General features: G+C 39.5%; 2 protein-coding genes across 9 annotated transcripts; both read left to right on the top strand.

Moving 5' to 3' along the window:
- The first annotated feature begins 12,384 nt into the window (after positions 1-12,384).
- On the top strand, positions 12,385-315,004 carry TACC2 (transforming acidic coiled-coil containing protein 2). 5 transcript variants are annotated; one of them, XM_078151015.1, is made up of 26 exons: positions 12,385-12,585; positions 37,729-37,766; positions 40,929-41,018; positions 43,669-43,728; positions 70,939-71,120; positions 95,179-100,593; positions 101,221-101,328; positions 158,823-158,948; positions 174,635-174,769; positions 238,269-238,405; positions 261,436-262,753; positions 265,436-265,471; positions 268,018-268,078; positions 270,609-270,912; positions 279,635-279,696; positions 281,957-282,072; positions 283,299-283,464; positions 285,125-285,265; positions 286,201-286,291; positions 293,833-293,975; positions 294,598-294,674; positions 297,326-297,369; positions 305,284-305,444; positions 306,227-306,333; positions 309,108-309,228; positions 314,650-315,004. In XM_078151015.1, exons 3-26 carry the CDS (start codon positions 40,986-40,988, stop codon positions 314,713-314,715), a joined length of 9,210 nt encoding a protein of 3,069 aa, XP_078007141.1. In that variant the 5' UTR covers positions 12,385-12,585; positions 37,729-37,766; positions 40,929-40,985; the 3' UTR covers positions 314,716-315,004. The 5 variants fall into 5 exon arrangements, with proteins under 5 accessions (XP_078007141.1, XP_020834879.1, XP_020834877.1 ...); XM_020979218.2 differs by lacking the exon at positions 286,201-286,291 and having other exon boundaries at positions 12,460-12,585; positions 270,609-270,810; positions 293,832-293,975; XM_020979220.2 differs by lacking the exons at positions 285,125-285,265; positions 286,201-286,291 and having other exon boundaries at positions 12,388-12,585; positions 270,609-270,810; positions 293,832-293,975.
- Positions 315,005-327,999: 12,995 nt separating this feature from the next.
- Positions 328,000-426,154, top strand: BTBD16 (BTB domain containing 16). Of its 4 annotated transcripts, XM_020979223.2 has the most exons (16): positions 328,000-328,262; positions 328,856-328,921; positions 330,277-330,425; positions 339,360-339,433; positions 343,953-344,096; positions 347,154-347,243; positions 348,411-348,525; positions 358,532-358,601; positions 361,248-361,378; positions 369,813-369,932; positions 404,644-404,735; positions 408,520-408,602; positions 410,415-410,492; positions 416,412-416,510; positions 418,847-419,035; positions 423,860-426,146. In XM_020979223.2, the coding sequence occupies exons 2-16, from the start codon at positions 328,910-328,912 to the stop codon at positions 423,926-423,928; spliced, it is 1,515 nt and encodes a 504-aa protein (XP_020834882.1). In that variant the 5' UTR covers positions 328,000-328,262; positions 328,856-328,909; the 3' UTR covers positions 423,929-426,146. The 4 variants fall into 4 exon arrangements, with proteins under 4 accessions (XP_020834882.1, XP_020834884.1, XP_020834883.1 ...); XM_020979225.2 differs by lacking the exon at positions 418,847-419,035 and having other exon boundaries at positions 423,860-426,154; XM_020979224.2 differs by lacking the exon at positions 416,412-416,510 and having other exon boundaries at positions 423,860-426,150.
- The last annotated feature ends 44,637 nt before the right edge of the window (positions 426,155-470,791 follow it).

The raw sequence follows: 470,791 nt of genomic DNA, 5'->3' as shown, positions 1-470,791 counted from the left end.
AGCTTGTTTTGACAGTAAGTATATCTTGTCCAGCTATATAACTAAATTATAGAATAACACAATATTTGAAGAATCAAAATTGTGAGTGATTGAAAGGGCTAAGGAGAGACATGTGGTGGGCATAAATAGGCAGCAGCATATTACCAATGAGAATTTGGGCTCAAGAAGTGGCAAAAAAAAAAGGAATCAACCAAGAGATGCACAATTGGAAAAGTAGGGAGGATAATTGTGTAACACGAGCGAGAGATGAGTTGATGTCAACAGGATGAGTACAACACTGTTACCTACTTAATGTTAAAAGATAAAGATAAAGACCCTGTTTCTGGGTGTGTACTTTAAAAAAAAAAGCAATTTCTAGAAAGAATAAGAATTGTGTGGGATGAGAAAGTAATGTATGAATTACAGTTTGGAGTATGGTAAAAAGAAAAACTACCTTTGTTGGAATATAAATCATCATCATATAAAATTAGGATAAATTATTTTAGCTGATGATCAATATATTCCTTTATTACATAGAATACAGAGAATAATACATAGAACATAGAATAAAGGAATATATTGATCATCAGCTAAAATAATTTATCCTAATCTTATATGCAAATTGGAATCCACTCTACAATAATCCTGATAGATGATCATCCAGTTTCTGCTTGAACAATTCCAATGACTCACTATTTTACTGGACAGCCCATTTCACTATTCAATAGCTCTCTTGGAAAATTCTTCTTTATGATGACCTTCCAAAATAATTATAGTTCAGTTTTGTATAACACTTTAAAGTTTATAAAATACTTTCTTCATACAAACCATATGAGGTTTATGGTGCAAAGATTATTATCTGTGTCTTATAGGCACTACATAGAACTCTCAAATCATGCCACAGGAAATTCCAGGTCCTATTCAATAAAATAGATCATCATTTTAAAGAGAGGAGTATAATCATTCATAGTGAAAAAACCAAGGGGATGAAAAGTTCTTATTTATAACATGTAGCCCATTAAATTTGTGTATTTGTATATCACATACGTGTGTATGTATACATATGCACACAAATATATGTACATATGTGTGCAAATACATACAAATATTTTCATATAAATGCAAATATATTTGCATATATGTATATATACATATTCATACATACACATATACTATGTACACACACACAAAATTTGTGTGTGTATATGTGTATGTTTTAGATAGCTGCTGCAAATGAATAAATTAAGCCTACAAGTGAATAAAATGAGGTCATTTGTGTTGGATTGTATTTAAGAAATTGCAAAGTGTTTTTAAAGATCTTGAGCTACTCAATGTGGTAGCACCATGATCTCAAAAGAATCAAAATGGTAATTGATCCAAAGGGCAATGGAAAGATACATGATCACTATAAATAGACTGTATTGTCAATGATGATTTGTATTAAGAAGTGGTACAAAGACATAATCAAATGTTTATATGTCCAAAAAAGGATTTATAAAGGATATATTACAATGAGACATAAATGGAAGATTCATCTTCCTAAGTTAAAATTCAGCCTCAGACTCTTACTAGTTGTGTGACTCTGGGCAAGTCACTTAACCCCATTTGCCTCAGTTTCCTCTTCTGTAAAATGAGCTGGAGAAGGAACTGGCAAACCACTCCAGTATCTTTGCCAAGAAAATCCCAAATGGGCTCATGAAGAGTCAGACACAAGTGAACAACAACAATAACAAAAAAATTGCAGACCCTGGAGACTGGGAGATTCATGGGGCCAGCTTCCTTACATGTCCATTATTCAGGGATCTCCAGTCTATCATCCAAGTCTTTTACTCTCTACAACCTCACAGGCTGTCCTTTCTTTATGTGTCTTTTCCAAGAGCATCTGGAATCAATTCAATAAACCCCTTATATAGGTGTGCAGCATTTTGGCCAATCAGGACTCAGGTCTTCTTCCTGCTACAAAACCTGATGCTCATAGTTGTCCTTCAGGTAACTGCCACAAGCCTACCCAGGCAGGGGTGGGGCTTTACAACCATAAGTATAATTTGGGGGAGAGGGAAGGGAAGGCACTCACATCTAGGGGTTCAAGAAAGGTTTCAAGTTCATGTATATTTGAACTAAACTTTGAAGGAAACCGAGTACTCTAAGAGGTAAAGGGGAGGTGTGTATTCCACGTGCAGGCCATTCTATGCAAATGCACATAGCTAGAGCTGGATTGTTGTAGGTAAGGATCAGCCAAAATAGGCACTGTGGCTGTAAGGATAGTGTGAGAAGGGGAATATTTTGTGATAAAACAAGAAAGGTAGGTTGGAGTCAAGTTGTGAAGAGCTTTAAATGTTTTTTTAAGTGTTTTTATTTGATACTACAGATAACTGGAAGCCCCTGGAGTTTATAGAGTAGTGGAAAGACATCGGTCAGGCCTGTGCTTTATGAAGATCACTTCTGTAGCTATATAAAGAGTGAATTGGAGAAGGGAGATACTTGAGGTACAGATACTAGCAGGGAAATTATTGCAATGGTCTGGGGAAGAAGTAATGAAGACCTGAAAAAGAGTGGTGAATATATAATGTAGAAAAAAATGGAGATGAGAAATGTAAATGCAGAATCAACAAGATTTGGCAATTGATTTTATGTAGAGGTCAAGAGTAGATGAGGAATTAAGGAGGACTATGAGTTTGCCTAATTCTCATTCAAGAAAAATAAGAAAAATCAGGATTAGTCATTAGTGTAGTAGCAACTTTAAAAGAAATATTATGTCCAAAGTTTCAGATGACTCCCAATGATTTCTAAGTGCTTGGAGGGCTAAGAACAAAAAAATTATTCTTAAGATTCTATGTGAGAGAAAGATTGAATATTGAGTTCAACCCATTGGAATCCATATCCATGATACTCACCACAATGTACAATATATACAGGCTAGGTCTCATTAGTACAAATATCTTTTAAATGAAAATCTTTGTGTGAAAAGAAACCCCATTCAGTGGACTTTTTATTTCTGCCAACTTGATTCAATGAAATTCCATTAAACCAGAGATTTTTGGATAGTCCTTTGAAGTTGGTAAAAATGGTGATTCTCCTTCAAAGAAAAAGTAAAAAAAGAACTATACATGGAGTACTAATTTTCAGTGTTTCCTGCTCCAGGTTAAAAAAACAATTATGCAAGAATTACTCATCTTTACAAAATGGTTTCATTATATGCTAAGCTGATGACAATGATAATGTAAATGAATGACATTAAGCCAGTTCTACAGGTTAGAGTAGGACTCAAGATACACTTGAACTGATAAAATCTTTTCTTTGTATACTAGGAAAACTATGATTGTTATTTGGTTCCATTTAAGAAGCTTCATCTTCATTCATGTGTGTCTGAAGAAAGAGAGTTGGGAAAGCAGATGACAAACTGTCTACCTAAACATTCCCATTTGCTTAAGTTATAACCCAGGAGATCATGGCAGAATAAATATTTCACAGCCTAAAAACTCCCATACTTCACTATGTCAATGTAATCTAGTCAATGTGACTATTTCCTTTAACAATAAAGATTATAACTTAGGCTCATCCTGTAAGACTCTTATTCGTGCTCTCTCATGAGTTCACACAATATGCTTGAGATCATCTTCATATTTTCCCTTATTTTATTTTTTAAGACAAATTTATATAGATAACTTGTGTTTTTATATCACCTACATTTGCCATTGTAGTCCTCCCCTTCGTCCCCAGAGAGCCATCCCTACTACTTAAGTCTGAAGGTGAAAAAATACTTCTGCAAAACTAAACAATATAACCAAAAAAGCCTGTTATATTCAGTATCTCATGTTCATGGTCCACTACTTCTACAAACGAGGGGAGGGCATTATCTTGTCTCTCTTCTTTGATGACAAACTTGGTCATTCTAATTTCATAGCATTCTATTTTGATTGTGTTGTCATCATTTCTTCCACTTAACATTGTTGTAGTCATTGTGTATACTGTTTTCCTGGTTCTACTTACTTCAATTTGCCTCAGTTCGTATGACTTTTCATGCTTTTCTGTATTTGTCATGTTTGTTATTTCTTACACATAGTAATCTTCCACTATATTCATGTAACATAATTTGTTTAGCCATTCCCCAATTGATGGCTATCTTTGTTTCTAGTTCTTTACTAACATAAAAAAAGTGTTCCATAAATACTTTGGTGTGTATGGGGCCTTTCTTTTTGTCACTGACCTTTTTGCCTAGCATATAGCTAGCATCGGAATCTTTGGGTCAAAGAATAGGGATGTTTTAGTTACTTTCTTAGCATGGCTCCAAATTGCTTTCCAGAATGATTCTACTAATTTACAGAGCCACCAAAATGCATCAGTGTACCTGTCTCTCCATCATCTTTCCAACATTGATTATTCCCATCTTTTGTCATTGTTGACAATTTTCTGGGTGTGAGGTGCAAACTCAGAGTTGTTTTGGTTTGTACTTATAATTAGTATTTTGGAGGCATTCTTTCATCTGGTTATAAATTGTTTACAATTCCCTTGAGAATTATTTGTTCATATTCATCAACCACTTATCTATTGGGGAATGGCTTGTGGTCTTACATATTCTGTTAGTTGTCTATATATCCTGTCTCTTAGACCCTTATCAGAGACATTTGATTCTATATGATTTCTTGAAATCAGAAGAATACTAGAGGAGTATATAGCTAGTCCTCACTCTCTCCACATGACCAGATGATCTTTTCAGTTATTAGTTTCTTTGATAATATAATTTACCTTTTTTTAAAACAACATCACAACTTCTTCTGGACAACACCCTATTCATAATGTTACAACCTGCTGTGGATTATTGCCCTTTGAATGATCCACAATTTCACTTCTTCAGAGACTGTAGTATTCCATACCTCACTAACCTATAACACCAGGAGAATAATGTTATTTTTTTAAAATGGGCTTTTGTTTCAGTGAGAAGCTTGGAGTCATTAAAAAGAATTTTGCAATTTTTTTTGCATATTTTATTAATTTATTTTGATGTATCAACAATCACTTCCACATGCTTTTGAGTTTAAAATTTTTCTCCCCCTTCCCCCCCACCACTTTGCCCAAAATGGTGCACAATCTGATATAGGCTATACATTTACATTCCTATTAAACATATTTTCACATTAGTGAAGTTGTAAGTAAAAATTAAAATCAATAGGAGGAAACATCATAAAGAAGAAATAAAACTCAACAGAAGAGAAAAAAAAAGATTGCAATTCAACTTTCACAGTTATGATTACTATCTGTGTCTTTTTCTCCATCCTTTTTCCCTCCTGTTTAGGCTTTTCTTTCTCCTTTCTCCCTTCCCCCCCTCACCAGTACTTTGCTTATGACCACCACCTCCTTCAGTCTCTCCTCCCTTCTATTATCCCCCCCTTCTCCTTCGCCCCCACCCCTTCTTCCCTCCCTTCCATCCCCCCTCCCTTTTCTTTCCTCTTTTCCCTCCTACTGCCCATAGGGCAAGTTAGATTTCCATACCCAACTGATTATGTTATTCCCTTCTTGAGCCAAATCTGATGAGAGCAAAGTTCAAACAATGCTCACCGCCCCCTTTCTTTCCCTCTGCTGTAATAGGATTTTGTGTCTTTTCCTGTAAGGTGATTTACCCTTGCCTGCCTCCTCCTTTCTCTGTACATTTTCTAAGATCAGACTAATCCACTTACTTGGATCCATTTAACCCACTTGATTAGATTTTTTTTATCATTACATCAGTCACCTAATATCCACCCATGTTATGTATACTCCTTTAACATGGTTAACAATACAGTTCTCAAGAGTTGCAAGTGTCATCTTCCCTTGTAGGGATGTAAACAGTCTGCCCTTATTAACAGCATTTTGTATCTTTCTGTCCCATTTACCTTTTTACGTCTTTCTTAAATCTTGGACTTGAAGATCAAATTTTTTGTTGAGCTCTGGTCTTTTTATGAGGAAGGTTTGGAAGTCTCCTATTTAGTTGAATATCCATCTTCTCCCTTGAAAAATCATGCTCATTTTTGCAGGGTAGTTGATACTTGGCTGCAATCCAAGCTCCTTTGCCTTACGGAGTATCTTTTAATGTAGAAGCTGCAAGGTCCTGTGTAATCCTGACTGTGGTTCCATGATATTTAAATTGTTTCTTTCTGGCTGCTTGCAGCACTTTCTCTTTCATCTGGTAATTTTGGAATTTTGCTATTATATTCCTTGGTGTTGTCAATTTGGGATCTCTTTCAGGTGGTGAGTGGTATATTCTTTCTATGGTTATTTTACCTTCTGGTTCTAGGACTTCAGGGCAGTTTTCCTTTATGATTTCCTGAAAGATACTGTCCAGACTCTTTTTTTCATCATGATTTTCAGGTAGTCCAGTGACTTTTAAATTGTCTCTCCTGGATTGATTTTCCAGATTGGTTGTTTTACCAATGAGATATTTTCAGTTTTCATCCATTTTTTCATTTTTTTATTTCTGTTTGACTGATTCTTGCTCTCTCATAGAATCATTAGTTTCCATTTTTTCAATTCTAGTTTTTAATAGATTGTTTTCTTGTGTTAGTTTTTGTACTTCCTTCTTCAATTGGCCAATTGTATTTTTAAGGGATTTGTTTTCTTCAGTGTACTTTTTTCCAGTTTGCCAATTGTGTTTTTTAGGGACTTGTTTTCTTCAGTGTACTTTTTTTCCAATGGCCAATTGTATTTTTTAAGTACTCTTCTACCTCTCTCATTAGACTTTTAAAATCCTTCTTAAGCTCTTCTAAGAAGGCTTTTTAGGCTTCAGACCAGTTCATATGCCCTTTTGACGTTGCAGATGTGGGTTTGTTGACAATGTTGTCCTCTTCAGAATTTCTGTCTTGATCTCCACTCTTCTCATATTATGAATCTGTGGTACGTTTCTTTTTACTCATGGTTTCTTTATTCCCTGGCCTTTAAAGAGATTGAGCTCTCCTGCTGGGGAACAGAGGGCACTGACCCAAGCTTCTTGTGTTGGGAGCCTAGGTCTTGATCACTGGCTTTGTGTGCTTGGCCCTCTTATGTTGGCAATTGGAGGCTGCAGGGTTTTGGCAGCTTACCTCATGTTGGGCTGGAATCAGCAAGACTGGAACTTTCAGGCAGTTCTAGGTTGCCTGCTTTTCTTTTCCTTTAGCTTTCTTCAGCTCCTTTTAGATGGGTGCTGGAGGGTGTTTATCTGCCTGGCGCCCCTTGCAATGCTGCCTCCCACTTTTCTGCTAATGCACTGGGAGATTCCTTTGTGGTACAGTGCCGAGGCACCTGGTGGTTTTCTGAGCTGTTTTCCACCGGTTCACCCGCCTTCACTGAGGCACTCAGAGGTCCAGGGGTTGGTGTTTGCCTGCTCTGCCACCTGGGCTTCAGGATCTCTTCCTGGTGTTCCAACAGCTTACCTGGTGTTGGGTTGGAATCAACAAGGCTGGGGCTTCATGAAGACTTTAGGTTGCTTTCTTTAGCTCCTTTCAGATGAATACTGCAGGATGCTTATCCGCCTGGGGCCCTTTGTAGTGCTGCTTTTGCTGAGGCACTGGGAGACCCGTTTGCTGGGTTGCTGCACTGCTGTTCCCCATCTTTCTTCTAGCTCAGCTGTTCCAGAGTTTTGTTTTTTTTTTCTAGGGTGATATTTTCTGGGTTTTCAGAGGTTGATAGGGGAGGGTGGGAGTGACTACCTTTTCATTCCGCCATCTTCAATTTTGCAATTTCTCAAAGACATTCCAGGCTGCTCTTCTTGTGTTCAGTTCTGAGCCCAGACATTATTTTTCAAGCCTAAAGGGCTGGCATGTTTTGATGGGAAAGGCAGTGACTGTTGTCTGCTCCTACTATGTACCTGTTAGCTCCTTTAGCACTACAGCAGTATATTACAATAGCTACCAAAGCTATGGATCAGAGAAGCATATGGACTCTCCTTCTTGCCCTGATCCATGTTCACTGTGCTGTGAAACAGAGCTCTACACTCTATTCCTTATCCTTTCCACCCTTCAGTGTCCTCCCTTGCTACCTCCACTTTCCAATTATCTCCTAAATTGCTCTTCCTGTTCAGAAGAACAACTTTGAGTTGAATCAAAATTATTTTGACTATTATGAATACCCAAAATGACTACAAAGGACATATGAAGAAAGACTATCTGCATCCAGAAAAAGAATTGATAAATAGAAGTTATGTCTAGAATGATTTTACATATGTATGTGTGTATATATATATATATATATACATATATACATATATATATACATATATATATATATACATATATACACACACATATTTATGTTTAATGGTAGCCCTCCCTAGGGTAGGGGGGAAAGAAGAAAAAAATACATTTTCTTGATAACTTTATTATATATTTAAAAGGAATAGCAAGTTGTACATAGTAGATGTGCAGTTTCATTTGTGATCATCTTTCTTTTATTATACTATGTTATGGAAATGCTTATTTTTATTCCATAAATAAAAAATTAAATAAAGAAAAATTTAAAAGAAGAAAAGGATCTCGTGTATTGCTCCCTATTATGTTAGAGACGGTGCATTTTCACTGTCTGCCTGGATAGCCATTTGGTCTGGTATGTTGTCAAAGGGATGCTCTTTCAGGTATAGGTTGGATTAAAAGGCTGTTAAGCTCAGAAGATTCTGTGATAGACAAATTCTATAGATTGTCAATTTAACTGCATATCTTGTAGTCGGGATAAGAGACCTAAAAACATTACTAATAAATCAGTCCTTCAAAGTACTTCCAAGTGGCACCTGGAATTTCATTTTTCCTCCCTGAAAAAAAATATTTTTTAAAATCATCTTAACCAAAGGAAAGAAAAACCCAGACTTTAAAATGGTCATGTTTATTGTTTAGTATATGATCACTGTTACACTTGCTCTATTATTTATGTTATAGTCTATACATTCAAATAATAGTACTTCACATTTGCTTCACTAGACTAAAAGAATTTACCAAATATAATTGAATGTGAGCCTTTTAACAACCCTGTGAGGTAAACTGGTCAAGCATTAGTGTTTCCATTTAACGGATGAGAAAAACAGACTCAGCAAAGTTAGTGCTTACCCAAGATTACAGAGCAAATGAATGGCAGACGCATTACTGACATGTGGTCAAATGCTCTAATTATTAGACATTTTAGAACCTCACAGTCTTAAATGGTTATAATCTTAAAGCTTATCTTCTTAAGGATCATGGCCTCTTTAATATCCCAACCAAATCCTTTAAACTTCCAATCATTTAAAGTACTTAATATACCAGGAGGCAGCATGGCACAGTTGATAGATTGCTAAGTCAGGGTCAGGAAAACCTGGATTCAAGTTTTACCTATAGTATATGCTGGTTGTGTGTTCCTGGGAAGTCACTTAACCTCTCAGTATCCTAGTCCCCAACTCTATCAGTAGAGAAAATTTCCTTACCAGGAGTTTACTATATCAATGAAAGTGTTGTTGTTGTTGTTGAGTTGTTTTCAGTCACATCCAACTCTTCATGACCCCAATTTGGGGTTTTCTTGGCAGAGATATTGTTCCTTCTTCAGCTCATTTTACAGATGGGGAAACTGAGGCAAACAGGGTGAAGGGACTTGCCCAGAGTCACACAGCTAATAAGTATCTAAAGCCAAATTTGAATTCAGGTCTTCTTGACTTTAGTGCTCTATCCACTGTGCCACCTAGCTGAAATTACAAGTCCAAAAAGATGGGAATTTGATGTTGGAGTGTTTGTAGAAAGAAAGGCACAGTAATTCGCAGTTGCTGGGTATGTAAATTAGTCCAACCACTCTGGAAAGCAATTTGAAAACATGCTAAGAAAGTGACTAAAGTGTGAACACTCCAGGATGACCCAGAGATTCCATCCCTAGGCATATAGCCCAAGGAACTCAATGGCAGAAAGAAAGACCCTGTGTACCACAAAATATTTTTAGCAGTACTTTTTGTAGTAGTTAAAAAAAGAAGAAGAAATGTAGGTGCCTATTGATTGATGCCTATTACATGAATGTAATAGATTATTACTCTGCACTAAGAATCACTGAATATGACAAATATTGAGAAATACAGGAAGACATATGAACTGATGCTAAGCGAAGTAGGCAGAACTATGAAAACAATATACATGATTATAATAGTGTAAATGAAAATTACAACAGCAACAAAATAATTCAAGCTGAATGCAGTGAAATGATAAAGGACTAAGCCTGACCATGGATACTTACTAGTGAAAAAGTCACTTAACCCTGTTTGCCTCAGTCTCCTCATCTGTAAAATGAGCTGGAGAAGGAAATGGCAAACCATTGCAATGTCTTTGCCAAGGAAACCCCAAATAAGGTCACTAAGAGTCAGACATGACTGAACAACTGAACAATAAGAAGCCTGACCCTGAAGAAGAAATATGAGAAGGCTCCTCTCCTAGGTCTACAACCTTGTATGTAATATTAGACTTTTTTGATGTGTAAACTTTGCTGAAATTTTTTTTCTTTTTTCTTCTTTGTTATAAGGGGTAGTTCTCTGGGAGGAGATATTCCCTCTAGCATAGTTTTTAACCCTAAACCAACCCACATTTATAGAATGCTTTCATGTGATCCTAGGGTGAATAAGGAATCATGAGTAGGGAAAAAGAAAAAATTTTTAAAAGTTACAAAATCAGAAAGAGTGGTCTTTTTTCTGTGTTTATTTGAGCTTGAGGAACACTGAGTGATTAAGTCACAAGAACAGATTGGGAATGTAAATCGTATGAAAGCATAAGATACCATTTTACACTGATTGGCTAAAATGATAGAAGGGGGAAGTGACAAGTATTGGAAGGGATACGGAAAAATTGGGACCTTAATTCATTGTTGGTGGATCTGTGAGCTGATCCAACCATTTTGGACAGAGATTTGGAATTATACCCAAAGAGTTATAAAACTGCCTATACTCTTTGAGCCAGCAATACCACTATTAGGTCTGTTTCCCAAGGTGATTAGGGAAAAAGGAAAAGAACCTATATGTTCTAAAATGTTTATAGCAGCTCTTTTTGTGGAAGCAAAGAACAGGAAATTGGGGAAATGCCCATCAATTAGGGAATAGCTAAACAAATTGTGGTATATGTTCTTGACAGAATATTACTCTGCTCTAAGAAAAGATGAGCTTGATGATTTTAGAAAAGCATGGAGAGACCTCCACGAAATAATGAGGAGCAAAATGAGCAGAACTAAGAGAACACTATATATAGTAATGGCAATTTTTGTTTTAAGAACAGCTTTGAGCAGCCAGGCCATTCAATTACAAATGTGTGTGTGTGTGTATACACACACATACACATACATATATATGTGTGTATATGTGAATGTATATATGTGTGTGTATATGTGTGTGTATAGATAGATATATTTTGTGTAATGGTAGCTATCTCTAGGATGGGATTTGGGGGATGGAGGGGGAGAAAAAAGAAAGTTACATGATAACTTTGTTGTATATTTGAAAGGAAGAGCAATTATACATAATATATCTGCAATTTTGGGTGCAATCTTCTGTTTTTCTATTCTACTTTGTTATGGAAATGGCTGTTTTATTTCTTAAGTTCAGAATAAAAAATGGTAACCTCCTCCCCCCTCAAAAAAAATAGAATATAAATTTCTTGAAGGCTAGACTATTTTTGCCTTTCTTTGTACACTTAGCACATAGTAAGTACTTAAATACTTATTGATTTGAAAAGATATCAATAAAATGTTTTAAAACAAAAAAGAAATTATGAGGCCAGTAAAAAAAATCATGTTATAACACAGTATGGAAATTCTTTTCAATTGTCCAGAAATAAAATCTATTTATAGTCTTAGAAGGTTACCTAAAGATCAGACAGGCTGAATGCCTTGTGTATAGTCACATAGCTAGCAAGTGTCAGAGGCAATATTCGAACTCAGATCAATGCTACCTCCTAGGCTGGGGCCAAAAAAATATGGCACTAGAAGTTTTAAAAGCCTAAACATTTTCAGTAAGATAGGTTGACTTTTTAGAGTTCATTGAAGAGGGATTTATTTAACGTATTCCAAGAAAAAGACAACTGCCCTGTTTTATGAAACTTACAGGCGCCTGCAGGGCCAGCCTGACCTGCCACTGCATATCAGGAGATCTATTAACTTTCCAGGTTGGTTGTTTCTTCCCCAGCCCTCCTGCACTCCCACCCCCACCCCTCCAGTCTTCGTTTAATGCACAATTTGGCCAAGTCAAAGAACAGGGCAGTTTCAGTGAATCTTCCCGCAGAAGGTTGTCCAGGATACCTTCGTTCTCCAAAGGGGCGGCACAATTTTCCTAAATATACAGTCCGAGAAAAGGAATAGTCCCCCCTCAGCTGTACCTGAGAGCTTGCTGCCTCTGGTGTTATTCTCATCTTGCGACTGAAAATTCCTTTTGAGAACTGACGTGTCACAGCAGTAAAGCTCCCAGGGTCAGATTCCTTACACCTCGCCGCCATCCAGCATAGTGTTCTCAACCTTAAGCCAACTCACATTTATAGAACGCTCGCTTTCATGTGATCCTGGGGGTGAAAAGAGGGACCATAAGTCGGGAGAGAGAAAAATAGTGGTGAAAAGTCATAAAATCAGGAAGAGAGTGGCCTTTTTCCCTTATTCTTATTCATGCTAGACGAACACTGGGTAAGTAAGCCACAGATCCTATTTTCTTTACTCCTTTAAGGAACATGAACTTTGAAAAAAAAAAGATGAACATGTACTTTGAACTAGTTTGGCAACTGAGATTAGAGGGATAAATGTTGAAAAGTCTTTTTTTTTTCTTACAGAGTAAAATTTAAAGCTTATTTGTGTTTCTATTTTTGGCTTGTTTTTAAAAATTAGGTGATTTTTATTTCTTTCTCCAAAATAGCCAATAGTTTTTAAAGCAAAATAGTGGCAACAAGTATCCCAGTTTTTCTGGGCCTCAGTTTCTTCATTTGTTAAATGAAAGGGTTGGGTTAAATGACCAAGGGTCACTCCCTTCCAGCCTTAAAATCCTACAATTTAATGATTCTGCCAGCAAGAGGTCTTAATATCACACATTTGTAATTAAGCAGTAATGTAATTTAAGAATGTACTTGAACTTAAGACTTTATGGAAAATAAGTTATTTATAAGCTCTTAATCATGTTGGCTTATAATTGCATTTGCACTCATTCTTCTTTGGATTTTCACAAAACAAAGTAACTTTCCAGACAGATTTCCTCTTTTGTGAAGTGAAAGATTTGGATAAGATAATTTCTAATAGCCATACTCCTATAGGGCTATTTTAGAAGTTGTAATTATTCATTTAAACTGCCATGATGTTCATAGAAAATGTGTGTTTCTTAGAATGATTCTCAATGATAGTTATTAAGAGTACTGACAGGTCAAAACTGACTCAAGCCTGAACCTAAGGTTTGGGACAATCTATATATTATTTCACTAGAGCATTTAATTTTAAGGACTAATTACCATCTTGTTACAATTTGGTGTTTGGGTTTGGAGGTATTAGGTAAGTTCTTGGGGCTTTTAACACCTCTATGGTTCTATATCTGTAAATGAATAATTTCAGATATTTTCCTAAGTGATGGTGAAAAAACCCACTATATAACTTTTGAAAGGTTTTTTGGGAAAGTGCTTTATTTCATGTTAAACCAAACTCATACTTTAGGAGACAGCTGCATTAAAATGGAAAGAGTGCTAGACTTTCGAGTTGGAGGATCTTGAACTTAATGCTGGCTTGCTGCTTAACTGCCTGTGTGATCTGGGACAGTTTCCTTAGCCTTTCTGGGTTTCAGTGTTCTTATCTGTAAAATGAGGTGGTTGGACAATATGATTCCTAAGGTGCCTTACAACTGTAAATCTTACCATCTTCTGGTCTTCCTGTATCTTTAGACTATTACAAGATAGCAGTGAAAAGTTAAATTTGGTTATTTTTCTTTACAGGAAAAGGAAAGGAATATCTCTCAAAGTTTTGCATGTATGCATCTCAAACTCATTATGTCCAAAATAGAACTCATTTTATTTCTCCCTAAACTTGCCCCTCTTCCTAGCTTTCTTATTTGGGTTGAGGACACCATCATCCTTCCAGTCACCTGGGTTAGAAACCTTTGAGTTATCTTTCACTCCTCTCTCTTTCTCATCCCCAGTTCCCCATCTAATCAATTGCCAAGTTTTGTCTAGCCCACTTCTGCAACACCTCATGTACATCCCCTCCTCTCAGGTCACGCAACTGGACACTCCAGTCCAGCCTCTCCTTACCTCTCATCACCTCTCCCTTTAGTCGGTCTCACCCCTCTCCAATCAACTTGCATTCAGTTGCCAAATTAATATTCCTAAAGCACAGGTCTGACCTGGTTAAGAAACTTCAGAGCTCCCCAGTGCCTCTAGGATAAAGTACAAATTCCTCTGTTTAGCCTTTAAAGTCCTTTGTAATTTGAATGCTTTCTAGAATGATTTCACATTCCTTGTACTTTTTGGCCACTAAAATTTAGCTCAAATGGCCTAGTTGTTGTTCCTTTCACATCATGGTCCATCTCCCAGTTCAGTGGCTTTGCACTGGCTGTCCACCCTGTGCAGAATACTTTCCTTTCAAATCTGCACTCAGATGCCACCTCCTACTCTATATGAGGCCTTTTCTGATCCCCCGGGTCATTCTACTCTCCTCTCCAAAAGTTGCTTTGCATTGGCTTTGACTATATTTTGTACTAATTTATCTATGTATCTGTTGTATCCTCCCAAAAGAACTTAAGTTCCTTGAAGTCAGGGACTTTCTTTTTGTCTTTGTATCCCCAACACCTGGTAGGGTGCCTTGCACAGAGTAGTCGCTTGGTAAGCTTGCTGAATTGAATTGAGTATATTCTGAAGTTAACAAAAATTGTTCAATCATAGTCTTAGAAGAAAACCTTGAAAGGCCTCTTAGTCTAACCCATTGACTCCATGTAGTGCTGATTCAAACAGTTCCTTAAAATTCACACCCTTCCCAAAAATCCTTTTCCTTTTCTTTCCTTTTTCCTTAAAAGTCTATGAACAAAAATCCATGATACCTTCCCATTTCAAATCTTGTCTTATACTCCCACATAAATATGTTCATCTATTTCTATAAACCTATGCTTCTTATCCTGCCTTCAGGGGAAACATTCATATGATGATCTTTAGAAGGGCTAGAATTTAAGGATACAAAGGATCAAGCTGGGTCAATTGATAGTGCATTTTTTAAAAATCCATAAGGCAAATAGAGATAGGATAAAAATTTTTATTTCAGAGTAAAATTATAATAAAATCTTGGTGTCAACCAGTATACCTGGTTGTCAATCAACATCCCCTCTCCATCTACTCTTTGCTGGGCCAGAAAAACCCATTTCTTTTAGGCATCTCTCCATATTATTCAGACACAAATTTATTGAGCACTTATATGTAAGTCATTGCATCATTTGCTGTGGAGGATTCAAAGAGCAGAGGCCTTAGTGCCTGTCTCTGAAGAGTTTATAGACTAGTAGGGGAGGAGATAAGCTCAGGGAAAAGACTGTTTAGGGTGCTAGACTGAAAATGAGAAGAGCCACAAGAGTGGGAGAGGTGTAAAGTGCTATAGGAGTTCAAAGAAGGGAAGAAATTATGACTAAAAACAAAAAAGAAAAGAAAAAGCGTTTTGAGAAAGGTTATGAGTTGAACTAGGACTTAAAGAAAGTTCTAGATTTTGATACTGGGAGAAAAGAAAGGAGGTATTCCAGACAGAGATAATGTACAAAAAGCATCCAAGAAAGAAAAAAAGCAATGGGGAAAATTGTATTTAGTGAGAGTAGGGCATTTGTGGCAGGAAGCTCCTGGCAAGATGGACATGAAGAGCATTTAGATTGTATCCTAGATAGTGAGAAGCAATAGGAAGAGTTCTGGGAAGGGAAATTACATGAGAAAATGATATTTAGGAAGGCTAATCTGGCATCAGGTTGGAAAATAGTTGAGAGGAAGGAAAGAATGGTAGCAGCTGAAACCATTTAGAAAGCTATTCCAGTAGTTCAGGTGGGCAATGACGAAGACATCAAAGTAGAGTGATAGCCATAGGAATAGAAAAGAAGGGATGGATTCAAAGACATCTGAAAAATCAGCAGGACCTGGCCAATGTCTCATTGGGGAGGGAGGTGGGAAGCCAGGATGACTTACTGTAAATAAATATAAATACATTTTAAAAATCATAATTTGTAAGGATAAATTTATGTCTAGGTTTCTATACCTTGTGAAATATACATGTATAGCAAAAATAAGAGAAGTATTTTTGCAAGATGAATTCCTGAGGTTTCCTAAATATTATTAAAAATGGTGTTTAAGATTGACACAGTGTGATTAGTGCCCTTAGTATATAACCAAAAAGGGGCAAATCTTATTGTGCCAGATTAAAGTCTGTGAGCAGCCCATGTGGACTGGGTCCAGGATTGGTTTCCATGAATTTTAACCCTAGAGTCATACACCAGTGTTGTAAATCAAATAGGACCAGGCAAATGGGATAGCTTTCTATGGTCAAACAGCTAGCATCTGTTTGCAATGGGTAGTGATTACAATGGATTGTGTCTCACTACTCTGTGGCATTGGAGGAATAGCTAGCACCCCCAAATCCACATACATAAAGAATTCTGAGGCACAAAGAGTATTTATGGATGTGTACATTTCTGGTTAGATTCACTATCTAATTCAACAAAATTTATTAAGCATCTCCTGTGTGTTGAATGAGCATTGATGGTAGGAGCTGGGGGAAATACAAAGTTTAGATAAGGCATGGTATAATCATGATGCTAGCAGGTACTTTGAAATAATAATAATAATAATAATAATAACAATAATAATGATAGACTCAAAAGGTCATAGCTTACTTATTTTAGTACTTTAAAGTCTGCAAAGCATTGTATATATATATATATATATATATATATATATGTATATATATATATATATATATATATATATATATATATATATATATATATATATATATATATATATAAAATTTCATCTGATCTTCACAACAACCCTGTAATGTAGGTTACCATTATTTATAACTCTTTTAGAGATGTGTCATCTGGGTCTCAGGTTAAATGATCTGGTTATCTGGCTATGGCTAGTACTTGTTGGAGATGAAAGTGAAACTCAGTCCCAAAGTGAAACTCCAAGTCCCAAAACTGATTTTTATATAGCATGCTATATACATAATCTCATTTGAATCTCACAACACTTTTTTTAAGTTTTGAATTTTTTTCCCCAGTTACATGCCAAGAAAATTTTTAGCACTCATTTTTATAAGATTTTGAGTTTCAAATTTTTCTCGCTCCCTCTTATCTCTCCCCTCTTCTGAAAATGTAGGCAGTTTGATATAGTTTATGCATCACAACACTCTTCTGGGATGGGTACTACAAGTAATACAACCATTTTACAGATGAGGAAACAAGCTCCAAGAAACTAAAGGAACTTGCCCATAGTTAAACAGCAAGTCAGAAATCAGGTCTTACTGATTCCAAATTCATCACTCTTTCAATATATCATGCAAAGTGTATGCAAAAACTTGAGGGATTTTTTCAAGGTAAGCATCAGAGTTATTACAGCTAAAAGAAGATATCAAAAAAAATGGTTGGCTGATAAAGCTGAGCCTCTGGGTCTGATCTTCAGTCCTCTAGGTTTAGAAGGAAACTCAATTTGATCAGTTCATTTAGAAGGAAACTTGATTTGATCGGTTCATTCAGGGGTACCGAACTCTGGGAAGCTGATTCACCCTGTTCAGACTTAGAAAATTAGGAGTCCAACTTAGAAACCAGAATGCCAGTTTGCCAATTTACAATGACAAGAGAACTGGTGTCAGTCGTTGATATAGAGTATTCCTGCCAAGTGATCCAATCAGGTGAACCCTTCCAGATGAATCCATTCAGGAGATCAATTAGCAAAGTCAGAAGATTTCGGGTAAGCATAGAATGGAAACCAAAGGAGTTGGATGTTAAGTACTATTTCCACCAAGTCTGGATAGCTTGACCAATGGTACTCTTCACTCTGCCTATATTTCTTTCCAAAGAACCAATAGAGACCATCTTTAATCCAAGCATCCTCCCCTCCTTTCCCCCCCACAGTGCTGAATAAACACTGACAAATTCTTAATCTTTGGCTTTCCTTTTTCTAGTCTCTAAGTAGACCAATCTGTTATGAAAACATTACCTTCACCATGACATAAGAGAGAGTTCCTTTGTAATCGCTCACACTTTAGTTGCTTTTTGGAGGAGATTCTGGTAGACCCCAAATTTATTTTTGGATACTATTCTTCAATGAGGTGATCACAATTTGTTAGTCACCCAAAAGCAACATTACCTCATGCTATAACACAGTGCCGAAGGGAAGGGTTTATTTACTTTAGCTGTTCTTTAGATTTGTGTTTCCCTGAGGGGGTTTCAGAAGACTATATTCTTATCAACAGCCTATTCACACGTCATCTCTTGGCCAACCTCATTTTATGCTGATGCTATTTCACAGAGACATTTTCCTGACTTTGTTTCCAAATTTTGGAGGGTACCCCCAGATTGAAGTTTATTAACTCCATGCATTTGGGGGGTAGATATTTCACTTTCAGATAGAAACCATAGAACCAGTCAACTAAATGGGCAATGACTAGATTTCATATAATGTGTAGCAATCTACTCACTTTCAGGACACTTGGTAAATAATGTCTGTGAACACACTTTTGCTAAAATTGATAATAAAGCTCAAGTTAGAACCTGACAAAGTTATTTCACGTCTCAAATTTCATACCAGCCAGATGAGGCAACTAACACTTGGACTGTAGGCCAGTCACAAGATCTGCTGCTCACATTTTCCAACTCTTTGAAGAGCATTTCATGATATTAGTGTTTGCATTGCCAAATGAGAAGTATACTCTTTGGCAGCTCTTTAATGCTCCCTCCTTGCCTCTAGGACTTCAATTTACTTTTGATGACATTTCTTCCTCAAAGTCTCAGGAACCTTTTTATTTAGTACACTTTGTAACACACCTTGGCCCATGTTGCACTCTATCTTATAGTATAGTTATCTGCACATAATTTAGTCTACAGACCTCCCCCTCACTCCAAACATAAACTCCTTACAGGCTATAACTATCATTAAAACAAAATCTTTGTATCTCTGATTCCTAGTACACACAGTAGGTACTCAATAAATGTTCAACAGAATCTTGGCTAGAGAGGAAATAAGCATTAATATAGCACCTACTATGTGCCAGACACTGTACTAAGTGATTTACAAATATTATCTGATTTGGTCCTCCAAATAACTCTGGAAGGTAGATGCTATTATCCTCTTCATTTTATAGTTGAGGAAACTGAGGCAAACAAAGCTTAAATGATTTGCTCAGGGTCATACAGGTAGTGAGTTGAATATCTGAGGTAGAATTTGAACTCAAGTCTTCTTGACTCCAGAACTAGCATTCAATCCACTGTGCCACCTAGCTGCCTCTGTCTGTGGCCAGAAAGCAAGCCAATGGTCTGCAAGAAAATGAGGATTTATAACCTTGTAGCTTATCTGTACGAGCAGTTAGGTTGTGCAGTGGAATAGATGTTGGGTCTGGAGTCAGGAAGACCCATCTTCCTGAGCTCAGCTCTGGCCTTAGACACATTTTAGTTGTGTGATCCTGGGCAAATACTTTCCTCATCTACAAAATGAGCTGGAGAAGGAAATGGCAAACCACTCTAGTACCTTTGCCAGGAAAACTCCAAATGGGGTCACAAAAAGTCAGACAAAACTGAATAACAACAAAAAACAACAAAATGTATCTGTATATAAGATATGAGGTATTGGTCTAAATCTAATTTATTAATATGATTGATTAAATTTATACTTTTCCTAATATTAAACCAACCCTGTATTCCTCATGTAAACCCAACCTGGTAATAGTGTATAATCTTTGTGATATTTTGTTTTAGTGTCTCAGTTGATGATTTATTTAAAATTTCATATTTATGTTTCTTAGGGATATTGATTGATCTATAACTTTCTTTTTCTGTTTTGATTCCCCTTGGGTTGTATCTCAAGAACAGATCTGTGTCATTAGAAGGAATTTGTGAATATACCTTTTTATATTTTTGCAGACAGTTTATATAATATTGGAGTTAATTGTTCCTTGAATATTTGATAGAATTCATTTGTGAATCCACCATAATTTTAAAGGATTGATGATGAAACATGCTATACATTACAGAGATGAAGGACTTAGGGTACAGAGTGAGGCACATGTATTTCTGTATGTGGTCAATAAGGGAATTTGTGTTTACTTGACTATGCATGTTTGTTTTCATATTTGTTTTGAGAATTTTATTCCAATGTAGTATGGAGAAGGAAAAAGAAAAAATAGATTTCTGTCAATTCTTTTTTTTTTTTAAAGAGAACTTGGGGAGTGCTTCAGATGTGGAACAATGAAGTCTTTCAAATGAAGTCACTGTACTTATTTTTGCTGAAGTGTTTTACTTTGTCACAAGAGACCTCTCACAAAGTGGGAATAATCTGTACATGTTTGTAATGTATAACAAAGTATAGCAATAAAACTTTTTTAAAATTTGGTGGTAGTGGTGGTAGAGGGGCAGAAATGGGGCTTCCAGGCTGTTCCTTGGGGAATATAGATGTGCTCTGAGGAATTGTTTCAAACACCGCTCCTGGAATCCTTCTAAAAAAGGATTAGTCTAAAGCAGGGGTGGGGAACCTGTGGCCTGGAGGCCACATGTAATGTATAGCATGTTTCATCATCAGTCCTTTAAAATTATGACAGATTCACAAATGACCTGCTTGACTGAATGTAGCAGTGGATTATCAGATGCTGGACGCTGCAGTAAGGAAGTGACTCACTCAGCAACTATACTATATTCAGCAGTTAACTTGGTGGGACAAATGCTTTGTAGCAACTACTTTAATTGTGAGCGCACTCTCTTCAGGAGCCAAGGTGGTCTAGGGGAAGGTGTGAGCCTAGGTATTAGGGGAGAAGAATGCTTTATAAGTTCTGTTCTTACTATATCTTCTCAGTAAACATCCCTTCATAAAAGCTAATTGCTATTAATGGATTAAATGATACTAGAATGCTAATTAACAGGGTTAATCAATGACGCCTGTAAGTGGTGATTGCTATTGGGAAGAACACACCAGAATGGGGGCTCAAGTTGATAACATTAGAAAGGGATCTCAGGCCTCTCAGAACTACTCCTAGAAAAGCCAGTCTTGCTCTAGAGAGACTGACACATCGATGTGAGTGGGAATAGGGATAAAGACTGTGTCTAATATAGATATACATATAACAAGAAGAAATTAGACTTGATCTTTAAGGTCCTTCCCAGCTCTAAACTTTTCATGATTCTATACAGTAGCAAACACTAAGAATATTTAGCAAGGCAGATTGTCCTCCACGTCTACTGGGCTGTTCTCTGGTACAACAAACCTATCCATGCCTAAGTAGAATGTCTTCTTTGAAGTATTGCTGACTTCCAGGAGCCAATATGAGGGAGTAAGATGTAAGGCGCTCTCACCCTCCCTTATTGATCTCTGAAAGCCCAGAAAATGTCACCCCAGGAAAAACTCTGAAACAGCTGAGTCAGCAGAAAGACAGGGCATTTCAGTCTTGTAGCCCAGGAAGCTTGGGGAATTAGTGGGAAAGGCCCTCTTGCTCTGGGGGAGAGGGAGCAGGACAGAATGGGAGGCATCCCAGCAAGCCCCACCTCAGCAAACCAGAGGGTGATCCTGAGCCCCAGGGTGGTGGAGCAGGCAAGTGCCAACACCAGGACTCCCTGAGTGCCTCAGCACAGGCAAGGGAACCAGTAAACACCAGCTGGGAAAATCACTGTGTGCGCTGGTGTTCTCCATCAGCCAAATCTCCCAGTGCTTCAACACAGTTCCAGGCTGGCAGACATCCTCCAGCAGCCAAACATTCGAGTGCTTTAAGGAACTCCAGGAGTGTAGGCATCCTCCGGGGGCCAGAGTCCCCACCTCCACCCCCAGAGCTCCAGTGCTGCTGACTCTAGCTCAGCACCAGGTAAGCTGCTGGACCCCTACAGCCAGCACCTGAGGACCCAGCACAAGAAGTTTGGAGAGCTCAACTTTAAAAGCCAGGAAATATGCAAACACCATGAGCAGAAAGCAAAAACAGACAATGACCATAGATTCTTATTATGGGGACAGGGAAGATTAAGGCACAAATCCAGAAGAGAACAACATTGTCAATATACTCACATCCAAAACCTCAAAGGGGAATATGAACTGGTCTCAAGCCCCAAAAGCCTTCTTGGAAGAGCTCAAGAAGGACTTGAAAGTCAAATAAGAGAGGTAGAAGAAAGATTGGGAAAGGCAATAAGAGGTATGCAAGATAGAGTCAAAAGCTTGGAAAAGGAAAGACAAAAATTGACTCTATGAGATATCAAGAATCAGTCAAACAGAGACAAAAGAATGAAAAAATAAAAGAAAACATAAAATACCTCATTGAGAAAACAACTGACCTGGAAGATCCAGAAGAGACAATTTAAAAATTATTGGTCTACCTAAAAACCATGATGAAAAAAGAGCCTGGATAGCATCTTTCAGGAAATCATCAAGGAAAAATGCCCAGAGGTCCTAGAACCAGAAGGCAAAATAGTCATTAAAAGAATCCACTGATCATCTCTTGAAAGAGATCCTAAATTAAAAACACCAAGGAGTATTATAGCCAAATTCCAAGATTACCAGGTCAAAGAGAAAATACTTCAGCCCAAGCTTCCTTACTCTTGGTCCAGGGTTCTTCCCCCTATACCATACTCTTCCTCCAGCTCCAGTATTCCTGAACTTGTTGTCTCCTCTGTTAGGATGTAAACCTCTTGAGGGCAGGAAATGAGTTTTTGCCTTTCTTGTCTCCCCAGCACTTAGTACAGGGCCTGGCACATAGTAAATACTTAATAAATGTTTGCTGACAGGCTGACCCAGCAGACCTCCTCCTGGTAGCTATTTGGTGCTCTGCTCTGCCTTGCCTCTCTTGACATAATGGAAAGAGCACTGAATGTAGAGTCAGAAAAACTGTGTTCAAATTCTGTGTCTGATACTTACTAGTTGTCTGACCTTGGGCAAGTCACTTCCCCTTGTAAGGCCTCAGTTTTCTCATCTATAAGTGAAATGAGGGGCACAAACTAATTAATCTCCAAGATCCTTTTCTGCTCTGAAACAGAAGATCCTATTATGTTTGCATGTTAGCTTAAAAGTGGGTAGCCTTGTAAATCAGACTAGATTTGGTGATAAAAGACCTTTCTTTGTTCAAGTCCTGATTCTGACACTTACTAACTTGGTTAAAAAAAACAAAACAAAAAAAAATACTTTACTTTTGCAAAATAATCATTACATTATTAAAATTATTTTTTAAAAGTTGGAGTGATGCTTTTAAAAAACATCCTTGCCATTTCCTAATATGATGTCAGTAGATTACTTTTGTAATAAAGCAGAATTAAGCAAAATAAACCATCACACTGATCATGTCTGATGTAATTTTTTTTATTTCTAAATGGAGAGAGAGGCATCTCCCACTAGCCCAGGATGGAGTCATCTTCATTCCTGATAAAATGGTGGTTTAGAGGCATAAGCTGCCATTTTAGAGGTGTCTGGAGCCCATAGTGTGGAAACTCCCTCTACCAATGCAGATCGTCAATTATTTTGCAATTTACACTCTAATAGAGTCGCTGTGTCTACTGAGCCAGTGCAAGATAAAATGACTTGTCTAGAGTGACACAGTCAGTATGTGTCTGTCATAAGAGAATTTTAGTATAGCTTCCATTTTACCGAAGACAGCAAGTCATATAATTAGCTGAAGGTTTTTGAATTTAGCTGAGACCCCAAAAGTTTAGCTATGGTTAATGGTAAAAAATTTCTGGCTCAGCTTTATTATTCCTATTTACTTTAGTTGAGAAATCTCCCTTTAGATCTGGTAATCTGTTTAGTTCCTGCTCTGTCTACAAATTCCAGTTAAAAATCCCCTAATACTTCCTGATCTGATCATTACTTTACCTCACATAGATATTCCTCTTCTGCTCCCAATTCTATGTAAATCTTAATGTTCCCCTTTGCCCTCTATGAAATTCCAATTATATCCATCCTGCCTTGTCCTACATAAGACTTTTGGAAATGCTACTCATGGCCTATTGGTTCTCATGTACCATGGAACTATGCTGAGCATATAAAAAATGGTTATTAAAATATCTTTGTGTGTTGATAAATGTAATTGGCAGCAGTACCTATCAATGTATCCCTGAATATTTTAAAAATCAAGCCAGGGCAGGATTTGAATCCAAGTCTTCCTGACTTCAGGGCTGGCTCTTGATTGGAGTGTCATTGTGAGATCCCCCTTTTCTCTTGATAGCAACTTGTTTTATATGCTGCTGAATATTTAGTCCCACATTAAACTAGGAAAGAATATTCTACTAAAGTTCCCAAAGTCAAAATCAGGAAGAACCAGTCAGGGTTAGAGTGTGAGTCAAAGTTTAAATTATGAAGCTTCATAGTCAAGTATTAGGGGTAGAGATGACAGGGTGGAGAACAAAATTGTTTCCAAAATGGTGGATCAGAAACTGCCTATGGCAGATAGCTATAGCCAGCCAGAATTTAAAGAGCTTGTTTAGAGAACTACGTGTGAAAGCATGAAGGCAGTGGAATTTAAGTATTCAACAATACAATTAGTATTTCACCAAGAATTAAATAAATAAAGCCAGAGCAACAAGAGAATGTGTAACTAGCAACAAAACTATGTTCAGGTTCGCTCTCATGGGTGAGCAATGCATAGTCCCACAGGTCAATGTGGTACTTCAGATCTTCAAGTACAAGACCTGGGTTCAAATCCTTCCTCTGATTCTCATTACTATCCTTATGTGATCTCAGGAAGGCCACTTTACCTTCTTGGGTCCCAGTTTCCTCATCTCTAAAAGAAGGTTGAACTAAATGTCCTGTATATAGATCTTCCCTTCTACCTCTTAAAATAGGATTCTATGAATCAATGCTGTGATTGAAAGTAATATTATAGCCTTTGAGTGACCAACTGCTATTAAAACAAGCAGTCTGTGTAGGGCACTCCAACTAGGCAATCATTAATCATCTATTGTGCATGATCCACATACCTTCCTCTGAGGGCCATCTTTTATCTCAATTCTTACCTAACCCTTAGGCTTTGAATGGGTATGGCCTCAGACAAACAGAGCTGGGAAAGACCTTAATTTAGAAAGGCCAAGGACACCCACTGCATCCTTGGCCAGTCATCTTGATCTTTGGCTTGCCACTGGACCCCAGTGACTTTGGAGGAGAAAGTGAGACAGATGACTTTGAGCATTCAAGTCATGAATTCAAATCCAATTCATATGCAGGTCAAGATATTACACTCATGATATCATTGGTCCTCTTCAAGAATGAAGGACAAACAACATTGTGTATGATATATGAATTAGGTAATGCAATAACATCAACAAAATATACTGTCGCTCATTAGTGCCAGTGAATTATGGTAGCCATCCGTGGTCAGACTGATCAGTCATGCTCTTTATAATAGAATTAAAACACTGTAAATCTTTAATAGGGGAAGCAGTGTGGAATAGTGAAAAGAACACTGTGCTAGGAAGCAGAAAACATGGGTTCAAGAACCAGCTCTTTCATTTCCTAGATTTCTAAACTCGATCAAATCCCTTAATAAACTGAGCCTCAGTTTTCTCACTTGTATTTTGGAGATAGTAATACCTGTGATATCTACCTCCCAGAGTTCTTGGGAAGCTCAAATAAGATCAAATATATAGAATGTTTTGCAAACCTTAATGTATTATATATCATATATAATTATATATTATATATCACATATAATTATATATTATATAATGGAAACTCTCACTGTGGTTATAGATGTCAACTTTGTCAACTGGAAATCCCCATAGTAATGTAAAGTGCCATTAAACAAATAAGGAAAAAGTATTCATGTTCTTGATGTGCCTCAGATACATTGAAAACCCAGCACCTTCTCCTGAAGGGCTCACTTAAGAAAGATAATCTTAAAAACTTAATAAATATGATTAAAATGTGATTCTTGCTCTCCAACAAGTGAATGATGAAGACAGGCATAGATTGGCTCAAAGGTTATCGAGCAAATTCTGAAGCATTTTTTAAAAGATAAGCGCCGAAGAAATATTTTACAAAGTCTGAAGAAGTGGCTTCCTAAGTCATTCACAGTTGTTTCCCTTAATAATATTGGTCTGAGTTCTTTCCAAAGCCACAGGCCCTCCCACTTGCCATGTGTTAAGGCCAAGGTGGACATTTTGGGGGTAAATTCACCTGTACCATGTCCATGCCTCTTACTTTGACTAAGTCTGTCACAGATATCTTCCCTCCTATACCTAAACATTCTGGTCAGGATGGATAAAGTGATAAAATCCCCTTCCCCTTCTCAACAATCTCCCCATTCCCCTACATTCTTTCCCTTCCTTCTTCATTCTCCGAAATCTCCTCATCTCCATCCCCATTATGTGTCTCTTGTCCTTGATTTTTCAAAATGACAGCATGGCTCAACTTTTGGGTTGAACACCAATGTCTGGAATTTTGTGGGTTACAACAGCTTGTTTTCATAAAGAGTTTGGTTCTTTCTAATTTCTAGCCTGCATGGAAATTGTGAGTAACATAAAGCTGAAGTTTGAAAATTTCATCAAGGATTTGTTCTTAAAAAAAAAAAAAAGGAAAAAGATCCTTTAGTTCACATCAATATATGGGCTTGGGTTTCCATGCTAGACTGAATGACTGTATGTACTTACTGCAGATATAGAGATATAGATATATACACATGTTTATATATAACATATTTGTGTATTTATGTGCATGCATGCACGTATGTATACACACACACATATATGTACCTACACATACATAGCTGTAATCCACAATATATAATATGCATCATATAGCCTCAATTTAACTTTTTTTAAAAGTACATGTATTAAGAATCTACTATGTACAAAGCATTGTAGTAGGTGCAGGGGATGCAAAAACAGAAATGAAACAGACTTTACCTTGAAGAAATTCACATCCTATTGGGAGACAATATCCAGATTCTGATAAACAAATGCAGAAATTTGTGAGTACTTAGGGAAGTGGCAATCACAAAAAGCTAGTATGGCTTCATCAAGAATGTTTTATTTCAGACTAACCTCATTTCCTCTTTTTTAGCAGAGTAACCAGATTGGTAGACCAGAGGAATGCTGTAGACACAGTATGCTTTGATTTCACTAAAACATTTCATAAAGTCTCTCATGATGTTTCTGGATAAGGAGAAATGTGGGCTAGATAAGTGATAAAAAACAAATGTATTTCCCTGGCAAGTCCCCTTCCTCTTCTCAACAGTCTCTCCACCCTACATTCCCTACATTCCCTCCCTTCCTCCTTCATTCCTCAAAATCTCCTCTCCATCTCCATGCCCATCATGTATAGTTAGTTGGATTTGTAACTGATTGAATGACTGGATTCAAAGAGTAGACATTAATGGGCCCATATCAGTTTAGAAGAGGGTCTTTTATAAAGTATCCTAAAGATATGTCCAAGTCTTGTGCTATTCATTCAGCATTTTAATGAGTCGCATGAATTAAGCCAATCAAGCTGTAGGTGACATGCTTGTAAATTTTCTGGGGATATGAAGTAAAAAATGAACTATTTCCTGCCCTTCTGGAACTTACGGTCTACAGGGAATGGACTACAACACACACACACACACACACACACATAAATACAAAATACCTGCCAAGTGAATACAAAGTAATTTAAGGTGGGGGGGGAGAAATAATAATGGGGATAACTTGCAGTAGATGGCACTTAAACTAAGCCTCGATAGGAATTAGGAGGTGTGGATGAAGAGGGAGAATATCCCAGCTATAGGGAATGACCTGTGAAAAGGCAGAGCTGTTGAGTCATTTCAGTCTTGTTTGACCTTTAAGGGGCCCCACGTGGGGTTTTCTTGGCAAAGATACTGAAGTGGTTTGCCATTTCCTTTTCCAGCTCATTTTACAGATGAGGAAACTGAGGCAAACAGGTAAGTGACATGTGCAGGATCATACAGCTATTAAGTGCCTAAGTTCAGATTTGAACTCAGGAAGATGAGTCTCCCAGATTCTAAGCCCAGTGCTTTATCCATTGTGCCACTTAACTGCTCCCCAAAAGCCAAGATCAGTACCCTAATCAGTGTAATTCAGGACCTGAGAATATCTCCTCACCTGAACTCATCTCCTTTCTCTGCCATTGTTAACTGTTAACAAAGTATAGAAAAGAACACTGCAAGTTTTATAGCAAACTTTCTATGCAAAGTCATAGCCTCAAAGCTCATAGGGTCATAGATTTAGAACCAAAAGGGACCTAGCCCTCATTTTTTACAGATACAGAAGAAGACTCTTTGAATGGTTGTACTTGGCATATATGTAGTAGGCATTCAAATATGACTTAGCACAGCCCTCCCTCACTTAAAGCATGGGAAAAACTACAAGGGTAAGAGTTAGATAAGAAAAAAACCTTTACAGAAACTTTCTCTCATAAAGTTTTCCTATCCAAGATAGACAGGAAACTGATTTAAGTCTTTAAGAACAAGACCCATTCCCCAATAAGTAAATGGGCCAAAGATATGAAGAGGCAAGTCTTAAAAGAAGAAAGCTATCAATAACCCTGGGGAATCCCTAACAGTAAGAGAAATGCACATTAATACAACTCAGAGGTTCCATATGAAACCTGTATAATTGGCAAAAAAAAAAAGAAAAGAAAAAAGAAAAACGATGAATGTTGGAGGGGCTTCAAGGAAACAGGCTCATAAATGAACTGTTGGTGGGTCTATGAATTATTCTAATCATCTAGAAAAAAATTGAGAACTATACCTAGAAAAATCACTAAACTTTGAGTTTAGTCATACTCTTTGACCAAGTGATATCATTACTTGGTTTAATCATCAAGTAAAGAAGGAAAGGACCGATAATGGCTCTTTTTGTTGTATCAAAGAACTGGAGACAAAGGGAGTACCCATCAATTGGGGAATGGTTAAGCAAATTGTGGTATATGAATGCAATACATATTATTGCATCATGAGAAACATGAAAGGGATGAATTCAAAGAACCTGGGAAAACTTGTATGAGCTAATTCAGAGTGAAGTAAGTAGAACTAGAAAGCACTTTATACAATGACTACAACATTGCAAAAGGAAATAATTTTGAAACACTTAAGAACGCTGATCATTGCAATGGATAACCATGACTCCAAAAGCCCAATGATGATGGCTGCATTCCTGAAAAAGAGATGATGGACTAGAGATTCATAATAAGATAGAACTTGACCAATGTGTATATTTATTTTGCATAACTATTTTTATTTGCATAAATGAGGTTTGATTTTTTTTTTAAACTTTGGGAGTCTTTTGAAGAAGAAAGGGATGAGTGGTAGTAATATAAAAATGAAAAAAGAGAAAAGTATTTTTTAAATGTACAGAAGAAAACAGAAGAAAATTCAGAAAGAGATAAATAAGGCAGCTCAAAAGTATTGAATGTATTATATTCTTTAGAAGAAAAGAGCAAGTAGTACATAACAGAAGACTCATGATATTGTATATAATCTTCTTTGTATATGTAAATTGTCATTTTTTTGTATTTGTCAAGTTGAGAATAGCAAAAAATAAAAAATATTTTAAAAAGCACATGTATAGCCATTGTCACATATTATTATTAGTAATTACTAGTACTTTAAGGTTTGCCAAGTGCTTTACAGAAATTTCATTTGAAACTATTGATATCAAAATTAAATAAAAAAACTATTGCTTCTTCAAGTAATTAATATATTATTGTAATATGGTCTCCTCCCTCAAATCTCTCCTCTCACTAATTCATTTGGCATACAACTACTGCCAAAGTGGTTTTTCTAATGGCATAGTTCTGACCAGATCATTCATCTACTCAATAAACTCCAAATGGCTCCCTATTATCTCTAGGATCAAATATGAAAATTCATCTTTTGGCACTTAAAGTTCTTCACAACCTGGCCTCTTCCTACTCTTTCTGTCTTCTTGAGCATTATTTTTCTTCATGCACTGCATGGTCTCACCATATTTTTGGCCTACTTACTCTTACACACATATACACTCATAAGATACTCCATATTCCATCTCCACACCTTTGCCCTGGCTATATCATGCCTGGAAGGCCCTTTCTCCTAACCTTTGTCATTTGCAGTCTCTATTTTCCTTCAGATTTTAGTTCAAGTGTTACCTTCTGCATGAAACCTTTCTTTATCTCCTGATGTTAGTGACTTCCCTCATCAAATAACTTCATATTCATTTTGTATATATTCTGTGTATGTATGTATCCCCTTCTCTGGACATACTCTTCCAACTTGCACTCTCATTAATGATTTGGGTCTCTGCATTGATAATTTGTGCAGAAAATTTTCCATGTTGTGTAATCAAAATTGTCCATTTTATCTCCTGTAATCCTCCCTTGTTTTGTAAACTCTTCCCCTACTCATAGCTGTGAAATGTATCTACTTCCATTCTCCTCTAATTTCTTTAGATATGACTTATTTTTTATATCTAAGTCCCATATCCACTGGGAGGTTATTTTGAAATATAGTGTGGGATGTTGACTTAAGCCTAATTTCTAACAGACTTATTTCTAGTTTTCCCAGCAGTTTTTCTTAAATAGTGAGTTGTTACTGAGCAGCTGAGTTCCTTGTGTTTATTGACCACTATCCTGTTGTGTTCAGTTGCATCTGGTTCTTATGTATCTAATCTGTCCCATTGATTAAATGTTCTATTTTTTAAACTGTACCAAATTGTTTTGGATGGGCAGCCAGGTGGCACAGTGGATAGAGTGCCCAGCCTGAAGTCAGGAAGACTCATATTCATGAGTTCAAATCTGGCCTGAGGCACTTACTAGCTGTATGATTCTGGGCAAGTTACTTTACCCTGTTTACCTCAGTTTTCTCATCTGTGAAATAACCTGGAGAAGGAAATGGCAAACCACTCCAGTATCTTTGCCAAGAAAACCCCAAAAGGGGACACAAAGAGTCATACATGACTGAAACAACTGAACAACAGCGATAAAAATTGTTTTCATGATTACTGTTTTATAGTACAGTTTGAAATCTGGGACTGCCAGGCCCCTTCCTTCCCAGCTCTTTTTTCGTTATTCCTTTTGAAAGTCTTGCACTTTTTTCCCCCTCCAGATAAATATTGCCATCTTTTTTCTCCTTTTATAAAATTATTCTTTGGCAGTTTGATTCATATGGCATTGATTCTGTATATTAATATAGATATAATTATCATTTTTATTACATTAGCATAGTCCAATCATGAGCATTTACTTCTTCTCCAGTTATTAAATTTTCCTTTATTTTTGTAAAGAATGTTTGTAGTTGCTTTCATATAGTTCCTGTGAGTGTCTTAGTAGATGAACTCCCAAATATTAATGATAATATTTTGAATGGAATTTTTTTCTCTTTCTGCTAATTTTATTGGTAATGTAATTCAGAAAGGTTGATGATATATATTATATATATATATATAATATATATATAGAGAGAGGTACATACATACATATATACATATACTTATTTTATGTCCTGCAATTTTATTGGTTATTGGCCATATTAATTTTTCAGTTGAATCTCTAGGACTAAGTAAATCATCATGTCATCTGTAAAAAAGTGACAATTTTGCTTATTTGTCTATGCTTATTTCTTCAATTTCTTTTTTCTTGACATTTCTATAGCTATTTCTATAATTATATCAAGTAATAGTGATGACAATGAATAGACTTACTTTATTCCTGATCTAATTATAAAGTCTTCTAGTATTTCTCCATTACAAATAATTTACCCTTAGACTTAGATAAATCCTGTTTACCATATTAAGGAAAAGACTTTTCATTCCTATTCCATTTACTTGTATATGCTTTCTAGTTTAAAAAAAGTAGATATTATATTTTTCAAAAGCCTTTTCCTAAGCCTTCATCTCTTCATATAATCAGTTGATTTTTAATTGTTTTAATTATTAATAGGTCATTATAGGTATGTTTTCCCCTAATATTGTACCAACTCTGGATTCCTGGTACAAATCTAACCTGGAGTTAGTGTTTAATCTTTTTAGTGTATTGATATTACCTTTTTTGCTAACATTTTATTTAATATTTTATTCCAACATTCATTAGGGATATTGGTTTATAATTTTTTCCTCTACTTCATTTCCTTCTGGTTTCAAACTCAAGACCATTTTTTAATAGAAATATTTTCAAAGAATATTTTTCCTATTTAAAAAAAACCCTTGTATAATATTGTTGTTAATTATTCTTTGAATGTTTGACAGACTTTGCTAGATGCTATTCATCTGATCCTAAGTTTCTAGCCCCACTGCCCCCCCCCCCACTTTGGGAGTTCCTTTATGGCTTGTTCAGTTTCTTTTCCTAAGATATTTATATTTTCTATTTCTTGTCCTGTTTTTCTGGGTATTTATATTGTTGTAAATATTTATCCATCTTATTTATCAGTTTTCTTGGTATATGATGGGTAAAATAGTTTCTAATAATCTCCATTATTTCCTCTTCATTTGGATTATTTTTCATTTTTATATTGACATTTTGGTTTTTCTTTTATTTGATTTGGTTAGAGAATGCTTTATCTATTTTATTAACTTTTTAAATGCTCCTAGTTTTATCAATTTGATTTTATTTTTGCTTTAAATTTTTTTCATGATCTTTTTTATTTTTAGAACTTCTATTACTTTGGGGTTTTTTGTTTGATACTTTTAAAAGTTTTTAGAAATTTATATGCTCAATTCATTGATCTATTCTTTTTGTTTTTTGTTAATGTGTTAGAAAACATATATTTTCCCTAAGGACTGCTTTAGCTTTATCCCAAAATATTTAGTATACTTTCTCATTGTTGCTATTTTTTGTCATTGATGAAATTGTTTCTAAGATTTCTTTTCTTTGACCCATTAATTCTTTAGAATTAAATAATTTTGTTGTTGTTGTTGTTCAGTCATGTTTAACTCTTTGTGACCCCATGGACCATACTTTCCAAGGAGTTTTCTTGGCAAAGATACTAGAAGGGTTTGCCATTTCCTTCTCCAGTGGATTAAGGCAAACAAAGGTTAAATGATTTGCCCAAGGTCACACAGCTATTAAATGTTTGAGGTCAGATTTGAACTCTGGGCTTTCTGACTCCAGGTCTAGTGTTTCATCCACTGAGACATCTAGCTTCACGCCCCACCCCCTTTAGTAAGAATTTATAGTACCTATTTAAATAAATAGTAATTTAATTTCCATTTAATTAATACATTTCTCAATTGCCCTTGATTAGCTATACTTTTTACTGCAATATAGTTATTATAATTATGTATCTAATTGTTCTGCTTTCCTGAATTTTTTATGACATTTTAATACCTTTGGCCTATGGACAATTTTTATAAAAATGCCATGTTCAGCTGAAAAGTATGAAAATTATTTTCTATTCCCATTAAGTAACTGCCAGAGAATCAGCACGTGTCGCTGTTCTAAAATACTGCTCAGGTCCTTAACTCCTTTCTTGTTTGTCTTTTTTGTTTGATTTATCTAAGTCTGAAATGGTATATTGAGGTTCCTAACCATTGTATTTTACCATCCATTCCTCCCTGTAATTTTATTAGCTTTTTATTTAAATACTTAGATTCTATTTTTATTCATTGGATTCATGTGCATTTCAGTGAATGTTGTATTAAAGGTGAGTAAGAGAGAGAAGGCCGGAAGATCAAAGGAGAAGGCCATTCCACCGTTGCCCATTTCTATTCACCATGTCCTTACCCTACCTCTATTCTCCCACTTAAACTTCCCTTTCCTCTATTTCCTGTCTATCTGTTTTCCAATTCTGTGTGTGTGTGTGTGTGTGTGTGTGTGTGTGTGTGTGTGTGCCTACACACATGGATGTGCATATGTTCAACCTTCCATTGGTTCAGATAAGAGTCAAAGTCATGAGATACCCATGCCCTCTAACACATCCTTCATGTTCATATGTTCTTCTTTTTAGCACCTCACTTATAAGAAATAGTAAGTTCCTACTACTTCTTCCTCATAACTCACCTAGGGTATTCCATTTTCCTTCCTTTTCTTTCTTCTCTAAACACCATTAAAACAAAACAAACTATCTTTAAGCCCTGAATTTATTTAGAGAACTCTCTTAACTCCCTCTGTGACCCTTATAATCAGTAGGGTTCTGAAAAGACATTTGTCTCTCTCTCCCCATTAGAATGCAAGTGGTTCATCAATATTTATTATATTCCAGTTGCTAAAATATATTTACCATTCCACATTTCTCTTTTCAGAACTTGTTTAGCTCTAGTCTTTTCATCAGGAATAATTGAAAGTCTTCTATTCTATTGGAGGTCCACTTTTTCCCTTGTAATATTATGCTCAGTCTTATAATTATTCTTGGTTATAAACTTTTTCTTTGCCTTTTAGAATAGTGTGTTCTAAGATTTGATTTGATTACTCTTCTCCAGAGTAGTAAAGTCAACAAACATTTATTAAGCACTTACTATGTGCCAGGCACTGTGCTAAGTATTGAGAATACAAATAGAAGCAGAAAGAAAGATGGCCCCTGCCCTCAAAGAACTTAAATTCTGATGGAGGAAGGCAACAAATAAAAGAAAGCTGAAAAGGGTAGGGGTGGGAGCAAAAGATATCATTAAGAGGACATGGTAGAAAAAGTCTGGATTTTCAGGACTGAAGCCCAGAGAGGAATAAAGACATAATAGACTTGGACATTTTCTTTAAAACGGAGGTTATGGGAAAAAATGACCAACTAGAAGAGGGGCCCACAAGGGCAGAATGAACATCCAGGACAAGAAATCTACTATAACATGGCAGCGAAAGTATAGAGAATCAGTTGGAGAGTCAGATGAGTAGTTACAGCATAGGCTTGGGCACTCTTGATGATAATTCTTTGGTACCTCAAACATTTTCTTCTATCTACTTATAAGATTTTTTTTTTGGATTTGGATTGCTTATGACGTTACTGAGTATTTTCAATTTGGGTTTTCTTTCATGAGGTGATTAGTGGATTCTTTCTATTTTTACTTGCCCTATTGTTCTGATAGATTTGAGCAGTATTTTTTTTTATCATTTCTTGAAATATGGAATCTAAGTTCTTTATTTGGTCATGACTTTCAAAGAGTTAATTGATTCTTAAATTATCTCTACTTGATCTTTTTCAAAGTCAGTTGTTTTTGAGAGTAGACAACTCAAGTATTCTGCTATTTTTCAGTATTTTGACTTTATTCTAATATTTGTTGTTGTCTCCCAGAATCATTGAGATACATTTATTTTATTCTGGTTTTTTTAGGAAGTCTACTACCTGTGTGAGACTTTCCATTTTCAGTTTTAAGCTATTTATTCTTCTGAATTTTTCTACATTGCTCTTCTTTAATTTTTTAAATCACTTTCTTCAGCTCTTCAAAGATACTCTTCGAGTCTTTGAGGCCAAGCCATTTTTCCCTCTGAGGCTGTGCTTGTAGTGTTGGTAAGGTACTTTCTTCTTATGGGTTTAACTCTTTGTTGTCTTTTAACATGTAGTATTTCTTCATTGTGTTGGGTATTTTCTTCCATTTACACATAACTCCAGCCTATTTCTGTTTTGGGACTTTATGCTCCCAAAGGGCCAGGCTCTGCTCTCTTGCACACTTTTGTAAGGAGTAAGCAAGCCATATTTGGTCACATCCCCAATTTCCCATGCCTCTGTGAAGGTTTCCACATCTTCTTGCATCTGAACGGCAGCCTTCAGGCCCCACTAAAAATCCTTGGTCAAAGTTAAAGGCTTGAGGCAACACTACCCACACCTTGGAACTTTACTGGTTAAAGTGCCGAAGGCCTTCAACCCACTTGAACATCCTAGGTTAGAGAACAGGCCAGTCCCATACTTGTTTACCTGAGTGTATCCTGGCTTCCTGTGTATAAGATATTACTAGAGACCTACCTAGAATTGGGATTATGTACAAATCTTTCAAAAGTACTCCAAAAATTCTCCTGACATGTATACTAAAGCACTATTGGTGGAATTGTGAACTGATCCAACCATTCTGGAGAGCAATTTGGAACTATGCCCAAAGGGCTATAAATCTGTACATACTCTTTGATCCAGCAATACCACTGCTAGATCTATAACCCAAAGACATCCCCCCAAAATGTAAAAGGACCTATTTGTACAAAAATATTTATAGCAGCTCTTTTTATGGTGGCTAAGAATTGGAAATCAAAGGGATTCCCATTGGTTGGGGAATGGCTAAACTAGATGTGGTATGTGATTGTAAGCAAATATTATTGTGCTATAAGAAATGACAAGCAAGATGATTTTAGAAAAACATGGAAAGACTTACATGAACTGATGCATAGCAAAGTAAACAAAACCATGAGAACATTGTATTCAGTAACAGCAATATTTTTCAATGAAGAATGTGAATGACTAAGCTATTCTGAGCAATACAATGATCCAAGACAATCCCAAAGGGTTAATGATGAAGCATACTATCCACTTCCAGAGAAAGAACTGATATGGATTGAATACAGACTGAAGTATGCTGTTTTCGCTTTTTCTTTCATTTTTTTTTCTTTTATTCAAGTCTTCTTGTACAAAATGACTAACATGGAAGTGGTTTACGTAATTGCACATATGTAACCTATACCTGATTGCTTACCATCTCAGAGAGGGAGGAAGAGATAGAATTTGGAACTCAAAACTTTAAATAACAATGTTTAAAATTTTTTTTTAAGTACTCCAGTTGATTTTGGGGAATAGCAGATATTTGATGGGTTAGAGGAAAATGGAGGAATTGACCAGGGACCCTTGATCCACTGAATGTCTCATTTAACAGAGATAATAAAATGTTAAGATTTGACCCCTTTCAGACTTTGAATTCAAGCGTTCACAATTTGTAAAATGTACGAAACTTTGCCTGAGTGAACTATTCTAAGATTGTACAGGGCACAAAACCAGGAATGGAGCATCCATAGCTTGTAAAGGAAGTACAAAGAAATGACCTTGTATTTATTTTATTTTGTAAATCCTTATATAAGGATATCTTCCCAGTAGAATGATAGAATATACGCTCTTTAAGAGTAGAACTGCTTTATTTTTGTCTTTGGTTCTTAAGTGCCAATGTGTCCCTTGACATGAATAGGTTCTTAATGAATGCTTGTTGATTGATTGGAAGGGATCTCAGAGATCATTTTGTCCAATTCCTTCACATAACAGATGAAGAAACTGAGGCTCAAAGCCAAGACATTATTTACCCAATTTCACAAAAGCTTTTAGTGGCAGACCCAGGACTTCAGCCCAAGCTTCCTTACCTTGGTCCAGGGTTCTTCCCCCTATACCATACTCTTCCTCCAGCTCCAACATACAACCCAAATTTGTATGTCAATGGTGTCCTCCTAGAGACATAAAACTCCTTAACGATAACGCAGTGGTGATTATTCCAGGTACCATGCCAGGCCTTGAGGGGAAAGAATGCTGGGTAGGTCATTCCCTTGGCAACTCTCCAAACTCACCTCATAATCTGCAATCTCTTCTCACATGTGGGTTGGTCCCAACTATCAAGGAGCTCTGTAAACACGGTGCATTTGTGCATATACTTGTCAAAACCAAAGTCATATATTAAGTATAAACAAGTACAAGACTGTTTGCATCACCATTTTTCAAAAAGTGTTTATTGCTTTTCAGCATTATTTACTGCAAAATAATGCCCATGTTTAAACAGTATATTTTATTCTTTTCCCCCAGACAGGAAAACTCCAGTTTCCTGCTTTAATGTGCTAAGGGTGAGTAAGCATATAGTTTTCCAGTGTTTCCACGCTCTCACATTCAACACTACTGTTGTAAATCACTGACATAGTTTTAATTTGGATAATCCCTTTCTAAAAGGAATTCTGCTGATGGAATAATTGGAAAAGGCCTCAGTGGTGAAGGTGATGGACTAGTTATTAGGGTTAATGTGTTTGGCTCTTAGTTTTCTAAAATATCAGCTCTATATTAGACAGAAACTCTCAGGAAGCCTCATTTAAGCCGTGCCCGGTCTAAGGAGGTATGAAGTAGAGCTGGTTTCCGTCATCCAGAGCTGGCTGAGGGTGGAGACAGCACTGTTTGTTAAACTGGTTAAGGTGGCTCAGTTTAAATTTCATGTGATTCTGAATGGAGGAGTAGAAAGTATGATGTGAAGTTACATCCAGCTGAAAGTAAAGTATTCCGGTTTGGTGGAGCTAGTGGTAGCCGAGCCCCCAGCTCGTTTTTTTTAATGTAAGTATCAAACAAAGTTATATTCTTTGACAAAAATTCTTACTGGAAAATAAAGGGGGGGGAGCTATAATTTCAAAATCTATTAGGAAAACATCTCAAGTCAGGCCTTTCATATATGTTTTTTTGAAATGCACATCCAATCAGAGGTGGGTTTTTTTCATATTCATCTAGTTAATTGCTTTGAAGTATTTTACATGTGTTGGTTTTTAACTCAAATGCTTAGTTTTATTTGGTTTAATACGCACCTTCATGGCAGGGACTGTTTCATTTTGTCTTTGTATCTACATGGTCGACATTTAATAAATGCTTATTAAATTAAATTTTAAATGTATAAGAAAATGACTCATTTAGAGAGGTATGATATTTGGTACACTGTCTTTTTTGCAACTAGGAAATACTTTCCAAATGGATATTTTATATTTGTGTAGCACTTTAAGATTTGCAATACATTTCTCCCAACTCCTGAGGTAGATAGTACAAGTATTATTATCTCCATTTTACAGATGAAGAAACTGAGGCTCTGAGAGGTAAGGGGCTTTTCTATGATCACACAACTAAGCAAATGTCTGAAGGAGGAGTTTAACTTAGGTTTCCTGACTCTAAGTGCCTATCCCATACTGCCAGGTTTTTGATGAAATTTTACTTACAGTAAATTCAAGTAATTATTCCTTATAAGTGATAAATTTCAAGGGAAGGGGAAATAAAAAGAAACAGATGATTATGTGATTAGAAGATTGTTTAAAAAAATCATGCTTACCATAAGAACTAGTTTTTCAAAATGAATCTTGAGGTCATCTTGTCCAAAATCCTCATTTTACAGGTGAGGAAACTGAAGTCCATGGAGGTGAAGAGAAATGCCCAGGGTGACACACCCAGCTAGTTACAGAACTAAGAATAGAACCTGTGTTTCCCGAGTTCAAATCTAGCGCTTTCCACTATTCCATAGTTATTCTTTGGTGTCAACTCCAGGCCATTTTGATTAAATATGTGACAGCCTATTATGATGAACTGAAATGACTTTCTAGTAAGTGGATATTTTTAAATGGCCAAAAATCAGTTGAATACTGTTGGGAGATAAATTTGATAAATTTAATATCTGAGAAAGAACAGGGGCCTGAGAGCCAGGAGAGTAGGAATCAAGTCTCAATCCTGCACCTGAGTAGCTGGGGAAAAGTGCCTTCATTTGTCTCATCAATATAGTAACTGAAAGGGTGGCACTAAATGATCTGGGTTTCCTTCCAGCACTAAAAGTCTGTCATTCTCTGAAGTATTCTATGGCTTAGCATTTCAATTTTTAAAATGAAAATAGTGTCACTCCTACACTATATAGTATGCTTACAAAGATAGAGGTAGTGTGATACTGGGGAAAGAGCAGTATCCTTTGGAAACGAATGAGGTGGATTAAAATCCTATTTCTAATGCTTATTGTGTGTGTGACTTTGAGAAGGGACTTAACCTCACCCGGACTCTGTTTGTTCATTTGTAAAATGAGGAAGTTGGACTACATGGTTCATTCCAGCTCTACCTCTGTGATGGCCTTTATATTCCTTATAATTGATATGTTCCTAGGGGGAGGAAAAATAAATGGATGTTTTTTACAATTAGAAGATTGTAAGACAATGTAAATACTGAAAAGGGAAGCTGGGTTTTGAGTCAATTTGCAATCCAGCTAAATTCATAACAGTCTTGCAAAAAAAAAAGTACTAAACATCTATGGTATCCTTTGTAACTACATAAGTGCAAAGTACCATCATTATTATGGTAATTAATAATAACACTATTCTATATATTTCCACACACACATTAATATGCATTTTTAGTTCAGTTGGCAGGAGAGCCCTGTACAAGGAGGTAGCCTAATTCAGGCTATGGAGTCAAAAAACTTTCGTTCAAATCCTTCTTCTGACACTTAGTACCTTTGTGAGCTCAGGCAGGCAGGGTCCCTTCACCTCCCTGAGTCATGATTTCCTCATTGGTAAAAGGAGGGGTGTGTGCTCTAATTGGGCTTTAATGCCACCCCATTTTCTTAAAACAGGAGAACTACACTGACTTCTTCAAAGCCTCGTGCCAGAGTAATACAGATAGATAGATATAGATATATATGTATACACACATATCCATCTATCATCTATTTATATATCTATATCTTTATATTGATTACTGATAAAACATTGTTTAAAGATTTTTATGTGCTATTGTTAACCCTTGCCCTTGAGTTATATTGTCACCAATTGTGGGAAGGCAGCTTTAGGCATCCCACTTCCAAAGTGAACAGTTATGGAGGAGCATGTAGCAGCAGGCTGGGCAGCGACAGGGGCCAGCAGTCTGGGCAGGGGCAGCAGCCTGGGTAACAGCGACAGCAGCCACCTCTGCTCTCTTGGGAGGACCATGTCTCCGTTTATGTAGTCACCTGTAGTTCGAGAACATGGTAACAAAACTGGCTTTTCGGCTGCATCCGCCAACTCTGGGGTGGTAAAAAAATAATAATAAAAAAATAAAACAAGCGACTGCCAACCCGTATTGGGAAAGAACTCTTGGGTGGCACTTCACTCTCAAGAGAAAGGTTTTCTGAAGCGATTTTCCATGATGAGTCTGTTGAGATACTAGAGCAGAGGAGCTTGCCCAAAGTAGGGGGTCCTATTTTCTTGGGTTTCACAAAGGTTTCTACTCTTTTTCATCTCTTCCAGATTGCTTGTCTTTTCCTAATTAAGGAGAGCCTGCTGAGAGAGTTTCCGACAATCACAATGGGGAACGAGAACAGCACCTCTGACAACCAGGTGGGTGTTAGGAAACTACCTCCCCCGCCCCTTCCACCCTCGTGCTTATCCTCTATTGAAGCTTACTTTTTTCTGCCTGGAAACATTGTTGTCAACATCATCATCATCATCATCATCATCATCATCATCATCATCATCATCATCATCATCATCATCATGCCAGCAGCTCATTAGCAGGGTTGAAGGAGCAAAAGGTGGCATGATCTTTATGTTTAAATTGGCACCTGCCACCACTTCTATCTTTTCCAAGATTCTATTTAATTAACTGTGTAGCCTCTTTTTATGGACAATGGGAGCGTTTTCATTCTCTTACATCTATGCCACCCTCTCCTTTGTGAAATAGATTTCATAAATTTCTTTCTGGATTCTTTAATTAATAGTCACATAGTTCTAGTAGTTAGGTGGTTAAAATAGAAGCTTCCCTCTCTGCCTCAGAAAAGTTTTGGCTGTTGGAAGGTTTAAAAAAAAAAGGAAACAAATCTATATTACTCAGAGCTGTTAAGGAATGTGAAACAGATTGTCTTCATGATGAAGTTTCAATAGCTTTTCTAAGCCAAAAATGTCCTAAAATTGAAGATTGGATTTCAGTTGCTTAATTGTGCACACACACATGTAGTATTTCCCATCCATTGTGGTTTCATAGTAGAAAAAAATTAAATTCTGGTAATCAAATGTCTTGGCACAATCTCATTTAGCTAATTAATACAGCAAAAGCATGATGCAGATTTAGAATGTAATGGTATTGAGTTCTTCAGATGAGAAAATTAGATCTAGGAAGCTGACATTCTCCATCTGGCTTTCTGCTGCGGTTGTCTCCTTCTGATGCAAGTTTTCTTAAGAGGAATCTTGCTCTGGTAACTTCAGTCCAGCCTTGGAGACATACATGCTTTGACTACTTGAGGCATAGTTTGGGAAACAGCGAGCTGCTGTGGAGTAAAGATCTCAAACACAAAAGGCAAAGTGTGCATGGGGGCTGGTCAGAGCTATGCAATCAGGCCCTTTGGACAGGTACTACAAGTATGTTGTACAGGCAGCTTAAAAGGTGCTCTCGAATAAACTTTTTAAAGGCAAATTCTTTTGATCAAGCTGGATTAAGGAGACATCTCAAGGAGAGATGCTGGACCTCAGCACACGAGACAGAGATCCTGAGGTAGCATAAGGATGAATGGGCGGGTCACAGGAAAGAAGTGTTCACTCGGGGTCCAAGCCCTTGGGGCATAGAGAAGGGGAGGAAGGAGCCCATCTGATAGCTTCCCATTTTAATTCAATTAAGTCCAACAGACATTTATTAAGTGCCTACTATGTACAAACACTCTAAAGCTACATAGACAGAAAATAACATTGTCCCTATCTTCAAGGAGTCAGTCGGTCAGTCAACAAATAAGCACCTAATATGTGCAAGCATTGAACTAAGCTGGGGATACAAAGAAAGGTAAAAGACAGTCCTGTCTCTCAAGGAGTTCACAGTCTGATGAGGAGAGAGACCGCAAATTGTTATTCAGGTTATATAAAGAAAATGAAAAGGGGAGAGAGCCCAAATAGCTATGGGGAGATCAGGGATGTTTTCATAGAGGAGTTAGCATCTGAGTTGGATTTTGAAGGAAGACCCATAGTAGGCACTTTGTAAATGTGGAATTGAATTAAATGACCGGAATAAATCACTTCCCTTGATACTAGGTGCTAAGCTTCATTATTTCTACCTGCTGAAGGAGCAAAACTGCTGGCAATACTCTGTAAATGTCAGCACCTAGTGACAAAACCCCAGTATACCACCCTAGTTATGGGGCTAGTATTTTATGCAGCTCTTTCTCCTTTCTTCAGATGGATTAAGGAGTCTTTGTGAAGAGACACAAAGATTTAGATAATAGTAGCACAAAGAGATGAGAACTATAAACTTTTTAAAAATGAAATTTGAGTTTTTGAGACTATTGACCTAAAAAACTTTCTCCGTCTCTCTGATTTTTGTTGAATTCTTACGCCTAAGGCAAATATTCTCCAATAGATCTACATTTTAAATGCATCTATTATTTTTCTCCTGTCACATTTGCCAGATGGCAGTTCCTTTTCTTCTCTGCCTCCTGGTTTCCTTCAAGTCTTTTCTCAAATTCCACTTTTTCAGACCTGTCTCTAGGATCTGATGAATCTAGTTCAGGGGTGGGGAATCTTCGATCTCTAGGCTGCATGTGGCCCTCTAGGACCTCAAGTGTGGCCCTTTGACTGAATCCAAGTTCACAGAACAAATCCCATTAATAAAAGTTTGGATTCAGTCAAAAGGCCCAATTTGAGGACCTAGAGGGCTGCCTGTGGCCTTGAGGCTGCAAGTTCCCCACCCCTGATCTAGGTGATTTCATGGGGCCTATAACATGGGGAAAGGAGGAAAGCAAGAGGATCCTGTGTGGTTTCAATAACTGCGGTGTTCAAAGAGGCATCATGGTATTTTCTTTCTCCTTTTAATACCATCTTGGCAATCATTTAAACTTAAATTTACCTGGATAAAACTTGGAGGGATGGCTCACAAGATACAATTTATTCTGGCTTCTGTAATCTATAAGGAATACTTTGAACCCCCTGTCTCTAGCATTGCTGCTGCCAACAGGTGACGTAGCTCATGTGCTACTTACTATAACCATTTCACTATATTTTCTTTCAGTCAGAGGATGCTGGCTCAAATAACATCATCCTGCTGCCACCAAACCCGGGTGTACCACAGGTACTGGAAAATACAATTGATATGCATGGCTTGCATTTCAACCATTTGAAAGCATCTGTGGACACTTTCCAATTTTGTATTTGGCGTATCTGCTTTGGAGCTTTTTTTTGTCTCCCCCCCTCCTCACCCCAGCAAGTTGTGAAACATTATCTAAATTTGCTTTTAAAAAAAAAATATGTAGTTAGGTTTTTTAATAGGATTTTTCTGTACATATTCAAGAGTGTACTGATTAATATGCTGTAGGGAGCTGGAGAAATTCTATATTCTCAATGATAAAAGAGATACTGGGTGTTACATCTCTTTTATCAAGTAGCTCTTTGCTAGATCTCCCGAGTTAAGTTTTGGGTCTTGGTTTGTGGCAACGCCATTACTCTCAGTAGGGCAAACTAAATTGATGTAAAAAGACTGGCATTTCAAATCAGTGGCAATATCCTTATGCAGTTATAAAGGACAGAAGTCATACTACTTTACTTTCATTTAGGGGACCTTGAGGATCAAAAATGATGAACCTTCCATCAATTTTATCATTTTTATGGATTGTTATTTTTGTGCACTGATTGTGGGTTACCGTGGTTGAATAAATTAATTACATGGTAAATTAGCCCTTCAATAACCTATGGAGTCTCTCATTGACCTTTCCACACTACCTTGATAAAGTGATCAAAATAGAAGTGACTCCATGATTTAAGAAATAAAAAGGAGCCACCCTAATTCAAACTTCAGGAAGCTCAGCCATTCTGCCTGATGCTGCTTTTTGTGCCCACCCCTGCCACCGTCATAAAGTAAGTAGTCTTTGATTTTGTCCCTTTTTAGGATGGTTTTAAAACATTTATAGCTTCAAAATAAACTGTAGTTTTTCTTTATTACCTCCAGGATCTAATATAAAATCTTCTCTCTAGCTTTTAAAGTCCTTTGCAGCCTGGCATCTTATTCCCTTTCCAGTCTTACACTTTACTCCCCTCAAAATGCTCCACGATCCAGCAACATTGGCACCTTTACTATTCTTTGCATGTGACACTTTCTCTCCTGACTTTGTGCCTTTTCATTGGTTGTCCTCCATGTACTGAATGCTCCCTCTCCTCCTATCTGCCTTTCCTTGGAATTTCCTGACAAGACCCCAACTTGGTGGGTATATATCTAGGGGCAGCAGGCAATTAGATTGGATATGTATTATAGGGCCAGCTTTCCTGGTTCCCTTAAGGTCTTTTCTCAAATTCCACTTTCTGCAAGAGGCCTTTGCCAGTCCCTCTCAATGCTAGTGCTTTCCCTCTGAGTTTACCTTGTATATACCTTGTACATATAAAGTTGTTTACATGTTGTCTTCCCCATTAGAATGTGATCTCCTTTAGAACAGTGCCTCTCTTTGTAACCCCAGTGCTTCTCTTTGTAACCCCAGTGCTTAGCACAGTGCCTAGCACATTTTAGGCACTTAATAAATGTATGTTGACTTGATCTGTTAAACAACTTATATATGAAAGGGATCCTACTCTCCTCAATTTCTATATGAAGAAAACGAGACCCTGGGAAGTTAAGTGACTTGTCCAAGGTTACTCGGTTTGCTGATGTTCAAGCTGCAACTAGAATGAAGGTATCCTGACATTTGATCTGTGTTCTTTCTGCTGTGCCAATTCTGCTTCCCCCACACTGCTCACCAAAAAACAGGTGGTTAAGTCACCTTTAGTCATCCATCATGCCTTGAGTTCAGCAGAGTTTTATTTCATAGCAAATATCACTTCTATGCTTCTGGTTCAGCATTTTCAGCCCTTCTTACTAGCCATTTAAGGTCAACAATGGTTCATTAATGACCCTGCTGAACCTGTTCAATAAACTTGGGATGCCCTCAAATGTGAGTTCTGGAAAGAAATACCTAAGTTCAAGGTCTCTTTTCAAAAATCATAGCTCATAAGATCCCATCAATGTTTCTCTTTTACCAGACCAATCCAGAGGACAGAATAATTCAAAGTAAAAGGTTTTTAAATACAACAGAATAGTAAACTAAATAGCAATTTGTCCCAGACAAATGAGGGCACATTGTACTACAGGTTCTCATGTCACTTGTAGGGGAAGGGAACATGTATAGCCTGGAAACTCATGTTACTAGGGCTTCATCCTAATTCCATCCCAGCTGGTGCTTTTTTTTTTTTTAACTACTTTCTGCTTCTCTGCAGAGCAACTGGTGTCATTTTCTAGCTTATTTTCTCAGCTGAAATGCAAACTACCGGTGTCATCTGCTATGCCGCCTTTTGGGCTGCTGCTATTATTTGCTCATTTTCCACTGAATTATGGCTGTTCTGTATTGTCTTTGAGATTCTGTGGTTCTTTGTAATGGAATATTGACAGCTCTTTTAGCTTTTAGCCACTTGGCTAGGTGTTTTTATAAATCAGACTCACAGATGGATCCAGTCAGCATAACAAAAGCACTTAGAACAAGGATATCTTTTTAAACTACTTTTATTCCCTCAGGCCTATCTACGATTTGGGATAAGGTGAGAAATTTCCTTTCAATTCTCTTCATGTTTCTGTTCGCTATCGATGGGCCAAGAAGATTATCCTGAAGCTTTACTCTAAAAATATTGTAGGAGTCGGGGGAATTGGGGACTTTTGATCTTCATGTCTATAGTTATATCCAAATGTCTTCTCTCCTGTTTCTTGGATGTGTTGTGCTTATGCCAAGACCAAATTTCACTGACTTATAAAAAAGAAGATTGAGCCATTACAGTATAATTTGTTTAAAACAGCGGTTCTTAATCACAGGTCTGTGGATTTATCTTTAAACATTTTTGATAACAATATTTCAATACAATTGGTTTCTTTTGTTATTTTGTGTATTTTATATTATGCATTTTAATACATTCTGAGAAAGGGCATATAGGCTTTACCAGATGCCTAAAAGTGTCCATCACACACACACACACACACACACACACACACACACACACACACACACAGGTTGTTTCCCTTGTTTTAGAGCTTAATGTAAGGTTGATGCTATCTTCCAGTTAATTCAATTAAATTTAACAGACCTTTATCAGATGTAACAACAATGTGCTAGGTATTTGGAAAGGAAATGAAATTTAAATAAGGCATGGTCTTTTTTTCATAGTAGAGTATGACGCATACACAGATAACAATAAGACAGAATAGCATGTTGTATTGCAAACCATGGGAGGATGCAAAGAACTGTAAGTCCTGCCCTCACCTTCCAAGCATTGTCCAGGTCTCATTTATTCAGGGCTTATTAAGTCATTTTTCAGTCATGTCTGACTCTTTGTGACTCCGTTTGGGATTTTCTTGGCAAAGATACTGGATTAGTTTACCATTTCCTTCTCTAGATCATTTTATAGATGAAGAAACTGAGGCAAACAGGGTTAAGTGACTTTCCCAGGGTCACACAGCCAGTAAGAGTCTGAGGCTGGATTTGAACTCAGGAATCCTGGCACTTTATCCACTGCCTATCTAGAACTTTGGGAGCTGAAAAATAGAAAAATAGAATTTAGGTTCAGTCCGGGGAATGAAGTCAGACTAGCAGGAAAGAACTGTGACTTCCCAAGGGAAAGATCTAGATGAAGGACCCATTGACTAGAAGGAAAAATTTTTTTTAAAATGTACCTGGAAGAGATAATTTGGTACTTTGAAGATGTGCCAGGCTAATTGAATCATATGAGACTATGCACTTAAAATTACCTTAACTCTGTGTAGTTTAGACACTGAGATATCCTTATATTGTAGTGAAGCTTAGTTACAAGCTTGGATTAGTTCTGGGTGTTTTTTGATGGAGAATAATTAGCAGAGGTGAGGTACCACCAAAGAAGAAAAAGTGAGAAAAAACCTGATTCTCTCTTTTTGAGTTCCCAAAGTGAAGATGTTCCCGATGACAGTGGTAGCAGGAAAGAAAGGGGCATAATGTCTGATTCTAAGGACTCCCCTTGGGATTGCCTGGAAGGAGTCTAACTCAGTGGGCATATATTTTGGGGCAGTATAGGGCCAACTTTCAGAAGGACTTGAAAGCCAGGCAATAAAAATTTGGACTTCATGTTAGAGGTAGTAAGTACCCATTGTGTTTTTGAGCAAGAGGTGATACAAGGGGGAAAAATATTTTAGGAAGTTTATTCTGACAATCCTGTCAAGGAATATTAGAGACCTAGTACCTAGGATTAGAGAGTCGATAGCCCCACTGTACTCTGCCCCGGTCAGACCACATCTATAATACTTCGTTCACTCGTATCCACCACAAATTCAGAAGATCACTGGTAAATTGGAGAGAGTCCAGAGGAGGGCATTAAGGATAATCAAGGGCCTTGGAGAGCATGCCAAATGAAGGTCAGAGGAGGGATGATTAACCTAGCAAGGAGAAGATTTAGAGGCAAGGCCTTGATAATTGTCTTCAAGCATTCGAAGAGCCATCAAATGGAAGAAGAATTAGGTTTGTTCTATTTGGTCTCAGAGAGAAGGATGGATAGAAGCTTTAAGAAGTAAGATTTAGAATTGAAGTAAGGAAAAACTCCCTAACAACATCCCAAAAGTAGAATGGGCCTCCTTGGTCATCTTTCTGACCAGAGGTTTTCAAGGGGTTGGATGACTGCTTGTTGGGGGTCATTGCAAAGGGGATTCTTGTTGAAGAATGAATCAGATTATATGAACTCTGACATCTCTTTCAAACTCAAAGATTTTTCGATCTTTTAATCTTCCCAAATTTCTTTGGGCAGCCATACTTTCTTACTAGTTGTCATTCCTATGACTGGTGTCAGATGCTTTAATAAAGGCTATTCAAGGCAGCAGAGAAAGTTTTCCTGAATATCTATATTTGCCAGGCTGTACAATAATCCCATTGCCTGTTGTTTTACATTGTGACTGAAATCCTCATGGCGGTTCAGATTCTTCCTGGTGGATGTGTGGCACAGCTTCTGCAGAAAGACCCCTTTCTCTTGCAGCACTAAGGGTGGTGAAAACACTAAAATGGGAAGATGCCTGTGCAGATATTTAACTAACCTCTTTTCCTATTTGAATGCTTTGTCAGTTCTTCACTCAGGGAGGCAGGCCATATTTCTGAGAAAGGCTTTGAAAGTCTGAGAACACAAATCACCTTATGGTTACTCACTTGTATACATGTTGCATCCCTCTGGTTAGTATAATGTAAGTTCCCAGAGGGCAGGGTATGTTTTGTTTCTACCTTTATATCCCTAGTGCCTACCCTAGTCCCTTGAACACACCCAAATCCTCAAATGGATCTGTGACCTCAATGATTTAGATATTTTCCCCCAACGATGCAGGTCTCAAACCATCCATGCCTCCCTTTCCTATACACCTCTTGTCCATGTCCTCCCATAAGTTTTCCACAGAGATATATCTAACTCATGAAACAACCCTTGCACCTAGTAGGTGCTTAGTAAATGTTTGTTGGAATGGGGGAAAAGTATGAGGGAGGAATACCTTTGAGTTTATGTTCATATCAATTTCTTGAATTGGTAGAAATTAGTGCTGATATCATCATTATAACTCAGCTTTGAAAAAATTAGGAAGTTAATGCATATACATAAAACCTAGGTACTCTCATCTCTTTGGTGGTCAGAGAAGCAAATTCCTCCTGTACATAAAGAGCTGGAAGGGACCTTAGAAATATAATAAATAAGTCCACTGTCCTCAGTTTTTACAAATGAATTCCTACCCCTCTTTTTCTAATTTCCCTATTTCTTTTATCATTCAGTCACCCAGGTGACAATGCAAGCTTGGAGTCATTCTTGACTCTTTGCTCTCACTCACATTGTATTATTCCATCAGTTGCCCAGTCTTGTGGACTGGACCTCCACAGTGTCTCCTCTCCACTCACATGGCCATCTTGCCACCTTTTTTCTGGACTATTAAAGTAGCCTCCTAATTGGTTTCCCTATCTCAACTCGAATCTCCTTTCTAATCCATCCTCCATATAGCTGCCAAAGTGATGTTCTGAAATCTTGGGTCCAGTCATGTCATTCCCTTGCTCAGGAGTAGCTAGTGGCTTCCTGTTGTCTCTAAGATAAAGCACAGACCTCCCCTCCCCGCCCCTTAGGCATTTATAATCCTTCCCAGGCTTTCAGGATTACCACACATTACTCTCTTTCATAGACTCTGTGTTCCAGCCAAACTGGCTTTCTTGCTGTCTCCTAGACAAGACATTACATCTCCTATTCCCGTGACTTAACACAGACTTGTCCTTCTAATAGGAACAATCTCCTTCCTCACTCCTGCCTCTTAGAATCCCTAACTCCCTTCAAGGTTCAACTCAGATAGTTCATCTCAAGTAACACCTGTGACCTTTCCTTATCTCTGCAGATGCTGTTGCTCTTCTTCCCTGGCAATGGGACTGACTCATTTTTGTATCCTCAGCTCGTAGCCCAGTACCTGGCACTCAGTAAGAGCTTAACAGATGCTTATTGAATACACGGATTGACTTGTCTGGGGTCATGCAGGTAGAGATCAGGATCAAACCCAGCTTTCTAAACCTCAGGAAATGTGGAAAAAACCTAGTGTGAACTTAAGAGGTCCAGATAACATGTTTCTCTACTACTGATGATAACACCTGGAAACAATTTGTCAAAGTCTCTCCCCATCTACCACTTCACAGCTTGTCTTTTAATGTAGCTCCCCATGTTCTGAATTGTCCTTTTCACATAAAGCTGACTTAGAGGAGGCAACTAACTACTTGTGATGCAATTTCATAGTCCATGCCAGGGCCTAAGAAAATCATCTCCCAACCGTTGATTCCCAATATGCCATCATTTGGGATTTAGCCCCTTAATGTTAATGTTTTATTCCCTTTAAAATGCAAACACCCCTGAAATGATTCAGCTTTTATTAGTCATAATGACACAGATTTAGAACAGGAAGGGACCTTGGGTAGCTAGTCCAGCCTTCTTATTTTACAGATGATAAATAGATAAAGTATTCATTAAGCTTTTACTGTGGGTCAGGTGCTGTGTTAAGTGCTATGAATACAAATACAAGAAAGCTAGGAGCTTACTTTCTCATGGGGAAGAAACACAGGAAGGGGAGCTGGGAAGGGGTAGGGGTTACCCATGGTGGCTTGGATTAGAAATGGGGCCAAGAAATGACTTGGAGGCCTGCTTCTGGGCAGGGTAGGATCTCACCTATCAGAATAGTGTATTTGTCCAGGAGCAGAGTCCATGGTGAGAAAACTGTTACCCAAAGAAGTTATTGTATATATATACCTTTGTGTAGATTTCAGCTCTAGCTTTGGTTCTCTGTCCCTCTGGATGGAGGAAAAGATTCAGAGGTTATTGGGTTCCTTGGGTGGGAAGAAAAAGAATTGAGTACCAAGGAGAGAAAAGGTAACAGAAAGGAATACTTGGAAGTCTAAACTGCAAACCACTTATTTCCTCAGTTCTTAAGTGGGCTAATATTAGTAGGTAATATTAATTCCGGAAAATTTAATTTCTGATGAGAGGTAGTAATTAGATCTAAATGACAAGACCCAGGTGACAACACTATTACAGATTATTATCTCCAGGTTTTTTAAAACATTTCTCTTTAATATCCTTTAAATTTCTAGCAGCAGATATCACATGTTGAAATTGTCACCTGACAAATTACAACCCATGATCCAATCTGACATTTGGGGTGCTTTAATGGTTGGAGGACTGGCTTTGGAGTTGGAAAGAGTTGGCTTCAACGCTGGCTTCTGACATACCTGTGTGACCATGTTAAGAGGTCACAACCTCCAGATGCCAAGGTAATTTCTTCTTGGGGAGTTTCCTGCCCTGGTCAATGTCCTAATTTATGAAACAAATAAAAGGAAATTTATAATAACTCAAGGATAATGAAGAAGTTTCCATGTATACAAACCTACCCTTAATTGATACACCTAAATCTAGTCTCCTCATTAACACTGATATATTTAGAGGGAATAGCAGGTTGTCCATAATGGATTTGCAGTTTCATGTGCAATTTTCTATTTTATTATACTATGTTATGGAAATACTTTTTTTATTCCATAAGTTAAAAAAAAAGGAAAATACTGGTGACTACATAATTCCCTTGGCTTAGCCCAGGGGTGGTGAACCCAAACCCTCGAGGCCACAGGCCTGAAGTACAGCCCTTTGACTGAACCCAAACTTCACCCCTAGCCTGTGTCTTTATCTTTGGTCCTGGCTTATAATTTCATTAACATATGGCTCTTGCTCCATTGACACAGCTTTGGACTGGCAAAATTTAGAAGGTATAGTGGTAGAGCATTGACTGGGGCGGTGAGAAGGAGGTGTCTTGTCCAACATCAATGCCAACACTACTATGTGTCAGGGACCGGAAGGGAACTTAGATTTTCCTCCCACTAAGACCAGCTCTCTACCTGCAACCCTGGGCTTAAGTTTAAGTTATATCTTAAATTTACTTATATCTGGCAGATAAGTTTACATGTTCTTTGAAAAAAAGCATGTTTTCATAGGTTAGTTTAGAAATGATCTCTGGCTTCCTGGATTGAAAGAGGCTGTGCCCCACCTTATTTCAAATGGCAGGGAACTTTCTGAATTTCAAAGCACTTAAAAACAAAATTTCCAGCATTGCTAATGCCTGGCTTTTGTTTGTGTTTCCATTTAGAATTGCTTTATTGATTTAAAGAGTTGCCAGCTGCCGCAGATTCTGCTTAATAAGATGAATCAACTATTCAGCTACAAACCCTGGCTGCCTTGTGAAAATTATTTGTTGCATGCTGGGACCTGATTGTTACCCCAGCTTCTCTGCAGGCAGCTAATCCAGGACTAAGAAGTGGGGCTGGCCCCAGCAAGCCAAGTCTGATTTAGGATATCAAAATGCTCAGCAAGGAAACCTAAGCTTGCTGTCATGATGCTCAGGTTATTTGTTTTCTCTGGGCTTTGGGACGGGGGAGGGGTTTGGACTAGATGACCTCTAAGGTCATCTAATCCAGTGCAATGGATGTAGGCGTATAGCCTCTGAGGTCCCTTCTGTCTCTAAATCTGTGATTTAGCAACCCCAACTGACCTGCCACTGCCTTTTTTTTTTTCCTCCAGAAAGTAAAGGCAAGGCAGAGAGACAACAGCAGTGGAGGGGGTCTCTCAAATTTATTCCATCTCTTTTGCAGAAAAGCATAATTTATTTGGAGTCAGGGATCCCCTGAGCAGGGAAAGGTAGTTTGTCAGAATGTCTTATATTTGAGATAAAGAGATGCTTTCAGGAAGTCTCAGAATACTGGCATGAATAGTGACCCTCCTGTACAAAGAGTGGAGGAGGTTAGCATGGAAAACGGAGGGCTGCTTCTAAAGTACCTTCCTCCCATTTTATTTGGTGGGGGGGATTGCAACATGACTTGAGCTTGTGATGAAATGTCAGTTTTAGTCCATACCTCATCAGCCTGAACCTGCAGACTAGGAGCCTGAAGAAATCAGGCTGGATATTCCTTCAATGACCATTTATAAAGGCTCCATTACATACGTAAGGCACAATTGGGGGGGAAAAAAGTGAGCGTTGTTGGATTGTAGCTAGACTACAGGCGAAATGAAAATAACCATTTGTAGTTAGAATGGCATAGAACTGCTTCAGGCCAACTTATCTATCCAAAACCACCTAACTGAACCAGAAGGTTCAATGGGGAAGTGCTGGATTTGAAGGCAACGGGCCTACACTCAAATTTCCCCTCTGTTACCACCACCTTGGGCAGATCTACTTACTACTCTAGTGACTTTGGGCAGATCACTTACCTTCTCTGGCCTCACTTTCTTTGTGCATAAAAGGAAAAGACTGGACAAGATGATTTCCAAGTCCTTCTAGCTCAAAATTTTTTATGATTTTTTTTTGCCTCCTTAGCACCTGGCATTTAGTAGGTGCTTAATAAATGCTTACTGATTAGTTGATCCTAGGATCCTTCAATGAGCCTCAGTTTCCAGACTAGATGACCTCTAAGGTTTCTTCCAACTCTAAATCTAAATTCTTACAATTTCCTGATGCTCTTTCTGTCACTGTGGCAAAGTTCAGGAGAATATGTTTAGAAACAGAAACAAACCTCTATAAGATTGAACAAAGCAAAAGTCTTAAAGTAGACTTATTTTCTTTTTAGCGAAGCAAATTAGTTAATGGAGAAAGATTCCACCTGGAAATAGAAGTCAGGAGGATTTTGTCAAGCCCAGGAGATATTTGGGTGACTTCCTTGCCCCATATGAGATGGTTGCTTTGTCTAGGAGTGTACCAGTGGATTTGCCTCCCAGCCATCACAATTCTGTCCCTGCCCCTTCAACTCAAACAAATTCAAAGAGCCTTCTGAGGCTCTGAGGGAGGAGATACAGTGGGTGAAACCAAGACCAGTTATGTCTGGGACTTAATTCTGAAGGGATCCTGAATATTGTGGATTGCAGAATCTGTTAACCTTCAAACAATAATGACTTTTGAGACTCTAGCTTTTAATTAAATGTATCCAAAGTTGGTCAAAGGCTAGACACAAAGAACAATTTATAGTCTAGGAAGGGACCTGTCATATGCAGGTGTTACAAGGGAATGATTATAATAATACTTGGCAGAGCACTTTCAAAGGCTAGTCTTTTTCATGACAACTCAGTGAGGTAGCTAGTGTACTGCCTGCCTCATTTTTTCCAGAAGAGGAAGGGAGGGCTCAGAATGAGTGTGACCTTGCTCAGCTTATAAATGTCCGGACTGCATTGGAACCCAGGACCCCAGCACTCCTGTTGCTACACTGTGTCTTTAATAATAAGGTGTGTGTAAGAGAGGAATAAAGTGCTAAGGCTATTCAGGGGAAGGACAGAGGAGAGAGCCCTTCTGTCTCTAAGAGGGGATGTCAGGAAAGACATGATTTTACAACCCCATTGGGAAAGGTTGATGAGGTTTGGTTTGTTTTTTGCTCCTTTGCCAAACATGTTTATTATTTGTGATGCTTTGACTGCATAAGAATATGAATTTATAGCTGAGACCTGTGTGTGCATGTCATGCAACAATACAAATAATTTCAAAATAAGCTTCCTTTGTTTGGATGCACTCTCTTGACTCTCAGAACGACCACAGGGAAAAAGAGTTACAACAGTAGTGAGGCAATTATTTGAATTAATAATATTTTTATTGAGGCAGATGACTTCTGGCAAGCAAGGCTGGTGTAGGGAATTATCATATAGGAATCACGTGGATAGAGCTCTGGACTTGGAGTCAGGAAGACCTGAGTTGGAATGTGGCCTCAGATACTAGTTGCGTGACTCTAGACAAGTCTGCCTTAGTTTTCTCATCTATAAAATGGGGATAATAATAGCTCCTGCCCTCCCAGGGTTCTTATGAGGATAATATGAGAAAGTATTTATGAAGTGCTTTGTCCTATATACATATTCGTTATTATTATTATTAATGAAAAGAGAAATAGAGGGAAGATAAAACCAGGCAGCATCAAGTCATATGGAAAATCAGTTTCACTGAGCTAACTCTCCTTGATTTTTTTTTTCTTTTTGGTGAGACAATTGAAGTCAAGTGACTTGCCCAGGGTCACACAGCTAGTAAGTGTCAAGTGTCTAAGGTCAGATTTGAACTCAGGTCCTCCTGACTCCAAGGCCGGAGCTCAATCCGCTGCACCACCCAGCTGCCTCACTCCTCTTGATTTCTGTGCCGATTACTGCCCCTCTTAGGACCAACCCCGTATTGCGTTGGCCTTCAGTAGCCTTAAGTGTGCAGCGAAGGAGGGCCAAATCAGCAAATAGAGTGTTCTGAGGTTAGGTGTGCTTGCTCCTAAAGAGTTAGGTAATTTAACTATAGAGGAACATGAGTAACTATCCTTAACAAATGAGTGCAAGACTTTTTCTCTTTTTAATAACACTGTTATAGGAGTGAGGAAGACCTCAGACCAAGTCTTGTTTTTGGCACATACTATATGTGTGACGCTGGGCAAATCCGTTATCCTCTCTGTGCTCAAGGTTACATAGGGCCAACATGCTGTCTAGACACTCTGGAGTTAGAGCCAGAGTAAAATGTTATTGGAAAATATTTAACAAAATAAATAAAAACACAAAAAGAACATAGATGATGGCAACATGTCTTTTTCTAAGTCGACATGCAACTGTCAAGGGTCTTTCTATACAGTTGAATTGCACTGTTTCTATTTGAGTTTGACATCCTTGCTCTAGATGACCTTCCTAAGGGGAAAGCTAGGTGGCTCTGTAGTGCATAGATTGCTAGAATGGTATCAAGAAGACTGATCTTCATGAGTTCAAATCTAACCTCAGACATTTATTAGCTATGTCACCCTGGGCAAGTCACTTCACCCTGTTTGTCTCGGTTTCCTCATCTGTAAAATGAGCTAGAGAAGGAAATGGCAAATCACTCCAGTATCTCTGCCAAGAAAACCCCAAATGGGGTCATAAAGAGTTGGATACAACTGAACAGCAACAAATATGCATACAGAGAAGTTCCATATTAGGCCATTATCAAGTTTTGTTACTTTGAGATGTAGATGTCCTCCCAAATTCCAGGCTTTGCCCTTTTTGAGATTTAGTTATGATAATCAGATCTGTAGGTAGGATAAGGAAGAAAGATGACCATCTGGGGATGTCTAATATTTCAATCTGATCGATGCTTTCAGTGCTTCCTTTCCCCTCCCCCACCCCCATCTCTGGTTCTAACCAGCTGCCCCAAGATTTACATCCTTACCAGTGCGTTGTCTGTTAAGCTGTTTTGCCCTCTCCTGTATGTTAGGCACCTATTCCCAATTGCTAGTTTTTCAGAAAAAAAGTTAGGAGTTTTCACAAAACCTTAGAATTGGCTTAGAAATTCTCTCTTTGATTTGACTCAAACACATGTCTATTGGGTACAGAGCGCATTGTCCTAGGTGATGGGGGATACGCAAAGGCTAAAATAAAGATATCATCCTTGTCCCCATGCAGCTCAGTCTAGTAACTGAGCATATATACAGAAAACAGTAACACACAGTACTGAATACAAGTAAACTGAGTCCTAGTGATGCCCACCGTTATACAGCAGTTGACTTAAGGCAGGGCCAGGACTAGGACCAAGTCCTAGTCCGGTGTTCTTTATTTTTGCAATACCGTCAAATCGGGCATTAAGCCCAGAGCTTGAAGCTGGAGGTTAGGCAGGGCTATTGTGTGAGAGACAGCACAGTAAGAAAGAACATTCCTTGGGTCATGCTACGAGAGCAGGGCGCTGTCTCTATGGATCATGAACGAGTAGCCTCCCCTGAGCTGCCTCTGAACTGTAATGTGTTTTTGTCCTGAACATACCCCATAGTTCCATCTGCTTGATCATCAGTTCATAAGTTCTACACACGTGGGACGTTCATCTCCCCTTGACGGGAATGATGGGTGGCCTGCTGCCTCTAACATTTAGCATGTGTTCACCCTCCGTATTTGGTCAGCTTGGCAGTTGTTTCTGAAATCTGATTCCTGAAGCCGTGGGGATGACCTTTGGTCTACTTCCCAGAATTCACCTGCAGCCACACTGTTCGCTATAGAAGATCCTTAAGGAAGCACTTGACTAAGAGTGAACGAATTGGTCATCTTAACGGATTTGAACATTCAAGTCGACATAACCAGTAAGCTGTGGTGTCTATGCAGAGAGCTACAGAGAGGGGAAAATTTAAGAGGTATTATCAGTGGGATCTGTGGGGAGTTGGGGTGAGGAGTGAGCTCTTTTTCTTTTTAAGTGCAGTCATTAGGCATGGAAAATTGGTGTAACTTTGAAAAATTGTTTTCAGCTTCAGTCAGGATCCTGGTATATTCTAAATAACTGCTCCCAAAAAGGCTGTGTGTTTTCATCGAACAAGACAGAGAAAGAAGAAAAAGATTTGCAGAAGCAACTTGAGAATAAGTTTGCCATTGGGATTTGATTTTTTTTTCCAGCTTCTCTCTTTATTTCAGTCCTCTGTTTTTAAGGGTAAATGATAACTCCATAAATTCCTGTTTTAAGTGATGCCCGGTTTGTATTGAAACATCAGACTTCTTGGAATCTTGTAACCTAATACAGCCACAGTGCTCGGTGCTGTTGCTAGGCTGTTAAACCAGGGATGGGAGATTCAATGGGAGCAGTACAAAATATGGCAGGAAAGAGCTCAGATATCCAAATATGTTTTCTTCTAGATTTGCAGAAGAGGCTACCACATGAAACCAAAACATTATAAGTTGTTCCTTTTAATTGCTTTGTACTTTAGTACAGAAACATAAACATGCTTTTAAAAAAATGACAACGTTCTTTCAGATCTGACTTTTATTGGGGTAGAGAGGAGAGGAATTGGAGGAGCAGAATGCCTGTCTTTTCATTGCCCAAATGCTAATTTGGGCCCTTCTTATATTTTCTTTGCCTGAGGAAATTTTGAATGTAGTACATTTATAAAGGTCTACTTACTTAATATAAATGTTACCTGTATCTGTTTTAGTTCTTGTGGTCATGTCAGAATCACTCCAGGATTGTTTTAAAGGAACTGAATTAGTTTTCAGAAAATCACGTTTTCTTTCTTGGTCATGTAAATGTTTTAAATAGCACCAAAACCTTTAAAAACTTTGCTGACAGTGGAATTCACATTTGCCAAAGCCCTGAAAGAGTAAATTATATATAGCCCAGAAATCTGGATCAAGCATTGATTTGAAATTCTAAAACCTCAGCAACTCTGCTTTATCAAAAATGTTTCATTGTGTTTCACTTATTGAATCACCACAACAAATTTTAAAGTCATGCCGCTCATTTTTTACCCTTCTCTAAGTTATCTGATGCTCTTTATAGTTTGAATTGAAGGCAATTTAAACTTTCTAGTATTCTGATTTGGGGAGCCAGCAGGGATTCTTGCCTTATTTTACAGATTGATGACCAAACAGGGAAATCTCTCCACCTGCCTCACACTAGATATCTTATTCTTCTCTTCCATGTAAAGGGATTAACCACTGGCCCAGATCGTTCAGGTAAGGGATTCACAGAAGAGGCTAGAGGAAGAGGTTTTCAGAGGGGTCAGAGAGAGGAGGAAACAACTGCACTGGGGAGAGCCCTGGGATATTTCGGTACAGTCCTGACTTTATCATGTCAGGAAGTTCCCTTGAGTTCCTCTGTAGCGACAGATATTTGACTTGGAGGACTCGGACAAGAATTGTATATGATGAGAAAGCTCAAGAAACTGAGGCTTAGCAAGGTTATAAAGGGACCTTCTATTCAGTATTATTCTGCTCACAGAGGGGCAGCTAGGTGGCGAAGTGGATAGAGCACAGGCCCTGAAGTCAGGAGGACCTGAGTTCAAATATGACCTCAGACCAAATACTTGACATGTACTGACTTTTACCCTGGGCAAGTCACTTAACCCCAATTGCCTTAAAAAAAAAAAAAGACATCTACTCACAGAGCAAACATGTCAGTGAGTCTACTGCAGCCAGTTCACCTCCTACCAGGTGAGGGTATCTGGTCGACATTTAAGATTTGAAACAGGGCCAAAGTTCTCCTTCCTATATCCCAGGCTAACTGAATTCTATTTCTCATCTTGAATTAATGGAGGTTCTTGAGGTGCAGCTAGGTAGAGCAATGGAGAGAGCATTGGGCTTGGAGTTGGGAAGACCCATTTTTCTCAGTTCATATCTGGTCTCAGATTCTTACTAACTGTGTGACCCTGGACAAGTCACTTAACTCTGTTTGCCTCAGTTTCCTCATCTGTAAAATACGCTGGAGAAGGAAATGGCAAACCACTCTAGTGTCTCTGCCAAGAAAACCCCAAATGGGGTTATGGAAGTCAGACATGACTGAACAAACCAAAAAAACTTGAGGTGCTATGCCCACTTGGAAATAAGGTATCTTGTGCAGAGGTTTGGAACAGATCTGGGTGAGTCAGTTACTCAGAGACCTAAAGATTTTATTCTAGAAGAGCCCCCAAAACTTTCTTTTAAGCCCATGTAGCAGAGGAGAAAAAGCACTGAACTTCTTGTCAGAGGACCCATGTTCAAGTCCTGGTTCTGCTTTCAACTAAGCTGGGGGGGGTCATTTCCTTCTCTTGGTTTCAGTTTCCTTATTTGTAAAATGACCACGTTGGACTGGCTATTCTCTGAGTTTCTTCCTAGCTCTAACAATCTAGGTACCATATGATTTGCACTTTTTAGACTAGAAGTATCCATAAAACATCAGTGGATCCCAGATCTCATCAATGTAGCCTTCATCATTATAGATTCCAGCCCTTCATCATTGTCACTAGTCAATAAACACTTATTAAGTGCCTACTATGTGCCAGGCACTGTGCTTAGCTCCGGGGATACAAGTATGAGACAAGAAAGATAGTCCCTGGCCTCAAGGATCTTATAAAACACAAATGGAAGCAGAAAGGGGTGTGGGGTGGGGAGGAGGAGGAGAAGGTATCCAACATGGCGGCTTGGTGGAGAAATCAGTCAGAGAAGTCCCAACATTGTGCAGTCAGGGGAGAAATGAGATGTCTTTGCTGAGCTCTCTCATCACATGTGATTCTTATCTGAATCTTCCAAGTCAAACATCTGTCTCTACAGAGGAACTCAAGGAAACTTCCTGACGTGATATAGTCAGGACTGTGCCAAAACATCCCAGGGCTCTCCCCAGTAGAGTTGTTTCCTCCTGTCTCTGAAAACCTCTTCCTCTAACTTGAACCTCCTTCTGTGAATCCCTTACCTAAAAGATCTGGGCCAGTGGTTAATCCCTTTACTGTGGCAGAGAAGAGTAAGATATCTAGTGTGAGGCAGGTGGAGAGATTCCCCTGTTTGATCATCAACCAATCAAATGTTTATTAATAGTTAGCGTTTATATAAGCCTTTTATTATATACTTTTACTATAAGCCTAACTTATTTGATTCAAACAATAACCCTAGAATGCATTAATATCCCCATAATACAGATCAGGAAGCTGAGGCTTTGTTGTTATTTAGTCATTTCACTCATGTTCAACTCTTGATGACTCTGGAAAGATAGGACAGGGCTGGGTTATGAAGGTCTTTAAAAGCCAAACAGATGAGCTTATATTTTATCCTGCAGAACCATTAGAGTTTATTATTGCTTTACCAAAGAAGACTGAACAAGCCAATGGATCACGTTCACGGAGATAGCTTTGAGAAAGGCCTCTCTGGTAGCCTGTTTCATAGTGTCCTTCCTATGTTTGAGGTGACCTTAGGATTATAGATCTAGGACAGGAAGGTGCCTTGGAGGCCATCTATGGCATCCTTCTCATTTTAGAAATGAGGAAACTGGGTCCTAGCAAGTTTCCCCAAAGTCACACAGGTAATAAGTATCAGAAGTAGGATCTGAACGCAAGTCCTCTGATTCCAAAGTCTCCTAGAGGGAATGTAAATGTACTTCTTTTCTTTACAATTAAACTAGTAATTTGCCTCATTTGGTTGGTCTTCATTAGCTTGACAAAGAGTATCAGCTAATTCCTGGATGATAGGGGGCCATCACTACCGGCTACGCTCGCACCACACATGAATGGGAGATAGCACGGTATAAATAGCACTGGATCTTGTGAGCCTCGTAGCTGGATTCAGGGATTTATAGCTAGAAGGGACCTATGCAGTCATCCAGTCTGACCCCTCTACTTTGCAGATGAGGAAACAGACCAGAGAAGTGTCATATGGTTAACTAGTGATAGAATGTGGACTAGAGCCAGATTTTCTGACATCCGGTCAAATGTCCTTTCAATTCAGCAAATATTTATTGAATACCTAATATGTGCAAGTCTCTTCAAAGGCACTGAAGGAAATAGAAAGAACAACGTATAATTTCTACCCTCCTAGAGTTTGAGTCTAGCAGGGCTGAGAGATGGAGCTTGAGACAGAGAGTGACAAATGCACTCTTGTCCTGTTTTGTATTAAGTTTATTTGCAAATTTAAGATATAAACAAAGTGCCATGGAGTGGTCACAGTAGTCAGGAGTCATTTCTAGTTGGAGAAATCAGGGAAAGCTTTGTATTAAACTGGGCTCTCTCCCTTTCTCTGCTTGTTTTCTTCCTTCTCCTCCTCCTCTTCCTCTTTCTCTTCCTTCTCCTGTTCCTCCCCCTCCTGTCCCTCCCCTCCTTCTCTTCCTTCTGCTCCTCCTTTTCTTTGTCCTCCTTCTCTTTCTTTTCCTCTTCCTCTTCCTCCTCTTCATTATCATTGTTTTATTTTCATTATTTTTTTATTATCATTATCATAATTTTTAGGATTGGATCTATGATTTCTTCAGTCTTTTTTTTTTTTGGTAAAATTGTAGCCAATGATATTTATCCCTTAGGGTGTTTCATCTTGCTTATATAAGGATCCTAGGGGTAAATTTTAGCTCAAGTGAAGTTCCAGGAGAAAATGCATGCTTTCTTTCATCAGAAAAAGAAAATTGTTTCCCATTGTATTTTCCTTTTTGTCTTAGCTGGAAGGAAAATTGATGTCCAAGTCAGTGCCAGACAGTAGTTCCAAGGTTCCTGGTAGTACCTGCTCCTGCTTCCTTAGATGAACTTTGTTTTGTATTTTTCCAAAATGTGTCTTGTCTGTATATAAACAAACCATTGTGTTTTAACCTATCAGCTTCCTGAAACCTTCTTGGAAGTAGATGAGGTTATAAGTGGTAAGTAAAATAATATATGGAGATTGAGAGAATGGGTGACTCTATGAGGTCATTTTCTTTTCTGTTGGCAAAGACAATAGCAACATGATCTGGTTAATATTGGCTTTCTCTCTCCCTCTGTGCTGTGCTGAATTATGTTCATTGTAAGTTGAAGGAATATGAGAATTGACTTTGTCCGTTTTCTTGAACTTTTGACATTCTGACTTCATTCATATTGGGGTTGGTTTTTTTTTTTTTGCCAACTAAAATATTTTTTGCCAGGAGGAGATTCCCAGGTTGGTCCAGTTTCTAGGAATGTAAACAAGTACCTGTGGCCTACCATATACCTGAATCTGTGAATATTCTTGTCATTTAGCATTTGCTGGGTGGAGAAAAGTCCCAGATGGTTTTTTTTTCTTTCTCTTTTGGGGAAGTTTTTGAATCATACTGCATTTCAAGTACCCTACACTTTCATACATTTCTGTGCTTTCAAATGTGTTATTATCTCTGCTTAAATGGCTTCTGAGTCTTTTAAGACCCAACTCAAATGTCACCTCTTCCATAAAATCTTTCCCAGTCTTTCTATAAAATGTCTGTACAGATTGGATTGGGATAGACCTCTCCTTCTTACAAATCCCTATAACACTTCAGTCCAGTGTTTCTTATGGCACTTACTATATCTTGCCATGAATTGTAGATATTTGTTTATATGTCTCATCCATCTACCAAACTGTAATCCCCTTGAGGACTGCAATCATATCTTATTCATCTTTATGTCCCCCATAATGCCTATGCAAGTACCTCGTATATAGCAGGACCTTAACAGAGATATGATTTTGAATGAATGGAAACTAGGAATGAATTTAGATCTGTAAATATTTCCATATGGCAGTATGGTAAAGACCAACTTCATAAATCAAGAATGAACAGTGCTGAGTTATTGACTTAGTTGTTATATGAAAGTATGTGTGAAAATAAAAACCAAGTGGGGGAAAAATCCATCTCACAGCATCTTCCTCAATGCTTATAAAAACTAAGTGGAAAATTATAATCATACTTCAACATATTCATCATCTTGTTGGCATGGGTACTCATCCCACCTTCCCTCCCTTCCCCTATTCAGAATTCTAGCCCTCTGTGATGTCTCGTTAGGTATAATTATGGTTCACATATTTACTTTCTGTTGTGTCCTCTGTGACCTCCATTTTATCTTCAAAAAACTTCACTTTAGAGCTATTCCTTTCATGTTTTCATCCTCTTGTCCTCCCTGAGACTTGGCTTTCCTCCAGAAGATGCTGTATGTCTGGCCATCCTTTCTTGTGATGGTTTCACCTTTTCTCATGTCCCTGACACACTGGTCCAAGGAAGAAGAGTAGACATACCTTTTGTTCACTGTTGCCACTTCCACACTTTCCCATCACTAAGCAATGTCATCTCCTTTTAGGCTCATTTCAATTTCTCAAGGCAGTTATCTATCAAGTTATCAGTGTATTAAAGGTCATTCTCCCTTCTTTCTTAAGGAATTTAGTCACTCTACCCGCTAGTGTACCTTAAACTACAAGCTGATTACTTCCTCAAATATCCAGTTCATCGATCTCTTCAACTCCTATGACCAACATCTTACTTCCCCTTCAGCCATATACAGGCATATTCTTGATCTCACCATCACCACAATTTCTGTAATCAAAACTTCTAAAATCCTATCACAAAATGCTAACTTTGTACCACTCTTCCTAAATCTAATCTTTTTTTAAGATTTAAATTTTCTTTTGTATTTTGAACTTCACAGACATAATATGAACATTTTCATATATAAAGAACAGGAGTATTATCTATTAAACTGAAAATAATGTATACAAGTGATCTAATCCAGTCTTCATATGCCTTTATCTCTCCCATGCTTAAAAAGCCCTTATTTGACTGACCATTCCCTCAAGCTATCACCTCCTCCCATTCATAGCCAAACTCCTGGAAAAAGCTGTCAATATTTATTGCCTCTATTTCCTCTCTTTTCATTCTTCAACCCCTTGCAATGTAGTTTCCAGACTCATCAGCTCACCTGAAATTGCTCTCTCCAAAGTTACCAGTGATTTCTAGATTGCCAAATTCAGTTGTCTTTTCTCAGCCCTCCTCCTTCATTGACCTCTCTGCAGTATTTGACACTTTTGATCACATTCTCTTAGGTACTTAGATACTCTTCTCTGGGTTTTCATGACTCTTCTCTCTTGGTTCTCCTCCTACCTGACCGGTTGTTCCTTCTCACTCATTTGTAAGCTCATCATTTATATCTTGCTCCTAGTTGTGGGTTTAACCCTCAACACTCTGACCTGAGCCCTCTCTTACACTCATTTTCTTGGTGATCTCATCAGCTCCCAATGGATTTGATTATTATCTCTATGTCAATCACTCACATCTATCTAGTCATAGTCTCTGTCTCTGAGGTCCAGTCTGGTAATACCAAATGCCTTTTGGAGATTTCCAGTTGGATTTCAAACTCATCCCTCTTCCTAATTTCCCAGCTGTCAAGAGCACCACCATCCTTCTAGTCACCCAGTTTCACAACCTTAAGTTGGAGTCACCCTTAACTTTTCACTGTCCATACTCTGTTCCTATCCAATCCGTCTTGTTGCTACTACCTCCACAACACTTCTCCCATCTCTCTCCTCTCCACCCACGTGGCTAGCATCCTAGCTTAGACCCTCATCACTTTTTTTTTTCAATACTCTTTTACAAATAAGTGTGTGTTTTAAATAGGTGTTGCTTTTGGCTACTGTGCCTTTGCATTTGGAAAGGTGATTGTGCTTGTTGGCTAAGGTAGTTTCTGGCAACATGATTTAATGGGAAAAGCAATGGATTTGGAGTCAGGAGAAACCTGGATTCAAGTATCACCACTGCCCATAGAGGGTTGTTGTAAGGATCAAAAGTTCTTTGCAAACCTTATAGCACTTTACAAATGTTAGCTAAATGTTAGCTTGGTATATCAATGTTGTTGTCTTTGGGGGTATCTCCTTCCCTAGTGTGGTCCTTTGCTCTATAGCAACAGGAAGCATCATGTGGTTGAACTGTGTAAATGATCCACTCAGTCTCTGGCTGGGGATCTTAGAGTGGAGAGTGAATCTACTGGGAAGTCAATCAACAAGTATTCCTTAGGTGCCCACTATGTGCCATGTGAATTCCTGAAGTTCAACCGATCAATCAGCAAGTCTTTATTAAGTGCCTATACACAAATACAAGGAATAGGACAATCCATGGCTGTAGATCATGAGAATTATTTGCTGAGGGAATTGTCTTCTCATTAATTGTTGTTCATTCGTTTCAGTCATGTCTGACTCTTCGTGACCCCACTTGGGATTTTCTTGACAAAGATACTGGAGTGGTTTGCCATTTCCTTCTCCAGCCCATTTTACAAATGAGGAAGCTGAGGCAAACAGGGTTAAGGGAATTGCTCAGGGTCACACAGCTAGTAAGTGTCTGAGGCTGGATTTGAACTAAAAAAGATGGGTCTTCCTAACTCCAGGACCAGTGCTCTGTGTACTGCTCCACCTAGTTATCCATCTCATCACCTAGCCTCTATTAATTCTGTGTATCTCCCCACATTTCTCCCTTCCTAGTCCTACACAAATGATGGCTTTTTTTGGTTTTTGTTTTTGGCCTGAGAAAGCATAAGACTCTATATCTGCAGTTGAGAGGCAATATGGTGTGATGGAAAAATGTTGAAGTTCTGGGACTGTGGTATTTGGACACTGGACCATTTAAGTCCTATTGTCTAAACCTATTATGTCTTAAGGCAGCCATTTCACTTCTAGAAAACTCTGATTGATGGGAAGTTTTTCCTTTCCAAGCGTACTGAAATTTTGTGATCTTTCATTTTCCATTTATTGATCCTGGTTCTGTTCTCTGGGTCCAAGAAAAATTGGATCTAATTCCTGAAACACATGCAGTCTCTTTATATATGTATATAATTATGACATTCTTCCAAGTCTTTTTCTCCAAGCTACACATTCCAATTCCTTCAACTGATCCTTATATATAGCATGGTTTCTAGTCCTCTCACCAACCTGGTCACCACTGGACATGCTCAGAATCATCACTGACCTTTAAAAAAGTATGGTGGCTAGAACTGAATACACTATTCCAGATGCAAGCTGGCTGAGGCAGAGTTCTGTGGGACTGTAACTTTCCTCGTTCTGGATACTTCCAACTTTACACAGACTTTAGCAGATCTGTGATTTCAGAGATCATAATATGGGAACTCCCTTCACTAATGCAGATTCCAGCCTCTCCATGCCTCAGCAAACATTTTCATGAGCGTTCGAGGACAAATAAATCCATTGTCTGACATCTGTCTTCTTAGCCCTTAGCTAACTGTGTCCTCGGATGTTGGACACATGGCCTGGCCAGTCCATACCCACAGCCTTTCTGCTTCTTGCCTGTGCTTCAACAGTGTGCCTTTTGAGACTCCAGCATCACCTTCATGCTATCATGAATAGGAGCCTAATTTCCTATTAAGTTTTGGGGCTGCGCTATCAGCCTATTAACTCAGGGTTGAACTTGTAACCCACTAACATCCTCCTGTTCTTTCCTCATGAACATTCATTCTCTGGTTCTGTCTCACATCTGGAAGATCATTAAGAGCTAAGGGAATTTTGTTCTCATCGCCTAGCTTCTATCAGTTCTATGTAACTTCCCACATTTTTCCCTTCCTGGTCCCATGCAAATGATCTTTTTAATCCAAGCAGTATAAGACTCTATATTTACAGTTGAGAGGCAATATAATGTGATGGAAGAAAGCTATCGACTGTGTGATTCAGGAGATCTTGGGTTTGACTGTGTGACCTTGGGAAGTCATTTCTCTTGATTCTATTTATTTGTAAAAATGTTGGGGGGGAGGCGCAGCTAAGGTGGCACAGTGCATAGAATGCTGGCCTTTGAGTCAGGAAGACTCATCTTCCCATGTTCAAATCTGGCCTCAGACATTTACTAGTTGTGTGACCTCGGGCAAATCACTTTACCCTGTTTGCCTTGGTTCCTTATCAGTAAAATGGGCTGGAGGAGGAAATGACAAACCATTCCCTTATCTCTGCCAAGGAAACCCCAAATGGGGTCACAAAAAAAGAGTCAGATATGACTGAAATGACTCAACTTCAATGAAAAATGAGAGGGAATGGACTAGATGATTTCCAAAGCCTATTCTTCTATATATAAAGTTCCAATTAGCTATTTACATGCCTATACAGCCAAGTTTTTTGTTTGTTTAGCTGGCTGTATTTGAAATGGGTGGTTCTCCTTACTTCTAATGTAGATAACTTTGTTGTTTGTTTTGTATTAGACTGTTAAATATGTTAAAAATTCTAAAATTGCTTTCCTCTTGCAGGCATTTTCAATCTGGTATCTATGACATTTAAAAAAATATTGATAACTATATTCAGATATAATTTGTCTCCTTGGTCATCCTAGCCTATGTATCTTGTTTTTATGAATTTGAAATCATTACTCTAAATAGACTTCACTAGATTTCCAAAGGGATTCATGACATAAAAGAGGTTAAGAATCCCTGATCTAAGGCTTGTATGGAGGGGACAACTGGTTCAGCACTGGGAAAAATGATTGGTTTTCATGTTTGGATTTTGCTGTGGATCCCCCAAATTGACTTAATAAATGAAAGTGTGAATATTTTTTATAGCTGAAGCACATTGATAAACTGGAGAGTACCTGGAAGATGACTATCATGATACCATTTGAAAGAACTCGGAATGTCCTGCTAGGAGAAGATTTAGGGCTTTAAGTAGAGGGCTATCCCCTGGAAGACAGATTAGACCTATTCTGTTTGTTCCCAGAGAGAAGAATTGGGAACAGTAGGTGTAAGTAGTGGAGGCAAATGTAGGGTGGAGACAAGGGGAAAATTCTGAACAAATTAGAGCTTTGCAAATGAGGAATGGGGAACCTTGGGAGGTAATTAATGGTCTTTCCCCTCATTGGAGGTCTTCAAGCAAAAGCTGGGTGACCACTTGTCAAGTATGTCTTTGAGAGTATTATTTTTCAGCTACGGGTTGGATTAGATGGCCTCCAAGGTCCTTTTCAATTCTGAGATTCTGTAATTATTCTATCAAATAAAGCTTTGATTTAAATTTCCAAAAGTTAAAAAAAGATCAGTTCTCTATCTACTTCATCCCACTTTCTCTCACTTCCATTACTGTTGTCTAAATGTTTTTTATGCTAATCTTCTGTCACAGACTTTTTTTCTTTACTCTCTCTCTCTCTGTGTCTGCTTTTATCTCTCCTGAGTTCAACTATCTTTATGCAAAGACTACAAGACATAGGTGTGTAGGTATAGGTCAAAATTCCCCATTGCCTGCAGAACATCTGACTGTCCTGTAGTTATCTCAAATTCAGCATGTCTTAAATGGACCTTTTTTTTGTTTCCTCCTAAATCCATTCATTCTCCAACTTTCCTTTCCTTTCCTTTCCTTTCCTTTCCTTTCCTTTCCTTTCCTTTCCTTTCCTTTCCTTTCCTTTCCTTTCCTTTCCTTTCCTTTCCTTTCCTTTCCTTTCCTTTCCTTTCCTTTCCTTTCCTTCCTTTCCTTTCCTTCCCTTTCCTTTTTTTTTTTGGCTAGGAAATGGAGTTAAGTGACTTGCCCAGGGTCACACAGCTAGTAAGTATCAAGCATCTGAGGCCACATTTGAACTCAGATCCCCCTGACCAAATTTCCCCATTTTTGTTGAGGACATTCCAGTCACTCAACTTTATAACCTCAGCCATCGTTGACTCTGTCCTACCTGCCTCAGACTACCTCTTACCTCATCAGCTGAAATACCTAGGAAGGTATGAGTTCCCCTTCTTTGGAGGTTGTCAAGCAGAGACTGGACAACTATTCACTGGGGAAATTGTAGTAGAAATTCCTTTAGGGCAGAAGTTCTTAACTGTGTGTGTGTGTGTGTGTGTGTGTGGTGTGTGTGTGTGTGTGTGTGTGTGTGATGGAACCCTCTGACAATTTAGTGAAGCCCATAGACCCCTCCTCCAAATAATGTTTTAAAATAATTGAAGGAAATGCTAAGTTTCTGTTAGAAATTAGTGACGATAAAGATGTATTTAAGACCTCTTGAAATCTGTCCAAGAATCCCTGCTTCAGGTTGTGGATTGGACTAGTTGAGTGCTTTGCTTCTAAATCTCAAATTCTTCGATTCTGTGAAGATGTTACTTGTCCTTTTTCAGGCTTTGCATGTGAAATCAGGGTTACTCAGGACAGTTTGGAAGAATGTTTAAACCGTCTCCAGAAAGAGTGAACTGTCTTATTGTTAGTGTTTGGATGGGCCAGATTGAGGGTGGCAAGGATGAAAGATTAGACAGATTTGCTTGGGGAAGGAACCCCTCCCCACCACAGACACACACTCTCTCTCTCTCTGTCTCTCTCTCTCTGTCTCTCTCTGTCTCTCTCTCTCTCTCTCTCTCTCTCTCTCTCTCTCTCTCTCTCTCTCTCTCTCTCTCTCGGTTTTCTAGAGTAGTAGTCAGACTGATCCCAGGACCTTGGGGTGAGGCTAAGCCTGCAGATGGAGTTAACTGGCTTTCCTGAAGGGACTGGGGCACCCACAGGGGTTGGGATCCAGATAAGTCATTATAAATGCTGATCTTTCACCATAAGCCAAGTTTTTAACCTTCCTTTGTGTCATGAACCCCTCTGGAAGATGGGTAAAACCTACGAACCCTTTCTCAGAATAATGTTTTTTAAATGCGTAATATAAAATGCATAGAATTACAAAAGAAGCCAATTATATTGAAGTAGAATAATAAAATATGTTTTAAAAAGTATGCCAGATTAAGGATATCTGAAGCTTGGGCAGCAATAGAAAAGTTTGGATAGAATCTAGACTCCAACTAATCAGGGAGAGACCCAGTAATTGGAAATAAGGTCCAGAGAGGGATCAAAACCAAAAGAATCATAAGGCATATGTCTCTTTGCCTACTGAAGCAGATTGGACAGATCTAGTTGGGCAACAGTTAACAAGATCTAGGAATGTCTGCTGTGATTGGGAGGAGTAGACAGGGAGCAGAGGTCTTGGTTTGCAGGGTCTAGAGCCTGGGAAGTCAGAGAGAGCACTGCTGAACAAAGTTGGAGAGCTCTCATCCTAGAAAATCAATCAATCAATCAGTCATCCAATCAATCAGTAAACATTTATTAAGCTCCTGCTATGTGCTAAACACTGTAGAAAGTAATTTAGTTTTGCCCTATTTTATACTCTCTTCTGTATATGAGGGCAGATAATTGGCACAGTGGATAAAGCTTGAGGCCTGGAGTCAAGATGATCTGAGTTCAAAACCACTTTCAAATACCCCCTGTGTGACCCTGGGCAAGTCACTTTACCCTGTTTGCCTCAGTTTCCTTATCTGTAAAATGAGCTGGAGAAGGAAGGGAAACCACTCCAGTGTCTTTGCCAAGAAAGAGCCAGACACAACTCAAGTGATTGAACAACAGCAGCACACATGGGGAGCCCTGAACCGATTGATCATAGGTAGGAGCTCAAAGACCTTTAAGTGACTCCTGGCTGCTACTGGGGGGTAAGAATAGAGAAAGCGGGATGACTTCCCATGTTGAAAGCTTTGTTCCATGCCAGCAGTGAGACCAGCGGTCTGCTGATGTCCTCTTCTCTCTTTATGCATTATTTAATTCCCTTTCATTGCTTTCCCCACCCTTCTTTCTGTTTCAGGGGGTGTCACCGATTCCTGCAGCAGAAGCAGCACAGTCTCCTGGAAATAATTATGATATAAAGCAGAAACAGGGGAAGACAACTGGAAACACTGGTAAAGGCAGTTACTCCCCTGGTGTCTGGCCAGCTACTGCTGTGCCCCATGCTGAAACTACACCGGCGTTACTGAGCAGTGACACCAGGTAGGAATACATTTTTAAGAAAGCCATAGTCATGGTGTGGTCTGGCATCTGACAGCCTGGATGCTTGCTGCTTAGATGAACCAAACCAACACCAGACAACCCATAGAAAAGAGATGAAAACCTCACTGCCCTTCACTTCTCTCTTTAGGATCAACTGGTGCCAGGGTATTAGAAAATGCAAGGCAAATAAGCACTTAATAAGTGCATACACTGTGCTGGGCCCTAGGGCTACAAAGATAAAAGGAAAAGCAGTCCAGAGAGGCAGCTAGGTGGCAACCTGAGTTCAAATCCAGCCTCAGACACTTGACACTAGCTGTGTGTGTGACCCTGGGCAAGTCACTACACCGATTGTCCCAGAAAGAAAGAAAGAAAGAAAGAAAGAAAGAAAGAAAGAAAGAAAGAAAGAAAGAAAGAAAGAAAGAAAGAAAGAAAGAAAAAGAGTTGAGGCCCTCAGGGAGAATATAGTCTGCTAGAAGGGAGTGTCTTCTTCTAGCCATCTAATAAATGTGCTAACTATAGGCTCTTATTCCCCGCAAGTCCACTTGCAGATAGACTCCTGAGTGCAGATCTTGAAATGTAAGATTGAGAAAATGAAAAGACCTTTCTAAAGTATCCACTTCCTGGCTTTCTTGCTGTCAGGGCTGTTTATTGCAGTAGACAGTTTATCATTTGGGTGGTAGACTCAGGCAAAGAATAAATGGCCAGGTGGGCTTGATAGGCATAGCCCAGAAATTGACTAAAATCCGGATTCTTTGATTTGTGCAGTCAGTTCTTGGCTAGGTTCAACACACCGAGACCATCCCTGATGACTCTTTTCCCAAGAGGCTGGCCACATGCGGATTTGCTCGACTCTGGGGCTTTGCTGTTTCCTTTGCTATGTGACACTATCGAAAACAGGAGATTTTTCGTCCTTAGGTCTAAAAGAACACTGTGCCATAGCCATTCCCAAAAGATGCTAGCCACAGCAGCTCTGCAAAGAGGTTCCAATTTGGGGTTTTGGCTGCTCAAAATAAATGCAATTGACTACAGGTGTTTGGAAATCGCAACCTCCCCCTTCCCTCCCCCTCATTTTCTGCAAGTGGCCAACATGACTCATTATGTGATTTAGCTGTGTGGTTTCAGGAGGAGGGACTGGCTACTCTCTTGGTATGAGTGGAAGATTTTTGCAGGGAAATGGAAGCAACTGAGATTCCGAGTGTTGTTGTCCCAGAGAGGAAACCAGCCTTCCCAGAATGGTGTCACTTTTCACCCTTCTCTTCTACTTGGGGTTTCCTTTCCCCCTTTTTCCTTTTTTTAGAGTGCTTTTTAGCACTAATAACTACATGGTGTTTTTAATTCCTGTTTTCAACCAGACAACTTAATTAGCTCAGTATGACCATGAAATTAATTAATGACTAATTTTTTTTGCTGAAATTTATGCATAACAGAAACCACCCTTGGCAGAGATCCAAGGTTTCATTCTTCTTTTCATGGTGGTTGAGAGAGTCCTTCAGCAGTTTATGGATCTGGGTTTTGGTTCTGCCTCACATCTGGAAGAGCGGTAGGAGCTAAGGTCCTTTACTTCTCATGACCCCAGACTCCATCACTTTTTTTTTCTCTGAAAGTTTTCCTCTTATTGAAATAGAAATGCAGTGGGAAGGAAGTCTCTTCCCATACTTGCCGAAAGAAGGAATTTCCTATTGCCAGATAGTAAATCCTTATCAACAAGAGATGCAAGCTATTGAATGCCTACTGTGTGCCGAGCACTGAGACTACGAGAACACAAGGGCAGACGCCTGATGTTAAACTCTTGAAAAACTAACAATCCGGTTGGGAAGATGTGGAAAAGGTGGCACAAGCTACCTTGTGTCATCAGACAATGACGTAGTGACCAGAACAGGCTTTTGAGCTTGTGTGCTGGTGTATGTGGCCGAATGAGCATAGACTGCAAATGGCTAATGAAGTGGACTCAGAATGATGCAGGAGGGCCAGAATGGGCTGAATTGCCTTGGGGGATCTGCAAAGTTCTCTTAGTGCCCCTCTCAAACTTCTCCCTGAAGTGAAGATTCCACTCTTAAATATTGATATTCTTCTAGTATTGTTGTTTGGCACTAAGTCATGGAATACTATCATCTCTGAAGAGCTGAAAATGAGAATCCTTCAAAGAACACGTCAGTCCTTACACATTGTTGAAGTGCTTCCTATGTGCCAGGTATTGAACTAAGTGTGTTACAGGCATTATTTCATTTGATCCTCACAACAACCCTTCCAGGTAGGTGCTATTATTATCCCCATTTTACAGATGAGGAAACTGAGGCAAATGGAGGTTAAGTGGCTTGCCCAGGGTCACCTAGATAGTAAATATCTGAGGTAGGATTTGAAACTCAGGTCTTTCTGACTTCAGGCTTGGGGCTCTATCTGCTGTACCACCTATCTACTTCCAAAGTGGAAGACAACGTATAAATAACTAGATTCATAGAAGACTCTCTCTGTCTCTCTGTCTCTGTGTCTCTCTATACAAACACAAATGTATGTATGTGTGTACATATATATACATATATATATATATATATATATATATATAGAGAGAGAGATATAGAGATAGATAGAGAGAAGAGAGAGGAGAGAGAGGGAGAGAGAGAGAGAGGGAGGGACAAAGACAAAGAGTGGGGATGGGGAGAAGCAAGAGAGGGAATGAGAGAGACAGAGAGAGAGAGACAAAGACAGAGTGAGAAGGAGAGGGGAGAAACAGGAAACAGAGACAGAAAGAGAGAAAATGGAAAGTAATCCTAGAGGGAAAGACACTAGAAACTGGAGGGACTAGGAAAGGCAAACTGTAGAAGGTGGGCTTTAAGTTGGGTTTTGAAGGATGCCAGGGAAGCTAAGAGGCAGAAGTGAGTAGTTAGAGCATTCCAGGAGTGGGGGGGACAGGCTGGTGCAAAGGGTGGGTGATGGGATGTCATGTGAGAGAAGGACAACTAGATGGGCCAGATAATAGAGTATGTAGAAGGAAGTAAAGTGTAAAAAGACTGGAAAGGGAGGGAGGGATCAGACTGTGGAGAACTTTAAGTGTCAGATAGAGGAGTTTATATTTCATTCAGCAGGTGATAAAGAGCCACTGGAGTTTTTTGGGGTTTGGAGTGACATGGTCAGACCAGCATCTTAGGAAAATCACTTTGGCAGCTGACAAGAGGATTGAGGAGAGACTTGAGGCAGGGAGACCAATTGGGAGGTGATTTCAATTTGTTGTTGTTGAGTAGGTTCACTTGTTTCAGAGATGTCTGACTCTTTGTGACTCTATTTGGGGTTTCCTTGGCAAAGATCCTGGAATGGTTTGCCAATTCCTTCTCCAGCTCATTTTACACATGAGGAAACTGAGGCAACAAGGTTAAGTGACTTGCCCAGGGTCATACAGTTAGTAAGTGTCTGAGGTCAGATTTGAACTCAGGTCTTCCTGACTTCAGGTCCTGCATTCTATCCACGGCACCACCTAGCTGCCCCTGGTGACATTCCACTAGTCCAGGTCAAAAGTGCTGAGGGCTTGAACTTGAGTAGTGGTTGTAGGAGTAGAGAGAAGGTGACATATACAAGAGATATTGTGATGATAAAGAGCTGTGGAGTGGGCATGATCAGGCTGCACTATGTTACAAATAAGGAATGACCAAAGAGAAGCCATGGAAAGGCTGTGATCATGGAAATATGTCATCAGGAAAGAAGAAAATAAATTCTTGTGCTTACGTAGTGAAGGAGAAGTGATGACTGATAAAGATGCCCCACATGCTTCATGCATATCCCACACAAGGAAGACCCAGCACCTTGGACCTCTATGATGAACTAGTCAGAAGACATGGACAGGGATCACAGAGGATGAGCAGACCTGAGGGGCTGCAATCTGCATCACTGGAGTGAACCAGTGATATTGCTGAACTGTTTGAGTGGTTTGGATGAGCAAAGGCAAAAAGGAGCCAACCTATTCAGGGAACAGTGGATAGACCAGTGTGGCTTGGATGGGGGAGTTAAGTAGGAGAATGCTTAGAGATGAGTCTGGATAGGTGGATGAGGACCAAAATGGAAGCAAGGTGGCCTAGTGGAGAGAATGCTAAACTTGGTGTCCTGAGACGTTCTAATGTCAGGAGTTCAAATCCTGCTTCAGACACAGATTAGTTGGGTCATTTAACTTCTTTCAGCTTCAGTTTCCCCATCTATGACATGGAGATAATAATAGCATCTACCTCACAAGAGTATTGTGAGGATCAAATGAGATAACATTTGTAAAGTGCTCTGCAAACCTTAAAATGCTATATAAATACCAATTACTACTATTATTATGGGTAATAAACTTTAGCAAGCTTTGAGTGCTAAGCTAAGATGTTTAGACTTTATTATCCTATATGCAACAGGGGAGGCAGAAATGCATGCTACACTTAAATACGTAATTAACTAATATTAAGTTCATTATCCACAGTGCATTGGACGTATTGATTGAGGTAGGAACCAGAGACAGGGAGACATAACTATGCAATTTGGACATAACTGTGATGTTGGCCTAGATGAGGTCAGGGGAATGTGATTCCTAAGCATAATACTAATAACTGATATTTATATGACATTTTGAGGTTTGCGAAGCACTTTACTTGGCAAAGTAAACAATCTTATTTGATCTTCACAATACCCCCTAAAGCTGGCTATTATCGCCATTTTACAGATGAGTTCGTATCTTGCCGTCGATGCCCACTGCCTGTGTGACCTTGGCATATCACTTAATCTCTCCAGGCTTCAGTCTATAGAGTGAGGGTGTTGGAGAAGATGGGCTCTTGGACCCCTCCCAGTTCTTTAGCTATGCTTCTACGATCTTGTTTATAGTAAGCCCTACTTTAGGTTCTTTGAAGTTTAATAGCAAAATTAAATTTTGGATCACTGTGCTATTAGCTTAGTGACCCTAAAAAAAAATTCAAGTTAGGGGATAGAGGAAATTAAATTAAAAGGATTGAGCTTAGATCCAGAATTATAGTTTTTGCAGGTCATTTTCATTAGCTTTTAAAATAAAATCTATAGGTCTTTGGCCTTTTCGATTAAAGGCAGCTGGCTAACACAGTAGATAGAGCTCTGGGTCTAGAGACAGAAAGACTTGAGTTCAAATCCACATGCTGACACTTATTAAGTATGTATCCTGGGCAAGTCATTTAACCTCTGTCTGCCTCAGTTTCCTTAACTGTAAAATGGAGATAATAATAGCACCTACCTTTCAGGGTTGTTGTGAGGACCAAATGAGGTAGTGATTACAAAGCACGGAGCACCATGCCTGGCACATAGTTATTGTTGTTATTGTTAGTTATTAGTCATTGTTATTATTGTTATTTCATGGTTTAAAGGTAGCCAGCTGATATATTGGATGAAGCACTGTTCTGGAGTGAGAACGACCTGAGTTCAAATCTAGCCTGTGACAATTATTAGCTGTGTGACTCTGGACAAGTCATTTGACCGCTATCTGCCTCAGTTTCCTCAACAGTAAGATGGGGATATGCTATTATGCATCTGCCTCTTGAGGTTGTTATGACAATCAGATGAGATGTTTGTAAAGCATTTAGCACGGTACTGGCACATAATAGGTGCTTAATAAATGTTTATCCTCTATTGCTTAATGGGCAATTAAACCAAACATTTCTGGTGGCCATGGTGTAGTGAGAAAAGCAATGGATTTACAGCCAGAAGACCTGGATTCAAAGTCATAGCTTTTCCACTTGCTAACTATTTAACCTTGGGCAAGTAATTTAACCTCTCTGGGCCTCAGTTTCCCTCTCTGTAAAACAGAAGTAAAAATGGTTGTGCTATACAGGGTGGTTGCAAAGAAAGCAATAACATTCTATATAGATGTCAGTTGCTGTGTTTGAACTTAGCATAGTTGGACTGCATGCCTAACCCCAGACAGCTGTCATGCAATTTGTCACAAGGTAGCATCGTGTGGGTAGATCAACTCCAACTCATTCTGACTCTTGTAAAACAGAATCAAAACCAATGGTAGGTCAGTCGTCTTTGCATATGAAAGATAACATTATTTATCATCAATCCTGAAGAGACAGATATGTTATTTCCTGCCTTAAAATGTCCTGAATACTAGGATATCAGCCATTCCTGTATTGGGTGGTTGTTTCTTTCTCTGTCCTGAAATAGAATCATAATGACTTTTCAGTATGCCAACATGTCGGTGTGTTGATAACTTTGTTTATCCACAGATGTTTCTATGTAGCAGAATCCAGAAAGAGAATCCGATCCGGTGCCAGGAAACTGGTCTTTGGTCACCAGCTAGTTGAGTGACCTTCAAGGGCAGCGGGGATTGGGGGGAGAGTGACTCAGCCTCTCTGATTCTTCATTTCATCATCTTTAAAGTGAACTTGCTAGAATCTCTCTCAGCTCTGACGTTCTAAAGGCTGTATGTCTCTGGTCTCAGGAGGCAGAGGCAGAGTGTGTTCCTTGTTAGCCCGGCTTCCAATCTGCTTATTTGTGGGGTGCTGTTATGATTACAACGGACTCCATCTACTTTTAATCGTAATTTCTAGATTCCACTTAGCTCCAGGAAAAAATGATGGCGTATGCTTATTAAAGTCATCACCATGACTTCTTATAGAAGAATTTTCTTTTATAACAAAAACGTTATGGTGTTTTGGAGTAGCCACATCTTAAGAGGGAAGAAAGGAAGGACACATGAAAAATGCAAAATGACTTGAGAACAAAATAGGGCTTCATATGAAAAGGAAGGATATTTCTCAAACCATTTGCAGGGTGATTGACATGTTTAGCCAGTGCCTGGCACATAGTAGGTGCTTAATAAATGTTAATTGAATTGAAAATGTGTAAATTCAGTCTATCATCAGAAGCCAGTCTATAAATGAAATTTCTCAGTCCTAGCAAAATCAAAACAAAACAAACAACCCCCTCCTCCTGCCAAAAAACAAAACCAAACACCTAAAATATGATCTGGGTTATGAAATAGCAAGTCTGGCCCAATGGACTAAGACAGGGCTCGAGGCCACATGTGGCCCTGTAGGTCCTCAAGTGCAGCCTTTTGACTGAATTCAAACTTCACAGAATACATTTGTGAAATTTGGATTCAGTCAGGGGTCCACATGTGGCCTTGAGGCTGCAGGTTCCCCACCCCTGGGTCACTAAAAGAAGCTTTTTATAAATGCCCAGCATTTTCTTAAGCTGCTCATTTCTACCCCTCCCTGACACTCTTCTAAAATCCCTGCTCCACGCCCATACTCCTGACATGCCAGGATGTGTCAGGATGGGATGGGGTGGGACTTGGCCTCCACCCCTCCCTGTCCTGCGGCTGACTCACTAACACCCCCAACAGGAAGTAAGCACTCCCAGAGACCAAGCTCTTTGGCGTGACTTTTATGAGTGAGAAGATGCTGTCCTTAAGAGGAAGGGCAGTTGGCTCTTGGTGCTGGTTGTAGAAAAATATATTGTATAACTCATACATCCATGCTGCTTCTGTGAGGGATCTGTATTTGAAAATATGAGAAACTTATATTGAGTAAAGCCTAGCAGGCCTGCCTAGCAAGTCTAGATAGCAGTGCAGTCTTCAAATCCAAAATCCTCCCATAATAGACCCTTAAGATGGGGCTATGATAAAAAATACTGCTTTGTCCCAGCCAATGAAATCCTTTTTTGGGTCCCAGTGTTGAGCAGATCCCCATTTCCCCCTGAGAAGAGCAATCCAGACCTTTTTTAGAACGCCAAGGATGGTCTTCTAAATAATCCTAATAATCTAATTAGCTTTTCACCAGTAACCAGTCTTTTGGATCTTTAGTTCCTAAGTAACACAAACAACAGCAGCAGCAACAGCTAGCATTTAGATAGCATTTTAAGGTTTACAAAGCACTTTCCAAGTTGGGCCTCACAACAACCCTGTGAAGTAGGTACCATTTGTTGTTGGGTTGTTTCAATTTTTTTCATGACCCCGCTTGGGGTTTTCTTGGCAGACGTATTGTAGTGGTTTGCCATTTCCTTTTCCAGCTCATTTTGCAGATGAGGAAACTGAGGCAAACAGGGTTAAGTGACTTGTCTAGGATCACACAGCTAGTAAGTGTCTGAGGCGGGATTTGAATTTGGGTCTTCCTGACTTTAGTCTCAGCACTTAATCTGCTGCACCACCTAGCTATCCAGGTACTATTGTTACCCCCATTTTACAGATGAGGAAACTGAGGCTGACAGCAATTAAGTCTAGCAAGTGAGTGTCTCAGGCTGGATTTAAACTCAGTTCATCCTGACCCTTTCTTTCACCTTATAGTATGGTAAGTTTTAAAAGACTATAGCTGTATAGAGTGAGGAGTCCTTCACTTTAGCATAGTATTTGAAAGACAACAGAGTGTGGGGGTCAAAGCACTGAGCCTCAAGTAAGCAAAGGTGTTTTTGAATCCTGATTCTCCTATTTGCTGTGTTACTTTGGGCAAGTCACTTAACCACTCTGAGGCTTTTTTTTTTGCTTTTTGGTGAGGTAATCAGGGGTAAGTGACCTACCCAGGGTCACACAGCTAGTCAGTGTCAAGTATCTGAGGCCACATTTGAACTCAGGTCCTCCTGACTCCAAGGCTAGAGCTCTATCCACTGCGCCACCTAGCTGCCCTTTTCTGAGGCTTTTTTTTAAAACTGAGAGAATAATATTCACATGTCATGAGAAAAGTCCATTCCACAAGCATTTATTGTGTCTATCATGTCTAGGCAAGCATTTTCTAAGCCTAAAAGTTTGATAGAAATGTGAGGTGCTATCTTTACTTAAAAGACAAAGTAGTTAATGTTGATTATATAATTTTTCCTATAGGAGAAATTCCAAATGGGTTTTAAAGGATTAAATTAAATGCCTGAAAAAGTTTTCTTATTATTATGCTAGAGGTCCAGTGAGAGGCTGGACAACACCTGATGTCCCGTAGACATCTTAAGTGCAACATGTCCAAAGGAGAAAGAATATTTCCCCCAAACTCACCCTTAGGTCCTACCTCAAAGAGTTGTTGTGAGGATCGAATTTGATGATATTTGTAAAGTGCTTAGCACGGTGCCTGGCTCATAGTGGGTGCTTATTAAGTCCTTATTTCCTTCCCTTCCCTGTTCCACGACACTTCCCCATTTCTGTTGATAGCTCCCAGGTGTAAAACCATGGCTTCTTCCTAGACTTTTCCTTCTCTTTTAGCTTCTGTACTAATTAGGTGTCAAGTCTTGTTGATTCCAACTCTGCAACTTCTTTGGAATCTGAGAAGTGATTATTAATAACCAATGATTTGGGGAGTTCCAGAGTTCCCCCTTTTTCTAAAGTCCTCAGCCTCTGAAGCACAGGATTGATGATATAGCAGATAGGATTAACCTTCTCCTCAATCTAGGTATTGCTACCCCACCCAACCTTATTAGGAATTTAATCTAAAGTGAAACTCCTGGCCCATTGTCTTCTGCTCTGGCTTGGGTAGGGGATATAGATTCTTTGTCTAGATTTCCCTGGGGGAAATTTGAAAGTGTCATAATCAAAGGAACATCCCCAAGCCCCTCATTAGAATAGGTCCACCTATCATTGTAATATTCATTCTCTCTCATTAATTGTTAACCAATCAGAGTTGATTGGTACCCTCAGGAATACCCACTCTTCCAAGGGCATATAAACTATGAGCCCCACCACTATGATTGGTCTATGGCATTCCAGAGTGTCACTGACCCTTTTATTAATAAAATGCTAGTATTATTAATAAAAGTATTAGGTACCCAGAAATTCTGTATCTCCAACTTTTTAAACATCTCACATCAGTCCCTTTGTTTTCACTCACAAAATCTCTTGTTCAGTTGTTTCAGTCATGTCTGACTCTTTGTGACCCCATCTGGGTTCTCTTGGCAGAGATAGTGGAGTGGTTTGCCATTTCCTTCTCCAGTTCATTTTACAGATGAGGAAACTGAGGCAAACAGGGTCAAGTGATTTGCCCAGAGTCACTTGGCTAGTATGTATCTGAGGCTGGATCTTCTTGACTCCAGGCCCTATGCTCTATTTACTGTGCCACTCAGCTGCCCCCTCTTCCCAATAGAGATAGGCAGTTCTAATTTTATTGTCACCCTCCTTCTATACATAAATTGAATAAAGTTTAGTGGGTTCATATGATTTGCCCACAGATTGCAACTGATAGAGAATGGACTTAAACCTAGGTTTTCTGACTTTTCTTTCCACTAAATCACTCGTTCTTTCTATCTAAATATGAATGAACTATGCAAAGAAGTCATGCTGGTCTTCAGAAAAAAATTTCAAAACAAATCAAATCTGGGTCACCTCTTCTTTCCATCTTCCCATTCTTACCACATACTCCAAACCTTTTCATTTCTCTTAATCATGAGAAAGAATTCAAAATATTCACAATAAAGTAGAAATGACTGATAACAGCTTAACTCTCCTGAGAATATGACTATATAACCAAGGTCAAAGCTTTAAGCCAAAGGAATGAGGCTGCCTTCTATTGGAATTTCAGGCATCAGCCAGCAGGTGGGGAAGGTATTTGGCAAGCCTCCAAACCTTCCTATGGTTTCTGAAAAGTCAGCCTTGTCCAGAGCAGCCAGAGACATTTGGCAATCTAACTTTCTAAAGCATTTTCCAGGATTAGGAATCAATATTTTATACTGTCTTATGCAGGTCATATTGTAAATATGATCTCAGAAGTTCCTTAAAGTCAGACATTTGGTTCCTGATTCATATATCCTTTTTAAAAAACATAGAAAAAATTGATGGAAACATGGAAGAGATCCCAGTGATAAAACACTCTCAGACTAACATGATAATCTCTCCAGTGCATGGCAGGAATGGCATGCCATTTTGATATATATTATTCTCAGAAAGTTCATGTATGGTGCCTTTAGGAGCCTATAATGGTAATCCTAAACCTTGGGTGAGATAAGTGTCTTTTTGTTGTGTGTGTTTTCTTTTCTTCTGGCCCTACCTAGGGTAGTGAGAGTGGTATATGAGTAGTTGACTTAAAAAGAGATCCCCACTCAGTAGCTGCATCTAAGTATCTTTTAGCCAATCTGGATGTTAGTGAACATGTAAGTTCACAGTTCTCTACTCTGGATAGGAATTGAGATGCCCAACCGGATGAAAAAATAACAGCCTTGGAATTATTAGATAAGGGTGCATGCAGCATATTCAACCTTCACAGTTTGCAAATTTCCTTATAGGTTCCCAATATAATTTAGAAACTGTACTTCTCCTGGATAGAGAGAGGCAGCAAGCTTAAGAATTCCCATCCCAAACGTATAACCAAGTTCTCAGCTCCACATAGCTAGTAGACATGGTTTTAAGTCTTATTTTTGCTTCTGATATGACTTGGGCAAGTAGTGTTGCCTCTCTGGGCCTCAATTTTCTCATTCGTAAAGGGAGAGGCTGTTGGAGGACTGGATAGCAGGCCAGTAGCTGTGCAACCACAAGCAACTCATTTAAATTTCTCGGTATGCCAGATTATAGTATAATATATACTATACCAAAGTATAGCATGTACTATAGTGTATAGTATATATTGTACTATACTACAGCATCTGTACATTATAGCATAGTATATACTACATATAGTATGTACTATACTATAATATAGTATAGTATATAATAATATATAGTATATAATATAATATAGTATAGTACAGATTCAGTATCCCTAAGACTATAAATTATAGAGGAATTCTTGATTTAAATGGTAGAGAGAGTTTCCATACCAGAAGTTTTTTATGTTGACCAAATCATATATTTGGACAAACAAAGCAAAACAAAAATAAGGGAATTAGACCAGCTGATTTCTAGTCTATGTTTTCAGCTGGTTTACTCAGTGACTTCACCTTAAAGAAATAAGCAAATTGTTGTAGAACCGGGCCTCTGAGCCTCAAAATTGGTGAAATTCTATTCGACTTCATGCTGGCACTGGATTGGATGCCAGGTTAGTCCCAAGCGGAGAAGGGAGGCCAAGTAGGGCTGCTCTCCTTCCCCGATTCTGCTGCGTGTCACGAGCACAGGTTACTTGAGAGCCCAGTTCCAGCCCCACTGGGCTGGAAGCACTGAGGATACAGCAGTGAAAAGAATGTTCCGAAAGCCTCAGTTGGTTTGGAGAGCCAGGAAGGGATGTTATCTCATTCAAACCGGCTGACAGTTTCAGCCTTGTCACTGAGTACAGCCCCAAATGAGGGCATTGGAAAGAGCTGCTTGGGAAATCCAGCTTGGAGCAAGGGAAACATTTGCCTGCTCCCCTCACTTCCTTTCAGAGGCTGCAGGCTGGCATGCAGCTGTTCCAAGCCCTTGAAACAGCTGAACTCTCCCACTGGCAGCAGGCTCATTCTTTACATAACTCCTCCTAACAATAGCGACTGGACAGGCCGAAGAAACATTCAGCTGACTGTTTAAATTCCCACTTGCCTGGTGTACGTCTCAATGTTTTGGTTTGGTTTGGTTTTTTTATACTAACTTGAAACAGAAATGTCCCTTTTTGCTAAGCCTCTTATTTAAAAAAACAAAACAAAACACAACAAAGCAGAAAATCCCCCTTTTAGGCTTTGCTGACCGTTCTTTTGGCCTCTTATGGGGAGGAAGTCTAAAGAGAACACAGGAAAGAAGTGATGTTTTTCACTGAAGAGCTTTTCAATGAAGCTGCCTCAAAAACATTTTGACTCTAGAGTCAGCGACCTTTTACGGTCTCAGAAGTCATCCTTGGTATCAGTTCATTTTCCCTGCACTGTTCTTATTTCACCCTCTGCAGTCTTGGAGAAAGGGGGTCAGGGAGCCCCAAAACCGGAGGAGAGTCAGGGCCTGGAAGAGTTGGAAGGGATTTTAGCAACCATTTAGTCCAAGATTTTTATAGATGAAGACACTAAGGCCCAGAGATAGGAAGTAACTTTCTCAAGACCACAGAGCTGCTAAGTGGTGTACTGGGGAGTCTCTGACCTTTAACTAAATTGCTCTGAACTAATCTATTTCCAGACACGTTCCCATTTAGATAGGCAAAAAATACCTCATTGAATATTATGGGAAGTGAAGAACTTGATTTTTGTCTTTATTCAGTTTATGAGAAAGAGGGAGGTGATGAGGATTTAGGTTTATATGATACTTTACAATTCTAAAGAAAGTGTGTTTCACGAAACATGATCTCATTTGTTCCCCAAACACTCCAGAGAGAATAGCAGTCCTGACCTTATCTCCATTTTAAGAATGCTAGCGCAGGCTTATCTAATGCCTCACAGCTGATGTAGCACCTTCCCCAGTATAATTCTGGGAGCTTGACCTGATGACTGTTATTATCCACTTTGGATAATTAAGGAAACTGAGGCTTTTAATGATTGAAGGAAAAGTTACTTGGGGGAGGGGAGTTGGAGCCAGAACTTGACCCTGGGGTCCTCTGTCTCAATATTCAGAGCTCTTTCCATTACCCCAAACTGCCTCTGTTTTTTACTGCATGATATGGTTTGTGCTCACATTACAGGTTGAGCTATGGTTTCTTTCATTTTTTTTTTGTTTTGTTGTTAACCTACAGGGGAAAACAAATTCATTGATTCTGGTTAACAAAAGACATTAACTTTTTTACAATTTCCTTAATAATTTCCTCCTTGGGGCGCACACAGAATGAATGGTGACCCCCATTCTCACAATGTCTGCTGTGTTGTGGAAGTAAGTTAGAAAACTTTGGGTCACAGGAACATGGCTGGTCATCAACTCTACTCTATCCCTTTTGTTTTATTGATAAAGAAATTGAAACCCAGAGAAATTATATGATTTGCCCAAGGTCACACAAGCAGTGGTAAGTGACAGAGCTGGAATTTGATTCCAAATCCCCTAAACTCCATTCCTTTCCCATTGTACTGCACTGTGGAGCTCTATGAGGAGAGGTAGTCAGCCGTATGCCTGACACTGGCCTGAAAGACTCCTTGTAATGTCCCCAAAGCCCCTAACTTACTTCCAGGGAGTAACTTGAGGAGGAAAGACTTAGCAACTATAGTATCCTTGGTAAAAACAAAACAAAAACAACCCAACAATGATGACCTTTATTTTGAGGAAGGAGAGCCAAAAAACCCTCGTTCCTGACGCTCTGAGTATAGGCTGGCTGTGCTGAGAACAGGTGTCAAACACTTCCTTATGTCAGGAGATTTCATCGTGCCCTTGGCCAGTAGAGAGCCTCACACACCTTAGTAGACAGCTTTTATGAGTTAGTGTGAGCAAAACAATTCATTACCTTTTTATTACTGCCTGTGTATAGGTCATTGTGAGTAATGGTCATCTCCCTGTGCCCAGTATGTGTTTTTCCATTGTCCTTTTGGTTCCCTGCAATTTTGATTATTCTTAGCTGCATCTGGGCCAGTAGAAGGCTGTGGGGTGTAGTGTCTTTGGAATCAAAGGGTCTGGGTTCAGATGTCACACCTGATGCTTATTACCTTTGTGACCCTGGACAAATCACTTAAACTCGAAAGAAGGAAGAAAGGAAGGAAGGAAGAAGGAGAGAAGGAAGGAGGAAAGAGGGAGGGAAGGAGGAAGGGAGGAAGGAAGGAAGGAAGGAAAAGAGCACTTATCAAGTACCTACTAATTGCCAGGTACTGTGCTAAGTGCTTTGTACAAATATTTTCTCATTTGACCCTCACAACAACCCTGGGAGGTAGGTGCTATTATGATCTCCATTTTATAGATGGGAAAACTGAGGCAAAGAGAGGTTACGTGACTTGCCCAGAATCACACAGCTAGTAAGTGTCTGAGGCCACGTTTGAACTTGGGTCCTTCCAACTCAAGGACCAGTACTTTATCCATTGTGCCACCTAGTTGCCCCATAAGATTTAATATTTACACCATGCAATCTGTGATACCATAATAATTTCATAGCTTACAAAATACTGACTGGTGTTTTCTGTGCTTTTAGTTTAGAAGAGACTGCATTGTTATGTCTTGGGGAAAAAAAATCCTTTAAAATTGAACCAAATGAACCACACGTTGGGAGAGACCACAAAGCGCAGTCTCTTTTTTTCTTTTTTTCTTCCTTCCTTCTCCTTCCTTCCTTCCTTCCTTCCTTCCTTCCTTCCTTCCTTCCTTCCTTCTTTTCTTCTTCTTCTTCCTCCTCTTCCTCTTCTTCTTCCTCTTCTTCTTCTTCCTCCTCTTCTTCTTCTTCTTCCTCTTCCTCCTCTTCCTCTTCCTCTTCCTCCTTTTCCTCTTCTTCCTCTTCCTCCTCTTCCTCTTCCTCTTCTTCTTCTTCTTCTTCTTCTCCTTCCTCTTCCTCTTCTTCTTCTTCTTCAGAAGTTTAGGAATAATATCACAGGAATCCTATAATATTAGAGCCAGAAGGGTCTTACAGGTCATCTAGTCCTATCCTATTGCTTTAGAGAGGAAGAAATTAAGACCCAGAGAAAAGCTACGAGTCTGAGGTCACCCTACTGGGTTAGGCTACCAACTCACTAACAGAAGGTCAATTAGCATGTTTGAGTTCATGGCCTTTTTATTTAGAGGACTTGCTACTCACACATTTAATGGGTAAGCTGAGTCACCCTGAGCCTTAACCCTTTGGTAGCTTCTCTGAAAATGTCATAAAAACTGAGCTTTCGTAGGGAAGAAGTACGTTTTTACTACAACCATGAGGCAGGAAGCAGAAAGGGCTATACCTCTGGACGTTTGTCAGACTCAGATAGAGATGAACTAGAAATCCAGTTGTGATCCTCCTACCTAGGATTTTATGAACCAACAGAAACACATGAAGTCCCTTCACCCCTGCCCTTCTTTCCTCTAAACAGTGCCTCTTCAGTGCTGGAGGGATTCAAATTTTTTTTTCAACCATTCAGAGACTTACTATTCAGCTTCTACCCTGCTATAGATTATCTAGGCCTTTTGCTTTTCTCTTGTTGATTTTTGATTTTCAGTCTTTAGTTAAACCACTGGGCTCCTTTATTTGTTCCTGGAAAAAGACACAGGAAGGAGGTAGTTCAGACCGTTGGCTAAAATAAAACTTTATTGTTTGGGGAAGCTAGGTGGTGCAGTGGTCTGGGAATCATGAAGATTCATCTTACTCAGTTCAAATTGGGCCTCAGACACTTACTAGCTATGTGATCATGGGCAAGTCACTTAACCCAGCTTGCCTCGGTTTCCTCATCTGTAAAATGAGCTGGAGAAGAAAATGGCAGACCACTCCAGTATCTTTGCCAAGAAAATCCCAAATGGGATTATGAAGAGTCAGAAATGACTGAAAATAAAAAGACAGTAGTCTGCATTTTTTCCTGCCTCCTTATCTTTGTTCAGTGGTTATATGTGCCTAGAATGTCTGTTTCCAATCCCACCTCCACTGTGTCTTTTAATATACCCAATTCAAATGCCACCTCCTCCATGAGGTCTTTTCTCTTCCAGCCCTCTGCCAAGTTGGTAATGATCTTCCTGCCCAGACTTTGCATCTGTCTTATGTATTTCTATGCGTTCAAGTTATTTGAATATGTGTGTGTGTGTGTGTGTGTGTGTATATATATATTTCCCTACTAGAATGTAAGTTGTATGATGACAGGAACCATATCTTACTTAAATTTGAATCTCCCTCAGCAACTTAGCACAATGCCCTATAGATTGAGTGCCTAATAAATAAAATTGGGTGCCTAAATAAATAAAAAGTAATATTGAATGCTTTGTTGGGAAGAGGAGGGATGGCAGTTCGTGGCTGTAGTATCTAGAAGGCTAGACAGAATCGTCAATACTTTCAGATTCTGGGGACAACTTCTCCCACTATCTAGTTGCTGAGTGTCAACAAGTACTTCCATTTTGACCTCTCAACTTTGTTGTAGTGATGCTGGGTGCTTTGTCTCTCCTGAGCGTCTGTGAGTTGAAACTGGATTTTAAAATCTGGCTGAGTCCTATAGCACTGCCAAGGTCAGCAGAGTCCCCAGGCGTCTTCTGACGGAGCACTGTTTGGACAAGTGAGAGCCTGTGGATTTTTAATTGAATCCAGTTTGTCAAGATTTTTGAAGACCTTTCCACAGAAGTTCCTCCCTCCATTAAATATTAAGTTTTAATAGCATACGGAAATTTTCTTGGCCCTATCAACAGGGCAAGATTCTTTTTCCCCCTTTGGCATTTATTTTAGGGGAGGTAGCTCATGTCCTGATGTATGTGTTAACTGAAGGCATATATTTGTCCTGTCAGTCAAAAACACACACTAAGTACCTCATTGTGAGCCAGGCTCTGAACTAGGTTCTTAGGAAAATAGCAGAGAAATAGCATATGAATGGGCAGCTAGGTGGCATGGTAGACAGAGTGCCAGGCCTGGGATCAGAAAGACCTGAGTTTAAATCTGGCCTCAGACGCTTACTAGCTGTGGGACTTAACCTTCTTTGCCTCAGTTTCCTCATCTACAAAATGAGCTGGAGAAGGAAATGGCAAACCACTGCAGTGTCTTTACCAAGAAAACCCCAAAGGGGGTCGTGAAAAGTTGGACACAATTGAAAGAATGAACAACAAAAACCTATGTATGTAGTCTTTTCAAGATTGTGAAGATCAAATATATGAAGGATATCAGAGTATCTCTGTGACAAGGCAGAATCAGTATTACAGCATATGGTTTAACTTTAAGGGGATTGAAATGACCTCCTATCCCAAAATATATCTGAAATGTTTATATCGATCCTTCCTTGATCTTAAAGAAAGGGGCCAAGGAATGTAATGGAGAGATTGAGAACCACAAAGATGGAGTGTGAGTCTCAAATCTCCCCTTGACTAACTGTGTGGCCTTGGACACGTCCTTTTACCTCTCTTGGTCTTACTCCCTCTGTTAAATGTGGGAGTTGAAATAAACTGAAGATTTTTAACCTCTTTTATGTCTCAGCCCCTTTGGTAGTCTGGTGACAGCTATGTACCCTTTCTCAGAATAATGTTTTTAAAAGCACAAAATTAACTACATGGGATTGCAAAGGAAACTGATTATATTGAAAAACAGTTATCAGAACATAAAAGAAAAACCCCACCAAGTTTATGGACCCCAGGTTAAGATCCCTGGAACACAGGATTTCTGAAGTTCCATTTCAGTTCTAATCTGATTAAAAACCCTTGTTGGATTTAGAAGTCACACATTAAGCCATTTATCAGCCATAAATATCCTAGCTCAAACTGGTTTTCATTGGGCTTGGTTCACTAATTTAGCAAACTTCTGAGATAAAGATACTTGATAGACAAGTTTTAATTTGGAGGGTGGGGAAACAGGGGGTGGGGTGGAGAAAGAAAGATCTAGAGCATGGAGTTCAATTAAATGCAACAAAGATTTATTAAAAACCTACTGTGTATAAGGTGAGAGGATTTGATGGAGTAGAAAGCTAGCCTCAAAGTCAAAAAGACTTGAATTCAAGTCTTTCCTGTGATGGATACTGGCTATATGACCCTAGGCAAGTCATTTCCTCACAGAGAGCACCCTATAGGGATAAAATAATTCTATTTCATATGAAAGGCACTGAGATTTACAATCAGGAAGGCTCATTGACCCTGCTATAGCCACAGAATAGATTGGAGAGAGAATTTACAAAAGATGAGTTCAAATTTATAAGAATTTATAAGATGAATTTCAGTTGATCAAGAGAAGGAATGAGAAATCTTCTCGTTTTGGGTAGCTGCTTCATTCAGTTTCTGGGCTCTACAGTCTCTAGATATCTGTACAGCAGATAAGTGACTTGCCCAGAGTCACACAGCTAGTAAGTATCTGAAGTGAGATTTGAACGCAGGAACATGAGTCTTCCTGACTTGAGGCCTGGTGCCCTATCCACTGTGTCACCTAGCTGCCCTGGCTCAAATGAGATAATGTATGCAAAATACCTTCTAAACCTTATAATGCAATATAGTTGTAAGCTGCTGTTACTATTATTACTACACACAAGTATGAAAGGCAACAGCACGAGGTGGTGGGTGCTGAGGTGGCCTAAAATCCAGGAAGACCTGGGTTTGAGTCCTGCCTTTGACACATATTGGCTGTGTCACCCTAAGCAAGTTGCTCACCTCTCACTGCTCTAGACAACTTTCTAAGACTATAAGCTATAGAGCAGGTGCCAATACACATTGGTAGGTGGAATTTCCCTAGCAAGGAATTCCTTATATCAATAAAAACAGAAGTCCAGCCCCTAACTCCATATACTCAAACATACAGACACACACACACACACACACACACACACACACACACACACACACACACACACATACATATACACACATACACATGTTATACAGCATCCTTAAAACTGACCAAAAACCTCATTCTAATTAATTTTTTTCCTCTAGAAAATGAGGGCTTTGGACTACATGTTCTTTAAGGTGCCTTCTAAAGCTATTTAAATGTGATGATGCTAATTATGTGTCTATATTACTCAATTGAATCAAAAAAACAATTTGTGGGATAATGTTACTACATCAAATGTGCTTATCATGACCTCATATGAGAGCTAATTCTAGGGATAACTTGTACTTATCTTATTCTAGCCTAGAAGACTTGTTGAGAATGTTCATGTTTGTTTACTGACTGGCACTTAAACATATGTTGAGAACTTATAGTGAGAAAACTTGGCGCATTCTGGGAAGATGGCGGAATAGGTCAGAAATTTCTGAGAAAACCCAGAGTTCTGGTCACCAGCCCTTTAGGAATGAATCTCCCTCATTGTTTCCAGTCAGGGTAGTTTTGAAGCTCTTTCTCTCACTTTTCACAGTCGAACTGAAAATTGGCTATGTTACCAGTAGTCTGTTTTTTGCTACTGGAAGTCCCTGGTTACTCCCAACTTATTTCCATTTATTATAGTGGTATTCTGATTTCATGGAAAAAGTTTGAAGGATGTGGTCCAGTCCTTGTATCGTCACAGACTTTATTCAAAAAGGGAATCCATTGTCAAGACTGAATGCCTTTCATTGTGATGTCTACCCGGCCCAGAAGAGTGCTCAGTTTTATTCTGTATAATGTCCTACCAACTTGAACACTGAGTTTAAATCACAGAAGCATAAAAGGACATTTTGTGGACTGTAATCAATGCACAGACCTAAACAGATTAGTTCTGAAAAAATTTTCCCCCTGGCAAATCTGGTCCTAGCTTTGACATAAATAGCTATTGAGACAAAACCAAGGAAATCACCAGCATCCAGCTCCCATGCAAGAAAATGTGGGCTCTTTTTCTTTCAAAGTTGCCCATTTATTGGCATGTTTGTGCCTAGATAATCTTTGATGATGTTGCATAACTTTTCAAGGTTCTAGAATGGAGTAAGTTTATAGCCTTGTTCCCTGAACAAGGCTATTTCAGCCAACCTTGACCATTTACCTACCTCAAGTGGATTTCTAGCAGAGAAATGGAAACGAATAGTGATTTGGCTTAGTTAATTGCCTGTACATCTCATGGGCTGGGTGATATTTGCATATTTATTGGTTGAAACTGACCTAAATGGGGATAGTCCATTTCTGAGTTACACATGGTACATCTCATAAACTACTTCAACTGTTCAATCATTAGTTTAATGAATAGGGTATAATTAAATTTATAGAGCTTTTTAAAATTGAAAATTCATGGGCTGAGATCAATGTGATTTAATCTGTAGAAAAATTCTTAGTAAATAGAGAGTGTCATAGAGAGGAAGGTTGCATTTCATGGAAACCTTGTTGATTGCTTGTAAGCCCCACTGGGACAGTCTGGTCCAGGATTCTTAACCTTTTTTTGTGTGCCTTGGTCCCCTTTGGCAATCTGGTGAAACTGATGGACCTCTTCTCAGAATACTGTTTTTAACTGCATAATTTTTTTAAAAATAGGATTACAAAAGAAATCAATACAAAATATTCTTTAAAAATTCATTGAATACTTAGAATCTATCCACAGAGCCCTTGAAGGTCTGTGGACCTCAGGTTAAGAACCTTTGGTCCAGTCAATAGCAAGTTCTCAAATGGCTTAGAGAGTATTTGCCCCACTTGAAGGTTAGTAGCTTCCCCTGGGTTCTTTTTTCATTGACAGTCATTTTGGAATATAAGGTATCAGACATAATTATCCCAATCTGATTCTTCCTCCCTTTCTCTTTCTGTAACTCTTTTTTATTTTTTTTTCAGTTTTGTTGATGCCTCAAAGAATGCCAAAATGGCAGATGAAGAAACGCTCTTCTCTTCCCTTGGCACTTTCCATCCTAAAAAGTAATGGGTAGCAGTGTTGTGACAAACTATGATAGTATTGTAGAATACTAGGAACTGAAAATTACTGATGACCAAGAAAGAAAATGACTTGTCCAAGATCATACAGGACAGGTATAGAGCCCAGGTCCCTTGATTCCCATTACAGGGCTCTTTCTTTTCTACTACCTATACTGTGATTGTGGAGCTGTGATACATAAAAAGAAACACCATTATTCTGATTTGAGCACACTTTACAGGTTAGCTTTTATATTTTGGATAGCACCATAGAAAAGTTTCATTTGTGTACAGATGCAAGTGCACAATTTGTGTTGCCCAGAATTCTTCCATTTTGGCAGTGACAGCGTCAAAGCAAAGTTTCACTCTGATAATATCTAAAAGAAGCCAGTTTCAGTATATGTACCTGGGTTGGTGTACAGGGGAGCTCATTAGCATAGACCATAGAGGCCTAGGTATAACTTGCTGGGACAGATTGGAGTTGTTTCATAGCTTTGAACTACTGTGTTTCTTACCCCACTGTCTGGGTCTGGAATTGTTTTCCCAGCTCAGGTGTAATACTACCCCACTGCCTTTTGTTAGACCTCAGTATTCACCTGCTGATGCAGGCTGGTTAGATGAACCCTATTGGGCTATCCTTCTCTTTCTTGAAACTGAGGGGTACCTCACTAATCTACCTACACTGGAAAGCTTGATCTCTACCAGGCAGTTATTCCTTGGTGCTGTGGCTAATCGTGCTTATTACATAAACGTCTTGCACCCATGACTGTACTTGGGGTTGCCACAGTCAAAAGGCCTGAGCAACTTTTAAATCTTTCCTGGTTGGTGGATACTCCAACACTCCTCTGTGTAGCAGGAATGGCCTGTTTTTCCTTGGTATGTATTTTGGCTAATAAAAAAGCCAATTTGAACCATTAGTCAGTGACTGATTGCTGCTGACATGTGCCTTAGTTCAGCTTCTAATACTTGGTAGCAAGATCCATAGCATGCAGCTAGCGTGGCCAGTTTATTCTGTGTGTATTTGAGCATGTTATAAAGAGCAGGTCACTTAAATTCTCGGTACCTGTTTCCTTAACTGTAGAAATGCAGGGGTTGGACTCAGTGACCTCTAAGTTCCTTTCCCATTCTGTGATCTGATGATTTAGAATGCATTTACTCAAATTTCCCTGTTGTTTTTCTCCTGGACGGCAACCCATAATGGTCTCAAGGAACCATATTCCTACTGAATCTAATGGACTTAACCAGAACATTTTGTCCTGATGGAAAAGTGCAGAAAAGTTACAAAAAGCTTAAAAAGATTGCCAAGGTATTGCATATGCTGAGCAACTTTTAAAATTACTATAAATCAGTGACTGATAATCTATGTATAGATCATCTCCAGCAAAATTTTTGAGTTCCAGCACAATCTCTCCCTGATTCCTAAGTGTCTTTGAGTCTTAGCTCTGCTACTTATTACTTTTATGACCTTGGTCATTATTTGTAATAATAATAATGATAACTTATATTTCAGAGTGATTTAAGATTTATAATGTACTTTTCCCACCATATTTTTGTTTGGTCATAATAATATTATTAGCTCCATTTTACAAATGAGGAAAGTGAGGTTCAGAGAGGAAGTGGTTTTTCTTTGGTCAGAGAACCAGTAAATATTAGCATCAAGTCTCCTGACTCCTCACTTAATGTTCTGCCTGCTGTCCTAGGCAGGACTTCAGGTCCTTCATCTATAAAAGGAGCATAATAATACCTTCCAAACTTATTCCACATGTAGATTTTGTTTTTGGTCTGTACCTATAGTTTTATTGATGTGGGGAATTCCTAGCACAGAGTCTACATTTCTCAATGAAGATTGGTGAATGTTTAGTCTTAAAGAGTTACCTGGTGTGGAAGAGGGTAAATGATTTGCCTAGGGACACACATCAGTATGTGTCAGAGAGTAGACTTGAACTCAAGTCATCCTGACTGCAAGGCTAGCACTCTATCCACAACAGCATGCTTCCCCTCACACAAGTGGATATTTGTTTTAAAGCATAATTTTGTGCGCATGGATTTTTATTCTAGTAGGAGAGTATGTTTGAGGATATCAGACTTGCACTTGTAGCTCAAATTATGCTTTCATAGTTAGCTTTTGGAAGTTTGAATCTGATTATCTTGTTTTGTTTTGTTTTTTGGTGGAGTGTGTGTGTGTGTGTGTGTGTGTGCGTGTGTGTGTGTGTATGTGTGTGTGTGATGTCTTGTCTTCTTTTTTTCCCAGCAAGGTAGCTGGTTGCACAGTGGATAGAGCTCTGGGACTGGAAGACCTGATTTTAAATCCGGTTTTGGATACTTACCAAATATATGTCTTAACCTCTGTTTGCCTCAGTTTCCTCAACTGTAAAATGGAGATAATAATAGCACCTACCTCCTAAGGTTGTAGTGAGGATCCAGTGAGATAGTATTTGTAAAAAGTGCTTAACACAAGGCCTGGCACATAGCAGCGGGCATTAGATAAATGCTTATTCTCTTCCCTTCCCCTTCTCCTACCAGCTGCTAACTAGCATAGGATAATGTCAGAACAACACAGTTGAGATTTCGTGTATTAGGTATTTCATAAAGGGGCATTTTTAATAGATAGAGGGAGTGTCACACAGTGGCAAAGTCAGATGATCTGGGTTCCTGTCCTGGATATGCCCAGTCCATCTCAGTGACCTTGAGCAGGTTCTCTGGTCCTCAGTTTCCTCATCTCTAAAATGTGCAGGGATTATACCATCTCACTAAGAACCCTTCCAGCACTAACATGCTGACCTCTAGTGTCTGCAATAAATCTGACTGCTTGGGAGAGGTGATCCCCAATACCTGGTACCTTAGTTGCTTTTTTTGGGTGGGGTGGAGAATTTTGTTTGCTGTGCTCTTCTGTCTTCAATGATAATGAACCAATGAAACATTTCCATTGTTGACAGCATCAATCATGGAGTCACCAGTGGCTACACAGTGGAGGGGGCAACCAACCTCAGGTCATGTGCTGTGTCTTTGGAGGTGATTGGACAGAGAAATCTCCCACAGGAAGCCCAGAAGACGGTAGCGTCTGACTCCTCATCCCACTTGGCTGAAGGAACACAAGAGAGCAGCATCTCTGTCACCATGCCTTTTGCAGAACATATCCAAGATGTTATCCAGACAAATCAGGCCTTGGCCAGTGAAGATGGACTCATCCTGCAGGGTAACCTAGGGGAGCCTGTGCCAGACAGTGCAGACGAAGACCAAGTGGCCCTTGCCCCCGAGGTAGAAGGCAGGGTGGAGACCAGCCTGGTCACTGCTATTGTTCCTGCCAATGATGGACAGAGTGCACCAAGGGAAGGGGACAGGGACTCTTCTTCTGATCACCTTACCATGTTACAAGGGGATTCAGGGACGCATTCAAGGATATTGGAGCCATTAAAACCGATGGTGCAGCTGTCTGGGAAGGGTGATCCACATGGCAGCTCCTCTCCCCCTGGGAAAGAAGCTGGAGATTATGTTACCCCTCAAGAGGCCCAGCAGACTCCAGAGCCCCTGCAAACAAATCACAAGGCCCCAGCTGGAGCCCAGAGAGGTGAAAAGAACGCAGATGGGGTAGCTGGTCTGCTGTTGAAACAGGAGACCCTGTTACTGAATGACACTGCCCCAAGCATGTCAGATGGAGAGGAAGACAAAGTGCTTGTGAAACCTCAGCATTTGGCTGGCGATTCCCAAGTCCTCAATGCCCACTGCCAAGATTTTAAGGATGTAGAAGCTGCCCAAGAAACTGAGGCAAACACCTCTCCTTTGGAATATAATCAGGAGACGATAGCAACTCATCTTCCCCTACCAAATTTACCCCAGAAGCCTGTCCCGGATCCAGAGGCCAAAGGTCCTTTAAGGGAATCTGTCACCATAACTGATGTTCAAAACCCCCTTCAGAGTGGGACACAAGAAACGTTATCTGATAAACTAGGCCCTGGTGCCGAAGGAGAGGGGCTTAAACCTGTGCTTTCCCAAAGAGAGGAAGTATCTATGATTTCCAGTATGGGTTCAGAGAATGCTCCAAATCCAGCTGCTACTGTTTCTGAAATGAGACCCAATTGTTTGGCCACAGAGACTCCCGTTGTAGTGGCTACTGAGACTCTTCCAGGCCCCACAAAAGGGTATCCCATGACAGATATAGGAATGGTATCAGGGAATGTAGATTTAAGTGGCGAGAGCAAATATCCTGAGATGAGCCCTAAGGAAGATTCTGTCCATTTATCTAAGGATGAAATGGAAGCTCCCATGGATGAAGGAAAAACAGAGAGAGTACAAGGAGCAGTCCCCATTATGCTTCCCAGTGGGTTGAATAAAAGCATGGGGGGAAAGCTGGAGTTGAATGATGAAGGCCAGAAACTTGTTGATGCTGCAAATCAAAATGGCACTAAAGAAGAAAATCAAAGCAATAACTCTCAAGAAAAGGAAGTTGCTGCACAGGATACCAAATCCACCAAACCTGTGCATTCAGAGGAGGAGACCTCACTTGATTCCAGTGGCAGATCCAGTCAGGGAGTGAGTAAAGCAAACCCCACAAATTTGGAGCCCACATTGCTTCACCATCCAGACTCAACACAGTTGCTCAAGGCCATAGGTCTCATGGAGCTGGAGCTGCCTGAGAGTCAGTCAGAAAACTCAGCCTTGTGCTCCTTGGCCTGTGAGATGACTGATGGAATCTGTGCTGTTGGTACAGGTGGTCTCTTGCCTGTGCACTGTGGGAGCAGTAATGTTCAACCTGTGGAGCAGGATGGAGATGATGGACAGGCCACTTCTAGAGAAACTATTCTAGAGGTTACAGGACTACAACCTGAGCTCCCAGAAACTCTTCAAAGTCCTGAAGGAGTGGAAAGAATGGAATCCGTTCCTGTTGGAGAGCCTGGGAAATCTGGTATGTGTGTCCCTCCAGGAGGTGATGCTAATCCTGAAATCCAGGAGGCTGAAAGTAAAGGACACAGTAACCAATCAAATAATATGTCTTGTAGCAAAGATGCTGAGGGCATGCTGGTATCTACGGTTGGACCTTTAAGTACTCCTGCAAATGAGGAAGTTGGACAAGAATTCAACCCAGATGTGAGAAACCATCCTGATAATGAGACCTTGACTGAAAAAAGCGAAGTGGAGGCGCAGGGGCCAGCGCAGAATCAGCAGGAAAATGCATCGTCTGCAGGTAACAGCAGGACAAGGATCACTCAGTTAGGAAATCCTGAACAATCAGCAGACATTTGTTCCCAACAATCTCACTTATGTTCAGAACTTTCTGTCTCAACAAACTTCAGTGATAACACCTCTCCCTTTGAAAACAGGAAAGAGATTCCTCCAGATGGTCTTGAAGGGATGAAGGCCAGGACTGAAGATATCTCAAAAACCTTACCGCCCCCAGAACTCGGGGAAAACTTGAACTATCCTCCTTCCTATAGTGGACAGGAACCAAGTCCAATATCAGAGTTCCAAAATATGCAGTATGAAGAAAGTCTGAATGGTATCCAAAGTTCAGGTACACATGATTCTAAGGAAAAAATTATGGGCAGTCCTTCAACAGAGGAGTTGGCCTCATCAACACTAACAAGAGAAAAGTTGCCTCTGGTGATGGACCAAGAGAAACAGTGTAGCACTGAACAGTCCTTCGGTATTTCTCCTCCTGTGGTGGTTGATTTAAGAGACTCTTCTCTTCAAGATAACTTAAATGTCAAAACAGAAGAAAGTTGCTGTACTAGGCAGATGCCTGACAAGCCCCAGCAGGAGAAGGAGGATGCTTTGATCTCAGATACTCAGCATGAAGAAACATGCCGAGATAATGAGTTTTCTAAGGCAGCTGACATGCATGCACAGCCCAGTAGCTTAGGTAATACGGAAAACGCAAGTGAAAATGAGGTAGGGGCTCCGCCTTGTCATCTGGGTACACAACCATCTATTAATGCTGCTACTAACATTCAGCCTGCTCCATCAATTTTCAGATTCCATAGTACACCTCCTGCTGCCCCAGAGAAGGTGCTTGGTGAAACTTCGAATAGCAGTCAGCTTCTGTTGGGCACGCAGGAGAAAACTGAACTTCCAGCTCCCTCAAACCAGGAGACTCTGTCACTCAGTAACAAAATCAGCACCCAAGAGGACCATGTCAAACAGAATTTTGAAAGTGTATCTGCTGAGAGAAGAAAAAATGTTGACCAAGGAATTCTGGCTACATGTCTGGCATCACACAAGCTCGGAGAAGCTGCTGCAAACAAGGACTTCCTTCAGACTGAATGCAGTCCTAAGGTGGATGCTGAGCCAGCTCCCAGTAGTGGTGAGAATGAAGCCACCTTTGTCTCAGGTAGTCCCTGCCAAACTGGGCAGAAGTCTGGCAGCTACAAGAATGACTCATCACTCAAAAGTGAAATGGGTGGAATTGTCAGTAATGTCTCGGGTGCTTTGGCATGTCAGACCGTCTCAGACAGGGAGCAGCCAGAGCTGCCGACTGCTGGGATATCCAGTCAGATATCAGAGGTGGCTCCTGAGAATCTTAACCTCAATATAAGCAACACTGTGGAAAGAAAATCAGAAGATAGCAAGACAAGGACTGATTCCACCAAAGAGCCAAGTGTTTCTGATGAAAGTTCCTGTATTGAAGGGAAGTCTGTGTTCACCTGCGGGGACTCTGCAAATTTGTTTACAGATTACCTCTCACCCATGTTGAAGCCTGCCCAGACAAGGGAGGAAATATCTGCAATTAAATCCAAAGAAATCCAAAACGGGAGAAACTTCAAGTCCCAGCCAGGGAGTTCTGGGGAATGTATTCAGAAAATGGCAGATGTCCCAAGAGAGGATGCAAAGAAAAGTAAGGAGAAGGCAGGAGATACCTCCAATGTGCACAGGGACACATCTGAGTGTGAGAACTCTGGTTTGGGACAACCTAGCATGATGGCTGGATTTCCTGATTTCAAGGCGCATATCAGCAAAATATTTGAGAAATCTGTCCTTGGTGCTTTGACCACTGATCGTCCACAGTTTACTCTGCAAAAAAATGATGGGTTTGCATGGAGCCCCATGGGAAAGGACTCTTTGGTGCAGCTAAGCACAGAGAAGCATTCACATCATGGTCAAGGAGGAGACTACATCATGATTTCCACTACTCACATGGGACAAGGAGTAGATGCTAAAGGTAAGGAGCAGAAATTGACTTTGGAGACTGTCTCCTGCCAAACAAACCCAGACAAGTTGACTTGTCAAGAAGGTATAGGCATAGAAAAGTCACCAGGCTTAACCGCTCCCACCATGAAACAGAACCTACTAGATACCAACTTGGAAAAGAATGGAATTGCATCTGGTGTCTCACAAGAAGAAAATAAAACAGAAAACTCTAAAACAGCTGGTGAGAAATATAAAGGGATTACATTTGAGGCTCAAAAGCTTCAGGGAGGAGGAAAGCAGGAATTAGTTTCAAGTCTTCCTTTAGACATTACTGTGCAGAAGACACCTTTGGAAAATGCCACCCTTTCTAAGGGTGAGGAGTATTATGTTATCTCCCAGGTCCATTTGGAGATGCCTTTATCTCAAGAGGGTCTGACTCCTCCAGGAAGCCAGCAGCAAGAAATACCCCCCAGCAAAAAGGTGCCCAAAGATGATGAGCTCTATGCTTCGATTGGCACCAAGGAACTGGACAACAGCCCAGGACTCGGGCATGTCAAGGAAATTTCCTCTCCACCTGGGGATATTCCAGTCTTTCCAGCTGTAAGCAATAAGCAGCTCAGTGCTAGCATGCCAAGGAATGAAAAGAGGCTCCAGGGTGGTGACAGTGCTCGTGACGACTCAAGAACTTCGGGGAGCCCAAGAGCAGAAAATGTTCTGGATTTACCAAACCCCAGTGGGCTATTGATGCGTTCCATGGTTGACTGCTTCAAACAGGAGTTAGGTTTGCAGGGCTTCCAGTTAGGTGTCTTACAAGAACCTGGCCTGGGGATAGAAAAAGCTCCAAAAGCAAAAAGTGAAGATTCTTTTACTAAAGTAGAGTCAGAAACTCAGACCTCTGAGGATCAGCCCTTAAAAGGCAGCCCTGAAACAGGTACTTCGAGAGTGTCATTTAGCCCAGATTGTGACTCAACTCTGCAAATGAAGCACCCCAGTCAAGGTCCAGAGGCTCAGTGTGGCCCCTTGAAGGCAGTTCTGGGGATGGAGGAGAAGGATGCTTCTCAGTGTTTAGAGAACCAGACTGGAAACCAACAGACTGACCAACATTCTGAGCATGAATTTGCACCACCTGACAATGATGACAAGTTACCCGTCTGCTCACCTCCTGAAGCAGATAAAGGAGAAGTCCAGAACCCCCAAGATGTTGTTTCAGAAGAGAAACTCACAGAAAGGTACTTAAGGCCAATTAATTCTTGTGGGGATCATCATACCCCTTACAAGATTCATTAGAAATTAACCTGACTAGAAAAATCAATAGAGCATATGGGTGGGCTTTCAGGGAATTCTATCCCCTTTATCCAGTTGCCCAAATTCTCATCTGCTAACCTCTCTGAATTGCAGCAGTTTCGACTTAGAGCCTAAACAACTGAGGAGGGAAATATTTGGAAAATCATGACAATTACTAATTTGTCATATGTTTTCTTCAGTTCTTTCAGTTTAATTTAAAACTGTTTTAAAATATGAACTGTTTACTTTATGCCCTGTGGACTGTAGGGTCATAGCTTAACAGTCATTCATAGAGTACAGTTTTGGTTCCAATGGGAGATCAGATACATCTGTTTTCTACTCTGGATTTGTTTAGGAGGAGTATATTTTGGGTGTTGGGGGTGGGAGTGGGGAGGCTGATGTGCTTCAAACATCCCTCAGAGCTGTTGAGTGAATTAATTTAATTTTTTCCTGTGCATTTTAGTTCAACTGTTGCACGAAGCTCTCTTTGGAAAACATGTGTTCATTCAAAGAAACATAGAGATGAAAACTGGCTAACAAATTGTACTTGTTGCTTTCTTCCATCATCTCAGAAAAAGCCCCAAGCCTGATCGTTCTCTTCTCCCTCTGGTACCTGAGAAGGATGCTCTAGATGTTACAGCTGGCTCAGCCAAGTCCAACAAGGATAATGGAGTAGAAAGGTACAGTGACAGATTTTAGTTATGTGGAGGATCATCGTGCTGGGTATGAATGTAAACATTCTAGATGTCCTAGAAAAAAAAATGTGGGTCTACTGACTTTGGCTTTTTTAAAAATGAAGAAAATAGCCACTCTGCATGCTTTAGTACTTAACGCTAGTAACACAGTAATAGGACCAAAAGAACCTCTTTTATTCATTTCCTAGGATTTTGAAAAGGGGGTTTCTTTCACCTTTAAGCCCATTTTAATTTTGAGGCAAATTTGCTGAACATTGGTCCAGCTTCTCATTCCACACCCGTAAGCCCACAAGCTCATACAACTCTTATCCTCCCAAGACCCTCTCTGGACCTCAGTTTTCTCATTCTTAAAATGAGGAGGTTGGTCTTGATAGAATAATTTGTAATCTTCCTTGCAAGTCTAAGTCATATGGATCTGTATAGACCTTGGAGCAAGAAAAAATAGTTTGACCTTGGATAAGTCAATTAATCTCTCTATGACTCAGTTTATTTTTAAAATTAAGGTCCCTTTCAGCTCCCAATCTTCCTTGGGAATCCCAGACTTTATCATCCTTCACCTCACCCCGCCCCTATTGTGTTTCTTTTGCCTGATGCATGAAGACTCCACCTCCCACCCCCCCCCCAGTAGACCTTTTCGAAGTAGACGTGTGAATGGTCACCTAGTATTGTTGAAAAGATGCTGCTTTAAAGTGGTTTCCTTTGGGATTCTCTGGGCTGGGAATAGAACAGTACAAAGTTAAGACACATTTGTGAATAGACTGTGAAATTCTTTTAAGGCTTTGACTCTTTTTGTGGTACTCTGCATGGATATATGTGTGGCAGATATCAGACTTTAAATTAGTACCTGTAGCCAATGAAATGCATTGTACCAAACAGCTGCTGGCATTTTTATAAACGATTTGATTAATATTTTGCACATGCTTTAAGAATGTACGATCACCTGTTTTTCAAGTCTGAACACTTCTGCCTTCAGAGCCAGCTGCCTTCAGTGGCCTACAATAGCAACTTTATTAACTTGGTGCCTGGGTGTGCAGGTGCCCAGTGAGATGTATGCATTTTCTCCATAAACATATGTAAAATTAATCTCCAATTGCACTTGTTTCTGCTACTGATTTGTCATACAATTCCCTGGGGCCTTTGCTGGTATGTATTTATCATATTCCCACATAGAGTGTAGGAAAGTATTTGCTCAGCAGGATAAGGATAGGGCTGTTGTTTTTCTTTTTCACATATAGATATGTATATAGAATAGATTATTATTATTATTATTATTATTATTATTATTACGCTCATCTTCCTCAGTTCAAATCTAGCCTCAGACACTTACTAGCTGTGTGACCCTGGGCAAGTCACTTAATCCCATTTTCCTCAGTTCCTCATGTGTAAAATGAGCTAGAGAAGGAAATGGCAAACCACTCCAGTATCTCTACCAAGAAAACCCTAGGGGCAGATAGGTGGCACAGTAGATAGAGCACCGGCCCTGAAGTCAGGAGGACCTGAGTTCAAATCCAGCCTCAGACCAAACATTTGACACTTGCTAGCTGTGTGACCCTGGGCAGGTCACTTAACCCCAATTGCCTAAAAAAAAAAAAACAAAAAAAACCCCCTAAATGGGATTACAACTGAAAATGACAACAACAAATTATATACATGCATATATATATGTATATGCACATATATAAATATTTCATATGCTTGGTTTTTCATTAGTCTGTGAATTTCACCATTCTTTAGGGAAGCATGGGATCCTGCAGTGCATACCTGCATGGGGTGGTAGATATTTAAATATGGGGAGGCATCAATCATGTTGTAATGGAAAGAGCTTAGGATATGGAATTAGAAGACTTGGATTCCAGTCTGGTTCCCTCACTGTCTGGCCATATGACAATGGGCAAATCATTTGGCCTCTCTAACCCAATCTTTATGATGAAGAGAATGGTACGTGTACTATATACCTTATCGGTTTTTTGTGAGGAAATAATTTTGTCTACTATAAAGTACCATTCAAATGTGAGATACTGTGCATGTACAAAAGATGCTGGGTGGGTCATGATAATGGACAACAGATGGACTGCCTGACTAACAGGTTGGGTCCCATGTGAATATAAATAGCTGAGAGCCTGAAAAATTGATGGGATGAGCTAATAATCTGTTCCTTTGCAACATGATGGAAACATGGATCTTTGGTTCTCATTTGCTGTGGAATTGGTTTAAATATAAAATTAGTATTGCAATTACTAATTTTTCAATTCATACTTAGGTTATTGGATAATTTGAGTCAAAGTTCTTCCGGTCTACAGATGGGAAAACTGAGGAAAGAATGAATGTAAGAAATCTTTTGAAAGAAGAATAGGCAAGATTTGGTGATTGATTGGATGTGAAGAGAGAGAGACAGAGACAGAGACAGAGAAAGGAGCCAAGGATAGCTCTGAGATTTAGAGGTGGGAGAATAATGGTGGTATTTACAAAAAAAAAAAAAAAAAAGGAAGACTTAGGTAGGGTAATAGGCTTTAAGAAAAGGTGGTGTTTGGGTTTAATTAAATGAAATACTATATACTGCTGTATATGGCTATTGATTTTATGAGCAAACTTTCCTGTAGTTGTTTAAAAATCCCTTATGATCTGAGGATAATGATTGTTTAATGAGGCAATGATGATAGCTGCTAGTCCCAAATAATATGGAATACTGTAGCCTAACTATGGGTTAAAATTTTGCCTCTGCTGCTTATTGTTTGTGTGACCACGGGCAAGTCTCTTAAGGAAAGGGAAGGGAGCAAGTATCTGTGTAGTGTCTTCTAGGTGCCAGTCCTCTGCTACGCACTTTTTACAAATATTATCTCATTTGATCCTCATAACAACTCTGGAAGGCAGGTGCTATTATTATCCTTATTTTACAGTTGAGGAAACTGAGGCAGACAGGCTAAGTGACTTGCTCAGGGTCACACAGCTATTAAGTGTCTGGGGCTGAATTTGAACTCAGGCCTTCCTGATCTGGGCACCCTACTAATCTACTTTGTACCTCAGTTTCCCCATCTCTAAAAAGAGCATGTTAGACCAATTGATCTATGGGTTACCTTCTAACCCTAGCTCTTTGATTCTATGATCCATGATTCTTGTGTATGTCCTGATAATTGAAGAAAAAGTGAGACTTATTTATGAATTATTCGGATGGATAACTGATAATTTATTCCTTGACAATGGACTGTGAATATTTGGCATGAAAGGAAATAGCCCATTAGGTTAGAGAATGAATGTTGACTTTTCTTTCTTGCCAGATGTGGTTAGCTGTGTCTTGGTTTTTCCAGGGGGAATTATTATAGAAAGTTCTTCAGAGGTTAGTGAAGGGATGTGATATTTATTCTGTACATGAAGGTAGGTGTTATAGAATTGGAGAAATTGGAGAAAGAAAAGATTGGTCTCCTGGCACTGTCCTTTCTGAGTACATGCAGTATTGTGTCCTTTGTTGTCACTGGGGCAGCTAGGTGGCACAGTGGATTGAGCACCAAGTCTGGAGTCAGGAAGACCTAGGCAAGTCACTTAACCTCTGTTTAACTCAGTTTCCTCATATGTAAAATGGGGATAATAATAGCACCTACCTCCCAGGCTTGTTGTGGATCAAATGAGATAATAATTATAAAGCAATTAGCAGAGTGCCTGGCACATAGTAAATGCTATATAAATATTATTTATGATTATTCTTCCTTAGTCTGATTCATGTGTCAGTGACCTGGCTATTGACATTGCCACAAGTTTTCCTGTATTCTTCTGAGCGTTATCAGATGTTTTCTTTTTCCTTATCTTCCCTTTTTCTCTTGAGATTGGCGCAAGTACAGCAGCTACTCAAGGGATGATTCCACTGCTCATCTACACAGAAGCTTTGACCTGCTCTGAGTCCAACCTGTCCCTTCCCCCACCCCCCTCCTTGGAGCTCACTGTACTGCTGCCAGATTTAATGTGGACACCCAATCAACTTTAGCCCTACTGAAGCTCAGAACTCCTAAACTCAAGCAATTCACCAGCATTATTCATCTAGTAGCAGGGATTATAAGGCATGCACCACCAAGTCTGGCTATCAGATCTTTTTTCAAAAGCATTTTATCTCCCTGACTTTCTTTCACTTAAATTTATCCTGGATAACGTTCAGTGTGGACCCAAGCTTATCTATCCCAATGTTTTGTATCTGTGTATTCTGTGAAATCTATATTTATACTTTTAGTTTAGAATCTTTGAGGCTCAGGATTTAACTAGTACCCCAAACAAAGTTTGGATTGTTGAGTTTAGATGCTAAGAGAGAGTCCATTTTATTCTCCAAGTCCTATAATAGGAGAATCAAAGCTCTCTAGAAAGATACAGAGAGAGATCTCTAATTCTCTTTACCCCAAACCCTCACAGAACCAAAGTGGGAAGTGATCAATAAAGATACTGAGCATATCTTTGAGAAGAAGTGGATAATATCACTTGGGGAAGGGACAGGACAGGAGGGATTGGGCAGAAGTTCTGTGTGACATAAGTTTCTATTGTGGTGGCAACGAGAGAGTATTTATCGAGAGCAGGAAATGTAAATGCCAAATCCAAGGGAGTTGTCAAGAGCAGAAACCAAACACCGTTTGCTAGACAAGGCAGGAGTTAAGAGAAGCCCAAACCGTATGGGGCATTGATAGGAACATCACCATAGAAAGGCCAGGATTCAGAAACTTAGGGAGAAGTCAGAAATACAGGGACCATGTTTGGGGTTATAGAAGAGATAATTGACTATGTGTCTGCCTGTCAAGAGGTGGAGAGGGCTGATTACAACAACCTTTGCATCTTAAAGAAAGTAGTATGTTGAAACCCAGCCACAAGACTCCATAGGCTTCCATTGTTTGTCAATCACCTTCTACTGCTGTATTAAAGAGGAGCTCAACTACATGCAGCAAATAAAATGACTCTGAGAGGTCACCATCAGGGCAATTTGGCCAGTGGAGTCTCTTACACAGAGAAATCATAGGCAAATGTCTCCTTGCTTGGTAATCTAGCTTGTAAGAATTGGTGCAATGATTTCTGGAACAATGTGATCCTGCCATAAGGAAGCTGACTCAGTGCCCTCGTGAGATTTTGTCTGCCATCTTGCTGAACAGTGTATTGAGCTCCTCTAGGCAGTGAGAGAGAGGCACCAGTGTTCCTGTGTTATTCAGGGCTGTGGTATTTGTACTAATGATGGTAGGTGGGGCACAATCAAGAGACAAACAAGATTCACACATTATTACTCAAATACTTCCATGGACCTATGATGTCATTGATCTGGGATTTCCCTCCAATGATGTTGATGGATTATAAACTCTCCCTCCCTTCCCATCCTGGGCAACTCCTCTTCATATTTTCCTAGAGCAACTCATTAGAGACACGATAATAAGCATTGTTGTTTAAAAAGTGCTTTAGTTCATTCTGTTAGTCCTCACAACAGCCTCCCGACATTGGTAGTGAAAGTAGCATCACTGTTTTAAAAATGAGGAAATCGAGACTCAGGTCATGTGCATGCCCATAGTCACCTAGCTATTAAGGGCAGAGCTGGGTCTGGTTTTAGTGCAACCCTCTCTTCACTTAATGCATTGCTGAAATTGAATGGCATAGTTATGGATACCAGGCAGAGAAGGTAGGAGTCTTTAGACTTAAACTGAATTCTGCCCATGGTTCTCTTTTCTTTATGTAGTGGTTGTTCTTTGTTCCCTTCCTCCTTCCCTCCCTTCTTCCCTCTCCTTTCCTGCTTTTCTCCTTCCTTCCTTCCTTCCTTCCTTCCTCTTCCTTCCTTCCTTCCTTCCTTCCTTCCTCCCTCCCTTACTGCTAACTTCCTTACTCCCTCCTCCTTCCCATCTTCCTTCTCCTTCCTCCCTTCCCTCCTTTCTTCTTCCTTCCCTTTTGTCATTTCCTCTTTTCTCCCTTCCCTTCTGCCTTCTCTTTCCTCTTTCCCTCCTCTGTCCCCTTCCCTTCTCCTTCCTTTTTTGGACAAGCTGATGGTTTGATCAACAATCCCTCATGGGTAGGATGTTTTTTTCCATGATCTCTATCTGTGTTCTTAAATGACCAAGCAAGCCCAGCTGAGACTAGAAGAGTTTGCAAGAGTGTGAGTGGGATAGGTATGCATAGAAGTTTTGTATTTGTACACCACCTGAGGTGGTAATATTCATGCATTATCTCTTGTATTATCATACCCCATTTCAAACTCATTTGGCATAATCCCAACTGGCCCTATGCTGTCACTCATCTCATTCCCTATAAAGACTATTCCAAACTTTTCCTTCTCTCCTACTGTCCTTAATTTCACTTTCACTGCTAACACTTTGCAGTGATTAGCCATGAATTCAGAGGGCCCCTGATGAAACCTGTTACCCAGCTCCTAATAGAAAGGTGATAGACTCAAGGTACGGAAAGAGATTACATTTTTGGATATATCTACCTGTGTGGATTTGTTTGATTTGATTATGTTTGTTATAAGGTGTTTTTCTTTTCTTTTTTTTTTGGCTAGGCAATGGCGTTAAGTGACTTGCCCAGGGTCACACCGCTAGTAAGTGTCAAGTGTTTGGTCTGAGGCCAGATTTGAACTCAGGTCCTGCTGACTCCGGGGCCAGTTCTCTATCCACTGCACCACCTAGCTGCCCCGTGTTTTTCTTTTTTCCAGTGAGGGGAAAGAAATCTAAGGAAGGAAGGGGAATGGCAATAGTGATGCAAAAACAAAGAAAAGAAAAAATAGAGCCATTAAAAATTTTTTATGTGTGCAGAAGAAAACAAGGAAGTTCTGAAGGAAGCGCAGATAAGAAGGACAGATTTGAAAGTAACAGGTTGAATTTACCATAGAATTTTTTAAAAACAAACTATATGAAATAAAGATTCACAGTTTCATTTCCAATCTTCTTTTTATGTTCTCCTTTGTAGATGGAAATGCTAATTTTTAGGCGTTAAGTTCAGAATAAAACAAAGAAGTTACTAAAAACAAAACCAAAACCAAGACAAAATGGGGAGCCTGTTTATAATCCCTTACAATTATGTATCTGTAATTTTGTGATCTTTCCTCTTAAATCTGTTCTTCCTCTTAACTTCATAATTTCTATCTGTGGTGCTGGTCAGCTTGTCATATTTAAAATATTGGAGGTGGTGTTAACTTTCTTCTTACTCTCTCATATTCATAATTTACCAGGTCCTGTTAATTGCATTTCTATAAGATCCTTAGTATTTACTCCCTTGTCTTCTATTCCCATTGCCTTAATCCTCATATAAGCACTCATCATCACCTGCCTAGACTATTACTATGGCCCTGTAATAGGTATTCTTGCCCCTATACATTGCCTCCTCTGATCCATCCTTGGGCAACTAGATAGTTCAGTGGATAGAGCACTGGGTTTGGAGTCAGGAGGACCTGAGTTCAAATCCAGCCTCAGACATTTACTAGCTGTGTGACCCTGGACAAGTCATTTAAACTGTTTATCTTAATACACTGGAGGAGAAAATAGAGCAAACCGCTCTAGTATTTTTTTTTTTTTGCCAAGAAAACCTCATGGACACTATGGTCACGGAGTCATGAAAAGCTGTGCTTCTGGTGATGCCTTTTATTGGTATATCACATTGATTTCTAAATGTATCCCTCCCCTGCCCTAACCCATGTAGCCATCACCTTTTTAAATATATATATTTTATTCCCTCATTATATGTTAAAACAATTTTTAGAATTTGTTTTTTTTTAAGTTTTGAGTTCCAAATTCTATCCTTCCCTCCTTTTCTCCCCTTCCCCCTTCCCCCTCCCTGAGATGGTAAGCAACCAGATTTGGTTATACATGTGCAATCATATAAAACATTTACATATCAATAATTTTGTAAAAGAAGACCCGAATGAAAGAAAAAGAGTGAAAGAAAGAAAGTGAAAAACAGCATACTTCAGTCTGGATTCAAACAATATCAGTTCTTTCTCTGGAGGCAAATAGAATGCTTCACCATTAGTCCTTTGGGAGTGTCTTGGGTCATTATACTGATGAGAATGGCTAAGTCATTCAGTTTTTCATTGCACAATATTGCTGTTACTGTGTACATTCTCCTGGTTCTGCTCACTTCACTTTACATCAGTTTATGTAAAGTCTTTACAGGTTTTCTGAAATCATCTTGGTTGTCATTTCTTACAGTACAACAATGTTCCATTGTGATCATATACCACAGCTTAGTTAGCCATTCTCCAATTGATACCCATCCCTTCAATTTCCAATCTTAACCACCACAAAAAAGAGCTGCTGTAAATATTTTTGTACAAATAGCTCTCTCGCTCTCTCTCTCTCTCTCTCTCTCTCTCTCTCTCTCTCTCTCTCTCTCTCTCTCTCTCTCTCTGTATCTCTCTCATGTCTTTGGGATGTAGATGCAGCAGTGGTGTTGCTGGATCAAAGGGTATGCACAGTTTTATAGCCCTTTGGACATAGTTCCAAATTGTTCTCCAGAATGTAGCCATTCCTTTTAACAAAGATTAAAGAAGAAAAAGAAAAAAAACAATTCAGCAAAACCAACTGACATTGTATGTGTTGACTCCAATATCTCATACCCATAGTATGTATTACCCTCTGTAATGAACCCTTTTAAAGTCCAACCCAGCTACATCCTCCATGTGGAGCTTCTTGGACACTTCCTCACCCTTAGTTAGTAATGACCTTCTGCTTTGAACTTCACTTTCTGAAATCTGCCTTTACACTTGTCTTATACTTCTCTAATGCACATATGAAATGTGATGTACTATGTTATCATTATTTCTCTTCTCTGCTTTTCCTCCTTCTACAGTGTGAGCTCCATGAGGATATGGATCACCTCTTTATCTAAAACTTTTATTGTCACCTAATATCCAGAATAACCTTTACATACAGCTTGTATTTACAACAGATAAATATTTCTGGTTGAGTAAATGAATGTATGTATATACCTTCATGTGAAATGGAGTTGAGCCACAGTTTCCCATGATTGTATATAAAACTCTAGGATTTTAGAGGAATGAGGGAGTTAGATTAGGTAATATAATCGTTCTTCCATCTCAGTTTTTCTCATTTGTTCTTAAAGAGGTCATTGAAACCCTCTCTTTACTCTTCTCCCATTCTTTTCTTCTACCCTCCCCTTCTTGTGTCTACTTCTCACTCTATTTTCAATGTCTTCTTTGGCTCATTGATTAACGCATAAGTTTAACTGATACCTTTCTCTTTTCTTTTCCTTTCCTTTTCTTTTTTACATCACAGTCATTTCTTTACCCCTCCAGGTTGAACACTCCCTTGTAACAAAGAAAAACAGTTAAGCAAAAACACCTGGCACAGAGATTGCTTCTGACAATGTATATATACAACAAGAGAACAGTAATTGTTTGGGGAGCCTAAAGTTGGAAATTTTGTTTATACTTCTGTGCCAGAAGAGGTGACCTTGCTAAACACAGTTCTAGAGTTTTTGTCTCACCAATTATGGCCATGCCGGATCTATCACCACAGGGAGTTTTCTCATTTGGGGAAAGTGGTGAAATTATGTCCCTGAATTTAGACAGAGCAGTTTGAACTGCTAGTGCTCTGTAAGTGCTCACTGATGCTCGCTTTCCTCCAGCATGGCCCCAGACTAAACCATCTAAGGAGAAAAAGCTGTGAGGGGAGGGGAAAGGGAAGACAGACAGATTGTAATTTGCTGAGAAAATACAGTGTTAGTTCCAAAATAGTTTTGAGACCTTGTTCTCTTGTCTTTTAGCTCTTTCTCTTTCCCATCTTTTTTTCCCTTTTTTCTCCTTTCCCTTACCCCTCCACTGCCAACTGCATTATTGAAAAGAACTAGCTATAACACTATGATTTACAGTTTGAGAATGAGTTTTTATATTAGATTATGGTCACCGCTATGTAAATTAAAGGAGCAAATACTAGCTTCATTCTCTTTGCAATTCTGCTGAGACCTTGAAGCCAGCTGATTTTCTCTGTTCCAGACATTGTCTTCCTTAGTTTTTTGTAGATTTCATGGCATATTCAAGAATGGGATGAATTTTAAATAATCTCTTTAATAGAATGGCAGGTATAGTGGAAAAGAAAGACATGGGTTCAAATTCTGACTCTGATGTTTATTACATGTGTGGCTACGGGCAAGTGGAGCCATATTTGGGAATTCTTGTGCTCAGGGCAAATTCAGGGAAGGAAAGGGGTTAGAGGAAGGATAGAGATTGGTGGGGGGATAATCTGTCTCCTAAGCCTGTAGCCCCACAGCCTGGCTGATGGTCCTTGATTACTCAGCTAGAGAAGGTAAAGAAATTGAAGAAGTGGCATTGGGGGAAAGGGTATGGGGTAGAGGAAAGCAGGCCTTAGGGGAGGTACGTCATGGTAATGATGTCTTGGGATGGCAGCCCTTGGTGTGATAAGGAAGTGTGATTGGCCATGCAATGTGGATCGGGCCAGTGGATCACCATGAGGCATGGAAAATTAAGTGTTGGATGTTCATGCCCTGGGATAAAGCTCTAGTTGTTCTGCCCTAATTATACTTCAGTGGTCAAGTAATTTAACTTCATTGACCTTTAGTCTCTTCACTATTTAAAGGGGGATAGTAATATTTGTACTACTTATATCAGAGAGCTATATCACAGCACATGCATGGCATCGAGTGTCAAGAAGATGACCAAGGTGAAATGTAAAGCATGGCTGGGGCTGTGTGACACACTCACCCATCAGGAAGGCCACTCACCTCGAGTTGGGAGATGCAGAGCTGAGAAGTTAAGTCATCCAGGACATTGCCCTGAGAAACACTGATTAATGTGCTATATAAATGTGAGCTATAATCTTAAGATATACTATGGTAGAAGTATAAGCCGATTCTTATCTTTAGCTGTTTCTTCACCAAATGCTTTGTTCACACATTTACTGAAAATTAAATAATAGGATTGGATAATTAAGTCTCAATTTAGACCCTGTCAGGACTCATAAACAAGAGTCCTATCCTCTAGTTCTGTTTCTTCTACTATCTAGTTATGTGGCCTGTGTGAAGCCTATTGACCTTTCTGTTCCTCAATTGTATTGTCTATAGCATGGAGATAATATCTCTTCTATCCCCCAGGATGGTTATGAGAACAAAATGAGATAATAGAGAACAGCACTTGGAAAAATAAAGCACTGTACAAATGGCATGCATCATAATAAAAGCCTTGCTTAGAAACAGATGTAACATTTTTGCAAAATTATCTCTAGGTCTCAGAGATCTTTTTGAAATGGAGCTATATTATAACTTTTATAATCTGTAATTGAGAGAATATTCATTTTAGAATATTCTCTGATAAATATATATAATGTATATATATATGTATATGTATATATATATATATATTTGTCTTTTGAAAGGATCAAAGGTCATAGAATCATAGATTCAGAACTGAAGAGGACCTCTGAGATCATCTAGTTCAAACCCCTTATTTTATAGATGCAGAAACTGAAGCCCAGAATGATTGAGTTGCCAAAGCCCCAAATCACTCAGAGACTCTAGATCATTTTTAATTAATGCTTGGTTTTTAAATATATTTTTGTTAGTATTTTTATATTGCCCAGATTTCTCTGAGTCCTTTCCTGTATGCTCCCCAGAAAGCAATCCCTCATAACAAAGAATTTTAAAAGGAAAGAAAAAAAGAAAAAATTAATGAAAACTGATCCACGTATTGAAAAACACCTGGATGCCATCTTTTTAAAAGAGCAGGGGAAGATATCTTCTCCTAGCTCTTCCTTGGAGCTAAGCTTGGTCTTTATAATTTTGCAGCATTCAGTTTCAATTTTTTTGTGGTTGTTGTTTGTTTACATTTTTGGAGTCATTGTTCTTGATTTTGGGTCAGTCTGCATCTTTCCATATTTCTTTGTATTCATCATATTCATCCTTTCTCACAGCACAATAATATCCAGTTACATTCATAGACATGTTTAGCCATTCTCCAACTGATGGGTGTGTGTTTTGTTTTTACTTCCTTGCTACCACAAAATATACTGCTTTAAAAATTTTGGAATTGTAGAGACCTTATTTTTGTCAGTGACCTCCTCGAGGTATAAACATAATGGTGGAATCTTAGGATCAAAGATTATAGACATTTTAGTCCCTTTATTTGAATAATTCCAAATTTTCCAGAAAGGTTGTGCCAATTCATAGCTCCACCAACAATGCATTGGTGTACCTGTCTCTCCCAAACTCCTCCAACATTGACTGTTTCCATCTTTTGCCATCCTTACTATTTTGTGGGATGTGGAGTGTTCGCTTTGATTTGTATTTTTTATAATTATGTGGATTACTCTTCTGTGTGATTTTTAATATTTTGCTGTTCTTTAAAGAATTATTCGTATTCATCTTTGGCTACTTTTCTGTTAGAGAATGACTTTTATCCTTACTATTTATTTAATACCTACTGGACATTTATAGAAGAGGTGATACTGCCTTCTAGGGGAAATGCCATGATAATCTGGGCCTTCAGGTTTGTGAGGGATCCGAAAGCAGCATCTTATACTACTCAGTCTTTTAGACTTAAAGGGACCCTGTCTAATTACACTGCTAACTAAATCTGGCAAGCCAGCATGGGAGGGGAAGAGTATCTAACAGCCATTTGAAAGTCTTGGAGGAATTTAGAATTGAAGGTGGTAATTATCCAAATTAAATGTGAACACATCACTCCCCCCTCTCTTCTGGAACCTTTAATTACTATAACCTGCTGGAAGCTCTGACATCAGGTTTGGATGCAGCCTTATTTTTAGTAACAATATTTTGGGATAGACTATTATTTAGGAGAGAAGTGGCCTCCACAGTGGACCGTGCAAGGTTGAACACTTTGGGCGCAGGTGCCCACTTTTTTTTTTCTATTTAAAGAGTGAATGGAATAAATATACAGGAGACTCACTCTAACGGCCTAGGCATTGGTGCTCCCTATCTGGTATAGATTCATAGAGATATAGAATGTTAGAGCCAGAGGGGACCTTGGAGGTCATGCAGTCCAACTGATTCATTTTGCAAATGAGGAAACTAAAATCTAGAGTGATGAAATAACTTGCCCAAGTATTCAGGGCCCAGGGAATATAATGATAATGATAATAATAATGATGATAATAATAATAACAACATTCATCTTAGGCTTTAAGATTTGCAAAGACTTTATGTAAGTTAACTCATTTGAGCCACACTACAACCCTACAAGGTAGGTACTATTATTATCACCATTTTACAGTTGAGGAAACTGAGGCACAGAGAGGTTTGCCCAAGGTCATTCAGCTGGTGTCTGAGATGCTCAAACTCAGACCTTCTTGACTCCAAGTCCTAGCTGCCCCAATTGGAGGGGAGTATTATTGTTGGAAGAACTGGCAGCTATCTTGCTTCCTGAAAGCACGACCTGTGTCTAATTTCATCTTTGTCTGTCTTCAGCATACAACACAGGATCACGCACATGGTAACTGGACTGTTAGTATCTGTTGGATTAACGTGGTTGTTGTATTGACTTGTATTGGCCATTAGTATCGAAGTATCAAGGCACAGAGGGCAATGGAATCCTTTTCATCGTTGCTGCTGTTGAGTTGTTTTTCAGTCATGTCTAAGTCTTCATGACCCCATTTGGGATTTTCTTGGCAAAGATACTAGAGTGGTTTGCCATTTCCTTCTCCAGCTCATTTTACAGTTGAGGAAACTGAGACAAACAGGGTGAAGTGACTTGCTCCGAGTCACACAGCTATATTGGAACTCAGGAAGATGAGTCTTTCTGACTCCAGGTCTAGCACTCTATCCACTATGCCACCTAGCTGCCCTTGAGGCTTGTAATGGAATCTTAGAGATCATCTCATCCAACCCTTTCCTCTTACAGATAAGGAAACTGAGGCCTCAGGATCAGGACTTGCCTCAGAATCACACAGGCTGTGTGTAGCAGAGCCAGGATTGGAACCCAGCCTCTCCAAATCCAAATGCAGGGCTCTTTCCATTATACTGTATTGCCTTAAATAGCCCGATGGGTTGGCACCAAGATTATTTATGAGAACTGGCTTCTGACAAATACAGTCCTCCAAATCACCTTTCTGATCAGAGTTATAAAGGATGTCCCTCATTTGCCTCTGCATTAAGTGGTTCACTAAACAAAAGCGAAGCTCAAAGATGTGATTTTAAAATTGATTTCATTGTGCTGTTAATGTAGTAAGACACTTACTGGTGAGAAAAGATAGAAAAGATTGAAAAGTAGCTCACTGTATAAACATGGCCTAACTTAGCAGGGAACTGGCTTGACCTTTTCTTCTGTAGGCATAGTAAATAATCCAGTATTAAATATTTTAACGGGTTTGGTGACTTGGGTATGGATTTCCTAACTCTTTCCCTTTTTCAGGTACACATTGGAGCAGGATCTGATTACTGATACTTTTAGGGCCCCTTAATCCTGTTTCCATTGGAAAGGTTGTTATTTGGGAAGAAAAATCTCAGGAGAATGGCCTCTCTCTGTTCCTTGGAGGGGTGTGTGTGTGTGTGTGTGTGTGTGTGTGTGTGTGTGTGTGTGTGTGTGTGTGTGTGTGTGTGTGTTGTCCTGAGTCAGCTGCTGCATAGATGCTGGGCTTCAGTATAAAGGATTCCTTGAGGTGTACCACTGTGGTTTAAGGGAAAGCCATAAGGGGAGGGTCAGAAGAATGTGTCCTTGACTCTGCTAGGAATTAGATGTATGATCTTAAGTAAGTCACCTTAGTTCTTTGGGTTTCAAATTTCTCTTCTGTAAAACAAAAGTGTTAGACTAGCTGATCTCTGACACATCAACTCTGAAAAAGCATGATGTTTGGAGGAGTCAGTATATTGGAAATGAAGTGGACTCCTGGCCTAGACTCTTGTTACAGTTTCCTAACTGGTATTTAACCTTCTTATAATCTCTCTCCTTTCACATCCATCCTCCCCACACCTGTCAAAGCAATCTTCCCAAGGCACAAGCCTGACCAAATCACTCTTCTGCTCAGAAACCTTCCATGGCTTCCTATTGCCTTTTGGATTAGAAGAGAAACTCCTTATTTAGTCTGGTATTTAATTAACCCAGAAGGGCCAAGAGCTTCAATTGACACAAAAATGTATTGGTCCTTTGAGGTATTCTTAAATTCTTGTCCTTCTTTAAGTCTTTCCACAACCTGGCTCCCACCTACCACTCTAGCTATATTTCAGATTACTCTACTTCATACACTTCTGAACAATTACCGTTGTTCCCTGATCTTGGTCTGCTGTCTTCCACCTCCATGCATTCGTACAGTTTGCCTCCTCATGCCTAGAATGTATTCCCTCCTCATCTCTGCCTGTTAAAAGTTTTTCTCTTTCTTAAAATGCCACCTTTTCCATAAAGCTTTCCCAGACCACTCTCTAGAGCTTCATTTACTTTCCAAGTTTTCCTGGAGCATTTTGTCTGGCTCTCTCCTTTTCCTCCATCACATAATACAAGGATTATACTTAATCTGTGTGTGCATAGAATCTCCTCCCACCTTCAATACCCATTACCCCCATAGTATGGGAGCTCTGTAGCACCTACCATGGTGTCTTGCCCATAATAGCTGCTAAATAAATGTTTGTTAAATTGAAATGAACCCTTACATAGGGCCCATTGATCATTCAACAGACATTTCTGGGATTCTACTCTGTGCTTAGGTGGAAGACACAAAGTAATTGAAGTCACTACCCTTACCATCAGGGACTTTAGATTCAGTTGAAATGAAAAGATTGACCCTCGGGAATAGACACTACAGATTATGGGGAACCAACTGTGTTGCCTAAAGTTTAGAAAAGTTTACTCTCTGAAGGCTGGGGTAATCAGGGAAGGCTTTCTTGAAGAGATTGGACTTAATCTTGGCTTTGAAAACTGGGCAGGCTTTTTGTAGGGAAGAGAGGCAGTAACTTCAGGTAAGGGGATCAGTTTGAATCAGTCATAAAGACAGGAATGAGAATGGCAGGGAAGAAGACAGCCCAAGTGGGAGCCTAAGACAGTGGGAGTATGTGCAGTTGTTGACTTTTACATAATCATACAGTCACTGGACCAAAAAAGTCTACCAGTTATACCCATTACCTATGCATTTAGCACAATGCCTGGAACATAATAGGCATTCAATAAATGTTCATTGATTGATTGAAGAATCCCCTGTCCTTTGACCTCTGAGACTTGGATGGCTTCCCTTCTACATAAAACCATGCTTTTCAGGGTTTCCTAGGTTCTTCCCTAGCTCATATCTGGAGGTCTGCTGGATGTTTCCTGGGGACCTCCCTTCCCCCTGCTTTGCACCACTTCTTCCCCAGAATCTTTAATCAAAATTAAATAAAACTTCTGTCATCCATTATTATTTTTCCTGTGTCTGATTTAAATAGGACAGACTCCATTCTACCTTTTCAGACACATTTCACTGTTATTCCCCTTCACATATTCTCCATTAAAACTCAACCAACCTTCTTGCTGCTCCTGGGACTCGGCATTCCATCTTCTACCCGTGTATCTTTGCAGACATTGTCCTGCAGATGTTGTCTGGAATGTATTCTTTCTTCTTTTGAATCCTCAGCTCATTTCAAGGCAGAATTTAGCCTACCCTTTTTATTTCAAGCTGGTACTACTCTTTCTCCTCAAATTATACTGTATTTATCTGAGAAAACATCATATATCAAGAGTTGGAAGAACATTAGCCCCTTGAGGGATTATTTTTTGTTTTATCTTTCTTTGCTTAGCACCTAGTACGGTACCTTGGACAAAGTTCATGCTAAATAAAATGTTTATTGTATTGAATTTTAAGCACTTCAGCAAATTTATTGTGTACAAGGTAAAGGTATATCATTTATAGTTGGTAAAATATGATGGTTATGGCCACATGGAATAAGAGACAATATGTCAATGAACGGTTTGGTATATTAGTACACACCCATCCCATTCCCTCCCTCCTGACTGCAAAATTAAAATATAATGCAGAAAAAAAAACCACTTCTGACACATTGAGAGGATCCTTTATGGAGAATTTCTGAAAAGACACATATAAATATTGTGCAAGATAAGAAGGTGTGAAAGGGTGTTCAATTTGCATTGGTAGAGGGAGTTTCCACACCGTGAAATTATGGATTTGCCAAAATATAGTCACTTCCATTAAAAAAAAAAGTAGGCACCAAAAATTTGGCTAGGAAATAGACCTCTTAGAAATGTTTCTATAATAAATTCAAATTTGACATGCATCATTTCAACTTGTACATTTTCTATGCTTTAAGTTTCTGAGATAGGAAACGTAAGGTTGACTAGGTAGAGTGGGTCTTACGAATCATTCCATTGTAATGGACTCTCCAATTTCAGGCATATATGAAACTAGAAGGGACTGGCCACAAATGGGAAAGTGCATGCATATGTATGCAGACCAAGCGCCACAAATGGCAACAATTTTATCCAACACTACTCTCTGTTACTCTCCTGGTATAGAACTAATGATACTTAAATCTTGGGATTCATATGTCATATGTTGCTTCTCACATCTTGGGATTTGTAGTTTTGACCCTGATTATGATTCTGGAGAAGGAAGTAGCAAGCCACTATAGTATCTTTGTCAAGACAACCCCGTGGACAGTATGGTCCATGGGGTCAGGTAGAGTCAGATGTGAGTGAACAATTGAACAATATTCTGGTTCAGGCAGTGTCTTCTTCCACTGATCCTCTTAGAGCTTTGACTCATCTGCCTGGTTGTTGTTTTTTTTAATCTTATCTTGTTGATATCATGATTTTAACACTTACCTACTTGGGAACTTCTCAGCAACAACCCCCTGCTCCCTAAACCTGAGAGGATTCATTCAGTGCCGTGTTTCTCCCATAAGTGAAGGAAGTGGATACATCTTGGCTATTTTGGTGTTTGGGTAGGGGTCTTTTGTATTTTCTGTTGGGCTAAACAAAACCTGTTCGATTTTTATGTCTTATTAGACTGAGTGCTTGCATAGGAATTCACTTCCTTTTTAGGGAAACCCATGAGCCATAGTGTAACATTCCCAGGGGAAACTCTAAGTTGGGACATGGCATGGGAAACTCAGATGTTATCTGGGGGAAAAGGGAAATATAATCCAAAGAGATTGTGTCCCGCAATCAACAAAAGTTGAATCTGGTTGATGTGAGTCCAGAGCTATCATTCTGTTTCATAAGTTACCACAAGGTTGACAGAACCCAATCTAAGTTCTTATCAAGAGTATACTCATGGGACAAATGTCATTCTTTTCTATGCAACAAATGGACCCCAAATAAGTGTCACTCATTTCCATTAAATATTACTGTCTTTGTTCTTTGCCTTAGATATTTCGAACTTGCAAGTGGTATCTTATGACTATATCAATCCCTAGAGGAATTGTCCTTCTGATAGGAAAGTCTGATAATAATGCAATATCATCACCTTAATAATTGCATTCAAAGTACACATTATATAATGTATCTAAAATGCTTTACATATATTATTTCATATAGTGTTCACTAAAATCCTGTAAGGTGAGTATTTTTATCCCATTTTATAGATGAGGAAACTGAGGAAAAGAAAAGGCTAAGTGACTTGTCCATGACCACATAGCTAATAACAGTCAAAAGCAGAATTCAAACCCAAGTCTTCCTGGAAACCAGTGCTTCAGCCACTCTATTCTACTCCTTCCGATCATTCTTATTGCATATTCAGACTATGGTGGAATTCTGTGAAGGATGATTGACTGCACAGTCTATACACAGAATACATTCTCTCCTCCTAGGAAAATCAGGGCTTCAGGGTTAATGTCCCAAAATAGATAACTGTAAAGATGCCCAAACTGAAATCTGTGGTGGGAGGATGCCAAGGGTTTGTTTAAAAACCAATAAATCTTACTGTTTGGTAACATGCTCTAACTGTATTTTATTGGACAAACTCTGCCTCCCACTACAGGAGTGGAAGTCCCTGAGCTACTGTCCTTTTTTTTCAAAGTACCCGAATGACAAGCAGGGAGATGGGGCTGGAAGCAGTAAGACCCTAACATAGAGGCATAGAAAATAAGACTCTTCAAAAATAATGAGCTGGAGGAGATTTGTCTGGGCAAATGACCAAGTGGCTGCTGCATAAACATGTGAGACCACAGTTGGCTGGAAAATGAGAATTCTGAAGGGGAGTGCCAAATGTGGGCTTATTTTATCAGCTATAGGGCTGCTTTTGTGTGTTATCACTCAAGGACTTTAGAGAGAGCCCCCACAAACTACTGCTAGCCTTGTAGAAGAAATGCCCCATCCTCTGAACCTGGCTTACCTGGATAATCATTCATGATGACAATCAAGATCTCAAGGAATGTGGGTATGATTGGTCAATGACTGGTGTCGTTGATAGAAATAGCTTTAACTATGATGGGTAGTGGATCCACTATGGTAGAATGGATTTCTATGCAAATTGAACTTAAGTTTAACTTTTTCTACTTTTCCTTTCCTTTTTCCTTTATTTTGTCATTGGATTATATCTGATGAGCAACACATGTGTGCAAGCTAGCTCCTGAGCCTTGTGGAAAATGAATTAAGCCTCTGCCTTTGTTCTGAGACAGCCCTGAGTTTCTTTTGCAGATCACCAGTTGCATTACCTAGAGACTGCCATCAATATCAGGCATACACTGCTCTTAGGTTCTCAGTTTTGCCACCTCTTTCTTTGAGGTAGGTAGACAAGTTGCTAAGAGGTATTGTCTGGGATGATAGAAAGAATCATAGATCCATAGAGATAGGCAGGGACCTTAGAGATCATCCAGAGAGGGGAGGTGACTGGCCCAAAGCCACAGGGGCAGTTCTTCTTCTTTGCACCAGACATTCCATCTCCCTGACTCTGAGGACACTGCCTGCCCAGCTAAAATACCACCTTCTACAAGGAGCCTTTCCTGATCTCTCTTAATGCTAGTGCCTTCTCTTTATTGAGTATCCCCAACATATCCTGTCTATATCTTTTTTGCTTGTATTTGGTTAGCATTTGTCTTCCCCATTAAACTGTGAGCTCCTTTTGAGCAAAGACTAGTTTTGGCTTTTTTTTGTATCTCTGATGCTTAGCACACTGCTTAGAACACAGTAGGTGCCTTAAAATTGTCTTTTTGCTGACTGATATAGCAGAATCTGGATTCAAACATAAACTCGCTGATTTCAAATCCCCCTCTTCCCACTGCATTATGTTTATGAGGAAGCCTTGACTCATAACCAATTCAAGTCTTCCTGTACTAGAGTCTTCGAACCCAAATGATTTATGAGAAGGCATCTTGATATAGTTAAAAGAGCCCTGGATTTGTCATCAGAGGACCTAGGCTGGATTCCAGGTTCAGTGTTACTTTGAGCAAATCAGCTGCTCAGAGCTTTTGCTTTGTATATCTGTAAAAGGAAGAGACTGGATGAGATGCCCTTAATGTCCCTTTAGGGCAGCGAGGTATAGCAGTAGATAGAGTCCCAGACCTGGAGTCAGGAGGACCTGAGTTCAAATTCAGCCTCAGACACTTACTACCTATGTGATTCTGGGCAAGTCACTTAACTCTGTTTGCCTCAGTTTCCTCATCTGTAAAATGAGCTGGAGAAGGAAATGGCAAACCACTCCAGTATCTTTGCCAAGAAAACCCCAAATGGGGTCATGAAGAGTCAGATGTGACTGATCAACAAGACAACAAAAACAACGACCCTTCTAGCTCAAAATCCTATTTGCATGCATTTGTATGGAAAGTTCAAGAAAGAGAAATTGTGACTATACAAGGCAGTCAGTTTCTAATATGTTTGGTTACTTTTGGTGGATGACAACAGGAAAAGAGAAATACACCCTCCAAGCTCTTGTGGTTTCCTTCTGAATGCAGATGGCTGGATGTATATGTGCTAGGCACCCACTTAGCATGAGGCAAACTTGCTAACTTTAAAATGGGCACTTCATACTTTGTAGGAGAAATGCTTTTACCCAACCTTGGTTTATCTTCTATTGAAATCTCAAAGCCCACATTTTTGAGATAATGTTTAAAATTCCATGCATCACTGCCACAGTGTTACTTGAAAAAAAGTACTGTTCCTCAGGTCTGCCAATGGGAACTTTAGATCCCTTAGCTCAAAACTTTACAAATGAATGAACTTTTAGCTCAAAAGAGTAAGACAAATGGGGAGAAAGTTGGGTTAATGTGGATATGAAATACAGAAGTGGGCAGATATTTAAGGCCAGAAACTGCAGAAGTAAGGTTCTAGTTGTTCTTTTCATGATAATGCTAGATGGCATAACAAACAGGGTCAGGAATACCGGAGTTCAAATATGACTTCAGAAACTAGTTGTGTGATCCTAGGTAGGTCCCTTAACTACTTCAGTTTCCTCAACTGTAAAATGGGGATAATTATAACACCTACCTCATAGGGTTGTTGTGAGAATCAAATGAGATAATATTTGTAAAGTGCTTTTCACAGTACCTGGCACACAAATAAATGCATAATAAATGCTTGTTTCCTTCCCCTTTATTTTCCCTTTCCTCCTGTTGATCATGCATTGGACCTCTTATACAGCCTTACATATAGTATACAAGCTTTGAGTGAAGAAGGATTTTTTTTTTAATCATCCTATTTATATAGTGCTTTAAGCCTGACTAAGCACTTTCCTCTCGGTAACACTGTAGGGGCAAGTGGTGTAGTAGCTCTATTTTATGGATGAAAAAAATCAAGGCTCAGAAAGGTTTGTTTGTCATCTAAGGTCACACAGATGTATGTGGTAGATCCAGGACCAGAACCCTTGTTTCCTCTCTTTAAGAACCTTACTCTTTCCACCACACTGGTGATTCTTCCTCTAAGAGTAACTTTGGAAACATCAGCCTTCCACATGAAATGTTGCCTGAACATTCTATCTCCTTATCCTATTTCACAGGACTCGATGAGCTCATTTCAGAAATGTCTCAGTTCATTGATTAGTGCAGGAACTGGGCCAGTACGGGCTCAGTCTTGTCAGACAGAGTAGGTTTTTCCTGACACAAAAATAATCAGATGATGGGTTCAATTAAGTGAAACAACTGGCCAAGTCTGTTGGAAAAAGGGTTATTCCAACTGATCATTTGGCATAATTGAAGACTAGAAAAAAAAATCCTACCACTTTAGTTCACTGAATTTCTGACTTTTAAACCAGTTGCTTTAGTGTCACATGGCTTGTCTGACCCTACGTCTTGGGAGAGATCTCTTTGCTTAAGGAAGCCAGGAGCAGCCACGGGGGTTTGCCACTGCAGGTTAATCTTGCTTCCTTTGTTTGAATGTTTAACATCAAGGCGAGGCCAGGTTCAAATGACTGGATATTCTCCACTCAAGTCTTTTTCTAGGCCTTCTGAATCTGGGTCTGTAGAAGGGCAATGTAAAGAATGGTCTCTTTTAACTTGTCAAAAAATAATATCAGTCTGGGAGGGGAAAACCCTCAGGGTTTCTGGCTGCAACAGAAACATTTGCTATTTACATTCATTCTGAGCAGTCAGGGCCCAAAGAATGACCCAGTGGCCTTGGGCTGGGACTTATTATTAGGCAGTCCCAAGATATCACACAAGGTTTCAGTGATCAAAATTTACATTCCTTTGGGCAGAGCACCCTCAGGTAAGGGTATGATACCCTAGGTGGATAGAGGGAGAGGAAGGAGGAGAGGAGAGGAAGAAGGAAAAAAAGAGCTGCATCGCCCAATTGGAACAGGCCAGTTGGGTCCAGTGGGGCAGCTCCTACTACTCAGAAGTTGTTGTTTGTCCTTCCTTCTCAAAGAGGACCATGAGGACAGAAAGGTGATGCCATGATTTGCAAGTGAATTGGATTTAAGTGAGGGAGGGCTATGCCTTAAATCCAGATCACTCTGGCCCTCCTTGACTGGCCCGACAATAGGTTCCACTTGGGCCTTGGTTGCTCAGAGCCGATGTAGATAGCAATTGTTTCTGTTTTAGCCAGAAACTCTGAGAGTTTTCCCCTCCCAGATTGATTTTTTTTTTTGTGACTAGGTAAAAGAGGCCATTCTTTGCCTCATTTCTTACCTAGCCTTAATCACTCAGTGGGTATTGCCTCAGTTAAACTGAGACCTGGGAAAGACCTTAGCTTAAAAAGGGCAAGGTCTCCCACTATATCAGCGGCCACCTCTAAGTTGTCTTGATCTATATCTTGCCATTGGACCCAGACAGCTCCAGAGGAGAAAGTAAGGCTGGTGACTTTGCACAGCCCTCCCTCACTTAAATCCAATTCACTCAAGTCATAGAATCACCTTCCTGATGTCACGGTTCTCTTTGAGAGTAAAGGACAAACCACAACAGGAGGGCAACGTATTTTGGAGTGTTGTTAGGTATACTTGGTTTTCTGAATAAGACACTTTGCTGATCAAATAAGATTCCAGCCTTCCCTGGTGAAGTGTTTTATTCATGGAGGCCTTGGCGTGCCAAGTTGACTTTGTCTTTGAGAACAGTACTCTCAAGGAAAATTCCAACACTGCGCCTGGAAAATCTGGGTGAGGCTAAGACACCACATGGAATACTGCCCACACATTTTTCTGTGTGTAAATTTGTGTCCAAGCTGACATTTAGTTTTAGCATGGGTGGAGATAATGGCTGAATTTTCTGAAGGCCTGAGTCTAGCCTATAAATATTTCTCTGTATTTCTCTGCCATCCTCCTCCTCTCCCTTCCCCCCTAGCACAATAGTATCTGTTTGTTAGCTGAGGTTTGCCATAAAACAACTCTGGACTTCACCTTGCTGTCCATGAAGGAAGAACTGGGTCATAGGTACACAGAAGAGCATACTTTTGGAAAATAGTTCCACTAAAAGTTTACTAAGAAAAGCATATGAGAGAGCTACAGGCTTTTATTAGCTGATACAAAGGTTGATCCAATGTGACAGAGCCAAAGTTAGCTGGACATTCCCTAAGCTTCTTAAGTAGTTTGCTTTTTATTGACATAATTTCAAATCATAGGTATTCTAAGCACACACACAAAAAAATCACAAGAAAATTAGACCTTAGTGAATTAATAAAAAAACCAAATAAATTATTTTCAAGCCTTAAAAACATGAATCATCTTGATTTACAGTAACAGTAGAGGGTAGATTGCTATGTGATAGTGTGATATAATTTTTCATGAAGTTCAGCTAACAGAAGTGTTTGATGACAACCTGAAGAAGCCAAGATGGCCATTTTTAATTTTTATGTTCCTGGCACTGTGCTAAGTGCTGGGGATACAAAGAAAGGCAACAACAAAATGAAACAAAACCTGAAAAAATGGTCACTGCCTTTAAAGCCCTCACATTCTAATGGGGAGGATATCATACTAGCCAGTATGCATATGCAAGATAGATAGATAAATAGATAGTAAATGAAGTTAGTCTCAAAGGGAAAACTCTAGCTATGGGGGAGGGTGGGGCAGGACAAGACTTCTACTGGCTGGATGAATATCTGATAGCTCATAAATGGAAGTAGAGAATATGTCATTCTAGTTAGACTTTGGGTAACATGGGCAGATAGGAAGACATATGCACTGGCTCATGGAAGCTTAGAGTTTGAAATAATTTAGATGCCATTTACAAAGGGGATCTTCTACAAAGCCTCAGCTTGCAACACATACAATGACAGGCAACTCACTGCCTCTGGTACTTACTAGCTGTGTAAACCCAGGTACATCACTTAACCTCTGCCCAGTGTCCTCATCTGTAGAATGTGCATAATAATAGCATCTACCTCACAGGGTTGCCTTGAGGGTCAAATGGAATAACGTGGAAAGTGCTTTGTGAACCTTAAAATGCTCTATAAATACTAACTAATGCTGTTGTTGTTATGAGCTACCCCATTCCATTTCTACATAGCTCTAATTCTTAGAAAATTCTTCCTTATTCTGAGTGGAAATTTGTCTGCCTCTAATTTCCACCCATGTAATAGAAGGAAAGGGAACTTGATATGGAGGCAAGGACATAGGATGGGGAGTTAGTAGGCCTACCTTTTGGTACCAGCTTTGCTGCTAATTGGTTGTGTAACCTTGGGTAAATCCTTTTGCTTCCCTAGGCTTCATTTTTCCCTGTCTACAGCATGAGAGAGTTGAACTAAATGATTTCTAGGGTCCTTTCTAGGTTTAAGATTATATGATTCTAAAATAGTATGAAATCCATAAAATCATGAGCAGCATGGATAAAATGAGTATGCTTTGTTCACCAGCTCAGAGAATATACTAAGACTGGAGTATATTTGTGTGTTGGATGCTAAGCACAAATAAGAGAACATTTATTATCTCAAGGACTGGGACTGGGACTGGCAGGAAATATAAATAGATTTTAAAAGGGTTTGGATAAGTTCCTAAGTGGCAGAGCCATACATAACTATTAAAAGTATCCAGAATTCAATTCAATTGACGTATATTGACCGAGTGCCACAATTTACAAGGAATTTTACCTGGAGACTCTGGGAGATCCAAAGATGAGGAAAATTCAGTCTATGCTTTCAAGGACTTTACAGATAAATAAGGTAGGAAGTCATACCACATAGTTCTATAGTCCTTTAGGTGTCCTTGCAACAGCCCTGTGAGGTATATTATATTCTAATCCCTGTTTTGCAAGTGATGGGAGGGAGGGAAGGAGGAAGGTGGGAATGGAGGGAAGGAAGGAAAGAAGGAGGGAAAGAAAGGAAGGAGGCAAGGGAAGAAGGAGGTAGGAATGGAGGGAATGAAGGAAGGAATGTGAGAGGGAGGGAGGAAGGTAGGAATGGAGAGAAAAAAGGAAGGAAGGGGGGAGCTCACAAATGCTATTATGAAGTGTAACAGAAGAATCTGCTTGTATACACATCACTGGACCCACTGGTGAGCATTCTTGAAATCCTTGAAAATAGCCATCTGTTGTTTTGGGAAAGAATAAGGCAAAAGGAAACATACACTGTAAATCCATCAATTGATAACTGTCTCTTCAACCTCTTTGATGTTGCCAGTGGTGCCCAGCCCAATGTCTGTACCAACAGATAAATACTAGAGGTAGCTGGGTGATACAGTTGGGTAGATCATTGACCCTGGTGTCGGGAAGATATGAATTCAAATCCAGTCTTAGAGACTTACTAGCTGTGTGACCCTGGGCAAATCACTTAACTTTGTTTGCCTTAGTTACCTCATATGTAAAAATGAGCTGGAAAAGGAAACGGTAATCCACTCCAGGATCTTTGCCAAGAAAACCTCAAATGGGATCGCAAAGAGTCAGACAGGGTTGAAACAACAACACAATGTCTCCTACAGATGAGTCCTTTCCTGGTCCCCCCAATTATCAGTGCTTCTCCATGAAATTATTTTGTAGTTGTCTGTTCTGTGTTTTGCATTTACTTATTTGTGTGTATATTACTTGCACCTAGAAGAGTATAAGCTCCTTGAGAGAAGGGGCTATTTTCCTTTTGTCTTTATATCATCAGCCCTTAGCATAATATCTGACACATAGGTGCTTAATATGTGCTAGCTGAATTGAAATGAATTGGAGGTATGAATGAATGGTAACCTATACCAATTGAAAGAATATTCACACTGATGAAAACATGATTTCATTGAAGTAGATCAAGATAGAATGCTGGGCCTGGAGTCAGAAAGAGCAGAGTTCAAATCCTATCTCAGATACTAGTTGTGTGACCCTAGGCAAGTCATTTAACCTCTCTCTATTTTAATTTATTCATTTGTAAAATGGGGAAAATAATAGCACCCACCTCATAGGGATATTGTTAGGATCAAAGAAGATCACATATATGTGAAGTCATTTGTTTAAACTATTTGCTACATCAGTTCTACCTATTATTTATCAAGTAATATCATTTGCTATCCTTGTGATCAAATGAGATAATAGTTTTCTATATAAATGTTTGTTATTATTAATGTAATGGTAGCATTTTGCATTAGGCTACAGAAGTATAAAAACATGTTCCTTGTCCTTGAGGGGCTTGCAGCCTTTTGGGGGAGATAGGATATATTCATAAGACAGTAAATCATAATAAAAAAACAACATATGACAAGTGCCAATTTCCTGTAGAGATCAAATACGTAAGGGTTGAAAGTTCAAAAGAGGCAGTGATCTCTGTGGAGTGGGGTGATCTCAGAGGATGTGGGGTTTAAACTGGACCTTAATGGATGAGAGCCAAGGCTATTCCAAGCAAGGTGGAGGGAATAGAGGAGGAAATTTATACCATGTATGGAGAATTTGGGAGGGAGCAGAAGTTTGTGATGGGGAACAGTCAGAAACGAAGTTGGTTAGGTTGACTGAGACTAAATTATGGAGGACCTTGAGTGCTAGACAATGGGACGCCATTGAAGGATTTAAATTTTTCTAGTCCCTGTCTCTCCAAAGGAAACTAAACCTAAGGGAAGGAAGTGTTCCTTATACTTGACATTTCCCAAGGTTACCAGTACATTCTGTGCAAAAGTAGGTGTTCAATAAGGATTTGTTCAATGTATGAACAAAGGCCTCAGTTCACCTCTAGGAATCTAATCTAATGCAATAAGCATTTACCAAGTGCTTACTGTGTGCCAGGCACTGTGCTAGGTGACCAGAAATTAAAACAACAACAACAAAGTTCTTGTTTCCAAAGAACTTTCATTCTGTTATTATTCCTGGTATGTAATAAACACTTCCTACATATTGATTGATTGACACTGGTTTACAACATGGAAATAGAGAAGTGTATATTTGCATGTTTGAAGATAAATTAAGGTGTTTAAGACACGTAAGAGGTGGCACATGAGAAGCTTTAATGAAAGTCAGGGAGTCTAAAATTGGGGAGGAGGAGGAAGGGCATTCCAGGCGTGGAAAGATAGCCTGTACAAAGGCATGGAAATGGGTGAACAGAACATTGAGTTAGACCAGTTTGGTAGGGTTGCATTGCTCTACCTGGGCATAGGAATATAGACTGGACAGACCTGCTCTGTGCCCAAGGTGTTCAGTGTTGAGAACCATGCTTGACATAGATTCCATTTGGGTATTTTTCAAGCTACTCCCCAAGACTACATTTAATGGAGTTGGCCTTATACCCATCAGCAACTCCTGGCAGGTTGCTAATGCATGATTTTTGGTTAGGGAGGTGCCATACCTCAATCCCCTGTGTAACTTGTTCTCTATCAGTTTATCAGTGAATTTATGTGCAAGTTTCAAACCTTAGTCTTTAATTTCAATATTTCTCCATTTGCAATAGAAAAACTTTTTTCCCCCTTTGGTAAGGTGGTCCAGTTCTGAGGTTAGGGATAAGAGAAAGTAGGGATTAATGGTAGCTAGCTGAAAAAACGTTTCTTGTGATTCTAGCCCATACTGGTTTCTTCCTTCTCTGGATTCCTAGTTCAGTTTTGACGGCTCAGTACCATAACTTAGCACATATTTATTTTCTAATTTTTTCACCTATGGTTGTCTTGTGCTGCTTTAATTAGATGTTAAATCCTTGAAGGCAGGGACTCTAAGACACCTTGTTCATTGTTAGCCAGAGACTTAGATGATTAATGAAACCATGTTGGTGATATGATTGATGATAATCACTTGGATACTAATATATCACAAAGTCTATTCATCAATTATTCTACTGTCTCACTATCTGATTGACTTACCACCTTTTTTCAGTCATATCTCATTCATGTATCATCTCAAAACTTCAGACTATTATCTTGATATTAGTAGTCAGTATTTCCTAGTCAATAATTTCTTGTTGCTGGGAAATTCCTCTTGCTTGTTAGCCCATCTGATATTTGACCACATGAGTTTTGAGACACATTTTCTACTCAAGACCCATTAATAGAATGGTCTTCCCCAAAAGGAGCAATCCAAGTCAGAATTGTCTTTAGAGTGGAATTGTTGGAAAGGGTGGCCAGAGAGACTATTTTACAGTGACTATAGCCCAGGAGACAGGCTCAGAAAATCATTAAGCCTGCAGTCACTCAACCAGTCTATCATTAATTACTAATGTGTGTCCTCTTACTCCCATTTATACTCACATTGTTGGGTTTTTTTAACTCATATTTCCAGTTGGAGAGTACATGCATGCATGTTCCAGTTAGAAGCAGGCACATGTTCTATAAAGTAATGAGTTTTCACATTAACTTGGAAATAAAATCCAAATTCCTCAGGCTGGCCACAATCTGCAATCACCCACTCTTTTCCTACTCTCTACATAGCAGCCAAACTGGACTTCTTGCCATCCTCCATACACATTCCAAGTTTTCTTGCCTTTGTGTCTTTGTTCTCTCCTCTTCCTATGCCTGAAATTCCCTTCCCCCATATCTACTTGTAGACATTTTACTAATGCTTCAAAATCTAGTTTATATACAATTCACCAAATAATCATTAAGCATCTATCATGTGCTAGGAACTTTACTAGATACTAAGTTATTGTGGACACAAAATCAAAAATGAAACAGTTTCTACCCTTAAGAAGCTTACATTCTACCTGGGTTGGGACAACATGAACATAAATAAGTTGATGTAAAATAAATATGAATTGATTTAAGGAGGATGAATAGAGCGCTAATAACCAGGGACATCAGGAAAAGGCCTCTTATACAATAGGAGGTAATACTTAAACATGAGCCTTGAAGGGAGTCAGGGGTTCTAAGGGGTATAGGAAGGAGGAATAGCATTTAAGGCATAGGAAACACAAAATGGAAGAGAAAGTGTCATGTATAAAGAATATCCCATAGGTTAGTTTGGCTGGAAAACACAAAATGTAGGATAAAGAGTAATTTAAAATTTTGCATGAAGTCTTTCCTGATTCTTTTTTAGTTAGAAATTATCTTTACCTCTAAGATTTTACATAGGATATTGTTTGAACTGATCTTATGCAATTATCTTATTTTGTTTTTCATTCTGTTTATCTGGGTACGTGTCTAAATACCCTGTCTAAACCAATCAATCTGCATTTCTTTTTTCACATTTTCTCTTTAATGAACTCGATAAAATCAACATACATAAACATTTCCACATACAAGAACAAGAAAATGTTGTATATTAAATCATTGATCTATTAAGAATAAAATTTTAAAACTATATATTAAATTTAACATGATAGTGCCAATATGCTCTGCTTCTCTGTCTCCTGAACCTTCTTCTTCTCTCAAGTATATTTTAAAAATATTTAATTGATACCCTTTCTTTTCTTTTCTTTTCTTTTCTTTTCTTTTCTTTTCTTTTCTTTTCTTTTCTTTTCTTTTCTTTTCTTTTCTCTCTATCACTTCCCAACAACTCTTCCCCCACCCTACAAAAATAATAAATAAACCCTCCCCTGTAATGAGTAAGTACACCTAATCAAAACAAATTTATCCATTGGCTGTGTCTGAAAATGTATGTCACATTCTGCATCATGTCTGCTAAGAGGTGTGAAGCATGCTGTCTCATCAGTTTTCCAGACTCATCATCGATTTTTGCATTAGTCAAAATTCTTAAGTCTTTCAGAATTGTTTCTTTTATAATATGTTGGTTAGCATACAAATTGTTCTTCTGATTTTTCTTACTTTAATCTATATCAGTTCAAACAAGCCTTCTCAAGTTTCTCAGAATACATCATCCCTATCCTCATTTCCTAAGGCACAATAATATTCTATCATATTTATATGCCATAATTTGTTAAGTCATTCTCCAACTGATGGGCACCCACTTTGTTTCCAGTTCTTTGATACAACAAGAAGTCTTGCTGGGGTGTGTGTGTATGTGTGTGTGTGTGTATGTGTGTGTGTGTGTGTGTGTGTGTGTGTGAGAAAGAGAGAGAGAGAGAGAGAGAGAGAGAGAGAGAGAGAATACAAACCCCTTACCTGTTCCTTTCATCTTTTTGATGGTGGGGTGGGGTGGGGAGGTGGTAGGGAGGAATGGGGAGGATAAATGCCTAATAGTAGTATGGTTGAATTGTGTATTGTACGGTTTAGTGATTTTTGGAATACTGTTCCAAATTGCTTTCTAGAATAGTTGGACCATTTCATAGCTTCACTGAAAGGGCATTAATTTGTCTTCTCTCCCATATCTCTTCCAACAATTGCCATTTTCCATTTTGGTCACCTTTGACAATAGGAAAGGTGTGAGGTAGAACCTCAGAGTCGTTTTCATTTGCATATCTTTTGTAAGTGATATCATTTTTTCCATATGGTTGTTGATGTTTTGTTTTTCTTCTTTTGGGAACTGCCTGTTTATAACCTTTGACTATGCTTGAGAGAATGGCATTTATTCTTATATATTTGTGTCAGTTTCCTATACATCTTGGATATCAAACATTTATCAAAGAAATTTGCTGCAAATATTTTCTCCTAGCTAATTGCTTATCTTGTAATTATAATTGCATTAATTTTGTTTGTGTCAGTCAATAAGTATTTATTAAGTGCTTACTACATGCCAAATACTTTGCTAAACATTGGGGATACAAAGAAAGGTCTGTTCTCAAGGAGCTCACATTCAAATAGGGGAGAGAACATGCCAAAAATTCTCATGTACAAGATATTTACAGTGAAAATGGAAGGTAATCTTGGAGGAAAGACTCTAGCAGAGGATGGGAAAGACCTTCCTAAGAAGGAGGAATTTGACTGTCTTGAAGGAAGCCAGGGGCAGAGGTGAGGAGGGAGAGAGAGCATTCCAGGCTTGAGGGATAAGCAGTAAAAAGACTATAAAAGGAAAGTAAAAAGAAGGGAATGTTATGTTCAAACAACACCAAGTAGTCCATTGTAGCTAGATTATAGAATTGTGTGGAGGGGAATAAAGTGTAAGGAGACTTGAAAAGTTGCAAAAGCTGTGAAGGGTTTTAAAGGCCAACAGAAGTTTATATTTGATCCTAGAGTTAGCAGGGTTAGGAGTTTATCGAGTTAGAGAAATGACAAGGTCAGACCTATGTTTTAGGAAAATTATTATGGCAACTAGGGAGAGAAACCAGAGGCAAGGACACAAATTTGTAGGATATTACAACAGTCCAGGAAAAAGATGATGAGTACCTGAACTAGGGTGGTGGCCATTCAAGTGGATAAAAGGAGAAGAATGAGAGATGTAGTGGAGGAAGTAAAGACAAGATCTGGTAACTGATCGAAGAATTTGAGAGTTAGAAGTGACCTCAGGGGTCATCTGGTCTAAGCCATACATGAATTCCCAATATAATTCTCTTTTTTTTCTCTTCTCTTGGAGTACAGAGTTACAGAGAACAACTCTATTGTTTACCTTATCTGTGAAGAGGCCTTTTCTAGAGCAGGAACTGTGGGTTGATAGCTGTTGAGGGCTCTGCCCTCTGGGCTCTTTTCTTCTCTATTTTCAGAATGTGGAGCAAGGGGGAGCAGATCTTTGGGGGTGTGGAACAGGGCCTCCTTGGCAGAAAAGCCTGGCATAAAATAGTTCTTGTGTTTGTAATCTGCCCAACCTTTCTATGTTGGTGGCTAAGGCTGGGGTAGGAGTGCCAGGCTGAGATTTTTGATTGTGACTATCTCCTATCATTTGTCAGGATTTTGTGTCTAATATTAGCTAGCATTTACAAAACACTTTAAGGTTGGCAAAGTGCTTCACAAATATTATCTTATTTTACCCTCTCAATAACCTTGAGAGGTAGGTACTACTATTGTTCTCATTTTACAGATGAGGAAACTGAGGAAGCCAGAGGTTAAGTGACTTGCCCTGCCCAGGTCACGGAGCTAATAAGTGTCTGAGGCTGGATTTGAACTTAGGTTTTCTTGACTCCAGCTCTAATTCTCTATCCACTATGCCAACTAGTGACTGCCTAACTTCATTTTGTATCTAATCTCGTGGTGGTGGAAGATGCTGTTGTAATAGGCTCTTGAGTTTACCTCCATGAAGATCTACTGTGTTCTGCTGAATTGTGGCCCCTGTACAGATTGAACATTGCCTTAAGGCTATGTTAGAACTGACCACTACCAGTCCCTCATCAGGCCTTAGCCTTGGGGTTGGTGATGCGGTCATTCCTTATATAGTGCAGATTTTTTTTATTAAAATGTCAGGCTTTGCCAAGCGGATGGTGGCATGTTCAGTATCAGTACATAAACAAATTCCCTTGAAAATGTTCAAAGAAAGAAACCAGTGGGACTATGAGGAATTAATATTTAAAAGACATGATAATAGGAAGGTGTCTGTGAGTGTTTTAAAGTTGTCTCCTTTCATCTGTGAGGATAAAGAAATAGGGAGGGGTTATCACTCAAATTTTTCTTAGCTCTTTACCTCTTTATCCTTGAATAAATAGATGGTGCGTGGTGTGTATACATCATCCACATATGATGCCTCCAAAGTACAACCTCCTAAGCTTCAGGATTCAGAGTTGGAAGTGATGTTATATGTCATCAAATCTAACACTCTAATTTTACAGATAAGAAGTCTGAGGCCCAGGGAGATGTTAAGTGACTTGTTCAAGGCAATTAGTGGCTGAACTGGGATTCAAACCTGATGTCAAGTCTCATGTCTTTTCCACTGTACCATGTTGCCTTCTCGACCTGAATGTATATAGTACGTGCCATGCCGCAGTAGGAATTAGAAGACCTAGGTTCTACCTCTACCATTAACTAGCTTGTGACCTTGGGCAAATTAACTTTTCTGCCTGTCAGTTTTCTCCTAAGTAAAATAATCTAATACTAGATGATCTTTAAACTTCCTTCCAAATCAGAGCATCTCTGATCTAGCCTACCAGGAGGTAGGGGCAATTATCTCATGAGGACTTCTTACTGCTGTAGGACCTATGATTGATTGATGAGCAAGAGACCTAACTTTCTCCTGAAAATATTTCATTGTTTTTAATATATTAATGGATCTGTGATCTCAGTGTGACCTTGGGCAAGTCACTCGGACCTCTTTGCACATCAGTTTCCTCATCTGTCAAATGATTGGGTTGGACTAGATGAAATCAAATGTCTATTCTAGCATCAAATCTATGATTCTTTAGATATCCCCCATCACCCAGTATCCATGATGAATACTGCAAATGATCTATGCCATGGATTCTCTATTAATTATTCCTCACTCTCATTGTGACTGACCCACTTCCTTTCCTGGTAATGTACCTCTTTGAGAACATCTTTCATGTTGCTTCTCCTGTTCAAGTCCTTGTGGCTGACATGCTATAGGCTACTCCCACTCATCATATATCTCTGCACTGCGTTTTGAGTAACCTACAACTTGAATTCTTTAGAGGCTATGTTGTTTCATAGTGGACAGCCATATAGTATCACTGAAAGAATATTGGCACTAAAAAAAGGTAGGTCTTTGTTTCAAGGATAAGCTTGAGGTTACTAAAAGTATTCCTTGAAATATTAAGATATTTCAATACTTTCTTCTCTTGGTGTCTGGACTTAAAGTCAGGGAAGACCTTGGTTTGAATTCTGCTGCTGGAGCTTATTAGGTACATAATCATAGGAAAGTTATTTCATCTTGTTGAAAGCCAGTCTATAAAATGAGGAATACCTGGAGTGGCTACTCCATAAAACTGATGTGAGGTTAAAATCAGATAATTTCTCTTAAGTACTTTGTAAATCCTACTAAAGTGCTATTTAAATGTCAGATTTTCCTCTTCTCTCTTTGATTGGCTGGTTTTTTTTTCCTTTGCCTTTTCTCCAGGTTTTCTCTCTTCTCACCACTTAAGTAAGCCTTTCCCAAGCCTATGGCCTCAGCCTTCTTTCTTCTCTCTCCACATTCTCTCCCTTGACTGTCTTTCACATTTAAGCATCATTTTCACTTCTATGCAAATGACTCTCAAGTCTACATCACCACTCCCAACATCTCACTTGAACTTCAGATCAATATTTTCAGCTGCTCATTAGAGATCTCCATGAGGATATTCTGTAAGCACCTCTGCTCATTCTATCCAAAATAGAATTCATTATCTTCCTCCAAAACCTGCTCCTCCTAACTCCCTTAATGGTACAACCATTCTCCCAGTCATCTTTGTCCTCTCTTCCTCATTCTCCATGTTTTATTAATTACAGAGGCCTATCAATTCTGTCCCCACAGTACTGCTAGCACCTGCTCCACTCTTCCATCCTTTGCTACCATCCTATATCAGGCCCTCCTGTATTTATCCAGACCACTACAGTAATCTCCTCTTACATCTCCTTGACTCCAGTCCCTTCCTCCATCTACTCCTTCCTGTATGCTGTTGTCAAGTAAATCTTCCTAAAATGGAGAGGTGAGCAGGTTGTTGTCTCGTTTAGAACCTTCAATAGCTCTTTATGGTCTAGTAGAGAAGATCACAAATCTAGCTTGGTATTCAAGGTCCTCCCCAGTCTGGCTCTAACCTGCCCAGTTTCAAATTACAACCCTTCACCTATTCTATACTCTAGAGCAGGGGTTCATAACCCTTTGGCAGTCTGGTGAAGCCTATGGACCCCTTCTCAGAATATTTTTAAGTAATTGAAGGAAATTCTAATTTTCAATTAGAGTTTAGTGAAAATAAAGATTATTTTTTTCATCCAATTTCACAGATCCTGTGAAATCTATTCACAGAACCCCTTGGGAGTCTATGGGGCCCAGGATAAGAACCCTTGCTCTAGACAAACCACATGCTTGCATGTGATCAGCCTGCTGAACATGATTATTTTCTTACCTCCGTACTTTTTCTCACATTAGTCATCATGCCAAGAATGCCCTTCTCAACATCTCCACTGGTTGAAATCACACCAGTCTTTCAAGACTCAGTTCAAATGCTTCTTCCATTAAACCTTCCTCAGTCACCCAAATGGAACTGATCTCTCCCTCCTCTGAAATTCGATAGCCTTTCTGAACTCTCACTCATATTACATTCTCCTTAGGGTTGAAGGTGTATATGTGTATATGTCTTATTTTCTTTGTTAGACTGTAACTTCTTTGAGAGCAGGGACTATTTTATTCATCTTCTACCTTTTTTTCCTCCTCCTTCCCCCCCACCCCAGTTGTTCACCTTAGAGCCTTGAATGTGATCGCCATGAACAAACCTCAGATTTAGGCTTACATAGGTGACTAACTTTTCGAGGCTGCTGCTTTAAGAGGAGGAAATAAAGTGTTGAATCATTTATTAGTCTTTCGCCCTTTGGTCTCTGAGTGTGCAAAATATACTGGGATTTTTTTTTAACTTAAATAGGCATGCCTAGTATGTCTATAGAACCTTGTGAGCACAGCCCTATGGCTTTACTTCCTCAAAGAACAATAATCACTAACAGTAGTTAAGTTCTAATTGGCAGGGGATGGGCATTAAAAGAGTTAATTTGGTCAGCGTGTTTAAAGAAAAAAAAAAGCTCAGAAGCCTTTGTTGATTGGGACCTTGTGCTCTGCTTATCTCACAGAGACTTGTAGTGGGAAAGAGGACAGGATTTGCAGTCAGGAGACCTGGCTTTGAATCCAAAATGTCCCCAGCCACTTACTAGTTAGGTGATTTGGAGCACCTTTTCATCAGTTTCCTCATCTGTACAATGGAAAGGATAATATTTGCATAGCCTACTTCATATGACTGTTGTAAAGCTGAACTTTGAAAACTTATTCAGTACTATGGAAGAGATGACTATCTCTTTGGTGAAGAAAGAACTGGATATAATTGGGCCAGAGTCAAACAAAGCTATTCCAACTGCCCCTTTGGGATCTTTTGTGCTTGACGTCTTCCAGGGTAGTTGCCTTAGCAGAGGCTCTCTAGTAAAATCATAACCAGCATACGTAGTCTGCAGAGTTTAGCCACCTGGTTTGTTCTTTGCTGTTTTAATCATTTAACATGTCAATGTCCTCATTGACTTGCCTTGCCATACCGAGTGGAAAGAGTTGTGGAAAGACCCAAACAGCTATCAACTTGTCATGACTCAAAAAGTCCTGGAAGAGCTGCCTGTAATGCACTCAAGGGGAAAAGAATGGAAACCACGTGTCTGTCCTCTCTCTCTCTCTCTCTCTCTCTCTCTCTCTCTCTCTCTCTCTCTCTCTCTCTCTCTGTCTCTCTCTCTCTCTGTCTCTCTCTCTCTCTCTCTCTCTCTCTCTCTCTCTCTCTCTCTCTCTCTCTCTCTCTCTCTCTCTCTCTCTCTCTCCCTCCCCCTCCCTCCCTTCCTCCCTCCCTCCCCCCCTCCCTCTCTCTCCCCCTCTCTCTCCTAACTTCTTGGCAGCCCTTCGTGGTAGGCAGGGAGTTTCATCATTGAGCAGACCCCTTCCTTTGGGCTTTTAAGGCAACTTGGAGTTTTTCAAGAGGAGGAGGAAGGGAAGGGATGGGGGGAGCAGCCGCAGCCAGCCATGCCGCCCCTAATTCCTCCCGCCAGGAGCCCGATCGGATGCCTCTGGAGCAATCTCCTGTTAGTTAGATACAGCCCTCTCCTCAGCTTGCCTCGGGGGAGGAGCCTTTGACCGACGGCTCATTGCCCTTTGTGCGTTTCTACTTCCAAGCCGCCCTTCTTCATTCAGAAGGAGAAGCGCTTGGGAGACATGCAGCCCCAAGCAGCGCGGAGCTGGGGGACGAGACCGGAGCTGGCTGGGGCTAGTTCGTCCTTGCCCGGGGCTTTGCCGTGAAGGCTGGCAGCCGGCAGCGTGGGAGCGCGCCCGGACTTCGGAAGTCTCCTTGCAGCAATGGTGGCTTTCTAGAAGTGACCTCCCCAAGAAAGGAAGGAATTGTATCCGTGTGGTTATTTTCCTCCCGTCTCGTCCTGTCCTCTCTCCTCCCCTGCCGGTCCCAGGGTGATGGTTCTCAGCTTCAGCCCTGAGCACTCTCCTACCTTGACATTGGTAAGTGCACTGTTTGCGAGGGTGGCAGGGGCAGCAGCGAACTTTTCATGCTGTATTCCAATGCAGGCAGATGGGCAGGCAGGCAAAGTAATCTCAGTTACCAAAGCGAACCAGATATTTATAAACGACATAATTTTTCTTGACAAAAGTATTTAATTTGTAAACGTGATATTAAACAACATCAACAGCGACAACCAGTAGGCTAATCCTCTAAGTCTAGTAAGTTGGGCATTCCTAGGTGGTCTGAAATAACTGGCCAGGACTTTTAACGAATCCTGTCGGCCCCAGATGTGGACTAATGTTTGTTGCCGGTAACTAGGAAGGGCTCGTTTTGGACAATGGCATAGACAGAAGCCTAGTTTTTGTTGTTGTTTTTCCTGAGTTCTGGCGTATGTCATCGCACCTCAAGCTGTTCCAGAGAACCCAGTGTCCTAGGTGAAGCCATAAAACTTTGGACTTCTCTTAGTTAGGGGACTTAAAAATTCCCTAATAATTAAGTCAGCAGGGCTAAGTGTAATTCAGGGCTTCTAGAGGAGCATGTGACCTTCAGTTATCTTCTCTTGGTTTGTTTGAATCTAGCAATGTCAACGGTAGGAGCATTTAATCAATTTAAAGAGCGTTTCATGTGGACTAAGGCATCAATGAAATCAGTTGGTATAAACTATTGTATTTTTGTTGCTAAGACCGAGGGCAGGGCTTGCAGGAAAGTTTCTAGCTATTAATATACAATTTATTTTATTAATATAATGCCCTTCAAATTTTTATTTTTTAAAAAATTAATATTCTTTTAGAATATTTTAAATATTTCAGATTTTGTCTATGCTTTAATGAGAAAGTTTTCCCTTTTTGTAGTATAATTTAGATGGACAAAATGAGGAAAATGTATATAAAAATAGAATAAAAGATGGGAGAGGCAAAATGAGGGGGAATATATAAGTGAAAAAAGGAGGTACATTTTGATGAGCTTAGAGGGTAAAAAAGAAGTTGAACTCTCTGAAAAACTGACTGAATATCTCTAGTAAACATATGTTTGTGGTATCTACATGTGGGAGTGTTTGTATACCTTGTTTCTGTGACAAGATTCAGAATTTTAGATAGAAAAGGCCTTAGAGTCAACTCTCTCAGGAAGATGAGGAAACTGAGGAACAGAGAGGAAGAGGCCCATAATATGCCAGTCCTATAGTAGAGAATGACAAATCAGAGTCTGGCTTTAAACTCTACTTAAGGAGTATGTCCAAGATAATTGCCTCAGAATCAAAGCTTCAGGTCTATTTAGTCAGCATGGGATATTCAGATTCTGGTTTCTCTGTGACTATAATAGGCAGTTTGAAGAAGGTGTTCATGTTTTATTTGGAAGCAACTTTGTTTTGAGCTTGATCTTTAAACATTCTGAAAGCCTCTTTTCATAGGGAGTTTCATTTACCTCGCTAAATTGTAATTGACCTTGTCTGGTAGTCAAGACACCCGGGATCATATTCTTGCTGTGCTGCTGTGACTTTTGTGTGAGTTTGAGAAAATCATTTCCCTTTTCTGTGCCTCAGTTTCTTCATTTGTAAAGTGAGGGGTTTGGGATCCATCCTCTCTGAAGTCCCCTCCCTTCCAGCAAAGTCTATGCTTGGTTTCTAAATCTGAATATTTACCATGGGACTGACTAGAGCTTTCAGGCAGTATCTTGTTTGACAACTGGAAAGTTTCTAAAGGAAGGGAACCTGTGGAAGGCTCCTCTGGGAGTCAGTAACCAAATTGGAGCTCAGAGCTCCCAGGTTTCCAGTTCTATCAGACACACTGCCTATTCTTTTTTTTTTCCAGTTAGGCAATGGGGTTAAATGACTTGCCCAGGGTCACACAGCTAGTAAGTGTTATGTGTCTGAGGTCACATTTGAACTCAGGTCCTCCTGACTCCAGGACCGGTGCTCTATCCACTACGCCATCTAGCTGCCCTACGCTGCCTTTACTTAATAAATGAGGCTAGTCTTGGCAGTGCCCTTTTAGAGGGATGGAATGGGCTGTCCCTTTGGGGCTCCTTCTTAAAGGAACTAAAGAAGGGTAGAATTTCCCCAGAGCATGTCTTCAGTGAAGAAAATATCTTCTAAGCCTGACTCTGTCAGACCATGCTGTATTCCGTTGTAGGGAATGTCTTAAAAAACTGTTGTGGGCTTCTTGTTGTCCATACTTTAGAGTCAACTCTCAATTATCCAAAGTGGTAGAGCAGTAGATATCATACTACAGTTGGAGTCAGGAAGACCTGAGTTCAAATCCTGCCTCAGATACTTACTAGCTGTGTGAGCCTAGGCAAATCACTTAACTGTTCCCAGTCTCAATTTCCTCATCTGTGAAATGGGAATAATAATAGCACCTATTTCATAGGGTTGTTGTGAGAATTAAATGAGATAATGTTTTTAAAGTGCTTTGCAAACCTTAAAGTACTGTATAAATGCTAGATATTATTATTAGATGTTATATTATTCTAGGTATTATATTATTATTGTTATTATTATTATTATGGCAAGCAGGTGTCGCAGGGGATAGAATGCTGAGCCTGGAGTCAGGAAGGTTCATCTTCCTGAGTTCAAATCTGGCTTTAGGCCCAAGGCGGGAGAATCTGTGGCCTCCGAGGCCACATGTGGCCCTCTAGGTCCTCAAGTGAAGTTCTTTGACTGAATCCAAACTTCACAGAACAAATCCCCGTAATGAAAGGATTTGTTCGGTAAAACTTGGACTCAGTCAAAAGGCTGCACCTGAGGACCTAGAAGGCCACGTGGCCTGGAGGCCACAGGTTCCCTACCACTGCGACACTTAATAGCTATGTGACCCTGGGCAAGTCACTTAACCCTGTTTGCCTCAGGTTTCTCATCTGTAAGATGAGCTGGAGAATGCTATGACCAACTACTCCAGTATCTTTGCTGAGAAAACCCCAAATGGGGTCACAGAGAGTCTGACACTACTCAAGTGACTGAACAACAAAATTATGATTACAGATTATGGCCCCTTGGCCAACAAATCATTTTTGATCACCTCTAATATGTCAGGCATTGTCTTAGGCATTGTAGGGAATATAAAAAAGTACAAGATACTGTGGCTGTCCTCCAAGAGTTTATAATCTAGTTGGGGGGACAACAACACATATGTGTGTGTGTGTGTGTATGTGTATGCAGAATCCTAACAATTGAAGATAATACAGAATTGGTGCTAAGTGAATAGTACAGGCTAGAACTGCCATAGGATTTAAGAGGCCAGAGAGAGAAGATTGCCGTAGGAGAGAAAAAGTCCCTACAGAGATGCTCTATCGGTTGATAAAATAATCTTTATTCTAGGCCTAATTAAAACCTTGGACCCTAAAAGAAGAGGGTCAAGTTTGGAGTGTACACTAGTGCCGTGTGCCAGTGAAGGTAGTTAGGAGCTGGTGGAAGTGGCACTGGATTTGAAGTGAGAAAAGACCTGGGTTTGAATTATTGCTCTGACAATGAATGAGCAAATCCTTCTCTGAAACTGTCTTATCTTTAAAATGGAGATTAATAATAATAACAATAATGATAATGATAGCATCTACATAGCTCTTTAAGGTTTGAAAAACACTTTCCATAAGTTATCTCATTTGATCCTTACAACTACCTTGTGAAGTAGGTGGTGTTATGATCCCCATTTTACAGATGAGGAGACTGAAGGTGAAAAAAGTTCAGTAACTTGCCCAGGGTCACCAAGCTAGTGCAGGTCTAAGGTAGGTTTTGAATGCAGGTCTTCTTGACTCCAAGTCCAACAGAATCCACTGGGCCTAGCTTGTACTATCTACTTCACATGGTTAAGAGGAAAGAGTTTTGGAAACTTTAATTTGCTATTGAAATAAGATTTCTTTTTATCTCTTGATTATACTCTTTAGCCAAATGGAAATGGTTTTTGGATTGTCTGGGCCATGGTTCCCTAAGCATAGAGTTCTATTTCATAGTTCAGGGAACTAGAACTCTGCTAGGCCAAGTGACCTGTGCAAGTGAATATGGCAGGTCAAAGAAAAGAAGTCTATAGAATTTAGAGTACCTCCTTCACAACTGGTGGATCAGTGGATTACATTCACTTAACCTTTCTCAGCTTTACTGAGCCTTGTGAAAACCTACTTCTCCCCTATTGAGGCCCTGATCCTTTGTTTACACCGTCAATAACTATTTCCACAGCAACTCATTGTAACAGCAAGACACATCTTTGGGATTATGAAATCTTATGGGAGACAGGAGAGTAAATAAAAAGAGGAACTACAAAGAAACAAAAGTCGACAAGAAAGAGGATTTCTGAATTGATTTGCTACTTGAGCAATTTATAAAAGGAAATTTTATGTCATTTATAGTTTACTTCCTTCCGCAAATGTATATGGACGCAAGTTTATCTGGTCTCTCATTTTTAGAAAATTATAGAAACCAAACATGTACACATTTCAAAGGCCTCATAGTAGTCTACCCTGCAGAATGGATACAGATTGATTCCATGGACAAAGAACTGATTTTGGAGCCAGCAGACAGCTGGGCTGTAGTTTCGGCTTGGTGACTTATTAGCTGGGTGTCCTTCAGCAAGTGGGCAGCTAGGTGGTGAAGTGGATAGAGTGCTGGGCCTGGAATCAGGAAAACTTTATCTTCATGAGTTCGAATCTGGCTTCAGATATTTCCTAACTCTGTGACCCTGGGCAAGTCACTTTGCCCTGTTTGCCTTAATTTCCTCATCTGTAAAATGAGCTGGAGAAGGAAATGGCAAACTACCCCAATATCTTTGCCAAGAAAATCCCAAATGGGGTCACGAAGAGTCAGGCATGACTGAAAAACAACAGAACAACAAACTTGGGCAAGTCTCCTAACGTCTCTGGGCTTTGTTTTCCCCCTCTGTAAAATGGGACAATGGTTCTTGCACTTCTTACATTATGAGGTTATTGTGAGGAAAGTACATTGTATTCTATATAACTGAGTTGTTATTTATTGATATTTTATTATTATTTCAGCATTTGGTTTATCAGTTGTATTAATATTGAAAAGAAAATAAGATCCACTAATAGCCTCTCATTCCAAATTCCACTTCTCTTATAATGGATTTCTCTCTTTTCCTGAAGGCCTTCCTTCCCAAGCCTGAAATGGATAGCTTTCCCCCTCTTTAATTCTCCTAAGCAAACATTTATAAGGATCACCTTTGTGCCAGGTGCTGGGAATATTTAAAGACAAAACAGTCTCTGTCCTCCTGAAGCTTGTATTCTCCTTGGGGCAATCACCATATACAAAAATAAGCCAAGATAAATTGTATTTGAAGTGAAAAAAAAGTGATGTTAGGAAGAGAAGAACCCACTAATAACAGGGGCACAGGAAGAGCTCCACCCTTGAGCTGAGCCTTGAAGGGAACTGGGGTTATAATATACCTGTGTCAGGTCCTGGGCTCTGGAAGGGAGGTCTTGAATACTGCTAGTCTCGAAATCTCCTGCCCCTACTCAGGGTCCCCTCAGGAACCTCGGAGTCTCACTTGTGTATTTAAATGAGCCTCAGTTCCTCAAGATAACAAATGTATTAAATATTATGATAGGGTTACTGGTTTGTATCTGGGTTTTGGCAATAGCAAGCCCATACCCACAAAGCCCATTTCCAATTGTGGGTCCTTTGGCTTGGGCAGCATCCTACACATCTTTCCTCTGCCTCTTATGGGTCTGTGTGACTGGGGCCAAAGGCAGTGGCTCCTTTGCTCTATTCTATGCACGGTCACACTCCAATGCTGTCTGTCCACTGTTAGGCCTCTGCCTCTTAGATAGCACAAGCAGTATGAACATGACATGACATCCATCCCCCAGCCACTTGGGTCCATGCTGGCTTTACTTCGACATGGTGGATAACCTGGCAGTTCTGGGTGGTGCATTCTACATATACCTTTGGACTTCCTAGCCATCTTATGGGGGAGGGTGGGTAAGGGAGAGGAGAGAGATTGCTTTAACTCCTATTGGCACATTCCCACTACATATAAGTGTATATTAAGTAGTAGTCTATTAGTATATACAATAAGCCCTTTTTAGAGTTTAAAACTGCCCTAAAACTTTTGAGACACCTTGTGTTTATATTCTGATCTGTTTTTTTATTATAAGACTAGGCACTTACATATTCAATTGTCAATTATTATAAAGTTGATTTTTCCATCCTATGTATGACTAAAGTTACCCAAAGAGTATTATTAAAATGTCCATTTTAGTAGTAAGCAATTCCAGCAAAAAAAAAAAAGTTTCTGGCCTATGAGTTAGAACTTAGAGGGATCTAGTTCTGCCAATGACTGGTTATCTGATTTTAGTTGCCACTTTCTTTTCTTAGGCCTCAGTTTCCTTATTTGTAAAATAGAGTTGGATTTATATAATGAAATTGGATGAGACAAATAACGCTTTTGCGTAGCACTCTATAAAGTTTACAAAGTGTTTTCCTTATAGCCACCCTGTGTGACTCATTTATAGGACAAATGTCACCATTTTACAGATGGGGAAAGAGGCTCATAAAGATGAAGGAATCTGTCCATAGTTTGTTGTTGTTGAGTTATTTCAGTTGTGTCCTACTCTTTGTGACCCCATCTGGGTTTTTCTTGGCAAAGATACTGGAGTGGTTTACCATTTCCACATGGCTAGTAAATATCATAGGTAGGATTTGAGGCCAAGTCTCTCCTGACTCTTTCCAACATCATGCTGTTGAGTTCTCCTCTGCAAAGTTATTTGCGAACTTTTATGATTCTATCATTGTATGCTTGTTGTCTAGAATGAGGTTCTTAGATACGTGAATTTCTGTCCCTCCATTTCAACATAACAGAGCATCATAAATTGGCTATAGAAACACAGTTTTCTTTAAGGTTAATAATACTAAAATTCTCATCTCAGCATCTTTTATTGATCTGGGCATAGCCTGCTGGTTCTATGATCATTAACATGTGTTCTTGTGTTTGACATAAATACAAGAGCTGGTTGAATGCCTGGTCCCAATGAATGGAGAGTAATAGATCAGTGTCCATCAAGGCCCAAGTTTCTCCATGCGGTTTTCTTTGACTCTTAGATGAAAGTGATTTTTCCCTTCTCAAATATCCCTTTACCTGACTCCATTTGCTCCTATCATATTCTCCTCTGTCTTATATTAATTAGTATAAATGCTGTAATGGCCCTTTCACCCTTACCCCTTTAGACAATAAGCTCCTTGAAGGCAGGAACTATGACCATGTCTTTTTTCCTCTTTGTGCCCCACAGTGTTTTCAGATATAGTTGCTTAATAAACACTCATTCTATTGAATGAGTAGTCTTTATTTTAGCATCTCTAATGGTGTGTTGCAGGGTCCCTGTTTCTAGACATTTTAATCAATTACTTGGATGAAGGCCTCGTTGGCATGCTTGTCAGATTTTTAGTTAACATTAAAGCTGGGAGGGATGTGGTAAATGATAGCCTCAGGATCCTTTCTGATAGGTCTATAACTTAAAATAATGGACCATCAGATCTAATAAGATGAAATTTAATGCAAATAAATGTGAAGTCCCACGTCAACTTTAGCAATAATACAAGATGGAGCTGAAGGGAGGCATATGAATAAAAAAACCTGAAGAGAATTGGTCCAACCATTACACAAAACAATTTGGAATTGTACAAAAATGACTAAACTAAACTATCCATATGCTTTGACCCATAGATCACGCTGCTAGGTATGTACTCCAAGAAGGTCCAAGGCAGAATGAAAGGTCTTCCATAAATATTAGTAGCACTATTCTTTTTTGTAACAGCAAAGATTTGGGAACAAAATAGATGATCAAAGATTTGAGAAACAGATAAGCCAAATATGGGTTATGTTAATGCACTGGAATATTACTGAACTGTGAGAAGTGATGAACAGGAAGAATTCAGAGAATCATAGGAAAGCTTATATAAATTGATGCAGAGTAAAGTAAGCAAAGTAAAGAAAATGACAATTACAATGATATGAATGGAAGGAATATGAACTAAAACTGAAAACCATATAATTATACTGACCAAGTATGTCCATGGAAAAGAACTGAGAAAATGTACATATGTCCTAGCCCTAGAGTCAGGAGGATCTGAATTCAAATCCTGCCTCAGACTCTTACTAGTTGTTTGCCTCAGTTTCTTCATCTTTAAAATGAGCTGGAGAAGGAAATGGCAAACCACTCCAGTATCTCTGCCCAAGAAAACCCCAAATGGTGCCATGGAAAGTCAGACACACTGAAATGGTACCATGACAACATGCCTCCTGCCCTTTTTTTGTAGAAGAAGGGGGTTATGGGTGTGAAATATTAAATATATTATCAAATATGATTGCTTTTTTTTATAATGGGCCTAAGACTGAACCTGAAGACAAACTTACTTTGATCATCATAGGATTTTTGATAAGATGGAATAACAGGGTGTCATAGTATCGCCTTCCTTGCTCTTTTCCATTAAAGACAATGTCTCTTACTCTTAGCACAGTGTCTGGCACCTACTAGGGGCTACATAAATGCTCATTTCTTTCCCTTCCCCTAATACACTTTCTCTGTCCTCAGGCTCCTAGATACTATAACTGTCATGCTTACTTTAAGTTTCCTCCCTTTTCTTGTGTTACCACTTAGGTCCATAACTAGTAATTTTTGCCCCTGAGGTGATCAGTAGGGCAGAGATGGATGTGGCCACTGGGAGAAGGAAGCATATCCTTGAATACTGGAAAGATTATATGCTGTTGAAGGGGAAATGACTGTCACTGCCGTCACTGGTGACACGGCACATTATAGAAGGAGGAGGTTGAAGTGGGGGCCAGGTAGTCAGAGGAAGAAGCTCATATCAAGATGGTGCCATTACCATCCTCTTCATTTCTTTTTCTGGGCAAAATGCTGATGGTTTTACCCCGAGTTTCAGCTCTACAGCTTTGCTACTACTTCTGGCCTGGTTCTCCCTATTGCCCTTTCCAACCCAGTGACCATGTTGTATATTTTTGTTTTATTTTTGTTTGTTGGGGTTTTTTTTTTTGTAATCTGACTTCAGCTGTCTGCAGCCTTCTGTCTGGCCCAGAGTTTCTGATGTCTCAAGCCCTCCAGAAATTAGCATAAGGGTTGAGAATTGTGAACAGAAAAAAATTGCTGAAGGTTCTCTTGGATGGGCTCAAGTGGAACACAAAAGGATTGTCAAGAGGGCAAGTATGAGCAATAGACCACTTTCTTCACCCTGGGAATAAGGGATTGGGAATGGAGGTGTTTGATGACATGAAATAGGCACTGGGGAAACCCCACTACTGGGGAATAAGACCTAGTACCATTGTTAACATGTTGAAGTGACTGGCTGGACATGATAGAGAGTAGTCAAAGGGATCAGGAAGAACTGTAGGCTGCTGAAGCTGTTTATAGATTTTCGGAGAGCTAACAAAGTGAGATAAGAAAAATAAATATTTGGTTTGGTAGCACTAAGGGGGGATTAATTATGTCTTTCTAGGCCTCAGTTGTCCCAAATATATAAAATGGAGGGTTGGTCATAGAATTTGGAAGGGAACTTAGACATTCAGTTTAACTCCTGTCATTTTACAGATGAGGAAACTGAGGCCAGAGAGGTTAAGAAATTTGCCCAAGATCACATAGGTAGTCTTGAGTAGAGTTTCAAAACCAGATCTGCAGATTTCAAATAAAACGTTCTTTCTGTTGTACCATGCTTCTTTGAAAGGGCTCTTCTAGCTCAGTTTATGGGTCTATGAGAATTTCTTGTCAGTCATATCTAATTACCTTTCTGCATAATTGCAATCAATAGATTCATAGAACCAAAATTGGTTTTAGCCTGAAGGGAGAAACTTATAGCGGGGAAGTAGCTTTCGATGAATCTGTCCTTGTTTCCTTTTATGGCTATAGGTTTAAAAAAAGTACTCATTCATACTTATTCACAAATTTAAAGGCAGTTAAGTAGTCCTGTAGACAAGAAACATTTTCTTTCATAATTTTTTGTTTGTTTTTTGTGAGACAGTCGGGGTGAAGTGACTTGCCCAGGGTCACATGGCTACTAAGTGTCAAGTGTCTGAGGTCTGATTTGAACTCAGGTCTTGCTGACTCCAGGGCCAGTGCTCTATCCACTGCACCATCTAGCTGCCCCTGGTTAATTGTTTTTAATAGAGGTATAAACCTTAGCATTAGGTTGAACAAACCTAATGGCGACATCCAAAGCATTTGATTTTGAAAATTCATTCATCCATTAAATATTTACTTTAATAGGTTAGAGGAGATACAATTTTTTGGTAAGACATTGTACCAGCCTTCAAGGGGTTTACAATCTAGTAACAGAGAGTAAGGCACAACCACCAGTAACTAATTGCTATATTGCATGATATATGACTGTAACAGTGAAATGTGAGATGTGACAGGAGCTGGGACTGGTTAGTTATTTCATTTACAGTATTCCACACTGTGTGGCTGTCAATAGTACTGTCTGTTGGGTTTATCCTTGGAAACTAATGAGATTTCTGCTGTTACAATATGTTTATTTGTCCTTTAAAAAGGAAAACAGTTGCTGTACTCATGAATTGTTTCTCTAAAGAAATAGGGCATCCCAAATATAGGATCCCTCCAAATATAGATTGTACACTTCACATGAAATCTTTTTTGAGCTAAACATGCAGCTATGAACTGATAAGCAATTACACGTTATTAATTCCTTTTTTATTTACTGCATAATTAAAATACCTTTTCTAGTTCCAATATTTGATTTCTTCATGTTTGTCTCTATCAATCGTCTTGCCTTTATTATTTGTGTTATTCTCTAAGAGGGTGGTCATTGGCTGTATTGTGTTTTGTTTGTCAGAATTTTTGGGGGGTGGTATAGCCTTGATTCAGACCAGCTCTGTCCTTTTCACTTCTGAAACATCTTCTCTTTCGACATGCCATAAAAAACTGAATAAACATTCATCCATGTGGCTCCTGTTAATCCTAAAAGCCTTGACAATAGTAGGATCTTTTTTTTTAAGGTATACTGAGAAATGAAGTGATTTTTCCTGAAGGGCACCGAATGATCCAGGATGCAGAAAAAGTCATGCAACCCTTAGGTTTTACCCCAAAGTTCTAACCATTAGCCTTTCATCTTTGCAGTGTGACCTTGGCTGAGTTAATTCAACCCTATGGGCCTTTGTTACTTCATATGTAAAATGTAGAGTGTGGATTGAGTGACCTCTGATGTCCTTTCCAGCTTCAACATTTTATAGTTTTGTGATTTTTCTGCCAAGAACTAAGGAATTTGCTTTTTGTTACCATGGGCAAGTCTCTGGGGCCTCAATTTTCTCCTTTGTAAAATGAGGAAGTTAGTTTATATGATCTCTAATTTGTAATATCTTAATAATCCATGACACACCTGTCTTACAATGGTTATAACCAAGCTAATAACATCTTTTTTTTTTTCTCAGCTTCTTGGAACAAGCCACATGCTGTATCTTTCTTGGTACTATACTAAAAAACCTTTAAATCACCACATCTCACAAACCACAGAAGTTTCAGATGAAAGAACTGAGCAATAAAGAGCTCTTAGTGAACATTCCCCCAAAAGGAGAAACTGAGGCCTAGGGAGACAAGGCAATTTGGTCAAGATTTCAGTCCATATTGCAGTCACTGCCAGTCTAGAACTAGGATCTCCGGTATTACTGGAGTCCAACAGTACTTCAATAGCAGTCTTCTCTTTCAACTTGTTTTCCTCTATAGGCAGTTTCCTGTTTTAACTGCTTTGGCTTTCTCTACTGTGTTCATTTGACTCCAACTTTACTTCATTATAGTGGAGTTTCTGCTGATGTTTGTCTTGAAGAGGGCAATTTTGTTGTTCTGTTGTTTCAGACTTGCCCATTTAGGGTTTTCTGGGCGAAGATACTACAGTGATTTGCCATTTGCCTGCTCCAGCTCATTTTACAGATGAGGAAACTGAGGCAAAGAGGGTTAAGTGACTTGTCCAGGGTCACACAGCTAGTAAGTGTCTGAGGCCAGAGTTGAACTCAAGAAGATGTGTCTTCCTGACTTTGGTCCTGGCAGTCTGTCCACTATGCCACTTAGTTGTCCAAACAGGGCAAGACCAGATACCCAAAGGAAATGTAGCTGAAGCAGAGTGGGTCATCTCCTTTAAGAAGCAGCCATCAGGAATATGTTCAGCTTGAAAATACAGGCTTCTCTGAGGTCCCACTTTCCTGAGCTCATTAGGGCGTAGAATGTGAGTTATATTCTGGCCCTTAGGAACATATAAGCTAATAGGCAAGAATGAGAAAGTTGTTGATTCCATGTTCCAACCTGAAAATTCTTCCTTTCAGTCATACCATACCTCCAGAATGTTTGGACGTTTTCCTGTGCCCTTAAGAGTACATTTAGCTGGGGTTTGAATTCCGCCTCCACTATTTGCTGACTGACTTTACATTGCTGAGTTCCTCATATAAAGTGAGGAAGTTACTTACTTTCCTCCTAGAAATGATGTGAAATCCTACGTATGATATGAAGCCAAAAGCTTCTTAAGAAAGTTCTTCTGAGATCTTTAGAGGGAAGACATAAGATAGAAACAATGTGGCATAGAGTCGGGAAGCCACGATTCTAGGCTCTTCTGGCCGCTGATTGACTGTGTGACCATGGTCCTCAGCTTCCTACTCTAGAAAAATCAAAGGATTAGAACGAGTAATAATAAGAGCGAACATTTATATGGCACTTACCACGTGCCAGGCACTGTGCTAAACATTTTACAAATATTATTTCATTTGGTCCTTATGACAACACTGAGAGGTAGGTGAGGAAACTGAGGCAAACTGAGGTTAAGTGACTTACTCAGGATTACATAGCTAGTAAGTATCTGAGGCTAGATTTGAACTCAGGTCTTTCTGACTCCAAACCCAGTACTTAATACACTGTGCCACCTAGCTGCCTAGATGATCTCTAAGGTCCCTGTCAGCTCCAATATTCTATGATTTTATTTTTTTAAAAAAAGGTTATTTTCCCTAGAAATCTGTGGGAGAATGTATCTTGTGTCCTAGGCAGAGCAAGGTCCATAGTTGGGCCTGAGCTAAACTACTTCACCTTTATAGGCCAAGCATATTGTTACTTACCTCTCCCGGTTGCCTTTGAACCCAGCTAGTGTCAGGAAGCCTGGGTATGAATCTTTGTTCTGCCACTGACTTCCTGTGGGATCTTGGGCAATTTTCTTTACATCTCTGGACTTTGGATTCCATATCTAAAAATGGGGGAAATAGGCAACTATTGCCTTGATTTTCAAAAAAGGGAAGAAAATAAAAATGGCAAACTAGAGGTCAATGAGTTTGACTTTGATTCCCTGGGGTTGGGGTGGGGGTGGGGTGAGGGTAAAGAAAGACTATTACGAATGGTTAGTGAATATCAGAAAAAAAGAAGCAATGCTTCATCAAGAAAAGGTTGTACCAGTCTAGCTTTCTTTTCTTTTCTTTCCTTTTTTTATTTTATATTTTATTTTATTTTTTTAGTAAGTTGGGGGAATGCAGTGGATAGATTTAACTCAGATTTTAGCAATATATTCACTAGTTCTTTGTGTTATTTTCATAGAAAAGATGGAGGCAAGGTAGTTAGGGCAAGGTAGATAGCACAATTAGTTGGATTTGGAGATGGTTCAATGTCTGGACTCAGAGAATAGTCATTAATGGTTAGTCAACTTAGTGGTGTAGTGGATTGAGTGTTCAGCCTTCAAGAATTTAGGTCTGGAAGGCTTAAGTTTAAATATGGCCCCAGGCACTTACTAGCCTTAAGATCCTGGGCAACATAAAGCTATAAATCTGTGTATATCCTTTGACCCAGTAATAGCACTACTAGGTCTGTATCCTAAAAAGATTTTTTAAAAAATGAGAAGGACCTATTTGTACAAAGATATTTATAACAGCTCTTTTTGTAGTGCAAAGAATTGTATATTGAGGAGATGCTCATCAATTGGGGAATGGCTGAACAAATTGTGGAATATGAATGTAATGGAATACTGTTGTGCTATAAGAAATGACAAGTAGGATGGTTTCAGAAAAACCTGGAAATTACATGAACTGAAGTTAACTGAAGTGAGCAGAACCAGGAGAACATTGTACATAGTAACAATAGTGTATGATGAAAAACTGTGAATGACTTAGCTCTTCTCGATTATATAGAGATCTAAGATAATTCTGAAAGACTCATGATGAAAAATCTATCTACCTCCAGAGGAGGAACTGAGGAAGTCTGGATGCAGATCAAAGCATACTATCTTTCACTTTATGTGTGTGTGTGTGTGTGTGTGTGTGTGTGTGTGTGTGTGTGTACATTTGTTCTGTATTTTTGTGCACAACGTGACAAATATGGAAATGTTTTGCATAATTGAACATGTATAACCTATGTAAAATTGCTTGCCTTCTCAATGAAGGGAGGAGGGGAATGAGGGAGGAAGAGGACTTGGAACATGAATGTTAAAAAATTGTTTTTACTTGTAATTGGAGAAGAAATAAAATATTATTCAAAGACAAAAAAAAAAGACCCTGGGCGAGTCCTCCACTGTAAAATGAAAATAAAAATAGCATCTACCTCACAGGGTTGTTGTAATGATTAAATGAGACAATATTTGTAAAGTACTTAGCACAACTACCTGGCACATTCTAGGTGCTTAATAAATGCGGTTCCCTTCCCCTTTGGCATCATCTTGGAAGGAGGTATCTGTGTTTGGCCCAGAGCTGTTGAACTTTTATCAGTGACTTGGACAAAGGTATAGATGGTATGCTTGTCACATCTGCAGATGACACAAAATTGAGAGAGATAGCCAGTACATTGGGTGACGGGATCCAAAATCTTGATAGGCGAGAAGATCGGGCTGAATTGAGGAAGATGGACTTTTCGTGGGGATAAATGAAAAGTATTACCCAGTTTACCTCAGTTTCCTCATCTATAAAAAAGTTGAAGAAGGGAATTGTAAGCCATTCCAGTATCTTTGCCAAGAAAACCCCAAATGGGGTCATGAAGAGTCAGACATAACTGAAAAATGACTCAACTATATGGAAGAAGGATTAAAATTGTTTCCTGTGACCCCAAAGAACAACACTTGGAACAGCAGTTGGAAATTAGAAAGAGATGAACTTAGTGGAAAGATGGGAAGAAAAACTTCCTAAGAATTAGAGCTCTCCACAAGTGGAATGGCTTGCCTTAAGTAAGGGAGAGAGATTCTCCTTGCTTGTGGTTTTTGGGCAAAGGCTGGATGACCGATTCTCAGGTATTCTGCAGAAGGTATTCTTTCGGGGAGTATGGATTGGACTGGGTGACCCCAGAGGTCTCTTCGAACTCTGAAATTCTGTGATTTCTAACATCAGTTTCACAGAACTATTGCTAACCTACATGAAACGCTACAAATGCAAGGGGCTACTGTTGGGATTTATTGAAGTCAATGATCTTGAGTGACATAGGAAGCCTAACAGGGGTCACAAGCTTTATGTGTCTCACCCTCACCACCAACCAGACTTGCCCTGTAGAGCTGCAAAACTGCGTGTCTGGGAAGCAACGTCTAAAACCAGAGCACAGGTGTCTGGTCTTCACGGACAAATGTGAACGCTGTCTGAATTCTTAGAGCAGAATCTTTAAAAGGATGCCTGGAAATGTTCTAGATGTTAGGAGGCTTTTGCTGTTGTTTCATACCATCACCAAATGTAGCCTGGATTCACAATAATCCAGGCAAAAAGAGGTCACATACCATTGAACAGATCAGGGTTCAAATGCCCAGCTCTCTGCCCCGTACTGGATATGGACCCTGGGCAAATTATTTAACTTCTCAGGGCCCCAGCCAGACCTCCAAGACTCTAAGTTGCAGTGAGGTGTTGGTGTGCATTGGCAAAGAGAATTTCCCCACAGGGAGTTCTCTATACCAGTGAAATCACAGTTTCAGCTCTGCTCTCTGCCAAGAAAATCATGATGGATTTTTTTCAAGTTAACACTTAACAGGCATGAACAGTGGGGCTGAATCTCACCCATTTTTGTAGATTAGTTTGTGACATTCCGGTCTTAATGGGGATTTGGAAAAAAATGTCATTTTATGCTCGACTATGAGGTTTAGAAACTCGCTTTCTGAGATCTTAGTGACTCCAGATTCTCTTTGGAAAAACCCTTGTCGATGAAAGCTTCATTTTGATAACATTCCACCAGCTAGCTGAACCCCTAGGCCGCCTGACTTAGCTTATAAGTGGGCTGCTTGCAGCTGTTTTCCAGCAGCTGATTGTGAAAGCAGGATGGATTTTTTTTGGGGGGTGGAGAAAAAAATACTTCAGTCACGTTAACCTGACAGCCGTCAGCAGAATTTAGCAGATATTTGTAGGAGTAGATTTACTATGGTTCCTTCCTGAATATATTTAGTCAGGTGAGAAATGTTATTATAGTAACACCTCACTTATATGGAGGCCTCAATTGTCTGAGGACCAACTTCAGTGACCATTGATTGAGAACCTACTATGTGCTGAGGGAAAAGCTCCAACTTTTATATAGAGCATTCCATGTCATTTCATTTGATACCAATAGTCCTGTAAGTTGGATTATATTATTTTCTCCATTTTACTGATGAGGAAAGTGAAGTTGACAGAGGTTAATAAGTTTCTTGCTGGTGGTCACACAGCTAATATCTGAGGGCCTGACCTCAGGTCTTCCAGCAGTTTATCCACTAAATCGTGTAGGTGCTACTATGAAATATGTGCTGGCAAAATATTAAACAACCAGATCTCCAAAAATGAGTGGCATGCTTTTAAGTTTAATTTGCATTATTAACATTTTTCTCCATTCCTTTCTTAAGTTTAAACAAGCAGCAAAATAGTAAATCACGCCCTAATTTCTAGTGTTTGCTGATTTCTAGGGTATAAATGCCAACACTGAAAATTTGACAGTTGGCTTTCCAGAGCCATTAGAGTAGGGTTCCAGGCAGTTCCAGTACATTCCTAGTTTGGTCCATGGAGCTTACAATCTAATGGGACACATGGGTGATGGCGGTAAAAACATTATACAAATAACAATTGCAAAAATATGAATGATAAATGCCTAGGAGATGAAAACCAAATGCTTGTTGAGGTACCCCGGGGCAAGAGTTATTACTGACTGGGGGCAAGATGCTGGCTTACCTCCGGAAATAGATGATATTTGTTTTGTGGTTGAATTGAATTAGGAAGCAACAAGCATTTATTCAGGAGTTTATTCTATATTATGTATGGGAGTCAAAGAACCAGCACCTAGTAGTGCTGTGCACTTAGTAGGTATGTAATAAATGGTTCAGTGAATGAGAAAAAAATAAAGCAATCGCTGCCCTCAAGAATGTTATTGTTTTTTGTTTGTTTGTTTTTGTAGGCAATGGGGTTAAGTGACTTGCCCAGGGTCACACAGTAAGTGTCAAGTGTCCGAGGTCAGATTTGAACTCAGGTCCTCCTGACTCTAGGGCCCATGTTCTAGCCACTGCACCACCTAGCTGCCCCTAAGAATGTTATTGTTTAATGTGAGGATAAGGCATATACATAAATAATGGTGTTCCAAGGAAGGAAGGTAGTAACCATGATTAGAGAGATTTACAAAGTGTGCTAACATTCAGAGGAGGGAGAGATCGCATCTGGGTAGGGTGAGAACTGTGCCGAGTTTCAAAATTTGAGCAATATTATTCTGAGTTGTGGCTACAATAATTGCAATATAATAATACCTTGTGTTTACATAATACTTTAAAGTTTGTAAAGGTCTTTACATGCGTTATCCTTTATGATCCTCACAGCCAAGTGAAGTAGGTAACACAATTATCCCCATTTTACAGGTGAAAAAATGGAGGATGAGGAAATTAAGTAACTTGTCCAGGGTCACACAGCAGCTAGTAAGTGTCTCAGGCAGAATTTGAACTCAGGTCTTCTTGAGTCTAAGTCCTGTGCTATGCCCACTACTCCATTTAGCTGCCCATAAAATAGATAGATCCTAAAACTTGTATACTTTATTCTTTTGGAAAGGTCCTTAATCCATCATTCAGAGCTTACTGACTATTAATTTATAAATAATTTTAATAATGGTGCTTAGATTTCTCAGCCCCTAGCAAATTAGAAGCTATAAATTATAAAAGGAAGGGCTGGATAGCAGCAGGAGAGAACAAATGACTTTGAGAGAAGACACAATCAGACAAATATTTTGTAGTCCAGGGCAGGAAGTAATGGTTGTAATGATGGCCGGAGTCACTTCATCTCTTGGCACCTCTGCTTCCCCATTTCCAAAATGAGGGCATTGGAGGAGATGACTTTTATCATCCCTGCCAGCTCAAAATCCATGATTCTGTAGTGAGAAAAGATTAACTCACATTCAGTGTGTGCATCGTTTTAGAAGACAGGGAAGTATGTATTCTTAGAGCAGAATCTTAAAAAAGGATGCCTGTAATGTAGATGTAAGGAGTGCTTTTGCTATTGTTTCATACTGTCACCAAATGTAAAAAAGATTGCCTTTCAAAACTGGATAAAAAATGTTTTAACATTTAACAACAGAATATTCTGTTTATGTGGAAAATTCATCTTAGGTAACCATTGTTCTCCATTGCTGCTGGCTAAAGACAGTGTCGCTAGATTCTCCTCTAGTTTAGAACAAGAAGCCCAAACCTGCTTAGTGTAAAAGTAATGATAATAATTATTATAATAATTATAATATAGAAAGTATGGTAGACTTTGTCCAGGACTTTTGTGGCTTCTATGTGTTTCAATGAACTGGGTACATTGGTTTTTGTTTTTAATTTAAATTTGAACTCAATTTCCATAGTTTTGATCATTCTGATTCAGTATTTCCCAAATTATGATCTAACAGGGAATTACTGGGGTCACTACCTAACTCTTGTTCTCTCCCTCTTATTTGTTCTTAATTTTCCTGAGTTTCTTTGTTTTCTTACAAACTATGGCATTAATGACAACAGCAACACTGTTAATGCTGCCTCAAATTGTAGTGCTTAAAAATAGTTTAGGGTAGCTTAGGTGGCCAATGGATAGAGCACCGGCCCTGAAGTCAGGAGAACTTGAGTTCAAATCTGGTCTCAGATCATACACTTGACACTATCTGTGTGACCCTGGGCAAGTCACTTAACCTCCAATTGCCTTGCCAAAAAAAAAAGAAAAAGAAAAAAGTTATTTAAAGAATTTTCACATTCATTCTCTCTGGGAAAAGATTTTTCATCAGAGGACCTACTTTTGAGTTTTGGCTCGGCTACTTTACACCCTATGTGATTTTAGTCAAGTCCCTTAACTTTTATGTGCTATAAAGTACAGACTTCTGCATTGATGTAAAGGCAAAAGATTCATCCTTTGTCCCAGATGTGGCCCTAGAAAAAAACAATCCCAAGTGGAGTCCAGTAAGCTCTAGTTGGTTATGGTTTGACTTGAGGTCTTTTTAAAAAGCAAGTCACACATACTGGAACTATATTATAGAACAAAATTCATTATGAGGCAAGAAAGTATCGGAATGAATCCAAAGGGACTTCATTACTAACACATTCAAAGAACTTTTGTATCTGTATGGGAGGTTGCTATGTAGACCTTGGAGGACAGGCTTATAACCAATGACCTTTCTTAAATTGGGATAAATAAATAAAAAGAGTATTACTTTTAATTAGTAACAAACATAGTTATCCATTCACAAAAAATAAAAACAAAAACCAAACAAAATCTGAGGGGCAGTTAGGTGGCACAGTGGATAGAGTGCCAGACCTGAAGTCAGGAAGACTCATCTTCTTGAGTTCAAATCCAGCCTCAGACACTTACTACAGTATTACCCTGGCAAGTCTCTTAACCCTATTTGCCTCAGTTTCCTCATCTGTAAAATGTGTTGGAGAAGAAAATGGCAAACTACTGCAGTATCTCTGCCAAGAACAAAATCTGAGTTTTGACTTCTGGTCTCTTCCCTTTTCTTCTCCCTATTTTTCCAGTTCTCCTGCATTAGGTGATGTTATCCATTCGACAACAGCTGTTGATCCGCTAGGGCAGCCTGTAGCTGTTTCTTCTCCCTGTCATGATGTCACAGTCCTGGATACTGCTGAGCTGACTGCATCCAGGTATGGTTAGAGTCCGATTACAAGATTTGAATGATATGTGACCACAGCCCCTTCCTTCTATTCTATCTATACTTTGGCTATGCTGGTTTAAAAGATTGTCATTATTATATATGTGTAGATAGCCTCCCATGTGGTCTGATGTGAGGGGTGCAGGGACAGTCTCCCCACCCAGAAACTTTTTTGACTAGTGCCCAAAACTCCATCATTAAAGATACATTCCATTGTGGTCTTCAGGCTTACATTTACATAATGCTTTATAATTTGACAAAGGGCTTTCCTCCAAACAACTTTGTGTAGGTAGTGTGTGTATTAATATTCTCATTATACAGAAAAAGACACTGAGTGCCTTTACATGACCTATTTAAAGAAGCTAATGACTTTGAAAACTGGGAAATGTGAATTTAACATCAATGACTCGGCTTATCACCATTTCTTAGAGAAGTTTAACTGTTATAAAACAAATCACCATAGTGAGGAAGCCAAAAGAACCCTGAAACTGCCTCAGCCAGCAACATTTGATGTCCTTGCCAAGGAGAGACGTGACAGCCAAAAACAACATCAGTTTGTAATAGAAGCTCATTTGTAGAACATTGTAGAGAATGATGATGGAAGAGGACAAGCAATCATCTCACAAACAGCAATAAGTAATTGAGAAAAAATTAACCTGTAGAAGCTTTGACATAAGACTTAACCAAGGCAGATCATCCTATCTGTTTATAGATAAAATTAGGAGGATAACGGATAGATGTGAAGTGGAACAGACCTTTTAGCATTTTATAGCAGTCTGATCTTATTATCAATAATGGAATAGCCCCCATTGGAATTATGATACCTCTGTACCTGAGGACCTAGATGAGGGAGTTGAAAAGATACGTGAGGAAATGAAGCTGAAAATTGACTGGAAGAGGCTCAAAATATGCAGAAGAAACCTATATTGGAAGCGGCATGATTTGAAAAGCATTCAGGGGCCATTTAAGATATTTCAAAGAAAGAAAGATTCCAAAAGAATAGAAAATGTTACATATGCATTGTGCTTGAAAAAAAAAGGGAGGTGATGGAGTTGAAATTGGAACCTCTGACCCACATGCCTACTTTGTTAATGCTGGAAATCTTTTTGAGAATAATTTATCAGAGTTATCCTCAACGGAAAGATTTTATTTAATTATTTATTTTTAAGCTTAGTCAATGTCAACAAGATAAGTAATCAATATATGAAAAAAGAGTAAAACCCTATCTTCAGAATTTGACAAAGCAGAACTTTTTTTATTTGGCTACCCTTCCTTGCTGGATTTTTAAAAAGGGTTTGGAGTAAACAGCTCTTTTAAGGCTATTTCCATGGTTTCTTTCATATCTCATAAATGCTGGGATACAAAGACAAAAACAAAAAAAAATTGGTCTGCCCTGAAGGAGCTTGCATTCATTTGGGGGATACAACATTTGAGTAGGTAAATAAAAATACAACTTGAAGAGGAAGAGCATAATAGAACAAAGGGAATCAGGAAGGATTTTGTGTAGGAGGTAGTACTTGAATTTCACATGGAAGGAGGTCAAGGGTTGTAAGAAGTAAAGGTGAAGAGAGAGTACATTCTGAGCATGGGAGACAGCCTATATAGAATTATGGAGAATGCTGATTTCTGTCAACAACAAGGAGGCCAGCTTGGCTCCATCATAGAATACATGAAGGGGGAGTAGTTTAGAGTAGTAAGGCTGGAATGGTAGACTGGAACCACATTGTAAAAGGCTTTCAGTGACTGTCTAGGGCAGATTGTATTTTATCTTTGAGACAGTAGGAAGATATTGAAACTATCAAGAGAATGGCATGGTCAGACCTATGCTTTTAGAAGATTATTTTGGCAGCTGTGTGGAAAATGGGCTGGAGAGGTGAGAGACTGTAATCTGGGCAACCAGTTGTGAGGTTGTTGCCATAGTCCAGGTAAGAAGTGATGTGGTCCTGAACTACAGTAATGACTCATGAGTGAAGAGAAGGGAACATATGTGAGAGATTTTATGGCTATAGAATCAATAGGCAACTGATTTCACTTGGTGGAGTGGGTGTGGGAGTTGGGAGTGAGGAAGAAGGAAGAGTTAAAATTACTCCAAAGACAAAAATCTATGTGACCAGGAGGCTGCTGATACTCCCAAGAGAAATAGGGAAACTTAAAGGAAATATTAGCTTATTTGGGGGGAAGATAATAAGTTCTGCTTTCAACATACTGAATTTGAGATGCCTACAGACTCTCTTAGGTTATCCAACAGACAGTTGGTGATGTGGGATTAGAGTGCAGAGGGAGATTAGGGCTGAGGACATAAATTTAGAAATCTTGCCAAAGAAATTTTCCAGTATCTTGGAGAATGTCATGTGCAGAGCAATAAATGAACATGTAGGGAACTCTCCATGTGGAAACTTCCTCCACTGATTGAGAATGGTAACCCCATTGTCACATAGCTTTAGAGAACTGTCCTCAACACGATGACTTGTCTGTGGTCACAGAATAAGTATAGGTCAATGTCAGGGCTTGAACTGACTCCCAGGCCAGGCTTCTATCTGTTTTGCCACACTGCCTCTTTAAAAGAAACACTAATTAAGAAATGAAATTTTCACCAAGTAAAGAACTAGGAATCCTTAGGTGGAAGGTGATCCCACCCCTGTAATTACTGAGGCCTCCATTTCTTTGTTCCAGTTGCCACGCCCCAGCATCTCAGGAATGCTGCCCACTGTTTGTCCTGCTGGTCAGACAGATGGCATGAACTCTCTTTTGATGAGGCGTGATTTCTGGAATGGGATTTCCTTATCATTAAAGTGGTCCAGCTCTCCTTTATTTGTCCACTGGCCAATCCTTAATAAAGCCTCAGACAAGGTTAGGTTGGTGAATGGCTTGTAAATAATTACTTAAGGAACATAGGCAGGGCCGTGCTGTTATGGCTTCTTAAGGTTTCTATAACTCAGCAAGTATAGGTCAGGAGGAACTTTTAAAAACTGGGCTCTTGTTGGGCTAGTGAGGACAGGAAGTTTCACACAGAGCTTATGAGTAGCTAGCAAGAATAGGGAGACACACACACACACACACACACACACACACACACACACACACAGATATAATGTTTGGGTTGGGATATAGTCCCCAGAGGATAGAGCTAAGGAACAGCAGGTACAACTTGCAAAGGGACAAATCTGAGCCTAAGGGGAAACTTACTTATTTTCAATTACATCAGCACTAAAATGGAACGGGCTGCCTCCGGACCCACTCTGGTGGGTGGGTGTTCAAGCTAAGTCTGGAAGACCTCTTGTTGGGCTGATAGTAGAAGAGATTCCTTTTCAGGTGGGTTTGACTGACTGCTGAGGTCCTTTCCAGCTCTGCCATTCTGTGATTAGAATGACGGAGCTAGGAGAGACTTCTGCAATCATCTCCCATTTTAGAGAGAGAAACTGGGGCTCAGAGAAAAGTGGGTTTTCTTGCCTCCTACAGTTATCTATTAATAAGCAAGTTTATTTCCTCATGTCATGCTGAATATAAAACATTCAAAGAAGAAAAGTTTTTAAGTGGGAAAGAAGTTGTTCAAAGAGTAAAACAATGACCAAAAATGACTAAAATTTGTTTAAGATGCAAATGACAAAGTATTGACTTGGTTTTAAGACTTATTTGTTTCATTTTCCAGTCAAAGAAATGGGAGTAATAAGATGATTTATTTTTAATAATAATAATATCTGTGGTGGCAAAGAATTGGAAATTGAAGGGATGCCTATCAATTGAGGAATGGCTGAACAAGTTATAGTATGTATTTGTGATAGAATTGTTATTGTTGAGTTGTGTTAGACTCTTCATGACCCCTTGAGCAAAGTCCATGGGGTTTTCTTTTCTTTCTTTTTTTTTTTAGTTAGGCAGTGGGGTTAAGTGACTTGCCCAGGGTCACACAGCTAGTAAGTGTTATGTGTCTGAGGCCAGATTTGAACTCAGGTCCTCCTGACTCCAGGGGCAGTGCTGTATCCACTGCGCCACCTAACTGCCCCCCTTTTTTTATGGGGTTTTCTTGGCAAAGATACTAGAGTAAGTCTGTCATTTCCTTCTCCATTGTGTCTCCATTTTACAGATGAGGAACTGAGGCAAATAGAGGTTAAGTGACTTGCCCAGGGTCATACAGCTGGGGAGTGTTTGAGGCTGCATTTGAACTCAGATCTTCCTGACTCTAGGCCCAGTTCCCTATCTACTACACCACCTAGCTGCCCCGAGGCCTTGTGATGGAATAATTATTGTGCTATAAGAAATAAGAAGCAGGAAGCTTTCAGAAAAAAACCTGGGAAGAATTATGATCCAATGTAGAGTGAAGTGAACAGAACCAGGAGAACATTCATTGTATACAGTAACAGCAATATTGTACAATGATTAACTGTGAATGACTTAACTATTCTCAGTAATGGAATGATCCAAGACAATTCTTAATAACTTATGAAAAATGCTGTCCACCTCCAGAGAAAGAACTGATGGCATCTGAAGGCAGATCGAAGCATACTGTTTTGCTTTCTTTGTTTGGCTAGCTTTTTTTGGTCTGTGTTTTCTTTTGCAACATGACTATGTTTTACATGACTACACATGTATAATCTATCTCAAATTTCTTACCTTCTTAAGGAACGGGGAGAGAAGGGAGGGAGAGAATTTGGGACTCAATTTGTTAAAAAAAATTTGAATTTTTTACATGTAATGAGAAAAAATAAAATAAGAAAATTTAATAATAATAACAATAATAATAATAATAGCTACCATTTATATAATATGAGGTTTATAAAGCACTTTACCGCTAGAAAGAATAGATTGTGTAATTGAGGTGGGAGGGAGAAGGGTAACTAATGGAGAGAAAGAAACTTGTTGGGGGGGAGTGTTTGAACAAAGTCTGAATGATTTATGTCTTCTAGCATCATTTAATATTTACTTCACTTTGTTGGAAACTTATGGAAAAGCAATTCTGATTAGAATTGTTTTGGGTTTAAAAATGATTAGATAGAGACCTATTTTAAAATTTTGGAACCACCCAAATGGCAGAGATTTTTTTTAAAAAAAATATGGAAGTTCTGTCTTGAAGGAACAAAAAAGCTACTATTGTTTCTTCTCTCAACACCCACCCCCTTCTCTCTGTCTCTCTCTGTGTCACTCATTTTTCCTTGTTGCAGAACGGGGAATGGGAGGGCTTTGTGCCCCCTTTTCTCCCTCCTCCCCTCAAGAATTGTTTTTACTGAATATGGAAGATAACTTTTGACTCTCCCATAAAAATCAGATCTCAAATAAGATCAAACAAGTTTTGATGAATTTCCTTCTTTGTTATTGAAGAGCTGATCAGAGTATCAAAGACAGTATTCCTTCACAGGGAAAATCAGACCATATCGCTTTAAGGTAGCTACACAGCTAACTTTACCTTTAGAATGTGGTATACCCCACCCGGCCTAGCTCTCAGTCTCGGGAGGATTCTGAGACTATCTTACTTCATGATCTTCTACATTAAATCCTTGGAACCCCAATTTACTTTTATCTCCTTCATTTCCATGCAGTTAAATGATCATTCCCTGTTTGCCATCCCACACCCTCCTCCAGTTCCCTTTAAAAGCTAACAAATTTTGGCAAATGTGACTATGTATACACACATGTACTCTCTCTTATCTATATGTGTGTGTGTTTATATGTATATTTTAATAAATGTTGTAGGCATGCACAGGATTATAAGCTCCTTGAGGGTAGGAACTGTCTTTTGCCTCTTTTTATATCCCCAGTGCTTAGCACGGTGCCTGCCACAGAGTAGACACTTCATGTTTATTGATTGATTGGTGTAAACATATATACATGGATATGTATATTCATGTCTATGTGTATATATATAAATATATGCATGTACATACATATAAATGAATAGAATAAATGTCTGTTGATTGATCTTCTGGTCTGAAGGTGGGATCTCTGGCTTACAACAAAGTAGCTGGGGCCAGCTGTTACACTGTCAAAGCTTTGCCAAAAAAGCACATATAAATTGAGCAGGTTGTGGGATTTAAATCAGTATTTAAACTCTGGGAAAGACATCAAAGCTTTCAGAAGTCATTGCTCTGAGAAGTGGGACTGCTTTCTGCCTTCTTCTTGGTTTACGCATCAGCACCAAGTCACTTTGATTACTCTGTTTTTCTGTGTCTTGATGTGGTTTTAGGCTCTGTTTGCCACACACATGAGATCACATACACATTGTAAGTTAACTTTGCCGTAAGAATTCTCCAAGAATCTGTTTGAGAAGTGCAAGGAATTCCTTGTGTGGAAACTCTCTCCCTTCCCCAACATAGATGTCAACAGATTTTTGAGTCAGTAGATAAACCCTAGGGAGTTGCTTAAGGTACTTGGAAGTCATAGGGGCAAAGATTTATAGCTCCATGGGAGCTTTGAGGTCACCAGCACCAACTTGTTTTACAGATGAGAAAACGAGTCCCAGGGAGGTTGTGACTTGACCATAGCCACATGGCTAGTTAGAGACAAGATTTGAAATCAGATCTTGATGTCAGCCCTGAGACTCTGTCCACCACTCTAGGGTGCCTGCTACTTTTAAGAAAATGGAATATTAGAATTAGACTTTACAAAACAGGTAAATTAGGTGATGATTTACTTTACAAAAGGAATCACCACAGGTTTTCTTTAGCTAGTTTGTTTGGTGTGGCACCTTTTAAAATTAATTTTGTTTGACCAAAAATAATTGATTTGTTGTTTCCCAGAATTTAGCATGGATAGATTGAGGTTCACTTGTATATTTGTGCAGAACACTAGAATCTTGATTATCCTGCCCACGCTTCATTGATTTATACTTAGATTCAGAGATTTTTAGAGCTAGAAAAATCCTTGGAGAGCATCTGTTTAACTGTTCATACTGGGCTTCATACTGTTTCTATTTTGCTCTGTAATTGTTCTTTCTGAATGCTCTTTGTATATTGATTTCCCCTCCCCAAATAGATGAGAAATTCCTGGATATCAAGGACTCTACACTTGATTTTTTGTTTCCCTGGATAGTCTTTAGTATAGGGCTTTGTGCTCAATAAGAGCACAGCAAATAAGTGACAGCATGTGTTTAGGAGGAGGTGAGGAGAGAAACAGTGGATGATCCCATAGTCATTTAGGTATTGGAATCTTCTGGGATTTTTTTTTTCATTCTTTTGGGAGTAGTGTTTTCCTTTCTCATTATATTTGAATGAAGCTACATTTAAAATTATTTTCCCTATTGGGGCGAGTGGGGAGGGGGGAGGGGATATAGCCCAGGAAGGTTCTGGATGGGAAGTAGGAATTAGGAAGCCAGCTTAGAATGAAAAATTATTGGGGATAACCCACCAGCAAATATTTGAGAGCGTTGACCACATATCATATGTAATTTACTCATGCATACACTAGCACTTGTATGTGTACAGCTGTGTGTTCTGCTAATGATGGGAGTTAGCTAGCTTTACTTTTAAAAAGTTTCATAGCACAGCATTTGGTCCAATTTATCACCATCTCAGCATACGTTCTAATTTCCAACTCAGAGCCTTTCAAAGGCAGCTTTTCTGAGTGCAGGCTGCTCTGAGATTGCAGATCTCTCTGGAGAGTTTAATTAAAGTCTAAATCCTCCTTGGACCACTTGCCCAGAGCTTGTCCTTGGTAGGCCTAAAGTTCCTCAAACCTTCAGTTTCAAAGCATTCTTTTTTTCTTGCAACATACATTCTCATACTCATTTGAGCTGAGTTTTGGCTCTAATGATTTTGTGATCAGGTATACTTGGAAAGAAAAAAAAAGGCATCGTCTGAGGAAAGCCCATTATGCTAAATATCTTCCAGATGGTGATGTGAAACAGGAGATAAGGCACTGTCACTCCAGCTGTCCCATAAAGGAATTATGTATTATTAGGTTTCCACCTCTGGGGCAGTTATCTCCCCCTGTGGTGATAGCCTAATACTCACCCCTTCGGTCAGTTTGGTGTTTGTCCTTGGAGAGAGGCTTGGTTTGGCAACTCTAGCCAATCTCTGAAATGAAATTAGCGAATCAGTTCACTGCCAAGAAATACTCAAAAGCCTTTGTACAGAGAACAAAAGAACCCCATTTGTTGACAGTATATCACTACAGTTGGACGTGTGTTGTTCTCAAACAGAACCCAAACAATTGCTAGGAAAACTTTCTTTTAAAATTTACTCACCTACTCCAGAGGTTACATGTGTAACTGGACTGTGGCTTAATGACTACCAACACTGCAAGAATTCTCTCTCTCTCTCTCTTTGTGTCTCTGTCTTTCTCTCTGTGTCTCTGTCTTTCTTTCTGTGTCTCTGTCTGTCTGTCTGTCTCTCTCTCTCTCTTTGTGTCTCTGTCTCTCTCTCTTTCTCCCCACTCTCTTTCTTTCCTTCTCTCTCCCTCTCTTTCCTCCCTCCTCTTCTCTCTTTCCATTTCCCTTCTCCTCTCTCTCTCATCTCTTTCTTCTCTTTCTTACCTTTTTTTCTTTGAGTTCTTTCCATAAGATTCTAAATGGGTTTTTTTAAAAGTTCAAATCCAAACATACAACCACCCACCTGAATGCAATTTCTTTGCCATTCCATATATGAAATAGGTTATATCAATAAAACTGGTAAACCTTTTTCTTCAATCAATTATTTAGAATCCTAGAATGTCAGAAATAAAAGGGACCTTAGATATCTCTTCTAACTCATTCATTTTACAGAGACAGAAACTGAGGCCCTGAGAAAGGAAGTGAGTTACCCAAAGATATACAACTATTTTGCAACTCTATTAAAATACTGGGATTTTCCGCTTTCATTCTTATTTTTTTTTTAGATTTTAGGAAGTAGCATAATCACTCCTGTGAATGAGTCAATCATCCCGAAGAGGTGATGCTGTCTCCTGAAAATTCCAATAGCCCTTCCTGCAACTGAGCTTTGCATGAGAGCCAATAGATCATTGTAAACTTCCTTAGCCTGGAGATGTTAAGACAATCAAAGAGTTGTACATTTTTTTGCTCCAAATTTTTTTATGTATAAGGATATGCACATGTCAATAGCTGTCTATCTTTCTATCTGTCTATCTCTGTCTGCATATATATACAAATATACATGTACTCCCATCACTGATACTTTAGTAAATCTAGATAGCTACACAGGGAAGAATGAACTGTACAGAAAAGGAAAAGGAAGCCTTACTCACAATCCTGAAGGCAAATGAGGCTGCAAGATAGGATCGCAAAGACACTATTCCCTTTTTAGGCTTATGAAATGGCACCAGCCTAAGGCAGAGTTAGGAAGTCAGCATATTTCTCTGATGTGCCTAAGCCTGGCTTTGCCTGGCTTCTTTCTTTCTTTTCTTTTACTTCTTCCTCTTTCTCTTCTCTAAACATTTATTGAGAGCCTCCCATGTGAAAGTTATTATGCGTTCTGCTGTGAGAGATAGGGAGATGGAAAAAATATATATGTAAGTATATGTGTGTATATATGCTTATATACACACATGTATACATATACACATATATATACATATAGATATATGTAGCTATACATATGCACATATATACATATAGATAGATACGTATTTGCATATGCTTTACCAGGTGAGACAAGACACACAAAGGTAATTAACAATAGAAGACAAATGTATAACTAACAAGTGAGAAGTACATGTAGTATGTCTCGACAGTGGTGCGGTGGTTAGAACATTGGATTTGGAGTTAGGGAGACCTAAGTTCAAATATAGCCTCAGGCACTTAATAGCTATATGACCCTGGACAATTCACTTAATATCTACATGTCTCTGTTTTATCATCTGTAAAATGGGACTAACACCTGCCTCCCAGGGTTTTTTGTAAGAGTAAAATGAGATGGTGTTTGTAAAGTGCTTTACAAACCTTAAAGTGCTATATAAATATTACCTGCTATTATTATTAGAATATTTCAGAGGACGCGAGATGGCTCACTCTAAACTAGGGCTGCTTGGGAAGGATTCACATAGCAGGTTGAGTTAATCTTTGAAAGGCCAGTAGGGTGATGTGGCTATGAAAAAATAGCTTCTCCTTGTCTATCTTGTGCTAGATACAATTCCTGAGCCTTTCCCTTCATATCCAAACTTCCCTTCAAAATCCAAAGTTGCTTTTCAGCAAGGATTCAATATTAGTCATTTGTATCTTAGGGATAATTTAAGCCAATGGTTGATTTTTTTGCAGAGTATAAACATTTACAATTCTTTCTCTCATTAGAGAATGAACCCTTTTCCCACTGTTGAAGAAATTTCAGAAATCAAACAAACTGGAGAGCTAGGTTTTGGGCAAAATGGTGCGGAGCTTTTCCCTGACCCTTTGAAACCATATCCAAGTACTTATATTTTCCTAGGGCCTGGCCTACTGAAATGTGCACATTTTAAAATGAATACACTGAACAGGGATAAGCATCACTAGTTTGTGGGTCCTAATTAGTTTTGCACAGCTTGGACATTTTAAATAATAGATTTCTGTGTTCTGGTTGTCCATGCTCATTCTTTCTTGATGACTCCAGTTCTAGAACTTTCTCCCAGGCTTCCTCTTAGGAGTTTCCATTAAGTATTCTTCAGCCTTAGAGATGGGGTAGGGTGGGGTAGAATCTATAGTAAACTCTAGCATTGGCCCCTGTGGCCCTTGGAGTCTCACTTTTAAAAGCCTGCATGTCTCTAGGGGAGAGGCCCTTTGTCTGATGACTAGAAGATCAATCCAGATAAGCCCTAGCTAATAGCTAATAGCTAGCATTTATATAGCACTTAATGGCAGCTAGGTGGCTCAGTGGATAGTAGCTAGAGGCACTTATTGTGTGCCAGGCACTATGCTAAACCGTTTTATAATTATCATCTCATTTGAGCTTCACAACAACCCTGGGAGGTAGGTGCTATTATTATCCCCATTTTACAAATAAAGAAACTGAGGCAAACAAGGGTTAAGTGACTTGCCTGGGGTCACATAGCTAGCAAATGTCTGAGGCACCAGCCATGTTGGAAGGGGACTTGACAAGATACCTTGGAACCATGGGTCACCTGGGGTTTATTTTATTTTATTTTTTGGTGAGGCAATTGGAGTTAAGTGACTTGCCCAGAGTCACACAGCTAGTTAAGTGTTATGTGTCTGAGGCCGGTTTTGAACTCAGGTCCTCCTGACTCCAGGGCCGGTGCCCTATCCACTATGCCACCTAGCTGCCTGGGTCACCTGGGGTTTAATCGATTCCTGCTAAGCATCTACAGTACCAGTTGACCAGGGTTGGTATATGAGTGACATAATCAGGTCACTGAAGACAAGTTGGACCACATTTAAGTCATTCTTATTTCCTCCTTACTGGTTAGAAGCTGCTGTGGTCAGGGGCATTTGCTGAGTCTATGGGTGTTTGAAACATCGGCTAAGAACACATGAAGATCACATTACCCTTACCTTGGAGGATCTAATAATATAGTGGGGGATAGAAGAGTTTCACATATTAAACACCTAGAAAACAATATCAGTCTGGGCTATTTTTCTCTTGGCAGGTATCTCCCTATTTTTGGGGGGTGTGTGTGTGGTTGTGTTTTGTTAAATTTACTTTTTTGAGGTTTGGTTATACCCTGGTGTGTTGAGTCACTTTGCTTTTCTATAGCTTATTGAACCTGACAATTAGACTGGGGGAAGAAGGAGATGGATGGGTGGGTGGTAGGGAGGAGAGAAGAAAGGGGATTTACTGTTCTTAATTGTTGAGAGATTCTAGGACTCGCTGAGTTAGTGCAATGTAGATCAGAGCTGGAAGGGTGTGGCTGTGAAGAATTCCATGGATAACAAGATGGCAGGATCCAGAGAGAGCAGTGAGGCCAGGATGCCCTTTGGGAGACTTCAGTGACTCATCCAGGACTCACAGCATCTCCTAGGGTAGAAAGCCTAGCAGAGGAGAGAACAAGAGTGAAGAATTCAAAGTAACGTGTTATAAACTCCACTTGGTGGAAGATTTTACGTTTGTTACTTGGTAGCCAGTGGATTTATATCCATTACTTGGCTGCTGTGGACTTCTTTCCCCCCCTTAACGTCTGAGCCTTCAGAGCCTTTACCACCACAGATACTTTGTCAGGTTGTCTTTAGTGGAGCTACCTATGGGTTAATCAGTATTTCCTTTGCCTCATGCATTTCCCCCTAGTGTTTACTTGTCTTTTTATCTTGATATTAATGTGGATTTTCTCTCTTGACCTGTCACTGCTTTCTAAGATGGAATCGGGTCTTTTACTTTGATGCAGTGCACCTTTAACTGAAGGAGGAAACACAGCAAAATTGGAATTCTTAAGAGCCTTAGCTAATGGAATCAGACCTTATTTATTCAGAAGGACAGTTGGGGCAAAGGGGGGCCAGGGAGATAAGTTCCATCTGAATCAGCAAGGCACTAGAATGATACATTGCTCTTAAAAGCATGGCATTTGTTACTTTTAAATGTGTGCAATGACAGAAACCAGGTTTCTAGCTTTAATCTCTAGAGGCCAACAATAAGGGGCCATCTCCAGTAGTCCTGATCTATATCTCACCACTGGTTGGGAGGAGAAAGTGAGGCTGATGACTTCGCTCATTTCTACCTCACTTAAATCCAATTCATATGCAAATCATGGCATCATCTTCCTGATGTCATTGGTCCTCTTCAAGAACTAAGGACAAAACAACACTTGTTGAAAAAATAAGTGAAAATAGCTTATAATTACTAAATTCATTAGATTAATATGCCAAAGGTTAGTGATTTTATCAGTTTGTGCTTAGGGACTTTAATATTGGAGGCAGATCACAACCTTTCTTTAACTTAGGAGATAAATCCTAGAGGTTGGCCTAAAGCACTAAAAGGTTAAGTGACAGTCCAGAGTCAAATAGTAGTGTCACAAGTGGGATTGGAACTTAAGTCTTTCTGATTCCAAGTTCAATATTCTATTTACTAATTCATCTTTTCTGCTCCCAGTTTATCTGTTATTTGTACGTACTTCTAAAGCAATTCTTCTAGTTTAACCCCTCCATTCCCATATTAGCTATTTTATTAACTTTTTACATAACTTTTCCACCCTCCAAGGTAGAGGCTAGCCTACCCAACTTCCAAATGTTTACAAAAGCCAAATATGTGAGGTTTGGTGGGTGTGGAGGTACCCCAGACCTGTGCTATCATTGGAAGTAGAGAGCTCTTGGTGAGTTTTCTCTGCCAACACAGAGTGTGGCACCTTCTCCATAAATTAAAGTTTTTGAAAGATGCCGGGGTTATGAGGTTCAGGGGATGAAAAATTAAGTGACTAACCCAGGGTAACAGAGCCAGCCTGCATTGGAGGTAGTAGTTGAACCAAGGACTTCCTGTTTCTAAGGCCAGCCCTCTGTGTATTGTAACAAACCCCCTCTGGGGTCTGATTTATTCATGCTTTATTTTATTCCAAACACACTTTATACAGTTTATCTTCATGAGTTTTCAAAAGTATTTTTGTTTAAGGAAATATCCCCATTCCCTCCAGCTGCCCTGTTTTCAGGGTGTAAACTATGGTCTCTAGCTCCTACTATGAATTTTTTTTTCTGGTGTTCTGCAAGTCAACAGACATTTATTAAGCACCTCCTATGTACTAAACCCTGTGCTAAGTGCTGTGCCATGTTGGAAAGAGCCTGGGACTGGGAACCAGGAAAGCTTGGATATAGATTTTTACCAACTAGCTCTGTGGCCTTAAGGAAAAACGTTTAATCTTAGCATCTTGTAGCAGCTGGGAGGGACCTTGAAGATTACATAGTTTCAACTTCATATTGCTGATAAGAAAATCCCTAAAGACTACATAATTGGTAAGTTTCTGGGCCTCAGTTTCTTATCTGTAAAATAACAAGGTTGTAATCAATTGAGCCCTGCAAAGTCGTGTGTGCTTCTTTGTTTATGTTGGTCCTTATAGACTAGTCTAACAGGGGGATCTTTAAATCCTAGAAAGTTAACACAGGCTAATTTTTGAAAGAATGTAAGTAAGCAAAATATTCTTTAAATATAAATGTTGCCACCTTCACTATTTTGCTGTTTGGAAACAACCAGCAGGTGTAGAAACTTAGGAAAAGGCAGAGGAATTCCTTTCAGAATGGCTGTGAAATCTTGATTGCTGGGGCTTTTTGGGTGGTGACCTAGGAGCTGGGCTGGCTTCAGAGACCTCAGCTGCTGAGTCATATCATTGTAGCCCCATGGCCCCACTGTACAGCCTGCAGCTTCTCCTGCTCCTTTTCCTCTCTCTCAGCTCGTTTGGACAGCTGGAGTGAGGTTCAGAAAGCAAATTCCTTCCTGGCCCACTCAGCTTCAAACTATTCATGGTTTTGTATCTACAGACATAGTATTCTTGTTTTTGCTGAATTGGGGAAATTAAAACTGATTTTGAGCTGCAAAACAGGGCTTTTGCTCTTCTGGCTTTTGAGGGCAGGTTTCCGTGTTGCTGCATCATATGTTATTCCTCACTCCTCCCCCCATCCAGCTAAACCAAAAGCCTTTCCAGAAAACTTCTCGTGGCTGAGAAGTCCTTTCTGATTGCTACCTGAACACTTAGCAGTTACCATGTCTTTCCAGTAGAGGGCACTCTTTCATTAAAACATTCTCTTACCATCACTACTAAGTATCCGCAAAGACATCATTTCCATTCTCTGTGCTTTGTAGTAATTCTTTCAGAGAAAGAGACAGCTGTCCTAGGAGTGTATCAGTGTACTTCATTTCCTGTCCCATGACCTAGCCTTTTCTAGGAGACGCCTTGAGGTATCATCTTCTTTCCAAATTTCCCATAGCTCCTTTTCCTGGACCTTTCCATGGTGCTCATGCATTGAATCTGAGAGTTGCAAGGGTTGGTAGAGTCCATCCAGTCTGGTTTCTACCTGTATTCAGAACTCGAATCCCCTTTATAGCATCCGAGATGAATGGTCATCTAGCCTTTGAATGAAAATCTTCAGTAAGAGGTATTCACAACCTCCTGGAGCCACTTTGGAAAGCTCTGATTTCTCTGTCTCTTGTATTGTGGTTGGCTTTTTTTTTTAATGTTTCTTCCCCTTCCCCTCCCTTAGACTGTAAGATCCTTGAGAATTAAATTGTATTTTATCCTCAGAAATGAGCATAGTGCCTCAGCTCTAATAGGAGCCTAATAAATGTTAAATTGAATTGAATTCATAGTTTGTATGGTTCTTATTTCACTACATAGACTATTGAATTGTACTTAAATAATACTAATAAATGAATTCTCTTGAATACCTGAAATGCTGAAGTGAAAAAAATGTCAAGTTAGGTTTTGGTTTATTATAACAAGAGAGAGAATTCACTGTAGTAGCAGCTTGACACTGGTTCATAGGATCATAGATTTATGTCTAGAAGGAATCTTAGAGGTCATCAATTTCATGTCCCCCATTTTAAAAATAAGAAAACTGAGGTACAGGAGAGTTAAGTGACTTGACCAGGTTTACACAGCTAGTGACTGAGGCAGAATTTAAACTCAGTTCTTTATGACTCCCAAGTCCAGTGCTTTATCTACCACACCATCTAGTTGTGTCTGAAGTTGAATTTTCTACTGCTCAAAAATAAGATTTCCAGGGAAAAGCATAGCAATACTGGTTCTTTAAATAGTCCTTCCTGGGGAGAGCAAGGGTATAGTTTGGTAAAGTTTTGTGAATATGGCCACTAGGGAACAAGGCTTCCATTCAAAATAATTCTTCTGTTGTTTATATAGGACCTCCAGGGCAAAAGCAACCTGTGAGAACATTGTTCCTGCATCCTCTGAGGACTTACATTTGGCTCCCACCCCAGCCAATGATGCAGAATTATCAGCTTCTCAAAGCCAACATCTGAAGAAGGATTTGAAAAGGTACTTTGCCAAGTGTGTCTTGGGAGTGGGCCTTTCAGCAGAACCTCACAGAACTGAGGATGAAAAGAGGCTAAAGCAGAAATTGTGTTTTCCTTTTTACCAAATCAAGGCACATCTCTGTGACCCTGGGCAGCAGGCACTAGGTTTTCTGGATGTGATGCTTATTGTGGTAAATACAGTCCCAGGCTTCATCTGTTTTGGCTCAGAATGTGTGATAATTGGGCTTTGCTCTGAGTCTCATTTTCATAAGAAGTACAAATGAGTAGTAGAAAGATGAATAAAACCCACTATTTACATGCAAATAATTGATCATTTATTCCATTTTAATCTTGGAGTCAGATTTCATCTTCCTATTACATCTCTCAGGATGCCTTGTATATATTTGACACTCAACAAAATATTTCTTGAAATGAATAGAATAAGATAATCATGAATCATTCTTTGTATGCTTCAAAGCAGGGTACCAAAAGGAGCTTTTCTGGGAAATTCTTTATTAGCCTAGTTTCAAGTTCAACTTTAAATGAATGTTTATTGAGTGCCCACTATGTAAATAACATCAAGCTAGGTGTGAGTGGTTGCAGAGAATTCCCAGTCCTTGTTCCTAAGGAGATTATAATCTAGCTGGGGATAGACACATGAAAGAGAAATTAACAGTACAGGTACAGAAATATGGGAGGTGTCACAAGGCAGCATTTGGTAAGTGTCCCATGAATGGTACAGAAAATGAATACTCTAGATAGTTAGAGGAGGTCATTGTGGGATGGCCTTTGTGGAGGCAATGGGACTTGAGTGAGGCCTTGAAGGATGATGAGTAAGGTTTACATGAGTGGAGGATGTTTCAGATGGGGAAAAGCAAGGTGAGCAAAGGTCCTGATGCAGGAATGTGGACAGAGTGTTGTAGAAAAATTAATAGCCTAGCTTACTTTGTGTATGATTCATCAGGATTATGTATTAATTGAACAGATATTGGCTACCTATAAGCTATAGTTGATATTATTCACCAATTCAGTTACCCTGACTTAATGAGCTTTCAGTACATAGCTCTCGGAATATAGTGATGCACCAGGAGAGGACGGTTTATCTCTTTGCTCAAGGATTAGACTTGTTTTTGTCTAATTTGAGAGGACAGGATGAGAAACCATGGGTTGAAATGGCAGAAGCAGAACTCAACTCCTAACAATTAGAGCTCTCCAAAAGTGGAATGGGACCTCTTAGAAGGCAGCAAGTTCCCTATCACTTGAACTCTTTGAGGGTAGCCTGGATGATCACTTGTTAGGCACTTCATAGAAGGGATTTCTGGTCAAGTATGGACTATAGCTGGGTGCCCCTCCAACTCTATTTTTGAGGCTCCTGGGCTGTGATCCCCCTTCTTTTTGTAGGTGGATTGGGTCCAAAATATATTTCTTATGCAAAGCTCAGCATTGAAGCTTGAGAATGCAGAAACCCCTTAAACGAGGTAATCTATGTAAAGTTCGTTGTAAATATAAAGTTGCATATCAGTGAAAGGTATTTTGGCAAAAATGTCAAAGAGGCAATCAAAGATAGGCCATGGGTTCCTCCCCGGGAAGGTCATGCCCTCCCTTCCCTCCCCCACCCGACCCCCCCAACTTGTGGGAAAAAAATAAAGACTGCAGTAGTAGCATCAGCATGCGGCTGCCAGTCCACCCGGGGTCTTAGTTGTTGCCTTCTCCACCATCGTCATCCTGCTGGTCACTGTTCCAGAGCATTAGGTTGTCCCGGAGGAGCTGCATGATGAGAGTCGAGTCCTTGTAGGAGTCCTCGTTGAGGGTGTCCAGCTCGGCGATGGCATCATCAAAGGTGGTCTTGGCCAGGTGGCAGGCCTGTTCTGGAGCATTCTGGATCTCGTAGTAGAAAACAGAGTAGTTGAGAGCCAGGCCCAGCCTGATGGGTTGAGTGGGCTGCATCTGCTCCTTGCTGATCTCGTGGGCTTCGCTGTAGGCCTTCTCTGAGGACAAAGCAAAAGCAGAGTGGGATGGCTGGGATAAAAATAGTCCTGGAAGAAATAATAATATTGGGGCAGCTAGGTGGCACAGTGGATAGAGCACTGGCCCTGAAGTCAGGAAGACCTGAGTCCAAATCTGGTCTTAGACCAAACATTTAACACTTACTACCTGTGTGACCCTGGGCAAGTCACTTAACCCCAGTTGTCTAAAAATTTTAAAAAATTTTAAAAAGAAATAATAATACCAATAATAATTAGAAATGTTGACAAATGGCTTAATCTTTCAAACATATTTATGGAAGCCAATGGGTTTATGCTAAACAACTCAAAAAACAGGTCATTTCTACAAGAAACTATAGAAGAAATTATCCTGAAGTAGCCTGGACTTACTGAATAATGTAAATTATGTGAGGAAATGGTAGAAACTTTGCAGAATATTGCTGTTGATTGCAAAAATTTCATAAGTGCAAAATATCTAGCAAGACACAATCTGGTGGCTAGAATTATGCATCGGAAGCATGTTGTTCTTGATAAACTAACAAACCACACATGTCCATACTATAGTCCAGTCCTCAAAATATCCTTGAGAATCAAACAAATAAACCAATGAACATCATCACAAAAGAAAGTGTTGTCCACAATCACTCAGACACAATATGGATCAATAACAATTTGAGAGCGATATGTTTCACAGATGTCATTATGCCAAATATCTATAATCTCCAAATGACACAGAATTAAAAGCTTTCAAAATGGAGAGATAATAGTGGAAGAAATCAAAACCACATGGGATCAGCATGAGGTACTTATCAACCCACCATTCTGCCTGTTGTAGAAGTCATCCTGAAGATGCTTTCAGAAAGCTTATGGATGAGCTTAGATCCCAATTCTTTAACTCAATTACAGAAAAAGTTATTTTATCTGCTAATTCACAAATTAAATATTGAAAAGGAACAGAGTAGCATCTGTCTCTGGACCATTTCTATCTGAACCCCATTGAGAAAGATAAGATGAACATGATAATAATATAATGAGATTCATGTTTCTGTAGCACTTTGCATGTTTACAAAGTATTTTCCTCAGAATAGTCCTGTGAGGTTAGGCAGGGCAAATATCATTCCTTATTTTACAGATAAAGAAAAGGTCTCAGGAAGATTTAGTGACTTGACATTGGTGGCAATGCTAGTTGATGCTGGAACTGGGATTCAAGACCAGGCTTTCTGTATATGACTAGCTTCTTGTGACCCCACTCTTAATGACCATATAAAATATCCTTATTAGGAAGGCTTGAAATATTTATTCACAGCTCATGGAATGGGGAACTAAAGGTTCTAATCCGTGTCAGAATGTAGTTACGTAAATAATGTTTTAGTCATTATCTTAGTCTTATTCCAGCTGTTGTATGGCAGACAACTAATTAATACATTGTACAGTATTACCATTTTCATGAGACAGAGAAAATGCTTTCCAAAGCCAGATTTCAGAGTTTTTTTGTTGACTTAGAGTATACTGATTTTCCTAAGGTTTTCCTAAGTAATGTCATCCAACTAAGTGCCCTGTATTTTGTGGGAATAAATAACTTGGAGAAGTTATTGGTGTCATAGGATGAAAGGATTTAGATAATCTGGTCTAACCCCTTTATTTTATAGATGAGGAAACTGAGGCCCAGAGATGGAAATGTTTACCCAGGTAAACAGCTAAATTGGGATTTGAAATCAGATCATCTAATGTTGGTCATTCATCATTAAAAGCTTATTATGGTTAGCTAGGTGAGAGTAGAAAGACCACTGGGCCTAGAGTCAAGAAAACCTGACTCTTACTAGCTAGCTGTGTGACCCTGGGCAAGTCACTTAACCCTGCTTGCCTTAATTTCCTCAGCTGTAAAATGAGCTAGAGAAGGAAATGACAGACCACTCCAGTATCTTTGCCAAGAAAACTCCAAATGGGGTCACGAAGTTTAGATGCGACTGAACAACAACAAAGAGCTTAATATGTACCAGGTGTTATACTAAGTCTTGAGGGTGAAAAGGAAGGAAAAATACTCTTCTTACCCATAAGAAGCCTATGTTGCCTTTATTTTCTAAGGGATTTGGAAATTTCACCTCTCTGGGACTTTTTTCCCCTTTAGTAAAATGGAAGGACTGGACTGGATTCACTTCAAATTCAACCAAAATTATTTAGTACATACAATGTACAAAGAACTGATGATACAAAGACAAATGAAGCAGTACTTGCCTTCAAGAAACTTCCATTCTGCTGGAGGAGGAGAGTACAATATGCATACATATGAGTAACACAGAGTATTATAAAATTATTTCAAGAGGACAGAGCATAGGAAATGTCTAATTAGGAAGACCTTGAGTGATGCTTAGGAGAAAGCTAGAGATTTTGGGGGGGCAGGGGTGAGAAGAAAGGGCATTGCAGGCATGGGAGGGCCACCTTTGCAAGATAGAGTCATCTCAGTGATGATCTCTGAGTGTTTTTTCCAAACCAAACGTTCTGCGATTCTTCTGGCCATGCAAATATTAATGAAACATGCGACCCGGGTGTTTGATGGTGATCCTATATGGATTGTTTTGTCCAGGGTGTATCACCATATTGGAAGGGAAAGATCAGAATAATTGAGAGGGAGTTAAAACCCCAAAAAGCAAGAAGATGGTGAGAGAGCACCTAGCTGCCCTCAGTCTCATCTGCCTTGGAGGCAAAGCATCCCAGGGAACTGAAAGGACGGGAGGATGTGATTGCTGAGTTCCACCCTTGGCAAAACCCAGCAAACCAAAAGGACCAAACCATGTGGACTAGGAGAAGTGCTGAAGGAGGAGTGGAGACAGGCAAAAATACCGTCCTCATTTTCTGAAAGAGTGAAGAGGTGGTGATTTTCCAGCTGCATTGGCAGTTGACCTTGACTTCTGTTCCTAGCAGAATGCTAGCATTTGTTAGTTAAAAAGTGGTTTGTGCACATTTAGAAAGGGAAGTGCTGATCCCTAAGAGCCACAGACCACCTGAGGCCAGGAGAACCTCATTTCCTTTTCTGATAGGGTGATTAGATGGGCAGACCATAAGAATGCCACAGACATGATATACCTGGATTTCAGCAAAATGGTACGCTTCTAAAAATGACAAACAGCACGAAGCTGAGAGAGACAGCTAACATATTAGATGACAGAGCAAGGGGCTGGAGTTCCTGATAGACTAGAATGGTGGGCCAAATTGAAAAAGCTGAAATCTGATAGGGATAAATACAATTGAATTTTAAAAAGCAACTGTATAAATGGCCAGGGTGGGGATGAGGGGAGCACTGTTAGACCACAATTTGTATGAAAAAGGTCTCCAAGTTAGTGGAATGAAGGTTCAATATGAAGCAGTCATTTAATATGGTAACCTAAACAGCTGATATGATTGTGGACTTCAATAGTTTTGGCAAAATGCCCATCCAAACTAAAACATGTGCAATCGCACACTGAACTCTGCTCTGGCCCTATGTCTGGAGTACTTTTGTCTGTTTCTGGGCATCCTATTTCATTAGTGTACTCACCATTTGATAAAGCTAGAGCATGCCCAGAGAAAAGCATTATGATTGTGAGCAGACTACAGGGCAGGCCATATAGTGGTTGAAGGACCTGGCCTGTTTAGCATGGAGAAGAGAAAGCTTGGTGGTGGGATCTGAGAGCCATGCTCAAGTATTTGAAGGGTGGTCATGAAGTTGAGGACTTGATTTGATTGGCTTATGTATCCCATGACAGAGGTTAGGACTAGAAGCACCGGATGGAAAGGTGCAAAGAGAGATTTGGGCGCAATAGAAAATTTCTCATACAGAGCTATCCGGGAGTTTAAGAGGCAGCCTCAGGGACAGCTTCTGCCTCACCAAGTGGTGGATGTTGTCTTTAATCAGAGGTTGGTTGACCACTTGTTATAAATGTTATAGAAAATGTTCTCAAGTGCTCTCTGAGGTCCCTTCCTCAGGTTCTGAGGTCCCTTCCACCTCTGAGATTCTGTGATTTTTTGGTGTCTATGGCAGGACTCTAATCGGCAATTAACACATTTATCTTTTCTGGGGTGTTACATTTCATTATGGATTTTTTTCACGGATGTCTTTCTTTCTTTCTTTCTTTTTTTAAGGTCCTCACAATTATCCTGTTGAGTATCTGTCTGTCACATCAGGAAATCGCTATAAACCTGTGGTTCAAATCTTATTTAAAACTTGTGTTTAAAAAGTTTTGTGGCAAGGAGAATGTAATCCTTGCCTGCTCATCCCCTTCAGACTCATTCTGTCCAACCCCAATGAGAAGGATGGGTACCCCATAGTGACTAAGTTATAGCTGCCCCTGAAACCAAGCCCAGAAGGAGGGGCTTGGGAAGCTTGCAGAGCAGGAGGGTTAAAGTGGGGGCAGTGTTCAGTGGTATGACTAGGGGTAGTTGTATTGGAAACGAGCCTTGTGTTTTACTTTTGGTACGATCCATAGTCTTACCTTCTTCTTGGTTGATCACGTACCCTTGTGTTAAGATACGGCTTGAGGATGCTGATTTAGACCAATAGGCCATATGAAACAAGGTGCCCGCCACCATGGAGGGGTGGCATACCTTAGTTAAAGGATCAGTACTCAAATGTGAAAGCAGCCATTTCAATTACAAAAATAAAGCTGTAAAGGGACGGCAAATATCTCAGAGTCCAATATAGTGTGGGTGCATAGGTGGGCAAGAGTACAGGAGATGGGAAGTATCCATTCCTCTCAATTTTTCCATATTCAGAAGAGAATAGAGGATGCTTATCCTGGATAGCTTCTGTTTTTCTTCTGAGACAGGTGAATGCCTTTGAATTCACAGGTTCAACTGAAGATATTGAAAAGGGAGGATGACTTTAGAGCAAATCATGTATAAAATGAGTCAGATCTAAAAGTGATAGGGAAAATGAATCCTCAAAGTAAGGAGGAAACAATACAAAGTAAATTTTAGCTGAGCCTTCTGTGTACTTGACTTTGCAGAGATGTCAAAGCAGACAAGAGTCTGTCACTGGAATATTCCCCTTATGGCGTTACTCACCATCAGTAACTGGTCAGAGGTATCTTTAGCAATCACATCAGTTTCCAGATGGGGGCAACTGATATCATTAAAGCACGACATGAGCTAGTGACTTGTGCTGTCAGGAGTGTGAAGTTATGAGTAATGTGAATATAAGTGGAAAGATTAGGACCTTCCCGTCTCTGTTGGAACATTTTTATTCTTTGGTGGCATATTAGTTTACTCTGTGATTTACCCTTTTTTTCTGAGTAACTCAGAATCATTGGATCATAGACCTAAGGTAGAAAAGGGACCTCAGAGGCGATCCTATCCAACCCTCTCATTTTACAGATGAGGAAACTGAGGCTCAGGGAGCTAAATGAGTTGCCTAAGGTCCTATAAGTAGTGTCAGAGGTGAGATTTGAACCTAGGTCTCTCCTCTATACCTCACTACCTCTAGTTTCTATATTCTGCCCTAAGTTATTAAGTAATTGATTATAATATATTAGAGAAAAGTAAAATTTTGCTCCTGCCTCCCAGAAGATAGCATTATCTCATTGGATCCTCACAACAGCCCTGGGAGGTAGGTGTTATTATTATCCCCATTTTACAGTGAAGAAATTGAGGCAGACAGAAGTTAAATTACTTGCCCACTGGGAGGTGGATACTATTATTATCCCCATTTTGCAGTTGAGGAAACTGAGGCAGACAGCAGTGACTGTACAGCTAGTAAGTGTTTGAAGGCCAGATTGGAACTCAGGTCTTCCTGACTTTAGCACCCGAGCTCTATCTACTGCACCATTTAACTGACTAGGCGGCTTCTGATTCCTTAGAGGCAGAAGATCTGGGTACCAGTTCTGGCTTCAGCACTCACCAGCTGTGTGACCCTGGGCAAGTCAATTCATATCTCTGAGGTCTAATGTCAATGTCTGGTACAGTAGAAAAGCTCACTGGCTGTGGAGCCAGAATCTGGGTTCAATTCCTACCTCTGACACTACCTATGGGACCTTTCCAGGGCTTCTGATTCCTCATCTCTAAAATAAGGGGGCGGGACAAGATAATCTCTAAGGTTCCTTGTACATTTAGCTCTCTAATACTAATATCTACCTGCAAATTGGGGGGGGGGAGGTGGTGTGCGTGTGTGTATGTGTGTGTGTATGTGTGCGCATGTGACTTACATTGCCATTCTCCCAGGATTGTTGAAAGGAAAGTACTTTGTACATCTAAAGTTGCCATTCAGACATAAGCTATTATTAGTAGTATGAGGACCCAGTAAGGACCTAGCACTCTCAGAAGCCAAGGGACCTATTTGAGATAACAATGTGCTTAGAAAAAAAAAATCTTTGCAAGATAGAAACTTGGGACCAAGCCACTATTCTTTGTAGTCAGGGCAGACATTCTTGTATCAGTGCTTGGAGGCAAGCCAAGATAGAGTCTCTAACACAAGTGAGAAAAGGGAGGAGGGTGGTGGGATTTTAAGGAAAGAAGAGAAGAGTTAGAAGTAAGTATGAGAGAAAAGGATTCTGTGTAGGCTATAGCTAGGATAGGGTTAAAGATTCTCTGTAGAGTCATGTAAAAGAGCCCCAAATTATCTAACAAGCATCTTTCTCCTGGTTGAATTAATTCGGGCACCTCTTGGGAATACTTAACAAAATCTCTTGGATCATTAGCAGCTGGGGGTGTGGCTACAGGCATTGGCGTGGAGACAACTCAGACTGTTGCACCCCACAGCTGAAACCGGGATGACAGCAGACTCGGGTCTAAAGGAGTTTTCCCACAAGAAGAAGCATCTTTGCAACAGCTGGAGGCAGACTTAGCTGAGGTCACTTTTTCCTTTGGACAGCTGCTCAGGGGTGGAAACTTCCTTCCTTGGTGGTATATATACGTAGGTAGGATGTTTTCTGGATATGGAGCAGGTTCCCACCCCGGGAGCATTTGAGCTGGTTCTGCTTGGGGGAAATCTGGGTGTCGTAGAAGCTGCTCGAAAGTTTTATAGGGAATCATGCACCGAATACATGATTTTAGCAATCTTCTCATCTAACCTCCTTCCCCTTTTACAGAGGACGACAGTGAAGATGAAAGGTGAAGTTCAGCACAGTATAGTCATGGAAAGGGCACTAAATGTGAAGTCACAGGACCCAGGTGCAAATCTCTCTGTTATTTGCAGCCTGGGTGATCTTGGGCAACTTTTTCAGCTTTGGGGACTTCAGCTTCCTCCTCTTCAAATGTTGAGGTGGGGGAGTGGGGAGGCAGTATGGTGCAATGGTTACAACATAGACTTTGGAGTTAGAGAACTTGGGTTAAATTCTTTTACTTTACTGCCCCTTTACTACCCATTTGACCTTGGACTTGGCTTCTCTGGGCCTCAGTTTCCTCATTTGTAAAAGGAGGGGATTGGATTTGATGGCCTATAAGGGCCCTTTCAGCTCTAAAGCTATGAATGATATCATAATTTGATGATTTATAAGGTTCTTTACTACTGCTTATTGCTAAAACCACGGCATCATGGTGCCGCCATAGAGATAATCCAATCTCATTTTACAGATAAGTAAACTGAGGCAAAGTGAATTTCTGGAATGTCTGAGGTCACACACCTGCAGTGAGTAAAGTCTGATAGGCCTTGAACCTAGATCTCTCAAGCTCTAGGTCAGCCTCACTTCCATTACACTGTCAGCTTTTAGTGATCTCAAATCTCAATTCTCTTTCTGGTATTGCAGACCTTACTATTACCCTTTCTCCTTCTTTTGTGCACAGTCAATCAGAAAATGAAGCAAATGGGCATCACTGCTTTAGATCCAAGTATTCGATATTCAGCTATTACTACAATCAGGGTACTCCTATCCTCAAGAATTTTCGGTAGCTCCCCATTGCTAAATAAAATATGAACTGTCACATTCAAGGCTCTTTATTGTCTGTCTCCAATCTGCCTATTCAACCACACTAAAAGTTTCTCTATGTTGCAGTCAAACCATCCTTTCTTCTTGGCCTATGGTGTTATTTATCTATGCCTTTGCTCAAATCTCCTCCCTGCCTAGATAGGATTCCTTTCTACCGTTTCCATCTATCCTTTTCTTCCTTCAAGGCCCAGCTTAGTGGCAACTTTCTTCTTAGCCCCTTTCTTGACCGCTCCTTCTCTCCAGAGGAAAAAAAATCCATCTCTCATCTTTCTCAGATCACTTTGCCAGGACTTCTCCTCCGTACTTACCTCAGTCCATCTCATATCTGTTATTTGAGTATTTCTCCTTCTCCACATCAGAATTGAGAGCAGGGCTTGTACTATACCTATTTTCCCAATGCCCAGCACAGTGCCTGGCACCTAGTAGGCAGTTTATAAATATGTGTGGAATTGAATTAATGCTGAACCCTAAGAGAAGTAGACCTGTTGGGACAGAAAACACTTTGTAAATCCGAAAGCCCTCAGGGTTGTTACTGTTCCTCCCCATTCCTGTGTTCTTGATCTTTGTACAGTCACTCCACCCATGCCTATTATTCCAGCTCTCCTGGGGTCATTTTAAATTGCTTTCAGCTGAGCATTTGAAAACAGAAAAAATCCTGAACTTTTTTTTTTAAAGTTTTAAGGACTCCCTCCATCCCATTTCCCCTCACCCCACCCTAGCTCACGGCTATGACCACACTGTAGATATACTCAACAGGAACTCAAATTTGTAAAGTTGATTTCTTTCTTTGGAAAACTGGTTCAGGGCTGGCATTGGTAGGGTGGAGACTACATCTTTGTCCAGAAGGAAGCAATAGCCTCTTAATATCTTGCTAGAGTTCATTGTCAACAAAATGATAATTGGCCCTTTGTTTCCTCTTATAACAATCAGTGAAAGGACTGTTGACCATCAGGTCAGATTTTATATAATATCTGTAGAGATTAGTTCATGGACTCGGGATAAGTGGACCAATACCAGTGAGAGATGAGACAGAGAGAATCGTAAAATACAAGGAGTTGATTTTAGCTTTTAAAAGGATCATTTAATGTTGTTTTGCTATTAAAAGAAATTACTTCACTGCAAATTCAAAGTTCTCCACTACAGAAACATTGGGAAGATTAGTGTCCAAATTCATTTGTACCTATAAATGTAATGTATGGCAACTTCTGTTACCATTTTTTAAAACATAAAACTATGGAAATTTTAGGACTTATTTGAAACTATTAGGAAAAATTTCTTTTTGGAAGTTGGTAGTAGATACTTTGAATTGATAAATATGTATGTGATAGAGATTTAACATGAAGGTAATACCTATATGTTTGCATTCTGCAGACATATACAGAATTATGAAGGGATTTTACATTTCCTAGACAAAGCTATGTATTTTGCTGAAACCCCATGGGTGGCAAATGCTAATTCTTGCCCCTCTTTTATTATTGTTACATTCATGCCCCAACATGTAAGAATGAATAGCATTTTAGCCCCAACTGTCTAAAGTTGAGGTATGTTAAATTTTACCCCTCCCCTAGAGGTCCCTGGTACCCTTATGGGGATTAGAGGTGTTAAATCTCTGCCATTGATTCAAGTCCCCACTGGTTTGGTTCCCTCAATATTAGGGATCCCCAGTTCAGTTTAACCACTGACCAGTAATATTAGAGTGGGAAACGTGGTTCAGTCACTCCTTGGTAGGGATAGGGGTTTAGCACAAGCATGCAGCTGCAACTCGCTGCTCCCCTAAAAACATGCCATGTGGAGTTCCATACTCCCTTAAGAAACAAAGTTTAAACTGAAGTGAGCAAAAGGCCGTTTATTTATTTACGGTTTTTGCAAAAATCAAGTGTGTGACACCCCACCAAAAAAGGAAAAGGGACACACACACTGACAGACGCCAGAACAAGCCTCTTGTCCCTCCCTTCAGAGCCGGGATTGGTCCCTGGTCTTCCAGGTTACAATCTTCCTGATACTCCCACTTCATAACATGTCCCTCCTCCTGCTAACATATGAAATGTGCCTAGTTCTGTGCTATTGCTCCCCTCTGGCGAAGTTAGTATTAATGAGCCCATTATGCATGTGCACTCTAAGTAAAGCTTAACCTTTGTCCTACTTCCAGCCTCTTTAACCAAACCACCAGTTTCGTCCATTTTCAACTAGTTCTAGAACCTCTAAGCTACTTTTTCTCTCAATTTCCTTATATGGAAACATAATCGTTTCTTACCTCTCATATTAGTTTTGCAAAGGATTACTTACTTAAAAGGGATTAGGAAGAAAAAACGTACAAATATTCCCCACACCCACTTAAAGAGGGAGAATGAATTGTTTCATTTCAAAAAGATATCCAACTGATATTTTCATCCAAACCATCTTAAAGGATCTTAAGACCAGGCTTTTGACTGTGTATCCTGTGCATGAGCTAAGAGACCTTGAATTGGAGAGCCCTGAAATGCCTAGATGCAGTGAGGAAATGGAGTAAAATACTCTTCCAAGAAGGTGCCCAAGGGGAGGGAAGACTCATCCAGATGTTCATCTTTTCAAGAGCCTTATGAATTATCAAAGAAGACAAAGGAAACCTGTTACAGCAAGTCGTCTTTTTTCCCCCTTAGAAATAGTAGTATTTTAATGAGGCTTAAGTTTGACGTGGACTTTATGCTGGAATCTCTCAAAAGAAAGACAAAGAAAGGAAGGAAGGAAGAGAGAGAGAAAGAGAAAGAAAGGAAGGAAGAAAGGAGGAAGGGAGGAAGAAAGAAGGAAAGAAAGAGAAAGAAAGGAAGAAAGACCTATCATGAGAGATGAAATTGAGAGCAGAGTGACTTAAGGTCCAATTTCTCCACTCTCCTAAGGTTGGGGTCTCATTACAACCAAGGTTCTAACATTACGGAGCTTGCTGGAAACAACATGAAAGTGATTCGTGCATCAGAGAGAAATCAGATAGTGGCCAAAGATCCTTTTTGTTTCTGTGATTTTCTATTTTTTCTTTCTTTTTGGTGAGGCTGTCATGGGTAAGTGACTTGCCCAGGGTCACTTGTAAGTATTAAGTGTCCATCTGGGTTTGTATTTGAACTCAGGTCCTCCTGACTCCAAGGCCAGAGCTCTATCTACTGCTACTTAGCTGCCCCTATCTTTGTGATTCTAATGGAGAGATAACTGAGTAGAGAGTAAGTGGGAAGAAGGGAATTCTGATCCCTTCTCTGCTGAGTGAGTGTGTTAAGTGCTCAGACAGTGAGGGATTTTTTTTCTTTCTTTGTATTTGTATTCTTCATGCCTAGCACAAAATAGCTGCTTAACAAATGCCTGTTGATTGATTGATTGAAGACATTTAGCCTCTCTGAGACTCAGTTTCCTTTTCTGTAAAATGAAGAGATGATCTCCAAGGTCTGTCCCAGCTTTAACATGTTGTGCTTTTGCTGATGCTTTTAGGTCACTTAAAGACCACATGAGGTATTGTCTTTTATCCACAAGCGGCAAACACAAAGAAAATCTCATTCCACCCCGGTAAAATAAAATTCTAAATTTCAGTGTGAGTCTATACTTTTTTCCCTTGGGCCTTTGATTCTGCAAGGCATGTAAGTTAAAAGGTGGGGTTTAGAATTGGAGGATTTAGGGCAGCTAGGTGGCACAGTGAATAGAGCAACCGCCCCTGGATTCGGGAGGACCTGAGTTTAAATTCAGTCTCAGACACATAACACTAGCTGTGTGACTCTGGGCAAGTCATTTAACCCCATTGCCTAACCAAAAAAAAAAAAGAATCATAGGATTTAATATTTTTTGTGTATGAGTTGAACTCAATGTCTGATAAGGTCCCTTCTTACTCTCAAAATTCCAGAAATCTATGAAATGTAGGGATTTTCTTCTTCCATATTCCATGTCTGATAGTTAAAGTCCTTTTTGCTTAAAGGCTTCCCCTTATTGATCAGCCTTTCCTTGCCTGGACCTCTTCTTTGCATTTCTTTCATTTTCTTTTGCATCTGAGTTCACCTGATTCAACCCCTTCCTTGTATGGATGAGAAGAGCAAGTCCAGAAAGGTTAAGAGGTTTGCCCAGAGTCATGCGAGTAGTAGATAGAAGAGCTGGGATTCAACTCCAGATCCTCTGATTTCAAATCTATGTCTTTTCCAACTATGCCACCCTGACTCCATCTCTTGTACATAGAATGTAGTAGACTGATAGAAAATGCAAGAGTAAGGTCATTATCAATCAATGTATTGCCCATTACTTTAATACCAAGGATTAGAATCATTTCCATGATATACTGTTCAAATGGTTGTGTAAGATTTTCAAGTCTCTTCATCTCTTTCTGGATTAGTAAGTTAGACAGAAAGGAGGGAACCACGTAAATAAACAGTTGCATTTGCTTAATACCAAATGCTCCATAATAAGTAGGGGAAAAAAACCTATCATAAACACTTGTTAATTTTTACAGTGAGCATATGTATAATACATTATTTTTCTATCAGCCATCCATTAGCAACTGGGAAAGCCTGTTGTCATGGATGGATCATTTCCACAAATCAGTTCTTCTGAATCTTAGTTTTTAAGGAAAAAAGTAATAACAACAATAGTAATAGCTAACATTTGTATAGGGTTTTAAGGTTAGCAAAGTATCTTATAGATATTATCTCATTTGAGCCGGAACGTCTTTTTAAAGTGTCATACTTCACTTAGTGCCATATTAGTGACTACAAAGAGACACAGTTACCTTTCCACATGTGTTATGGAATATGAAGATATTTTACCATTAACATTCAACCTACTCACTTAGATTAAGCTATAAATAGAGGCACTGATGCTATTTCAAACCCCAGGAATTCTGGGCCAGTCTGATCTGGAACCTGGGAGTTAGGATTTTTTAGAGGTCCAAGATGCTTGCATTCATTCCATGATTCAAAAATAGGGCAGCACAACTTTGGGTTTTGAATAGTTCATCCACAAGCATGTGGAAAGTCATTTGCAACCTGAACAACTGAAGACTCCCATGACCTAGACAGCCAGCCTCTCTGAAACCAGGTGGAAAGTATCCAGAAATGTGATGACAGCTTATTAAAAAAGAAGCAAGATTGAGAAGATGCCTAGTGGACAGTAAGGTTTATAATTCTTTTTAACCTTTTCTTCTTTGAAAGAGAATGGGTTCTAGAAAATTTTTCTGACCTACCAATATCATCAAATCAGACATATGTTACTTAATGAACAATTTCTCAGGTTTGATACTTGTTTCTCATCTATGTTGGCACTTAAAAAATTACATCTTCTTGGAGAGAGCTAGTTGCCTATTGAATAAAGTGCTGGACTTGGAATCAGGAAGACCTGAGTTCAAATCCTAGTTCAGACAATCACTATATGATGTATAACCCTGTCTACACTTAACTTTCCTCAGCCTTGGTTTTCCCATCTGTAAAATGAGGATATTAATAGCATTTTTTTTGTTGTAAGGCTCGAGTGAGATATGATATATATAGTGCTCTCCATGTATTTAAGTGTTATATAAATATTAGCTATTATTATTATTGCCAGTTACCAATGCCTTTCTTGAGAAGACCTTTCTCTCTGGCACAAATAGCTGTTTATACCAATAACTTTTCAATTGTGGATTTCCTCAGTGAACTTTCTAGCAGATTAGTTAAGTATCATATTAAAGCCTTGCAAATGATAGTTTCTGGTTTTTTGTTTTTGTTTTTTAAATAACCTCGAGACAATGGGGTAGAGTATAAAGAACATGGCTCTTGAAATGAGAAAGACCTGATCCTGAGTGTTGGCTGAGACATTACCCAGTTGTATGACAACCTTTAGGCAAGTCACTTGATCTACCACATAGCTATTGCCCAAGATTTCACTTAGCTGTTGGTGTTTTACAGGGGTGAACATTTTATCATAAATATCATAGCAGGGTCTTGAGTATTTCTAGTCTCAGTAGATGTGGTGTTTGGGTTCCTGAAAGTGTTTTTCTCTGCCTATTCCAATATAAGTATAGGCTTTACATTGCTTTGGTATTTCAGGGTCAGTTATAAAATGTCTGACTTCTTTTTTGATCTTTTAGATGTTAGAAGTCAAAATTCCTTTGTATTCTTTTTCTTGGTATGAAACAGAGCCTTATCACTTCACTGGCCTCCTTGGGGAATATTTCACAAGGTTGTTTATTTTTTGCCTTATTCTAGGGGCTAATAATAGCATTGTCAACATTCAATGTTTCATTAATCAAGGGAATGAGATTTGGTTTTGTTTTCCTTGAGAATGAAGACACTGAGAGTCATTCCTATTTGAAAGGTACCATGTTTGAATTTGGTGAAGGTTGGGACAAAAGTAGAGTCAGGAGAGCTTTCTGAAGTTGGGCAACAATTCAGTAAACATCTATTAAATGCCAGCTGTTTGCAGAGCACTTCAGAAACCAGTTCAAGGCCAAAAAAAAAGAAAGAAAGAAAGAAAAAGAAAAGAAAAGAAAAGAAAAAAGAGTTTACATAGGAAAAGGCAGGGCAAGAGAGGTTGAATTTTCCCTGGTGGCATCAAAAAAACACAACCACAGTTTTAAGGGCCTAGCACGTGAAATTTGGATAGGAATGTAGCTAAAAAAAACCAAAACCCACCAAAATATGGACCACCCAGAGCTTATGGAGTAAAGTAGGCAAAGGGATCAGGAGTATAGTGGACAAAGGACATCAATAGTACCTGTAATGAAAACAAAATAATTCTTTTGTTAATCCTTGAATTTTATTAAGATTGAGAGGTTCAGCTAGATATCCTTTCCCTGAGATTCTTTGGTGTTTCCCAAGAGACTGCATAAGGCAGCTAGGTGGCAAAGTAGATAGAGTGCTAGGCTTGAAGTCAGGAAGCCTCATCTTCCTGTGTTCAAATCTGGCCTCAGATACTTCCTAGATGTGTGATGCTGAGCAAGTCATTTAACCCTGTTTGCCTTGGTTTCCTCATCTGTAAAGTGAGCTGGAGAAGGAAATGGCAAACTAATATCTTTGCCAAGAAAACCCCAAATGGGATCACAAAGAGCCAGACATGATAAAAAACAACTGAATGACAACAGTATAGACACTGTGTCCACACCATTTTTACACAAATATGTATTGAACATCTACTTTCTACAAAGTCTTGTGTGGAAGTGATGGGAACAGAAGCATGATCCTTGACTTTATAGAACTTACAGATTAATAAGAAAGACAGGGCAAACTTATCTAAAAAAGGAAGCAGTGTGGTATAGTGGTATAGAAGGAACATTGAAATTGGAGTCAGAAGATCTGGGTTGGAAACCCAATTTTGCCACTTACTACCTGTATAACCTTGAGTAAATAACTTTTAACTTCTCTAGGCCTTAATTTATTCATCTGTTAAATGAGGAGTTTAACCCAGATGACCACTAAGGTCTCTAATAATTCTAAACTATGTTTCTAAACTAGTTCTATGATAAGTAACAACATGAGACACTTGAAGAAATCAGGGGCTGAAGAGCATCCCTGTGTTCTGGGGGCATCATGGAAGAGGCCAGGCTTGAGCCAGGCTTTCAAGAATGGGTTGGCAAAAAAGAGGTGGAAAAAGGTATTTTGTGTTAGATGTACACTTGGTGTAGAGGTGGTATGGAGAATAATGCTGCATTATATTTAGATACAACTTTATCACTTTCACGATTTCTGATTTTCCTCATTTAATTTTCATAACAAGCCAGTGTAGTGGATAGTGCAAGTATTATTGTCCTTGTTTTATTTTATTGTATTTTGAAGTTTGTGAATATTTAATAACAAGAAAGATTTGGAATCTCCAATTATAAGGTTGGAGAATGTATTGTCCTCATTTTAAAGATGAGCAATATAAAATGCAGAGTGGTCAAGCAGCTTGTCCAATTGCTCAATGGGAATTCCATAGGATTTATAGGCTGAATCATGCAGTTTATCGTCCATGCCCCTTCTTTGTTTCTGTTTTCTCATTGTCTCATATGGGTAACTCTTATAGCTAGGAAGAGTTAGAGCGTGGGTGTGACCCAAATCTTTGTACTCCAAGACCAGTACTTTGTCAATCATACCTCAGAATGTGCTAAGTACACAAAAGAGGAAAAATGCACTATGAAAATCCATAGGCAGGCAAGATCATTACCATTTGGAAGCATTGCAGGAGATTTTATGTGGGGGTATTTAAACTGGACTTTGAAGGACGGGTAAGATTTTTAATGGGAGAAGAGAGATGGAGTAGGAGACCCTTCCAGGCATAAGAGAAATGCTAGTTGTTTATAATAATAATAGTGGAAGTTATTATTATTATAGCATTTAGCACAGTATCTGGCCCATAGTAAGCATTTAATAACTGTTTGTCCCCCCCAAAAAAAACCCCTCCTTATATCCGTTTTGTATATATTGCTTTTATAGTTATATAGATTCATGTCATCTTTCCCCAATTGAATGTAAACTCCTTGAGAGCCGAGCTGGTTTGCTTTTTGCTATGAACATAAATTTATTATATATAAGAAAAGCAAACTTTATATAATAGTGATTCAGTTTTGTGTACAATTCCTTCTGCTCTGTAGTATAGATGGAAATGCTCATTTGGTGTTTGTTATTAAGTTAAATTAAAAACCTTAGAATAATAAACAAGAAAAAATAATGAATATAATAAAAACCTTGATTACCTGGTCTTGAAGAGTGGGAGGCAACCATCTTGTTTTTCCCACTCTTACACTGGCACTAGTTGTGATACATCAGTTGGCAGCAGTCAGTGGGCCAACAAAACATAATACTAACTCCATGGGTCACATTCTCTTTTTTTCATGTAACATTCTTACTAGTTTCCAAATGGATTTCTCTGTGGTGTGACCTACTTTCTTTGAGGCCTGTGGATCTGTGCTAATTAGCACTTAGGGGGTACTCCATAAGCAGTATTTGGATGCTTCTGCTGCTATGGCAACCGAGGAACTTCCTGAGACTCCAGTTTGTGATAGTAGAGCTTAACATGTGTTTTTATTGTTATGATAAAGATTATTTTCTACTGCCTTCCCTGACCATCTCAGTCCACTTGGGTCCTTTCCTTCACTGAACTCGATGGGATTTATAGTCTGAATCATGCAATTTATTACCTGTACCTTTTTTTTGTTTTCTCTTTCCTCCTTGTCTCATTAGTAAGCTTTGTTTACCCTCCCAAAAAAGAGTCAGCAACTTCAGAACAGAGATTGTTTTTTATACTGGTATTTTTGTTTTCTCTACTATGTCAAGCACATAGCAGACTCAGTGAATACTCTCAGGATTTGTAACTGGAAGAGACTTTAGAGGTCGGCTGGTATAACCCTCTCACATTTTTTTAAGTCTCCTTTACAATGTATTTGATCAGTGGTTACCCAGTTTTGGCTTAAAGACTCTATCACACTGATATAGTCTATGGAGACAGAAGTGAAATGGTTTGCCTGAGGAAGGTCCCAGAGGTAATACTTCATGGAATCATATGATGTAGCACTAGAGGAGAGCTTGGAGATCATCTGGCCTAACTCTCATTTTGCAGAAGAGGAAATTGAAGACCCTGTAGGTAGTTACATGTTGGGACCAGGATTTGAAGCTGGATTCCCTGATTCGCATCCAATGTTTTGAATGCATGGTCTGGAATAGAAAGAAAGGCTGTTTGATTTCTCAGGATTTTGTAATGTTGAAGATGTTAGCAGGCTATCCAGTTTGGCTGTTCAAAAACCTTTTTTTCTTGCTTTTGTGTTTTTGGATTTTTTTCTAATAGCTGAAATTGAAGGATTAATGAGATGCTACCATTATCTGGATTCTAGAGAAAAGGAGTATTTTATCGTGGTCCGTTTTTCCAGCTTACACTTAGAGGGAAAAAAGGAAACAGTTGCCTATATATATCCCTTTCCTTTTCAGCTTCCTTTTTGTATGTTGTCTTTCTCCATTAGATTGTAAACTCCTAGAGGGTAGGGACTGTCTTTGTTTTGTAACCCTAGTGCTTAGCACAAAACCTGAAACATTGTAGTTGCTTAATAGATGTTTACTAACACACATTATACACACATGCATACAGACATACATGTGTATACATCTATATAACTATGTATATGCACACAATGTTATATATGTGTGTTTTGTATTTATATGATATAAACATACATATAAACATATCTATATATATCTATCTAGCATGCATAGTAGATGCTTAATAAATGTTTATTGAATTCAATTATATATGTATATGCATACACCCCCCATAGACACACACATACCCCTTGTGTGTATATGTATGTGTGTGTATATACATACATATGTGTACACATATATTTTCATTTGCCTGTGAGGGAACAACATACTGAACATAAAAACCACATTGGACGCCCTGGTAAATTTGTAAATTGTGTAAAATGGTGTATTGTAGCTATCTATGTTTGTATCATATTGTTATGAGACTGTAAGCTATTTGAGGGCAGACATCATATCTTACGTAAACTTTGCATAGAACTCTAGTCCTTTTCATAGTGTTCTGCACAAATTGGTTGGATGAATAAATAACTCAGTGAATGAAATGTAGGTTTTATGGTTTAACTATTTTTCATGCATTTGGGATAGGTCAAATAAAAAGAAAATGTATCGGCCATTAGCTTGTGTTAAGGCACTGGGAAAGAGGTATTGGGAATTACAAGAACATGGCTGCTTTCCTCAAGGAATTTACAATCTTGAAAGGTCTTGACAATTTTTTTTCAGCTTGACATGGTAAAACTATTTAGCTTAGACCAAAGGCTAGCAGGACTGAAGAGACTTGGAAACCTCCTTGTAATATGAAAATGAACCCCTGGAGTACTCAGGATGCTAGTCATGTGAGTGCTGAGTGGGAGCTCTGTAGGATGGTGTACTGAGCTGGTGTTGAGTGACAGCTTCCTCTAGACTGGCTTCTCCATTGAGATCCCCATCATCCTAGCCCTCTGACAGTTACTGCTGGCTCCCTGGGAGACTGACATATTCATTAGCTATTATTTTAACATTAATGGGAAGTAAATCCTCTCAATGTTTCTTGGAAATTCCATGTTGTTCTCTCTCAGGAAATAATTTGGATTTGCTGCTTTTCTGTTTGACACTGCAGTTAAATATTAGCATACAAAAGTCAGCTTTTTATTTAAGCTTTAAAAACTATCATCCCAAGTGGTGCTTACCAAACGCTTTGATCCAGATTTCCATATCTGTACTATTAGTACCACCTTAAGGTGGTGGGGTGCGAATGGAGATGTGGAATGTGGAGTGTGGAACTTAAACATTTTGGAGAACACATTTTTGATAGTGGTCTGCTTTCATTCTTTTTTTTAGACTTCTCAATGACTTAAGAAATAAGGGAGCTAATAGTTATCTCGGGTTATAGTTATACAGGCTATAGGGGTAATCCCTGATTTCAAAAAAGGCTGTATCCTGAAACTTTGTTTAGAATGCATTTTTCCCATAAAAACCACAACTTCGATAATGATTAAGTGTCCAAGTTAGCTCATTGAACTCACTGTTTAACTGAGTTAATACTGGTCACGTTAGACTAAATCTCGAAGAGCCCAGAGAGCCTTAAGTCAGCTTGATCTTTGTGCCTGGATAATAGGACCATCAAATTTAGAGATTATCTAGTCCAACCTCCTCATTTTGCAAATGAGGAAATTGAGGCCACATGAAGCTAAATTATTCTCCTTTGGTTGTCTAGCTAGGAGTGAGTAGCAGATAAGGGACCAGAACTTAATCTTCCAGGTCTATGTTTGAAGCCAAGGCATTGTTATACTGTACAATGCCTCTCCAAATACTAAATCATGTATCCCTAGGACCAACATCCCCGTCAGTCAGAGGAAAGTAGAAAATGTGGTGGACTTGCAGTCAGATGACAGGGGTTTGAATCTTGGCTCTGGTCGTTACTACCCATGTGACCTCGGGTAAACCTCTTCACATCTCTCTGTTTCCCCATCTCAAAAATGAAAGGATTGGAAGGCCTTCAAGGTCCCACTGAGCTCTGTTTGTGATCCTATGATTCTGAGCATTTTCCAAGATGTATATATGAGTCTAGTGGTGGTTGGTAGGCAGAAGTTCACAGGCAGCTATGAAAGGTGATGAAACAGGTCATCTATAATCTATGTGAAAAGCAGGCTGAGGGCATAGGAGCCCCAGGGCCAAGAGATAGGGTTAGTAGTTGCTGTGCACACTGGGGTTGTTTTTAAGTTGAGTGGTCTTCCATTGTGAACTGCCTGTACTTAAAATCAGAGGCTAATGAGCTGTTTGGTTAAACAGGTTAAAGAGGAAATTTGATTAAACAGCTCATTTGTTTCTAAAGGTTCTTCTACAGCCCTCAATTTCTGTATCTTATCTCTGTACTTAGTGCACTTTAGGTTTTGAATGACTGTGTTGCTCTTTAGTTTGTGTGAGCACTAGGAATGTGTTTTTGCTTTGTAGAGAAATCAGGTTTTTGGCCAAATATGGTATGAGTAGCACATGGAGGAACAGTGCTTTCCCTTCTCCCTTGCTGGCCTGGTGAAAGCCCCTAAGACTGCCGTAAATGGGCACACTTCTGGGTTGGGGGTGAATTGCTGTTTATCTTCGGAGCCTGCAACCCGTCACAGGTTCAACCATTCTATATCTGGGAGTCAGAATCTTTCCTGAGTTCGTGTATAACCTGAAGGAGAAAAAAAAAGCAGGCTTCCTGATGAGAGAGAAAATGGTTAACTGAGATGTCAAGCATATGGCCCCAGGATGCTCACACACTGGCTTGTTTACCTTGGCTACCCCTGCCATTCTCTCTACTTTCCTTCATGGGAGAGTCCATTGCTTTTTTTCCAAGAGGGATGAGCTACACAATGGGCAGGGCTGGATCTCGTAAACCGTGCCGGAGACCTTCTCCATGTCAACATCGGAAGATGGTCATTGTGCTCCTCCAATAATAGGAACTGGGCACACAGGATCTATTACTCGAGTCATTTGCATTTCAAATGCCTAGAGCTAGCAACACAATGCAATGGTCCTGCCTGCGGGTCCCCCAGGGCGGCACAGCACAGTAGCTGACAATGTATGTAAAGGGAGGGTCTTCATTTCTCTCTCTCTCCTCTCTCCTCTCTTCCACTCCCGCTCTCTCTCATAGCCAGTAGCAGAGCCTTGCAAAGGTGCTGCTTGTTCAGCTGGCCTGAACGTGGCTGATTAGGGATTGATGACATCATCGATTCTTACACAGTAGCTGGGGATCATTCTCCCCGCTCCCGACCACCTCCCCCTCTTTTCAAATCAGAAGAAATCTTCGCTTGGACCACACGCAGACACACCATCCTGGCTCCAGTTCAGGGAAGGGAGGCTGCCGCTCAAGTGTCTCCGCTGCTGCTGCTGCCGCCGCCGCCGCTGCTGCTGCTGCTGCTGCCGATACTGATGCAAGCAGCTGTTTCCATCTGCAGTGCAGTATCCATCCCAGGCCAGGCCAGGCAGAGCTCTCGGGGCTCCTTGCTGGGGGAATTTAGCAAGGAAGCTGGCCCTGCTCCCCACAGCTAGCCTCGACTCCAGGGCAAGCCGAGGATGGGAGGGTCTCAGTCTCTCCAGCAGGCCCCAACGAGCAGCCTGAACCGGGAACCCTCAGAAGCAATGTGAGTGCTCTGTCTCCTGGCTCCATTTCCCCTCTCTGTCTTTCTCCAGCTACCGGTGCCTCTCTCTCTTTCTCTCTCGTCCTCTTTGTATACCTTCTTCTCTTCTCTTCTCTCTCTGTCTCTGTCTCTCTCTCTGTCTCTGTCTCTCTCTCTCTCTCTCTCTCTCTCTCTCTCTCTCTCTCTCTCTCTCTCTCTCTCTCTCTCATCCTGTCAGTTCCCTACCACGCTGCTTGCCTTCATGCTGGGTCTTTGTTAATGTTGCTTTAATTCCGGAGGTGCAGATACAGGCTTGCAGTGGGCAGTGGGGGAAGATTAGCAAGCCCCCCTTTTTTAACCCTTCTTGTCATACTAAAACTTGGATACCTCTTTATCCAAAGGCTCTTCTTCTTATGGTCTGTTTCATTCAGCTGCCTCAAGTATGTGGCCTAGGGAGAAGAAATCACTTGAGAGTTTCTATTTAGACTGCAGAGCATAAGGCATCATTTCTGCACTGTTTGGGCTTCTCATCAAACAGACATGTTTCAGCTCAGCTCATCAGGCTCAGTAGTTACATCTGGCTTGGGATTATTTCTTGCAAGGAAGCATCATAACTGGGCATCCCTAGCGATCTTTTCCCATAGAGGACAATTGTAAATGATAGATCCACTCAGAGAGAAATGACTTATTAATGGTCATCCATGTGACTTTGTCAACTGCATGAAAAGATCCACAGCAGGAACCCAGTTTGGGTTAGTTTAAACACCCCTTTACACCTATGCATAAAGGCAATCCTAAAAACATAGCCATTTGCTAAGTGTAAGCCAAATTGTATATAGCCTTTTCATTTATGGTATCGGGCCTTAGCTGTGCACTGAGCCAGGAATCTGATATTTTCCTCTAAACCACAGAGCAGAGTGGCCTTGATGCTCAATGGGTGTTTCTGAGAATTGCTGTTCCTATTATTGCCAAGCCCTTAATGTCTATGGGCATGTTTGGAAGATGGGAGTTATTAAATAGAGATGTCTGTGGAGCTCATGTTTCAGGCATCCACAGTGAGTCTCCATGTCCTAATCTTACCCGATTCCCCTTTCAGTGCAACCTAAGATAAATGTATTTCTGGGAAGTGTATTTTAAGGAATGAGGGGAAGTGATAGATTGGTGAAAGAGCTGTTTATTTGCAGGTTAAACATCTTAAAAAGACAAAAGCTGATGTATTGTAGCAGGGAAGGTTGTCTAAATATGTCTTTTCCAGTGGTTTCTGAGACCAAAGCCTCTCAAAAGAAACACTCAGTGAAATGATGCAATGCTCAGCTATGTCTATGGGTTGAAACCACATTATTTCCTAGGTTTGTGGCTTCATTTTCAGTAGTAATCAAAGCTTGGTGGTTGATTTGTATAGTACTATTTTTTTCTTCCTCTGTATGAATTCAGAATTCATCGTCTTAAAAAAAAAAGGAACAACACATTTTCTTGAAATGCCCTAGTCCATGAACTAATGCAATTTAATTTTTCTTTAGTATGCATATTTTTGCTCTCAGTACCATGGATTTGGGCTGTTGGGAAAATATCATTTCCTTTCATTCATCATTGTTTTCCATATTGAAATTAACAAAGAATTCATCAATAAATGATAAAAGACACCAGTGATAATATTATTCAGCACAGACCTTTTAAAGCACCTGAAGTTCAGTGAAGTGCCATTTGACTGTGTTTGGGAAATTATGCTATGAAATGATTAGAGTGTCAGCTGCTCAGTACCTGCCACCTGACTCTTTAGGCACTTGAGTGAAAGAAATAACTGATTTTTACCTCCATAACTGATCTTTTAGAATAACTCTCCCACCATTTTGGGATAATAGAGTTCAAAGCACTCAACATTTTAGGGATGGTGGTGTAAAATAGAATTAAACAGCCTCCACCTAAATGGGCATGCACATAAAATGTTTCTTGAATTGAGTAGCTCCATATGTTCTCTTCTTAGAATTCTCATCAGAGACTTCTTCCACCTAAGCAACACCAATATCTAAAACTTTCCTAAACATAAATCTTTACTATATACTGTGTGTTTTGCACACAGCTTTCTCTTCTCTCTACACCTTAACAGTTTCATTCTAAAAGGAGGAGGATTATGCAAACATCTGGATTTTTGTCCCGGCTATCCTTAGCAGCCTATCTTTGACATTATCAACCCATTACTAAATAACCTGGATTTATCGTTCCAGAGCACTCATGACTTAATTAAAATGAAATCTTCTGACACTTCTCCTCATCTTAGAAGAAATGGGTTTAAGTGAAGTTGTCTTTGTGGTTATGAGAAAAGGCTATGATGGAAGAGGCAGATGATTGTTAAGTAATTGAAACTTCCATCCACCCAGCTTATATTTCCTTTGTACCTGTTTTCTCCCCTATTATCATGCAAGCTTCTTGAGGGTCATTGTTGTTGTTGTTCAATTCTGTCTGACCCTTAGTAACCCCATTTGGGGTTTTCTTGGCGGAGATACTGGAGTGGTTTGCCACTTCCTATTCTAGCTCATTTTACAGATGAGGAAACTGAGGCAAATAGGGTTAAGTGACTTGCCTAGGATCACAAAGCTAGTGTCTGAGGTGGGATTTGAACTCATGAAGATGAATCTTCCTGACTCCAGGCCCTGAACTCTAAACACTGTACCATCTAGCAGCATCTAGGGATTGTTTTTTCCTTTTCTTTTTGTATGTCCGGTTCTTGGGATAATGCTTGGCATCTAGGAAAATCTTAATAAATGCTTGTTGATTGAATTTTTTTTTGAGATGGTAGGAGTATGACTTTATTTCAAGTTTCATAACTGAGGTTTAAGGAAGGACTTTAAAGTTTTTAAAGGATTAGGCTGCAAACCCAGGTAACTTCTCTTAACACAGGGATGGCTTATGGTCTCTAGTATTTAGTAAAAAGTACGATGGAAACACAAAGGAAGAAGTCAAGAGGCAAATGATTTGGGTCACTGGAGTGTGAGGAATTAGCCGATGCAAACAAATGGATATTCCTTTAATTTTTTATTTGCTTTTGCCAAGTCCAAGCAAATCCCACAGTCATGCTATCAGTTGCTGTGTCAAAACAACAAAAAGGTAGATGAATGAGAAAATAATAGAATCTACATTAGTAGTATTTCAGAGTTGGACTAGACCATGTTCTGGAGTCAGGGGTTCTAGCTTTAAGAATGATTTACACATCCTTGGCAAGCCAAGCTCTTTATATGCCTCAGTTTCCCCGTCTATAAAACAATGGCATTGAATTAGATGAGTTTGAAGGCACTTTGTGACTCTAGATTCTATTAGGGAGTGGACAAGTTTTGTTTTAATTAAACTTGTGATTTCATTGGTTTCCTTTACCAATCCCAATCTGCACCTGCTCTGTAACTTTTAGTTTTGGAGGTTTGACCAAGTTCAAATAGTCTGTATGTGTCAGAAAGCAGAACTTGAACCTAGGTCCTTCTGACTCTCAGGCTGGCTCCTTATACACTATGCCACACTGCCTTGATACTGCGCATGAATTTATCTTGGGATGTAATTTTTAGTGTACACAATTTACTACTATGCCACAAAGTATATTCAGGAAAAGTTAGCCTTCTATGGTATCGTTATCTCAATGAGAAATTTAGGAAATGTCTTCTAGAAGGCTTTTGCTTTGTATTATGTGGCCTAAGTAGCATTCAAATTCCTAATTATTATTATTCTAGAATATCTGTAAATCACAACCTATTGTGTGTAGTGTAGAGCTAAAAGAGATGCTTATCGCAAATGACTGGGGGGAAAAAAGCAAAATTAGACTGGAAATAGAGATGTGTCTAATTTTAAATTCATTTAGAAGATGCTTACTAAGCACCTTTCATAGACAGTGTGTGGTACCTGATCCAGCGAAGTGTAAGCCACTGTTGTTGACCTCAAGAAGCTTAGCTGTCTAGAAGGGGTGATAAGACATGTAGAGGGGAGTACTATGTCAGTAATTCAAACAAATAGTTAATGTGATCCCTTCTGGCTGGGGTGAGGAGGGAAGGTTTCATGAAGCAGGTGGCATTGAGGCTGGAACTTAAACATTAGGTAGGATTTTAATAAATAGAGATGGAGAATGGAGGGTAGAGAATACTAAGCTGAGAGAATGTCACAAAACCAAGTTATAGAGGTAGGAGTATGCAAGTTTGTTAAGTAATGGAGTCTAGAGTAGTTTGCATGACATATGTGCTTCTTGTAGTTATGGGAGACAGGACTTGAAATGTATGTTAAAACCATATTGGAGTTGAAGGATTTGAATATTGGGGTAAGGAGTTTGGATTTCATGTGGTAGGCAATAGGGAGCCTTCATAATGAGAGTGGGAGATTAGCCAATGTGGTCTGTGTGCTCCATTTGTATGCGTGAGCTACAAAGATTTCTAGAGGCAGGACAAAAGTATATTGGGTACCTACCTCTGTGGAGAATTTGAAAGGATACCAACAGGATTCACATGGGCTACACTGTATGATGCAAAGGGAATAACTGTATCAATGAGATCATAAATGTATCAAAGAAGAGAACCCTTCAAGTGATCTGATCAGAGCAGTGCTTTTAGGAAAATTAATTTGGCAGTGTGTGGTCACAGGTTATATTGAAATAGGAAAGAGAACCAGGACACAGGAAAACCAATAAGGAACATTTCAACAGTCCAGACAAGAGGCATGGAGGACCTGAACTGGAGTGGTGATTTAGAATTGAAAAGGAAGGGACAGATATTTGAAGGAGGATCGAGTCAGTGGAAGGGATGATGGAAAATCAAAGATGTGGTCGGATGCCTAAGAGAAGGAGAAATTGCTGAAATAGAGAAGTCAGAAGGAGTCACTGCTTGGGAAGGTCTGTGGTACAATTGAGAAGATGATGGATTTTGTTTTAGATGTACTAAGTTTAAATTGTGGTAGGACATCCAGGTAGGAAAGTCTAATAGATAATTCGACATGTAGGATTAGACCTTGGGAGAGAGTTGATGGATAATTTAACTTAACTGGAATTTTTCCTAATGTGGGTGAATGCGGATTTCTCTCTGGGCTTTATAGTTGGTTAGCCTAGTAGCCTAGTAGGATTCACCTTCTTCCAAGGTATATGGTTTGCCTAAGTTCCTCAGTTCTACTGATCTGCTGATTCCTTGCCCTACCTTTTGTCCTCTGCTTTCTCCATTATCGTCTCTAGTTATCCTCTTTCTTATTTTCTTTCTTTTTTTTTTTTGGTGAGGCAATCAGGGTTAAGTGCCTTGCCCAGGGTTACGCAGCTAGTAAGTATCAAGTGTCTGAGGACAGATTTGAACTCCTGTCCTCCTTATTCCAAGGCCAGAGCTCTAGCTACTGTGCGACCTAGCTGCCCCTCTTTCTTATTTTCTTATAGACAAATGCATGTAATTAATGAGATTGTGTTCTTCCTCTTTTCCTCCTGAAGACCAAGAGAGTGCTCGTATTTTTTTCCATTGCTCTTTTCCTCCTACAGCTATGCCCTCATCTTGAGACATAGTCTTTCTCATTATGAAAGGAACAGAATGAGAAGACAGTCAGAACTCATCAGTGTAACTGCCACATGTGGGCCGCCTGCCAGGGGTTAAATCTCCGAGATGATTTCAGGCTCCCCATGTTCCTCTTCTCTTGTTCAAGGGTCAGATCCTCTGGCTCTGTTGGTTCCTGGCCATCGCCTACTATCTTTCAGCTGGGTTCTTCCCTAGACATCCACAGCCCTTGCAGGAAAAGACAGGTTTACAGCTTTTCCCCTACCTTGCTATCTCTGAAATAAGCACACGACCCTTTTGATGTTCAAAGCCATCTTAATCTTAATCTTACTTTTTTCCCTTCCTTCCTTCCTTCCTTCCTTCCTTCCTTCCTTCCTTCCTTCCTTCCTTCCTTCCTTCCTTCCTTCCTTCCTTCTTTCCTTCCTTCCTTCCTTCCTTCCTTCCTTCCTTCCTTCCTTCCTTCCTTCCTTCCTTCCTTCCTTCCTTCCTTCCTTCCTTCCTTCCTTCCTTCCTTCCTTCCTTTCTTCCTTCCTTCCCCCCCCCTTTAACAATTTGTGGAAACCTTTGGATCCCTTTTCAGAACAATGTTTTTTAAATGCATAAAATACACAAGATTACAAAAGAAACCAATTCTACTGAAAAATTAAAAAAAAAAGTTGTTGAACCCCAGGCTAAGAACTTCTGTGAGGGTTTTTACTGCAGGTTATTATTGTTGTTCAGTTGTGTCTGACTAGTTGTGACCCCATTTGGGGTTTTCTTGGCAAAGATACTAGAGTGCTTTGCCATTTCCTTCTCCAGCTCATTTTAAAGATGAGGAAAGTGAGGCAAACAGGGTGAAGTGACTTGTTCAGGGTCACACAGCTAGTAAGTACCTGAGGCTGGATTTGAACGCAGGTCTTCCTGCCTCCAGGCCCAGCACTCTATCACCTAGCTGCCCCTTTAACTGCAGGTAACCATAGGGAAACAAAACGTGCAAGTTACAGAAGTCTTAAATGCCTCTAGTAGGAGACTCTAGTCTTCAGTGAAAGGTGCTTGGATCCAAGCTGGGTCTATCTAGGTTCTTCTCTGTTTCATTGAATCATCTTTATTTTGGTTCTTGTCTTTGGAGTTAGGCTTACCTCAGCTGGATTTGATCTTTATGCTAGCCAAGCCCTCAGGCTCCTACCCTGAAGATTGAGTTGGCATGGGCTCTAGGTCAGGTGGGATTTTGCCTTTACCCTGCACCTGAGCCTCAGAACCATCAGCCTAGTCTTATCTAGATTAATCCCTGGGTGTGGACTTTCAATTGGAGCCCCTAACTGGGCTCCCCATATTTCCCTAACCACTTGCAGGCTTCCTTGCACCAACATTGTATTCACTTCTTTCCTTCCTTAATCTTTCTATTTCTCAGAACTTTGAAAGCCCTAACCTTGTTCCTAATCCATTTTTCTCTCTTCTGTCTGTTTTGTCTGAGGTATAATCAGGAACTGATTGTTGAGGATAATTGTGTACTTTGGTCAAGGCCTGCTTCTGATTCTAGAATAGAATCTTGGCACCTGATCTCTAGTGATATATGGCCGTGATGATAGGTTCTGTTGTTCGCAGGATTTGAAAGTGGAAGAAGTGGTCTTAAGAGATGGCAACTCCACTCATTTTAGAGATGGGAAAAATTGAGGACCTCCAGAAAGAGGTCATGCATGAAGTGTAAAAAGTCACACAGGTGTATCTTGGCAAAACCAAGATTTGAACCTTGGTCTTCTGCATTTCCAAGTCTCTTTCTACTGCATCATGCTTCAGGAGCTGGACTGCATTACATCAGCTCCCTCCTAAAAGCATCAGACTTTTGTTTCTTGTTGTTTCAAAGCTTGTACCTTCTCACCACTCTCTCATTAAACTCCTGTTTAAAGTCTTAGGATTGTCTCTAGTTCAATTTTTAGCTCCTTCGTAGGGCTAAAGTGCCTGATACACTCTGAATCCAATGACTGATGAAGCTCAGATTACTAGATGCATATACATTTTTTTGATCATTCATTCTGGTGCTCTATATCCCCCTCTCCCTCCAACATACACACTGGTAAATGGCTTTTCTAGAATCTTGTCTCTTCTAGAATATTGCCTACAATAAAGAAATATATTCATCAATGAACCAAGGGGGTCACCTTGTTGTAACTTCTTGCTGAGCTATTGAGACTGGATAGCCAGCTTATACTGGGGTCAAACAGCCAGGAACTGGACATCAGTGAAGTATACTAGTATAAGACAGGCTTGAGAGCCCAGCCCCTCTGCTTTTTCTCCCCTCTCTCTCTCTTTCTCTCTCTCCACTCCACTGATCCCCCTCCCCCTCTCATTTATTTCTACCGTTGGCATCCTGTTTCTGTGGTTATATTATTCGTTGCCTAGGAACCCACTTTAGGGTGAAATATGATTGGCCGATCTTGTCAAATTGATTGCCAAAGCTGGGGCAGCATCTTGGGTGTGCAAAGGATTTTTGAACAATTCCGTTTTTATCCTTTAAGATTAACAGTGAGGAGTTAGTTACTCTAAATGATTGCTTTTAAGAAGTCGGCTGTGAAATTGATTGTTCATGGTATAATATTTTATTCTGGGTGAAATGAGTTTGGCCACAAGGAATATTTTTAAAAGACTGAGTCAGCCAGAAATGCTTATACACATCCATCCTGTGATGAAAGTTGGTGGCCTGGGCTGACGTTTGTTCCCATTTTTATTTATAAATTACTTTTAGCAGTTGTTTCATGGGTATGGATTGTGTGCTCTCTTCGCTGCCACCAGATAGAAGTAGTCAGATATCTAAGATGTTGAAGCCAAGACTGGAGGGAGTGGTTTTCTGCCTGTCTCTATTAACACAGAATGATCATCAGATCTGATTTTCTTAAAATCAACCCTAGGGTTGAAAGCTGGATGAGCACATAGAGATCATCTCCTCTAACCTCCTCATTCATAAATGATGTCAAGTGACTTGCTCAAGACCACACAGAGCCAAAATATGAACTGGGGTTCCCTGATTCCAAACGTAGCCCTCTTTTTGAAATGGATGTTCCATAGGTATCTCAAACTCAACATGCAGACATTGGAATCTTTTCCCACAAACTCACCCCTCTTCCAAAGTGCCCTATTTCTGTTGAATATAACATCATCCTTCCAGTCACCCGGGCTCACAATTTCAGTGTTATGCTTGATTCCTAACTCTTCCTCATCCCGTATACCTAGTCAATTGCCAGTTCTTTTTGTTTTGACATGTACAACATCTCTCTTCACTCTCACAAGAAGCACTCTAACACAGGCTTTCGTCATCCCTTGTGTGGATTATTCCATTAGCTTCCCAATTGGTCTCTATCAAGTTTCTCCTTCTACTCATCCATCTACTACATAGGTGTCTTACTGAGTTTTTGTAAAGTGTCCATCTCATCTTACCATTCAGTAAACTCTAGTGGAGTGGTGGAATCTTGGGACTTGAAGCTGCATGTGGCCAAGTCTGCAAATTGAGGACCTAGAGACTCACCTGTATGTAGCCTTGAGGCCCAAAGTTCCCCACCCCTGCTCTACTGGCTCCCACTACCTCTAGGATCAAATGCAAATTATTTTTTATTTTTAAAGCCCTTCACAACCCATCTCCATCCTATCCTTTCAGCCTTATTACACATTATTTTTCTTTCCACATACAGTGGTCCAGCCAAACTAGCCTCTTACTGGTTCTGATGCTTGACACTAGTCCCATTCTTGTGCCTTTGGGTCCCTGATGGCTGGAATTTACTCCCGAATCACTTTTGCCTCTTGGAATCCCCGGGTTCTTTCGAGGTTTGATGCAAACTGTAAGCGTCTTGATCTCCCAGTTCTAGTGCCTTTCCTTCCCCCGATATCTGGTATCTGCATGCTCTAATGGAGAGAAAGCCAGCTTCAAATCTAGGGATTTGGGTTCAAGTCCTGCCTTTGACATATGTTGACATTGTGACCTTGGGCAAGTCACTTAATGTCTTAGTGCTCTAGGCCAGTGGTGTCCATTCAAATAGTAACTGAGGCCACTAAACTGATCATAAAGATCCCTTTGGGCCTTATAATGACTTTGTTGTTGTTGTTCAGTTGTTTTTCAGTCATGTCTGACTGTCTGTGACCCCATTTGGGGTTTTCTTAGCAGATACTAGAGTAGTTTGTCATTTCCTTCTCTAGCTCATTTTACAGATGAGGAAACTGAGGCAAACAGGGTGAAGTGACTTGCTCAGGGTCACACAGCTGGTAAGTGTGTGAGGCAGTTTTGAACTCAGTAAGACGAGTCTTCTTGGCTCCAGGCCAAGTACTCTGTCCACCTCACCATTTAGCTGCCCAAGCTGGCACACAGTAGGTGCCTAATAAATGCTTCTTGATTAATTGATTGGCTGGTGGTTAAGCAGACAAAGGCCTCTATAGAAACACATATACAAAAACTTGTCAATAAAAAATTAAAATCAAGAGCATTGCTCATTTTCCGGGTGTAGATGTTGTTCCTCTAAAGCACCAGAAGTCTCAAATACTTTTTACTTTTTTTTCTCTTTCTTCTCTAGCATATTTTGCTCCTCCCATTCTCCTGGTTTTTTTCCTTTTGGAAGAATGTGCTCCATTACCTGGTGGTGTCTCTGTGCTGGCCAGCTCCCCTCCCTGGAAACCCTTTTGCTCATTCAATGGGTGCATGGTCTTCTGCAATCCTCCCCTGTCCTCTTTCTTATAGATGAGATTTGGAGAAAAGATGTCAGCTGAAAACTACTTCCCACCTTCCCCCCCTTATCCCAGTAAGCACTCCTTAAGAGCCTGGGAGAATATGGAACATAGAGACATGACACGCTGGATTTGGAGGCACAGGATTGGGGTTCAGATACTAAGATTTGTACCTTAGAAATCCTTGCACCTGAAGTTCCCTATGTATGCTGATTTATCTTGTAAATAAATCCAGTTGCAGTCTCACGGACTTGTGATTTTTTTTTTTTTTTGGTTAATACTACCTATAGGCAAGTCACTAATTCCAGGAATTTAGTTTCCTCATTTGTAAAATTAGAAGTCTGCTGAATGATCTCCACGACCCGGCTCTGAATTCTATGATTCTCCAAGAGTTATTATCAGTGGATTTTTCTCTGCCGCCTAAATTATGGTCTTGAAGAGAAAAAGAGATTTTGTGAAATTGATTGTGGGTTTTCTCTGACACAGTAGGTCCCCAATACTCCTCCAGGCTTTGGAAGTCTCTTAAGGTTACACAGCTGCCAATTCTTTTTATTTAGGAAGGCTAATGCCCTAGGGCTTTTCTTGATTAGCTGACTGCTCTCTCTTATCCTTAAATGGAGCGGCAGGGTCTCCTATCCTCTTAAGAAGCACCCTGCCAAGGCTGAGGTCTGAAAACAGACGGTGGAGTTGGGATTTGGGGCCCTGCATTCTGCTTGTGATTGCTAAAAGGCAAACTTCAACATCTCCTTGGTTTTTACACATTAAATGTTCTCCTCCTGAACCCTTAGAGACCTCTTGTTTTCTCCCTGTTAGCTCTACAGCCTCAGGTCTTCTCAGGACTAAATGATAATACTAAGTAGTATTTATATAGTGCTTTAAGGTTTGCAAAGTACTTTACAAAAATAAACTCAATTGATCCTCATAACAACCGGGGTGGGGGGGGGTTGGTGCTATTATTATCCCAATTTTACAGATTAGGAAACTGAGGCAAACAGGTGAAATTACTTAACCAGTGTCCCATAGCTAGTAAGTGACTTAGTCTGGATTTGAATTCATGTCTTCCTGATTCTATAATCAGGACTCTGAGTGGTAGTTCCAGTGGGATCATTCTTGGATGTTTCATTATTGTTGGTATAAAGCAAACTTGTGAAATTTCACAGAGGCTTTTCCTGATAGGCAATACTCAAAGTAAATTCAGTGACTTCAAATTTTCCTTTGTTCTCCGCCCCCACTTTTCAGTTTACCAAAGTAGTCTTTTAGAGGGAGGAAGTGGAGAGCAATGGAACCAATCACTTATAGGAGATTTGTAGGATTCAAAATTGGAAGAGACCTTAGAAAGTACTTGGCCCATCCAAGTCACTGAGGCCCAGAAGGATCCCATGTCTTGTTCAAGAGCATCTCCATTCATCCTGATCTATGCCTTACCACTGGACCCAGATTACTCCAGAGGAAAGAGTGAGGATGCGCAGCCCTGCCTCACTGAAATCGAGTTCACTTGCAAGTCAAGACATCACCTTCCTGGTGTCATTAGTCCTCTTGGAGAGTGAAGGACACACAGCCAGAACAAGATTCAAGATCACGCCTTTTAGGATTCAGACCTGTTATTTCTAGTTCCAAATCCACTGCTTTTTCTACTGCACCACGTTGCCTTATTAAGTTTAAGTAGAAGCCACCTGTTTTTTGTTAGTTTGTTTGCAAGGCAGTTGGGGCTAAGTGGCATGCCATCTGTTTAGGGTAAAAATACATATATTAAGTGAACTCTGAGGTTTCTTTCTTTGTTATTTATCAAGAGATATTTATATCAAATTAAAATCATTTAAAAGTCATTTAATTTTTTACACCCTCTAAATTCCAGCGTCTTTGAGCAGGGAACCCATTGCTCTGTCTTAGTCATAGGTATATGGAAATCAACTCATTCCTTCCAATGTGCAAATGTAGATAGATGGTAACTGTCTTTTTTTTTTTTTAAAAAAATTCCCAATTACATGTAAAAACAGTTTTTATATTTGTTTTTTAAAAATTTGAGTTATAAATTCTCTCCTTCCCCCCTCTCCTCATTGATAAGGCAAGTAATTTGATATAGTAATATAGGTTATTTAGATATAGTCATGTAAAACATATTTCCATATTAGTCATGTTGTGAAAGAAAAGCACAGACCAAAAAAAAAAACACTCAAAACCTAAGAAAAATAAAGAAAGTTTAAAAAAAAGTATGTTTTGATCTGTATTTAGATTCCATCAGTTCTTTCTCTGGAAGTCGATGGGCATCCCCTCAATTTCCAATTCATTGCCACCACAAAAAGAACAGCCTATAAATATTTTTTTTACGTGTAGGTCTTTGGGATACAAATCTAGAAGTGGTATTGCTGGGTCAAAGGGTATGCACAGTTTTATAGCCCATTGGGCATAGTTCCAAATTGTTCTCCAGAATGATTGGATCAGTTCCCCACCAACAGCACATTAGTGTCCCAATTTTCCTATATTCCCTCCAACATTTGTTATTTTCCTTTTCTGTCATATTAACTGATCAGATAATAATTTGCATTTCTCTGATCAATAGTGATTTAGAGAATTTTTCATATGACTATAGAGAGCTTTGATTTCTTCTGAAAACTGCCTGTTCATATCCTTTGACCATTTATTAATTGGGGAATGACCAAATTCTTATAGATTTGACTCAGTTCTCTGTACATGTGAGACACGAGGCCTTTATCAGAAACTTGCTGCAAATTTTTTCCTCCAGTTTTCTGCTTCCCATCTAATCTTGGCTGCATTGGTTTTGTTTGTGCAAAAAGTATTTAAATTATTATAATCAAACATCCATTTTACATTTCATAATCTTCTCTATCTCTTGTTTGGTCATAAATTCTTCCCTTATCCATAGATCTGATAGGTAAACTATTCCATGCTTCCCTAATTTGCTTATGGTATCACCCTCTGTCTAAATCATCTAATCTACTCTGCTATCTGCTTCTGTTTTATGGGTGAGTTCCTCCCATTCAGATATACAGTCACTATGATTACTAACTGTATATTTCCTCCCATTCTACATTTTTCCCTCTGTTTATCCTTTTCCCTCTCTCTCTCTTTTATACTCTCCCTCCTCAAAAATGTTTTGCTTCTGAGCACTGCCTGCTCCCATCTACCCACCCTTTTATCAGTACCCCCTCTTCTCTTTTACCCCTCCCCCTCCTGCTTCCCTGTAGGGTAAGTTAGATTTCTGTACCAACATAGTTTGTTTGTTATTCCCTCTTTGAGCAAATTCCAGTGAGAGTAAAGTTCAAGCATTGCCTGCCACCCTCCTTCCATCAGCCCTTTTACTGTAAGAGTTCTTTCACACCTCCTTATATGAGATAATTTACCCCATTCTACCTTTCCCCTCCTCCTAGTGTATCCCTCTTTATCACCCCTTTATTTTATTTTTGGGGGATATTACTCCATCATAGTTAACTTATACCTGTGCCCTCTGTCTATGTATACTCCTTCTAACTGCTTAATAATGATAAAATTCTTAGGAGTTACAAGTATCATCTTCCCATGTACAAATGTAAACAGTTTAACCTTATTGAATCCCTTATGATTTCTCTTTCCTGTTTACCTTTTTTTGCTTCTCTTGAGTCTTGTATTTGAAAATCAGATTTTGTATTCAGTTTGGGTCTTTTCATCAGAAATGCTTGAAAGTCCTTCATTTCATTAAACATCCATTTTTGCCCCTGAAGGCAGTTTTGCTGGGTAGGTGATTCTTCGTTATAATCCTAGATTCCTTGCCCTCAGAATATCATATTCCAGGCTCTCTAATCCTCTAATCCTAGAAGCAGCTAAATCTTGTGTAATCCTGACTGTGGCTATGTGCTGTTTGAATGGTTTCTTTCTGGCAGCTTGCAACATTTTTTCTTTGACCTGAGAGCTCTGGAATTTGACTATAATATTCTTGGGAGTTTTCATGTTGGGATTTCTTTCAGGAGGTGAGCAGTGGATCCTTTCAATTTCTAGTTTACTCGTTGGTTTGAGGAGATCAAGACAGTTTCCCTTGAAATTTTCTTGAAAGATGATGTCTAGGCTCTTTTTTTGATCATGGCTTTCAGGTAGTCCAGTAATTCCTAAATTATCTCTCCTGGATCTATTTTCTAGGTCAGTTGTTTTTCCAATGAGATACTTTACATTTCTTCCATTTTCATTCTTTTGATTTTGTTTTGTTGTTTCTTGGTGTCTCCTAGAGTCATTAGCTTCTACTTTCTCAATTCTGATTTCCAAGGAATTATTTTCTTCAGTGAGCTTTTGTACCTTCTTTTCTGCTTGGCCAGTTCTACTTTTTAAGGATTTCTTCTCTTCAGTAGACTTTTGTGGCTCTATTACCATTTGGCCTATTCTGTTTTTTAAAGTGTTATTTTGTTTTCCAAGTATTTTTTGGTGCCTCCTTTACCAAACTTTTGACTCTTTTTTTCTCAGGATTTTCTTGCATTACTGTCATTTCTTTTCTGTCTCTTATTTGAGTATTAAAATCCTTTTTGAGCTCTTTCAGGAATTCTTTTTGGGCCTGAGACCAGTTCACATTTTTCCTTTCAGGCTTTGCTTCTAACGGTATTGGCATTGTTCCCTATAACCATAGTAACTTTCTATGGTCAGGTTCTTTTTGTTGTTTTGTTTGTTCATATTTGTGGCCTATTTATTGATGTTTAACTTTAAGTTAAAGTTGAACTCTGTTCCTGGGTTGGAGGGGGCACTCTCTCAAGCGTCAGTTTTTCTTTTGTGTGTTGCTGTTTTCAGAGCTAGTTCTGGGGGTCTGCAAGTTTTTGCTTCTTTTAAGGTGGTATGATTTAAAGAAAGGTGTTTTCACTTGTCTGTAGGCCTGTGCTCTGGTCTATGAGTAACTACTCTTTTCTACCCTACAACTATGTCCATGGCCCCTCTCCTGCAAGTGCTCCTCCTCACCCTGGGACCGAAAGCCAGAACCACACGTGGGCAATGCAAGAGAGTCCTGTTACCAGTGTCAGCAGAGGGTCCCCTGTAATCTCCTTTTGACCAGTTGTCCAAATTCCTTGTCATCTGTGGGCTGAAGCCACCACTACGTATCCAGTCACTCCTAAGACCTGCTGCTATTGTTTCACCCCATCCTTTTGTTAGTTCTGCTACTTCAGAATTTGTTTTGAGGTGTTATTCTAACAGTGTTTGGAGGGGAATTTGGGAGAGCCCAGGCAGGTGCCTGCCTTTACTTCACTATCTTGGCTACACGCCAGGTATGGGTTTTACACATACAGTTAGCAGTGTTGAGGGGAAAAAAAAAGATTGTAACTTCCCTGGGCCTCAGTTTCCTCTTTTTTAAAATGAGGGTATTAGAGTAGATGGCTTCTGAGCCCTCTTTCAGCTGTGGGTCTCATCCTTTGACTCTGTGATCACTCTTAATTAGGCAGTGGTCACAGGATATGATGTAAAGCCAATTGAGATCTCCCCAAGCTTAGCCTGAGTTGTGCTACATCTTTATTCATTTAAGTGTCTCTCACATCTCAAGACCACCCAGTGCTTCCTCAAAGTGGAGGAATAAGACCCAGGAGAGTGGTTAATTGTTCCAGACTTCCCATCCCAATCTACCCATGATAGCCTGAGTAACCTTGGGTAGAAGCTTCTTCTCTGGCAGTCGGAAGCCCCCTGGGAAATCCAAGAATCACCACACTATCAACATCTAGCAGTTCATCTGCATGTGCTTTTGAGACCTGCCCACCCCTAAGGCAGAGATACCCTGGACAGAAATCAGCCCATCAAGGCGGAAGAATCCAAAGTGAGTTGGAGTCCACATTTAGTGTGTTGGTAAAGAACAAAGTGATGGAGACAAGTCAGTGACTCCTGGCATTTTCATCACATGTACAGGTCCTGTAGTTTAGCGTGCTGTTTGTTTCTAATAAAGTTTGTTGTCTGGAAAAACCCAGGCTGCCTCTTTTTAAATTGTTGTGATCCAGATGTGGGAAAAATACAACAATTAGAGCTACAGGCCTGCAAGGAAACTTCCACCCCTCAGAGAGGCTGTCTTTTCTGTAGGGCTCCCATGGTATTCCTGGTGTTCAATGAAGATCAGTTTTGTGCCTGTTTCTCCTGTTTTTATGTGAACTTCAAAAGTAGTTAGATCAAAGGAAGCTCCTGCCTCTGAGATTTCCTTTTCTCTGTCAGCCACCAGGCCTGCTGATTGAACTCACTAATTCTTCATTGTTATACATTAAAAGGGCATTAATATAGCTCTCTGATTTTTTTTTCTACTTCAGGAAAAGAAAGCTGGATAGGCTAGTTTTAATTTTTTTGGGGAAAAAAAGGCCTTTCATGCATTTATATGATATATGTGTAGAATTTCTAACCAGATCCTTGACATATATAACTTATGCTCATTTCCTTAAAATGGGGAGTTGGCCCCTAAAGCAGAGTGTGTGTCTGCTTCAGGAGCAAGTGATTGGATCCCCATAGTTGTAATAGTGATTCTTTATGGCATTTGTCTTCAAAGTGGTTAGGGCCAATGGTCCAAGGCACCTACTGTTGTTTAGAAGGGGCTTCGAGAATAGAAAAAGGGGAACAGGGAAGGAATAAATGATGATTAGCTTTTCCATCTCATTTTATTTTTAAATTTTATTTTAGTGTCTTTTGTCTTTTATCTCACAACCATTTCCTAGTATCTGACATCTTCCAGACACCTTCCTTTCCTGTAACAAAGAAAAAGTAAAGCAAAGCAAATAGTGACCTTTTCTTCTCCCCAGTCAATTCAATTCAATTCAACAATAATTTATTAACTGCCTACTATGTACCAGGTGCTAGGAATGTGAAGACAAAAATTAAAAACACTTTTTACTCAAGAAGTTTATGTTCTACTGGGGAAGGGAAGGTAGGAGGGGAACAGGTCATGTAGATAAATATGAATGGATGAATGAATGTGATTTAAAAAAACATTCATTAAGTGCTGTGTATCAAGCACTGTGTGCTAAGTGCTGGTGATGGGTTCATGGTGCACCCCAAGAATGTTGGGGTACCACCAGAAATGATGGAGTAAAGACATGTGGGTTCTAGTGTCCTGAAAGAAATTCCCTCAGACTGTTCTCCAAGTTAAAGAAAGGCATTTATTGGAGTGACACACCGAAGTGGGCCTTGCTTCCACGTGGGAGGGACCACTTCCAAGAGGCCGGTCCTGCCTCCCATAAGGGAGGCAGAGTCATTTGCCAGGTTAAAGGTCTGTCTTAAATACAATTTTATGGAATGGGGGAAGGGGAACAAGAGAATGGGAGGAGGGGCAAGCACAGCTCTGGAATGACTGGCATATCAGGTGGAGGTGCCTTTGTCATACATAAGCAAGGGGAACAGGAAAGGGGAGGAGAGAGTTGTTCTGGAATTGGGCATGCTTTGTGAAAGCACACAGTAAGTCCATGGTGGGAGGCTTCAATGCATAGTTCTCTTTGGTCACTCTTCTGGCTGGTCACATCCTGCGTCCTGCTTGATTTGTCTGCCTTGAGCACTCCTTTCTACCTCATCACAGGGGTGGGCAACACATCCTAAAAGAAGACAGACAGTTCCTGCTCTCAAAGAGCGTACATACTGATTCGAGGAGATAACACGTATAAGAGAATTCAGCTGCCGAGTGAATGGCAAGGTCCAGACGTGCTGACAGTACACCAGGGCGGCCGATGCAAGCCTCCGCATCTGAAGGGGCACCCTCGCTGCAGTCCTGCCCCCCACAGAGTCTGAGGGTTGGGGGAGAGGTGAAGAGAAGGCAGGGGGACCTCTGAGGGTTGTTTTTCCCACCTGGCCACACTATGGGTCAGGGAGGCCAAGGGCCAAGGGAAGAATATAGGGAGAGCAAAATAGATGCAAAGAAATTTGAGGAGGAAGTGCCAACGACCCGCAGAATCAGTAAAGACCTTCTGTAGGTGACAGCACTTTTGCCATTCACAGGCGTGGAAGCCAGAATTAGAGTGTTATGTGCAGGGAATATTTGCAGGTCAGCCAGTTTGTACGGAATGTAAAGTGTGAGTGAGAGTGAAAATAGGAATATATTGAGACTAATGGGTAATCATGGGAAACGAGAGGTGGGAAATGGCCAGAGCCAATTTGTGAAGGTCTTTACACGCCAAACAGAGGAGTTGGTGCATTTGTCAAAGGTGATAGGGAGCAACTGAACCTTTTTGAGCCAAGAGAGTGATTTTTTCAGATCTGGGCTTTATCGATATCTGTTTGACAGCTGTGTAGAAGATGAATTTGAGAGCAGAAAGACTGGGAGCGGGGGGCGTCAGCTGGGAGGCTGCAGGCCATGGAGAGGAGGTCTTGAGCTAGGTTTCCTATCCCAGAACTCTGTTCTACATTATAAGCAGTGACTGGTTTGCAAACCAGAACTCTAGCTCTCCTGGGATGGAAATGAGAAGCTCTAAAGAGCATCTGCGTGGGAGAAGCTGAGTTGGAGGGAAAGGAGAATTCCATTCAATTCAATAAACATGACTTAATCACCTGCCACGGGTCAGGCATTGTGCTAAGCCCTGGAGTAAAGACATGTAGGTGCTAGTGTCCTGAGACGCTCCCTGCCCTTGAGGAGTTTACAGTCTAATGGGATAGACAAACAAATATATATATAAAAAAGCGTGCTATATGCAGAATAAATAGGAGTTCATTAAAAGAGGGAAATCACTAGAATTAAGAGGAGGTTAGGGAGAGCTTCTGGTAGAAAGTGAAATTTTATTTGGAGTTTAAAGGAAGCTAGCCGGGTCAGTAGTCTAACCTTAAGCTGGGAGAGTGGTCCAGGCATGGAGGACAGCCAGAAAAAATGACTGAAGCTGAGAAATGGAGTGTCTTGTTTGGGGAACAGCCAGGAGGGCAGTGTGGCTGGATCAGAGTACGTTTCAGTGAATAAGGTGTAAGAAGACTGGAAAGGTAGGAGGGGTCTAGGTTATGAAACACTTTGAATGCTAGAGCATTCATTGTATATTTGTTCCTGGAGGCAATAGGAAGCCACTAGCGTTTATTGTATAGGGGAGTGACATGATCAGATCTGCATTTTAGGAAAATTACTTTAGTGGCTTGGAGAATGTATTGGAGTGGGGAGAGATTTGAGGCAGGCAGACCCACCATCAGTCTACAGCAGTAATCCAGGTGTGAGGTGATGAGGGCCGGTACTAGAATGGTGGTAATGTCCGAGAAGATCAAGAGAGCGTGTTTAAGAGATATTGCAAAGGGAAAATCGACAGGTCTTGGCAACAGCTTGGATATGGGGGTGAGAGACAGTGAGGAATCCAGGATGATGCCTGGGTTGTGAGCTAGAATTATGCTTCAGGTGCTCTTCTTTTCCCCTCATTTATCTTATTAGCTTGCTTCTAGCAAACTAGAACTCATATGCCCTGGAATTGGTGGACAAGTGGGGTTAGAATCCAGACTAGAAATCCACCATCCTGCGAGTTCGAGGTAAGTATTAGAAGACTTGGGTTCCACTTGCTGCTTGCAAAGTAGATTTAGGTACAGGACCAAGACTCAATTCATGGAATTGCAGGATTTCAGAACTAGAAGAGACCACAGAGCCCATTTAGTTTAAATCATCCTTGATAGAGAATCACTGTTATTACAGTATCCCAAACCAAGAGATCAGTCATCTGACCTTCGCCTGATGACCTTCTATGCATCTACCTATAGCGCCTTAGGAAGGTCTGTCTCTTGACCTAGTTTATTTTTTCCATCTTTAACCGAGAGTATTGGACTAGGTGATTGAGAAGCTCCTTTTCTATTAAAACTACATAGAATTTCTGAGTATTCATTCTGTGAATGTTTCTTCTGCACTCTTCTTCCGCAATCCTTTTCTCATGGGCTCAAGTGGAGAAATTGATTGGTTATTCCCGATTCCACTCTTGCCAGATTGTAGTGACTACCTCAAGCCCTTGAAACCACTCATTAGGTAGATCTCTTTCCCCTTCATCCCCTGAAGAGAAATGGTAGGATATTTGGTTTCAGGCCACCAAATGTGAATTACTTTGAAATACAAAGACAGCCATGAGAGAGTTCTGCCCTCCCCCATGATTAACAGTATTGGTCAGCAGGCAACTTCACTCTTTAGTCCTCCTAATTCCTTTGCTCTCCATTGCCTGCCTTTCTTCAAGGGAGGGTGTATATGTGTGTGTGTGTGTGTGTGTGTGTGTGTGTGTGTGTGTGTGTGTGTGTGTGTGTGTGTGTAGGAGCAAAGGTGTTAGAGAATCAGGGTTTATTTGGGGGGGTAGAGGGGATGGTGAAGGGTGTCCACTCTGCCATTTTGACAAGGGGCAATAACCAACCAAGCCAGCCTTTTCCCTCTGCAGAGATGAGTTGCTCTCTCATTTCTCTTAGGGGTGATTATCAGGATGTTAGGAAGCAACCTTTTCCCTCCTGTATCTGAAGCACATGCAATTTTTAGAATTTCCTTCCTTGACCTACACAACTGATTCCCCATGAGGCTACATGGGGTCATCCACTCATCACTGTAACCTGCTATAAACAGTAATAGGGTTTTAGCTGCCAGTGAAAATCTGTAGTCTAGGGCTCTGAAACCAGGTGAAAGTACAGAGGCAGAACAGAATGGAGTAGAATAAGAATGAGATTGGAATTGGAGACTTCATCTACTTGTCCAAAGCCCGGAGCAATGCTAGGCTAATAACTCTTCAGTATCCCTGAGTGTCCCTGTCTACTGGTTAATGATAGCAACAGTAATAATAATGACACATTTAAATAGTGCTTTAAGATTCACATACCTTTTCTTTTTTTAAATAAGCTTCAGTTGATATTTGTTTTCAAACTTGTATTTTCTCCAAGTTTCTTTCCGGCCCACTCTCCACATAGAGCCATCTTATATGACAAATAGCATTTGTTTAAAGACAAAGAAAAGAAAAGCAGGAAAAAGTCAGTTTAACTGATAATATACTGAAAAAGTCTGAAAATATGTGCAACACTTGTAGATTACCTCTGCAAGAGGGTGAGGAAGAAGGGTCTTCTCATACTTTGAATTTAGATCCAGATTTACAGGCATTTCCATTTGATCCCCACAAAGAGATTTAGAAAGGTTAGGTTACTTGCCCAGGGTCACATAACTGTGAGCTGTCTGAAGTGGGATTCAAACCCAGATATTTCTGACTCCCAAGTCTGATCCCCAGTCTGCTGCTCCACATATCCTCATATACTGGGATGATACTGCCAGGCTTAGATATTGCTATTTCTTCTTACTGTTCTTATTGGGTAGAGTAGAATCATAGACCTTTTGTGGTTTAGGGTGCTGGGAGTCCCAAAATGCAAGGGTACAGGGGGTCTGCCTCGAAAGAATTCGACCACTCAACCATCTTTCAGTCAAAGTATCGAGGTTTATTTGTACCTCCAATAGAAGGGGCTGGATTTTAAATGAATCTGAGCAATATAATGGAGGTAAGATTGGTACTTATATACAAGAAAAGACTGAAAAGATCTAGATGAGATAAGGGAGTAGTAAGTAGCCTGCGGAGTTCCAGGTGCCTTGAAAAGATCTAGATGGGATTAAGGAGTATCAAGTAAACTAATTAAGTAATCCAAGTGGGCTGGGGTGGGCCAGATGGCTTGGGTGGAGGCACCAGTGATCTGGGCTACTGAAATGTATGGGAAAATTCAGAGTCCAGGTCCCATCACCCCATCTGACCCAGAGAACAAAAGAGCTAGAAAAGAACCTTAAGATCATGGTGATGGGGCAATGGGACCTGGACCCCTAAAAGCCCCTGAACTTTCCCTCACTGGCATTTAGCCTGAGGCATCTGGCCCTTCTCAGTCTACCTAGATCCTCAATAAGCCCTTTAACTGCCCTTTCACTGTGGCTCTCCAACCACTTAGCTCCTTTCATTGTCTGCACCTGGACCACCCAAGGCTATTTACCACTACTTAATCCCATCCAGATCTTCTCACTGTCGTTTCTTGTATGTAAGTACCACTTTTACCCCATTAGATTGTGTAGATTCCCTAAGAATGCCCACTCGTGTTGGTGTTACAGTAGTACAGATTTACTAGGAATCTGCCCACCACGCTTGCTACTTTTACTGAAAGAAGGCTTGAGTGGTCAAATTCTTTCAAGGCAGACTTGCCCTGTACCCTTACATTTCAGAGTCCCCAGCACCTGAAACCAAAACAATAGGATTAGAGATTTAGAGCTGGAAAGTACTTTAGAGTCTAACTCAGAGATTTTATGGTGGGGTAGACTGAGGCCCATAGGAGTGAAATGCCTATATACATCTGAGGCGAGATATGAACCCATATCATCCTAATTCCACTTTCAGTGCTATATCTATTATACTATGTTGTGAATCATCTAATCAAATGTCCTTATCTTCCGGAGGAGGGAAGCCCAAAGTGGCAGTCACCTGTCTAAGGTCACAGAATAAATTAGTGACCAAGCCAGTGAATTGTCTGCTCCTTTGCTATTGTAACTATATTAAGTTTTAATCCATAGAGTATGACAGCTATAAGGGATTTGTTATGGCCCTCTTTGAAATCTATAGGTTTTTTTACAATTAAAAATTTAAAAGAAACTTTGTAATAGCTAAAGTGGCATGGGGGAGGGAAATAAAGGACCAAAAAAAAATTAGAGATGAGGCATCTCTGTTTAGGAGTGCGCTCATCAATGTTTAACAACCAGGTCTCTGAAAAGTAGGACACACTTTTAAGTTTAATCTGTATTATTGACATTTTCCCCCATCATTTTCTTAAGTCTAGACAATTGATAAAACAGTAAATCAAGCCCTGATTTGTAGTATTCAAGAGTAAGTACTCACACTGAAAATTTAACAATCAAGTTCTCTCAAGCTGATTAGAGTTGGCTCCAGCACAATCCTCTCTCCATTACTTCTTCTTCTTCTTCTTCTTCTTCTTTTTTTGCTTTTAGGCAATTGGGGTTAAGTGACTTGCCCAGGGTCACACAGCTAGTGCATGTCAAGTGTTTGGTCTGAGGTCGGATTTGAACTCAGGTCCTCCTGACTTCAGGGCCGGGTGCTCTATCCACTGCACCACCTAGCTGCCCCCTTCCATTACTTCTTTACAGCCTTAAAAGAAACTTCATAATAAACAATACTTTAGTGATATGGGTAAGTGTCATGAAGCAGAGAATAAAAGTGAACAGTCACCTACATCTTTTCCCAGAGGTGAGGGACTATGCATTTGGAATAGGGTATATACTGTTAGACTTAGTTATGATAGCTTTGCTGAACTGCTTCCTCCTCCCTCCCCTTATTTTGTGTTACAAGGTGAGAGGGGAGGGGTAGATCCATAAATGAAGGTGATGTGAAAAAAAATATCAACAAACATTTAAAAAATGCTGAATCACAAACTTTTATCCAGGGCACCCATTTGGCCAAATGGACGGAAATGGAGACGGTGGAGAGGAGAAATGGAAAAGGAAAGGATGAGATTGTCTTGATCTCCTACTACATCACATTGAGCCTTCTTTCTCTCACACCTGAGTTTTCAGATTTTTAATTTAATAGTCAGATTAGCCTTGGCTTTGTATTTTGTCAGTCCTTTTTCCTTGAGAAAAACAATTCACCTCTGTACTCAAGGATTAAGTTTTGAAATACAATATGGCCATCCTGGAACCTTAATCCAGGCCCAGCCCTGTTCTAACACCCAACATGAATTCCTAAACTCTTGCATGAATGATGGTGCTCTGCTACAACAGACTTGTGACAGTAAAAAATGGTTTGGGTTTTTAATTTTAAAGGAAAACTATGTAAAGATGAGGTTGGAATAACAATTCTTTATTGCTATGGTCCACAAAATAAATTACTCCATTCAATTTACTGCTTTTAAGTTAGGAGAAAATTTCAACGTTACTGTTCTAAATATTTGGTTATGTAGACAGTTTTTTCCCCTTAAAGGATATATTTTTGGTTGTATAGTTAGCAATGCAGAGAAACATTTTTTAAAAAGGCATTAGTTGGATTAGTAGGATGTCACTGTTCTCGTTTCTGCTTGCTTCACTTTGCATCAGTTCATAGAGGTCTTCTCAGTTTCCTTAAGAGCTTAGTAGATAAGAAAAAAAGTAGCTTATATTACTGCTGCTACTGGTTGTCCTTCATTCTCAAAGAGGACCATGACATCAGAAAGGTGATGCCTTGGCATGCAAGTGCATTGGATTTAAGTGAGGAAGCGTTGTGCAAAGTCACCAGCATCACTTTCTCCTCCAGAGCCACCTGGGTCCAGTGGCCAGATATGGATCAAGACAATTGGAGATGGCCCAGGATGTAGTGAGGGACTTAGCCTTTTCAAGCTGAGGTCTTTAACAGGTCTGTTTGACTGAGGCTGGGCCCATTCAGTGATTAAGGCTTAATAAAAATTGAGGCAAAGAATAGCCTCTTTAAAAAACAAAATAGATCTGGGAGGAGAAGGCCCTGAGGGTTTCTGGCCAAAACAGAAAACAATTGTTATTTACATTCATTTTGAGCCAATCAGAGCCCAAACCGTGACCAAGTAGGGCTTCTATTAATAGCAGCAAGGAAGGAAGCTTGGGAAGGAAAAAGAGAAAGGAGGTTGCTTTTGGGGGTTGGTTATGATTCAATGAACAAGGAAGTGGTTATGTATATGACCCTTTAAATACAAATACAATGGATGGTCCCATGATTGGGCTGTCTAAGCATATTTCTGGGACAATGAGAAAAACCACAGTGAAAGTAAAGAAATTGTGTAAAGAGAGAAAAGCCAGTGGCACATTTAAGTTACATAGGCAGTTGGACCCAATCTTTGCTACATGGATAGCTGCTTTTGAAGTATCCCTTTTCATTTACGCCTGTTTTTCACTAGGTGGACTACTTGTTCCCAGTACAGCAGCATTCTTTCTCCCTGGTGCTCCCTAGAGCCTTGCTAACGGACGACGCTTTAGGGCCCTCCATCTTCTCCCCATAAGAAATGAGCTATGGAGGGGGAAGTTCCCCTCTCCACAATCAGATTGTGTTCTGTTTTCGTTCTAGAGATTTTCACCATGCCAGAGAACAGATTTTGACATTGTAGTGAGCTGCATGTGCAGTCTGATTAGGAAATCCTTCTGTGGGTGGCTTCCAGCTGAGAAGTAGATGGAAGGTGGAGGCTATAGCTGACTTTCAAAACAATTCTTTTTACTAGGATCCCTAAAGAGAGCTGCCATTGCCTTGGAAGAATGAAGGGTCTTCAGATTCCTTTGAGAAAATGATTGGTCCTCTATGTAGCTATTTCTGGTCTTCCCTCTCTCCTCCCCACCGAATCCCACCCCAAAATGTTTACAGTATGTCCAAATGCCAGAAAACCAAGCATCATCCTCTCTGGTTCCCATTGTGGGTCACTCTGAGTTGTTGTTCATCCTTCATTCTTGAAGAGGACCAATGACATCATGAGGGTGATGTCTTGACTTGTGCATGAGTTGGCTATGAGTGGGGCAGAGTTGCACAAGGTTGTCAGGCTCACACTCTCCTCCAGTCACTGAAGTCTTGGCAAGACAAAGGTCAGGACAATTGGCAGTGGGGGCTCACCTCGGGGGATAGTAGGTGGATAGCATCTCTTTCTGGGAAGGAGATGTTAAATATACCCATTTATCTTAGGATAAAGTGAAATTGTCTTGGAAAATTCTCATGACATTGTGATCATTCATGAATAATCAAGAATTTGGGCACTGAAGGCCCAAATTATTCTAAGTGACATGTGTGAACCTCCTATTTCTCACTAAGAAATATCTTGTTAGGTCTTACAGTGAGAGTTAGAGATTCTCCAGGACAAATGTCTTACGATACCTAGTGAGCTTCTGATTTATCTCCTCCTTACACTGATCCTTTTGGGGGCAAGGGAATGAAGCTTACTCTGTGACTGATATTTATTATGAGATTTCTCAAGTTTTTATCTAAATCTGGAAGCTGTATAATTGTCAACATTGTTTTTAGACTCTTGTCAAAGCAGATTGGCTAATTCTATCACTAGCTCATAGACTCATTGATTCATAAAATGTTGATAATGAAAGAATCTGGGCTAGTGATGGACTAGTCATTGGGGTAACTGACTAATTTCTCATATCTGTCTGTTGTCATCTCACAGGATCTCTGAGTCCTAACTCAGTGGCTCATCAGCCCTTGCCTGGACCTCTTATATGTACTACTGCAGTAGTTTCCTAACTGGTCTCTCTTCTAATCTCTTTCCTCTTTAATCACTTTCCTCACAGATACTAAATCACCTTTCTCAGGCATCTCACCCCCTTACTCAAAAAATCTTCAATGGCCTGTAAGATAAAATGTTGTACAAACTGCCCAGCTTGAGATATAGAGTCCTCCAGAATATACCTGTAGTCTACCTTTCCAGCCTTATTTCCCAGTACTCTGCTTCACACACACACACACACACACACACACACACACACACACAATGCTTCAGCCAAACTGGTCTGATAATATGGCAATAGAGTATTACCATATCAACTGACTACTGATTGTTCTATCAGTTTCCATTTTTACCCTAAACAGTCCCCCATTCCCAGAATATACTTCCTCCCAGTTTCACTCCCGCATCCTTAACTTCCTTTAAAGATACTATCTCTCCAGTGCTCTGATACCACCTCTACAAAGCTTTATTGATTCTCCTACTTATCAATGTTTTTCCCTTCAGATAACCTCAAATTTACTCCCTGGTGTATATCTCCAGAAGAAACTTAGCTTCTAAAGGGCAACTATTATTTCCATTTTTGTCTTTATTTTCCCTGTGCCAAGCAGTGGCCAACCCCAAGTGGTCTTGCACTTAGTAGATGTTCACATATTCACTAAGCATTTAGAAAAGCAAGGTGACAATGAGAACTAGCCTTGAAATCAGGAAAAGCTAGATTCAAGTCCTGCTCAGACACACACTGACTGTGACTTTGGGCAAGTCCGCTAACTTCTTGGTACTTTGGGCCAGTCTTTAAGACTAGAAGCTGCAAAGCAGATATTTGTAGAGAAAATTCTTCTCTGGGCACTTTTTCCACTGATGAAGTTACAGGTCTGGTAAAAAAAAATCAACAGGTATTTATTAAATGCGTTTTACATACCAGGCACTGTAATCATCACTGAGGTTACAAATAAAAAAAATGAAAACAGACTTTGCCTTCAATGAGATTACATTGTGTTAGTAGGAAAGATAATGGACACAGAAGATTAAATATAAAATATATGCATATAGACATGTACATACACATATATATATATACATGTAAATCTGGGTGTATGTAGATAGATAGTAATTTCCTAGGGGAAGATACTGGCTGTGTGTGTGTGTGTGTGTGTGTGTGTGTGTGTGTGTGTGTGTGTATGTACAAGATATACTTTTAAATACATATTGGATTTAACTGAGATATAGCATGGGACAGAGATGGACACTAGGCCTGTGATTTTATTAATATAGCATATTCCTAGGTAGAGAAACTATCCCTACCAATGCAGGCTGGCTATTCATTGTAGCTGGGGACAATGAGTGACTAAGTGACTTATCCAGGATCACACAGCCACTATGATTCAGTGTCAGGACTTGGATCAAGATCTTCCTGGCTCCAATCTGGCCTTGGAGTACAAAGAGCATTCAACTTGGCTTCAGAAGACCTGGGGTGGAATTGTGACACTGACATTTACCAGTCATGTGACCATGGGCAAATTGTTAACATTTGAGAACCCCAGTTTTCTCTTTTGTAAAATGAAGCTATTCATTCTTAGCAATATTTCCAAAAGGGTTGTTGTGGGTAAATACTTTGTAAATCTGAATGCTTGTAAAGTGGGCAATGCAAGTATCTTCAAATGATGTCCACTGAGGGAGAACTCATCTAGGTTCATATTCCCTCCAGCAATGCAGATCTCAACCCAACCTTGTTACCCAGTTCTTATGCATATCCTTCCATTGATTCACCAAAGGTAGCCCACCTAATGGCCAGTGGGAGGGGAGGAGGCAGCTTCCTTCCATCCTCTTGATATTGTGAAGATAGCAACAGAGGATGTGTGTCATCCATCATTCATCCCTGGCTCTTACCATATGTCCAGCCATTCTTTTTTTGATCATCTGATTATATTAATGGCATACACAATTTTGCCTCATGCTCCCTTCAGACCAGGGAGTGTATTTTGAGTAATATTTTCCATATCATTTATCTGTTTCTGTGCTAAAGAGATACATAAATAACTAATCATCAAATAAATAAATTACTAAAAAAATAAAAAAATTTTAACTGACATGTAAAAAAGTAATAAAAAATAATAAGTAATCATCAAAGCAAGTGCATACAGTTCCTCATGCAGTCCATGGGATGCAGGAATGGAGCACTGGTTCTCCATTTCCTCAGATAAACCTAGGAAAGAATTTCTTGTTATGTTTATAACAGTCAGGTTTCTAAAGCATGAGCTGAGGGAACTGGATGGAATTCTTTGTGGTCCCAGAGTCTGATTCATCTTAGGAAGAAGGCCAAGCATCTTTATTTCATGAGGCACAAGTCAGAATCACAGAATGACCAGTCTGGAGTCAATGATGACCCCTAATTTGGATCTTTTCATTTTAAAACTTCAGGGAGGAGTAGTTGAAATAGGTCTCATTGAGATAGAGACACCATAGTGGGGAAAATCCAATCCATATAAGTAGATATCAAGAGAGGAATATTAATTCCTGAATTTGTCAGCTAGGGGACATAGAGGGCTGAACCAGGAGGCAGGAAGACCTGAGTTCAAATCCAGCCCCAGATATTTATCAGCTGTGTGGTCCTGGATAAGTCACTTAATTTCTCTCAGCCTCAAAACTGAGAGTTACATCTTATGTAAAATGGGGATGATGATAATAGCATGCCTCCTTGGCAAGTTGTGAGGATTACTTGAGATAATATTTGTGAAGTGTTACACGAAAGTTAGTTCCTATTAGCTAGCTATTACGAACACAGGCATGATTCTGGCTGTCTAAGCTGTTTCAGGAACTTAGTTCCAAAGCTGAAAGTTTACATTTTGCAGTAATGAAAAGTTTATGTTGGAAGTTAGAAGTACATCAAGCCCGGTGACAACTCAGGCCAGCTCTGACTCTGATGAAGTCTAAATTATATGCATGTTTGTGTTTTTAAAATAAATACTTTAAAATGATAGATGGATATAAGAAGACCATTCTACAAAGTTTCAGCCTTCTGGATGATTTTTTAGGGGCTGAGGAGAAGCAAGACCACTGCATCATAGAAACTCAGTCAGCATTTTTTTGGTTTTGCTGATTTCGATTCCTCTCAGAGTCACTGCTCTGTAATTCAATGAACGCGCTCAAGTGAAATTTATTACTTCATGTCATGATACCATATTCCACAGCAGGGAGGGCTCTGGAGGGCCACACATTTTATCTTCAGGGTCATACATTCTTAAACATCACTATTACCACAGGGCATGGAATATAATATTCTGAACTACTGGAAATTCCACGTTTAACAATTCCTTAGTTTTGCCCCACACTTATCCATTGTGGTCAGGGAATGGGCTGTTCTAGCTAATTAGTCTCATTAACTAAAGCCAACATCAGTTATAGGCATTTATTGAGCACCTGCTATATGCAGGGTGTGGTTAATGTTTTTCATTTATGCAACACTTTATCATCAGTCCGTAAGCATTTACTTTTGTTCAATTGTTTTTAGTCATGTCCAACTCTTTGTGACCCTATTTGGGGTTTTCTTGGCAAAGATACTGGAGCAGTTTGCCATTTCCTTCTCCAACTCATTTTACAGATGAGAAAACTGAGGTAAATGACTGGCACAGGGTCACACAGTTAGTAAGTGTCTGAGGCCAGATTTGAACTCCTGAAGATGAGTCTTCCTGATTTCAGACCCAGTGCTCTATCCATTGTACTGGCTACCTGCCCAAGTATTTACTATTCACTGGAGAAGGAAATGGTGAACCACTCTGGTATCTTTGCCAAGAAAACCCAATGGACAGACAATGTTAGAGTACTGTGGTCCACAGAGTCATGAAGACTCAGGCACGATTAAACAGCAACTACAACAACAATAAATGCTCCGTAGCTTTTAGACTGCCTTCTTGTTGACTATCTCATTTGAGCCTCGAAAAAGTCCTGAGAGGTGCTGGCTGCGCGTTATTATTCCTCATTAATGGACTGGGAAAGTGATACAGAGAAGTGGAGTAGCCCAGCTAATAACTGGCAGGTAGAGAGCTGAGACTCCTATGCAGGTCTTCCCTGCTGGGTTGCTTATTACTGCCACTTACCTTTGTGACCTTCACTTTTCTGGCCTCAGTTTTCCCATCTATAAAAGGAGGGGGTTGGATGAAATGACTTTGAGGCCTCCAGCTCTGAAAGTTGATCGGTTTTCTCACCCTGTCAGGGTTCTCTGTTCTCACTGTACCATACTCTTGCTACCAATTTTCCAAGAAATGTAGCGTTGGTAAATTGTATGGTAAGCACAAAATTACGACAGGCAAAATTTAATCTTTCTTCTGTGAATCAGAACCTTATGGTGCTGTAGGGTCATCATTATGAACATCAATGATCATTATATGATACTGTAGAAAAGAAAAACAAAAATTGCTTCTTTGAGCTTTCTGGCTTTTTGGGTTAGAGATGTTCCCATTTTTATGACTTTCCTCCAAGGGTCTTAATGCTTACTGAAATGCCAAGAAAACGACTCTGCCAAGGAGTGTGAGATATGAAGCCCCTGAGTGAATGTGATCACAAGCCGTTCTTGTTTCTTTGTCTTCTCTGCTTCCTTCGTTTTCACTTTCCCCTCTTGACCAAATACAAGGTGTTCTCAAAGTCTTAGTTTAAGCCTGAATAATTTAAAGCTGCATTGACTTTGTATAGGAGCAACCCTCTATTTATTGGCATACTTCTGCCCCAAAGGGGGATCCTCCTAAGGGAATTAGCTCTAGATCAGCCCATTTCCTTCCCAGATAGCTGTGACTCCCAGAGCTGGTAGAACCTGATATAGAGAGGATTTATTAAAGGCCTACTGTGTGCTAAGCTCTTTATAAATATTATGTCATTTGATTCTCACAACAACACTGGGAGGTAGGTTCGATTGTCATCCTCCTTTTTCAGTTGAGGAGGCTGAGGCAAATAGAAGTTAACTGACTTGCCCAGGGTCCCACAGCTAGTAAGTGTCTGAAGCTGAATTTGAACTCAGGTCTTCCTGACTCCAGGCCCAGCACTCTATCCACTGTGCAGCCTAGTTGCCTCAGAGATAAGGGTGGAAACCCAGATTCCTGGTGTCTCTGGCCGGCCCTTGTAGCTACCAGACCTAGTTAATAAAGGGCTGGCCACTTGTACTAAGCCCTAGGCATTATGGTCTACTGCTTGTGTCCAGTGAGAGAGGACAGGTACCCCAAAATTAGATCTCATAATCCAGTGAATTGGGCAAAGGGTGCCCTGTGAGGTCAAACTGAAAAGATGAGGTCTCTTCAGCCTGTGGTGGCAGAATCAGCATCTATAAAATCCTACGGGGAATGGAGAAAAGATAAAGAGGCCTTGACTACCCATCTCTAAAGACTGCTGTGAGAAAATGCTTTGTTAACTTTAAGACTCAATAGAAGGAGCAGTTATTTCCTCTTGAGGCTTGTGAACAAGCTAGGAGGCCTCAAAGCTTGTGGAAAAAAGGGGACTCACTGCAATTCAATTACAAATAGCTTAAATCATGAACCAGAAGGAGTTTAATTCAAAACTATTCCTGCATTTCCCGAAATTGTGCTAGAGGCATCAACGCCTTTATTTCTTTAAGCTTAGGGACTGGTGTCATTTTGTAAATAAGCTCTCTCTAACCATGTGTGTTTACGAGAGTGCCCAGGGACACATACTTACAGAAAAAGCTATCCCCAACTTCTGTTGTTGTGAAAATGTTCTATCTTGCAGATGTTTCTTGGCTATTGCTCCTCAAGGGCGATAAGGGCCTAATTTAATTTGTAAATGCTTTGGTAAATAACCAGTGTGTCTGTACAGTCCAAAGTTCTGCCCTTCTGAAAGGGGGGGATTTCCTCCTCCATGATCAAGGCTTGCATGGGGATTTTTTCAATTTACTGCTGTGTGAAAGTCAGCAGCTTTGGCCCAGTGGGGACAAATGCAAATCACTCTGAGCAGTGAATCTCCAAGCAAGATGTTAAGTTAACTAACAGCTTGGGAAAAGTAAGCCACAGATCACAGAATGGTTGACCTTAATGGAGGTCACTCACTTTTTACAGCCTGGTTGAAGTCAGATAAACTTTTTCAAAGTTTTTCTTTCCATTGTGAACATTTTTAGTTAATTCCCCTTGCTGTCTTCTCCTACAAAAGCACTTTATGTGACCCTGCTCTGTATAAGCTGAATTTATGCTCTGGTGCTGTCTACATCTTCTTACCTTTTGTGTATTTTTTTTTGAAGAAATACAGTCTGTCAATAAGTGGACCAAATCCCCCATCGTCAGCATTTCTACTCTTTTGTCCACTTCTTCAGATTCTCTACTCTCTCCTGTAACTCCTTGATGTAGCAACAATGTATGTGGCTTTATGATGCATACGTATTACCTTATTTCCTTAGCTTTTTTGCTTTTGAAAGTTAATACCATCTTTTCACCTGTATCACTCAATTCCATCAGTGAAAGAATGGAGCTGCAATTTGGAAGGAGCTTGGAGGATACTGACTTCAGCCTTGTACATTTTGGTCATGTCTCTTTAGCAACAGATTCCTGATATGTAGGAATGCGATAATAACTGGGAAGCAGTACGGGAGAAAGAGCCCAGGACTTTACATCCAGAAAGACCTGGGTTCAGGTCTTGAATTCAACACAAATTCGCGGGTCTCTCGGGTTAAATGCCCATGCTGTCATTAGTTTTGTGCCCACCCAGAAGATAACAGATCCTATGATTGCCACCGTACAAGTATGTGGTCAGTCTTCCAACTTTGTGAAGTATGCTTATGTTTCATTGTTCTCATTAGGGAAGGCACGTGCATTCACTTAGCCCAGATGTTGCCAGTCAGTCACACCTGACACTGCTTTAAGTACTGGGGCCACAAAGTGCTCTTGTCTCCCTGAAGTCAGCATCCGTGGGGAAGTGATGAAGGAATCCAGAGAAGTCATGAGAGGCTAGAAGTATCATGATCAGATACAGCTTATTTAATCATGTTTTTCTTCCCGTAAGGTACACAGGATGGAATTATTGGAAGTATAGAAAGGGGACCTTCCCTTCCCTCGCCTTTAACCCCATTCTGCCTATAGTCTCCAAATTCCCTTTCTAAAATGGTGACAACTAGAAGGGTACTGTGGTATTATCTAGTTCAGTGTCCTCATTTTAAGGAGAAAGAAATTGAGATCCAGAGAAATGCAGTGACTTACCCAAAGGCTCACAGCTAGTATGGAGCAGAACTGAGTTTTTAACCCAGGATTCTTGTGTTTTATCCATTCAACTAGAATGCTGAGCTAATGATTAGTATTTTGGTGGGTTTCACTAGAGAAATGTGTTTACTTGTGCTTCTCTTGGGAATTGGTTCACCCTAAAATAGCTTCATTACAATCAGTTGACATTTAAGAAATAGGTAATTGTTTCAATCACCGCTCTCTATACTTCCCCTTCATTAAGAATTGCCAATATGACAACATTTTCTAGTTCTAGTAGTCTATATATAGGACAAACTATATTATTATATAGGCAGTTCAGAATGAAGGGGCATTCAATTTTGTCAAACACCAGCCAGGGAGTCAGAGAACCACTAACTAGCTTACTTACCCTGGACAAGCTATTAACTTTGACCTTCATTTGTAGAACCAACAGGTTGGACTATATGACATCTAATGTCCCTCTAATGCTAAATTCAATTAATCTGTGATTTTAAGTTTAACTTGGAAATAAATTTTGACGTTGTTGAGTTGTTTCAGTCTTGTCTAATTCTTTGTGACCCTATTTGGGATTTTCTTGGCAGAGATACTGGAGTGGTTTGCTATTTCCTTATCTGGCTCATTTTACAGATAGGGAAACTGAAGCAAAGCACTTGACAGGGTTAAATGACTTGCCCGGGGCCCCCACCTAGTAAGTGTCTGAGATCAAATTTGAACTCGGTCTTCCTGACTACAGTCACAGAGCTCTACCTACTGCCCCACCTAGGGCAGCAAAATATAAGCTACTCTTAAGGATTTCAATATTATTATTATTTTGCATCAGAAATACCATATTTAACTAGACTGAGGAAGCTGAGTCTCAGAAGTGTTAAGTGATTTGCCCACAAACACACAGGTAATAAGTGTTAAAGTCAGGATTACAGCCTAGGTTGTCCTAACTCCAAGTCCAGGGCTGTATCAGTGAAATGAGAAGTATTTGTAAAGTGCTTAGTGTGGCACATTTTTGTTGTTATTTTAGTTGTTGCAGTCATGGCTGACTCTTTATGACCCAATTTGGAATTTTCTTGGCCAAGGTACTAGGGTGGTTTGCCATTTCCTTCTCCGGATCATTTTAGAGATGAGAAACTGAGGCAAATAGGGTTAAGTGACCTGCCCAAGGTCACACAGCTGGTATGTGTCTGAGGCAGGATATGAATTAATGAAGATGAGTCTTTCTGACTTCAGGCCTGGCACTCTGTCCACTGTACCACTGTACCACTGTGCTACTGTACGGTACCATATAATAAGTAAATATAATTATGCTATGTTATATATAATTATAATATATTAATTATAATTATATTAATTAATACATACATGTTTCCTTCCTCTTTTCTATATCTACTATGATTCACTATCCATACCTTCCATTATTTAATATGGATAGGCCACTATGTGTTTTGCCACTGATATTATTACTATTTCAGGGAAAGTTATTCTGTGTTGCATTTTGATTTGGCTAAAATCATATTCATGAATTAGCTAATATCTACATTTATGCTTTCTAGACTCTTTTTCTTGAATAAAGTTCTATTCTGATGCTCCATTAGTGGTGGTAATTCTTGCTTCTCAAAGTCAGTGCCAGAGAAAGCTCAGCTAGGAGATTGGTACAGCTTTGAATATAAGTGGGGGAATAGATTGTCATATGAAAACCGGCCTCTCTAAGTGTAGAGAGGCTCAGCACCAGAAGGCTGGTTGCCTGGTGGTGGTGTTTTTTCTCCCCTTGTTTTAGTAATAGCAGCTGCCTACTAAGGCATGGAAGGGTTACAGTCTTTCTCTGGAGGAAATCTTGAAACTAATGAAGTTGGATTTTTTTGCGGGGGGGGGGGAGTGTTGAAATATGCCACCTACATAGCAAATACTCTCTCCATACATTTGTAAACTGATGTCATTATAATCTGGAAAAGTTATGTGGTTGTATCGCTCTCTGATACATAAGCAGTTTCTCCAATTTCAATCTTGGCAAATGAAATCAACCTCATTTTGGAGTTACAAGAGAACACTGTTTTTCTAGTAGGGGAAATAAAAATTACTGTTTCTGTGCTGTTGGGACTCACAAATGCTGCTATATTTTTATGTGCAGACTCATTGTGGGTGGAACACAGAGATTCCAGGTCTTGCAATACTTTTTTGAGCACAAGGCCATTGAATACTGAAAAACAGCTCATTAAAAAAGCTGCCATCCGCTTCTTCTAATTAACTTGCTCTCTGCTACCCAGAGAGTTTGCTGAAATGTGCAGGAGTTTATGCTTGGAAACAAAGAGTGAACTGAAAGAAGTTGATGCAGTGCTAATTGTTGATAGTGGCAAAGTGTTTTTAACTGGCAAGTTGGAGTAAACAGGTAGCAGGAACGATAGCTTGTGTCCTTGTGGCCCCTGATGGGACTCTATGCAGGTATTGTGATGGATGGCCATCTTCAGGACATGGTCGAGGCAACTGCAGGAGCACAGATCTCATTGGAATTCAAAAGAGACAAGAAAGGGTAGCCGGTCCATCATGCCACTTGAGTTGTCAAGACAGAGCCAGGTCCTTTGTGCTCCAATAACCACATGCTGCTGAACCAGAGGGAGACAGAAGCAAATGCAGTAGGAAACACTTTCTTTGCTCACGCTTCTGCAGGTGCAGAATGGTATAAAGGCATCTAAGAACCTAGATAAGTCCAGGAAATTGGTAACTGGGGATAGTGGTTAAAATTGTAGAGGTCCCTTCCCAACATTGGGGAAATCTAAAGAGCTGTGGATTCTGTAGAAGGAAAACAGCAAAGGCATTAGTTGGTGGGGCATTTTCTTCAGGAGACGTGGCTTTTGCTTCCTGGCATGCCTGGTCTCACATCGAGTGGGCATGTTGGATGTGGACGGCTGTGAGAAGCAATGGAGATTACAGTTTCTTAGTCCTACAGGGAATCTCGGGAAGGAGGCAAGTTGGTTCTTCTATCAGGTCACTGTTCTAATCTTCGGTCACTGTGTGCCACAGATCTGTAAGAATGGGGTGTGACTTAGGGATGGAAATAAGAAGAACCTGGCAGCCCGGATATTGAGTCTAAGTGTGTAAAACCTGTTTTCTCTTTGGGTCCCAATGTTGTAACTACTGTAACTACCAAAGTCACTTGGGTAGTAGGTATGAGAGGTGGGATTTGAATTGAGTTTCTCTGACTCCAGAGTAGTCTTTTTTCCAAAGTACAACAAATAGAATGCCATAAATATTTATTAAGCATCTATTGCATGCACCCGTGCCAAGTGCTAGGCAAGAGCGAAGTTTAGGTAAAACTTTCCACTGGCACTTGGTCATGTGGATTCTGCCTTTAAAAAAATTTAAAACATCAATTTCTCTGTCTCAATCCTTCCTTTATTGCTGTGGCTGGATAATCATGGAAATTGTCAGGAGCAAGGAATTTTGACATCTGAAGAGCAGAAATCGGAAAAATCAAAACTGGTTCACTTCTGGCGTTAGAATCAGGTCAAATCATCCAAACAACAAAAATTGACTGAGTGCTACTTGTCGTGAAGATGGTCTAGGTGATATAAAGAAATGTAAGAGGCCATTCCTGTCTTCAGGAAGAATTACAGGGAGACAAGACTTAGAAAATAATGCTTCAATGACCTATGTCTTTGTTGAGTGTGGGTCAGAATGGATGACAACTTATCATCTTAAAGAGAGCCTGCCTAGGGCCCAGAGACCATTGTCCCAAAACTACTCAGTCCATCAGAAGTGAGGATTGAACCTAGTTCTAGATTCTAGATCATTATCCTGCCCATTATTCCATACTGTCTGTAGAAATATGTAACAAATGCCAAATGAATGATAACAGAAAAAAATGTTTTGGAGTTTATGAGAGAGTCAGATTACTGTGAGCTCGTCTGTTTGTGAAAGATTTGTTAACAGATATCAGAAGAACTGGAGTCAGTATCTACTCTGTTTCCTAGTGCTTGTGTGCCGTTGGTCACTTCACATCTGTGGGCCTTAGTTTCCTCAATCTGCGATGCGAGGGAATTGGACTTGGTGGCTTATATGATTACTTTTAACTTCAGCTTTGGCCTTCAGGGACAGACTAGCCTAACTAGGTTATTACTGTAGATTGGGCTTGGGCAACCTGGCTGAGTAGATAAGATAACGAAATGGGACACGTGAAAGCTGATGTTAGTACTTGACTCTCTTGGTGCCATTATGGTTGACTTGTGACTTGTCATTTAGCACAGAGCCAAGTACTATGAAGAACTTCATAAATGCTTTTTTGTTTATATATATGACTTGGGGGATTCATTCTCCTCTGTTAAGACAGGATATTCACAGTAGTATAGACAATGAACCAGAATGTTGGGGGGGAGGGAATGCTTTGTACAGCATTTGGAGTTCCACTAGGAAGGGATTGTGCATAAAGTACTTTTTGTACTTTACTCTCTTTTAACCAAGAACAGCACTCTTAATGCTCTTCAGTAAAATTGTCACTCTTCATTTCAAAGTGTAGCCACCTTGGACATGCACTTGTGATGGTTTTGTATTCGAGTGGAAACCTAATTTGACAGTGAAATTCCTTGCAGGCTTTTTGACCACACTTTTCTGCCTTATATTGTGGCAGGGTAAGCCCCTGTGCTTTGAATTTGCGATCATGTGGGTCTTCGTATAATACAGAAACCTCTTGGTCTTATATTATACTTAAACCCTAGAAGAAATACTCCTCAGAACACACACACAGACAAATCCTCTTACTCTTTCTTCATCTGTTTCCATTACTGTATTCCAAGAAATGTTCCTAAAGTTCACAAAAAGACCTCATTGTATTAGCTTTCCATGCAAAGCTGGGAAACACACATCTCAAATAGAATTGAGTTTAAAGTGGGTATTCGTTGAGGAACAGGGCTATGATATTCTCCCTTAAGAAGCATGCTGCTTCTTATTTTTATCAAATTATTTTGATAAAATTATAAAATTTTTACCCTATATCCAACCTGATTGGAAACTGAGAAACTTATCCAAAGGTTAATCACGCAAGCAACAAACATTAAGCTCCAGTTATTTATCAGATTCTGTCCTGGGGTATGAAGAAAAAAAAAAAAGAAACCATCCCTTTCCTTAAAGAGCTTACATTTTATTAGTCAGATCAACTCCTAATTGATCTCCCCTCCTCCCCTCAAGCCTTTCCACATTGCAATGTGTTCCCCACACAGCTGTCAACATGATTTTCTTAAACCACAGTTCTGACTATGACCCTGCCTCTGCCCCATGCCCATCTACCTCCCCACCCACTCAATAAATGCTAGTGACTGCTTTTCATCTCTAAGATGAAATATAAACTCCTTTGTTTGGCATTTAAAGCCCTTCACCACCTGACTCTAACTTGTCTTTTTGGTGTTTTTGCATTCACATTTCATATACATTATGATCTACCCACTTTCATACACATTATGACCCACCCAAAATGGCCTTCTTCCTGTTCCTCATATGTGGCCCTCCATGTTTCTTCTCTGTGCCGTTACGTTGGCTGTCCCACAGTGCCCCACATTCTCACCTCCTCCTCTTAGAATCATTCGTTTTCTTCAAGGCTCAGCTGAAATGCCACCTTTTTTTTTTTTTTTTGAGTTTTGAATTTTTCTCCCTCTCCTTCCCCACCTCCCTCCACAATCTGATATAGGCTATATATATACATGCCTATTAAATATATTTTCACATTAGTAATGTTATAAGTAAGAATTAGAACCAATAGGTGGAACCACCAGAAAGAGGAAACAAAACACAATGGAAGAAAAAAAATAGCAAATAGTATGCTTCAATCTGCATTTAAACTCCATAGTTCTTTCTTTGGATGTGGATAGCATTTTCCATCATGAGGCCTTTGGAGATGTCTTAGATCCTTGTATTGCTGAGAAGGGTCAAGTCTATCAATATTGGCCATCGTATACTGTGGCTGTTACCGTGTACAACGTTCTCCTGGTTCTGCTCGTGTAACGCTGCCTTTTACAAGAACCCTTTCCTGATTCCTCCCAACCTTCCCCTCCACACACCCTGTAATAGCAGCTGGTGCCTTCTCCCCAGATCATTTTGTATGTTTTTTAAACATACCTGTACGTGTTGTTACACACGTACACACACGTTTGTAAGCTGCTTGCTGTTTTACTTCTTTCTCTGTCTTCCCATCCCTCAGCACAGTGGCACATTTTGTTTGCTTAGTCATTTTTTCAGTCATGTCCAACTCTTCATAAGCCCATTTAGGGTTTTTCTAGCAAAGATATTGGAGTGGTTGCCATTTCCTTTTCTAACTCAATTCTACAGATAAGGAAACAGAGGCAAACAAAGTTAAGTCACTTGCCCACTATTCTCACAGGTCACACAGCTAGCAAGTGTCTGAGGCCAGATTTGAACTCAGGAAGATGAGCCTTCCTCACTCCAAGCCCAGCACTCTATACACTGCACCGTCTAGCTGCCCCAGTGGCATATAGTGGGTATTTAATAAATGCTTGTTAATTGATCAGTTTTGTTGGAAAGCTCCATTGTTTACTGTAGTTGCTGTGAAACTTTTCCATCTGAATAAGTTACGAAAATCAACTTATTTTCTCTGTTTTGGTCAGGAGTTCCGACTCTGAAGAAGCATTTGAGACTCCGGAATCAACAACTCCTGTCAAAGCTCCTCCAGCCCCACCACCTCCACCTCCAGAAATCATCACAGAGCAGGAAATCAGACCACAGCCACCTCCAGAAGACCCAGGTAATGAAAGTGATGGCTGGTTAGGATTGGCCCTCAGGAGGGAGGGCCTTTGGGGAATCAGCCATGTGATTGTTAATTCCAAAAAGAAAGGATTCCAATATTACACTTGCGAACTTGGCTAGCATTGAACAGAAAACCCCAGGAGTCCATTTATATCCTTAGATGGGAACCAAATGTAATCTGAGCTCATTTTGCAACCTGGACCATGAAATCAGCCTTTTTTGGTTTAGGGATGGATACATGTGAGGAGAGTTTGAGCTTCATGTATTTTTTAATACAATTAAGTGCACAGCAAGTTAAAACATCAAATTATTTGATTCAAAACATTGACTTTACCTATTTGTAGAAGCCTTAAAAAATTCTAGTGAAATCACCCATTGAAGTGAGGGTGTAGTCTGTGGGAGAGAAAGGGATTTGGAGATTAAAGATAAGAGCAAGTAACATAGGGTGGAAAAGGGCTCAGAAAGAATACATAGGAGAGTAATATCCCAGTGACTAACCCCCTATTTTCTGTTATGTTTCTGATATCCTCTCTCATTCTTTCTCATTCATTCTTTTCTAATGATGTGTTAAAATATGGCTGGAGATGTGTTAATTCCAAATGTTGATGTTGCTGACCCTGAATATCCATCCCAGGACCTACTGCTGGTCATCTGAAATCCATATCCTTGTATCTGAATTTCTCTTTGCAAGCAGGAATTTTGATGTATATCTGGCACACTCAGAAGACTGTTTATTTGGGGAAATTGAAGGAAATGCCCAAAGCGCGCACATCGTACTGATTTAGGAAAATGTTGAACCCCAGAATAAAATTGAATTTTCACCTAGGTGTTGGTTTTGCAAAAGGGATGTGGTGCCATTTTGGACCTGTAGGTCTGAGCAAGCTTATCTTTTAAAAGCAATCAATACCAAGCAGTGCTTTGTTCTTGAACAAATATACTTCCTGGGACTTATGGGTGAGGGGGGAAAATCAAGGAAAACCTACTGCCTTGTTGCTAGTGTCAAAAAAATGCCTCAAGGAGTGTTACAAGCTGACAAATGCAATTTTAATACTCTTGCCAGCAAGTTCTCTTCAATGGTATCAATCAACAGCAGTATCTAGACACGCTTAGCAAATCGGAGATCTTGTTCTCAAAAAGAGGGTAATTTCTTTTTATTTATTTGATTGTGAAGTGGGAAGGAAATCTATAGAGATTCTTCTATTTCCCTGAGTTGTTTTTTTTTTAACAGATCTACTTTTGTTATTTTCCATTAATAATAAGGCTCATGGGGGAAAAGCTGAATGGCATTTAATTAATACGAATTTTTAAAAAAGCATTCAACACTTACCTTTTCATGGAAAATTACTGTGTGCCGAGCATTTTGTAGTCTTTAGATCAAAGGTAGAACTCAAATGAAAGTATTATTCTTTGAGTTTATAAGTTTAGCTCATGAAAATGCATGGTATAATTCCAAAAAGGATTAGGAGGAAGGCTGTAGCATATCTAACAACTCATATATATTTCATGTCAACAGAAAAATCTGAATCCCACAGAGATATACACGTGTGTATGAATGTAACATTTTTAGTAAAATATCAAAGCCACATTTTGAAGAGGATTTGCAGAATTGCAGAGCTAGAGACTTAGTAGAATGTTACAGATCATTTGATACAGCCCCTTAACCTGCAGATGAGGAAACTGAGGCCCAGGGAAATGAAAGACCTTGGTCCAACATCACTTTAGATACTGGCAGAGTTGTGATCAAAACCCAGCTTGTCCAGCTCTCCGGTGCTCAGGGGTCTTTCCACTGCTCCAGTCTCACTATTTGTCTTTTTCTTTTTTCTTTCTTTAATAATTTTTAAAATTTTAAACTTAAATACAAAATAAGAAAAGAAAAAAAAACACTGTTATGTATACAGCAGAACATAAGAGGATGCAAAATATAAGGCAATAATTTTCCATTTTAAGAAACCCTATATAATAAATACTACACATTGTGTTCAGAGGTGTCCGCCTTTTCTTTGCTTCCTTGTAGGTTTTTCATTCTGCTCTCTGCTGTGCATTTTTTACTTTGTTCTTTTTTTCTCCCTTCCTCTTCCCTTCTCCCTCAAGAAGGCTACAATTAGGTGTGGAAATACACACACACACACATTCATATACATATACATGTACACATGCATACATATAGACATACATACATATACACTTACATACACATGCATAGATATCTATAATCATACACATATATACTCATGTACATTCATATGCATCTATATCAGACCATACTATAGTTGTTTATGTTCTGTTTCTCTGAAGGTGGATAACATCTTCCTTTATAAGTCCAAGTCTTTCCATATTTTTCTAAGTCCATCAACTCATCATTTCCTATACTACTACAATATTCCAACCTTATACTAACTGGTTTTTTTTTTAAAGTCTAAAGTATTTGTCTTTTTCTTGAGGCAGCTAGGTAGCACAGTCCATAGAGAGCTAGACCTGGAGTTAAAAAAGACCTGAGTTCAAATCCCACATGAGGATTGGATCAGATGTGGAAACTGAGGTCCAGGCAAGAGATGTGGTTTGATACAAGGAGTTAGTGACAGAGGAGGAGATAGAACCCAGATCTCTTGACTCACAGATTAGTTGCCTTTCCACTTCAAAGAACAAACATTTCTCTGAAAACATTTCTCAGAGAAATTGTCCTTTTGTGATATGGAATACTTGATGTAGAATGTGGAAGCCACCATGAGTTATTACAAAGCACAGCTCTCTATTTCACTGGTTGGCTAAAGAAAAGAAAGCACTTTTGATGAAGATCTATGTCAGTGGAGGGTCAGGAAAGGAAAATCTTATAATTTATTTTTTTAAACTATCAGAGTCACTGCTGAATTTTACTGAAAGAGCAGTTTTACACAAAGGCCACAGGTCTGTACCCAGAAGACTTACGTTTTCTGTCAATCAAACACTCAACATAAGTTGAGCCAACATGCTATACTTGCATTGGCTGAGACAGTTTCTATGATTCAGAAGATTCAGGGTCCATTCCTCATTAGTTGGTTGTCCTTGGACTAGTCATAGACTGTCTCAGAGCCTTGGCTTCTTCATCTGTAAAATGAGGGGATTGGATTAGATGAGCTGCATGGTTGGTTCTAGGTCCAAGAGCCTTTGAATCTCTACAATCAATTCTTTAATATGATTGCTCTAGAGCAGAGATTCTGAGCCATTTTGGGTATTCTGGCTGGTGAAGCCTATGTTTTCCTTCTCAGAAGACTGTTTGTTTCCTACATTCATAACTGAAATAAGTGATAAAAGTCAAGATGTAATTTTTTTCATATCCAGGTTTACAGACCCCCTGAATTCTTTCCATGTACTCCTTGGGGAATCCATATATACCAGGTTAAGAATCACTGCTATAGAGAAAGGACAAGGGCATGTGCCAAGCACAGTTAGGAGTTGACTAACTAAATTGGAATAATACGAATGCCGTACATCTGTATGATGCTGTATAGTTTTATAAGTGCTCTTGCAGACATTACTTCATTTTGAAATGATAATAGCCCAAGGCATTGGTATTATTATTGCTACTCCACAGATGAAGAAAACTTAATCTCCAAGAGATGAAGTGATTTGTCCAAGTACACACAATTATTAAATGGTAGACTAAAGTTTCCCATCTTGTAGTCCCTTGCTTTTCTCCTTATACCAGGCTTGTTGTATTAAACAATTTCAGTGCAGCCAAAGTGGAGGTCCAGGCATCCTGGAAGCCAGTGACCTTGACCTTGCCAATAGAAGAGTGGTTGGTGAAGCAGAAGAGTAGCAAGATGAGGGGCAAACATGTTGTCATAGGTGAAAAGATAACCAGGACTAAGGCAGAGAGGATGATTTATTCAGATGGTCTCATTCTGCCACATGATGTCATTCTTGGCACAGCAGACCCCAACTGTGAGCTAGCTGAGATAAGCCTTCTTAATCTTGTCACATTCAAATTATGTCTAGTAACTGTCAGGCTGTTAACCTCATTCATGCCAGGACCCTGCCAACCACAAATGCTCACTAAGCTTAAAATGTGAAGGAAGACAAAGCCTGTGACTAAGATTAGGGAATAAAGATAATAGAAAATTCCATTCCTAAACAGTCTTGACACTTATCAATAGATAACAAAAAAGAAACTTTTGTTTCTTCCTAGAATGAGTTAATATTCTTTTTGTAGTTAAGTTTGGGAGCCTTAGGGTTGATCAGATACTAGGAGTCCAGAATGAAAACTTTAGGAATGATATTGCAATCGCATCAAGTTCAATATTTTTTAATGAGAAACCTATTTGTTATTCTGGATTTAGAGTGCCCTGAGAAACATTTCTGCTCACCCTCAATCCCGGCAACTCTATCCAGAACCGTGATTAAAAAGGACATAACTCAGATCTCCAGCTTTCTCAGCTTTATATATAATTACATGACAAGATTTCAAGTGGTTAATATTTTAAAAATGCAAGATCCTGTCCACTTGGCCCCTTGGGTCATTGATGAAGCATCCTAAGACAAGGGAATGTCGTCTTAGGAGTGATACCTCGTGAAAGGGAGGAACACGGGGTGGAGGTGGTGTTGACTATTTTTTTAGGAAGATGTTTGGAATCTGATGCCTTGGGTTCAATCCTCGTCTTTTACTTAGTTCCTGTGGACCACCTGTAAAGTGAGAGGGACTAGGTGATCTTTCAGTGTCAATCCCATGATTCTGTGTTAACTTGCTGATTAAGTCATGGATTCAAATTACAATGTGCTGAAAGTGATTTAAGCAAGATACTGACAGGGCTAGAGAGCTTTATTGAATGAATGATAGATAAACAACATCCACTGGAAATCAGCAAACCCACACAGTCTATTTCTACTAGGCTGAAGGGTCATTCCCACCGAGCACGGATAGCCCAGAGCCTCGGCTCACTGCTTTCTGTGATCCATTGTAAACACCACCTAAAGCCAATGTGCCCAGAAGTGTGCAGGCCACTGCACTCTGAACTGGAACCTCATGACCTCTCCTGGGACACTCCTACATAATGCGCCTTAGTGGGGAGGCTGGAGATTTAGGAAAAAATGGCAATAAAAGCATCCTACCTCAAACCCCTTACTCACTGTGTGACCCTGAGCAAATAAATCCCTTTGCCTCTCTCAGCCTCAGTTGCCTTATCTGTAAAATGGGGATAATAATAGGTATTTCATAGAGTTGTACTGGAAATCAAATTAACACACACATACTTACATATCTATATATAATGTGAAAAATGATTTTTCTTAGTAATTATCTTGGAGACTTAGCGCTTCCCCCCCATCCCCCTTTCTTCGAAAGTTCTGTTTCCTGTTCATTGTGTTGCCCAGAAAGGTCTGGGAAAATGTTGATTCCTCCCTATTGTCAAGATAAGTGATATGGAAATTGATGTCTCTTTGGCTAAGATCAAGTGACCTAAGTCACTACCTCAAGCCCCTCATTTTAATGTAGCCCATCTCCTAGTGTGTTGATTGACACCCCTTGGGAACACCTATTCTTTGAAGGGCATATAACTGTGTACCCCCAACCCCCAAATCAAGCCAGTTCTGGACTGGCTACCTTACAGGAGCCCAGTTCTTGACTGCGACTCCCAAGCAATGCATGCTGCCTGCTTTGAGAGAAATTAAAAACATGGACACAACCTAATTTTGTTTGTCTTTCTTAGACCAAACTCTGTGAGGTTGACTATGTAGATATATATATATATGCACACACACACACACACACATACATATACATATTCCACTTTGCAAACTTTAAGCACTATATAGATATTAGCGATTGTTATTATCTTTAGGAAAGATCGAGGATCAGTAATAAATGGACTCTGAGCTTGTCCATGGGCTACTAATGTATTACTCCCCCACCCCCTTACAGGTACTATAGACATGGATCTTACAAGGATAGGAATTTGCCTGAGTTCTGAAAGATAGAGACAGATTTAGGGTAAGGTAAAGCCAAGTAGAATCACTTTATTAGCTTATGAGTCAGCATGCTGGTCAAAAACAAAGATGATGTCCATTTATATAACATGACTGTTCTCTACCCTTCCACCCATGCAATTGGGCCTGATGCCTTCAGTACTTCAGAAGATGCTTTCAACAACAAAGGGATGGCAGTTTCAGTGGACAGTCTTCATGAATTACTGTGGCCCAAAATTCATCCTGTGGTAGTTTAACCTTCCAATGATGAACCTCTTGGAACTGACTTCCTTATGACCCATAATAGATCTTCTGATTCTTGTGATCCCTAATAGTGGTGGTTTTTAACACTAAGTATTCTATTAGCTATCCTCATGTGCTACAGTGAAGCAGGCCTCCTTGAGTTCTTCAGGGAAGTGCTTGCTTTTAATCTTGCTCATCTTATTTAGATGATTAGCAGAGAGGGCAATAGGTCTCTGGTAGCAATGTCTGGCTGTGAGAATTGGACTCTAAGGAAAGCCAAGCACCACAGAATAGACACTTTTGAATTGTGGTGCTGGTGAAGACTTTCGAGAGTCTCTTGGACCAAATCAGTCAATAGTTAAAGAAATTAACTCAGCTCATTGGAAGGACAGATACCAAAGCTGAAGCTTAAATACTTTGGCCATATAACGCGAAGACAAGACTCATTGGAAAAGACCTTGATGTTGAGAAAGATTGAAGGCAAAAGGAGAAGGGGAGGGCAGATGATGAATGAAGAGGATAGAATGTCATGGAAACAATGAGCATGAACTTGGAGAGACTTGGAGAGACAGTGAAGGATGGAAGGGTCTGGCACACTGTGGTCCATGTGGTCATGAAGAATCATACATGACTTAATGACTGAAGCACAGCAACAGCACACCTATGGCCTTGCCCATCTTACAAATATTCCAGAGTCAGCATTTCAGTAGGAATGGGGAAAGGATAAGGGCAAAAGGCTGCAGATTAAAACCCCATATTTTAAAATGAAATTGCTGGAATAGGTGCTAAAGGGCTTAACTCCCTCCATCCAGAGGGAATGAGGTTTATTTCTTGACTTTATAAGCTTTGGTCATCTCCCACAAATCATAAAAACCTTCTAGACAGCGGTATGGCATGAATTAATCATTAAAAACATTGACTCCAAAGCCCATTTTACCATTGCCTTTTCTCTTTATCAGGTTTTTTGAGGTTTATATGTTGCTGAAGCCTTGTCCTCACCAGCCTATGAAAAAGGATGGTGCACCAGAGCATCAGCAATATTCCCAATGGCTTTCAGGTTTCTGTTAAATGCCTCTGTAATCTAATTGATTTATAAGAGTGTGACCACAAAGTACAAAGCCCCGGGTTCCTTTTCACAGATAGTACAGACAAGAGATCCCATTTCCATACACACTGCTATTGTCTGACATTTTCTCCCAAAGAACTGGGATGTTTAATGGGTTAGGAGGAGATGACAAGGCCCAGTACACAGTGTACCATCCGTTGGTGTCCCTGAAGGAGATGAAGGGAGGTTAGGTGCCAAAGGGGGCTCTTGCTGAAGTGGGAAGAGGGTTGGGCACTTTCTGTGCAGGTGGGAAAAATGGAGAGGGAGTCTAATTATTGGGAGTGAAGAATTCACATTTTATGACCTTGTTAATGTGTATGCATAGACCGTATGACATCCTTACACTGTTGTGATTTACTGTATCAAAACCAAACTCCAAATAACATCCACCATAAAGCACGGTGCTTTCTCCTTTATGGGCTGGCCTTTTGATCATCAGTGCTTTTTACCTACTACCGTTAAATCTGAGGCTACTTCGTTTCTGGAGTCAAGCCAGCACCAGACACAGTCATAACTATTCCAGTACTTTGTTCTTCACAAAGGTTATTCTGACCCCAGAGTGGGAGCAGTGGATGGAAGATGCAGAGAGGTAGATTTAAATTTGATACAGGAAAAGCAATTTCCCACTAACAAAACCAAAGTGGAAATCAGTTGCTTCAGGACAGAGTGGGTTCTCCTTGAAGCAGACAGCTTCTGAGGTCCCTTCCATCTCTGTAATTCTATTGAGACTGTGTTGCTAGTTGGGGGAGTAGATAGAGCTCTGGACTTGGAGTTGAGAAGACCTGAGTTCAAATTCTGCCACTGCCACTAATTAGTTGTGTGACCCTTGGCAAGTCAGTTAACTGCTATCTGACTCAATTTCTTCATCTGTAAAGTGGGGCTAATAATAATAATAATACCTACCTTCTAGCATTGTGAGGACTAAATTACAATTTACATATAAAGTGTTTTGCAAACCTTAAAGTGCCATATCTAAATGTCATTGTTGTTAAAATTATGATTATTTGCCATGGAGTTCCTCCTTTCTGTCTTATTATTTGATCCTTTGGTGAATGCATTATCTCATGCTCATAAGTACTCCCTTTATGCATGCTGATTGCAACCCATTCATGCCACATCTCCTGTTTCACGTGACCTCCCATAAATCCTCTCTAAAGAGCCTACCGATTCTGTTTGAAGCCTTCCTCCGAGCCTTTAACCATTTCATAGAAACCAGTGAAAAACTCTAGTCTTCCATCTATTATCTCTCCTTCTCTACGTGACCAGTCTACCTTTCTCCAAATGTTCATTTCCCTATCTCTAACTACCACTTCTAGATAAATAATTTTTGATCATGTGCTGGTGTTGAGTTGGTATGTAACCCATTAAACTCAGAAGTAACCCCCAAATTACCTATTGTGCTCTTGTCTTTACCCTATCAAAACCTGTTCTTAGAAATTATCTGAACCTTATTTCTTTAAGATGTAAATGATTGATGACAGCTCAAAATGTTATGGGTGGAGAGAAACTTGCATTTAACTAGAATCAAAACCCTGTGCTAAAGAGGGAGCTCTTTGGGTTGATTTTCAGGCATTCCCAAGTAGAGATGGAGGAATATTCTTTGTGGGCCATTACCTGCCCCCCATTGCTGTGGGTTCCCAAGTGTTCCCCTTTCCCCACCCCTACACACTCCCTCTGCCTTTCTGCTTCAGACTGGCCTTCTCGCTTCCACTACCTGGTGAGACCAGGTGCCTTTGGGGATGCATACACGCCTGTAAGATTTATGGCCCTATTCACCCCAGTCTGCTGTTAGTGAAGCCGTTGTTCCTTTCTTAGCTCTAACATTCTGTGGTCTTCCAGCCTAAGGAAGAACTTATTAGTCAGCAGACAGCCAGAGGGGAAATGGAGAGACAGCCGAGTAATACGAAGCTGTCTTTGCCCCAGCTGTCCTATGTGCCCAGGAGGCCAGATAACACACGGCACCTCTTACGGACACTCAGGGAATGCTAGCTGGCAATGTTCTTTCATTACCCCAGAGGCTAGAGTATAATTGTGATTGTCAATAATCCAAAACTGTGCAAATGGGATTTTTTTTGGGGGGGGTTTGTTTTATTGTTCTGTTTTGTTTTGCTTTGGCTAGGCAGTGGGGTTAAGTGACTTGCCCAGAGTCATACAGCTAGTAAGTGTTATGTGTCTGAGGCCGGATTTGAACTCAGGTCCTCCTGAATCCAGGGCCAGTGCTCTATCCACTGAGCCACCTAGCTGCCCCTCAAATGGAATTTTTGAGGGATGTTGGATAGGAATGCAAAACCAATACAAATATGGTGACCTCCATTTTGCCTCAGAAATAACTAGCATTTATAGAGAGCTTTAAGGTTTATAAAGCTTATTACATACTTTGTTTCATTTGCTCATTATGGCAGACTTGTGAGGATGGTGCTATTATCATTATGTCCATTTCACAGAAGAAGACACTGAGTGTCAGGGAGGTTAATCGACTTGCTTAGGATCACACCGCTAGTAGTTGTCTAAGTGTCCTGATTCTAAGCAGCGTTCTATCACATCATCTCGCTGTCCCAGTGATCCATGACCTCGGAGTATATAATGAGGATATTCTCTTTTCTGGCTTTCTCTGACAAGTTCTATATGTTTCTCTAGTTGTAGAAACCTCTCCCTTAGAACCATGAGTTTTCAAGTGTATCACCTGCCATTCCAGAAACCCTTAGATGAGGACCAGCCTTTACCGCCTGAGAAGCTTGTTGCCTATGGAAGGGTTCTTGACTCTCCTTGGCATATAATTTCTTCTCGTGATTCTATAAAGTGGTAAAACCAGACACAGGCTACCAGCCTCCCTCTCAACCCCACTTCTGGGATGCCATTTCTTAAATGTGTAAAAACTGAATAATTTATAGGAAGCAATAAAAATAATTACCATTGGCCTTTGTGTAGCACTTTAAAAGTTTATGGACCACTTTTCCTGTATCATTTTACGGGATCCTCACAACTACCCTGTCTGGTTCCTGTGTACCAGTGTACACGTTACACATAATTTCATTTTTTAAAAAATATTTAACAAAATATTTTTTCAGTTGTGTCCAACTCTTTGTGACCCCATTTAGGGTTTTATTGGCAAAGATACTAGAGTGGTTTGCCATTTCCTTCTCCAGCTCCTTTTACAGATGAGGAAACTGAGGCAAACAGGATTAAGTGACTTGCCCAGGGTCACACAGCTAGTAAATGTCTGAGGCCAGATTTGAATTCACAAAGATGAGTCTTCTTGACTACAGGCCCAGGACTCTGTGCACTATGGCACCACCTAATAGCCCTAGGTGTCCAGCTATTATCACCTAGAAATGGTGGAAAGAGTCTTGACCTGAATTTGAATCCCATCTCTACAGCTTACTACCAGGATAACATAGGCCAAGTCCAGTAAGTTTTCTGGGCTTCTCTTTCCTAATCTTTAAAATGAAGGCTTGAACTGGTTGTCCTTTAGCTTCCCTGCTAGCTCTAGATTCTATGATCCTAAAAACTGCATTATAACAATTTTTGAGGCAGCTAAGTGGCATAGTGGCTAGACTTCTAAACTTGGAGTCACAGAGACATGAGTTCAAATCTGGCCTCAGACTTGTACTAGTTCTGTGACTCTGGGCAAGTCACTTAACCCTGTTTGCAGTAATAGCACCTACCTCCCAAGGTTATTGTGAGGATAAATGAGATAATATTTGTAAAGACCCTTGAGAACCTTAAAGCATTATATAAATGCTATTATTATTATAATTGTCATAACTAATAATAGTAATAATGAGTCAAAATTCTAGAGTTAGGTTTTTTAATTCCAAAATGATGCTCAAGGATTTTCTTTGCCCTGTGATAAAAATATCAAAATTTTTAAAATCTTTCAAATGTCTTTTTATAAAATCTTTTAAAGATATTTTTAAGATGTTAAAACTCTCCTTGGCATCAGTATCAATGGTAAGAACATGACTGGGACTGAATAAGCTGGTGAGCCAAAGAATGACATGAGTAGGTTCTGGATCATTCAAACAGAAAGTAACACTGAATAATGTTTTATTTAGAGCTAATTGATCTAAATACTTTTGAGGCTTTTCTAGTATGTATTCACATTTAAATAATTGCAGTAGGAGATTATTCACACAGTTAGAAAATGGGACTTTCTTTTTTGAATATTAGATCATTCATTTTAGAAACAGAATATCGTTGAATAATTTCCTTATACAGCTTTAACTTATTCTGGGAGACATTCATTTTATTTATATATGAATTTTTTTTATCATAAGCTTTATTAAATATTAACTAGTTAACTTAGCAAATATTTACATTTCAATGAACTCATTTCAACCCATAATGTGTCATACCTTGAGTCATATTTTAATTTTCATCAGTATTTTTTCTCTGTTGTCCTTTACTTTTCCCCATATAGAGCCATCATTAAAGTGTTTCTTTCTTCTTCTGGTTCTGCTTTCTTCATTTTGCAAAAGGTCCTAAAAACATAAAGATCTTTTGAGATACCTTTGTATCTCTCATATTTGCCAGCCTTAGTTTTGTTATTGCCTGTATTCCATTCCATCAAGGTGCCACGACATATGCAGCCATTCTGCCATTGTTAAACATTAGGTCACTTCGAGTTTTATCTATCTATCTATCTGTCTATCTATTTATCTCTATCTATCTGTTGTTCAGTTGTTTCACTCATGTCTGACTTTGTGACCCCCATTTGAGGTTTTCTTGCCAGAGATATTGGAATAATTTGTCATTTCCTTTTCCAGCTCATTTTACAGATGAGGAAACTGAGGCAAACAAGGTGAAGTGACATGTCCAGAGTCACACAGCTAGTAAGTGTCTGAGACTAGATTTGAACTTGGGAAGATGAATCTCCCTGACTGCTGGCCTGGCGCTCTATCTACTATGCCACATAGTTGCCCATTTCTTTATTTAGCAATTGCAAATGGCTGCTATGAATATATTTGATCAGACAACCCTTTTTTTTCTTTTTACTAACATATTTAAGGTATGTTCCCAATAATAGTATTATTGGGGTGCCTATAAAATTTGAGAGCTAGAGAGAGAATTCAGGCCTCTCATTTTACAGATGGAGAAACTGGATTGCAGAGAAATTAAGTGGCTTGCTTAGGGTTACTGAACTGCTCAGCGGCAGACCCAGCACCAGAACCTTGAAGTCTCTTGACTTCGGGACTATTATTCTTTCAACCATACCATGCTCTGAGTAGAAGTGAGCACTAGATTTGGGGTGAATGAAATGTTGTGGCCAAGTAGAAATCAATTGTCAATTGAAGGGGATTTATGTGATATGTGCATAGATCCCTTCTAAGACTCATGACCAAATGCACAATCCCATTCCTGCAAATTGTCTGTTGAGGGAAAGGTGAGCAGCTCAGCTATCAAGATGAGCTCTAATTAACAACAGTCAAAGGAGGGTGATAGATGTTGCCTTTGGAGAAAAAAAAAATTCAATCAGATTAGATGAGTTACACCTTATTAGCATTGGATAGAGTAGAAATTTGGGCTTAACTTTCTTCCATATCCCAGGGTTCCTGCAAGTTTTTCTGCAAATGTTTGAAATTAACCACACACTTCCTTTTAAGTCGTATTTATTTCCACATGCTGTATACTTCCAAATACAGAAGTAATTGGAGTGCAAATTCAGGCATATTTCTTTTTTTTTTTTGACATGGCTAGCACAGGAATTTGTTGTACTTAACCATACATATTGTAACAGGTTTTGTTTTTCAATGCGAGGAGGGGAAGGTAGGAGGAAGAAAATTCAGGACTGAAAAAAATCAAATTAAAAACATTTTTTTTTCTGGTAGCAGAAAATCCCTAATTAATCTTTCAGAATGTGAGCTGCATAAGCTGACTCATTCATCAGCTTTAGATAGTAACCCATACCTAGAGCAGAAGGCACTTATGACAAAAGACATACCACAGCACATCAGCTCCTTGAAAGCAGGGATCAGTGCGCATGCGTGCGTGAGTGCGTGTGTGTGTGTGTGTGTGTGTGTGTGTGTGTGTGTGTGTGTGTGTGAGAGAGAGAGAGAGAGAGAGAGAGAGAGAGAGTGAGAGAGAGTGAACTCAGAATCTAGCATAGTACCTGGGACATAGTTGGTACTTTATTTTATACTATACCATTCATTAATTCAGTCATTCAACAAGTATTTGTTAAGCCTCTGCCAGGCACTGTGTTGATACAAAGAAATGAAATAAATATATGTGGATGTTTGTTGAGGGTATTAATGAGAAGTTTGGGATCAAACTCTGACATTCTTATTTAGAATTACACTTAGAACATCACAGTTTAAATTTCCAGTTCTATAAGGACATCTTCTTATAGGGGATATAAACTAGGTGGCATAGTGGATACAGTTTCTAGTTAGGAAGATCTGATTCCAATTCTGCCTCAGACACTTTCACTAGCTGTGTGACCCTGGGCAAGTCACTTAACTTTCTCAACCTCAATTTTCTCATCTGTAAAATGGGACTATTAGTAACACCTACATCCCTGGGTTCATTTGTCATGAAAATCAAATGGGTTAACGGTAGGTAAAGCACTTTGCAAACCTTAAAGTCCTATGTAAATTGCTAGTTATTCTTACATGTTTTACCTAAACAAAATATTAATAGGTCATTATCACACCAAAATGAAGCATTTAAAGTGACATCCTCCGAGCATTGCTAGTAACACATTTAAAATGTGTTTTGTAGTATATGATGATTTAATTAGTGGATGTCAGGTCCAGACAAGAAAATCATAGCAAGGCGCTGAGCAGCATTTTGTTCTTGGGGAAAAAAATGAACAGATGGCTAAGTGTAATGTCTGCTAAGCACTGTGGGATTCAGAAGTGTGCTGCTGCTTCACTTTCAGGGGACTCTACATGCTTCCTTCACCTCTCTTCACCTGTCTGGCTTAATGGAATAAATCTTCAGTCATATTTTATTTTCCTACCTTATTCAGTAAACATTTATTAAGCACCTTGCTAGACACTGGGAGAAAATTCAATCCAATAAATATTTATTGTGCCTACTATGTGCCAGGCACTGTGCTGGGAATACAAAGAAGAAAAGAAAGACATCCCTGCCCCCTGCCCTCAAGGAGCTTACAGTCTAATGGGGTAAGCCAACATACAAGACAAAGCTGGAAGGGGGGAGGGAACAGGCCACCAGGAAGTGTCTGGCTTGGGGCATCTTGTCTCTGGAGTTGAGAACCAGCCAAGCTGCAGAGGCAGAGTGGGTGATCTGTGAAGTCCAGGTTCTGCTCTGTCTAAAAGAAGGCTTTGGGTGGAGTTTTGTACTCTGCCTTCCAGCCCTCCAGTCAGAGAGGAAAGGAGACTCTGGAAGATGGGAAGGTATTGAGTGTAGCCAAGGCTGAGGAAAACAGCAGCAGGAGGAGATTTCTGGTGATCAGTTAATCCTGGGAAGGGCATCTTGTTCCTGAGACCAAGCCAAATTGTAGAGTTTACAGTCTTAGCACAGATGAGGTGCAAAATGAGATGCTACCCCCTGGATTTGGCCTTCAGAGACCACCCTTACCCATCTCCTTCCCCAAATTCGTTCAGATTTGGAACTCCCCCCTGGGGCTCAACTGTCTGATTGGTAAGTACAAACTCATATACCTAGTAAATCTAGCCATCCCCAGACTATGTTTCATATCCCATCCAATCACCTGCTATGGGAAATTTGTCCTGTCACTGTATGTGGTTTATTTTCCTTTCTTCCCATGCCCAAACTCCCATCTTTTCACCTCTTGCTATAAGGGAATATTAATAAAATCAGTATGACAGTGGTCTCTGGAAAGGGCATGACAGTCAACTGCCTTTCCTATGGTCCCAATCCCAGTCCCTCTGGCTCCCCAGACTAGAACTCCTTTCCCTGACCACCCCCCTCCATGAGTGTGGTCTCTGCCTATGACAGGGCAAGCTCCCTAGGGCAAAGGCTGTCTCCCTGTGTATTTATATCCCCAGTGCTTGGCACGTAATAGGCTCTTGATAAATGCTTATTCATTCATTCATTCATATGTGAGGTCTAGGCTTGAGGGAAAGCTTTGTCAGGAAATAGCAATCTGAATTGAATTAATACTTCAGTAGGCAAAAAAGGCCCTCCAGGTTTCTGAAGCAAGGTAAGCAAAGGAAAAGGTGTTTGAAAATGTGGTTCATCTTTGGGTTGCAGAGAGCAGTCCGTTCTGTCTGGAAAACAGTGTTCATATAGCTTCTTGGCTCGTCTGTTTCCTCTTTGTCTGATCACCATCTCATGACAGCTCATTTCTTCTTTCTTACCTTTGCTAATGTTCTTTTCACTAATATACTCTCCCTCCTGCTGCTTGCCTGTCTAGACAACAAATATTAGAGGCAGATGTCTTATGAAAGGAGAAGGAAGGAAGGAAGGTAAGGTGAAGAGAGAAAGGAAAGAAAAAGAGAGAACGAAGAAAGAGAGGAGAGGGGAAATAAAATGAGAAAGAACAGAGCTTGCAAATTGTAAGCCAGTGAGTTGACTCCAATTCCTGGCAAAACTATATAATATGTTATTAAAAAGCCAGTGAGTGAATATCTAGAAAAAAGAAGTCTTAATCAGAGAAAACCAGCATGGTTTCAACAAGAACAAACCTTACCAGCCTAACCTCCTTTCCTTTTTTGACAGGATTACTAAAGTGGCAGGTCAGGGAATGCTATCAATACAGTAGCAAAGCATTTGATGAAGCCTCTCATGCTGTTCTTGTAGAAAAGATGGAGAGATATGGACTAGATGTTGGTGCCTTGTGTGGACTCATAAACGCCTAAACCAGGGGTGGGGACCTTGCGGCCTTGAGGCTACTTGTGGCCCTCAAGGTCCTCAAGTGCATCCCTTTGACTGAATCCAAACTTCACACCCCTGGTCTAAACAGTCAGACTCAAAAAGTAGTGACTGGTGTGTGGTTCTGTATCGCTTAGAAGGGAGTTCCATAGCGGAGCGTCCCAGGGTTCTGAGCTTGGCCCTGAGATACTGATTGGTTTTTTCAATGATTTGATCAAGGCATGATGGCGCGTTTATCAGGTTTACTGATGAGGCACAGCTGGGAGAGATAACTAACAAGCTAGATGTCAGTGATGACCTCGACAAGTTGGAACATTGCGCTGAATAAAATAAGATGAAATTTAGTAACGATAAATGCAAAAGTCTTAGCTTAAGGTAAAAAAAAAAAGAAACATCTCAGCTTCACAAATAAAACATGGGAGGCATGCCTAGATAACAGTGTGTCTGAAGATGATCTGGGGAGTTAGAGTGGCTTGCAAGCTCAATATGAGTTTGCGAATGCTAATGCAATATGTGACTGCATTAAGGGAAGCCTAGCTACCAGTGTGGGGAAGGTGATTGTACTGCAGTGCTTTGCCTTGATCTGACCATCCCTGGAGTGCTACATCCATCCAGTTCAGGACACCACATTTTAGAGACGACGTTGCCAAAGGCAGGTAGATCACTCAATGGATAAAGTACTGGGCCTGGAGTCAGGAAGACCTGATTTCAAGTCCAGCCTCAGAAACTTGTTAGCTGTGTGTCCCTTGGCAAATCATTTACTCATCATCTGCCTCAGTTTCTTCAACTGTAAAATGGGGATGATAATAGCACCTCCCTCTCTGTTGAAGTCACTTAACCTGTTTGCCTCAGTTTCCCCAACTCTAAAGGGGCTAATGATAGTGCCTGCCTCACAGGGTTGTTATGAGAATCAAATGAGATAACATTTGCAAAGACCTAGCACAATGCCTGGCACATAGTAGGGGCTTAATAAATGCTTTCCCCCTTCCAACGAAATGGAGAACATCAATAAAAGGGCAGCCAGGATGGTAGAGAGCTGGGGTGGGGAGCCTGTGGCCTGGAGGCCCCACTTAGTCTCTAAGTCCTCAAGCACAGCCCTTTGACTGTATCCAAACTTCCCAGAACAAATCCCCTTCATAAAAGGATTTGTTCTGTAAAACTTGGACTTGGTCAAAAGACTGCACTCCAGGACCTAGAAGGACTCAATGCCATAGGTTCCCCACCTCTGGTAAAGAGCCTGGAGAATGTGCCACGTGAGCTGTTGACTCTGGACATTTAACCTGGAGTAGAGAAGATATAAGGGGTACAGTATAGCTATCCTCAAGAATTTGATAGGCTGTCTTGTGGAGAAGTGAATTTAAGCATATCTTCAAAACACTTCAATAAATATGAGCCAGATTTTTCCAGCTGCTTATTGTAGAAATGATAAATGCTCCACCTTGAGGCCTAGTAATGCCTCCTGTAGTAAATTGGCGTACCTCCATAGGGCAGAACTTGGAGCAATAGGTAAGACTTTAATTGAAACAAATTTTAACTTGATGTAAGGATCAGCTTAAAACAGAGATATTTAAGTGTGGAATGGGTCACCTCTGGAGGTAATGAGTTCTTCCACACTGTAGGTCTCAAAGCAAAGAGTGGGTGACTCTTTGTTGGGGATGTTGTTGAGGACTTTTTTTCAGGAATGGGTTGGACCAGATGACTTCTAAAGGTTGCTTTCAAATCCAAGATTCAGTTTTTCTGTGAAATGTTGTCTTAAAGGCCTTGTTCCACACCTGTGTCCTCCATTGTTCTCTTTTAATGCAGTTTTAATTTTTCTCATTAACTCAATTTTATTTCCTTCCACTTAAAATTTGATAATCTTTTGGATTTTTTTTTATCTTCACCCTTTTCTAATATATTCCCTTCACTGAATCCTCCTTTGTAGAGAAGGGAAAAGACAGTTAAACAGAACTAATGGAACCCCTAAAATGTGATAGCACATGCAACATTCTGTACTTGTGGTCGCCCACCTCTCTACTGAGAGGAGAGATAGGGTTTCATCCTTTGCCCTTTGGAACCCACAGAGTTCATTGCAATTAATTTGAGTCCTTTTGCTTTTTAGCGTTTCTTTTACATTATTGTAGTCGTATATTTTATCTTCTTGGTTCTGTTTTCTCTGAATCACTTAGGATCAATTTCCCCATATTTTTATGAATTCCTAACAGTCATCAGTTTTATGGCACAATAATATTCCATTACAGTCATATAGTACAACTTGTTTAGCTGTTCCTTGATTGATACACAGGCTCTGTGTTTCCAGGTGGGTTTTTTTTCCCATTATGTCAGAGCAAATGAGTATACATGGGGTCTTAGTTTCTTTCCATCGCTGACCTCATTGGGATATATTTCAAATAGTGGGATGTCTGGTTCAAAAAGCATGAAAAATGTAGTGAATTTTCTCACATAATTATTAATTGTTTTCCCAAGTGATTAGACTAATTCACATCTCCACCTCCACTCTGTTGGTTTGCCTGTCTTCTCACATCCCTTCTAAAATTGACTGATTCTTTTTAAGTCTCCCTTTTAAAAATCCCCAGTTCACTTTTAATTAGTAGCACACAGTTTAGTATTTAATATCTCTCTAATCCTTGCAAATGAATAATTTGTCCCTGCCCCTAATTAGATTATAAAGTCTAGGAAGGCAAGAAGTAGGTCATACTACTTCTTTTGTATTTCTCTGCAGGTACATCGTACAGTAGATGCTTAATATTTTGTTGCTGGTCAGCTAATTGATTCAGTGATTTAGGGTTGTATGTAGAATTGGCTGAGGGAGGAAGAAGACTCCAAAGTTTGAATTCATTGATGCTGCTCTCCCTATCACTGAAAAACAAAAGTTATAAGGGAAATCAGTAATTAAGGTGAATTTAAGCGTATCTTCAAAATACTGTAATAAACATAAACTAGACTTTTCTAGCTGTTTATTATAGAAATGGTAACTACTCCACCGTGAGGCATAGTAATGCCAGCTTGTAATAATGTAAATGAGAACTTATCTTGATTATTCAGAATCAGCTAGGGGCCCTCTAGGTGGTGCAGTGGATAGAGTTTTGGGCCCGGAGTCAGGAAGACTCATCTTTGCGAGTTCAGATCCAGCCTCAGACACTTAGTAGCTGTGTGACTCTGGGCAAGTCACTTAACCCTGTTTGCTTCAGTTCCTCATCTATAAAATGAGCTGGAGAAGGACATGGCACGCCAGTGTCTTTGAAAGGAAAACCTCAAATGGAGTCTCAGAGTCAGAAACAACTGAAATGACCGAACAACAACAAAATTCAAATTCGAAGACAAACATTTATTACATGCTTACTATTAATAGAAAGACACTGTCCTAGGCACTGGGAATACTGAAATAAAACATATCATAGTCCCTATCCTCAAGGAGCTTCCATTCTTTTGGAAGGAAGGGAGGGATGTGAGCTTCACAGAGATAAATATAGTATAAATTAGGATGTGATGGCATCAAAACAGAGTTCCTGATGAGATTCTCTAGTCACATTTGAAGAGGTGAGAAAACACTTTGAGCTGAGTCTGTTAGTCCATAAGCAATTATTAAGTGCTTACTGTGTGCCAGGCACTATCGTAAGGGCTAAGATACAATCAAAAGCAAAAAGCAAAACAAAACATGGAGCTCACATTCTAAGGATGGAGGAAGAGTCGGGATTAGTAAAGGTTTTGGGGAGGAAGTGATGCTTGAGCTGAGCCTTGAAAGAAGAGGAGGCATCAGAAAGCTAAGATGAAGTTAATGACTCTCCCTCTTCAAATTCCTATAATGTAGAACAAGTTATTTTTATACAACATAAGGCAAATATCTATATAATATTAAATAGATTCATAGCTCTCAAAGCTCTTCTCAACAAATCTAGGCATAATATGCCTCTTCTCAGAAGAGTAACATTGAATTAAAAATCGTTATCTGAAGATAAAAGTTTTCAGTGATTGGAATTTGTGCTTCTAAAGTAAAGGTGATACTTATACTGATCCGAACAAAACTGAATCATGGAATCAGAGATTTTCAGAACTTACCTGTCAACTGACCATGCTTATGTATTCAGTCAGCACCATGCTATGCAGGGCATTTAGTAACACTTCATTTACTTAGTGGCCATTTTTATTGCTGAACCCTTAGTGACCCAGAACAGCTATAGCAAACTCAGATGAATGGCTGTTCAAATCAGTGACAGAAATAGCTGAAATTAAGCCAAGATGTGAAGATGACTCGACGAGCGCTGGAATCACTCACCACGGGAAAGGACTTTCATTGGCCAGCTATGGCTGTAGGTGGTGAAAAGCTGGTACAAAAAGCAGGAAAAGAAGAAAATAGACAATAGTGAAAACAGCAGACAAGAGGGAAAAGTGTGACAGAGGGGAAGGCTGCTTACTCAATAGGCAGAAAAGATGAATCTCACCTGGGGGAGGAGATAAGGAAAAGAAAAGAGTCAGAGATAACTTCGAGCTTTCTGGATAATTGGACCGATGGTGGTAGCAGGTAGTGTGGAACAAGGAAGTGAGCAGCAGACCCACTGAGCAAAGTAAGAAATGACTGCTAAAAATGAGTAACTATGGTGATAGAGACAAAAGAAATATCCACTAGGCCAGCAGAGCGTTTCAGTATCAAGACAAATTGAGTCCTGTGCTTTTCAGTAGCCCCCGAGGGCATTGCTGTTACAGGCAAATACAAGTATCACTATTCATAATAATGATTGTGAGACATCTAGAAAAGGGTATATTATGTTCAGCATATTCTTTACTAAGACAAAGAAATGTATAATGGATTTTTAGAAAAAAATGGTATTTTATTTTTTAAAAGTGTTAGTGATTAACAGAAGGGAAAAATTATGTATCCAGAATCCACCATCCAACCAACAATTCTAGAAAACTGAGGCATCACTATGCATTTCTGTGGGCTTGTTCTCTAGTTGTTTCAGATATTCAGGTATAGGTTGGGTCCGTGTTATCTCCATGAACTAGGTTATATATTTCTTTTGGGTAGGAGTCATGTAAACAACCAGTAGATTGATATATGCAACGCTAAGCCACTAGCTTGATTTTGGGAGTCTGTTTTTTATTACTGAACTGTCTGAATTGACCGTTTTTTCTCATGTTGTGTTGATTCAGCCAAAGGTATACTCCACATTGGATTGTTGACTCTCCTGTGAGCATCTTCTCTTTTCTTCTGTTTTATCTTGTGACTATATGTCTGCATATTTACTTTTGGGAGGTGGTGTGGTATTTTTGACTAGCACCAATACTGAGAAATTTGTGAGGGGTTTAAAGAAGATCCACCTTTTCTCAGGTTGCATGGCCAAGAGCTGACAAAGTTTGTCACTTGCACCTGACGATGTAGGGTTGGATGCATCCAAGGACCATCCTAAGCCACTTTAAGCTAACCTTATCCAATTCAATTCAGCTGGACCCAAATGTGGAAGTCGGAATTGGCTACAAGGAGCATTTTATTTGGGTTTTCTGGGCTGGGGTCCTAATGGAATGATAATTATTTTTACTATTGCATAGCCATCATGTTACATTTAGAATCTGTTAAGCTTCACTGCTAACCTCCCACCCTGTCCTACTAGATATTGGATTAATAATTATTCTTCTGTGAGCTTTTCTATCTGCACAGAACAGATCTTTTTAATTGTGGGAGTTTTCACTGATAATAAGTGCAATTTGTGGTTATCTTCACTCCCAAGAGAAGTTAGGCCATATGGCGGAGGACCATTATAGCTTCAGGTTATCTTATGTATGTGTATAAAAGAATGCAGCTTTCATGATATTTCATGATTGAGCAAAAGCATATTAATTCATGGTCTGTTATTTCCATAGCCTGTTCCCTTGCTTTCCTTCTTTCCCACACTACCTTGTGGCCCTCTTAGTAAATCATTCTTTGAGAGGCCTAGACTAGGAGAATTTTCTGAGACTATATGGAAAAACATAGAGATATCCCCTTTTTAGTATATAATATCACTTTTACCCCAAATGGGTATGCATTGGCAAAGAACAGTGATTGTATAATTTTGTTGTTGTTGTTGATTTCAAACTTGTATTTTTTTTCTGAATGAGGAAAATTGGCAATTTCTCTAAGGTTAACACTTGTGTAAATTGGATTTTTAGTATGGGGAAAACACTTTAACATGGTAATATTGGAAGATAGAACCAATGTCTTTTTATAGAGAGGCTAGAGAAGGTCATTTTTACATAAAATTATATTTTAGAGGACAAGATTTTGTCTTTCAGTATCTTAAGCTATGTGATAGTGAACCAAATAATAAAATTCTCCCATTAAAAATTAAGGTCATTACAGTATTTCAGTAGTTTGGAGAAAACATTACTACAATGGAGGTCATCATGCCTCAATTTAAAAAAAAAATCCACATTATGTGCTACTGGGGCTAATTGCAGGTACATTGAGTGCTCCCAATTTCAAAGAGAGATCTACATGGCTACAGATAGAAAGACGCCTGTAAGGACTCTTTGGCCTCTAGGTTACTATTCAGAAGTTACTTGATCCAAGTTTTAATGTGGAAACCCCAAGCTTATAGTCTCTTCCCTCTTATGACTAGGTATTCAGCTATGGGATATCTGAGCTAAGAAATTATGCTCTTTCAGATTGCTGGATACATATTTTGTAGTTTCTTGTGGGCAATTCATTATTTCCTCTCTTTAGAACTTGCTTGAAATCGTTTATTTATTAACTTGGAAAAATGGAATCTCAAAATCTTGGAGCCCAACCTAGTAGGCATCCAGTGGGCCCATGAAAAAGAGCTGCATCCCCTTTTGAGCTGATGCTGTTGCTTTGAAATGTCCTTACTAGCTCGGAAGACTTAGAATTCTGGCTGAGGGAAAGAAAGGAGAAGTCAATGTTGAATATCTTCTTAAGTGTGACCTATTTGTCTCTGTTTCCACAGGGCTGTGTGCTGAGACCGTTTCCATCACAGATGTGCCACATAGTGAATCAGTGGAAGGAAGCCCTTTCCGTCCTCCATCTCATTCTTTCTCCACTGTCTTTGACGAGGACAAACCAATAGCCAGCAGCGGGACATATAACTTGGACTTCGATAACATCGAGGTGATAGATACTTTACAGACCTTGGAACCCAGCTCCTCAGATGCCAAGAATCGGGACTCCAAAGTGAATGTCCGGAGAAAATCGACAGACTCTGTCCCAGTCTCCAGATCTACCTTATCCCGATCTCTCAGTTTGCAAGCTAGTGACTTTGATGGTGCTGGTGGTGCCTCTCTGGAGAATAACGAGGCAGGGGCAGTAGCAGCTGATGCCTACAGCACGGGTACGACCAGCGCTTCCAGTACCCTTAAAAGAACTAAAAAACCCAGGCCCCCTTCCTTAAAAAAGAAACAGACCACCAAAAAACCCACAGAAACACCACTGGTAAAGGAAACACAACAAGACCCAGTGGAAGAGAGTCCTGTTATCAGTGAGGAAAACCCAGCATCTGAAACAAAAACGGAATTGGGTAAGATAAACGGTTCAGGACCAGAGTTGTCAGAGGAGAGCCCCCTGGAGACTACTGTTGGATCCAAAGCAGCCTATCCCCTGGACCCTGATAGTGCCGAAGGGGATATTCCACCTAAAACAGGCAACAGCAAAGTGCAGAACTCACCCCTGATTGGGAAAAAGACATTGCCTCTGACCACAGCCCCAGAGGCAGTAGAGGTGACACCATCTGACACTGGAGGTCAGGAGAACTCCCCAGCCAAAGGGCTCTCTGTAAGGCTGGAGTTTGACTATTCTGAAGATAAAGGAAGTTGGGACGACCAACTGGAAAACCCCCCTCCTCCCAAAAAGATAGGTAAAAAGCCAGTTGCCAAGATGCCACTTAGGAGGCCAAAGACTAAAAAGACGGTGGAAAAACTTGATAATGCTCCTGCCTCACCCACTAAGTCCCCTGTTGACCCTAATGAAATCCCTATCTCCAAAGGCTCCTATACCTTTGATATAGATAAATGGGATGATCCCAACTTTAACCCCTTTTCTTCCACTACGAAAATACAAGAGTCTCCCAAACTGCCCCAACAGACATACAACTTTGATGCTGACATCTGTGATGACTCCATTGACCCTTTTAAGACATCTTCTAAGATCCCTAGCTCACCTTCTAAGTCCTCAGCTTCTTTTGAGATCCCAGCCAATGCTGTTGAAACCAATGGAGTGGAAGGAGACAACCTAAACAAGCCTGCAAAGAAAAAGAAGACGCCTCTAAAGACGTAAGTTCAAGGGTAGAGTTGGATCAGGATTTTAGAGCGGGTAACAGATATTAGAGTGATTCACATCTTGGTGTCTGGCTACATTTATGAAGGCTTTTGGCCTGACCATCTATCCTTATAGAAATGGTATTGGACAAGTAGAATACCTTATCCTGTTCTTTGCAGCAATTGTCATGGCATTTTCCCAATAATGTAAAGGATGCACATCTAAGAAATACCGTCAAGAGATTCCTTAGAGGTTGGATCCCGGAGCTTTTGTCTTAATAAGTTAGCGTTTTTAAGATTTTATTTACTTTTGGCTGGGGTCCTAACTCTCATCTGTGTGATAGCTGATGTCTTTATAGAGGACAAACACTGGATCCTTTAGGAAAGAAACAGTTTCTCTGTGCAGTAGGTTCCAGAAGAAAAACTTTCTCACCTTCGCCTATGCCCCCTCTTGGCTATTCCATGTATAAATTTGTTTCCTGGAATGGCTTAGTGACTAGGATGCCTGGACATATTCATCACCTGTACAATGCTAGTAATGTTTTTTTTTTGCAGTGATTCTTCTCTGAGAAGGCAAGGAATTGTCTCTGTTATGGACCCAGCTGTTGAACTTTATTCACTCTCTTTGATCTGAGAAAAAAAAATTCACCATTTCCCCTTGGACTTCTAGGACCAGCAGCTTGGCACCTTCCCACCCTAAAGTCCCTCGAAATCAAAAGTTCAAAACCCTAGTTGTCCAAATGGCACAAATAAAACTTTGAAGGAAGGGACAGTCTTGGCCAAATTCTGTCAGACTATTAAAAATAACTACTAGAAGTTATGTACTTTTAAATTTAGATTTATATTAAATATGGTGAGCTCTCTAGTCAACTATATAAGACTACAAGTTGTAGAGAAGGGCCAGTCTTGCATTGGTAGAGACATTATTTATTGTGTAGTAAATAGTTTGGGAGTCAGGGAAACGTGGGTTCAGATCCTACCTCAGATTAGTAGTAGTAGTAGTAGTAGTAGTAGTAGTAGTAGTAGTAGTGGTAGTAGTAGTGGTAGTAGTGGTGGTAGTAGTAGTAGTGGTAGTCATGGTAGTCCTGGTGGTAGTAGTAGTAGTGGTGGTGGTGGTAATTCTGCCATCCCCACTACCACTTTGACTGCTGCTGCTGCTGCTGCTACTACTACTCTACTACTACTACTACTACTACTACTATAGCTACTTAGCTAGCTAGAATTTACATATAGTGCTTTAAGGTTTGCTAAGTGTTGTATAAATATTATCTAATTTTATCCTCACGACAATCCTTGGGAAGAGTAGATGTTATTATCCCCAGTATATAGATGAGGAAACTGAGACAGATACAGGTTAAGTGATATGCCCACTTACAGCTACTAAGTGACTTGAGTCCAGATTTGAGCTCAAGTCTTCCTGACTCCAAGTCAAGCACTTCATCTTCTGTGCCACCCAGCTGCCTAGCAGTATGACCTCAGGCAAGTCACATTTCTGTGTCTCAGTTTCTTCACCTGTAAAATAAGGGGGTTGTACTCAGTGGCCTCCAAGGTCCTTTCTATCACTCTATCTGTGATCTTTTGAGTTCCCTCTATCCTTGAAATCACAGGGTCAGTCCCAATCACTGCCCCTAAGAGGAATTCACACTGACATATATGCCAGATTCAGAGGCCAGCTGGCACCTTAGTAAATGTATTGGATGTACATCTAGCGCTGTTATCTGCTTAGGAGCCTTGACCTTTTCCTCCAGTGGGGTTCCATGCCTGGGATCTTTGAGGATTTCACAATTCCTTGGGGTCCAGTCATCACTCTGGGCGGCCACGAAACAAAGGACAGCCGCTGGCCTTGAATAGAGAACAGGTGTCCTACTCAGTCTGAGGTCTGAACCATGGCCAGGCACTCAGAACGTCTCAGGACTGTATTTAGATCTAAGAGGAGACAGCCTTGAGATCACCTTTAGCAGCAGAGCAGGATCAGACAAGTTGGGAAACAGATGATGATGTTTCCTATCTCTGTTTACCCAAACACAACTTTTTTTTTAGAGAATTAGAATCAGTGGCTAGGAGCAATTGTGCCCCAAGCTGCAAATGGAAGGAAGGCATGTTCTTGTCATCCGAAATGCCTGACACCAATTCTCTTCTTTTCTTTTTGGGGAAGGGAGTTTTTGGTGAGGAGAGGGAAGGACAAGGGATCAACGGAACTGACATAAGCTAAAAGAAAACGGATTCTTTGTGCATCATCTTATTATCCCTGGTCCCACTATTGATCTCCTTGGTAGCTTGTGAGCATGCGTCGCCAAGTCAACAAGTCAATCCAACATGCATTATTAAGCGTCTGCTATGTACCAGGCATTGGAGCTACCACAAAAGGCAGAAAAAAAGCAGGCCAAAACAAGATGGAGCTACTCTAAGCAGTCTCACACTCCTGCCTCCCGAGTGTCATTTCCTGTGCACACAAGGCACCCTATGGCTTGGGAAATGCCCTAAAGATCTGCCGAGAAACACCAGAAGGCTTAAATCAAGACCTTCCCAGAGGGCTCCCCTCCCCCCCACAATCTTAAATGTTTGTAGCTTTTCCGGCAGTCTTCACAGTGGATGGTGATTTTTTCCTAACACATTAATAACCAGTTGTCTGCAGATTTATCTTTTTTGTCAGTTCCTTCTGTCTGTCTCTCTTTTTCTTTGTCTTTTTTGTCTTAGGATGGTAGAAGATGTGATGTCTGTATGTTCTCTGTTGTAAGTAAACTTAATGGTATCAGATTCTTATGCTAAAAACGGCTTCCCCTCTTCACCCCCATCTCTCATACCCATTTATTTCTGGCTTCTATGCTCTCCTTGTTTATAGTTCACGGGTGTTCCATATATGTTTCTGTGGCATGATGGGGAATTATGGGGCATGGGGCTTCATATTAGTGGGAGTCATTTTTCTTATTTGTCATGATTAGCACAAGTGAAATTGCTTGCCTGCTTGCTGGGAGTGAAACTTTTTTCTCTCCTTATTTGATGTTATCATGCTCTCTTATTTTTTTTCTTTGCATTTTTTTCCTTTCATCATCAATTGGATGGGTGGAAGATTGCTTTGGATAACACCGTGGCTCAACTGACAACTGTCTACCAATATTTGAATCCGTAGTTTTGGGTTCATAGCCAGCCCTTGAGTAGGGTTTGTTCTTGTTAATGGGTAGAGTTGAAATGTTTTAGTAATTTCAAACTGATAAAAAAATTCACAGATCTGGAAGATGCTGAGCCCTTAAGCCAGAAATATTTTTTTTTCCTTTTTTAAATATGATGTGCACGGATGTTAGAGCAATCCACAGCCCTTCATACATTCCCCTCCTTGTCGTTGAAGACACTGACAGGCTGTTAGTTGGAATGCATCCTTGGCATCCATGTATGGTCATGCTAGGTTTTTATAAAAGCAGAGCTGACCAACTCTAAGCTGTTGCTGCTAAGCCCTGGCCCACAGAGCTCTATCAAACAGCTCAGCTGTGAATAAGAGGGAGGTAGCTTCTCTTTCTGCCCTTCCTTAATTATGAAAACCAGCACCATCTTAAGCAAGTACCTGGCAACCCCATGCAAAGCCCTGGGGGAGGATACTTTCTTTTATCTGGTTCTCTTCTGCTAAAGGGACTTCTGTTAATCCTTCAGAAACACTTTTAAGACATAAAGAATATGCATATATAATATGTATATTTTTATGCCTGAAAAAAATATATACAGACCTTTCTTTCGATTGCTCTCAGGGAAAGTGCTATTGCTGTAGTGTTTTATTTTTAATGTAACAATGCCATTGTTGGAATATTTTGGTTGAAAGAAAATGAAGAACCTGATTGCCAGAAGTCACACCTAAGAAAAGGGGGGAGAATTAAAAAGGGATTAGGATGAATATAGCTATTAGTTCCCTTGTGTAGTCACAGCCCAACTCTTAGGTGCATATATAATACTGTTTCTTAAGGCTGTGCCACAGAATGTGAAAATTGATTCTCTACTTGCTTAAAAATGACCTGATGTATTTAACCGAGCTATATGTATATACCCAAGTATATTAATAGATTATTGTCTACTTCCTGGACTCTTTCCTTTTCTGTATCTATCTCCCAGTATTCTGAGAGATGTAATTTTGGGCTCTACCTCCTCCTAAGCTTACATGGTACCTGTCTTATAGCAGGTGTTTGGTGAATGGGTGGCCTTGCACATGTCTAGGTTCTTGGTGAATTGAATTGCTAGGAAGTCCAGAATCTGAAACTACTCCAGTGTAATCAGTATATCTGTATGGGATCTTGAGAAGTCATCTAGTTGATCTTGCTACCTTTTGTCAAGGTCAGTGGTGTGCTGATGAGTGCTTAACTAGCTCTCCAAACGAATCAATCAATAAATGACACACTTTTAAGTCTTATCTACATCATTAACATTTTCTCTGTTACTTTATTAAGTCAAGACAATCAATAAAATAATAAATCAAACCCTGATTTGTAGTGTTTACCAGTTTCCAAGGTGTAAATGCTCACACTGAAAATTGCCTCTTGCAAGCTGATGTGAGCAGTCTCTAGCATCACACTTATTCCCTCTGAGAGAAATGAGATCACAAATATAAATATACATATAGATGTACATACATTTGTGCATACATATAGGTGTGTACATGTGGATAGAGTGAAATAGTTCTTCAGCTAAGGAGATCCTCTAAATATTCTTTGTAAGCGCTTGCTAGCCCTCACTTCCAGTTTTGTGACTGATTGCTGCTGCTCCCTGGCAGTCTGGGTGTGAGCTCTACCCTGGCCAGCCAACTATAAAAGGAGTACATAACACCTCCTTCATAAGTGCATTGTGAAGTCAAGCAAGGCAATATTCAGGAAATCCAAAATGACGCATCTACTAAAGAGAGAATGTTTTAAAAGTTAGGCAAGCCCATCAATCCTCCCTTCCCTCGGTTTGATGTTCTTTTATAAGACAACTATATTAATTGGCTAAAGCTTTTTGAAAGTATGGCTTAAGTCTAGCCTAAATCAGCTTCACTTTCTGGATCCCTTCTCCAAAATGGCATCCCTTTGTTATTGATGCAGCTTTATGTTACTTTTCCTTGGGGAACAAATTAGCAGTAGTTGCTAAAAACACAATTTATTTTCAGGAGAGTATATTTCTGTAAAGCTGGTGTGGTGCACATGGGAGTATGGAGCAGTATGGGCTAGCAGGAACAGTGGTTGTAGTCTGCTTTGTATCTCGATGTGACAGGTTCTCTGTGCCTCTGTTTGTTGTGTTTACATTTTAAATTTTGTTTCCAGTGATACATTTAGGGTGAAAAAGTCGCCAAAACGGTCTCCTCTGTCTGATCCACCTTCACAGGTATATATAATGTTTTTCTTATATTTATAATTTTATTACTCATATGGGGAAGAGCTGAAATGAGTATTTTTAACCCCTTACTGCCAGTCCTGTGTAAATTTTCCACTCGGTATGGATCAGTTTCAGGTGAGGGTGGGGGGTGGGACAGGAAGCAGCATGGAGGAATTACTGAAAAGACGGGTTTCTCTTCTAGCTCTGACACTGTGAAACTACCTCCTCGGCCTCAGTTTCCTCAACTGTAAAACTAAGGGGATAGTACCTTCTCTGTGTATTTCACAGTTGTTGTGAGGTTCAAATGAAATAATAGATGTGCAAGTGCTTTGTAAGAACTGTATAATGTGCAAGGCACATATAGGGTATCAGAACTGCTATCGTGAGGGACAGCATAGAGCAAGCTTCACTCTGCTTGCTCTGAGTCATTTCTCAGTGACAGACTCACAGAGTCTCAGTGATGGAGAGGCCATCTAGTCTAACCCATTCCTGCACATTTATACTTTCTGCCATAATCCTGATACATGGTCATCGAGCCTTTGCTTGTTACAGACTTCCAGTAATAGGGCCACCCACTCCTTGCCTCAAGGCCAGCCATTTTACTTCTGGATAATTTTCATTTTTAGGGAGGTTTTCTTTTTATTGAGCTGAAATTTGCTTCTTTGCCAGTTAGTTGACATGCCTTACGGATTCTACCTACACGATATCTTTCCTTTCCATTTCTTAACTGACAATTCTGCTACCTTCACTCTCATTTAAGTCCCAATTACCCACTTCTTTTCTGGACTATTTTACTACTCTCCTGCTTGCTCTCCCTACCTTCCATCTCCCCTTTCTCCAGTACATTCTTCATCACTGCCATTGTAATCTTCATAATCTGCAAGTCCACCACTCTCCTATTCAGAAACCTTCCCTGGCTACCTACTGCACACAGGAAATGATATAAACTCTGACTCTGACATTCAAGGCTTTCACTACTTCCCTCTATGGACTCCTAACCATTTTGTAATTTTGCCCTGCCTTCTCTGGCCTCTATGCATTTTTGTATTTTACCTGTTCTCTGGGCCTAGAACAGACTCCCCCCACGTTTCTGACTGTTGAAATCTTTCCCTTCTTTTATTGCCCAGGTCAGATGTATAGGCTATTAAGAATTAATCCCTGGGGATGCCTTCAAGATTTCCCAGCTAGAAGGGGTCCTTCTGTCCCTGTCTCTTTCTTGCCTCTTCCTCTTTGACCTGTCCCCTCGACTTACTTCATTCTAGCTCACACTACAATAATTTCTATTCATGTCTCATCCCTTTGCTTTGTTTAGGTCCGTTCTAATTATGGAAGATCAGTCTTTGGGGGAATAAGCAGATAGTTTCAGAAACCTTTACTTGGGCCTCTGGAGGAATAGGTGCAGTCTATTTTGTTGTATTCTGTTCTGCCCAGTTAGTCTTTGAAATACTTGAAAATCTCTCACTTGTGAAGGTCAGACTAGACAAGGGAATGTACAGTGAGTATCTGAATAATAACTATCTGTGGAAAGAGAAGGAAACTGTTAAGCCAGTGGTGTGAAACTTAAGTAGAAACAGATCCCTGCAGGCCCCTCATATTGACTTAGAAGACCACAGATTAACATTATCTGTATCATATAGCATTTTTATTTATTTTGTTAAACATTTCCCAGTTACATCTTAGTCTGGTTAGGAAAGTGCTGTGTATCTGACCCCTGCTTAGGGGATCTCTAGAAAGACTTTAGTTGTGCAGATAACCACATTTTCTTTTGCACTGAAACACATAACAGTGCTTTGATGGGAGGGCAAGGAAGCAATTCCTTAAAGAAATGTGGGGATGTAGCTCATTTTCTGACATTTTAGATACTCATTATTTGAGTTTCTGCCTCCTGACTATCACTCTCAAGAAACACAAATCCCTTTAGCTCTCTAAGGCATAATGGTGCAGAGGAAAGTGCCCTGGATTCAGAGTGGGAGGAGCTAAGTTTGAATCCTACTCATTCTGCTTGCTACTTATAGGACCCTGGGCAGATCATTTGGCCTTTCTCAGCCTCCATTTTCATATCTGTCAAATGAGGGAGCTAGATTAGAGGGTCCCTTCCAGCTCTAAAGCTATTATCCTCTGACTTACCGTTTTTGTGTTTGCTTTTAGCAATAACAGAGGAAGTTGATGTCTTACAAGTATATCATTTGTTAAAGCAATATTTGGGTTTTCCTGTGGGTAATGGAAACAGGCAAATTCCACCTCCACAAAGTTAAGAAAGCTACTTTTAAAGTTATATAATATCCTTAATAGCAATGAAGAACTTGGCTATTTCAACTTACAATGCCATGGGGTTTGTTTACTGTACTGAAATGGTGACCCTTAATCAGGATTTATATTCTGAAAAAAAGCAGTCAGAAAAATTGAGGAAGGAGAATTTAAGAATTTAAATGTGGCTAATATGTCATGGAAGGATTCAAACCCTAGCTCTGGGATGGAAAGGACATTTGTGACTGGCAAATAGAATGAATAAAAAATGGTGATTATTTGTACTTCACAGGATCCCACTCCACTGCCTACGCCAGAAACACCCCCAGTGATCTCTACTGTGGTTCATGCAACAGATGAAGAAAAACTAGCAGTGACCAATCAGAAATGGACTTGTATGACAGTGGAGCTAGATGCGGACAAGCAAGATTACCCTCAGCCCTCTGACCTGTCAACTTTTGTAAATGAGACCAAATTCAATTCTCCCACAGAGGGTAAGCAAATTAATGGCCATTCGGACCCCAACCCCAACCTGGAAAAACTTGCTCCAAAAGAGCAAGAGGCAATGAAGGACCATAAAGAAAATCAGAAGCCAGGTAATTTGGGCCGCCATTTTGCATGTTCTTTCTGAGCCCTGGAGACAAAAGCTGCACTTTGGTATAACGTGTGGCTTTTTTTAAAGCTGTTATCGCTACATTCCACTGTGGCTGGTGGAGCCCAGCAACTGTCAGGAGCCTTGCTTCTCTTTATATGCGTTGCTGGTGATTGTGAAGGGCTCAGCCTAAAAGAAGAGAATCATCTAGCACCAAGCTGGCAGTGTTGCTGAGCTTCCTGGCATTTCCTAATGACCCCTATGGCTGCTGAGGTGTGTGAGCTGAGAAGGCTGAAATTACCTGGTCAGACTTCACAATTGAAAACCCACACCAGGCATGAATCTAAACATACTTGATAACAACAGAGGAAATCCTTTGGAAAAGGAAGCCCTTTCCAACTTCCTCTTCAATTCCTAGATTTCAGGTCTCTTTCCTAATTCTGTGGATTATAAAGAAAATGAATTTCAAGTGAGCATAAAATGTGCCAAAGGGAATCAAAAAGTGTATCTACATATCCAGTTGGAGACACAGATTTTCAAAATTCAGGAGAGTTCCATACTGGGATACCTAACTGTATGTGATTGTGTGTGATTGTATCTTAATTAATTTCTCTGAGATTTAATTTCCTTATCTGTAAAACAGGAATAGTAATACCTATCTTGAGATGTGGCCTAGTGTGTAGAGGGCCAGCCAGGAAGACCTGGGTTTAAGTCTTATGTCTAACACCTACTGTCTATACGACTGTAGTCAAGCTACTTAAACTCAGTGGCCCAGAGAACTCTCTAAGACATAAATGAGTTGCTGATCTATATCAAGGAAGGGAGTTTCTACATGAAGAGTTCCCTATATTAATGAAATCACAGTTCTGGACCAAAAATATATATGCATGTATGTGTATATATGTGTGTGTGTGCACGTGCGCGTGCGTGTATATACACATGTATGTGTGTATACATACATACATACATACATACATACATGTCTTTTTTCTAGCACTTAGACTACCTGGCACATAGTAGGCACTTAATAAAGGCTTCTAGATATGTGTGTCTGGTTGGATGGGGTGGAAATCAAATGACATAAAATATGTGACAAGTGCTATACCAATAGAAGAATACTCTTTTTAAGAGTATTATTCCTACCCTAATGCCTCACGAAAGTATAAAGATGACCTTTGATTGGCCAAGGCTAGGTCATTTGAATGAAAGCTTTGCCAAGTCTGACCAAGATGGAGAGCATTTGAACATGGTCCTAGTAATACATAGATTGTGACTTCTGTTTGAAACCGAGCCCAGCTTAGGAGACTGTCTATGGAGTGGTGAAATCTTTGACCATAGTGATCCATTATTGAAAGCTAGACCTGCAGCTAACAGTTTTGATGCCCTGCACTGGTTGCATGAATCATATCCTAAAAAAAAATCAATTTTGTAATTCATGATGTAAAAATAATAAAAGAAATAGTAAGACAAATTCATTTGAGTGGGTGGGGGAATAAATTCTTATACTGACTTTTTAGGCTACTAAGGGAATGTTTGTATTAAATTTTTGTGCCCCCAGAATTCAGTTCCCTGAGACAAAGCCATGGTCATGCCAGTTTAAGAAAGACTGTCAGAAATCTGTTAAAATGTGAACTAATTACTCTTAAAGAAGCTTTACCTAAGTCCTTCTGGTGACTGCTTTCACCCCTGGATTTATTAAGGGAGAATAGACCAAGCATTTCATTAAGCACCTACTATGTGCCTGGCACTGTGGTAAGCCGTATACAAATGTATCATTTGATCACAACATTATTAAACATCTAACACAGTACAAGCCCGTTGAGTTCACATGGTAATCTACGCTTTCCATGGTGGTTTTAACTTCTCATTATTGTTTATAACACAAGAACTGCCCCAATGGTAACATTTGGTTTGAAAATGATTTCAAAATCCATCTTGGAATTAGTACCAGAAAGGAGAACATTATTGTTAGGAAGATATTGTTTAAACCTTACAGTGATATAGACACTTGAATTTTTATTCCATTTGAAGGCATTCCTTCCAACTTTTTTGCTAATAATAGAAAGAGTACCAAGATTCTAATTAAATGCTAATGACCATACCATGCTTATGTACTGAGTGGTGTGATGTTCCAGAAAATCCAGATAATAGTAATTATATCACACAATGCTTCCTCTTGAGATTACTTAAATAACTGGGCTTCCCCTTGGTAGTTTGGTTTTTACTGTGAGAAATCTCTGAATTATACAAAAGAATTTCCTCTGCGAGTCACTTAACACATTTCTCTATACTTGTGTGAATATCTCTGAAAGCTGTCTTTATGGAGCTTGACAAAGAGCAGACTCCACAGATTTTGCCACCTTGGGCTTTCATTTGGCCTGGTACTTCATATAAGGGCGTGGAATTTCTTTCCCTTCTGTATTTTGGTGATTGCTTAGAGGAAACTGACTTTCTCATACTTACTATATCCAGATTTGGAATATGTCATCAACAAAGCACCATCTTCCTCTACAGTTGAAGGAGAGAGCTTACTGTCATCTCCATAGATTAATTATCTTTAGCAGTTGGAGAGCGCTTGGCCACTTAGTGGAGTTAGATGTCAGGGCAGAGAAAAGGTTCATAATCTCAGGAACAAAGGACACTGTCATGTCAGCAGGTACACATGACCATTTTGATATTTTCAATGGCACTTGTTGTGTTAAGGGATTTTTCTGCTAGTTCATTATTCCCTAGGGTTTGCCATATGCTAAGCATTCTCATCCTTCAGATAACTTTAAACAAATATAGAAAAGCATTTCAATATCATTTTTATTCTTCTGCTGTTGCAACCAGGTTTTTAGCAGATCTGCAAGCTAATCCTGATATGTATGTTTTGTGTTTGAGTTTTATCAGCTGGAATCAAACACATGCACTTTTTTAAGAGGAGAAAAATCCTTTGAACAGAAGTTTATAGAATAGTAGATTTAAAGCTGAAGAGGTTGTTAAACTGTGGCTGCTGAAGCTCATCTTCACCTCCCGACATTTTAATAAATGCACTCCAACTGTGACTGATGTGACAACTGTTCATTTCTAGCAATAGCAGCAACAAAAACAAAATACTCCCAATATGTAAATGTTTGTGCTGGGCAAGGTAGTTGAAAGTTGCCCATTTATATGATTGTGAAGTGCTAATACATAGTGAATAAATTGGCAGTCTGTTGTAATTTGCTGCCTGATTGGATGAAAATAATTACAGCGTTAGGATATATCATAGGACAGGGAAAGGATGCTGGATTTACAATCTGAGGACCTTGCTTCATATCCGAGCCCTGCCATTTGCTAGACCAGGTCACTTTATCTCTATAGGCCTCACTCCTCATCTGGAAAATGAGGGAGCTGATGCCTTCTAATTTTAAATCCATGATCTGATGATGCCTTGACCATCGTAGGCTACTTTGGGGATGTTACATGTATTTTCACCAAAGTGATAAATAAAACTGGATCCAGAACTGTTTACTGGATCATCCTCCCTATTTACATCAATTTAATTCAACAGACATTCATTAAGTGCTTAGCATGTGCAAAGCCTCAAGCTAGTTGGTGGACACACAGAGACACAGATGGGAAGCCCCGATTTCCAGGGGGGAGAGGGAGAGAGAAAGAGAGAGAGGGAGAAAATGGTGAAAAAGAGATGGGGGGAGGTAGAGAGAGTAGGGGGGAAGAACAACAATAACTGTAAGAATTAGAAAAAGTGGGGCAGCTAGGGCACCAGCCATGGAGTCAGGAGGACCTGAGTTCAAATATGATCTCAGACACATAACACTCACTTAGCTGTATGACTCTGGGCAAGTCACTTAACCTCAATTGCCTCACAAAAAAAAAAATTAGGAAAAGCCTTGAATGGGAGGTGACACCTGAGATGAGCCTCAAAGCATACTAATGATTCTGAGAGGTAAAGGTGAATAGGAAATATGTCCCAGGAGTGAGGGATAGCTTGTATAAGTGTATAGAGGCAGAAGATGAAATGCTGAGTTCATGAAGCTTGAAGATAGAATCAGGTATACCCCAGAAACACCAGGTATATGACCATATACTGGTAATTTAATCATCAGTTTGTATCTGCTTGAAGATTGGTGCTATGATGAGTGATTTCTAGAGTGCATCAATCATTCTGTGTCGAAGTTACAAGTCACAGAAGCTAGTGAAATGAGGAAGGAAAATGGGAGAACTTCAGGGCCAAGCAAATAAATACTAATGATTTTTTGAGGGAGAAACTTATATGATCATGGGGTCTACCTCCATTTCAGTGAGACCCTGTAAATGTGTCTTTTGAATCTTTTTTTTTTAAACAAAGATCAGGAATACTTAGAATCCCAAACCTAGAAAGGACTTGGAGATTCCTCCATTTCAGTGTTTCCCAACCCCAACTACACTGTGGAGCATACCACTTTTGCCATATTAGCTCAGAGGGGAAGGACTGGGAACCAGGGGATAGAAGAAGATTTATTACAGTGGAAATAATACTGGTTTGGGAATCAGAAGACCTGGATTCAACTCTTGGCTCTGCTGCCTACCACCTATGTGACCTTGGTTCATCACTTAGTATCTTTAAGCTTCACCTCTCTCATCTATAAAATGAGGGGAATTGGACTAGCTATATGATGAGGTCTCCTCCAGCTCTCCCATGAAAAAAGAGTTGTTTTTTAAGTTCAGGAGAGTGTAGTACACTCTCTTGAGCTCTGAATTTGGAGTCTGAGGACTTGGTTTGAAGACTGGCTCTCCAACTTGCTATCTGTGTGACTTTGTACAAGTCACTTCAGCACTCTGGGCCTTAGTTTCTGCCTCTGTAAAATGAAGGGGTCCCCTCTAGTTCTAAACCCATAGTCTTCGAGTCCTAAAGTAGGGTTAACAAAAGTCTTCCAAAATGGTAAAAATTTGCTGTGCATTCTGTAGAACAGGAGTAAAGAAACACTTATCTAGTCTATCCCTCTTCCTTAATGTAAACCATCCAGAAATTAGAATTGATAATTTTTCACTAGCTCAAGCCTTTGTCTAAAAATCCTAAGAGTCCTTTGATAAAAGAAAGGTAAAGAATCATCATGGAGGCTTCTTCTAAAAGTCCTCTGCTGGGCTCTTTCTTCTCCCCTACTGTACTCTCCCCATGGTGCTAAAGGTTCCACCATGGCCCTGGAGTTGTTCTACAGAGGCGATTTAGTGATGCCCCCAAACTCTGTGGAGTCAGCATTTCACTAACCAAAAATCCCGTGATGAATTAACTGATAGGACTTGTTAGAAATGAATTCTCACCTCCTTTTCCTTTCCTCATCTTTAAGCATGCATAATTAATATTGAAACATCCATATTTAACAATAACAGGATTATTCCTTCAATGAGATAACAGTTTTTGGTGTTTGAAGGAAGTCAGGTTAAGGTTCCTCAGCACCCTGGAATTCATAGTGATTACTCAAATGTTATTTTGGGGTTGACCTGTGTATGGCATGGTTCCTCTTCTCTTTGATGATTATTGAGGTGCCACTAAGATGTAGACATCAAGTCAGTTGAGATATTTCCTCAAGGTCATGGAAAGAGCATTGCTAAATAGAAGAGCTGCCTCATCTTCCAGCTCATATTCTTTGAGTCTTAACTTGACTCATCAGTTCAACAAATATTTCCCTATTCAGACTACTGTGTACAAGGCACTTTGAAAGTGGATGTAATCACTATTCTGAAATTATAAATAGGAGACCTAAGATAGCTAGTTTTCTAAAATGAGTCATAGATACACAAATGCTCTAGATCCATGGGAAAGTCCAATCATAACTAGAATGGATGCTCATGTATAAAATTAGACTTTCTCTCAGCCAACAGCACATTATTATTAATCCAAATGCCCTATTTTTGAACTAACATCTCCCAGGGTGGGGAAGAAACTGATGAAATTGGGCAGTTGTACAGGAGAAATAAACCAGATGAGAGAGATCTGAAACTTGTCTAAGGTCCAGTGGCTAGGAATAAAATTTAGATGTTGGGTTGAAGAGTGGAACTGGAAGAGAAGTCTCTTGGAAAACACTTTTATTTCCTCTTTTTTGGTCACATTTAGTATGCATGCTCTCAGCTGTGGTGACAGGAGCCGGATTATTGCTTTTGAACAATTAAAGGGATTCATTTCCAGGGTCACACTAACAATACCATGGGGATGGGCACAGGCTGATTCATTTATTCTACCCACCACCTTAAAAGAAGTGATTGGACTGGAAGTGCTCATATAACATAGACTTCTGTACTTTATGCATTGGGTAAACCTTGGCATTGGATTATAATGTTCATAATCTTTTTCTTATTGACCAATACGAGATTATATGTGTGTTTATTATAGAATCGTAAAATAGTAGAGCTAGAAAGGAAGTTAGACACCAGCTAGTTTAATTCTCCATTACCTTTTTCTGTAAGTGACTCACCAAGAAGTACAAATCAATAATGATTAAGGCCTATAAGAAGAGGGAAGCTGTTTTTTGATTCCATTATTTCACAAAATCATCTTTATTCTCAGGAAGAATTGGTTCCTTAAAGCAAAAAGAATTTGACATAGATTCTGACAGCTGCAGACACTTTTTGGTATCCTAATTTATTGACTCTTTACAACAAACAAGAGAAAGTCTCACTTTAACAATCACATTAGGTAATATTTTATTTTAAAAATTATATTCCCAAGGACTAATAAATAGAAATTAAAGGACTTACTGAGGAATTACCCTGAAGTATTGATGCTGAGAATTTTAGACTGGTTCCATAAACAAAAATGATCCATTTATTAAGACCAAGAAGTTAACATAGGTTGTAATTGTACATCTCGGGTAAAAATGTTTGAGGATACTTCTTTAGTGTCTGGCTAATTCTATATTAAACATTATCTGGGGGGGAGGACAGCAAGGTGGCACAGTGGATAGAGCACCAGCCCTGGAGTCAGGACGACTTGAGTTCAAATTTGGCCTCAGACACGTAACACTTACTAGCTGTGTGACTCTGGGCAAGTCACTTAAACCCAATTGCCTCACACACACAAAAAAATAATATCTTGGAAGGGTTGGAAATTGAGTACACGTCCAAAAAAAAAAGATGAAAGGGACCAACTCTAAAACAATTTAATGAATTGTAGAAATGTTTCAACTGATACTTAAAGTCATAAAGCTATGGAGTATGGTAGAAAAATTGGCTCAGGAGACTTGAGTTCAGGTCCTGACCCCAGTGCTTACTATATGTATCACTTTTATGTATATATCACTTAACCTCTTTGATCTTTCATTCCTTACCTGTAAAGTGAATATCATAATATTTGTACCCCCATCCTATAAAAACTATTATGAAGAAATTATACTATAAATGTTAAAATGAAATATAAATGTGATGTTAGTAATATTATTGTAGTACCTGCAGTACCCATGTAGAGCATCCAGAATAACTATTCTGGTATCATTTAGTAGTTCTATATATACTCAAACTGATAACTTACAAGCTCCCACCAACATGTTTTACTTTTTTCTCATCTGCCAGAGGGCACAATTAGTTCAAAGCAAAAACACTTAATGAAGTTGGATAATAAAAAGATTTGTGATTGAACATTTCTCTGTTAGTATAGGGCACAGTCCTTCTAAATACATATACCATAAGTGAGGACAGTGATTATAAATAGAAATTACATATGAGAGGTCCATATAAAGAGGAATATATGTGGAGAAGAAATCCATGCCTCCTTCACTGAAGGAACTTTGATGTCTTCTGGTGATGTCATCACATTGTTCTTGCCAGCTCTGTGTTTTGCTACGTGTGGCATCTCTGCTGGGCGTATTCCTTCACTGGACTTTTTGGGTGTGCTCCTCACTTGGCTTACTGCTCTATTGAACTCACTGTGAGGGCTCTTGTTTGGGTGAATTGCTCTGCTGGGGTCTCTGGGGTGACTTGGGCATGGTATCTCTGCTGGGCCTGCTCCTCACTGGGCATGTTGCTGCACTGTACTATTTTTTTTTTATAATATCCAATGGTACATTCATTCCTTTAGGGCCAGGACAGCCATCTCAGCTAGGGTATAGTGGCTAAAACTTCTCCCTGATAAAGTCAAGCTGAAAACCTTTAGTCAAAGCCACCATACCTAACTAACGAAAGACAAGATTAGTGCCTCCAGCTAAGATTAGGATTTTTCTTACCAATCCTTATTTCTCTAAGGAAAATCAAAGCCTTCTATTATAGATAATTATCTGGTTTAGGACTTTGGCAATCTGGCATATTCCTAAAATCTCTTCGCTTAGCTTCATATAAATTTGAAATTGAGCAAAAGGTAAGTCTAGAGAGACAACATCAATGTTCTTCACCCAGCTAAGGAATTCCTGTCTTTTCTATTGACATGAATAACCATTTATCACTTGAGGGAGCCTTGAAGAAGTTGGAGAAATCTAGATCTTAAAGTTCCATGCCTACCCTTAAATAGGGGTGCATCAGAAAGCTCTGAGAAGGGTGAATTGTTCTATTTCTAAGCATATCAAGGAAAGGAAATTCCATAGTTTCAAAAAAGCTGGATTCGTATGTAAATCATAATTGTGTGCTTGCAGTTATTATAAAGGCTCCAGTGCTAAAACTGGGGGGCAAGTGGGACCCCTTGAAAAACAGACATGTCCCCACCATACAGGCCAGCTATGGTGCACACTGGTCTTTTTTTCAATGATCCTTGACATTGGTCTTTGTTATTCTTGCAGAGCTGGATTATAGAAACTCTTATGAAATAGAATATATGGAGAAAATCGGCTCCAACTTACCTGTAAGTTCTTTCACCTTCTAATCGTTACATCTGTTGTTATGCTTCTGTGTACTGTTCTGTATTGTAAAGGTTACGAGAACATGAGAATTGAGAGCAAATGGTAGGCTGAGTGTTTTTCACTTATTACAGCCAGAATAAAAGCATGCTAATGGAAAATTAAGGGTTTGTTGTCTGCATTAATAGCCAACATGAATAAAAGTAATCTAAGAAACAAACAGTGAACTATATAGCCAGTCTCTTCCACAGAACCACTTCACTTGATTCTGGAGTGATTGACTCTGTGAAATTAATTTTCTGAGAAGAGAATTGTTTTATTTAAAACAAACAGACAGAAAACCCCTCCAGTAGAATCCATTCTGCTGTCTCATCCTTGTTTGTAGGTGACTGTGGGTTCTTCAGGCTAGCTAGGTGGCACAGTAGGTAGGATACTGGGCCTGAAGTCAAGAAGACCTGAGTTCAAAACCAGCCTGGCACTTATCAGCTGTTTGACCCTAGCAAGTCAGTTAACCTCTGTCTGCCTCAGTTTCCTCATCTTTAAAATGGGGATAATAATAGTACCTACCTCCCTGAGTCACTGTGAGGGTCAAATGAAATAATATTTGTAAAGTGCTTTGCAAACCTTAAAGTGCTATAGAAATGTTGGCTATCATTATTATTGACATTAAATAAAAATCTACTGTGTGCAGATTACTGGTATAGGCACTGAAGAAAATACAGGGTTTAAAGAAGTGAGAATCTCTGTTGTTACAGAACTTTCAGTTTAACAGATATAAACAATTTAAAATATAAACGATTCTCAGGGATATGAGCCTTAAAAGGGCAGCTGGTGGCACAGTGCATGGAGCCTTGGGTTTGGAGTCAGGAGGACCTGAATTCAAATCCAGCCTGACACTTAATAGCTGTGTGACCCTGGGCAAGTCATTTAATCTCTATTTACCTCAGTTTCCTCATCTGCCAAATGGGGATAATAATAGCCCAGGGTTGTTGTGATGAGCAAATGATATAATAATTGTTAAGCATTTAGCACAGTGTTTGACACATAGTAAGTTCTACATAATTGTTTTGTTGTTATTGAGTCATATCAGTTGTACCTGACTCTCCATGACCCCATTTGGGGTTTTCTTGGTAAAGATACTGGAATGGTTTGCCATTTCTTTCTTTAGATCATTTTACAGAAGAGGAAACTGAGGAAAACAGGGTTAAGTGATTTGCCCAGGGTCACACAGCTACTAAGTGTCTGAGGCCAGCTGTCAACTCAGGAAGAGGGGTCTTTATGATTCCAAGCCCAGTGCTCTATGCACTGCACCACCTCGCTGCCCATGCCACCTAGCTAACAGCATAATTGTTAGCTGTTATTGTTGTTGTTGTTATTATTATTAAAGATGGTGGACTGAAAGCCCTTTCTCGCCTTCTGACCTTTCGTTAACTCCCTAGCTGCTCTGGCTTGCATTAAATTATAATTTCTAAAGGCCTTCGGGACTTTGTCTTCCATCTTACCATTACAAAAACGTGTTGTAGATGCAGTTGGCTGGCTCAAGTGCCAGACCACTTCACCCTACAAGTGGCTGTCTGAGCCCAGGGTGCCTGCTCTAGTAAAACTCTTGACCCATAGCTTTTGAACCCTGAGAGTACATTACAATAGATATAGTACTCCCCTGTGTTTGAACTTTATGACTTGGGATGCTGGGCCCAGCTTGTGGTTTTGTGTGAATTCCTTGGTTTGCTTTTGTTTGTGTATGGGCCTATACCCTGCTCTATCGTAGCTTGTTTACTTAATGAATCCGTGCCTCTTGGCCTACTGTTGTCCTACATACTCTACTCTTTTAGTGCTTTCCACAGGCCATGGTGTGTGTGTACATTTAGGGATAGAGAGACACGATCATATGTCTGTAAAATGGGAACCTGCAAGTACCTTTGCTTCCTCTGTTGCCTCTGAAGAGTTAGCCAGCCCTCAACTTGGCTGACCTATAGAGGAGTTGACTCTAAAAAGTCATACTGCAGTATACTGCATATCAGTTTTGCAGAGAAATTGACTAGAATCATATAGATATTGGCTGTATTAACCCATTGGCTTAAGATCCAATTATTGTTTGTTCATAATCATTTGGTTGCTTGCAAAGGAAGTAAAGACTTTATATTAAAAAGTGATTTGTCTTAGAGAATAATCTGCTCTTGTCTGTCACCAAGTTGCTTTGTCACATTGATTCTATCCAGATTGTACTCATTTAATAATTAGAATGAATTTCCTTTCTTTTCACAGCATGATGATGGCACCCCGAAGAAACAATCTCTGTATCTTATGTTTGATGCCCCTCAGGAGAGTCCAGTCAAATCTCCTCCAGTTCGGTTATCTGATTCCCCAACTCCATGTTCAGGGTATATTATTCCCATAAAGAGCCTATGATACTAAAATATTTTCTATTTTAATGAATGAATGAAAAATATTAAGTGCTTTCTATGTGCCTTGCCCTTTGATAAGCATACTAATAGAAAAGCAAGCCTGATCCTGTTCTCAGTAAGCTTACATTTTATTTGGGAAGAAACCATCTATGGGAGAGTTCAAATGCAAAGTAGATGTCAAGGTCCAAGTGATCTTTAAGAATTATAATGTAAAGCGTGCCAGAGATTCTAAAACCTGTTCTATTGTCTTTATATACTTCCTTCTATTTTACTGTTTCCTAATGAGGTAGTAGGGCAGCTAGCTGGCACAGTGAATAGAGTGCTGGGCCTGGAATCAGGAAGACTCATCTTCCCAAGTTGAATTCTGGCAACAGACACTTACTAGCTGTGTGATCCTATGCCTTAGTTTCCTCATCTACAAAATCAGCTAGATAAGGAAATAGCAAACCACTCCAGTATCTTTGCTAAGAAAACCCAAAATGATGTCACTAAGAGTCAGCTATAACTGAAAACTCGACAACAGCAAAATAAGGTAGTCCTGTATTGTTAACCTCTCAACCCCTATTCCAGCCTAACCTAGATCTGATAAGCAAATGCCAGCACTGAGAGTGAGCATCATTTGAACTAAGACTAAATCTCTTAAAAGAAACGTATGTGTGACTTTTTTCTCCCTTTTAATTTTGTTTTGGTTAAAAGGGCCCAAGTTCATGTTCTAATCTAAGTAATGTATGTTTCTGGTTAGACCTAGGGTCTCAGTTCCAAATTTGGACCTCTCCTGCTCTTCCTTTGTTCTCTCTGAAGGTAGAGATTGGACCCACCAGTGTCTCCCTGGTGCCACCCTCATGGTTTCTTGAACTCTCCTTACTCCTTTAAGTGTGAGCAATCTTAAGAAAAAGAGCTGGCCAGAATAGATATAGAAGCTGCCTGCTGTCTTCCATCTCCCTTGTTTGATGTTTTAAAAGCACCTTAGAGGTGTAAATAGATATTCCTCTCCCTTAGTCCTACCATATATAGATGCATGATGTATGGTGCAATTTGTACCAAACTGCAGGGACCACCAGTATCCTTCTACCATCTTATTCAAGGGAATACGCTTGGAACTTAAGTGTTCTTGGGGGAGGCCTAAGTGATAGATTATTGTCACTCTGATTTTGGAGGGATTTCTAAAGAAAAAGATGAGGGACATTTTTTTTTCTCCTCAGATCAAGTTTTGAAGAAACAGAAGCTCTGGTGAACGCTGGAATGAAAATCCAGCATCCAGTCTCACGAGTCCTGGCTCCGAACTCAGAGACACACTTGCAGGCTTCAGAAAAGTCAAACCAAAAAGAGTCTATGGGCTTAGGAACAACTTCAGATGCTCTCGAAAGAGTAAGTGGGGATGTAATAAGCCCAAAGAACAACTGAAGATTTAGGCTCAAGATAATCAGACCCCGTAAATGCATAGGTATCCGATGGACTAAAAATAACATCTCAAGCTACACCCCCAAAAAAGTAGTAGAGAGTGAGTTCCAAAGCCTCCAAACAACATGCTGTCATATCTCTCTAATACATTACTTCTGGAGAGAAGAATGTTCTAGAAGTAAATCTGTTTTGTTTTAAAATTTTCTTTGCATTATTTACCATGATGATGTTTTTGCTTTCTTTTCTGAGTCCTTATGGTGGGATTGTCACCTGGGCCATTCATCTCCTGATCTTTTGTTTTTCCTAGCATCCTTTATGGTGGTAGTTTAGCACATTAACAGGTGTGCTAGGGAAGAAAGACAGTTTTCTTTTGAGGTGAACAGTAGATTATACTGGGCCTGGGACCCCATTTGATTCATTTAGGAATTTCTTTAGGACCCACATAAAAAAGATTCCTTTCTCCTTTCACATACTGAGATCTTAGAGCTCAGATGTAACTGTGGTGGTAAAATACAGTTTGAAACTTGACACAGAAAAGTCTATTCTCTTCCGACTACCCATAGGCTTTCTTAAGTATCAGAAAAGTTTTTATCTATTGGTTCAAATCCCTGTGTAACACCCATTGTGTGTGTATGTATATAGATACATACACACATATACATATATATGCACATGTATAAGTATATGAAAGTAAAATATTAAATCTTGAAGGATACTGCTTCCAGTATGTGTGTGTACTTGTGTGTATATGTATACACACTGTTTCCTGTGTGTGAGTATATGTGTGTATTATGTATGTATGTATGTCTATACACACACATATACCCATACTGGAAAACAGAGTATCCTTCAAGATTTAATGTTTTACTTTTGTTGCACTGGATAGATTTGTTCATGAAAAGTTGACTTTCCTATTTAATGACCCTCTTGAATGAGGCATCTAGGTGGATACAGTGCTGGACTTTGACTCAGGAAGACCTGAAGTCAGAGTTCAAATGTGACTTCAGACACTTACTAGCTGTGTGACCATAGAAAAGTCACTTAATCTCTTCCTGCCTTAATTTCTTCATTGTCAAGTGGGGATAACAGTAGCACCCACCTCCTAGGATTGTTGTGAAGATAAAATGAGATACGATTTGTAAACCACTTTACAAACCTTGAAGCCCTATATAAATACCAGCTATTATTTTTATTATTATTTGAAAACATATTTTCTTAGCTTTAAACACATCTACCTTTCTAGCTAAATCTCACTTACTTTGGTGATAATGCTTATTTGTTTATTACTTGTGGTTTGAAATACCAACAAATGGATCACCTCCTTCCCTGTCTCCAGTCCTAAACTGCCTCCATCCAGTTTGTAGCCAGTAATCAAAGAGCATATTGGTTTTTGTTTTTATTTTACTAATGGGCTATTGGAGGGAGGGTGTTGGCTGTCAAAGCAGTTCAAATAGTAGCTATTTCTCCCCACTGTCAAACACCTATTGCTCTTAAAGAATTGGCATTAAATTTGGTAATTTCTTTAGCATGAAACCAAAAATATCAGGCCAGTAGATGATGCTTACCTAGACTTGCTGTTCCTCTTTCTCTCCTCTATTTTCTGTTCTATATCCTCCTTATCATGTAGAGAGCTCCTGAAGATTCCTATGTCTCTGCTGAAGCTCTTCTCAATAGGATATCTCATCAAACCTCAATATGTGATGCACTTGAATATCTAGAGCCTGATTTAGCAGAAAAGAACCCCCCAGTATTTGCTCAGAAACTTCAGGTTTGTAGTCCAAGTGTAACCTGTCAGTGTTCCTTTCTAAAGTTTATCACACCTCAGTAGAGAATGAAATCCCTTACATGTAAATCAAACCAAACTATGATTTAAATGGGAGTGAAAGAGGAGGTGGGGATGGCCAAAAGTCTTCCAAATAAAAGTCTTTTCTTCATAGCTAGATATGTAGTCTTTCCCCTAAAGATGTCAAAATGGTGTGAATGTTGTGATTATATTCTTAACAAGATGATTCCTTTAAAATCTGGAAATGGGGCTTGAGGCTTCATTTTTCAGAGGTCATTCAATATCCCTAGGCATTTCTAGTCATTTATTCACTGAACAGATTTGTATTAAATCACCTTTGAGTGAGCTATTTATATACATGAGAATTTCTCTGACTCCCATTGCGATAACATCTGGACATGGTGCAACATCTGGAACCAAAATAATTATCTAGCATCTAATTTGAAGTTAGCAATTTGAATTGCTCTCCTCTTTGTGAGAGGACTCTCTTAATGAGCAAATCTCAAGAGATTATGAGAGCAGTGTAAGAGATACGGCTTTAATTGAAATTATTACAAAACTTTATATCAAAAATGTACTTTATGGCATGTAGGAAAAGGAACAAAAACAACCTAAAACTTCACAAAAGTAGAAAGTTTGAAAAAAAGCATCTTATCTTCATCAATATAATGCTTATGTTTCTTGACGGTTATTTATTTGAAAGGCTTCTATGTTCTTAATTTTTAAAAATTCAGCCTTCTGCTGTCCTGGGCTGCTGAGGTGTTTCTCTTGAAAAGAACACTGACTCTGTGTGTTATATCTGAGTTGTCATCACAACGCGTTTAAGTGTGGCATCCGTTCTCTGGATGTGAACAATATTTACATCCTGTCTTAATGTATTTTTCTTCCCATGGTTTACTCATAACGCCACCATGTAACAGGAGGAGTTAGAGTTTGCGATCATGAGGATAGAAGCACTGAAGCTAGCCAGACAGATTGCCTTGGCTTCTTTCAGTTCCTTAGATACCAAGATACCTGCTGCCTGTCTGGAATGTGATGCTACCTGGGTGTGTCATGTGTGCCAGTAACGAAATGGAGGCTGCTTTCCTAACCATGACGCACAAATGTGGTGTTGGGAACCTGCAAAACAGCATGTCCATGCAAGAGGAGGGAGCTACTCCTCAAATATGACCATGAGAAATTGGTCCTAGGAAGTGGCCTAAAACCCACAGCCCCTGTAGATTAAGCTCAAGAGCTAAATTCCATTGCAGTTTGCATAGCTCTTTGGCATTAGCCAGACTCTTCTAATATGTTGTGAGAGTGCTGTTCAGCAGTTACATGCCAGCATTAATTTAGTGGTGATGAAAAGCCATTTTAAGTCGTGATGTTGTAGATTTTGCTTTTGACCAACTGTGTGTGTGTGCGTGTGTGCACTTGGTGCATAATAGATGCTTAATACATATTTATTGATCGATTGCATCGTAGTCATTGAGAAAGAAGGCTAATTATTTGGATTTTAAAGTTTTGAAGCTCAAAGTTTGGTTCTCTCGGGCCCCAGACAATTGAAATCTGAGATTAAAAAGACGGAATTTTCTAGTCTCAGCCCTTTGTGACCGTGGGCAAATCATATCACCTCTCTCGATTTCCTTATCTCTAAAAGGATGAAGTTGAATTTGGTGATCTCTGTTGTCCTCCTCAATTCTAAAATTCTGTGTGGTTTAGTGGTTGTAATAATGGAGATTTGATCACTAATAGAGACTCAGACAGTCTTTTGAGGGTAATAATCTTTGTTATTTTTGTCATTGACATTCATAATTATAATGATCACAATGATAATGATGATGACAAAAGTCATCAAAAATTATCTTAAATCTCTACTTCATTATTTTATTCCATCTTCACAGTAAATTAGAGTAGATATTATCACTACCATTTTACAGACAGGCAAACCAAGACATAGAAGTGTTTGGTGACTTGCCCAGGAATAAACAGTGGATCAATGGTATAGCCAAGACCAGACCCTAAATCTCCTGACTCCTAACAGTGCTCTTTCCATCCTCGTTCAAACCATTCTATTCCTGATGATGCAATTCTTAATTTTACCCACCTTTTTGTGACATGCCAGCAATAGGTTCCTATGTGTTACTTGATTATAATGTCAGTGTTCAAACATTGTCCATGAGCAAGTGGAATGTGTTGTCCTCGTGAAGAATCATTTTGGAGAACACTTGCAATTTAATGAGAATATTTATGGCTTCTAGTGTTCAGATTGGACAGAATCAGACCCGGGGAAAAAAATTAAAGTGATAATTACTGGCTATAGGTTTTCTTATTCCTTTTACCACCAAAACAAAAAAAATCATGGTTTGACCCTCAACTTCTTCTTTAATTTCTTTTGGAATAAGAGACTCTAAAATTGAAGAAAGCAGTGAGAAATTGCTTCAGACAGGTTTCTGTTTTTGCCATGATAGAATGAATTGCCTCTGAAAGGAGTTATTTCACCTAATTGGATTTATATGACTATTTCCCTGAATAGTGTTGATTCCCCATTGTAATCATATTGAAGGGGCTAGATATCTCTGACCTCTTTGGAACTATTGATCATGTTCAAGTCATGATTTGATCTTCTGTTGTTAGGTGGAAATTGCTGGGAATTTAAACTTCTTTTGAATTTATTTAAAAAAAATAAGGTTAAAGCATAAATTTAGAACCATAACACAGTGAGCTATTTTTCCAGTGCTACAAAGAAATAGGTCTTACGAAGTATCTTACAGACTCAAAAGAGAGTAGAAGTAGTATTATTCTGGGCCCTATTTCCAGCTTTAACTTTTTGTTTTGAAGACAAATCATCCTTTATTTCCTAAGCTGCAGTAGCCCAAGAATAACTCAATTTATATAAATTCAAGATTCCATTGAGTCTTTAGCTCATATGCAAGTAGATCTGTGATCTCCTCTATGTAGCATATGTGTACAGAATTCTTATTTATGTATTAGAAAGTGCTGATGCATCGAGAAAGAAAACAGCAGCTGCTTATACTATTTACTCTTTTTCTTACAAACATGTTTTAGCTGCAGGTTGATATAACATAGATTCTGCCAGTTCAGTCTTTAACACTCAAATGGGATCACTTGGAGCTAAAATGTCATGTATATGTGATTGTGAAATATGATTTGGTGTGAATTGCTCATGGTTTTATAGAGTAGACCCAATTTGTATTCCACATTAGACTACACAGATTAGGCTATAGGAGCATAGTTGGTCCTTCACAAAATGTCTTTCATTAAAGAGGAAGCATCCTATTAGGATGACATCGATAGGTTGGAATTTTATCCTTATCTCTATGAACATCTGCTTTGATTGAATTCAGTTTAAAAAAAGAAGCTAGACTTTATTAATTTACCCACTTGTGACCACATTTGACATTGAACTTTTCACTTTTCAGTGTGCTCTTTTGCTTCCTATACAGACAGAACCTTAATGTATTTTCTGCACAAGTTTGCATGAGATACTAGCAATGGGGGAGATAAATTTCAAATAAGCATTTAACTCATCCTGATTAAAAGCAACTGGCTTTTCTGGAACAGGACAGTTCAATTAAAAAGATCTAATTATGCATATCACCAGATAATTGTATGAATAGATTGTTTCTGGAATAGACAAGATAAAAAGCATATTATTAGGAGAAATATTTTGTTTTCCATGATGGTCGGTTATTCCTCTAAGATTCTTCTCTTGATGACAGAAATGTACACATTTCAAATTATGAAAAGGGTTAGATACCAGCCCTTAAATCAACACTTTGATATTCAAAAAGTGCCTCTAAAGTATAATTTTGCATCAAACCTAAAAACAATTTGGGTAGAATAACTACTTTTGGTCCTCTTATTGTTTGATATTAGAACAACTTAATGAAAAAGTAATCTATAGTATAAAATAGGTATTGTCAGACCTAGGACAAATAGACAAGGTAGGGATGATAAGCTAGGTTTGAGAGAGCCATCTGGAACCATGATGCCAGGTAGGCAGGCAGTCAAGTCCACAAGTATTTATTAAGCACCTATTGTATTAGGCACTGTGTTACACTGGTAAGGAGAAGTAGAGGGACAGTCATTAGAAACAATCGGCAGGAAGACCTTGACCTTGAGACAGGACTCCCACCATGGTGAATCATCAGGGACAGGAGAGTATCATTCATAGGAATCAGGATTCAGTGAAGACAGGCAAAAGACAAATAAGAGTCAAAAGAGCTAGCAACCATAAGAATGTGCAGCAGGTAGGAAGCCTTATATCACCTTTCTATTGGCATTGGAGCCAATGACTTTGCCTTCCAGGTCAGATACAATAGCAACTCCTTCATCTGGTCAATAGTAGTATAAGTATTGGTATAATGCAGTGATTTCCCACACCTGGCAGTTCCAGACAACTTTGATCAAACTCCATCATTTCTTCCCAGACCCACTGGGGTTTTCTAATCCCCACATATTGTGGATATTCCACTAAGTTGGGCAAGCACTTTACATTTTTAATTATTTGATGCTTGTACTGGAAAACCTCCCCACTAAAAACTGAAAATGTTGAAGATATTCCAAAGAAATATTACCTGGAAACTACATCTTCAAATCAACTAATGTTGTGTGGATGCTTCAGCAACTACTCATGATATATTTGTGTGAGAACGTGTTAAAAAATGAAGAAAATCAGTCTACTGTTTAAATTTATTATCTACATGTTACCAAAGAACATTACTGGATCTTTGGTCAAGTCCATGAAAATAATTTTATATATTTTTAATGTACATAAAACATTCCAATGAGAATCTACTACTCTGAGAATTTTTTTTTTTAATGAAGCAGAGAAAGAGAGGCAGCATGGCCTCGTGGCTAGAGGGCCAGTCCTGGTTTCAGGAGGACCTGGACTATGAAATAATGGGGTTTGACTGGATCACCTCTAAATCCCTTCCATCTCTAATTCTCTAATTCTGTGATTCTCTGGCACATGTGAGCTGTATGATCCTGGGCAAGTCACTAAATTTCTTGGTGTCAGGCAACTTTCTAGGATAGCTGAGTTGCCTGTTATGTGGATGGAGATAAGTTCCAGCCTAAGATTTCCATATACTGATGAAATCTCAGTTTCTGGACCCCCCCCCAAAAAAAAGAGCATGTCAAAGGAAATGAAGCTATTTGCTTTTAGTGAAAGGCCTTTTGAACATGTTGGATAAGCCTATGTAGAAAACCTCATCAGTCTGTCACAACCAGTAACAAACCTGTCAAATCTGTGCTTTATAATAATGAAGTTTCCATTTTTTTTAAATGAAAATAATTCAGCCAGTGCTAAGCCTCCCGGGTACAATTAGAAAACATTTATTTTGTCAAACAATAGGCCATCAGGAGATATGTTCATTCAGATAGTTGAGTAGGTGTGTAGACATTATCAGTGACAATTGATTGTGGCCAGGTTGGCAATCACAATGTATGTGATTCATAAACTGTTTGTTGTTTAAAGGCAGGCTTGTTCATCGAAATATCATGCTTCATTATCCTGATTTGTGGGCCTGTTGGCTTTTTTTTTTCTTTCTCTGAAAGGGCAATTTCAGGATTGTTCGAGTGAGCAAAAGCCTAATCTAAATCTGATCTTAAAACACTGTAAATGAGAGGCAAAGCTGTTAACTTCAGTGAAAGAGAATTCCTTGGGGTCAGGGAAACCCTGAGCGCACCAACTACATTTCATTAACAAACAGATGCACATTCACTCATTCAAATTGGTTGTGAGACCATTTCTCCTTTCACAGAAAACACCAGGTGGCTGCTGTGAAAGGTGATAGTGAATCACTGTATCTGGCAGGCTTAGTTTTCATTTGTTTAGAAAGTTCTTCAGTGTCTGACTGCCGTTGGGTTCAGACTAATACTAGAAAGATATCTTTAATTCAGTTATTTGAGATTATGCTTCAGGGACCTTGATTTATTTTCAGTCAAAATCAACTCATTTAATAATTGTAGTTGTATGATCATTGGCAGGTTTCTTTATTTCACTGGGTCTCAGTTTTCACATCCATAAAAGAAGGGGGTTGGACTAGGTGAGCTCTAAGATCCTTTCCAACTCAAGCATTTTAATATTCTGCCATTTTAATCTTTCTCTTGTTTAACATGATCATATGTGGACAAATAATTTTTTGTTAGTAAAAGTGGAAGTAGCATTATATAGTAGAAAGAGCACTGGCTTTGGAGTCAGAAGACCTGGGTCCAAATCCTACCACTGTTCTTTATTATTACCTGGTGTGACCTTGGGCAACTTGTTTTATCTCCCTGTGCCCCAGTTTCCTTATCTGTAAAATGAGAGATTGGACTAGGTGACCTCTGAGATTCCCACCAGCTCTAGATCTGTGAGCCTGATAAGTCTTATGCAGAGGGTTTTGTTTGTTTGTTTGTTTGTTTGGCTTAGGAACTTGTGCAATTCATTCACATATTTATCTTCAAGTCTGTGTCTTATTATCTTCTGTTTTCTGACAAATAAGTTCCTTTATACTCACTAAATTGAAAAACATTTTAAGGAATGTTACATGGATGATATTTGAGCACTTGTAATTTCCCCCGGCGGTTTAGTGATGCTCTCCTCAGTGAGACAGCAGTGAGTTCTTGGTATGCCTTAATATTTTGCAAACTAGCGCATCTTTTAGGGATTATATTTGTGTGCTGCTTAGAATGTCAAATTCATCTCTATAATCTCAAGGATTGAGGTCTAGGGATACCATCATCTAAATAAAGAAGCAGTTGTTTTAGGTCACATCTCCATGTTGAGTGGCAGTCTTTTCATAGCAGAGCATTCCTGGCCAAATCAAAAGAGTAAAACCAAACCAATAGAAGCCCATCTCTAACCCAAATTCAAGCACTTTACTTCCCTTGCATGAGTATTACTAACTAGCCATAACAAGTTGCTTTCATACCTCCAGTCCTATCCATTAAACTTTTGTTTCAGCTTTGTTATTCTTACTATATGAAGTAAAATTTTCCTCAGTGTAATGAGAATAAGGTTGGCAGTCTGTATCTGCATTGAAATCATTCAGCCAATACTAAGGTCTCTTGATGATTTTTTTTCAAAAGCCAAATTGAAAAGTTATCCTTTAGTGTCTCCTGATGCCACCTTCCTTATCTGCTCATAGAACTGTTTATCAGTGGTTCTCAAATTAGGACTGTTGCCCTATGATATATTTTTTCTTGATTTATCGATATTCTAATATAGTGTCATCACAGAGTAGGTTTTATTTTGAATTTGTGTATGACAGTCACTAAGGGGGTAGGGTGTGTATTTCTTTATTAAATGAGACCCATTGAACCTGTGAGACCACACCTCCTAATATTACTTGGAGTAGAATTGGGCTGGTTCTTTTTGTTTCCTCCAGTTCTGGCAGCCACAGTGGATGTTTTCTGCTTCAGAATGAACAACAGCACCTAAAAGTTAATGAATGGGACTGAGATATGGTTGGTTTATCCTTTTTTTTTTGCAGTGACATTCATATGCCTCTTTACTTCCATAATTTACTCTCCTAGTCTCTGGTACCAGTCATAACTCCACACAAAGCATCATGCTCTCACATGCTTTCACAGTGAACATTGTCATGGGAGTATGTAATAAAAGATTAGAGACTGGGAGAGGGCATTACAGGACAGAGTTGTCATTAATATTCTAAGATCACCATCTTGGTGCCATGAGGCCCTCATACTGAAAAGCTCCCCACTCAACTTGGTCCAACTTATCAGTTGGAAAAAAAAACCCAACAACCTGATTGTTTAGATACATTGAAAACATTTATTTACTGTAATCAACTGAGTCTTTCGCTTTCCAGTTCCTTGTCATGTAAACCCATCTATGATGAAAGCTTTGCCACAGCCAATCATAATCAGCCCACCTTTTAATGTACGGGGAAAATTAACCTTTTTAAGGTCAAACTGATTGACTATACATGTTTTAGGAACCTCATCTGATGGAAAGTTACTCCAGTGAGAACACTTCATTGATGCCACATGATCTAGAAGCTGAGCCTCACAGGGGCACGCATAGTACTGAAATGTAGGCAGTCTTACAAAAGTGATCAAATACACATCCATTATAAACTAGGAAAACATAGAATGAAATCCAACATCTGCTGCCCTTTCCTTTTTTCCATCCTATGTATGCTGAAGAAGCAGGATCCTGTTAGATAATGACTCTGTTCATACTTGCTCTGCTTAAATGTTTTTTGATTCCTGATAAATGGCTATGATAAACAGGCTTCTCATACAGTCTATTTAAAGGCAAACTGTACCCCATCTAACTTCATTGTTTCCTGCACAGGTGCACAATGATAGATTTTTCATGGATTGTGTCACACAGTTTTCTCATCCATTATCATGACTCTTCACATTTTCTCATAGTTTTTTGTGTTCATCATTTACCAACCCCCCCCCAAAAAAAAACCCACCGCTATCCTCCAGTACACACATACACAATTGACCCATTCATGAACCGGATTAATGTGATCTTCTTTGTCTTATGATTAATGTTTACTTTTTTTTTTAATCAACAACAATTCCGCAGAGAGAAGCTGCACTCCCAGCAGATGTTCCCATCTCTAAAACTGCCTTGTACTCTCGCCTTGGGACCTCTGAGTCAGAAAAACCTCCAGCCCTTCTTTATCAACAGTCGGATTTAGATGCTTCACTCCGAATCGCTAGAGAAGAGGTATTTCCAGTGTGGGTTTTGGAGAAGGGGCCCCTTTGATTGCCCTTCAGAAGCCTCATTAAAAATCTGGTTCCCACAACATATAAACAAAGAATCTCTATGCCAAGGTGACCTCTTCTCTGATAATTTAGTTCTTACTCTGAACACTATGGGCAAACAGAAGGATGATTGAGGAAGCTGGGTTTTGATGGGCTTAGATACCATCACTGTGAAATGTGTCTGTGGAATTTAATTGGATTTGTGACAAAAAATATTCTCAATCTCTCTTTTCTGTCATCAGGCATTGCCCAAAGATGTAAACTAGTTATTCTCTGTCTCACCAATCAGAAGTGCAGCTTGGGGGCAGCTAGGTGGCGCAGTGGATAGAGCACCGGCCCTGGATTCAGGAGGATCTGAGTTCAGATCCAGCCTCTGACATATAACACTTACTAGCTGTGTGACCCTGGGCAAGTCACTTAACCCCATTGCCTAGCCAAAACAAAAAAAGTGCAGCTTGGTTAGAATACACTATTTCTCTCAAGAGATGTTTAACTAGTTGCCTTTTTGTTTCCCCATGTATGTTGTTCTATGAAAATTTACTTGAGTCTAGACTGACATTTAATATTTCCTCCTTTAATACTAGATTATCACCAAGGAAAGAGAGGTCTCAGAATGGAAAGACAAGTATGAAGAAAGTAGACGGGAAGTGATGGAAATGAGGTCAGTGATTAAGTCCGAGAGCCAGAATTGAAAGATATATCTTCTTGTTGCCCTGAAAATTCTTGTGGTATGAGTAACCATGTGAGGCAGCTTGGAGTAGTGGATAGAAGGCTGGCCTTGGAATCAGGAAGGCCTGAATTCAAATCCTGCCTGTGACACATGCTAGCTGTGTAACAGTGGGCAAGCCCTCAACTTCTCAGTGTCCCAGACAACTCTCTTAAGACTGTAAGTTACAGACAGGCTGTTCATCTATGTTAGTGGAAGGCGTTTCCACACTGGAAGTTTTCCACACTGGTGAAATCACAAAGCTGGACCCTCTTCAAAAAAGTGAGTCATCATTATAGAGTATATGTGTTATGGCTGGTTTCTTTTCTTTTCTTTCATTTCTACCAAGAATATTACATAAAATATTTTTAGAAAGTCTTATGTGCAAAATTCATTCTCTTTTCCTTTGGAATTACAATTTGTATGTTTGTTTTGTCCAGAGCTGTGATTTATCAGTGTAGGGAGCTGCCAGTGAGAAAACTCCCTCTATCAATGCAGATCACAACTGTTGCGCAATGTATAGTCCTGAGGACTCACCAGAGGCAGTGAGAGGGTCTCACAGTCAGTATGTGTCTGAGATGGGACTTGAACCCAGATCTTCCTGATTCTTAGGCCCTTTTTCTATTCAGTGCGCTGTGTGGCCTCTGTTGGGAGTATATATGGAATCTGTCTACATGAAGGCTTTTCAGAGTAAAACTGTTCAATTACGTTCAGTTTAAATCTCAGCCTTAAATCAACACATTCTTTGTTAGCATTTTAATGAACAAACCAAATGGCTAGGCTGTGATGTGGACTGCGTTTTCTTTCCCTAAGATATGTGAGGTAGCAAAAGTATCTCTTTCTCTCTCCTACTGATGACTTCTGTCTTCTGATTATCTCCTGGCCACATCCGAAGCTATAGCTGCTATCTGTTTTTAAAACACAGCCTGACCTTTTGCAGTTTAACTGTGCCCCCTCCCTTGTGAATTTGGAGGGTGGTCACAGGAATTTGAAAAGGCAGCTATTGAAGGTGCTGTGAGAAGTCCCAATGGGATATTTTTGCCCCAGACCTGCATCAGAGGTATTTATTGGTGGTGAACAGGCTGATCACTCCTGGTCAAATCAAGGGAAGGCGACATCCTATTATATATGTTTGGGCACCGCCCCACCCCCACCCTCTCAACCCCCAAATGAAGAATATTTTGAAAACTCGAGATGCCTTTTGGACTTTCTTGGACTAGCCCTTGTCTCTGTCCCTTAGAAATATTGGTATTTGGTCTTTTCCTTTTTCTCCTTAATGTTTTGCCTACAATGCACTTTTTCCAAAAAGTGCTGATTTCTTTTAAAGAATTTTTGTGATGATTTTTTTTTAAAGAAAGCTTTATGATTCTGAAGAAGTCCAAGCCAAAGAAAACTGGGAAATCCCAAGAATGCCCAGGGATTATTTTGTAGCATGGACTGAGCCCAGTAAGTGGTTTATTCTTCAATAGCGTAGAAGAAGCTGGTTTCATCTCATTGATGTAGCAAAGCTTAGACCAGGAATGGATCAGCTGCCTGAGCTATATGTAATCAGTTTATATTAACCTGTTTTCAAGAAGAAAAACTCAAGGTATGTGGTCAGCAAAGACCTGAAGGACAACTGTTGCAGTGAATTCTAGGAGCAAAGGGATTAGCTAGAAAAATATGTCTTTTGCTCTTCTTAGATAACAGTGGGGTTTAAATTAGATTGGTAACCCAAAATATAATAATGGAACAATTTTCCTATGATGGGCATTGCATAAATAGGAAATCTGGCTATTAGAAAAGCAGTATGGTATAGAAGAAAGAAGATTGGTTTTGGAGTCAGAAGACCTGAGATGAATAGTGAGCTGTGTGAAGCAAATCACATTAACCGCTTTGAGCCTGAGTTTTTTGTTTGTTTGTTTATTGTTGTTGTTATTTTAGTGAAATGGAAATAATGCAATTTATACTATCTATTCTAGGATTGTAATGAGATTTGTATTAGAGAAATAAGTGAATGTGTATTGTAACCGTGATGCAAATAGTTATTGTGACTTATAATGATGATGATTCTCTTTCCTACAGGAATAAGAAAATTTAGTTTAACTCTTTTATTAGAAAGTAACCTAGCAATAATTGTGAAATTGTTACATGGACAACATCAGTCAAAGGGGGGGAATACACAGGAAGAAACTCAGGAAATGCAAGTAGTTTAACTTGCTTATGCTAGTTAGGCTGTCAGTGAACAGAGAAGTGGGAGATAAGTTTGAGGTGGTAGGAAGAGGCCAGATCATGGAAGAAGTTAAATGCCAAGCTAAGGAGTTTGAATTCCTTTGAAGGTAATATGGAAATTTGAAACTTCCTGGAATGAATGTTTAGAGTTGTGTTTTTATGAAGTGTTACACCTATTGTTAGTGTGTAAGAGGCAACCAGAGAAGTGTAAAACATCACTTTATTTAGTGAGATTTCTATAAGTTGCTTCCTATTTAGAGACATTAGCCCACATCTCAGCCACAAATATGCATTGTGTATGCTGTCATTGCCTAAAGCTTCTTGGCTTCAAGAGATAAAATCATTTGTCATGAAGGATCAGGCAAACATCTGTACTGATTTAATTTCTCTTACAGGAAAATAGTGGCAGAGTATGAAAAGACCATCGCTCAAATGATAGGTAGGTGCCAGCTTTCTGATGGGTATTGTCCTTACATCCTGATTTTATAAAGACTTTGTGGGGAAATATGTCTGAAGACTATGTCAATCACTGAGCTCCAAACTCTGCTAAAAGAACTAAGGATGTAATAAGGCATCATAAACTTCTTACATTCTGGTTTCTGTGCCATCAAATGGTCCCCTAAAGGAAATATTCCTAGGTCAAAGAAATAACTGATTTAGAAAATCTACTTGGATATGGAAGCATAATGGAAGTGCCCATTAACAGAAACCATTTTAATTGTTTTCCTGAAGTAATGAGATCCTCTTTATGATTGCTGTTTAACCCAGCTAAACTCCCTGGTCAGGAATAGATTTGGGCCAGTCAGTAGTCTGTGATCTATGTACTCTGTTCATAGGAAAGAGTAAATTCAGGTTACAGCAGATTACATTCATTACAGGCAACCCTTTAAAGGAAAATGAATCTTTGAGAGACATGCCGGCCAGATCCATTTTATTCTAGTTCTTTTGGACCAAGCAAAAAGATCCAATCACACCTTCAAAGTTTAGTCTTAATCCTTCAGCTTAGCTCCTATCAGGTGGTATTCTTAAGAAGCCTTGGCATCATTTCCTCACAAGTAGAAGCTTTGTGTGAATACAGTAATATCTAGGTAGACTGGAATGCAGGTTAACTGAAAACAAAGCAAGAAAGGTATTTTGTTTCATTTCCTCTTACTGAAAATCTTTGTGTTATGATTTATTTCCCCTTCCTTCTTTAGCAAATATAATATCATAAACATGGCATTTCTTTGGCGATTAAAGATTTTGCAGGGCATCTCATCACCATTTTTAATGTCAATGATTATTCTACAGTATTGTACATATTACAGATTAGGAAAATTCAGCATTAATCACAGAAGGATGCCATTTGGCCCAAATCAATGATATCAGGTATTTTCTTGTAATTGTTCTCTTCCTCCTAAGAGAGGTGAGTGTGAGGGGCCATGGAACTGGTCAATTGAAGGTTATGTTACTGCATTGCAGTTAATGGAGGTTTTACTGTGTTGTGACATGATAAAAAGTTGCCTTTGGTGGAGGATAGGAGAATTTTCTGAGTTATAATTGCAGAAATCTCACCTGACCCAAGATCAATATAATAATAGTTTTGGCATCTGAGAAGAAGGCATCAATTTCACCATTTTCCATTTTGATGAGATGAAGTGTTCTTAAAACAGAGGATCTATTCCCCTCAATAACTCGAAGAGGGAAAAATCGCCAAATGTGCCGTATTCAGCATTTGCTCTGTACATTAGCTAGCATTGTGTAATTGATTATATATTTGTTATCTTTTATTAATATAACAATTTAGGATGGTATATGTACACAGAGCTTCATCCTTTCTTGAGTTAAATGTCATTGAAAGTGATAGTGTTGAAAGTTCATGTCCTCTATTATCTAGTGTTTGGCAACTTACTAAGGCCCAAAGGTTTTTAATAATAATGAAAAAAAAAACCTTTTATTGTGAGAACATCAGTAAAACCCATTATCATTTGTCTCTTTTCACATCTGAGTAATAGCTTCTTAGTACTGTTCTTGGTGTGGATTTATAAGCAAATATTGAAATAAAGAAAGGGGGAATTTCTGCTTGTTAATGAAATTCTGCCCAAAGGCATCTTTTGTTTCTACAGCTTTTTTTTTAATAAGCTTCCTTGCTTGCTTTTTCAATCCTCCCCTACACACACCCACACCCACACACACCCACACCCACAGAGAGAGAGAGAGAGAGAGAGAGAGAGAGAGAGATAAAACAAACTAAAAAGAGAATGAGAGAAGCGTTCTGGTTTGTGGCCTGCCTGAGTTGACATAAAAGGTATTTCTCATTCTGCTGCCTTCTTTACAACATAATCCCCTGAGCTGGTTTATCCAGCCAATGAGTCGCTCTCTCTTTCCCTCTCCATTCAATCTCATGAAATATGGACAGGTTTGGGCAAAAAGGATGAATTATAATTAAGCTTCTCTGAGGAATCAGAATTCTTTCATAGTATTTTCAAGTGCCTGAACCTTTCATCCTACACTGAAGCCAGAGTTTGTAAATGTATCACCTGAAGATCTATTCTACAAAGCAACATGGTGACAACATCACTTAGATAAATCTATAATCATTTATAGACAATTTCATGTATTTCTCCCAGTGTCTGGTGCTCTGGTTTCTTTCCAGCACCCAGTCCAGTTTTCTTAAGATTCCTGCTTGCCTTTTGGAAGTATCACTGCCTTTGAAATGAAAATTTCATTGTGTGTCCCTCTGCCCTCTGTTCCTGAATTCATTCATGCACACTCATCTACTTTTTCACTTTTCATAGCTTTAAAAAAAAAATCAGAAACATGGCATGTTTGTTGATTCCATCAGGCTATCAATCATGCAGGTAATTGATTAAAGGCCGCCCTTGCATTTAAAAGTTCCTTTTGGAACAACAGTGTGCTAATATAACTGGAAATTGAAACAGACAGGACTTAGCCCTTAGATTTGATAACAAGGCTATTTTCTAGGGATTTCTCAGCATTGCATGAGGTTCTATATAGAAAAAAACCACTTCTCTTTATGTATATTTCATGCCTCTGTTTCTGTTTCCATCCATCTCTGCCACTTCTATCCTACAGGCATCTTGCATGACTAACAGATGATGCTGAAGGGAAGCTTGGAGCCAGAAAGTGCTTTATCCAGCCAGGGTTCAGGACTGTAGTAAATCTTGTTCAAAATAGAATCAGCTTCCTTAGGCCAAAGGAGCCCTTTGTGGCTATGACCAGTGCTTGTGTGTGTTCTTCCCAAATCCTTCATGTTCCCAAACAGTGCATGTGATGACAGTGTGCTTTTGCCTCTTCATTTCAGTTTGTGCCATTTTCGGTTTCCACCGGCATTATTTTTTTAAGTATTAACATTTCTTGAGCCTAAATATTAACAATTCGGGATTTAAAGAAATACTTCTGTGCTTTCTGCATTACAGGTTGTTTTGCTGTTTTTTTTCTGCTTTCCTAACAATTTCCCTGATTATCTGTTTTCCTTTCATTTTTGTTGCTTCTTGCTATTTGCTTGCAAAACAAAAAAGGCAAGCCTGGTAAGTAACGCTTCTTACCCACTTTTGACGCCTGCATTACGCATCTATTAATCTTGTCTGGCTGTCTTTGCTTTTATTTTGTGTACTTGCTGCATTCCCTGAAACTTTTTATAAGCATTTAACTCCATTACCGGAGCTAAAGTATACCTTTATATAATTTTTTATAAACATTTAACTCCATCACTGGGTCTCTAGTTTAGCTAAAGATACAACAAATGGGAAGCATATGTTTCTTCCTGTCTCTTCTAGAGCCTCTGTGACCCAAGGGCTAATTTCCCGAGTTAAAGACTGTAGTCACAAACACAGAGACACGTTGGTGAATAGTTACATCTTTAGCATCATGGGTACAGAAAATTCTCTTTCAGAATTGAGGATATTAGGAAGGATATTAGGCAAAGGTTATAAAATTATCTAAGTTCAGCAAGGAGTTAAAAAAATTTTTTTTGATAAATTTTAAAGCAGAATGAAATCTAAATAAAGCCAACATGGACTCACAAATGTATACGCTGTGTATGTTCTAAGATCTAGGGAAGAATAACATGAAGCTAACTTAGAGGAAAAAGCAATTTGACTTTTGCGGCAACTCCAAGTACCCTTTTATTTATTGTGCCTCTAGATGAAACTTTAAAAAGTTATGGGGGCGGATCTTAGATTTCTTCTTTTATTTTTGGCCTTATTAGATACTGATCTCTTTATTTCATAGCACTCTAGAACTTTACAATATGGAGCACGTGTGCTGTGAAATTATGGTTCAACAGTTGCAACAAGGTTCCTCTAGGATTTCTGGTAGTAAATTTTTCTCAAACTTATAACATTTAAGAATTGGAAGAAGCCTTAGAGATAATCTAGTTCAGCTCTCTCAAAGAGATGAGGAAATTGTGGTCCATTGTGATAACATGACAGCTTGGGGTCACACAGTTAGAGGGCAGCAGAGCTGGATGAAAACTCAGGTCTCCTGCCCCTCAGCCCACTCATCTTTCCACTACAAGACACTGTCTTCACTTCTTAAATAGAAGAAGATTGTGCTGAATTCCAAGATTCAACCAAGCTCTCCTGAATCAAGGAAAATGAACTCCACCAATTAGGGGAACTGGGTTTCTATAAATTTGGGAATTTAAGGCATCCCCAAATGTCTTTCTAATTCACAGGAAGAAAAAGAGACATCTTGGTATGAGTTATAGCCTTTGAGTCTACTTTAAAGTAGAACTAACTACCACCTCTGTAAAATGAGCCCTTTTAGGTCACAACTAGGGTTTGTATGTTCCCTTTCCACTGTGGCCCTCTAGCACAGTGCAAGGCAAGCTTTGACTTCATTCGGTGTACCTCAACACCTAGTTTGAGCTGAGACGTTGGGGATAATGTTTCCATTTTCACAATGGAGGTCCCAGTGGGTAATTCTATATATAGCTGCTTTCTCCTTTCTGTTGAGTCATCTTGTCAGAGTAAAAGCTAAAATCAAGAAGTAAAAATTCTGTGCAAAAAAAATAATAAACTTATTCCCAGTGGAAAGGTCACAGCCAAATTTCAATTTAACAGTTGTAAAGTGATATGAGCTTGAGGGGGGGTTAGTCCTGATGGAAAGACAAGTGTAATTTCCTGATCAGACTCTAGTCTAAAAATAATCCCAGGAAGAAATGGTGGAAAGGAACATTAAGTAGGGCAAAAGCTTGTTGGCATGGGAAGACCAGGGACAATTGAATTGCTTTACCTGAGGCAGTCTCTCACAGAGTTAGTCTCATTTTAGAGCCCTATACTATGAAAGTCATACCTTTGTTTAAAATAAATAGCCCAGTTAACACAGAAGTTAGCACTTCCACTGTCCCAAAGCAAGCTCCTGGGTTTCTTTAGGAGACATTGTTAACTAGATTCTAAGTGTAAGACAATTAAGCTGGCTTTATCTCTTACTCATACTGGAAGGAGCACACAATTTCTTTTTTTTTCACTTATTTCCTTTTCATTTAGATGGTGATAGAACTACCTACACACTATAGCCATATGAGACTTTGATCCAGGGATTGGGTTCTAGTACAAAATGTAATGTTTTTATGGAATCAAGCCTTCAGAGGTCATTTAGTTGAATTTTTCCTTGACCAAGAAGAATCTTCTTTGCAGTAACCTCAACAAATGGTTATCTCTAGACTATACTTGAAGATATCTAGTGAGGGTCAGGAGCCCCTCACCTCCTGAGAAAACCCATTCCAATTTTTTTTATAACTCTAGTGGTTAAGCTCAATGCTGCTTCTCTGTAGCTGGTTCTAGCCTCTGGGGCCAAGCAGAAAAAGTCTAATCCATCTTCTAATTGATAGCCTTTAAAAACTTGAAAACAGCTACCATGCTCTCCCTAAGTTATCTGTTCTTTAAACTAAATATTCCACTTCTTTCAGCTGATCTCATAAGTCATGGTCAGCATTTGACATCCCTGTTCTGGTGGCTCTCTTCCATGCCAGTATATTAGTGTCGTTGTTAAAATGTGGCACCAAGAACTGAACCCTACACTCTAGATGTGTTCTAACCAGGGCAGAGAACAGCAGGATCATCTCTTCTTACATGCTGGAGACTTTGTCTCTCTTAATGCAGCCTAAGATCACTCTAATATTTTGGCTGCCACAGCACATTATTGACCTTCGTTGAGTTTGTGGTCTGCTAAAGTCCCTAGATTTTTTTTCCAATGAGCTGCTATTTAGCCATACCTCCCCTATTTTCTATTTCCTCTCTTAAAAGATCAAGTGTCCTTGCTCTTTATCCAGACAAACCACTCTACCTGTACCTTCAATTCCATCTATTCCTTCTTCCTCCCTCCCTCCACTTCTTCTTTCTGTCGCTGCCCCTTCCTCCCTATTTTGCTTCCCACCCACTTTGTTGTTTCCACTCTTTCTTATCTTCAGGCTTTCCCTTTCCATTGGTTCTTTCCTATCTGCCTACAAATGTACTCATGTATCTTCAATCCTATAAAAACCTTCCCTCAACCATTCTACTTCCATGACACTACCAACCCATCTCTTTTTCCTTTTACCATCTAATTCCTTGAAAAAAGCAATCCTTACCCCAAAACTCAGCTTCTTTCTCTCCCCTTGTTCATTGGCTTCTGTCCACACTACTAATGATACTCCTAATGGTCAGCAGTCACTTCCTTGTTAAATCCAGAAGAATTATCTCAGTTCTCTTTTCCTTGAGCTCTCCCTATCTTTTGGGACCGTTGACAATTTCCTGTTTCTGAACACAATCTTTCACACTCAATCAGCTTCTGAGACACTTCTGTTTAACTCTCTAACCACTCCTTTTATCTCCCCTTTGCTTTCCTCTGAATTCTTTAGTCCTTACCCAGCTCCTCAATTCTGTCTGTTTTCAAGACTGTTCTCAGGTGTCTTTTCTTTTCCCTCTAAAACTCATTCATTCCAATGACTTCAACTATCATTTCTACCCAAATGACTTTTAAAACCATATTTCTAGTCCCAGCCTTTCTGCCAAATTCAGACAATCTAACCAAGACCATTTCACGTGGATGTTTCCCTAGCCCCTCAGATTTAACCTGTCGCAAATCAATCTTATTATCTTTTGCCTCCCCTTACCAACAACTGAGCCCTATATCAGTATCTCTGTTTTAGACAATGGTGATATCATTTATCTAGTCACTTGTCTTTGAAGCTTTGATATTAATTTTGGCTTTTCCTTCTCCGTATGTCCAATGAATTATCCGTTTTTGTCAGTTCTACATCTTGAGTTCCAAGAATAACAGATTTTGAGAATGGAAAGGGGTCTCATCAGCCATATAAGCCAACCCATACATAAAAGGACCCTGCCCTATAGTATAGCTATATATGGTGTATATCTGGCCTCTAAATAAAGGAAAACAAATCTAATCCTTCTTACATATGATAGCCCTTGACATCCCCACTCAGTCTTTTAGTCTTTCCAGACTGAATAACTTCAAACTTCAACCAGCTTTCATAACCAACCCTCATATCATCATCAACTCAAAGGCCTTCACTATCCTGGTGTCCCCCTCCTTTTTCCTCTTTAATCCATCCTCCATATTGTTGCCATATTGATCTGCCTTACACATGCTCTTCAATGACTCCTTGTCACCTTCCTTTTTCTTGATATTGGAGGCTTTCTACAAGCTGTTAAGACCATGTCTGACCAGACTTAACCTCCCACTATTCCCTGACTCATTCACCAAATCAGATATTTGCTGTCACCCAATGATGCCCTGTGTTGTATAACCCATGTGCCTTTGCTAGTGCTGTTCACTATGCCTGGAATATCCCTCACTGCACTCCTACATGCACCTATTTAAATCCTATTCATTCTTTAAAGCTACAATCCCAAATACCATCTCATCCATGAAGGCTTCCCTGATCCTCCCCAATCAGTAACTTCCTCTCCAGGAAGCATATGGTATACGACTCTTTATGTATGTGTCCTGTCTCATCTTAGTGACAATTCTTTGTGTATGTGTTGTACCTCTTTCCTTGTAGATTATCAGCTCTGTCACTGCGTGGACTGTCTTACTTAACTTTGGTATCTCCCATAGTTCTTTAGCCTTAGTGCTTACTAAATGTTTAAAGTTGATTAAAAAAAGATAGTTGTCAAGTTTCCCCTTCACCAATGATCTAAAGACTCAGGCCCAATATTCATTTGGCTGGCATTCCTTCATTTTTCTACTTGAAAGGGAGAGTAGCTTTTAGAAAGCCATTCTGTCTCAAAACATATAGTAACATAGAATATTGCTCATTAGGTTCAGTTACATGCAGCAAGACTGTGAGTGAAGCAGTGCATAAGCCACAGGCTCAATTGTTCGGCTATTTCTATTTTTGAACCAGAGGATGAACAGAGAGAAAAGTCGGTCTCCCACCATACTGTCCAGCAGCTGATTGTGGAGAAGGAGCAAGCCTTGGCTGACCTGAACTCAGTGGAAAAATCTTTAGCTGATCTTTTTAGGAGATATGAAAAAATGAAAGAGGTCCTGGAGGGTTTCCGCAAGGTATGTTTCAGGAATCGGCACGTGTGGCTCTTAGCATTATGTTTTGCTCAGAGGTATTAAGTAAATGTTGGATTGAGTTCTTCTTACCTCAGATTTATTTTCTAGTGGACATGGGGAGTTGCATAAGAACATACTCACAGATCATAATATCATAGATTTAGAGACCCAAAGTTCTAACCCTTTCATTTTACAGATGAGGGCACTGAGGCACAGAGGGGTTCAGTAAATTGCCTAAGGCCATGTAGCTATTATATGTCTGAGGTGAGACTTGAACCCAGGTCTTCCTGACTTTAAGTGCAATTCTCTATCCATTCTGCCACAATGCTTTTTGTTTCCTGAGCTGATGTACTGGTTTCAGAGTCAGGAGAAGCCTTGATCTGAATTCTGTCCTTGACACTTATTAGTTGTATGTGAGCCTCAGATAACATATTTAAAACATTTGCAAATCTTTAGGTGCTATGTAAATGTCAGGTTTTGTTTTTAATACATTTGGTTCAGAATTGGGTATTGGTGACTGTGTGCAGGGAGCACCAAAATGAGAAGGAACAAAGTGTTTTGAGTTAGGAAAAATGATTCCTGTGAGGAAAAGGAATGAGTTAACTAGATGCTCTTATGGAAAGATTTTTGAATAAACAGTCAAAGGTGGGTTAAAATTAGCTATAGAACTAGGGAGTCAAGCGGTTTTGCTTCTGCTGGGAGCAGTGAGGTCTCCAGTTTACTCTTCATGTTTATGGGTTTCTTTTTGCCCCTGGGATCTGACGTCATTTTCCTTCCTGTCTTAGAATGAAGAGGTGCTAAAAAAATGTGCTCAGGAGTATCTGTCCCGTGTGAAAAAAGAGGAGCAGAGGTACCAGGCACTCAAAGTACATGCAGAGGAAAAACTGGACAGGTAAATTCTTTTTCAATGTGTCACCCTTGCCTCTTCACTCTCTCTCACTTCCCTATGTCCAGTCAGTGATCAAGTCCTACGCTTTCTCCCTTTGAACCATCTCTCTTTTTTTAAAATTCATAGTTGCTTTACTTTTAATAATGAGAAACTGTAAACATACTATACCTCCAACCACTGGAAAATGGCTGGATAAATTGTGATATTGTTGCCATATTAAAAGATACAAACGTAATTTTTTTTTAAAAAGCACATACAAAGTAATGTAGAGCAAATTATGACTGGGGAAAAAGGGTTTTTAAGTCCTTATATGAGACAGTTAATCTGGATGGAACATGTCTGACCCCATATGGTGATTTTTATGTTGAGACCATAGGTATGATGTTTGTTAAACCTAGTGCAACTGTGGCTCTCACTGAAACCAATTTCAGTAAAGGGTAACTGAATCACAAATACAAGTGACTTTAAATGAACCATCTCTTGAAGATGCCTGTTTCTCTCCTCTGACACTATTACAACTCTGATGCAGGTCCTTGTCGCCTTACACCTGGACAAATGGGGTAGCCTGCTGGCGGGTCTCCCTGTTTCTATTTTTCCCACTCCAATCGCTTCCATTCAGCTGTCATACAAATCTTCCCAAAACCCAGCTCCGTCTTATTCTCCTGTTTAATCAGCTTCAGTGGCTCCCTATCACCTCCAGAATCAAATATAAAATACTGTGTTTGTCTTTGAGAGCCCTTCACAACCTTTCCATCGCTTCTTCCCTGTGACACTGGCTTCCTTGCTGTCTCTCCCACAAGAAGCTCCCGGTTCTGAATCTCAGTATTTTCACTGGCTGTCTCCCAGGCCTGGAACATTCTCCCTTTTCATCTCCACCTCCTAGCTCCCCTGGCTTCCTTCAAATCTCAGCTATAGTCCCACCTTCTGCCTTTCTTAATTTTAATCTCAGTACCTTTTTTTCTGAGACTACCCCCAGTTTATCCTGTATGTATGTTTGTATATCATTGTTTGCATGTTGTCTCCACCATTAGACTGTGATTGCCTCAAGAGGAAGAATGATTTTTTTTTGCCTTTCTTTGTATCCCTAGTACTTAATACCATGCCTGCCAAAAGTAAGAGTTAAGTAAATGATAATTGATTGACTGTTCTTACTGAGTACTTATAAAAAAAATCAAGAGAATCTGTATAGTATAGATTTACCAGTTTATCTATATAAATTTATTAAAACAAATTCATGCCATAGGAATTTATGCTCTTGCTTTTAAAGATAAATATTTGTTATTCACTTTTCTTGGGGAAATCCCTACAATAACAAATCAGCGTGACTGAGGAAGGCAGCAAGATAGCATTCAGATCCCTGGATTTGCAGAAATAAATTCTGCATACATATGCATAAATATGTGTAAACATAACTTCCTAGATTGAATAAATTATTGAATGCATGTATAAACACATTTTCCTAGGTGGAACAAATTATCAAAATATTTTCAAAGATAATCTATGGAAATATTTACCTTATTCTATGGAATTTAAACCTTTTACAGAAAATTTTCTTAGCTTGTAATATTAACCAGTCTAATTGGGCCACACACTTGATTTGGGAGGTGAGAAGGGAGAGGTGATTTCCCAAAAACCTACTAACATACACTTGATTCTGAGAGTGACACCATTTTCCTTTTGAATAGAATCCAAGTTTTCTTCCTAATCCAGGTTGTCTCTCAAATGTTTCTAGGATTTTTTGAAAGTCAAATGTTTTAAGAGCATTATTTGCTATGTTGATAATTGGCATTAAGAAAAGAAATGTGACTCTGGCCAGGCAGTAGTGAAGGCATATTATGAGGAACAAGCCAAGAAAATACCAGAGGTAGAATTGCAATCTTCCCACACTCCAGCTATACTTAAAACCACTCGAGAAATTATCTTACCCCTTGTTAAAGGCAAAATATCCAGAAAAAGTGGGCATTGCAGACTTCTAGAATGTGGAAATAGTCTTGATACCATTTTGCTCCTTGCTGTCTTGCTTTCAGTTATGGTGTCTTGGTTATCATGAGCAAGAGTCAGTTCAGGTCCAGGCAGCCCCCTCCATCTAAAGTCTCCTTGCTGGATGTGTTCAGAGGAGGCTTCTGTGAACTGATGCAGAGTGAAGTGAGCAAAAGCAAGAGAACAATTTATACAATAACAACAACATTGTAAAAATGAACAATTTGGAAAGAATTAAGAACTCTGATCAATTGTATATGTAATAATGAATATCGCACTTCTTCCCTTCTCGATGGGAGGGGATGAAGGTAGGGAGAGAATATGGAACTGAAAATAAAAATAAAATTTTAAATAAAGAAAAGAACTCTGCTCAGCATGGTGATCAATCACAATTCCAGAGAATTGCTAATGAAAGTGGGTAGAATTCTTCATTAGCAGTTCTATGTAATTTAGAGTAGTTAGAATGGAAGGTCCTTGTGAGTTTTGGTTGTTCGTGCATTTGATTTGTATCTCCAACACCTGGCATATAGCAGGCACTTAATAGAGATTTATTGATTGGTTGATTGATCTCAGAGTTGCCTGCAGTACTGACAGGTTTATTGGCTTGCCTACAATCATACAGCCATTACTTCCTGAATTTAAGCCCAGCTCTCAATTCACTATAATATGTAGCCTCTTGGTAACAATATAATAAACATAATATAATACAATATTGAATTGAATTATAGAAAGGCAAGTGGAAATATTAAAGTTTCCTTAATGGATAATATCCATCTGTGCATCATGTATTCCCACAGAGCCAACGCCGAGATTGCACAAGTCCGAGGAAAGGCTCAGCAGGAGCAAGCAGCCTACCAGGCCAGTCTCCGAAAGGAGCAGCTGAAGGTAGATGCTCTGGAAAGAACACTGGAACAAAAGGTAATTTATTAAGTGACTTCGTTGTGTTCCCAAAGTAAAGTCTCCTTGGAGATGTGGTGTTTGCCAGTGTGCCGATCCACCTGCGATACTGTGGCTGCCACCTTCTGACACTCTATCCATTGTGCCACCTAGCTGCCTGCTATGATGCAATAATCCTTTACAAATTATCATATCTAGGAGTTCTTAATCTGGGATCCATGGATAGATTTCAGGATGTCTCTGAGCATGGGTGAAAAAAAAAACTAACTCTAACTGAAGGTTATCATTTTCTTTAGTTATTTAAAAACAGTATTCCAGGGGTTCACAGGCTTCACCAGAAGGACAAAAGGGTTCATGGCACAAAAAGAGTTAAGACCTTTGGTCTAGTCTACCCTGTCATTTTACAGAAGAAGAAACAGGTCCAATTAAATTGAATGACTTTGCCAAGGCTACACAGATATTGAACCTAGCTCTTCAGACTCTCAGTCCAGAATTATATTATGATGCACTTTTCCAGTATGGAGACACCCCTAGAAATTTCCCAGAACCCTTCTACCTTGTGAAGATTTATCTAGTTATCCTTGGAGAGAATGTGCCTACTTGTTTATGTGCCCATTAATCTGAATTCTGTGCATGCAGACATCAGTATTCTAGCATCTCTTCCAAAGTTGCCTTGGAGAGACAGCTAGGAATTCTTCATTTTGAGAATCTCAATCCTTATTCTCTTCAGGGTTAAAGTTCTTAAACTGGGTGTGGTAAACTTGTTTTCTTTTGTTTAGTATTTTGATAACTACACTTCAGTGTAGTCAGCTTCCTTTTATAATCTTATGCATTTTATGTATTTAAAACCATTCTTCTGAGAAAAATCCATAGGTTTTACCAGATTGCCAAGGGGGTCCATGACATAAACAAAAGTTAAACTTCTTAAATGAAGTCGAGAGACCCCATTGAAATCAGTGAATAAATGCAGTTCCTCATTTACTTCGTGAAGGAATGAAGGTGAACTAAGACAGAGAACTGGGATCTCTTGACAGCTACCAACTATTACTTAACTTTAATGATATACGGGAAAAACGTTGGTCTGGGAGACAGCAGGTCTTTGTTCTAGTTTAAAATCCAATGCTAATCATCTCTAGGGCTTTAGGCAACTTGCTTCAACTCTCTGGGCCTCAAGCTTGCTCATTTGTAAAATGAGAAGTTGGACAATGGAATTTCTAATGCCCCTTTCAGCTGTGGAAAAACAATAATGTTTCATTCTCCTATGCTACTTAATTTCACTACATCATTTTAACCTACTGCCTTGTAGTAAGTTACTTCTTTTATACAGCATTAGAGCAACCAGAAAGCTTAGATAACTAGATTTTTTTCATATTTCACCAGTTATCAATTTTTTATAAAGAAAGAGATACATCAAACAAATAAACTGATAGGAGAGGTAGATTTAAAGTCAGTCTCCAGAGTATGCCACAGGGTCAGTACACATAGCTTTGTATAGTTTTCACATCTCTGTGATTTTGCAGTGATAACTGATGCTCACGGTGACAGCCCCGAGCCCTGCAAGATCCTAAAATCCTACATAGTCAGGAAAGAAAGATTCACTTATGTTACAGTTTTAGGGGCAAGGTTATTTTCATTGTATTCTAACTTTAAAAAAGAATGAATTCGTTTATGGTACCGATAGTGACTATCAGCTGATCAAAAAAGAAAAATCAAAGAATCACAAAATTTGAGTGTTAGAGGGGACCTCAGTGGGCATCTGATTTAACCCATGCACAAAGAGGATCTCCACTATAACATACTTTAAAAACAGTCATTGAGTCACTACTCAATGTCAAAGAAGTATTTCCTGACATTTAGACTACATCATCCTCTTTGTAACTTCCACCCATGGCTCCTGGTTCTGCCCTCTGGGGTCAAACAAAAGGAGTGTGATCCCTCCGGCACATGACAGCCCTTCAGATCCTTGGGAACAGCTGCCATGGCCCCTCTGAGTTTTCTTTTCTCTTCGGACTAAACCCACACAGTGCCTTTAACAAATCGTCATGTTACAAGGACTCAAGGTCCTTCGTCATCCTGGTTGTTTTTCTCTTAACACTTTCCTCTCTTAGCAGTGTCCTCCCTTAGGCTCACTCAGAATGGAACCCAGTACAGATGAGGTCTGGCAACGGCAGAGTATAGTGGGACAATTGCCTGCCCAGCTTAAGACAGTGCATGTGCCTACCTACTTTCAACAGGACTTGAGGCAGATGGTAAAACATACAAAAGAGTCGAAGGAGTAGATAATTTGAGAGGCCTTAATTGAGAATGAACATACTTGGGTATTAAATTTGGCTCTAGGTTTTTAGGCAGCTAAGGCAAAAAGAGAAGCAATGGAGCTTACATTGTTTTCATTTTCTGACATGTAAATTCAAATGTAGAGGAAGATAGATAGATAGATAGATAGATAGATAGATAGATAGATAGATAGATAGATAAATAGATATACACACATATACACATATATACATGTGTGTGTATATGTGTATATGTATATATATGTGTGTGGTGTGTGTACATATATATACATATACACACACACACACACACACACATATATATGTATATATGTATGTATGTATATTTCCTGGAACTAAATATAAGCAGAAACGTAAAATTATTTGAACAGGTTTGAGGCTACATTCAGTTCATGATCTAGTCCTCTAACAAAGATATGTATTACTGCCTTTCTTTTCTTTGGATTAAAATCAGAGTCCCAGCTTTAGAGATGAGATATGAGGGAGGCAATACAGCCTTTTTTTGTAGAAGCTTCAGACCTAGACATATATTCTTGCTCAGCAAGCAGGCCAACATATTTCAGCATTAGCATGAGCAGCCAGGGATTCCCACTACCCTGCTCCCTGCCTCTTCCTTCCCTCACCTCCAGAGAGTATTTTTTTTGTCTCAGAAAGGAATTTTAAATATTCTCAGTCTTTCCTACAAGTGATTGGTTGAGATCCCAAAGTTTCTGAAAGAGGTGGCGTTAAGTGGAAACATGCTTAGGAAAGATACTATCAGTTGTTTTCCGCTTCCATAAAGAATTTCAGTATGGTCCAATAGTGTGTCAGCAGTCACCATGTGTTGACATAGTAAGCATTTAATAAATGTTGTTGAATAAACCTTATTTTAAGAAGATTTATACTTTATTGGTCCCTCCAGGATCATGTGGTGGCAAAAATACACTCCTTAAGCACAAAAAGTTTAGCTGTCAAATAAGGTGGTCTAAGCTTGATTATTTAAATATTGGTGGACGTCTGTTGAAAGACGACTTAATGTTCATGTAACTGTTGCTAAAATGTTCTTTCTAATGATGTCTAATCAAAAAAATCCAGCTACAGGGCAGCTAGGTGGCACAGTGGATAGAGCTAAAGCCTTGAAGTCAGGAGGACCTGAGTTCAAATCCGGCCTCAGACACTTGACACTTAGTAGCTTTGTGACCCTGGGAAAGTCACTTAACCCCAATTGCCTCACCACAAAGCGCAAAAAAAAAAATCCAACTGCTTGTAAGGCCACTTCTAGACACAGATGATTTTTTTAAAAATGTCAGGTTAGAGCAGAAGCTTCTCTTCCAACTTGTAGAACCTTTGAATTTCCCACATTGATAACTTATTGAGAAGAGAGCTAGCAGAGAGTTTTATGAACATGACCAACAGATTTAATAGTCTGTAATTTTGAGGTCAAATGTGAGGTAAACCACACTTAGTGCCTGTCCTGGTGACCAGGACCAGGGATGCCATTCAGCTCAGATGCCAATGCGCACATGTGCTTTTTTCCTTAGACCTTGCATAGCCCTTCATACCTCTTATGTTTATGTCGTATTTTATTCTTCACTGTGGCTAACATGTAACTAGTGCACATTTGTTTTCCAGTTTTGCATACTTCCATATACTGTATCTTCCCTACTAATGATTTTTCCCTTCCCTAACTGGAATATGAGCTCCATGACACCAGGTGTCCCGTATCTTAGTTATCTTTCCATCTCCCCCATTGCTTACCACAGAGTCTATTCATAGGGCATCTTCGCTATTTCTGAGATTTGTGATATTGTTGGTGGGAAAAGGAAGAGAACAAGCATGTATAAAGTACCGACTATGTACCAGGCACTGTACTAAGTGCTTTACAAATATCCCATTTGATTCCTACAACAATCCTGTGAGGAAAAGGCTATTGTTATCTCAATTTTACAGTTGATGAGACTGAGGCAGACAGAGGTGAAGTGACTTGGCCAGGATCACACATCTAATGTCTGAGGCTGGACTTGAACTCAAGTCTTCCTGACTACAGGCCCAGTACTCCAGCCCTAGCTGTTGGTTATGGTACTCCCTCAGCCAATGTAGATCATAGCCCATCCATACATTAGTAATCAATCTTCCAGATAGAGAAGATGGAATTCCTATGAGAGAAAAAAACCATCACCTCTTGGGCAGCTTTCTCATTATGAGCCCTTCTGAACTTAAGCCCACAGTCAAGTTCACGCTAACACGAGGCATTAGAATATAAGAGGAGAGGCTGCACGTAGAAATGCTTAATAAATAGTTGTTGAATGAATGGGTGAGTTTTAACAGCAAGATGTCTACTGAGACCTAATTCAACTTTATCTGCTTAATCAAATACTTGGAAATATGTGGAGTGATTAGTTCCTACTTGGGGAGTAGAGGGAGAGTAAGAGGGAGGAGAGAATCCCTGATATTTTCTAAACATGTAGAGATAGGTGATGTATATAATTTAGCAAAGTGACATGCCAACTGTGGATGCAGATTAATGTACCAGTAATCCCTCTGGTAGAAGGCTCAGAAATGTTTCTAGATAATCAGAGTTGTCACTGATAGTTGAACCGGGTGCCTCCCACTGAGACCAATTATTTTCTAGTTACTTGGAGAAATTGTTTGTGGGAGGATTTGCATTTGATTGGCCTTTAGAAGACAACTGATCTTTCAGGGATAGGGAGAGGAGGAAATTTCTCATTTTTTTGTTCATGAAAATACAAGATTATTCTGACGGGAGGGGGGCTGTTGAAGCATCTATCAGTAATTTGTGCATACTTTTAGATGCTTAAAAAACAAGCTAACTAAGGAACTGGAAAGATCTGCATGCCATTTAGCCTCCTTCTACAGTCCAATGTACGTTAGAGTCTAGAATCTCAATTCAGCAATTTTGTTGCATTTTCTGGTGTAAGGATCCAGCAGAAGCAGTGCTAACACCAATCTACATAGAACTACTTAATTCTTTATTTTCTGATATTTCTCAGCAATGCTCACCAGTGTGAGTTAACTCCTCCCCTGGATTCCATATATATCAAACAAGTAATTCTAGGGAACAGGAGGGCATAGTGGATAAGAACCCCAAAAGGAGCCAAGATGAATATTTTATTCCAATTAATAGTCACTTTCTTTCCTTCACTTTCAGAATAAAGAAATAGAAGAACTTACCAAGATTTGTGATGAACTGATTGCCAAAATGGGGAAAAGCTAACTTTGAACCAAATTTTTGGACTACACTATTGAGTGCAATATGACCATTGGCACACTGATGTCCATACCTTTATGTGGACAGGTTATATTTTCACTTTTTCGTATGCACTACTGTATTTTCTTTCTAAATAAAGTTGATTTAATTGTATGCAGTTCTCAGAAGACTATCAGAATTTCTTGCTATTGTTTGCATTTTCATAGTATAATTCATAGCAAGTTGATCTCAGAGTTCCTGTATCAGGGAGATTGTCAAATTCTCTAATAAATGACAAATTGCTGATCCTAGCTTATCCCTTTGTACATGAGTTCCCATGTTGGGTGTCTTTTGGATTTAATATGAACATGTATAACTTTGCATGGGGACTCTTGCCTTAAGGAGTGTAAACTTGATCCGCATTTGCTGATTTGTTTTAAAAAAAACACACACACAAAAGAAAAAGAAAAATGCATGTTTCAAATAAAATTCTCTATTGTAAATAAATTTTTTTCTTTGAAACTTCGAAACAAGTGTGGCTATGTTTTATCTTCTATGAAGACATTTGTTCCCAAGCCCCCATTCCCTTTTGGTACCTTGAAAAAATGTAGTAGAAAAGAGATAGATCCCTCTTTTTTAAAAGAAGGAGGGTGGACTAGATTTCCAGAGTTCTTTCAGGCTTCTTTATTGGAAGATGTCAGCTTTAGGATGTGAGGATGAGAGTTCTTTTCCTTGACCTAGTATCCATTTCTCTGTCTATAGTTCAAGAGGCATCCCTTGGGAAATAGGGGAAGTGCTCATGTACCTTGTCTATTATACTGAAGCTACTGAGAATTGCTGAATTTCTTCAAGTGAATTGATCAAAATGGTTTAGATCTTGATGATAAGAAAAAAATTTTATTTGGTTTTTTAAATCTAATTTCTTTTTTGTTAATTGAAAAAAGAAAAAAGAGTCTGCCTTTCCTCTAAACAATTTTCTTAATAAACACTGTAATGTAATAATGATAACCAACATTTACATAGTGCCTACTATGTGCCAGGCATTGTGCTAAGTAAGCACTTTACAAATATTATCTCACTGGATCCTCGCACTAATCCTGGGGGTTAGGTGCTATTATTATCTCCTTTTTAAAGATGAGGAAACTGAGGCAAGCAGCAATTAAATGACTTGCCTAGTTGAATGCCAGTTAAATGACATGACTAGTAAGTGTCTGGGCTCAAATTTGAACTCAGATCTTCCTGACTCCAGCACTAGCACTCCATCTACTGTATCACCCCTACTGTAAAATACTGTAAAATGCTTTGCAAACTTTAAAGCAGTTAAATAAATGTTGGTTATTATTATTATTACTTAAACTCAAATTAATCTGTGATCTTAATAATGTGGGTAATCCCTCCAATAAAGTAGATCACAGCTCATCAGTGACTATTTATTATCATTAATAATCCTTAAGCATTTTCCGTTCATTGTAAAGTCGATTTTATTAACTTAGTGAATTTAATTTTAATACTGCTAAAACATTTTCTGTTCTTTTAATGTGGATTTTATTAATTTGAGCTAAATTAAGCAATACTAAAACATTTTCCGTACATTTAACACTGAAATATTAGAAAGGGCCACCACCTCTCCATGCAAAATAGGTAGTTCAACTGCCCTTGAGATTAAATTAACCATGTATTTGTCATTATACTCCTTTAATTGTTACTGGCTAGATATTATGAATCACCAAGTTAGAAGCTGTTGATTAAACTTTTACCTGTGTAGGGGCAGGAGTAATAGGAAGCAGGCTAGTTGGGGAAGGATGGAGTGTATCTACTTAGAAACCTTCTCTGACTCCCCCTCCCCCCTCCCATTGTCAGCATCCTCTCTCTTTGATTTACCTCGGTTTTTTTTTTACTCATCTGGGTAGATTGTAAGCTCCTCGTGGGCAGGAAATTTAATTTTTTTCTTTGTATCTCAGCACCCACCACAGTGCCTTGAATATATTGTAGGTGCTTTAACAAATGTTTGTTGGATTAGATTAAATTGGATTGGATTGAATTGAATTGAACTGGAATTGAATTGAATTGACTGGAAAGAAGTGAAAGATCAGAGGCACTAGGCCCCAGCTCAGCCCAGGGTTTTCAAGGTTGCCTTCTCTCACCAATGGAAGCAGCAGAGCGTTGCCAGTTGTTTTCCTGGTCGTCTTTATCTTCAAGCTGAAAGGTCAGTCGTATTGTTGATTTGGGTAGAAGAATTTGTTCCAATGATCCACGCAGTAGGAAATGTCAGTCACCCTGAATCTCTCTGCCTACTTTGGCAGAGTGAAGTAGAGACCTATTGAATTCATCGAGGTATACAGCCAGTTGGTACCACATAGGCGAAAAAGAAACATCTCTGGTGTTCCAAGGCAGTGTGGCACCCTCCGTGGGTGTTGGACTTGAGATCTGGAGACATCAGTTCAAATCCTGCATTCTGACGCCTCTCTCGGCTCTGGGCTGCCTTTAACACTTGCTCTGCCTACCTCACAGGGTTGTTGTGAGGAGAGTGTTTTGTAAACCTTAAAGGACTATAGAAAAGCCACTTGTCCAAGAAAGGTTGTGCTTTATTCTCTTTTGTCATTTTTTTCTTGAATAATTTTTGTTGACGCTGTATGGGGTTCCCAGAGGGCCTGACCCTCTGCTACCATTACCAGCTCCTGCAGGGTCCGGCCTCACTCGGGAGAGCCACATGCACCTGCCAGCCCTTAGCTTTCCCCCACAGCTGTGGGAGAACACAGACTGTCTCATCATAGGCAGTCCTACCCTACTTGTACCACATGCACCTTACCACTTATTCAGGCTCCTGAGATGCTCATCCCAGGCTTTACATGTCACCTTTGTTACATATGTACCTATAGTGGGTGCCTCTGGAGGCAGAGGCTCTTGGTTCGAATCCCACTTCTGAATCTGTGTGGTCTTGGACTAGTTTTTTAAAGAGGGGGCTGGACTAACTGGCCAGTGGGATCCCTTCCATCTCTAAAGCTGTGATTGTAGGCAGTTTCTGCACAGTGAGATCTGTATTCCAGTCCAATCTCTGACAAACACTGGCTGTGACCCTGCGCAAGTGTTCTCAATCAGTGGTGTCAAATTTGAATAGAAGTGGCGACCACTACTCTGTACATAAGGATCCCTGCAGGCCACCTATTGGCTTAATTTTTTAATGTAATGTTATCTATATTTTATTGTATTTTTATTTATTTCATTAAATATTTCCCAATGCCATTTTAATCTGGTTCAAGCCCACTCGGGAGAGGGCAGCGTATTTGACAAATCTGGTCTGAGCAGCATTCTAAGACTAAATTGCAAGAGGTGCTGAACTAAATTGGTAAAGGGCTTCTTCATCTGGGAGTTTCCTATACATGTGAAATCACAGGTCAGATCCCTGTCCTTGTCCCTATGATCCCTGTGACCAGCCTGAACCGTGAGCTCTAAGCCTTGTTTTCTGTCTTCATACCTGGACTTCATTCCTGACTGTGCCCTCCATCCTAGATCAAACCTGACACTAACCAAGCAGTCTTCATGCTCTGCCTGGCTTGGAGGTAGGTATCTGTCTGTCTGCTCAGATGCCCAGCTTTTCCCATGCCCCTGGTTCATCCTGACCCCTTTGATTTGGCCTCACCCCCAGGACTCACAGTAGCTAGGTACTCTTCTTTCTACACAAATGGACCCCTGCAAGAATCTTGCTGCTTACCTGTGGTCTTAGTCCTAAAGTCCTTGACATGGTGTCAAAAACTAGATAAACTGCCTCCCCTCCCTTTGTGATGTCTAGGTCTTAATGAGGTATGTTTTCATGAACATTTCAGTAGGAACTCTTTCTGCTCACGGTTTTCCTCCCTTTGTGGCCTTTCAGATATTTTCTCTCAAAACTAAGGGACAATGACTATAAAAAGTTGGGTAAGTACGGTTCTGCAGAGCCCACCATTAACATGTCCAAAACTACTTTCACTATCTCCCCTCCTCCAGCCCTGAAACCTGTATTCCCTTCTGATATCACTTTATGTTTAACAGTCTTACCCACATGTAACTTATTTTCTTTTTACAATTAAATTTTATTTTTTCAGTTATCAAGCATTTATTTTTTCTCCCTCCATTTCCCCCACCTAAAAATGAAAAAAAAAACCCTCATGTAACAAATCTGCATGGTCAATGAAAACAAATTTCCATATTAGCCATGTCCAAAAATGGGTAGGCTCATTCTTCATTTTTGGTCGATCACTTCTCTGTCAGGGGAGGGGTAAGTATACATTCTAATAGGGGAAGACAACACATATAGGGAAGGGGTGGAAAGGGAAGATAGTTTAGGTGTGGGAAGCCCCTGTGTAGAGCCATAGGGAAGTCAAGTGATAATCCCTTCCAAGAAGGAATGATACTATTGACTTGATCTCTTTGCCCAATGCAAGAAGTAGAAAGCTGGGGTGGGAGAATGATGTATGCTATGATGTCAGGGCAGGTGGCAAGATGGTCCAGGGAGCCAGCTGGATGGATTTGAGCCTGTTACATGTAGTGGGCTGCTGTAGGCTTACACTTAGTCAAAGCCCTCTCCTTCTTGTTTGCCTTACTGAATTCCCACCCGTCTTCTAAAAGCTCATCTTAAACACCATCTTTTTTTAACTCAATCTTTCCTAATTCCACTCCTTTGTACCCTTCTAATGCAGTTCTCAAGAATCGTTGACATTATCTGTGTTTGTATCTGGGTTCCCTGCTATTCTGTAAGTTCTGTGAAGACAGGGACCTTGTCTTATGTAACTTTGGTAACTTCCTCAGCACCTATCACAGTGTTATCTGCACACAGTAGATACAATCTGTGCTGATCTGAATTGAGTAGCTAGGATAAATAGCAAGATAATTAATAAAATCTTTGATTTCCCTACAGATCCTTCATTCAGAATGAGGGTCTTCCTAGCCAACCTCAGTTCACTTCATATAGGGTGTCCCAAATATCTTAGTGTAGTTTTAAGCTTTAATGGCTTAGACTTTTGGGACACCCTATATCACATTATGCTTATGTAAATATTTCCCACTTCCCTATACTTTTCTTCTAACTCTAACGAGAGAGATTGTAGAAGGACTTGGAAAAGGTTATTAGCAATGTTGAATAATAACTTCAAATTCTCAGCTCTCTTTAGTTGAAGGCAGTTGATGGAATGAGGAGAGCGCTGGATTTGGAAAGGACCAAGATTATTTGCTACTTCCTAGCAATGTGTTTTGGGCAAGTCACTCCTACTCTCCAAGCCTCATTTTGTTCATTTTACAGATGAACTCCTGGGACATGCCAGTGGGAGTGCAGTTTCTGATGAAGACTCCCAGAGACTATATGGGCTACACAAGGAAGTATACAAGGGTAATCCTTAGGTAAGAGGATCATCACCCAAAGGGTCCAGATGCACTTTAAGATGTTTTCTTACTCTTCCGGTCCACAGTTCCCCTCCCACTCCACAGAACCTGGAATAACATATGTATGTTGCTCTCTATTTTCCACCCAGTTTCCTGAAGCTGATTCTCTGCTTATAGCTAAGCAGTTCATTTGTTGTTCAGTCATTTTCTAGTTGTGTCCAATTCTTTGTGGCCCCATTTAGGTTTTCTTGGCAAAGATACTGAAGCAGTTGGCCACTTCCTTCTCTAGATCATTTTACAGTTAAAGAAACTGAGGCAAACAAGGTAAAGGGACTTGTCTAGGGTCACACAGCTAGTAAGCGTCTGAGGCCAGATTTGAACTCAGGAAGATGAGTCTTCCTGACTCCAGGCCTGGCGCTGTATCCATTGTGCCACCTAGCTGCCCTTGAACAGTGCAAGGTAACTAGTACACAAATAACTAATATTACGAGCAGTTCAGAGTAACTAGTAATAAAGCTTTATTGAAAGAGATGAAACACAGATAGTGTAATGGGAAACCATGGGGCTTCCCTAAGAAGATGCCCTCTTCCATAAAGTCTTATCCGTGCTTACCAGAAATGGAAGGGCAGGAATATGGCTACCATCTGTTTGTGTGACTTTCTCCATCTCCACTTGCTCAGGCCAGCATGGCCACTCTTCTAGAACCTGTCAGTCACTGACATTGCCCCAATCCTAGATGAGGACAAAGCATCTTATCACTTCTAAGCCTTTTCTCCCTCCTTGGTTGCCCACACTTTCTTACCACTTCCCTTCCTCTTCCTTTGCAGATCTCTTTCCTCCTTGCTACTCCCATGCATTACTCTGCATATCCCATGGGGAATGAATTTTATTCTTTCCAGTTACTCAGATGTGGAAAAGAAGGAACAAATAAGCCTGGACTTCAATACAGCAGGAAATAGAATTTTAAAAAAACAATTGTAATGTATTTGTATATCTATTCATTAATGAGCTAGATTAGCAAGTGACCTTGCCATTAACCTTTAGGCTCAAGTAAGTCCCTTACTGTCCTCACAGACTATAAAATACCTTGCTTTGCTTAACTTACCAACATACCAGCAGCGGGGCAAGACATGGAAATTAACTCTAAGCAGTGACACTGGTGGATTTTTCTGCCCAAGATATTATGTTCCCAAGGGCAGCCATTTGCACCAGTTGGCCTTTCCACATTTTTTACCATGATTTCCTAGGGCAGACATGTGGTTGAGTAGAGAGATTATATTTCAGGGCTATTTGGGCAATAAGGCAGCCCCAGCTTGGCCTGCTTGGTGGCATAATGGATAGGATGTTAGATATATGGAGTCAGGAAGACTCGAGTTCCCATCCTGTCTGAAATACCAGTTTTGTGACCCTAGGAAGGGAACTTAAATGTTCTGTGCCTCAATTTCCTCATCTGTAAAATGAGTTCATTGGACTCAATGGCCTCTAGGTTTCTTTCAGCTCTAAGTCTATAGTGTGGTAGAAAGAATTCTAGATGTGGAGTCAGAGGACCTGGATTCAGATTCCATCTTTAAAGACCTGAATTCAAATCCTGCCTCAGACACTTATTACCTTTCTGACTGTGGGCAAATCACTGAACTTTCTCTCACCTCAGTTTCCTCATCTGTAAAATGGAGATGATAAGAGTACCTTCCTCAGGGGGCTAATAATAACACCTACCTCACAGGGGTGTTGAGAGGAGCAAGTGAAATGATGCCTGTAAAGCATTTTGCAAACCTTAAAGAGCTATAAAAATGTTCCCTAGTATCACAATTGAAATTAAGGTAAACTGAGGCAACAAAGTTCCAAGCTCATTCAATTTATTGGTAAGGTCAGCAGTTACCAATAAAAGGGGTCCATAGCTCCTAAGCAAGCCAAAAGACTCTGAGGTGGGGTTTACAAGACTTCTTATAGTTTAAGGAAAGTGGATAAAAATTGAACAGCACATAGGCAGGACATAGGATTAAGTCATCTGCTTTTTATTGGTGAGAGGGATGAGATTTTCTTCCTCCTCGTTGCTAGGAAAAGCTGATTGATTGTGTCCACCTGTAGCCTCACAAAGACAGCTAGTGGTTCAGAGATAATAGGTCTCTTTGACATAAGTAAAGAACAGTGATCTATAGGGAGACTGAACTTATGGATTTCTAAACTTAACTCAGAGACAAAGATATGCGACTTAGCAATTATACCAAACGTTGGTGGTTGCTACAGAATAGAATCAATTACAAAATGAAATCAATTTGATTTTCTTACTAGTAGTAGTGGTGGTCATAATAGTAGTAGGTAATAGCAGCAGCTAATAGCTATGTGACCTAGGACAAGTCATTTAACCTCACAGGGCCTCAGTTTCCTCATCTGTAAAAATGAAAGTATTACACTAAATGGCCTCTAAGGCATCCCCCAACTCTAAATCTATGAGACCTTGAGCCTATGACTCTTGGCCTACTAGGTAGAATATCAATGAGTTTCCCAGGAAAGAGGGGATTCAGTGAGTGATGGGCCAGACTCATGCTGTACAGATAGAGGTTGAGATGGTTGAGATGAATGGTTGAAATACAGGAGAAAAGGTTGAGAAGTATGGAATGTAAGGATCGACGTTAAGAAATAATTAGGGCAAGAGTCACAGAATGTGAGATTTATGAGACCTCAGAGATCATCTTGTCCAATCCCCTTATTTTACATAGAAGGACATGAATCCCAGAGAAGAGAAGGACTTGCCCAAGGTCACACATTTCTTTTCATCATAAAGCAGTACTAAAAGCCAAGTCTTCTGATGCCCAGTTCAGTGTTCTTTCCATGCCGCCATAACATCAGTTCAGTGGACACACTTCCTTGTGCATGAATGCTGTGGAGGAAGGGGAATAGAGAGTTGGGAGGTGAGGCAGTACTAATGATCCTAAAAAAAGGAAGAAAAGAGGGAAAATGGTGTGATTGGCAGCAATGGCATTGTGAACGGCAGCTAGATGGTGCAGTGGATAGGCCTGGAGTCAGGAAGACCTATGTTCAAATCTAACCTTAGATATTTACTAGCAGTGTGACCCTGGGCAAGCCATTTAATCTCTATTTGACTCAGTTTCCTCGGCTGCAAAATGGGGATAATAATCCTCCCAGGGTAGCTGCTGTGAGTCTCAAATGAGGGAACATTTGTAAAGCACTCACACATAATAGGTGCTTAATAAATGCTTTTTCCCTTCTCTTCCTTCACCTCTGTTTATTTAAAAATCAACGGAAGAGACCAGCAGGCAGTGTTGGAAATACCATGTTATATTTGAATTTTAAAAAACTAAACATAGTAGAGAAAAACCAAACTATATATAACAGAAGTTCATAATTGCACATTCAATTCCTTTCCTTTTGTTTTTCTTTGTATACGAAGTGCTCATGTTTGTTGATGTTGATTAAGTTCATAATAGAAAATATTATTTTAAAATAAGAAAAGGCAACTCTCTTTCCGCTCTCTCCCAAAAAGGAAAAGATTGGGCACCCCTGACCTGACGTCTAGATTTGTATGGGGGTCCAGCCACAAGAGATGTGGGTCCTTCCAAGACTTGTAGGGGAGCTTAGGCAGAACCCATTCTTCAGAGTAGCTCTCATAATGGGCTCCCGTGGGCAAACAGGCCTAACCTGCCAGGGCTCCCTTATACCTGTAACCACATCTTGCTCATCCTTGCATGTCTGTGTTGTATTTATCTTGCCATGATTTCCTTCTCTCTTTTCACAGTCCCCCACCCTCAGTTGGCCTGCTGCTCATGGACAGATCTCCCCAACAATGGCCTGGTTTTGAGCTTGATATCCTGCAGTACAACTTAGGAACTCTACCAGACACCCCTGCAGCTGTGGAGATAAAGGGGCCTCATTCATTCAACAAACATTTTGTATTCGACGGATACTTATTGAGGGCCCGCTGCGCGCTGAACGCCATGTCAGGTGCTCGGAGAAATTCAGACTACTAATCCAAGGGTCAGGAGACCGTTTTGCCTCACAATTCTGGCCACTACCAGATCTCCAACTGTCGGCAAGTTCAATTATTAGAGGGTCCAGTCCTTACAGTGTAAAAGAATTGTAATTAGGGGCGCTGGGCCCCCATGGGCTTCTTTTGACTCTTCTATGAAACTGAGGGGGTTTTGCCTCATAACCTCTATGGTCCGTTTCATCTTTAAAACTCTACAGCCTTAGGAATAGTTTCTGTTCTCTCATCTCCTTGACTCACCGAGTAGCCAGCAGGGGGTGCTATTGTGTTCAATATGTATCAGGCCCTTGGGTTATGTTCTATGGTTCATTTGTATTCTGCAATACTTCTCTCTCTCATCACTGGCCTTTGGTTTCGCACTCCACGTGGTTGGAGAGGCTGAATTATACTGCAGCACTCTTCTGGCCCTGCTTTCAACCCAAGTTTCTGCCTCTAAGACCAGTTCTTCATCCCCAGGAGAGTGGATAAAAACCATTAATTATTATTATTATAATAATAACAGGAAAATGCACAAGATTTAAAATAAAAAAGAGGAAATATATAGGGCTAATTAGTTAATGTTGGTCTTATATACTAAAGTACTGGCAGGTAATCAAGTCAATCCCATGTATTAAGTGCCTACTAGGTGTCAAGTACCATACTAAATGCTGGAGACACAAAGGCAAAACCATTTCCTGCCCTCAGGGGGTTTGTAATCTAATGGGAGGAACCACATGTAAACAGATAGAATAAAGTGGAGATAATCAGAGAGGGCAGGCACTAGCATTAAAGGGGATCAAAAAAGACTTCTTACAGAAGATGAGGGTTTTTTTTTTCATTTTTAGGCAATTAGGGTTAACTGACTTGCCCAGGGTCACACAGATAATAAGTGTCAAGTGTTCAATCTGAGGTCATATCTGAACTCAGGACTGGTGCTGTATCCACTGTGCCACCTAGCTGCCTCAGAAGATGAGATTTTAACTGAGAACTGAAGGAAGCCAGAGACATCAGGAGGTAGAGTTAAGGAAGGAGAATATTCCAGGATTGGAGGAAAGGTAGTGAAAATTCAGAGTTATTTTGCGTGAAGAAGAGCAAGGAGGCCAGTGTCACTGGATCACAGAGTATGTGAAGGGGAATAAGGTGTAAGAAGACTGGTGGCCAAGAATTGGAAATGGAAGGGATGCCCATCAACTGGGGCATGGCTGAACAAGTTGTGGTATATGAATGTGATGGAATGCTATTGTGCTCTAAGAAATGATGAGCAGGCAGACTTCAGAAAAACCTGGAAGGACTTACATGAACTGATGCTGAGTGAAGTGAGCAGAACCAGGAGAACCTTGTACACAGTAACAGTCATGTTGTGTGATGACCGACTTTGATAGACTTCACTCTTCTCATCAATGCAAGGATCTAAGACACGCCCAAAAGACTCATGATAGAAAATGCTATCCACCTCCAGAGAAAGAACTTTGGAATCTGAATGCAGATCAAAACATACTATTTGATCTCTTTTTTTCTTTTGTTGTTTTTGTTGTTTGTTTCTTCTTTCTCATGGTTCCTCCCATTAGTTCTAATACTTCTTTACAACATGACTAATGTGAAAATATGTTTCATATGAATGTTTATATAAAGCCTATATCAGATTGCATGCCATCTTGGGAGAAAGGGGGAAAAAATAAAAACTGAGAAGCTTATGGAAGTGAATGTTGAAAACAAAAAATAAATTAAAATTTCAAAAAATTAATAAAATTTTAAATTAAATACAAACATTTATAAATTTAAATTTTAAAAACTTAAATTTAAAAATGTGAAATTATTTTAATTCTTAAATTTTGAATTAAAATTTTAATTTTTAAAAATTAATTTTAAAATTTATATTTAATTTAAAATTTTCAGGATTTAAATTGTAATTTAAAATTTTCAATTACATTTTCAATAGAATTTTTAAAAATTTTATTTAAAATTTTTAAATTAAGGAATGGACTGGGTAGCTAGGTGGTGTAAACTCATCTTCCCAAGTTCAAATCTGGCCTCAGGTATTTACTAGCTATGTGACCCTGGGTTAAGTCCCTTAACCCTGTTTGCCTCAGTTTCCTCATCTATTAAAATGAGCTGGAGAAGAAAATGGCAAACCACTCCAGTATCTTTGCTAAGAAAACCTGACTGGGGTCACGGAGAATCAGACGTGACTGAAATGATTGAAATGACTGAACAAAACTAAAAGGAATGGACTAGGAAGCACCCAGATTATGAAGGACCTTAGAAGCCAAACAAAGTACTTTATATCTGATTTTGGAGCTAACTGGGGAGCCGTTTGGAGTTTATTGAATAAGTGACTGACAGGATCAGACCTGCACTTCAGGAGGATCCTTTTGATAGCTGAGTAGAAGATGGGCTGGATCAGGGAGAGGCAAGACAAGAGGGAAAACCAAAGGCTATTGCAGCAGGACGGATTTCAGTGTCGGAGGAGAGAAGAGACTGTCTGGGAGATGTTGGGAAAGGAGAATGGACAGGATTGGGGCACATTGGATATGGGGAGTGAGAGATCTGAGGATGACCCCTAATTTGTAAGCCTGGGTGACTGGGAGCATGGCGGTCCCCTTGACAATGACAGAGAAGTCAAGAAGAAGGGAAGATTTGGGGGGAAACCAGTGAGTTCAGTTTGGGATGTGTTGAGTTTGAGATTTCTACAGGACATCCAGTTCAAGGTATCCAATAGGCCTCATTTTCTCATCTCTTATCTAAAACCCTTCCTTGATTTATCCTTATAGTGATATGAGATCAAGGCTTGCAGTCTTATTTGCTTTTTTCTTTCAATCTCCCACTCTTTCTTGAAGTCCCACTCTTTCTAGTGAAAAGCAGTTTGGTATCATGGAAAATATTGGTCTTGGAGTCAGAAAACTTGAGTCCTATGCCTGGTCCTACCTTTTAATACCTGTGAACTCTTACGTAAATCCCTCAACCTGCCATAAGGGATGTATGTGGGGAAGGAGAAAGATCGGTTAGACTAGATCCACTTTCAAGATCCAAATCTATGAAACTATGTATTTTATTATCTGTGTGACCCTAAACAAGTCACTTAAGGAAGAAAACAAGCATTTATTAAATGTTTACTATGTGTCAGTCACTGTGCTAAGTTGCCTTACAAATATTATCTCATCCTCACAACGACCCTGGGAGGTTGGTGCTATTATTATCTTCCTTTTACACTTGAGGAAACTGAGGTAGACAGAGGTTAAGTGACTTGCCCAGGGTCACATGGCTAGGAATCATCTGAAGCCGATTTGAACTCAGGTTTTCCTGATTCCAGGCCCAGCCTTCTATCCACTGCACCACCTACCTTAACTTCTCTAAACTTCAGTTACCTCCTTTGTAAAATGGAGGTAACAATAATACTTGAGCCACCAATCCCATGGGGTTGTTTGCATCCCCAGTGCTTTGCCACCAACCAATCAACGAGCATTTATTAAGTACTTACTATGTGCCAAACACTGTTGTGGGTGTTAGGTGTACAAAGACGACAATGAAATAACCCCTACCGTCAAGTAACATAGTAGGTGCTTTTTAGAAAAAAATGCTTCTTAGATTAGATTGCATTGGAAGGATCTTTGTAAGCTGGAAAATACCTTATATGAATGTTACTGTCAATGTGTTCTTTTTATGGCCAGAGACAGAGTTCAAATTCCTCAAACATTTAGTACTCTTTAGAGCTCCCCTCTGTATCACAGGTAGTATCCTAAGCTATCGATTGGGATAGGAGATGTCATTCAGCCTCAATCTGGAGGTTGTCAGAATGGATACCTGAGGGGAGAACTCCCACATTAGCAGTCTTTATAGGAAGCATCCACTTGTCTCAGGCCAAGATGTCATCTTAGGTCACTTCTCCCAAGAGTCCAGTGGGCTGCTGTGTTAGTGAGCATAGGAAGCCAGCTTCACCTGAACCCAGGACAGGAACTGCTTGGAACCTTCTCTGCTGTCTCCAGGGAGACCACAACTGCCTCCCAGGGAACCAGAGAGGCTAGCTCTCACCTCCAAGAAACTGAAGTGGGCAAACAACGAAAGGCCCTCCGGTTGTCATGAGCCTGCTGCAAAAAACAGACTCAGAAAGTGGACCATCCTTTGCCTAAGATCCAACATCTCTGAAAGCACATTCTTAAATACCAACACTATGCCAGCTTCCACTTTCACCCCAATTCACTGACTTCAGCCCCAAGGATTCTAGAGCTTGCCAGTGGTAAGTCTCACTTGGTGGTGTTATTCCGTTTCAGAGAAAATCAGAACAATCAGAATGTCAGAAAAATGCTCTGGATTTTTAAAACATTATTCTCCATCGCTGATTCTTGAGCCAGACATGGGCTGGCTTTTTGAAATTGTATTTTAAAGTGAAACCGGCATCTTTAGAAGATAAAGAAAAAGAAAAGAAGACAAAGTAGGAACAACGCATCATTGATCTTTTCTCATATGAGGAGGTAGTGTAACCCAGAAGAAAGGAAAGCATTCTGGTCTTATCATATGGAACTGGGCTTAAATGCTATCTGTGTGACTTGAGGCAAGTCACTTGACCCCTCTCGTCTGCTTACCCTTGCCCTATGTCCAGATTTCACTAAAGCTCTGACCATAGGCAAATTGCAATGCTTTAGCTTTCTCATCTGAAGAACGCATCTACTAGACACATGCACTTAATTTTAGTTATTCTCATTATTCCACTTGGAACAGTTCATGTAGATATCTCTAACTAGCTCTGGGAGAGAACTCATAGCAAACAGAATCCACGCAAAGAAAGCCTTGGGAATTTTGTTTCACCTTTGCCTCTCTTCCATCTTTCAGGTGCTTGTCCGGACTCTTTCATAACACTTTGAGAAAATCACATCAGTAGAGAAAATGTTGAGCCAGGTATGTAGACTGTTGATGTTGTCTGTCCTTTGTTCTCAAAGAGGACCATGACATCAGGGAGGTGATGCCATGACATGCAAGTGAATTGGATTTAAGTGAGGAAAGGCTGTGCAAAGTCACCAGCCTCATTTTCTCATCCAGAGCCTTCTGGGTCCAGGGGCAAGATATAGATCAGGATGACAGGAGATGGCCCCTGATGCAGTGGAAGACCTTGGGCTTTTTAAGCTAAGGTCTTTCCCAGGTCTCAGTCTGACTGAGGCAACACCCATTCAGTGATTAAGGATAGGTAAAGAATGAGGAAGAAAATGGCCTCTTTTACCTAGTCAAAATATATAAAAAGTATGTAGACTAGTGCCCCAGGAAATTGTGACCCAGAAAACGTGTGATTTGCAGAAGGAACATTTGGGTCCAAATCTCACCAGGATGTTGGCTTCAGGTCCTACTCAAAGTTAGTTACTTCCCACAATGTTTTCTAGACAGATAATCCTATCTTTAGAAAGCCAATTTTTATAAACTTCTACTAAAAATATATATCTTTTCTAGCTTATGTAGCTATCCTCTTTCTGACCTTTTACCTAAAGATGCTCTTAATCTAGATTATGGGATCCATGTTACTTTGGAGCTTAAATTAGGCATCTGTCCTCTGACTACAGAACCTTTACTTTTTTTTTAAAGGTAATTTACCATTTATTTTAAGGTAAAAATGCATGGTATTGTTTTCTTCCTTAAGAGTTAAAGGGGTTTTTTTAGATAGATCCTTTTTGTTTTTACATCACATTCTTTTCCAAATATATCCCTGCCACCTTTCCCTGCAAGCCTTCTCTTGTTAACAATGATTAAAAAAGAAATAAAAAGAAAAGAAAAAACAGTGCAGAAGAAAAAGAACAGCCAATGCATCAATCATGTTTGACAGTAGTCTTTCACCTCTGTAATGAAGTGAGGTAGATACATTTTCTTAACTCTCCTGTGGAACCAAATTTAGTTGTTGTACTATTATACACGATTACATTGTATTTTGTTGTCCTTTTGCATGATTTTAATCATTGCTTATATTATTCCATTGATTTTCCTTATTCCACTCTGTATAAGTTCATGTGTTTTCCCATGTTCTTCTAAATTTTCTGTAGCTGTCGTTTTTTAAGGTACAGTAGTATTTCATTACATCCATGTACCACAATTTGGGCAATTCATTGCCCCACTTGATGGGCACTTGTTTTTAAGGAAGCCTTAATTTTCAAGAGATAAATATTTGTAAGAATTAATATTTTAACAATGACAGAAACAAGTCAGAAACCCTAAACAATGAAAGAGAGCCAATAAGATTTTCTGTTTCTTTCTTTGGGTACTCAACTCAGCATCCACCAAGGTTGGACCGTAGAATCAGTGGCCTAAACGATCGTTGGCGCTTCCCAAGAGAGCCTTACCTAGGAGACCTGCTGGGGCTCTCCCAGTTGTCTAGAGCGACAGGAGTAGATATCGACAATGAGCTGAAGATAATGGACAGGTAGAGAGAACATAAAGATACATTTCCACAGGAAATCGAACGTCTACAAACCATATTGTTAGGTAGCTTGGTCTAATCATTAGACTTTTCAAATGGGGATGGAGAAGTTTTTTGTTGTTGTTACATTATGAAGGACTCAAGAACAGGGACATATATTTGAGAAGTGCTCTAGTCCTGCTTTGGCAAATTAAGATGTACCTACGGAAATCCTGATGTAGCTATTTCTTTTAGGTTTATTTGGGTGCAATGGTAAAGCCTCGGAGTAAAATAGTCTAGCTATGCCCTCAAAATAGGCTGTTAACATTTCTTTGACACATGGAACTTTGGATGCTATAGGGTTTTATAGCACAGCTGATGCTCAGTAATCACACAGAAGGGCTCTTCTCTTGTAAACATCTGCCTTGTTAGCCAATCAGAACTTAAATTTTGTTTTGTTCACACTGTGGAGGCCCATTTGGGAAACTGGAGCCACCCTTGTGTGAAGCTCCTGGTGGTAGAATGTTGAGCACTAACATCCCTAATCTCCCAGGTTCCCCTGCCTTTGTACACCATCCATGGGTACAGAGAACTATAGATATGATCTCTCATGTTAGGATATCTATTTCCTTTCTTTTCCTGGTAGCCAAATCAGGTAGATTTGGCTCTCTTTTCCCCCAGTAGGAAGGCAACAGCCAACCAGTTGCTGATGGATTCTTTAGCTATGGTAACCTAAAAAAAATACAAAATGGTCCTCAGTCTTCTGTAACTTTCCCCCAACTCTACGTGACAGTGTGGCAAACAGGGGCTAGGGATACTAAAATTCGCAGCAGTTTTAGACTTTCTAAAAACTTTAACTTAGCTGTTAGTACTCTAAATGAGAGCTCCTTGTTTAATCAGCAGTGAGTAGACACCCTACTGGAAGAATTGAATCATAGAAATCTTGGCATTCTCACTATAATTGAAACCAACAAGATAGCAACAGAAAGTTGCAGCAAAATGGAAAGTTGGTGCATAGGATCTTCTTGGAGAGGTAAATGAAGGGTTTGGTGGAGTTCATTGGTGGGGCACATCCAAAGGCACAAAGAAACATCATTTCATGGGGTCATCTTGCATTGAAGAATGGTTGCCAGAAGGCTACCATGAAAATAATTGAAGTCTGTTCACCTACACAAGCCACAGAGGATGTAGAGGCAGAGAAATCCTACAAAGAGCTCAGTTAGACCCTTCTAGTTAAATCAACAAATACTTCATGACTTCACTAAAAAGGTGAGAATAGGGGAGGGTGACTGAAATATGTTGGAAAATATGATTAGAGAATAAGGAATGAGAGAGATCAAAGACTTACAGACCATGAAAGCTTCATACCTCCATATCATAAAAACTTTCTTTGAGAAAAGAATCAGAAGGTGCTGAATATCATGGACACAAGTTTTATAATGGGATATACACTCGATTTGGAGTCAAATGACCTGATTTATAACCTTGACTGTTTTACTTAGCACCTATGTGACCTTGGGCTAGTTATTTAACCCCTTTGGGCCTCATTTTCCTCATTTTTTTTTTAAGTGAGGCAATTGGGGTTAAGTAACTTGCCCAGAGTCACACAGCTAGTGAGTGTTGTGTGTCTGAGGCCGGATTTGAACTCAGGTACTCCTGACTTCAGGGCCAGTGTTCTATCCACTGTACCACCTACCTGCCCCTCCTCATTTCTAAAATGAGCAAATTGGATTAGATAGCCTCTGAGACCGCTCCTAGTTCTGTCTGTCAGCCTGTCAAAATAACAAAAAGGGAAATTGATGGCATATTTGAAGATTAGAAATGACTTGTTACTGATGTGGGAGTCATTCCTAAATGTATCTTTAGACCACTGAGTTGTTAAGGCAAAGAGCAAAATTAGAACAACGCTAGAAGTATAAAAAATAGGAAAATATATTACATGTGATTAAAATCACCCCAACCCAACCTATGAAGTAAGTTGTTGATTAAAAAATGGGAAATGACAAAGGAAATAACCCAGTCACCAATGACAGTAATATCATACAAGTGATTAACCAATAGAAATCAATTGCCCTAGCTAGGGAGGCCAAAAGATCTCCCATATTACTTTAATCTTCAAACACTTGACTTCCTTAACACCCCGAGAGAAATGACAATGGAAGGCAACACTTTTAGATGATAAACTTGTTTATAAAATCTTAGGGAGGATCATGGAAGATTGTGGAATGTATCAACTCACAAAATTTAAAGAAATATAGGAGGGTGAAAACCAGTTTAAAGAAAGTATATCTAGAAACCCATCAAGGAATGTCATCCCCAAAGTAGTCAAGGATAAAACTAGGAGAATAAAAACAAAAGAAGGATGCTAAGAATATGCAAAGATTTATATAACATATTATTTTCACCATTTAGGAAAGTGAATCTACCATACAGAGACCGTAACAGCACAATCTTGAATTATTTTTGGAGGAGATAGAAATGTCACTAAAAATGAGAAAAGTGACTGAATTACATCAAGTGTAAACAGAGGAGATAGAGCCACTCCTGAGGTGACATGATTATAAAGGTGTTGAGGGACCTATTTAAAAGAAATCTGAAAATGGGGAAAATACTGAAGATGTGGAAAGTGGAAGATCTTATCATTATCCCCCCCCCAAAAAAAGGATATGCTTACTTTACCATCCATATAAACTTTTTATGAAAATGATATGCATACTTATAGAGCCTTGCACTTGGAGTCAAGAAGATCTGAATTCAAATCCTCTCAGACACTAGCTGTATGACTAGTCAAGTCCCTTAACCTCTGACTGCCTCAGTTCTTTATCTGTAAAATGGGAATAAGAGTGCCTTACTTGCCAGTGTTGTTTTAAGGATAATGTAAGATAAAATTTGTAAAGTGATTAGCAAACTTTAAAGCATTATCTATTATTGTTATTCTTGATGAGCATGTTAATAAAGAAACAGATTTTCCAAAGTCATATTCCATAGGCAAACACATCTTCACCATCACTCGACCAATTGAGAGATGTCTAGGATATGAAATCCTACTGTATTCACTGTTGATTCTAAAAAAGCTTTTATTTCAATAGAGAAAAGTACTACTTTAAAGGCTCTTTTCCAACAAGGTGTCCGCCATGCGAACTATTCCTCAGTACAGTTATGCAAAAATCTTAAAACAAAGGTAGCCTTGTTTGATGACTCTCTGATCATTAATATCAGGCAAGGCATAAAACCAAGAGACATCTGCTTGCCTTCATGGTCATGGAAGAGAGACAGCACTGTCTAGCTAGAACGAGAATTCTCATAGATAGTAAGGTCCTACAGATGCTCCTTGATGACGACGATGTTTTTCTGGTTGTATGAATCCCCAGAACATTGCAGAGCCTCCTGAAAGGGATCAGTAACCATTCTAAAAAGTGTGGTCTAACTATCCACATGGGAAACACCAAGTGTTTGAAGAATAGCTATCTCCCACATTCAGAGCTGCAGTTTGACAAGTGGCCTATAATGTACATCCAGTAGGCTGTATATCAGATGTTGCAAATGGACGATGAGTTGGAACCAAAATTAAACAGGGGAAGGACAGGTAGGATTTTCTTTGGGAAACTGAAAAACTCCTTTAATAACCCCCCGGTTCTCCTTTGACAAAGGCTTATATTTTAATACTAACATCCCATTGCTATTGTATGGCTGTGAGTCATGTCTATGGTCTTCAAGTGAATGAAAAATGAATATCCCTCAGAGAGAAATGGAGAGGTGCATGGTAGGTGGGCGCATCGTGCAACCCATAAGAAGGAATTATGAGGAAGAATTAAAATAAAAGAACTCATCAAATGACCAACAAAGAAGATTCTGAGTGCAAATGTGGGAAAACTTAATTGCATTGTTTGAAACTGGCCCCACGTGGCTGAGAAACCAGAACTGTTGCTTAGAGACAAGATTTACCTAGTGCTTAACCCAGGATCTAAGTTGTGCTGACCAGAAACCTCTCAGATCCAAAGATTAATGTAAGGAGTTTTCTCCTGCCATAAATCTCAGGCAACCTATGTATCTTATCTAGAAACTACCTCTGTGCTGGCCAATCAGCTACAATTTCCTTGCTCTTTTTTAAAATCCTATTTAATGTATAACTTACAGAAAATGTGGGGAGGCAGGGAGAGTCAGTGAGCCACCCCCTGTTCTGCTCTCCTTTCTGCCTGATGACTTAATAAACTATTTTTCTAAATTATTTCGGTTCTGGGTTTTGTTCTCTGCCACATCACAAGTGAGGGACTGTTACTGATCAGCCTGGGTATTTTGCTTTTATCCTCACAATATGAAGAGAGTGAGGAAGGCCCTCAGAATTTTGGATGAATTCCTTATGGACAACTTAGAAGACATGGACAAGGGCTTCATAGTGTAGTCAGGCATGAATGGATTGTTCCCTGCATTGAAAGGAATAATTAAGCCCACATCTCAGTAAGCTCATTAAATTCACATTAATGAGATCCCAGATCCATCTGAGTATGTTTACTATGTCAGGTGATGGGGGTACAAAGACCAAAAATGAACCATCTCTGTCCCCAAGCAGCTTATGCTGTACTAGAAAGATGCGCTACATATACAGATAATTGGAATGTGAGGTAGTATTAGAAGGGCAAAGAAGAAATCAGGCAAAGTGTTTTAGAAAAAGTTAAGGATGGAAAAAGCCTGATCAACTGAAAAGATTGAGGAATGCTAATCACAGAAAGTGAGGAGGTATTGAGCTTCAGAAGATAAAGAACTGAACATCAAAGATGAGGAAAGCTTTAATTCCAGCCTTGCCATGACCTGGTGATGGCATATCAAGGAGCCACTGGTAGTACTGTTTTCTTGCAATGGAGAGTATAGGGAAGACAATAACATGAAATAAAGCTGGAAAATTAGGTTGAAGTAAGATTTTGGTAGGTCTTTAAAAGCAAAGCTAAAAACCAGTTTTTCCTAAAAGTGGTAGGGAGCCATTGAAAATGTTTTGTGAGGTAGGGGAATGGGGCATAGTTAAGCCTATGCCTTGGGAAGATTTTAGGCAGTTGTGTGAAGGATGGATTGGCCAGAGTAGACTAAAGACTGAGAGCAATTATAATAGTCCAAGCAAAAGGTGATGAGGGCCTGGACTAGGGTGAAGTAAAGAGGAAGGGTCAGATGTGAAAGATATTGTGGCTGTAGAATTAAGAGGAATTGACAAATGATGGAAAACTGTAATTGGAAGAAAGAGAGGAATTTTTAACAGACTGAGGTTTTAAACCTGGATGACTGTAACGGAAAGGGAAATGTGCAGGAGGGAAAGGTTTAGGGGGAAAGTTATAATTTCCATTTTGGACATGTTGAGTCTAAGGTATTGGCAGAACAACCAGGTGGAGATGCAAGACCAAACTTAATGAACAAAGATCAGGACTGCCTACATATTTTTGGCTATGAGATTTAGGAGTCCTTCATTTCCCATTAGCTGGTCTGCTTGGTTTTGACTCCAGGAACACCATGCCCCCCCAGGATTGGCTCATCACCTGAAATCTCATCATCATGGGGACTGACTCAGTTTCAGTTCTCAACACCTCCTCAGCACCCTCAGAACTGCCTCTCCTCTCTGATTGGAGGGCTGGAGGGCAAGACAATAAACTCCCCTCAAAGTCTCCCTTTATGGAGGTCTCAGATTGTCCCAGCTAACTTTATTTCCCACCAGCTGCTCTGTTTGGTACTCTCTGGCATCCAGCCCACTATTGCCCCTTTTTCAACTTCCTTTTGTGTGTTGTCTTCCCCCATTATATTTTAAGTTCCTTGAGGGAAGGGACTGCCTTTCTTATTTGTATCCCCAAAGCCTGGCACATAGTAGGTGCTTAATAAGAGTTCACTGACTCTTGACTACTGTCAACAGATAATCAAAGCCACAGATGAGAACAACAAAAGAAAGAGTATATACTTTGTGTGTGTGTGTGTGTGTGTGTGTGTGTGTGTGTGTGTGGAGAGAGAGAGAGAGAGAGAGAGAGAGAGAGAGAGAGAGAGAGAGAGAGAGAGAGAGAGATGGCCCAGGACAGAAATTTAAGGGATACCCCATTTATGGAGGCAAACATGGATGGTAAACCAGCAAGAAAGACTGAATGAGCAGATAGGTAGTGTCAGTGGTTGCTCACACAGGTTTCATCTTCCAGGATGTCCTAGACCACTGATCTCACCCAAATAATACATTCTTCAGATTCTCTACTTCTTAATTCACTGGCCACATCAACGTATAATGGATGATAACATAGCCAACAGAGACAGACTTGCCTTTGGTAAGTCTAGGGATGTGTGAGACCAGTTGTTTATATGACTTTTTCTTCATCTTAGTCACTCACCTGTAAATCAGCTATCCCATGTTGGCTCTTAGCTTTTATTCACACATTTTAATATGTGGAGAGGAGCAAGGGAAGAAGTTGAGAAAACTCATTTCTTATCAGCTAACTATTGCATATCCTCAGAGATAAGGTGATTTTTATGTAAACAGATCCATGTTTTGCCACTAAATGTGAAAAACATGGGGAAGTCAGAGGGAGCTGGAGAACTGGGAGGTGGTGATTTTTATGTAAACAGATCCATGTTTTGCCACTAAATGTGAAAAACATGGGGAAGTCAGAGGGAGCTGGAGAACTGGGAGGTGACAGAAATTCAGAATTTGTCAGAGGGACTGAGGCACAGAAGGTGAAAAGCTTACAAATAGCTCGTCTTGCTCTTTGACTTTCAACCCTTCCTGACTTTTAAAAAAAATTGATTTTAATAATTGTCTCCTTCACCTACTTCCTAAAAAGACAAGGCACTAACAAATGGGGAAGTGAGGGCCTGTGAGCAGGGCATAAGGTAATGAACAGAACATCGAGTCTCTTAGTCGGTGCCTGTTGCAAACTGAGGTTTTAGAAGAAAAGATATGTATAGCCAGCACAATATTTAAGAATCAGGTCTCCTAGCAACTGTTTTCTGATATAAAATTCTTGACAGAATAAGAGACTTCCCATGACATTTCAGAACTCTATGAATTCCAAATGTTATAGGAAAAAAAAAAGATCTTCTAAATGGGCCGTCTAGTGGTATTCTATAAGGCCCATCACAACCTCATAGACCCTTTCTTTTTCCCATGGGTGAAGCTTTTATGGTTCAGAATGATGGCCAGCAAAATTAGGGTACAAATCAGGAACCACTATAAGATAGCTCATAGAATTAAGAGCCAGATGACCTTTAGGGACCACCTAACCAATTACATGTTGTTTTAGAAAAGACACTTATAAGATAAGTGAGTCCAGGCCTCTCACTTTATAGAGAGGAAAACTGAGGCATAGAAGTGAAGTCATTTGCCCAGGATCCCAGAGCTAGTAAATGGCAGGGTTGGGAATTTGAGGCCAGATCCTTTGGTTCCAAATTCATTACTCTGTCTATTCTCTCCCTTTGCTCCTGCAGGCTTTTACAAGCCTACATGCCTATCCACCATCTTAGCTATGATTAAATCCCACTTAGTACCTACCGATTGTTAAGGATAAGAAGCAAAGCCCATTTCTTTTTAATGGCACTGAAATGGTTCACCCTGAGAGTTTAGATTCTTCAAAAACCCTAACACAAGCAAGAAATCATGCCCCGGCTGCTTTTGTGATTGGGAGATAAGTCAATATGTGACAACTCATGTTATAACTGTGACCCTCTAGCTCAGTTAGATTATAGTACTAGTGGGGTCATGTGTTTAATCCTTGAATTCTCCAGAGAGCTCTGGTCTGTTTTGTAGTCACAGACTGCACTTTCAATCATTGCCAGCTACCTTGAAAATGTGTGACCTTAGCTCCAAGGTGAGCTGAATAAGAGTGCAGTTGGCCCTAGGTAAATCCATCTCCACTGGTAAGAAAATACCTCAAAGGCTAAAACCTGCAGATGATGAATCAGGAACGTCATCTTTGCTTAGAAAGGACAACATATCAATACCATTCCAGTTGGTCACTGGCTCTCATTATAATTTCCATCCATGAACTTCAGCGATGTGACATAGCCAGACTTAGTTAAGTAAATCTTCCGGGGTGTTCATTAATACTGGTTGTTTGGCTGTCTCTACTGGTTCTATTTTCCTAAGAGGTGTTGGGGGTGGGTAGATATGATTTGTGTATCATATTTTTCTCAACTACTAACTCATTCAGTATGATGATGATGGCAGGTGACCAACACACCACACAGTTCACCTTGGGTGGTACCACTTCATAGAATGCGGTACCATTAAGTAGAATGCTACTCTGGTGCCTGCAATGGCTGCCTGATGAGGTCCGATCATATCCTGAAGACCCAGATAAAGACATTGAGGTCTTTTCCATGTCAGCTTTCAAAAAGACAGAGGATACAGGGAAACTTGTGCCCTAATGATAGATGGCGGGGGGTGGGGGAACTTGTACCCAATATAGAGGCAGGCTCAAATCCTGCCTCTGACATTTACTAGCTAGATATCCTTGGGCAAGTCACTTAGCCCTCAGTTTACTTATCTATAAAGTGACAATAATATACTATCTACCTCAAAGAGTTAATGTGAAGCTCAGATGAGATGATGTCTATTAAGAGCTTTGTAAACCACAAATATTACCATTCTTCACAGACAAGAGACCTAAGGTCAAATGCCAGCTTTGGTACTTAGGAGCTATGTGACCACAGACAAGCCACTTAGCCTCCCTATCCTTGGTTTTCTCTGTAACATGGAAATAGTGGTTGGACAACCTATCTCACATCATTGTCATAAGGAAATCATTTTGCAAATAAGTCATATTAATGTAAGTCACTATTATTAACATTAAATGCCATCTATTATTATTATCATTATTATTATTATAGGATCATATTAGTTTTAGATGATGAAGATATGATAATGATTTATGATATAGATTGCCTTTACAAAGTAGATGTCAATATTAATTCCTGGGTTTTTCAAAAAATATTCTTCCTAAGGTTACATATTCCACAACTTCAGAAAATCTTAACTGGTGCAATCAAAACAAAACCCAAACACGGCACTGTGGCAGGTAAGTCCCTATCTCCAGTGACATGAATAATTTATATTACTACATACCTATATGTGTAGATGGGGTCCTGAGTTCATGAAAGTGAATCTATATTTCCTATTAGTAATCTGACAAATGTGTTTTCGTGTGCTTATAGACACAAGCAAGTTATCGATAATCCACAACCAGTGCTCCTTTGGAAGGGACAGCTTAATCAAAATACCATTTATAATATGCTAATTATCCTTTCCTCACTTTTGCTATTAGCAAGAGTTTAGTTTTGAGATATGAACTGTATGTCTGTGTTTTACTAAGGATTTTTTGCAAAGGAATCTGGAACTAGGTCATAACTAATAAGAATTCCTATCCAATAAGGAAAAGCAAGTTCGGCTTCAGAAAGACCTGTGAAGGATAGTTAATTCAGCTCCTGCCCATATAACAAAACTTAAGTGAATGCTCTATTCCTTTATCCATCACTATGATTATAGCCATCGCGTGACAGAAGATCTGAGCTAGACATTTCTTCCTAATATAAAATCTTCTTAGGCAGGGATTCCTAACCTGGGATCCATAAACTTTAAAAAAAAAAGCTTTGTGATAACTGTATTTCATTATAATTGGTTTCTTTTGTAATCTTACATATTTTATTTTCTGCATCTAAAAACATTATTCTAAGAAAGGGTTCTTGGGTTTCACCCGATTACCAAAGGTGTCCATGACATGCTCATGCACACGCGCGCACACACACACACACACACACACACACACACACACACACACAGAGGAGTTGAGAACACCTGTCTTTGAGTATCTGAGTATCTGCAGAGTTGTTCAAGTTTTCTCTGAGGTCTGAACCTATCTTGAGCATAATATAAAAACCTAGGTTTTTACCTCCATAATTTCTGCATTGTGGTAAATATCTATTTGGCAGCGGTTATCAACCACATGAACTCAGGGAGGAAATACTTCTCCCATAACACAGCTCCTAAGATTTTATGAAAATTTTATTTGTTTGGGATATTGACGCTGCCTAAATAAACCTGTACTTGGTCCACTCATTGATTATTGTACCCTGCCCTTTATTATCCTCATTTAAAATCCCTTACATCTATAGAGAGCTTTAGAGTTTATAAAGTGCTTTTGCAACTAGTATTTTATCTTCACAACAACCTCTTGAGATAGGGCAGAGATTGCTATTCTCATCTAACTGATGAGGGTACTGAAGCTTGGATGACTTAAGTTCATTGCTCAAGCTCATACGATTCTTGACTTCCACCCAGGACTCTTTCCATTAGGTTGTGATGGATCCGAGTCTTGTACTCAGCCAACACACCCTAGATTTCCCTCATCTTCTGTCTTCCTAAGTTTTTCCTCTCCATTTCCTCTCTTCACTCTCTCCTCCTACCTCCACAAAAAGTCCCACACATTTCTGGTGAATTACACTCACCAAACACTAAGTTCCTACTACGTGCTAGGAACCTGAAATACCATGACAGAAATGAAAATAGTTCTTGCCTTCAAGGAGTTTATTGGGAGAATACAACCAGTACAAAGATAAGTGAATATATAGATGAATCAGATAAGGCTGGTCTAAGAAGGTGGGGCCTGAGCTGAGCCTTGGAACAAGATGAGGATCCTAAGTATGGAAGGCTTCTTTCAGATGTGAGCTTATGCAAATGAACAGAGGAGGAAGGTAGAGACAGAAGAGAAATGGAAACCAAGCAATGAGGAATTGAAAGATGTGACACTATTCATATTGCCTCTTGACTTAGGTATTAGAAAGAGCATGAAACTCAGAATTTTCATAAAATCTCAGAGTTGGTAAGGACCTCAGCACTTAGAGCTGGCAGTGTGACCTTCAATGAATCAAAAGTCATTTAATATCATCAAACCTTAGTTTTCTCATCTACAAAATGGGGATAACAATTGCATTACCTACCTCAGAGGGCTGTTCTGAAGATCAAAAGAGACAAAATATGGAAAGCAATTTGGAAATTTTAAAGGGCTGTATGAATGTAAATGATTGTCATTCCACAACATACTACTTACTTTCACATGGCTAATGATGTGGACTCCATTCTTGTGTGTGATGTGGGTATTTGTTAGTTCACTCAATGTATATTTGTTGGGTACCAGCCATGTGTAAATCATTCTGGTCATTGTAGGGGATGCACAGATGAACTAGACAAGGTCCCAGCTCTGAAAGAACTTTCAGTCTTTTTGCATGACTTCATATTTGTAATGAGTTTTGTATTTCTTGCCTTCTCAACGACTGGGGGAGGGAGTGGGGAGAGAGAAAGAATCTGGAACTGAACATTTTTTAAAAGAATTAAAAAGAAAAAGCTTTCAGGCTAATAGAGCAATAGGAACAAAGCTTCTGCTGCCCTACCCTGGTAGGGACTGTGAAACAAGGCCAAATGTAAACGTGCAGTGAGATACTTAAAAAGGGCCAAGTCTGCTAAAAACAGAACCCGGTGAAAGCTGTTTGTTTGTTTTTTAATCAGTAAGTCTAGGAAAAGTTATTTTCTTTTTCATTCCCAGTTTCTTGGAAAAAGGAAAACGTAGAAGTGTCGGAAGGATGTTATTGCCAGGAGAATATAAACTTGAAAGTGGACAGTGTTTTCTTTTTTTTCTTTAGTGTTTTGAGCCTAGCATGTGCTTTAGACACTCTAGGCCTCAATGAATGGTGGTTGGACTGAAATGAATTGACTTGGCAGTAGATCTGAAAGCGCTCCCTAACAGACTCAGGAATTGTCCTGTGAGATATCACCTCTTCCTGGGGCTGATTGAGAATGTGACCTCTGGAATTCAGAGAGAGTTGTAGAAATTAGAATTAACAAGGGCTCTAGAGGCCTTCCATCCTAACACCATCATTTCATACATAAGGCAACTATTTTCTTGACACATGAAAACTTTTTACATTGATTTCAAATCTTTAATATTTATGATTTTAAAGCTTTGAATTTTAGTCCTATTTTTACCTAGAAAATTCCCAGTTGGTTTTAACATTGGAGCTAATACATTTTTGGCCTTTTCATGTCATCCTACCATTGTCCTTCCCTGACTTTGGGTTTTTCTCCTCTCCTCACTTTAGTTTCCTGTCCAGTTCTTACTTCTTCCTCCTCATTCATTCCCTAGCAAGTAAGAAGTTTTTGCTGAAAACTTTTGCTTACTGGCAGCTGTTGGAACAGACATTTAGGTATCTGTCCCACGAGTGGGGATAGCTAGGTGACACAGTGGATAGAGTGTAGGACCTGGAGTTGGGAAGACCTGAGTTCAAATCTGGCCTCAAACACTTACTAGCTTTGTGACCCTGGACAAGTTATTTCACCCTGTTTGCCTCAATTTCCTCATATGTAAAATAAGCTGGAGAAGAAAATGGCAAACCATTCCAATTTCTTTTCCAAGAAAACCCCAAATAGGGTCATGAATAGTCGGACACAAATAAAACAACTGAACAACAACCACCCATGAGCTGGGGGGCCACCCACACTTACTAAAAAAAACAACTTGCAAAGAGCAAGAGGATAGCAACAGCTATTAATTCCCATGAGTAGCCTGGGACCATGGATGTAGGGTGGGAAGGGACCTCAAAAGTCTTCTAGTCATAGTCATTGGCTTATATAGATGAAATCTCAGAGTTGGTAAGGATCATAAATAAGTCATAGGATTATAGATCTAGAGCTGGAAAGGACCTAGAGGGCATCGACTCTAAATCCCCCACTTTACAGAGGAGAAAACTGAGGCCCAGAGAAGTTAAGCAAATTGCCCAAAGTTGCAAAAATATTAAATGGCAGAGTTGGGATCTGAACCTAAATTCTCTGATGATAAACTTAGAACTCTATTCATTATACTATGATGCCTCTGATGGAAATTTTCCTGACTGCCTCAGGTTGGTTATCTGAGCCCTCTAGGGGAAAATCCACATGAGTAATGTTGTTGTCATTCATTTCACGTTTCAGTCATTTTTGATTCTTCATGATCCAATTTGGGGTTTTCTTGGCAAAGATACTGGAATGGTTTTCCATTTCCTTCACCAGCTCATTTTGCAGATGAGGAAACTGAGGCAAACAGGGTTTAAGTGACTTGCCCAGAGTCACACAGCTAATAAGTGTCTCAGGTCCTCCTGACTCCAGGCCCAGTGCTCTATCTGCTGCCACCACCTATCTGCCCTACATCAGTCCTAGGTTGAGACAGTTCAGGGAGACCAATTAGAAGAGAGATTTAAAGAGAAAATAGAGGAGGGTGATATCCGCAGTTACTGAGAATGACCTGGATAAAGATCCAGGAAAGGAAAGAAAGAGAGCAGGCGGCCAGACAGGGAGGAAGAGAATCAGGAGAAAGCAACACCATGAAAGTCTTCAAGGAGGCAGTACCCAGGAGAAAGAATCAACAGTGCCAAATACTGCAAAGAGGGCAAGAAGGATAAGGAATGAGAAAAGGTCCTCACGTTGGTTCTTTCCTTACGTGGCTGCTCCTTCGACCATTCTAGCCAGAAATGTTGTTGAATGCTTTGCTCAAAATGGTTTTCTTCCCTCAGATGTGACACTTGACTGCATGGGCTTCAAATGGGAACTCCATCAACCTCAGCTCTTCCATTCAGGGACCCTAACCAAGCTCTACATATTTGCCCTGTCCCAGAAGAACACAGACCCCCTGAAAGAACTGGAGAAACTTCTGAGAGGTATCTTAGCATCTGATCCAAGAGCCCACTATTGTACTGTTTTAGAGATGGTGGCATGTTCGTGTGTTGGGGGAAGTAGGGTGCGGTACTCAAAGTTTTATAGAAGCAGGAGGGCTCTAGGATAGACATTTCCCTTAGGCAGCTGAGAGACAAATTACCAATAATTTTTTGTTTGGACCTATAATTTCACCCATGTAAGGAGTTTCTGGGAAGGAAATTCTCTCTACTAATTCAGTTCGATAATTTCCCTTTAACTTATAGTCTTGGATAGTTCCTGAGGGCCCTGAGAGGTTAGATGAGACAGTCAGTCAGGGTCACTCAACCTGTTTGTGTCAGTCACTCACTCCGTCAATTAACAAGCATTTATTGAGCTCTTACCTTGTGTCAGGCATTGTGAGAGGAAGGATTTGAACTCAGGTCTTCCTGGCTCAGAATCCAGCTCTCGGTTCATTCCCAAACCACATTGTCCCTCCCTTCACCTTATATTTTGTACAGTATTTTACAGTTTGCAAAATGCTTTTCTTTTGTAATTTTTTTTGACTCTCACAAAAACCTTGGTAGGCAAGTGAAGTAACAAAGCTAACAAATGACAAAGATAAGGCTCAAACCTAAGTCTTTTGAAGCTCAAATTTGGGTCCTTTCCAGTGTACCATGTTTTATCTCAATGATTTATGTGTAGATCTATGAAACGCTGACTATAGAATTGCATTCTGCCTTTTGTGTCTGTGGGTCTGGAGGCCTAAATTGTGCTGATCAAATTTTCATCACTCAAAAAGTAGCAACCCCACTCCCTCCCCTTGTCTCCACAGTTAGCTGGATCCCCAGTTGGCCACATGTAGCCATGCACTGCCCTTTGACACTGTGCAGCACAGCCTCATGCCCAGCATGAGAGGCAGGTGTCCTGGAAAACCCACAGACGCTGAAGTCCACCAACGTGCTGTAGGACTCGAGTTGTATTTCAGGAAGGAGACAGCAAAGCTCTGGGATGATTGAGCCAGACAGGTCATTGGAGGTGCTTAGCCTACTGTTTCTACCTCATGTCCTCAGAGAATGAGTCCCCACATTACTCTGATGAAGAGTGGGAAAGAGAGCCATGGATTCCCACATCATGAGCTATTACTGCTCCTTTGGGGAGAAACAGGCTACTCCATCAGGAATACTATACTAGCATTAACAATTCCCTTGAGTTGTATAGATAAATAACTGTGGAATGATGGTTTGTTGAAGTCAATTAGCTTTTGGACCTGTTTCCACATCTGTAAAAATGAGGGAGTTGGACTCAATGGCTTCCGAGAGCCCTTCCAAAGTCTAGATCTTTAGTTCTATGATTCTCGCAGAGGTCCTAGAAACCCCCAATTTAACTGTTTCCCTTCCATTCTGCTTCCATAAGTCTCCATTGTCAGTCTAGTGAAACCTAAGGACCTCTTTGCAAAATAATTTAAAATGCATAAAATAAAATACTTAAGAAACCAATTATATTGAAATTAAATTATTGAAATTTTTTTTAGAATAAGTTCATGGACCCAGGTTAAGAATCCCTGCACTATGCCTCCCTCTCCCAAATAATTTGAAAGGAGGAAAAAAAAATAGAACAATAGTACTAATAAATTGGTAGCTTTTAAGGTGCCTTACAACTTTATTTTCAGTGTCGAATCTAAGTTCCTTAAAGACAGACTTTCTCGTTCATTTCCTATCCCTCAGGCCTTGCATATAGTGTCTGCCTAATAAGTGTTTATTGAATTGAATTGACTTTTTGCTGGATCTAACCTATTAAGTCATCCAGACTGATTTGACTGGCTTTTTTGCCTCTGACTTCTGCTTGCTGTCTAATCAGCTGGTGGTTGGAAGTTATTAGGAGATGGACACCTTTGGAGGTGCAAGTCTGTAAATTCGGTTGTTAAATGTTGGTGTTTTAAACACTGATTAACTTTGAGCACCTGCTCCATGCACAATACCTACATACATGCATACACATACACACACATACATATATATGTATCCTTAGTGTCTCTGCAGAGCTTGGAGCATCTCCAACTGCTTCTTGGCCATTTCAAACTAGAAAATCCTACAGACATCACAAACTCAATGCGTCCAAAAGAGAACATAATATCTTTCCCCCAAAACCCTCTTCCCTTCTGGACTTCCCTATTATTGTGGAGGGCACCACTATCTTCCCAGTTACCCAAGCCTTTGACATCAGTGTCATCCTCAACTCCTCATTCTTAATCTCCTCACAAATTTAATCCTACCTAGTCTTCTTACAACTTAATCTCCTCTATGTATTCTACAATCTAGCTGCATTGGCCCACTGACAGGACCTTGAACATATTCTATCTCCCATCTTCATGCCTTTGCACTATCTGCCCTCCATGGCCGAAATACTCTGCCCCAATACATCTATCTCTTTGCTCCCTTGGCTGCTTTCAAGACAGCTCAAATTTCATCTACTTCAAGAAAACTTTACCAGTCCCTCCCAGCTGCTCTTGCCATATTACCTTCATCTGCTTGGTATGTATCTTATTTGTACCCAGTTATTTACATGTAGTCTCTCCCACTAAAATGGGAGTTCCTTGAAAGCAAAGACTATTTTTTGCCTCTCTTTGTATCATCACCACTTAGGACCTTGCTTGTACATAGTAAGTATTTCATAAATGCCTGTTGATTGAAGGCCCAACTAACTGGATTGGTGACTTTCAGTTCCCCCATATATAAAAAAAGGAAAAGTGGGTGGTAAATTAGATGGCTTCTTACAAGTCCTCTCTAGATCAAAATCTATGATCCTGAGTCTCCAAACAGGTAGCAGGGCAGTTTGACAGCCAAGCTGGTTGCTACTCTTGGCTATATTCCTCCACTTTCTGCAATCTGCAGTGAAGGTCACATGACTATGACAGTCTGTTTAGAGAGTGGTAAGGCTTTGTGAGCTTCCATGGTTCCTTACCTGCTGCTTGGGGGATGGGGAGGGTGGGCTCTCATGAAAGTATCTTGGAACATTGACTGGGACTGAAATAGTATCATTTTGCACAGTTCTCACCTCATGTGTCCCACTTAATTTCTCAGCTGAATCACCCAAAGAACAACCAAAAATGTCTCCAGTAAAGAAGATAACCATTTCCTTGAAGATTAATGATCCTTTAGTCACTAAAACTGGTAATGTAAACTGCTTCTTTTGTTTTTTTGAGAATGCCATTGAGTCAGACTTCTGTATGTATGAAGAACCAATGTTAAATCCATTCATTCAAATGAACTGAATAGATGAAAAGGGGGGGGGAAGCCCACAAAATGAAAAAAAAATTTACTTTTAATCTGAAAAATAAAAATAAAAAATGAATAAGCGCATAAAGTTTACTAAAAATGGAAGTGACATCCTTGGCAAGGAAAAATCATGGGATTTAAAGTTGGAGGGTCAAAAAGGTATAATATCAGGCAGATGTCTCCAGAAAAACTTACTCCCCCCAGGGAACAAGCAAACATTTGACTTAGGAAATCCCTCTACTTGGACCTGCACCTTTATTCTTTAATATAACTTAACAACATGTCCATTGCCATTCAGTTTCCAGCCTTGCCTGAAGTGGGCCCACTCTGAGATTATTCTTTATTTTAACACTTCCATTATCAAAAGGAAATCCTTTTATTTTCATGTAATTTAATGTCTTTTTGGTGAAATGTCATCACTTATCTCAAGGCTGTACCCATAAACCCTCTTGACTTGACCATTTTGATAGTTGGCCAGCTGGGAAATCAGATTAGGACGGGAAACAATCGATGTGCTTGATGGTTGAACTACTTGGGTACATTTTCACATTCCCAAAGGAATATTAAATACACCAGAGCTTCACAATGATGCTGTTCACTAGGTTATTAAATTTGGGATGGGGGAAATACATTTTAAACTCCATCTAAGGAGAATTGATTATTTAAGTACCCCAAATACCTCATCAGTAAGTGACCTCACAGCATGGAATCTCAAATCAAGGTTAAGAGGAAATGTCAGGTATACATTTGAGTTACTCTCTTTTTGTACCATCTCTGCTTTCCAGCATTTATTCGATATAGAGAGAGCAATTCAAAGTCCCTCTCTTCCATCTGCCCTGGTTCTCCAAATAAGGGTCTGAATGATTTAAATTTATGATGAAAAGTTGCCTTCACTGAACTCTGCTCACTGACGTTCCAGTCATTCCTGTCCTCCTTGGAATGAAGAGGGCGGTGAAAGACAATCTGGGCCCATTTGCAGGCCTTTAGATGGTGGTGGTTGAGGGGTTTGTCCCCAGGGAACCTTGTACTGAAGCAGTTTTCTCTTTGACTTGCTTCCTACAGCCTTTGCCACGGCCCTGAAGAGTTTATACACCAATGAGACAGAAGTGCACATGGAGGATGTCCTGGGAGTTTTGGCATCTGCAAACATTCTTCAGTTCCCTACTCTGTTTAAAAAGTAAGGAAACATTGGTAGAAATGTGGCTAGGACTGGCCCTCAGCAAAAATTTAAGATAGGATCCTGATGCCTTCCTACTTCTCCCATGTTGTAACATCCTGGCAAAAGAGTCTTCTCATTTGCCTGTTAAATTATAGAGGTACACAATTCCTCCCGTTGCTCAGACTGAACCTGTTTGCCATGTTCTAGGCTAATAGTCTCCTCCTCATTAGGGGGAGAGAGAGAGGGACAGGACCTGTGACTTCACTGACATAGGGAACTCCCAGAAAAGGAATCTCCTTCTACCAAAACAGGCCAGCACCTTCTTTGCGACTGCAAGCCTTAGAAAGTTGGGGGGGGGCACTGAGAGCTTGAGTGGTTTGCCAACGATTACACAGCCAAGTATGTGTAAGGGGTGGGACTCAAACCCAGGTCTTTTTGGCTCTGGGGCCAGCTCTTTGCACAGGATGCCATGGCTTCCTCTCCCTTACTTACTAACCTTCCCTATTTAGGAATGCCAAATGGCAAGTATGATACTGTCACACTTCCAGCTGTTGGCAATGCAGATGGGATTGGACGGAGGTTGGAAAGGAAGAGGATATCTTCAAGAGAATTGACCAATGACCTGAATACTTGATCCTTTTAGACGCTACCTGGTGAATTCTGCTGCCAATTAATCTCTATCCAGAAAGAAGACAGAGATTTTTGAGATCTGAATTCCATTCATTATGCAGCTAGGTGGTGCAGTGATTAAGTGCTCTGGACATGGAATCAGAAAGACTTGAGTTCAAATACGGCCTGAGATACTTTGACTAGCTGTGCAACCCTGAGACTTGCAAACCTTAAAGGGCTATATAAATGCTAGCTATTACCATTAAACATTTATTTCAGAGGCCTGATCCATTTAAAGTGTGGTTGTAGGGAGGAGGCATTCAAGTCAGTTTGCATCTAAATGACCTTTGAAATGTGGCCAGAGTGTTTTCAGACAGGAAGGCAGAGATGTTATTTATAGTTTGTGTGTAAAGTCATTTAGTTGTAATGGAAAGAGCCTGCTGTGGGAGTCATGCAATCTGGGATCTGTGCTCAGTTCTGCTATTGACTGATTATGTGAATCTCATTTCTGTAGGCCATTTTGGGTTTTTTTCCCCCTATATATGGGGTTAATCATTTCTATCCAACCTGTTTCAAGGGCTTATTGAATATAAAAAGAGATGTGTATGAAAGCAATTAGAAAAGTTAGCTACAAAAATCTGGGATGTGAAGAATCTCTTGCATATCCACAATTCTAGCCCCCCCATCATTCATTCATTCATTGGCCTTAAAGTAGTTGGCGATTGCAGATAATTTGGCAAGTAGGTAATTCATAAGTATGTATACATATGCACAAGCGTATATGTGTGGTAGTATACATGCATGCACATATGCATGTGAACTGTGTATAATGTGTGCATATGCATACATATGAAAACCCAAAGTTGCTGTGATTGACATTTTCTTTCCTCCCAGTACTGCCTCTTTTCCTGTCCTATTCTGCCATTTTATCAGATTGTTGTTTGTCCTTCATTTTCGAAGAAGACCATGACATCAGGAAGGTGACGCCATGATTTACAAGTGAATTGGATGTAAGTGAGAGAGGGCTGTGCAAAGTCACTAGCCTCCCTTTCTCCTCTAGAGCCATCTGGGTCCAGTGGCCAGATATAGATCAGGATACTTAAATGGTGAATATCTTGATTTCATAGGAAATTGGTGGCTTTCCCATCTGTGATTGTCTGGTCTCTTCATCTAGACTCTAAAGTTCTCAAGGGTAAAGGGGCTTGCCTGCTTACTTCAGAACTCTGCACATTATGGGATTTAAGTGGCATTTTTTGTTTTGTTTTGTTTTAAATCACCACCACACTCAATAGAGGGACGGCTAAGTGGCACAATAGATAGAGTACTGGGCCTGGCATCAGGAAGACTGTCTGTTATCTTTTATTATAGGAACTGATCATTCCTAACCTGGAACTAAAATTTGAGAGTGTATCTTAATTTGGAGGTTTGTTTCCCTATACCTTTCATCATATGACCTTCATATGGGTTTCTCCCCTCCCCTCCACTTTTTTTTCCACACTTTTAAAATAGGAGGAAACCTTATAAATTATGTAGGCCAATTAAGGCCCGGGGAAGTGAAATTATTTGCCTAAGATCTAGGCAAATTTTCTACTAGCTAGGATTATGACAGTCACTTGATAGTAAAAGTAGTTCAAGGTCAGAGAGAAGGGGCAGACATGGGCCAAGAGGTGAGCTGTGTTTTACCTTTTCTGGGAAAGCTGATGAGGCAGGGAATTAGGTAGAAATCTGAGACAGCAAGCCCTAGAGGCCAAAAAGAGATGACACACACCCCCACCCCCGTCCTGCCTATATAATCTTAGAGTCACAGAATCTTCGAATTGAAAGGTACCTTAGAGGTCACTGGTTTAACCCTCCTGCTAAAGCAAGGATTTTTTCTGCATCCTCTTGGGTCTGGTTCCAGTGCGGCTTATGTACCCAATTAATGAAGCAGTTAGGATAGAGGTTACCAGGTGTCATGCCAGTGACTCATCCAGCAATGTGGGAATTGGCACCATGCTTTCTGGACTAGATAAATAGCTGGGTGACATTTAAACACACATGTCCCAGGGAGAATGTTTTTAAGGCTATTTAGGTTCCTTTATTCTGAGTCAGAATGTTAAGGCTAGAAAAACATTAGTGTCATCGTGGTAATCTTCCTGTCTCCATCCCCTGTGTCTGTCTCTTATCAATGGGAGCATATATGATTATGAAATATCCCAGGGGATGTAGAATTCACGCAACCCCCTTCTATGCCTATAGAAAGACACAGCCATTGCAGTCAAGAAAGTAACAATCTAGGTAGACCATTATGTGTAACAATAACAGTCTGTGTTTGTGTAGCATCTTACAACTATGAAGTACATTGTTTGTATTATTTAAATTGGCCCTCACAACAACCCTGTGAAATGCATGCTACAAATATTCTTATTCTCAAACCACATTTGAGGAAATTGAGCCCACAGTGGTTAAATGACTTGCTCAAGGTCGTGAAGTTAGTAATTAATAGCAGTGATACTCTAACCCAGATCTCCCGATAGTAAGGAGCTGTTTCTTTTGCTGTAAAGTAATGAAAATCTTGCTTCCTCTACTTTTGGCTGTTTGTAATGTTGAACAGAGAAATCAGCGAGTGAGACTCAGACATAATTTGAAATGTGGATTTATTAGCGCGCGGCTGCAAGGGGTATGCACACCCAAATCAAGCAGCCCCGATCAGGGCAGAGCTTGAGTTTATAAAGGCAGAGGCCACAGAGGAAATGGTCAGGGGTTCCATAAGCAGGAAGTTACAGAAGCCAAACAAGCGATTGGTTAATCCTGCCTTTGGGACCATACAAGGATCATGGAATGGATTGGAGTGGGTATCTTTCTTGGTGGGTTTTCTAAGGCGGGAACTCCTACTTCTGTGAAGAAGGGCATACAAGGCGAAGGTCAGAAAACAAAATGGAGTTCAGCACATGGAGTTCAGTACTTCAGTAAGAAACCTAAGAGAATCATGGCTGACCTCATAACAATGGAAAAGAAAATTTTTGGAGATGTCATGGGCTTCTGATATTTAAAGCTGGAAGGGACCTCAGAGATTATTGGGCCAAACATTTTACAGATGAGGAAACTGAGACCTGGAGAGATTAAACAATTTGACAGGATCCCATAGATTTAAGTGAGAGGCATGGCCAGGATTTGAACTTCGGCCATCAAATCATAGAGCAAGGGTGGGGAACCTGTGACCTCGAGGCCACATGTTCCCTTCTAGGTCCTCAAGTTTGATCTTCTGACTAAATTCCAACTTCCCAGAACAAACCCCTTCATAAAAGGATTTGTTCTGTAAGGCTTGGACTCAGTCAAAAGGCCTCACTGAAGGACCTAGAAGGCCACATGTGGCCTCAACGCCGCAGGTTTCCCACCCCTATCAAGACCCGGTTTTGGAAGGGACCTCAGAGGCCATCTGTTCCAAGCCATATCTGAAGAAGCATTCCCTCAAAATGGCCCTGACGAGAGCCTGACAGGCGAGGTGAATCCCCTCCCTACTCATGACATTCATTCTACTTTTTGATGGCTTTGATCATTAGTAACCTTTTCCTTCGGTCAAGCTGAAATTTGCCTTTTTGTAACATCCACCCATTATTCGTAGTTAGCTCTGGGGCCATGCCTAACACCTCTAATCCCTCTTGTACTGGACAGTCCTTTATCCCTGCCCCCTACCTCCTCCCACCCCTTCCCCACCCTCCTTAGCTAATCTTTTCTTGTCTTCACTAAATATCTTCAATTCCTTCCAGTAGCCCTCAAATAGCATGAATTCAAGGCCACTCACCATCTTGATTATTCATTTCTGGACACTCTCTGCCTTATCAATGTTCTCCCTAAATTATGGTGTCTAGACCTGCACATAATACTCCCAAATGTGATCTGACCAGGGTATAGCATCCAGCAGAGTCAAACTCATGGCCCCAAGGCTCACAAAACTCTCTAGTGTGACCCCACCTCATTAAAATGTAATTGGGAAATGTTTAACAAAATAAATAAAAAGATAATGCAACATAGATAATGTTAACTTGAGGTTTTCTAAGTCAACATGCTGAATTTGTCTCCACTGGTGTGTATAGGCTATGACCTTTTCCTCTTGTACATTGAACCTCTCTTAATGCAAACTAAGATAAGTGACTTGTCCAGAGTCACACAGCTAGTAAATGTGTGAGGCCAGATTCGAACTTAGGGAGACGAGTCTTCCTGACTTTCAGGCCCGCCGCTCTGTGCACTGTAGCGCCCCCTAGCTGCTCCTCATCTGGAGAAGGAAATGGCAAATCACTCTGGTATCTTTACCAAGAAAACCCCAGATAGGATCATGGAGAGTCAGACATGACTGAAATGACAATGAAACACTCAATTTGTTCATATTAAGATTAAAATCAGTGCCAAATTAGAACAATGGATAAAGATATGAAGGGGATGCGATGTATAATAGTGATAGCTCCAACCTAACCTGTTCAAATAAACCACTGAGGGGAAGAAATGTGAAATGGAATGAGGAAAATATGTTGATATGGAACATCACAATTGGTACCAGAGATATTTTATGGATATAGAACAACTCTTAGAAAAAGGCAAAAAAAGTCATGAAACCACCTTAACCAGCAAACATGTGATCTCCCACATCGGTGGAAAGCCAAGGGCAACACTGATTTAGAAAAATTAAATTTAGGGGAAAAACCCTCACTGGTTTGCAAATCTTTACAGAGGGGGATAATACAAGATTATGAGTAGTATTGTCCCACAAAACAATGAGATGCAGTAGAGGAAAAAACAGTTTTGCAGATAGCTTAGTATGAAATCCGCTTAAATCAGATTATCTGAAGAACATTTAAAGATGAAACTTGAATAAGATCAATAAATAGGTGAAAATTCAAGCAGATACTTCTGCATTTCTATACCAGACTATTTTTTTAAAACCAATGCCACCAACCACCATGTTTGGATTTCATGAAGAAGTGGAAATGGTGCTAAAGACAAAGGGAAGAGCAACCGGACGTAAACATGTATATAAAGAGAAAATTCACACCAGAGGCAACCCAGTTTGAAAACATTGAAGCATAGATTCTCAGGATATTCCAAAGAAAGGAAGTCACAAAATAATTTTGGGAAAAGTGATCAATTACTCATCTACATGTCTATTTTTATATGCATATGATTTATTTGAATGATATAAAAATTGAGGGTATCTTTAAAGAAAAAAGAAATAGGAAGACTTTCACAAATTATATTCTACAGCAGATCACATCTTTGCAAATCCTGCTGTTTATGGTTTGTTGATTACTTTTAAAGTATTTGATCAGTAGAATGAAAAGCATTCATATAGGCTGTCCTCCAAAAAGGTGTCTTACATGTTATTTGTTAAAATCATATAGGATTTCTTCAAAGACTTCTCAATAAGAAATCACTGCTCAACAATCCTCTATCAATAGTAAGTGAGTGATGTATAGCTTAGCTCAAGTGATTCCTCATACTCTAGGCCTTTCCAAATATTAGTTGCTAGTACCTCCCCCACCAAAATTATTATATAAATTTTGTATATATGACCATATACACATATAAATAAATGAATACATCCATATAGATAGCTATGCTTAGTTGTTTTCAATTGTATCTGACACTTCATGATGCCATTTGGGGTTTTCTTGTCAAAAACAGTGGAGTGGTTTGCTATTTCCTTCTCCAGCTCATTTTACAGATAAGCAAACTGAGGTGAATGGGGTTAAGTGCTTGCTAAGGGTCATACAGTTAATAAGTGTGTGAGGCCAGATTTGAACTCAGAAAGATGAGTCTTCCTGACTCCAGGCCTGGCATTCTATCCATTGCACTACCTAGATGTCCAATAGATATGTGTGTATGTATGTGTGTTTGTAGATATATGTATGTATATATTTATATTTATATGCACACACACACACACACACACACACACACATATATATATATATATATATATATATATATACACATTCCTCAAGGACAGAGACTGTTTCACTTTTTTCTGTATTCTCAGTGCCTGGAACATTATAGGTGCTTGATAAATGTTTATTGATTGATCTAACATTCTTCTGACAATATCAAATGATGCAGAAAACAGGATGATATATGCTCTTCTAAACTGTTCAGCTTTTCAAGAAGAATGTCTACTACAGAGTCCAAATAAAAAAAGGATTTCTAATAGGTGATGAAGTTCTCCTAATGCTCCTGTATATGGATAACACTGGGCTGGTAGCATCATATCCTGAAACATTACAGAACCTATTAAGTGAAATATGCAATCACTCAAAAGAGTTTTCTCCACAGAGAAAGAACAGTGTGTAATGTCAGTTTTCCAAACTGTATGATACGAAGCTGAGTGGACAGTGCAATGAGTTGGTGATCAGTACACATACCTTGAACACATACTGTTGATGAGCAATGTGCGGGACCTAGAACTGAGTAGAAGGAAGAGAGTAGACTGACTTGCATTTGGGAAATTGCACAGCACTGTCAATACTCCCAAACTGCCTCCTGAAACAAAAACCTAGCTTTTAACATCAAATTCTAATGGCAGTGCTAGATGGCTACGAATTGTCAAGTAACCTCTAAAGAATCAAAATTGTAGGTAACCTAAAAGGCAATGGAGAAGCTTAAGCTAGGTATAAGTAAGTTTTACCAGATTACCAGTGAAGACTTATATGTGCAAGAGGTGACAAAAAATATCATCAAAGTGGTATTTATTTGGTTTTCCAAACAAACTGATCCAGGTGAACCTTCCATGTATTGAATGTGAAGGTTAACTTATAGCCAGTCTAAGTCCTTCATTGGTACTCATGTAATGCTAAAAGACCCGAAGGAAAGTCTCTAGGCTATTGGCCAGACTCCCCATGGAGTATTTTTGGGAAGACACGGATAAAAGCTAAACAAAATGAGAAATTGTAAATGGGTTTCAAGCTTCACCAACTTCACCATTCACATGAGTACCCTCATTGATGTTAACAGATGTATACAAATATTGAAGATGTATAGTTTCAGGGTAATAAATTCTTTTATTGTACTCTTTTGTGTAAAGCATGAATTTATTATATGTCACAAATTGACTTCTTTTAATAATAAAATGACTTTTTTTTGCTATCTGGTTTCTTATAAGCTTAGAAAATTGGGATAGGCTGGGGAGAAGCCATGAGTCCATGAAAGCTGCTGTTACAAACAAGGCTGGTGACCTCATTCTGCTTTGTAGAAGGCTCCTAGAAACTACAATGCCACTGACAGTTTATTTTCTATTCTTTTGCTTGTATTTTGTTGTCTTTTGATGAAGTAGCAATGACGCTCAACCTAAGCATGGTTAAGATAAGAAAACTGCGTTAAGTGTGGTAATTCTATCTCTCTTATGCAGGACAACGTTTTTATCTGCCAGGGTACCTAGGATGGATTTCTTTTTTCTTTACTTAAAAATGTCATAAGAATCTAAAGCTCTCAACAGTTTTGTCCAATGTTTTCACTATGCGGATACCCTGTGATGTGGTGTCCAGAGTACTTAACGTCTTGAAGGCATATACTAGTCTTGCTACTTGCCATGTGAAGCTAGACAAGTCCCTTAACCTCCTAAATCCCGAGTTTCTCCAAATGTAAGACAGGTATACCATTGTTCAACTTGTTTATTTCATAAGGTCATCAGAAGAACAAATATAATATGTATAAAGGGATGTATATATTTAATCTCTATAAAGAGTTAAATCAACTTCTCCTGTGTAACTATTCCCATTTTGCCTTATGTTTTCTAGACTATACATGAGCAATTCATAATCATTCACCCATAACATAAAATGTTAGAATTTACAAATTTCTGTGAGAGTGGGCTGATATGGTGTAAGGAGCACTGGACTAGGAGCCAGAGAGTGTGGACTGGAACTCTGGCTGTATTTATTTGGGATCTTGAACAGTTTGCTTTACCTTTCTAAGACTCAGCTTCCCCTTCTGTAAAATGAGTGAACATATTATCAGAGGAACTGAATAAAATCAATCGATATTGTTGCTATAAATGAAGCCAGAGTACAAAAGGACATTGGGAATAAATGGAAGGATGACTCACTTGTACTCCTCAGAGACGCAAATCAAAGGGCTGGAAGAGTTGACTCGGTTGTCTAAAAGTAAGAAGATATTACATTAAAGTTATGGTTCACCAAAAGGGAAATATAAAGGTGTATGGTTGTCAGGAAGGTGCTGCACATATTAGTGATGAAGAATTACTCAGAAGAAGCGGAATAAAGGATGTCATCAATGAGATGTATGATGGGGAAAAGAAGTGGCATGGTCATATAGCAAGAACAAAGGATAATGAGCAGATAATGTGTTCTACTGGTTTCCACAAAATGCAAAGAGAGGCTGAGGAAGGTCCTTAGCATATCACATAGATGGCCTGGGGAAGATTTATGAGCAGACATGAACAAAACTGACATAGCATAAAAAGGTATGTTTGGATTGTGCACCATTGGAAGGAATATCTACACTGATGAGATCCCAGATTCTTTAGAGCATCAAAGAATGCTCTTTCTGTGAGGTAGGTAGTACAAGTATTATGCTCTCTGTTTCCCTGATGAAGAAACTGAGGCTCGAGTCAAGTGACTTGCTCTTGGTCACATGGCTTATAAATCTTGAGTTCAGGTCTTCTGACTCTAAGAAAAGTCTGTGCCCTTTGCAAAACAGAGTACGAACTCTCTAGCAAGACATACTGGACCATCAGGATTATAGCAATCACAAAGCTTGGCATTTCTCCAGCCAGAGTCCTCCAAAGAGCTCAGCATTTTCATGTCTTCCTTTGATGAAATTTGTCATGCCATTTCTAGAGATAGAAACAGAATTCGAGAAATGTGAGGTGACTTGCCCAGGATGTCATGGTAATCCCTCTTCTATATTTTTGAGGGGGTCCAGACCTATGATTTCATTGGTGTAGGGAATTTCCAGTGAGAAATATATAGCAGTTATATAATGCTTTAAAAAATCATCACAACAATGCTGGGAAGTAGAGTGGTATTATTATCCCTATTTTATAGATGAGGAAACTGAGGCAGATAGAGGTTAAGTGACTTGCCCAGAGTTATACAGCTAGTAAGTGTCTGAGGCCAGATTTGAACTTTGGCCTTCCTGTCCACAGGTCCAGCACTCTACCTTCTACACTACCAACCTGTTCAGAACGTTGATTCCATTTACCTATACATATCTGCAATCTAATTCCTTAGGAAGTTTCCAGGGACATTAAGAGGACAGTCAGTATGTTTCACAGGTAATATTTGAACCCAGGTCATCCTGACTCCAAGACTGCCTCTTTATCCACCACACCACACTATATCAACTTAAAAACATTTTAAATCATGATACTTGATTGTTATCCTAGGACTCTTTTATAATAAAAACACTCTTGATTCTCTATTTCTAGGTGTGTGTCCTTGATGAAGGATGGAATTTCTCCTTGTACCATTCAGACCTATTACTTGGCTGCCTGCAAGGTAACTCATTCTGGGGACCTACCACATAGGGGGCTTAGTTTTTATTACCTCTAGCATTAGCTCTCCTCTACTCAAATAGTCAATGTATGTGTTTCTATTTAGCATTTGATACATGCATAAATAAGAGGGCAGCTGTGTACCACAATTGATAGAGTGCTGAGCCTAGAGTCAGGAAGACTCACCTTCCTGAGTTCAAATTTGGCCTCGGATGCTTACTAACTGTCTGGGGCAAGTTACTTAACTCTGTTTGCCTCAGTTCCTCCTCATCTGTAAAATGAGCTGGAGAAGGGGAAGAATGAGTTGGCAAACCACTCTAGTAATTTTGCCAAGAAAAACCCAGATGGGGTCATGAAGAGTCAGACATGGTTGAAATTATTGAACAAGAACAACAACATAGTTTGAAAAGTTGGAAATGATCTCAGAGGTTGTCTAGTTCAACCCATTCTTGAACCAGAAGTCCCTCTACTATCCAGACAGGACAAATCACTCCAGACAGGGTCTGACTAAGACAGAGTACAACAGGATTCTTACTTTCCTCATTTTAAATATTCTGTCACCCTGTTGATCCATATCAGGATTTTCCCCCTCAAATCAACTTATCTAACTTCTCCTGATTTTGCAATTGATTTTTTGAACCAATTAGTAGAACTTTACATTTGTCGTTATTAATTTTCATCTTAGATTTACTCCATCATTCTAAGCTGTCAAGATCTTATTAGATCATTTTGGAAGTCAAAGAATGTTATGGTTGAAACAATATTAGAAAGATCCTCTACTTCAACCGCCTATTTTTACATTTGAGAAAATCGAAGCACAGAAGAAGCAGCAGCTTTTCCAAATTGTATCACTGGGGCTCAAACTCAGATCTTTAGATTCACAGAGTGCAAGATCATTTGCAAATAAGGAAAGTGAGTCTACAGAACCTCTCTCTCTTATGATATCGCCCCTTCCCTTTTAGAACACTTCTTCCTCCTAGGATTTTCAAGTTGTCCCAAGATAGACTCCCAAATCCTTCATTCTCTAAAAATTGCCAACCCTTTCTTCCTTTAAAAATGTATTTTTCCTCTGCCCCCACCCCCAGAGCCCTGTCCTCAGAGGCTGGTTAATCTGATAAACTAATATATTTAAGAGTATACTGGCCTGCTCATACATAACCAGCACGTGGGAGCTGATTGTAAAATTTTCACTGTATGGACATTTGTTTTTGGAGAGGCAATTGCTAAACATTTACCAGCACACCCCTGTTAAGATGCTAATAAAAAGATCACTAGACTTAAGTCCGCAGACCTGGGTTTGAATCCCAGCTCTGCCATTTATGAGCTCGTTAAGATATTTTACCTCCATGACCTTTAGCTTCCTCATCTATAAAACATGGGTAACAAGACTTGCAATGGTGGTTGGGAGGATCAAGTGAAATGATATTTGTAAAAGACTTTGAAACAAAAGATGCAACATAGATGTCAGCTGTTATTCCATTCCTACTGCAGTATACATGCTGCCTTAACCCAAATGGGAGCAATTCTGACTGGTGGGAATGTCAGATAGCCAATGAGGCTAATAGGGGAGATATTTTTGGTGCATCTTTCAAATCCCATACGTTCAGGGGTGTGCTGGAGCCAGCTCATACTGGCTCAGGAGAGCTGATTGTTAAATTTTTAGCATGAGCATTTATAGCTTTGAAATCAGTAAATGCTATAGATCGGGATTTGATGTATTGTTTTGCTGATTGTCTAGACTTTAAAAAGCAATGGAGAAAATGTAGGGGAAAATGCAGATTATATTTAAAAGTGTGTCATATGTACAGTTTTCAGAGAACTCGTTGTTAAACAATTACCAGCATATTCCTGCATGCGTGCCTTCTCAAAAGGACCAGCTTTTTTCCTAATTGTGAAAACTCTCAACATCTAGAACGGTGCTGGTTACCTCAGATCTCTCATCTAGAACCTTCCGGACCCCACCCCCAGCATTATGAAAGAAATAGGTGGCATGAATCACAGCTAATCCCAATTTGTAGATTAATACTGAAGCACAAAGTCATTTAAAGAACTTTCCTGAATGAGAGAATAAAGTATCGAAAACATGGGGCCTAATTTCCTTTGGGCACAGTGGAAATATTGCTGGAATTAAGGACCTGGATTTGAATTCAGATTTTGCTGCCTACTAGCTGTGTGATGTTCTTCTGGGTCTCAGTTTGCTTAACTGTAAAATGAGGGGTTTTGTCTAGATGATCTCTGAAATCCCATTGAAAATTTGCTGAAATAACAGCAGACCTTTCTATCTTTCTCCTATTCTTCCTATCATGCACAAAACTTAGAAAAGAACCACCTCAAATATTTAATTTCCTTTGTTATTCTAGCCTTTCAAGTCTTCTTTTGTAATGTCCTGATTTGCTTGACTCTGCAGATTTGTTATAAGAGCTTGGCTTTCTTTCTTTTCCTTGTGGGGGAGGTGAGAGGGAGAGAGAATAAAGTGCCTGTTAAGTGAAATAAAAACTGTCAGCTGTGTTGTTAGTGAGCTCCATATAGGTTACAGTTTTATAAAACACCTGTTTTTTAATGGCTTGGTAAATGCTAGGTCTCACCACAAGGTGGTGCCCAGAGCTCATAAATACGTGCCTTGGCAAATCCCTTTTTCCATCTCAATCAGTACAAGGAAGAGTTACTGATCACGGCCTGTGAGAAGTGGCTAGAAATGAACTTGGTTCCCCTGATCGGGAAGCAGATTTATCTCCGGACAGTACCACAAGAGCTTCTCCAGAAAGTGCTCAAGTCCCACAGGTCAGTGGGTGGCCCTCAGTGAGTCTCTCTTTGACTGAGTATTGAAGGCTTGGGAGGGGGACAGAAATACAGCAGAACTGGATAATGGATGGGGAAAGAAAGGGGAAAGAAAAGGTTTTTTTAGGAGTTGCTAGTATTAGCACCCTCGCTTTTACTCCCTGAAAGCTTTAGGATTACACAGGGCAGGAGATGAAGTAGGAGGGTATATGGGTATCTCTTACAGTCTTGATTCCAGTCTCATGAAGGGAAACACATGTTATTCTCCTTTTTAAGTCCCAGACCATATTTCCTCTCTATGTAGATGAGGGGAGAGGGAGAATGGAACAGATTACAGTCATGGCCATGACCACAGATCCCAAGCAGGAAGGAACTTCATAGATTATCTAGTCCAACACTTTCATTTTACAGATGAAGAAACTGAGGAACAGAGAGAGGTGAAGTGACTAGCCCAAAGTTATACAGATAGTAAGCAGATCTGGGAACCTTTGTGGAGTTCCTCTCAGGGGTGGACGTGGGAGGCATCTTTCTATGCTCCATCCCAGAGGCTCATCATTCTTTCCACTGTATCTTACTATAAATCTCCACCCTAATTCCCCATTAGATCATGTAGAGACATTTCTTCCCCCGCCTCCTCCTGGATCAAACACTCCAAATTCCAAAGAATACTATTTATGGGCAGGACAAATTTTGAAAGTGAGAATTGAATTCTATTAGGGATCCTACTAGAATTTTAGGTGTGAATTTTGAAATAAGTGTTTTCCTCACATCCCCTCGATGAAAAACATTCATTTTTTTTTTAACACTAGCAGAACAGCTCTAAAGAGTCATATCATTAGCCAATTCCAATTCCAGAATGGCATATTCCCAGGGACAAGGCACCCAGTTGTCGCTCTCATCTTTAACGGAGCATACTTCTTCCCCTCTCTGCTGTAGGATGCTTTCTTATCAAAAACGACCTCACTAACTCAGAATCCAAGACCTGATGCTAGCAGATGACTTTATTCAATACGTCATCCTCTCTCTGTCTGGGTGCAAAGAAGAAAATGTTTTGAAATGGTTGGATTAAAGATAAACATGTCTTTCCTTGCACTTTCAAAACATTCCCACTCCCTTGGAAAGAGTGTGTTGTCATACCCTGGTAGTATTTGACCAAGGGGGGAGGGAGGTGGGGGGGGAAGAGGAGAAGCATTTGACTATAACCCAGAAAACTGGAGGTGGAATGAGGAATTAATTTCAAAATTACAGCAGGGGTGGAAAAGAGGCCAAGAAACTGAAATGTCTAGCGTCTCGTCTCTAAAACTAGGGTAGATGTGACTGGCTTGTGTAAACTGGCTCTTTTCTCCTTTTGTCCGGTCCAAAGTTCTGTCTGCACAGTGAGTACCAAAATTACTACAAACTAACTTTAGTGTTCATGTAAATAGCACCTAGCCCTGGATGAGCTAGGGTTGGGCTGGCTATCCCCCTGTGGGACGATAAAACCAGATGACCAAAGCTTATAACCAACCAAAATCCTCGTGCCCTCATCCAAATGATCTCCAAAGACCTAGTTTATAAAATGCTGAAGTGTGAAGAGTCATAAGAAAGGGCAGGGGACGAAGGATCTTGGGCGGCTCTTGGAAGGATGTATGACTGGCTCACCTTGTTGAAAAATGTTGAGTTCCCTTAGTAAGGGCCCAGCTTTTAGTTTCCTTGGCTTCCTTCAGAGCTCAGCCTATCTTCCTGCTAGAGCCCTCCACTCTGAGGTTACTTTGCGTCTCCTGTGTGTACCAGTTTGTTGAAATGTTGCCTGCTCCCAGTAGAATGTAAGCTCTTTGAGGGCAGGGACCACATTTGCCTTTTCTTTGTATTCCCGGTGCTTAGCACAGTGCCTGACATGTAGTCAACCCTTAATAAATGCTTTGACTTGACTTGGCTGATTGGCACAGATGCAAAATTATGCCAAATGCTGATGAAACTTCACCTAACCAACGCTTCCAGTCAACCCCTGGAAGTTGCCAGGTGGAGTAATGGCCATGGAGCCTGAGTTAAAATCCTGCTTGAGACACTTACTAGCTGTGTGACCCTGGGCAAGTCACTTAACCTCTCTCTACTTCGGTTTCCTCATCTGTAAAATGAAACTAATAATAGCACCCTTCTCACAGGATCAAATGAGATAATAAATGTAAAGCACTTTGCAAACCTGAAAGCACCGTATGGATACTATCCTCCAACCCCAGGGCTCATCATTGTTTCCACTGTACCTTACTGGAAATCTCCACCCCTGATTCCACATTAGGTCATGTAGCAACAGTTGGACATGTGTGCTCCCCATGCTTGCTCCCTCTCCTCCTACTGGACCAAACGCTCCAAATTTCCATATATATTAATAGTATTCCATCTGAGGGCCAGGGTGCCCTACCCCATGAAATGCTCTCAAGATACTTGGGGGACTACTTGGGCCTTTGGTGACTAGTACTTGGTGTTGAGGGCTCATTGGGTTCTTAGGTTCTCCCTCTATTTTTCCATTAGATGCTAGTCTGGCCCTGTTCGGCTCATATAGGGGCCACTTGGCTTTCCTCTTCCCCCCTACTCCATGTTGCATGGGCTTCTGTTTCTTTAGGGGGATTTTGTTCTTCTTTCTATAAACAGCTTGAAGCAAAATATGTATCTTTTCCTGGAACTTCTTCTCCGTGGTTTTTCCCATGTTTACTTGGGCATTCAGTTCGAAATTAATTTTCTTCTGAGAGGTCACCTCTAGGTTATTCTGCTGTATAAACTCCCAAATCCTATGTAGCTGTCTTTCTTAGATGTCTTTCATTGGAACTCGTAGTTCTCATGGAATTACAAGACCAGAAAAAACCCCTCCATACGTTACTTAGCCCAATCCTCATTCTCCATGAAAGACTATTCACACCATCCCAGAATAATTCCACCCATTAAAAAAAATTCATGTCCTCCATGTTTCGATAAAGTAGTCTGTATACTAGGAGAAGTACTAATTGTGAAAACAAAGATCCTGCTTGATGGTGAAGACCTCCATGTATTCCATCACTTGACTCTTGATTTTCTAAGCACCTTTAAAGATACTGTTATTATCAGCATTGTTGTTATTATTTTAAAGATTGGGGGGCAGCTAGGTGGCACAGTGGATAAGCTCTGGCCGTGGAGTCAGGAGGTCCTGAGTTCAGTTCCAGCCTCCGACACGTAAGACTCACTACCTGTGTGACCTGGGCAAGTCACTTAACCCCACTTGGCCTAGCCAAAGAATAAATAAACAAATGGAAGAAAGCAAGAAAGATCAGGTTTTCCTATCTTGCCTAGGCTGCCAGAAGTACAGGGGACACTCATAGCCAGATCCCACTACTAATTGTTCAACTTTGACCTGCTCCTTTTCCAACCTGGGACAATTCATTCCTGGAGAGAAATTCTTATAAATCTAACTTTAAACATCAACAGTAAAATGTATTGTCTATCTACATTGGAAGACATGAATTTTAATATTTAAAATATCTATTTTAATGTAATTTATTAGTTACTTTTTATGTATATCTTCTCTTTACTCCATCCCCCTCCCCTGAAAAAAAGTTTGAATTTTATACATCTGGTTTTACACAGAAGAAACGCAAGAAAAGCTTTAATATCATAAAGTCACAGAATCTAAGAGTTGAAAAGGCTCTCTTGGTCAACTTGTAGCCAGACAAGAATCTATAAAACACCTGGTGAGAGGTCATCTGGCATTTTCCTGTAGGTCTCCAGTAAATGGGTGCCCACTACCTCTGGAAGCAGCCCAACTTGCTTCTCAAAAGCTCTCCTCAATAAGAATTTTTTACTTTATAGGGAGAGGTTTTTTTTTTTTTGCAAGTTCATTTCTCCAAATTCTGTCTCCGGGGGTCAAGCAAAACAAAACTGAAACCTGTTTACAAGAGACTTTAATGTAACTTTTAACCTTTATCCTTCATTTCCAGGCAATGAAGCCCCACTCCCCCCTTCACTGTCTTAGCTGACCTCATCTGGGTAGGTTCCAGTTTGGAAAATAGTCCTAGGGGTAGCTAGGGTGGGACAGTGGATAGAGTGCTGGAGAAAGACCTGAGTTCAAATCTTGCCTCAGACATTTACTAACTTTGTGATCCTGGGCAAGTCACTTTAACCACTGCCTCAGTTTCCTCATCTGTAAAATGGAGATAATAATTGCCCCTTCAGGATCAAATTTGTAAAGTGCTATAATAGGCACTTATGGAGCAGCTAGGTGGTAAAGTGGATGGAATGCTGGGGTTGGAATCAGGGAGATGAATCTCCCTGAGTTCAAATCTGGCCCCAGACATTTATTAGCAAATAACCCTGGGCAAGTCATTTAACTCCACTTGCCTGTTTCCTCATCTGTAAAATGAGCCTGCCAAGGAGATGGCAAACCTTTCCAGTATCTTTGCCAAGCAAACCCCAGATGGAGTCATGGAGAGTCAGAAATGACCAACAACAAAAACATAGTAAGCACTTAGTAAATGCTTATGATTTTGGGAATTTGATTCCATTCAATAAACATTTATTAAGTGTCTACTGTATACAAAAGTACTTTGGCAGTTGTTGGGCACACAGAGTCACAAACAAAGTAGCCCTCGACCTCAAGGAGCTTATATTCTGCTAGGTGGAATATAGCAGGTTTAGAAATACAAGGGAGAGGCAGCTAAGGGATGATGCGGATGGAGCACTAGCCCTGGAGTCAGGAGTAGCTGTGTTCAGGTCTGGCCTCAGACACTTGATGCTTACTAGCTATGTGACCTTGACCAAGTCACTTAATCCTTGATTGCCTCACAAAATATATACATACACACATACACACACACACACACACACACACACACACACACACATACACATATACATATATATACATATATATACACACATAGATATATATATACACACACATACACACACATATATATACATATATATACACACACACATATAGATATATACACACACATATACATATATATACACACATATATACATATATACACATATACATATACATACATATATATACACACATACATACACATAGATATATACATACACACATACACACATATATACATATATACATGCATATACGCACGTATACACATATATACATATATGTACATACACACATATACATATATACACATATACATGTATACATATATACACATATACATATATACACACACATATACACATATACACATATATACACATATACACGCACATGCATACATATATGTGTATGTGTATGTATATATGTATATATATACATATATATGTGTGTGTGTATACACATATACACACATATATACACATATACACGCACATGCATACATATATGTGTATATATATGTATATATGTATATATACATACATATATATGTGTGTGTGTGTGTGTGTGTGTGTGTGTATATATTCAAGGAAATTGAAGTGGCAAAAGTGCTAACAACTGAGGGAATCTAGGTGGTGTCTGAGCTGAGCTTTAGCCTAAACGTAAATGTACTCTGACAAGAGCAAAGTATTAAAAATAAATAATTTTTTGAAAAGAGCAGAACACAGCAACAAACTTATCCTTTCCCTCCTCTATGGCTCTAGGCTTCTCTCAATGGAGCCTTACAATCACATTAACTCTCTTGGTCACCATAGCCCCCTGTTGACTCATATTGACCTTGCAAGCTATTGATACCCAACCTAGATAATTCTTTTTTCAAATGAACTGTTACTTAGACACACTCTCATCCCATACTGAAGTTGATTTTCAAATTAAGTATAAGACTTTACATTTATTCTGGTAAATATTAATATTAATTATATTTAAAAGTAATTTTAAAATGAAATTAACTTCATCTTCTTAGATTCTTTTTGATCACTGCTTTCCTTTCTAAAGCTATCCCTTTAATAATACAGCTTGGAATTTTGCCAGGATTAACTGTCCTATAACATGCCTAAAATATGTTAATGTTATTGTTATGACCAGCACCTGTGGTTAGACCATTCCAAAGATGGTACATTTGTGGTAAAGAAACATATAGATATACATATATATACACCCACACATACATATGTACATATACATCAATGTGTATAGTGCATACATACATATACTGCCTGGCATATTACTTCCTAATTATGTAAGCAGGCCATTTTCCCAACTCACAATCTTAAACTACCAACCTTGACCTAGGGAGAGTGTCATTAAGATGTATTAAAACACCCCACATTGAACTCATATGTTGATTCGTTGGGGAAAGCTATCACCATTGGGTTGTATACAAAATGGGGATTGAGTAAAGATGGGGGAGAGCCTCCTAGAGATCTCACCTTTTATACAGAATGAATGCTGTATGGGTTAAATTTTTTCCCCTTAGAGGACAAAGGCCTGTGATACACTGGAAAGAGTCAGAGAGCTCGAGTTCAAATCCTACTTCTGACACTTACTACCTGTGTGACCTTGGGCAAGTCATTTAGCTTCCTTATCTATAAAATCAGGAATTTAGGTTATATGGTTTCTGAAGTTCCTTCCAGACCTTGGTTGGTGATCCTGTCATTCTATGATCCTCAACAAATCCTCTCTTAAAGAGCAATATTAGTGTTGTCTTGGTAGGCCATCATTTCTCCAAGGAGGCTATCCCAGATATGCACATAAACCCACTGGCTCCCAATACAGTAATCAAAACAGAAAGTCTTGCTTAACTAATTATCATCCACAATACAAATTGAAACAGGATCTTAATTTATGTGTTTGTTCAGTGAAAGACATGTCAAACCTTAACTTATAGACTTGTATAACAAACTTTGGCAACTTAATTTAGACCACAAAAGCGAACAGATCATTTGACAGCTTCTTGGTGCTTTAAATCTTAAAAATTCCTCTCCCATAGAACAGCACAGCACTGAGCTCTGCAGGAATTTTCCCCTTCCTGCCTTAACATTATTACATGGTTTTTTCTTACCAAGGTCAAATCCAGATGCACCAGCTGATGACATAAAAACCAGATACCCAGCAAAAGCCAGTTCTGCACTTGCCAAAAATAGCATAAAATGGTGGTAATATTTCCACTGTCCTTTCTGAAAACAGATTTATTTTTTCACAGGCTTTCCATCCACCATAGCCACCAAAAGTGGCAGATGAAAGAGGTATTAATAGAGCAGTGAATACATGGGCATATGTAGGACAAAACAGAAATAAAGAGGAGAACGTCAGCCACAGTTAGGAAATGGGAATTCAAGAACAATTAAATTAAATCCATGAATTAACTTAATTTTAATTTATAATAATTAGTTAATTAAAATTAATTATTAACTAATAGTCACAGTAGGTTAAGGAAGCTTGAGTTTGGGGAGGGTAAGGCGAGGCTTGTACACTCCTGGCCTTTTGAGCTTGTGGTCATGGAGTCCAACCACCTCCTCTCATATGTCATTATCCCATATAACATCCCAGTTACAGCAAACAATAGGCTAGCCCAGGGGAATTTTTGTAAAGTTTGGATTCAGTGAAAGGGCTGTGCTCGAGGGCCTAAAGGGCACATGTGGCCTCTAGACCACTGAGTCCCCACCCCTGGATGGATGACCCATATGTCTGACCAATGTTGCGATTCTGATGTTTTTTATTGAAACACCAAGACAAATTCCACATATTATTTTATTATAGTATTATTTTATATATTATAGTATAGCATTAATTTAATATATAATATATATTTATAGTATAGTATACCAACTATAATAATAAAATAATACCATAATATAATATAATTTCATAAAATAATATGTTAGGCTTTTAAATGATGATTTCTACATCATTAAGTTTTCTTCCCTATCCCTACCTGCCACTCGCTCTAGTTTTACTCTGTGTAGCCAGCATTTGCAGAAATGTGTAGGGATAGCTGTATGGTAAAGTAGAAAAAAAAATCCCCAGATCTCTTACTATTATCTGTATGACCTTGGGCAAATCACTCAATTCAATTTAATTCAACAAGAATTTATTATGTACCAGGTACTGAGTTAGGTAGTATGATCCAAAGACAAAAAAAAATAACCCAGACATTGTCTTCAAGGAACTTACATTCTACTGAATGGAAGCACTTGGGCCTCTCTTTCCTTATCTAAAAAATAGTGAGGGATGGTGAGGAGGAGGGTGGAGATGTACAAGGATTTCTAAGGTCTCTTCTAGTTTGAAATCCTATGAGTAAGTGATGCTGTCCCCTGGAATAGTTTTCAACATTCTGTTACAAGTATGGATATATTAATAAGGATCTGCTTTTCTAAATAATCTCTCTCTCTCTCTCTCTCTCTCTCTCTCTCTCTCTCTCTCTCTCTCTCTCTCTCTCTGTCTCCTCTCTCTCTCTCTCTCTCTGTCTCCTCTCTCTCTCTCTCTCTGTCTCCTCTCTCTCTCTCTCTCTGTCTCCTCTCTCTCTCTCTGTCTCAGACTGTTTACTTTCAGTGAGTTTGATCTTCTAAAAACAACACTATACTGGGTCTACCTCCAACTAAACCTCAGACTTCAGTCAATTCCAATCTATGAGGCTGTCCTGGCATTTTTTAACAGGTAATAAACTTCAAATGTTAATGTTATTATGGAAAACAATAGCAGTAACAACACCTTTCAACGGCATGACTTCCCTTGAGATGAAGGAACTATAACCTTCTGAAGTAAGAAGAGAATGCAATTTCATTATGGGACATAAGAGTGGGGGATGTATTTTAGCAAATAACTTACTTGGAAACATAAATATAGCTGTTATAAGAGGACCATATGTTCTACAAATTTGTTTTATGTTCAATAATAAACAGTATGTAGTAGGGATATATATCAGAAAAGAAATACTATACTGGTCTTAAAATATCTTATGTTTGAAATGTATTTTAATTAGGTTATCCTTATTCAAACTACACTAGCAGAACAGAATACTATGTGGTTACTGAGCAATTAAATATGAATGTTTAGAAAGGATGATGATTGTGAGGTCAGAAGATTGAGGTTGTGTCTCAGCTCTTGACAGCAATTAACTGTGTAACTTTGAATCAGTCACTTCAACACTTTTTCTCACTTATGCAAAATGTGGGACTTAGACTAGATAATCTCTAGGCTAGTGGTTCTCAGACATTTTGGCCTCAGGACCCTTTTATGCTCATAAAAATTATGGAGGATCCTAAGAACTTATGTTTATATGGGTTATAACTACTAATATTTATCATGTTAGAAATTAAAACTGATACATTTTTAAAATAATTGTTTATTAAACCAATGTCTATTACATGAATATAAATAACATATTTTAATGAAAAATATCTATATTTTCCAAAACAACAGATATTTAGCAAGAAGAGTAGCATTGTTTTACATATTTTTGCAAGTCTCTTTAATGCCAGGCTTAACAGAAGATAACTGGGTTCTCATATCTGCTTCTGCATTACTATATGTTGTTTTGGTAGAAGTACATGAAGAAAATCCAGTCTCATGCAGTTATGTCCCTGGAAAAGGGAAAGGAGTATTTCAACAGGCAAATAGTTTTACCTCTGACCCCCAGAAAGGATCTCAAGGACTCCCAACAGTCCGCAGACCACACTTTGAGAACTGCTGCTCTAGGATTTCTTTCAGACCAGGCATTCTATGAGTCTTTGGTTTTCCAAACCCATGTTTCATAATGATCATTTATCACTCACATTGAGAGGAATGAAAGAAAGTCTTTAAGTCAGAAACTAACCTGACCAATGAAAAGTACCTAGGGCATAACCATAGAACCTGGAGCACCGTGATGATAGATAGATAGATAGATGTCACAGGCACGTGTGGTGTTGGGAGCCTAGAGCAGTGCTGTGGGCTCTTAGGCAGGATTATGGGCAGGATAGCTTAGAATGGTACCTTAGGGGCATGTCAGTGTTCCCATGATCTTTTTAGCAGTCCTCTACCAGTGTCAATTGCAGTCTATCACACCCAGTCACTAGGGTGGGATTCACCCAATGTGATACCAGCCTTTCTCTGTTCTTTAAAAAATATTTTTAAAAAATTTTTTTTAGTATTTCAAGGGTACCATGTAAACATTTGGGCCATCTCTCTATTGTCTCTTGCTCTTGCCAAATGGCCCATCTCCTTTTCCATTCATTCCAGTGTTTGATGATGCCTTATTTCTAATTTCTTCATGCAAATAATTTTAAATAACATCTGCACCTGCTTATACCTTATCTAGTCTTTCTATTGCTCTTTGGGTCACCTGCAGTTATGGCTTTTCTAAGGTTGTGGTCTTCCGTTATCTTCAGTTATTAACTAACTTTTCAGAGGCTGCGGAAAAAAGAAGGAAATAAAATAACATTATTGTTGTTCTACATAGCAAGTCTGGAATCCTCAGTTTTTTCAGCTCCAATTACTCAGTCATTAAGTATTTATCGAGTAGCTACAGTATGCCAATTGTAGATCTGGTTGCTATGATATAAAGACAAAAATGATATGTACATATTCCAGTACATAAAAAATTAAATTTTTAATTAAGTTGATTTAGGGGGAGAGCACTAGCAGCTGGGGGTGGGGGTTGGGCATCAAGGAAGACCTGATAGGAAAATAGTGCTGAAGTTAAACTTTGAAGGAAACCAAATATCATAAGAGACAGTGGTAAGGAGGAAGTGCATACCAGGCCCAAGGGGGTCTGCCAGTACAAAGGTACAGAGATGGGAGAAGTAAGGCCATATATAGGGAATGCCAAGGAGTCTGGTTTGGCTGGACTGCAGCGTGCATGAAGGGAACTAATATGTATAAAGTAAGGCTCAAAAAGTAGTTTGGGGCCAGGTTGTGAAGGACTTTAAATCCTAAATAGAGGTGTTTATTTTTGGCCCTGCCAATGATAGGGAGACGATATAATTTAATGAGTAGGGAAGAGACATGAATAGATTTACACTTATGAAAAATCATTTTGGCCACTGTGTGAAGGATGGATGGAAGAAGGGGAGAGATGATATAAGAAGGTAAATTAGGAGGCGATTGCAATAGTCCAGGCAAAAGGTCACGAGGGCCTAAATCAAGACAGTGGTCATGGGACTGCTAAGAAGAAGATGCATGGGAGAGCTGTTTTGAGCTGTTTTGATGGGAAGAAATGACAAGATTTGGCAACTGAATGGAACTATGATGTGAGTGAGAGGAAGGAGCTGAGTCCTTAGTTTCAAACCTGGGTAACTGGAAGGATGATAGGATCCTTGACAGAAACAGGGAAGGTCAGAAGAGGAGAACGTTTGGAGGGAAGGAAAATGAATCCTTTTTTGGACAAGTTTAGCTGAAGATACTTGTGTGAGATCCAGTTTGAAATTCCCAGTGGGCAATCAATTATGTAGATCTGGAGCTCAGGAAAGAGATTAGGTCCCAGAAATTCAGATCTGGGAGTCATCAAATGATGACATAGAGATGGTAATTAAACTCATGTGAACTAATGAGGTCACTAAGAGGATTCTGGGAGAGAAGAGAAAAGAGCCCAGGACAGAGCCTCAGGGCACACTTACGGAGAGAGGATTCATGACGGATGATGATCCAGCAAAGGGACAGTTAGACAGACAGGTAAGAGGAGAACCAAGAGAGAGCCGCATCACCAAAACACAGGAAGAAGAGAGCCTTGCGGAGGGGAGGGGAGTGACCACTGTCTACCGGGCTGACGTTGGGAAATCTTGTTCTTGGTAGAAAGGGGCTCTGAATGCGTATGCCTTCTCAGGCTCCAAGGTCGTGGGGTCATGGAATAAGAAGCATCCCCAGCCAAAGGCAAAAGTGGTAGGTTCTTCAAAGCTGGTGACCTAATTGCAGCCCTCATGACGTCGCCTTGGACTAGGCGGAGCATCCCAATGCCATCTGAGAGGCCAGGTCAGTTGAGGCTCCCCACAGGTTGCTGGAAGTCTAGAATTAGGAAAGTTCCCAGTTTGGGGTTCCCCAGGATGAGTTGAGACCACTGCACACCAGACTCCCTAGATCTCGGCCACATCTCACTGTATAACAATCACTGTGCCTTGATTATTCACAAGTCTACTCTTATATCGAATATAAACTACTCTTCACTTTTTTGTCTTGACAGCCCTAACATCTAACACAGTGCCTTGAACATAACAGGTACATAATAGACATTTACTAAATTAAATTCAAGTAGTAGTGTGATGTAATAGCTAGAAGAAGACGTAGGTTCAGGTCCCACTTCTGACACGTAGTTGCTATGTGACCTTAAGCAAGTCACTTAACTTCAGGATACTCTACACAACTCTTTAAGATCATATGTTACAGAGAAAGTGTCAATCTGCATTAGTAGAGGGAATTTCCTTAGCTGGGAGTCCCCATACCAATGAATTCACATATCTATTCCCTATCTCTATCTCTGGCTTTGTGCATTTAATAAACATCCGTTCTAGACAGCCATTTTTAACCGAAGTTCTTCTAGGTTGGTGTATCATTTGAAAGCAATGAGTCAGATTTCTGGAACTGCTGTGTACCATGTTGACTAAAGCATCCATCTTTAATGCCTTCTTTTTGGGGCCAGCTGTCAGAATTACACACATTTTGCTCTATTTCTTTGTATGTTGCTTTGAACCCAAGTGTTTACACATTCTATTTTTTTTTTCTTCCTGATACCCCATGAGACATTCTTTCCTATGAGTTATATACACCATAAGAAATTTCTGTTTGGCTCAAAGTTAGGCTGTCATTTCGGAACAACATCTCCACACTAAGAGATAGGAAATGAGCTAAAATGTGAATGATTCATAGGGACTCTGGCTGTGTTTACTGTGGGAGAAACCAATGGGAAATAAGAAAATTATGGTGTGGGTCTCCCTCCATTTATTACATGACAGTGAGCATCATTTGGTGTGGCCTTATATGCCATTCCTGAGCACGTGTTCAAAGGCTATTCCTGAATTTTAGTACAATGTGCATGTATTTTTTCCTTTCAAGCACAGCTTTTTATTCTTCATGAAGATATCTTGATTGGATTCTTAAAACCACATTAAAAGCAGCATGTGGTACTATGCATTGATTTAAAGCCCTTTTGAGATACAGTCTCTTTAGATCATATAATCCTATTGTATTTTATCTTATTATACTGCATTTCATTTTTCCCTGAGGTTTCTAATGCCATAACTCAAAGAAAATCATGTCTCTTGAGGCAATGAAACTGTAGTTACTTGGATATTTGGTTCAGAAGCTTCTAATGCCATTTTCCTGGTGGCTTCTACCGCCATTACCCCCAGCTGGTCATTTTATGATGTCCTCTTCCCTTCAGCAGGAAGCACAGTGGGAAGAGAGAGGGTTAGGTTACTAATTAGGGGGTTTTAAACCCTTGGGCACTCTAAGCCTCCAATTCCCTTCTTGCTTCTTGTAAAATGGGAATAGTGGTACTACAGTACCTACTTCGCAAGGTGGTTGTGAGGATTAAATGAGATTACATATGTAAAGCACTTCAAAAAATTTAAAGCCCTCTATAATACTATTCTCAGCATAGAAAAATACATAGGATCATAAAGAAAACCAATTACATTAAAATGTGGTTATTAACCAAAATGTCAAGTTCACAGACCCCAGGTCAAGAACCCCTTACTTAAAGAGATGATTTCTAGTCTTCTTTGGAGGGGCTGACTCTCAGTGAGCTTTCAGCTAAATTGTAGCGGCTCTGCTTAATTTTCCCCATTATCTTACCCACTTTCAGAAAGACGTGGCCCATGTATAACATTTGCAATTCATCCCTCTTTCTTCTTTCCAAACATTGTTCAGTTGTTTCAGTCATATCCTATTCTGCATGACCCCATTTGGGGTTTTCTTGGCAAAGACTTGTTGTTGTTGTCAGTGTCGTTTTCTAGTTATTACTCCATTTGAGCTTTTCTTGACAGAGATACTGGAGTGGTATGCCATTTCCTTCTTGTTCATTTTACAGATGAGGAAACTGAGGCAAACAGGGTTAAGTGACTTGCCTGGGGTCATACAGCTAGTAAGTATCTGAGACCAGATCTGAACTCAGGAAGATGAATCTTCCTGATTCCCAGTCTAGTGCTCTATCCATTGTACCGGGGTTAAGTGACTTGCCCAGGATCACACAGCGAGGAAGTGTTTGAGCCAAATTTGAACTCAAGTCTTCCTGACTCCAGGTCCAGCACTCTATCTACTGGGCTACCTAGCTGCTCTTCGCAAACCTATCGACATAAATAAAGGTGGTTTTTAATACTTTCCTCCATCTATCCAAACTCACCTCTTATTATTAGCAAACATGTTTTCTCTCCTCTAGATGTGCTGGTCTGATAATTGTACTATATTCACAACTCATTGTTTCTACTCTGCAGCAATGCTATTCCTCTTCCTTGTTTCTCTTCCTCCTTCTGAAAGTCAATCCACATTTTTTGCTTTTTCCAAAACCCAGTGTAACAGCTAATAATAATAATAATAATAGTGATAATAATAATAATAACTAGCATTTATATGGAAATTTGGGTTTTACAAAACACTTTACAAAAATTATCTCATTTTATCCATACAATAACCTTGGGAGTAGGTGCTAATATTATCTCCATTTTTCAGATGGGGAAATTGAGGCAGGCAAAGGTTGAGTGACTTTGTCAGGAGTCACCTAGGTAGTAAGTGTCTGAGACTGGGTTTGAATTCAGTTCTTTCTGACTCTGTGCTTTGCAGTCTTTCCACTATGCTAGATGAATCTGCTGTTTTAGAGGTAGGTGTACCAACTAGAATTGGGCAGATGGGATTGATTTAGGAACATGTAAACTTATTTAAACACATTAGCTCTGACTCAAGCCTATCAAAATATTCCAGTAGCTCAGCGGCAACATGAGATCTCCTCAGTGTGGGCATTTCCTCCAGCGGTAAAGGTTGCAGCCCAGTCAGCTTTCCTCCTGTGAAAATCTTGTTGATATTGTTCTATCCTCATATGCTGAAGGATTTTTGCCAGGTCATTTACATTTTGTAAACACTTCTGTGATATTGCTTATCTGTTATCCTTTATTATTGCTGTTTTATGAAATTATTTATATTTTTTGGCTAAAGGAAGATATAATAGCTGTCTTTTTTTTTTTAAGTTTTAATACTGGTTTTGTTTTTACATTATAAACATTTCCAGGGGTAGCTAGGTGGTACAGTGGATAGAGTACCGGCCCTGGAGTCAGGAGGACCTGAGTTCAAATCCAGCCTCAGATACATAACACTCACTAGCTGTGTGACTCTGGGCAAATCATTTACCCCCAATTGCCTCACCAAAAAAAAAAAAGTATAAACATTTCCAGGTCACACCCACCCCATGAGAACTCTTTTATAACACAATAAACAGATAAGCAAAACAAACAATAATGACCTCATCTGAAAGTGTATGCAACATTCTATACCTGTAGCCCCCCATTTCAAAGTTTTTTTTAAATGAACAAAATCTATTTTCTCTTTCTCCCTCTTCTCATTTGATTGAAAAAAAAAGAAAAAGAAAACAAATTATTATTATTTTTAGTAAATACACATAATCTAGTGAAACCAATTTCTTCATTGGTTATGTTAAAAAAAAGTATGTGTCATTCTGCAGTTTAAACCTATTACCTATCATCATGAATTATACATCACAGATAGTCATTGCATTGATCATAGTTCTTATAGTTTTGAAAGCTGTTTACCTTTAGAGTGTTGGTACTGTATAAACTGTTCTCCTGTTGCAGTTCATTCCATCTTTCAGTTTCTCAAAGTTGCCAGAATTATTCATCTTTACAATATTAATGCTATTATGTAAATTGTCCTTCTGGTTCAGGTCCCTTCATTCTGCATCAGTTCGTATAAGTTCACATCTTTTTTAAGTCATCCATTTCCTTGTTTCTTATAGCACAATTGTATTCCATCCAATTTATATACTATAACTTATTCAGCTGTCCCCCAACGGATGGGCCTGCCTTTAATTTCCAGTTTTATTGCCACCAACAAAAATAATCTGCTGTAATATTTTTGTACAACTATTTTCGTATATTTCTTTGATCTCTTTTGGGTGTAGGTCTACCAGTGGCATCCCTAGGCTATCTAGGTGGCTCAGTGGATAAAACACCAGGCCTGGAATCAGAAGGACCTGAATTCAAATCCAGTCTCAGATACTTACTAGCTGTGTGACCCTGGGCAAATCAGCTAACCTCTGTTTGCCTCACTTTCCTCATCTATAAAATGGGGATAATGATAACACTCTCCTGGGGTTGAAATGAGGATGAAATGAGATAGTAATTGCAAGGCACTTAGTGAAGTGCTTGACACATAGCAAGAGCTTAGTAAAATGTTGTTGTTATTGTTATTATTATTACAGCTAAGTCAAAGAGCAGGTATTGTTTAGCAACTTTTGTGTATAATTCCAAATTGCCTTCCATAATGGCTGTACTCAATCACAGGTCCACAACTACCGACATGATTATTTTCCTACAGTCCCTCCAATGTTTAATCATTTTCCTTTTTTTGTTATTTTTGCCAGTCTGATGGGTTTGAGGTGGAATCTCAGAATTGCCTTTGATTTGTATTTCTCTAATTAGTGATTGGAAGAGTTTTTTCATATCGCTTGGATTTCTTCTCTTGAGAATTGCCCGTTCATATTCTTAGAGCGCTTATCAATTGGGGAATGGCTTTTACTCTTACAAATTTTAATTCATTCCTTATATATCTTGGAAATGAGGTCTTTATCAGAGAAACTACCCGCAAAGATGGCTTCCCCCCCCCGTTAATTATTTCCCTTTTCATTTTAGCTTTATTAGATTTGTGCAATAACTTTATTTTATGCAATCCAAATGTACTTGTGTCTTGTGTGATCTTCTTTGTCTATCATTTGGTCATGAACTTTCTTTACGTTCTATCCATAAAGCTGATAGTTTGCTTTTTCATGATTTTCTCATTTGTTGATAATGTAACCTTTTATACCTAGATCACATCTCCCTGTGGAACTTATCTTGGTGTGTTCAAGGTGTGAGGTGTCCTATTTTCCCTGAAGTTTTTGTCAAATACTGAATCTTTATTCCAGGAACTAGGATCTTTATTTTTCTCAAGTTCCAGGTTTCTGTATTCATTTGCTTCTCTACCTAATCTGTTTCACTGATAATCTATTTTTTTTTTAGGCAGTTGGGGTTAAGTGACTTGCCCAGGGTCTCACAGCTAGTAAGTGTCAATCAAGTGTTTAATCTGAGGTGGGATTTGAACTCAGGTCCTCCTGACTTCAGGGCCGGTGCTCTATCCACTGCGCCACCTAGCTGCCCCAATAATCTATTTTTGACCGGTACAAATTATTTTGAGAATTATCGATTTGTTGTACAGTTTGAGGCATCTTTGTTCCCTTTTCCCCCCATAATTTTCTTTGAGATTCTTGACATTTTTAGCTCCCATATGAATTTTGTTATTATTTTTCTAGTTCTAGAAAGTAATCCTTTGGTAGTTTATTTGGCATGACATTGGAAAAAATTAATTAATTTAGATAGCATTGTTGCTTCACTATATTGACTCAATCTCCCATCAGCAATTAATATTTTTTCCAATTATTTAAGTGTGTTTTTCTTTCTGTAAACAGTGGCTTGTAATTGTATTTTTATAGGTCTTGTGTGTATTGTGGTAACTAGACTCTCAAGTATTTTACATATTCTGTGATTGTTTTCAATAGAATGTCTATTTTTAGCTCTTTCTGCCAGGCTTTACTGGCATTATGTAAAACTTCCGATGATTTGTGCAGATTTATGTGATATACTGTCTGCCCACATTATTGTTTCAATTGCTTTTAGTTGACTCTTTAGAGTTTTTTCAATATACCATCATATCATCTGCAAAAAGGTGGTAATTGTGTTTCTTCTGTCCCTGTGCTTATTCCCTCGATTTCTTTTTGTCTTAGTGCTACAGCCAGCATTTCTAATACTATTTTAAATGAAAAGCTACAAGGAATATCTTTAATTTACCGCTAAATTTACTGAAAATGGTTCTAGTTTATTCCTATTGTATATAATAGTAGCTCTTGGTTTTTTATATATGCTATTTGTTATTTAAGGAAAGGTCCATTTATTCCTATACTTTTAATTGTAATAGAAACGCATATTATATTTTCTCAAAAGTGTTTTCTGCCTCTGTTCATATAATCATAAAATTTTTGTTGATTCTGTTATTAATGTGGTTAATTAAGTTTATGTGTTATTAAACCAACCCTATATTCTTGATATAAATCCAGCTTGGTCATAGTGTGTAATCTTTGTGATATGTTGTTTTAAATTCTTTGCTAATATTTTTTAAAAACCTTTTTGCATTGATATTTCTTAAGGATTATGGGTTATAGTTTTTTCTCTATTGACTTTCCTTGGTTTATATGTGAAGACCATATATGTGTCATAGAAGGGATTTGGTAGGATCTTTTCTTTTGCTATTTTTGCAAACAGTTTATCTAATAATTATGTAATTGTTCTTTAATGTTTGATAGAATTCACTAGTGAATCCATCTGATCCTGAGGTTTTGTTTTTTGTTTTTCTTTTGGAAGTTCATTTATAGCATATTCAGTTTCTTCCCCTGAAATGAGGTTATTTAAATTCTCTGTGTCTTATTTTGTTAATTGGGAATATTTCATATTTTTGTAAATATTCATTTAAAGACTCTGCTGAAATTCCAGCTTCAGCACAAGGCCTTTTCCAGCCCTTCCTTTTCCTCTCTCCCCTGCGTAACCTCTAGGCTCTTCCCCTCTCAGACTACCTTCCATCTACTCCATAGGTATCTGTGTGTGCCCTATTTCTTTACATTTTGTCTCTTTCATTAGAATGTAACCTCACTGAGGTCAGGAACTTTTTTCCCTCCTTTTTTTTGTATCTCTAGGTCTTAGCATAATGACTGGCGCATAATAACGCTTCATAAATGCTTACTGAGTGAGTGGCTGACAAACACTGTAGTGAACAGAGATCTGGTTTTGGAATAATGAAAAACCAGGTTCAAACTCTACCTCAAACACTGGGTGTATGACCCTAGGCAAGTTACTTAGCCTCTAAGTGCCCCTGGCAACTCTCCAGGATAATGAGTTTCAGAGAAAGTAGGCACCAATGAAGTTGTAATTCCAGTCAAAAATGAGAACAAATATAAAACCCCCAAAACATGAATAAATCAATTTCAAGTTCTTTACAACATTTTTCCTCTTAATCATCTGCAAGAGATATTGATACATAAGTCACAACTATCTCACATCGGTCTCATTTCCTACATTCATCTTGGGTAAATGTTGAAGGGTATGATGAACAATCTGTTCTCAAGTATTTGCCTTTCAAATTCATCACAATGAGTTTGAATGATAAGTAACTTTCCTCAATGTCTGTTAAGTATTTTCCACTGGGCTACTATTTAACTGTCAGAAGCAACTCAACATTGACATTCTTAGTCCTTTCCCAAGGCATGTTGACACTTCAGTTGATTTTAATGACTCTAGAGTGAGTTTTGTTGTTTTTTTTTTATCCTGGGATAAACAGGCTTTTACAGGAAAAGAACTATTATTTGTAGAGTTCTTGGAATATATAATCTTTGAAAATTTGCATTCTATTTTGTGATGGGTCTGGGATCAGTAACCAGTAAGGGCTGAGATCTGTTGATGGAACATGGCAGGCCAGGGCCAATCCTGAACATCCATCACACCTACGGGAATGATATGCTAGAACGGGGCTTTTGCTGGCGTACATGTGCTGCTGGGGTTCAAGAATCCTAGGATGGTCTCAGGAGAGCTGCTTTGAGATTTGTGATGAAGTTTCACTCATAGATACCTGAGATGGCAGAACGATCTGAGATACCTTTTTATTTGGGAATAAACCAAAGTACAATTAAATAACTAGCCCACCATAAGAGATAATAACACATTTTTTTCAGTTGGGAATAGAAGCAGAAGAGTGAATTCTAAGGTGATTATATTGTGGCTGTCTTTAAAATGTAAATTTGTTCCTATAGAACTATGGGGAGCAATTATGTTCCATAAAAATTTAACAGCAAGAAGAGTTACATTTAATTGGAATTAGGTTTAAACGGGATTATTGTTCCCTCTTATGTATATAGCCTGAGGAAAAGGCAGAGCTCCCACAGGGGAAATAATAGAATGAATTGAAGGAAATAAAAATGTGTCTTCAACTCTTCTCACACTAGAGTAATACTTATCTCCAGGAGGTCTTTGTGGAAGAGTGGACCTAGGTTGTGTTCCAGCTCCTAGGGAGTGAGCAAACAAAAATAAATAGTATGTTTTTTAGCTTTTCCAATATAATCATTCAAAAGCCAAATTGAGAGCAAAAAGTGCCCAAGCTATGCATTGTACTTCTCAACATGTTGCAAGTATGCTCCCAAAATGGTATTTCTTGCTCTAGAGGCATATCAGAAAAAGGAGACAAGACATAGGATGTATCAGTGTCTAATAGGTTTTTCTCTTGGCAGCTTCTATTTAGGAAAAACTCATGGGCTGCCCAGAATCAAATGTAATCTGGCCATGGAGGAAAAACTAAACAAGAGCAAAGACGCAACTATGGTCTTTTGTGGAAGGAGAATCTACTATTCCATCCTAGTCAGCAGACTCCAAGAATCAGGGATGGTTGTGAAGTTCTCCAACTGAGTGGGGTAATGGGTCTGAAAATGTGCCCTTCTCTAACCTGCCTAATCAGAAAAGAGATGACAACTCTCAAGTATTTAGAGCGATTTCCCTCTCAAATATCTCTTCTAAAAGACATTGGAATTGTCTCAGTGTAGAACACATCCTAATGGAAGAGAAGACAGTTTTTGAATCAGCTAATCCCTGTCTGGCCCTGAGCTCTTTTTTTGAACACTGTCCCACCTGTACTAACCACATGGCAACCTCACATTCTAAAGTTAGAACTGTCCTCAGCATTTCTGCATTTCCACTTGCCTATAACTGAAAAACCTGAAACTGAAACCTCAGCATGTTGTTTTCCTTTCTCCCGCCCCTCTATTCCCAGCTGAGACATCTGCTGGAATATAGAGAAAGGCCCAACCTTCTCACTCCAAGAGATTTTCCCTTTGGAAAACTTCAAAATTATTGGGAACTTCGGTTGCAAGGCCAGTGCTACAGGGAGGAGAAATTGAACCATCCTGTCCTGGCCTTGGAAATTGGGCTGGAATGATTTTTCAACAGAATTTCCTCAGCTCTCCTTAGTCAGTAACATAGGAAACGCATCATTTGGATTCAATGAATGACATTTTCATTTTGGGAAGGTTTCCTCCCCTTTAGCTATTCTCTCTCCTTCCCTTCCTCCCTTTTTTCTACTCAGGTTTAGTTTTCTCCATCCTTACTCCTAGGTCTCTTGTTTCCTCTCTATTTCAGTCTCAAAAAGTATACTTTTTTAATAGGCTGCTGATAACTAAAAGACTTTTTAACATGGAGACTCCTCTCCTCTCCTCTCCTCAGATAGAATGAGAAGTCAATAAATATTTCAGTGCCATACAGATTACTGCCCTGAACACTTCACAGTTTTCTTCTCCTTTCTGAGTCATTAGGTTGGAGCAAGGGTGGGGAACCTGCAGCCTCGAGGCCACACAAGGCCCTCTAGGTCCTCAAATGTGGCCCTTGAGGACCTAGAGGGCTGTGTGTGGCCTCGAGGCTGCAGATTCCCCACCGCTGGAATGGTTCCCTATCTCCTCTATCAGGCTTTCCACGTTCCTAACCCACAATTTTTTGGCAACCGTAATGTAATTTAAAAGTCATATTTTCAGATGAACTCCTTCATTCAGTTGGAGAGTGTCACAACTCTCCTTATTGTGGTTTATGGTGTTCTGGTGTAAGCCAAATGAGGAGTGAGTTGGTTCGTACTGGGACAAAGCCCTGGAAATCTTTCTTTTGCATGTATGAGAGGTTCAACTAAGGCATAAAATAGCGACTAAGGGCCTACTGCTAGTGATAATTTTAGACTTAAATTTTAGTTCAAGTTTGGTTATGATACAATTCCTAGTGTCAGAGTAAAGGGCTTATTTAAACATTTTTTCTTGGCTTTTGACTAACAAAGTGGTGACTTTTTTTAGCTGAAATTTTGTTACATATGCCTGGAAAATAGTTCATGATAGTGGTAGACATGGGCAAGGGGAGGGGGCAGGGGCAATGCCCAGGAACTCAGTTTTCAGACTTCTTGGTCCCACAACTCTGTAAACAAAATGATGCTCTGAGTCTCTTTTTCCGCCTTTAGCTACCCCAGTGCATGGACAGTGAGACATGGTGAAAAGAGGAGTTCAAGGACCTAAGGTGAAATTCCTGCTCTGCTATTACTGGCCTCAAGAGACTCATTTACCCTCTGTAAGCCTCAGTTTCCTCATCTGCCATATTATCACATGATCCCTGTGGTTTCTTTCAGCATGAAATCTATGATCCTAGGAACCTCTTCTGTCTCTTTGAGTTGTTCTTCCCACTTAGCTTTTACCTGTGGTTCAACAGGAGAATTCTTTCCCTGGAGCAAAGGAGCTTTCTTTTTACTCTCAGTAAAAGAATTCTTTGGCATGTTGCAGAATCTATTATTTCATCTGAGTTATGTACTCTTAGTGACTTTTTCATACCTTCTTTTCCTATAAGATTCTTACTCATGTTTACTCATAATCCTTCAGAGAGGACCCACCCAAGGCAGGGAATGAAGGACTTCTTGTGCCTTCAGTATCTTGAGGCTACTCATGAACCAGGGGGCCATCTCTCATTTCGATATTGATCAGCCCATCTCCTTTTCCAATCAACGTCTTTTACTTTGCAATTTGTGTGGAAGTCTTCATGGATAACATACTGTAGCCTGCTTCTGCCCTCCATGTGTCTTTCTATTGCCCTTGGGGTATTTGTAATTTTAATTCTGAGACCCTGATGTTCCATGATTTGCAGCGAGGAGAATGAAATCATCTCAGAATACTTTTAGTCTGCTTCCAGTCTTTATTTTCGTAATAATTAGCCCTGAACCATTAGTGGTGATTCTTTAAGAACATCTAACCAATGACGCCTTAGCAGTGGTCTTTCATAAGTCAACAAGCATTTATTAATAACCTCTATGTGTCAGGGATTCTGCTAAGCACTGGGGATACAAAGGCCAAATGGTAGTCTCTCATCAGGAACTAGCTGTGTGCCAAGTACTGCATTAAGCCCTAAGGATACAAATAAGAGAGTGAGGCAGTCTCTGCTGTCAAGCAACTCATATTCAATTAAGGGAGACAACACAATTAAGAGAGTTCAGCTGCCTGCTAATATGAAGGCCTGGAAGTCCTAAGAGTAGCCATAGGGCTGAGAACAAGGCCCAGAGGACCTTAGGGCTCATCAGCAGGACAGATGACAGTGCCTGGGGCTCTGAAGGGGCAAGTCCCCATACAATGCCAAATTTTAAATGGAATATAAAAGTCAATTTTGGGTACTGGAAGTGGAGATGTGCCGAGGACAAAGAAGGAATGTTTCTTAATGATATTTAGAATCATGTTTTATTTGTCTGGCATTGTAGGAGGATCAGGTGTTCTGTACTATATATATGTGTAATATATAAATTAAAGTTTCCCTTTAATTGGCAGATCTTTTTTATTCAATATTTTTTATTTTTTTCCAATTACCTATAAAAACAATTTTTGGGCTGGGGTTCTTATAATCTAGCCACTGCTTAGATTCTTAAAATCTAGCCATGGCTGGGATTCTTAAAATCTAGCCAATAACTTACTAATGTTCAGACTCCTTAAGAGTCTGCCCAATATGACAGATGTTCTAATAAACCTTGTCTTTGGCTGAAAACAAAACAAAACAATTTTTATCATTTGGTTTTTTTTTAAATTTTGAGTTCCAAATTCCTTCTCTTCCTTCCTTCCCCTTCCTTGAGATGGCAAACAATTTGACATAGGTTATACATGTGCAGCCATGCAAAACATATTTTCATATTAATCATATTATGAAAGAAAACATATATTAAAAAAAAACCCCAACCCAACAATCACAACACCAAAAACAAGAAGAAGAAGAAAATAAAGAAAGTTGGGGGTGGGGGTGGAGGGGAAGCATGCTTTGATCTGCATTCAGATGTCATCAGTTTTTTCTCTGCAGGTGAATAGCACTTTTTATCTTAAGGCCTTCAGAATTGTTTTGGATCTTTGTATTGTTGAGAATAGACAAGTCACTCACAGTCGACCATTGTACAGTACTGCTGTTACTGTGTACACTGTTCTGCTTCTGTCCCCTTCACTTTGCATCAGTTCATGTAAATCTTTGCAGGTTTTTCTGAGAACATCCTGCTTGTCATTTCTTATAGCACAATAGTGTTCCATCACAATCATATAGCACAACTTGTTCAGTCATTCCCATTTAAAAGATATCCCTTCAATTTTCAATTTTTTGCCACCACAAAAAGAACTGCTATAAATATTTATATATATATATATATATATATATATATATATATATATATATATATGTCATTATCCATTTTTAAAAATCTCTTTGGTTTTGCTGGATCAAAGAGTATGCGCTATTTTATAGCCCTTTGGGCATAGTTCCAAATTGGGAGGTGGGGAACCTGGCCCTCTAGGTCCTCAAGTGCAGCCCTTTGAATCCAAACTTCACAGAATGAATTCCTGTTTGGATTCAGTCAAAGGACTGCACTTGAGGACCAAGAAGGCCACGTGTGGCCTTGAGGCCATAGGTGTTCCACCCCCGTTCCAAATTGTTCTCCAGAATGGTTGAATCAGTTCAGAGCTCCACCAGCAGTGCTTTGGTGTCCAAATCTTTTTTTAATTAATCATTTTAATGGGCATCTTTCTAAAAGATATTAGGGTATGTTATTTAACCATTTTTGATGGACCAGGGTCATCATTATGAACATTATTGTATTATGTTAAAATATATTAATACCCTCATAGGCTATTTGTTCACACCCCCTCCCCCCACACAACATTTACATACATACATATACATACACATTACTGTGCTTTTCTAGTTCTGTTTGTATTTTAATTTTTCTTTTTCCTCCATGTCAACCCAGCAGTTATCAGTCTTACTGGTGTCAGAATGCCCACCTCTCCCCATATTCTTCTACCATTCTAATTTGTTGCTTCTACTCAACAGAGAGCTGGGAAAAGTATAATAAATAAAGTATTGGCTTCAGTCCTAGGTACCATACTTCAGGAGGGATATTTGGCAGGCAGGAAGATGTCTAAAAGAAGAATGACCAGAATGTTGAATAGACTTAAGCTGTGTCATATGATTTAGCCAAAGAAACTATATTATTAGAGAGATTTAGGGAGGACATGGTCACTATATTCAATATTCTTTATATGAAAGGGGATCAGACAACTCCAATATGCACAATAAGGACAAGTGGGTAGAAGTTATAAGTAAGCAAATTTTGGGTCAGATAAGGAGAAAGTGTCCAACCATTTAAACTGTCCAGTCTCATGAGGTAATGAGTTGCCTTTTACTGGAGGTCTTCAAAGGGAAGCTTGTAGCTGTTATACAAGGGATTTATGCTTTAGGTAGGGCTTGGGAAAATGTACTTTGAAGCCCTTCCAATTCTAGGATTTTATTCTATGTGATTCAAATCAGGACTGTTATTATTCTAAATCTAAGAGATTTTTTCCCCATATTTTGTAAAACAAGTACGTTTCGATATGCTGCCTTTGTGGCATAATTACTCAAATGCCTCTTTTCCATCTTGATGCCCTAGAGAGGGGAAGTTGCTAAACACTTGATCTCACTGTGTGCCAGTCACATAGTAGGCATTATACATATATATATATATATATATATATATATATATATATATATATATATATATATATTCATTGATTGAATGATTGAGTGATTGGTACTTTACTATAGAGGGTATCTAATAGTTAATAATATTACTGGTGCATAGTAGACACTTGATAAATGTTCATTGGTTGAATAATTGATACATTACTATATATCAATGGGGCAGCTAGGTGACACAGTAGATAGAGCACTGGGCTTGGAATAAAGAAGACTGATCTTCATGGGTTCAAAGCCAGCCCCAGACATTTACTAGCTGTGTGACCCTGAAAAAGTCACTTAACCCTGTTTGCCTCAGTTTCCTCATCTGTAAAATGAGCTGGAAAAGGAAATGAAAAATCACCCCAATATCTTTGCCAAGAAAACCCCGAAGGAGATCAGGGAGAGTCAGATATGACCGTAAAAAATGACTTAATAACAAAACATTACTACAGAGGAGTGCATTTCATAGGTAACAACAATATTAATAATGATACCTATCATTTATATGGTGCTATAAGGTTTGCAAAGTGTTTTATATGTTATTGATTTTGGTCCTCACAACAACCCCATGAAATAGGTGCTATTATTAGCCCCGTTTTTCAGATGAGGAAACCGAGGCTAAGAGAAGTTAAGTAACTTACCTGGGATCACACAGGTAATAACTGTCTGAGGCAGGATTTGAACTCTGTTCTTGCTGATTCCAAATCCAGTGCTCTACAAAGTGACCAAATGTTCTTCACCAAAAATAAGTAGAGGGTTTTTTTTTTAACGAGACAAAATGTGGCACAAAAATATTTTCTTCAACTCAAGGAGAAAGAACTGCCAGGGGTAGGGTTGCGTGGTGACTAAATAAACCCAGTTCGTGGTTTTCCTTTATTAAAACCAGAAGTGATGACTAGTTCCTCTTCCTGTAGAGGAAGCTGCTCTAGGTTTCTTTTGTCACTCTCTTGTTTGAGGTGCACTCATGAACAAGAGCCATTCAATAGTGATCATTCATAGTAAGGCTTCTCTCTGTTCCTGTTTACAGCTTGTCCCTACAAGCTGTAGCAATCCCAGCTCCTGTCCAGGTCTTGAGGCTCCATCCCAAAACAGCCCAAGCACTAAGCCCTCTGACACCTGTTCTTGATTATGATGGTCACGAGTGTTGTCCATGATGGTTCGTGCGTGGCAGCAGATGAGTCAGCTTTGCATGAGAGTAATGTGATGATAAGCGTTTTCAAACAGTATCAAATCATTTCCAGCCTATTTTTGTCCCTGCTTGCTTTTACTTTTTGAAACAACAAAATGTCAGTGGGTCCTAAGATAAAGAGCTGGGAGGGACTTTAGAGATTATCTAATCCAACCCCTTCGTTTTTACAGAAAGGGAAGCTGAGGCCCAGAGTGGGTAATTGATTTGTCCAAGAAAAAATAGAAGATCCAGGATCTGAACTAACTTTCCATATGATGTTAGATGAGACACAAACTACATTGGTCCACTTGTTAAGATCTTTCAATGATCAAGTACTGGAATTATTTTGAGGCATGTGGAGAAGGAGGAGACTGGTTCCAGAGTCAAAGGACCAGAGGTCAAATCCTGTTTCTGACGCTTATTACCTGGTGACTTTGGACAAGTCACCACCTCTCTGTGCTTCAGTCTCCTCATCTGTAAAAGGAAGAGGTTGGATTAGATGACTTCTGAGGTGCCTTCGAGCTCTAGATCAATGGTCCTCCCAGGTTTCGTTTAGTCCTGCACAACTGAAGCGAGATAGACAGCTCAGCACGCTGGACTCTTATTTAATCCTTATTGAAGTTATGACTTACCTTGGAGTCAGAAGACCTGAGTCTGAGTCCTGCCTCTGATAGATATTTGCAACAGTAACCATAGACAAACTTAACCTCTCAGGGCCCCAAGGCAACTCTCTGGGCTTATAACTGCAGAGCATGTACAAATCTGCATTGGTAGATGAGAGTTCCCTCATCGGGAGTTCCCATATGTAGAACCAGTTGAAAAGAAAGCAAACTGATGTTCACTGATCTGTAGCAAGAGCCTCACGGAGTGGCAAGAGCACCAGACAGAGAGCTGGAAGACAGGCATTCTGTTCCCAGCTCTGATGCTGGTTAACCTGGTGGTGGGGTTGAGTCATTTTTCAGTCATACTTGACTCCTTGTGACCCCATTTGGGATTTTCTTGGCAAAGATATTGGAGTAGTTTACTGTTTCCTTCTCCAGCTCATTTTACAGATGTAGAAACTGAGGGAAACAAGGTTAAGTGATTTGTCCAGGGTCACACAGCTAGTAAGTGTCTAGAGGCTGGATTTGAATTCATGAAGATGAGTCTTCTTGATTCGAAGCCCAGCGCTCTATCCACTAGGTCATCTAGCTGCCCTGTGCCCTTAAGCAAATCCCTTTTCCTCTTCTGGATCTCACTCTACTCTTCTGCAAAGTAAGGGGATCAAACACAAATTATCATTTAATGTACTTTTAACTCACAAGTCTGTGATTTGGTTATTCGGTTTGACAAGAAGAGTTCACCTGCCAGTTAATTCTCTATTAATCATTCATTATATAATGCAGTAGCTAGTTAGGCATTGTTTCTGTATCACTTGGTAACTTAGTAATTGAACAACCAAGTCCTGTGGGTATGCAGAATATGGCATTGAGAGAACCTCCTGAACCCCTTCCATTTCTTTTTTAGGTCTTAACTTTGGGATTATTTTATGATATCTCAGGCAGTGATGCTCTTCTAAGTAGATGTGTCCAACTGTTCCCTTTTATTTATAATGCAATTCAACTGAATGTGGGAGGTGGAGGGGTTAATCATTGATCAGACTGCTAGCCTTTAAACAGAAACATGCTCTTATTTAGCCTGGGAATGATTCCAATTAACATGCCCTGAAGTTGCAAGAATGGAAATAAGTGGCGAGTGCAAGTGGCATGCATTGTGTATGAAGTCAAGAAAAACACTCGTGACATTCTATAACAACTTGCTGACCAGTGAAGTCAAATGAAACATGACAAATTTGGTCCTGTGTGCATTTATTTTCAAAGAAAAACTTAGATTTTCAATTAAAAACTCCCAATAGCCTAATGATTGTTAACCCATCTCACAAAAATCTTGTATCCAAGTGAGGCATTTCTTACTTAAGATTCTAACACTTGGCCAAAACAGCAAACTTCTAAAATACAGAATGAAGAAAAAGCCATGCAGGTACATACTTAAATTAATATGGAGAACATGCTTCATAAAGTAGAGGCCCTACAGGGTGATGGAACACACAGTAAGAAATGGGCTTGATTCCCAGTTTATTCGCTAACTGTGTAATTTATCATTTGGGCAAGTTATTTCGACTTTCTTGTCTCAGTTTCCTCCTCTATGAAATGATTAGGTTAGGCTAAATGAGAGCTAAGGTTCCTTCCAGTTCTAACATTTTCTCCTTTTATAAAATAAGCCATAGATGGAATCCATCATGTTCTTTTTTTACTTCCTGTTGTCTCAACTTTGACATCAGAAGGAGGGATCAAGTTTCATACTGACTCTAGGAGAAGGGCTTTCCAAAGTCACGAAATCAAGAGAATCGGAGGGCTAGTCAGGGTCTTAGAGAGTTCATCAAGTCCGCTTCTCCCATTTTTCTGATAGAATGCAGGCTTCCTGAAGACAAGAAGAAATCCTCGTTTTCTCTTTGTATTCTCAGGGTCTATCTAGCACAGGGAGGGCTTAGCTTAAATGCCTTTTGGATTAAATTTTACAAATGAGGAAAATGAGGCCATCCAAGGTGAAATGCTTTGCATAAAGTCAAATGAGTCCACTGCAGCAGCAGAGCTCAATTTTAGCTTTCCAGTTCCTAACTCTTTCCCCCCTCCTCCATGTCTTCTCCGTTCATAACTTACATGAGCAAGGCAGCCAGATTGCTGATTCAAAGAGCATGGCCCAGGCACAGTAACTACAATGCTGTCTTCTACAATAACCTACAGGAAGACAGACAGAATGATTGGGTTTTATTTCTTTGGGATTCACTTGGGTAGCACTCAGAATAGTACCATCGTTTTTTCTGAAGCCTTTGTTATGTCTTATAACCGTGATGAATTTAATTAACATTGACTTTGGGGAGATGGATTCTTTCCTGAAATACTTTATTTCAAGAATGAAAGCCACTGAACACTTAATGCCAGGTGAGAAAAATGCTAATTTTTTAGTTGGCAACAGCTGCTCAGTTCTAATTTCAAAGCAAATACTGGGGTTTTTTTTTCCAAGGCCTTGTGTGAATGGACTTGGTTTGTTTAAATAATCATGACAGTCCTTTACATTTTTATAGCTATTTATTATCCAAAATTGCTTTAATACCTCTTATCTTATCTGATCCTCACAACAATCCTGTGAAGTAGGCATAGAAGATATTATTAGTATCCCCATTTTTGCAGATAAGGATCCTGAGAATTAGATAGCAGAAGTGAATTTCCTAAGGTTAATATTTACTTAGTGACAGGAGTCCAGACTTAAATCTAGAGCTTATCATTCACCCAGCTACCAAAATAATCTTCCTAATTTATACATGGGTCTGACAGTGTCATTCCCTTGTGAAAAAAACAAAACAAAGCTATTAAGTAGCTCCTTATTACCCAAAGGATGAACTACTTGGGATTTAAGGCCCTACGCAATTTAACCCCAACTTGTGTTTCCTGGTTTACTTCATATCATTGCCTTTCGAAAACAATATATTCCAATCAAACTGGATGGTTAACTATTCCCTGAACTCAACATGTCAACATCTGCTTACATGCATCTGGACAAGCTCTCCTCTAGGCTGGAATGTGCTCCCTTCTCTGAGGTACCACATCACACCTATCAGATTGGCCAACATGACAAAACAGGAAAATGATAAATGTTGGAGAAGATGTGGGAAAATTGGAACGCTAATACGTTGTTGGTGGAGTTGTGAAATGATCCAACCGTTTTGGAGAACAATTTGGAACTATGCCCAAAGGGCTATAAAAATGTGCATACCCTTTGATGTAGCAATAGCACTTCTAAGGCTATATCCCAAAGAGATCAAACAAATGGGAAAAGGACCCACATGTACAAAAATATTCGTAGCAGCTCTTTTTGTGGTGGCAAAGAATTGGAAATTGAGAGGATGCCCATCAATTGGGGAATGGCTGAGCAAGTTGTGGTATATGAATGTAATGGAATACTATTGTGCTATAAGAAATGACGAACAGGCTGACTTCAGAAAAACCTGGAAAGACTTATATGGTCTGATGCTGAGCGAAGTGAGCAGAACCAAGGGGACTTTGTACACAATAACAGCCATGTTATGCGATGACTGATATTGTTAAACTGAACCCTTTTCAGCATTACAAGGATCTAAGACATCTCCAGAGGCCCCGGGATGGAAAATGCTGTCCACATCCAAAGAAACAACTATGGAATTCGAATCGCTATCACTTATTTTTACCTTGTGTTGAGTTTTGTTTCATCTTTCTGATGATTCCTCCTATTGGTTTTTACTTTTACTTACAACTTCGCTAATGTGAAAATATGTTTAACAAGAATGTAAATGTAAAGCCTATATCAGATTGTGTGCCATCTTGGGGAGAGTGGGGAGGAAGGGGGAGAAAAATTTTCAACTCAAAAGCATATGGAAGTAATTGTTGATAAATCAAAATAAATTAATAAAAATTTTTTTAAAAAGAGATGAAAAAAAATTCCCTCCTTTCCTCAATTCCATACTTCTAATCATCTCGATATTATTCTCCATTCTCACATCCTTTGTCCCAATCTTGAAAGATAAGATGGACCTTTTGCTTGCCAATGCCAACCCCTCTCTTGGTGCCCTCAATTCATTCCTTTGTACTTTCTCCAGGAAAATTTCCTTCTTTTCCACCATCTTTTCTTTCCTTAATTTTCAACCTCTTCTTGTCCATTAGCATCTTCCCTCATTCCTACAAACATGCTCAAATCTCCCACATCCTTTTTAAAAAAACCCTTCATTCTATGCTAACATTCACTCAGCTTACCATCTTTTATCTCTCCTCCCTTTTGCAGCCAAGTTTTTCCAAAAAATCTGTCTATGCTCATTGCCTTCACTTTCTCATCTCCCACTCACTTCTTGAACCCCTAGGGATGGGTGAACTTCTGTACACACCACATACGTGATTGAAACTCCTCTCTCCAAGGGTCCTGGTGTTTGATCTTCTCAGTCCTAACTGACTGAAGACTGCACTGAAGTATTTGATGTTGTAGAACATTTCCTCCTTCTGAATACTTTCTCTTTTCTGAGGTTTTGTGGTACTATTCATTTGGGGTTGGCTTTCTATATGACTAACCACTCCTTTTTAGTCTTTTTGGACCATCGTCCAATTCCTCACCCTCTAAGCATGGTTATACCCTCTGCTATTCTTTTTCTATAGTAGATAGTGCTTATTAATTGACTAATTCATTCTTGCTACGTGATTGACCCATCTATCTACTTTTCCCATCGTATATATCTTTCAGATATGTACAATTTCACTTGAGATGATACTTACATTTATTATATACCTATTTTATCTAATAAAACTGTTTTATTCTGTATATAGGCTATATACAAAATGCTAAATAAATGCTTGGTTTATGAATGACTAAAATCAACTTTGGAAAGTCAGCAGTCTCAATTCCTCCTCTTCTTATTTGGTTTTGTGAGTTAATATGTTTCTTTTGGAACCTTCCCATTCAGATCTGCTTCAAGGACTTGGTCTTATTTGTAAGTTCTTAGGAGATCAAGGGTCCCTGGGAAAATCCATGTCTTTCTGTGGATAACAACAACAAAAAAAGGCAGCTGGTCTGGTTAATGGGGATAGCTACTACTGATGAGACCAGGCTGCAGGCTAGATTAAGTAGGGTCTTGTCGGAATGTAGAGTTCTCTGGTGTCTTTCTCCACATGCTAAATATGGTACCTGGGAAAGAAAATAAATTCATCACATGAGAAACCTATATTCTAGTATCCATTGTGTTGGGATATGGTTAATCTGATATGTGCTAGTCACAATGTTAAATGCCCCCAGAGCCCTATTGAGTGTGATACTTAAAAATACTGAGACCATGCCTCTCACATGGCCTATGCCCCTCTTGAATGTGATCTCCTCTTCACTGTTTCTATTTTACATATTATTATATATTATATCATATATATTATATCATACTAGACTCCCTAGGGCATACTCGAAAGGGTCATGTGGCTCTTTTGATTAATGGTGGTTGCCAACATGGGTCCGAAGTCCTACGTAACTGTGGTAACTTTAATGATCTCCTTACCAGAAATGCTGATGAATCATAGACATCGGACTATTAAGTCATCTCATTCAAAATTGCTCTAAGTCCTACGTGTGAATGGCTGGTACATTTTTGGATTACAAAGCCTCTCTTTATCTTCTTTCTTTTCCCTTTCTGCTTTCTTTCTTTTCCCTTCTGCTGTATACATCTTCACAACTACCCCACCTAGGATTCCCACCTTTCTACTCTTTACCTTTTCTGTTCTACCTAGCTCCCTTATCCCTTCATTTTCCAATTTCCTGAATATTTTAATGCTTCCAAGCATTTCTCAGTTGCCTTCTTCTTTACCTCTTCATTTTGCTTTATCAGAGAAAACTCAGGTATCTCAATTGAGTTAATCAATCAAAATTTAAATACAAGTAAATCCTTAATCAGTTTCAAAAAAGCATAGGGACTTTGGGTCATTGGATAAAGACATATGGCCCATGTAGGAAATATCTTTTGATTGGCTGGAGAAAACCAACTCATGACTCTTGGGCTACATATTGAAACTCTAACTTATTTCAGAGCCAGTCAGTTGAGCGGTAGAGGACTCCAAAGTTCATACCCAAGGATTCCAGGCTCCTGAAAGGAACTGAATTTGGGGAGAGAGAAGAGGGTGCTTCCCTTTCTTTGCTTTTCTCCTCCCCATTGACGCATATTAACCATGTTAGAAAAACTGGACTAGTAGAAACCAATACATCTAGCTGGGTATATAGAGAGGCATGCCAATGACAAACAGAAGTTCTCCTGAGAAGAGACAATTAAGTATCGAGAGATAGACTGGACCAAGTTATGACTCTGTGAATGTCAAAAAGTCAGAAGATCTTGGAGGTACATCAGTATCTACAAGGGTCAGTAGCTACATCTCTAGAGCATCAATAGCTGATGGCAGTACCTGCATCAGTAGCTACAAATAATACTACATATGTCAAGGAAAGACAGCTTCAGAACTCTATAAGGACATTGACCCTCAACACTCAGCAGAGAGCTATACCTAAGGAGAACTTCATGAAGATTCCAAGAAGGGTGAAAAGAATTTCTAGTAATCCAGAAATATGAGTTGCTCCTTTTCCTCATGGATGCCTTACACATATGCCTCACTACTGTTTTATTATAAATTTGAGCCTTCACTCTCCAAGGACCTCATGTTTACAGAAGAAGAATACACCTCCAATCAGTGGAGATTTGTTTCTGTAACAATTGTTCTTGGTATATCTGCATTAGTAAATACCTCTTCTGAAAGCTAATTAAGTCGAGCTTAATAATCAGTGAGAAGCAAGCATGTGAATGCTGGTGACCAATAGTATTAAATTCCATTTTCCTCAGGGTTATTCCTAGAACCCTAAAGAATAATATTCAGCATGGTATTTGGGAAAGTGGCCTCAAAGGGATTGCTACACTTTTTTCTTATACAACCTCCCAAACTGAAAAAAATCTCCATGTGCCTTTTAAACCATAGTCATCCCTGGAACACTTAAAAAGTGATCTGCACTTTTTTGGAACAGATTTGAGATTTCATTAGTGTCAAAAGAAGGAGAGGAGAATCTTTCTACTAATGCAGAGTAACAACTTCTTCACGTTTTAAATCTCTTCTTGGAACACTGAGATATTAAGTCATTTGCTCAAAGTCACCCAGCCAGCACATATCAAAAGCGAAACTTGTGGGGGCAGCTAAGTGATGCAGTGCATAGAGTACCGGCCCTGGATTCAGAAGGACCTGAGTTCAAATTCAGCCTCAGATACATAACACTTACTAGCTGTGTGACCCTGGTCAAGTCGCTTAACCCCATTGCCTAACCCAAAAAAAACTCCCAAACCAACAACAACAACAACAACACAACAAAGGTGAAACTTAAATGCAAGTCTTCCTAACTCAGGGGCTGACCTTCTCTATTGCTGTCAATGTCTACATAGTCAGAATTTAATACATGTTGGGTGCCTGGTATTCTAAAAAGGAGCACTGGAATAATCCTAAGACCTGAGTTTGTAGGTCTCTATCACTGTCTCTACCACTTATTAGCCATGTGACCCTAGGCAAGTCATTTTATATCTCTGTTTCCTCATTTAGGAAATGGGAATATTAATATTTGCAACCATCTTCCTTACAGGGCTGTTGTGAAAATCTTTGAAGGGTTGAACTGTCCCCGGTAAAAACAGCAAGCTCCCCTCTTCCATTGTGAGATGTTGCCAAAATGCATCCATTTCCAGAAATGCTTTAGGAGGCATTTAGTAAAAGCAGCCATTGACAAACTGAAGTCTTTGGTCAAGTGGCTTTGGGCCAGGATTTTAACAGAGATTACAAATGGCTCCAGGAGAAGATGGGACACAGGAAGCTATACTCCCAATACTGGGAGCAGCTCTAAACTTACAAAGCAGTCAGAATACCTGGTGAATGGGGACACACGGAGATACTATTTCTAGAGGGTGGGGTGGAGGGGAAAATCAATATTCAACTAGCATTTATTAAATGCCAAGCATTGTGCTAGGTGTAGCATATCACAGAAAGGAGCCTTTAGAGGTGGAATATATAAAATTCTTTTGAATAAGAAGGAACTGAAATCTGTTTGAGGGTCATGGCATTAAAGGAATTCCTAACCATTCTTCCTGGCATGAACCTCTTCCATTGTCAGTCTGGTGGATCCTATGGACTGCAATCATAGTGACTGAATATCTGCTAGAGAAATCACAAGGGCAGGCAACATCCTTCTGTTTCCTTATCTGTTAAATGAAAGTATTGGGCTAAATAATCTGTAGCATTTCTTTCAGTTCTAAAATATTCTATAAATCTTGTTTCCAGCTGCCTCAGTGGTAAAATGCCAACAGGAATGAAGACTCCAAAGCTGATGGTTGATTTACTAATGCCCAAGGCACCTTGGAGTCTCTTTCACCTTTCCCTTGGATGTAAGGCCTTTGTATTGAACAACTGTAATTAAATTACATTTTAGCATTTAAGTGTCCCTCTGTGATTACATTTATAAACCTTTGAAGGCAAGAATACACCAGTGTTTGGACACTTTTCTTCTAAATGGAATATAGGTACTATAGTATTGGTAGAGATAGTAGGAGGTCAATACATCTGCTCCCTAACCTATAGTCAAGGTTATAGTCAAAATATTTCAGATTTATGAGCATCTGTCTAGAGAAATACTAGAAAGGAAACCCTTCACTACTTTAAGTACAATCTCAAAGGAAACAGTTTGTCACTTCTATCATATATTTCTTCCTCAGATAGTCTAGCAGCTTTCCAATAAGCATCCATTTCTTCAAACCACTAAAAGAGGAGAGCTGGGGTCTGGATAATACCAGTCCAAATGAATTGTCTTACTTCTCACCTTTGTTCTCCCTGTGGCAGAATGTAACTCTGTTTAGCTTGAGTTATCCTTACCTCTGTATCATTCTTCCAAGCAAACTCTTTTATTCAGTCTTGAGCTCTTCCCACTCTAAAAAGAAGTAACTCTTGGCCTTTTAAGAGATGATCTCAAAGAGTATAGATGATCCATTTCTACCTTCTCTTTCATTTCCTGCCATATGGTGATTTCACTGATTATCCACACCTTACTTAAATGAAGGAGGAGGGAAAATGAAGGAGGTGAGGTTCAAATCAAGCAATTTATCTCTCCTTGTCAAAATTTTTAGGAAATCTAACTGGGGAAGGTGGAGGTGGGAGAAAGAAGACAATATTTACCAAATTGACATTTTTATACTTTTCAGTGACTTAGGGTTATCCTTGCTAAAGGGTTGATTATAGTACCAACTGCTCTGCCTCTCCAAACACGAGCATCACCAAATTTCTTTGCTGTCTTTTTTCCCTCCTCCGCACAGTGTACCTCAAGCCCTTTTGACCTAGGTAAAGAGGTCAACTCCTGATGTCTGGACAAGTTAACAAATTTCCCTTTGAGTCTCCGGGGATCATGGCAATAAACTGGTTACTAAAGAGTTTGATCAGAGTACCAGGCAAGGGTGGGACACAGAACCCCATGATGCCTTTGACTCAGCTGGGACATTTTGTGATTTGGGCACCACTCTTGATTCATGGAAAAACAATCTAAAAGTGTCCTTGGCCCGTCTTGTTTGGGATGTGCCCTCACTGAGTGACTTTGTGTTTCCAAAGGGACTTGGAAAATCTGGCACATTTCCGCCCCCCATTTTTTAGGAGGAATCATTTTAGAAATAACTTATTCCTGGGTATGTGTCTGTATGAACAGCCTCATGATTCAATCAGTCCTTTTCTGAAGACCATCCATGTGTGGATCAGATGGATTAGGATTTAACGTAATAGGCCTGTTCATTCAATTAACTTTTAAAGCAAATACCTTAATAAAGTAATAACTAATAATGCTTTGTATTTTTATCATCACAATTTTAAAAGTGTTTTAAAGGACCCATTTCATTCATCCAGAAAGTATTTATTCTGTGTGCTGTATGCACAGCATTGCTCTAGGCACTGCATGGAGAGATACAATGTAATGAACAGTCATTTGGTCTCTGCCCTCTAAGAACAGACCACCCAGTGGTGGAGCCCAGATGTACACAAGATGAAGTAGTTAAGTAACAATTCAAAGCAGTTTATGCCTTTCCTAGGCCTTCTTACTGGTAGAACTTCCCTGTCCTCCAAGTTACTTTGTATTTCGTTTGTATCAACTTGTCTGTCCCATCCAGTAGAATGTAAGCTCTTTGAGGGTAAGAGCTATTATTATTTTCATCTTAGTATCCTCAGTGCCTAACACAGTGCATAGAGCATAGTAAGTATTTTTAAAGTGCTTGTTAAGTTGAATTCTATATCAAATGTCAGAAGTAGCTATACAGGCTATAAAATACTATTAAGTTCAAAGAATGGATAAGATCAGCAGGTGTTTGAGGAGTAATAGAAGACTACAAAGGAGGTGGTGACCTTGACCATGAAGGAGTGGTAGGATTTAAAGAGTCAAGGGAAATATTATGAACAGAGGCTTACAGTAATGATGGCTTTTAATTTGCAGTTTGAAAAAATATTTTCCTTTGTAATACATTACCCTCAGAGAGAACTGAAATTTAAAGAAGTTAAGGGTTTTGCTCAAAATCATAGAAGTAATAGAGCAGAGACTCAAAGCCCAGTCACCTGCCTCAAAACATCAAATTTTTTCCATATCTCTGTGCTCCTGGAGGATGTGGAGTTTTTGTGTTTGGAAGGAGCACAAACTGAGATTGGATTGTATGTTGAGGCCAGATTATCAGAAGACTTGCTTGGGAGGCTGAGTAGTTTGACCTTAACCCTGGTAATGAGAAGCTATTGGGTTTTTCGGGATCATGTGGTGCTGGTTAAAGCTCTGTACAAAGAAATTTAGACATTGATGGATCATTGAAGGTGTAAAAGCTATAAGAGACTTCAGTGACCATCTACTCTAATTGTTCCATTTTATGCATGTGAAAATTGAGGCACAAGGAAGTTAAGTGATTCACCCAAGATCATCAAAGGTAGGACTTAAACTCAGGTCCAGGCCAGTGTTCTTTAAACTATGTGTGATGTGCTGTTGCAACAATTATTTCATTTCAAGCCTAGAGGCAATATAATACACATTAAAAGCCACATAATTTCCTCTTCTATAGTTTTAGGAAGTTTATTTTATTTTAACTAATATTTTATGTTTTCCAATCACATGTAAAGATAAATTTTAACTTTCTTTTTTTTTAATTTTGAGTTCCAAATTTTCTACCTTTTCCCCTTACTTCCCCCCTCCCTAAGATGGTAAGCAATTTGATATTGGTTCTATATATGCAATCATGTAAAACATTTCCATATTAGTCATGTTGTGAAAGAAGAAACAGAACAAAAGGGGGGAAAACACAAAAATAAGTGAAAATAGTATTCTTCAATTTGCATCCAGACTCTGTCAGTTCTCTCTCTATATCTATCTCTTTGTCTGGATATAAATAACATTTTTCATCATATGTCCTTTGGAGTTGTCTTCAATCATTGTATTGCTGAGAAGCGCTACGTCTATCATAGTTGATCATCAAATAATGTTGCCATTACTGTGTACAGTGTTCTCCTGATTCTGCTCACTTCACTTTGCATCAGTTTGTATAAATCTTTCCAGATTTTTCTGAAAACCATCTGCTTATCATTTGTTATAGCACAATAGTTTTCTGTTACATTTATATACCCCAACTTGTTCAGCCATTCCTCAACTGATGGGCATCTAGAGCGTTTATTTTAGACGAAAAGTTATGAATTCAATCATAGTTACTTTAAATTCCTAGACAGAAAAATTTAGGCAGAGATTTGGCTCTTTGCCTAAATTTACATCTATTTCTAGTTAATCTATGTTCTTAGTGACTGAGACAAAAATTCAGATTACTAGAAATGTTTGAGTAACAAAATAGCAGATTATATTATGGTGTCTACAGACAGACAGATACCAGGAGGGGAAATTGGTGAAGGAGTACATATTTACTCAGAACTTACCTCAATCTTTGAATAAGTGGGTTCACTAGTGGAAGCAATCTGAGTCTTTTGCTCCAAGATGTCTTTAATGCCAATAGCCTTCAATAGCTCTCTTATCTGCCAAAGCTCAATCCTGCCTTTCTCTTTCTCCCAGGGCTGCTGGTTCTTGGCTCAGCTTTTTATAAACCTCCCACCTCTCTGCTTCCAGATTTTTGACAGATGCCAAGAGATCTATATGGTTCTGAAATAGCTATTTCCTTTTATTCAAATTCCTTAAGATCTGACCAAATCTCTCACTTAGTGGCTTTGATTGATTCAAAGAAGTGTATGGGCCCTATTCCACAGAGTTCTGATCGATTTATCAAGCTGTTATTACCTAAGTGGAGTAGAGCAAAAAAAAAAAGTCATATACAATCAACAAATTGAAAATAATTTATTAAGAGCTTACTCTGTCAGGCACTGCACTAAGTTCTGAGGATGTAAATTTCCCAGAAACAACATGTAAATAACTAGGAACATGAAAGATATGTACAGAATGAATGGAAGGTAGTCTCAGAGGAGAAGGCATTAGCATCAAGAATATGGGAAAGGCTTCCTGCTAAAGGGGTGATTGGAGATGAATCTTGAAGGAAGCAATGGTCACCAAGAGGTAGAGTTGAAAAGGCAGACCATTCCATGTATGGAGGACAGCCAGCGTAAATGCATAGGGGATAGAGTGTCATGTTCAAGGAGTAGCAAGTGAGCTTGGGTAGCTAGAAAGCAGAGTCATGGAAGGGAATAAAGTACAAGCCAGAAAAGTACTAAAAGGTCAGGTTGTGAAGAGTTTTAAATGCAAAACAGAGGACTTCATATTTGATCCTGGAAATAATAGGTTATCACGTGAGAAGGCAGTGTCATCAATACCAAGGTTGAAACGATGATCAATAACGTGAAATGCTGCAAGAAGGATGAGGACTGAGTGATAGCATATTTAACAATCAGGAGATCATTGGCACACTGTGGTAGGGCTGTGGTTCAGCCATTCTAGAAGGCAATTTGGAATTATGACCCTCCTTCTGAAAAAATGAGTAAAATGTCCATGTTCTTTTACTTACAGATTCCACTGCTAGGCAGGTCAAAAATGGAAACGCAGTTCCAAAATGTACCAAAATATTCATAGCAGCACTTTTTGTGGTAAGAGAGAACTGGAAATAACATTCATGTCCATTTAGTGAGAAATGGCTAGATCGATTACAGTACTTAAATGTAATGTAATGTTACCTTCTGTAAAAAATGATGAGCTTGGAGAATTCAGAGAAGCATGGAAAGACTTATATAAACTTTAGAGTGAAGTAAGTAGAACCAGGAAAACAATATACACAGTGACTACAAAAACTGTAAATGGAAACAACAAAATGAAATCAAACACTGAGCAATGACCAAGAAACCTGACCTTGAATTAAGAGTTGAGAAAATTCACCTTCTTCTTCATAGGTGCAGTACTAAAGGTGTGGAATATTCCACATGCTGTCACTCTTGATTAACGTCTTGGTTGGTTTTGCTGAACTGATTTTGTTTTCTTTCTTTTTTATTTTTTGCTATAAGGGTAGGAAGGAAGAGTAGGATATATTCAGAAGTGAAATTAACAAAAACAAAATATGTGTCAATATCACCTTTAAACAAAGAGAGATCATTAACGACCTTTGAAAGAACAGCCCCGAAAGAGGAATTGGATTGGATGTCTGAATACAAGAAGCTTATTGAGGAACAAATGGGTGGTAAGAAAGTGGAGGGGGTGAATTTAGACTGTCTGAATGAAGCGGAGGCAGAGAGACCTGAGCATATTTGCTACCAGGGAGTGAGGAAAGAGTTTATGTGCAGAGTGACATTAAAAGCAAGCTCTTAAAATGGCAAGAGTTGATGCTATCAAAGGCATGAGCAAACACATTAGACTTGGAAAAGAAAGAAGAGTCATCTCATCCACTGACATTGAAAAGTAACATAAGAGGGGCAGCTAGGTGATACCATGGATAAAGCATCTGCTCTGAAATCAGGAAGACCTGGGTTCAAATCTGGCCTCAGACACTTACTAGCTGTGTTACCCTGCACAAGTCACTTAACCCCAATTGCCTCACCAAAAAGGAAAAAAAAAACATAGGAAAGGCTCAGGGAAGATGATAGAGTTTTAGAGATGAGATGAGGGGAGAAAAAGGAGCTCACATTAGATGAACTCAATCTCATTAAAGTGGGAAGTGAGTTAATCTATTAAAAGAGAGTAAATGGAAGTGTAGTTAGATGTGAAGTAGCCATTGTAGGGCCTTTGATAAAGAATCAATTAGAGAACAGTAAAGCCAGGAGGACCCACTTGATGTTAGATAACATGAATTTGTAGTGACCCCATTCTGTACAATTGTTTGCATTTTCTCCAGCAATATTCACTGACTCTAGATTAGGAGAGAAGGTAGACCATAGGAGCATCAATTTGGAATTAAAAGGGGCCTTACGGATCAGTTCAAATCCCTCATTGTTCAGGCGAGGAAACCAAGGCCAAGCGAGCAGCAACATTTGACAGTGGGAAGGACTATGAGGCGATCAAAGACAAAGGGACAAAAGACCTAAGTTCAAATCCCATCACTGATGCTTACTCCCTGTCTAACCTTGGGAGAGTCACTTAATATCTCCAGGACTCACTTTTTCTCTTCTATAAAATGAGGAGATTGGACTAGATGGCTGAAGCCCCTGGTAGCTCTGGTTCTATGATCCTGTAATGCCATAAAGTTCAATGACTTGTCTAAGATCACCCCTTCAGTAAATGGAAGAACCATGATTCATACACAGGTTCTGTGGCCCCAAACCCTGGGTTCTTTCCATTGTAGAATGCTGCTTGCCTGGCCTGCTGCTTCTGCTGTTTTCTCAAGTCTTGGGGAGGGATTTATTTAGACCAGCAGAATTGATGGTACAGAAGCTTCAGAGATTACCAGTAATAAGAAAGTTTTCCTTTTCATACTAACAATTTTTTCTGTCTTCTTTCTACTCCCCTTCTGAAAAGTCTGGCCTTAAAGGACTCAGGTGAAGATTGAAGTAGCTCTGGGTACTATTCTTATTTCAGGTGAATTTATTTTCTCATGGAACCTCAAATATTCTTTTATGACTCTAGTAGCCTGATCTGAAATGATGAAATGGAGATCCTAGCATTATTGGGGATTATTCAAGAGAGTTTGGATTAATAGAAGCAGAAATGGTGGAAGGACAAAGGGACTGGGGACTCAGGAGTGGACAATTGTATCTTGTGAAACTGTTTACCTCTGACTGTGATGACAGAAAAGTGAAACTAGGTTAAGGTGATAGATGGAGAAAACAGGGAGGGATTAAAAGTAGTTCTTAAGATTGCAATGAGAATGCAGAACAAGTTTGGGAGGAGTGAGGCAATAGGAAGGGTGGAAGGACAGAAGATTGTGATCAGAGAGAGCAATTGCAGAGCTCAGGATCTTCCCTCAATGGGTTCTGGTTTTAGGAGATTGTGGTCGGAAGTAGAATTGTCACTCCTGTGGAGGGCTGAGGTTGAGTAGAGACAAAAGTCATGGGAACTGAGGAGGTCCATGAAGAGACAGGACAAGGTGTTCAAAGGATCATTAGTGTGAAAATGGAAGTCGATCAGGATAGGGGTAGAGAGATTGACCTGAGATGGGGGATTGTGAGCTAGCTACTGAGTCCACTTGAGGAAGGGGGAGGATTGGCTGCATCTGTAGATTGAGAGGTGACAAGAAGAATCTGGACCCACGACGAGCCTTGCTGTTTCATTTGTATCGCTAACTAAACCTAAACCTGTCTAGTTCTGGAAAGGACATTTCTGAAGGCTTTTATCCTTTATTTGTGTTTCTGCTAAGCTTCCCCAAGAAATGTCCTTTTTTGGAACGGGAACTGGGACAGAAATTCCTGCCTGTATTTCATTGCTTACGTCTACATGGTATCACTAAAAGTAAGTTACAGTATGTGTGTGTGTGTGTGTGTGCGTGCGCACGAGCACACATGCGCGCGTGTGTACTCTGTAGAATGATTCCATTGTCCTGCATCCCTCTACCTCTTCAGCCATTCACTGGGAGGCTACCACCAGGTGTGTTAAAAATCTGAGCCATAGCCGCTGTGTCCTGAACTAACTGTGAAATAGCAAGTATGTGCCTGTAAGCTTTGGGCCTGAATGAAATTGAGTTTTGACCAAAGGAAATAAGCTAAAAAACAAAAATAAAAATCTAGAAGTTAAGTATGTGCTGTCTCTACTTTATACAGTATTCCCAGAATCCTACAATGCTGGGACTAGAAAAGCTCATAGGCACATTAGGATTTCAAACTGAAAGAGATATTAGACATCATTTAATTCAACCCAGCTAGGTAGTGCAGTGAATAGAGTGCTGGGCCTGGAGTCAGGAAGACTTATCTTCCTAGGTTCAAATCTGGCTTCAGACACTTGCTAGCTGAATGACCCTGGGCAAGTCACTCAGCCCTGTTTGCATCAGTTTCCTCATCTATAAAATGAGTTGGAGAAAGAAATGGCAAACCACTTCAGTATCTCTGCCAAGGAAACTCCGGATGGGGTCATGAAGAGTTGGACACAACTGAAAAATGACTGAACAACAATTCAACCCTTTCATTCCACAGATAGCCAAAGAATTGATTGGATTTATCCAAGGACACACTATCTAGTTATTAGCAAAATTGAGATTGCTTCATTCAGATCTCTTAATTCTCAATCCAATACTCTGTGCTCTATAAAACAAGATGATCTGATAGGTTCTTTTGGGGGAAAGCTGGGTGTATTAACTAAAGTCAAATACTGGTACTCCCATAATCTAGTGCTATGGAGAGTAGAAGAAGGCACCAATGGCCTGAGGGAGGAGGTGGACGGAGAAGGGACATGGGTCAACATGCATATGCAACTCTAAGAAGGGCATGTAACAAAATTTATGTAGACAGGCCTTACGAACTTTGAAAACTATTTTTAAAGCTCTTTTCCACTTTTAAAGTGTATAGAGAGAATCATAGCACTCAACAGCAGTAAATGGATCAGATTAACTTTGTCAGGGTTATTTTACAGATGCATATCAAAAACTGATTCATCAATTTAGAATTGCCCTTAATGTACACATACCATAGCCAGGAAATAACAATGCTTTCAGGGAGAGTGCATTGTTACTTTATATAGTTACTTGGTCTATAAATATTCCATAAGTCTTATAAATTTGATGACCCTCTGAATGAAGGCTCAGGGAAGGTTAACTTTAAAAACTTTTTAAAAAAAGACTTTCCCCCCAAATACTAATTACCACTCATCATTTTTTCAGCACTTTGTTATAAAATCTTTACATATTTTATTTCATCTTCACAACAGTCCTATGAAGTTGATTGTGCATGTCTTTTAGCCCCATTTTACAGATGAGGAAACTGAGATGTAAAGAGACTGACAAGTGCTCAGGAGTACACACATGCTCTCTTTACTACTGGATATAATATTTGAAAGAATAGAAAAGCACTACAAAGGGTCTTCATTGATTATGCTGACAACTTCTCAAATCAGAAATCTGATGTCTTAAAGGTGGTTCTCAAACAATGGTCCAAGATTCTTTGGTGGTCTGTGAAAGCCCTCTTGGGAGCTGGGCATCTGTTGTCTTACAGAGTAGATATTTTTAATACTATAGGGCCAATTCTTTTGTTTGAGACATGTTATTTAATTTATTCACTGTTCTCCTAAAAGAAAACAAGATTGTAGATGTCAACAGAGGCCATTTCTACCTCTTCTGGTCCTTGGGACCTTGAGTCAAGAAGGAGGTGGGACCAAGGCTACTTCTAAACCCAGGGATCTAGAAAGTTTGGAGAGGGACCTGTGAGTTTTGGAGGCAGAACAGTGATTTTAATTCAGGTCTGTGACCAACTGGCCATGTGACTTGGGCAAGTCACTTCCTCTCTATGAGCTTAAGTTGTCTCAACTTTAAAATAAAAGTGTTGGACTAGATAAGCCCCATAGTCCCTCCCAGCTCTAACCATCTACATTCAGAATATTTGATGCAAGGGAGACAAGAGCTATTTATCTTATGAATATCATTGCCAGTCTTCCCAAGGGTGCTAGTGCTTTTCATATTGGCTTTAATGATGCCAAATGGGAGTGAATAAGTAAATTATCCACTGGGTATTTTGCCCTGCCAGCATAGTCCATAACCTGAAAAAATTAGAGAGTATGAATTGATAATTCATTTCTGAGATTATGAAACTATGAAACAGACAAGCATGCCTGGTTCTTTGGGTACTCACCAGGGAAGCCCATGACTGACCCCAGCAAAGGGGATGGCAATCACGCTTCGGTTAAATACACAAGGTATGGGGGTAAAGAGCCTAGAAAGTCAGAGACAAGCAGTGAAAACTGGGACAGAGTGGATGGGGTGGTGAAGGAAGACAAATAGGAAAAAGGATGGGGAGGGGGAGAGGCAGAGAATATCACTCACATACACATGGATTCGAACTGGGAGCCCTCGGCCGCTTGGACCCGATGGAAAGGGAAGAATACTCGGAGGGCAGAAGTTTGCTCTCTCATTTTCATAAGGTGTTTTGGGGAAACAGGCCAATACCTCTTGATGCCATATCTAATAAATTTAAAACACCTGTTATCAGTAAAACGTCAAAGCCATCATCCCAAAGTTATCAGCCCTTTTGATGTTCCAGTCTGGATCAGCTGTGGTCTGGATTCTTGTCCAGAATTTACATATCACAGAACCAGAACCCTGCCAGCAGCATTTAGAGGTAGAAATCCTGATTCAGCACTTATTACCAGGTTGTGAATTCTGGTTAAGATTCGATACAGTTTGTAAATTATACTCCTTTGATCTTTGACATGGTCTGTGCCTGATTCCCAGTTTGCCCTTGTCAATCTTATTTCTACTTTTGTCCCTTTATACGGGCTACCTATGGGGCAGCTAGATGGTGCAGTGGATAGAGCACCAGCCCTGAAGTCAGGAGTACCTGAGTTCAAATCTGGCCTCAGACGAAACACTTCACACTTACTAGTTGTGTGACCCTAGGCAAGTCACTTAATCCCAACTGCCTAAAATAAATAAAATTTTAAAAAATACACTGGCTACCTCTGAACTTATTTACTCTACTGACTAGAAGGAAGGGTGGTGGAGGTCAGGGAGACCAGCACAAGACACAATTTTAACACAAGGTACATAAAGAAGTTTGGTATTGGGCTAGAACTGATTATGAGATGCATGAAGTAAGGCACTGAGAGGAGAAGATTGATAGTGGAAGAGTCTTCCAGTTAAAGCCCAGGGATGGTTAAGTAGGGCAGTCCCCCTACCAATAGCTCAGTGTTGTATGGCCCTGGAACATACCTCCTAACTCTCAGAGACATGTGGCTTTCAAGAGACTCCATCCCCAAAGTTAAGTTATTATATACACAGTCCAGAAAAGTTCCTCTTTAAAACATGAACTACCACTCAAATTAAAATTAATCCATTCATCACGTGTCAGGTTTATGTGTACGAATCTAAAGAGAAAGAAACAACATGACTTTGGCATGAAAATAATTGAAAATAAACACACATGTATTAGTCCCACAAAGTCTTATTTGAGCTTTACCAAACTCAATTTGAAAAGGGTACCGTTCCGTTTTTTTTTTTTGCCCCTCAACACCTAACCTCATTTTTGTATGTGAAATTTTTGTGGGGTTTGTTATGAATAAAACTTTTCAAATTTCTCCTTTTTTTTTTTCCAAGGCAAGGACCTGGAGGATATAAAGTACATTAACTTCTTCCCTGAGGCACGGATAGTCCGAATTTTAGCCAACCACTACCGTTCGGTGAGTTGCCCTGCTTAGAAGAAGCAGTCCTATGGATTTGTGGCCTTTCTGACTCTCCCCTCTTCTCTCCCACCACGGAGATGGGCTTCCCATCTTCAACTACACTGGAGATCTGTGCATCTGAGGTGGTGACCAGTCTAGAGCCGGCCTCACGCAAGTAGCTGGTGAAGCAGCACCAGGAAGGGGTTACAGCCTTTGGGATTGGGGGCTTTTCAGCGTCCCCACAAAGGAACGGACCAGTTCTGCTGTGCTAGGCCGCCTGCGGGAGAACAGCAATGACTTGCGTTTGTAGAATTCTCTGAGAGATAAGAGTGGTAGAGGGGCCTGCGGCCAGCTTTGGGGTAAGGAAGACTTGGCTTGAGTCAGGTGTTGGCCATGAGTTAGCTGGGTGGCCTTGGATGCATGCTTCCAGTTCTCATTATCGCAGGTAATTCTAAGATGAAGTTAGAGAAGAGCTGCTCATATGCATTGGTGGAGGGAATTCGCTCATGTGCACTGGTGGAGGGAATTTCCATATCCAGAATTCCTTACCTGTTTTAAAATGATAGGTCCAGGCTTTACACACACACACACACACACACACACACACACACACACACACACACTATATATATATATATATATATATATATGGATACTTACATGTATGTACACATTATATCGATACAAGTGCATATGTATATATACACACACATGCGTGTACTGTACGCACACATGCATACTATATGTGCATATATACATACAGATATACATATATACACACATGTATATATACATGCACATATACCTAATACATATACATAGAGATAAATATATATGCATCCTATGTATACATGCACATATATGCATGCATGCACATATATACACATTATATACATACCCATATACATATTATATATGCACATATATACACAAATACACGTGTGGATGTGTGTGTGTGTGTGTGTGTGTGTGTGTGTGTGTGTGTGTGTGTGTGTGTGTACATAAATACCCATTTTGGCCCCATGGACCTCTCTGGGTCCATATTAAGTAACTTTCTCAAGATTACACAGTTGCCAAGTGTCAGGACCAACGTCTTCTGCCTCCAAGTCTACTCTTCAGGCAGATTCTTTTTACCAGGCCACGTTGTCTTTCAGTTGAACAATGTGCATAAAAGATGGTGTCCTTGTCCCATGAAATAAATGTGCTTTTGATATATTTTCAACTTTGTATTCTTAGAAATGAAGATGTCTTGTTAGTATATCGATTCTGAAGATTTGTGGTTCACTGATTAAACTCCCTGTTAGGTGAATGGTAAAGTCTAGACCAGGGGTCTTACGAGTCTTGGGTGTATGTGATTAGATTTCCAAGGACTATGAATTTGGGTTTTTAAAAAAATATATTTTTATAATTATATTTTTAATATTATTTAATAGAATTGGTTTTCTTCATAATCCTATGTATTTTATTTTATACATTTAAAAATTTTCTGAGAAAGGGTCCAGAGGCTTTACCAGACTCACTGTTCAGGGGTTCATAACACCAAAAAAGATGAAAAATCATTACTTTATAGTCTTTCAGTACTATAACTGTGAGGTGCCAAAGGTGGCAGGGAAGAGACCGCCTCCAAGGGCCTCCCTCCCCTCCCCCACCACCTCCACCTTCTTTTCACTTCTTAGCTGTTTATTCTTTTATGAATGCTTTTAAAACAGAAATCTCATGGTGCAACACTCCAGGGGTTGCATTAGAATTAGTGGAATTCAGGATGGAAGGAAAACAAGGTAAGTACTAACCTGAAGGGCATTTAATGTCTCTGAATTGTGTACATTTCAGCTTGAGAGTGGTGGAGACATGTTTCACGTGAAAGATCTTTCTACACAAGCTATAAGATTTGGTCTCCTAATTAATCAGGTATGTAATAACCAGAGTGGGCCCCCAGTAGCCTGCCATTTTTGACATCTAAACATCACTGTACAAGTATACAATTGACATTTCCAAAATAAAGGCTGTAGACCCTGCTCTGCTATTAATTGGCTATGTGGTTATGAAGAAGTCATTTAATCCCCCTGGGCCTCAGTTTCCCCACCTATATAGCATGACAGGCTAGACTACATGAGGTCCAAGTTTCTTTCCATCGCTAGTATGTGAAGATTCTCTGTAGTTTTGCTATAAACTTTCATCTATTTTCTTTAATATGCAATGTCTTTAAATACCCAAATAATGGTCTATAACTAACTGGATCTCTCAAGCTTTTAAAGAATTGTTTAAAAATATCTTAGACTAGAATCCAGTTGTAAGCATATGCACTTTATATACTGCTTTATACAAATGTGTGTGTATGTGTGTGTGTGTGTGTGTGTGTGTGTGTGTGTGTGTGTGGAGACAGACAACACAGAAAGAAATTGTATAACGAAAACTTCATCAATTCACTCTCTTGAGAGAAATATTAAAAATCCAAATAGTTTTTTTAAAAATACTAATAAGTTACATAGTATTTTATGATTACAAAGTCCAGTTCCTCCATTACTTCATTTGCTCCTCACATAAAACTTGTGAGGTAGGTAGTTTGGGTATCTTTTCCTCCATTTTACAGGTGATGAAATTGAGGCAAGGGGTAGACAGCCCTGTTGTGATGAGTCTTCTCTCCACTGCCTTCTCTTCCCTGAAGCTTCCCCCAGCTTTCCCTGCAATTTTCCCCTACACATTATCTTGTATTTTCTTGCTTTTTATACTTGATATCCCACCAGTTGAATGTAGGCTCCTTGGAGACAGGGACTACTCCCTGGTTGTTGGTTTTTTACGGAAATTTTTCAGTCTTTGTATTCCAGGACCTAGAACAGTACTAGGTATCTGGTAGGATTTTAAGAATTTTTTAACTCAAGTAAGTATTTTTTGTATGTAGCATAAAAATCCTCCTTGCCTGTCTTCTCGTGTGGAATGCCCTACTCCACTTCCTTACATCCGACCTATCATTCAAGGCCAGGTGAAAACCTGCCTCCAAGGCGTAGTAAGAAAAGTGTTGACCTCTGATTCAGAAGACTCAGGTTAAAGCACCAAACCGGTTACTCACTTGCCTATTGGGACCAAAGAACTTAAGCGAGTTATCTCCTTTCCCTGCACCTCAAAAAATGAATGATTTAGACTAGGTGATCCCTATAGTTGCTGACATTCTGGAATTCTTCTAGGAAGGTGGAAGGACCCCTCCTCCACCCCCATCTCCCTTTTCGAAGACCTGTTGTTTATTACCAAATAAATAGCATTCAGGGTCTTTACAAACATTTGTTGATTGGCTGAATGTGTGTCACCTTCTCAACCAAACTATACGTGTTTAAAGAGCAGGGACCATAGGTTTTCTATTTCTGTTGGCTCCCTATAAAATCTAGCCCACAACCTTGCACATAGTAAATACTCTGACATTTTCAAATTGATTTAAATATTTATCTCTGTTAGGAAATGTTAAGCAACCCTTTTGACTAAGACTAGAATTAAAATAAAGAACATTTTTTTCTTTAGTTTTCTTGCCTGGGTTCTCTGTAGGTTTATGTTTCGATTCACTTCTGAAAGACAGGTTGGTATAGTGCAGGGGTGGGGAACCTGCAGCCTCCAGGACACATGTGGCCTTCAAGGTCCTTCGGTGCAGCCTTTTGACTGAGTCCAAGTTTTACAGAACAAATCCTTTCATTAAGGGGATTTGTTCTGTGAAGTTTGGATGCAAAGGGCTGCACTTGAGGAGCTGGAGGGCCACATGCGGCCTCGAGGCCGTGGGTTCCCTGCCCCCGGGATAGTGGGTAGACAGGGCTGGCTTTGGAGTCAAGAAGCTCTGGGTTCAAATGCTACTTCTGACACTTTCTGATTCACAGCATCACAGATTTAGAACAGGGAGGAACTTTACAGGCCATCAAGTCCAGCATTTTCATTTTGCAGCTTAAGAAACTGAGGCACAGTGCTTTTCCCAGGGTCACACAGCCAATACATATCTGAAGTAGGATCTGAACCCAGGGATTCCTGGCTCCTATTTTACCCACAATGATATGTTGTTTCTCACTGGTTCTCTTAAGTAAGATTATACTTGCTCCTTGCACATGTATCCAGCCTAGAAATAAAGATAGTACTCCATAGAATCTAAATGCATTTTAAGGAAACTAATGCGCACATATTGCAAGAGGTTCAATCTTAATTATCTTAATGGGGCAGCTAGGTGGTGCACTGCATAGAGTGCTAGGCCTGGAGTCAGGAAGACTCATATTCCTGAGTTCAAATCCAGCCTCAGACACTTAATAGCTATGGGAGTCTGGGCAAGTCACTTCACCCTGTTTGCCTCAGTTTCCTCATCTGTAAAATGAGCTGGAGAAGAAAATGGCAAACTATTCTAGTATCTCTGCCACGAAAGCCCCAAATGGGGCCACAAAGAGTGAGACATGACTGAAATGATTAAACAGTAGCAACCACCTTGATAGAGCGTAGAGCCTGGAGTCAGGAAGAGCTGAGGTCAAACCTGGCCCGAAACACTTACTAGCTGTGTGACCCTAGATGAAGTTACTTAACCTCTGTTTGCCTTGGTTTCCTCCTCTGTAGAATAGGAATAGTAATAGCGACTAACCTCCCAGGGTTGTTGTGAGGATCAAATGAAATGATATTTGTATAGCAAGTGGTGCTTTATACTAAGTACCTGGCGCATAGTAGGACCTAAATAAATGTTAGCTATTATTATTATTTATTAGATTCTATAAATTGATTCTAATGCATAATATAGGTTACTTTCAGCCATCCAGGCAATTCTCTGAGACTTTAAGTGAAAGATTGCAAATCTTTACTGGTGGGATTTTCTTCACCTTCCCTGATGAAATCGTAGGTCTATATCCCTCTTCTCAGCCCAAAGCAAAGGGTACCTACCATAATCAAGGAACTGAGGAAGATAAAACAATGAACAGGATATAATCTTCCTCCTCAAAGAGGTTACAGTCTAGCGAGAAGAGAAGATGTGTGTGCCAATAATTATAATACAAATCACGCTATAACGAATGTGTAGGAGAAGTTTAACAAAGGTTCTGAAAGTCTTCCTTTAGGAGCTGTCTCTCCCAATTAGAATGGGAGCTTCTTGAGAGCAGAGAATGCTTTGATTTTCTATTTATATCCCCAGTACATAGAACACACAGTACTTGGCACATTGAAGTGCTTAATAAATGATATTCCATTCCATTCCATCCAAGGAAGGAGAAGCTACTTCCAGCTGGCACGATCAGGAAATGCATCGTGGAAGTAGCACTGGGGCTGGGCCTTGAAGAATAGGTATGAAGGATTGGCTATGATGACCATATATCCCCCACCCCTGGGGATTTTCTGATCTAGGATGAGAGGAAGATAGTGAGTGGAGAGAGAGCTGGTGACCTCTCTGCTGAACTCAGTTCAACTCAACAAGCATTTATTAAATACCTACTGTGCGCAAGAGACTGAGGGGTATAAAGACAATATAAAAAATAGTCTCTGCCAACAAAGGGCTTACACTTTATGGGGAGGTTGTTTATAACATTTAAACATATGAATAATACATTATGACTTGAGCAAGGAGAGAGCATGAGGAAATAGGACCTCAGGGAAGGTTCAAATATTAAGTGGATGTTCCAGTGGGGGAGGTTGGGCAATCTGGAGTCTGGTTCTGACTGGGCTGACATAGCTGTGTTCCTCATCTGTAGAATGAGGAAGTTGGACTGAATATTGTCCAAGGTTCCTCCCAGTTGTAACGTTCTGCACGTCCACTCTTAAATAGTAAAAATTATCAACCACTTGGTCGAGATACAGCATTCAATCATGTTATATCTTTGATTGTAACCTTCCCCTAGTCTAACCTGTGGAACAAATTGATATCTGCATCTTCACTTGCCAAAAAAAAAAAAGTTAGTTAGTGGAACTGTAACTAGGAATTTTTTCACCTAGGGCAAACAAAAAACAAAAACCTTAGAAGCGGGACAGGTGGGGTGGCAGTACAGAGGATGATATAACATAGGCACGATCAAAATTAATATAATAATAGTAACTAACATTTATACATCACTTTAAGGTTTACAAAGTACTTTGGAAATAGCTCATTTTATTCTCCCAACAATCCTGGGCAGCAGGTGCTATTATCGTCCCCATTTGCAACTGAGGAAACTGAGGCAGACAAAGGTTAAATGACTTGGCCAGGATCACACAGCTAGCAAGTGCCTGAGGCTGGATTTGAACTCAGGTCTTCCTGACTCAAAGTTTAGTGTTCTGTCCTCTGTGCCCTCTACCCACTTAAGAGAGATGGCTGTTCCAGGTTGGTTGCACTGACTCAAATGAACTTTGACATTTCAGCTTGGGGTGGCAGAAGACTATAAAGTAAGGCTCACGGCAATAACTATAGGAAGCATAAACCACCCCTGCCAGATGTGAACACTGTGGGACAAAGCCTCATTTATTCTATTATAGTTCTATGAATCAGTACTGAAGATTGAAAAAGGCTAACTCTTCAGAGCTAAGCATAAACAGAATTCAATAGAAATATGGCAGCCAGAATCCCAAGAGCCAGTCACAGTAATACTATCTTTCTTGCTGGTTTTTAATAGTCACCTGCAAATAAGCAAAGATATTACATAAAATCACTTTTCTTTCTGTATTTATTTATAGCACTCCTAATAACAATCCCCAAATTCCATTTTCAGGATATCAGAGGCAGGATAACGTATTAATGTGTTTTATTGATCATAATAATGCCTTACGACTATAGAGTTTTGCAGTTAGGCACTACTTCATATGCCATTTATTTGATTTTGACAACGACCCCATTAAGGGAGGTAGTCTACTTCACATATAAGAAAACTGAGTCTTATAAAGGTTAAGTAACTTGACCAAGATAATATACTAAGTGGCAAAGTACTCACTCGATGCCCAGTTTTAGCACTTTGGCACTTATTAGGTATGTGACTGTGTGCTAGTCACTTAACTCTTCTGCCTCAATTTGCTCACCTCTAAAATAGAGATAATAATACTTACTCCCCCCACATGATACTATTGCACTGTGCAAATTTTAAAATGCTATTTAAAATGAGTGGGATTTTTTAAAAAAACCCATTGTTGTTATTATTCTGATTCCCAACTTCATGCCCATACCACATCATCTCAAGTACCTTCTATGGAAGGCTCCCCCATCTCTCAGCCATGTCTGCATTTACAGGCTCTGGGCCCGTGTCTGTTGGTTACCTTCAATGTAGCTAGAATACACATGTGTTCAGCTGGGTTTTGTTTGTTTGTTTGTTTGTTTTAGGCAATTGGGGTTAAGTGACTTGCCCAGGGACATACAGCTAGTTGGTCTGAGGCCAGATTTGAACTCAGGTCCTCCTGACTTCAGGGCCGGTGCTCTATCCACTGCACCACCTAACTGCTCCTTTGGCTAGTTTTTAAAGTACCTTAAGTGGCCAACTCATCAATCACAATCTATGTGCAACATCATAGATGTGCAACAGTGATGTATTTAGACAGTCTCTTGGACTTCAAAGAAATGCACTGAGGTGTTCTCTTTCCAAAAGTTGGAAAATAATGGTTTTTCAATCCAGTAGCCTGCTGATTGTGTTCTCTTTGTCACTCAGAAACAAATGGAATGGTTCAGAACAGATTTGACTTGTCATTGAATGACAATCTTTGGATTATAGCTATAGGATAGCTTCCTTTGTGGTTCATATTATTTGAAGGTTGGAAGTCTTGTATAGATTTTGACATTTAAATCAAGTGTCAAATGAATCATTTGCCTGAATTAAGTGACAGTTTTTCTCTATTTTGTTGTTCATCTTTTTGTTCTTCAACATAACCTAGGAAAACAAGATTTACTCAGAAATGATTGGTGTGTATGGATTCTTCTTCGAAATTAAGGGAATCAAACATGGTGACTCCTCTTATAGTTTTTACATGCAGGTAAGAAGTGAGTAACATCCAGGAAAGTAAAATCTGTAAAAGTCTTGCTTTTGCATAACTGAAGACTGAAAAAAAGAGACCTTTAAAAAAATCACCCTTCCATAATGAGTAATACTTGGTGTCAGACAAATGGAAAAGAAGACTAATTTTGTCTGAAAGGGGGAGTGTGGTGTAGTGGAAAAGAGCCCTGGAAAGTCAGTCAGGAGGTTTGACTTGTGATTCTGTCCCATGCCACTAACTGACTATGTGACCTTGGTCAAGTCATTTCATTTCTCTCAGCCTCTGTTTTTTTTTTCTAATTTGTAGAGTGAAAGGAAAATGGAATCTCTAAAGTATTAATAAAATGTATTTGACAAATTACGTCAGTGAGTTTGACTTTAAATCTTGGTGTAAAATTCTAGGAAGTTTAATTAAAGGGACAGTGAAGATCAGAGTCAGAATTGCTTCATCAAGAATAAGCTATGCCAAATTAACCTAGGCAGCAGTTACGTAGCACAGAATGCAGATAGAGGGCTAGCTACACTTAGAGTCAGGAAGACCTGAGTTCAAATCCAGCCCCAGACACTTACTGGTCGTGTGACCCTGGGCAAGTCACTTAACCACTAACTGCCTCAGTATCCTCATTTATAAAATGAAGTCAATAAAAGCACCCATCTCTCAGGCTTGTTGTGAGGATGAATGAGATAGTATTTATAAAGTGCTTTGCAAACCTTAAAGCAACATAAATGCCAGCTATCATGTTTAGCATCAGCACTGGGATTGCTAGACCAATAGATCAGGGGATGCTGTGGGTGCAATACAGTAAGAGCTTAGCAAAGCAGTTGACAGTGTCTCAAAGACTGTTCTTGTGGAAACATAAAGAGATGTGGGCTAGATGACAGCATAGCTTGGCAGATTGAGAACTGGTTAATTGGCCAGCCCCAAAGGATGGTCATGTATGGTTTGAGATCAACTTGGAAGGAGGTTTCTAGTAGCTCTAGGGAGTCTGAGTTGGTCCTATGCTATGTGACTTTTTTTTTTCAAAGACTTGGATTAAGGCATAGAGGTGCACTTGTCAAATGTACAGCTTATGGGAAGGTAGGAGGGAAAGCCAACTTTGGGTGACAAAGTCAATATTTTAACAGATCTTGACACACTGATATCAGATTAAATCTCTTAAATACTCAAGTATTCAGACTGATCTGAGATCTCATTGATAGAGGATCCCCTCCAACAATGAGGATCACAGTCTATCTCTATCTGCCCATCCTGCATGACTCTTAGTTATACCTTCTGTGCCAGAAGCCTCCCTCTCTTTCTTTTGACATCACAAGGATGGCAGTGGAGCTTTCAAGTTCTCCATCTATCCTGTCCTTCATCCTCACCAATCCATCTTCATTTGCTACCAGACATTTCCCAGTTGACATCATTTACTTGTGTTCTTCAAAGTTCCTCATTGATTATATATTGCCATTTGTTCACACCTACCATGTGCCGCCTCCTCTACAGTGCCCCATATGTGCTGTTCATTTTCACTTCTTCAGAGACTACTGTGTTCCATCTTTCATTGCCAGAGTTATGCGAACTCTATGGACTGAATCTAATGAGAAGAGATCTCAGGAGGATAAATGTAGACTTAAATTCATAAATACAAGATGGGGAAGGCAGTTATGCCTACATGAAGAAGATCTAGGGGGTTTAAAGGACTGCATTCTGAATATGAGTCACCAACGGAATATGGAAGTGAAAGAAGCTAATGCCATCTTAGCCTAGATTGAGAGGCATAGTATCCATGACTCTAGAGATGTGAAAGTCCCAGTGTACTTTGCTCTGATCAGACAACATTTGGAGTACTGGGTTCAGTTCTATGTTCCACATTTAGGGATAATAATGATAATCTGTAGAGTGACCAGAAAAGGGCCACCAGGAGGGTGAGGGACCTTGAATTCATGCCATACAAGGATTGCTGAAGAAAACTGGGAATGTTACGCCTAGTAAAGGAAGATTGAGGGCCTCATGTTAGCAGTCTTCAAGTATATGAAGGGCTGCCCTATGGAAGAGGCAGTAGACTTGTCTACTCAGCCCAAGATCGAAAAGCTAGGAACAATGAGTGAAAACTTGATAAGGTAGAGGTCAGACTAGATGTTCTCCTGGTCCATCCCACTTCTGAGGTTCTATGATTCAGGTTACCCCAGAGAAATGAAAATACTTACCCAGGGTTACATACCAGCAAATGACTCGTTTGGGAAAAGGCCATAGCCACCAGAGAAACCATTGAAATTCTAGTAGACACAAATAGTTGTCATTTTGTCAAGCTGTTTTGTAATTTTTACTCAGTTAAATTAATATCCTTTCAGAGAATCAAATACTCAGACACGAACTTACCCACCATCGTTTATGAGCGGAGCCCAGTTAGCCTCAGACAAGAACGCCTAGTGAAATATGAGATCAGAGCACAATCCCTGGTGGACGGAAATTGGCAGGAGTTCAGTACTAATACACTGACCCAAAAGTTTGGACTTATCAAATCAACTAGCAAAAGCCATGTAAGTTTCTACTTTCAATAATAATAATAACAACAATAACGATCAGCATTCATATAGTATCTTAAGGTTTACAAAATGCTTTACATAAATTACCTCACTTGATCCACAAAGCAACCCTGTGAGATAGATGCTATTATTATTATTCCCTTTTACAGATGAATCAACTGAGGCTAAGTGGTTAAGTGACTTGCCCAGGGATGCACAGCTAATAAGTATATGAGGCAGGATCTGAGCTCATCTTTTTGATTCCAACTCCAGCACTCTACACACTGTACCACCTAGCATCAACCTTGTAACTCTGAAGTTGATGCTGATCTACGGAGTAAAGTTTTCTCAGTTATTCTGAGCTAGCAATCTCATCTCTGTACAACATCAGGAGTTCTCTCCAATAATGAGTGGTCAGCATCAATTAATACAATCCAAAGTGGACACACTCAATATACGACCCAGATACAAGGGTTAACGTTGTACAAGTGAATCTTTTATTGTCCTCACATTAAGAATGAAAAGGCAAAAAAAAAAAAGTGTATGGGGTTGGGGAGGTGAAAAGAGTACTCACTATTAGAAATTTTACAAATAACAAAGAGGAAGGACCCCCTGGGTAAATTTTGACACAAGGGTCCAGAATTTAATTTGGTTTTTGGTCTTTTCAGTCATGTCTGACTCTTCATAACCCCATGTGGGGTTTTCTTGGCAAAGACACTGGAGTGATTTGCCCCGTTTCCATCTCGAGCTCCAAATGACAAACTAAGGCAAACAGGGTTAAGTGACTTGCCCAGGGTCACACAACTAGTAAGTGTCTGCAGCCAGATTTGAACTCAGGAAGATGAGTCTTCCTGACTCTAGGCCCAGCACTCTATTTATTGTGTCATCTAGCTGCCCTGAATTTAATTTACATCACCTCTATTTTTTTAATTTATTTTTTTTAATTTTTAGGCAGTTGGGGTTAAGTGACTTGCCCAAGGTCGCACAGCTAGTAAGTGTCAACTGTTTTGTCTGAGTCCGGATTTGAACTCAGGTCCTCCTGACTCCAGGGCTGGTGCTGTATCCACTGCACCACCTAGCTGCCCCATGTCACCTCTATTATTAGCAAAGTAGCACTCCCTCGTTCATTTATTTAGTTAATCATTCAAACAGTCAGTCAGTCAGTCAGCAAATGTTCTTTACTGTATAATGTGGGGAAAAAAAATTCTAGGCACTAGGGGAGGTAAAAAGATCAGATATGACAAGGTCTCTGCCCTCAAAGATCTCAGAGTCTGGTGGGACAGGAGGCAGAGCAGAGCACAAACTTAGGTAACTGATGCACAGTTATTATATGATAAGTGCATTACAGTAATATAAAAACAAGTGTTGTCTGAGGCTAGAGGAACTGGGTTTATTGATGGGTGAATCTGTGAAAGCTTCATAGAAAGTTTCAGGTGGCACCTGACTTGGACTTTAACAGATGGGTAAGATTTCAAAAGGTAGAAGGAAGTGGGAGGGCATTCCTGGATTAGGGAAGAGTTTGAGCAAAGATTCAGAGGAGGGAGAGTGTAGGATATATTAGAAAGATACAGTAGTTCAGTTTAGCTGGAATGAAAACTATTGGAAGAGATTAATATGAGGTAAGATTATAAAGGTAGGGTAATACCAGAAAGTGGAGGTCTTGACCACCAGGTAAAGAAATTCAAACTTGACTGAATAGAAAATTGGAAGACAGAAAAATGTTGGACTTTGAAGTGACATGAACAGATACATTTATGCATAAATTAGCAGTGATATGATGGTTATATTGATGAAGTAGGAAAAAAGGAGACAATCAAGACAGGATGACTTTTTAGGAGGCTATTGTAGTAGTCCAAGCAGGTAGGTAATGAGGGCTTGAACCATAGCGGTGACAATGGAGATGCGGAAGTATGGAAAAAGAGAAGAATGTCAATAATGTTACAGAGGTGAAATCAATGAGATCTGACAACTGATAGCATATGAGGGATGAGGGAGAGGAAAGAATTAAAGACAGACCTAAGACTTTGAATATGGGAGACTGTATGAATAGTAGTGCCAGTGACATAAGCAGTGAAGTCGGGGCAGGTTGAGTGGAAAAATAGTAAATTCAATTTTGGACAGGTTGAGTTTGAGGTGTTAGTAGCAGCAGCCGGATTTAGGTGCCCTGTAGGCAGCTGGGGATGCAGGTTTGGAGTTCGTGAAAAAGAGCAGGCCTGGAGTCACCTGCATAGAACTGTGTTAGTAGAAGTCGTGGAAATGAATGAGATTGCCAAGGAAAAAAGAGGACCAAGGATAGTTCCCTGGGAAATAGCTACTTTCAGGGGCCAAGAAGACAATGTAGACCCACAGAATGGGATAGAAGGAAAGGAAATCTCAGAGAATTTGAAGTGACTGATTGTGACTAATTGTGTTAAATGCTGCTGATTGGTCAAAGACAATGAAGATTGGGAAAAAAGTATATTGCATTTGATTGTTGATACTGGAGAAGAGCAGCAGAGTTGTGGGAGTAGACTCCAAATTTTAAGTGGTCAAAGAAAAAAATGAAAAGGCTGGAAGTAGTAGTATTTTGCATACATGAATGTATCAGGGAGTTAAGTAATAAAAAGGGAGGAGAAAAAATGGGATAGCAGCTGAGAGGAGTAGAAGGATCAAAGGGGTAAGTAGGAACATCACATTTAGTGAAAAAAATGAGAAAGTGGATGAATATGGTTGATTAGGGCAATTTAAAACAATGTTTATAGGCAGATGGAAAGGGGCCCATAGTAAGGATGAGATGAAAGATGCATAAGGTAGAGGAAATGGTTGTTGGAACAAAGTTAATGAGGAAATGGAAGGAAATAGGGTTAAATAAACAGAGGGATTAACCTTGGTGAAGAGTAGAGATATCTCTCCTGGGAATAGAGAGATGGAAGAAAGAGTGGGTATTAATACTGAGACTTTCTGAAGAGTGGAAGAGTAGGGACTGAAAGGTTTCACATAGGAAAACCTCAGTGAAAGAGGACTCTTCTGTAAGTGTGGAGTTGAGGTAGGGGAAGGGTTGGATATAAGAGGAGAAAGAAAAAAGGTTTAGAACAGCTAGTCTGGAGAATGAGGAAGGGAATCTATAGGGGTATATCAGAAGATTGTCAAATAGAGGCAAAAGAGACCCACTGAGGTACCATAAATTTGTAGTGAGTGAAATCAGCTCAATTTTGTGACTTTTTCTAATGCTATCCAATGGATCTAATGCTAGCCCTGGAGAAGAATTAGAAGAATAAGAAGATAGAGGATACCAAGATACAAGAACTCATATTTTTGGGACCCTATAGGTTCAGGAGACAAGGGATTGTAGGGTAGCAGCCAGTGAAACTTTCAAGTAGGATGAAAATGGTATAGAGTCAAACGGAGCTGAAGCAAGGGATAGATTAAGAAAAGAGGAATGAGTTAGGAGGCCAGAGGTCACAGCAAGTATGGAGACTGGATTTAGTGGGAGAGGTAGAAGAATAGGAGGTTACGGATAAGGATAATATAATTTCCAAGTTCTACAAATTTCAAGAGATCTAAAGTATATCTATATTAGCAAGTGGCTGAAAGTAGGGCAGAGAAGAAAGTTAATAGAATTGCTGTTCTAGAATAAGCCATTATAGATGAAGAAGAGAGGATGACTATGAGCCCTGTACTAAAATCAGGACTAGACATTCCCTAAGGTGCCTCCTAGCTCTAAATCTTATTAGCTGTAGAAATTACCCAGAGGTGGGAGGATGGCAGCAATCCAATACAAAAAAAAGTATTAAATACCTTCTATGTACAAGGCATGGTGCTAGGCACCAGGGCTATAAGAACAAAATACAGGGATACAAAGCTAGCGATATAAATAAGGAGTGGTAGCATGGGCTTCAAAAAAGGAAAGATCATTGAGGGATGATATTAGGGAAATGGTCTGGAAGTATTAATAGAGAACAAGAAATGTATCAATCCTCCTTCATGGTCTTGTATACTGGATGAATAAGTAACCTCCACTGGTGAGGACTGCAAAGCACAGTGGTATCAAAGGAGAGCCAGGGTTTTAATTTAAATGAAGGGTGAAATAGGAGCAATCAGGTGGTACAGTGGATAGAGCACTAGGCCTGGAATCAGGATGACCTGAGTTCAAATCCAACCTCAGACACTTACTAACTGTGTGACCCTGGGCAAGTCACTTAACCCTGTTTGCCTCAGTTTCCCCACATGTAAAATGAGCTGGAGAGAGCAATGGCAAAGGTGAAAATAGATATTAGAATTTAAGGATCTTAGGGAGCATGTGGAGAATGAAATGGGGATTCCAGTGGGGTTCATTCATATGCACCAAATAATGGGTTAACTGAGTTGAAATGGGCCTGAGCAAGAAGAATAGTGCTGATTAAAATATGGGATGATAATCTGAGGGGAAGCAATGCAACCTGTAACTGAGGCAGTGAGCTCATATGACCAGAACGGAGAACCAGTACCCTAGGAGGTAAGTTGATGCCCTAGTTCATTCTACTCAACTATATATTGGCATGTACCCAGTTATTTGGTTAAACAGAAACCAACATACAAATACTTCAACTTCAAATGATCTGTGAACAGGTGTCTAGCAGCAGTTCCATGCACAGTAGTTGATGAGAGGACACTAGGGCTTGCAGTTCTGGTAGGAACCTATGGGCACATGGATTAATATGATGAAATAGTGACCACAGAAGCCACAAGCAGAATGAACATGATTTTACCTGATACAGGTGAAGGCAGGGCCTTCCTTTTGTTTCTTTCTTTATTTCTTTTTACTTCATGGAGGTGTTGCTTCCATCCTAAACCCTCCCTATGTTTTGTTTCCCATTTTAGACCTTGAAAATCGAAACTGTGGGCAATCCTATCTTTGTGACTTTTGCATTCCTTTTTCCGGTATCATGACCATTTCCAGAAGAAATGATGGAATTTCTACTACCACTGATCAACATAAAAAGCAAAGCAAACTATTAAAGAGCTCACTCAAGTGAAAACTCCATGTTGCTGGTTGCTATTTGTCCCACTTTGACCTTTGCCTCCATTCAGCTCAGTTTAAGGTGAAGAGTCCACTAGACGTATGTTCATTCACCATCACCGTCTGCAAGTTGGCAGGAAGTAGTGAATGACTCTATTCTATATTATTCCATTCTAGGTTGGGGCATAAAGACTTGAAAAATGCATTAGCCAATGTATTATCAGACTGTACTTAACTCACTCTCCATTTCTGGGTTACTGTGCAGCCATGAAGACATGGCAAAACAAAGTTTGTGTCTGCATTGTAGGCACCTGAATAAGATAACACAACTGCAGGGGGAAGGGAAGGGAGTGAGTAGATTGTGTTCTGTTTCAACCACAGGAATGCAAAAATAAGATGATCTGTCCTATTTATCACTACATTCACTCAAAGGTATCAGGATGTCTTCAGACCATCTCATCTACTTCTTCCCCCATTCCTACCCCCCAAAAAATAGGATGACCATCTTCTCCACCTTTGTGTGGCATTTAATTCTGAAAAAGAAGACATCTATCATGGTTGTGGAGAATTAATAGATATTAGAAAAGGACAATGCTGAGAATGAGATGATGTTACCTAAGTTTGGTATTTTACCCTGGCTTTGGGGAAAGAGGGGAACTATGTGAAAGGAGCCAGGAATTGTGTGTGATTTCCACATCTTATGGCAGAGTTAGAAGATTGATTGTAAGTAGAGATGAGCAAATGAGGATCAAACAAAGAAAAGAGGGCAGAGGACAGAGGGCAGAGGGCTGGATTTTTGAAGGGTAGGTGGATATGATCTGGGAGGAAAATTATACTGGCTATAATTTGTAAAATGAATTAAAGGGAAAGAGGTCTTTGGAGAAGGTCATTATCAAAGAAAAGATCGCAGTAGTTCAGGGCCTAAATGAGGATGGTTACATAGAAGAGACATAACGTGCTGAAAGTGTTCAAGAAGAGGCCAAATAATCATCTATCATGGATGATGTTAAGGAAATTCCTACATTGGGTGGGAAGTTGGACCAGATGTCCTCAAAGATTCCATGATACTGTCACATGTGGGCAGAAAGAAGCACAACTCTATCAACGCCACACAAGGAGTTATTGTCAAAGGCCTGCACTATCTGGGGCCCATCTTAGTAAATTCTGACAGTGCTTCCAAAGCAGGATAAATGGTGATCACATGGAGAGGCATTCAGTTCACCCACTACTTGGAGGCCGCCATCCTCTGGCAAACACATCTCTAATTACAGAAGAAACTGTGCACAAATTGTTTTAAAAAATCCACTTCTTAGAATTTCTTGGTGAATGTACATCACTCACTGTGAAGAGATGACAAAGGTTTCCCCGTAAGCTGGTAGCGAATGTTTAGTAACATGTCACTATTACTCAAAGTAATCAAAATGATGAGCGCTGAGAGGAGGCTTACACATAGTCTGCTCCTCCAGAAGAGAGAGAGATGATGAGTCCCTACACATGGTATATGGATCTCTATTTCATGGATGTGACTTAAGTTGGTAAGACTTTGAGAAGACTTTGTTGTTTGTCTAGAAAGAGGAAAGCTCAGAATAACTATTTCATAAACCTTTAGAATTAGAAGGGATCTTAGAGGTCATCTAGTCCAAATAATCTCATTTTATAGTTTAGGAAACTGAGGCACAGGTTAGATGACTTGCCTAGGATTATTCAGCTAAAATATAATGGAATCAGGCCTCAAACCTAAATTTTCTGACCAGAAATCTGATACTCTAACTACTTTTCTCACTAATAATGAAAATCCTTCATTAAAATTTGTTTACTCATTTGGACCTTGTATGTGCCTGAGTTAGTTTGTCTCTCTGGGTATAAATTAAAATTTTCTTCTTAAGTTCTAATTCTTTGAAGAATCAAGTACAGAACTTTGTGACCTGAAGGGGACTGAGCTTGAAGATAAATCTAAATATGACTCTGGGACCTTGAGAGATGGACTCTCCTATCTTCAAGCAGATATGTTCTTTGAGAGACAGACTAGCTGAGGATTCAGTAAGTCTTAGCAGAACTGAGTACTGTTGGACTGTTTTATTTACATGGTACTTAAAGTGTGCTTACTGTTTTAAAAGTTCCTCAGCATATGCTTCTTGTCAATTGACTTATAAAAATATATCTATTCATATAATATTTTTTCTGTTCTACTTTGTATATGGAGACATTCTTACACACATGTGCCTATTTGTTAAATTCAGAATAAAAAATTAAATTAATTAAATTAAAAATACATATATAGTTATTTATCAATACGAATCATTCATATCACATTTATTTCTTTTATTGGTGTGTACTCCTTTTAATCTCCAGGAATCCTGAAACAATCACAGAAAGGGCTCATATATCAGCTAGTCAATGAGTATTTATTAAAATGCACTGCCCTAGCACTGGAGATAAAAGTCAAAAATCCAATGTCTGCCCTCAAGGAGCTCACATTCTAATGGGAGAGACAACATGAAAACAATTAGGTACAAAGAGGTTATATTTAGAGTGAATGGAAGGTGATCTCAGAGATAGGGCACTGTGGGGGTGGGGGCATCCAGAAAAGCCTCTTGAAGAAGATAGTATTTGAACTGAGTCAAAGGATGCCAAGAAGTAGAGGAGAGAAGGGAAGAACATTCCAGATATTGGGGTTGGAGGTGACGGGGTACTTGGGTGCTTATGTTTAGGTGCTTGTACTTGGACCCCAATTTCTCCCTAGCCTCAGAAACACTGTCCCTGACAGTTCCTCCCCAGCCCAAGGACCCTGTGCTTACCAATTACTCATGAGTGGGCCCCAGCAAGACCCTTATCTCTCTCCCTGGTGCAGTTCCAAACAGCACCTGAAGGATTTATTAGTTTAAACTGGCTTTGCACTGGGTCATAAAGACATTCTTACCCACTAGTGTACTATCCTACCGCCCTACCTTATTATCTACATCCTGGCCTCTTCATTAACTGTGTTCTAGACTTAAGACATACGTATACTCCCTACATCTATCTTGTCAAACAAGACATTGATTGGTGGCAGACTGAACAACTCTCAGTTACCCTGAACTCTATTTGATTTAGTGATGTAGCAGGCCTAAAACCACACTTCCATGTGGCCCCCCTTGTGGGCTTTTCCTAGTGAATTCTGGGTAAAACGCTTGCACAGTAGGTACAAGAAGGGCATGTTCTTTTAAGAACTGACCACTCCTTAACCACTCCCTCATCCCACCCTGAATCCCCTAGTTAGCATATTTGGCACATGTTTTTATTGTATTTTATCCTATGTAAACTTTAACTGTACCTCTCTAAGGTTGCAGGATCCTTTAAGAACCCTTGCCCACTGAAAAGCATAACAATAAACTTTGCCACCTTGGCTTAAAGAATGCTTAAGTCTGTGAATTCATTCCAGATGACCCATCCTGTACTTCAGTCTTTGAGGGGTCACAACCTCTCAACCTCTCAGCCTGCAACAGAGAGGCCAGGAGAGCCGATGAAAAGGCATGGGAAAAACAGCAAAAAGTCCAGTGTCACTGAATTATAGATTACACAAAGGGGAGTGAAGTATAAGAAGACTGGTAATGTAGGAAGGGGTCAGGTTGTGAAGGGCCTTGAATGGCAAAAGAAGGATTTTCTATTTGAACATGGAGGTCACAAAATGCCACTCAAGATTTTTGCCTGCAGTAGGGAAAGGGTGGCACAGTCAGACTGGCATTTTGGAGAAATCTTATGTCTTTGTTAAGTTTCTGCACCTGTAGAACTCCCTACTGGATTAATATCTGGCCTAAGAATAACTTGGGATATGTAAACACATCTCTCTGCAAACAGAGAAAAGCTTTAGTGGGTTGGCCCTCCAAGGCTTGATGAGAGCCCCCAAGAAGAGCGCAAAGATGATTAATTTACAGTTGTGAGACCTTGGGAAGATTTTGTTCGTTTTCTGGAATAAGGAAAGTCCATATTAGCTCCCTTAATCAATATTTGCAGAATGCTTAGCCATGATCACATACAATAACCTTACAGGCAGGATGAAAGGGATATCCTGGGATGTCAGGGAAAATTCCGCCACAGAGTTGTTGTTTTTTTCATACGAGGCAGCAAGATGCTAAAAGCAAATGGCCTCTAAAGACAGTGGAAACTTGGCTTCCCAGAAGAGGATCTCTTCCTAAAGGGTAACTGAGTAATAATGCTAATCCAGCTCTACTTGTTAACAACTTTTAAGTTCACAGGTAAGAAAATTTTAGAGAAATCAAGTTTTACCACTAATCAGCTACAACCATGGAGAAGTAGGCCTTCCTCACATGGGCAATATGATGCATTTCTTTCTCTCTGTCCCTTTTTCAGTCCCCTCTACTCATCTATGTCTTCTCTATCGCTTCATATTTCTCACTCCTCTTCCACTTTCTATGAATGACTAGTGTAGTATTCTAGAGAAGACGGCTGGGTGTCAGTAAATCAGCTCAACAGGCATTTGTGGGGAAATGAGGAAAGGAAAAAAAGTCTCTTCTTTCAAGGAGCTTCACAGTCTATCGAAGGACACAACACATAAACAGCTACATACAAATAAAACGTCCACAAGATAAGTTAGAGATAATCTTAGGGGACAGCACTAGCATAAGGGGAACAGGGAAAGGCTTCTTGAAAGAATGTGGGTTCTTAGCTGGTTCCTGAAGGGAGTCAGTTAATCTAGCTTCCATAGTTAGATGACCTATTCAAATAATTCAGCCTCTCTGGGCATCTGTTTCGTCATTTATAAATTGTGGGGGTCAGATAGGATGACCTAACCTAAGGTTGCTTCCAGTTCTAACATTGTATCATGATAAGTTTTTGGGTAACCCTATAATTCCATCACTGCCCACTAGAGGGAGTGGTCCCCCCTCAAAAAGTAAAAACCCAGCACTTCATAGCAGAAAGTAACCACCAAGAGATTAATTTGTGTAGCAATAAGGATAATTAAGTTAATATGTGTTGTTACATGCATCAAGTGTCAACTTTTCTGCATCTCCCCCTGGGGAATTTTGAGAGTGTGTGTGTTCATCCAAATAGCCTCAAACATACGTAATAAAAACATCTGAATTAAATCATTTGGATTATGTGTAAATAAAACTAACACAGAATCATAGACTGTTAGCCCTATTAAGGACCTTGGAGATCATTTAGTTCCACTCACCTACCCCATGTTTTACAAATAAAGAAACCGAGGCACACCAAGGGGAGGTGGTTTGCTTAAACTCCCACAGCTTGTTAGCTGCAGAGCTGGGAGCAGATGCTTGGTCTCCCAACCCCTACTTTGTGTTTGCTTTCTTCCTCAGCAGATGAGTCAACACGTGGAGGAATAGAGCTGCTTAGCAGCAGGACTCACCATAAACAAAACAATGATACCATCAGGGGTGTGCTGGAGCCAGCTCTAACAAGCTCAGAGAGAGGGCTCAATTGTTCAATTTTCAGTGTGAGGACTGATGCTTCAGAAACTGGCAACCTACAAACCAGGGCTTGTTTCATTGTTTTGTTGATTGTCTAGACTTAAGAAAGTGTTAATAGTACTGATTAAACTTAAAAGTGTAAGTGCATACTTTTTTTTTTTGAGAGCCTGGGTGTTAAACATTTACCTGCATGCTAGTATTGCTCTCTAAACATTGCTTGAGTTTAACAGGAGTTCAGTGGAAGGTTCAGGGAATGAAGTCAGCACTATCCTGGAGGCTAATGATAATATAATAATAATTATAATGTTTACATAGCATTTTAAGGTTTGTAAAGTGCTTTCCCTCTGTTATCTCATTTGAGCCTCACTTTACTCCTGGATCTGGCACGCTTGTCTTCACAGCTTTCGCCTACAACCTTCTACAATTACTTCCTCGAGGTACAATGCCTTTCTGCTGCCCTCTTACACTCTAGGTGTTGCCTAGCAACACCTCCCCAGATTCCCTTTCTCTATAATGTTCTTAATCTAATCTGCTTCAACAAGTATTTTAAAGGCTTACTATGTGTTAGTAACTCTGCTGTGCTCTGAAAGTTCAAAGACCAAAGAAAAGATTGTCCCTATCCTCCAGTGGCTTATATTCACTTAACCATTCTTTACTTTCTTTACAACTCTACAGAGTATTACAGAATCGCTGTCAGATGAGACTCCATTCAGGCCTCAACATGCATCCCCTTTATAACAACAGTCAATCATTCAAGCTTCTGTCGAAGACCTACAGTGATAGGGAACTCAGTGCTTCCCAAGGCAGCCTATTCCATTTTTAGATAGCTTTAATTGTTAGGATGTTTTTTCTTATATCAGTGCCAGGCCCAGAATCAGGAAGACTCATTTTCCTGAGTTCAAATCTGGCTCTGAGACCTTTGGCAAGTTACTTGCCTCAGTTTCCTCATCTGTAAAATGGGCTGGAGAAGGAAATGACAAACCACTCCAGTATCTTTGCCAAGAAAACCCCAAATGGAGTCATGAAAATGAGATACGACTGAAACAAATGAACAACAAACTTGCCTCTGTGGAACTTCCATCCATTGGTACATGGCCCTGAGACCAAGTAGAACAAGTATCCTTGTGCATTTCTTCAAACACTTGAAAACAGATTTCCCCTCTAATCTTCTAAGAATGGGTTAATAGGTTCAACCAGATTGCCAAAGAGGTACATGACTAAAAAAAAGTGATAGCTTTCTGATTTTGAAAATTCTTTTTTAACTCACCACAGTAATTTCTGCTTTTATCATCACAATTTTTTTCCTGAGAGCAGCCTAACCTTTCTGGGATGACTTACCCTTGTAGAATGCAAGGCCATGGGATTATAGGACCAGAGGTTTCTTTCTCTCACCTTCTCAAATCTAGGGTGCACATCAGACTATTCCCATCTTTATCTACCACAGATTCTCAGATGGAGGGGTCACTTCTTCCCAAAGTTTCTGTCATTTCTGCTTTAGCAACCAGTTCCTCCGTATTAGTTATAATGAGGTACAGGTGAGCCATTCCCTTCATTATTTCATTTACCTTTTGAAAAATGCAATCATCATTGAGTCAAGTCAAAAAACATATAAGCTGCTGTGCTCTGGGTGAAGAGATAACATGTACACCACACTTTACACATGATTGTCGAATTGGGTTGAACTCAACTGTGAATCTAGGTCTCCAGCCTCTTATAACAGCATTGCCATTGGAACATTTGGGGCCGAGAAATTACCCCATTTAGGGTTGCCTCCACTCCAGTTGGGAGGGCTGCATCCCTCCCTTTCACTTTCTTGCCTGTTACTGACATCTTGATGCCCCATAACAATTCTGAAGCCCCATGAACGCACTGTCTATGAATAATGCCCTACCTGGTTCTTTCCATGATCCTAGTTGGTCATTCTCAAATGGTGTGCCACAGTGGAGTGTCTTTAGGCCTACCCCAAATTTTATGGAACTTACCATATAATATATAGGTTGGGGTCTCCTTTTTTGTATTCTTACGTCAGTTTCTGGGAAGAAAAGAGTTTGAAAACCACTGCCCGACGACAACTGCCTCTCAGAGACAGAGGGAAAAGATTCTGATCCTAGAGACCGAACACAATCTTACAAATAATCCCTGGCCTACTAATGCTTATACTAATTTCTACCCAGAGTTGTAAGGAATATACTCTGTAAGCTTTAAAGTCTTAGGATAAATGTATACTATTATTATTACAAAAGACTAAAACTGCCTGGTATTTGGGGAAGAGCACAGTCCTGAGCATTAGAAGAAGTGGGTTGAAGCCGAATCCGGACTTTGCTGCTAACTTATTTTGTATTCCCAAGCAAAGTAATTTCCCTTTTCTGGGCCTCAAGATTTTAATCTATAAAAGAAGGGGGTTGGAGTCAGTGTTTTCCAATAACCTATAACAAAACCAGTCCAAGAAACATTTACCTCTATAGGTTCCTGTATCTTAAATTTATCAAATTAAGCCCTCCTCCTCATTTCCCCCAACCCAGGCTCACTCTTCCTTATAAGCTCTCAAGCTCAGCTCCCTGAATCTCTGAGAAAGAATGATCTGAAAAAAAAGAAAGAAAGAAAGAAAGAATGAAAAGGAAAAAAAAAAAAGAAAATGATCTGAGGCAAAGACATGTGAGATTTTACCAACTAGGAGTACAGTTTAGGTTAGCAAACACTAGGCTATTCATAAGGTTGCTCCTTGCCAGATGGGTCTATTAAAGGGTGACCTGCCATCTGTGTGACCTTAGATGAGTTGTTTAACCTCTCCAGATCTCAGTTTCCTCATCTGTTAAGTGGGAGGGTTGGACTCCCTACCCTCCAAGAGTCTTTCCAGCTCTAAATCCACAGTCTTATTACTGCTTCTGCACTGACAAGGATATCAGAATCTCACCCCCTCCCCCCCAAAAAAAATCCCAATATATCCATTCTGCTCATTAGTCTTGAATCTTATTGAAATCTGAGTAGCTACAATATATCCAATATACCAGTCCAGTATAGTAGACCTTCCAAAGAAACTCTAAGTAGGATACTTTCTATTTATAATGGCTTCCCTTCGTTTCAGATCCCAGTCACACAAAAGTATTAATCTGCTCATTTCTGGAATGAGGAAGCCCCTCCCTTCCCCCCATAGTGCAGGATCAAGTAGATAAGAACTCACGTCTTCCTACCCCCTCCCCCATCTTTTTTAAATCTCGTCAGTTCAGCCTGTGGCAGTCATTGTGATGTCCAATAGTCCAAGAGAACCTGAAAGCTTGCTACATCATAAACTCATGATGACTTAGTTAATCCAGAAAATTATTGACCAGAGCTGAGAAGATTATCTATACACACTCTGTGCCAGCAGCCCTTGGACTGTTATCAAACTAGAGAATCAGATACGACAATTTGAACTCGGCCTGTCGTCTTTTTGCTCTTTTCTCCTAATGTGGGTCACTCTTTTAAGCAGGGCAGTTTGCAGATGGATCCCTTTGTATTCCAGACAAACAGTAGCTTCTTAACCCTTTGGAGAAAATAACCAGAAAAAAGACCTTTTTAAGCACATTAAAGACATAGAGTTTTTACAGGGAAAATAGAGTCACCTTTTTTTTTTCAAATGGCAGCCCATTCTCAAGCCCATCCTTTGGTCTCTCAGCATCTCTCAGGTACAGTTTACTTGCTTACAAGCAGTGGTATTCTCTAGGATTTCTGTTTTTCACAACGCCCTTTCCTCAAGGAAGCCTTTTGCTACCTTTCATTCCAGCCCTTCCATGCCCCAGATAGTTGTACTTCATTTTATGCCATAGCTGTAATCCCGAAAAGGTGGTAATATAAATGGAATCCTAACATAAATGTACTGGAGAAAACTATTTAAAGGAATCCTCAAGTAGGCTCTCCTCTAAAAATTAGAATCCTTTTTCAAGTTGTAAAATGCTGTGCAAAAGGGCCTTCCTTGAACTCTAGGTCTTAGCCAAACTGACCTACTTGCAAACTGAGCACTCACACCTTTGCAGAGGTTATCCTCTAGCCAGGAACACGGTCCCTCCTCACCTCTGCTTGTTAGAACCTTTAGGTTCCTACCAGGCTTAGCTCCTGTCGCCTCTTCTGTCAATGTTTTCATCATCCCCTTGGTTACTAGCTCCTTCCTCAAAGTATCTGCTATTTACTTACTCATACATGCCATATATGTGAATGTAAGCTCCCTGAGGGCAGGAATAGTTGTTATTCTTTTAACTTTTGCTTCATAGCCTCAGCACCTAACACAGTACCTTGTATATAGTAGGCACTTAATATATACTTGTTGAAATAGCCTAAGTCTTGCTAGCCAACTTGCTCCATAGTACTTCTAGGCCCCTCAATAATGAGTGAGAGGTGCCATATTTTAATATTTATTGAACACCCACAGTAAGGTAGGTGTTTTCTCCCATCATCCTTTTACCTCTTTTCTTCTCTTCCCCATCTCCTCTTCCCCCCATCCCCTTGCTGGCCCAAGCTTTAAGGTCCAGGATTGTTTTTGCTTTTTTTTTTTTCAGTCTCCAGGGCTTGTCATATACTAGGTGCTTAATAAAAGCTCATTGCCTGATGGATAGAACTAATACATGAAGCCTCTCATCTCCATACTTCAAGCTACAGTTCAAATGCCATTTTCTCTGTGATATCTTCCTGGATTCCCCCAGCAAAAGATAATCTCTCCCTTACCTGACTTTATACAACGCTTACCAGTCTCTCATATTATTTTCACATTCTACCTTGGTGAATGTGTCCCTAGGCAGCTAGAAGGCCAGCACTGTGGCACAGTCCTAGGCCACCCACAGGGAAGTTTTCCTTACTATCTAGTACATTCTTACACCAGAAAAACTCGAGATGGAAAACCAGAAGGCAAGATCAGCCAGTCAAATCCTGGAGCTTGTGGGTAGAAATAGGTAAAAGAATAATAAAATAGTCTTGTTAGCTCTTTAAATTTTGGGGACAATAGATGGCACAGTGATTAGAGTGCTGGGTCTGGAATCAGAAAGACTTGAGTTCAAATTTGCCTCAGACACGTACTAGCTATGTGACTCTGGACAAGTCACTTCTGTTTGCCTCAGATTCCTCATCTGTAAAATGAGGGTAATAATAGCACCTATCTCCCAGAGTTGTTATGAGAATCAAATGACTTAGTAGTTGTAAAGTGCCTAGCCTAGTGCCTGGCACAGAGTAAGCACTATGTGTTAGCTCTCATCACCACCACCACCACCACCACCGTCATCATCATCATTACAAATGCTTTATCTATGTTAGCTCATCTGAGGGAACAGTAAACCAGTCATTATAAATGCTATACCATATCATGTTCCTGTTCAAAGGTTCGGAGGATTCAGAGCTGGAGCGGATTTCAGAGATTAGCCTAATCCTTCCCTCTCATTGTATACATGATGAAGTGACTTGCCCAAGGTCACACCAGCCAGGAATCAAACCCAGGTCCTCTGAATCCAAATTCACTTTCTTGTATTATGCCACACATATGCTCATTTTTCTCTCTCCTACTAGACTATACAATTTTTGAGTGTAGGGATGATGTCTTATTCAATTCTTCTGCAACCCCCACAAAACTGAGTACATAATATAGGTTCAGTAAACTTTTGATGAGTGAGGGAATAAATGAATGAAAAGTGAAAAAAATCACCATCTTATCCCTATCTGTGTAAATGAGGACAGTGCACTACAATATTAGTTGGGTTTTTTTAAGTGGGGTACACCTGTACATGCCTGTTACTTCTCATTCTCAAGATTCCTCAGAGTTTTTAAAAGCCGTGTTGGATTTAATGGCAATGAGAATGAATAGAGGCTGCAACCTTGCATTAGGACTGGAGATCATTCTATTCTATTTGTTAGTCCAATGTTCAGTTGTCTGATGCCATATTTCTTTTAGATCCAGACCGTTTTCTTGCAGGCCTATGTCAGTTTTCTCAGATGTACCCGGTAAACTTCAATATTCCATTGGCTCTGGGTTGGTACTCCCTTCAGTGATGCAGATCACAAGGCATCAGTGCCTTTACATATACTGTAACTCTTACAGTATCACACAAATTCCCCATAGGGATCCTCCCTGAGCGTTGGAGGTCATCCTCTAGGTCTTTTCATATCTGAGGGCTACTACTTCTGTACTCATGCTGCCTATTAGCTTCACCTCCTTTTCTAATCAGATATTTCCTGAGTGATATAACTCCTACTGCCACATGTTTCTCTACTGGCCTTGGAATCAATCTGTCAATGACCAAGCATTTATCTAGCACCTACTTAGCACCAGACACTTTGCAAGGCACCAAAGATATAAAGGCTAAGGGGAAACAGCCCCTGCCCTCAGAGAGCTTACATTCTATCAGTGGCAAACTCCTGACTCTCTCATTTTACAAATGAGGAAACTGAGGCCCAGAAATTAGCCCAGGGTCAAATAGCTGGTTAGTAGTAGAGCTGAGACCAAAACTCAGATCTTCAAGACCATAGTTTCTTCCACCATGCCAATATACATATATATATATATATATATATATATATATATATATATACACACATACACATACACACACACACATATAATTTGCACAATAGCCACAGAACATTATATTTGACAGATATTATCTAAATAATGATTTATTGTTGTTCAGTCATGGTAGTCATGTCCAATTCTTAATGACTCCATTTATGGTTTTCCTGGCAGAGATACTGGAGTGGTTTGCCATTTCCTTCTCCAGCTTTTTTGACAGATGAGGAACTGAGGCAAACAGGGTTAAGTGGCTTGCCCAGGGTCACACAGCTAGTGGGTGTCTGAGGCCATATTTAAACTTAGGAAGATGAGTCTTCCTGACTCCAGGTCTGGCATTCTATTCACTGCACCATCTAGCTGCCCACTTAAGTGAGAATAACCTAAACTAATTTTTAAAATAGTTTCAACATAAGGTATTTTAAGCCCAGTATAAAATAGTGTTGCTTTTTAAAAACCAGAACCTTCTACATAATGCTTATTACTGGACATAAAAAAAATTTGAGAACCATATGGTTCTCTCATATTGAAACAGCTATATTTACTTTTCTAAGTAGGTTGTTTGTTAAAATACATCCTCAAATATTATGCCCCACAATGAAAATGTTCTATGTTGCAGAAGATATTATCATTATCATGTGGATGATTATGTCACTGAATTTTTTTTCTATTAATAACATTAACAGGGAAAAAAATCCAACACTGATTTCATCATTCATCTTGGGTTGAGAGATTCTCCATGACAATGGCGATCCCCTTCAACAGATGATACAAGGGTTAGCTATTACTGTTGTGATTACTATTATTTTATTGCCTCTTTAAGTTTTGTGCTTCACTTGCTATCAGAAGACAGTTGCACTGTGGTTAAACCTCTCAAAGAATCTTGTGACGATCTTAGGATATACCTGAAAGACATTTTACTGCAGATTCTTCTCCTTCTTCTGATAAATATATGTATAAATACACATATATAGCAATCAGCAAACAATAAACACAACAGGATCTTGTATTCTGTATATCGTTAAGTAGATTATGTGGCTAAAGATATGCTATCCTCTAGAAAATTGTCTGCAAAAATCTGCTTTTACTCTCCTCATATTTTCATAAAGATATCCTCACTCAATATACTGGCAAATGCTTTTAAACAAAGACTTTCTAGAAATAAAAACATAGCTATATTGGTTCTATAATTTTTGCCCTTTCCGTTGCCTTCAGTGGGTAATAATACTGTTCATAACTTTCTTGGCCACTTGATATCTTCCATTCCCTGAGCTATCTTCAAAACTGTTCTTTTGGTGTTTTCAGAACTGTGTTGTTTCTATTGTCAATTCCTTCTGCGCGTACTTAGTCTGGTCTAGACACTCTTTCCAAACGTGTCTTCTCATATGCCACTTTCAGTTCATCATTTTAAAAAAATTTTAATTAATTATTCAATTAATTTTTAGTTTTCAACAATCACTTCTATAAACTTTTGAGTTTTAAATTTTCTCCCCCTCCTTCCCTGCCTCTCTCCCCAAGACGGCATGCAATCTGACATAGGCTCTACATATACATTCCTATTAAACATATTTTCACATTAGTCATGTTGTAAGGAAGAATTAGAACCAATAGGAAGAATTGCAAGAAAGAAGAAACAAAACAAAACAGAATAAAAAAAAAGAGTAAATACTCTGCTTTGATCTGCATTCAAACTCTATAGTTCTTTCTCCGGATGTGGATAACATTTTCCATCATGAGACCTTTGGAGATGTCTTAGATTCTTGCATTGCTGAGAAGGGCTAAGTCTATCAAAGTTAGACAATGCACAACGTAGCTGTTACCGTGTACAACATTCTCCTGGTTCTGCTCACTTTACTCAGCGTCAGTACATACAAATGTTTCCAGGTTTTCCTGAAGTCCACTTGCTCATCATTTCTTATAGCACAGTAGTATTCCATTTTCAGTTCATCATTTATTGTGTTGGATACTGAGTGTCCAAAAATGGAGGTTATAATGTCATTAATGATGATAATAAATTACTATAGATGTCCTGGCACACTTCTATTTATTTTGTATATATTTAGATACAAGAATATAGATCTGTACATGTTGTCTTCCCCAATAGAATGTAAACTCCTAGAGGAAACTGACTGTTTTGTTTTGTCTTTCTATCCCCAGTACCTAGCATAGTGCCTGACACATATTAGGTGCTTAATAAATGCTTTTTGGGTGGTTTTCTTGACATGTCAGTGTTTAATCTTCCATGTAGATCATGGCCAAGATCATTTTATTCCATACTACTGCATCCTACTTTAAATTATTTTTCTATATTTGTCATATTTATAAGGTCCTCCTCTAATGCCAAGGTTGTTATACATTAAGTACATTAAGTCATACATTAATTATCATGTACATTAAGACATTTGGAGTTATTTTATTTGGGGACCTCTGGACCTTAGCTGAAAGTCCTACTTACTTGCACCCTATCTCTATTTCTGCAGTAGGTGTTGAGGAAAACACCTATCCTATTCCCTGTGGATCTGAAGTTTCTAAAGAAGCAAAAGACCTCTTGCATTCTTAGGCCTAGAGAATTCTTCTTGTGTTGAATCAGCAGAGAAAAGATATGGGAAAAACATTCAGTCAAGTCTGAGTGCTTCTATTTTTCTGGTCACTGGCAGGCAACATATTAATCAGTATCTGGTCAACCAGAGACTATAGCAATCATTTAAAATCATTGCTGATCTCTCTCCCTTCATTGCTAAGACTACAGGTGTGTAATATTCTATATGGTATCAGTTATGGTCAATGTATTGGGTGGTTTTGCTGATCTGGTTTTTTTCTTCTTCTTTTAATCTTTATCACAGAGATCTCACTGGGTGAGAAAGGGAGGAAAGCCATATATCCAGAAGCGAATGTGAGATAAAAACAAAAAGAATCAGCAAAAGTTTAAGACAAACCAAAAAATTTTGATTTAATATGGGATTGCCTTACTCATAATGGTGCTTCAAATTCCAACAAGGGCCATATTCCTTGTTCATTGGGTAAAGTTTCAAGAGACAGAATCTCTTGAGGATTTGTGTCTGGATACAGGGGTTTCATCAGGAGACAGAATGGGAGCTTCTTTAGAAAAAGAAGGGGAGTTTCTAAGAGGAAAATGTATATAAGAGAAAGGGAAAGGATATGTCCATATGGAATGGGTGGTCCCAAGGTATTCTTAGTAGCCGTGAGTGGAGGGCCAAACTGTAGCAGTCTAATATCTAAGACATTTTCTAGTGAGCAGGAGATATTATAGCTGAAGCTATACTCAGAAGACAGGTGTTCAAGAGATCAATTCCACACAGAAGAAAGGGGCAATCCAGAGCCATGACATGAGACAATTCCAGCCCCAAGAGTCTATAGTGGATTGTGTTGCTCACTGAGAACAGACATGGGAGTAACTGACACTTTCCTCACCCCATCCAACCACCCACATCTTACCCCCTTGGAAGTTTTTCCCAGGAGTTTTCCATCCCAATCATCCCAATAATTTGAGTATGTGAAATTTCTTCTGTTTGTTGTTCTTTTTGTTAAGTTGGGTTTTTTAAATCATTTCTGACTCTCCATGACCCCATTTGAGATTTTCTTGGCAGAGATACTGGAGTGGTTTGCCATTTCCTTCTTTGGCTCATTTGATAGATGAGGAAAACGAGGTAAACAGGGTTAAGTGACCTTCCCAGAGTCACATAGCTCATAAGCGTCTGAGGCCAGATTTGAACTCAGGAAGATGAGTCTTTCCAACTCCAGGCCCAGCACCCTATCCACTGCATCTGTTTATGGGATTGTAAATGATGATGCTTCTGATTACCTTTGCTATTTACATTAATTTTTATGTCTTAAGCAAATGCTTTTACTGTAAGATTTAGGGCTCAAATAGTCTGCAAATAGAAATTTTACATCAATGGGGACTCCAGCTATGATTTACAGAATTAGTTACCAAAAATAAGCTGAACTTGAGGAAAGTAGCAAGGGAGTCCTGATTCAGAGTTCTCATCATCTGCAGGGACCTACTGTTAAACCAGCTCTGACTGTTAGATCAGATAGCCAAAAATACTAGAAGAGAGGAAAGGGAATTGTATGTGATATTCAGGCTTTTGCCCCACAGATTTTAAAACATTTCAGATCAGCACATTATTGCCTTTGCGTGCATTTTCACGTGCCCATAAGTAACTATTTCTGGGACTTCCATGAGTACCAAATTACCCAAATTTTCTTTCTATGTACCAGTTAAACTTCTCTTTCCAGCTTATCTTCTTTACATTCTCTCTGCTGTCTTCTAACTTTCCCTTTGATGGGGTCAGCAATGAGGCACAAATGTGGCTAGTGAATTTTCAGTGTACTTCTGAAAACATTGTCGTTAGCCCAATTTTTTCTCCTTTATCCCAAAGCTTATAAACATGAACATCCTCAAGTCCTTCTAGCAGGCATAGGACAGGCTCCCTTTATCTCTGGATATCCACCTCTGAATACCTTTCTCAGGGCACAGTTTCCGGAGTCATTCTATAGCTTTAGAATGTTTTCTACAGACCCATTTATCTTTTTTGGATACAACACTTAACTACTTCCTTTCAACAACGGCCACCAAGCTACTCCCCAGTGAAGTAGTCTCCCCTCCTCAGATTGTTCTTGAGGCCAGAATGCTAAAGGCTTTTATTGCTATTTAGGGTATTAATAAAGGCCCAATGAATGCATTGTGGAAAGGGAAAAGGAAAATGACCACTTCTGGGCCTGTGAAGTTCAGAAAACAAAGATAATCTCCTGGTTTTTACATGGAAGGAAAATTTGTTTTCCCTGAGATACAGATTTAGCATATTAGAGATCAAAGAATCAGCTAGGAGCTACCTACACTGAAAAAGCTTTGGGAGTCAGAGCTGGAGGGGGTTTAAGACACTAAGTCCTCTCCTTTTACTGATGTCAGCCTGTATTACCTCCCGGATGGAAACACTGAGGGAGAATCTAATTTAAAGCAGCTGGGCTATTTCTGGGAGGTCAGAATGAAACCTGCTTTTCCAGCAGTAACCCAGACCAACGAAATCAGTGAAAGATCTCAATGCCAGAAAGAAGACGGACAAGGAAATTACTTTTGAAATCCTGGATCAGAGCACTAGCCAAAGAGCTTCTTACTATGCTGGGCAGGGATGAGAGACCTCTTTCTGCGTGATGCTTATTAAATTAATGGGCTATGTGTGGGGGAAATGGGGGATAATGCCCAGGGGAGATCATAAGGAAGCAGAGGGAAAGGTGAGCTTTTCTGAAACTCTTTCTGAAGGACCTATATTTGAAGTATGTTGCCACTTTAAGAAAATGAAGCAGGTATTCTTAACTTTTGGTCCTGCACCTCCTTGTCCCTCTGAAAGGAAGCTTGACACACCAGGTGTAGCTTCCAATAGGCCTGGATCCAGCCGGATTTGGCAAGACCTGGCTGATTAGACTCTAAGAAGCATACACCTCTGGCAATGGTGTGCCGGCAAATGTTTCACAACAGGCTCTCTGGGAGAAAATGTATGCTGGATACACTTTTAATTTTAACCTACCTTATTAACATCTTCTTTATCACTTTCTTAAGTCTAGATAATCAATAACACACTATGTCAAGCCCTCACCTATAGCATACGCTGATTTCTAATGTGTAAAGGCTCACACTAAATATTTACCAATAGACTCTTGGGAGACGCCTATTTTTGCTGACTATGAGTACTACCTATCCACAAGAGCTGTCTCTAGCTCTCTGACTAACTTGTTTTGAGTAGCTGGGGGAGTGCTCTCTACTGGCATAGGTTCACCAAGAGAAAATCACCTTCTCGAGGCCGTCTGAGCATTTGGTGGGCATTGTACCTTTGATAACCACCCTCTGTTATAGATCCTACAACCTCAGGTCAAAGTTAGAGGATTTCTCTCTCTCTTCTTGAGAGAGGCAATTAGAAACTGGAAAGAGGCATCCTCTGCACTCTCACAGCCATCCAGCTCTCCACAAACGTTCAGTGCTGTGACCTGGGGGTGTTACATCTTCAAGGTCCATATAATGACAAAGGTAGGTCCCCAGGCTCTAAGATAATCACCTACATTTCTCTGACTCACTTCTCTATCATTCCCGGTATCATAATGGTGAGATATTCTAGAAAAGTATCAAAGACCTTTTTTTTTTTCCAGCTAGGCACATAGGATATGCCACACACCATGCCTTCCTCCCCAAATATGATTATCCATAGTGGGTCTCTTAAGACTGTACTGTTTGGCTAACAGCCTGTCCCCCTAAGCGGGGTCATTGGCTCTTCTGGCATGAAGCCATTGTCCAAAAAAGAAAGGGGTGGGTCTCCCCAGTAGTCTCCTTATCTAGTTTTAACTTGGTCCAATCAGAAGTTGTTGAATGTGATAAAGCTCCCACTGCCCCCAAGAAATATGCTATTTTTATTACATTCAACAACTTCTGATTAGAAATAAAAATATACAGTAACTAATTATCAAGCAGCACTCTTTCTGGATATCTTTTACTAGACCAGGCAAAGCTCCAGGGTTTCAGATAGCTGGCTGAAGACATTGTCACCATTCTGAATATTCTGAGTACTTTTCAGCCCCCCTCAAGTGCCTGCAGAACTTTGATCCTTTCAATGGCATCCTGATTATAGTTCATAAATATGTCCCAAATCACCATTCTTTGGTCAAGATCTACAGCAAACGTTATATTCCAGTTCTCCAATAACTAGACCTCATGGTTGCTACTCCATTAAATGAAGCTGCCTAGTGTTGGTAGCCTAGAATACTCTGAAAAAAATCAAATAAACCAAATGAGTCTCTAAAATGTGACCTATTTGGTAAGTGAAGGCAGATGAACTGGTTTCAGTCTTGGAATCTCAATAACCATACCCTCTTTGGGCTTCTGTATTGCTTCCACCTAAAAGGTCTACCTCTGTCCCTTTTGGAACCTAGCTTGCTTCTAGGATAAGGTTTTGATCTGAAGTCCATGGACTCAGATTTGTGGATAGATTTCAGACAATCTGTAAACTTAGATGAGAAAAATAAATTGCATCTTTATTTTCACTAACACTTTATTGAAATTTAGCATTTCCTCCAATTATTTAAAAGCAGTATTGTGAAAGGGGTCCCTTACTGTTCATCAAACTACCAAGAGGTCCATGACACAAGAAAAAGTTAAGAATTCTGTCCTAACTATGCCCAAAGGGCTATAAAACTGTGCATACCCTTTGACCCAGCAATATCACTTCTAGGTCTGTATCCCAAAGAGATCATAAAAATGGGGAAAGGACCCGCATGTACAAAAATATTTATAGCAGTTCTTTTTATGGTGGCCAAGAATTGGAAATTGAGGGGATGCCCATCAATTGGGGAATAGCTGAACAAGTTGTGGTATATGAATGTAATGGAATACTATTGTGCTACAAGAAGTGATGAGCAGGCAGACTTCAGAAAAACCTGGAAAAGTGTTACATGAGCTGATGCTGAGTGAAGTGAGCAGAACCAGGAGAACATTGTACACAGTAACAGCAACATTGTACAATAACTAACTTTGATAGACTTAGCTCTTCTTATCAATGCAAGGATCTAAAACAACTCCAAAAGACTCATGATGGAAAATGATATCCACATCCAGAAAAAGAACTATGAAATCTGAATGTGGATCAAAGCACACTATTTGCGCTCTCTCTCTCTTTTTCTTCTTTTGTTTCTTCTTTCTCGTAGTTCCTCCCATTGGTTCTAATTCTTCTTTAGAACATGACTAATGTGAAAATATGTTTAATATGAATGTATATGTAGAGCCTATGTCAGATTGCACACCGTCTTGGAGAGGATGGAGGGGAGGGACTCGGAGCAAATTCAGAACTCAAAATCTTATGGAAGTAAATGGTGAAAACTAAAAATAAATCAATTAATTAAAAAAAGAATCCTGTCCTACAGCATTCAAGATGGCTTACCTGATATCAACTAAGGCCAACAAGAAGCATTACGAATATCAAGTCATAAGCATTTATTAAGCACCTACTATGAGATGGAACTGCTCCAGTTTCAATTAATATATTTATTACAAAACTATCATAAAGACATGAACGGGATTCAAACCCAAATTCATTAGCAAGGAACAAACTCACAATAATCATAGGAAAGTGCCTACAACATTGACAGAGTTGGGGTTTATTTACTGATGACTATATTAGCATCCCTTTGCAGTTCTCTGGCTGTCTCTGTCTCTGGTTTCACAATGGGGTGAAGTTTTCCAGGTTTAACCGTATCTATGAATCTAGTCTACATCTATTGGCTCCATTTATATGCACAGCCTAGTCAGCTCAGTTAGCTCACTATAACTCCGACCTTTGCTCCAGAAACCTCAAGGAATCAGGAAGACCTGAGTTCAAATCCTTCCTCAGATATTTACTATCTGTTTGACTCTGGGCAATTTACTTAATAGCTCAGCCTCAGCTTCGTCATCTATAAGATGGGAATATAACAGCATCTGACTCACAGGGCTGTTGTGGAACTCAAATGAGATTACATGTGTAAATTGCTTTGACAACTTCAAAGTGCTGTCTCAGTGCTGCTTCACAGTCCCAGCAGCCAATGTCTCTGCCACTGCTACTATTCACAAATATTGTGACACCTCTAGATCCAGCCTTGTTTGAATGTTTTTTTCTTTTCTTTTTCTTGTCTTTTGCTGCCCATCTTTGTTCTCCCTAATTCTACTCTAGTACTCTGAGCATCCTTTCTTTCACCATGAGACAACAGATTCTGGGAAACATCGTATATTCTCCAATCTGTACGTTCACCCTCCTGCCCTTCAATAAATGAGAGAAGGAATATAAATAAGGGCTCTCACCCATATCTGCTAGAGATAAAGGTTTCTCCTAACTGGTCTTCTCTCATCCAATACATTTCTAGCTTCATACATTTATGAATGATTTCACTTTAGAGCACTAAAAGAAAAGTGGTTTCACTTTAATTTAGCTGCAGCCCCAAGTTTTGTCAGGCAACACCAATAATCTTTCTCCACTTCTGTTTTGTAACATTTACAACACTGAATACTTCTTTATTTTTCCTCATTCCCCAACAGCAATCCATGTTTCCACAGCATATGATGAGTTTGGTTGGTGAATATGATCAGACAATGAAATGGGGGTTAAAAATGTGAGTCATTCCTATTTTCTGCCCTGCCTAACCAAAATAGCCCTGAAAGAAAAAAGAAAATCTCATCTATTTATTACCTATCTATGAATCACATACTCAATCAAATTTAGGAAGAAGGTAAGAGATCACTTGTGGGAGAACAGTCAACAGCTCCAGAATGTCATTGTTAGAACTCTTGGCATTAATAAAATTTATGTCCCATATCCAATATCTAAGGACATCATGTTTCAGCCTCTAAATAAAGAACCATTATAGACTTTATACCTAGAAAAACCTTTAGACATCATCTATTCTAAACTCCTCATTTTAAAAAAGAAACTGAAGCTGAGATGGGGGAGGGTCTTGACTAGGGATCATAGGGTCATGCACATAGAGCAGGTAAGGACCTTAGAAGCCATCTAGCCCAAACCACTCATTTTATAGATGAGAAATTAGTAGCTGAAAAAGGAACAGATGTCTAGAATTCTGGAATATGTGGACATTCTACCTGTGTTAAAGTATTACTGAAGGTTAAGCAAGAGCTATGTAGCACATTAACGTGTGGTATGATGGAAAAGAGCTTTATGCTGGAAGTTAGAACACCTAGTTTCTAGGTTCTAATTCCTGATTTGTTGTTAGCTAGATGGGTAACCTACACCTCTCTGATTTTAATATGTTTGATGTGGCATGACACATTGTGACACGATGTGATATGGCATGACATGTGTGATGTAGCATGGCACATTACAAGGCAAGGCATGGCACATGCATGGCGCTGTGGTTGGCATGGTACATGCATGATTGGTATCATATGACATTGTGGTATGGTATGACAGTGTGATGTGGCATGGTGTGCATGATGTTGCATGATATGGTGTGACACATGCACAATATGGCATGACACCTGTGTGACATGGTGAGATGTATTATAACATGATGTGCGCATGGTGTAGTGATGGCACATGCATAATGTGGCACAAGACATATCTGGGGTGGCATGATACACGAGTGATACGTTATATGGCACAACATACATGACATAGTGTTCCATGTGTGACATGAGTGGTAATGTGTGGCATACCATATTGTGATGTGATGTTACATGGCACTGCATAGCATGGCACATGTGTAACATAGCATGACATTTGCATAACTTGGCTGAGTGGCATGTACATGATATTGTGTGACAGGCACGGAGAAGGGCTCTGGCAAGACTCTTGCCAGCATTGATTGAGAGATTGTCACAGGACAGCTTGTCTCCTTCTTTATAGAGATGGACAATGGAAGCAACCTTGGTCTCCTGGGGGGTTTTTCCTCTTGCTATATAATCCAGTAGATTTTAGTCATCTTCTATATAAACAGTGGACCTCCTGTCTTGTAGAGCTCTACTGGGATGGAATCAGGGCCAGGTACTTTGCCACTCAGGAGGACCCTGATGGCATTCTGTACCTCTTCTTTAGTTAGAAGTTCAGCTAGAAAGGGATTGACCACAACCTGAAACATATGGTCAATGGCTTCAGCATTGGCTGATGATGAGAACACTACAGAAGTATTCAGCCCATTTCTCCAGAATCATGTCCTTATCACTGATCAGTGTGGCTCCATCAATGCTGAGTAATTGAGATGCACCAGAGGTTTCGGCTCATAAGTACTCTTCAAGGTATCATAGAAGTGCTTTGGATTCTTTACGTCAGTGCAGAATTGAATCTCATCTGCCTTCTTACTGAGCCAAGAATCTTGCCTCTCTCTGAACTCCATTCACACTTCACTTTTGATGGTGTTAAATGCTACCTTCTTAGAGATAGACAAACTGTCCTCCTGGCAAACCCTGTGGAGTTCTTGTATATTGTTTAACAGCTTCTGAATTTCCCCATCATTTTCATCAGTTCAGTCCAGAGGTTTGCAAATGTTCTGGCCCAGATGAGCAAATGAGGTGCTGTACACCAAGTCTCTGAAAGCTGCCCGCTCCTTTTCTGCTCCACTGTTGCTGCATGCTGACTCAACTTTCCCATCAGATCAGCAAAGTTCTATTCATACACTAAACTCTAATCTCATCTAGCAGATCTTATCTGTTGATGTTGAATCTTCTGACCATTTTCCTTGGGGCCACTACTTTTGCTGATTGTGAATGTTTAACTTGGAGATGATAAGACTATAAACTGTTCAGCACTCTGCACCACACATCGCCTTTATCACTTTCACATCCTGTCTGCCTCTTCTCCTTACAACGACATCATCTATTAAATGCCAGTACTTGTTTTGAGGGTACACCCACAACATTTTGTGGCAATTAGGTAAGTGAAAAATAATGTTGGTGATGAGAAGGTCATGAGATGCACAAGTCTACTTACTATTACTTATTCCTATTTCATTTCAATCCTATTCTTCAAGGTCCATTTTGTGGGAAAACAAAACACTTGACATGCGTTCTCTTGTTTAAGCCTCTTAGCCCACACCAGTTAGCGGGGTGGGGCAGATATTATTATTAAAAATAAGAAAAGTGAGACTCAAAAAGATGAAGTGATTTGCTCATGCACATACTTCTAATAGATTTGGATTCAAACCCAGGACTTCTCTGCTCTTTTCAACATACTACCCTATATGCATGTTGCCATTGGAAATTGGGAATAGCTGGATGTTAATGCTGGAATATTTAACCCTCTTATTTTACAGATGAGGAAAACCAAGGCTGAAGAAGGTAAATTGACTTGATCAGTGTCATATGGCAAAGTGTAGTGGAGCTGGGACTAGAATCTGTGTTTCTTGCCTCCCAATTCACTGCTCTCTCTACTACCGCTGCAATGCCCTGAATAAATAGGGATTTTTGAAACCGGATGGAGAAGAGGACACTGAACAGGACATTTCAGTGGACTTATCATTTTCAGGGTAACACTGGCATGGGTCATTACAGTAAACTCAATACTGACAAGAAACAACACACCTCTTCAAACTTTTGAAAAAGTAACTGCACCAGTGATAAAAGAGCCAGTTGAGAGAGAGCCCGAGGGAATTCAGGCTCTAGCCTAACCTCAGCTACTCCCTCCCCTGAGCAAGAGTAAACTGTACTTTGCCTTAAAAGCTGGAGGCTAGTGTTTAGCAGACAAGAGATATTGGGCCTGTAGGCTTCCTGGCTCTCACGGTAGGTAGGAGGGGGATGGGAGAAGCTTCAAAGGGATGTTTCAAAGCTGGTGAGTAGCAAAGGGTGATTCTTAACTGAAATAAAGAAGAGAGAATTTTGATAATTCTGATAATTCTCATACTTTGGAAAAGAGGAAACACCACCCAAAAGTGGAAATGACAGATGGATTTTGGACATAGAGCCTAAAGAATTTTTTAGCTAATTAAGAAAATGACCCAAGTAAAGAATTAAAATGAACTCTAGATAAGTCAGAAAACTACATTTGGGTCCTATCTGTGGTATGTCTTAGCCCATGGCAGGCAGATCATCTAACCTTTCTGAGCCTCAGTTTTCTCATCTGTCAAATGGGGATGATACTTATTATTATCTGTTTCATAAGAATTGTTGTGAGATAAGTGCCCTATAAGCTGTAAAGTGATTTAGGAGTATAGAATCATAGATCTAGGCTTGGAAAGGAGCTCAGAAGTCAAGATACTCATTTTACAAAGAAACTGAGACTGAGGAGGTTAAATGATTTGCTCATGATCACCATATAAATGTGAACTAGTATTACTATAATTGTTATCAAAGTAATTAGGAAGACACTGGGAAAGTAGTAGGAACATTTTCAAAAAGAAGGGTCCAACTCAGGACTGAAGATGTCTTCTCACTTTTAATGGAAGACCCTTCCTCCTAATGATAAACCTAGACTCCCCTTGCAAAGGTCCCACAATAGCTTCACTGTAATCTGTGGCTTGTTTCTGATCACTATCACTATAATTGCCTGGGCCCTTGCATCGTAGTGTCAACCCTCTATTCTTATTTTCAGCCAGGAGGAAATTGGAGGCTTAGAAACAGAATTGAGAGACCCCATGTTGTTTAGGTTACTGATTTAGATGATGGCCAATATGAAAACCAGTGGTAGGTGGGCCCATAAAAGGGTCTGTGATTACCACTCTGGAGACCAGGGTTAATTTCCAGGGGTGGAGTAAACAAGCTGAGGTTGGCTGGTTAATATAGTCATTGTTGATTTAGACAAGGGAATAGATAGGATTTTTGTTAACTTTCAGGTGACCCTAGTATCAGGCCTGAGATGAAGGACTTTGAAGGATAGAAATGAGATGAAATGGGACACCGAAAAATTGGAGAAGTGTCCAAAAAGAAAACAAATGCATTTCAACAAAACTTCGATATGTCTTCAACACTTTAATGGATCTGAAATTTTATTAATGTGGATGTGTTCTCCATCAGATCAACAAGGACTTGACAAGAAGCGTCAAGATCCAAGATCACCTCTCTCTTTTTACTCTTCTCTTTACTACTATTAGGAGATACCCTGTTTTCCAGAGCTAAGGCCTAGCAAGCAAGCTGTGCCCAGAGCTTGGCATAACAATAATCCTTTGAGCTCACCCTCTGGATGAACGCTGCTACAACTAAATCACAGAACGGATGGTCCCAGAGCTCAGGCAAGCACCAACAGACCGAGACATGAAGCCATGCTATGAATGGGCTTTTTGTCACTAGACAACCTTGCCTCACCGTTGCTGTAGCTGTTGCTACATTACACTGTTTGATTCTTTATCTAGCCACGAATATATAAATCAAAGTTTGGCTCCACTGTCTCAGATCTCCTGTTAGAGGAGGCCCCAACATGTGTCTAATTTCTCTCTCCCCCAAGGGAATAAAGAAAGCTTTTTGCTTTTGACCTGTGTGAGCAATTTGGTACTTTGGAGTTAACAGTGGTTGCAAAACCTCAGTGATGCTTTGGTCATTTGTTACCAGAGTTGACAGAAGCCAAGTCGATACAAGATAGGGCAACAGTTATTGGCTCCCAACTGATATTGGGAGATTTCCCACGAAGCCATTCTCCTATTTTATGTAGAACTGGGCTAATTAGAATATTATATCCAGTTCTATCTAGAATCTGAAATGAAGAAAAGACAACGACAAATTGCAGAGAGTCCAGGTAACACAAAGATGATCTTAGGGTTGGAAATGAAGATCTATAAGAAAAGGTTAGTGGAATCTCTCATTTTGGAGGAATGAAAGACAAGACGCTGATTTAATAATATATCTTCAGGTGTATGAAAGGCTGTCATGCTGAAAACCAGTTTTCCATTTCCATTGAGGGTAGAACATGACAATTCAGCTTATACTGTGGTATGAGGACTTTGTTACAGACAGGAAAGGACTTCTTAAGAGCAAACACTGATAAACCCTGAAATGGGTAACCAAAACCAGGATAACTTTACCTGTAACTGCATAGAACTGTGGGCTGCCTAGGTGAATAAATGAGTGAATGAAAAAAAAAAAACATTTATCAAGCTCTTAACTGTTCATCAAGCATTGTACTAAATGCCTCCTTCCCTGCCTACCACTCTCAACTCTTTCAGTGTTACTATTTGCCCTATCCTCATGTCCCTATCCCACTCTCTTCTCTTCTTCCTCTCGACTCTCCTCTACACTCTATGACAAAGTTAGAACTTGAAACCAAGTCTTCTGTCTTCTTTCTTCTTCTGGAAGGTTCTGTGTCTACTGTGCCAATGGTTGTAAAAGTGTAGTCTCCAAAACCTTTTGAGGGCATACACAAAGTCAAAACTATTTTCATAATAGTACCAAAACATTTAATTTTCTAATACAACAAATATTGGTAGCTATGACCCATAAAACATAAGTTCTTTGGGGGGGGGGATTCTCAATCATTTTTAAGAGTATAAAGTAACCCTGAGACCAAAAAGTTGCCTCTCATATTTTATCTGTCTTTGTATTTACTTACTTGCATGCATGTTTTCTTCTTCCAGTAGGGGAGGAAGCTATGTTTCATCATCAGTTCCCTAGGACCAAGACTGTTCATTATGATTAATTAAAGTTGGATTGCATTTTAGCATTGTTATAGTCTACATTTTTAATGTAACCATTGTATATTTTGTTCTTTTGAATGTACCATCTTTCCTTTGCATCACTTCATACCTGTCTTCCCAAGCTTCTCTGAATTCCTCATTTGTTCTATCTTATGAATATATATATATATATGTATATATATATATTATATATATATATGTATATATATATATACATATATATATATATGTATTCTATTATACTCATATACCATAATTTGTTCAGACAATTCGCGGTTGGTGGACACCTACTTTGTTTCTACTTTTTGCTACTGAAAAGAATATCCCTACAAATATATATATATAGTATTATTTCTTTTGGAATATTAGGCCAATAGTGGGATGTCTAGGTTAAAGGGTATGAATAGTTACTGATTTGATTCATGTAATTTCCAAATTGTTTTCCAGGGCTTTTAGATCAATTTGCAGCTACACTAACTGTGCATAGGTACTAAGCTATAGTGATTTTACCAAGCATAGGGTCCCTTTTCGGGTCTATGAATCAGTCAAATGCTTACAGATTCAAGGCTTCTGTAATACTTCATAAGGATATTGATTTAAGCCTTTATTTTTTCAACCACAGGGAATTCTTTTTTTCCTTTTCTCCCTAAAGACATGAAACTTTTGAGTTGACTATTGCAATGTGAAAAAGTTCGCTTCAACTTAAAAATTCATTCATTAAGCATTTTATGAGAGACTATGCTAAGCACTGGGGATACAGAGATAAAAACAAACAAACAAACAAACAAAAAGGAACAGCCCTTGCCTTTGAGATTGTTGTTCAGTTATTTAGTTGTGTCAGATTCTTCGTGTCCCCATATGCATTTTCATGGCAAAGATACTAGAGGGGTTTGTCGTTTCTATCTCCAGTGGATTAGGCAAACAGGGTTAAGTGACTTGCCCATGGTCACATGGCTAGTAAGTGTCTGAGGCCAGATTCAAGGTCAGGTCTTCCTGACTCCAGGCCCAGTGCACTATCCACTGAGCTACCTAGCTGCCTCTAATCTACCTTAATCATTTGTGAAATCAAAGGGGTTTTGGTAAATTCACAATGGTCCCAATTTGCCCACCAGTAAATGGAGATTATAAACTAACTGGCTCAAATCAAAGCACCTAGATTTAAATCCCAGCTCTGCCACTTACTATTTGTTTGACCTTGGACAAGTCAACTAACTGCTCTGGGTTTCAGCTTCCTCATCTCAAAGATGAGGATCTTGGACTAGATGCCCTCTGAGCTCCTTTCTAACTTTAAATCTGTGTGACTCTGCCATCCTCCTCTTTGACTTCCAGGAATGTCTAAAGAAAAAGCAGCTTGCAAGGAACTGTGGACTCCTTCTGAAACCATGCCTTTAAGTGAATGCTGAATTTATATGTAAACAGCCACTCTTTCCAGGTTGACTAGCCATCATTCTGATTGGGTAGGTTGCCCTGGTTATATGGATACAACCCATACATTATATACTGCAGACAGGGGTGTGTATGCCTTCTCAGGCAAAGTCCAAGTTAGGAATGGTGTTATTTCCTGATGTGTATTCTCACAATTAGCAGGATGGGAGCTACATCCCGTCTCCCCTCTCTATTTCCTACTCCTTAGGTTCAAAGTACCCTCCCCAACCCTGTTGACGTCATTGCTTCTCCAAACAGGAGCATCTTGAGACAAACAAAGCCAGAGTTTGAAGATGGTAATGTGGTTAATATCAGCTGTTCCTCTTCCATGAACATTTTTGACATACATTTATATAGAAGATCAGCTGATTACATGGCTGATGAATGTAATATATTCAAGTCAAGACAATGGGCAAGAATAGTTCAGTGACAGGGCCCTTTAACTGGAAAACTGAAAATGGCTTTGTTTATAAGGCATTTAGGATGGAATATACTTTGATAAGTATTTCAATGAGCCTAGTTTAAGGCAACTGGAATATCACTCATTCCATTGATTATTGGATAATGTTGGATAACTCCCAGACCCACCTCACTTGGTAACACCCAGTGTTCTCTTCTCACTAAAAGGATGTTCAAGCCCATTAGCACCTTATTATCTTTCCACTAGTGATCGGCTTCCTGCTAGGCATTATGAGGTAGAGTCTGGCCAAGACCAGTCAATAAACATCTGTTATATGCAAGGCACAATATTACTGTAGGTGAGAAGAGAGCTCTAAGCAGATTATAGCACTGTCCCTGTTCTTAAAAGGGGTTATAGTCTAGTTGAGATAAGATACATGTCATGTAACAAAGGACAATAACAGCCAAGATGGAGGCAGTGCTTGGAGGAAGAGTACAGACACACTGAGCTATAGTTCAGAGAACAGAGGGAGTAATTTGGAGTGATCAAAGAAGGCTTCCCAGAGGAGACTGGCTTTGAGCTGAATGTTGAAGGAAGCCTTAAAAGATTTCAGTAGGTGAATAGAAAGGTGGAGAGCATTGTAAGGAGGGGAAATGGTGTCAGCAAAACTGTGGAACGGGGAAATTGCAAGGCACACTTAGAACAAATGGTCACTAGAATGAATAGGTCAGATTGACCTCTGGAGCAACAGCAGGAGATAAATTTGGAAGCATAGGTTGAGAATCTGCCTTCCCAATACAGTTTAAACAAGACAGGGTAGAGAGGAATTAGCAGTGAATTTGGAAATAGAAGACCTGAGTTTCCGTCTCCTTTCTGCTATTTATTGCCTGAGTGGCCTTGGACAAGTCCCTTCCCAGCTCTGGACTCACCAGTAAAAATGAACAGATTAGATTAGACAATTTCCATGTTCCTATCTAGATCTGCAACCTAGGATTTTAGAACAGGTGAATAGAGAACTCTGGTGAGTAAATGCCCACTGAATTCAATAGAAATATAAATGTAGGTTGTTGTTGTTTTTATTTTAGAGCTGGAAAGGATATTACAGATTTTAGCCATGAAACTTTTCCTTCCATTCCTATTGAGCCTGAAATTCAATTTAATTCAGTGGCTTTCAATTAATCTTATATGTTATTGGTGGGTGTGGGAAAGAGGACCTTCACAACTTTATGAAAGAGACACACCCCAGGAGTTGGAAACCATTTAACTATGAAACTCAGCAATATTGAAATTGCAAGCACCTCTTTAAGATCAGAATCACTAGCTTATTTGGAAGTAGGTAGTATTCTTTTGCTGACAAGTTGGAGCAATGGAGTACACAATCCTTCCCACTGAATACTCTCCTATATGGGGTGAATGCTTATAAACTTGGGTGCCTTGTGTGCGGGCGGGATGACTCAAGGATACATGCATTGTTCGAGAGAATAGAATAGATAGGCCTGTATTTCTTGGCCAGGCCTTCTTTACCTAAAACAAACAATGGGCTGGTACTGTAGGACACTGTTATGTGTGGGTGCTGGGGGAAAGAAAAGTTTATAACAGATTTCAGAATAACAAGACAGGAGCACTCCAGGCCACCATAGAAAACTGAATTTGGATTTGGGAAGATAAGAATGAGGGGGAAGAGGGTGGAGAGGAGGGCTCCCTGTGGCTGTTGAACCAAGAAACACCAGATCATAAAGATAGGAATAGTCACTTGCTTCAGCACTTTGTGACTTTAAAAGAGAGCCTTTTTATGTAATATTTGGAAGATTTTTATTTTCAAATAATTAGTGGCTACATCTTTAAGATCAATCAATCTGTCATCCAGGACTTATTAAGTGCCTACTGTGTGCCAGACCGTCTGCTAGGCAGAGGCTTCTCTGAGGAGACAGACAAAAGTGAAACAGTCTGCAATGTAGCCAGGAGAGGTTAGGTGTACATATTTAGAGAGATACAAAATAACTTTGTCCGGTTAGGCACTGGAAGCTGGGAAGATCACGAAAGTTTAATGTAGAAATCTAGCACTTGAGTTGACCTTGAGGGAAATGAGGGACTTTTTTTTATATATTAAAAGTTTTTTGAACTTAAATACCAAATAAAATAAAATTTTGCATTAATGTAGCAGGACATAAAACAAGAATTGAATATGAAACCATGACTTTCTATTTCATACTGCTGGCTTTAGAAAGAATTATATAATAAATTTCTCATTTTATTTTCAAAACTCTCCTACTTGTCTTTACTTCTTTCTGAAATTCTTTCTATTCTCTTCTGTGAACTAAAAAAACCAACCAAACAAAAAAACATTTCAATGGATCTCTTAATGGGGGTGGGGTGTGGGTGGAGTGTCACTAATGCTAACCTTCCTCCTCAAATAAAAACCGAAAGAAAAAATGCAAACTCATAACAAATAAGCATATTTAAGCAAATTAAATTTGCACAATAGCCACATACAAAAATGTATGTTTATTTCTACATTTGGAGTGGAGGAACTTTCTGTCAAGAGGTGGTTCCTCTGGAGACGCGGTCAGTCATTATACTAATAAGAGTTCTTAAGTCTTCCAAAGTTGTTTTTCTTTACAGTATTATCATCCTTATAAAAGTTGTTCTCCTAGATCTGTTCATTTCACTATGCATCAGTTCATGCTACCAGGATTCTTTGAAATTATCTCTTCCTTCATTTCTTATAGCTCAATAATATTCCATTGCATTAATAAACCACAATTTATTCAGCCATTCCCCAGTTGAGGGCACCCCCCTAGATTTTAATCCTTTGCTTTTCTTCTACCTTGCCTCTTAGATCCCTTCTTCTCTCTCTCTCTCTCTCTTTTTTTTTTTGGTTTCCCAATGAGGTTTTATTAGTAGTGAAACTGGATCTATTGATAATACAACTTATGATAATATTATTTCCTAACAGCCACATTCCTCTCCTCCACTCAAGACTCTTCTTGTTTAATTAACTTATTTTTAATCATCAACAATCACTTCCACAAACTTTTGAGTTTTACATCCTTCTCCCCCTCCTTCCCCACCTCCCTCCCCAAGATGGCACGCAATCTGAAATAGGCTATACATATATATTCCTATTAAACATATTTTCACATTAGTGATGTTGTAGGTAAGAATTAGAACCAATAGGAGGAAACACCAGAAAGAGGGAAAAAAACACAACAGAAGAAAAAAAATAGCAAATAGTATGCTTCAATCAGCATTTAAACTCCATAGTTCTTTCTTTGGATGTCGATAGCATTTTCCATCATGAGGCCTTCGGAGACATCTTAGATCCTTGTATTGCAGAGAAGGATTAAGTCTATCAATATTAGTCATCGCACAACGTGGCTGTTACTGTGTACAAAGTTCTCCTGGTTCTGCTCACTTCACTCAGCATCAGGCCATACAAGTCTTTCCAGGTTTTTCTGAAGTCAGCTTGTTCATCATTTCTTACAGCACAATTAACCTTCCCTTTCCATATCACCAATTATTTCCCCAATGAGTCTGGCATATTTTTATACCAAATTGTGTATATGTATCCGATGCTCCAATTAGAGGTGTTTTAAAGAAGTGAGAGTTGTGAGTCTAGGGCTCAGAGCTAGAGAAAAATAGATTTGGGAGTCATCAGCATAGAGATTGTGACTAAAGTCAAGAGAGTAAATAACTGACAAGAAGAAAGAAGAAAAGAGGTGTAAGGATAGAAACTTGGTGTACACTCGCTTTAGTCAGCAGAAAAATAAAGAATAAGGAACCAATTAAGGAGACAGGGAAAGATCCAATTCCAGTCTATTCAAAACAGACTACTTGCTGTTCCACAAGCACATTCTATTCTTTCCTGATTCTATCCACACTCTACTTTTCCCTTACCCTCAACTCTGCATATCTAATTCTTACCATCCCTTAGGGCCCAACTTGAAAGCATCCTTTTCCACCAAGCCTTCACTGATCTCCAAGCTGCAAGGGACCTCTCTCTCCTTTGAACTGCCTTGGTATTTTGTTATACTTACTTTTGCATATGTCCTGTCTCCAATATAGACTATGCCTCATTCAACCCTATACCTTTCAAAGAACGTAACACAGGGTCTTGAACAAAGTAGATGCTCAACAAATATTTGTTTCAATGAATGATAGGAGCAAGAGAGTAAGACATGAGGGGACTCAGCAATAGGGGAAGAATTGAGAACATCAAACAGGATTCTTATCTTTTGCATGTTTTGTTTTGTTTTTTTTAATACGTGCCCAAGCTTGGAGAAGCAAACCAGGAAAAGATGGGGAATGTCAAGCATTCTTGTACTCAAGTGAGTTGGGAGAACTCAGCTGAGCTTATAATAGTCCCCGCAGCACATAATACAGTACTGTAGCCCTGAAACAATCACGAGTCTTTTATTGAAAGGAAATCTTGCATGAAATGCCGGTGCCAAAGACGACTATATTTAAGTCTCCCAGCCTCAGGGGTGGTCCTGCTCAGCAAGGCTTGATATTTCGAATGCTCCATGTGGTGCTGCCCCCGCCGTGCACACCTGCACTGGTTGCCTTTGGCAGGCAAAGCAGCTTTTGATCTCTTCTTACCCCCTCAAGAAGGCAAAGGAAAAAGGGAAGGAGTTAAACAAGCAAGTCTCATTAAAATGGAGCGAATAATTGTGAATGGAGTTCAGGCTGGAAACTTCTGGGTCACACAGCTGTGGATTGTGTGGCCCATTGAGGGTTGATAGGAAAAAAATTACCCTGGGAATTTTAAGTATTGTTCAGAACTGACTGCAGCTTTCATTGTTAGACTCTGATTACAGCTTTTGTTTTGATATAAAGTACAGTTATTAAATGCCAGGCTGGAACAAAGATGTATTTACATGCAAGGAGTGAATAAAAGCACTCTATTTTGGGAGATGTCACAGCTTTAAGCTTGGGGGATGGGGCTCAGTGGAACTGGAAAGGATTGATGCCTAGAATGACATTTAGTTTTAAGTGAAAGGAATGTGGGATGGGAACTGAAGATATTAGAATTTAGTACTAATTCAGACACTAAATAGCTGACCAATCTTGGCCAAGTCATTTTGCTTCTATGAAACCTTAGTTTTCCTCCTTTGTTTAAAGAAAAAAAAATGGTTAAACCAGATGACTTCTAAGTCTTCTTCCAGCTCTTGCATTCTGTGATTATTTGATTTTAACCAATACTAAGCACTTTGGTACAGTATAATGAGAAGAAAACTGGAAGAAGATCTAGGTGCTAGTCCTGGCTCTTAAACTAATTTGTGTGATCTTGAGCAAATTACCTTACCGTTCTGGGCCTTGCTAATTTCCCTATATGCCACTTGATCGGTTTGGACTAGTGGACTAGATCCAAGGTGCCAAACATGAAGCCAGTGGGCCATGCAGTACAAGAACATAGGTAATGTTAATACGTAGTTTTCTAAATCAACATGTGGCAATAAGGGGCCCTTATGCATGGTTTTTTTGTTTAGTCATTTTTCAGTCTTGTCCAACTCTTCATTCCCCCTTTTGGGGTTTTCTTGGCAAAGATACTAGGGTGGCTTGCCATTTCCTTCTCCAGCTCATTTTGGAGATGAGGAAACTGAGGCAAACAGGGTTAAGTGACTTGCCCAGGGTCACACATCTAGTAAGTGTCTAAGGCTACATCAGAACTCAGGTCTTCCTGACTCCAGGCTCAGTGTTCTATCTGCTGCATCATCTAGCTGCCCTATGTGGTTTAGCGGTTCTCATTTCTATTTGAGTTTGACACCACTGGGGTAGATCATCTCTTAAGCTTCTTTCAGATTGAACACGCGATATGATTCAGAATGCAAGTAGATAATCACTATACTATGGCAAAGTCTTATTCCTTACTCCTAAAATTAATCATCTATAGTATGTCTATATGTCTGAGAGTCATGTTTGTCATTTTGGATTTTCGTTCTTAAAAACACAGAGAGAATTTTACATTGAAATCAATTAAGCAAGCAATATCGAATGTAAAATTATGAACCTAATAGACACACTCCATACATATTCATGAATAACGAGAATAATGTACTGTCTTTAGATTCACTGAAGATTTTAGTTTCTAGCCGTTCTTTGACAAATGATTTTTTAAAATTCCATTGTCTTTGTCAAAAGGAATCCCTTGATTCCCCCACCTCCTACTTTTATACTATAACTCTAAGGGATAAAAGCAAGATGTATTTGTTTATGTTTTTAGCTTCTGGTACTATGCAGCATGTCCCAAAAGTCTTGGTGCAGTTTTAAGCTTTAATAACATCAGAAGTGTAAGGAGAAAGGAAAAATGAGAAAACTGAGACAAACAGATTCTTGACTAGGGTCACACAGCTACCAATGTCTGAGGCTCGATTTAAACTTAGGTCTTCTAACTCCATGCCCAGTGCTCTATCTATTGTGCTACTGGCTGCCTAAAGCACAAGTATAAATGCTATAAATTTAAAAAGAGCAACCTTTGAAAAGTTAATTATTTAAAATTTTAAAGTATTTATGTGTTTCTTGTTAAAATTCAACATGACACTGTTGAGCTATATATCACTCTGGTTGATTTTTGAACTAGGTAAAAACTTTCATCAGCTGTCACCCAGTGACTGAAAGGACTGCATTTGTAATCATAGCCTTAAGTCATCCGAAGAACAATGTTTTGATGTATACATGGCTGTTTTGATGTGCTCTGACAAGGACAAAGCCTAATAGAGATAGAGCAGGTGACTGAAGTTGCCAAGCAAGAAGACCTCTTCTACTGATCTATACTTCTGTTGAAATGTCATCCAGAAACTGTCACACACTCAATGAATAATGACAGGGTGACCCATCTTGCTAAAAAATTTTAAAATGTATTATTCAAAACTCACAAACTAGATAAGTGCAAAAGAAATATAAATAATTCAGCTTTCAAAAGATATTCTTATAAGTTTGTAGCATTTGTATTTCTGAAGTTATGAAAGCTTAAAACTGTACTAAAGCTTTTGGGACATGCTATGCATGTGTATGCATTATAATATATAATATATATATTTCTGAGAACAGTTCATAGCAAAGTGCCTTGCAAGAAGGTGTTTAATAAATATTTGTTGAATTGAAGAATGCTAATGAGATGTATAAATGACATTTATAGTGCAATTTAAAGTTTACAAAAAACCTTTATATTTACTGTATCTTATTTGAGCCTTGTAATAGATGCTATTATCCTCATTTTAAAGACGAGGAAACCAAGGCTCAGAGTGGTAAAGTGATCACACAGCTAAGAAGGTTTAAGAGAAGGCATCTGCATCTAAGTCCAGCATTGTAGCCACTATACAATACTGTCATCCTTCATCTTTTCAGCTGTGCTGTTGATATTCAACCGTTAGAATCAGTAACTCTCACAACTAGAAGGGAGTTAAGAAGTCAGTCCAACTTCTCATTGACAGATAAAGTCAGTAGTACTGGGAGTGAAAGTAATGAGTGATGCAATGAATAGGGCACTGGACCTGGAGCCAGGAAGAGCTTAATGGCTCCATGCCTCAGCCTCCTCATCTGTAAAACAATGGTTGGTCACTGTAGCCTGTAAGTTTCCATTCAGCTATAAGGCTATGATGAGGATATCCTGACCCGTCTTCCTAACTCCCTTCATCACTCTCTTCTTTATTCCATCTATTGATACAAGGTGAGAGGGGAAGGGATAAAACATTTAAAAAGAACAGAATAGTAAATGAGTTGCTTGTTTATTAAAGCAAATGGTTGGAAGATCCAGGACTGGATCTCTTGGCTCTCTCAGTTCACTGCTTTTTTCACCATGCTAGGCTTCAGGAATAGGTAGGATTCATCAATCAAGAACTCTATTCTAATAATTCACGTAGTGAGAAACATTTAACTATGCATCCCATTTCTCAATTTTGAAATGGAAAATCAGAATAAATCCCAACTCAGTATTTCCTCTCATCTCCTCCCTATCCAACCTTCTCTCCCACAGCTCCCCAACATAAATCTGTCTCCTCAATCTCTTACACCATGTCTATTCTTGCCTTTACTCCTGCTGTTTCCCTTTTCAAGACATTATTGCTTAGTAAAAATGAACTCTTACGGCAAGTGGTAAAAAGAGAGCACGTTAAATATTAATGAAAAACCTGGTGACCATTCATTCATTCAAGAAATATTTATTGACTGCCCACTAGGCATAAGACTTTTGAAGTAAAAGTTCATATGGGGAGCTAGAAGAGTCTGGAGATGAAAGACACACAGTAGAAATTAACATGGGTATAGAAAGGAATTGAGCTAAAAACAGCAACAGCCACAAATCTTCAGAGATTGTAAACTATGAACTTGGGTTTTCTAGGACCCTCTCCTGGGCCCATTAGGGAGTGGCCATCATAACCTCAAATTGTAAACCAGCCAGCTGTGGCCCCGGATGAGTAGCCTGGATTCAGAAAATCTTGCTTTTCAAGTTTTCAGGCCACTGGAGCAAGAGTTTACATGTTTGAATGATAGCAGACATTCTGTGCAGGGCAACTGGAGGGTTTACAAGCAGTGAATGAGAATTAAACAAGGAGGCTTCGGATAATTAAAGCCTGATCTAATGAGAGAGCGTTTAATGGGTCTGTGACCCTCACTCACCAGGACCCAGAGACCACCTCAATGTAACCAGGGCCTTCTCAGCTGGCCAATGGATTTTGTTACATACTTTCAGCCTTAGCCTGTATCATGTGCTACGTGGCAGATTAGAGTCCTAGTGAGAGCAAAGAGAGAGAGGCAAAGCCAATTCTCCAGAAGTCTAGGACAGAATTATCTCCTCTACATTTTTTAAAGCTCCAGGAATTTGGGCTGTCGGCTGGCCTGATGAGAATTCCTTTCCCTTGGCTTTAGGGAACATGGATTGGGAATGATTTTCCATATTCCCAGGAAACTGACGTAGCTGCTTCTTTGCTGTTTCCTTAGGGCAGGTCGCATTCCCAGCCCGACTGCCACAGGCATTAGTAACGCTTATGGAAGGCACTTCAGTCTCCTGATTGGCTGTGTAATCTGGGCAGGTCACTTAATTACTCCCTACCCTGCAAATAACTGAGGAAGGCAATGGGGGGTTGGCGTCCCTTTCCCTATCTTAAAACAGCTCACATTTACATAATGCTTAAATTCCTAGAATCACAGACTTACAGCTGGATATTTGCTCAACACGAATTTTTTAAGTACAGACTACATGGCAGGTACTATGCTGAAGATAATAGATCATAGATCAAGAACAGGAAGCATTTTAGAAGCCTTTTAGTCTAAGCCCCTCATTTTATAGACAAGGAAACTGAGGTGCAATAAGGTAGTGTAAGGGGCAGGATAAGAGCCCGAGTCCCTTTGATTCCTGAGCTAGTGTTCTCTGTATTATACACAAAGACAAGCTCAGTCAGTCAATAAACATTTATTAAGTGTCTAGGACGAACTAAGTGCTAGGGATAAAAAAAAAAAAAGCAAGGCACAGCCCCTGCCCTCAGGGAACTCACAGCCGTCAGAGAGAGACAATAAGCAAACAAGTACAGACCAGCAAGCTATACACAAGATGAATAGAAAATAATTTCAGAGATTAAATTTGCATTCCCTTTGGGCACAGCACACCCTATGTGGAGAGAGAAGGAAAGAAAGGAAGGAAGGAAGGGAAGGAGAAAGAAAGAAAGAAAGAAAGAAAGAAAGAAAGAAAGAAAGAAAGAAAGAAAGAAAGAAAGAAAGAAAGAAAGAAAGAAAGAAAGAAAGAGCAGTCCCTAATGGGCAGCTCCTTCTCTACTCACAGAGGTTGCTGTTTGTCCTTCAGTCTTGAAGAGGACTGTGACATCAGAGAAGTGATGCCATGACATGCAAGTGAATTGGATTTAAGTTTTCTTTTTTTTTTTTTAGGCAATTGGGGTTAAGTGACTTGCCCAGGGTCACACAGCTAGTAAGTGGTCTGAGGTCGCATTTGAACTCAGGTCCTCCTGACTTCAGGGCCGGTGCTCTTTCCACTGCGCCACCTAGCTGCCCCTTGTTTTTTTCTTAAAGACCAGCCTTAACCCTAAATCATTCTGGTTCCAGACCAAGCACTACTTGGTCACTGTTTGGGCCCTTGATTGGCTCAGAATGAATGTAAAGAATAATTGTTTCTGCTGTTTTGGCCAGAAACCCTGAGGGTCTTCTCCCCCCCATTTTTTTTTAAAGAGGCTATTCTTTGCCTCATTTTTTATTAAGCCTTAATCACTGAATGGGCCCTGCCTCAGTCAAACTGAGACCTTATAAAGACCTTAGCTTGAAAAAGCCAAGGTCCCCCACTGCATTCTGGGCCGTCTCCAGTTGTCCTGATCTATATCTGGCCACTAGACCCAGATGGCTCCAGAGGAGAGAGTGAGTCTGGTGAATTTGCACAGCCCTCCCTCACTTAAATCCAATTCACTGCATGTCATGGCATCACCTCTGTGATGTCATGCTCTTCTTCAGAATAAAGGACAAATAGAAAATAATTAAGAGAGGAAAGGCACTAGAATTAAGAGGGATTTGACAGGGCTTCTTACAGAAGATTAAAAACAAACAAACCAACCTAGATGCTTAATAAATTCATGTTGATTGATTGATTTAAAGAAGTTTTGTTATTCTGTGCCCTTAGAGTGGAGATTCTAGTCTTGCCATTTCATTTGTGTAGGGGACTGCAAGGGAAGGAATTCCCTCTAGCAATGTACCTTTGCACCTGTGCTACAATTTAGTTTTGAGTTGTCTGGGTCACTGAGAGGTCAAGTGATTTGGCCAATGTGACTTAAACCCAAGTCTTCCTAACTCCTAGGTCACCACTCTCTCCATTACTCCATCTGTTAATATGAGGTGGGGAGGGGAACATTTAACAGCACTTAGAAAGAAGAAAATAGTAAATACATGAGAGGTACAAAGTACTAAGAGAATTCAGAACTTTAAGTTAACAAAACACTTCACACATACATCATTTTATTCAATCTTCCCAACAGCCCTGTGCTAGAATACATAGTTATACCTTTTACATCATGACTTTCCTTGTCTTGGTTTCAACATATGGTGGTCCGGCATAAGAAATTAAATGGGAATTTTGGGGGAGTTTCAGACGATATTCGAAGGCCAGTAGATGACAGAGCCTATGACCAAATACTTAACCCAAATTTTACAATATGGTACTGTAAACACCCCATAAAAGAAAAAATTCAGACTCTGGTACGAAAAGAGGGCCAAAATTTTTTGTGTGGATTTTCCAGATCCAGATTGTCCAGTCTCTGTCCCTGTTACCCCTGAGATGTGGAAGAGATAACTGTATTCTTATTCCTATGAGTCAGTTGGCCAATTCTTTGGCCAACATGAAAAGGCCAGGTACTGGATCATTTAGTCTTCTGAAGGTCTGCATTCTCATTGACAGAGGTTTCCAATGTGGAATTTATAGATGAGATAGCTGAGGAGTCAGAACTCGTTCAAGACTGTCCGGCTAATAAGTGACAGAGCTAGCTCTGTGCTCAATCACCCTACTCTTTCCACTATAGCATAATCACATGATGAATGATCATAAGCAGGGGGGATGCTGGAGCTGGCTTGCACCAACCAACTCTTTTTTTTTTGTTTGTTTGTTTTTGGTTTTTTAGGCAATTGGGGTTAAGTGACTTGCCCAGGGTCACACAGCTAGTAAGTGTCAAGCGTTTGGTCTGAGGCCGGATTTGAACTCTGGTACTCCTGACTTCAGGGCCAGTGCTCTATCCACTGCGCCACCTAGCTGCCCCTCACCAACCAACTCTTGAGAGCCAATCTTCAGATTTTTCAGTATGAGTATTTACACCTCAGAAATTAGCAAATTTCAAATCAGGATTTATTGTTTTGTTGATTGTCTAGATTTAAGAAGTGATGGGAAAATGTTAATAATGCATATTAATCTTTAAAATGTGCTGTGGATACATCTTTGTTTATCTAACAGGGTTGCACCTGGCATTTTCCTAAATTGAAGTAGAAGACACAAAACCAAATCTGTGTCTGAGAATTTTTGGGAAAAAAATCAGAACACTCATTGAGATAGTTGGAGATGTTGACAGCATGATACAGAGGAAAGAATTGTAAAATAAGTACTAGGAGATTTGAATTCTATACCTTAGGCAAGACAATTAACCTATCTGTTACTCATTCTCCTCCACTGTAGCATAAGGGGTAGGACCCAAACTTTACCACTCTCTGATTCAAGGCCAATAATAGGATTAACTGGGTGAAAAATAGTCTCCATCCTTCTTGTAGATTGTGGGAGTAGACCCTTGGCGCCAAGGACTATGAGAGACCAAGTCCCCTTCCTCCCCATCTTAATCCACTCAGTATTAACATTTTGTCCTGGGGCTAAAACTTTCTGATTGGTTGGTGAATGAAGTGAATATGAGTGAAAACTTAACTGACACCCTCTATCTGATTGACCCCAGACCACACTTCATAACTGAGCCAGCCACTCAATGGCCCCAGCCAGTTCGGGCATCTTGCCATCTTCCCCTGCCACAGAATGTATACTGACTGTCCCACCCTCTTCTGTATCCTACTCTTGCTCTGGAAAAAATAATCAAATTAATATTACCATTGGTATCTGAAATGGCATGACAATCTGAATTCCCTATGGAAGGTAATTGGTGGCACAGTGGAATGCAGAGTCCAGCCTAGATTCAGGAAGACCTAATGTCAAATCTGGCTTCAGACACTTACCAGCTGGGTGACCCTGGGCAAGTAACAACTTCTACCTGCCTCAATTTTTTCAATTGTAAAATAAGGATAATAATAGCACCTATCTCCCAGGGTTGTTGTGAGGGTCAAATGAGAGAATATTTGTAAAGCATTTAGCACAGTGCCTGGCACACAGCAGGCACTATATAAATGCTTATTCCTTTCCCACTATGGTTCCACTCACAATCCCTGTGACTGCTAGAGTCTAGACCAAATCTCCTTTTCCTGGTAACTGCTCTTCTATATGTATTGCATCCTTCTAAGGCGGGGGTTTTTAATCTTGTGTGTGTGTGTGTGTGTGTGTGTGTGTGTGTGTGTGTGTGTGGTGTGTGTGTTATGGGCCTCTTTAGCAGTATGGTGAAGCCTGTGGACCACTTCTCAGAATAATGGTTTTTTTTAAAGTTTAATTGATAAATTTTGGTTTTATATTACATTTACAGATTGTTCTCCTCCCTGCTCCCCTCTCCATGAATGGCCTCTTGTAACAAACTACAACAAATAAAATTAACAGTATGGTGACCTCATCTAAAGTACATGTAGCATTCCACATCTGTAGCTCTTCTCAACTTTTCTTTTTTTTGTTTGTTTTTTTTAATTAATAGAAATCTATATTCTCTCTCACCTCATTGAAAAACAGAAAAGAAAAACCAACTTATTGACATATATGCAGTGAAGTCCAACACATTCTCTCACTATATACAAATATAGATGTGTGAATATGTATATACACATATATTATATGTACATATTAGATAGATAGATAGATAGATAGATAGATAGATAGATAGATAGATAGATAGATGATAGATAGATAGATGATAGATGATAGATAGATAGATGATAGATAGATAGATAGATAGATGATAGATGATTGATAGATAGATAGATGATAGATAGATGATAGATAGATAGATAGATAGATAGATAGATAGATAGATAGATGATAGATAGATAGATGATAGATAGATGATAGATAGATAGATGATAGATGATACATAGATAGATGATAGATAGATAGATGATAGATGGATAGATAGATGATAGATAGATAGATAGATAGATGATAGATGGATAGATGATAGATAGATGATAGATGGATAGATAGATGATAGATAGATAGATGATAGATAGATGATAGATAGATAGATAGATAGATAGATAGATAGATAGATAGATAGATAGATAGATGATAGATAGATGATAGATAGATGATAGATGATAGATAGCTGATAGATAGATAGATGATAGATGATAGATAGATAGATGATAGATGATAGATGATAGATGATAGATGATAGATAGATGATAGATGATAGATAGATGATAGATGATAGATGATAGATAGATGATAGATGATAGATAGATGATAGATAGATGATAGATGATAGATAGATGATAGATGATAGATAGATGATAGATGATAGATAGATGATAGATAGATGATAGATGATAGATAGATGATAGATGATAGATAGATGATAGATGATAGATAGATGATAGATAGATGATAGATGATAGATAGATGATAGATGATAGATAGATGATAGATAGATGATAGATAGATGATAGATGATAGATAGATGATAGATGATAGATAGATGATAGATGATAGATAGATGATAGATAGATGATAGATGATAGATAGATGATAGATGATAGATAGATGATAGATGATAGATGATAGATGATAGATGATAGATGATAGATAGATGATAATAGATATTCCCCCTCATTCTGCACTCTAAATCCATTGCCTCTTTATGAGGCAGTAGACGGTGTATTTCCTCATCAGTCCTCTAGAGTCACGGATGGTCATTGCACTCACTGATCTTAGTTACAGTTCTCAAAGTGTCTTTACAATTGTTAGTGTATAAATTGTTCTTGTTTTGCTCATCTCATTCATCATCAGCTTATAAAAGTCCTCAAAACTGTTCATTTTTCTAATATTTGATGTTACCACATAAGTAGTTCTTCCTCGTGCTGCTCATTCTATTCTGCGTCAGTTCATATGTATTTTGCCATGCCTTTTTGAAACCATCTAGTTCTTCATTTCTTACAGCACGATTGTATTCCGTCACATCCTATACCACAAAATATTCATCCATTTTTCAATTGATGGGCGTCCCTTCAAAACTGCTATAAATATTTTTGTACCTATAGGACCTTCTCCCATTTCTTTGATATTTTGGGAGTATTGGTTTGGAGGGGGGCATACCAGAGTCAAAAGGAAAGTACTGTTTAATGACTTTTGATATAGAATTCCAAATTGCTTTCCAGAATGATGTACTCGTTCACAGGTCCACCAACCAGTGAATCAATGTACCAAAGCCTCTTCCAACATTTATCATTTCCTTTTTTTGTTCATCTTTGCCAATCTGATAGGTGGGAAATGGAACTTCAGAATTGCTTATAATTTGTACTTCTCTAATTGGTATCATTCCCCCCCCCATAAAGCTATAGATCACCTGGGTTTCTTTCCTAGAGAAGTTAGCACCTGTTCATATCCTTAGACCATTTATCAATTGGGGAGTGGCTTTTTTGTTATAAATTAGATTCAGTTCAATATATCTTGGAAATGAGCCTTTTATCAGAAAAAAAAAATGCTACAAAGATTCCTGCCCTCCCCCCCCAGTTGTTTTCCTTTTAATCTTAGCATTGTTGGATTTGTTTCTGCAAAACTTTTTAAATTTTACATAATAAAATTCTCTTTTCCCTCTTCTACAATCTTCTATACCCTGTTTTGGTCATTAAAATTTTTTTAATCCATAGATCCGACAAGTAATTTTTTTTCCATTTTCTCTAATTTGCTTATGATATGACCTTTGGAATTTAGGTCTTGTACCTCTTTGAAGCATTGTTGTTGTTTAGTCATTTCAGTTGTGTCCAGCTCTTCATGACCTCAATTGAGGTTTTCTTGGCAAGGATATTAGAGTGGTTTGCCATTTCCTCCTCTAGCTTATTTTACAGATGAAAAAACCAAGGCAAACAGAGGTTTAGTGACTTGCACAGCTAGTAAGCGTCTGAGACCAGATTTGAACTCAGGTCTTCCTGACTCCAAGCCTAATGCTCTATCCACTGCACCACCTAGCTATCCCATCACTTGGAACATATCTTGGTTTAAAGTGTCAAGCATTGATATAAATCTGATTTCTCCCATACTGTTGTATGGGAGTAGTTTTTGTCAAATAGTGAGTTCTTAATCTAGTAGCTGTTATGTTTGAATTTATTAAATACTAGATATTTGCTTCCATATATTATGTATCTAATGTACCTCACTAATTGATCCCTCAAATTGTTAACCAATACCAAATTGTTTTGAGAATCACTGCCTTCTAGTGTTGTTTTGAGATCTGGCACTGCTTGGCTCCTTTCCTTCTCCCCATTATGATCCTTTGTTTTACGATAAGATAACTTATATGTGTATACACATAACCAAGAGCTATCACTGTATGTATAATAACCAAAGTAGAATTCTATCTAATAGAAAAATAAACTAGATAAGCTAGAATCCTTTTGAATAAAATCAAGGTTAGAACAAGAATCTCCATTGTCATCTCTTGTATTTGACACAGTACTAGAAATACTGGCTATCCTAACTAGCATAGGTAAAGAAGAAACAAATATACCACTTTTTGCAGATCGTCTCATGTTGTAATTTAAGGAACTCTAAAGAGTCAACTAAAAATTAATTGAAAAATAACTCTTAACAAACTTTCAGGATATGAAACAAATCCCCATGTCATCAGCATTTCTAAATAATACCAATAAAACCCAGCAGAGGGAAATCTCATTTTAAAAAATTACAGAATTCTAATGTACTCGACAGTCTACCTATCAAGATGCACAAAAACTAAACAAACATAGCTTCAAATCACTGTTTATGGACATAAGACAGCACTAAATAATTGGGGAAATATTAATTGCTCATCAGTAGTATGAATCAATATAATAAAAAACAATACTACCCATTTAATTTAGTTATTTAATGCCATATCAAACCACCGAAGGTTTACTTTACAGAACTAGGAGAAAAAAAAAGAATAACAAAATTCATAGGAAGGCAGCACAGCCTCATATTTGTCATGGGGCACCTAGCATGATGCTTGTTAATTTATTGAAGCAGTCCACAATTCAAGCAATTAGCTCCTTTACTTGGTGCATTCTCATGCTACACACTGAAAGTCAGCAGACCTGGGTTCTTTCTGAGTTCTGCTACTAACTAGCTGTGTGATTCTGAACCAAATCACTTCTGCTTTCTGGGTCCCTATTTTCTTCCTCTATAAATAGCATGGGTTGGATCAGATATTCTCCAAGTGTCCTTCCATACGATGCACTCTACTCCTTTAACTGTAGAAGGCTGTGCCTGTGGAAGGACTCCATGATACAACAATATTTGGGGCCAAGAGAAAGCTTTGCTGATTGGGGAAAATTCTCATTCTGAATCCCTCAAAGGGTTACATTTAAATTTAAATAAGCCCCACAGCCTGGCTGCCTTACCACTTCACTAACATTGATTGGCTAAATACATTTCCAGTGCAGGCAGCTTAAAGAAGCTATGAGACTCTTACTGAGGTAGTTGTAGCTTCCTATGACAATTATGCAACACAGTTGGTAGAACAAGGAGATGGGATGAGAGTGCCTACTTCTACATCATGCTGAGGGCATGGATGGAGGCCATAAAAGCAAGGCTGGCATGGAAGCCAAACAGAGGATTTTGTATTTGCTCCTAGGAGGTAATGGAGATCTGATGGATTTATTGAATAGGGAGGTGACTTGGTCAAACTTTAGGAAGTTCAGTTTGTCAGAGGAGAGGAGAATGGGCTTGAAGGTACAACTGAGTGGACATGGTTGTGGGGGGGGAGTAAGAGAGAATGAGGAGTGGAGGATGACTCCTAGGCTGAGAGCGTGGGTGACTGTGAGGATAGTGGTACCCTTGGACAGTAATAGGAAAGACAGGAAGAGGGAAGGGCTGACGTGGGGAAGATAATGAGGTCAATTTGGGACACGACAAATTTAAAGTGTCTGTGGGTTGGAATAGCTACTGACTCAAAACAGTATTCAGAAGTATTAAGGGGTCCCAAAGCTATATGGAGACCTGAGAAAGTCCCTGTTGCATAGCACTTCCTCATTTACAGAGCATTTTATGACATTATTTCCTTCCATACTTACAGCAGCTCTAAGAGACAGGTACTAC

Source organism: Phascolarctos cinereus, unplaced genomic scaffold (assembly GCF_003287225.1).
Source record: "Phascolarctos cinereus isolate Bilbo 61053 unplaced genomic scaffold, phaCin_HiC Scaffold_3;HRSCAF=262, whole genome shotgun sequence".
Lineage (NCBI taxonomy): Eukaryota > Metazoa > Chordata > Mammalia > Diprotodontia > Phascolarctidae > Phascolarctos > Phascolarctos cinereus.
Note: the sequence above shows the minus strand (reverse complement) of the source record. Positions and strands in the feature narration are given on the sequence as shown.

Coding starts and splice junctions, on each gene's coding strand:
- BTBD16 (XM_020979223.2), top strand. Junction 330,426..339,359: donor GAGCTGAAGATAATGGACAG/GTAGAGAGAACA, acceptor ATTCTTCCTAAG/GTTACATATTCCACAACTTC. Junction 410,493..416,411: donor TTGGTCTCCTAATTAATCAG/GTATGTAATAAC, acceptor AACATAACCTAG/GAAAACAAGATTTACTCAGA.
- TACC2 (XM_078151015.1), top strand. CDS start 40,986: ATGGGGAACGAGAACAGCACCTCTGACAACCAG. Junction 279,697..281,956: donor AAATCGGCTCCAACTTACCT/GTAAGTTCTTTC, acceptor TTCTTTTCACAG/CATGATGATGGCACCCCGAA. Junction 305,445..306,226: donor TCCTGGAGGGTTTCCGCAAG/GTATGTTTCAGG, acceptor TTCCTGTCTTAG/AATGAAGAGGTGCTAAAAAA.